Raw genomic sequence first — 576,716 nt, 5'->3', positions numbered from 1 at the left:
AAGAAAAATGGTACCTCACTTGTGCGGGTCGGCCTAGTGCCCGCGACAGGAAACGGCGCAAAACGCAACGTGGTCACACCTCAATTTTGCAGTGACAAATGACCCTTTTTTGGCAAAGTGACGAGCTGTAGTTTTTGAACCCTAGCCCTGCCGGCACCTAGGGAAACCTAGCAAACCTATACATTTTTGAAAACTAGACACCCAGGGGAATCCAGGATGGGGTTACTTGACTGCCTCCCACCAGGGTCTGTTACCCAGAATCCCTTGCAAACGTAAAAAATTGACAAACAAAACACATTTTCCCCACATTTCTGTGATGGAAAGTTCTGGAATCTGCGTGGATCCACAAATTTCCACCCACCCCGCGTTCCCCAAAGTCTTACGAGAAAAATGGTACCTCACTTGTGCAGGTCGGCATAGTGGCCGCGACAGGAAACGGCGCAAAACGCAACGTTGTCTCACCTCAATTTTGCATTGAAAAATGACCCTTTTTTGGCAAAGTGACTAGCTGTAGTTTTTTAACCCTAACCCTGCCGGCACCTAGGGAAACCTAGCAAACCTATACATTTTTTAAAACTAGACACCCAGGGGAATCCAGGATGGGGTGACTTGACTGCCTCCCACCATGGTCTGCTACCCAGAATCCCTTGCAAACGTAAAAAATTGACAAAAAAAACACAATTTCCCCATATTTCTGTGATGGAAAGTACTGGAATCTGCGTGGATCCACAAATTTCCACCCACCCCGCGTTCCCCAATGTCCTACGAGAAAAATGGTACCTCACTTGTGCGGGTCGGCATAGTGCCCGCAACAGGAAACGGCGCAAAACGCAACGTGGTCACACCTCAATTTTGCTGTGAAAAATGACCCTTTTTTGGCAAAGTGACTAGCTGTAGTTTTCGAACCCTAGCCCTGCCGGCACCTAGGGAAACCTAGCAAACCTATACATTTTTGAAAACTAGACACCCAGGGGAATCCAGGATGGGGTGACCTGACTGCCTCCCACCATGGTCTGTTACCCAGAATCCCTTGCAAACGTAAATAATTGACAAAAAAACACACATTTTCCCCACATTTCTGTGTTGGAAAGTTCTTGAATCTGCGTGGATCCACAAATTTCCACCCACCCAACGTTCCCCAAAGTCTTACGAGAAAAATGGTACCTCACTTGTGTGGGTCGGCATAGTGGCTGCGACAGGAAACGGCGCAAAACGCAACTTGGTCACACCTCAATTTTGCAGTGAAAAATGACCCTTTTTTGGCAAAGTGACTAGCTGTAGTTTTTTAACCCTAGCCCTGCCGGCACCTAGGGAAACCGAGCAAACCTATACATTTTTGAAAACTAGACACCCAGGGGAATCCAGGATGGGGTGACTTGAGTGCCTCCCACCATGGTCTGTTACCCAGAATCACTTGCAAACGTAAAAAATTGACAAAAAAAACACATTTTCTCCAAATTTCTGCGATGGAAAGTACTGGAATCTGCGTGGATCCACAAATTTCCACCCACCCCACGTTTCCCAAAGTCCTACGTGAAAAATGGTACCTCACTTGTGCGGGTCGGCCTACTGCCCGCGACAGGAAACGGCGCAAAACGCAACGTGGTCACACCTCAATTTTGCAGTGACAAATGACCCTTTTTTGGCAAAGTGACGAGCTGTAGTTTTTGAACCCTAGCCCTGCCGGCACCTACGGAAACCTAGCAAACCTGTACATTTTTGAAAACTACACACCCAGGGGAATCCAGGATGGGGGGACTTGACTGCCTCCCACCATGGTCTGTTACCCAGAATCCCTTGCAAACGTAAAAAATTGACAAAAAAAACACATTTTCCCCACATTTCTGTGATGGAAAGTTCTGGAATCTGCGTGGATCCACAAATTTCCACCCACCCCGCGTTCCCCAAAGTCCTACGAGAAAAATGCTACCTCACTTGTGCGGGTCAGCATAGTGGCCGCGACAGGAAACAGCGCAAAACGCAACGTGGTCACACCTCAATTTTGCAGTGAAAAATGACCCTTTTTTGGCAAAGTGACTAGCTGTAGTTTTTGAACCCTAGCCCTGCCGGCACCTAGGGAAACCTAGCAAACCTATACATTTTTGAAAACTAGACACCCAGGGAAATCCAGGATGGGGTGACTTGAGTGCCTCCCACCATGGTCTGTTACCCAGAATCACTTGCAAACGTAAAAAATTGACAAAAAAAACACATTTTCTCCAAATTTCTGCGATGGAAAGTACTGGAATCTGCGTGGATCCACAAATTTCCACCCACCCCACGTTTCCCAAAGTCCTACGAGAAAAATGGTACCTCACTTGTGCGGGTCGGCCTAGTGCCCGCGACAGGAAACGGCGCAAAACGCAACGTGGTCACACCTCAATTTTGCAGTGACAAATGACCCTTTTTTGGCAAAGTGACGAGCTGTAGTTTTTGAACCCTAGCCCTGCCGGCACCTAGGGAAACCTAGCAAACCTATACATTTTTGAAAACTAGACACCCAGGGGAATCCAGGATGGGGTGACTTGACTGCCTCCCACCATGGTCTGTTACCCAGAATCCCTTGCAAACGTAAAAAATTGACAAAAAAAACACATTTTCCCCACATTTCTGTGATGGAAAGTTCTGGAATCTGCGTGGATCCACAAATTTCCACCCACCCCGCGTTCCCCAAAGTCCTACGAGAAAAATGGTACCTCACTTGTGCGGGTCGGCATAGTGCCCGTGACAGGAAACGGCGCAAAACGCAACGTTGTCACACCTCAATTTTGCAGTGAAAAATGACCCTTTTTTGGCAAAGTGACGAGCTGTAGTTTTTTAACCCTAGCCCTGCCGGCACCTAGGGAAACCTAGCAAACCTATACATTTTTTAAAACTAGACACCCAGGGGAATCCAGGATGGGGTGACTTGACTGCCTCCCACCATGGTCTGCTACCCAGAATCCCTTGCAAATGTAAACAATTTACAAAAAAACACATTTTCCCCATATGTCTGTGATGGAAAGTTCTGGAATCTGCGTGGATCCACAAATTTCCACTTACCCCGCGTTCCCCAAAGCCCTACGAGAAAAATGATACCTCACTTGTGTGGGTCGGCATAGTGCCCGCGACAGGAAACGGCGCAAAACGCAACGTGGTCACACCTCAATTTTGCAGTGAAAAATGACCCTTTTTTGGCAAAGTGACTAGCTGTAGTTTTTGAACCCCAGCTCTTCCGGCACCTAGGGAAACCTAGCAAACCTATACATTTTTGAAAACTAGACACCCAGGGGAATCCAGGATGGGGTGACCTGACTGCCTCCCACCATGGTCTGTTACCCAGAATCCCTTGCAAACGTAAATAATTGACAAAAAAAAACACATTTTCCCCACATTTCTGTGTTGGAAAGTTCTGGAATCTGCGTGGATCCACACATTTCCACCCACACAACGTTCCCCAAAGTATTACGAGAAAAATGGTACCTCACTTGTGCGGGTCGGCATAGTGGCCGCGACAGGAAACGGCGCAAAACGCAACGTTGTCTCACCTCAATTTTGCATTGAAAAATGACCCTTTTTTGGCAAAGTGACTAGCTGTAGTTTTTTAACCCTAACCCTGCCGGCACCTAGGGAAACCTAGCAAACCTATACATTTTTTAAAACTAGACACCCAGGGGAATCCAGGATGGGGTGACTTGACTGCCTCCCACCATGGTCTGCTACCCAGAATCCCTTGCAAACGTAAAAAATTGACAAAAAAAACACAATTTCCCCATATTTCTGTGATGGAAAGTACTGGAATCTGCGTGGATCCACAAATTTCCACCCACCCCGCGTTCCCCAATGTCCTACGAGAAAAATGGTACCTCACTTGTGCGGGTCGGCATAGTGCCTGTGACAGGAAACGGCGCAAAACGCAACGTGGTCACACCTCAATTTTGCTGTGAAAAATGACCCTTTTTTGGCAAAGTGACTAGCTGTAGTTTTCGAACCCTAGCCCTGCCGGCACCTAGGGAAACCTAGCAAACCTATACATTTTTGAAAACTAGACACCCAGGGGAATCCAGGATGGGGTGACCTGACTGCCTCCCACCATGGTCTGTTACCCAGAATCCCTTGCAAACGTAAATAATTGACAAAAAAAACACATTTTCCCCACATTTCTGTGTTGGAAAGTTCTTGAATCTGCGTGGATCCACAAATTTCCACCCACCCAACGTTCCCCAAAGTCTTACGAGAAAAATGGTACCTCACTTGTGTGGGTCGGCATAGTGGCTGCGACAGGAAACGGCGCAAAACGCAACTTGGTCACACCTCAATTTTGCAGTGAAAAATGACCCTTTTTTGGCAAAGTGACGAGCTGTAGTTTTTGAACCCTAGCCCTGCCGGCACCTAGGGAAACCTAGCAAACCTATACATTTTTGAAAACTAGACACCCAGGGGAATCCAGGATGGGGCTACTTGACTGCCTACCACCATGGTCTGTTACCCAGAATCCCTTGCAAACAGAAAAAATTGACAAAAAAAACACATTTTCACCACATTTCTGTGATGGAAAGTTCTGGAATCTGCGTGGATCCACAAAATTCCACCCACCCAACGTTCCCCAAAGTCTTACGAGAAAAATGGTACCTCACTTGTGCGGGTCGGCATAGTGGCCGCGACAGGAAACGGCGCAAAACGCAACGTGGTCACACCTCAATTTTGCAGTGAAAAATGACCCTTTTTTGGCAAAGTGACTAGCTGTAGTTTTTGAACCCTAACCCTGCCGGCACCTAGGGAAACCTAGCAAACCTATACATTTTTTAAAACTAGACACCCAGGGGAATCCAGGATGGGGTGACATGACTGCCTCCCACCATGGTCTGCTACCCAGAATCCCTTGCAAACGTAAAAAATTGACAAAAAAACCACAATTTCCCCATATTTCTGTGATGGAAAGTACTGGAATCTGCGTGGATCCACAAATTTCCACCCACCCCGCGTTCTCCAATGTCCTACGAGAAAAATGGTACCTCACTTGTGCGGGTCGGCATAGTGCCCGTAACAGGAAACGGCGCAAAACGCAACGTGGTCACACCTCAATTTTGCTGTGAAAAATGACCCTTTTTTGGCAAAGTGACTAGCTGTCGTTTTTGAACCCTAGCCCTGCCGGCACCTAGGGAAACCTAGCAAACCTATACATTTTTTAAAACTAGACACCCAGGGGAATCCAGGATGGGGTGACTTGACTGCCTCCCACCATGGTCTGTTACCCAGAATCCCTTGCAAACGTAAATAATTGACAAAAAAAAACACATTTTCCCCACATTTCTGTGTTGGAAAGTTCTGGAATCTGCGTGGATCCACAAATTTCCACCCACCCAACATTCCCCAAAGTCTTACGAGAAAAATGGTACCTCACTTGTGTGGGTCGGCATAGTGGCTGCGACAGGAAACGGCGCAAAACGCAACGTGGTCACACCTCAATTTTGCAGTGAAAAATGACCCTTTTTTTGGCAAAGTGACTAGCTGTAGTTTTTTAACCCTAGTCCTGCCGGCACCTAGGGAAACCTAGCAAACCTATACATTTTTGAAAACTAGACACCCAGGGGAATCCAGGATAGGGTGACTTGAGTGCCTCCCACCATGGTCTGTTACCCAGAATCCCTTGCAAACGTAAATAATTGACAAAAAAAAACACATTTTCCCCACATTTCTGTGTTGGAAAGTTCTGGAATCTGCGTGGATCCACAAATTTCCACCCACCCCGCGTTCCCCAAAGTCCTACGAGAAAAATGGTACCTCACTTGTGTGGGTCGGCATAGTGCCCACGACAGGAAACGGCGCAAAACGCAACGTGGTCACACCTCAATTTTGCAGTGAAAAATGACCCTTTTTTGGCAAAGTGACGAGCTGTCGTTTTTTAACCCGAGACCTGCCGGCACCTAGGGAAACCTAGCAAATCTATACATTTTTGAAAAGTAGACACCCAGGGGAATCCTGGATGGGGTGACTTGACTGCCTCCCACCATGGTCTGTTACCCAGAATCCCTTGCAAACGTAAAAAATTTACAAAAAAAACACATTTTCCCAACATTTCTGTGATGGAAAGTTCTGGAATCTGCGTGGATCCACAAATTTCCACCCACCCGGCGTTCCCCAAAGTCCTACGAGAAAAATGGTACCTCACTTGTGCGGGTCGGCATAGTGCCCGTGACAGGAAATGGCGCAAAACGCAACGTGGTCACACCTCAATTTTGCTGTGAAAAATGACCCTTTTTTGGCAAAGTGACGAGCTGTAGTTTTTTAACCCTAGCCCTGCCGGCACCTAGGGAAACCTAGCAAACCTATACATTTTTTAAAACTAGACACCCATGGGAATCCAGGATGGGGTGACTTGACTGCCTCCCACCATGGTCTGCTACCCAGAATCCCTTGCAAACGTAAAAAATTGACAAAAAAAACACATTTTCCCCATATTTCTGTGATGGAAAGTACTGGAATCTGCGTGGATCCACAAATTTCCACCCACCCCGCGTTCCCCAATGTCCTACGAGAAAAATGGTACCTCACTTGTGCGGGTCGGCATAGTGCCCGCAACAGGAAACGGCGCAAAACGCAACGTGGTCACACCTCAATTTTGCTGTGAAAAATGACCCTTTTTTGGCAAAGTGACTAGCTGTAGTTTTTTAACCCTAGCCCTGCCAGCACCTAAGGAAACCTAGCAAACCTATACATTTTTGAAAACTAGACACCCAGGGGAATCCAGGAGGGGGTGACTTGAGTGCCTCCCACCATGGTCTGTTACCCAGAATCACTTGCAAACGTAAAAAATTGACATAAAAACACATTTTCTCCAAATTTCTTCGATGGAAAGTACTGGAATCTGCGTGGATCCACAAATTTCCACCCACCCCACGTTTCCCAAAGTCCTACGAGAAAAATGGTACCTCACTTGTGCGGGTCGGCCTAGTGCCCGCGACAGGAAACGGTGCAAAACGCAACGTGGTCACACCTCAATTTTGCAGTGACAAATGACCCTTTTTTGGCAAAGTGACGAGCTGTAGTTTTTGAACCCTAGCCCTGCCGGCACCTAAGGAAACCTAGCAAACCTATACATTTTTGAAAACTAGACACCCAGGGGAATCCAGGATGGGGTGACTTGACTGCCTCCCACCATGGTCTGTTACCCAGAATCCCTTGCAAACGTAAAAAATTGACAAAAAAAACACATTTTCCCCACATTTCTGTGATGGAAAGTTCTGGAATCTGCGTGGATCAACAAATTTCCACCCACCCCGCGTTCCCCAAAGTCTTACGAGAAAAATGGTACCTCACTTGTGCGGGTCGGCATAGTGGCCGCGACAGGAAACGGCGCAAAACGCAACGTGGTCACACCTCAATTTTGCAGTGACAAATGACCCTTTTTTGGCAAAGTGACGAGCTGTAGTTTTTGAACCCTAGCCCTGCCGGCACCTAGGGAAACCTAGCAAACCTATACATTTTTGAAAACTAGACACCCAGGGGAATCCAGGATGGGGTGACTTGACTGCCTCCCACCATGGTCTGTTACCCAGAATTCCTTGCAAACGTAAACAATTGACAAAAAAAACACATTTTCCCCACATTTCTGTGTTGGAAAGTTCTGGAATCTGCGTGGATCCACAAATTTCCACCCACCCCGCGTTCCCCAAAGTCCTATGAGAAAAATGGTACCTCACTTGTGTGGGTCGGCATAGTGCCCGCGACAGGAAACGGCGCAAAACGCAACGTGGTCACACCTCAATTTTGCAGTGAAAAATGACCCTTTTTTGGCAAAGTGACGAGCTGTCGTTTTTTAACCCGAGCCCTGCCGGCACCTAGGGAAACCTAGCAAATCTATACATTTTTGAAAAGTAGACACCCAGGGGAATCCTGGATGGGGTTACTTGACTGCCTCCCACCATGGTCTGTTACCCAGAATCCCTTGCAAACGTAAAAAATTTACAAAAAAAACACATTTTCCCAACATTTCTGTGATGGAAAGTTCTGGAATCTGCGTGGATCCACAAATTTCCACCCACCCCGCGTTCCCCAAAGTCCTACGAGAAAAATGGTACCTCACTTGTGCGGGTCGGCATAGTGCCCGTGACAGGAAACGGCGCAAAACGCAACGTGGTCACACCTCAATTTTGCTGTGAAAAATGACCCTTTTTGGCAAAGTGACGAGCTGTAGTTTTTGAACCCTAGCCCTGCCGGCACCTAGGGAAACCTAGCAAACCTATACATTTTTGAAAACTAGACACCCAGGGGAATCCAGGATGGGGTGACCTGACTTCCTCCCACCATGGTCTGTTACCCAGAATACCTTGCAAACATAAATAATTGACAAAAAAAACACATTTTCCCCACATTTCTGTGTTGGAAAGTTCTGGAATCTGCGTGGATCCACAAATTTCCACCCACCCAACGTTCCCCAAAGTCTTACGAGAAAAATGGTACCTCACTTGTGTGGGTCGGCATAGTGGCTGCGACAGGAAACGGCGCAAAACGCAACGTGGTCACACCTCAATTTTGCAGTGAAAAATGACCCTTTTTTGGCAAAGTGACTAGCTGTAGTTTTTTAACCCTAGCCCTGCCGGCACCTAGGGAAACCTAGCAAACCTATACATTTTTTAAAACTAGACACCCAGGGGAATCCAGGATGGGGTGACTTGAGTGCCTCCCACCATGGTCTGTTACCCAGAATCACTTGCAAACGTAAAAAATTGACAAAAAAAATATATTTTCTCCAAATTTCTGCGATGAAAAGTACTGGAATCTGCGTGGATCCACACATTTCCACCCACCCCACGTTTCCCAAAGTCCTACAAGAAAAATGGTACCTCACTTGTGCGGGTCGGCCTAGTGCCCGCGACAGGAAACGGCGCAAAACGCAACGTGGTCACACCTCAATTTTGCAGTGACAAATGACCCTTTTTTGGCAAAGTGACGAGCTGTAGTTTTTGAACCCTAGCCCTGCCGGCACCTAGGGAAACCTAGCAAACCTATACATTTTTGAAAACTAGACACCCAGGGGAATCCAGGATGGGGTGACTTGACTGCCTCCCACCAGGGTCTGTTACCCAGAATCCCTTGCAAACGTAAAAAATTGACAAAAAAAACACATTTTCCCCACATTTCTGTGATGGAAAGTTCTGGAATCTGCGTGGATCCACAAATTTCCACCCACCCCGCGTTCCCCAAAGTCTTACGAGAAAAATGGTACCTCACTTGTGCGGGTCGGCATAGTGGCCGCGACAGGAAACGGCGCAAAACACAACGTTGTCTCACCTCAATTTTGCATTGAAAAATGACCCTTTTTTGGCAAAGTGACTAGCTGTAGTTTTTTAACCCTAACCCTGCCGGCACCTAGGGAAACCTAGCAAACCTATACATTTTTTAAAACTAGACACCCAGGGGAATCCAGGATGGGGTGACTTGACTGCCTCCCACCATGGTCTGTTACCCAGAATCCCTTGCAAACGTAAAAAATTGACAAAAAAACCACATTTTCCCCACATTTCTGTGATGGAAAGTTCTGGAATCTGCGTGGATCCACAAATTTCCACCCACCCCGCGTTCCCCAAAGTCCTACGAGAAAAATGGTACCTCACTTGTGCGGGTCGGCATAGTGGCCGCGACAGGAAACAGCGCAAAACGCAACGTGGTCACACCTCAATTTTGCAGTGAAAAATGACCCTTTTTTGGCAAAGTGACTAGCTGTAGTTTTTGAACCCTAGCCCTGCCGGCACCTAGGGAAACCTAGCAAACCTATACATTTTTGAAAACTAGACACCCAGGGAAATCCAGGATGGGGTGACTTGAGTGCCTCCCACCATGGTCTGTTACCCAGAATCACTTGCAAACGTAAAAAATTGACAAAAAAAACACATTTTCTCCAAATTTCTGCGATGGAAAGTACTGGAATCTGCGTGGATCCACAAATTTCCACCCACCCCACGTTTCCCAAAGTCCTACGAGAAAAATGGTACCTCACTTGTGCGGGTCGGCCTAGTGCCCGCGACAGGAAACGGCGCAAAACGCAACGTGGTCACACCTCAATTTTGCAGTGACAAATGACCCTTTTTTGGCAAAGTGACGAGCTGTAGTTTTTGAACCCTAGCCCTGTCGGCACCTAGGGAAACCTAGCAAACCTATACATTTTTGAAAACTAGACACCCAGGGGAATCCAGGATGGGGTGACTTGACTGCCTCCCACCATGGTCTGTTACCCAGAATCCCTTGCAAACATAAAAAATTGACAAAAAAAACACATTTTCCCCACATTTCTGTGATGGAAAGTTCTGGAATCTGCGTGGATCCACAAATTTCCACCCACCCCGCGTTCCCCAAAGTCCTACGAGAAAAATGGTACCTCACTTGTGCGGGTCGGCATAGTGCCCGTGACAGGAAACGGCGCAAAACGCAACGTTGTCACACCTCAATTTTGCAGTGAAAAATGACCCTTTTTTGGCAAAGTGACGAGCTGTAGTTTTTTAACCCTAGCCCTGCCGGCACCTAGGGAAACCTAGCAAACCTATACATTTTTTAAAACTAGACACCCAGGAGAATCCAGGATGGGGTGACTTGACTGCCTCCCACCATGGTCTGCTACCCAGAATCCCTTGCAAATGTAAACAATTGACAAAAAAACACATTTTCCCCATATGTCTGTGATGGAAAGTTCTGGAATCTGCGTGGATCCACAAATTTCCACTTACCCCGTGTTCCCCAAAGCCCTACGAGAAAAATGATACCTCACTTGTGTGGGTCGGCATAGTGCCCGCGACAGGAAACGGCGCAAAACGCAACGTGGTCACACCTCAATTTTGCAGTGAAAAATGACCCTTTTTTGGCAAAGTGACTAGCTGTAGTTTTTGAACCCCAGCTCTTCCGGCACCTAGGGAAACCTAGCAAACCTATACATTTTTGAAAACTAGACACCCAGGGGAATCCAGGATGGGGTGACCTGACTGCCTCCCACCATGGTCTGTTACCCAGAATCCCTTGCAAACGTAAATAATTGACAAAAAAAACACATTTTCCCCACATTTCTGTGTTGGAAAGTTCTGGAATCTGCGTGGATCCACACATTTCCACCCACACAACGTTCCCCAAAGTATTACGAGAAAAATGGTACCTCACTTGTGTGGGTCGGCATAGTGGATGCGACAGGAAACGGCGCAAAACGCAACGTGGTCACACCTCAATTTTGCAGTGAAAAATGACCCTTTTTTGGCAAAGTGACTAGCTGTAGTTTTTTAACCCTAGCCCTGCCGGCACCTAAGGAAACCTAGCAAACCTATACATTTTTGAAAACTAGACACCCAGGGGAATCCAGGATGGGGTGACTTGAGTGCCTCCCACCATGGTCTGTTACCCAGAATCCCTTGCAAACGTAAATAATTGACAAAAAAAAACACATTTTCCCCACATTTCTGTGTTGGAAAGTTCTGGAATCTGCGTGGATCCACAAATTTCCACCCACCCCGCGTTCCCCAAAGTCCTACGAGAAAAATGGTACCTCACTTGTGCGGGTCGGCATAGTGCCCGTGACAGGAAACGGCGCAAAACGCAACGTTGTCACACCTCAATTTTGCAGTGAAAAATGACTCTTTTTTGGCAAAGTGACGAGCTGTAGTTTTTTAACCCTAGCCCTGCCGGCACCGAGGGAAACCTAGCAAACCTATACATTTTTGAAAACTAGACACCCAGGGGAATCCAGGATGGGGCTACTTAACTGCCTACCGCCATGGTCTGTTACCCAGAATCCTTTGCAAACGTAAAAAATTGACAAAAAAAACACATTTTCACCACATTTCTGTGATGGAAAGTTCTGGAATCTGCGTGGATCCACAAAATTCCACCCACCCAACGTTCCCCAAAGTCTTATGAGAAAAATGGTACCTCACTTGTGCGGGTCGGCATAGTGGCCGCGAGAGGAAACAGCGCAAAACGCAACGTGGTCACACCTCAATTTTGCAGTGAAAAATGACCCTTTTTTGGCAAAGTGACTAGCTGTAGTTTTTGAACCCAAGCCCTGCCGGCACCTAAGGAAACCTAGCAAATCTATACATTTTTGAAAAGTAGACACCCAGGGGAATCCTGGATGGGGTGACTTGACTGCCTCCCACCATGGTCTGTTACCCAGAATCCCTTGCAAACGTAAAAAATTGACAAAAAAAACACATTTTCCCCATATTTCTGTGATGGAAAGTACTGGAATCTGCGTGGATCCACAAATTTCCACCCACCCCGCGTTCCCCAAAGTCCTACGAGAAAAATGGTACCTCACTTGTGCGGGTCGGCATAGTGCCCGTGACAGGAAACGGCGCAAAACGCAACGTTGTCACACCTCAATTTTGCAGTGAAAAATGACCCTTTTTTGGCAAAGTGACGAGCTGTAGTTTTTTAACCCTAGCCCTGCCGGCACCTAGGGAAACCTAGCAAACCTATACATTTTTTAAAACTAGACACCCAGGGGAATCCAGGATGGGGTGACTTGACTGCCTCCCACCATGGTCTGCTACCCAGAATCCCTTGCAAATGTAAACAATTGACAAAAAAACACATTTTCCCCATATGTCTGTGATGGAAAGTTCTGGAATCTGCGTGGATCCACAAATTTCCACTTACCCCGCGTTCCCCAAAGCCCTACGAGAAAAATGATACCTCACTTGTGTGGGTCGGCATAGTGCCCGCGACAGGAAACGGCGCAAAATGCAACGTGGTCACACCTCAATTTTGCAGTGAAAAATGACCCTTTTTTGGCAAAGTGACTAGCTGTAGTTTTTGAACCCCAGCTCTGCCGGCACCTAGGGAAACCTAGCAAACCTATACATTTTTGAAAACTAGACACCCAGGGGAATCCAGGATGGGGTGACCTGACTGCCTCCCACCATGGTCTGTTACCCAGAATCCCTTGCAAACGTAAATAATTGACAAAAAAAAACACATTTTCCCCCCATTTCTGTGTTGGAAAGTTCTGGAATCTGCGTGGATCCACACATTTCCACCCACACAACGTTCCCCAAAGTATTACGAGAAAAATGGTACCTCACTTGTGTGGGTCAGCATAGTGGCTGCGACAGGAAACGGCGCAAAACGCAACGTGGTCACACCTCAATTTTGCAGTGAAAAATGACCCTTTTTTTGGCAAAGTGACTAGCTGTAGTTTTTTAACCCTAGCCCTGCCGGCACCTAAGGAAACCTAGCAAACCTATACATTTTTGAAAACTAGACACCCAGGGGAATCCAGGATGGGGTGACTTGAGTGCCTCCCACCATGGTCTGTTACCCAGAATCCCTTGCAAACGTATATAATTGACAAAAAAAAACACATTTTCCCCACATTTCTGTGTTGGAAAGTTCTGGAATCTGCGTGGATCCACAAATTTCCACCCACCCCGCGTTCCCCAAAGTCCTACGAGAAAAATGGTACCTCACTTGTGCGGGTCGGCATAGTGCCCGTGACAGGAAACGGCGCAAAACGCAACATTGTCACACCTCAATTTTGCAGTGAAAAATGACCCTTTTTTGGCAAAGTGACGAGCTGTAGTTTTTTAACCCTAGCCCTGCCGGCACCTAGGGAAACCTAGCAAACCTATACATTTTTGAAAACTAGACACCCAGGGGAATCCAGGATGGGGCTACTTAACTGCCTACCGCCATGGTCTGTTACCCAGAATCCTTTGCAAACGTAAAAAATTGACAAAAAAAACACATTTTCACCACATTTCTGTGATGGAAAGTTCTGGAATCTGCGTGGATCCACAAAATTCCACCCACCCAACGTTCCCCAAAGTCTTATGAGAAAAATGGTACCTCACTTGTGCGGGTCGGCATAGTGGCCGCGACAGGAAACAGCGCAAAACGCAACGTGGTCACACCTCAATTCTGCAGTGAAAAATGACCCTTTTTTGGCAAAGTGACTAGCTGTAGTTTTTGAACCCTAACCCTGCCGGCACCTCTGGAAACCTAGCAAACCTATACATTTTTTAAAACTAGACACCCAGGGAAATCCAGGATGGAGTGACTTGACTGCCTCCCACCATGGTCTGCTACCCAGAATCCCTTGCAAACGTAAAAAATTGACAAAAAAACCACATTTTCCCCATATTTCTGTGATGGAAAGTACTGGAATCTGCGTGGATCCACAAATTTCCACCCACCCTACGTTCCCCAATGTCCTACAAGAAAAATGGTACCTCACTTGTGCGGGTCGGCATAGTGCCCGCAACAGGAAACGGCGCAAAACGCAACGTGGTCACACCTCAATTTTGCTGTGAAAAATGACCCTTTTTTGGCAAAGTGACTAGCTGTAGTTTTTGAACCCTAGCCCTGCCGGCACCTAGGGAAACCTAGCAAACCTATACATTTTTGAAAACTAGACACCTGAGGAAATATGAATTTTGTGATCAGTTATGTCCCCTATCGTAGACCCCAACGGCTCCATGTGCATGCTATAAGTACATGTATGTTCCCTCCTGCTCCAGTTTTGAAGACGCAAATATATGTGCGTCCACCGTCAGCATGTTCTCTTCCAGATCCGCCATGAATGGGTCAGATATTCCATTCCTAAGTATGAAAGGCCACCGACTTTATGTGGTTCACTTTCCACATTTCACAGATTCAGGCGAGTAGGCCCGAATTCTGTCATCAAGCCTTTTCCTGCCTTCTGCCTCTGAAAGCTCCAGTCTGAGCCTGCATCTGTGACCATGAACTTTGTCCTACTCCCTGCGCGGCTAACGGTGCCTGATCCAGCCTGTCGCCTGCCAAAAACTGTATTTCACCTTCGAGATTATCTCCTTCGCTCCTCATCCGATGCATTCCTGTCTAGCAGTTTAGGTAAACATTCCTCCAGCTACCGTGCAAAGGGGCCAGGCCTCGCTGTCCTCATGCAAGTAATTCATAGCCCCGTTACCATGGAATATTCCTACCCCCTCGCATCTAGTGTAGACACTTAGACGCTTGTACACGCACTAACAGTCAGTATAGTCAGTATAGAATAAGATTCTATCCTAAGAGACCTCTCCTTTTGGATAACACAGTTCTTTAAACATAGGATATTAGATATGATTTGGGATTAGGTTGACATAACCCCAGACTTCTGTCTCCACACGTAGAGCTAAATGTCAAGTCCCATTCACCCTCTAGTTGCACGTCAATCACACGTCATGCGGCTGCGTGCGCATCTTTGCCAAACATTTCTGCTGACATTGCAGGATTCTTTTATGGATCCACCCACTTGTGACATCATGTTTAATGACGTTTCTTGAATTACGCCCTCTATTAGCTACGTATGCACCTTTTATCAGCTGTTACGCCTCTTGCATCTGTTTCACTGTAATGTATTTTCTATAAAACTGCCTACCTGTCAATAATATATGCTCCCTTCCTTCCTGAACTTTCGTGGTGATGGAATAGAAGGCCCACAATTCGAATTGTCTTCCTTTTTATAGGAATAAAGCATTTTTAAACCTCTAATACCACGGATTCTGCCTCTTATATTTACTGATTTATTCTTGATAGACTTTACCGCATAAAAAATAGTACCGGTAACGAAATATTTACCACAGAAATTGGCGCCCGAACAGGCACACTTTCTCATCTCACGCGCCGGCGGTGCGTTGCAGGCCCGGTCTCCTGCCACAGCTGAATGGACAAAAACGCGTACCTGCAGGATTTCCTGTATCTCCCTCTGGCCAAGCGGGGGCGACTGAGGCTGCGATCAACACCCAGACGAGGCGGTGAGAAGTGCGAAGTATCCCGACCAGAGCCTAGCTGAGAGAGCAAGATCCGAGGTATACAGAGTCCCACCGAGTTCCGAAGTTCCGAGTCCAGTCGAGTCGAGTCCAGTCCGGTCCAGTTTCAGTTCCGTTCCGAGGCCTTCCGTTCCGAGCTACCCGGTGAGTACCATTACCGGGGAGGCATTTTACGTGCACATAGTCTGTGCCGGTCAAGACGGGTTTGGGTACACAAATCCGGTCTGCACTGTTTCAGCAGTGTATCTGTACTGTTTAGCAGTATATATAGTAATATAGTATGTCTTGCATATAAATAAGTATTATCTAGTGTCAGTATAATGTCAGTAACTAGTTTTCTATTAGTTATCATTGTTCGTTAAAACTGTTAAATGTTAAAATGTTTTAATACGTTCTATATATTGTGGTGTGAATGACTGTTCATTATTGTGTTTTCTTGTATAAAGTGTGTTCTAGAAACAAGATCTAAAAATGCCGCTCTTTTCGAAACTAAGACAGATCAAAACTAGAAAAGGTGTACTCGAAGAAGCCGTTCCCATTCCACCTAGGGATACTCCAGGATACTTCATGTATCATAAGCATGGTCTAGATGCCGTATTATTTCTTGATTTATGGATGGATTACACCAAAGAATTACCAGAGAGTCAGAGATGGCCCGCAGCGGGGACCTGGGATGCAGATTGCATCATGAGAGTAGAAGAAGAATTATGGAAAAAGAAAGCCAGACAGTCACAGAAAGATGCCATTGAATTATGGCGTAAAGAATCGTATAGACGTACAGAAAAAGCACTCAGACAGGAAGATAAGGGTAAGGAGAATTCAAATAAAGTCCGAGAGAATCTGTTAATTGAGGAAGGTACCCGAGTAAAATCAGAACAATTAGATAGACAAAGAAACGCCCTTATGAATGGTATGTATCCACTTCTGGCCGAAGGGTTACCTAAGGCTACTCCGGAAATACCAAAAGACTTGCCACCTCCATTGTTTCCGATAAAAGCACATCCCAAATCACATCCCAAAACAGCAAAGGACGTTTTTCTTTCCTCCTATTTAGATGACGTAGCTCCCGAGTATGCTAATGCCATACCACACATACCGCTTGCCGATGGTGTTCAACACCAAGAGCATCCGTCTGTATCCCCGCAATTACAAACTCCTACACAAGTTCCCACAGGTCCGTCCGTCTCTACAGTTTTTCCCGCAACGACGGTTGCTGTCTCACCTTCAACAAATCCTTTCGTGCCTAGCACCCCAGACGGTGCTACAGGAGGTACGACAGACATTTTTTCTACGCCACCCAGAGGAAATAAATTTTCCCTTAGAGAATTAGCACACCAACGTACGCCCAAACTAGCAACTCCCGACATGCTTAAGGAACTTCTAGTAGATTGTAGATATGATCCTGTGCCCGGTAAACGGGACGAAATGCTGCTGTCATCATTACGTATTCGACGAGCTGCAATATATTTAACGAAGCTACCAGGAATGACTACACATTTAGAAAATATATATCACTTTGTCCAGTCAGGGCGAGGTCCTGAAAGTATTAGCAGAGCCATGGAGTACCAGAAAGCGGAGGTACAGGGACAACTGTTACGTTTCCTCATAAACTGTGTAATCAGAAATCAAGACCGGCCTGGGGTAAATCCGGAAGAAATGCAAAAACTTGTCACTTGGGGCCAGAATATATCAGAAGGGAGACATGATAAACAGTTATGTATAGTCGCTATGTACCGAAAGATCCGCAAAGAAGTAGAACGAATACACGAAGAAAGATTAGAGGTAGACGCCGCTGACCTAAACAGAGAAGAGGAGGAGCAAGAGTCAGAGCAAGTAGAAACGATAGCTTATGTAGGTAGAGGAAGACCCCATAATAATACCAGAGGTTTTAATGATCCGGTACGTCCAATACGTCCAGAATATAATAGACATTTTCCAAACCCTATGTTAAATACAAAATCCCCCGAACACTTATTCCAAGCCGCTGATAAATTACTCCGAGATCGAAGGGGGTACCACATACTCGATTCCATGGATGAACAAGAATTAGCCAGGTCAGCAGTACAATGGGCTGACAGTCCCGGCGAATACAATGATGATGTACTTGCACACACGTTTCTGAATCTTGACCCGTACGAACAGCGTTTAGCTAATATATACATGATTCAGCACCTCCTTATATTATATAAAAGCCAACACTCCGATCCAGGACCCTTACCTGACATATTGACAGAACTACTCACGAACATATGGAGAGGGTCAGGTACTGATTTGATTAAGGAAATTCTAGAATCCCGAAACCAATATTTAAATTTCGTATGCCCGGAACACGTTCCAGTTCCCATAATGGGAAGAAAAATGTATCACATAGATAGACAGAACACGTTACGCGAAGTACACCCAATTAGAGGTGCCGGTGATAATTTTACACGCGTATTTGTGTACACACCTATAACTAAATTAGAATTATTAGAAATGAAGAAAGTAGTACCCAGCCATGACAAGGACCCAGCAGGTTTCCACCGTGAGATAAAAGACATGTTACTCATGGGAGAGTATACCTACCCCGACATTATGAAAATATTAAAAGTCCTATTACCCGCCGGTGTTTATGAAAAACTCAAAGAAAAAGAATGGGAGGTGGGAGACCAAAAGATAGATTGGACAGCATTAGAAAACGAAGAAAGGGCCCGAGCTGCAGGAGCAGGACTTGGGGAAAAGACTACAGCACTAGCAGGATTACTAATACAGGTACTGCCACGTTTATTAACTACGAAAAAGGAAGACTGGGGTGCAATCTCAGCCTGTAAACAAAAGCCAGACGAAGATACTAGTGATTTCTATTCCCGATTTGAAAAATGTTTTGGTATAAATAGTGGCATAAAAGCCAGTAGTGAGTCATACCCACATCTGTTTGTGACAAAATTAGTTGAAAATTCTCTGATACAAGTTAAGAATAGAGTATTGAAATTCGAAAGTACCTGGCAAGGTAATACCCCATCACAGATGCTACAGATGTTACAATATCATCACAATAGAATTAGAGAAGAACAAGAACACGAACAAAGACGTATGAAAGATACAAAAATGAAAATGCTTGTTGCGCAGTCAGTTCCAGCCGATAGTCATCAAAAGGGTGATTCCGCCGGCCCTGCGAAAGGGACATGCAACTATTGTAAACAACTAGGTCATTATATACACGATTGTCCAGTCCTGAAACATAATATTGCTACAGGTAGAACTCAGGAGAGACCACGTCCACCTAGACAGGATCAGAATCAACAACAAATCCCTCAGCATGCACAGCCTAGGTTAGCTCCGCAACAACTAGCTCCGCAACAGGGAGCTCCACAACAGACCATAGCACCACCACAAGCGCAGCCTATTGCTGCGACACAAGCAACGACACAACAGATGTATCAGTATGCACAAGCAGATTATCCCGATTATCAGCGATACTCATGAGATGGCCTAGAGAGGGAAGTTGGCTTACCCCTTATTGAGGTTCCTGTAGACCAAGAGGGACCTTATGTACATAGTGAACTATTAGGGGAAGACAGAAAGTTTTTACTTGATACAGGGGCAAGCAGAACAACTATAAGACGTAGTGAAGTTCCAGGGGCACCCCTCTCAGGCTCACAGAATATTTCCCTTGGATTCTCAGGAAAACCTATAATTAATGATGTAACACAACCTCTTCCACTTACAGTCGGTCCATTGACACGTACTACAGATTTATTGCTTACTAAATCATGTCCAGAAAACTTGTTAGGCATAAAAACATTGAAAGCTCTAGGAGCTATGTTGTTCTCCGGAAGGAGTACGACTATTTTTACGTGACTTTAAAGGTCACTACGTATCCAGAGACATGGATCACCGACTGCAGAATTTACCTACACATTTATGGGCACAAGGACCCACTGATGTTGGTTGCATGAACATTACACCATATCGAGTTACACTGAAAACAGGAATAGTACTACCACGAATGCGACAATACAAGTTACCACCCGATGCTGTTGTGGCTTTGCTGCAAATCATTGACGAGCTCATTGCACAAGGAGTGGTTGTCGAAACTGACTCCAATGTATGTAATTCTCCGATAATTCCGATTCTTAAAAGAACGGATCCAAAAGCTCCACCAGTATATCGATTAGTTATTGATCTGCGCGAATTAAATAAATGTATTGTACCACAATACCCTGTGGTCCCCGATATCTCTTCATTGCTAACAACTATTGACTCAGAAGCAACGTTCTTCACTGTAATTGATCTCAAGAATGCTTTCTTTAGTGTCCCAATCGATCCGGAAAGTCAATATTTATTCGGATTTAGTTTAAATGGACGAAGTTTTAAATTTACACGCGCACCTCAAGGATTTACAGAAAGCCCCAGCATCTATAGCCAAGCACTGAAACGAGAACTTGACAGTATCCACATGCCAGTTAACACTGCCTTGCTTCAATATGTCGATGATCTGCTGATCACCGCCCGAAGCGAACCTGAATGTGAAAAAGCGTCACTGACGGTTTTAAAATTTTTGGCTGACAAGGGGAACAAGGTGTCCCCTTCTAAGCTGCAATTCTGTGTCCAGCGAGTTGTTTACATTGGGCACTCGCTGTCCAAGGAGGGAAGGCAGCTTACATCCGACCGCATCCAGTTAATCGCTAACATGCCACCACCCAAGACACAAAAGGAGGTACGGGCTTTTATAGGCCTCACTTCATACTGTAGGCAGTGGATCCCTCAATATGCATTTCTAGCAAAACCACTCATCCAGTTGACAACACAGGAGGCAGCCACATCGACTGTCCTCCCTTGGACTCAAGAACATACACACGCCTTTGAAAGTTTAAAGAAAGCTTTATGCCAAGCACCTGTCCTAGCAACACCATGTTACAATAAACAGTTTACACTCTTCGTTACAGAACGCGAAGGTACTGCTTTGTCAGTACTCACTCAGGAACAAGCAGGATCACATAAACCATGTGCTTATTTCTCTAGTACATTAGATCCAGTAGCTCAGGCTCTTCCAGCGTGCCTGAAATCGGTGGCAGCAACAGCTTTAGCAATCAGACAAAGCGATGCCATAGTGTTAGGACATCAATTGACAGTACAAGTACCACATGCAGTAGAGGTTCTCTTGAACCGCACACAAACACAACACTTGACTATAGCGAGACTCACCGGTTACGAATTAACATTGTTTCAGCCACATATAGAAATCAGACGTTGTAATACGTTAAATCCTGCTACACTGTTACCAGTAGGCGGAACAGATCCATTGGCACATGATTGTGTTGAAGTTATTACTATCACGACGAAACCCAGACAAGACTTGACAGATATCCCTTTGTCAGATCCAGACTTGACATTGTATGTAGATGGGTCATGTATGAGAACAAGTACAGGAGAGTTAGTGGCTGCTTACGCAGCCACAACAGACACTGAAGTCATTGAAACAAATCGTATTAACACTTTGTCAGCTCAAGCAGCAGAGCTCATCGCTCTGACACAAGCCTGTATTCAAGCCAAAAATAAGAAAGTCAATATATACACAGATTCACGTTATGCATTCGGAGTCGTCCATGACTTCGGCGTACTGTGGCGAGAGAGAGGTTATTTAACTTCTCACGGTGCCCACATCCAGCACGGACCCCTCATTCAAACCCTATTAGACGCGATTCATCTACCCACTAAAATATCGATTATGAAATGCAAAGCCCATACAAAAGTTACCGATATTATTTCTCAGGGTAATGACCTAGCTGACAGAACAGCTAAACAGACTGCTCAGAATCAGACTCACACAACTGACATGACAAAGACAATAGTCCCGACACTAACACATTGCATGACAGTTAAGGATCCCGCCCTTGATGTAATTGACATACAGACACATGCTACACCAGAAGAAATAAAGAAATGGACTGAATTAGGAGGGATCCAAACAGATCAGGGATGGATGACGAAGGAAAAATCTATATGGTTTCTTCCCGACTCTATGGTCCAAGTTATTATTAACACAATACATAGTCCAGCACACCTAGGAGAGAAAGCTATGCTAGACAGCATTCAACACATTTGGTTCAACAAGCACTTGCGAGCAGCAGCTAAACAAAAAGTTCGTACCTGTATGATATGTTGTCAGTTTAATCCAGGTAAAAGCATCCCCGTAGAGCAGGGTGGATTTCAACCTCCCGATCATGCTTTTGAAGTCCTCCAGATGGATTATATCCAGATGGAACGATGTCGAGGATTCAAATATGTTCTCGTAGTTGTCTGTGCTCTTTCCCGTTGGACAGAAGCATACCCGGTTTCAGATTACACTGCCCCGACTACTGCCAAACAGTTAGTTCGAGAATTCTTCCCACGGTACGCTTTACCACGTGTTGTCTACTCAGATAACGGCCAGCCGTTCTCATCCGAACTAATGAAACACGTTTCCCTTCTATTAGGCTATCAATGGAAGTTTCACTGTGTCCGACATCCCGAGGCAGCAGGTCTCGTAGAACGCCATAATCAAACTTTGAAAATTAGATTGTCCAAAATATGTAGAGAAAAAGGAGTCGATTGGATAGTAGCCTTACCAGTTGCGCTCTTTTACATGAGAATGGTAGCACATTCTCGAACAGGGCTATCCCCGTATGAGGTGATCTTCGGTAGACCACCAAATATGTGGGGGACGCCTATACCTCGCAAAATCACTGACGTTGACTGTAATATGCTGACAGATTACCTGGCTTCCTTGATGTCTGCACTACAATCTTGTCGTTCACAGGTATCCGCAGCTTTTCCCGACAATACTGAGGTGAAGCCCCATGACGTGGTTCCTGGTGACCTGGTGCTGGTCAGGAACTTTGACCGGAAGACCCAACTGGATCCTAGGTGGAAGTCACCGAAGTTGGTTCTACTCACCACAAGGACAGCCGTGAAAATCGAGGGAAGGAAAGGGTGGTTGCACTCGAGTCATATCAAGAAATTTTATGGACTACCCTCCAATGTAGATACTCAACCCTGTATTCCCTCACAAACAGACTCAAAGCTCCCCTTGGTTGAGCAATCGAACTCAGAAATTTATAAACTAAAATTGAGGTCTAGTAAGTCAGACAATTTGATTGTTTAAGTCCTCTCCAAGGTGAATCGGTTGAATTTGTCCCTGACATGTATCCTCTAGACCGGAATAGAGAAAGAAATCATCAGATGCAGCTCAAAAAGCATGCGTATTGTAAATCATTTCGTAGTCACTGCACAGTAACATTATTAATTTTGTTTTTTCTAAGTCTTCTGATCATCATTGTCAGCATCCTATTGCACATGTATTACCCTATTTCTAAGCGTGCTTACAATATAACTGCAGAACATTCTTTTAGTGAATTTCCTCCGCATGAGTTGTCCTATAGATTTGCGCTGCGCAACAACACATTTATTAGTATGTTACATCATTCCCATCAAACCAGCAATGCCACAAATTGTTGGATATGTGGCCGACTCCCTCCCTATCAGAACTATAAGGGAGTTTTGCCCCTCTTTCCATATCCGTTCACACACAATGGCTCCTGTGGAGCATGGTTTAGTTTGATTAATACCCTAGATTCAAATTCCGCAGTTTATCAAGACAACTGGGTATGGGGAAACCTGAACCTAGTTTTACTTAAAGTCTGCTACCCTAACAAGGAGGGACTCCCCAAAAGAACAGGAACTGATCTAGAAAATGAAGTATATGGATTAGGTAATTTTACACTTAACCTCATGATCCTGAACGTTGAATCTGAAGCTACACCAATCTTGCCCGCCATGTCAGTATTCCCAGTAAAAGGGGAATTATGTATAAGAAAGAATGGTTCCATACACATGGGCCACAGTAAATGCACCACTGTAATAAAATTCAGTGATCAAGGCAAGTCTACATTTAGAGCTTCCCATCATTCCTACTTCATATGTGGCCAGACCGCATATATATGTCTACCTTTAGATTGGGATGGTACCTGTTACATAGCATTCCTTCTGCCACCTGTTTTCCTAGCTCCTCCTGATTATCATAGAAATACCCATTTAGTACACAATAGACAGCAGAGAGATCTCCCAATTGTCGATTACACTGAAACAGCATGGGAAAAATACACAGATTTCAATAAAGGTTTCTTTCCCTATATAGGTACAGTCACTAATAGTAAGCTGATACGTAGATTAACCAGAACCCTTGAAGCAGTAGTGAACGAAACTATTTCCGCCTTAGGCAATTTAACAGAAGAGCAGTCTGCTATACGGATTGTTGTGCTTCAAAACCGTCTTGTCCTTGACGTCATCCTGGCCGATAGGGGCGGAGCTTGTAGGGTCATTGGATCAAGTTGTTGCATTTTCATACCAGAAAATTCGCCGTCAGTATACAAGGCCATAACTCGCCTTCATAAGATTGTAAGCCAGATACACCAGAGTCCAGGCACCTGGACTTGGTCCGGTTGGTTCTGGGGCGTGTTGTCAGCCTGGGGATGGAGAATATTATCCTTCCTAGGTATTGGCTTTCTCATACTATTCAGTTGCTGCTTATGTCTACAATGTGGGCCAGCGATTTGTGGTCTGTGTGCCACCTCGTGTATCCCACCTCCAAGTTTTCGTTCGAGATTCCGGAAGAAGAAAGAAGAACAAATGATGCTATATGAACAGATCGATGGATTGATGAAGATCGATATCTCCTGAGGGTCCGAAGGGGACAAGGAGGGAATGAGGAAATATGAATTTTGTGATCAGTTATGTCCCCTATCGTAGACCCCAACGGCTCCATGTGCATGCTATAAGTACATGTATGTTCCCTCCTGCTCCAGTTTTGAAGACGCAAATATATGTGCGTCCACCGTCAGCATGTTCTCTTCCAGATCCGCCATGAATGGGTCAGATATTCCATTCCTAAGTATGAAAGGCCACCGACTTTATGTGGTTCACTTTCCACATTTCACAGATTCAGGCGAGTAGGCCCGAATTCTGTCATCAAGCCTTTTCCTGCCTTTTGCCTCTGAAAGCTCCAGTCTGAGCCTGCATCTGTGACCATGAACTTTGTCCTACTCCCTGCGCGGCTAACGGTGCCTGATCCAGCCTGTCGCCTGCCAAAAACTGTATTTCACCTTCGAGATTATCTCCTTCGCTCCTCATCCGATGCATTCCTGTCTAGCAGTTTAGGTAAACATTCCTCCAGCTACCGTGCAAAGGGGCCAGGCCTCGCTGTCCTCATGCAAGTAATTCATAGCCCCGTTACCATGGAATATTCCTACCCCCTCGCATCTAGTGTAGACACTTAGACGCTTGTACACGCACTAACAGTCAGTATAGTCAGTATAGAATAAGATTCTATCCTAAGAGACCTCTCCTTTTGGATAACACAGTTCTTTAAACATAGGATATTAGATATGATTTGGGATTAGGTTGACATAACCCCAGACTTCTGTCTCCACACGTAGAGCTAAATGTCAAGTCCCATTCACCCTCTAGTTGCACGTCAATCACACGTCATGCGGCTGCGTGCGCATCTTTGCCAAACATTTCTGCTGACATTGCAGGATTCTTTTATGGATCCACCCACTTGTGACATCATGTTTAATGACGTTTCTTGAATTACGCCCTCTATTAGCTACGTATGCACCTTTTATCAGCTGTTACGCCTCTTGCATCTGTTTCACTGTAATGTATTTTCTATAAAACTGCCTACCTGTCAATAATATATGCTCCCTTCCTTCCTGAACTTTCGTGGTGATGGAATAGAAGGCCCACAATTCGAATTGTCTTCCTTTTTATAGGAATAAAGCATTTTTAAACCTCTAATACCACGGATTCTGCCTCTTATATTTACTGATTTATTCTTGATAGACTTTACCGCATAAAAAATAGTACCGGTAAGGAAATATTTACCACAGAAATTGGCGCCCGAACAGGCACACTTTCTCATCTCACGCGCCGGCGGTGCGTTGCAGGCCCGGTCTCCTGCCACAGCTGAACGGACAAAAACGCGTACCTGCAGGATTTCCTGTATCTCCCTCCGGCCAAGCGGGGGCGACTGAGGCTGCGATCAACACCCAGACGAGGCGGTGAGAAGTGCGAAGTATCCCGACCAGAGCCTAGCTGAGAGAGCAAGATCCGAGGTATACAGAGTCCCACCGAGTTCCGAAGTTCCGAGTCCAGTCGAGTCGAGTCCAGTCCGGTCCAGTTTCAGTTCCGTTCCGAGGCCTTCCGTTCCGAGCTACCCGGTGAGTACCATTACCGGGGAGGCATTTTACGTGCACATAGTCTGTGCCGGTCAAGACGGGTTTGGGTACACAAATCCGGTCTGCACTGTTTCAGCAGTGTATCTGTACTGTTTAGCAGTATATATAGTAATATAGTATGTCTTGCATATAAATAAGTATTATCTAGTGTCAGTATAATGTCAGTAACTAGTTTTCTATTAGTTATCATTGTTCGTTAAAACTGTTAAATGTTAAAATGTTTTAATACGTTCTATATATTGTGGTGTGAATGACTGTTCATTATTGTGTTTTCTTGTATAAAGTGTGTTCTAGAAACAAGATCTAAAAATGCCGCTCTTTTCGAAACTAAGACAGATCAAAACTAGAAAAGGTGTACTCGAAGAAGCCGTTCCCATTCCACCTAGGGATACTCCAGGATACTTCATGTATCATAAGCATGGTCTAGATGCCGTATTATTTCTTGATTTATGGATGGATTACACCAAAGAATTACCAGAGAGTCAGAGATGGCCCGCAGCGGGGACCTGGGATGCAGATTGCATCATGGGAGTAGAAGAAGAATTATGGAAAAAGAAAGCCAGACAGTCACAGAAAGATGCCATTGAATTATGGCGTAAAGAATCGTATAGACGTACAGAAAAAGCACTCAGACAGGAAGATAAGGGTAAGGAGAATTCAAATAAAGTCCGAGAGAATCTGTTAATTGAGGAAGGTACCCGAGTAAAATCAGAACAATTAGATAGACAAAGAAACGCCCTTATGAATGGTATGTATCCACTTCTGGCCGAAGGGTTACCTAAGGCTACTCCGGAAATACCAAAAGACTTGCCACCTCCATTGTTTCCGATAAAAGCACATCCCAAATCACATCCCAAAACAGCAAAGGACGTTTTTCTTTCCTCCTATTTAGATGACGTAGCTCCCGAGTATGCTAATGCCATACCACACATACCGCTTGCCGATGGTGTTCAACACCAAGAGCATCCGTCTGTATCCCCGCAATTACAAACTCCTACACAAGTTCCCACAGGTCCGTCCGTCTCTACAGTTTTTCCCGCAACGACGGTTGCTGTCTCACCTTCAACAAATCCTTTCGTGCCTAGCACCCCAGACGGTGCTACAGGAGGTACGACAGACATTTTTTCTACGCCACCCAGAGGAAATAAATTTTCCCTTAGAGAATTAGCACACCAACGTACGCCCAAACTAGCAACTCCCGACATGCTTAAGGAACTTCTAGTAGATTGTAGATATGATCCTGTGCCCGGTAAACGGGACGAAATGCTGCTGTCATCATTACGTATTCGACGAGCTGCAATATATTTAACGAAGCTACCAGGAATGACTACACATTTAGAAAATATATATCACTTTGTCCAGTCAGGGCGAGGTCCTGAAAGTATTAGCAGAGCCATGGAGTACCAGAAAGCGGAGGTACAGGGACAACTGTTACGTTTCCTCATAAACTGTGTAATCAGAAATCAAGACCGGCCTGGGGTAAATCCGGAAGAAATGCAAAAACTTGTCACTTGGGGCCAGAATATATCAGAAGGGAGACATGATAAACAGTTATGTATAGTCGCTATGTACCGAAAGATCCGCAAAGAAGTAGAACGAATACACGAAGAAAGATTAGAGGTAGACGCCGCTGACCTAAACAGAGAAGAGGAGGAGCAAGAGTCAGAGCAAGTAGAAACGATAGCTTATGTAGGTAGAGGAAGACCCCATAATAATACCAGAGGTTTTAATGATCCGGTACGTCCAATACGTCCAGAATATAATAGACATTTTCCAAACCCTATGTTAAATACAAAATCCCCCGAACACTTATTCCAAGCCGCTGATAAATTACTCCGAGATCGAAGGGGGTACCACATACTCGATTCCATGGATGAACAAGAATTAGCCAGGTCAGCAGTACAATGGGCTGACAGTCCCGGCGAATACAATGATGATGTACTTGCACACACGTTTCTGAATCTTGACCCGTACGAACAGCGTTTAGCTAGTATATACATGATTCAGCACCTCCTTATATTATATAAAAGCCAACACTCCGATCCAGGACCCTTACCTGACATATTGACAGAACTACTCACGAACATATGGAGAGGGTCAGGTACTGATTTGATTAAGGAAATTCTAGAATCCCGAAACCAATATTTAAATTTCGTATGCCCGGAACACGTTCCAGTTCCCATAATGGGAAGAAAAATGTATCACATAGATAGACAGAACACGTTACGCGAAGTACACCCAATTAGAGGTGCCGGTGATAATTTTACACGCGTATTTGTGTACACACCTATAACTAAATTAGAATTATTAGAAATGAAGAAAGTAGTACCCAGCCATGACAAGGACCCAGCAGGTTTCCACCGTGAGATAAAAGACATGTTACTCATGGGAGAGTATACCTACCCCGACATTATGAAAATATTAAAAGTCCTATTACCCGCCGGTGTTTATGAAAAACTCAAAGAAAAAGAATGGGAGGTGGGAGACCAAAAGATAGATTGGACAGCATTAGAAAACGAAGAAAGGGCCCGAGCTGCAGGAGCAGGACTTGGGGAAAAGACTACAGCACTAGCAGGATTACTAATACAGGTACTGCCACGTTTATTAACTACGAAAAAGGAAGACTGGGGTGCAATCTCAGCCTGTAAACAAAAGCCAGACGAAGATACTAGTGATTTCTATTCCCGATTTGAAAAATGTTTTGGTATAAATAGTGGCATAAAAGCCAGTAGTGAGTCATACCCACATCTGTTTGTGACAAAATTAGTTGAAAATTCTCTGATACAAGTTAAGAATAGAGTATTGAAATTCGAAAGTACCTGGCAAGGTAATACCCCATCACAGATGCTACAGATGTTACAATATCATCACAATAGAATTAGAGAAGAACAAGAACACGAACAAAGACGTATGAAAGATACAAAAATGAAAATGCTTGTTGCGCAGTCAGTTCCAGCCGATAGTCATCAAAAGGGTGATTCCGCCGGCCCTGCGAAAGGGACATGCAACTATTGTAAACAACTAGGTCATTATATACACGATTGTCCAGTCCTGAAACATAATATTGCTACAGGTAGAACTCAGGAGAGACCACGTCCACCTAGACAGGATCAGAATCAACAACAAATCCCTCAGCATGCACAGCCTAGGTTAGCTCCGCAACAACTAGCTCCGCAACAGGGAGCTCCACAACAGACCATAGCACCACCACAAGCGCAGCCTATTGCTGCGACACAAGCAACGACACAACAGATGTATCAGTATGCACAAGCAGATTATCCCGATTATCAGCGATACTCATGAGATGGCCTAGAGAGGGAAGTTGGCTTACCCCTTATTGAGGTTCCTGTAGACCAAGAGGGACCTTATGTACATAGTGAACTATTAGGGGAAGACAGAAAGTTTTTACTTGATACAGGGGCAAGCAGAACAACTATAAGACGTAGTGAAGTTCCAGGGGCACCCCTCTCAGGCTCACAGAATATTTCCCTTGGATTCTCAGGAAAACCTATAATTAATGATGTAACACAACCTCTTCCACTTACAGTCGGTCCATTGACACGTACTACAGATTTATTGCTTACTAAATCATGTCCAGAAAACTTGTTAGGCATAAAAACATTGAAAGCTCTAGGAGCTATGTTGTTCTCCGGAAGGAGTACGACTATTTTTACGTGACTTTAAAGGTCACTACGTATCCAGAGACATGGATCACCGACTGCAGAATTTACCTACACATTTATGGGCACAAGGACCCACTGATGTTGGTTGCATGAACATTACACCATATCGAGTTACACTGAAAACAGGAATAGTACTACCACGAATGCGACAATACAAGTTACCACCCGATGCTGTTGTGGCTTTGCTGCAAATCATTGACGAGCTCATTGCACAAGGAGTGGTTGTCGAAACTGACTCCAATGTATGTAATTCTCCGATAATTCCGATTCTTAAAAGAACGGATCCAAAAGCTCCACCAGTATATCGATTAGTTATTGATCTGCGCGAATTAAATAAATGTATTGTACCACAATACCCTGTGGTCCCCGATATCTCTTCATTGCTAACAACTATTGACTCAGAAGCAATGTTCTTCACTGTAATTGATCTCAAGAATGCTTTCTTTAGTGTCCCAATCGATCCGGAAAGTCAATATTTATTCGGATTTAGTTTAAATGGACGAAGTTTTAAATTTACACGCGCACCTCAAGGATTTACAGAAAGCCCCAGCATCTATAGCCAAGCACTGAAACGAGAACTTGACAGTATCCACATGCCAGTTAACACTGCCTTGCTTCAATATGTCGATGATCTGCTGATCACCGCCCGAAGCGAACCTGAATGTGAAAAAGCGTCACTGACGGTTTTAAAATTTTTGGCTGACAAGGGGCACAAGGTGTCCCCTTCTAAGCTGCAATTCTGTGTCCAGCGAGTTGTTTACATTGGGCACTCGCTGTCCAAGGAGGGAAGGCAGCTTACATCCGACCGCATCCAGTTAATCGCTAACATGCCACCACCCAAGACACAAAAGGAGGTACGGGCTTTTATAGGCCTCACTTCATACTGTAGGCAGTGGATCCCTCAATATGCATTTCTAGCAAAACCACTCATCCAGTTGACAACACAGGAGGCAGCCACATCGACTGTCCTCCCTTGGACTCAAGAACATACACACGCCTTTGAAAGTTTAAAGAAAGCTTTATGCCAAGCACCTGTCCTAGCAACACCATGTTACAATAAACAGTTTACACTCTTCGTTACAGAACGCGAAGGTACTGCTTTGTCAGTACTCACTCAGGAACAAGCAGGATCACATAAACCATGTGCTTATTTCTCTAGTACATTAGATCCAGTAGCTCAGGCTCTTCCAGCGTGCCTGAAATCGGTGGCAGCAACAGCTTTAGCAATCAGACAAAGCGATGCCATAGTGTTAGGACATCAATTGACAGTACAAGTACCACATGCAGTAGAGGTTCTCTTGAACCGCACACAAACACAACACTTGACTATAGCGAGACTCACCGGTTACGAATTAACATTGTTTCAGCCACATATAGAAATCAGACGTTGTAATACGTTAAATTCTGCTACACTGTTACCAGTAGGCGGAACAGATCCATTGGCACATGATTGTGTTGAAGTTATTACTATCACGACGAAACCCAGACAAGACTTGACAGATATCCCTTTGTCAGATCCAGACTTGACATTGTATGTAGATGGGTCATGTATGAGAACAAGTACAGGAGAGTTAGTGGCTGCTTACGCAGCCACAACAGACACTGAAGTCATTGAAACAAATCGTATTAACACTTTGTCAGCTCAAGCAGCAGAGCTCATCGCTCTGACACAAGCCTGTATTCAAGCCAAAAATAAGAAAGTCAATATATACACAGATTCACGTTATGCATTCGGAGTCGTCCATGACTTCGGCGTACTGTGGCGAGAGAGAGGTTATTTAACTTCTCACGGTGCCCACATCCAGCACGGACCCCTCATTCAAACCCTATTAGACGCGATTCATCTACCCACTAAAATATCGATTATGAAATGCAAAGCCCATACAAAAGTTACCGATATTATTTCTCAGGGTAATGACCTAGCTGACAGAACAGCTAAACAGACTGCTCAGAATCAGACTCACACAACTGACATGACAAAGACAATAGTCCCGACACTAACACATTGCATGACAGTTAAGGATCCCGCCCTTGATGTAATTGACATACAGACACATGCTACACCAGAAGAAATAAAGAAATGGACTGAATTAGGAGGGATCCAAACAGATCAGGGATGGATGACGAAGGAAAAATCTATATGGTTTCTTCCCGACTCTATGGTCCAAGTTATTATTAACACAATACATAGTCCAGCACACCTAGGAGAGAAAGCTATGCTAGACAGCATTCAACACATTTGGTTCAACAAGCACTTGCGAGCAGCAGCTAAACAAAAAGTTCGTACCTGTATGATATGTTGTCAGTTTAATCCAGGTAAAAGCATCCCCGTAGAGCAGGGTGGATTTCAACCTCCCGATCATGCTTTTGAAGTCCTCCAGATGGATTATATCCAGATGGAACGATGTCGAGGATTCAAATATGTTCTCGTAGTTGTCTGTGCTCTTTCCCGTTGGACAGAAGCATACCCGGTTTCAGATTACACTGCCCCGACTACTGCCAAACAGTTAGTTCGAGAATTCTTCCCACGGTACGCTTTACCACGTGTTGTCTACTCAGATAACGGCCAGCCGTTCTCATCCGAACTAATGAAACACGTTTCCCTTCTATTAGGCTATCAATGGAAGTTTCACTGTGTCCGACATCCCGAGGCAGCAGGTCTCGTAGAACGCCATAATCAAACTTTGAAAATTAGATTGTCCAAAATATGTAGAGAAAAAGGAGTCGATTGGATAGTAGCCTTACCAGTTGCGCTCTTTTACATGAGAATGGTAGCACATTCTCGAACAGGGCTATCCCCGTATGAGGTGATCTTCGGTAGACCACCAAATATGTGGGGGACGCCTATACCTCGCAAAATCACTGACGTTGACTGTAATATGCTGACAGATTACCTGGCTTCCTTGATGTCTGCACTACAATCTTGTCGTTCACAGGTATCCGCAGCTTTTCCCGACAATACTGAGGTGAAGCCCCATGACGTGGTTCCTGGTGACCTGGTGCTGGTCAGGAACTTTGACCGGAAGACCCAACTGGATCCTAGGTGGAAGTCACCGAAGTTGGTTCTACTCACCACAAGGACAGCCGTGAAAATCGAGGGAAGGAAAGGGTGGTTGCACTCGAGTCATATCAAGAAATTTTATGGACTACCCTCCAATGTAGATACTCAACCCTGTATTCCCTCACAAACAGACTCAAAGCTCCCCTTGGTTGAGCAATCGAACTCAGAAATTTATAAACTAAAATTGAGGTCTAGTAAGTCAGACAATTTGATTGTTTAAGTCCTCTCCAAGGTGAATCGGTTGAATTTGTCCCTGACATGTATCCTCTAGACCGGAATAGAGAAAGAAATCATCAGATGCAGCTCAAAAAGCATGCGTATTGTAAATCATTTCGTAGTCACTGCACAGTAACATTATTAATTTTGTTTTTTCTAAGTCTTCTGATCATCATTGTCAGCATCCTATTGCACATGTATTACCCTATTTCTAAGCGTGCTTACAATATAACTGCAGAACATTCTTTTAGTGAATTTCCTCCGCATGAGTTGTCCTATAGATATGCGCTGCGCAACAACACATTTATTAGTATGTTACATCATTCCCATCAAACCAGCAATGCCACAAATTGTTGGATATGTGGCCGACTCCCTCCCTATCAGAACTATAAGGGAGTTTTGCCCCTCTTTCCATATCCGTTCACACACAATGGCTCCTGTGGAGCATGGTTTAGTTTGATTAATACCCTAGATTCAAATTCCGCAGTTTATCAAGACAACTGGGTATGGGGAAACCTGAACCTAGTTTTACTTAAAGTCTGCTACCCTAACAAGGAGGGACTCCCCAAAAGAACAGGAACTGATCTAGAAAATGAAGTATATGGATTAGGTAATTTTACACTTAACCTCATGATCCTGAACGTTGAATCTGAAGCTACACCAATCTTGCCCGCCATGTCAGTATTCCCAGTAAAAGGGGAATTATGTATAAGAAAGAATGGTTCCATACACATGGGCCACAGTAAATGCACCACTGTAATAAAATTCAGTGATCAAGGCAAGTCTACATTTAGAGCTTCCCATCATTCCTACTTCATATGTGGCCAGACCGCATATATATGTCTACCTTTAGATTGGGATGGTACCTGTTACATAGCATTCCTTCTGCCACCTGTTTTCCTAGCTCCTCCTGATTATCATAGAAATACCCATTTAGTACACAATAGACAGCAGAGAGATCTCCCAATTGTCGATTACACTGAAACAGCATGGGAAAAATACACAGATTTCAATAAAGGTTTCTTTCCCTATATAGGTACAGTCACTAATAGTAAGCTGATACGTAGATTAACCAGAACCCTTGAAGCAGTAGTGAACGAAACTATTTCCGCCTTAGGCAATTTAACAGAAGAGCAGTCTGCTATACGGATTGTTGTGCTTCAAAACCGTCTTGTCCTTGACGTCATCCTGGCCGATAGGGGCGGAGCTTGTAGGGTCATCGGATCAAGTTGTTGCATTTTCATACCAGAAAATTCGCCGTCAGTATACAAGGCCATAACTCGCCTTCATAAGATTGTAAGCCAGATACACCAGAGTCCAGGCACCTGGACTTGGTCCGGTTGGTTCTGGGGCGTGTTGTCAGCCTGGGGATGGAGAATATTATCCTTCCTAGGTATTGGCTTTCTCATACTATTCAGTTGCTGCTTATGTCTACAATGTGGGCCAGCGATTTGTGGTCTGTGTGCCACCTCGTGTATCCCACCTCCAAGTTTTCGTTCGAGATTCCGGAAGAAGAAAGAAGAACAAATGATGCTATATGAACAGATCGATGGATTGATGAAGATCGATATCTCCTGAGGGTCCGAAGGGGACAAGGAGGGAATGAGGAAATATGAATTTTGTGATCAGTTATGTCCCCTATCGTAGACCCCAACGGCTCCATGTGCATGCTATAAGTACATGTATGTTCCCTCCTGCTCCAGTTTTGAAGACGCAAATATATGTGCGTCCACCGTCAGCATGTTCTCTTCCAGATCCGCCATGAATGGGTCAGATATTCCATTCCTAAGTATGAAAGGCCACCGACTTTATGTGGTTCACTTTCCACATTTCACAGATTCAGGCGAGTAGGCCCGAATTCTGTCATCAAGCCTTTTCCTGCCTTTTGCCTCTGAAAGCTCCAGTCTGAGCCTGCATCTGTGACCATGAACTTTGTCCTACTCCCTGCGCGGCTAACGGTGCCTGATCCAGCCTGTCGCCTGCCAAAAACTGTATTTCACCTTCGAGATTATCTCCTTCGCTCCTCATCCGATGCATTCCTGTCTAGCAGTTTAGGTAAACATTCCTCCAGCTACCGTGCAAAGGGGCCAGGCCTCGCTGTCCTCATGCAAGTAATTCATAGCCCCGTTACCATGGAATATTCCTACCCCCTCGCATCTAGTGTAGACACTTAGACGCTTGTACACGCACTAACAGTCAGTATAGTCAGTATAGAATAAGATTCTATCCTAAGAGACCTCTCCTTTTGGATAACACAGTTCTTTAAACATAGGATATTAGATATGATTTGGGATTAGGTTGACATAACCCCAGACTTCTGTCTCCACACGTAGAGCTAAATGTCAAGTCCCATTCACCCTCTAGTTGCACGTCAATCACACGTCATGCGGCTGCGTGCGCATCTTTGCCAAACATTTCTGCTGACATTGCAGGATTCTTTTATGGATCCACCCACTTGTGACATCATGTTTAATGACGTTTCTTGAATTACGCCCTCTATTAGCTACGTATGCACCTTTTATCAGCTGTTACGCCTCTTGCATCTGTTTCACTGTAATGTATTTTCTATAAAACTGCCTACCTGTCAATAATATATGCTCCCTTCCTTCCTGAACTTTCGTGGTGATGGAATAGAAGGCCCACAATTCGAATTGTCTTCCTTTTTATAGGAATAAAGCATTTTTAAACCTCTAATACCACGGATTCTGCCTCTTATATTTACTGAGTTATTCTTGATAGACTTTACCGCATAAAAAATAGTACCGGTAACGAAATATTTACCACACACCCAGGGGAATCCAGGATGGGGTGACTTGAGTCCCTCCCACCATGGTCTGTTACCCAGAATTCCTTGCAAACGTAAAAAATTGATAAAAAAACACATTTTCTCCACATTTCTGTTATGGAAAGTTCTGGAATCTGCGTGGATCCACAAATTTCCACCCACCCCGCGTTCCCCAAAGTCCTACGAGAAAAATGGTACCTCACTTTTGTGGGTCGGCATAGTGCCCGCGACAGGAAACGGCGCAAAACGCAACGTGGTCACACCTCAATTTTGCAGTGAAAAATGACCCTTTTTTGGCAAAGTGATGAGCTGTCGTTTTTTAACCCAAGCCCTGCCGGCACCTAAGGAAACCTAGCAAATCTATACATTTTTGAAAAGTAGACACCCAGGGGAATCCTGGATGGGGTGACTTGACTGCCTCCCACCATGGTCTGTTACCCAGAATCCCTTGCAAACGTAAAAAATTTACAAAAAAAACACATTTTCCCAACATTTCTGTGATGGAAAGTTCTGGAATCTGCGTGGATCCACAAATTTCCACCCACCCCGCGTTCCCCAAAGTCCTACGAGAAAAATGGTACCTCACTTGTGCGGGTTGGCATATTGCCCGTGACAGGAAACGGCGCAAAACGCAACGTGGTCACACCTCAATTTTGCTGTGAAAAATGACCCTTTTTTGGCAAAGTTCTGAGCTGTAGTTTTTGAACCCTAGCCCTGCCGGCACCTAGGGAAACCTAGCAAACCTATACATTTTTGAAAACTAGACACCGAGGGGAATCCAGGATGGGGCTACTTGACTGCCTACCGCCATGGTCTGTTACCCAGAATCCCTTGCAAACGTAAAAAATTGACAAAAAAAACACATTTTCACCACATTTCTGTGATGGAAAGTTCTGGAATCTGCGTGGATCCACAAAATTCCACCCACCCAACGATCCCCAAAGTCTTATGAGAAAAATGGTACCTCACTTGTGCGGGTCGGCATAGTGGCCGCGACAGGAAACGGCGCCAAACGCAACGTGGTCCCACCTCAATTTTGCTGTGAAAAATGACCCTTTTTTGGCAAAGTGACTAGCTGTAGTTTTTTAACCCTAGCCCTGCCGGCACCTAAGGAAACCTAGCAAACCTATAAATTTTTGAAAACTAGACACCCAGGGGAATCCAGGATGGGGTGACCTGACTGCCTCCCACCATGGTCTGTTACCCAGAATCCCTTGCAAACGTAAATAATTGACAAAAAAAACACATTTTCCCCACATTTCTGTGTTGGAAAGTTCTGGAATCTGCGTGGATCCACAAATTTCCACCCACCCAACGTTCCCCAAAGTCTTACGAGAAAAATGGTACCTCACTTGTGTGGGTCGGCATAGTGGCTGCGACAGGAAACGGCGCAAAACGCAACTTGGTCACACCTCAATTTTGCAGTGAAAAATGACCCTTTTTTGGCAAAGTGACTAGCTGTAGTTTTTTAACCCTAGCCCTGCCGGCACCTAGGGAAACCTAGCAAACCTATACATTTTTGAAAACTAGACACCCAGGGGAATCCAGGATGGGGTGACTTGAGTGCCTCCCACCATGGTCTGTTACCCAGAATCACTTGCAAACGTAAAAAATTGACAAAAAAAACACATTTTCTCCAAATTTCTGCGATGGAAAGTACTGGAATCTGCGTGGATCCACAAATTTCCACCCACCCCACGTTTCCCAAAGTCCTACGAGAAAAATGGTACCTCACTTGTGCGGGTCGGCCTAGTGCCCGCGACAGGAAACGGCGCAAAACGCAAGGTGGTCACACCTCAATTTTGCAGTGACAGATGACCCTTTTTTGGCAAAGTGACGACCTGTAGTTTTTGAACCCTAGCCCTGCCGGCACCTAGGGAAACCTAGCAAACCTGTACATTTTTGAAAACTACACACCCAGGGAAATCCAGGATGGGGTGACTTGACTGCCTCCCACCATGGTCTGTTACCCAGAATCCCTTGCAAACGTAAAAAATTGACAAAAAAACACATTTTCCCCACATTTCTGTGATGGAAAGTTCTGGAATCTGCGTGGATCCACAAATTTCCACCCACCCCGCGTTCCCCAAAGCCCTATGAGAAAAATGGTACCTCACTTGTGTGGGTCGGCATAGTGCCCGCGACAGGAAACGGCGCAAAACGCAACGTGGTCACACCTCAATTTTGCAGTGAAAAATGACCCTTTTTTGGCAAAGTGACTAGCTGTAGTTTTTGAACCCTAGCTCTGCCGGCACCTAGGGAAACCTAGCAAACCTATACATTTTTGAAAACTACACACCCAGGGGAATCCAGGATGGGGTGACCTGACTGCCTCCCACCATGGTCTGTTACCCAGAATCCCTTGCAAACGTAAATAATTGACAAAAAAAACACATTTTCCCCACATTTCTGTGATGGAAAGTTCTGGAATCTGCGTGGATCCACAAATTTCCACCCACCCCGCGTTCCCCAAAGTCCTACGAGAAAAATGGTACCTCACTTGTGCGGGTCGGCATAGTGCCCGTGACAGGAAACGGCGCAAAACGCAACGTTGTCACACCTCAATTTTGCAGTGAAAAATGACCCTTTTTTGGCAAAGTGACGAGCTGTAGTTTTTTAACCCTAGCCCTGCCGGCACCTAGGGAAACCTAGCAAACCTATACATTTTTGAAAACTAGACACCCAGGGGAATCCAGGATGGGGTGACTTGACTGCCTCCCACCATGGTCTGCTACCCAGAATCCCTTGCAAACGTAAAAAATTGACAAAAAAAACACAATTTCCCCATATTTCTGTGATGGAAAGTACTGGAATCTGCGTGGATCCACAAATTTCCACCCACCCCGCGTTCCCCAATGTCCTACGAGAAAAATGGTACCTCACTTGTGCGGGTCGGCATAGTGCCCGCAACAGGAAACGGCGCAAAACGCAAAGTGGTCACACCTCAATTTTGCTGTGAAAAATGACCCTTTTTTGGCAAAGTGACTAGCTGTCGTTTTTGAACCCTAGCCCTGCCGGCACCTAGGGAAACCTAGCAAACCTATACATTTTTTAAAACTAGACACCCAGGGGAATCCAGGATGGGGTGACTTGACTGCCTCCCACCATGGTCTGCTACCCAGAATCCCTTGCAAACATAAAAAATTGACAAAAAAACACATTTCCCCATATGTCTGTGATGGAAAGTTCTGGAATCTGCGTGGATCCACAAATTTCCACTTACCCCGCGTTCCCCAAAGCCCTACGAGAAAAATGATACCTCACTTGTGTGGGTCGGCATAGTGCCCGCGACAGGAAACGGCGCAAAACGCAACGTGGTCACACCTCAATTTTGCAGTGAAAAATGACCCTTTTTTGGCAAAGTGACTAGCTGTAGTTTTTGAACCCTAGCTCTGCCGGCACCTAGGGAAACCTAGCAAACCTATACATTTTTGAAAACTACACACCCAGGGGAATCCAGGATGGGGTGACCTGACTGCCTCCCACCATGGTCTGTTACCCAGAATCCCTTGCAAACGTAAATAATTGACAAAAAAAAACACATTTTCCCCACATTTCTGTGTTGGAAAGTTCTGGAATCTGCGTGGATCCACAAATTTCCACCCACACAACGTTCCCCAAAGTATTAAGAGAAAAATGGTACCTCACTTGTGTGGGTCGGTGTGAGAAGTTGGCCTGGTATATGATGCTCACTAGTTAAAGTGATCACCTTGTACCATGCCAAGCAACCCTTATGGTGTGGTTGTAAGTCAACCTTTTCGGACTAGCTGCCCTAGTGGTAGCGTAGGCTAAGCAGTCTTTGAGGCTAAACTCGTGATGCGTGTTAAGCCAGCTGTTTTACCAAATGCAACCCCCTTTTATACCAATGAAAGGACACCACACAGATATATATTCAAAATATATATGTATTTATTTCTCAAAGTAACCCCTAGTCTCTTTATGAGCACAGGAGCACAAATCGTCAAACAAGATTATCACAGAATACACAGAAGTTGCACTTTATATGGATAGGCCCTGGTGGCCACTCGAACCATATACTAAAATAGTGGTATAAGTACCACGAACAGGAAAGGGAAAAGGCCTAGGGCCTCTAGAATCGCTGGGCCTACAAGGAGCTAACGTCAGTTAGTGACCAGGAGGTCCACGAGTGGCGTGTGCAGAGCAAATAGTCACACGCGTGCTCCCATAGGTTTCAATGGGTGCGTAAAAAGTACAAAGTTACTGCAAAGGAGATCTTCCGGGTTAACTAGGAGCTTAAGATTTGGAACACAGGCACTAGAGATGTATTACTACACTTGGGCACCGGAGTACCAGCTTTACCTCACCCACAGGAAGCGGGTGCATAGGCCTCAAAGTGCGTCGGGTTTCTTCTATCGGTTCCGTTGAGCCTGGGACAAAGATGCTGCAGGCGGTCGGTCCGGGAGAGATGTGGTGGATCCAAGGGTGGATCGGAGTTGCAGAAGACCTGAAAGCAGAGGGGACAGTGTTCACAGTCACTAGCCAGTGACCGGCGTGGCACCAGGTAGGTACCAGGCGATGTCGGGTGCAACCAGGTGATGAGGGGTAGCTTGTCTCCGCAGCCACGTGGTCCCTGAAGGTCGACGACGTCCAGGAGTCGGCTCACGAGCTGTCCCACGCAGGCTCTCGCTGTCGGCGGTGTCGGCGACTTGGTCGAAGCAAACAAGCCTTGGCAAAAGCAATTGTAGGAGGATTCGGAAATCAGCTGTTGGTTCTGACCAGCAAGGTCAGAGGGATTGCTCCTTTGGAGAGGAGCAAGGGCCAGTCTGGAGCAACCAGACCAGCGGTGTTTTTCGTAGAGTTCGTCGCCAAGATGGCCACTAGCCAGCGGGCCAGCAACCGGTTAGGCGCGTCGAGTGGCAAAATGCAGAAGGGCCCCACGCAGATCGTGGAGATGCTGGAGGGCTCACCTTTGGTGCAAGTGCTGCTCGAGAGTTGGGCTTCTCAGATCCCAAAGCACAACTTGGAGGGAGCCTCGGTTGTTGCACTTGTCAGCTTGTCGTAGTCGATCCAAGATGGCTGGCTCCACGTGTCTCGGTGCCTCCATGGGTCTCCTCTTCTCAGGGACTGTGGATCGGGCGGTGAGAGGTCTGGAGGTCCAGGTCTTGTCAGTCTCTGGGCTCGGGCTCCGGCGGGAGGCGGCGGCAAAGCAGACGTTGATTCGCTGGATGGTGCTTGCGTTAGCAAGGTGGTCACTCCCTGACCACAGGGGAGATTGGCTTCAGTCCTCTGTGCAGCAGAGCGTCGAAGTTCCCGTCTTCTTCTTAGTGTTAAGTTGATTCCAGGATGTCTGAAGTCTTAGGACACAGCTCCTACCTTTATTCGGATTCTAGGGGCCGGACTACCTGCTAGGTCCCTCCCTATGGGTGGGACCAGGAAGGGGGGTGGTTACACCCCCAATCCTTTGTCCAGCTCGCCCCAGGCCCGGGACTGGTGTGCCCCAGGACCGGTTTGAACTGGCATATGCACCGAGGCTCCTTGTGAGCCACAGGCATGTCTGGTTTCTTTCAAGCCCTACCTGACCAATACACAAAATCCTGTCTGGGGTGGTGCACGCACCTCCCCTGGCAGGAAACCCTTTGTCCACACCTCCCAAGCTGGAAGGACTCCCAGCAGCAGGAGGGCAGACTTGTGTCTGTGGTGGCAGCATCCATTTTGTGGAGCTGAGGCTATGTCTGATTTTACCCGGGTTTCAGGTACTGTACATGTCGTGTCCCTCTAGAAGGGTGGAATGCTAACCCCGTCGCCAGAATTGGCGAGGGGTTAGTATTCCAATTCGTATGACACCTTACTCGACATGTTTTGATAAAGCCAAACCAAAGATAGCATTTAACCGCGAGGTTCATAATGCACTTAAGAGTATATGGTATGACGATATCTGGAAACAGTAGAAGGAAGTTGTTCCGACCACTGCAGACAGGCTCAGCTCATGCCAGAGCACCATCTCACATGGAACCACGCACTCTGCCTTCAGGATTGTTAAGGCCTGCCATAGGAGTGACTTATAGGTTACCAGGTGTCCCATTTAAGGTTAGGTATAGGTATACTACACCTAAGTAAGAGGTGATTACACCAACTTACCCCAGCTGAGTGATCAGCCAGTTGTGTCAAATTGTTAGGCCAAGCCTGGGGTGGCATAATACATGCTTCAGCCCCTGGCAGGCCTTGGGTACACCAATGCCCTGGGTACCTAGTGTACACTGGTACAGGGGCTGACAGGGTGATCCAACCAATTGGGTATGTACCTAGGGTACATGGAGTCCATTTTACAGAGAGAGCAGATAGCCTGAGAGCCTGAATGGCAGGATCTCAGGCCAACTAAGTCGAAAAACCAGCTAGACACTAGGCAAAAATTTGGGGGTAACCATAGTCAGATATCCACCTTCCTACAGTCGGCATAGTGGCTGCGACAGGAAACGGCGCAAAACGCAACGTGGTCACACCTCAATTTTGCAGTGAAAAATGACCCTTTTTTTGGCAAAGTGACTAGCTGTAGTTTTTTAACCCTAGCCCTGCCGGCACCTAAGGAAACCTAGCAAACCTATACATTTTTGAAAACTAGACACCCAGGGGAATCCAGGATGGGGTGACTTGAGTCCCTCCCACCATGGTCTGTTACCCAGAATTCCTTGCAAACGTAAAAAATTGATAAAAAAACACATTTTCTCCACATTTCTGTGATGGAAAGTTCTGGAATCTGCGTGGATCCACAAATTTCCACCCACCCCGCGTTCCCCAAAGTCCTACGAGAAAAATGGTACCTCACTTGTGTGGGTCGGCATAGTGTCCGCGACAGGAAACGGCGCAAAACGCAACGTGGTCACACCTCAATTTTGCAGTGAAAAATGACCCTTTTTTGGCAAAGTGACGAGCTGTCGTTTTTTAACCCAAGCCCTGCCGGCACCTAAGGAAACCTAGCAAATCTATACATTTTTGAAAAGTAGACACCCAGGGGAATCCTGGATGGGGTGACTTGACTGCCTCCCACCATGGTCTGTTACCCAGAATCCCTTGCAAACGTAAAAAATTTACAAAAAAAACACATTTTCCCAACATTTCTGTGATGGAAAGTTCTGGAATCTGCGTGGATCCACAAATTTCCACCCACCCCGCGTTCCCCAAAGTCCTACGAGAAAAATGGTACCTCACTTGTGCGGGTCGGCATAGTGCCCGTGACAGGAAACGGCGCAAAACGCAACGTGGTCACACCTCAATTTTGCTGTGAAAAATGACCCTTTTTTGGCAAAGTTACGAGCTGTAGTTTTTGAACCCTAGCCCTGCCGGCACCTAGGGAAACCTAGCAAACCTATACATTTTTGAAAACTAGACACCCAGGGGAATCCAGGATGGGGCTACTTGACTGCCTACCGCCATGGTCTGTTACCCAGAATCCCTTGCAAACGTAAAAAATAGACAAAAAAAACACATTTTCACCACATTTCTGTGATGGAAAGTTCTGGAATCTGCGTGGATCCACAAAATTCCACCCACCCAACGTTCCCCAAAGTCTTACGAGAAAAATGGTACCTCACTTGTGTGGGTCGGCATAGTGGCTGCGACAGGAAACGGCGCAAAACGCAACTTGGTCACACCTCAATTTTGCAGTGAAAAATGACCCTTTTTTGGCAAAGTGACTAGCTGTAGTTTTTTAACCCTAGCCCTGCCGGCACCTAAGGAAACCTAGCAAACCTATACATTTTTGAAAACTAGACACCCAGGGGAATCCAGGATGGGGTGACTTGAGTCCCTCCCTCCATGGTCTGTTACCCAGAATTCCTTGCAAACGTAAAAAATTGATAAAAAAACACATTTTCTCCACATTTCTGTGATGGAAAGTTCTGGAATCTGCGTGGATCCACAAATTTCCACCCACCCCGCGTTCCCCAAAGTCCTACGAGAAAAATGGTACCTCACTTGTGTGGGTCGGCATAGTGCCCGCGACAGGAAACGGCGCAAAACGCAACGTGGTCACACCTCAATTTTGCAGTGAAAAATGACCCTTTTTTGGCAAAGTGACGAGCTGTCGTTTTTTAACCCAAGCCCTGCCGGCACCTAAGGAAACCTAGCAAATCTATACATTTTTGAAAAGTAGACACCCAGGGGAATCCTGGATGGGGTGACTTGACTGCCTCCCACCATGGTCTGTTACCCAGAATCCCTTGCAAACGTAAAAAATTTACAAAAAAAACACATTTTCCCAACATTTCTGTGATGGAAAGTTCTGGAATCTGCGTGGATCCACAAATTTCCACCCACCCCGCGTTCCCCAAAGCCCTACGAGAAAAATGGTACCTCACTTGTGTGGGTCGGCATAGTGCCCGCGACAGGAAACGGCGCAAAACGCAACGTGGTCACACCTCAATTTTGCAGTGAAAAATGACCCTTTTTTGGCAAAGTGACTAGCTGTAGTTTTTTAACCCTAGCTCTGCCGGCACCTAGGGAAACCTAGCAAACCTATACATTTTTGAAAACTACACACCCAGGGGAATCCAGGATGGGGTGACCTGACTGCCTCCCACCATGGTCTGTTACCCAGAATCCCTTGCAAACGTAAATAATTGACAAAAAAAACACATTTTCCCCACATTTCTGTGATGGAAAGATCTGGAATCTGCGTGGATCCACAAATTTCCACCCACCCCGCGTTCCCCAAAGTCCTACGAGAAAAATGGTACCTCACTTGTGCAGGTCGGCATAGTGCCCGTGACAGGAAACGGCGCAAAACGCAACGTTGTCACACCTCAATTTTGCAGTGAAAAATGACCCTTTTTTGGCAAAGTGACGAGCTGTAGTTTTTTAACCCTAGCCCTGCCGGCACCTAGGTAAACCTAGCAAACCTATACATTTTTTAAAACTAGACACCCAGGGGAATGCAGGATGGGGTGACTTGACTGCCTCCCACCATGGTCTGCTACCCAGAATCCCTTGCAAACGTAAAAAATTGACAAAAAAAACACAATTTCCCCATATTTCTGTGATGGAAAGTACTGGAATCTGCGTGGATCCACAAATTTCCACCCACCCCGCGTTCCCCAATGTCCTACGAGAAAAATGGTACCTCACTTGTGCGGGTCGGCATAGTGCCCGCAACAGGAAACGGCGCAAAACGCAACGTGGTCACACCTCAATTTTGCTGTGAAAAATGACCCTTTTTTGGCAAAGTGACTAGCTGTCGTTTTTGAACCCTAGCCCTGCCGGCACCTAGGGAAACCTAGCAAACCTATACATTTTTTAAAACTAGACACCCAGGGGAATCCAGGATGGGGTGACTTGAGTGCCTCCCACCATGGTCTGTTACCCAGAATCACTTGCAAACGTAAAAAATTGACAAAAAAAACACATTTTCTCCAAATTTCTGCGATGGAAAGTACTGGAATCTGCGTGGATCCACAAATTTCCACCCACCCCACGTTTCCCAAAGTCCTACGAGAAAAATGGTACCTCACTTGTGCGGGTCGGCCTAGTGCCCGCGACAGGAAACGGCGCAAAACGCAAGGTGGTCACACCTCAATTTTGCAGTGACAAATGACCCTTTTTTGGCAAAGTGACGACCTGTAGTTTTTGAACCCTAGCCCTGCCGGCACCTAGGGAAACCTAGCAAACCTGTACATTTTTGAAAACTACACACCCAGGGGAATCCAGGATGGGGTGACTTGACTGCCTCCCACCATGGTCTGTTACCCAGAATCCCTTGCAAACGTAAAAAATTGACAAAAAAACACATTTTCCCCACATTTCTGTGATGGAAAGTTCTGGAATCTGCGTGGATCCACAAATTTCCACCCACCCCGCGTTCCCCAAAGCCCTACGAAAAAAATGGTACCTCACTTGTGTGGGTCGGCATAGTGCCCGCGACAGGAAACGGCGCAAAACGCAACGTGGTCACACCTCAATTTTACAGTGAAAAATGACCCTTTTTTGGCAAAGTGACTAGCTGTAGTTTTTGAACCCTAGCTCTGCCGGCACCTAGGGAAACCTAGCAAACCTATACATTTTTGAAAACTACACACCCAGGGGAATCCAGGATGGGGTGACCTGACTGCCTCCCACCATGATCTGTTACCCAGAATCCCTTGCAAACGTAAATAATTGACAAAAAAAACACATTTTCCCCACATTTCTGTGATGGAAAGTTCTGGAATCTGCGTGGATCCACAAATTTCCACCCACCCCGCGTTCCCCAAAGTCCTACGAGAAAAATGGTACCTCACTTGTGCGGGTCGGCATAGTGCCCGTGACAGGAAACGGCGCAAAACGCAACGTTGTCACACCTCAATTTTGCAGTGAAAAATGACCCTTTTTTGGCAAAGTGACGAGCTGTAGTTTTTTAACCCTAGCCCTGCCGGCACCTAGGGAAACCTAGCAAACCTATACATTTTTGAAAACTAGACACCCAGGGGAATCCAGGATGGGGTGACTTGACTGCCTCCCACCATGGTCTGCTACCCAGAATCCCTTGCAAACGTAAAAAATTGACAAAAAAAATACAGTTTCCCCATATTTCTGTGATGGAAAGTACTGGAATCTGCGTGGATCCACAAATTTCCACCCACCCCGCGTTCCCCAATGTCCTACGAGAAAAATGGTACCTCACTTGTGCGGGTCGGCATAGTGCCCGCAACAGGAAACGGCGCAAAACGCAAAGTGGTCACACCTCAATTTTGCTGTGAAAAATGACCCTTTTTTGGCAAAGTGACTAGCTGTCGTTTTTGAACCCTAGCCCTGCCGGCACCTAGGGAAACCTAGCAAACCTATACATTTTTTTAAAATAGACACCCAGGGGAATCCAGGATGGGGTGACTTGACTGCCTCCCACCATGGTCTGCTACCCAGAATCCCTTGCAAACATAAAAAATTGACAAAAAAACACATTTCCCCATATGTCTGTGATGGAAAGTTCTGGAATCTGCGTGGATCCACAAATTTCCACTTACCCCGCGTTCCCCAAAGCCCTACGAGAAAAATGATACCTCACTTGTGTGGGTCGGCATAGTGCCCGCGACAGGAAACGGCGCAAAACGCAACGTGGTCACACCTCAATTTTGCAGTGAAAAATGACCCTTTTTTTGGCAAAGTGACTAGCTGTAGTTTTTGAACCCTAGCTCTGCCGGCACCTAGGGAAACCTAGCAAACCTATACATTTTTGAAAACTACACACCCAGGGGAATCCAGGATGGGGTGACCTGACTGCCTCCCACCATGGTCTGTTACCCAGAATCCCTTGCAAACGTAAATAATTGACAAAAAAAAACACATTTTCCCCACATTTCTGTGTTGGAAAGTTCTGGAATCTGCGTGGATCCACAAATTTCCACCCACACAACGTTCCCCAAAGTATTAAGAGAAAAATGGTACCTCACTTGTGTGGGTCGGCATAGTGACTGCGACAGGAAACGGCGCAAAACGCAACGTGGTCACACCTCAATTTTGCAGTGAAAAATGACCCTTTTTTTGGCAAAGTGACTAGCTGTAGTTTTTTAACCCTAGCCCTGCCGGCACCTAAGGAAACCTAGCAAACCTATACATTTTTGAAAACTAGACACCCAGGGGAATCCAGGATGGGGTGACTTGAGTCCCTCCCACCATGGTCTGTTACCCAGAATTCCTTGCAAACGTAAAAAATTGATATAAAAACACATTTTCTCCACATTTCTGTGATGGAAAGTTCTGGAATCTGCGTGGATCCACAAATTTCCACCCACCCCGCGTTCCCCAAAGTCCTACGAGAAAAATGGTACCTCACTTGTGTGGGTCGGCATAGTGTCCGCGACAGGAAACGGCGCAAAACGCAACGTGGTCACACCTCAATTTTGCAGTGAAAAATGACCCTTTTTTGGCAAAGTGACGAGCTGTCGTTTTTTAACCCAAGCCCTGCCGGCACCTAAGGAAACCTAGCAAATCTATACATTTTTGAAAAGTAGACACCCAGGGGAATCCTGGATGGGGTGACTTGACTGCCTCCCACCATGGTCTGTTACCCAGAATCCCTTGCAAACGTAAAAAATTTACAAAAAAAACACATTTTCCCAACATTTCTGTGATGGAAAGTTCTGGAATCTGCGTGGATCCACAAATTTCCACCCACCCCGCGTTCCCCAAAGTCCTACGAGAAAAATGGTACCTCACTTGTGCGGGTCGGCATAGTGCCCGTGACAGGAAACGGCGCAAAACGCAACGTGGTCACACCTCAATTTTGCTGTGAAAAATGACCCTTTTTTGGCAAAGTTACGAGCTGTAGTTTTTGAACCCTAGCCCTGCCGGCACCTAGGGAAACCTAGCAAACCTATACATTTTTGAAAACTAGACACCCAGGGGAATCCAGGGTGGGGCTACTTGACTGCCTACCGCCATGGTCTGTTACCCAGAATCCCTTGCAAACGTAAAATATTGACAAAAAAAACACATTTTCACCACATTTCTGTGATGGAAAGTTCTGGAATCTGCGTGGATCCACAAATTTCCACCCACCCAACGTTCCCCAAAGTCTTACAAGAAAAATGGTACCTCACTTGTGTGGGTCGGCATAGTGGCTGCGACAGGAAACGGCGCAAAACGCAACTTGGTCACACCTCAATTTTGCAGTGAAAAATGACCCTTTTTTGGCAAAGTGACTAGCTGTAGTTTTTTAACCCTAGCCCTGCCGGCACCTAAGGAAACCTAGCAAACCTATACATTTTTGAAAACTAGACACCCAGGGGAATCCAGGATGGGGTGACTTGAGTCCCTCCCACCATGGTCTGTTACCCAGAATTCCTTGCAAACGTAAAAAATTGATAAAAAAACACATTTTCTCCACATTTCTGTGATGGAAAGTTCTGGAATCTGCGTGGATCCACAAATTTCCACCCACCCCGCGTTCCCCAAAGTCCTACGAGAAAAATGGTACCTCACTTGTGTGGGTCGGCATAGTGCCCGCGACAGGAAACGGCGCAAAACGCAACGTGGTCACACCTCAATTTTGCAGTGAAAAATGACCCTTTTTTGGCAAAGTGACGAGCTGTCGTTTTTTAACCCAAGCCCTGCCGGCACCTAAGGAAACCTAGCAAATCTATACATTTTTGAAAAGTAGACACCCAGGGGAATCCTGGATGGGGTGACTTGACTGCCTCCCACCATGGTCTGTTACCCAGAATCCCTTGCAAACGTAAAAAATTTACAAAAAAAACACATTTTCCCAACATTTCTGTGATGGAAAGTTCTGGAATCTGCGTGGATCCACAAATTTCCACCCACCCCGCGTTCCCCAAAGCCCTACGAGAAAAATGGTACCTCACTTGTGTGGGTCGGCATAGTGCCCGCGACAGGAAACGGCGCAAAACGCAACGTGGTCACACCTCAATTTTGCAGTGAAAAATGACCCTTTTTTGGCAAAGTGACTAGCTGTAGTTTTTTAACCCTAGCTCTGCCGGCACCTAGGGAAACCTAGCAAACCTATACATTTTTGAAAACTACACACCCAGGGGAATCCAGGATGGGGTGACCTGACTGCCTCCCACCATGGTCTGTTACCCAGAATCCCTTGCAAACATAAATAATTGACAAAAAAAACACATTTTCCCCACATTTCTGTGATGGAAAGTTCTGGAATCTGCGTGGATCCACAAATTTCCACCCACCCCGCGTTCCCCAAAGTCCTACGAGAAAAATGGTACCTCACTTGTGCGGGTCGGCATAGTGCCCGTGACAGGAAACGGCGCAAAACGCAACGTTGTCACACCTCAATTTTGCAGTGAAAAATGACCCTTTTTTGGCAAAGTGACGAGCTGTAGTTTTTTAACCCTAGTGTGGAAATATGGATTTTTCTGATCAGTTATGTCCCCTATCTTGGACCCCAACGGTTTCATGTATGAATCACAAGTACATGTATGTTCCCTCCAGTTCCAGTTATGAAGACGCAAACACATGTGCGTCCACCGTCAACATGTCCTCTTTCAGATCCGCCATGAATAGGTCGGATATTCCATTCCTAAGTATGAAAGGCCACCGGCTTTATATGGTTCACTTATGCCATTTTACAGTCCAGACAAGTAGGCCCTGATTCTGTCATCAAGCTTTTCTTGCCTTCTGCCTCTGAAAGCTCCAGTCTGAGCCTGCATCTGTGACCATGAACTTTGTCTCATTCCCTGCGCGGCTCACGGTGCCTGACATCAGCCTGTTGCCTGCCAAAAACTGTATTTCACCTTCGAAATTATCTGCTCCGCTCCCTGCCCAATGCATTCCTGTCTAGTAGTTTAAGTAAACATCCTGCCAGCTACCGAGCAAAGGCCCGGCTTCTCTGTCTTTATGCAAGTAATTCATAGCCCTATTATTATGGAAAACTTCTGCCCTCGCATCTAGTGTAGACACTTAGACGCTTGTACACGCACTAACAGTCAGTATAGTCAGTATAGAATAAGATTCTACTCTAAGAGACCTCTCTTTTGTGATACCATAGTTCTTTAAACATAGGATGTTAGATATGATTTGGGATTAGGTTGACTTGACCCTCCAGACATCTGTCGCCACATGTAGAGTTAAAGGTCAAATCCCCTTCACCCCCTAGTCGCACGTCAATCATACGTCATGCTGCTGCGCGCGCATTTCTGTCAAGTATTTCTGCTGACATTGCGAAATTCTTTCATGGAACCGCCCTATTATGACATCATACCTGATGACGTTCTTTAGTTACACCCAGTTACGCCCACTTTTGCTACGCATGTATGTTTTATCTCTACTATCAATTGTTACGCCTCCTGCATTTGCTTCACTGTAATGCCTATTGTATAAAAGTGATTACTTATCAATAAAGTATGTACTTCACTTCCTGAACCTCCGTGGTGATGGAACCTGGAGTCAACGATTCGAATCGTCCATTGGAATAAAGCCCATTCTGAACCTCTAATATCACGGATTTTGCCTCTTATTTTACTGAGCTATTTTTATTATTTTTCTGTATCAAATTAAGTCCCGGTAATTAAATTATTTACCACAGCCCTGCCGGCACCTAGGGAAACCTAGCAAACCTATACATTTTTGAAAACTAGATACCCAGGGGAATCCAGGATGGGGTGACTTGACTGCCTCCCACCATGGTCTGCTACCCAGAATCCCTTGCAAACGTAAACAATTGACAAAAAAAACACAATTTCCCCATATTTCTGTGATGGAAAGTACTGGAATCTGCGTGGATCCACAAATTTCCACCCACCCCGCGTTCCCCAATGTCCTACGAGAAAAATGGTACCTCACTTGTGCGGGTCGGCATAGTGCCCGCAACAGGAAACGGCGCAAAACGCAACGTGGTCACACCTCAATTTTGCTGTGAAAAATGACCCTTTTTTGGCAAAGTGACTAGCTGTCGTTTTTGAACCCTAGCCCTGCCGGCACCTAGGGAAACCTAGCAAACCTATACATTTTTTAAAACTAGACACCCAGGGGAATCCAGGATGGGGTGACTTGACTGCCTCCCACCATGGTCTGCTACCCAGAATCCCTTGCAAACGTAAAAAATTGACAAAAAAACACATTTTCCCCATATGTCTGTGATGGAAAGTTCTGGAATCTGTGTGGATCCACAAATTTCCACTTACCCCGCGTTCCCCAAAGCCCTACGAGAAAAATGATACCTCACTTGTGTGGGTCGGCATAGTGCCCGCGACAGGAAACGGCGCAAAACGCAACGTGGTCACACCTCAATTTTGCAGTGAAAAATGACCCTTTTTTGGCAAAGTGACTAGCTGTAGTTTTTGAACCCTAGCTCTGCCGGCACCTAGGGAAACCTAGCAAACCTATACATTTTTGAAAGCTACACACCCAGGGGAATCCAGGATGGGGTGACCTGACTGCCTCCCACCATGGTCTGTTACCCAGAATCCCTTGCAAACGTAAATAATTGACAAAAAAAAACACATTTTCCCCACATTTCTGTGTTGGAAAGTTCTGGAATCTGCGTGGATCCACAAATTTCCACCCACACAACGTTCCCCAAAGTATTACAAGAAAAATGGTACCTCACTTGTGTGGGTCGGCATAGTGGCTGCGACAGGAAACGGCGCAAAACGCAACGTGGTCACACCTCAATTTTGCAGTGAAAAATGACCCTTTTTTTGGCAAAGTGACTAGCTGTAGTTTTTTAACCCTAGCCCTGCCGGCACCTAAGGAAACCTAGCAAACCTATACATTTTTGAAAACTAGACACCCAGGGGAATCCAGGATGGGGTGACTTGAGTGCCTCCCACCATGGTCTGTTACCCAGAATCCCTTGCAAACGTAAATAATTGACAAAAAAAAACACATTTTCCCCACATTTCTGTGTTGGAAAGTTCTGGAATCTGCGTGGATCCACAAATTTCCACCCACCCCGCGTTCCCCAAAGTCCTACGAGAAAAATGGTACCTCACTTGTGCGGGTCGGCATAGTGCCTGTGACAGGAAACGGCGCAAAACGCAACGTTGTCACACCTCAATTTTGCAGTGAAAAATGACCCTTTTTTGGCAAAGTGACGAGCTGTAGTTTTTTAACCCTAGCCCTGCCGGCACCTAGGGAAACCTAGCAAACCTATACATTTTTGAAAACTAGACACCCAGGGGAATCCAGGATGGGGCTACTTGACTGCCTACCGCCATGGTCTGTTACCCAGAATCCCTTGCAAACGTAAAAAATTGACAAAAAAAACACATTTTCACCACATTTCTGTGATGGAAAGTTCTGGAATCTGCGTGGATCCACAAAATTCCACCCACCCAACGTTCCCCAAAGTCTTATGAGAAAAATGGTACCTCACTTGTGCGGGTCGGCATAGTGGCCGCGACAGGAAACAGCGCAAAACGCAAAGTGGTCACACCTCAATTTTGCAGTGAAAAATGACCGTTTTTTGGCAAAGTGACTAGCTGTAGTTTTTGAACCCTAACCCTGCCGGCACCTAGGGAAACCTAGCAAACCTATACATTTTTTAAAACTAGACACCCAGGGGAATCCAGGATGGAGTGACTTGACTGCCTCCCACCATGGTCTGCTACCCAGAATCCCTTGCAAACGTAAAAAATTGACAAAAAAAACACATTTTCCCCATATTTCTGTGATGGAAAGTACTGGAATCTGCGTGGATCCACAAATTTCCACCCACCCCGCGTTCCCCAATGTCCTACAAGAAAAATGGTACCTCACTTGTGCGGGTCGGCATAGTGCCCGCAACAGGAAACGGCGCAAAACGCAACGTGGTCACACCTCAATTGTGCTGTGAAAAATGACCCTTTTTTGGCAAAGTGACTAGCTGTAGTTTTTGAACCCTAGCCCTGCCGGCACCTAGGGAAACCTAGCAAACCTATACATCTTTGAAAACTAGACACCCAGGGGAATCCAGGATGGGGTGACTTGAGTCCCTCCCACCATGGTCTGTTACCCAGAATCCCTTGCAAACGTAAAAAATTGATAAAAAAACACATTTTCTCCACATTTCTGTGATGGAAAGTTCTGGAATCTGCGTGGATCCACAAATTTCCACCCACCCCGCGTTCCCCAAAGTCCTACGAGAAAAATGGTACCTCACTTGTGTGGGTCGGCATAGTGCCCGCGACAGGAAACGGCGCAAAACGCAACGTGGTCACACCTCAATTTTGCAGTGAAAAATGACCCTTTTTTGGCAAAGTGACGAGCTGTCGTTTTTTAACCCAAGCCCTGCCGGCACCTAAGGAAACCTAGCAAATCTATACATTTTTGAAAAGTAGACACCCAGGGGAATCCTGAATGGGGTGACTTGACTGCCTCCCACCATGGTCTGTTACCCAGAATCCCTTGCAAACGTAAAAAATTTACAAAAAAAACACATTTTCCCAAAATTTCTGTGATGGAAAGTTCTGGAATCTGCGTGGATCCACAAATTTCCACCCACCCCGCGTTCCCCAAAGTCCTACGAGAAAAATGGTACCTCACTTGTGCAGGTCGGCATAGTGCCCGTGACAGGAAACGGCGCAAAACGCAACGTGGTCACACCTCAATTTTGCTGTGAAAAATGACCCTTTTTTGGCAAAGTTACGAGCTGTAGTTTTTGAACCCTAGCCCTGCCGGCACCTAGGGAAACCTAGCAAACCTATACATTTTTGAAAACTAAACACCCAGGGGAATCCAGGATGGGGCTACTTGACTGCCTACCGCCATGGTCTGTTACCCAGAATCCCTTGCAAACGTAAAAAATTGACAAAAAAAACACATTTTCACCACATTTCTGTGATGGAAAGTTCTGGAATCTGCGTGGATCCACAAAATTCCACCCACCCAACGTTCCCCAAAGTCTTATGAGAAAAATGGCACCTCACTTGTGCGGGTCGGCATAGTGGCCGCGACAGGAAACGGCGCAAAACGCAACGTGGTCACACCTCAATTTTGCTGTGAAAAATGACCCTTTTTTGGCAAAGTGACTAGCTGTAGTTTTTTAACCCTAGCCCTGCCGGCACCTAAGGAAACCTAGCAAACCTATAAATTTTTGAAAACTAGACACCCAGGGGAATCCAGGATGGGGTGACCTGACTGCCTCCCACCATGGTCTGTTACCCAGAATCCCTTGCAAACGTAAATAATTGACAAAAAAAACACATTTTCCCCACATTTCTGTGTTGGAAAGTTCTGGAATCTGCGTGGATCCACAAATTTCCACCCACCCAACGTTCCCCAAAGTCTTACGAGAAAAATGGTACCTCACTTGTGTGGGTCGGCATAGTGGCTGCGACAGGAAACGTCGCAAAACGCAACTTGGTCACACCTCAATTTTGCAGTGAAAAATGACCCTTTTTTGGCAAAGTGACTAGCTGTAGTTTTTTAACCCTAGCCCTGCCGGCACCTAGGGAAACCTAGCAAACCTATACATTTTTGAAAACTAGACACCCAGGGGAATCCAGGATGGGGTGACTTGAGTGCCTCCCACCATGGTCTGTTACCCAGAATCCCTTGCAAACGTAAAAAATTTACAAAAAAAACACATTTTCCCAAAATTTCTGTGATGGAAAGTTCTGGAATCTGCGTGGATCCACAAATTTCCACCCACCCCGCGTTCCCCAAAGTCCTACGAGAAAAATGGTACCTCACTTGTGCAGGTCGGCATAGTGCCCGTGACAGGAAACGGCGCAAAACGCAACGTGGTCACACCTCAATTTTGCTGTGAAAAATGACCCTTTTTTGGCAAAGTTACGAGCTGTAGTTTTTGAACCCTAGCCCTGCCGGCACCTAGGGAAACCTAGCAAACCTATACATTTTTGAAAACTAAACACCCAGGGGAATCCAGGATGGGGCTACTTGACTGCCTACCGCCATGGTCTGTTACCCAGAATCCCTTGCAAACGTAAAAAATTGACAAAAAAAACACATTTTCACCACATTTCTGTGATGGAAAGTTCTGGAATCTGCGTGGATCCACAAAATTCCACCCACCCAACGTTCCCCAAAGTCTTATGAGAAAAATGGCACCTCACTTGTGCGGGTCGGCATAGTGGCCGCGACAGGAAACGGCGCAAAACGCAACGTGGTCACACCTCAATTTTGCTGTGAAAAATGACCCTTTTTTGGCAAAGTGACTAGCTGTAGTTTTTTAACCCTAGCCCTGCCGGCACCTAAGGAAACCTAGCAAACCTATAAATTTTTGAAAACTAGACACCCAGGGGAATCCAGGATGGGGTGACCTGACTGCCTCCCACCATGGTCTGTTACCCAGAATCCCTTGCAAACGTAAATAATTGACAAAAAAAACACATTTTCCCCACATTTCTGTGTTGGAAAGTTCTGGAATCTGCGTGGATCCACAAATTTCCACCCACCCAACGTTCCCCAAAGTCTTACGAGAAAAATGGTACCTCACTTGTGTGGGTCGGCATAGTGGCTGCGACAGGAAACGTCGCAAAACGCAACTTGGTCACACCTCAATTTTGCAGTGAAAAATGACCCTTTTTTGGCAAAGTGACTAGCTGTAGTTTTTTAACCCTAGCCCTGCCGGCACCTAGGGAAACCTAGCAAACCTATACATTTTTGAAAACTAGACACCCAGGGGAATCCAGGATGGGGTGACTTGAGTGCCTCCCACCATGGTCTGTTACCCAGAATCACTTGCAAACGTAAAAAATTGACAAAAAAAACACATTTTCTCCAAATTTCTGCGATGGAAAGTACTGGAATCTGCGTGGATCCACAAATTTCCACCCACCCCACGTTTCCCAAAGTCCTACGAGAAAAATGGTACCTCACTTGTGCGGGTCGGCCTAGTGCCCGCGACAGGAAACGGCGCAAAACGCAACGTGGTCACACCTCAATTTTGCAGTGACAAATGACCCTTTTTTGGCAAAGTGACGACCTGTAGTTTTTGAACCCTAGCCCTGCCGGCACCTAGGGAAACCTAGCAAACCTGTACATTTTTGAAAACTACACACCCAGGGGAATCCAGGATGGGGTGACTTGACTGCCTCCCACCATGGTCTGTTACCCAGAATCCCTTGCAAACGTAAAAAATTGACAAAAAAAACACATTTTCCCCACATTTCTGTGATGGAAAGTTCTGGAATCTGCGTGGATCCACAAATTTCCACCCACCCCGCGTTCCCCAAAGCCCTACGAGAAAAATGGTACCTCACTTGTGTGGGTCGGCATAGTGCCCGCGACAGGAAACGGCGCAAAACGCAATGTGGTCACACCTCAATTTTGCAGTGAAAAATGACCCTTTTTTGGCAAAGTGACTAGCTGTAGTTTTTGAACCCTAGCTCTGCCGGCACCTAGGGAAACCTAGCAAACCTATACATTTTTGAAAACTACACACCCAGGGGAATCCAGGATGGGGTGACCTGACTGCCTCCCACCATGGTCTGTTACCCAGAATCCCTTGCAAACGTAAAAAATTGACAAAAAAAACACATTTTCCCCACATTTCTGTGATGGAAAGTTCTGGAATCTGCGTGGATCCACAAATTTCCACCCACCCCGCGTTCCCCAAAGTCCTACGAGAAAAATGGTACCTCACTTGTGTGGGTCGGCATAGTGCCCGCGACAGGAAACGGCGCAAAACGCAACGTGGTCACACCTCAATTTTGCAGTAAAAAATGACCCTTTTTTGGCAAAGTGACGAGCTGTCGTTTTTTAACCCAAGCCCTGCCGGCACCTAAGGAAACCTAGCAAATCTATACATTTTTGAAAAGTAGACACCCAGGGGAATCCTGGATGGGGTGACTTGACTGCCTACCGCCATGGTCTGTTACCCAGAATCCCTTGCAAACGTAAAAAATTGACAAAAAAAACACATTTTCACCACATTTCTGTGATGGAAAGTTCTGGAATCTGCGTGGATCCACAAAATTCCACCCACCCATTGTTCCCCAAAGTCTTATGAGAAAAATGGTACCTCACTTGTGCGGGTCGGCATAGTGGCCGCGACAGGAAACGGCGCAAAACGCAACGTGGTCACACCTCAATTTTGCTGTGAAAAATGACCCTTTTTTGGCAAAGTGACTAGCTGTAGTTTTTTAACCCTAGCCCTGCCGGCACCTAGGGAAACCTAGCAAACCTATAAATTTTTGAAATCTAGACACCCAGGGGAATCCAGGATGGGGTGACTTGAGTGCCTCCCACCATGGTCTGTTACCCAGAATCACTTGCAAACGTAAAAAATTGACAAAAAAAACACATTTTCTCCAAATTTCTGCGATGGAAAGTACTGGAATCTGCGTGGATCCACAAATTTCCACCCACCCCCACGTTTCCCAAAGTCCTACGAGAAAAATGGTACCTTACTTGTGCGGGTCGGCCTAGTGCCCGCGACAGGAAACGGCGCAAAACGCAACGTGGTCACACCTCAATTTTGCAGTGACAAATGACCCTTTTTTGGCAAAGTGACGAGCTGTAGTTTTTTAACCCTAGCCCTGCCGGCACCTAGGGAAACCTAGCAAACCTATACATTTTTGAAAACTAGACACCCAGGGGAATCCAGGATGGGGTGACCTGACTGCCTCCCACCATGGTCTGTTACCCAGAATCCCTTGCAAACGTAAATAATTGACAAAAAAAACACATTTTCCCCACATTTCTGTGTTGGAAAGTTCTGGAATCTGCGTGGATCCACAAATTTCCACCCACCCAACGTTCCCCAAAGTCTTACGAGAAAAATGGTACCTCACTTGTGTGGGTCGGCATAGTGGCTGCGACAGGAAACGGCGCAAAACGCAACTTGGTCACACCTCAATTTTGCAGTGAAAAATGACCCTTTTTTGGCAAAGTGACTAGCTGTAGTTTTTTAACCCTAGCCCTGCCGGCACCTAGAGAAACCTAGCAAACTTATACATTTTTGAAAACTAGACACCCAGGGGAATCCAGGATGGGGTGACTTGAGTGCCTCCCACCATGGTCTGTTACCCAGAATCACTTGCAAACGTAAAAAATTGACAAAAAAAACACATTTTCTCCAAATTTCTGCGATGGAAAGTACTGGAATCTGCGTGGATCCACAAATTTCCACCCACCCCACGTTTCCCAAAGTCCTACGAGAAAAATGGTACCTCACTTGTGCGGGTCGGCCTAGTGCCCGCGACAGGAAACGGCGCAAAACGCAAGGTGGTCACACCTCAATTTTGCAGTGACAAATGACCCTTTTTTGGCAAAGTGACGACCTGTAGTTTTTGAACCCTAGCCCTGCCGGCACCTAGGGAAACCTAGCAAACCTGTACATTTTTGAAAACTACACACCCAGGGGAATCCAGGATGGGGTGACTTGACTGCCTCCCACCATGGTCTGTTACCCAGAATCCCTTGCAAACGTAAAAAATTGACAAAAAAACACATTTTCCCCACATTTCTGTGATGGAAAGTTCTGGAATCTGCGTGGATCCACAAATTTCCACCCACCCCGCGTTCCCCAAAGCCCTACGAAAAAAATGGTACCTCACTTGTGTGGGTCGGCATAGTGCCCGCGACAGGAAACGGCGCAAAACGCAACGTGGTCACACCTCAATTTTACAGTGAAAAATGACCCTTTTTTGGCAAAGTGACTAGCTGTAGTTTTTGAACCCTAGCTCTGCCGGCACCTAGGGAAACCTAGCAAACCTATACATTTTTGAAAACTACACACCCAGGGGAATCCAGGATGGGGTGACCTGACTGCCTCCCACCATGATCTGTTACCCAGAATCCCTTGCAAACGTAAATAATTGACAAAAAAAACACATTTTCCCCACATTTCTGTGATGGAAAGTTCTGGAATCTGCGTGGATCCACAAATTTCCACCCACCCCGCGTTCCCCAAAGTCCTACGAGAAAAATGGTACCTCACTTGTGCGGGTCGGCATAGTGCCCGTGACAGGAAACGGCGCAAAACGCAACGTTGTCACACCTCAATTTTGCAGTGAAAAATGACCCTTTTTTGGCAAAGTGACGAGCTGTAGTTTTTTAACCCTAGCCCTGCCGGCACCTAGGGAAACCTAGCAAACCTATACATTTTTGAAAACTAGACACCCAGGGGAATCCAGGATGGGGTGACTTGACTGCCTCCCACCATGGTCTGCTACCCAGAATCCCTTGCAAACGTAAAAAATTGACAAAAAAAATACAGTTTCCCCATATTTCTGTGATGGAAAGTACTGGAATCTGCGTGGATCCACAAATTTCCACCCACCCCGCGTTCCCCAATGTCCTACGAGAAAAATGGTACCTCACTTGTGCGGGTCGGCATAGTGCCCGCAACAGGAAACGGCGCAAAACGCAAAGTGGTCACACCTCAATTTTGCTGTGAAAAATGACCCTTTTTTGGCAAAGTGACTAGCTGTCGTTTTTGAACCCTAGCCCTGCCGGCACCTAGGGAAACCTAGCAAACCTATACATTTTTTTAAAATAGACACCCAGGGGAATCCAGGATGGGGTGACTTGACTGCCTCCCACCATGGTCTGCTACCCAGAATCCCTTGCAAACATAAAAAATTGACAAAAAAACACATTTCCCCATATGTCTGTGATGGAAAGTTCTGGAATCTGCGTGGATCCACAAATTTCCACTTACCCCGCGTTCCCCAAAGCCCTACGAGAAAAATGATACCTCACTTGTGTGGGTCGGCATAGTGCCCGCGACAGGAAACGGCGCAAAACGCAACGTGGTCACACCTCAATTTTGCAGTGAAAAATGACCCTTTTTTGGCAAAGTGACTAGCTGTAGTTTTTGAACCCTAGCTCTGCCGGCACCTAGGGAAACCTAGCAAACCTATACATTTTTGAAAACTACACACCCAGGGGAATCCAGGATGGGGTGACCTGACTGCCTCCCACCATGGTCTGTTACCCAGAATCCCTTGCAAACGTAAATAATTGACAAAAAAAAACACATTTTCCCCACATTTCTGTGTTGGAAAGTTCTGGAATCTGCGTGGATCCACAAATTTCCACCCACACAACGTTCCCCAAAGTATTAAGAGAAAAATGGTACCTCACTTGTGTGGGTCGGCATAGTGGCTGCGACAGGAAACGGCGCAAAACGCAACGTGGTCACACCTCAATTTTGCAGTGAAAAATGACCCTTTTTTTGGCAAAGTGACTAGCTGTAGTTTTTTAACCCTAGCCCTGCCGGCACCTAAGGAAACCTAGCAAACCTATACATTTTTGAAAACTAGACACCCAGGGGAATCCAGGATGGGGTGACTTGAGTCCCTCCCACCATGGTCTGTTACCCAGAATTCCTTGCAAACGTAAAAAATTGATATAAAAACACATTTTCTCCACATTTCTGTGATGGAAAGTTCTGGAATCTGCGTGGATCCACAAATTTCCACCCACCCCGCGTTCCCCAAAGTCCTACGAGAAAAATGGTACCTCACTTGTGTGGGTCGGCATAGTGTCCGCGACAGGAAACGGCGCAAAACGCAACGTGGTCACACCTCAATTTTGCAGTGAAAAATGACCCTTTTTTGGCAAAGTGACGAGCTGTCGTTTTTTAACCCAAGCCCTGCCGGCACCTAAGGAAACCTAGCAAATCTATACATTTTTGAAAAGTAGACACCCAGGGGAATCCTGGATGGGGTGACTTGACTGCCTCCCACCATGGTCTGTTACCCAGAATCCCTTGCAAACGTAAAAAATTTACAAAAAAAACACATTTTCCCAACATTTCTGTGATGGAAAGTTCTGGAATCTGCGTGGATCCACAAATTTCCACCCACCCCGCGTTCCCCAAAGTCCTACGAGAAAAATGGTACCTCACTTGTGCGGGTCGGCATAGTGCCCGTGACAGGAAACGGCGCAAAACGCAACGTGGTCACACCTCAATTTTGCTGTGAAAAATGACCCTTTTTTGGCAAAGTTACGAGCTGTAGTTTTTGAACCCTAGCCCTGCCGGCACCTAGGGAAACCTAGCAAACCTATACATTTTTGAAAACTAGACACCCAGGGGAATCCAGGATGGGGCTACTTGACTGCCTACCGCCATGGTCTGTTACCCAGAATCCCTTGCAAACGTAAAATATTGACAAAAAAAACACATTTTCACCACATTTCTGTGATGGAAAGTTCTGGAATCTGCGTGGATCCACAAATTTCCACCCACCCAACGTTCCCCAAAGTCTTACAAGAAAAATGGTACCTCACTTGTGTGGGTCGGTATAGTGGCTGCGACAGGAAACGGCGCAAAACGCAACTTGGTCACACCTCAATTTTGCAGTGAAAAATGACCCTTTTTTGGCAAAGTGACTAGCTGTAGTTTTTTAACCCTAGCCCTGCCGGCACCTAAGGAAACCTAGCAAACCTATACATTTTTGAAAACTAGACACCCAGGGGAATCCAGGATGGGGTGACTTGAGTCCCTCCCACCATGGTCTGTTACCCAGAATTCCTTGCAAACGTAAAAAATTGATAAAAAAACACATTTTCTCCACATTTCTGTGATGGAAAGTTCTGGAATCTGCGTGGATCCACAAATTTCCACCCACCCCGCGTTCCCCAAAGTCCTACGAGAAAAATGGTACCTCACTTGTGTGGGTCGGCATAGTGCCCGCGACAGGAAACGGCGCAAAACGCAACGTGGTCACACCTCAATTTTGCAGTGAAAAATGACCCTTTTTTGGCAAAGTGACGAGCTGTCGTTTTTTAACCCAAGCCCTGCCGGCACCTAAGGAAACCTAGCAAATCTATACATTTTTGAAAAGTAGACACCCAGGGGAATCCTGGATGGGGTGACTTGACTGCCTCCCACCATGGTCTGTTACCCAGAATCCCTTGCAAACGTAAAAAATTTACAAAAAAAACACATTTTCCCAACATTTCTGTGATGGAAAGTTCTGGAATCTGCGTGGATCCACAAATTTCCACCCACCCCGCGTTCCCCAAAGCCCTACGAGAAAAATGGTACCTCACTTGTGTGGGTCGGCATAGTGCCCGCGACAGGAAACGGCGCAAAACGCAACGTGGTCACACCTCAATTTTGCAGTGAAAAATGACCCTTTTTTGGCAAAGTGACTAGCTGTAGTTTTTTAACCCTAGCTCTGCCGGCACCTAGGGAAACCTAGCAAACCTATACATTTTTGAAAACTACACACCCAAGGGAATCCAGGATGGGGTGACCTGACTGCCTCCCACCATGGTCTGTTACCCAGAATCCCTTGCAAACATAAATAATTGACAAAAAAAACACATTTTCCCCACATTTCTGTGATGGAAAGTTCTGGAATCTGCGTGGATCCACAAATTTCCACCCACCCCGCGTTCCCCAAAGTCCTACGAGAAAAATGGTACCTCACTTGTGCGGGTCGGCATAGTGCCCGTGACAGGAAACGGCGCAAAACGCAACGTTGTCACACCTCAATTTTGCAGTGAAAAATGACCCTTTTTTGGCAAAGTGACGAGCTGTAGTTTTTTAACCCTAGTGTGGAAATATGGATTTTTCTGATCAGTTATGTCCCCTATCTTGGACCCCAACGGTTTCATGTATGAATCACAAGTACATGTATGTTCCCTCCAGTTCCAGTTATGAAGACGCAAACACATGTGCGTCCACCGTCAACATGTCCTCTTTCAGATCCGCCATGAATAGGTCGGATATTCCATTCCTAAGTATGAAAGGCCACCGGCTTTATATGGTTCACTTATGCCATTTTACAGTCCAGACAAGTAGGCCCTGATTCTGTCATCAAGCTTTTCTTGCCTTCTGCCTCTGAAAGCTCCAGTCTGAGCCTGCATCTGTGACCATGAACTTTGTCTCATTCCCTGCGCGGCTCACGGTGCCTGACATCAGCCTGTTGCCTGCCAAAAACTGTATTTCACCTTCGAAATTATCTGCTCCGCTCCCTGCCCAATGCATTCCTGTCTAGTAGTTTAAGTAAACATCCTGCCAGCTACCGAGCAAAGGCCCGGCTTCTCTGTCTTTATGCAAGTAATTCATAGCCCTATTATTATGGAAAACTTCTGCCCTCGCATCTAGTGTAGACACTTAGACGCTTGTACACGCACTAACAGTCAGTATAGTCAGTATAGAATAAGATTCTACTCTAAGAGACCTCTCTTTTGTGATACCATAGTTCTTTAAACATAGGATGTTAGATATGATTTGGGATTAGGTTGACTTGACCCTCCAGACATCTGTCGCCACATGTAGAGTTAAAGGTCAAATCCCCTTCACCCCCTAGTCGCACGTCAATCATACGTCATGCTGCTGCGCGCGCATTTCTGTCAAGTATTTCTGCTGACATTGCGAAATTCTTTCATGGAACCGCCCTATTATGACATCATACCTGATGACGTTCCTTAGTTACACCCAGTTACGCCCACTTTTGCTACGCATGTATGTTTTATCTCTACTATCAATTGTTACGCCTCCTGCATTTGCTTCACTGTAATGCCTATTGTATAAAAGTGATTACTTATCAATAAAGTATGTACTTCACTTCCTGAACCTCCGTGGTGATGGAACCTGGAGTCAACGATTCGAATCGTCCATTGGAATAAAGCCCATTCTGAACCTCTAATATCACGGATTTTGCCTCTTATTTTACTGAGCTATTTTTATTATTTTTCTGTATCAAATTAAGTCCCGGTAATTAAATTATTTACCACAGCCCTGCCGGCACCTAGGGAAACCTAGCAAACCTATACATTTTTGAAAACTAGATACCCAGGGGAATCCAGGATGGGGTGACTTGACTGCCTCCCACCATGGTCTGCTACCCAGAATCCCTTGCAAACGTAAAAAATTGACAAAAAAAACACAATTTCCCCATATTTCTGTGATGGAAAGTACTGGAATCTGCGTGGATCCACAAATTTCCACCCACCCCGCGTTCCCCAATGTCCTACGAGAAAAATGGTACCTCACTTGTGCGGGTCGGCATAGTGCCCGCAACAGGAAACGGCGCAAAACGCAACGTGGTCACACCTCAATTTTGCTGTGAAAAATGACCCTTTTTTGGCAAAGTGACTAGCTGTCGTTTTTGAACCCTAGCCCTGCCGGCACCTAGGGAAACCTAGCAAACCTATACATTTTTTAAAACTAGACACCCAGGGGAATCCAGGATGGGGTGACTTGACTGCCTCCCACCATGGTCTGCTACCCAGAATCCCTTGCAAACGTAAAAAATTGACAAAAAAACACATTTTCCCCATATGTCTGTGATGGAAAGTTCTGGAATCTGTGTGGATCCACAAATTTCCACTTACCCCGCGTTCCCCAAAGCCCTACGAGAAAAATGATACCTCACTTGTGTGGGTCGGCATAGTGCCCGCGACAGGAAACGGCGCAAAACGCAACGTGGTCACACCTCAATTTTGCAGTGAAAAATGACCCTTTTTTGGCAAAGTGACTAGCTGTAGTTTTTGAACCCTAGCTCTGCCGGCACCTAGGGAAACCTAGCAAACCTATACATTTTTGAAAGCTACACACCCAGGGGAATCCAGGATGGGGTGACCTGACTGCCTCCCACCATGGTCTGTTACCCAGAATCCCTTGCAAACGTAAATAATTGACAAAAAAAAACACATTTTCCCCACATTTCTGTGTTGGAAAGTTCTGGAATCTGCGTGGATCCACAAATTTCCACCCACACAACGTTCCCCAAAGTATTACAAGAAAAATGGTACCTCACTTGTGTGGGTCGGCATAGTGGCTGCGACAGGAAACGGCGCAAAACGCAACGTGGTCACACCTCAATTTTGCAGTGAAAAATGACCCTTTTTTTGGCAAAGTGACTAGCTGTAGTTTTTTAACCCTAGCCCTGCCGGCACCTAAGGAAACCTAGCAAACCTATACATTTTTGAAAACTAGACACCCAGGGGAATCCAGGATGGGGTGACTTGAGTGCCTCCCACCATGGTCTGTTACCCAGAATCCCTTGCAAACGTAAATAATTGACAAAAAAAAACACATTTTCCCCACATTTCTGTGTTGGAAAGTTCTGGAATCTGCGTGGATCCACAAATTTCCACCCACCCCGCGTTCCCCAAAGTCCTACGAGAAAAATGGTACCTCACTTGTGCGGGTCGGCATAGTGCCTGTGACAGGAAACGGCGCAAAACGCAACGTTGTCACACCACAATTTTGCAGTGAAAAATGACCCTTTTTTGGCAAAGTGACGAGCTGTAGTTTTTTAACCCTAGCCCTGCCGGCACCTAGGGAAACCTAGCAAACCTATACATTTTTGAAAACTAGACACCCAGGGGAATCCAGGATGGGGCTACTTGACTGCCTACCGCCATGGTCTGTTACCCAGAATCCCTTGCAAACGTAAAAAATTGACAAAAAAAACACATTTTCACCACATTTCTGTGATGGAAAGTTCTGGAATCTGCGTGGATCCACAAAATTCCACCCACCCAACGTTCCCCAAAGTCTTATGAGAAAAATGGTACCTCACTTGTGCGGGTCGGCATAGTGGCCGCGACAGGAAACAGCGCAAAACGCAACGTGGTCACACCTCAATTTTGCAGTGAAAAATGACCGTTTTTTGGCAAAGTGACTAGCTGTAGTTTTTGAACCCTAACCCTGCCGGCACCTAGGGAAACCTAGCAAACCTATACATTTTTTAAAACTAGACACCCAGGGGAATCCAGGATGGAGTGACTTGACTGCCTCCCACCATGGTCTGCTACCCAGAATCCCTTGCAAACGTAAAAAATTGACAAAAAAAACACATTTTCCCCATATTTCTGTGATGGAAAGTACTGGAATCTGCGTGGATCCACAAATTTCCACCCACCCCGCGTTCCCCAATGTCCTACAAGAAAAATGGTACCTCACTTGTGCGGGTCGGCATAGTGCCCGCAGCAGGAAACGGCGCAAAACGCAACGTGGTCACACCTCAATTTTGCTGTGAAAAATGACCCTTTTTTGGCAAAGTGACTAGCTGTAGTTTTTGAACCCTAGCCCTGCCGGCACCTAGGGAAACCTAGCAAACCTATACATTTTTGAAAACTAGACACCCAGGGGAATCCAGGATGGGGTGACTTGAGTCCCTCCCACCATGGTCTGTTACCCAGAATCCCTTGCAAACGTAAAAAATTGATAAAAAACACATTTTCTCCACATTTCTGTGATGGAAAGTTCTGGAATCTGCGTGGATCCACAAATTTCCACCCACCCCGCGTTCCCCAAAGTCCTACGAGAAAAATGGTACCTCACTTGTGTGGGTCGGCATAGTGCCCGCAACAGGAAACGGCGCAAAACGCAACGTGGTCACACCTCAATTTTGCAGTGAAAAATGACCCTTTTTTGGCAAAGTGACGAGCTGTCGTTTTTTAACCCAAGCCCTGCCGGCACCTAAGGAAACCTAGCAAATCTATACATTTTTGAAAAGTAGACACCCAGGGGAATCCTGGATGGGGTGACTTGACTGCCTCCCACCATGGTCTGTTACCCAGAATCCCTTGCAAACGTAAAAAATTTACAAAAAAAACACATTTTCCCAACATTTCTGTGATGGAAAGTTCTGGAATCTGCGTGGATCCACAAATTTCCACCCACCCCGCGTTCCCCAAAGTCCTACGAGAAAAATGGTACCTCACTTGTGCGGGTCGGCATAGTGCCCGTGACAGGAAACGGCGCAAAACGCAACGTGGTCACACCTCAATTTTGCTGTGAAAAATGACCCTTTTTTGGCAAAGTTACGAGCTGTAGTTTTTGAACCCTAGCCCTGCCGGCACCTAGGGAAACCTAGCAAACCTATACATTTTTGAAAACTAGACACCCAGGGGAATCCAGGATGGGGCTACTTGACTGCCTACCGCCATGGTCTGTTACCCAGAATCCCTTGCAAACGTAAAAAATTGACAAAAAAAACACATTTTCACCACATTTCTGTGATGGAAAGTTCTGGAATCTGATTGGATCCACAAAATTCCACCCACCCAACGTTCCCCAAAGTCTTATGAGAAAAATGGTACCTCACTTGTGCGGGTCGGCATAGTGGCCGCGACAGGAAACGGCGCAAAACGCAACGTGGTCACACCTCAATTTTGCTGTGAAAAATGACCCTTTTTTTGGCAAAGTGACTAGCTGTAGTTTTTTAACCCTAGCCCTGCCGGCACCTAAGGAAACCTAGCAAACCTATAAATTTTTGAAAACTAGACACCCAGGGGAATCCAGGATGGGGTGACCTGACTGCCTCCCACCATGGTCTGTTACCCAGAATCCCTTGCAAAAGTAAATAATTGACAAAAAAAACACATTTTCCCCACATTTCTGTGTTGGAAAGTTCTGGAATCTGCGTGGATCCACAAATTTCCACCCACCCAACGTTCCCCAAAGTCTTACGAGAAAAATGGTACCTCACTTGTGTGGGTCGGCATAGTGGCTGCGACAGGAAACGTCGCAAAACGCAACTTGGTCACACCTCAATTTTGCAGTGAAAAATGACCCTTTTTTGGCAAAGTGACTAGCTGTAGTTTTTTAACCCTAGCCCTGCCGGCACCTAGGGCAACCTAGCAAACCTATACATTTTTGAAAACTAGACACCCAGGGGAATCCAGGATGGGGTGACTTGAGTGCCTCCCACCATGGTCTGTTACCCAGAATCACTTGCAAACGTAAAAAATTGACAAAAAAAACACATTTTCTCCAAATTTCTGCGATGGAAAGTACTGGAATCTGCGTGGATCCACAAATTTCCACCCACCCCACGTTTCCCAAAGTCCTACGAGAAAAATGGTACCTCACTTGTGCGGGTCGGCCTAGTGCCCGCGACAGGAAACGGCGCAAAACGCAACGTGGTCACACCTCAATTTTGCAGTGACAAATGACCCTTTTTTGGCAAAGTGACGACCTGTAGTTTTTGAACCCTAGCCCTGCCGGCACCTAGGGAAACCTAGCAAACCTGTACATTTTTGAAAACTACACACCCAGGGGAATCCAGGATGGGGTGACTTGACTGCCTCCCACCATGGTCTGTTACCCAGAATCCCTTGCAAACGTAAAAAATTGACAAAAAAAACACATTTTCCCCACATTTCTGTGATGGAAAGTTCTGGAATCTGCGTGGATCCACATATTTCCACCCACCCCGCGTTCCCCAAAGCCCTACGAGAAAAATGGTACCTCACTTGTGTGGGTCGGCATAGTGCCCGCGACAGGAAACGGCGCAAAACGCAATGTGGTCACACCTCAATTTTGCAGTGAAAAATGACCCTTTTTTGGCAAAGTGACTAGCTGTAGTTTTTGAACCCTAGCTCTGCCGGCACCTAGGGAAACCTAGCAAACCTATACATTTTTGAAAACTACACACCCAGGGGAATCCAGGATGGGGTGACCTGACTGCCTCCCACCATGGTCTGTTACCCAGAATCCCTTGCAAACGTAAAAAATTGACAAAAAAAACACATTTTCCCCACATTTCTGTGATGGAAAGTTCTGGAATCTGCGTGGATCCACAAATTTCCACCCACCCCGCGTTCCCCAAAGTCCTACGAGAAAAATGGTACCTCACTTGTGTGGGTCGGCATAGTGCCCGCGACAGGAAACGGCGCAAAACGCAACGTGGTCACACCTCAATTTTGCAGTAAAAAATGACCCTTTTTTGGCAAAGTGACGAGCTGTCGTTTTTTAACCCAAGCCCTGCCGGCACCTAAGGAAACCTAGCAAATCTATACATTTTTGAAAAGTAGACACCCAGGGGAATCCTGGATGGGGTGACTTGACTGCCTACCGCCATGGTCTGTTACCCAGAATCCCTTGCAAACAAAAAAAATTGACAAAAAAACCACATTTTCACCACATTTCTGTGATGGAAAGTTCTGGAATCTGCGTGGATCCACAAAATTCCACCCACCCAACGTTCCCCAAAGTCTTATGAGAAAAATGGTACCTCACTTGTGCGGGTCGGCATAGTGGCCGCGACAGGAAACGGCGCAAAACGCAACGTGGTCACACCTCAATTTTGCTGTGAAAAATGACCCTTTTTTGGCAAAGTGACGAGCTGTCGTTTTTTAACCCAAGCCCTGCCGGCACCTAAGGAAACCTAGCAAATCTATACATTTTTGAAAAGTAGACACCCAGGGGAATCCTGGATGGGGTGACTTGACTGCCTACCGCCATGGTCTGTTACCCAGAATCCCTTGCAAACAAAAAAAATTGACAAAAAAACCACATTTTCACCACATTTCTGTGATGGAAAGTTCTGGAATCTGCGTGGATCCACAAAATTCCACCCACCCAACGTTCCCCAAAGTCTTATGAGAAAAATGGTACCTCACTTGTGCGGGTCGGCATAGTGGCCGCGACAGGAAACGGCGCAAAACGCAACGTGGTCACACCTCAATTTTGCTGTGAAAAATGACCCTTTTTTGGCAAAGTGACTAGCTGTAGTTTTTTAACCCTAGCCCTGCCGGCACCTAAGGAAACCTAGCAAACCTATAAATTTTTGAAATCTAGACACCCAGGGGAATCCAGGATGGGGTGACTTGAGTGCCTCCCAACATGGTCTGTTACCCAGAATCACTTGCAAACGTAAAAAATTGACAAAAAAAACATATTTTCTCCAAATTTCTGCGATGGAAAGTACTGGAATCTGCGTGGATCCACAAATTTCCACCCACCCCCACGTTTCCCAAAGTCCTACGAGAAAAATGGTACCTTACTTGTGCGGGTCGGCCTAGTGCCCGCGACAGGAAACGGCGCAAAACGCAACGTGGTCACACCTCAATTTTGCAGTGACAAATGACCCTTTTTTGGCAAAGTGACGAGCTGTAGTTTTTGAACCCTAGCCCTGCCGGCACCTAGGGAAACCTAGCAAACCTATACATTTTTGAAAACTAGACACCCAGGGGAATCCAGGATGGGGTGACTTGACTGCCTCCCACCATGGTCTGTTACCCAGAATCCCTTGCAAACGTGAAAAATTGACAAAAAAAACACATTTTCCCCACATTTCTGTGATGGAAAGTTCTGGAATCTGCGTGGATCCACAAATTTCCACCCACCCCGCGTTCCCCAAAGTCTTACGAGAAAAATGGTACCTCACTTGTGCGGGTCGGCATATTGGCCGCGACAGGAAACGGCGCAAAACGCAACGTGGTCTCACCTCAATTTTGCAGTGAAAAATGACCCTTTTTTGGCAAAGTGACTAGCTGTAGTTTTTTAACCCTAACCCTGCCAGCACCTAGGGAAACCTAGCAAACCTATACATTTTTTAAAACTAGACACCCAGGGGAATCCAGGATGGGGTGACTTGACTGCCTCCCACCATGGTCTGCTACCCAGAATCCCTTGCAAACGTAAAAAATTGACAAAAAAAACACATTTTCCCCATATTTCTGTGATGGAAAGTACTGGAATCTGCGTGGATCCACAAATTTCCACCCACCCCGCGTTCCCCAATGTCCTACGAGAAAAATGGTACCTCACTTGTGCGGGTCGGCATAGTGCCCGCAACAGGAAACGGCGCAAAACGCAACGTGGTCACACCTCAATTTTGCTGTGAAAAATGACCCTTTTTTGGCAAAGTGACTAGCTGTAGTTTTTTAACCCTAGCACTGCCGGCACCTAAGGAAACCTAGCAAACCTATACATTTTTGAAAACTAGACACCCAGGGGAATCCAGGATGGGGTGACTTGAGTGCCTCCCACCATGGTCTGTTACCCAGAATCACTTGCAAACGTAAAAAATTGACAAAAAAAACACATTTTCTCCAAATTTCTGCGATGGAAAGTACTGGAATCTGCGTGGATCCACAAATTTCCACCCACCCCACGTTTCCCAAAGTCCTACAAGAAAAATGGTACCTTACTTGTGCGGGTCGGCCTAGTGCCCGCGACAGGAAACGGCGCAAAACGCAACGTGGTCACACCTCAATTTTGCAGTGACAAATGACCCTTTTTTGGCAAAGTGACGAGCTGTAGTTTTTGAACCCTAGCCCTGCCGGCACCTAGGGAAACCTAGCAAACCTATACATTTTTGAAAACTAGACACCCAGGGGAATCCAGGATGGGGTGACTTGACTGCCTCCCACCATGGTCTGTTACCCAGAATCCCTTGCAAACGTAAAAAATTGACAAAAAAAACACATTTTCCCCACATTTCTGTGATGGAAAGCTCTGGAATCTGCGTGGATCCACAAATTTCCACCCACCCCGCGTTCCACAAAGTCTTACGAGAAAAATGGTACCTCACTTGTGCGGGTCGGCATAGTGGCCGCGACAGGAAACGGCGCAAAACGCAACGTGGTCTCACCTCAATTTTGCAGTGAAAAATGACCCTTTTTTGGCAAAGTGACTAGCTGTAGTTTTTGAACCCTAGCCCTGCCGGCACCTAGGGAAACCTAGCAAACCTATACATTTTTGAAAACTAGACACCCAGGGGAATCCAGGATGTGGTGACTTGACTGCCTCCCACCATGGTCTGCTACCCAGAATCCCTTGCAAACAAAAAAAAATTGACAAAAAAACACATTTTCCCCATATGTCTGTGATGGAAAGTTCTGGAATCTGCGTGGATCCACAAATTTCCACCCACCCCGCGTTCCCCAAAGCCCTACGAGAAAAATGGTACCTCACTTGTGTGGGTCGGCATAGTGCCCGCGACAGGAAACGGCGCAAAACGCAACGTGGTCACACCTCAATTTTGCAGTGAAAAATGACCCTTTTTTGGCAAAGTGACTAGCTGTAGTTTTTTAACCCTAGCTCTGCCGGCACCTAGGGAAACCTAGCAAACCTATACATTTTTGAAAACTAGACACCCAGGGGAATCCAGGATGGGGTGACCTGACTGCCTCCCACCATGGTCTGTTACCCAGAATCCCTTGCAAACATAAATAATTGACAAAAAAAACACATTTTCCCCACATTTCTGTGTTGGAAAGTTCTGGAATCTGCGTGGATCCACAAATTTCCACCCACCCAATGTTCCCCAAAGTCTTACGAGAAAAATGGTACCTCACTTGTGTGGGTCGGCATAGTGGCTGCGACAGGAAACGGCGCAAAACGCAACGTGGTCACACCTCAATTTTGCAGTGAAAAATGACCCTTTTTTGGCAAAGTGACTAGCTGTAGTTTTTTAACTCTAGCCCTGCCGGCACCTAGGGAAACCTAGCAAACCTATACATTTTTGAAAACTAAACACCCAGGGGAATCCAGGATGGGGTGACTTGAGTGCCTCCCACCATGGTCTGTTACCCAGAATCACTTGCAAACGTAAAAAATTGACAAAAAAAACACATTTTCTCCAAATTTCTGCGATGGAAAGTACTGGAATCTGCGTGGATCCACAAATTTCCACCCACCCCACGTTTCCCAAAGTCCTACGAGAAAAATGGTACCTCACTTGTGCGGGTCGGCCTAGTGCCCGCGACAGGAAACGGCGCAAAACGCAACGTGGTCACACCTCAATTTTGCAGTGACAAATGACCCTTTTTTGGCAAAGTGACGAGCTGTAGTTTTTGAACCCTAGCCCTGCCGGCACCTAGGGAAACCTAGCAAACCTATACATTTATAAAAACTAGACACCCAGGGGAATCCAGGATGGGGTGACTTGACTGCCTCCCACCATGGTCTGTTACCCAGAATCCCTTGCAAACGTAAAAAAGTGACAAAAAAAACACATTTTCCCCACATTTCTGTGATGGAAAGTTCTGGAATCTGCGTGGATCCACAAATTTCCACCCACCCCGCGTTCCCCAAAGTCCTACGAGATAAATGGTACCTCACTTGTGCGGGTCGGCATAGTGCCCGTGACAGGAAACGGCGCAAAACGCAACGTTGTCACACCTCAATTTTGCAGTGAAAAATGACCCTTTTTGGCAAAGTGACGAGCTGTAGTTTTTTAACCCTAGCCCTGCCGGCACCTAGGGAAACCTAGCAAACCTATACATTTTTGAAAACTAGACACCCAGGGGAATCCAGGATGGGGCTACTTGACTGCCTACCGCCATGGTCTGTTACTCAGAATCCCTTGCAAACGTAAAAAATTGACAAAAAAAACAAATTTTCACCACATTTCTGTGATGGAAAGTTCTGGAATCTGCGTGGATCCACAAAATTCCACCCACCCAACGTTCCCCAAAGTCTTATGAGAAAAATGGTACCTCACTTGTGCGGGTCGGCATAGTGGCCGCGACAGGAAACGGCGCAAAACGCAACGTGGTCACACCTCAATTTTGCAGTGAAAAATGACCCTTTTTTGGCAAAGTGACTAGCTGTAGTTTTTGAACCCTAACCCTGCCGGCACCTAGGGAAACCTAGCAAACCTATACATTTTTTAAAACTAGACACCCAGGGGAATCCAGGATGGGGTGACTTGACTGCCTCCCACCATGGTCTGCTACCCAGAATCCCTTGCAAACGTAAAAAATTTACAAAAAAACACATTTTCCCCATATTTCTGTGATGGAAAGTACTGTAATCTGAGTGGATCCACAAATTTCCACCCACCCCGCGTTCCCCAATGTCCTTCGAGAAAAATGGTACCTCACTTGTGCGGGTCGGCATAGTGCCCGCAACAGGAAACGGCGCAAAACGCAACATGGTCACACCTCAATTTTGCTGTGAAAAATGACCCTTTTTTGGCAAAGTGACTAGCTGTAGTTTTTGAACCCTAGCCCTGCCGGCACCTAGGGAAACCTAGCAAACCTATACATTTTTGAAAACTAGACACCCAGGGGAATCCAGGATGGGGTGACTTGAGTCCCTCCCACCATGGTCTGTTACCCAGAATCCCTTGCAAACGTAAAAAATTGATAAAAAAACACAGTTTCTCCACATTTCTGTGATGGAAAGTTCTGGAATCTGCGTGGATCCACAAATTTCCACCCACCCCGCGTTCCCCAAAGTCCTACGAGAAAAATGGTACCTCACTTGTGTGGGTCGGCATAGTGCCCGCGACAGGAAACGGCGCAAAACGCAACGTGGTCACACCTCAATTTTGCAGTGAAAAATGACCCTTTTTTGGCAAAGTGACGAGCTGTCGTTTTTTAACCCGAGCCCTGCCGGCACCTAGGGAAACCTAGCAAATCTATACATTTTTGAAAACTAGACACCCAGGGGAATCCTGGATGGGGTGACTTGACTGCCTCCCACCATGGTCTGTTACCCAGAATCCCTTGCAAACGTAAAAAATTTACAAAAAAAACACATTTTCCCAACATTTCTGTGATGGAAAGTTCTGGAATCTGCGTGGATCCACAAATTTCCACCCACCCCGTGTTCCCCAAAGTCCTACGAGAAAAATGGTACCTCACTTGTGCGGGTCGGCATAGTGCCCGTGACAGGAAACGGCTCAAAACGCAACGTGGTCACACCTCAATTTTGCAGTGAAAAATGACCCTTTTTCGGCAAAGTGACGAGCTGTAGTTTTTGAACCCTAGCTCTGCCGGCACCTAGGGAAACCTACCAAACCCACGCATTTCTGAAAACTAGACACCCGGCGGCTTCCAGGGAGGTATGGCTTGCGTGGATCCCCCAACGTTTCCTTACCCAGAATCCCCTGCTAACCTCAATTTCAGCTGAAAAAATCACTTTTTTCACACATTTTGGGGTGGAAAAGTTGTGGCATCACCGGGCTCACACAAATTTACCACCACCCAGCGTTCCCCCAGGTCTCCCGGTAAAAATGGTGCTTCACTTATTAGGGAGGCCCAAGTACCCGCGGCAGGCAAGGGCCCAAAACGTAGTGAGGTGACATCAAAATGGCCTATCGCAAAACCACCTGGTTTTGCAAGGGGGGGTCACTTGGGTTTTTGGCCCGGTGCTCGGCGGCCATCTAGGGAAACCTACCAAACCCATGCATTTCTGAAAACTAGACACCCGGCGGCTTCCAGGGAGGTATGGCTTGCGTGGATCCCCCAACGTTTCCTTACCCAGAATCCCCTGCAAACCTCAATTTTAGCAGAAAAAATCACTTTTTTCACCAATTTTGGGGTGGGAAAGTTGTGGCATCACCGGGCTCACACAAATTTACCACCACCCAGCGTTCCCCCAGGTCTCCCATTAAAAATGGTGCCTCACTTGTGTGGGAGGCCCAAGTACCCGCGGCAGGCAAGGGCCCAAAACGTAGTGAGGCGACATCAAAATGGCCTATCGCAAAACCACCTGGTTTTGCAAGGGGGGTCACTTTGGTTTTTGGCCCGGTGCTCGGCGGCCATCTAGGGAAACCTACCAAACCCACGCATTTCTGAAAACTAGATACCCGGCGGCTTCTAGAGAGGTATCGCTTGTGTGGATCCCTCAACGTTTCCTTATCCAGAATCCCCTGCAAACCTCAATTTTAGCTGAAAAAATCACTTTTTTCACAAATTTGGGGTGGGAAAGTTGTGGCATCACTGGGCTCACACAAATTTACCACCACCCAGCGTTCCCCCAGGTCTCCCGGTAAAAATGGTGCCTCACTTGTGTGGGAGGCCCAAGTACCCGCGGCAGGCAAGGGCCCAAAACGTAGTGAGGCTAAATCAAAATGGCCTATCGCAAAACCACCTGGTTTTGCCTGGTGGGTCACTTTGGTTTTTGGCCCGGTGCTCGGCGGCCATCTAGGGAAACCTACCAAACCCACACATTTCTGAAAACTAGACACCCGGCGGCTTCCAGGGAGGTATGGCTTGTGTGGATCCCCCAACGTTTCCTTACCCAGAATCCCCTGCAAACTTCAATTTTAGCTGAAAAAATCACTTTTTTCACACATTTTTGGGTGGCAAAGTTGTGGCATCACCGGGCTCACACAAATTTACCACCACCCAGCGTTTCCCCAGGTCTCCCGGTAAAAATGGTGCCTCACTTGTGTGGGAGGCCCAAGTACCCGCGGCAGGCAAGGGTCCAAAACATAGTGAGGTGACATCAAAATGGCCTATCGCAAAACCACCTGGTTTTTGCAAGGGGGGTCACTTTGGTTTTTGACCCGGTGCTCGGCGGCCATCTAGGGAAACCTACCAAACCCACACATTTCTGAAAACTAGACACCCGGCGGCTTCCAGGGAGGTATGGCTTGCGTGGATCGCCCAACGTTTCCTTACCCAGAATCCCCTGCAAACCTAAATTTTAGCTGAAAAAATCACTTTTTTCACACATTTTGGGGTGGGAAAGTTGTGGCATCACCGGGCTCACACAAATTTACCACCACCCAGCGTTCCCCCAGGTCTCCCGGTAAAAATGGTGCCTCATTTGTGTGGGAGGCCCAAGTACCCGCGGCAGGCAAGGGCCCAAAACGTAGTGAGGCGACATCAACATTGCCTATCCCAAACGTCGCCTCACTACGTTTTGGGCCCTTGCCTGCCGCGGGTACTTGGGCCTCCCACACAAATGAGGCACCATTTTTACCGGGAGACCTGGGGGAACGCTGGGTGGTGGTAAATTTCCCACCCCAAAATGTGTGAAAAAATGATTTTTTCAGCTGAAATTGAGGTTTGCAGGGGATTCTGGGTAAGGAAACGTTGGGGGATCCACGCAAGCCATACCTCCCTGGAAGCCGCCGGGTGTCTAGTTTTCAGAAATGTGTGGGTTTGGTAGGTTTCCCTAGATGGCCGCCGAGCACCGGGTCAAAAACCAAAGTGACCCCCCTCGCAAAACCAGGTGGTTTTGCGATAGGCCATTTTGATGTCACCTCACTACGTTTTGGGCCCTTGCCTGCCGCGGGTACTTGGGCCTCCCACACAAGTGAGGCCCCATTTTTACCAGGAGACCTGCGGGAATGCTGGGTGGTGGTAAATTTGTGTGAGCCCGGGGATGCCACAACTTTCCCACCCCAAAATGTGTGAAAAAAGTGTTTTTTTCAGCTGAAATTGAGGTTTGCAGGGGATTCTGGGTAAGGAAACGTTGGGGGATCCATGCAAGCCATACCTCCCTGGAAGCCGCCGGGTGTCTAGTTTTCAGAAATGCATGGGTTTGGTAGGTTTCCCTAGATGGCCGCCGAGCACCGGGTCAAAAACCAAAGTGACCCCCCTTGCAAAACCAGGTGGTTTTGCGATAGGCCATTTTGATGTCACCTCACTACGTTTTGGGCCCTTGCCTGCCGCGGGTACTTGGGCCTCCCACACAAGTGAGGCACCATTTTTACCGGGAGACCTGGGGGAACGCTGGGTGGTGGTAAATTTGTGTTAGCCCAGGAATGCCACAACTTTCCCACCCCAAAATGTGTGAAAAAAGTGTTTTTTTCAGCTGAAATTGAGTTTTGCAGGGGATTCTGGGTAAGGAAACGTTGGGGGATCCACGCAAGCCATACCTCCCTGGAAGCCGCCGGGTGTCTAGTTTTCATAAATGTGTGGGTTTTGTAGGTTTCCCTAGATGGCCATCGAGCACCGGGTCAAAAACCAAAGTGACCCCCCTTGCAAAACCAGGTGGTTTAGCGATAGGCCATTTTGATGTCACCTCACTACGTTTTGGGCCCTTGCCTGCCGCGGGTACTTGGGCCTCCCACACAAGTGAGGCACCATTTTTATTGGGAGACCTGGGGGAACGCTGGGTGGTGGTAAATTTGTGTGAGCCCGGTGATGCCACAACTTTCCCACCCCAAAATGTGTGGAAAAAATGATTTTTTCAGTTAAAATTGAGGTTTGCAGGGGATTCTGGGTAAGGAAACGTTGGGGGATCCATGCAAGCCATACCTCCCTGGAAGCCGCCGGGTGTCTAGTTTTCAGAAATGTGTGGGTTTGGTAGGTTTCCCTAGATGGCCGCCGAGCACCGGGTCAAAAACCAAAGTGACCCCCCTTGCAAAACCAGATTAACTATTGTTCCTACAGCGTGAGAATTTTGGAGTAAAATTGCAAAGAAAATGTGGCAGACATTTTGAGGTTTGCAGGACATTGGGGATAAAAAAAATGTTTTTTAATTCACAAGAGAGACATCACCATGAACTCCCATGGGTTTTCAACAATATCTACAGTTGGTGGGTTATTCTTACATGGAAAGTGTACCTTGGCAGTGAAACTAAATACAAACATTGCTGCACAACCATCTATTCCTCAAACACACACACATACTGGTTGGATTTGGCACGAGGGCGAGTCATGGTTCAGTGTATTAAATTTTATTAACTAGAGATTTCACAAAAATGAAATGCACTGTCAATAATTAAATTCACAAAAAACCAAACCAATGACTCACAGCTCGTGAGCTGTAAAGCCACGTCAAGGCACCAACCACTTTACATGCCATTCACACACCTTTCATACGTGATACAAACAAGACCATTCGCACCACCAGGTACAAAAGCAACACAGTACAAAATTCACCAAAAAGGGACAAGGTACACCCTGCTTCAGAAAGACAAATATTACTGCACAGCCATCTAATCCGCAAGCACACACACATACTGGTTGGATTTGGCACAAGGGTGAGTGATGGTTCAGTAGATACAATTGTATTAGCAAGTGATTTCACAAAACATGAAATGCACTGGTAATAATTGAAAGGGCAAGAAACTGAACCATTGACTCACAGCTCGTGAGCTGTAAAGCCACGACAAGGCACCAACATCTTTACAGGCCATTCATACACCTTTCATACGTGTGAGACATACAAAACCATTCACACCGCCAGCCGCGGGCCCATCACATAACAAAACTCACACCAGCACACAGCGCCATTCAAGGGCCCATCACTTTCACACACCCACAATCCAGACACAGCAACTACACATGCTGATGGATTGCGTGGAGTGGCACTCAGCTAGCAGTGTGTGTAGTGACCAGCAGAAAGTCACTACTCACACACAGCCAGCCGAGCTCCAGTCCACACACACCGCTAGCAGAGCGCCAGTCCACACACACCGCTAGCAGAGCGCCAGTCCACGCACACCGCTGGCCAAGCGCCAGTCCAGGCACACCGCCAGCCAAGCACCAGTCCAGGCACCCCGCCAGCCAATCGCCAGTCCAGGCACACCGGCAGCCAATCGCCAATCCACGCATACCGCCAGCCAAGCTCCAGTCCACTGACACCTCCAGCCAAGCACCAGTCCGTACACACCACCAGTCCAGGCACACCGCCTGCCAAGCTCCAGTCCACGCACACCACCAGCCAAGCTCCAGTCCACGGACACCTCCAGCCAAGCACCAGTCCGCACACACCACCAGTCCACGCACACCGCCAGCCAAGTACCAGTCCACACACACTGCCAGCCAAGCACCATTCCACGCACACCGCCTGCCAAGCTCCAGTCCACGCACACCACCAGCCAAGCTCCAGTCCACGGACACCACCAGCCAAGCACCAGTCCGCACACACCACCAGTCCACGCACACCACCAGCCAAGTACCAGTCCATGCACACCGCCAGCCAAGCACCATTCCACGCACACCGCCTGCCAAGCTCCAGTCCACGCACACCACCAGCCAAGCTCCAGTCCAAGGACACCTCCAGCCAAGCACCAGTCCGCACACACCACCAGTCCATGCACACCGCCAGCCAAGTACCAGTCCATGCTCACCGCCAGCCAAGCACCATTCCACGCACACCACCTGCCAAGCTCCAGTCCACGCACACCACCAGCCAAGCTCCAGTCCACGGACACCACCAGCCAAGCACCAGTCCGCACACACCACCAGTCCACGCACACCACCAGCCAAGTACCAGTCCACGCACACTGCCAGCCAAGCACCATTCCATGCACACCGCCAGCCAAGCTCCAGTCCACGCACACCACCAGCCACGCACCAGTCCACGCACACCGCCAATCCATGCACACCGCCAGTCCACGCTCACCGCCAGCCAAGCACCATTCCACGCACACCACCAACCAAGTGCCAGTCCACACACACCAGCAGCCAAGCGCAAGCCTACACACACCGCCATCACATTTAGGATTTTTTTAGAAAAAAATAAAAACACAAACAAATCGCAAATAGATACAAATCTTCTAACAGAAAATCAGCAACTAAATACATTGCACTAACACCAACCTTGAAACAGAATCAAATTATCCAAAGAATACAGACCAGGCAGGTCACTTTACCACTCATGAATGCTCCCAATAATTCTTTCGCGTGTGGTACGCTCTAAAACAAGCAGGAAGACACAGTGCAGGATGAGAAGGACAGTCGGGGCAGTACATACGACTCTCCTTCCGCGTACCTCTTCGCCAACAGACTCTACATCTCCTACTGGGAAAATCTTTTGAGGGTGTGGGAGGAATGTGATCTGGAAAGTGGCGATCTTCAATCTAGCAACATCCTCCACCACTCCAACTCTAGGAACACTTGCCTGTTCCACTACAACAAGGCTGCCTATTACAGACTCCTGAAACTTAGCAAAAGTCATCTTTGACTCAGGGCAAGAATCCTGGAACACAACAAAAGCATTAAACATTGCCAAGTGGAAAAGATGGATAGCCAACTTCTTGTACCAAATGTAAGCCTTACGAAGAGAAGTGTAAGGTTCCAACCTCTGATCTACTCTGTCAACACCACCCATGTGCCTATTATAGTCTAAAATGCACACAGGTTTGCGCGCTTCAGCGACCTGACCCCAAACAGTCACAGGTGCAGTGCTTTCATCATGGATGGTAGTCAGCATGTAGACATCTCTCCTGTCTGAAAACTTCACAGCAAGAAGCTCCTGGCAACGCAACGCACTGCACTGTCCCCGCACAAGCTTTTGACAAACAAGTTCTTTCGGGAAACCTTTACGGTTAGAGCGGATTGTGCCACAAGCAAAAGTGTCCACTTTGGCCAATTCCCTGAACAACCGCACACCAGTGTAGAAGTTATCTACATATAAATGGTGGCCTTTGTTGAAAAATCCTCTACCAAGTTCCCAAACAAGTTTCTCAGTCACTCCAAAAGTGGACGGACAACCAGGGAGGTTAATCCTAGATTCCTTACCGGTGTACACCCTGAAATTAGACACATATCCAGTCCTACTGTCACACAGCATATACAGCTTTATTCCATAGCGTGCCCTCTTACTAGGAATGTATTGCCTAAAAACCAAGCGGCCCTTGAACAACACCAAAGACTCATCCACTGCAATTTCTTTCCCATGGGCATAAATCTCAGAATATCGATCAACAAAGTGATCAAGGACAGGCCTAATCTTAAAAAGACGGTCACAATCAGGGTGATCTCGTGGCAACGCTAAACCATTATCAACAAAATGCATCATCCGAAGCAGAAGCAAATACCTGTCACGACTCATGACTGCCGGAAAAATAGACGTTGCCATCAAGGGACTGCTAGACCAATATGAAGACATTGATGGCTTCCTTAGCAAGCCCATCAAAAAAGTTAAACCCAAGAACTTCTTCATCTCTTCAACATTTGTGGGAGTCCACCGGGTAGCTCTAGAGTAGGGCCTAAGTCTGGCACTGTTGTCCCTCAAAAACTGTTCGGCATACAAATTAGTCTGCTCAACAATCTCTCAAAAACACATCGTCCATAAACAACTGAAAAAAATATACCGGCAAAAAGTTTTCAGTATTCACTCTAGACCCTTGAACACCAGTAAACTCTGGCAATGCCGGCTGCACCATGCCAGGGGCAACCCAGAGGTCATCACTTTCAAAGGGAAGCCTTGCAGCCCCAGCCTGCAGCCCAGATGCCTCTTGCCGCACTACACCAACGGGAAGCCTTGCAGCCGCAGGCTGCAGTCCAGAAGCCTCTTGCCGCACTACACCAACGGGAAGCCTTGCAGCCCCAGGCTGCAGCCCAGATGCCTCTTGCCGCACTATCGGCACATCAGTCTCCTCCGCTAACACAGGCACTTCATCCGCACTAAGAGTATCTTCATCATCCGATGACTCCATACGGAGAGACAACTCACTGCCAGAATCGTCCCCTGCCTCCTCTCCCTCAGATGCAGAGTCAGTCTCTGAACCATGGTCAGAGGAAGACTCAAACAGCAAACCAACAACCTGCTGAGCAGTAATCCTGCGGCTAGCCATTATACTTACTAAGATAGAAGACTGCACAAACAAGTCAACAACAACCAACAATGTGCAAACCAAGTAAGTAAAGAAATGTGTACCTTTATCACAAAGATCAATGTACTCAAAAACTATACAATCCAATTACAAGAGACAGCTGCACTCACCAGAAACCAACTCTGCAGTGACACAGCAAAAACCAACGATATCAAACTAGAAAGAAGAAAAAAAAAACAAATTACTCACAAGAAAACAAAATACACATTGAGCACCAATGCAAAAAGTTTTTGACACTCAAAAAACAAACATACTGCTATTATTACACCATTTGCAAAAATAATTCATGCAGAGAAATCAAACACATTTACATTGTACAAAAAAGAGTCTCTTACCAAACTACACAAACAGCAGAACCACCAGTAACAACACGGCAAACTGAAAAGAGCAAAAGCCTTCACCTAGAACAAAAAAGTAAAAAAAAAAACATTACTATTGCAATTCACAAAAAATATAACAATAAACATTATAACATGCTATGTTACTACCCAAATGGTCAATCGGGGTATGTGCCAGGTGGGGCAGAAAACAGCAGGAAAAAAAAGGCTACTCTGTCCCGGGGCGGGTGGGCCAAATACATATTATAAAAATTGCCCCCTGGAAGCGACACTTGCCAAAGGGGTCACTTCCATTTTTATTTACACTAATTCCCTGGTGTCTAGTGGGCTTTTCTGACCCCCCCCCCCGGGCCAGAAACGGACCGAAAGTCGACCGATCTGCCCGGGTTATGTGCCAGGGGGGGCAGAAAAGTCTTCCAGAAAATTATGCCCCCAAGGAAGCGACCCTTGCCCAAGGGGTCGCTTCCCAAATGAATAAAACGACATCCCTGGTGTCTAGGGGGCTTTTCTGCCCCCCCTGGGGGCAGAAACAGACCCAAAGTGGACCGATCTGCCCGCAGGGGGGGCAGAAAAGTCTGAGCATAAATGATTCCCCCAGGGAAGCGACCCTTGCCCAAGGGGTTGCTTCCCATATCAATAAAATGACATCCCTGGTGTCTAGTGGGCTTTTCTGCCCCCCCTGGGGGCAGAAACGGACCGAAAGTGGACCGATCTGCCCCCAGGGGGGGCAGAAAAGTCTGTGCAATAATTATTCCCCCTGGGAGGTGACCCTTGCCAAAGGGGTCGCTTCCCAAATGACAAAATGGACATCCCTGGTGTCTAGTGGGGCATCCCTGCTCCACGATCGCGACGCTGTGCGCGATCCTGGGACAGGAATGCCCAGCATTGAGACATCAGGGGAGAGGAAATACTCTTTCCTCTCCCCCGATGCCTCAAGGCCTTTGAATTCCGCCCCCCCCGCCACACCGCAGAAAAACACTCACCCTCCCCGTTGGACGCGCTGGAAGAAATGAATTCCAGCGCGTCCAACGCTTCCTGATGACGCCGGCGCGTGCTGTGCGCGCTGACATCATCAGGAAGCGTGGGGGGGCTCGGGGGTGGCAGCGGAAACTCTTCCGCTGCCATCCCCCTATATGGGGGCACAATCGCTCCGTCATGAGCATCGAAGGGGTTAAAACCTGAAACGCCACACCCAGCACGACCCCCTACACTGCCCGAACACCAGTGAACTGCCCTAAACCCTAAAACACCACCCCCAGCATGACCCCCTACACTGCCCGCACACCACTGCACTGTCCTAAACCCTGACACACCACCCCCCTGTACGACCCCCTACACTTCCCGAACACTACCGCCCTGCCCTAAACCCTGAACACCACCCCCAGCAACACCCCCTGCACTGCCTGAACACCACTGTCCTAAAACCTGAAACACCTCCTCAGCAAGACCCCCTATACTGCCCGAACACCACTGCCCTAAACCCTGAAACACCACCCCCAGCAAGACCCCCTACACTGCCTGAAAACGATTGCACTACCCTAAACCCTGAAACACCACCCCCTGCACTACGCCCCACACTGCCCGAACACCACTGCACTGCCCTAACCCTGAAACACCACCCCCTGCACGACCCCATGGACTGCCCGAACACCACTGCCCTAAACCCTAAAACACCACACCCAGCAAGTCCCCCAACACTGCCCGAACACCACTGCTCTGCACTAAACCCTGAAACACCAGCCCCAGTACGTCCCCCTACACTGCCCAAACACCACTGCTCTGCCCTAAACCCTGAAACACCAGCACCAGCACGACCCCCTACACTGCCCAAACACCACTGTTCTCCCCTAAACCCTGATACACCACCCCCAGCACAACCCCCTACACTGCCCGAACACCACTGCTCTGCCCTAAGCCCTGATACACCAGCCCCAGCATGACCCCCTACACTGCCCGACCACCACTGCACCGACCTAAACCCTGAAACACCACCTCCTACTCGACACCCTACACTGCCCGAACACCACTGCACTGACCTAAACCCTGAAACACCACACACAGCACGACCCCCTATACTGACCGAACACCACTGCCCTAAACCCTGAAACACCACCCCCAGCACGACCCATTACACTGACCGCACACCACTGCACTGAACACTGAACCACCACCCACAGCACGACCCCCTACACTGCCCGAATACCACTGCACCACCATAAACCCTGAAACACCACCCCCCTGCACAACCCCCTATACTGCCCAAACACCACTGCACTGCCCTAAACCCTAAAACGCCACACCCAGTACGACCCCCTACACTGCCCGAACACCACTGCACTGCCCTTAACCCTGAACCACCACCCCCCTGCATGACCCCCTGAACTGCCCGACCACCACTGCCCTGCCCTAAACCCTGAAACACCAGCCCCAGCATGACCCCCTACACTGCCCGAACACCACTGCACTGACCTAAACCCTGAAACACCACCCCCTACTCGACACCCTACACTGCCCGAACACCACTGCAATGCCGTAAACCCTGAAAAACCACACACAGCATGACCTCCTACACTGCCCGAACACCACTGCACTGCCCTAAACCCTGAAACACCACCCCAGTATGTCCCCCTGCATAGCCCAAACACCACTGCTCTACACTAAATCCTGAAAACCAGCACCAGCATGACCCCCTACACTGCCCGAACACCACTGCACTGCCCTAAACCCTGAAACACCAACTCTAGCACGACCACCTACACTGCCCGAACACCACTGCACTACCCTAAGCCCTAAAAAACCACCCCAGCGCGACCCCCTACAGTGCCCGAACACCACTACTCTACACTAAATCCTGAAAAACCAGCACCAGCATGACCCCCTACACTGCCTGAACACCACTGCTTTGCCCTAAACCCTGAAACACCAAACCCAGCACAACCCCCTACATTGCCGAACACCACTGCACTGCCCTAAACCCTGAAACACCAACCCCAACACGACCCCCTACACTGCCCGAACACCACTGCACTGCCCTAAACCCTGAAACACCAGCCCCAGCAAGACCCCCTACACTGCCCGAACACCACTGCCCTGAACCCTGAAACACCACCCTCCACTGGACACCCTACACTGCCCGAACACCACTGCACTGCACTAAACCCTGAAACACCAACCCTAGCACGACCCCCTACACTGCCCGAACACCACTGCACTACCCTAAGCCCTAAAAAAACAGCCCCAGCACGACCCCCTACAGTGCCCGAACACCACTGCACAGCCCTAAACCCTGAAACTCCACCCCCCGCACGACCCCCTACACTGCCCGAACAACACTGCACAGCCATAAACCCTGAAACACCACCCCCAGCACGACCCTCTACACTGCCTTAAAACTCCTGCACTAAACCCTGAAACACTACCCCCAGCAAGACCCCCTACACTGCCCGAACACTACTGCACTGCCCTAACCCCTGAAACATCACCTACAGCAAGACCCCTACACTGCCTGAACACACTGCCCTAAACACTGAAACACCTCCCCCAGCAAGACCCCCTACACTGCTCGAACACCACTGCACTGCCCTAAACCCTGAAACACCACCCCCAGTACGATGCCCTACACTGCCCGAACACCACTGCTCTGCCCAAAACTCTGAAATACCAGCCCAAGGACGATGCCCTACACTGCCCGAACACCACTGCACTGCCCTAAACCCTGAAACTCCAGCCAGCATGACCCCCTACACTGCCAGAACACTGCTGCACCACTGACCTAATCCATGAAACACCAGCCCCACACGACCCCCTACACTGACTGAACACCATTGCACTGCCCTAAACCCTGAAACACCACCCCCAGCACGACCCATTACACTGATCGCACAAGACTCCACTGCCCTGAACCCTGAACCACCACCCACAGCGCGACCCCCTACACTGCCCGTATACCACTGCACCACCCTAAACCCTGAAACACCACCCCCCTGCAAAACCCCCTATACTGCCCGAACACCACTGCACTGCCCTAAACCCTGAAACGCCACACCCAGCACGACACCCTACACTGCCCGAACACCACTGCACTGCCCTTAACCCTGAACCACCACCCCCCTGCATGACCCCCTTCACTGCCCGAACACCACTGCCCTGCCCTAAACCCTGAAACACCACCCCCAGCAAGACCCCCTACACTGCCCGAAAACCACTGCACTGCCCTAAACCCTGAAACACCACCGCCTGCACGATCCCCCACATTGCCCGAACACCACTCCACTGTCGTAAACCCAGAAACACCACCCCATGCATGACCCCTTACACTGCCTGAACACCACTGCTCTGCCCTAAACCCTGAAACACCACCCCCAGTACGTCCCCCTACACTACCCGAACCCCACTGTTCTACAGTAAATCCTGAAAAACCAGCACCAGCATGACCCCCTACACTGCCCGAACACCACTGCCCTAAACCCTGAAACACCACCCCCAGCAAGACCCCCTACACTGCCCGAAAACCACTGCACTGTCCTAAACCCTGAAACACCACCCCCAGCACGTCCTTCTACACTGCCCGAACACCACTGCTCTGCCCTAAACCCTGAAACACTAGCCTAAGCATGACCCCCTACACTGTCCGAACACCCCTGCACTGCCCTAAACCCTGAAACGCCCCCCGCATGACCCCCTACACTGCCCAAATACCACTGCACTACCCTAAACCCTGAAACACCACCCCCAGCAAGAACCCCTACACTGCCCGAAAACCACTGCACTGCCCTAAACCCTGAAACACCACCCCCCACATGACCCCCTATAAAGCCCAAATACCACTACACTACGCTAAACCCTGAAACACCACCCCCTGCATGACCTCCTACACTGCCCGAACACCACTGCACTGCCCTTAACCCTGAAACACCAGCCCCAGCACTACCCCCTACACTACCTGAACACCACTGCACTGCCCTAAACCCCAAAACACCAGCCCTGCATGACCCCATAGACTGCCTGAACACCACTGCTCTGCCCTAAACCCTAAACAACCACCCCCAGCACATCTCCCTACACTGCCCGAACACCACTGCTCTGCCCTAACCCCTCAACCACCACCCCCAGCACGACCCCCTAGACTGCCCAAACACCACTGCTCTGCCCTAAACCCTAAAACACCTCCCCCAGCACGTCCCCCTACACTGCCCGAACACCACTCATCTGCCCTAAACCCTGAAACACCAGCCACAGAACGTCCCCCTACACTGCCCGAACACCACTGCTCTGCCTTAAACCCTGAAACACCAGCCCCAGCATGACCCCCTACACTGCCTGAACAACACTGCACTGCCCTAAACCCTGAAACACCACCCCCGCACGATCCCAAACACTGCCCAAACACCACTGCACTACCCTAAACCCTGAAACACCACCCCCCGCACGACCCCCTACACTACCCAAACTCCACTGAATTACCCTAAACCCTGAAACACCACCCCCGAATGACCCCCTACACTGCCTGAACACCACTGCCCTGCCCTAATCCCTGAAACACCACCCCAGTACATCCCCCTACACTGCCCAAACACCAATGCTCTGCCCTAAACCCTGAAACACCAGCACCAGCACGACCCCCTACACTGCCCGAACACCAGTGTTCTGCCCTAAACCCTCAACCACCACCCCCAGCACGACCCCCTACACTGCCCGAACACCACTGCAGTGCCCTAAACTGTGAAACACCACCCCCAACACGACCCATTACACTGATCGCACAAGACTCCACTGCCCTGAACCCTGAACCACCACCCACAGCACGACCCCCTACACTGCCCGTATACCACTGCACCACACTAAACCCTGAAACACCACCCCCCTGCACAACCCCCTATACTGCCCGAACACCACTGCACTGCCCTAAACCCTGAAACGCCACACCCAGCACGACCCCCTACACTGCCCGAACACCACTGCACTGCCCTTAACCCTGAACCACCACCCCCCTGCATGACCCCCTTCACTGCCCGAACACCACTGCACTGCCCTAAACCCTGAAACACCACCGCCTGCACGATCCCCTACATTGCCCGAACACCACTCCACTGTCGTAAACCCTGAAACACCACGCCATGCATGACCCCTTACACTGCCTGAACACCACTGCTCTGCCCTAAACCCTGAAACACCACCCCCAGTACGTCCCCCTACACTACCCAAACCCCACTGCTCTTCAGTAAATCCTGAAAAACCAGCACCAGCATGACCCCCTACACTGCCCGAACACCACTGCCCTAAACCCTGAAACACCACCCCCAGCAAGACCCCCTACACTGCCCGAAAACCACTGCACTGTCCTAAACCCTGAAACACCACCCCCAGCACGTCCCTCTACACTGCCCGAACACCACTGCTCTGCCCTAAACCCTGAAACACTAGCCTAAGCACGACCCCCTACACTGTCCGAACACCCCTGCACTGCCCTAAACCCTGAAACACCCCTCCGCATGACCCCCTACACTGCCCAAATACCACTGCACTACCCTAAACCCTGAAACACCACCCCCAGCAAGAACCCCTACACTGCCCGAAAACCACTGCACTGCCCTAAACCCTGAAACACCACCCCCCACACGACCCCCTACAAAGCCCAAATACCACTACACTACGCTAAACCTTGAAACACCACCCCCTGCATGACCTCCTACACTGCCCGAACACCACTGCACTGCCCTCAACCCTGAAACACCAGCCCCAGCACTACCCCCTACACCACCTGAACGCCACTGCACTGCCCTAAACCCCGAAACACCAGCCCTGCATGACCCCATAGACTGCCTGAACACCACTGCTCTGCCCTAAACCCTAAACAACCACCCCCAGCACATCTCCCTACACTGCCCGAACACCACTGCTCTGCCCTAAACCCTCAACCACCACCCCCAACATGACCCCTAGACTGCCCAAACACCACTGCTCTGCCCTAAACCCTAAAACACCTCCCCCAGCACGTCCCCTACACTGCCCGAACACCACTGATCTGCCCTAAACCCTGAAACACCAGCCACAGAACGTCCCCCCACACTGCCCGAACACCACTGCTCTGCCCTAAACCCTGAAACACCAGCCCCAGCATGACCCCCTACACTGCCCGAACAACACTGCACTGCCCTAAACCCTGAAACACCACCCCCGCACGATCCCATACACTGCCCAAACACCACTGCACTACCCTAAACCCTGAAACACCACCCCCCGCACGACCCCCTACACTACCCAAACTCCACTGAATTACCCTAAACCCTGAAACACCACCCCCGAATGACCCCCTACACTGCCTGAACACCACTGCCCTGCCCTAATCCCTGAAACACCACCCCCAGTACATCCCCCTACACTGCCCAAACACCAATGCTCTGCCCTAAACCCTGAAACACCAGCACCAGCACGACCCCCTACACTGCCCAAACACCAGTGTTCTGCCCCAAACCCTCAACCACCACCCCCAGCACGACCCCCTACACTGCCAAAACACCACTTCACTGCCATGAACCCTGAAACACCAGCCCCAGCATGACCCCTACACTGCCCGAACACCACTGCACTGCCCTAAACCGTGAAACACCACCCCCAACCCGACCCCCTAAACTGCCCAAACACCACTGCACTACCTTAAACCCTAAAACACCAACCCCAGTAAGTCCCCCTACACTGCCCGAACACCACTGCTCTACACTAAATCCTGAAAAACCAGCAGCAGCATGACCCCCTACACTGCCCGAACACCATTGCCCTAAACCCTGAAACACCACCCCCAGCAAGACCCCCTACACTGCCCGAAAACCACTGCACTGCCCTAAACCCTGAAACACCACCCCCAGCATGTCCCTCTACACTGCCCGAGCACCACTGCTCTGCCCTAAACCATGAAACACTAGCCTCACTATGACCCCCTACACTGTCCGAACACCCCTGTACTGCCCTAAACCCTGAAACACCACACCCGCATGACCCCATACACTGCCCAAATACCACTGCACTACCCTAAACCCTGAAATACCACCCCCAGCAAGACCCCCTACACTGCCCGAAAACAACTGCACTGCCCTACACCCTGAAACACCAGCCCCAGCACCACCCCCTACACCGCCCGAACACCACTGCACTGCCCTAAACCCTGAAACACCACCCCCTGCACGACCCCATAGACTGCCTGAACACCACTGCTCTGCCCTAAAACCTAAAACACCACCCCCAGCACGTCCCCATACACTGCCCGAACACCACTGCTCTGCCCTAAACCCTGAAACACCACCCCCAGCACGACCCCTACACTGCCCGAACACCACTGCACTGCACTAAACCCTTAAACACCAACCCTAGCACGACCCCCTACACTGCCCGAACACCACTGCACTACACTAAGCCCTAAAAAAACAGCCCCAGCACGACCCCCTACAGTGCCCGAACACCACTGCACAGCCCTAAACCCTGAAACACCACCCCCGCACGACCCCCTACACTGCCCGAACAACACTGCACAGCCATAAACCCTGAAACACCACCCCCAGCACGACCCTCTACACTGCCTTAAAACTCCTGCACTAAACCCTGAAACACTACCCCCAGCAAGACCCCCTACACTGCCCGAACACTACTGCACTGCCCTAACCCCTGAAACATCACCTACAGCAAGACCCCTACACTGCCTGAACACACTGCCCTAAACACTGAAACACCTCCCCCAGCAAGACCCCCTACACTGCTCGAACACCATTGCACTGCCCTAAACCCTGAAACACCACCCCCAGTACGATGCCCTACACTGCCCGAACACCACTGCTCTGCCCAAAACTCTGAAATACCAGCCCAAGGACGATGCCCTACACTGCCCGAACACCACTGCACTGCCCTAAACCCTGAAACTCCAGCCAGCATGACCCCCTACACTGCCAGAACACCGCTGCACCACTGACCTAATCCATGAAACACCAGCCCCACACGACCCCCTACACTGACTGAACACCATTGCACTGCCCTAAACCCTGAAACACCACCCCCAGCACGACCCATTACACTGATCGCACAAGACTCCACTGCCCTGAACCCTGAACCACCACCCACAGCACGACCCCCTACACTGCCCGTATACCACTGCACCACCCTAAACCCTGAAACACCACCCCCCTGCACAACCCCCTATACTGCCCGAACACCACTGCACTGCCCTAAACCCTGAAACGCCACACCCAGCACGACACCCTACACTGCCCGAACACCACTGCACTGCCCTTAACCCTGAACCACCACCCCCCTGCATGACCCCCTTCACTGCCCGAACACCACTGCCCTGCCCTAAACCCTGAAAAACCACCCCCAGCAAGACCCCCTACACTGCCCGAAAACCACTGCACTGCCCTAAACCCTGAAACACCACCGCCTGCACGATCCCCTACATTGCCCGAACACCACTCCACTGTCGTAAACCCTGAAACACCACCCCATGCATGACCCCTTACACTGCCTGAACACCACTGCTCTGCCCTAAACCCTGAAACACCACCCCCAGTACGTCCCCCTACACTACCCGAACACCACTGCTCTACAGTAAATCCTGAAAAACCAGCACCAGCATCACCCCCTACACTGCCCGAACACCACTGCCCTAAACCCTGAAACACCACCCCCAGCAAGACCCCCTACACTGCCCGAAAACCACTGCACTGTCCTAAACCCTGAAACACCACCCCCAGCACGTCCCTCTACACTGCCCGAACACCACTGCTCTGCCCTAAACCCTGAAACACTAGCCTAAGCACGACCCCCTACACTGTCCGAACGCCCCTGCACTGCCCTAAACCCTGAAACACCCCCCCGCATGACCCCCTACACTGCCCAAATACCACTACACTACCCTAAACCCTGAAACACCACCCCCAGCAAGAACCCCTACACTGCCCGAAAACCACTGCACTGCCCTAAACCCTGAAACACCACCCCCCGCACGACCCCCTACAAAGCCCAAATACCACTACACTACGCTAAACCCTGAAACACCACCCCCTGCATGACCTCCTACACTGCCCGAACACCACTGCACTGCCCTCAACCCTGAAACACCAGCCCCAGCACTACCTCCTACACCACCCGAACACCACTGCACTGCCCTAAACCCCGAAACACCAGCCCTGCATGACCCCATAGACTGCGTGAACACCACTGCTCTGCCCTAAACCCTAAACCACCACCCCCAGCACATCTCCCTACACTGCCCGAACACCACTGCTCTGCCCTAAACCCTCAACCACCACCCCCAGCACGACCCCCTAGGCTGCCCAAACACCACTGCTCTGCCCTAAACCCTAAAACACCTCCCCCAGCACGTCCCCTACACTGCCCGAACACCACTGATCTGCCCTAAACCCTGAAACACCAGCCACAGAACGTCCCCCTACACTGCCCGAACACCACTGCTCTGCCCTAAACCCTGAAACACTAGCCCCAGCATGACCCCCTACACTGCCCGAACAACACTGCACTGCCCTAAACCCTGAAACACCACCCCCGCACGATCCCATACACTGCCCAAACACCACTGCACTACCCTAAACCCTGAAACACCACCCCCCGCACGACCCCCTACACTGCCTGAACACCACTGCCCTGCCCTAATCCCTGAAACACCACCCCCAGTACATCCCCCTACACTGCCCAAACACCAATGCTCTGCCCTAAACCCTGAAACACCAGCACCAGCACGACCCCCTACACTGCCCGAACACCAGTGTTCTGCCCTAAACCCTCAACCACCACCCCCAGCACGACCCCCTACACTGCCAAAACACCACTTCACTGCCATGAACCCTGAAACACCAGCCCCAGCATGACCCCTACACTGCCCGAACACCACTGCACTGCCCTAAACCGTGAAACACCACCCCCAACCCGACCCCCTAAACTGCCCGAACACCACTGCACTACCTTAAACCCTAAAACACCAACCCCAGTAAGTCCCCCTACACTGCCCGAACACCACTGCTCTACACTAAATCCTGAAAAACCAGCAGCAGCATGACCCCCTACACTGCCCGAACACCATTGCCCTAAACCCTGAAACACCACCCCCAGCAAGACCCCCTACACTGCCCGAAAACCACTGCACTGCCCTAAACCCTGAAACACCACCCCCAGCATGTCTCTCTACACTGCCCGAACACCACTGCTCTGCCCTAAACCATGAAACACTAGCCTCACTACGACCCCCTACACTGTCCAAACACCCCTGTACTGCCCTAAACCCTGAAACACCACACCCGCATGACCCCATACACTGCCCAAATACCACTGCACTACCCTAAACCCTGAAATACCACCCCCAGCAAGACCCCCTACACTGCCCGAAAACAACTGCACTGCCCTACACCCTGAAACACCAGCCCCAGCACCACCCCCTACACCGCCCGAACACCACTGCACTGCCCTAAACCCTGAAACACCACCCCCTGCACGACCCCATAGACTGCCTGAACACCACTGCTCTGCCCTAAAACCTAAAACACCACCCCCAGCACGACCCCTACACTGCCGGAACACCACTGCACTGCCCAAAACTCTGAAATACCAGCCCAAGGACGATGCCCTACACTGCCCGAACACCACTGCACTGCCCTAAACCCTGAAACTCCAGCCAGCATGACCCCCTACACTGCCAGAACACCGCTGCACCACTGACCTAATCCATGAAACACCAGCCCCACACGACCCCCTACACTGACTGAACACCATTGCACTGCCCTAAACCCTGAAACACCACCCCCAGCACGACCCATTCCACTGACCGCACAAGACTCCACTGCCCTGAACCCTGAACCACCACCCACAGCACGACCCCCTACACTGCCCGTATACCACTGCACCACCCTAAACCCTGAAACACCACCCCCCTGCACAACCCCCTATACTGCCCGAACACCACTGCACTGCCCTAAACCCTGAAACGCCACACCCAGCACGACACCCTACACTGCCCGAACACTACTGCACTGCCCTTAACCCTGAACCACCACCCCCCTGCATGACCCCCTTCACTGCCCGAACACCACTGCCCTGCCCTAAACCCTGAAAAACCACCCCCAGCAAGACCCCCTACACTGCCCGAAAACCACTGCACTGCCCTAAACCCTGAAACACCACCGCCTGCACGATCCCCTTCATTGCCCGAACACCACTCCACTGTCGTAAACCCTGAAACACCACCCCATGCATGACCCCTTACACTGCCTGAACACCACTGCTCTGCCCTAAACCCTGAAACACCACCCCCAGTACGTCCCCCTACACTACCCGAACACCACTGCTCTACAGTAAATCCTGAAAAACCAGCACCAGCATGACCCCCTACACTGCCCGAACACCACTGCCCTAAACCCTGAAACACCACCCCCAGCAAGACCCCCTACACTGCCCGAAAACCACTGCACTGTCCTAAACCCTGAAACACCACCCCCAGCACGTCCCTCTACACTGCCCGAACACCACTGCTCTGCCCTAAACCCTGAAACACTAGCCTAAGCACGACCCCCTACACTGTCCGAACACCTCTGCACTGCCCTCAGCCCTGAAACACCCCCCCGCATGACCCCCTACACTGCCCAAATACCACTGCACTACCCTAAACCCTGAAACACCACCCCCAGCAATCAATCAATCAATCATTGACACTTATAAAGCGCGCTACATACCCGTAGGGTCTCAAGGCGCTGGGGGGGGGGGGGTGCCGCTACTGCTCGAACAGCCAGGTCTTCAGCTTCTTCCTGAAGGAGAGGTGGTCTTGGGTCAGGCGCAGGTCGGGAGGGAGGGAGTTCCAGGTCTTGGCGGCCCGGTAGGAGAAGGACCTTCCTCCTGTAGTCGCTCTTCGGATGCGGGGGACGGCGGCGAGGGCGTGGTTGGCTGATCGGAGGTGGCGTTTGGGAGCGTAGAAGTTGACTCGGCTGTTGAGGTAGCTCGGGCCTTGGTCGTGTAGGGCTTTGTGTGCGTGGGTGAGGAGGCGGAAGGTGATTCTTTTGTTGACGGGGAGCCAGTGAAGGTCTCTCAGATGTCCGGAGATGTGGCTGGTTCGTGGGATGTCGAGGATGAGTCTGGCTGAGGCGTTCTGGATCCGCTGGAGTCTCTTCTGGAGCTTGGCGGTGGTACCGGCGTAGAGGGCGTTGCCGTAGTCCAGTCGGCTGGTGACGAGGGCCTGGGTGACGGTCTTCCTGGTCTCGGTGGGGATCCACCAGAAGATCTTCCGTAGCATGCGTAGGATGTTGAAGCACGCCGAGGAGACGTTGTTGACTTGCCTGGTCATGGAGAGGGAGGAGTCCAGGATGAAGCCCAGGTTTCGTGCATGGTCTGTCGGTTTGGGTGCGGTGCCCAGGGCGGGAGGCCACCAGGAGTCGTCCCAGGCGGAGGGAGAGGAGCCCAGGATGAGGACCTCCGTCTTGTCCGAGTTCAGTTTCAGGCGGCTGGTCGTCATCCACTCGGCTACCTCTTTCATCCCTTCGTGCAGGTTGGCTCTGGCGGCGGCGGGGTCGTTGGTCAGGGAGAGGATCAGCTGGGTGTCGTCGGCGTAGGAGATTATGCTGAGGTTGTGTTTGCGTACGATGGCCGCGAGGGGGCTCATGTAGACGTTGAAGAGGGTGGGGCTCAGAGATGATCCTTGGGGGACGCCGCAGATGACTTCGGAGGCCTCTGACTTGTACGGTGGTAGGCGGACTCTCTGTGTTCTTCCGTCGAGGAAGGAGATGATCCATTCCAGCGCCTTGTCCTGGATTCCGATGTTGCTGAGGCGCCGTACTAGGGTGCGGTGGCAGACCGTGTCGAATGCCGCGGAGAGGTCTAGGAGGATGAGGGCCGCTGTTTCTCCATTGTCCATCAGGGCTCGGATGTCATCGGTGGCGGCGATGAGGGCGGTCTCGGTGCTGTGGTTGGCTCGGAAGCCGGACTGTGAGGGGTCGAGGGATCCGTTCGTCTCGAGGAAGGCGGCCATCTGCTTGTTGACGGTCTTCTCGATGACTTTGGCTGGAAACGGGAGGAGCGAGATGGGGCGGTAGTTTTTGAGTTCGGTGGGGTCCGCTGTGGGTTTCTTGAGTAGAGCGCTGAGTTCGGCGTGCTTCCAGCTCTCAGGGAAGGTGGCGGTGTCGAAGGATGTGTTGATGATGTCTCGCAGGTGGGGTGCGATGACAGCGTCGGCCTTGTTGAAGACGTGGTGAGGGCAGGGGTCGGTCGGTGATCCGGAGTGGATGGAGTTCATCGTGCGGATGGTGTCTTCGGTGCTGATCGGGGTCCAGGCGTGGAGGGTGGTGGTGGGGGGTGGTTGTTCGGTCATGGTGTGTGTTGGTTGGTTGTTGAAGCTGTTGTGTATGTCCGCGATCTTGTTGTGGAAGTATGAAGGCAGGGAGTTGCAGAGGTCTTGCGATGGGGTGATGTCGTTGTTTCCTGCGCTGGGGTTGGAAAGCTCTTTCACGATGTTGAAGAGTTCCTTGCAGTTGTGTGCGTTGTTGTCCAACCGGTCCTTGAATGCTGTTTTCTTGGCGGCGCGGATCAGCTGGTGTTTCCGGGTGGCAAGTTTGAAGGAGGTCCTGTTGTCCGGTGTCGGTTCCCTTCTCCAGACTTTCTCGAGGGCTCGGCAGTTCTTTTTGGAGCTCTTGAGTTCATCGGTGAACCATGGGGCCTTCTTGCTGCCGGGTCTGCTAGGCGGGGTCCTCAGTGGGGCGAGTTCGTCCGCGCAGTTGCTGATCCACTTCGTGAGGTTGTCGGCGGCCTGGCTGGGGTTCGCTGAGCTGGCAGGAGGGTGCTGGCTCAGGGAGGTGGCGAGCTGGTGTGCTGTGATCTTGTTCCAGCTTCTGCGGGCGGCCTGTTGCTGGTGGTGGTGGGTCGTCGTTCTCTTGAAGGTGAAGTGGACGCAGCTGTGGTCCGTCCATTGAAGCTCAGTGGCGTGGCTGAAGTCGATGTCTGTGCTGGAAGAGAAGACTGCGTCGAGTGTGTGTCCGGCGAGGTGGGTGGGGGTGGACACCAGTTGCTTGAGTCCCAGGTTGGCGAGGTTGTCGAGCAGGGTGCTGGTGTTGTGGTCGTTGTTGTTCTCTAGATGGAAGTTGAGGTCTCCCAGGAGGATGTAGTCAGCGGAGGGGAGGGCATGCGGGCTGACGAAGTCGGCGATGTCCTCGCTGAATTGTGTGCGTGGTCCAGGGGGTCGGTAGATCAGGGTGCCTCTGAGGGTGGTGTTCGGGTTGGTGTGGATCTGGAAATGCAGGTGTTCGGCGCTGGTCAGGGTGTTGTCGGTGCTGGTCGTGAGACGGATGGTGTTCCTGTGGATGATGGCGATGCCTCCTCCCATCTGGTTGGCGTTTCGGTCCCTCTGGACGATCTTGTAGCCCTCTGGGATGGCGATGGCGATGTCGGGAGCTGAAGAGGTGTTCATCCAGGTCTCCGTGAGGAAGGCAACGTCAGGGGCTGTGGCGTCTAGGAGGTTCCAGAGTTCGATGGCGTGTCTGTGGACGGAGCGGGTGTTGAGCAGGTTGCACTTGAGGTGGGTGCTGCTGGTGTTTGACTTTTCGGGTGTTGGTGCGAGGCAGGTCCGGATGCAGGAGAACTTGCAGGCGTGGCAGCTGAAGGGTCCGTGGGTGCGTCGTGGTGTGGCTTGGTGGCACTTTGGGCGTCGGCCGGTGTTGAGTGCGCTGAGGGTGGCGGCTCAGTACGTCCTGCGGGTCGGTCGGGGTCTTCGAGGTCCAGGGGTCCTGGCGCTGGTCGCGATCCGGTCGCGGACGGGCGCAGACGGGCTAACCTTTGGCGCGCCTTCGGCGCACAATCGGCGCGCCCGCTGCGCGTGACCGCTGCGCGTTCGCACGGTCGCCATTTAAGGCGAAGTGCGCAGGTGGGCGGAGCAGCTGGGAGGCGGGAGCGGGGAGGGTTACAGAAGAGAAAAAGGGGCGGGGACAAGCGGCGGTGGCGGGAAGGGAGGGCGGAGGGCGGCGAGGTAGGCGGACAACAAGGAAGGAGAGCCAAAACACGGGCAAAATGAAATTAAGCTAAACAGGCACAAATATTCGACAAAACAAGGGAAAAATGAAGTTAAACAAAAACAGGCACAAATAATCGACAAAACCAGGCAAAAACAATCCCCGCAGCGGAGGCAGCCGGCAACCGGCAAACGAGGCAGCAGCGAGGCAGAGGGCAGGCAAGGGGCACACGCAGCAGCTGGTGGCCGTGCGGCGCGGGGGTGTCCCACAAGTGGGTCACACTCACCTGCGTCGCACGGTCGCCATTTAAGGCCAAGTGCGCGGGTGGGCGGAGCAGCTGGGAGGCGGGAGCGGGGAGGGTTACAGAAGAGAAAAAGGGGCGGGGACAAGCGGCGGTGGCGGGAAGGGAGGGCGGAGGGCGGCGAGGTAGGCGGACAACAAGGAAGGAGAGCCAAAACACGGGCAAAATGAAATTAAGCTAAACAGGCACAAATATTCGACAAAACAAGGGAAAAATGAAGTTAAACAAAAACAGGCACAAATAATCGACAAAACCAGGCAAAAACAATCCCCGCAGCGGAGGCAGCCGGCAACCGGCAAACGAGGCAGCAGCGAGGCAGAGGGCAGGCAAGGGGCACACGCAGCAGCTGGTGGCCGTGCGGCGCGGGGGTGACCCCCTACACTGCCCGAAAAACACTGCACTGCCCTAAACCCTGAAACACCACCCCCCGCACGACCCCCTACAATGCCCGAACACCACTGCTCTGCCCTAAACCCTGAAACACCAGCCCCAGCACTACCCCCTACACTGCCCGAACTCCACTGCACTGCCCTAAACCCCGAAACACCAGCCCAGCATGACCCCATAGACTGCCTGAACACCACTGCTCTGCCCTAAACCCTAAACCACCACCCCCAGCACATCCCTCTACACTGCCCGAACACCACTGCTCTGCCCTAAATCCTCAACCACCACCCCCAGCACGACCCCTACACTGCCCAAACACCACTTCACTGCCGTAAACCCTGAAACACCAGCACCAGCACGACCCCCTAGACTGCCCGAACACCACTGCTCTGCCCTAAACCCTAAAACACCTCCCCCAGCACGTCCCCCTACACTGCCCGAACACCACTGATCTGCCCTAAACCCTGAAACACCAGCCACAGAACGTCCCCCTACACTGCCCGAACACCACTGCTCTGCCCTAAACCCTGAAACACCAGCCCCAGCATGACCCCCTACACTGCCCGAACAACACTGCACTGCCCTAAACCCTGAAACACCACCCCCGCACGATCCCATACACTGCCCAAACACCACTGCACTACCCTAAACCCTGAAACACCACCCCCCGCACGACCCCCTACACTACCCAAACTCCACTGAACTACCCTAAACCCTAAAACACCACCCCCGAATGAACCCCTACACTGCCTGAACACCACTGCCCTGCCCTAATCCCTGAAACACCACCCCAGTACATCCCCCTACACTGCCCGAACACCAATGCTCTGCCCTAAACCCTGAAACACCAGCACCAGCACGACCCCCTACACTGCCCGAACACCAGTGTTCTGCCCTAAATCCTCAACCTCCACCCGCAGCACGACCCCCTACACTGCCAAAACACCACTTCACTGCCATAAACCCTGAAACACCAGACACAGCATGACCCCTACACTGCCCGAACACCACTGCACTGCCCTAAACCGTGAAACACCACCCCCAACCCGACCCCCTAAACTGCCCGAACACCACTGCACTACCTTAAACCCTAAAACACCGAGCCCAGTAAGTCCCCCTACACTGCCCGAACACCACTGCTCTACACTAAATCCTGAAAAACCAGCAGCAGCATGACCCCCTACACTGCCAGAACACCATTGCCCTAAACCCTGAAACACCTCCCCCAGCAAGACCCCCTACACTGCCCGAAAACCACTGCACTGCACTGCCCTAAACCCTGAAACACCACCCCCAGCATGTCCCTCTACACTGCCCGAACACCACTGCTCTGTCCTAAACCATGAAACACTAGCCTCACCACGACCCCCTACACTGTCCGAACACCCCTGCACTGCCCTAAACCCTGAAACACCACACCCGCATGACCCCATACACTGCCCAAATACCACTGCACTACCCTAAACCCTGAAATACCACCCCCAGCAAGACCCCCTACACTGCCCGAAAACAACTGCACTGCCCTAAACCCTGAAACACCACCCCCGCACGACCCCCTACACTGCCCAAATACCACTGCACTACCCTAAACCCTGAAACACCACCCCCAGCAAGACCCCCTACACTGCCCGAAAACCTCTGCACTGCCCTAAACCCTGAAACACCACCCCCTGCATGACCCCCTACACTACCCAAACACCACTGCACTGCCCTACACCCTGAAACATCAGCCCCAGCACCACCCCCTACACCGCCCGAACACCACTGCACTGCCCTAAACCCTGAAACACCACCCCCTGTACGACCCCATAGACTGCCTGAACACCACTGCTCTGCCCTAAAACCCAAAATACCACCCCAGCACGTCCCCCTACACTGCCCGAACACCACTGCTCTGCCCTAAACCCTCAAACACCACCCCCAGCACTACCCCTACACTGCCGGAACACCACTGCACTGCCCTAAACCCTGAAACACCAGCCCCAGCACGACCCCTACACTGCCTGGACACCACTGCACTAGCCTAAACTGTGAAACACCACCCCCAGCATGACCCCCTACACTGCCCGAACACCACTGCACTACCCTCAATCCTAAAACACCAACCCCAGCAACACCCCCTACACTGCCCGAACACCGCTGCACTACATTAATCCCTGAAACACCACCCCCAGCACGACCCCCTACACTGCCCGAACACCACTGCACTGCCCTAAACCCTGATACACCAGACCCAGCACGACCCCCTACACTAACCGAACACCAATACTTTGCCCTAAACCCTGAAACACCAGCACAACGCCCTACACTGCCCGAACACCACAGTTCTGCCCTAAACTCTGAAACACCACCCCCAGCACGACCCCCTACACTGCCCTAACACCACTGCACTGCCCTAAACCCTGATACACCAGACCCAGCAAGACCCCCTACACTGCCCGAACACCACTGCACTGCCCTAAACCCTGAAACACCACACACAGCATGACCCCCTACACTGCCCGAACACCACTGCACTGTCCTAAACCCTGACACACCACCCCTCTGTACGACCCCCTACACTTCCCGAACACTACTGCACTGCCCTAAACCCTGAAACACCACCCCCAGCAAGACCCCCTGCACTGCCCGAACACCACTGCCCTAAACCATGAAACACCTACCCCAGGAGGACCCCCTACACTGCCTGAACACCACTGCCCTAAACCCTGAAACACCACCCCCAGCAAGACCCCCTACACTGCCCGAAAACCACTGCACTGCCCTAAAGCCTGAAACACCACCCCCTGCACGACCCCCTACACTGCCCGAACACCACTGCACTGCCCTAAATCCTGAAACACCACCCCCTGCATGACCCCATAGACTGCCCAAACACCACTGCTCTGCCCTAAACCCTAAACCACCACCCCAGCAAGTCCCACTACACTGCCTGAACACCACTGCTCTGCACAAAACCCTGAAACACCAGCCCCAGTACGTCCCCTACACTGCCCGAACACCACTGCTCTGCCCTAAACCCTGAAACACCAGCACGACCCCCTAGACTGCCCGAACACCACGGCCCTGTCCTAAACCCTAAAACACCTCCCCCAGCACGTCCCCCTACACTGCCCGAAAACCCCTGCTCTTCCCTAAACCCTGAAACGCCAGCCACAGAACGTCCCCCTACACTGCCCGAACACCACTGCTCTGCCCTAAACCCTGAAACACCAGCCCCAGCATGACCCCCTACATTGCCCGAACAACACTGCACTGCCCTAAACCCTGAAACACCAACTCCGCACGATCCCCTACACTGCCCAAACACAACTGCACTACCCTAAACCCTGAAACACCACCCCGCACGACCCCCTACACTGCCCAAACTCCACTGAACTACCCTAAACCCTGAAACACCACCCCCGAATGACCCCCTACACTGCCTGAACACCACTGCCCTGCCCTAATCCCTGAAACACCACCCCAGTACATCCCCCTACACTGCCCGAACACCAATGCTCTGTCCTAAACCCTGAAACACCAGCACCAGCACGACCCCACACTGCCCGAACACCAGTGTTCTGCCCTAAATCCTCAACCACCACCCCCAACCCGACCCCCTAAACTGCCCGAACACCACTGCACTACCTTAAACCCTAAAACACCGAGCCCAGTAAGTCCCCCTACACTGCCCGAACACCACTGCTCTACACTAAATCCTGAAAAACCAGCAGCAGCATGACCCCCTACACTGCCAGAACACCATTGCCCTAAACCCTGAAACACCACCCCCAGCAAGACCCCCTACACTGCCCGAAAACCACTGCACTGCCCTAAACCCTGAAACACCACCCCCAGCATGTCCCTCTACACTGCCCGAACACCACTGCTCTGCCCTAAACCATGAAACACTAGCCTCACCACGACCCCCTACACTGTCCGAACACCCCTGTACTGCCCTAAACCCTGAAACACCACACCTGCATGACCCCATACACTGCCCAAATACCACTGCACTACCCTAAACCCTGAAACACCACCCCCAGCAAGACCCCCTACACTGCCCGAAAAAAACTGCACTGCCCTAAACCCTGAAACACCACCCCCCGCACGACCCCCTACACTGCCCAAATACCACTGCACTACCCTAAACCCTGAAACACCACCCCCAGCAAGACCCCCTACACTGCCCGAAAACCTCTGCACTGCCCTAAACCCTGAAACACCACCCCCTGCATGACCCCCTACACTACCCGAACACCACTGCACTTCCCTACACCCTAAAACATCAGCCCCAGCACCACCCCCTACACCGCCCGAACACCACTTCACTGCCCTAAACCCTGAAACACCACCCCCTGCACGACCCCATAGACTGCCTGAACACCACTGCTCTGCCCTAAAACCTAAAACACCACCCCAGCACATCCCCCTACACTGCCCGAACACCACTGCTCTGCCCTAAACCCTCAAACACCACCCCCAGCACGACCCCTACACTGCCGGAACACCACTGCACTGCCCTAAACCCTGAAACACCAGCCCCAGCACGACCCCTACACTGCCTGAACACCACTGCACTGCCCTAAACCGTGAAACACCACCCCCAGCATGACCCCCTACACTGCCCGAATACCACTGCACTACCCTCAATCCTAAAACACCAACCCCAGCAACACCCCCTACACTGCCCAAACACCGCTGCACTACATTAATCCCTAAAACACCAACCCCAGCACCACCCCCTACACTGCCCGAACATCACTGCTCTTCCCGAAACCCTGAAACACCAGCACCAGCACGACCCCCTACACTTCCTGAACACCATAGCTTTGCCCTATACCCTGAAACACCCCCAGCACGACCCCCTACACTGCCCGCACACCACTGCTTTGCCCTAAACCCAGAAACACCACACCCAGCACAACCCCCTACACTGCCCAAACACCACTGCACTGCCCTAAACCCTAAAACACCAGCCCCAGCATGACCCCCTACACTGCCCAAACACCACTGCACTAACCTAAACCCTGAAACACCACCCCCTACTCGACACCCTACACTGCCCGAACACCACTGCACTACCCCAAACCCTAAAACACCAACCCCAGCACGACCCCCTACACTGCCCGAACACCACTGCACTGCCCTAAACTCTAAACCACCAGCTCCAGCAAGACCCCCTACACTGCCCGAATACCACTGCACTGCCCTAAACCCTAAAACACCAGCCCCAGCACGACCCCTCACACTGCACAAACACCAGTGCATTGCCCTAAACCCTAAAACACCACCCCCAGCATGACCCCCTACACTGCCCGAACACCACTGCACTGTCCTAAACCCTGACACACCACCCCCCTGTAAGACCCCCTACACTTCCCGAACACTACTGCACTGCCCTAAACCCTGAAACACCATCCCCAGCAACACCCCCTGCACTGCCCGAACACCACTGCCCTAAACCATGAAACACCTACCCCAGGAGGACCCCCTACACTGCCTGAACACCACTGCCCTAAACCCTGAAACACCACCCCCAGCAAGACCCCCTACACTGCCCGAAAACCACTGCACTGCCCTAAACCCTGAAACACCACTCCCTGCACGACCCCCTACACTGCCCGAACACCACTGCACTGCCCTAAACCCTGAAACTCCACTCCCTGCATGACCCCATTGACTGCCCAAGCACCACTGCTCTGCCCTAAACCCTAAACCACCACCCCCAGCAAGTCCCCCTACACTGCCTGAACACCACTGCTCTGCACTAAACCCTGAAACACCAGCCCCAGTACGTCCCCTACACTGCCCGAACACCACTGCTCTGCCCTAAACCCTGAAACACCAGCACGACCCCCTAGACTGCCCGAACACCACTTCGCTGTCCTAAACCCTAAAACACCTCCCCCAGCACGTCCCCCTACACTGCCCGAAAACCACTGCTCTTCTCTAAACCCTGAAACACCAGCCACAGAACGTCCCCCTACACTGCCCGAACACCACTGCTCTGCCCTAAACCCTGAAACACCAGCCCCAGCATGACCCCCTACATTGCCCGAACAACACTGCACTGCCCTAAACCCTGAAACACCAACCCCGCACGATCCCCTACACTGCCCAAACACAACTGCACTACCCTAAACCCTGAAATACCACCCCCGCATGACCCCCTACACTGCCCAAACTCCACTGAACTACCCTAAACCCTGAAACACCACCCCCGAATGACCCCCTACACTCCCAGAACACCACTGCACTGCCCTAAACCCTGAAACCCCACATACAGCACGACCCCCTACACTGCCCGAATACCACTGCACTGCCTTAAACCCTGAAACACCACCCTCAGCACGACCCCCTACCCTGCCTGAACACCACTGCTCTGCCCTAAACACTGAAACACCACCCCCAGTACATCCCCCTACACTGCCCGAACACCAATGCTTTGCCCTAATCCCTGAAACACCACCCCCAGCACGACCCCCTACACTGCCCGAACACCACTGCACTGCCCTAAACCCTGATACACCAGACCCAGCACGACCCCCTAAACTGCCCGAACACCAATACTTTGCCCTAAACCCTGAAACACCAGCACAACGCCCTACACTGCCCGAACACCACAGTTCTGCCCTAAACTCTGAAACACCACCCCCAGCACGACCCCCTACACTGCCCTAACACCACTACACTGCCCTAAACCCTGATACACCAGACCCAGCAAGACCCCCTACACTGCCCGAACACCACTGCACTGCCCTAAACTCTGAAACACCACACACATTATGACCCCCTACACTGCCCGAACACCACTGCACTGTCCTAAACCCTGACACACCACCCCTCTGTACGACCCCCTACACTTCCCGAACACTACTGCACTGCCCTAAACCCTGAAACACCACCCCCAGCAAGACCCCCTGCACTGCCCGAACACCACTGCCCTAAACCATGAAACACCTACCCCAGGAGGACCCCTACACTGCCTGAACACCACTGCCCTAAACCCTGAAACATCACCCCCAGCAAGACCTCCTACACTGCCCGAAAACCACGGCACTGCCCTAAACCCTGAAACACCACCCCCTGCATGGCCCCCTACACTGCCCGAACACCACTGCACTGCCCTAAACCCTGAAACACCACCCCCTGCATGACCCCATAGACTGCCCAAACACCACTGCTCTGCCCTAAACCCTAAACCACCACCCCAGCAAGTCCCCCTACACTGCCTGAACACCACTGCTCTGCACTAAACCCTGAAACACCAGCCCCAGTGCGTCCCCTACACTGCCCGAACACCACTGCTCTGCCCTAAACCCTGAAACACCAGCACGACCCCCTAGACTGCCCGAAAACCACTGCTCTTCTCTAAACCCTGAAACACCAGCCACAGAACGTCCCCCTACACTGCCCGAACACCACTGCTCTGCCCTAAACCCTGAAACACCAGCCCCAGCATGACCCCCTACATTGCCCGAACAACTCTGCACTGCCCTAAACCCTGAAACACCAACCCCGCACGATCCCCTTCACTGCCCAAACACTACTGCACTACCCTAAACCCTGAAACACCACCCCGCACGACCCCCTACACTGCCCAAACTCCACTGAACTACCCTAAACCCTGAAACACCACCCCCGAATGACCCCCTACACTGCCTGAACACCACTGCCCTGCCCTAATCCCTGAAACACCACCCCAGTACATCCCCCTACACTGCCCGAACACCAATGCTCTGCCATAAACCCTGAAACACCAGCACCAGCACGACCCCCTACCCTGCCCGAACGCCAGTGTTCTGCCCTAAATCCTCAACCACCACACCCAGCACGACCCCCTACACTGCCAAAACACCACTTCACTGCCATAAACCCTGAAACACCAGCCCCAGCATGACCCCTACACTGCCCGAACACCACTGCACTGCCCTAAACCGTGAAACACCACCCCCAACCTGACCCCCTAAACTGCCCGAACACCACTGCAATACCTTAAACCCTAAAACACCGAGCCCAGTAAGTCCCCCTACACTGCCCGAACACCACTGCTCTACACTAAATCCTGAAAAACCAGCAGCAGCATGACCCCCTACACTGCCAGAACACCATTGCCCTAAACCCTGAAACACCACCCCCAGCAAGACCCCCTACACTGCCCGAAAACCACTGCACTGCCCTAAACCCTGAAACACCACCCCCAGCATGTCCCTCTACACTGCCCGAACACCACTGCTCTGCCCTAAACCATGAAACACTAGCCTCACCACGACCCCCTACACTGTCCGAACACCCCTGTACTGCCCTAAACCCTGAAACACCACACCCGCATGACCCCATACACTGCCCAAATACCACTGCACTACCCTAAACCCTGAAATACCACTCCCAGTAAGACCCCCTACACTGCCCGAAAACAACTGCACTGCCCTTAACCCTGAAACACCACCCCCCGCACGACCCCCTACACTGCCCAAATACCACTGCACTACCCTAAACCCTGAAACACCACCCCCAGCAAGACCCCCTACACTGCCTGAAAACCTCTGCACTGCCCTAAACCCTGAAACACCACACCCGCATGACCCCATACACTGCCCAAATACCACTGCACTACCCTAAACCCTGAAATACCACCCCCAGCAAGACCCCCTACACTGCCCGAAAACAACTGCACTGCCCTAAACCCTGAAACACCACCCCCCGCACGACCCCCTACACTGCCCAAATACCACTGCACTACCCTAAACCCTGAAACACCACCCCCAGCAAGACCCCCTACACTGACCGAAAACCTCTGCACTGCCCTAAACCCTGAAACACCACCCCCAGCACGACCCCCTACACTGCCAAAACACCACTTCACTGCCATAAACCCTGAAACACCAGCCCCAGCATGACCCCTACACTGCCCGAACACCACTGCACTGCCCTAAACCGTGAAACACCACCCCCAACCCGACCCCCTAAACTGCCCGAACACCACTGCACTACCTTAAACCCTAAAACACCGAGCCCAGTAAGTCCCCCTACACTGCCCGAACACCACTGCTCTACACTAAATCCTGAAAAACCAGCAGCAGCATGACCCCCTACACTGCCAGAACACCATTGCCCTAAACCCTGAAACACCACCCCCAGCAAGACCCCCTACACTGCCCGAAAACAACTGCTCTGCCCTAAACCCTGAAACACTAGCCTCACCACGACCCCCTACACTGTCCGAACACCCCTGTACTGCCCTAAACCCTGAAACACCACACCCGCATGACCCCATACACTGCCCAAATACCACTGCACTACCCTAAACCCTGAAATACCACCCCCAGCAAGACCCCCTACACTGCCCGAAAACAACTGCACTGCCCTAAACCCTGAAACACCACCCCCCGCACGACCCCCTACACTGCCCAAATACCACTGCACTACCCTAAACCCTGAAACACCACCCCCAGCAAGACCCCCTACACTGCCCGAAAACCTCTGCACTGCCCTAAACCCTGAAACACCACCCCCTGCATGACCCCCTACACTACCCGAACACCACTGCACTTCCCTACACCCTAAAACATCAGCCCCAGCACCACCCCCTACACCGCCCGAACACCACTGCACTGCCCTAAACCCTGAAACTCCACCCCCTGCACGACCCCATAGACTGCCTGAACACCACTGCTCTGCCCTAAAACCTAAAACACCACCCCAGCACATCCCCCTACACTGCCCGAACACCACTGCTCTGCCCTAAACCCTCAAACACTACCCCCAGCACGACCCCTACACTGCCGGAACACCACTGCACTGCCCTAAACCCTGAAACACCAGCCCCAGCACGACCCCTACACTGCCTGAACACCACTGCACTGCCCTAAACCGTGAAACACCACCCCCAGCATGACCCCCTACACTGCCCGAACACCACTGCACTACCCTCAATCCTAAAACACCAACCCCAGCAACACCCCCTACACTGCCCGAACACCGCTGCACTACATTAATCCCTAAAACACCAACCCCAGCACCACCCCCGACACTGCCCGAACATCACTGCTCTTCCCGAAACCCTGAAACACCAGCACCAGCACGACCCCCTACACTTCCTGAACACCATAGCTTTGCCCTATACCCTGAAACACCCCCAGCACGACCCCCTACACTGCCCGAACACCACTGCTTTGCCCTAAACCCTGAAACACCACACCCAGCACAACCCCCTACACTGCCCAAACACCACTGCACTGCCCTAAACCCTAAAACACCAGCCCCAGCATGACCCCCTACACTGCCCGAACACCACTGCACTAGCCTAAACCCTGAAACACCACCCCCTACTCGACACCCTACACTGCCCGAACACCACTGCACTACCCCAAACCCTAAAACACCAACCCCAGCACGACCCCCTACACTGCCCGAACACCACTGCACTGCCCTAAACTCTAAACCACCAGCTCCAGCAAGACCCCATACACTGCCCGAATACCACTGCACTGCCCTAAACCCTAAAACACCAGCCCCAGCACGACCCCTCACACTGCACAAACACCAGTGCATTGCCCTAAACCCTAAAACACCACCCCCAGCATGACCCCCTACACTGCCCGAACACCACTGCACTGTCCTAAACCCTGACACACCACCCCCCTGTACGACCCCCTACACTTCCCGAACACTACTGCACTGCCCTAAACCCTGAAACACCACCCCCAGCAACACCCCCTGCACTGCCCGAACACCACTGCCCTAAACCATGAAACACCTACCCCAGGAGGACCCCCTACACTGCCTGAACACCACTGCCCTAAACCCTGAAACACCACCCCCAGCAAGACCCCCTACACTGCCCGAAAACCACTGCACTGCCCTAAACCCTGAAACACCACTCCCTGCACGACCCCCTACACTGCCTGAACACCACTGCACTGCCCTAAACCCTAAACCACCACCCCCAGCAAGTCCCCCTACACTGCCTGAACACCACTGCTCTGCACTAAACCCTGAAACACCAGCCCCAGTACGTCCCCTACACTGCCCGAACACCACTGCTCTGCCCTAAACCCTGAAACACCAGCACGACCCCCTAGACTGCCCGAACACCACTTCCCTGTCCTAAACCCTAAAACACCTCCCCAGCACGTCCCCCTACACTGCCCGAAAACCACTGCTCTTCTCTAAACCCTGAAACACCAGCCACAGAACGTCCCCCTACACTGCCCGAACACCACTGCTCTGCCCTAAACCCTGAAACACCAGCCCCAGCATGACCCCCTACATTGCCCGAACAACACTGCACTGCCCTAAACCCTGAAACACCAACCCCGCACGATCCCCTACACTGCCCAAACACAACTGCACTACCCTAAACCCTGAAACACCACCCCGCACGACCCCCTACACTGCCCAAACTCCACTGAACTACCCTAAACCCTGAAACACCACCCCCGAATGACCCCCTACACTGCCTGAACACCACTGCCCTGCCCTAATCCCTGAAACACCACCCCAGTACATCCCTCTACACTGCCCGAACACCAATGCTCTGTCCTAAATCCTGAAACACCAGCACCAGCACGACCCCACACTGCCCGAACACCAGTATTCTGCCCTAAATCCTCAACCACCACCCCCAACCCGACCCCCTAAACTGCCCGAACACCACTGCACTACCTTAAACCCTAAAACACCGAGCCCAGTAAGTCCCCCTACACTGCCCGAACACCACTGCTCTACACTAAATCCTGAAAAACAAGCAGCAGCATGACCCCCTACACTGCCAGAACACCATTGCCCTAAACCCTGAAACACCACCCCCAGCAAGACCCCCTACACTGCCCGAAAACCACTGCACTGCCCTAAACCCTGAAACACCACCCCCAGCATGTCCCTCTACACTGCCCGAACACCACTGCTCTGCCCTAAACCATGAAACACTAGCCTCACCACGACCCCCTACACTGTCCGAACACCCCTGTACTGCCCTAAACCCTGAAACACCACACCCGCATGACCCCATACACTGCCCAAATACCACTGCACTACCCTAAACCCTGAAATACCACCCCCAGCAAGACCCCCTACACTGCCCAAAAACAACTGCACTGCCCTAAACCCTGAAACACCACCCCCCGCACGACCCCCTACACTGCCCAAATACCACTGCACTACCCTAAACCCTGAAACACCACCCCCAGCAAGACCCCCTACACTGCCCAAAAACCTCTGCACTGCCCTAAACCCTGAAACACCACCCCCTGCATGACCCCCTACACTACCCGAACACCACTGCACTTCCCTACACCCTAAAACATCAGCCCCAGCACCACCCCCTACACCGCCCGAACACCACTGCACTGCCCTAAACCCTGAAACACCACCCCCTGCACGACCCCATAGACTGCCTGAACACCACTGCTCTGCCCTAAAACCTAAAACACCACCCCAGCACATCCCCCTACACTGCCCGAACACCACTGCTCTGCCCTAAACCCTCAAACACCACCCCAGCACGACCCCTACACTGCCGGAACACCACTGCACTGCCCTAAACCCTGAAACACCAGCCCCAGCACGACCCCTACACTGCCTGAACACCACTGCACTGCCCTAAACCGTGAAACACCACCCCCAGCATGACCCCCTACACTGCCCGAACACCACTGCACTACCCTCAATCCTAAAACACCAACCCCAGCAACACCCCCTACACTGCCCGAACACCGCTGCACTACATTAATCCCTAAAACACCAACCCCAGCACCACCCCCTACACTGCCCGAACATCACTGCTCTTCCCGAAACCCTGAAACACCAGCACCAGCACGACCCCCTACACTTCCTGAACACCATAGCTTTGCCCTATACCCTGAAACACCCCCAGCACGACCCCCTACACTGCCCGAACACCACTGCTTTGCCCTAAACCCAGAAACACCACACCCAGCACAACCCCCTACACTGCCCAAACACCACTGCACTGCCCTAAACCCTAAAACACCAGCCCCAGCATGACCCCCTACACTGCCCAAACACCACTGCACTAACCTAAACCCTGAAACACCACCCCCTACTCGACACCCTACACTGCCTGAACACCACTGCACTACCCCAAACCCTAAAACACCAACCCCAGCACGACCCCCTACACTGCCCGAACACCACTGCACTGCCCTAAACTCTAAACCACCAGCTCCAGCAAGACCCCCTACACTGGCCGAATACCACTGCACTGCCCTAAACCCTAAAACACCAGCCCCAGCACGACCCCTCACACTGCACAAACACCAGTGCATTGCCCTAAACCCTAAAACACCACCCCCAGCATGACCCCCTACACTGCCCGAATACCACTGCACTGTCCTAAACCCTGACACACCACCCCCCTGTACGACCCCCTACACTTCCCGAACACTACTGCACTGCCCTAAACCCTGAAACACCACCCCCAGCAACACCCCCTGCACTGCCCGAACACCACTGCCCTAAACCATGAAACACCTACCCCAGGAGGACCCCCTACACTGCCTGAACACCACTGCCCTAAACCCTGAAACACCACCCCCAGCAAGACCCCGTACACTGCCCGAAAACCACTGCACTGCCCTAAACCCTGAAACACCACTCCCTGCACGACCCCCTACACTGCCCGAACACCACTGCACTGCCCTAAACCCTGAAACACCACTCCCTGCATGACCCCATAGACTGCCCAAGCACCACTGCTCTGCCCTAAACCCTAAACCACCACCCCCAGCAAGTCCCCCTACACTGCCTGAACACCACTGCTCTGCACTAAACCCTGAAACACCAGCCCCAGTACGTCCCCTACACTGCCCGAACACCACTGCTCTGCCCTAAACCCTGAAACACCAGCACGACCCCCTAGACTGCCCGAACACCACTTCCCTGTCCTAAACCCTAAAACACCTCCCCCAGCACGTCCCCCTACACTGCCCGAAAACCACTGCTCTTCTCTAAACCCTGAAACACCAGCCACAGAACGTCCCCCTACACTGCCCGAACACCACTGCTCTGCCCTAAACCCTGAAACACCAGCCCCAGCATGACCCCCTACATTGCCGGAACAACACTGCACTGCCCTAAACCCTGAAACACCAACCCCGCACGATCCCCTACACTGCCCAAACACAACTGCACTACCCTAAACCCTGAAATACCACCCCCGCACGACCCCCTACACTGCCCAAACTCCACTGAACTACCCTAAACCCTGAAACACCACCCCCGAATGACCCCCTACACTCCCAGAACACCACTGCACTGCCCTAAACCTTGAAACCCCACATACAGCACGACCCCCTACACTGCCCGAATACCACTGCACTGCCTTAAACCCTGAAACACCACCCTCAGCACGACCCCCTACCCTGCCTGAACACCACTGCTCTGCCCTAAACACTGAAACACCACCCCCAGTACATCCCCCTACACTGCCCGAACACCAATGCTTTGCCCTAATCCCTGAAACACCACCCCCAGCACGACCCCCTACACTGCCCGAACACCACGGCACTTCCCTAAACCCTGATACACCAGACCCAGCACGACCCCCTAAACTGCCCGAACACCAATACTTTGCCCTAAACCCTGAAACACCAGCACAACGCCCTACACTGCCCGAACACCACAGTTCTGCCCTAAACTCTGAAACACCACCCCCAGCACGACCCCCTACACTGCCCTAACACCACTGCACTGCCCTAAACCCTGATACACCAGACCCAGCAAGACCCCCTACACTGCCCGAACACCACTGCACTGCCCTAAACTCTGAAACACCACACACATTATGACCCCCTACACTGCCCGAACACCACTGCACTGTCCTAAACCCTGACACACCACCCCTCTGTACGACCCCCTACACTTCCCGAACACTACTGCACTGCCCTAAACCCTGAAACACCACCCCCAGCAAGACCCCCTGCACTGCCCGAACACCACTGCCCTAAACCATGAAACACCTACCCCAGGAGGACCCCCTACACTGCCTGAACACCACTGCCCTAAACCCTGAAACATCACCCCCAGCAAGACCTCCTACACTGCCCGAAAACCACTGCACTGCCCTAAACCCTGAAACACCACCCCCTGCACGGCCCCCTACACTGCCCGAACACCACTGCACTGCCCTAAACCCTGAAACACCACCCCCTGCATGACCCCATAGACTGCCCAAACACCACTGCTCTGCCCTAAACCCTAAACCACCACCCCAGCAAGTCCCCCTACACTGCCTGAACACCACTGCTCTGCACTAAACCCTGAAACACCAGCCCCAGTACGTCCCCTACACTGCCCGAACACCACTGCTCTGCCCTAAACCCTGAAACACCAGCACGACCCCCTAGACTGCCCGAACACCACTGCCCTGTCCTAAACCCTAAAACACCTCCCCCAGCACGTCCCCCTACACTGCCCGAAAACCACTGCTCTTCCCTAAACCCTGAAACACCAGCCACAGAACGTCCCCCTACACTGCCCGAACACCACTGCTCTGCCCTAAACCCTGAAACACCAGCCCCAGCATGACCCCCTACATTGCCCGAACAACACTGCACTGCCCTAAACCCTGAAACACCAACCCCGCACGATCCCCTTCACTGCCCAAACACTACTGCACTACCCTAAACCCTGAAACACCACCCCGCACGACCCCCTACACTGCCCAAACTCCACTGAACTACCCTAAACCCTGAAACACCACCCCCGAATGACCCCCTACACTGCCTGAACACCACTGCCCTGCCCTAATCCCTGAAACACCACCCCAGTACATCCCCCTACACTGCCCGAACACCAATGCTCTGCCCTAAACCCTGAAACACCAGCACCAGCACGATCCCCTACCCTGCCCGAACGCCAGTGTTCTGCCCTAAATCCTCAACCACCACCCCCAGCACGACCCCCTACACTGCCAAAACACCACTTCACTGCCATAAACCCTGAAACACCAGCCCCAGCATGACCCCTACACTGCCCGAACACCACTGCACTGCCCTAAACCGTGAAACACCACCCCAACCCGACCCCCTAAACTGCCCGAACACCACTGCACTAACTTAAACCCTAAAACACCGAGCCCAGTAAGTCCCCCTACACTGCCCGAACACCACTGCTCTACACTAAATCCTGAAAAACCAGCAGCAGCATGACCCCCTACACTGCCAGAACACCATTGCCCTAAACCCTGAAACACCACCCCCAGCAAGACCCCCTACACTGCCCGAAAACCACTGCACTGCCCTAAACCCTGAAACACCACCCCCAGCATGTCCCTCTACACTGCCCGAACACCACTGCTCTGCCCTAAACCATGAAACACTAGCCTCACCACGACCCCCTACACTGTCCGAACACCCCTGTACTGCCCTAAACCCTGAAACACCACACCCGCATGACCCCATACACTGCCCAAATACCACTGCACTACCCTAAACCCTGAAATACCACTCCCAGTAAGACCCCCTACACTGCCCGAAAACAACTGCACTGCCCTTAACCCTGAAACACCACCCCCCGCACGACCCCCTACACTACCCAAATACCACTGCACTACCCTAAACCCTGAAACACCACCCCCAGCAAGACCCCCTACACTGCCCGAAAACCTCTGCACTGCCCTAAACCCTGAAACACCACACCCGCATGACCCCATACACTGCCCAAATACCACTGCACTACCCTAAACCATGAAATACCACCCCCAGCAAGACCCCCTACACTGCCCGAAAACAACTGCACTGCCCTAAACCCTGAAACACCACCCCCCGCACGACCCCCTACACTGCCCAAATACCACTGCACTACCCTAAACCCTGAAACACCACCCCCAGCAAGACCCCCTACACTGACCGAAAACCTCTGCACTGCCCTAAACCCTGAAACACCACCCCCAGCACGACCCCCTACACTGCCAAAACACCACTTCACTGCCATAAACCCTGAAACACCAGCCCCAGCATGACCCCTACACTGCCCGAACACCACTGCACTGCCCTAAACCGTGAAACACCACCCCCAACCCGACCCCCTAAACTGCCCGAACACCACTGCACTACCTTAAACCCTAAAACACCGAGCCCAGTAAGTCCCCCTACACTGCCCGAACACCACTGCTCTACACTAAATCCTGAAAAACCAGCAGCAGCATGACCCCCTACACTGCCAGAACACCATTGCCCTAAACCCTGAAACACCACCCCCAGCAAGACCCCCTACACTGCCCGAAAACCACTGCTCTGCCCTAAACCCTGAAACACTAGCCTCACCACGACCCCCTACACTGTCCGAACACCCCTGTACTGCCCTAAACCCTGAAACACCACACCCGCATGACCCCATACACTGCCCAAATACCACTGCACTACCCTAAACCCTGAAATACCACCCCCAGCAAGACCCCCTACACTGCCCGAAAACAACTGCACTGCCCTAAACCCTGAAACACCACCCCCCGCACGACCCCCTACACTGCCCAAATACCACTGCACTACCCTAAACCCTGAAACACCACCCCCAGCAAGACCCCCTACACTGACCGAAAACCTCTGCACTGCCCTAAACCCTGAAACACCACCCCCTGCATGACCCCCTACACTACCCGAACACCACTGCACTTCCCTACACCCTAAAACATCAGCCCCAGCACCACCCTCTACACCGCCCGAACACCACTGCACTGCCCTAAACCCTGAAACACCACCCCCTGCACGACCCCATAGACTGCCTGAACACCACTGCTCTGCCCTAAAACCTAAAACACCACCCCAGCACATCCCCCTACACTGCCCGAACACCACTGCTCTGCCCTAAACCCTCAAACACCACCCCCAGCACGACCCCTACACTGCCGGAACACCACTGCACTGCCCTAAACCCTGAAACACCAGCCCCAGCACGACCCCAACACTGCCTGAACACCACTGCACTGCCCTAAACCGTGAAACACCACCCCCAGCATGACCCCCTACACTGCCCGAACACCACTGCACTACCCTCAATCCTAAAACACCAACCCCAGCAACACCCCCTACACTGCCCGAACACCGCTGCACTACATTAATCCCTAAAACACCAACCCCAGCACCACCCCCTACACTGCCCGAACATCACTGCTCTTCCCGAAACCCTGAAACACCAGCACCAGCACGACCCCCTACACTTCCTGAACACCATAGCTTTGCCCTATACCCTGAAACACCCCCAGCACGACCCCCTACACTGCCCGAACACCACTGCTTTGCCCTAAACCCTGAAACACCACACCCAGCACAACCCCCTACACTGCCCAAACACCACTGCACTGCCCTAAACCCTAAAACACCAGCCCCAGCATGACCCCCTACACTGCCCGAACACCACTGCACTAGCCTAAACCCTGAAACACCACCCCCTACTCGACACCCTACACTGCCCGAACACCACTGCACTACCCCAAACCCTAAAACACCCACCCCAGCACGACCCCCTACACTGCCCGAACACCACTGCACTGCCCTAAACTCTAAACCACCAGCTCCAGCAAGACCCCCTACACTGCCCGAATACCACTGCACTGCCCTAAACCCTAAAACACCAGCCCCAGCACGACCCCTCACACTGCACAAACACCAGTGCATTGCCCTAAACCCTAAAACACCACCCCCAGCATGACCCCTTACACTGCCCGAACACCACTGCACTGTCCTAAACCCTGACACACCACCCCCCTGTACGACCCCCTACACTTCCCGAACACTACTGCACTGCCCTAAACCCTGAAACACCACCCCCAGCAACACCCCCTGCACTGCCCGAACACCACTGCCCTAAACCATGAAACACCTACCCCAGGAGGACCCCCTACACTGCCTGAACACCACTGCCCTAAACCCTGAAACACCACCCCCAGCAAGACCCCCTACACTGCCCGAAAACCACTGCACTGCCCTAAACCCTGAAACACTACTCCCTGCACGACCCCCTACACTTCCCGAACACCACTGCACTGCCCTAAACCCTGAAACACCACCCCCTGCATGACCCCATAGACTGCCCAAACACCACTGCTCTGCCCTAAACCCTAAACCACCACCCCCAGCAAGTCTCCTACACTGCCTGAACACCACTGCTCTGCACTAAACCCTGAAACACCAGCCCCAGTACGTCCCCTACACTGCCCGAACACCACTGCTCTGCCCTAAACCCTGAAACACCAGCACGACCCCCTAGACTGCCCGAACACCACTTCCCTGTCCTAAACCCTAAAACACCTCCCCAGCACGTCCCCCTACACTGCCCGAAAACCACTGCTCTTCTCTAAACCCTGAAACACCAGCCACAGAACGTCCCCCTACACTGCCCGAACACCACTGCTCTGCCCTAAACCCTGAAACACCAGCCCCAGCATGACCCCCTACATTGCCCGAACAACACTGCACTGCCCTAAACCCTGAAACACCAACCCCGCACGATCCCCTACACTGCCCAAACACAACTGCACTACCCTAAACCCTGAAATACCACCCCCGCACGACCCCCTACACTGCCCAAACTCCACTGAACTACCCTAAACCCTGAAACACCACCCCTGAATGACCCCCTACACTCCCAGAACACCACTGCACTGCCCTAAACCCTGAAACCCCACATACAGCACGACCCCCTACACTGCCCGAATACCACTGCACTGCCTTAAACCCTGAAACACCACCCTCAGCACGACCCCATACCCTGCCTGAACACCACTGCTCTGCCCTAAACACTAAAACACCACCCCCAGTACATCCCCCTACACTGCCCGAACACCAATGCTTTGCCCTAATCCCTGAAACACCACCCCCAGCACGACCCCCTACACTGCCCGAACACCACTGCACTGCCCTAAACCCTGATACACCAGACCCAGCACGACCCCCTAAACTGCCCGAACACCAATACTTTGCCCTAAACCCTGAAACACCAGTACAACGCCCTACACTGCCCGAACACCACAGTTCTGCCCTAAACTCTGAAACACCACCCCCAGCACGACCCCCTACACTGCCCTAACACCACTGCACTGCCCTAAACCCTGATACACCAGACCCAGCAAGACCCCCTACACTGCCCGAACACCACTGCACTGCCCTAAACTCTGAAACACCACACACAGCATGACCCCCTACACTGCCCGAACACCACTGCACTGTCCTAAACCCTGACACACCACACCTCTGTACGACCCCCTACACTTCCCGAACACTACTGCACTGCCCTAAACCCTGAAACACCACCCCCAGCAAGACCCCCTGCACTGCCCGAACACCACTGCCCTAAACCATGAAACACCTACCCCAGGAGGACCCCCTACACTGCCTGAACACCACTGCCCTAAACCCTGAAACATCACCCCAAGCAAGACCTCCTACACTGCCCAAAAACCACTGCACTGCCCTAAACCCTGAAACACCACCCCCTGCACGGCCCCCTACACTGCCCGAACACCACTGCACTGCCCTAAACCCTGAAACACCACCCCCTGCATGACCCCATAGACTGCCCAAACACCACTGCTCTGCCCTAAACCTTAAACCACCACCCCAGCAAGTCCCCCTACACTGCCTGAACACCACTGCTCTGCACTAAACCCTGAAACACCAGCCCCAGTACGTCCCCTACACTGCCCGAACACCACTGCTCTGCCCTAAACCCTGAAAGACCAGCCCCAGCATGACCCCCTACATTGCCCGAACAACACTGCGCTGCCCTAAACCCTGAAACACCAACCCCGCACGATCCCCTTCACTCCCCAAACAGTACTGCACTACCCTAAACCCTGAAACACCACCCCGCACGACCCCCTACACTGCCCAAACTCCACTGAACTACCCTAAACCCTAAAACACCACCCCCGAATGACCCCCTACACTGCCTGAACACCACTGCCCTGCCCTAATCCCTGAAACACCACCCCAGTACATCCCCCTACACTGCCTGAACACCAATGCTCTGCCCTAAACCCTGAAACACCAGCACCAGCACGACCCCCTACACTGCCCGAACGCCAGTGTTCTGCCCTAAATCCTCAACCACCACCCCCAGCACGACCCCCTACACTGCCAAAACACCACTTCTCTGCCATAAACCCTGAAACACCAGCCCCAGCATGACCCCTACACTGCCCGAACACCACTGCACTGCCCTAAACCGTGAAACACCCCCCCCAACCCGACCCCCTAAACTGCCCGAACACCACTGCACTACCTTAAACCCTAAAACACCGAGCCCAGTAAGTCCCCCTACACTGCCCGAACACCACTGCTCTACACTAAATCCTGAAAAACCAGCAGCAGCATGACCCCCTACACTGCCAGAACACCATTGCCCTAAACCCTGAAACACCACCCCCAGCAAGACCCCCTACACTGCCCGAAAACCACTGCACTGCCCTAAACCCTGAAACACCACCCCCAGCGTGTCCCTCTACACTGCCCGAACACCACTGCTCTGCCCTAAACCATGAAACACTAGCCTCACCACGACCCCCTACACTGTCCGAACACCCCTGTACTGCCCTAAACCCTGAAACACCACACCCGCATGACCCCATACACTGCCCAAATACCACTGCACTACCCTAAACCCTGAAATACCACCCCCAGCAAGACCCCCTACACTGCCCGAAAACAACTGCACTGCCCTAAACCCTGAAACACCACCCCCCGCATGACCCCCTACACTGCCCAAATACCACTGCACTACCCTAAACCCTGAAACACCACCCCCAGCAAGACCCCCTACACTGCCCGAAAACCTCTGCACTGCCCTAAACCCTGAAACACCACCCCCAGCACGACCCCCTACACTGCCAAAACACCACTTCACTGCCATAAACCCTGAAACACCAGCCCCAGCATGACCCCTACACTGCCCGAACACCACTGCACTGCCCTAAACCGTGAAACACCACCCCCAACCCGACCCCCTAAACTGCCCGAACACCACTGCACTACCTTAAACCCTAAAACACCGAGCCCAGTAAGTCCCCCTACACTGCCCGAACACCACTGCTCTACACTAAATCCTGAAAAACCAGCAGCAGCAAGACCCCCTACACTGCCCGAAAACCACTGCTCTGCCCTAAACCCTGAAACACCACCCCCAGCATGTCCCTCTACACTGCCTGAAAACCACTGCTCTTCCCTAAACCCTGAAACACCAGCCACAGAACGTCCCCCTACACTGCCCGAACACCACTGCTTTGCCCTAAACCCTGAAACACCAGCCCCAGCATGGCCCCCTACATTGCCCGAACAACACTGCACTGCCCTAAACCCTGAAACACCAACCCCGCACGATCCCCTTCACTGCCCAAACACTACTGCACTACCCTAAACCCTGAAACACCACCCCGCACGACCCCCTACACTGCCCAAACTCCACTGAACTACCCTAAACCCTGAAACACCACCCCGAATGACCCCCTACACTGCCTGAACACCACTGCCCTGCCCTAATCCCTGAAACACCACCCCAGTACATCCCCCTACACTGCCCGAACACCAATGCTCTGCCCTAAACCCTGAAACACCAGCACCAGCACGACCCCCTACACTGCCCGAACGCCAGTGTTCTGCCCTAAATCCTCAACCACCACCCCCAGCACGACCCCCTACACTGCCAAAACACCACTTCACTGCCATAAACCCTGAAACACCAGCCCCAGCATGACCCCTACACTGCCCGAACACCACTGCACTGCCCTAAACCGTGAAACACCACCCCAACCCGACCCCCTAAACTGCCCGAACACCACTGCACTAACTTAAACCCTAAAACACCGAGCCCAGTAAGACCCCCTACACTGCCCAAACACCACTGCTCTACACTAAATCCTGAAAAACCAGCAGCAGCATGACCCCCTACACTGCCAAAACACCATTGCCCTAAACCCTGAAACACCACCCCCAGCAAGACCCCCTACACTGCCCGAAAACCACTGCACTGCACTAAACCCTGAAACACCACCCCCAGCATGTCCCTCTACACTGCCCGAACACCACTGCTCTGCCCTAAACCATGAAACACTAGCCTCACCACGACCCCCTACACTGTCCGAACACCCCTGTACTGCCCTAAACCCTGAAACACCACACCCGCATGACCCCATACACTGCCCAAATACCACTGCACTACCCTAAACCCTGAAATACCACCCCCAGCAAGACCCCCTACACTGCCCGAAAACAACTGCACTGCCCTAAACCCTGAAACACCACCCCCCGCACGACCCCCTACACTGCCCAAATACCACTGCACTACCCTAAACCCTGAAACACCACCCCCAGCAAGACCCCCTACACTGCCCGAAAACCTCTGCACTGCCCTAAACCCTGAAACACCACACCCGCATGACCCCATACACTGCCCAAATACCACTGCACTACCCTAAACCCTGAAAAACCACCCCCAGCAAGACCCCCTACACTGCCCGAAAACAACTGCACTGCCCTAAACCCTGAAACACCACCCCCCGCACGACCCCTACACTGCCCAAATACCACTGTACTACCCTAAACCCTGAAACACCACCCCCAGCAAGACCCCCTACACTGCCCGAAAACCTCTGCACTGCCCTAAACCCTGAAACACCACACCCGCATGACCCCATACACTGCCCAAATACCACTGCACTACCCTAAACCCTGAAAAACCACCCCCAGCAAGACCCCCTACACTGCCCGAAAACAACTGCACTGCCCTAAACCCTGAAACACCACCCCCCGCACGACCCCTACACTGCCCAAATACCACTGTACTACCCTAAACCCTGAAACACCACCCCCAGCAAGACCCCCTACACTGCCCGAAAACCTCTGCACTGCCCTAAACCCTGAAACACCACCCCCAGCACGACCCCCTACACTGCCAAAACACCACTGCTCTGCCCTAAACCCTGAAACACCACCCCCAGCATGTCCCTCTACACTGCCTGAAAACCACTGCTCTTCCCTAAACCCTGAAACACCAGCCACAGAACGTCCCCCTACACTGCCCGAACACCACTGCTTTGCCCTAAACCCTGAAACACCAGCCCCAGCATGGCCCCCTACATTGCCCGAACAACACTGCACTGCCCTAAACCCTGAAACACCAACCCCGCACGATCCCCTTCACTGCCCAAACACTACTGCACTACCCTAAACCCTGAAACACCACCCCGCACGACCCCCTACACTGCCCAAACTCCACTGAACTACCCTAAACCCTGAAACACCACCCCGAATGACCCCCTACACTGCCTGAACACCACTGCCCTGCCCTAATCCCTGAAACACCAGCACCAGCACGACCCCCTACACTGCCCGAACGCCAGTGTTCTGCCCTAAATCCTCAACCACCACCCCCAGCACGACCCCCTACACTGCCAAAACACCACTTCACTGCCATAAACCCTGAAACACCAGCCCCAGCATGACCCCTACACTGCCCGAACACCACTGCACTGCCCTAAACCGTGAAACACCACCCCAACCCGACCCCCTAAACTGCCCGAACACCACTGCACTAACTTAAACCCTAAAACACCGAGCCCAGTAAGACCCCCTACACTGCCCAAACACCACTGCTCTACACTAAATCCTGAAAAACCAGCAGCAGCATGACCCCCTACACTGCCAGAACACCATTGCCCTAAACCCTGAAACACCACCCCCAGCAAGACCCCCTACACTGCCCGAAAACCACTGCACTGCACTAAACCCTGAAACACCACCCCCAGCATGTCCCTCTACACTGCCCGAACACCACTGCTCTGCCCTAAACCATGAAACACTAGCCTCACCACGACCCCCTACACTGTCCGAACACCCCTGTACTGCCCTAAACCCTGAAACACCACACCCGCATGACCCCATACACTGCCCAAATACCACTGCACTACCCTAAACCCTGAAATACCACCCCCAGCAAGACCCCCTACACTGCCCGAAAACAACAGCACTGCCCTAAACCCTGAAACACCACCCCCCGCACGACCCCCTACACTGCCCAAATACCACTGCACTACCCTAAACCCTGAAACACCACCCCCAGCAAGACCCCCTACACTGCCCGAAAACCTCTGCACTGCCCTAAACCCTGAAACACCACACCCGCATGACCCCATACACTGCCCAAATACCACTGCACTACCCTAAACCCTGAAAAACCACCCCCAGCAAGACCCCCTACACTGCCCGAAAACAACTGCACTGCCCTAAACCCTGAAACACCACCCCCCGCACGACCCCTACACTGCCCAAATACCACTGTACTACCCTAAACCCTGAAACACCACCCCCAGCAAGACCCCCTACACTGCCCGAAAACCTCTGCACTGCCCTAAACCCTGAAACACCACCCCCAGCACGACCCCCTACACTGCCAAAACACCACGTCACTGCCATAAACCCTGAAACACCAGCCCCAGCATGACCCCTACACTGCCCGAACACCATTGCCCTAAACCCTGAAACACCACCCCCAGCAAGACCCCCTACACTGCCCGAAAACCACTGCACTGCACTAAACCCTGAAACACCACCCCCAGCATGTCCCTCTACACTGCCCGAACACCACTGCTCTGCCCTAAACCATGAAACACTAGCCTCACCACGACCCCCTACACTGTCCGAACACCCCTGTACTGCCCTAAACCCTGAAACACCACACCCGCATGACCCCATACACTGCCCAAATACCACTGCACTACCCTAAACCCTGAAATACCACCCCCAGCAAGACCCCCTACACTGCCCGAAAACAACTGCACTGCCCTAAACCCTGAAACACCACCCCCCGCACGACCCCCTACACTGCCCAAATACCACTGCACTACCCTAAACCCTGAAACACCACCCCCAGCAAGACCCCCTACACTGCCCGAAAACCTCTGCACTGCCCTAAACCCTGAAACACCACACCCGCATGACCCCATACACTGCCCAAATACCACTGCACTACCCTAAACCCTGAAAAACCACCCCCAGCAAGACCCTCTACACCGCCCGAACACCACTGCACTGCCCTAAACCCTGAAACACCACCCCCCGCACGACCCCTACACTGCCCAAATACCACTGTACTACCCTAAACCCTGAAACACCACCCCCAGCAAGACCCCCTACACTGCCCGAAAACCTCTGCACTGCCCTAAACCCTGAAACACCACCCCCAGCACGACCCCCTACACTGCCAAAACACCACTTCACTGCCATAAACCCTGAAACACCAGCCCCAGCATGACCCCTACACTGCCCGAACACCACTGCACTGCTCTAAACCGTGAAACACCACCCCCAACCCGACCCCCTAAACTGCCCGAACACCACTGCACTACCTTAATCCCTAAAACACCGAGCCCAGTAAGTCCCCCTACACTGCCCGAACACCACTGCTCTACACTAAATCCTGAAAAACCAGCAGCAGCATGACCCCCTACACTGCCAGAACACCATTGCCCTAAACCCTGAAACACCACCCCCAGCAAGACCCCCTACACTGCCCGAAAACCACTGCACTGCCCTAAACCCTGAAACACCACCCCCAGCATGTCCCTCTACACTGCCCGAACACCACTGCTTTGCCCTAAACCCTGAAACACCAGCCCCAGCATGGCCCCCTACATTGCCCGAACAACACTGCACTGCCCTAAACCCTGAAACACCAACCCCACACGATCCCCTTCACTGCCCAAACACTACTGCACTACCCTAAACCCTGAAACACCACCCCGCACGACCCCCTACACTGCCCAAACTCCACTGAACTACCCTAAACCCTGAAACACCACCCCGAATGACCCCCTACACTGCCTGAACACCACTGCCCTGCCCTAATCCCTGAAACACCACCCCAGTACATCCCCCTACACTGCCCGAACACCAATGCTCTGCCCTAAACCCTGAAACACCAGCACCAGCACGACCCCCTACACTGCCCGAACGCCAGTGTTCTGCCCTAAATCCTCAACCACCACCCCCAGCACGACCCCCTACACTGCCAAAACACCACTTCACTGCCATAAACCCTGAAACACCAGCCCCAGCATGACCCCTACACTGCCCGAACACCACTGCACTGCCCTAAACCGTGAAACACCACCCCAACCCGACCCCCTAAACTGCCCGAACACCACTGCACTAACTTAAACCCTAAAACACCGAGCCCAGTAAGACCCCCTACACTGCCCAAACACCACTGCTCTACACTAAATCCTGAAAAACCAGCAGCAGCATGACCCCCTACACTGCCAGAACACCATTGCCCTAAACCCTGAAACACCACCCCCAGCAAGACCCCCTACACTGCCCGAAAACCACTGCACTGCACTAAACCCTGAAACACCACCCCCAGCATGTCCCTCTACACTGCCCGAACACCACTGCTCTGCCCTAAACCATGAAACACTAGCCTCACCACGACCCCCTACACTGTCCGAACACCCCTGTACTGCCCTAAACCCTGAAACACCACACCCGCATGACCCCATACACTGCCCGAAAACAACTGCACTGCCCTAAACCCTGAAACACCACCCCCCGCACGACCCCCTACACTGCCCAAATACCACTGCACTACCCTAAACCCTGAAACACCACCCCCAGCAAGACCCCCTACACTGCCCGAAAACCTCTGCACTGCCCTAAACCCTGAAACACCACACCCGCATGACCCCATACACTGCCCAAATACCACTGCACTACCCTAAACCCTGAAAAACCACCCCCAGCAAGACCCCCTACACTGCCCGAAAACAACTGCACTGCCCTAAACCCTGAAACACCACCCCCCGCACGACCCCTACACTGCCCAAATACCACTGTACTACCCTAAACCCTGAAACACCACCCCCAGCAAGACCCCCTACACTGCCCGAAAACCTCTGCACTGCCCTAAACCCTGAAACACCACCCCCAGCACGACCCCCTACACTGCCAAAACACCACTTCACTGCCATAAACCCTGAAACACCAGCCCCAGCATGACCCCTACACTGCCCGAACACCACTGCACTGCTCTAAACCGTGAAACACCACCCCCAACCCGACCCCCTAAACTGCCCGAACACCACTGCACTACCTTAATCCCTAAAACACCGAGCCCAGTAAGTCCCCCTACACTGCCCGAACACCACTGCTCTACACTAAATCCTGAAAAACCAGCAGCAGCATGACCCCCTACACTGCCAGAACACCATTGCCCTAAACCCTGAAACACCACCCCCAGCAAGACCCCCTACACTGCCCGAAAACCACTGCACTGCCCTAAACCCTGAAACACCACCCCCAGCATGTCCCTCTACACTGCCCGAACACCACTGCACTACCCTAAACCCTGAAATACCACCCCCAGCAAGACCCCCTACACTGCCCGAAAACAACTGCACTGCCCTAAACCCTGAAACACCACCCCCCGCACGACCCCCTACACTGCCCAAATACCACTGCACTACCCTAAACCCTGAAACACCACCCCCAGCAAGACCCCCTACACTGCCCGAAAACCTCTGCACTGCCCTAAACCCTGAAACACCACACCCGCATGACCCCATACACTGCCCAAATACCACTGCACTACCCTAAACCCTGAAAAACCACCCCCAGCAAGACCCCCTACACTGCCCGAAAACAACTGCACTGCCCTAAACCCTGAAACACCACCCCCCGCACGACCCCTACACTGCCCAAATACCACTGTACTACCCTAAACCCTGAAACACCACCCCCAGCAAGACCCCCTACACTGCCCGAAAACCTCTGCACTGCCCTAAACCCTGAAACACCACCCCCAGCACGACCCCCTACACTGCCAAAACACCACTTCACTGCCATAAACCCTGAAACACCAGCCCCAGCATGACCCCTACACTGCCCGAACACCACTGCACTGCTCTAAACCGTGAAACACCACCCCCAACCCGACCCCCTAAACTGCCCGAACACCACTGCACTACCTTAATCCCTAAAACACCGAGCCCAGTAAGTCCCCCTACACTGCCCGAACACCACTGCTCTACACTAAATCCTGAAAAACCAGCAGCAGCATGACCCCCTACACTGCCAGAACACCATTGCCCTAAACCCTGAAACACCACCCCCAGCAAGACCCCCTACACTGCCCGAAAACCACTGCACTGCCCTAAACCCTGAAACACCACCCCCAGCATGTCCCTCTACACTGCCCGAACACCACTGCTCTGCCCTAAACCATGAAACACTAGCCTCACCACGACCCCCTACACTGTCCGAACACCCCTGTACTGCCCTAAACCCTGAAACACCACACCCGCATGACCCCATACACTGCCCAAATACCACTGCACTACCCTAAACCCTGAAATCCCACCCCCAGCAAGACCCCCTACACTGCCCGAAAACAACTGCACTGCCCTAAACCCTGAAACACCAACCCCGCACGACCCCCTACACTGCCCAAATACCACTGCACTACCCTAAACCCTGAAACACCACCCCCAGCAAGACCCCCTACACTGCCCGAAAACCTCTGCACTGCCCTAAACCCTGAAACACCACCCCCTGCATGACCCCCTACACTACCCGAACACCACTGAACTTCCCTACACCCTGAAACATCAGCCCCAGCACCACCCCCTACACTGCCCGAACACCACTGCACTGCCCTAAACCCTGAAACACCACCCCCTGCACGACCCCATAGACTGCCTGAACACCACTGCTCTGCCCTAAAACCTAAAACACCACCCCAGCACGTCCCCCTACACTGCCCGAACACCACTGCTCTGCCCTAAACCCTCAAACACCACCCCCAGCACGACCCCTACACTGCCAGAACACCACTGCACTGCCCTAAACCATGAAACACCAGCCCCAGCACGACCCCTACACTGCCTGAACACCACAGCACTGCCCTAAACCGTGAAACACCACCCCCAGCATGACCCCCTACACTGCCCGAACACCACTGCACTACCCTCAATCCTAAAACATCAACCCCAGCAACACCCCCTACACTGCCCGAACACCGCTGCACTACATTAATCCCTAAAACACCAACCCCAGCACCACTTCCTACACTGCCCGAACATCACTGTTCTGCCCGAAACCCTGAAACACCAGCACCAGCACGACCCCCTATACTTCCTGAACACCATAGCTTTGCCCTATACCCTGAAACACCCCCAGCACGACCCCCTACACTGCCCGAACACCACTGCTTTGCCCTAAACCCTGAAACACCACACCCAGCAAAACCCCCTACACTGCCCAAACACCACTGCACTGCCCTAAACCCTAAAACACCAGCCCCAGCATGACCCCCTACACTGCCCGAACACCACTGCACTAACCTAAACCCTGAAACACCACCCCCTACTCGACACCCTACACTGCCCGAACACCACTGCACTACCCCAAACCCTAAAACACCAACCCCAGCACGACCCCCTACACTGCCCGAACACCACTGCACTGCCCTAAACTCTAAAACACCAGCTCCAGCAAGACCCCCTACACTGCCCGAATACCACTGCACTGCCCTAAACCCTAAAACACCAGCCCCAGCACGACCCCTCACACTGCACAAACACCACTGCATTGCCCTAAACCCTAAAACACCACCCCCACCATGACCCCCTACACTGCCACACCACCACACAGTCCTAAACCCTGACACACCACCCGCCTGTACGACCCCCTACACTTCCCGAACACTACTGCACTGCCCTAAACCCTGAAACACCACCCCCATCAACACACCCTGCACTGCCCGAACACCACTGCCCTAAACCATGAAACACCTACCCCAGGAGGACCCCCTACACTGCCTGAACACCACTGCCCTAAACCCTGAAACACCACCCCCAGCAAGACCCCCTACACTGCCCGAAAACCACTGCACTGCCCTAAACCCTGAAACACCACCCCCTGCACGACCCCCTACACTGCCCGAACACCACTGCACTGCCCTAAACCCTGAAACACCACCCCCTGCATGACCCCATAGACTGCCCAAACACCACTGCTCTGCCCTAAACCCTAAACCACCACCCCCAGCAAGTCCCCCTACACTGCCTGAACACCACTGCTCTGCACTAAACCCTGAAACACCAGCCCCAGTACGTCCCCTACACTGCCCGAACACCACTGCTCTGCCCTAAACCCTGAAACACCAGCACGACCCCCTAGACTGCCCCAACACCTCTTCCCTGTCCTAAACCCTAAAACACCTCCCCCAGCACGTCCCCCTACACTGCCCGAAAACCACTGCTCTTCTCTAAACCCTGAAACACCAGCCACAGAACGTCCCCCTACACTGCCTGAACACCACTGCTCTGCCCTAAACCCTGAAACACCAGCCCCAGCATGACCCCCTACATTTGCCCGAACAACACTGCACTGCCCTAAACCCTGAAACACCACACCCGCACGATCCCCTATGTGAGAAGTTGGCCTGGTATATGATGTTCACTAGTTAAAGTGACCACCTTGTACCATGCCAAGCAACCCTTATGGTGTGGTTGTAAGTCAACCTTTTCGGACCAGCTGCCCTAGTGGTAGCGTAGGCTAAGCAGTCTTTGAGGCTAAACTCGTGAAACGTGTTAAGCAAGCTGTTTTACCAAATGCAACCCCCTTTTATACCAATGAAAGGACGCCACACAGATATATATTCAAAATATATATGTATTTATTTCTCAAAGTAACCCCTAGTCTCTTTATGAGCACAGGAGCACAAATCGTCAAACAAGATTACAGTAGAATACACAGAAGTTGCACTTTATATGGATAGGCCCTCGTGGCCGCTCAAACCATATACTAAAATAGTGGTATAAGTACCACGAACAGAAAAGGGAAAAGGCCTAGGGCCTCTAGAATCGCTGGGCCTACAAGGAGCTAACTTCAGTTAGTGACCAGGAGGTCCACGGGTTGCGTGTGCAGAGCAAATAGTCACACGCGTGCTCCCATAGGTTTTCAATGGGTGCGTAAAAGTTACAAAGTTACTGCAAAAAGGATCTTCCGGATGGACTATGAACTCAAGATTGGAAACACAGACACTAGAGATGATTCTCTACACTTGGGCACCGGAGTGCCAGCTTTACCTCACCCACAGGAAGCGGGTGCATAGGCCTCGAAGTGCGTCGGGTTTCTTCTATCTGTTCAATGGAGCCTGTGGACAAAGATGCTGCAGGCGGTCGGTCCGGAAGGGATGCGGTGGATCCAAGAGTGGATCGGAGTTGTAGAAGACCTGTAAGCAGAGGGGACAGTGTTCACAGTCACTAGCCAGTGACCAGCGTGGCACCAGGTGGGTACCAGGCGATGTCGGGTGCAAACAGGAAGAAAGGTGTAGCTTGTCTCTGCAGCCACGTGGTTCCTGAAGGTCGACGATGTCCAGGAGTCGGTTTACGAGCTGCCCCACGCAGGCTCTCGCTGTCGGCGCTGTCGGCGACTTGATCGAAGCAAACAAGCCTTGGCAAAAGCAATTGTTGTGGAAAACGAAATAAGCTGATGGTTCTGACCAGCAAGGTCAGAGGGATTGCTCCTTTGGAGGGGAGCAAGGGCCAGTCTGGAGCAACCAGACCAGCGGTGTAGTTCTTGAAGTTCGTCGCCAAGATGGCCACTAGCCAGCGGGCCAGCAACCGGTTAGGCGCGTCGAGTGGCAAAATGCAGAAGGGCCCCACGCAGATCGTGGAGATGCTGGAGGGCTCACCTTTGGTGCAGATGCTGCTTGAGGGTTGGGCTTCTCAGATCCCAAAGCACAACTTGGAGGGAGCCTCGGTTGTTGCACTTGCAGCTTGTCGTGGTCGTTTCAAGATGGCTGGCTCCACGTGTCTCATTGCCTCCACGGGTCTCCTCTTTTCAGGGACTGTGGATCGGGCGGTAAGAGGTCTGGAGGTCCAGGTCTTGTCAGTCTCTGGGCTCGGGCTCCGGCGGGAGGCGGCGGCAAAGCAGACGTTGATTCGCTGGATGGTGCTTGCGTTAGCAAGGTGGTCACTCCCTGACCACAGGGGAGATTTCCTTCAGTCTTCTGTGCAGCAGAATGTTGAAGTTCCCGTCTTCTTCTTAGTTTCAAGTTGATTCCAGGATGTCTGAAGTCTTAGGACACAGCTCCTACCTTTAAGCGGATTCTAGGGGCCGGACTACCTGCTAGGTCCCTCCCTAAGGGTGGGACCAGGAAGGGGGGTGGTTACACCCCCAATCCTTTGTCCAGCTCGCCCCAGGCCCGGGACAGGTGTGCCCCAGGACCGGATTGAACTGGCATATGCACCGAGGCTCCTTGTGAGCCACAGGCATGTCTGGTTTCTTTCAAGCCCTACCTGACCAATACACAAAATCCTGTCTGGGGGGGTGCACGCACCTCCCCTGGCAGGAAACCCTTTGTCCACACCTCCCAAGCTGGAAGGACTCCCAGCAGCAGGAGGGCAGACTTGTGTCTGTGGTGGCAGCATCCATTTTGTGGAGCTGAGGCTATGTCTGATTTTACCCGGGTTTCAGGTACTGTACATGTCGTGTCCCTCTAGAAGGGTGGAATGCTAACCCCGTCGCCAGAATTGGCGAGGGGTTAGTATTCCAATTCGTATGACACCTTACTCGACATGTTTTGATAAAGCCAAACCAAAGATAGCATTTAACCGCGAGGTTCATAATGCACTTAAGAGTATATGGTATGACGATATCTGGAAACAGTAGAAGGAAGTGGTTCCGACCACTGCAGACAGGCTCAGCTCATGCCAGAGCACCATCTCACATGGAACCAAGCACTCTGCCTTCAGGATTGTTAAGGCCTGCCATAGGAGTGACTTATAGGTTACCAGGTGTCCCATTTAAGGTTAGGTATAGGTATACAACACCTAAGTAAGAGGTGGTCACACCAACTTACCCCAGCTGAGTGATCAGCCAGTTGTGTCAAATTTGTTAGGCCAGGCCAGGGGTGGCACAATACATGCTTCAGCCCCTGGTAGGCCTTAGATACACCAATGCCCTGGGTACGTAGTGTACACTGGTACAGGGGCTCACAGGGTGATCCACTTCTAATTGGTCATGCACCTAGGGTGCATAGTGTAAATTTAGTAGAGAGAACAGCAGGCTGGGGGTCTGATTGGCAGGCCCACAGCCTCAATATGTCAAAAACCAGTGAAGCAAAAAGCACAAATTTGGGGTGGCCATAGGATAGCAGACCCTACTCTCCTACACCCTACACTGCCCAAACACAACTGCACTACCCTAAACCCTAAAACACCACCCCCGCACGACCCCCTACACTGCCCAAACTCCACTGAACTACCCTAAACCCTGAAACACCACCCCCGAATGACCCCCTACACTCCCAGAACACCACTGCACTGCCCTAAACCCTGAAACCCCACATACAGCACGACCCCCTACACTGCCCGAATACCACTGCACTGCCTTAAACCCTGAAACACCACCCTCAGCACGACCCCCTACCCTGCCTGAACACCACTGCTCTGCCCTAAACACTGAAACACCACCCCCAGTACATCCCCCTACACTGCCCGAACACCAATGCTTTGCCCTAATCCCTGAAACACCACCCCCAGCACGACCCCCTACACTGCCCGAACACCAATACTTTGCCCTAAACCCTGAAACACCAGCACAACGCCCTACACTGCCCGAACACCACGGTTCTGCCCTAAACTCTGAAACACCTCCCCCAGCACGACCCCCTACACTGCCCTAACACCACTGCACTGCCCTAAACCCTGATACACCAGACCCAGCAAGACCCCCTACACTGCCCGAACACCACTGCACTATCCTAAACCCTGACACACCACCCCTCTGTACGACCCCCTACACTTCCCGAACACTACTGCACTGCCCTAAACCCTGAAACACCACCCCCAGCAAGACCCCCTGCACTGCCCGAACACCACTGCCCTAAACCATGAAACACCTACCTCAGGAGGACCCCCTACACTGCCTGAACACCACTGCCCTAAACCCTGAAACACCAGACCCAGCAAGACCCCCTACACTGCCCGAAAACCACTGCACTGCCCTAAACCCTGAAACACCACCCCCTGCACGACCCCCTACACTGCCCGAACACCACTGCACTGCCCTAAACCCTGAAACACCACCCCCTGCATGACCCCATAGACTGCCCAAACACCACTGCTCTGCCCTAAACCCTAAACCACCACCCCCAGCAAGTCCCCCTACACTGCCTGAACACCACTGCTCTGCACTAAACCCTGAAACACCAGCCCCAGTACGTCCCCTACACTGCCCGAACACCACTGCTCTGCCCTAAACCCTGAAACACCAGCACGACCCCCTAGACTGCCCGAACACCACTGCCCTGTCCTAAACCCTAAAACACCTCCCCCAGCACGTCCCCCTACACTGCCCGAAAACCACTGCTCTTCCCTAAACCCTGAAACACAAGCCACAGAACGTCCCCCTACACTGCCCGAACACCACTGCTCTGCCCTAAACCCTGAAACACCAGCCCCAGCATGACCCCCTACATTGCCCGAACAACACTGCACTCCCCTAAACCCTGAAACACCAACCCCGCACGATTCCCTACACTGCCCAAACACAATTGCACTACCCTAAACCCTGAAACACCACCCCGCACGACCCCCTACACTGCCCAAACTCCACTGAACTACCCTAAACCCTGAAACACCACCCCCGAATGACCCCCTACACTCCCAGAACACCACTGCATTGCCCTAAACCCTGAAACCCCACATACAGCACGACCCCCTACACTGCCCGAATACCACTGCACTGCCTTAAACCTTGAAACACCATCCTCAGCACGACCCCCTACCCTGCCTGAACACCACTGCTCTACCCTAAACACTGAAACACCACCCCCAGTACATCCCCCTACACTGCCCGAACACCAATGCTTTGCCCTAATCCCTGAAACACCACCCCCAGCACGACCCCCTACACTGCCCGAACACCACTGCACTGCCCTACACCCTAAAACATCAGCCCCAGCACCACCCCCTACACCGCCCGAACACCACTGCACTGCCCTAAACCCTGAAACACCACCCCCTGCACGACCCCATAGACTGCCTGAACACCACTGCTCTGCCCTAAAACCTAAAACAAAACCCCAGCACGTCCCCCTACACTGCCCGAACACCACTGCACTGCCCTAAACTCTAAAACACCAGCTCCAGCAAGACCCCCTACACTGCCCGAATACCACTGCACTGCCCTAAACCCTAAAACACCAGCCCCAGCACGACCCCTCACACTGCACAAACACCAGTGCATTGCCCTAAACCCTAAAACACCACCCCCACCATGACCCCCTGCACTGCCCGAACACCACTGCCCTAAACCATGAAACACCTACCCCAGGAGGACCCCCTACACTGCCTGAACACCACTGCCCTAAACCCTGAAACACCACCCCCAGCAAGACCCCCTACACTGCCCGAAAACCACTGCACTGCCCTAAACCCTGAAACACCACCCCCTGCACGACCCCCTACACTGCCCGAACACCACTGCACTGCCCTAAACCCTGAAACACCACGCCCTGCATGACCCCATAGACTGCCCAAACACCACTGTTCTGCCCTAAACCCTAAACCACCACCCCCAGCAAGTCCCCCTACACTGCCTGAACACCACTGCTCTGCACTAAACCCTGAAACACCATCCCCAGTGCGTCCCCTACACTGCCCAAGCACCACTGCTCTGCCCTAAACCCTGAAACACCAGCACGACCCTCTAGACTGCCCGAACACCACTGCCCTGTCCTAAACCCTAAAACACCTCCCCAGCACGTCCCCCTACACTGCCCGAAAACCACTGCTCTTCCCTAAACCCTGAAACACCAGCCACAGAACGTCCCCCTACACTGCCCGAACACCACTGCTCTGCCCTAAACCCTGAAACACCAGCCCCAGCATGACCCCCTACATTGCCCGAACAACACTGCACTCCCCTAAACCCTGAAACACCAACCCCGCACGATTCCCTACACTGCCCAAACACAATTGCACTACCCTAAACCCTGAAACACCACCCCGCACGACCCCCTACACTGCCCAAACTCCACTGAACTACCCTAAACCCTGAAACACCACCCCCGAATGACCCCCTACACTCCCAGAACACCACTGCACTGCCCTAAACCCTGAAACCCCACATACAGCACGACCCCCTACACTGCCCGAATACCACTGCACTGCCTTAAACCTTGAAACACCATCCTCAGCACGACCCCCTACCCTGCCTGAACACCACTGCTCTACCCTAAACACTGAAACACCACCCCCAGTACATCCCCCTACACTGCCCGAACACCAATGCTTTGCCCTAATCCCTGAAACGCCACCCCCAGCACGACTCCCTACACTGCCCGAACACCACTGCACTGCCCTACACCCTAAAACATCAGCCCCAGCACCACCCCCTACACCGCCCGAACACCACTGCACTGCCCTAAACCCTGAAACACCACCCCCTGCACGACCCCATAGACTGCCTGAACACCACTGCTCTGCCCTAAAACCTAAAACAAAACCCCAGCACGTCCCCCTACACTGCCCGAAAACCACTGCACTGCCCTAAACCCTGAAACACCACCCCCTGCACGACCCCCTACACTGCCCGAACACCACTGCACTGCCCTAAACCCTGAAACACCACCCCCTGCATGACCCCATAGACTGCCCAAACACCACTGCTCTGCCCTAAACCCTAAACCACCACCCCCAGCAAGTCCCCCTACACTGCCTGAACACCACTGCTCTGCACTAAACCCTGAAACACCATCCCCAGTGCGTCCCCTACACTGCCCAAACACCACTGCTCTGCCCTAAACCCTGAAACACCAGCACGACCCCCTAGACTGCCCGAACACCACTGCCCTGTCCTAAACCCTAAAACACCTCCCCAGCACGTCCCCCTACACTGCCCGAAAACCACTGCTCTTCCCTAAACCCTGAAACACCAGCCACAGAACGTCCCCCTACACTGCCCGAACACCACTGCTCTGCCCTAAACCCTGAAACACCAGCCCCAGCATGACCCCCTACATTGCCCGAACAACACTGCACTGCCCTAAACCCTGAAACACCAACCCCGCACGATCCCCTACACTGCCCAAACACAACTGCACTACCCTAAACCCTGAAACACCACCCCGCACGACCCCCTACACTGCCCAAACTCCACTGAACTACCCTAAACCCTGAAACACCACCCCCGAATCACCCCCTACACTCCCAGAAAACCACTGCACTGCCCTAAACCCTGAAACCCCACATACAGCACAACCCCCTACACTGCCCGAATACCACTGCACTGTCTTAAACCCTGAAACACCACCCTCAGCACGACCCCCTACCCTGCCTGAACACCACTGCTCTGCCCTAAACACTGAAACACCACCCCCAGTACATCCCCCTACACTGCCCGAACACCAATGCTTTGCCAGATTCCCTGAAACACCACCCCAAGCACGACCCCCTACACTGCCCGAAAACCACTGCACTGCCCTACACCCTGAAACATCAGCCCCAGCACCACCTCCTACACCGCCCGAATACCACTGCACTGCCCTAAACCCTGAAACACCACCCCCTGCACGACCCCATAGACTGCCTGAACACCACTGCTCTGCCCTAAAACCTAAAACACCACCCCAGCACGTCCCCTACACTGCCCGAACACCACTGCTCTGCCCTAAACCCTCAAACACCACCCCCAGCACGACCCCTACACTGCTGGAACACCACTGCACTGCCCTAAACCCTGAAACACCAGCCCCAGCACGACCCCTACACTGCCTGAACACCCCTGCACTGCCCTAAACCGTGAAACACCACCCCCAGCATGACCCCCTACACTGCCCGAACACCACTGCACTACCCTCAATCCTAAAACACCAACCCCAGCAACACCCCCTACACTGCTCGAACACCGCTGCACTACATTAATCCCTAAAACACCAACCCCAGCACCACCCCCTACACTGCCCGAACATCACTGCTCTGCCCGAAACCCTAAAACACCAGCACCAGCATGACCCCCTACACTTCCTGAACACCATAGCTTTGCCCTATACCCTGAAACACCCCCAGCACGACCCCCTACACTGCCCGAACACCACTGCTTTGCCCTAAACCCTGAAACACCACACCCAGCACAACCCCCTACACTGCCCAAACACCACTGCACTGCCCTAAACCCTAAAACACCAGCCCCAGCATGACCCCCTACACTGCCCGAACACCACTGCACTAACCTAAACCCTGAAACACCACCCCCTACTCGACACCCTACACTGCCCGAACACCACTGCACTACCCCAAACCCTAAAACACCAACCCCAGCACGACCCCCTACACTGCCCGAACACCACTGCACTGCCCTAAACTCTAAAACACCAGCTCCAGCAAGACCCCCTACACTGCCCGAATACCACTGCACTGCCCTAAACCCTAAAACACCAGCCCCAGCACAACCCCTCACACTGCACAAACACCAGTGCATTGCCCTAAACCCTAAAACACCACCCCCAGCATGACCCCCTACACTGCCCGAACACCACTGCACTGTCCTAAACCCTGACACACCACCCCCCTGTACGACCTCTACACTTCCCGAACACTACTGCACTGCCCTAAACCCTAAAACAGCACCCCCAGCAAGACCCCCTGCACTGCCCGAACACCACTGCCCTAAACCATGAAACACCTACCCCAGGAGGACCCCCTACACTGCCTGAACACCACTGCCCTAAACCCTGAAACACCACCCCCAGCAAGACCCCCTACACTGCCCGAAAACCACTGCACTGCCCTAAACCCTGAAACACCACCCCCTGCACGACCCCCTACACTGCCCGAACACCACTGCACTGCCCTAAACCCTGAAACACCACCCCCTGCATGACCCCATAGACTGCCCAAACACCACTGCTCTGCCCTAAACCCTAAACCACCACCCCCAGCAAGTCGCCCTACACTGCCTGAACACCACTGCTCTGCACTAAACCCTGAAACACCAGCCCCAGTACATCCCCTACACTGCCCGAACACCACTGCTCTGCCCTAAACCCTGAAACACCAGCACGACCCCCTAGACTGCCCGAACACCACTTCCCTGTCCTAAACCCTAAAACACCTCCCCCAGCACGTCCCCCTACACTGCCTGAAAACCACTGCTCTTCTCTAAACCCTGAAACACCAGCCACAGAACGTCCCCCTACACTGCCCGAACACCACTGCTCTGCCCTAAACCCTGAAACACCAGCCCCAGCATGACCCCCTACATTGCCCGAACAACACTGCACTGCCCTAAACCCTGAAACACCAACACCGCACGATCCCCTACACTGCCCAAACACAACTGCACTACCCTAAACCCTGAAACACCACCCCTGCACGACCCCCTACACTGCCCAAACTCCACTGAACTACCCTAAACCCTGAAACACCACCCCCGAATGACCCCCTACACTCCCAGAACACCACTGCACTGCCCTAAACCCTGAAACCCCACATACAGCACGACCCCCTACACTGCCCGAATACCACTGCACTGCCTTAAACCCTGAAACACCACCCTCAGCACGACCCCCTACCCTGCCTGAACACCACTGCTCTGCCCTAAACACTGAAACACCACCCCCAGTACATCCCCCTACACTGCCCGAACACCAATGCTTTGCCCTAATCCCTGAAACACCACCCCCAGCACGACCCCCTACACTGCCCGAACACCAATACTTTGCCCTAAACCCTGAAACACCAGCACAACACCCTACACTGCCCGAACACCACAGTTCTGCCCTAAATTCTGAAACACCACCCCCAGCACGACCCCCTACACTGCCCTAACACCACTGCACTGCCCTAAACCCTGATACACCAGACCCAGCAAGACCCCCTACACTGCCCGAACACCACTGCACAGCCCTAAACCCTGAAACACCACACACAGCATGACCCCCTACACTGCCCGAACACCACTGCACTGTCCTATACCCTGACACACCACCCCTCTGTACGACCCCCTACACTTCCCGAACACTACTGCACTGCCCTAAACCCTGAAACACCACCCCCAGCAAGACCCCCTGCACTGCCCGAACACCACTGCCCTAAACCATGAAACACCTACCCCAGGAGGACCCCCTACACTGCCTGAACACCACTGCCCTAAACCCTGAAACACCACCCCCAGCAAGACCCCCTACACTGCCCAAACACCACTGCACTGCCCTAAACCCTGAAACACCACCCCCTTCACGACCCCCTACACTGCCCGAACACCACTGCACTGCCCTAAACCCTGAAACACCACCCCCTGCATGACCCCATAGACTGCCCAAACACCACTGCTCTGCCCTAAACCCTAAACCACCACCCCCAGCAAGTCCCCCTACACTGCCTGAACACCACTGCTCTGCACTAAACCCTGAAACACCAGCCCCAGTACGTCCCCTACACTGCCCGAACACCACTGCTCTGCCCTAAACCCTGAAACACCAGCATGACCCCCTAGACTGCCCGAACACCACTGCCCTGTCCTAAACCCTAAAACACCTCCCCCAGCACGTCCCCTACACTGCCCGAAAACCACTGCTCTTCCCTAAACCCTGAAACACCAGCCACAGAACGTCCCCCTACACTGCCCGAACACCACTGCTCTGCCCTAAACCCTGAAACACCAGCCCCAGCATGACCCCCTACATTGCCCGAACAACACTGCACTGCCCTAAACCCTGAAACACCAACCCTGCACGATCCCCTACACTGCCCAAACACAACTGCACTACCCTAAACCCTGAAACACCACCCCGCACGACCCCCTACACTGCCCAAACTCCACTGAACTACCCTAAACCCTGAAACACCACCCCCGAATGACCCCCTACACTGCCTGAACACCACTGCCCTGCCCTAATCCCTGAAACACCACCCCAGTACATCCCCCTACACTGCCCGAACACCAATGCTCTGCCCTAAACCCTGAAACACCAGCACCAGCACGACCCCTACACTGCCCGAACACCAGTGTTCTGCCCTAAATCCTCAACCACCACCCCCAGCACGACCCCCTACACTGCCAAAACACCACTTCACTGCCATAAACCCTGAAACACCAGCCCCAGCATGACCCCCACACTGCCCGAACACCACTGCACTGCCCTAAACCGTGAAACACCACCCCCAACCCGACCCCCTAAACTGCCCGAACACCACTGCACTACACTAAATCCTGAAAAACCAGCAGTAGCATGACCCCGTACACTGCCAGAACACCATTGCCCTAAACCCTGAAACACCACCCCCAGCAAGACCCCCTACACTGCCCGAAAACCACTGCACTGCTCTAAACCCTCAAACACCACCCCCAGCATGTCCCTCTACACTGCCCGAACACCACTGCTCTGCCCTAAACCATGAAACACTAGCCTCACCACGACCCCCTACACTGTCCGAACACCCCTGTACTGCCCTAAACCCTGAAACACCACACCCGCATGACCCCATACACTGCCCAAATACCACTGCACTACCCTAAACCCTGAAATACCACCCCCAGCAAGACCCCCTACACTGCCCGAAAACAACTGCACTGCCCTAAACCCTGAAACACCACCCCCGCACGACCCCCTACACTGCCCAAATACCTCTGCACTGCCCTAAACCCTGAAACACCACCCCCTGCATGACCCCCTACACTACCCAAACACCACTGCACTGCCCTACATCCTGAAACATCAGCCCCAGCACCACCCCCTACACCGCCCGAACACCACTGCACTGCCCTAAACCCTGAAACACCACCCCCTGCATGACCCCATAGACTGCCTGAATACCACTGCTCTGCCCTAAAACCTAAAACACCACCCCAGCACGTCCCCCTACACTGCCCGAACACCACTGCTCTGCCCTAAACCCTCAAACACCACCCCTAGCACGACCCCTACACTGCCGGAACACCACTGCACTGCCCTAAACCCTGAATCACCAGCCCCAGCACGACCCCTACACTGCCTGAACACCACTGCACTGCCCTAAACCGTGAAACACCACCCCCAGCATGACCCCCTACACTGCCCGAACACCACTGCACTACCCTCAATCCTAAAACACCAACCCCAGCAACACACCCTACACTGCCCGAACACCGCTGCACTACATTAATCCCTAAAACACCAACCCCAGCACCACCCCCTACCTGCCCGAACATCACTGCTCTGCCCGAAAACCTGAAACACCAGCACCAGCACGACCCCCTACACTTCCTGAACACCATAGCTTTGCCCTATACCCTGAAACACCCCCAGCACGACCCCCTACACTGCCCGAACACCACTGCTTTGCCCTAAACCCTGAAACACCACACCCAGCACAACCCCCTACACTGCCCAAACACCATTGCACTGCCCTAAACCCTAAAACACCAGCCCCAGCATGACCCCCTACACTGCCCGAACACCACTGCACTAACCTAAACCCTGAAACACCACCCCCTACTCGACACCCTACACTGCCCGAACACCACTGCACTACCCCAAACCCTAAAACACCAACCCCAGCACGACCCCCTACACTGCCCGAACACCACTGCACTGCCCTAAACTCTAAAACACCAGCTCCAGCAAGACCCCCTACACTGCCCGAATACCACTGCACTGCCCTAAACCCTAAAACACCAGCCCCACCACGACCCCTCACACTGCACAAACACCAGTGCATTGCCCTAAACCCTAAAACACCACCCCCAGCATGCCCCCGTACACTGCCCGAACACCACTGCACTGTCCTAAACCCTGACACACCACCCCCCTGTACGACCCCCTACACTTCCCGAACACTACTGCACTGCCCTAAACCCTGAAACACCACCCCCAGCAAGACCCCCTGCACTGCCCGAACACCACTGCCCTAAACCATGAAAGACCTACCCCAGGAGGACCCCCTACACTGCCTGAACACCACTGCCCTAAACCCTGAAACACCACCCCCAGCAAGACCCCCTACACTGCCCGAAAACCACTGCACTGCCCTAAACCCTGAAACACCACTCCCTGCACGACCCCCTACACTGCCCGAACACCACTGCACTGCCCTAAACCCTGAAACACCACCCACCGGATTACCCCATAGACTGCCCAAACACCACTGCTCTGCCCTAAACCCTAAACCACCACCCCCAGCAAGTCCCCCTACACTGCCTGAACACCACTGCTCTGCACTAAACCCTGAAACACCAGCCCCAGTACGTCCCCTACACTGCCCGAACACCACTGCTCTGCCCTAAACCCTGAAACACCAGCACGACCCCCTAGACTGCCCGAACACCACTTCCCTGTCCTAAACCCTAAAACACCTCCCCCAGCACGTCCCCCTACACTGCCCGAAAACCACTGCTCTTCTCTAAACCCTGAAACACCAGCCACAGAACGTCCCCCTACACTGCCCGAACACCACTGCTCTGCCCTAAACCCTGAAACACCAGCCCCAGCATGACCCCCTACATTGCCCGAACAACACTGCACTGCCCTAAACCCTGAAACACCAACCCCGCACGATCCCCTACACTGCCCAAACACAACTGCACTACCCTAAACCCTGAAACACCACCCCTGCATGACCCCCTACACTGCCCAAACTCCACTGAACTACCCTAAACCCTGAAACACCACCCCGAATGACCCCCTACACTCCCAGAACACCACTGCACTGCCCTAAACCCTGAAACCCCACATACAGCACGACCCCCTACACTGCCCGAATACCACTGCACTGCCTTAAACCCTGAAACACCACCCTCAGCACGACCCCCTACCCTGCCTGAACACCACTGCTCTGCCCTAAACACTGAAACACCACCCCCAGTACATCCCCCTACACTGCCCGAACACCAATGCTTTGCCCTAATCCCTGAAACACCACCCCCAGCACGACCCCCTACACTGCCCGAACACCAATACTTTGCCCTAAACCCTGAAACACCAGCACAACGCCCTACACTGCCCGAACACCACAGTTCTGCCCTAAACTCTGAAACACCACCCCCAGCACGAGCCCCTACACTGCCCTAACACCACTGCACTGCCCTAAACCCTGATACACCAGACCCAGCACGACCCCCTACACTGCCCGAACACCACTGCACTGCCCTAAACCCTGAAACACCACACACAGCATGACCCCCTACACTGCCCGAACACCACTGCACTGTCCTATACCCTGACACACCACCCCTCTGTACGACCCCCTACACTTCCTGAACACTACTGCACTGCCCTAAACCCTGAAACACCACCCCCAGCAAGACCCCCTGCACTGCCAGAACACCACTGCCCTAAACCATGAAACACCTACCCAAGGAGGACCCCCTACACTGCCTGAACACCACTGCCCTAAACCCTGAAACACCACCCCCAGCAAGACCCCCTACACTGCCCGAAAACCACTGCACTGCCCTAAACCCTGAAACACCACCCCCTTCACAACCCCCTACACTGCCCGAACACCACTGCACTGCCCTAAACCCTGAAACACCACCCCCTGCATGACCCCATAGACTGCCCAAACACCACTGCTCTGCCCTAAACCCTAAACCACCACCCCCAGCAAGTCCCCCTACACTGCCTGAACACCACTGCTCTGCACTAAACCCTGAAACACCAGCCTCAGTACGTCCCCTACACTGCCCGAACACCACTGCTCTGCCCTAAACCCTGAAACACCAGCACGACCCCCTAGACTGCCCGAACACCACTGCCCTGTCCTAAACCCTAAAACACCTCCCCCAGCACGTCCCCCTACACGGCCCGAAAACCACTGCTCTTCCCTAAACCCTGAAACACCAGCCCTAGCATGACCCCCTACATTGCCCGAACAACACTGCACTGCCCTAAACCCTGAAACACCAACCCTGCACGATCCCCTACACTGCCCAAACACAACTGCACTACCCTAAACCCTGAAACACCACCCCGCACGACCCCCTACACTGCCCAAACTCCACTGAACTACCCTAAACCCTGAAACACCACCCCCGAATGACCCCCTACACTGCCTGAACACCACTGCCCTGCCCTAATCCCTGAATCACCACCCCAGTACATCCCCCTACACTGCCCGAACACCAATGCTCTGCCCTAAACCCTGAAACACCAGCACCAGCACGACCCCCTACACTGCCCGAACACCAGTGTTCTGCCCTAAATCCTCAACCACCACCCCCAGCATGACCCCCTACACTGCAAAAACACCACTTCACTGCCATAAACCCTGAAACACCAGCCCCAGCATGACCCCCACACTGCCCGAACACCACTGCTCTGCCCTAAACCATGAAACACTAGCCTCACCACGACCCCCTAAACTGCCCGAACACCACTGCACTACACTAAATCCTGAAAAACCAGCAGCAGCATGACCCCCTACACTGCCAGAACACCATTGCCCTAAACCCTGAAACACCACCCCCAGCAAGACCCCCTACACTGCCCGAAAACCACTGCACTGCCCTAAACCCTGAAACACCACCCCCAGCATGTCCCTCTACACTGCCCGAACACCACTGCTCTGCCCTAAACCATGAAACACTAGCCTCACCACGACCCCCTACACTGTCCGAACACCACTGTACTGCCCTAAACCCTGAAACACCACACCCGCATGACCCCATACACTGCCCAAATACCACTGCACTACCCTAAACCCTGAAATACCACCCCCAGCAAGACCCCCTACACTGCCCGAAAACAACTGCACTGCCCTAAACCCTGAAACACCACCCTCCGCATGACCCCCTACACTGCCCAAAAACCACTGCACTACCCTAAAACCTGAAACACCACCCCCAGCAAGACCCCCTACACTGCCCGAAAACCTCTGCACTGCCCTAAACCCTGAAACACCACCCCCTGCATGACCCCCTACACTACCCGAACACCACTGCACTGCCCTACATCCTGAAACATCAGCCCCAGCACCACCCCCTACACCGCCCGAACACCACTGCACTGCCCTAAACCCTGAAACACCACCCCAGCACGTCCCCCTACACTGCCCGAACACCACTGCTCTGCCCTAAACCCTCAAACACCACCCCCAGCACGACCCCTACACTGCCAGAACACCACTGCACTGCCCTAAACCCTGAAACACCAGCCCCAGCACGACCCCTACACTGCCTGAACACCACTGCACTGCCCTAAACTGTGAAACACCACCCCCAGCATGACCCCCTACACTGCCCAAACACCACTGCACTACCCTCAATCCTAAAACACCAACCCCAGCAACACCCCCTACACTGCCCGAACATCACTGCTCTGCCCGAAACCCTGAAACACCAGCACCAGCACGACCCCCTACACTTCCTGAACACCATAGCTTTGCCCTATACCCTGAAACACCCCCAGCACGACCCCCTACACTGCCCGAACACCACTGCTTTGCCCTAAACCCTGAAACACCACACCCAGCACAACCCCCTACACTGCCCAAACACCACTGCACTGCCCTAAACCCTAAAACACCAGCCCCAGCATGACCCCTACACTGCCCGAACACCACTGCACTGACCTAAACCCTGAAACACCACCCCCTACTCAACACCCTACACTGCCCGAACACCACTGCACTACCCCAAACCCTAAAACACCAACCCCAGCACGACCCCCTACACTGCCCGAACACCACTGCACTGCCCTACACTCTAAAACACCAGCTCCAGCAAGACCCCCTACAATGCCCGAATACCACTGCACTGCCCTAAACCCTAAAACACCAGCCCCAGCACGACCCCTCACACTGCACAAACACCAGTGCATTGCCCTAAACCCTAAATCACCACGCCCACCATGACCCCCTACACTGCCACACCACCACACAGTCCTAAACCCTGACACACCACCCGCCTGTACAACCCCCTACACTTCCCGAACACTACTGCACTGCCCTAAACCCTGAAACACCACCCCCAGCAAGACCCCCTGCACTGCCCGAACACCACTGCCCTAAACCATGAAACACCTACCCCAGGAGGACCCCCTACACTGCCTGAACACCACTGCCCTAAACCCTGAAACACCACCCCCAGCAAGACCCCTACACTGCCCGAACACCACAGTTCTGCCCTAAACTCTGAAACACCACCCACAGCACGACCTCCTACACTGCCCTAACACCACTGCACTGCCCTAAACCCTGATACACCAGACCCAGCAAGACCCCCTACACTGCCCGAACACCACTGCACTGCCCTAAACCCTGAAACACCACACCCAGCACAACCCCCTACACTGCCCAAACACCACTGCTCTGCCCTAAACCCTAAAACACCAGCCCCAGCATGACCCCTACACTGCCCGAACACCACTGCACTACCCTAAACCCTGAAACACCACCCCCGTACGACCCCCTACACTGCCCAAACTCCACTGAACTACCCTAAACCCTGAAACACCTCCCCCGAATGACCCCTACACTCCCAGAACACCACTGCACTGCCCTAAACCCTGAAACCCCACATACAGCACGACCCCCTACACGGCCCAAATACCACTGCACTGCCTTAAACCCTGAAACACCACCCTCAGCACGACCCCCTACCCTGCCTGAACACCACTGCTCTGCCCTAAACACTGAAACACCACCCCCAGTACATCCCCCTACACTGCCCGAACACCAATGCTTTGCCCTAATCCCTGAAACACCACCCCCATCACGACCCCCTACACTGCCCGAACACCACTGCACTGCCCTAAACCCTGATACACCAGACCCAGCACGACCCCCTACACTGCCCGAACACCAATACTTTGCCATAAACCCTGAAACACCAGCACAACGCCCTACACTGCCCGAACACCACAGTTCTGCCCTAAACTCTGAAACACCACCCACAGCACGACCCCCTACACTGCCCTAACACCACTGCACTGCCCTAAACCCTGATACACCAGACCCAGCAAGACCCCCTACACTGCCCGAACACCACTGCACTGCCCTAAACCCTGAAACACCACACCCAGCACAACCCCCTACACTGCCCAAACACCACTGCACTGCCCTAAACCCTAAAACACCAGCCCCAGCATGACCCCTACACTGCCCGAACACCACTGCACTGACCTAAACCCTGAAACACCACCCCCTACTCAACACCCTACACTGCCCGAACACCACTGCACTACCCCAAACCCTAAAACACCAACCCCAGCACGACCCCCTACACTGCCCGAACACCACTGCACTGCCCTACACTCTAAAACACCAGCTCCAGCAAGACCCCCTACAATGCCCGAATACCACTGCACTGCCCTAAACCCTAAAACACCAGCCCCAGCACGACCCCTCACAATGCACAAACACCAGTGCATTGCCCTAAACCCTAAATCACCACCCCCACCATGACCCCCTACACTGCCACACCACCACACAGTCCTAAACCCTGACACACCACCCGCATGTACAACCCCCTACACTTCCCGAACACTACTGCACTGCCCTAAACCCTGAAACACCACCCCCAGCAAGACCCCCTGCACTGCCCGAACACCACTGCCCTAAACCATGAAACACCTACCCCAGGAGGACCCCCTACACTGCCTGAACACCACTGCCCTAAACCCTGAAACACCACCCCCAGCAAGACCCCTACACTGCCCGAAAACCACTGCACTGCCCTAAACCCTGAAACACCACCCCCTGCACGACCCCCTACACTGCCCGAACACCACTGCACTGCCCGAAACCCTGAAACACCACCCCCTGCATGACCCCATAGACTGCCCAAACACCACTGCTCTGCCCTAAACCCTAAACCACCACCCCCAGCAAGTCCCCCTACACTGCCTGAACACCACTGCTCTGCACTAAACCCTGAAACACCAGCCCCAGTACGTCCCCTACACTGCCCGAACACCACTGCTCTGCCCTAAACCCTGAAACACCAGCACGACCCCCTAGACTGCCCGAACACCACTTCCCTGTCCTAAACCCTAAAACACCTCCCCCAGCACGTCCCCCTACACTGCCCGAAAACCACTGCTCTTCTCTAAACCCTGAAACACCAGCCACAGAACGTCCCCTTACACTGCCCGAACACCACTGCTCTGCCCTAAACCCTGAAACACCAGCCCCAGCATGACCCCCTACATTGCCCGAACAACACTGCACTGCCCTAAACCCTGAAACACCAACCCCGCACGATCCCCTACACTGCCCAAACACAACTGCACTACCCTAAACCCTGAAACACCACCCCTGCATGACCCCCTACACTGCCCAAACTCCACTGAACTACCCTAAACCCTGAAACACCACCCCGAATGACCCCCTACACTCCCAGAACACCACTGCACTGCCCTAAACCCTGAAACCCCACATACAGCACGACCCCCTACACTGCCCGAATACCACTGCACTGCCTTAAACCCTGAAACACCACCCTCAGCACGACCCCCTACCCTGCCTGAACACCACTGCTCTGCCCTAAACACTGAAACACCACCCCCAGTACATCCCCCTACACTGCCCGAACACCAATGCTTTGCCCTAATCCCTGAAACACCACCCCCAGCACGACCCCCTACACTGCCCGAACACCAATACTTTGCCCTAAACCCTGAAACACCAGCACAACGCCCTACACTGCCCGAACACCACAGTTCTGCCCTAAACTCTGAAACACCACCCCCAGCACGAGCCCCTACACTGCCCTAACACCACTGCACTGCCCTAAACCCTGATACACCAGACCCAGCACGACCCCCTACACTGCCCGAACACCACTGCACTGCCCTAAACCCTGAAACACCACACACAGCATGACCCCCTACACTGCCCGAACACCACTGCACTGTCCTATACCCTGACACACCACCCCTCTGTACGACCCCCTACACTTCCTGAACACTACTGCACTGCCCTAAACCCTGAAACACCACCCCCAGCAAGACCCCCTGCACTGCCAGAACACCACTGCCCTAAACCATGAAACACCTACCCAAGGAGGACCCCCTACACTGCCTGAACACCACTGCCCTAAACCCTGAAACACCACCCCCAGCAAGACCCCCTACACTGCCCGAAAACCACTGCACTGCCCTAAACCCTGAAACACCACCCCCTTCACGACCCCCTACACTGCCCGAACACCACTGCACTGCCCTAAACCCTGAAACACCACCCCCTGCATGACCCCATAGACTGCCCAAACACCACTGCTCTGCCCTAAACCCTAAACCACCACCCCCAGCAAGTCCCCCTACACTGCCTGAACACCACTGCTCTGCACTAAACCCTGAAACACCAGCCTCAGTACGTCCCCTACACTGCCCGAACACCACTGCTCTGCCCTAAACCCTGAAACACCAGCACGACCCCCTAGACTGCCCGAACACCACTGCCCTGTCCTAAACCCTAAAACACCTCCCCCAGCACGTCCCCCTACACTGCCCGAAAACCACTGCTCTTCCCTAAACCCTGAAACACCAGCCCTAGCATGACCCCCTACATTGCCCGAACAACACTGCACTGCCCTAAACCCTGAAACACCAACCCTGCACGATCCCCTACACTGCCCAAACACAACTGCACTACCCTAAACCCTGAAACACCACCCCGCACGACCCCCTACACTGCCCAAACTCCACTTAACTACCCTAAACCCTGAAACACCACCCCCGAATGACCCCCTACACTGCCTGAACACCACTGCCCTGCCCTAATCCCTGAATCACCACCCCAGTACATCCCCCTACACTGCCCGAACACCAATGCTCTGCCCTAAACCCTGAAACACCAGCACCAGCACGACCCCCTACACTGCCCGAACACCAGTGTTCTGCCCTAAATCCTCAACCACCACCCCCAGCATGACCCCCTACACTGCAAAAACACCACTTCACTGCCATAAACCCTGAAACACCAGCCCCAGCAAGACCCCCTGCACTGCCAGAACACCACTGCCCTAAACCAATGAAACACCTACCCAAGGAGGACCCCCTACACTGCCTGAACACCACTGCCCTAAACCCTGAAACACCACCCCCAGCAAGACCCCCTACACTGCCCGAAAACCACTGCACTGCCCTAAACCCTGAAACACCACCCCCTTCACGACCCCCTACACTGCCCGAACACCACTGCACTGCCCTAAACCCTGAAACACCACCCCCTGCATGACCCCATAGACTGCCCAAACACCACTGCTCTGCCCTAAACCCTAAACCACCACCCCCAGCAAGTCCCCCTACACTGCCTGAACACCACTGCTCTGCACTAAACCCTGAAACACCAGCCTCAGTACGTCCCCTACACTGCCCGAACACCACTGCTCTGCCCTAAACCCTGAAACACCAGCACGACCCCCTAGACTGCCCGAACACCACTGCCCTGTCCTAAACCCTAAAACACCTCCCCCAGCACGTCCCCCTACACTGCCCGAAAACCACTGCTCTTCCCTAAACCCTGAAACACCAGCCCTAGCATGACCCCCTACATTGCCCGAACAACACTGCACTGCCCTAAACCCTGAAACACCAACCCTGCACGATCCCCTACACTGCCCAAACACAACTGCACTACCCTAAACCCTGAAACACCACCCCGCACGACCCCCTACACTGCCCAAACTCCACTGAACTACCCTAAACCCTGAAACACCACCCCCGAATGACCCCCTACACTGCCTGAACACCACTGCCCTGCCCTAATCCCTGAATCACCACCCCAGTACATCCCCCTACACTGCCCGAACACCAATGCTCTGCCCTAAACCCTGAAACACCAGCACCAGCACGACCCCCTACACTGCCCGAACACCAGTGTTCTGCCCTAAATCCTCAACCACCACCCCCAGCATGACCCCCTACACTGCAAAAACACCACTTCACTGCCATAAACCCTGAAACACCAGCCCCAGCATGACCCCCACACTGCCCGAACACCACTGCTCTGCCCTAAACCATGAAACACTAGCCTCACCACGACCCCCTAAACTGCCCGAACACCACTGCACTACACTAAATCCTGAAAAACCAGCAGCAGCATGACCCCCTACACTGCCAGAACACCATTGCCCTAAACCCTGAAACACCACCCCCAGCAAGACCCCCTACACTGCCCGAAAACCACTGCACTGCCCTAAACCCTGAAACACCACCCCCAGCATGTCCCTCTACACTGCCCGAACACCACTGCTCTGCCCTAAACCATGAAACACTAGCCTCACCACGACCCCCTACACTGTCCGAACACCACTGTACTGCCCTAAACCCTGAAACACCACACCCGCATGACCCCATACACTGCCCAAATACCACTGCACTACCCTAAACCCTGAAATACCACCCCCAGCAAGACCCCCTACACTGCCCGAAAACAACTGCACTGCCCTAAACCCTGAAACACCACCCTCCGCATGACCCCCTACACTGCCCAAAAACCACTGCACTACCCTAAAACCTGAAACACCACCCCCAGCAAGACCCCCTACACTGCCCGAAAACCTCTGCACTGCCCTAAACCCTGAAACACCACCCCCTGCATGACCCCCTACACTACCCGAACACCACTGCACTGCCCTACATCCTGAAACATCAGCCCCAGCACCACCCCCTACACCGCCCGAACACCACTGCACTGCCCTAAACCCTGAAACACCACCCCAGCACGTCCCCCTACACTGCCCGAACACCACTGCTCTGCCCTAAACCCTCAAACACCACCCCCAGCACGACCCCTACACTGCCAGAACACCACTGCACTGCCCTAAACCCTGAAACACCAGCCCCAGCACGACCCCTACACTGCCTGAACACCACTGCACTGCCCTAAACTGTGAAACACCACCCCCAGCATGACCCCCTACACTGCCCAAACACCACTGCACTACCCTCAATCCTAAAACACCAACCCCAGCAACACCCCCTACACTGCCCGAACATCACTGCTCTGCCCGAAACCCTGAAACACCAGCACCAGCACGACCCCCTACACTTCCTGAACACCATAGCTTTGCCCTATACCCTGAAACACCCCCAGCACGACCCCCTACACTGCCCGAACACCACTGCTTTGCCCTAAACCCTGAAACACCACACCCAGCACAACCCCCTACACTGCCCAAACACCACTGCACTGCCCTAAACCCTAAAACACCAGCCCCAGCATGACCCCTACACTGCCCGAACACCACTGCACTGACCTAAACCCTGAAACACCACCCCCTACTCAACACCCTACACTGCCCGAACACCACTGCACTACCCCAAACCCTAAAACACCAACCCCAGCACGACCCCCTACACTGCCCGAACACCACTGCACTGCCCTACACTCTAAAACACCAGCTCCAGCAAGACCCCCTACAATGCCCGAATACCACTGCACTGCCCTAAACCCTAAAACACCAGCCCCAGCACGACCCCTCACACTGCACAAACACCAGTGCATTGCCCTAAACCCTAAATCACCACGCCCACCATGACCCCCTACACTGCCACACCACCACACAGTCCTAAACCCTGACACACCACCCGCCTGTACAACCCCCTACACTTCCCGAACACTACTGCACTGCCCTAAACCCTGAAACACCACCCCCAGCAAGACCCCCTGCACTGCCCGAACACCACTGCCCTAAACCATGAAACACCTACCCCAGGAGGACCCCCTACACTGCCTGAACACCACTGCCCTAAACCCTGAAACACCACCCCCAGCAAGACCCCTACACTGCCCGAACACCACAGTTCTGCCCTAAACTCTGAAACACCACCCACAGCACGACCTCCTACACTGCCCTAACACCACTGCACTGCCCTAAACCCTGATACACCAGACCCAGCAAGACCCCCTACACTGCCCGAACACCACTGCACTGCCCTAAACCCTGAAACACCACACCCAGCACAATCCCCTACACTGCCCAAACACCACTGCTCTGCCCTAAACCCTAAAACACCAGCCCCAGCATGACCCCTACACTGCCCGAACACCACTGCACTACCCTAAACCCTGAAACACCACCCCCGTACGACCCCCTACACTGCCCAAACTCCACTGAACTACCCTAAACCCTGAAACACCTCCCCCGAATGACCCCTACACTCCCAGAACACCACTGCACTGCCCTAAACCCTGAAACCCCACATACAGCACGACCCCCTACACGGCCCAAATACCACTGCACTGCCTTAAACCCTGAAACACCACCCTCAGCACGACCCCCTACCCTGCCTGAACACCACTGCTCTGCCCTAAACACTGAAACACCACCCCCAGTACATCCCCCTACACTGCCCGAACACCAATGCTTTGCCCTAATCCCTGAAACACCACCCCCATCACGACCCCCTACACTGCCCGAACACCACTGCACTGCCCTAAACCCTGATACACCAGACCCAGCACGACCCCCTACACTGCCCGAACACCAATACTTTGCCATAAACCCTGAAACACCAGCACAACGCCCTACACTGCCCGAACACCACAGTTCTGCCCTAAACTCTGAAACACCACCCACAGCACGACCCCCTACACTGCCCTAACACCACTGCACTGCCCTAAACCCTGATACACCAGACCCAGCAAGACCCCCTACACTGCCCGAACACCACTGCACTGCCCTAAACCCTGAAACACCACACCCAGCACAACCCCCTACACTGCCCAAACACCACTGCACTGCCCTAAACCCTAAAACACCAGCCCCAGCATGACCCCTACACTGCCCGAACACCACTGCACTGACCTAAACCCTGAAACACCACCCCCTACTCAACACCCTACACTGCCCGAACACCACTGCACTACCCCAAACCCTAAAACACCAACCCCAGCACGACCCCCTACACTGCCCGAACACCACTGCACTGCCCTACACTCTAAAACACCAGCTCCAGCAAGACCCCCTACAATGCCCGAATACCACTGCACTGCCCTAAACCCTAAAACACCAGCCCCAGCACGACCCCTCACAATGCACAAACACCAGTGCATTGCCCTAAACCCTAAATCACCACCCCCACCATGACCCCCTACACTGCCACACCACCACACAGTCCTAAACCCTGACACACCACCCGCCTGTACAACCCCCTACACTTCCCGAACACTACTGCACTGCCCTAAACCCTGAAACACCACCCCCAGCAAGACCCCCTGCACTGCCCGAACACCACTGCCCTAAACCATGAAACACCTACCCCAGGAGGACCCCCTACACTGCCTGAACACCACTGCCCTAAACCCTGAAACACCACCCCCAGCAAGACCCCTACACTGCCCGAAAACCACTGCACTGCCCTAAACCCTGAAACACCACCCCCTGCACGACCCCCTACACTGCCCGAACACCACTGCACTGCCCTAAACCCTGAAACACCACCCCCTGCATGACCCCATAGACTGCCCAAACACCACTGCTCTGCCCTAAACCCTAAACCACCACCCCCAGCAAGTCCCCCTACACTGCCTGAACACCACTGCTCTGCACTAAACCCTGAAACACCAGCCCCAGTACGTCCCCTACACTGCCCGAACACCACTGCTCTGCCCTAAACCCTGAAACACCAGCACGACCCCCTAGACTGCCCGAACACCACTTCCCTGTCCTAAACCCTAAAACACCTCCCCCAGCACGTCCCCCTACACTGCCCGAAAACCACTGCTCTTCTCTAAACCCTGAAACACCAGCCACAGAATGTCCCCCTAGACTGCCCGAACACCACTTCCCTGTCCTAAACCCTGAAACACCAGCACGACCCCCTAGACTGCCCGAACACCACTTCCCTGTCCTAAACCCTAAAACACCTCCCCCAGCACGTCCCCCTACACTGCCCGAACACCACTGCTCTGCCCTAAACCCTGAAACACCAGCCCCAGCATGACCCCCTACATTGCCTGAACAACACTGCACTGCCCTAAACCCTGAAACACCAACCCCGCACGATCCCCAACACTGCCCAAACACAACTGCACTACCCTAAACCCTGAAACACCACCCCCGTACGACCCCCTACACTGCCCAAACTCCACTGAACTACCCTAAACCCTGAAACACCTCCCCCGAATGACCCCTACACTCCCAGAACACCACTGCACTGCCCTAAACCCTGAAACCCCACATACAGCACGACCCCCTACACGGCCCAAATACCACTGCACTGCCTTAAACCCTGAAACACCACCCTCAGCACGACCCCCTACCCTGCCTGAACACCACTGCTCTGCCCTAAACACTGAAACACCACCCCCAGTACATCCCCCTACACTGCCCGAACACCAATGCTTTGCCCTAATCCCTGAAACACCACCCCCATCACGACCCCCTACACTGCCCGAACACCACTGCACTGCCCTAAACCCTGATACACCAGACCCAGCACGACCCCCTACACTGCCCGAACACCAATACTTTGCCATAAACCCTGAAACACCAGCACAACGCCCTACACTGCCCGAACACCACAGTTCTGCCCTAAACTCTGAAACACCACCCACAGCACGACCCCCTACACTGCCCTAACACCACTGCACTGCCCTAAACCCTGATACACCAGACCCAGCAAGACCCCCTACACTGCCCGAACACCACTGCACTGCCCTAAACCCTGAAACACCACACACAGCATGACCCCCTACACTGCCCGAACACCACTGCACTGTCCTAAACCCTGACACACCACCCCTTTGTACGACCCCCTACACTTCCCGAACACTACTGCACTGCCCTAAACCCTGAAACACCACCCCCAGCAAGACCCCCTGCACTGCCCGAACACCACTGCCCTAAACCATGAAACACCTACCCCAGGAGGACCCCCTACACTGCCTGAACACCACTGCCCTAAACCCTGAAACACCACTCCCAGCAAGACCCCCTACACTGCCCGAAAACCACTGCACTGCCCTAAACCCTGAAACACCACCCCCTGCACGACCCCCTACACTGCCCGAACACCACTGCACTGCCCTAAACCCTGAAACACCACCCCCTGCATGACCCCATAAACTGCCCAAACACCACTGCTCTGCCCTAAACCCTAAACCACCACCCCCAGCAACTCCCCCTACACTGCCTGAACACAACTGCTCTGCACTAAACCCTAAACCACCACCCCCAGCAAGTCCCCCTACACTGCCTGAACACCACTGCTCTGCACTAAACCCTGAAACACCAGCCCCAGTACATCCCCTACACTGCCCGAACACCACTGCTCTGCCCTAAACCCTGAAACACCAGCACGACCCCCTAGACTGCCCGAACACAACTTCCCTGTCCTAAACCCTAAAACACCTCCCCCAGCACGTCCCCCTACACTGCCTGAAAACCACTGCTCTTCTCTAAACCCTGAAACACCAGCCACAGAACGTCCCCCTACACTGCCCGAACACCACTGCTCTGCCCTAAACCCTGAAACACCAGCCCCAGCATGACCCCCTACATTGCCCGAACAACACTGCACTGCCCTAAACCCTGAAACACCAACCCGCACGATCCCCTACACTGCCCAAACACAACTGCACTACCCTAAACCCTGAAACACCACCCCCGCACGACCCCCTACACTGCCCAAACTCCACTGAACTACCCTAAAGCCTGAAACACCACCCCCGAATGACCCCCTACACTCCCAGAACACCACTGCACTGCCCTAAACCCTGAAACCCCACATACAGCACAACCCCCTACACTGCCCGAATACCACTGCACTGCCTTAAACCCTGAAACACCACCCTCAGCACGACCCCCTACCCTGCCTGAACACCACTGGTCTGCCCTAAACACTGAAACACCACCCCCAGTACATCCCCCTACACTGCCCGAACAGCAATGCTTTGCCCTAATCCCTGAAACACCACCCCCAGCACGACCCCCTAACACTGCCTGAACACCACTGCACTGCCCTAAACCCTGATACACCAGACCCAGCACGACCCCCTACACTGCCCAAACACCAATACTTTGCCCTAAACCCTGAAACACCAGCACAACGCCCTACACTGCCCGAACACCACAGTTCTGCCCTAAACTCTGAAACACCACCCCCAGCACGACCCCCTACACTGCCCTGACACCACTGCACTGCCCTAAACCCTGATACACCAGACCCAGCAAGACCCCCTACACTGCCCGAACACCACTGCACTGCCCTAAACCCTGAAACACCACACACAGCATGACCCCCTACACTGCCCGAACACCACTGCACTGTCCTAAACCCTGACACACCACCCCTCTGTACGACCCCCTACACTTCCCGAACACTACTGCACTGCCCTAAACCCTGAAACACCACCCCCAGCAAGACCCCCTGCACTGCCCGAACACCACTGCCCTAAACCATGAAACACCGCCCCCAGCAAGTCCCCCTACACTGCCCGAACATCACTGCTCTGCCCTAAACCCTGAAACACCAGCACGACCCCCTAGACTGCCCGAACACCACTGCCCTGTCCTAAACCCTAAAACACCTCCCCCAGCACGTCCCCCTACACTGCCCGAAAACCACTGCTCTTCCCTAAACCCTGAAACACCAGCCACAGAACGTCCCCCTACACTGCCCGAACACCACTGCTCTGCCATAAACCCTGAAACACCAGCCCCAGCATGACCCCCTACATTGCCCGAACAACACTGCACTGCCCTAAACCCTGAAACACCAACCCCGCACGATCCCCTACACTGCCCAAACACAACTGCACTACCCTAAACCCTGAAACACCACCCCGCACGACCCCCTACACTGCCCAAACTCCACTGAACTACCCTAAACCCTGAAGAACCACCCCCGAATGACCCCCTAAACTCCCAGAACACCACTGCACTGCCCTAAACCCTGAAACCCCACATACAGCACGACCCCCTACACTGCCCGAATACCACTGCACTGCCTTAAACCCTGAAACACCACCCTCAGCACGACCCCCTACCCTGCCTGAACACCACTGCTCTGCCCTAAACACTGAAACACCACCCCCAGTACATCCCCCTACACTGCCCGAACACCAATGCTTTGCCCTAATCCCTGAAACACCACCCCCAGCACGACCCCCTACACTGCCCGAACACCACTGCACTGCCCTAAACCCTGATACACCAGACCCAGCACGACCCCCTACAGTGCCCGAACACCAATACTTTGCCCTAAACCCTGAAACACCAGCACAACACCCTACACTGCCCGAACACCACAGTTCTGCCCTACACTCTGAAACACCATCCCCAGCACGACCCCCTACACTGCCCAAACACCACTGCACTGCCCTAAACCCTGATACACCAGACCCAGCAAGACCCCCTACACTGCCCGAACACCACTGCACTGCCCTAAACCCTGAAACACCACACACAGCACGACCCCTACACTGCCCGAACACCACTGCACTGCACTAAACCCTGAAACACCAGCCCCAGTACGTCCCCCTACACTGCCCGAACACCACTGCTCTGCCCTAAACCCTGAAACACCTCCCCTAGCAAGACCCCCTACACTGCTCAAACACCACTGCACTGCCCTAAACCCTGAATCACCAGCCCCAGCACGACACCCTACACTGCCCGAACACCACTGCACTGCCCTAAACCCTGAAACTCCAGCCAGCATGACCCCCTACACTGCCCGAACACCGCTGCACCACTGACCTAAACCCTGAAACACCTGCCCCGCACGACCCCCTACACTGACCGAACACCACTGCCCTAAACCCTGAAACACCACCCCCAGCACGACCCATTACACTGACCGCATACCACTGCACTGCCCTGAACCCTGAACCACCACCCACAGCACGACCCCCTAAACTGCCCGAATACCACTGCACCACCCTAAACCCTGAAACTCCACACCCAGCACGACCCCCTACACTGCCCGAACACCACTGCACTGCCCTTAACCCTGAACCACCACCCCCCTGCATGACCCCCTTCACTGCCCGAACACCACTGCCCTGCCCTAAACCCTGAAACACCACCCCCAGCAAGACCCCCTACACTGCCCAAAAACCACTGCACTGCCCTAAACCCTGAAACACCACCACCTGCACGATCCCCTACATTGCCCGAACACCACTGCACTGTCGTAAACCCTGAAACACCACCCCATGCATGACCCCTTAAACTGCCCGCACACCACTGCTCTGCCCTAAACCCTGAAACACCACCCCCAGTACGTCCCCCTACACTACCCGAACACCACTGCTCTACACTAAATCCTGAAAAACCAGCACCAGCATGACCCCCTACACTGCCCGAACACCACTGCCCTAAACCCTGAAACACCACCCCCAGCAAGACCCCCTACACTGCCCGAAAACCACTGCACTGTCCTAAACCCTGAAACACCACCCCCAGCACGTCCCTCTACACTGCCCGAACACTACTGCTCTGCCCTAAACCCTGAAACACTAGCCTAAGCACGACCCCCTACAAAGCCCAAATACCATATATATATATATATCTATTCTGCACCACCTACCCTTCACCGCCACAAAACCCCATGCAGGCACTTCATGCAATATATGAGAAAAGAATATTGGGCACTTCGGTGCACAAAACACCAGATTGGATCTACATACGCATCCGTCTACTATCCCCAGTGTTAGAAATACCCACCAACTTCACTTCCTCCTGGCCACGAAACCCATTACAGAGTAAAATTATTCTCGCCCTTGCCCGATACAATCTTGAATTCCCTGACTTTTCCCCCGAGGGAATATACAGGGGACCTGAGGAGTTGGATTTATGGCTACTACTCGCCATTATTATCCTTCATGAGATAGGAGATGAACTTATAAGAGATGGGTATCCCAACTCTCCCCACATTTAGGGAGGAAATACATAGACAGGGCAAGCCCACCCCTCCGTGCAAGTACTAGTATTTGAAGCTCCCAGTGTATTATAGATATATATATATATATATATATATATATATATATATATATATATATATATATATATATATATATATTCACTGAAAAAACCATAGGTTTCACACATGTTATAGTTAGCGGAAATTTTACTGATAAAAAACCAGTGAAATTCCCCCGTTATAGTTAGTGTAGGCAACTATAACTCACGCGACCGCAATCCTCTGCTGATGCTAATACTGTATTTAGACACTTATTTGCCCATGTCTTCTTCCATACATTTTTAGCTATACATATATTTCAAATATTTTTTTTTCATAAAGACACATATGTCATCAGCAGAAGATTGCGGTCGCGTGAGTTATAGTTGCCTACACTAACTATAACGGGGGAATTTCACTGGTTTTTTATCAGTAAAATTTCCGCTAACTATAACATGTGTGAAACCTATGGTTTTTTCAGTGAATTTGCAAGGTTTTTTAAATGCTAATTCCTAACTATAACGTGTGTGAAACCTATGGTTTTTTCAGTGAATTTGTACGGTTTTTTAAATGCTAAGTTACTTTACGCCATTCGTGGCGTGCGCGCCCACTTAACGCAGTTCGTTCCGTGCGCGGTGCGCTTTGCTCACCGCGCGCCCACTTTACACAGTTAGTGCCGTGCACGCACGGTGGGCACGCGGTGCGCTACGCGCACCGCGTGCCCACGTTACGCTAGATGGGCCATGTACGCACGATGCGCTTCACGCACCGTGCGCACATGGAGGACATATGATGCACTTCGTTTTGAAAGGTAATATTTTAATTTTTCGTAATTTTTATAAGCCATGCACAAATGGTGCCCTTTGGGCACCATTTGCACACGGGGTGGAGAGAGTGTTGTTAATTTTTTCTTTTATTATTTTTGTTTAAAATATTGTGGTTTTTCAAACATCCAATAGGCCTGCGGCCACCAAAAGCACAGGGGGTGGGGAGAGTGTGGATAGTGTTTTTTTTTTTACATTTTTTACCGTACGCGTACGGTAAGCATAATCGGCAAAATTAGCGAAAAAATAAAAATTGCATTTTTGGCCTTGGGGGGTCTTTGGGGACTCCCTCAACATGGCTATGTGTGTGGGAGCTGTCTAAACAGCACCTTTATATGTTTATTGGTTTTATGTAACAACCTAGCTCTCAGTGCGAGAGAGTTGAGAGAGAAAATGGCGGCCGCCGCTTCCTGGTTTCGGCTGTTTCGAATGTTTACTAAGATCTAAGAGCCAATCAGAATCGCGCTCGCGCACGCCACCGTACGCGTACGGTAAGCTTACTGTAAGCGTTCCGTAAGCTGGCTCAGATATATATATTGATTTAAAGGCTATTTTCTCAGATTCTACTGAACAGATTTACACCAAACCTACAAAAGGCACTTCCTTGACCTGAGGACTACCTCTCTGCCAAATTTCTAGTAATTCTGTTCAGCCGTTCGGGCTGTAGCCCTGTCTAAAGGTCCTATGGAAAAATGCATGGGAAAAACGCGTTTTGGGACCCCCCTTTTATCTCAGCCCCCGCTTGACGAATCCCCCCGAGACTTTCAGGGTAGGAGCGGAGCGTAGCGCCCCACCTATTTTGACAAAATTCGCAAGGATTCGTCGACCGGCGCCAAAGTTATTCAAAATAGAATGTTGCGGATTTCCTATGGAAAAGGGGTCCTAACTATAACTACCTACTGGCGACCGCCAGTAGGTAATATATATATACCAGTGTCCCTATGAACAGGATACTCAGTTCTACTGTATACAAGACAACCACTGGCGTTCACATATACTTTATTTTACAACTTGAAAATTGGGAAGGCCCAGTAATTCTGTCGAGCTTTTGGCCCAGAAATCCACTGCAGTCTAAAATAGCTGACACCTGCTTTGGTGGCCAGCTCCTTTTCCCTGGTTGTACTCCTATCCAGAACATTAAGTTACAAAACGGTATATCTGACCGTGAAATTGAGGGCGTAGGAGGGGAACTCGTATCTGATCTTTACGGAGGCGTAGGCAGCGACACCACCCCCCAGTAAAATACTTATCTTTGCTTATCCACATTCAGAGATCTCATGATGGCGACACCCCTCCAGCACGTCCTGAAAACATTCGGTGGCCAAGAACGGCGCATACTTAAACATTGTAGGGAACTTCATAAACTCACGAAAAACATGAATAACCCATGGCTCTCAGAGGGTAGTTTTGATAAAACAATCTTAGATCATGCCACCACCTTCCTAGACACCAAATACTCTGGCACCAAGTTGCAGAAAAGGAAGGCTTCCTTAGATCTCTGGCGTATCTTCAAAGATAATGCACAAGAGCCCACAGCTGCAATGGCCACCACTCCTTCGGCTCCCCCACCATATCAGGCCAGCGGTATGTACCCTGTAATAAAGTCCACCTCGACTGAGGAACCAGATTTACATTCTACCACAAATAATTTACCAGCGGTGGGATACAGCCAACTCCCAGAGGGTCCTTTTACCCTATCAGACTCCTCTGCACACACTTCCGAATGCAGTACAGACGGCCCGGCACCACCCGACACTAGCACCGGTCCAACATTGCCAGCATCTGCCGTCTCCATGCCTGCACCACCTGCCATCAGTAGCAGCCCAACTATACATGCCACAGTGCCAGGATTACCTGGACAGATAGATGCGCAATTTACGCTAAAACTTACTCCCACTTCCATGACTGCCCCGTTAGGTGAGGATGAAAGCGAAGATTCGGACGCTGACTCTCACACATCATCTCACCGCTCACATGCATCATCTCATCATTCACTTGCTTCATCTCACCATTTGCTCCCCGACCTCAATGCAAGGACCCCCCGGCTCCAGGAGCGGGAGGTCGACCCTCAAGACCAGTTGCCATTTTTAGTAGAGACACCGATACCTCCCTGATCACATTCTCCAATGTCCCCCAAGAGTATAGGGATAGGGAACAGCAGGCCCCCCCGGCGGTTACTCCCGTCCACTATGACAAGTGGAGAACAACCACAGAATTAAGCAAAAGTCTGGAGCATAGCCCGAATGAAAAGATCCCGACAGACACACTCAATAGAGTAACATCGCCCAGTCCCCCACCCGGGGATGTCATTCACTCGATCCGACGCGCGTCACTAAAGCTAGAACGAATGAAGAACCACATAACTGACACCCTCAGGAGAACGAGCATTGGACCTTCACAAGGCCAACAACGGTGCGTACCCCATCCCCACCAACATTACACGCAGAGCTCTTTAGAGACACGGAGGGAAATGGAGGACTGTGCCACAATGGACACTCCCCTTGGCTTGAGCCAACTGCACCAAGACAAACACACACTACTGCCACAACATCTCATGTCCGCTTCGCACAACAAGGGACACCCCCACTGAGCGCTGCCATGGTGGATCTATTTGATCCACTACTTCCCGCACCCCAAGCCCAAACAACGACAAATCCATTCCTCCCACAACGCCAGGAATTCCACAATTCAGGCGGTACAGGGGGAAGGAGGAAGCCTAGGACAACAGAATTAGAGAGCCTTAGAGTACTGGGGATGCACGGATGTCCAGATGACATCATGTATGATGTCTCTGGCTTTGCTTCCATGCACAACACCCGAGCTAGCCAGCGTGCCAGCATGTTCCTCTGCAGACCATGCGCCCTGCAAGACAACGGTCTAACGCCTAACGAGATAGTGATACTAGGGGAAGGTTCAGATTATGCTGTTAACCCCTTAACAGACGATATGGCAGGCTGGACAGAGTCCCTGACCCCGCAGATGCTCCCATGGCCAAGAGAAGGGTCCTTCGAGCCCCAGCAGATGGCAACAGCTGTAGAATGCATCCTACAGGGTGCAGGAGATGAAGATTGGTACTATGACTACATGAGGGCTAGTCTAAAGATTTGGCAAAAATACGCCAGACAGCATGATCTTACACAGCCCAAGGCACTAGACACAGGAGTGACGCACCAGATGCCACTCTTGTACAAAAAAGCCAAGGACCCACCTGTTTATATCTCATGGTCCTACGCGGATAAGGAAAACCTCAAAAAGCAACTCACCCCCCTTGCGGAGGGTGCTGGCAAATGGATAGCCGCCCTAGAATGGAGCACTACAGGTAACATCTTGGCGATACGTGATATGAAAAGTTTGCTCGTATCAATTATGGGCGGGGAAGCGGAGGACATCTTCAAAAGTGTCAGTCACGGTTTAATAACTATGAATGATACGAAGTATGATGGGGAACTGTTGGACCTGGCCCTTTTTGCAGGGTCATCCCTAAATTTTTTGCCTTCCTCCTGTATTTTTCCTGACCTGTTGTTGGCTGATTTATGACTCTGGGCACCTTACCACTGCTGACCAGTGCTAAGGTGCATATGCTCTCCCTATGGTAAAATGTATACATTGATTGGTGTCCATGTTTGGCTTATTTGGTTTACTATCAGCCCCTAGTAAAGTGCACCAGGAGTGCCAGGGCTTGTAAATACAAATGCTGCTGGTGGGCTTGCAGCACTGGTTGTGCCACCCACAGACGCAGCCTGGTAAAATATGTCTAGGGTCTGCCATTGCAGAACCTGCGTGCAGTCTGGTACTGTCGCGCTGACTGCGCAAGTGCACCTACTTGCCAGTCCCTAAACCTTCCCTTAACTACATATTAGTCACCCCTCTGGTAGGCCCAAGGGTGGGGTGCATTGTAGGCATAAGGTAGGACATGCCCTGATGTGTGTGGCATGTCTTAATAGTGAATTACAGCCATTTTCGTTTTTCACTATTGAAGGCTACCTGCTCTCCATAGGCCAGAATGGGCTGCTGGAATTACTACACGCTGTAATCCCAGTGGACTCATAGAGCATGGTAGAAAGTTATATTTAGTATGCCTGAACTCAGAATAATAAAATACTTCTTTTAGTAAAGTTTATATTAATATCCTGTGTTTGTAAATACTACTTTTAGAAAGTTAGTATGTACTGACCTGGCCATTTCAGTCCGCCTCTGCTGTGTGTGTGTGTTCTGCCTAGTAACAGTGAAGAGCAGGGCTGGGGAATTCCAGGAGACAGGCTGGCTGCCAGGTGGTGGGTAGAGAGATTACACCAGGATGGGTGGGAGGAGTACACCTTGACTCTTGAATAGACCTGTGCTCTGTCAGCACAAAGCCGGCTCAGCCCCCTGTGGAGCGGCTGATGTCTCTGCCCTGCTGCTGAAAGGAAGGAGCAGAGTCACCACAACAAAGTGCTCCAAAACTGGACTGAGCCAGGCCCAGGCCCCCTGGCGACAAAGAACAAAAGTATTGTGCTTTAAAAGAAGGAGCCCTGCTCCTAAGAAATCAGATCCTGTTTGCGCCAAGACGAACCTCTGCCTGAAGGAGAAGGACCTGGAGAAGCTGAAGGAGGAATACTGTCTCTCTGCCTAAGAGACTGGCCTGCAGTGGGTGCCTGTCTGCTGGAAGGAGAGGAAAAGACTACAGAAAAAGACTTTGATTCAACTTGCGCTTTTAAACAATCTCCAAGGGCTTGCTTGTGAACTTGCCCCCTGATCTGCGCCCCAGGAACAGTGGGCGCTACCTGTCCTGAAGAAGAGGAGAAGTGCCTGGAAGCGATTCTGTGAAGCTGACTCCCAGAGAACCTGTGTGCCTCTACCCCTTTCCCAGCACCGCGACATCTGCCACCTGGGGCTACCACGAGCACCGCCAGGACCTGTCTGGTCCCAGCACCGCAAGTACCTGCCCCTCCGAGCCGTAGCTCGCACCGTAAAGAGAAGGACCTGAGCGTCTGTGCACCGAGCCATGGCGACCCCGCGCCGCCGAGATCCCCGCAAAGACCTGCGACGCACTTGTGATCTACGAAGAAGCCGTCGGCACTGCAACGCGCTAAAGAATTGCCCCGGAGCTGCCTTCCCCTCCTCTGACTTCTATCGTGTGGCTGAGACCTTCTGCGAGGGTGCCACGAAGCACCGCCGTCCTCTGACCTTGAGGGACGACACCGCGACGTGGGACATCTCCCCGTGGAAACCCGAGGCTGCGTGACCATCCCCGTGAAGAAAAGAAGGTATTTGTGCCAATCGCGCTAAAAGTACGGCCCGTACTTGTCTACATACGAGCCGTACCTGCTTTAGAGCTATTTGGGAGCTGTGCGCGTAAATACGGCCCGTACTTGCCTTTGTACGGACCGCACTTGCCTCTGAAGTATCCTGTTTTGCATCGTACTGGCATTGGAAAGCAGTGTGACCGGGGCCGTAGTTCGACCCGTACTGATCGTACTGGAACTAGAAAGCATTGTGAACGGGGCCGTAGTTCGACCCGTACTGAGCGTACCTGCATTTAAAGGACCTGGAGTCTGGTGCCGTAGTTCGAACCGTACTGACCTCTGAAGCAACCTTGGTTCGAACCGTACCAGTCTGTGTCTGAACCGTACCGCATTAAAAAGCATTGCCAGCGCTCACGCGGGAAGCGTGAGGAACGGCAAGCGTACTAGTGCTCACGCGAGAAGCGTGAGAAACGGCAAGACACCTCTAAAAACTTGTACAAAGCGTAACAAAGGCGCTACGAAGCGCACAGAACCCTTAAGAAGCCTATTTTAAGTAGAATTGTGCCATTTTAAGAACTGTGGACTGCCTGAAATCCTTCAAGAGTAACTGGAACCTTATTTAAGTTAAAGACTGTATTTTTGACAACCTGCCTAAAGAAATCTTTTATATAAAGAACTTTATTTTGATACAAATACAGCCTTGTGTCTTTGTGTGGTGGGGTGGTGATTATTGTGTGGGACAACTTGCAATGCTTAACCTAAAGCCCTCTGGAAATCTAGCCTGACTGCTCGCGCCACGTTACCTAGAGGGTGAGCAGGGGTTATTTTTAAAGAGGTAATCCTACGCCCTGACTTAGAGGAAAGGGTCCCTGCTTGTCGCAAGTGCATACCTGCGCCAACCAGAGACTCCGGATTCTAACACCACTGCATTGCCCTAAACCCTGCGCTAAAACCCTGAAACACCACCTCCACCACGACCCACTACACTGCTAGAACACCACTGCACTGCCCTAAACCCTGAAACACCATCACCAGCAAGACCCCCAACACTGCCCGAACACCACTGCTCAGCACTAAACCCTGAAACACCACCCCCAGTATGTCCCCCTACACTGCCCAAACAAAACTGCTCTACATTAAAACCTGAAAAAACAGCACTACCACCTACACTGCCCAAGCACCACTGCACTGTCCTAAATCCTGAAACACCACCCCCAGCGCGACCCCCTACACTGCCCGAACACCACTGCTTGCTCTACACCCTGAAACACCAGCCCCAGCACGACCCCCTACACTGCCCGAACACCACTGCACTGCCCTAAACCCTGAAACACCAGTCCCAGCACGACCCACTCCACTGTCCGAACACCACTGAACTGCCCTAAACCCTGAAACACCATCCCAGCACGTCCCCTACACTACCCGAACACCACTGCACTGCCCTAAACCCTGAATCACCACACCCAGCACGACCCCTACACTGCCCGAACACCACTGCTCTGCCCTAAACTCTGAAACACCAGCCCCAGCAAAACCCCCTACACTGCCCGCACACCACTGCCCTAAACCCTGAAACACCACCCCAGCAAGACCCCCTACACTGCCCGAAAAAACCTGAACTGCCCTATACCCTGAAACAACACCCCCTGCATGACCCCCTACTCTGCCCGAACACCACTGCACTGCCCTAAACCCTGAAACACCACCCCTTGCATGACCCCCTAGACTGCCCGAACACCACTGCTGTGCCCTAAACCCTAAAACACCACCCACAGCACGTCCCCCTACACTGCCTGAACACCACTGCACTGCCCTAAACCCTGAAACCCCACTCCCAGCATGACCCCCTACACTGCCCGAACACCACTGCTCTGCCCTAAACCCTGAAACACCACCCCCAGCATGTCCCCCTACACTGGCCGAACACCACTGCTCTGCCCTAAACCCTGAAACACCAGCCCCAGCACATCCCCCTACACTGCCCGAACACCACTGCTCTGCCCTAAACCCTGAAACACCACCCCCAGCATGACCCCCTGCACTGCCCGAACAACACTGCACTGCCCTAAACCCTGAAACACCACCCCCGCACGATCCCATACACTGCCCAAACACCACTGCACTACCCTAAACCCTGAAACACCACCCCCCGCACGACCCCCTACACTACCCAAACTCCACTGAACTACCCTAAACCCTGAAACACCACCCCCGAATGACCCCCTACACTGCCTGAACACCACTGCCCTGCCCTAATCCCTGAAACACCACCCCAGTACATCCCCCTACACTGCCTGAACACCAATGCTCTGCCCTAAACCCTGAAACACCAGCACCAGCACGACCCCCTACACTGCCCGAACACCAGTGTTCTGCCCTAAATCCTCAACCACCACCCCCAGCACGACCCCCTACACTGCCAAAACACCACTTCACTGCCATAAACTCTGAAACACCAGCCCCAGCATGACCCCTACACTGCCCGAACACCACTGCACTGCCCTAAACCGTGAAACACCACCCCCAACCCGACCCCCAAACTGCCCGAACACCACTGCACTACCTTAAACCCTAAAACACCGAGCCCAGTAAGTCCCCCTACACTGCCCGAACACCACTGCTCTACACTAAATCCTGAAAAACCAGCAGCAGCATGACCCCCTACACTGCCAGAACACCATTGCCCTAAACCCTGAAACACCACCCCCAGCAAGACCCCCTACACTTCCTGAAAACCACTGCTCTACATTAAAACCTGAAAAACCAGCACTACCACCTACACTGCCCAAGCACCACTGCACTGTCCTAAATCCTGAAACACCACCCCCAGCGCGACCCCCTACACTGCCCGAACACCACTGCCCTGCCCTAATCCCTGAAACACCACCCCAGTACATCCCCCTACACTGCCTAAACACCAATGCTCTGCCCTAAACCCTGAAACACCAGCACCAGCCCGACCCCCTACACTGCCCGAACACCAGTGTTCTGCCCTAAATCCTCAACCACCACCCCCAGCACGACCCCCTACACTGCCAAAACACCACTTCACTGCCATAAACCCTGAAACACCAGCCCCAGCATGACCCCTACACTGCCCGAACACCACTGCACTGCCCTAAACCGTGAAACACCACCCCCAACCCGACCCCCAAACTGCCCGAACACCACTGCACTACCTTAAACCCTAAAACACAGAGCCCAGTAAGTCCCCCTACACTGCCCGAACACCACTGCTCTACACTAAATCCTGAAAAACCAGCAGCAGCATGACCCCCTACACTGCCAGAACACCATTGCCCTAAACCCTGAAACACCACCCCCAGCAAGACCCCCTACACTTCCTGAAAACCACTGCTCTACATTAAAACCTGAAAAACCAGCACTACCACCTACACTGCCCAAGCACCACTGCACTGTCCTAAATCCTGAAACACCACCCCCAGCGCGACCCCCTACACTGCCCGAACACCACTGCTTGCCCTACACCCTGAAACACCAGCCCCAGCACGACCCCCTACACTGCCCGAACACCACTGCACTGCCCTAAACCCTGAACCACCAGTCCCAGCACGACCCACTCCACTGCCCGAACACCACTGAACTGCCCTAAACCCTGAAACACCACCCCAGCACGTCCCCTACACTGCCCGAACACCACTGCAGTGCCCTAAACCCTGAATCATCACCCCCAGCACGACCCCTACACTGCCCGAACACCATTGCTCTGCCCTAAACTCTGAAACACCAGCCCCAGCAAAACCCCCTACACTGCCCGCACACCACTGCCCTAAACCCTGAAACACCACCCCAGCAAGACCCCCTACACTGCCCGAAAAAACCTGCACTGCCCTATACCCTGAAACAACACCCCCTGCATGACCCCCTACTCTGCCCGAACACCACTGCACTGCCCTAAACCCTGAAACACCACCCCTTGCATGACCCCCTAGACTGCCCGAACACCACTGCTGTGCCCTAAACCCTAACACACCACCCACAGCATGTCCCCCTACACTGCCTGAACACCACTGCACTGCCCTAAACCCTGAAACACCACTCCCAGCATGACCCCCTACACTGCCCGAACACCACTGCTCTGCCCTAAACCCTGAAACACCACCCCCAGCATGTCCCCCTACACTGGCCGAACACCACTGCTCTGCCCTAAACCCTGAAACACCAGCCCAAGCACATCCCCCTACACTGCCCGAACACCACTGCTCTGCCCTAAACCCTAAAACACCACCCCCAGCATGACCCCCTACACTGCCCGAACAACACTGCACTGCCCTAAACCCTGAAACACTACCCCCGCACGATCCCATACACTGCCCAAACACCACTGCACTACCCTAAACCCTGAAACACCACCCCCCGCACGACCCCCTACACTACCCAAACTCCACTGAACTACCCTAAACCCTGAAACACCACCCCCGAATGACCCCCTACACTGCCTGAACACCACTGCCCTGCCCTAATCCCTGAAACACCACCCCAGTACATCCCCCTACACTGCCCGAACACCAATGCTCTGCCCTAAACCCTGAAACACCAGCACCAGCACGACCACCTACACTGCCCGAACAACAGTGTTCTGCCCTAAATCCTCAACCACCACCCCCAGCACGACCCCCTACACTGCCAAAACACCACTTCATTGCCATAAACCCTGAAACACCAGCCCCAGCATGACCCCTACACTGCCCGAACACCACTGCACTGCCCTAAACCGTGAAACACCACCCCCAACCCGACCCCCAAACTGCCCGAACACCACTGCACTACCTTAAACCCTAAAACACCGAGCCCAGTAAGTCCCCCTACACTGCCCGAACACCACTGCTCTACACTAAATCCTGAAAAACCAGCAGCAGCATGACCCCCTACACTGCCAGAACACCATTGCCCTAAACCCTGAAACACCACCCCCAGCAAGACCCCCTACACTTCCCGAAAACCACTGCACTGCCCTAAACCCTGAAACACCACCCCCAGCATGTCCCTCTACACTGCCCGAACACCACTGCTCTGCCCTAAACCATGAAACACTAGCCTCACCACGACCCCCTACACTGTCCGAACACCCCTGTACTGCCCTAAACCCTGAAACACCACACCCGCATGACCCCATACACTGCCCAAATACCACTGCACTACCCTAAACCCTGAAATACCACCCCCAGCAAGACCCCCTACACTGCCCGAAAACAACTGCACTGCCCTAAACCCTGAAACACCACCCCCCGCACGACCCCCTACACTGCCCAAATACCACTGCACTACCCTAAACCCTGAAACACCACCCCCAGCAAGACCCCCTACACTGCCCGAAAACCTCTGCACTGCCCTAAACCCTGAAACACCACCCCCTGCATGACCCCCTACACTACCCGAACACCACTGCACTGCCCTACACCCTGAAACATCAGCCCCAGCACCACCCCCTACACCGCCCGAACACCACTGCACTGCCCTAAACCCTGAAACACCACCCCCTGCACGACCCCATAGACTGCCTGAGCACCACTGCTCTGCCATAAAACCTAAAGCACCAACCCAGCACGTCCCCCTACACTGCCCGAACACCACTGCTCTGCCCTAAACCCTCAAACACCACCCCCAGCACGACCCCTACACTGCCCGAACACCACTGCACTGCCCTAAACCCTGAAACACCAGCCCCAGCACGACCCCTACACTGCCTGAACACCACTGCACTGCCCTAAACCGTGAAACACCACCCCCAGCATGACCCCCTACACGGCCCGAACACCACTGCACTACCCTCAATCCTAAAACACCAACCCCAGCAACACCCCCTACACTGCCCGAACACCGCTGCACTACATTAATCCCTAAAACACCAACCCCAGCACCACCCCCTACACTGCCCGAACATCACTGCTCTGCCCGAAACCCTGAAACACCAGCACCAGCACGACCCCCTACACTTCCTGAACACCATAGCTTTGCCCTATACCCTGAAACACCCCCAGCACGACCCCCTACACTGACCGAACACCATTGCTTTGCCCTAAACCCTGAAACACCACACCCAGCACAACCCCCTACACTGCCCAAACACCACTGTACCGCCCTAAACCCTAAAACACCAGCCCCAGCATGACCCCCTACACTGCCCGAACACCACTGCACTAACCTAAACCCTGAAACACCACCCCCTACTCGACACCCTACACTGGCCGAACACCACTGCACTACCCCAAACCCTAAAACACCAACCCCAGCACGACCCCCTACACTGCCCGAACACCACTGCACTGCCCTAAACTCTAAAACACCAGCTCCAGCAAGACCCCCTACACTGCCCGAATACCACTGCACTGCCCTAAACCCTAAAACACCAGCCCCAGCACGACTCCTCACACTGCACAAACACCAGTGCATTGCCTTAAACCCTAAAACACCACCCCCAGCATGACCCCCTACACTGCCCGAACACCACTGCACTGTCCTAAACCCTGACACACCACCCCCCTGTACGACCCCCTACACTTCCCGAACACTACTGCACTGCCCTAAACCCTGAAACAACACCCCCAGCAAGACCCCCTGCACTGCCCGAACACCACTGCCCTAAACCATGAAACACCTACCCCAGGAGGACCCCCTACACTGCCTAAACACCACTGCCCTAAACCCTGAAACACCACCCCCAGCAAGACCCCCTACACTGCCCGAAAACCACTGCACTGCCCTAAACCCTGAAACACCACCCCCTGCACGACCCCCTACACTGCCCGAACACCACTGCACTGCCCTAAACCCTGAAACACCACCCCCTGCATGACCCCATAGACTGCCCAAACACCACTGCTCTGCCCTAAACCCTAAACCACCATCCCCAGCAAGTCCCCCTACACTGCCTGAACACCACTGCTCTGCACTAAACCCTGAAACACCAGCCCCAGTACGTCCCCTACACTGCCCAAACACCACTGCTCTGCCCTAAACCCTGAAACACCAGCACGACCCCCTAGACTGCCCGAACACCACTTCCCTGTCCTAAACCCTAAAACACCTCCCCCAGCACGTCCCCCTACACTGCCCGAAAACCACTGCTCTTCTCTAAACCCTGAAACACCAGCCACAGAACGTCCCCCTACACTGCCCGAACACCACTGCTCTGCCCTAAACCCTGAAACACCAGCCCCAGCATGACCCCCTACATTGCCCGAATAACACTGCACTACCCTAAACCCTGAAACACCAACCCCGCACGATCCCCTACACTGCCCAAACACAACTGCACTACCCTAAACCCTGAAACACCACCCCCGCACGACCCCCTACACTGCCCAAACTCCACTGAACTACCCTAAACCCTGAAACCCCACATACAGCACGACCCCCTACACTGCCCGAATACCACTGCACTGCCTTAAACCCTGAAACACCACCCTCAGCACGACCCCCTACCCTGCCTGAACACCACTGCTCTGCCCTAAACACTGAAACACCACCCCCAGTACATCCCCCTACACTGCCCGAACACCAATGCTTTACCCTAATCCCTGAAACACCACCCCCAGCACGACCCCCTACACTGCCCAAACACCACTGCACTGCCCTAAACCCTGATACACCAGACCCAGCACGACCCCCTACACTGCCCGAACACCAATAATTTGCCCTAAACCCTGAAACACCAGCACAACGCCCTACACTGCCCGAACACCACAGTTCTGCCCTAAACTCTGAAATACCACCCCCAGCACGACCCCCTAAACTGCCCGAACACCACTGCACTGCCCTAAACCCTGATACACCAGACCCAGCAAGACCCCCTACACTGCCCGAACACCACTGCACTGCCCTAAACCCTGAAACACCACACACAGCATGACCCCCTACACTGCCCGAACACCGCTGCACTGTCCTAAACCCTGACACACCACCCCTCTGTACGACCCCCTACACTTCCCGAACACTACTGCACTGCCCTAAACCCTGAAACACCACCCCCAGCAAGACCCCCTGCACTGCCCGAACACCACTGCCCTAAACCATGAAACACCTACCCCAGGAGGACCCCCTACACTGCCTGAACACCACTGCCCTAAACCCTGAAACACCACCCCCAGCAAGACCCCCTACACTGCCTGAAAACCACTGCACTGCCCTAAACCCTGAAACACCACCCCCTGCACGACCCCCTACACTGCCCGAACACCACTGCACTGCCCTAAACCCTGAAACACCACCCCCTGCATGACCCCATAGACTGCCCAAACACCACTGCTCTGCGCTAAACCCTAAACCACCACCCCCAGCAAGTCCCCCTACACTGCCTGAACACCACTGCTCTGCACTAAACCCTGAAACACCAGCCCCAGTACCTCCCCTACACTGCCCGAACACCACTGCTCTGCCCTAAACCCTGAAACACCAGCACGACCCCCTAGACTGCCCGAACACCACTGCCCTGTCCTAAACCATAAAACACCTCCCCCAGCACGTCCCCCTACACTGCCCGAAAACCACTGCTCCTCCCTAAACCCTGAAACACCAGCCACAGAACATCCCCCTACACTGCCCGAACACCACTGCTCTGCCCTAAACCCTGAAACACCAGCCCCAGCATGACCCCCTACATTGCCCGAACAACACTGCACTGCCCTAAAACCCTGAAACACCAACCCCGCACGATCCCCTACACTGCCCAAACACAACTGCACTACCCTAAACCCTGAAACACCACCCCGCATGACCCCCTACACTGCCCAAACTCCACTGAACTACCCTAAACCCTGAAACACCACCCCTGAATGACCCCCTACACTCCCAGAACACCACTGCACTGCCCTAAACCCTGAAACCCCATATACAGCACGACCCCCTACACTGCCCGAACACCACTGCACTGCCTTAAACCCTGAAACACCACCCTCAGCACGACCCCCTACCCTGCCTGAACACCACTGCTCTGCCCTAAACACTGAAACACCACCCCCAGTACATCTCCCTACACTGCCCGAACACCAATGCTTTGCCCTAATCCCTGAAACACCACCCCCAGCACGACCCCCTACACTGCCCGAACACCACTGCACTGCCCTAAACCCTGATACACCAGACCCAGCACGACCCCCTACAGTGCCCGAACACCAATACTTTGCCCTAAACCCTGAAACACCAGCACAACCCCCTACACTGCCCGAACACCACAGTTCTGCCCTAAACTCTGAAACACCACCCCCAGCACAACCCCCTACACTGCCCGAACACCACTGCACTGCCCTAAACCCTGATACACCAGACCCAGCAAGACCCCCTACACTGCCCGAACACCACTGCACTGCCCTAAACCCTGAAACACCACACACAGCACGACCCCTACACTGCCCGAACACCACTGCACTGCACTAAACCCTGAAACACCAGCCCCAGTACGTCCCCCTACACTGCCCGAACACCACTGCTCTGCCCTAAACCCTGAAACACCTCCCCCAGCAAGACCCCCTACACTGCTCAAACACCACTGCACTGCCCTAAACCCTGAATCACCAGCCCCAGCACGACCCCCTACACTGCCCGAACACCACTGCACTGCCCTAAACCCTGAAACTCCAACCAGCATGACCCCCTACACTGCCCGAACACCGCTGCACCACTGACCTAAACCTTGAAACACCTGCCCCGCACGACCCCCTACACTGACCGAACACCGCTGCACCACTGACCTAAACCCTGAAACACCACCCCCAGCACGACCCATTACACTGACCGCATACCACTGCACTGCCCTGAACCCTGAACCACCACCCACAGCACGACCCCCTACACTGCCCGAATACCACTGCACCACCCTAAACCCTGAAACTCCACACCCAGCACGACCCCCTACACTGCCCGAACACCACTGCACTGCCCTTAACCCTGAACCACCACCCCCCTGCATGACCCCCTTCACTGCCCTAACACCACTGCCCTGCCCTAAACCCTGAAACTCCACCCCCAGCAAGACCCCCTACACTGCCCGAAAACCATTGCACTGCCCTAAACCCTGAAACACCACCGCCTGCACGATCCCCTACATTGCCCGAACACCACTGCACTGTCGTAAACCCTGAAACACCACCCCATGCATGACCCCTTAAACTGCCCGCACACCACTGCTCTGCCCTAATCCCTGAAACACCACCCCCAGTACGTCCCCCTACACTACCCGAACACCACTGCTCTACACTAAGTCCTGAAAAACCAGCACCAGCATGACCCCCTACACTGCCCGAACACCACTGCCCTAAACCCTGAAACACCACCCCCAGCAAGACCCCCTACACTGCCCGAAAACCACTGCACTGTCCTAAACCCTGAAACACCACCCCCAGCACGTCCCTCTACACTGCCCGAACACCACTGCTCTGCCCTAAACCCTGAAACACTAGCCTAAGCACGACCCCCTACAAAGCCCAAATACCATATATATATATATATATCTATTCTGCACCACCTACCCTTCACCGCCACAAAACCCCATGCAGGCACTTCATGCAATATATGAGAAAAGAATATTGGGCACTTCGGTGCACAAAACACTAGATTGGATCTACATACGCATCCGTCTACTATCCCCAGTGTTAGAAATACCCACCAACTTCACTTCCTCCTGGCCACGAAACCCATTACAGAGTAAAATTATTCTCGCCCTTGCCCGATACAATCTTGAATTCCCTGACTTTTCCCCCGAGGGAATATACAGGGGACCTGAGGAGTTGGATTTATGGCTACTACTCGCCATTATTATCCTTCATGAGATAGGAGATGAACTTATAAGAGATGGGTATCCCAACTCTCCCCACATTTAGGGTGGAAATACATAGACAGGGCAAGCCCACCCCTCCGTGCAAGTACTAGTATTTGAAGCTCCCAGTGTATTATATATATATATATATATATATATATATATATATATATACATATACATATATTACCTACTGGCGGTCGCCAGTAGGTAGTTATAGTTAGGACCACGTTTCCATAGGAAATCCGCAACATTCTATTTTGAATAACTTTTGCGCCGGTCGACGAATTCTCCCGAATTTTTCAAAATAGGTGGGGCGCTACGCTCCGCTCCTACCCTAAAAGTCTCGGGGGGATTCGTCAAGCGGGGGACCTTTAGACACAGCTACAGCCCGAACGGCTGAACAGAATTACTAGAAATTTGGCAGAGAGGTAGTCCTCAGGTCAAGGAAGTGCCTTTTGTAGGTTTGGTGTAAATCTGTTCAGTAGATTCTGAGAAAATAGCCTTTAAATCAATATATATATCTGAGCCAGCTTACGGTGCGCTTACCGTACGCTTACCGTACGCGTACGGTGGCGTGCGCGAGCGCGATTCTGATTGGCTCTTAGATCTTAGTAAACATTCGAATCGGTCGAAACCAGGAAGCGGCGGCCGCCATTTTGTGTGTTTCACTCAGAAAAAAAAAGAGTGATATCTTGGAAAGGGGGCAAGGAGGAGAGTTACAGACCCCCTAACATTTGTAAGGGGGTCAAAGAAGGACAGAAAAGTACAAAGAAAACATTTATTGATTTTAAAAAAAATCGCGGGGTACGCGTACGGTAAGCTTACCGTACGCGTACGGTAGAAAAAATAAATAAAAAATGAAATGAAATGCAGATTTAAGTGTTTAGATATTAGGGGGCTCTAAAAAGAGCCGTTGTGTTTATGAAGTGATTTTTTAGTGGTACCCACAAGTAAGTACCGATGCAGAGTCTAAGGTTCAAGAGGAAGACTCTGTTCCCTTCATCATTGAAGTGCACACCATCTCCTCTATAAATGTCTTGCATGTCGTAACGCAAGTTGTTGTGGTAAATGGAACCCATACCATAGTCACGGAGGAAAGCAGAAACAGATTTGTTGACGTGCTTTCTTGCTTTGTCAATCTGCGGACAGAAATGATTGGACCAGTTCCATTTTTGCCTTTGGCATATGGTAGAAAACACAAAGGCAGTTTTAGGGAAAAGTGAAAACAGTTGTGCAAAGGTGTCCTTCATAAGCATTTCCAGACCTACCCCAGTCAAAGTGCCTAGGTCATTGCCACCACAGTGCACTATTATGAGGTCAGGGTGTTGGATTTGCATGAAGGATTTCACCAATGGTATCAATTGGTGCCACTTTAACCCTCTCTGACCAATCCATTTAATGTCTACATTTGGCAAAGCAAGGTCTCTCACCATATCTGTTTTCTCTGCAGACTTTTCACTCCAGAAGACATAGCTGTGCCCTACAATCCACACTGTGAACATCTTCAAAGGAGAACTGGATGCACTCAGGAGGTGTCTTTCAGTAGAATGGCAATATGAAAAGAAAGACAGTTTGGAAATGGAGGCATACATATTTTTTTCATAAAAAAAAGAACTGATTGGCTGTTTCATACCATTCTAGAATAAAAACTAGGCTGTATGTGTAAATTAATAGAAGCATGTTTTGTATTGGTACAGAAAAATGTATTACCAAAGAACAGTACTATGGATTTGCTGTTAGGTTTGAAAAGTCAAGCACTCTTGCTCTGTGGAATTGAAACATTGTTTGGTGAACTTCTGACCTAACTCCACACAGCAGTGTTCCATGAGCTGTTGCTATGGTAGCAGGCAGAAGTCAAGTTGGGGGAAGGGTACTAGGCAGAAGTCAAGTTGGGGGAAGGGTACTTTTGGAAAAGGGTTGGTTTTCAACCAATAGAAATGTGTGATTACATTTGAAAAAAAGGGGGAAGCACTGAGATTTGAAACTAACATGTATATGTGTGGAAAAAGAGAGGGAAAGTTTGCCATTATCTGGTTCTGCTGAGAGGAGAGAGGTGTAAAGAACAGAGATCCTGGCTCTGATAATCTGCTGTTTGAGTGCCACATTTCTTTCACAACTAACTAATTTTAAAGGGGAGTTTAGAGTTTGAGAGGGGATGTATATGGTAAATTAAGAAATGAATAATAGAAATGGGATTCCTTTTGTTGAAGTTGTGTTTATTATTTTCTGTTTTGGGAGAAATTTAAATGTGAAGAACGTGTAAAATAATATGGACTATGTTTTCACCATAAATTAAGGTGTACTGGTAAAAATAAAGAATACTTTAAGGGTTTGAGGTTTCAGTCAGTAATGCAAATACATTCAGCATCACTAAGGCTGGTTGCCCTTGCTGGAGTGTAGGCAGACAACCAGGTTACACATGGTGCTGGTCTGAAAAAGCAGTTTGGACATGTGCTTTTTTAAGAATCTGAAAAGTGGATTCATAATGTGTCAGTCTGTAAAAGTGTTTATCACTTGCCAAAAAAAAGAGTAGTAAGTGTGCTTTCAAATTGGCAAAGAAATTTCGTTTTGTGACTAATGTGAAAACATGACTCTGTGTGCATATAGGAATTACAGGCAGAGATTTATTGCGTATTGCTCTGGTGATTTCACAGTTGCATTAGATGGAAAGGGGGAGCCATTTTTTGGTGCAGAAGCAGACTCTTAGCACACACCCAGCTGCTTACCCTGTGGAATCATGCACAGTATTCACAAGCGAGTGGGGTTTGAGGTTTAAGTCAGTAATGCAAATACATTCAGCATCACTAAGGCTGGTTGCCCTTGCTGGAGTGTAGGCAGTCAACCAGGTTACACATGGTGCTGGTCTGAAAAAACAGTTTGGACATGTGCTTTTTAAAGAATCTGAAAAGTGGATTCATAATGTGTCAGTCTGTAAAAGTGTTTATCACTTGCCAAAAAAAAGAGTAGTAAGTGTGCTTTCAAATTGGCAAAGAAATTTCGTTTTGTGACTAATGTGAAAACATGACTCTGTGTGCATATAGGAATTACAGGCAGAGATTTATTGCGTATTGCTCTGGTGATTTCACAGTTGCATTAGATGGAAAGGGGGAGCCATTTTTTGGTGCAGAAGCAGACTCTTAGCACACACCCAGCTGCTTACCCTGTGGAATCATGCACAGTATTCACAAGCGAGTGGGGTTTGAGGTTTCAGTCAGTAATGCAAATACATTCAGCATCACTAAGGCTGGTTGCCCTTTTAGGAGTGTAGGCAGTCAACCAGGTTACACATGGTGCTGGTCTGAAAAAGCAGTTTGGACATGTGCTTTTTTAAGAATCTAAAAAGTGGATTCATAATGTGTCAGTCTGTAAAAGTGTTTATCACTTGCCAAAAAAAAGAGTAGTAAGTGTGCTTTCAAATTGGCAAAGAAATTTCGTTTTGTGACTAATGTGAAAACATGACTCTGTGTGCATATAGGAATTACAGGCAGAGATTTATTGCGTATTGCTCTGGTGATTTCACAGTTGCATTAGATGGAAAGGGGGAGCCATTTTTTGGTGCAGAAGCAGACTCTTAGCACACACCCAGCTGCTTACCCTGTGGAATCATGCACAGTATTCACAAGCGAGTGGGGTTTGAGGTTTCAGTGCCAAAAAAAAGAGTAGTAAGTGTGCTTTCAAATTGGCAAAGAAATTTTGTTTTGTGACTAATGTGAAAACATGACTCTGTGTGCATATAGGAATTACAGGCAGAGATTTATTGCGTATTGCTCTGGTGATTTCACAGTTGCATTAGATGGAAAGGGGGAGCCATTTTTTGGTGCAGAAGCAGACTCTTAGCACACACCCAGCTGCTTACCCTGTGGAATCATGCACAGTATTCACAAGCGAGTGGGGTTTGAGGTTTCAGTCAGTAATGCAAATACATTCAGCATCACTAAGGCTGGTTGCCCTTGCTGGAGTGTAGGCAGACAACCAGGTTACACATGGTGCTGGTCTGAAAAAGCAGTTTGGACATGTGCTTTTTTAAGAATCTGAAAAGTGGATTCATAACGTGTCAGTCTGTAAAAGTGTTTATCACTTGCCAAAAAAAAGAGTAGTAAGTGTGGTTTCAAATTGGCAAAGAAATTACGTGTTCAGACTAATATGAAAACATGACTCTGTGTGCAAAGAGGAATTACAGGCAGAGATTTATTGCGTACTACTCTGGTGATTTCACAGTTGCATTAGATGGAAAGGGTGAGCCATTTTTTGGTGCAGAAGCAGACTCTTAGCACACACCCAGCTGCTTACCCTGTGGAATCATGCACAGTATTCACAAGCGAGTGGGGTTTGAGGTTGCAGTCAGTAATGTTTTATTAAATATTAATACTTTTTTCTTTTTTTTCAGATTGAGATAGATAATTTTCGAAAACTAGAACCATTTTTAAAGCAATTAAAAAAAATTTAAATGAATAAATATTTTTTTGAGTGGGTATGGTAAGTCAAAAATATCATGGTCCCTTTTTTCCACTTCTCCACAATCACATTTTCAGTTTTTCTTTGTAGTCTCTCAAGGACCTTGTAATGTGATAAATGATTTTTAGTGTTTTTTTAAAAAAAAAAAATAATTACGCGTACCGTACGCGTACGGTAAAAAAAAAAGAAAAAAAAAAGTTTTAAAAACATATAAAAAATAGATGAAAGGTAAGGTTGGCTCTTAAAAGAGCCGTTGTGTTCATGCAGGGACAGAGGAAAGAAAGAATGGGAATATTAGACGGTACGACAAGTGTGCTGATCTATTTTATTGTTCACTAGGGAAATACTGGTCTCCCTATAACAAATTAGATCATGACAAGTGGCGCACCGTATTTCAACCCTCAGAAACCGAGGGTTAATTTCCTGAGGAGAAGAAAAAGGAGATGCTCCCCCCACAGATGAAGGGCTCACCTGACCTGCAGAAGAAGGACTCGGCACTGCAGATGATGGTCCAGGCTGAGCTGCTGTGGATGTGCTTGGTTGATTTACTGAAGGGTTACCTTCAGTAAGTCGAGCATGTGTCCTTCTGTGTACATCCTTAAGGTGTCTCCTCATGGTGTGATTCCCGAAGGAATACTTCCTGTCGGGATTCCCTCTTAAAAGTACACGGCCACACAGCTTACAAGTCACTAAGGGTGCATTTACCTTTTGCTGGCCCTCTGGAAAAGAAAAATACTCCCATATGTAAGAGGTCTTTTGTTTCCTCGCTCTCTGCCTCAAGGTAGTGCTGCTAGCCTCACTCTCAGAAGGGCTCTGCTGTTCTGCCATCGTATCACAAAGACAACCCAGCTCCTTCTCCTAAGGGATCACAAGCAGAAATGAGGGGAATGGGTGTGGTGTAGGAGAGTTCTAGAACTGAAAGTAGTTTCAACCAATCAAAAGTTGTGTTTCATGATCACATGACCAACCGCACGCTTACGGTGCGCTTACGGTGCGCTTACGGCAAAAGTACGCATGCGCGTAAAAAAGACACACGCTCGCGCGCATGCGCATAACAGTCACTCCCCAACACTTCCGCGTAACGTGCGCGTGTAGCGTACACGCGTACGCGCCCCACGCGCAGTACGCGCGGCTACGCAAATTGCGTAACTATACGCAAACAGCGTAGATAAATTACGGACATTGCATAAACCGTACGCTTACCGTACGCGCAGTAAAAAAAAAAAAAAAAAAAAAAAAAATATTTTCAAAGTTATACTAATATATCTTACCTGTTTGTTAAATAAAAAAAAAAAATCTTGAAATATTGCAGATTTTAAAGAAAAAAAACAGTGTTTTAAGAGAATAAAAAGTTTAAAAAAAAACTTTTTTTTTAAAAAAAAACACACATTTAATATAAGAATTTATAAAAAAAAAAAAAAAAATCAATAAAAAAAAATATGGGAATCACATATGTTATAGCTAAGAATTAGCATTTAAAAAACCATACAAATTCACTGAAAAAACCATGGGTTTCACACACGTTATAGTTAGGAATTAGCATTTAAAAAACCTTAGAAATTCAATGAAAAAACCATAGGTTTCACACATGTTATAGTTAGCTGGACATTTCACTCATAAAAAACCAATGAAATTCCCCCGTTATAGTTAGTTCAGCTAACTATAACTCGCGCGCCCGCAATGCACTACTGATGACGTCACATATTACATCACTCATGACATGGTCAGTGACATCACTCATGACATCACTGATGACATCTCAAATGACATCACTGATGTCATCATCCAGTGAATGTGTGTTTTTCTGAAAATTAAATATGTTTAATATATGTATATCTCAAGGTCGATGGAAGAATAAATGAGTATATAAGTGTCTAAATTGATGAATTTTTTTTGAAAAATTGATTGTATTACTGACTGATTAAGTGTATCTTTGTGAATACATGGCTTAGTGAGCAATGTTTAAATATGTAAATATCTGCATCAGTCTCTCACTTTGTGTATAAGTGGCTGCATGGGTTGGTGAGTAACTACATGGGTGTCTATATAGGTTATTAGTTGGTTTTTTGAGTCTCAGTATGAGTGTCTGAGTGTCTTCATGGTGCGGTGGGGGGTATTACGTAGTGCATAGATGCATGAATGAGTGACTCACTCTTTGTATGTGTTGAAGAAAGCATGTGTGCAGGACTGTATGGGTAGATGAGTGTGTGCATGGGTGTGTTAGTGAGTGAATGACTGTCTCAATAGTGTCTTCATAAGTAACTACATATGTTTTAAACTAGTATATGTGACTATTGGTGTTTATAAGTGAGTATATGTGAGAGTGAGAGATTGGAAGAGTTCCTGTATGAATAAGTATGTGTTTCTATAAGTGATTGTTTAAAAGACTAAGTATGTGTAAGTTTCTGTAAAAATAAGTGTGGTGGTGTGTGTATAACTGTATATGCAAGTAAATGGATGTTTGATTCTTTATTAGCATGAGTGACTATGTGTGAGTAACTCTATGGATGAGTGGCATTGTGTTACAGGATGTTTAGTTGTATGAGTACATATGATGTGTGAGTACATGTATGAGTGACTGTATAGGACTGTTGGTGGATGAGTGGATGTGTATGTGGATCTTAGAATTACTGAATAGGTTGTTGTAACTGGTTTTGGTATGTCCATTTTTTTGAAAATTTCAGTCTCTTTTTTTGAATGTTTGTATCAAAGGTTATATTTGGGTGAGAGGAGGTCTACCACTCTGTCACAAGGATGATGTCATCAGTGATGTCATTTGAGATGTCATCAGTGATGTCATGAGTGATGTCACTGACCATGTCATGAGTGATGTAATATGTGATGTCATCAGTAGTGCATTGCGGGCGCGCGAGTTATAGTTAGCTGAACTAACTATAACGGGGGAATTTCATTGGTTTTTTACGAGTGAAATGTCCAGCTAACTATAACATGTGTGAAACCTATGGTTTTTTCATTGAATATATATATATATATATATATATATATATATATATTACCTACTGGCGGTCGCCAGTAGGTAGTTATAGTTAGGACCCTGTTTCCATAGGAAAACTGCAACATTCTATTTTGAATAACTTTAACGCCGGTCGACGAATCCTCGCGAAATTTTCAAAACTAATGGGGCGCTACGCTCCGCTCCTACCCTGAAAGTCTCGGGGGGATTCGTCAAGCGGGGGCTGAGATAAAAGGGGGGTCCCAAAACGCGTTTTTCCCATGCATTTTTCCATAGGACCTTTGGACACAGCTACAGCCCGAACGGCTGAACAGAGTTCCTTGAAATTTGGCAGAGAGGTAGTCTACAGGTCAAGGAAGTGCCTTTTGTAGGTTTGGTGTAAATCTGTTCAGTAGATTCTGAGAAAATAGCCTTTAAATCAATATATATATCTGAGCCAGCTTACGGTGCGCTTACGGTGCGTTTACCGTACGCGTACGGTGACGTGCGCGAGCGCGATCCTGATTGGCTGTTAGATCTTAGTAAACATTCGAATCGGTCGAAACCAGGAAGTGGCGGCCGCCATTTTCTCTCTCGCACTCTGAGAGGGGGTAAAAAACAAAGAGCAAAAACATGTAAAGTGGCTGTTTAGACAGCTCCTAAGCACCTAGCCATGTTGAGGGAGTCCCCAAAGTTCCCCTAAAGCCAAAAACGGAATTTTCATTTTTTCGATAATTTCGCCGATTACGCTTACCGTACGCGTACGTTAAAAATTATAAAAAAAACAAAAAATATCCACACTCTCACCACCCCATGTGCATGGCTGATTTAAAATAATGAAAAATTAAAATATTACCTTTCACAACGAAGCGCATCATATGTCCTCCATGTGCGCACGGTGCGCGAAGCGCATCGTGCGTACATGGCCCATCTAGCGTAACGTGGGCACGCGGTGCGCGTAGCGCACCGCGTGCCCACCGTGCGTGCACAGCACTAACTGCGTAAAGTGGGCGCGCGGTGCGCAAAGCGCACCGCGTGCTCACTGTGCGCGCACGGTACGAACTGCGTTAAGTGGGCGCACACGCCACGAATGGCGTAAAGTAACTTAGCATTTAAAAAACCGTACAAATTCACTGAAAAAACCATACGTTTCACACACGTTATAGTTAGGAATTAGCATTTAAAAAACCTTGCAAATTCACTGAAAAAACCATAGGTTTCACACATGTTATAGTTAGCGGAAATTTTACTGATAAAAAACCAATGAAATTCCCCCGTTATAGTTAGTGCAGGCAACTATAACTCACGCGACCGCAATCCTCTGCTGATGCTAATACTGTATTTAGACACTTATTTGCCCATGTCTTCTTCCATAAATTTTTAGCTATACATATATTACAAATATTTTTTTTTCATAAAGACACATATGTCATCAGCAGAGGATTGCGGTCGCGTGAGTTATAGTTGCCTGCACTAACTATAACGGGGGAATTTCATTGGTTTTTTATCAGTAAAATTTCCGCTAATTATAACATGTGTGAAACCTATGGTTTTTTCAGTGAATATATATATATATAAACCAGTGTCCCTATGAACAGGATACTCAGTTCTACAGTATACAATACAACCACTGGCGTTCACATATACTTTATTTTACAACTTGAAAATTGGGAAGGCCCAGTAATTCTGTCGAGCTTTTGGCCCAGAAATCCACTGCAGTCTAAAATAGCTGACACCTGCTTTGGTGGCCAGCTCCTTTTCCCTGGTTGTACTCCTATCCAGAACATTAAGTTACAAAACGGTATATCTGACCGTGAAATTGAGGGCGTAGGAGGGGAACTCGTATCTGATCTTTACGGAGGCGTAGGCAGCGACACCACCCCCCAGTAAAATACTTATCTTTGCTTATCCACATTCAGAGATCTCATGATGGCGACACCCCTCCAGCACGTCCTGAAAACATTCGGTGGCCAAGAACGGCGCATACTTAAACATTGTAGGAAACTTCATAAACTCACGAAAAACATGATTAACCCATGGCTCTCAGAGGGTAGTTTTGATAAAAAGATCTTAGATCATGCCACCACCTTCCTAGACACCAAATACTCTGGCACCAAGATGCAGAAAAGGAAGGCTACCTTAGATCTCTGGCGTATCTTCAAAGATAATGCACAAGAGCCCACAGCTGCAATGGCCACCACTCCTTCGGCTCCCCCACCATATCAGGCCAGCGGTATGTACCCTGTAATAAAGTCCACCTCGACTGAGGAACCAGATTTACATTCTACCACAAATAATTTACCAGCGGTGGGATACAGCCAACTCCCAGAGGGTCCTTTTACCCTATCAGACTCCTCTGCACCCACTTCCGAATGCAGTACAGACGGCCCGGCACCACCCGACACTAGCACCGGTCCAACATTGCCAGCATCTGCTGTCTCCATGCCTGCACCACCTGCCATCAGTAGCAACCCAACTATACATGCCACAGTGCCAGGATTACCTGGACAGATAGATGCGCAATTTACGCTAAAACTTACTCCCACTTCCATGACTGCCCCGTTAGGTGAGGATGAAAGCGAAGATTCGGACGCTGACTCTCACACATCATCTCACCGCTCACATGCATCATCTCATCATTCACTTGCTTCATCTCACCATTTGCTCCCCGACCTCAATGCAAGGACCCCCCGGCTCCAGGAGCGGGAGGTCGCCCCTCAAGACCAGTTGCCATTTTTAGTAGAGACACCGATACCTCCCTGATCACATTCTCCAATGTCCCCCAAGAGTATAGGGATAGGGAACAGCAGGCCCCCCCGGCGGTTACTCCCGTCCACTATGACAAGTGGAGAACAACCACAGAATTAAGCAAAAGTCTGGAGCATAGCCCGAATGAAAAGATCCCGACAGACACACTCAATAGAGTAACATCGCCCAGTCCCCCACCCGGGGATGTCATTCACTCGATCCGACGCGCGTCACTAAAGCTAGAACGAATGAAGAACCACATAACTGACACCCTCAGGAGAACGAGCATTGGACCTTCACAAGGCCAAACAACGGTGCGTACCCCATTCCCACCAACATTACACGCAGAGCTCTTTAGAGACACGGAGGGAAATGGAGGACTGTGCCACAATGGACACTCCCCTTGGCTTGAGCCAACTGCACCAAGACAAACACACACTACTGCCACAACATCTCAGGTCCGCTTCGCACAACAAGGGACACCCCCACTGAGCGCTGCCATGGTGGATCTATTTCATCCACTACTTCCCGCACACCAAGCCCAAACAACGACAAATCCATTCCTCCCACAACGCCAGGAATTCCACAATTCAGGCGGTACAGGGGGAAGGAGGAAGCCTAGGACAACAGAATTAGAAAGCCTTAGGGTACTGGGGATGCACGGATGTCCAGATGACATCATGTATGATGTCTCTGGCTTTGCTTCCATGCACAACACCTGAGCTAGCCAGCGTGCCAGCATGTTTCTCTGCAGACCATGCGCCCTGCAAGTCAACGGTCTACCGCCTAACGAGATAGTGATACTAGGGGAAGGTTCAGATTATGCTGTTAACCCCTTAACAGACGATATGGCAGGCTGGACAGAGTCCCTGACCCCGCAGATGCTCCCATGGCCAAGAGAAGGGTCATTCGAGCCCCAGCAGATGGCAACAGCTGTAGAATGCATCCTACAGGGTGCAGGAGATGAAGATTGGGACTATGACTACATGAGGGCTAGTCTAAAGATTTGGCAAAAATACGCCAGACAGCATGATCTTACACAGCCCAAGGCACTAGACACAAGAGTGACGCACCAGATGCCACTCTAGTACAAAAAAGCCAAGGACCCACCTGTTTATATCTCATGGTCCTACGCGGATAAGGAAAACCTCAAAAAGCAACTCACCCCCCTTGCGGAGGGTGCTGGCAAATGGATAGCCGCCCTAGAATGGAGCACTACAGGTAACATCTTGGCGATAGGTGATATGAAAAGTTTGCTCGTATCAATTATGGGCGGGGAAGCGGAGGACATCTTCAAAAGTGTCAGTCACGGTTTAATAACTATGAATGATACGAAGTATGATGGGGAACTGTTGGACCTGGCCCTTTTTGCAGGGTCATCCCTAAACTTTTTGCCTTCCTCCTGTATTTTTCCTGACCTGTTGTTGGCTGATTTATGACTCTGGGCACCTTACCACTGCTGACCAGTGCTAAGGTGCATATGCTCTCCCTATGGTAAAATGTATACATTGATTGGTGTCCATGTTTGGCTTATTTGGTTTACTATCAGCCCCTAGTAAAGTGCACCAGGAGTGCCAGGGCTTGTAAATACAAATGCTGCTGGTGGGCTTGCAGCACTGGTTGTGCCACCCACAGACGCGGCCTGGTAAAATATGTCTAGGGTCTGCTATTGCAGAACCTGCGTGCAGTCTGGTACTGTCGCGCTGACTGCGCAAGTGCACCTACTTGCCAGTCCCTAAACCTTCCCTTAACTACATATTAGTCACCCCTCTGGTAGGCCCAAGGGCGGGGTGCATTGTAGGCATAAGGTAGGACATGCCCTGATGTGTGTGGCATGTCTTAATAGTGAATTACAGCCATTTTCGTTTTTCACTATTGAAGGCTTCCTGCTCTCCATAGGCCAGAAAGGGCTGCTGGAATTACTACACGCTGTAATCCCAGTGGACTCATAGAGCATGGTAGAAAGTTATATTTAGTATGCCTGAACTCAGAATAATAAAATACTTCTTTTAGTAAAGTTTATATTAATATCCTGTGTTTGTAAATACTACTTTTAGAAAGTTAGTATGTACTGACCTGGCCATTTCAGTCCGCTCTGCTGTGTGTGTGTGTGTTTTGCCTAGTAACAGTGAAGAGCAGGGCTGGGGAATTCCAGGAGACAGGCTGGCTGCCAGGTGGTGGGTAGAGAGATTACACCAGGATGGGTGGGAGGAGTACACCTTTGACTCTGAATAGACCTGTGCTCTGTCAGCACAAAGCCGGCTCAGCCCCCTGTGGAGCGGCTGATGTCTCTGCCCTGCTGCTGAAAGGAAGGAGCAGAGTCACCACAACAAAGTGCTCCAAAACTGGACTGAGCCAGACCCAGGCCCCCTGGCGACAAAGAACAAAAGAATTGTGCTATAAAAGAAGGAGCCCTGCTCCTAAGAAATCAGATCCTGTTTGCGCCAAGAAGAACCTCTGCCCGAAGAGAAGGACCTGGGAAAGCTGCATGGAGGAGTACTGTCTCTAAGCCTGAGAGACTGGCCTGTGGTGGGCGCCTTGCTGCTGAAGGAGAGGAGGAAAAGACTGAAAGACTTTGAATTCACCTTGTGCTTACAAACAATCTCCAAGGGCTTGCTTATGAACTTGCTCCCTAAACTGCGCCCCAGGAACAGTGGGCGCTACCTTTCCCCAAGAAGAAGAGAAGCTGCTGGAGGCGATCCTGTAACTCTGACCCCAGAGGACCTGTGTGCCCCTCATCTGAGCACCGCGACATCTGCCGTCGGGGCTACTGTAAGCACCGCAAAGGCCTGCCTGCCTGGCCCGAGCACCGCAAGCAACTGCCCCCCCGAGCCGTAGCTCGCACCGCAAAGAAGAGACTGATCAGGCTCCAAGCGCCGAGCCTCTGCGACCCTGCGCCGCCGATATCACTGCAAGGACCTCTGCACCGTTCATCCCCTGAGTAAAGCCGACAGCGCGACGCGCTGAAGAAATTGCCCCCGAGCTGCCCCTCCTGCTTCTGAACTTGGTCGTGTGCCTGGGACCATCCTGAAGCGCCCCACGAAGCATCGCCGCCCGCTGACCAGGAGGGACGACAACGCGACGTGGGAGGCCCTCTACGGACCCCTGAGGCTGCTGCAACCATCCTTGCCCAAGAACAAAGGTACTGTGACCTGCGCGCTGGAGTACGACCCGTCCGTTGCTTTGGTCGGGCCGTACTGGCGCTTTCGTCCCGCTACGCTGTTCCCGCGTAAAGCGGGAACTTTGGCGACCTTCGTAGCAGCTGTGCGAGGCGACCTGTGAAGGTACGGTCCGTACTCCATTTAAAGTATAGGACGTTGCTCACGTGAGAAGTGTGAGGTTTGAACAGAGGCGTACCGAACGTGTACGACACGCACCTACGAGGGTACGGTCCGTACGGTTCACGTCCCGAGTAGGCGTGCTCACGCGAGAAGTGTGAGAAACGGCAAGAGACGTCCAAACCTTAGTACGAAGCGTACCGAAGGCGCTACGAAGCGCACAGAACCCCAAAGAAGCTTATTTTGAATAGAAAAATGCCATTTTAAGAACTGTGGACTGCCTAAAGGCATTTAAAGTAACTGGAACCTTATTTAAGTGAAAGAACTGTATTTTGACATCCTGCTTGAAGAAATCTTTTATATAAAGAACTTTATTTTGATATAAATACAGCCTTGTGTCTTTGTGTGGTGGGGAGGTGATTATTGTGTGAGATATCTTGAACGCTTAACCTAATGCCCTCTGGAAATCTAGCCTGACTGCTCGCGCCACGTTACCTAGAGGGTGAGCAGGGGTTATTTTTAAAGAGGTAATCCTACGCCCTGACTTAGATGAAAAGGGTCCCTGCTTGTCGCAAGTGCATACCTGCGCCAACCAGAGACCCCGGATTCTAACAGGAACCATTCGACAAAATAAGACCACAAGTCTGGGCTAAATTACGAATAAAGTTTCCGGATGTCCCTGATATCGGATCCCTCATGTCGCTGACAATGCAAGCGAACGAGTATCCAATTAACTTTATCTCTAGAATGAAGGAAAAGTGGCATCAGGAGTTAGGAGACAAATGGAACGCAACAGGAGGAAATAGCAGGCTCTTCTACCACATGGTTAAAAGGGGACTGCCAGAGGATGTACAGGAAAAGTTAGACGGAGTAGTGGCTATGGAAGCAAAACCATGGCCTGAGATTCAGGATCACATTATACATTTCTGTAAAAAGAGACAAGAACAGGAAAAGAGAAGGCAGCTAGCCATAGAGAATGCAGCTGCTAAATTGGTGCAGCAGAAGCTTAGTAAAAAGAAGGACCCTCCCGACACAGTCATGCTAGCTGCACCTGTCAGTCAAATGACAGCAGTCACCACGTTCCCACAGGCTGCTCAGAACGCACTCACCGCCAACACACAGCCTGCCATGCAATATGTGCAGGCGCAGCCACAGCCTCCTCCCGTACAATATGTCCAGACACAACCGCAGCCTGTCATGCAGTACATACAGCCGCAGCCCCCAGTACAATACATAACAGCACAACCCGCCTACAATAGTGACCAACAACAGTATTACAACAATAATAGGAATAATGTAAACAGAAACACAGGCATGCAGGGAAGAGGCAATGGAATGGGACAGCAAAGAGTCCAATTGCAGCTAGGGCAACACACTTGTTTTTATTGCCATAAGGTGGGCCACATACAGAGAGTGTGCTGTACTAGACTTCGAGACCAAAGCCAGCAGTCTATGGGTCCCACCCAAAGAGCACCACCACGATCCCAGCCACAGCAAATGTACCCACAGCAGCCCCAGATACTGTATGCCTACGCCCAACCTGCCCCACAACAAGTACAGTTCCAAGCACCGGTCATTGCTCAAGCCCAACAGCCGCCCTTGCAGATGCAAGCTCCCATGCAGCCACTGCAGCAGGCACCCACATACCAAGTGATACCGCAAGCACAAAATGCTCCACCCCAAGGTGGAGCGGTGATTGCCTCCAACAATCCATTCACCCAAGGCACCATCCAGCAATACCAAGCAGGAGGTTATACTAGATAGGACAGCCCACAGACAACTCTTGTGTGCCCGGTTTTATCATGCACCATGAGCGGTGAAGACGACCCCACCTTCCTGGTCACGATAAACAATAAAACATATAGCTTTCCATTGACACAGGCGCCACGTACTCTTGTATCACAGGTGGACATCTGCCAATTTCAGATCAGTTAGCGGACACACAGGGATTCTCTGGGGCAATAGCAAGGGTCTCTTTCACCAAGCCAGTACTCATACTGATAGGAGACCGTGTGCTGGAACAGCGGCTGCTTTATTCACCACACTCTCCAGTTAACCTTTTAGGGCGCGACCTTATGGAAAAATTGAACATGACCATTCACTTCCATGAGAAGGGAACAATGATTTGCTCTATACCAGGCACACCCTTGGCAAGGATGATGGCACTCACTGTTGATTCCTCCTAAAGGATCAAATAAGAGCTCGCCCTGTGGATGAGCAAGCGTTCCCCACTGCGGTACACATCATTGTAGCTAACACACCAGAACTGCACAACCGCACTGTCCAGCTCCCAAAAGAGTTCCTCTTTCGTCCACAGTCCCAGGATTCCCAGATTCCAGACAAAAACATGATCTTAGGCATACATGCTCTTGAAATAACACCTACATACGGAGCTTTCCTAGCAGGTGACGACAATATGCGCACCTGGGCCTGTGTCATTTTTATTGAGCCTGGACAGTTGGTAAGAAGTATTTCAGATGACCAACTCTTTGGCGATCCTGACGAATATTCTAAAACAGAGATCATTTACATGAATGAGGTACCCCTTTCAGTGACAGTGGAAAAGAGGACACCCGCTGTCACACCAAAGTATGACTCCGTACGTGAGGCAGATTTAGCCCAAGTCCCGCCACAATTGTGGACCACCGGCCCTAATGATGTGGGCCTCATCCACTCTGCCACCCCATTTAGGATAACACTGAAACCAGGCACAATATTACCCAGAATAAAACAGTATCCACTATCTAAGGAAGCGGAGGAGGGTATAGCCTCTACCATACAGACCTTGCTGGATCAGGGAGTCATATACCCCTGTACCTCTTCCTGTAACACCTGTCTTTTTCCGGTCCGCAAGTCTAAAACCAATCAATGGCGTCTAGTACACGATTTGCATCTAGTAAACAACATAGTAGTACCAGAGTTTCCCATTGTCCCAGACCCTTCTGTCATCCTCACAAATGTTCCCCCAGAAGCACAGTACTTTTCTGTGATAGACCTGAAAAATGCGTTTCTAACGTCCCCCTTCATCCAGAGTCGTCAAAGAAGATTTATCAAATTTCCAATGTGACAGCACTTTGCTGCAATATGTCAACGACATTTTGCTCTGGAGCACCACAGAACAACAATGCAGGAAAGACACCACTTCTCTGCTCACTACACTAGCACACAGAGGCTACACAGTGGACAAAAACAAACTTCAGTACTGCCAAACAGAGGTACACTATCTAGGCCAACTGCTATCAGCCTCAGGGAGACGAGTCACACCGGATGGAGTTGAGGCCATACTGTAAAAGACATGCAAAAATTCCTTGGACTAGTCAATTATGTCCGTCAGTGGGTCTTTGATTTCTCCACGATAACTGCCCCTTTGCTAAAAGCAGTTAAAGCAGCCAAGGATACACATAACAAAATAAACTGGACACCGGAAATGACAGCATCTTTCAAACAGTTAAAAGATGAAATCACAAACGCACCAGTGTTAGGTTCACCTCATTACGCGAAAGAATTCTACCTGTTCACTCACTGCAATGGTCAGGTCATGACTGCTGTACTTACGCAAAAATACCCCATGGGCCATAAGCCCATCGCCTACTTCAGCGGCATGTTAGACTCAGTCATGAAAGGCCACTACCCCTGCGAACAAGCTCTCGCTGCTGCAACATTCGCTGTAGAGAAAAACACCCCCATTGTCATGGGGTCCCCGTTGACACTGTACACTGAGCACGCCATCTTTGCTATAATTCAGAAAGCCAAGACAACATTAACAACACAAAGAGTGTCAGGGTACGAAGTCCTACTGTCATTACCCTCTCTGAAAGTTGTCAAATGTCACACAGTCAATCCTGGCACGTTCTTTGCTCATCCTATTGCAGCCCCAGACAATGACACCCATGACTGTGCCACATACTCTCCAGATGAGTCAGGAGCAACAAAAGAGGACCCCTTACCAGACATCACTGTCTATTTTGTTGATGGATCCTCCACCATTGATCAGGAGACAGGGATCAGGTACACAGGAGCCGCGGTAGTTAGGGCACAACAACACGAGTCCTCTGATTCCCTAGATATTGTACATCAAATTGCATTGCCTCCACATTACTCAGCCCAAGCTGCTGAGCTAGTGGCACTAATTGCCGCTTTGAACCACGGGGCTGACGACCGTATCACCATTTACTCAGACTCTGCATACATATGTCACAACAACAACACACTCAAGCATCTTGCGCTGGAAAAGGCGCGGATTTCTCAAATCAGATGGGGCGCCTGTATGTCACAAACAATTGCTGGAACAATTAATTGAGGCCCTCACAATTCCAACTGAGGTAGCAGTTGTAAAATGTGCAGCACACACTAATGGGCAATATTTTGTCTCCAGAGGTAACGCACTGGCAGACTGGGCAGCCAAAGCTGCCGCCAGAAGCCCCATTCCGGCAATTGAGCCGGATCCTCAAAACATTCCTGTTCTACTTGCCCAAGCAGTAGCTCCAGCAGAGCAGACAGATGAAAGAATAACTCCAGCAGAACAGGCAAACACGCATTAAGATAGTGTAGCTCCAGCACGGCACACAGACATAAATAATGAAACTCTTGACACAGATACTCCCTACCCTATTGACAACACGCAACAATATGACCACATTGCCCAATGCATCTCAGAGAAATACAAGAAAGTGCACCACATCAAGAGAAAGAGCTATGGAAGAAGAGGGGAGTACAGCAGGACCCTGCTGATTTTATTTACAGACAGACCATGTCTGGGAAGCCTGTTATGCCACAAGCCTTATTGCAAGTGGCACTAGACCAACTACACCTTCCTGTACATGTCTCCCGAGATAACATGTCCACAACATTACAGACAGACTGGTTCATCCCCAATGCTCACAAACTAATAAAACTCTTTGTTAACAAATGCCTCATCTGCCAACAATATTCACCAAACCCAACTCTCTAAACAGTCGCTTCCACCATCCCCAAACCCTCGGGCCCCTTCAAGGAACTCCACCTCGACTATGTCGATATGATTGACCGATGTCAAAACTACCAATATCTCATTGTTGTAGTATGCCCATTCTCGCGCTGGATCGAAGCTGGACCATGCGTCCACTGCGATGCCAAAGCAGCAGCCACATTCCTACTCCGCGACGTCATTTCTCGCTGGGGAATCCCTGACGCCATTAGGACAGATATCGGAACACATTTTTCAAACGCCATCTTTTCCTCCCTGACCACAATGCTAGGCATCAGACACAAACTAACATCTGCATACCACCCCCAAAGTAATGGTATTTGTGAGTGCCTCAACGGCCTGCTCAAAAACAAAATAAGTAAAATAAGCGCCACCATTGGCAAAACGTGGCTCTACTGCCTCCCACTTGCCCTCTTCTCACTAAGAAATTCTCCAAGTTCGGATCACCACCTCACACCCCACCAGCATGTCACTGGACGATCCATAAATGTAACTGTCCCTTCCACCAGGCCCAAAACTGATAGCGAGCCATCCTCTGAGATTGTTAAAGCAGAGCTCTATGATTTCTTGTGCACACTAACCCGCGCTGCGCAGTTCCTTTCTGCCCAGGTATCCAAGAGGAAAGACAAGGGCCCCACTGATCCTGAGCTCCCACCGATCCGTCCTGGGACCCTGATCTTCATCCGGAAGCACGTCAGGCGCTGGAAAGACCCCAAGTTCGAACGTCCTTTCAAGGTGACAGATTCTTCTCTAACTGCCGTCCGGAAAGCTGAGCGCAAAGCATGGATACACAGGAAGGACGTCCGCCTCGATCCTGCACCTTCGCAGTGCCAGACAATGGACTAAAAGAGGAAAGCGACATACCCATGGTCCCCCTGAATGAGGACAGTGGCTTCCCTTCCACTGATGACGAGGACACCCACGTGCTGCTCCATGAACATAGCAGCCGTGATGCAAAGATATGTATTTGTTCAATATTAATATTATGTACCATTGTTGGAGTGGCACTAGTAACATTTAATTGGTATATTTGTTTTCTTGCTGTAAGAAGTTATCCTAATATAGGTAGCAGAAAAACTGTAGCATCCACTGTTCCGTCCATTGTACCAGCGATCACCCACAACCAGAAGAAAACAACACATAGCATGCTAGGTCCCAAACTCCCCGACAGCAGCACTAGCAACACACACACTAGTGTGCATCTTGAACTCTCAAATCCCGCTCCAGGGGAAAAAAACACTACTGGAAAAAGGGCAGCCAATGTCACAGAACAACAACTTTCCCGCAAGCGCCCTTCCCGCCTCCACAGAGCCCGCCGATTCGCTATTTCCCCCTACAGAACAAAGCCCCTTGTCCCCCACAAGCCTAAACACCATAAGACATTCCAACATCTTGTTGAGATACAAGAGGGCTTCGGGCCCCTACTAGGTCTACAGCAGGCAGTAAGAGATCATTCGGTCCACTCCTCCCTAGCAGACAACTCATGGTACAGGGACATGATAGCAGTAGGGAAATGAATAACGAATGAGCCCTGCTACGTATGTTCATACATCCCCCATGCAGTAGGAGCTGACAGACTAATTTTTCTAAAGAAGTCCCACCACACATCACCATGTGCCTTCTGCACTTGTATCTCTGCCGCGCGCAGGGACATACCCAGATCATTACGGTTGAAATGGATGAGGTGACTGTAAATACCACAGTATGGGACCATACCCCCATGGTGTACAAGGTTATCACCGAGACAGCCGCGCTGGAAAAATATATAGAGAGCATGCATAGAAAGGGATTCGACAATGTGGATACTGAGGGACCACTTATCCTGAAGGACGGATATATCTCAGTGTTGGTGCCCGACGCTGCCTGTGGTAATTCCCAGAACCATCATGATGAACGCACTTGTCCATGTGCCAAAAGACCGGTGCTGAAGTTAGTAGCACAGGTTTAAGCAAAGGGCAGATGGATCCCTGTCAATGAAGGTTCCGACCTAATATGTAGAGCAGCTTCCTTAAGACCCCCTTGGGCTGGAGAAACAGATTATGAAGGAAATGTTGCCTGGGATGTTGATGAGGAGTGTGAACAGATATGGGCCCAGGAAAGTGGCAGGTACACTTGGGGTAAGGAAGAAATGTCCGAACCTAAAAGAGGGTTCAAACTAAAAAACCCTTCTCTTTGTTTCATAGGTAATGGCTCCGTACCTGTTGGGCTTAACACAGATTGCAACAAAACTATCTTCAATTTCGATATGCAGTTCGGCACCTCCACACTGATGGACTACTACTGGGCTTGCGGAGAATGCCTCTATCTCCAGCTGCCTCCTCAGTGCCTCGGACTGTGCTCCCTTGTGACTCAGCATGAAGTGCACCTGGATATGCCGGCATCAAACGCCTCCCACATACTGTCACACCCAATGACAGGTGATGTTACATTCCGCCACCGGCGAACAGCTCAATACTTTGCAAACGATCCCCATGACGTCATTCCTCAAGAATTCCGCCTCTTTAACGATGCCCAGGTCACCGCCTCATAATAATAACATCCACTAGGCCCTAAATGATTTTTGAAACATGCACTTCTGATTACGCTGAACACAACGAGGTAGCTTGGGCAACCACGTACAGTACAGTAACTTTCCACAACACACTTGCAAGACACCCACACATGCCCGTACACAAAGACCAGCTAGAACCAGTTGGTGCATCTTGCTACATTATTATTTTCGAAACCTAGCTTGGCCAAGTGAAACCACAGCTGCAGCTTTGCGATAGGAGCACCTGTCTTAAGTTCCGCTCTTACATATTTTTAGAGACATGTACAAGACAAGATGTTCTTTGTTTTCAACCACCTGACCAGTTCCGTGTCCTAGGACATGCGGTCAAGCCACCTGCGTCAAAAAGTGCATCAGAACAGTGCCGGGGTTCTGCATTTTCAGGTATATTAGATCTAGCACCCCAATGAGAAGGCAGAACTCTGCTGCTGTGTCCATCACATGCGTGGGTTCTCCGGCCAGCCGTTCATCTGATTTGGGACTTCAAAGCCTCTTTCTCAGGTGGTACCGCCCAAACTAGATAACCTTCTTGCCTTGTTTAATCTTTGATTATTCTCTGTATTTTCCATCCACACCCAATTCCTTGCATTTAAGGTCTCTTGAAATGTTAATCTTGCATGTCTAGTTCTTTTTAGATGATGCTTGCCTCTAGGGCTATATTTTCATTAGATTGTATTCTATGCCTTTTGAATCTCTTATTGATTTCAAATTATACCATTTTACAGGTCCTGATTCCAGCCAGGTCTCTAGACTTCTGAGTATTATAATAATCATGCGATTTATCCCTGATGGAGTGAAGTCAGGTTTCATAATGGCTTTGCTTAGCATAATGAAATGATATGCATTTATTGATATGTTTTTGGCTTGTTAAATAAAAGTGCCACTCCAATCAGATTATTCATCATCTTACATCTTTCTTCCTTGTTCCTCAGTGAAGGGTTGCGTCGGTGGCCTGTGCCCACAGGTGAGGTGACCACACCCTATGGGGCATCGAATATCCCTCCTATATCACAACTGCACTTACCTAAACCCTGAAACACTAGCCCCAGCACGACCCCCTGCACTGCACAAACACCACTGCACTGCCCTAAACCCTGAAACACCAACCCCAGCACAAACCCTTACACTGCCCGAACACCACTGCACTGCCCTAAACCCTGAAAAACCAGTCCCAGCAAGACCCCCTGCACTGCCCAAACACCACTGCCCTAAACCCTGTAACACCACCCCCAGCAAGACCCCTACACTGCCCGAACACCACTGCACTGCCCTAAACCCTGAAACACCACACCCTGCACAACCCCTACCATGCCCGAACACCACTTCTATGCTCTAAACCCTGAAACACCAGCCCCAGCACGACCCCCTACACTGCCCGAACACCACTGCACTGCCCTAAACCCTGAAACACCTCCCCTAGCACGACACCTTACACTGCCCGAACACCACTGCACTGCCCTAAACCCTGAAACACCACCCCCAGCAAGACCCCTTACACTGCCCAAACACCACTGCACTGCCCTAAACCCTAAAACACCACACCCTGCACGACCCCCTATAATGCCAAAAAACACCACTGCTCTACTCTAAACCCTGAAACACCAGCCCCAGCACAACCCCCTACACTGCCCGAACAGCACTGCCCGAAACCCTCAAACACCAGCCCCAGCAAGACCCCCTACACTGCCCGAACACCACTGCCCTAAACCCTGAAACATCACCCCCAGCAAGTCCCCTACACTGCCCGAACACCACACCAAACCCAACTCTCTAAACAGTCGCTTCCACCATCCCCAAACCCTCGGGCCCCTTCAAGGAACTCCACCTCGACTATGTCGATATGATCGACCGATGTCAAAACTACCAATATCTCATTGTTGTAGTATGCCCATTCTCGCGCTGGATCGAAGCTGGACCATGCGTCCACTGCGATGCCAAAGCAGCAGCCACATTCCTACTTCGCGACGTCATTTCTCGCTGGGGAATCCCTGATGCCATTAGGACAGATATCGGAACACATTTTTCAAACGCCATCTTTTCCTCCCTGACCACAATGCTAGGCATCAGACACAAACTAACATCTGCATACCACCCCCAAAGTAATGGTATTTGTGAGTGCCTCAACGGCCTGCTCAAAAACAAAATAAGTAAAATAAGCGCCACCATCGGCAAAACGTGGCTCTACTGCCTCCCACTTGCCCTCTTCTCACTAAGAAATTCTCCAAGTTCGGATCACCACCTCACACCCCACCAGCATGTCACTGGACGATCCATAAATGTAACTGTCCCTTCCACCAGGGCCAAAACTGATAGAGAGCCATCCTCTGAGATTGTTAAAGCAGAGCTCTATGATTTCTTGTGCACACTGACCCGCACTGCGCAGTTCCTTTCTGCCCAGGTATCCAAGAGGAAAGACAAGGGCCTTACTGATCCTGAGCTCCCACGATCCGTCCTGGGATCCTGATCTTCATCCGGAAGCACGTCAGGCGCTGGAAAGACCCCAAGTTCGAAGGTCCTTTTGAGGTGACAGATTCTTCTCCAACTGCCGTCCGGAAAGCTGAGCGCAAAGCATGGATACACAGGAAGGACGTCCGCCTCGATCCTGCACCTTCGCAGTGCCAGACAATGGACTAAAAGAGGAAAGCGACATACCCATGGTCCCCCTGAATGAGGACAGTGGCTTCCCTTCCACTGATGACGAGGACACCCACGTGCTGCTCCATGAACATAGCAGCCGTGATGCAAAGATATGTATTTGTTCAATATTATGGTTATGTACCATTGTTGGAGTGGCACTAGTAACATTTAATTGGTATATTTGTTTTCTTGCTGTAAGAAGTTATCCTAATATAGGTAGCAGAAAAACTGTAGCATCCACTGTTCCGTCCATTGTACCAGCGATCACCCACAACCAGAAGAAAACAACACATAGCATGCTAGGTCCCAAACTCCCCGACAGCAGCACTAGCAACACACACACTAGTGTGCATCTTGAACTCTCAAATCCCGCTCCAGGGGACAAAAACACTACTGGAAAAAGGGCAGCCAATGTCACAGAACAACAACTTTCCCGCAAGCGCCCTTCCCGCCTCCACAGAGCCCGCCGATTCGCTATTTCCCCCTACAGAACAAAGCCCCTTGTCCCCCACAAGCCTAAACACCATAAGACATTCCAACATCTTGTTGAGATACAAGAGGGCTTCGGGCCCCTACTAGGTCTACAGCAGGCAGTAAGAGATCATTCGGTCCACTCCTCCCTAGCAGACAACTCATGGTACAGGGACATGATAGCAGTAGGGAAATGAATAACGAATGAGTCCTGCTACGTATGTTCATACATCCCCCATGCAGTAGGAGCTGACAGACTAATTTTTCTAAAGAAGTCCCACCACACATCACCATGTGCCTTCTGCACTTGTATCTCTGCCGCGCGCAGGGACATACCCAGATCATTACGGTTGAAATGGATGAGGTGACTGTAAATACCACAGTATGGGACCATACCCCCGTGGTGTACAAGGTTATCACCGAGACAGCCGCGCTAGAAAAATATATAGAGAGCATGCATAGAAAGGGATTCGACAATGTGGATACTGAGGGACCACTTATCCTGAAGGACGGATATATCTCAGTGTCGGTGCCCGACGCTGCCTGTGATAATTCCCAGAACCATCATGATGAACGCACTTGTCCATGTGCCAAAAGACAGGTGCTGAAGTTAGTAGCACAGGTTTAAGCAAAGGGCAGATGGATCCCTGTCAATGAAGGTTCCGACCTAATATGTAGAGCAGCTTCCTTAAGACCCCCTTGGGCTGGAGAAACAGATTATGAAGGAAATGTTGCCAGGGATGTTGATGAGGAGTGTGAACAGATATGGGCCCAGGAAAGTGGCAGGTACACTTGGGGTAAGGAAGAAATGTCCGAACCTAAAAGAGCGTTCAAACTAAAATAACCCTTCTCTTTGTTTCATAGGTAATGGCTCCGTACCTGTTGGGCTTAACACAGATTGCAACAAAACCATCTTCAATTTCGATATGCAGTTCGGCACGTCCACACTGATGGACTACTACTGGGCTTGCGGAGAATGCCTCTATCTCCAGCTGCCTCCTCAGTGCCTCGGACTGTGCTCCCTTGTGACTCAGCATGAAGTGCACCTGGATGTGCCGGCATCAAACGCCTCCCACATACTGTCACACCCAATGACAGGTGATGTTACATTCCTCCACCGCCACCGGCGAACAGCTCAATACTTTGCAAACGATCCCCATGACGTCATTCCTCAAGAATTCCGCCTCTTTAACGATGTCCAGGTCACCGCCTCATAATAATAAAATCCACTAGGCCCTAAATGATTTTTGAAACATGCACTTCTGATTACGCTGAACACGAGGTAGCTTGGGCAACCACGTACAGTACAGTAACTTTCCACAACACACTTGCAAGACACCCACACATGCACGTACACAAAGACCAGCTAGAACCAGTTGGTGCATCTTGCTACATTATCATTTTCGAAACCTAGCTTGGCCAAGTGAAACCACAGCTGCAGCTTTGCGATAGGAGCACCTGTCTTAAGTTCCGCTCTTACATATTTTTAGAGACATGTACAAGACAAGATGTTCTTTGTTTTCAACCACCTGACCAGTTCCGTGTCCTAGGACATGCGGTCAAGCCACCTGCGTCAAAAAGTGCGTCAGAACAGTGCCGGGGTTCTGCATTTTCAGGTATATTAGATCTAGCACCCTAATGAGAAGGCAGAACTCTACTGCTGTGTCCATCACATGCGTGGGTTCTCCGGCCAGCCGTTCATCTGATTTGGGACTTCAAAGCCTCTTTCTCAGGTGGTACCTCCCAAACTAGATAACCTTCTTGCCTTGTTTAATCTTTGATTATTCTCGGTATTTTCCACCCACACCCAATTCCTTGCATTTAAGGTCTCTTGAAATGTTAATCTTGCATGTCTAGTTCTTTTTAGATGATGCTTGCCTCTAGGGCTATATTTTCGTTAGATTGTATTCCATGCCTTTTGAATCTCTTATTGATTTCAAATTATACCATTTTATAGGTCCTGATTCCAGCCAGGTCTCTAGACTTCTGACTATTATAATAATCATGCGATTTATCCCTGATGGAGTGAAGTCAGGTTTCATAATGGCTTTGCTTAGCATAATGAAATGATATGCATTTATTGATATGTTTTTGGCTTGTTAAATAAAAGTGCCACTCCAATCAGATTATTCATCATCTTACATCTTTCTTCCTTGTTCCTCAGTGAAGGGTTGCGTCGGTGGCCTGTGCCCACAGGTGAGGTGACCACACCCTATGGGGCATCGAATATCCCTCCCATATCACCACTGCACTACCCTAAACCCTGAAACACTAGCCCCAGCACGAACCCCTACACTGCACGAACATCACTGCACTGCCCTAAACCCTGAAACACCAACCCCAGCACAAACCCTTACACTGCCCGAACACCACTGCACTGCCCTAAACCCTGAAAAACCAGTCCCAGCAAGACCCCCTGCACTGCCCAAACACCACTGCCCTAAACCCTGTAACACCACCCCCAGCAAGGCCTCCTACACTGCCCGAACACCACTGCACTGCCCTAAACCCTGAAACACCACACCCTGCACGACCCCTACAATGCCCGAACACGACTGCTATGCTCTAAACCCTGAAACACCAGCCCCAGCACGACCCCCTACACTCTCCGAACACCACTGCACTGCCCTAAACCCTGAAACACCTCCCCTAGCACGACACCTTACACTTCCCGAACACCACTGCACTGCCCTAAACCCTGAAACACCACCCCCAGCAAGACCCCTTACACTGCCCAAACACCACTGCACTGCCCTAAACCCTAAAACACCACACCCTGCACGACCCCCTATAATGCCAAAAAACACCACTGCTCTACTCTAAACCCTGAAACACCAGCCCCAGCACAACCCCCTACACTGCCCGAACAGCACTGCCCGAAACCCTGAAACACCAGCCCCAGCAAGACCCCCTACACTGCCCGAACACCACTGCCCTAAACCCTGAAACATCACCCCCAGCAAGTCCCCTACACTGCCCGAACACCACAGCACTGCCCTAAACCCTGAAACACCACACCCTGCAAGACCCCCTACACTGCCCGAACACCACAGCACAGCCCTAAACCCTGAAATACCATACCTTGCAAGACCCCCTACACTGCCTGAACACCACTGCACTGCCCTAAACCCTGAAACACCTCCCCTAGCACAATGCCTTACACTGCCCAAACACCACTGCACTTCCCTAAACCCTGAAACACCACCCCCAGCAAGTCCCCTACACTGCCCGAACACCACAGCACTGCCCTAAACCCTGAAACACCACACCCTGCAAGACCCCCTACACTGCCCGAACACCACAGCACAGCCCTAAACCCTGAAATACCATACCTTGCAAGACCCCCTACACTGCCCGAACACCCCTGCACGGCCCTAAACCCTGAAACACCAACCCCAGCACAACCCCCTACACTGCCAGAACACCACTGCACTGCCCTAAACCCTGAAACCCCACCACCAGCACGACCCCCTACACTACCATAACAAAATAGCACTGCCCTAATCCCTGAAAAAACACCAAGCACGACCCCATAGAACGCCCAAACACCACTGCACTGCCCTAAACCCTGACACACCAACCCCTGCAGGACCCCCTACACTGCCTCAACACCACTGCACTGCCCTAAACCCTGAAATACCACCTCCAGCAAGACCCCTTACACTGCCCAAACACCACTGCCCTAAACCGTGAAACACCAACCCAGCAAGACCCCCTACACTGACTGAACACCACTGCACTGCTCTAAACCCTGAAACTCCAGCCCCAGCACCACCCCTACAATGCCTGAAAACCACTGCTCTGCCCTAAACCCTGAAACACCAGCCCTGGCACGATCCCCTACACTGCCCGAACACCACTGCACTGCCCCAAACCCTGAAACACCAGCCCCAGCACGACCCCCTACAATGCCCAAACACCACTGCTCTTCCCTAAACCCTGAAACACCAGCCCCAGCAAGACCCCCTACACTGCCAGAACACCACTACATTGCCCTAAACCCTGAAACACCAGCCCTAGCATGAAACCCCTGCACTGCCCGAACACCACTGCACTGCCCTAAACACTTAAACACAAGCCCCAGCACGACCCCTACACTGGCCGAACACCACTGCACTGCCCTAAACCAAGAAACACCAGCCCCAGCACGAACCCCTACACTGCCCGAACACCACTGCACTGCCCTAAACCCTGAAACACTAGCCCCAGCAAGACACCCTACACTGCCCGAACACCACTGCACAGCCCTAAACCCTGAAACACCAGCCCTTGCAAGACCCCTTGCACTGCCCGAACACCACTGCTCTGCCCTAAAGCCTGAAACACCACCCCCAGCAAGACCCCCTATACTGCTCAAACACAACTGCACTGCCCTAAACCCTGAAACACCACAGCCAGCAACACCCCCTACCCTGTCCGAACACCACTGTCCCAAACCCTGAAACACCACCCCCGGCAAGACCCTCTACACTGTCCGAACACCACTGCCATAAACCCTGAAACCCCACCCCCAGCAAGACCTCCTACTATGCCCGAACACCATTGCACTGCCCTAAACCCTGAAACACCACCGGCTTCATGACCCATACACTGCCCGAACACCACTGCACTGCCCTAAAGCCTGAAACACCAACCCCAGCACGACCCCCTATACTGCCTGAACACCACTGCACTGCCCTAAACCCTGAAACACCTCCCCCAGCAAGACCCCCTACACTTCCCGAACACCACTGCACTGCCCTAAACCCTGAAACACCACCCCCTGCAGGACCCCCTACACTGCCCGAACACCACTGTACTGCCCTAAACCCTGCAATACCACCTCCAGCAAGACCCCTTACACTGCCCGAACACAACTGCACTGCCCTAAACCCTGAAACACCACCCCCTGCAGGACCCCCTACACTGCCCGAACACCACTGAACTGCCCTAAATTCTGAAATGCCACCTCCAGCAAGACCCCTTACACTGCCTGAACAACACTGCACTGCCCTAAACCCTGAAACTCCAGCCCCAGCACCACCCTTACAATGACCGAACACCACTGCTCTGCCCTAAACCCTGAAACCCCAGCCCCAGCACGATCCCCTACACTGCCCGAACACCACTGCACTTCCCTAAACCCTGAAACACCAGCCCCAGCACGACCCCCTACAATGCCCAAACACCACTGCTCTTCCCTAAACCCTGAAACACCAGCCCCAGCACGACCCCCTACAATGCACAAACACCACTGCTCTGCCCAAAACCCTGAAACACCAGCCCCAGCAAGACCCCCTACACTGCCCGAACACCACTGCACTGCCCTAAACCCTGAAACATCAGCCCCAGCACGAACCCCTGCACTGCCCGAACACCACTGCACTGCCCTAAACACTGAAACGCCAGCCCCAGCACGACCCCCTACACTGGCCGAACACCACTGCACTGCGCTAAACCCTGAAACACCAGCCCCAGCACGAACCCCTACACCGCCCGAACACCACTGCACTGCCCTAAACCCTGAAACACCAGCCCCAGCAAGACCCCCTACACTGCCCGAACACCACTGCACAGCCCTAAACCCTGAAACACCAGCCCCAGCAAGACCCCTTGCACTGCTTGATCACCACTGCTCTGCCCTAAAGCCTGAAACACCACCCCCAGCAAGACCCCCTACACTGCCCGAACACCACTGCACTGCCCTAAACCCTGAAACACCACAGCCAGCAACACCCTCTACCCTGCCCACACACCACTGTCCCAATCCCTGAAACACCACCCCCAGCAAGACCCTCTACACTGCCCGAACACCACTGCCATAAACCCTGAAATACCACTCCCAGCAAGACCTCCTACACTGCCCGAACAACATTGCACTGCCCTAAACCCTGAAACACCACCCGCTTCATGACCCCTACACTGCCCGAACACCACTGCACTGCCCTAAAGCCTGAAATACCAACCCCAGCACGACCCCCTATACTGCCTGAACACCACTGCACTGCACTAAACCCTGAAACACCTCCCCCAGCAAGACCCCCTACACTGCCCGAACACCACTGCCCTAATCCATGAAACACCAACCGCAGCAAGACCCCCTACGCTGCCTGAATACCACTGCAATGACCTAAACCCAGAAACACCACCCACTTCATGACCCCTACACTGCCCGAACACCACTGCACTGCCCTAAACCCTAAAACACTACCCACGGCATGACCCCAACACTGCTGAACACCAATGCTCTGCCCTAAACCCTGAAACACTACCCCAGCATGTCACCCTACACTGCCCAAACACCACTGCACTGCCCTAAACCCTGAAACACCATCCACAGCACAACCCCCTATACTGCCCGAACACCACTGCACTGCCCTAAACCCTGAAACAACACACACAGCAAGACCCCCTACACTGCCCGAACACCACAGCACTGCCCTAAACCCTAAAACAACACACCCAGGAAGACCCCCTACACTGCCCGAACACCACTGCCCTAATCCATGAAACACCACCCGCAGCAAGACCCCCTACACTGCCTGAATACCACTGCAATGACCTAAACCCAGAAACACCACCCACTTAACGACCCCTACACTGCCCGAACACCACTGCACTGCCCTAAACCCTAAAACACTACCCACGGCATGACCCCAACACTGCTGAACACCAATGCTCTGCCCTAAACCCTGAAACACTATCCCAGCATGTCACCCTACACTGCCCAAACACCACTGCACTGCCCTAAACCCTGAAACACCATCCACAGCACAACCCCTTATACTGCCCGAACACCACTGCACTGCCCTAAACCCTGAAACACTACCCACGGCATGACCCCAACACTGCTGAAAACCAATGCTCTGCCCTAAACCCTGAAACACTACCCAAGCATGTCACCCTACACTGCCCAAACACCACTGCACTGCCCTAAACCCTGAAACACCATCCACAGCACAACCCCCTATACTGCCTGAACACCACTGCACTGCCCTAAACCCTGAAACAACACACACAGCAAGACCCCCTACACTGCCCTAACACCACAGCACTGCCCTAAACCCTGAAACAACACACCCAGGAAGACCCCCTACACTGCCCGAACAAAACTGCCCTAGACCCTGAACAACCACCCATAGCAAGACCCCATACACTGCCCAAAGACGACTGCACTGCCCTAAACCCTGAAACACTAGCCCCAGCACCACCCCCTACACTGCCCGAACACCACTTCACTGGACTAAACCCTGAAACACTAGCCCCAGCACGACCCCCTGCACTGCCTGAACACCACTGCACTGCCCTAAACCCTGAAACAATAGCCCCAGCATGACACCCTACACTGCCAGAACACTACTGCCATAAACCCTGAAACACCACCATCAGCAAGACCCCCTACACTGCCTGAACACCACTGCACTGCCCTAAATCCTGAAACACCTCCCCTAGCAGGACCCATTACAATGCCCAAACACCAGTGCACTGCCCTAAACCCTGAAAAACCACCCCCAGCATGACCCCCTACACGGCCCGAACACCACTGCCCTAAACCCTGAAACACCAACCCCTGCACAACCTTATTCAATGCCCGAACACCACTGCTGTGCCCTAAACCCTGAAACACAAGCCCTAGCACGACCCCCTACACTGCTTGAACACCACGGCACTGCCCTAAACTCTGACACACTAGCCCCAGCACGACCCCCTACACTGCCCGAAAACCACAGCACTGCCCTAACCCCTGAAACACTAGCCCCAACATGACCCCCTACAATGTCCGAAACCACTGCACTGACCTAAACCCTGAAACACCAGCACCAGCACAACCCCCTACACTGCCCGAACACCAGTGCACTGCCCAAAACTCTGAAACACCATCCCCAGCACAACCCCCTACACTGCCCGAACACCACTGCACTGCCATAAACCCTGAAACACCACCCCCAGCAAGACCCCCTACACTTCCCAAACACCACTGCACTGCCCTAAAACCTGAAACACCACCCCCAGGAAGACCCCTTATACTGCCCGAACACCACTGCCCTTAACCCTGAAAAACCACCTATAGCAAGACCCCATACACTGCCCGAACACCGCTGCACTGCCCTAAACCCTGAAACACTACCCCCAGCACGTCCCCCTACACTGCACGAACACCACTGCACTGCCCTAAAACCTGAAACACCACCCCCAGGAAGACCCCCTATACTGCCCGAACACCACTGCCCTTAACTCTGAAAAACCACTTATAGCAAGACTGCATACACTGCCCGAACACCGCTGCGCTGCCCTAAACCCTGAAACACTACCCCCAGCACGTCCCCCTACCCTGCCCGAACACCACTGCACTGTCCTAAACCCTGAAACACTAGGCCCAGCACGACCCCCTACACTGAGCGAACACCACTGCACTGCCCTAAACCCTCAAACAATAGCCCCAGCATGACCCCCTACACTGCCAGAACACTACTGCCCTAAACCCTGAAACACCACCATCAGCAAGACCCCCTACACTGCCCGAAACACCATTGCACTGCCCTAAACCCTGAAACACCATCCCCAGAATGACTCCCTACACTGCCAGAACACCACTACACTGCCCTAAACCCTGAAACACCAGCCCCAGCAAGACCCCATACACTGCCCGAACACCACTGCACTGCCCTAAACCCTGAAACACCAGCCCCAGCAAGACCCCCTACACTGCCAGAACACCACTACACTGCCCTAAACCCTGAAACACCAGCCCCAGCAAGACCCCATACACTGCCCGAACACCACTGCACTGCCCTAAACCCTGAAACACCAGCCCCAGCAAGACCCCCTACACTGCCCGAACACCACTGCTCTGCCCTAATCCCTGAAACACCACCCCAGCAACACCCCCTACACTGCCCGAACACCACTGCCCTAAACCCTGAAACACCACCCCCAGCAAGACACCCTACACTACCCGAACACAACTGCACTAAACCCTGAAAAACCACCCCCAGCAAGACACCCTACACTGCTCGATCACCACTGCACTGCCTTAAACCCTGAAACACCACCACCTGCACAACCCCTACACTGCCCGAACACCGCTGCACTGCCCTAAACCCTAAAACACTACCACCAGCACATCCCCCTACACTGCCCAAACACCACTGCACTGCCTAAAACCATGACACATTAGCCCCAGCACGACCCCCAACACTGCCTGAAAACCACTGCACTGCCCTAAACCCTGAAAAACAAGACCCAGCACAACCCCTTACAATGCTCGAACACCACTGTACTGCCCTAAACCCTGAAACACCACCTCCAGCAAGACAACCTTCGCTGCCCGAACACCACTGCACTGCCCTAAACCCTGAAACACCTCCCCCAGCAAGACCCCCTACACTGCCCGAACACCACTGCCCTAAACACTGAAAAACCACCTGTAGCAAGACCGCATACACTGCCCGAACACTGCTGCGCTGCCCTAAACCCTGAAACACTACCCCCAGCACGTCCCCCTACCCTGCCCGAACACCACTGCACTGTCCTAAACCCTGAAACACTAGGACCAGCACGACCCCCTACACTGAGCGAACACCACTGCACTGCCCTAAACCCTGAAACACTAGCCCCATCATGACCCTCTACACTGCCCGAACACAACTGCACTGCCCTAAACCCTGAAACACCAGCCACAGCAAGACCCCCTGCACTGCCCGAACACTACTGCCCTAAACCCTGAAACACCACCATCAGCAAGACCCACTACACTGCCCGAAACACCATTGCACTGCCCTAAACCCTGAAACACCACCCCCAGCATGACTCCCTAAACTGCCCGAACACCACTGCACTGCCCTTAACCCTGAAACACCAGCCCCAGCAAGACCCCCTACACTGCCAGAACACCACTACACCGCCCTAAACCCTGAAACACCAGCCCCAGCAAGACCCCATACACTGCCCGAACACCACTGCACTGCCCTAAACCCTGAAACTCCAGCCCCAGCAAGACCCCCTACACTGCCCGAACACCACTGCTCTGCCCTAATCCCTGAAACACCACCCCCAGCAACACCCCCTACACTGCCCGAAAAAAACTGCCCTGAACCCTGAAACACCACCCCCAGCAAGACACCCTACACTACCCGAACACCACTGCACTAAACCCCGAAACACCACCCCCAGCAAGACACCCTACACTGCTCGATCACCACTGCACTGCCTTAAACCCTGAAACACCACCACCTGCACAACCCCTACACTGCCCGAACACCGCTGCACTGCCCTAAACCCTAAAACACTATCGCCAGCACGTCCCCCTACACTGCCCAAACACCACTGCACTGCCTAAAACCATGACACACTAGCCCCAGCACGACCCCCTACACTGCCTGAAAACCACTGCACTGCCCTAAATTCTGAAAAACAAGCCCCAGCACAACCCCTTACAATGCTCGAACACCACTGTACTGCCCTAAACCCTGAAACACCACCTCCAGCACGACCCCCTACACTGCCTGAAAACTACTGCACTGCCCTAAACCCTGCAAAACAAGCCCAAGCACAACCCCTTACAATGCTCGAACACCACTGTACTGCCCTAAACCCTGAAACACCACCTCCAGCAAGACTACCTTCACTGCCCGAACACCACTGCCCTGCCCTAAACCCTGAAACACCTCCCCCAGCAAGACTCCCTACAATGCCCGAACACCACTGCCCTAAACCCTGAAACACCACCACTAGCAAGACCCCCTACACTGCCCTAACACCACTGCACTGCCCTAAACCCTGAAACACTAGCCCTATCACGACCCCCTACACTGCTTGAACACCACGGCACTGCCCTAAACCCTGACACACTAGCCCCAGCACGACCCCATACACTGCCCGAAAACCACAGCACTGCCCTAACTCCTGAAACTCTAGCCCCAACACGACCCCCTACAATGTCTGAAACCACTGCACTGACCTAAATCCTGAAACACCAGCACCAGCACAACCCCCTACACTGCCCGAACACCACTGCACTGCCCTAAACCCTGAAACACCTCCCCAAGCACAACCCACTACACTGCTCGAACACCAGTGCACTGCCCAAAACTCTGAAACACCATCCCAAGCACAACCCCCTACAATGCCCCAAAAAACCACTGCACTGCCATAAACCCTGAAACACCACCCCCAGCAAGACCCCCTACACTTCCCAAACACCACTGCACTGCCCTAAAACCTGAAACACCACCCCCAGGAAGACCCCTTATACTGCCCGAACACCACTGCCCTTAAGCCTGAAAAACCACCTATAGCAAGACCCCATACACTGCCCGAACACCGCTGCACTGCCCTAAACCCTGAAACACTACCCCCAGCACGTCCCCCTACACTGAACGAACACCACTGCACTGCCCTAAAACCTGAAACACCACCCCCCAGGAAGACCCCCTATACTGCCCTAACACCACTGCCCTTAACCCTGAAAAACCACCTATAGCAAGACCGCATACACTGCCCGAACACCGCCGCGCTGCCCTAAACCCTGAAACACTACCCCCAGCACGTCCCCCTACCCTGCCCGAACACCACTGCACTGTCCTAAACCCTGAAACACTAGGCCCAGCACGACCCCCTACACTGAGCAAACACCACTGCACTGCCCTAAACCCTGAAACACTAGCCCCAGCACGACCCTCTACACTGCCCGAACACCACTGCACTGCCCTAAACCCTGAAACACCAGCCACAGCAAGATCCCCTGCACTGCCAGAACACTACTGCCCTAAACCCTGAAACACCACCATCAGCAAGACCCCCTACACTGCCCGAAACACCATTGCACTGCCCTAAACCCTGAAACACCATCCCCAGCATGACTCCCTAAACTGACCGAACACCACGGCACTGCCCTAAACCCTGAAACACCAGCCCCAGCAATACCCCCTACACTGCCAGAACACAACTACACTGCCCTAAACCCTGAAACACCAGCCCCAGCAAGACCCCATACACTGCCCGAACACCACTGCACTGCCCTAAACCCTCGAACACCAGCCCCAGCAAGACCCCCTACACTGCCCGAACACCACTGCTCTGCCCTAATCCCTGAAACACCACCCCCAGCAACACCCCCTACACTGCCCGAACACCACTGCCCTAAACCCTGAAACACCACCCCCAGCAAGACACCCTACACTACCCGAACACCACTGCACTAAACCCTGAAACACCACCCCCAGCAAGACACCCTACACTGCTCGATCACCACTGCACTGCCTTAAACCCTGAAACACCACCACCTGCACAACCCCTACACTGCCCGAACACCGCTGCACTGCCCTAAACCCTAAAACACTACCGCCAGCACGTCCCCCTACACTTCCCAAACACCACTGCACTGCCTAAAACCATGACACACAAGCCCCAGCACGACCCCCTACACTGCCTGAAAACCACTGCACTGTCCTAAACCCTGAAAAACAAGCCCCAGCACAACCCCTTACAATGCTCGAACACCACTGTACTGCCCTAAAACCTGAAAAACCACCTCCAGCATGACTACCTTCACTGCCCGAACACCACTGCACTGCCCTAAACCCTGAAACACCACCACTAGCAAGACCCCCTACACTGCCCTAACACCACTGCACTGCCCTAAACAGTGAAACACCACCCCCTTAACGACCCCCTACACTGCCCGAACACCACTGCCCTAAACCCTGAAACACCAACCCCAGCAAGACCCCCTACACTGCCCGAACACCACTGCACTGCCCTAAACCCTGAAACAATAGCCCCAGCATGACCCCCTACACTGCCAGAACACTACTGCCCTAAACCCTGAAACACCACGATCAGCGAGACCCCCTACACTGCCCGAACACCAATGCACTGCTCTAAATCCTGAAACACCTCCCCTAGCACGAGCCCCTACACTGCCTGAACACCAGTGCACTGCCCTAAACCCTGAAACACCACCCCCAACATGACCCCCTTCAGTGCCCGAACACCACTGCCCTAAACCCTGAAACACCACCCCGTGCACGACCTCATACAAAGCCCGAACACCACTGCTCTGCCCTAAACCCTGAAACACTAGCCCCAGCACGACCCCTTACACTGCTCGAACACAACGGCACTGCCCTAAACCCTGACACACTAGCCCCAGCACAACCCCCTACACTGCACAAAAACAACAGCACTGCCCTAACCCCTGAATCACTAGCCCCAATAAGACCACGTACAACATCTGAAAACCACTGCACTGACCTAAACCCAGAAACACCACCACCAGCACAACTCCCTACACTGCCCGAACACCACTGCACTGCCCTAAACCCTGAAACCCCTCCCCTAGCACAACCCACTACACTGCCCGAATACCAGTGCACTGCCCTCAACTCTGAAACACCATCCAACGCACAACCCTCTACACTGCCCGAACACTACTGCACTGCCATAAACCCTGAAACATCACCCCCAGGAAGATCCCCTACACTGCCCGAACACCACTGCCCTTAACCCTGAAAAACCACCTATAGCAAGATCCCATACACTTCCCGAACACCGCTGCACTGCCCTAAACCCTTAAACACTACCCCCAGCACGTCCCCGTACACTGCCCAAACACCATTGCGCTGCCCTCAACCCTGAAACACCACTCCCTGCACGACCCCCTACACTGCCCAAACACCACTGCACTGCCTGAAAACCACTGCACTGCCCTAAACCCTGAAACACAAGCCCCAGCACAACCCCTTACAATGCTCGAACACCACTGTACTGCCATAAACCCTGAAACACCACCTCCACCAAGACTACCTTCACTGCCTGAACACCACTGCACTGCCCTAAACCCTGAAACACCACCCCAGCAAGACCCGCTACACTGCCCAAACACCAATGCTCTATTCCTTGAAACATCACCCTCAGCAAGAATCCCTACACTGCCCGAACACCACTGCTCTACCCTAAACCCTGAAAAACTACCCTCAACATGACTCCCGACACTGCCCGAACTCCAATGCCCTAAAACCTAAAACACCAGCCCCATCAAGACCCCCTACACTGCCCGAACACCACTGCACTGCCCAAAACCCTGAAACACTACCCCCAGCAAGACACCCTACACTGCCCGAACACCACTGCACTGCCCTAAACACTGAAACACCACCCCTAGCAAGACCCCCTAAACTGCCCGAACACCACTGCTCTGCCCTAAAACCTGAAACACTACCCCCAGCACGTCCACCTACACTGCCCAAACACCACTGCACTGCCCTAAGCCCTGAAACACTAGCCCCAGCACGACCCCATACACTGCCTGAACACCACTGCACTGCCCTAAAGACTGAAACACCACCCTCAGCACGACCCCCTACACTGCCCTAACACCACTGTACTGCCCTAAACCCTGAAACACCTCCCCCAGCAAGACCCCCTACACTGTCCGAACACCAATGCCCTAAACCCTGAAACACCACCACTAGCAAGACCCCCTACACTGCCCGAATACCACTGCACTGCCCTAAACCATGAAACACGACCCCCTTAACGACCCCTACACTGCCTGAACACCACTGCACTGCCCTAAACCCTAAAACACTACCCCCAGCAAGACCCCCTACACTGCCCAAACACCACTGCCCTAAACCCTGAAACACCACGCCCAGTAAGACCCCCTACACTGCCCGAACACCACTGCACTGCCCTAAACCCTAAAACACCACATCCTGCACGACCCCCTACAATGCCCGAACACCACTGCTCTGCCCTAAACCCTGAAATACCAGCCCCAGCATGACCCCCAACACTGCCCGAACAGCACTGCCCTAAACCCTGAAACACCAGCCCCAGCAAGACCCCCTACACTGCCCTAACACCACTGCCCTAATCCCTGAAACACCACCCACAGCAAGACCCCCTACACTGCCCGAACACCACTGCGCTGCCCTCAACCCTGAAACACCACCCCCTGCACAACCCCATACACAGCCTGAACACCACTGCACTGCCCTAAAGACTGAAACACCACCCTCAGCACGACCCCCTACACTGCCCGAACACCACTGTACTGCCCTAAACCCTGAAATACCTCCCCCAGCAAGACCCCCTACACTGCCCGAACACCACTGCCCTAAACCCTGAAACGCCACCACTAGCAAGACCCCCTACACTGCCCGAATACCACTGCACTGCCCTAAACCATAAAACACCACCCCCTTAACGACACCCTACACTGCCCGAACACCACTGCACTGCCCTAAACCCTAAAACACTACCCCCAGCAAGACCCCCTACACTGCCCAAACATCACTGCCCTAAACCCTGAAACACCACCCCCAGTAAGACCCCCTACAGTGCCTGAACACCACTGCACTGCCCTAAACCCTAAAACACCACATCCTGCATGAGCCCCTACAATGCCCAAACACCACTGCTCTGCCCTAAACCCTGAAATACCAGCCCCAGCATGACCCCTACACTGCCCGAACAGCACTGCCCTAAACCCTGAAACACCAGCCCCAGCAACACCCCCTGCACTGCCTGAACACCACTGCCCTAAACCCTGAAACACCACCCCCAGCAAGACCCCCTACACTGCCCGAACACCACTGCACTGCCCTAAACCCTAATACAATAGCCCCAGCTTGGCCCCCTACACTGCCAGAACACTACTGCCCTAAACCCTGAAACACCACCATCAGCGAGACCCCTACACTGCCCAAACAACACTGCACTGCCCTAAATCCTGAAACACCTCCCCTAGCACGAGCCCCTATACTGCCCGAACACCAGCGCACTGCCCTAAACCCTGAAACACCACCCCCAGCATGACTCCCTACACTGCCCAAACACCACTGCACTGCCCTAAACCGTGAAACACCACCTCCTTAACGACCCCCTACACTGCCCGAACACCACTGCACTGCCCTAAACCCTAAAACACTACCCCCCGCATGACCCCAACACTCTCCGAACACCGCTGCACTGCCCTAAACCCTTAAACTCTACCCCCTGCACGTCCCCGTACACTGCCCAAACACCATTGCACTGCCCTCAACTCTGAAACACCACCCCCTGCACAACCCCCTACACTGCCTGAACACCACTGCACTGCCCTAAATACTGAAACACCACCCTCAGCACGACCCCCTACACTGCCCGAACACCACTGTACTGCCCTAAACCCTGAAACACCTCCCCTAGCACAACCCCTTACACTGCCTGAACACCAGTGCACTGACCTAAACCCTGAAACACCACCCCCAGCACAACCCCCTACACTGCCCGTACACCACTGCACTGCCCGAAACCCTGAAACACTACCCCCAGCAAGACACCCTACACTGCCCGAACACCACTGCACTGCCCTAAACACTGAAACACCACCACCAGCAAGACCCCCTACACTGCCCAAACACGACTGCCCTAAACCCTGAAACACCACCCCTAGCAAGACCCCCTAAACTGCCCGAACACCACTGCTCTGCCCTAAAACCTGATACACTACCCCCAGCACGTCCACCTACACTGCCCAAACACCACTGCACTGCCCTAAGCCCTGAAACACTAGCCCAAGCACGACCCCCTACACTGCCCGAACACCACTGCCCTTAAGCCTGAAAAACCACCTATAGCAAGACCCCATACACTGCCCGAACACCGCTGTACTGCCCTAAACCCTTAAACACTACCGCCAGCACGTCCCTGTACACTGCCCAAACACCATTGCGCTGCCCTCAACCCTGAAACACCACCCCCTGCACAACCCCATACACTGCCTGAACACCACTGCACTGCCCTAAAGACTGAAACACCACCCTCAGCACGACCCCCTACACTGCCCGAACACCACTACACTGCCCTAAACCCTAAAACACTACCCCCCGCATGACCCCAACACTGCCCGAACACCGCTGCACTGCCCTAAACCCTTAAACTCTACCCCAGCACGTCCCCGTACACTGCCCAAACACCATTGCACTGCCCTCAACTCTGAAACACCACCCCCTGCACAACCCCCTACACTGCCTGAACACCACTGCACTGCCCTAAATACTGAAACACCACCCTCAGCACGACCCCCTACACTGCCCGAACACCACTGTACTGCCCTAAACCCTGAAACACCTCCCCCAGCAAGACCCCCTACACTGCCCAAACACCACTGCCCTAAACCCTGAAACACAACCACTAGTACGACCCCCTACACTGCCCGAATACCACTGCACTGCCCTAAACCCTGAAACACCTCCCCTAGCACAACCCCTTACACTGCCTGAACACCAGTGCACTGACCTAAACCCTGAAACACCACCCCCAGCACAACCCCCTACACTGCCCGTACACCACTGCACTGCCCAAAACCCTGAAACACTACCCCCAGCAAGACACCCTACACTGCCCGAACACCACTGCACTGCCCTAAACACTGAAACACCACCCCCAGCAAGATCCCCTACACTGCCCAAACACGACTGCCCTAAACCCTGAAACACCACCCCTAGCAAAACCCCCTAAACTGCCCGAACACCACTGCTCTGCCCTAAAACCTGAAACACTACCCCCAGCACGTCCACCTACACTGCCCAAACACCACTGCACTGCCCTAAGCCCTGAAACACTAGCCCCAGCACGACCCCATACACTGCCTGAACACCACTGCACTGCCCTAAAGACTGAAACACCACCCTCAGCACGACCCCCTACACTGCCCAAACAGCACTGTACTGCCCTAAACCCTGAAACACCTCCCCCAGCAAGACCCCCTACACTGTCCGAACACCAATGCCCTAAACCCTGAAACACCACCACTAGCAAGACCCCCTACACTGCCCGAATACCACTGCACTGCCCTAAACCATGAAACATGACCCCCTTAACGACCCCTACACTGCCTGAACACCACTGCACTGCCCTAAACCCTAAAACACTACCCCCAGCAAGACCCCCTACACTGCCCAAACACCACTGCCCTAAACCCTGAAACACCACCCCCAGTAAGACCCCCCACACTGCCCGAACACCACTGCACTGCCCTAAACCCTAAAACACCACATCCTGCACGACCCCCTACAATGCCCGAACACCACTGCTCTGCCCTAAACCCTGAAATACCAGCCCCAGCATGACCCCCTACACTGCCCGAACAGCACTGTCCTAAACCCTGAAACACCAGCCCCAGCAAGACCCCCTACACTGCCCGAACACCACTGCCCTAAACCCTGAAACACCACCCCCAGCAAGACCCCCTACACTGCCCGAACACCACTGCGCTGCCCTCAACCCTGAAACACCACCCATTGCACAACCCCATACACTGCCTGAACACCACTGCACTGCCCTAAAGACTGAAACACCACCCTCAGCACGACCCCCTACACTGCCCGAACACCACTGTACTGCCCTAAACCCTGAAACACCTCCCCCAGCAAGACCCCCTACACTGCCCGAACACCACTGCCCTAAACCCTGAAACGCCACCACTAGCAAGACCCCCTACACTGCCCGAATACCACTGCACTGCCCTAAACCATAAAACACCACCCCCTTAACGACACCCTACACTGCCCGAACACCACTACACTGCCCTAAACCCTAAAACACTACCCCCAGCAAGACCCCCTACACTGCCCAAACATCACTGCCCTAAACCCTGAAACACCACCCCCAGTAAGACCCCCTACAGTGCCTGAATACCACTGCACTGCCCTAAACCCTAAAACACCACATCCTGCACGAGCCCCTACAATGCCCAAACACCACTGCTCTGCCCTAAACCCTGAAATACCAGCCCCAGCATGACCCCCTACACTGCCCGAATAGCACTGCCCTAAACCCTGAAACACCATCCCCAGAATGACTCCCGAAACTGCCTGAACACCACTGCACTGCCCTAAACCCTGAAACACCACCCCTAGCAAGACCCCCTAAACTGCCCGAACACCACTGCTCTGCCCTAAAACCTGAAACACTACCCCCAGCACGTCCACCTACACTGCCCAAACACCACTGCACTGCCCTAAGCCCTGAAACACTAGCCCAAGCACGACCCCCTACACTGCCCGAACACCACTGCCCTTAAGCCTGAAAAACCACCTATAGCAAGACCCCATACACTGCCCGAACACCGCTGTACTGCCCTAAACCGTTAAACACTACCGCCAGCACGTCCCCGTACACTGCCCAAACACCATTGCGCTGCCCTCAACCCTGAAACACCACCCCCTGCACAACCCCATACACTGCCTGAACACCACTGCACTGCCCTAAAGACTGAAACACCAGCCTCAGCACGACCCCCTACACTGCCCGAACACCACTGTACTGCCCTAAACCCTGAAACACCTCCCCCAGCAAGACCCACTACACTGCCCGAACACCACTGCCCTAAACCCTGAAACACCACCACTAGCAAGACCCCCTACACTGCCCGAATACCACTGCACTGCCCTAAACCATGAAACACGACCCCCTTAACGACCCCCTACACTGCCTGAACACCACTGCACTGCCCTAAACCCTAAAACACTACCCCAGCAAGACCCCCTACACTGCCCAAACACCACTGCCCTAAACCCTGAAACACCACCCCCAGTAAGACCCCCTACACTGCCCGAACACCACTGCACTGCCCTAAACCCTAAAACACCACATCCTGCACGACACCCTACAATGCCCGAACACCACTGCTCTGCCCTAAACCCTGAAATACCAGTCCCAGCATGACCCCCTACACTGCCCGAACAGCACTGCCCTAAACCCTAAAACACCAGCCCCAGCAAGACCCCCTACACTGCCCGAACACCACTGCCCTAAACCCTGAAACACCACCCCCAGCAAGACCCCCTACACTGCCTGAAAACCACTGCGCTGCCCTCAACCCTGAAACCCCACCCCCTGCACAACCCCATACACTGCCTGAACACCACTGCACTGCCCTAAAGACTGAAACACCACCCTCAGCACGACCCCCTACACTGCTCGAACACCACTGTACTGCCCTAAACCCTGAAACACCTCCCCCAGCAAGACCCCCTACACTGCCCGAACACCACTGCCCTAAACCCTGAAACGCCACCACTAGCAAGACCCCCTACACTCCCGAATACCACTGCACTGCCCTAAACCATAAAACACCACCCCCTTAACGACCCCCTACACTGCCCGAACACCAATGCACTGCCCTAAATCCTAAAACACTACCCCCAGCAAGACCCCCTACACTGCCCAAACATCACTGCCCTAAACCCTGAAACACCACCCCCAGTAAGACCCCCTACACTGCCTGAACACCACTGCACTGCCCTAAACCCTAAAACACCACATCCTGCACGAGCCCCTACAATGCCCAAACACCACTGCTCTGCCCTAAACCCTGAAATACCAGCCCCAGCATGACCCCCTACACTGCCCGAACAGCACTGCCCTAAACCCTGAAACACCAGCCCCAGCAAGACCCCCTGCACTGCCCGAACACCACTGCCCTAAACCCTGAAACACCACCCCCAGCAAGACCCCCTACACTGCCCGAACACCACTGCACTGCCCTAAACCCTGATACAATAGCCCCAGCTTGGCCAACTACACTGCCAGAACACTACTGCCCTAAACCCTGAAACACCACCATCAGCGAGACCCTCACACTGTCCGAACACCACTGCACTGCCCTAAATCCTGAAACACCTCCACTAGCACGATCCCCTACACTGCCCGAACACCCGCACAATGCCCTAAACCCTGAAACACCACCCCCAGCATGACTCCCTTCACTGCCCGAACACCCCTGCCCTAAACCCTGAAACACCACCCCGTGCACGACCTCATACAAAGCCCGAACACCACTGCTCTGCCCTAAACCCTGCATTATTAGCCCCAGCACGACCCCTTACACTGCTCGAACACAACGGCACTGCCCTAAACCCTGACACACTAGCCCCAGCACGACCCCCTACACTGCACGAAAACAACAGCACTGCCCTAATCCCTGAAACACTAGCCCCAATAAGACCCCGTACAATATCCGAAAACCACTGCACTGACCTAAACCCTGAAACACCAGCACCAGCACAACCCCCTACACTGTCCGAACACCACTGCACTGCCCTAAACCCTGAAACACCTCCCCTAGCACAACCCACTACACTGCCCAAACACCAGTGCACTGCCCTCAACTCTGAAACTCCATCCAACGCACAGCCCTCTACACTGCCCGAACATCACTGCACTGCCATAAACCCTGAAACACCACCGCCCGCAACACCCCTTACACTGCCCGAACACCACTGCATTGCCCTAAACCCTGAAACACCACCCCCAGGAAGACCCCCTACACTGCCCGAACACCACTGCCCTTAACCCTGAAAAACCACCTATAGCAAGATCCCATTCACTGCCCGAACACCGCTGCACTGCCCTAAACCCTTAAACACCACCCCCAGCACATCCCTGTACACTGCCCAAACACCATTGCACTGCCCTCAACCCTGAATCACCACCCCCTGAACGACCCCCTACACTGCCCAAACACCACTGCACTGCCCTAAAGACTGAAACACCACCCTCAGCATGACCCCCTACACTGCCCGAACACCACTGTACTGCCCTAAACCCTGAAACTCCTCCCCAGCAAGACCCCCTACACTGCCCGAACACCACTGCACTGCCATAAACCCTGAAGCACCACCCCCAGCAAGACCCCCTACACTGCCCTAACACCACTGCCCTTAACCCTGAAAAACCACCTATTGCAAGAACCCATACACTGCCCGAACACTGCTGCGCTGCCCTAAACCCTTAAACACTACCCCCAGAACGTCCCCCTACACTGCCCAAACACCACTGCACTGCCCTAAACTCTGAAACACTTGGCCCATCACGACCCCATACACTGAGAGAACACCACTGCTCTGCCCTAAACCCTGAAACACTATCCGCAGCACGACCCTCTACACTGCCTGAACACCACTGCACTGCCCTAAACCCTCAAACAATAGCCCCAGCATGACCCCCTACACTGCCAGAACACTACTGCCCTAAACCCTGAAACACCACCATCAGCAAGACCTCTACACTGCCCGAACACCACTGCACTGCCCTAAACCCTGACACAATACCCCCAGCACGACCCCTACACTGCCCAAACACCACTGCACTGCCCTAAACCCTGAAACATGACCCCCAGCATGACACCCTACACTGCTCGAACACCCCTGCACTGCACTAAACCCTGAAACACCACTCCCAGCACGACCCCCTACACTGCCCGAACAAAACAGCACTGTTCTAAACAATGAAATACCCCCCCGCATGACCCCATACAATACCCAAACACCATTGCACAGCCCTAAATCCTGAAACACCATCCCCCGCATGACACCCTACACTGCCCGAACACCACTGCACTGCCCTAATCCCTGAAACACCACCCCCCGCATGACCCCATACAATGCCCGAACACCACTGCACTACCCTAAACCCTGAAATACTACCCCCAGCAAGACCACCTACACTGCCCGAACACCACTTCCCAAAACCCTGAAACACCACCCCCAGAAAGACCCCCTGCACTGCCCGAACACCACTGCACTGCCCTAAATCCTGAAACACCTCCCCTAGCACGACCCATTACAATGCCCGGTCACCAGTGCACTGCCCTAAACCATGAAACACCACCCCCTGCACGACCTTATACAATGCCCGAACACCACTGCTGTGCCCTAAACCCTGAAACACTAGCCCTAGCACGACCCCCTACACTGCTCGAACACCACGGCACTGCCCTAAACCCTGACACACAAGCCCCAGCACAACCCCCTACACTGCCCTGTAGGAAGGTGGATATCTGACTATGGTTACCCCCAAATTTTTGCCTAGTGTCTAGCTGGTTTTTCGACTTAGTTGGCCTGAGATCCTGCTATTCAGGATCTCAGCCTGGCTGTTCTCTCTTTAAAATGGACTCCATGCACCCTAGGTGCATAACCAATTGGAAGTGGATCACCCTGTCAGCCCCTGTACCAGTGTACACTAGGTACCCAGGGCATTGGTGTACCCAAGGCCTGCCAAGGGCTGCAGCATGTATTATGCCACCCCAGGCTTGGCCTAACAATCTGACACAACTGGCTGATCACTCAGCTGGGGTAAGTTGGTGTAATCACCTCTTACTTAGGTGTAGTATACCTATACCTAACCTTAAATGGGACACCTGGTAACCTATAAGTCACTCCTATGGCAGGCCTTAACAATCCTGAAGGCAGAGTGCTTGGTTCCAGGTGAGATGGTGCTCTGGCATGAGCTGAGCCTGTCTGCAGTGGTCGGAACAACTTCCTTCTACTGTTTCCAGATATCGTCATACCATATACTCTTAAGTGCATTATGAACCTCGCGGTTAAATGCTATCTTTGGTTTGGCTTTATCAAAACATGTCGAGTAAGGTGTCATACGAATTGGAATACTAACCCCTCGCCAATTCTGGCGACGGGGTTAGCATTCCACCCTTCTAGAGGGACACGACATGTACAGTGCCTGAAACCCGGGTAAAATCAGACATAGCCTCAGCTCCACAAAATGGATGCTGCCACCACAGACACAAGTCTGCCCTCCTGCTGCTGGGAGTCCTTCCAGCTTGGGAGGTGTGGACAAAGGGTTTCCTGCCAGGGGAGGTGCGTGCACCACCCCAGACAGGATTTTGTGTATTGGTCAGGTAGGGCTTGAAAGAAACCAGACATGCCTGTGGCTCACAAGGAGCCTCGGTGCATATGCCAGTTCAAACCGGTCCTGGGGCACACCAGTCCCGGGCCTGGGGCGAGCTGGACAAAGGATTGGGGGTGTAACCACCCCCCTTCCTGGTCCCACCCTTAGGGAGGGACCTAGCAGGTAGTCCGGCCCCTAGAATCCGCTTAAAGGTAGGAGCTGTGTCCTAAGACTTCAGACATCCTGGAATCAACTTGAAACTAAGAAGAAGACGGGAACTTCGACATTCTGCTGCACAGAAGACTGAAGAAAATCTCCCCTGTGGTCAGGGAGTGACCACCTTGCTAACGCAAGCACCATCCAGCGAATCACCGTCTGCTTTGCCGCCGCCTCCCGCCGGAGCCCGAGCCCAGAGACTGACAAGACCTGGACCTCCAGACCTCTCACCGCCCGATCCACAGTCCCTGAAAAGAGGAGACCCGTGGAGGCACCGAGACACGTGGAGCCAGCCATCTTGGAACGACTACGACAAGCTGACAAGTGCAACAACCGAGGCTCCCTCCAAGTTGTGCTTTGGGATCTGAGAAGCCCAACCCCCGAGCAGCATCTGCACCAAAGGTGAGCCCTCCAGCATCTCCACGATCTGCGTGGGGCCCTTCTGCATTTTGCCACTCGACGCGCCTAACCGGTTGCTGGCCCGCTGGCTAGTGGCCATCTTGGCGACGAACTCTACGAAATACACTGCTGGTCTGGTTGCTCCAGACTGGCCCTTGCTCCCCTCCAAAGGAGCAATCCCTCTGACCTTGCTGGTCAGAACCAACAGCTGATTTCCGAATCCTCCTACAATTGCTTTTGCCAAGGCTTGTTTGCTTCGATCAAGTCGCCGACACCGCCGACAGCGAGAGCCTGCGTGGGACAGCTCGTGAGCCGACTCCTGGACGACGTCGACCTTCAGGGACCACGTGGCTGCGGAGACAAGCTACCCCTCATCACCTGTTTGCACCCGACATCGCCTGGTACCCACCTGGTGCCACGCTGGTCACTGGCTAGTGACTGTGAACACTGTCCCCTCTGCTTACAGGTCTTCAACATCTCCGATCCACTCTTGGATCCACTGCATCTCTCCCGGACCGACCGCCTGCAGCATCTTTGTCTTCAAGCTCCACGGAACAGATAGAAGAAACCCGACGCACTTCGAGGCCTATGCACCCGCTTCCTGTGGGTGAGGTAAAGCTGGTACTCCGGTGCCCATGTGTAGTAATACATCTCTAGTGCCTGTGTTCCAAATCTTAAGTTCCTAGTCCATCCGGAAGATCCTCTTTGCAGTAACTTTGTACTTTTTACGCACCCATTGAAACCTATGGGAGCACGCGTGTGACTATTTGCTCTGCACACGCCACCCGTGGACCTCCTGGTCACTAACTGACGTTAGCTCCTTGTAGGCCCAGCGATTCTAGAGGCCCTAGGCCTTTTCCCTTTTCTGTTCGTGGTACTTATACCACTATTTTAGTATATGGTTTGAGTGGCCACCAGGGCCTATCCATATAACGTGCAACTTCTGTGTATTCTGTGATAATCTTGTTTGACGATTTGTGCTCCTGTGCTCATAAAGAGACTAGGGGTTACTTTGAGAAATAAATACATATATATTTTGAATATATATCTGTGTGGTGTCCTTTCATTGGTATAAAAGGGGGTTACATTTGGTAAAACAGCTGGCTTAACACGCTTCACGAGTTTAGCCTCAAAGACTGCTTAGCCTACGCTACCACTAGGGCAGCTAGTCCGAAAAGGTTGACTTACAACCACACCATAAGGGTTGCTTGGCATGGTACAAGGTGATCACTTTAACTAGTGAGCATCATATACCAGGCCAACTTCTCACATTGGTGAGCAGCGGTTGGATTTGAGCTTGCTGTGTTTTACCATTGTAATCTCTTGGTTACCAATTGAAAGATCACATAGGTACCTGTAGGTACATATAAAACAAGATTAGATATACATAAGTTCTACTGAACTTAGTTGTTGTAGAGCAAAGGGAGTAGCACACCCTGACTACAACTACTAGATAGGTTTAGTAGGTAAACACAAGTGTAGGTAGATTGCAACACATCCACCCACACTTAAGAGCAATGGCCGGGGCAGAGGGGTCCACTGTACCCATCTCTGTTGAGAGTGACCCCCAGAGGGCAACATCCAGCTTTGCTACCCTTAATCAGAATGAGCTCAGGCATTTGGCAACTCTTAGAGGCCTTAAACAGCCCAAGAACCCAAACTCTGCTGAGCTCAGAGAGCTCTTACAGAATGATGAGAATCAGAGAGCACTCAAGAAAGCTTCCCAGTTAGCCCCCTTAGGGTCAGGAACAGGAGGCCCCCCTTCTGAAGATACTACAGAGGTACCTAGTTCCAATAGCCATCCCTTAGATGAGAACCATACTACAGGGGAGGAAAGTGGTGAGGATACAGAAAGTAGTGATGATGAAGGGAGAACTAGCCCAGTGCCAAGTATTATACTTGGCCCAGCTAAACTAAGGCTATTGGGGACTGACAATGGGTTCACCCCATTGGATCTCCCCAGTGGACTTAACACAGGGCTTGGGAGGCAAAGGAATCGCTCAGGTGACTCCAATGCTTCTCATGGCTCTCGAGGCTCTCAAGGTCACACCAGGAAGAGGATGACCACCCCTCAGAGGAGGGAACATGAGGCCAGAATGCAGGAAGCCCAGCTGAGGATCAGGAAGCAGGAGCTAGAAGTAGCCCTGATGGAAGAAAAACTGAGGAAGGCTAGGCAACCTAGAGAGAGTGGGTCTATACCCACTGGTGGCAGCATTGTCCCTAAGGACAAAGATAGGGTCTTTGATAATAGGAACCTGTCTAAGGTTGTGCCCCCCTACAAAAGTGGGGATGATATCCACAAATGGATAACTGCTCTTGAGAGAGCCTGCAAAGTACAGCAGGTTCCTGAAGACCAGTGGGCAGCAATCCTCTGGCTCTCCTTTGAAGGAAGAGGCAGAGACAGACTCCTCACTGTTAGGGAGGAGGATGTCAGAAACTACAGAGTCCTGAAGAGTGTCCTAGTTGATGGGTTAGGCTTAACCACTGAACAGTACAGGTTAATGTTCAGAGACACCCAGAAGACACAGACTCAGGACTGGTCTGAATATGTTGAATGTGCCACTAAGGCTTTGGAGGGTTGGTTGCTGGGAAGTAAGGTATCTGATTATACAGGATTGTACAATTTGATGATGAGAGAACAGATTTTAAGTAACTGTCAAAACCAGCTCCTCCATCAACACCTGGTAGACTCAGATTTGACCTCTCCCCAAGAATTGGGAAAGAGGGCAGATAAATGGGTCAGGACCAGGATCAGGCCTAAGAATCAGGGTGGTGACCAAAAGAAAGATACCACCAAACCTCAAGAGAAGGGTGGGGATAGAACAAAAGAGAAATCTTCCTCAGGGCCCCAAAACTCCACGCAGGGTGGTGGGTCCCAAGCTCCCTCCTCTACCACAGGTAAAAAGCCCTACTGCCATGAGTGTAAAACTCCTGGGCATTGGAAAACTGACAGCAGTTGCCCAAGGGCTACAAACAAAACTGTTCCTCCAATTACTCCTGTCACACCACCTATTACTGTCAGCAGTAATCCCCCAGGTGGTGGGAGTGCCCCCAAAAATTTGGGTGGGTTTACTTGGGGAACACAGGGGGACCCTGGCTTAGCCAATTCCCCTGCAGCAGATACTCTTGTCTGTGACGGTGGCATGGGGTTTGCCAACTTCACTGCCTGTCCCAACACTTTGGGTAGGTACAGACAGGAGCCCTACATCAATGGTACAAAAGCTGAGGCCTACAGAGACACTGGGGCTAGCATCACAATGGTGGCCCATTGGCTAGTTCCCTCTGAGCAGCTTTTGCCCGGTTTCTCCTACCAGGTGACTAACATTGATGGCAAACAGAACAGTCATCCCATGGCAGAGGTATGTCTCAGCTGGGGAGGGGTCACTGGCCCTAAAAGGGTAGCAGTGTCCCCAACCTTGCCTGTAGACTGCTTACTGGGGAATGACTTAGAACTCTCAGCTTGGGCTGGAGTTGAACAAGACACCCATTCTAAAATGGTAGGCCTTTCACAAAAGGGTAGGGGGGTAGTGCCATTCACAACCCCTGTCCAAATAGATTTCCTCCCTGAAAAGGTTGGAAGGGCAGTGGTAGCCACAGCCCAGGCACAGACAGACTTCCCTGTAGGGACTGGCAGAGCTGTGACAGTCACAGCTCAAACACAAACTGAGTGCCCCCCTGAAAAGGTTGGCAAGGCTGTAATGGTCTCAGCCTATACTCAGACTGACATAGGTGTAGTGAAGCCTGAAACAATGGATCACTCCACACAAACTGAGAGTAGTGGGGAGGAAGAAAAGTCTCCCTCTCCCCAGGCATTAGGAAAAGGTCAGCCTCCTCAGGGATCTGACCTCACCCCTTGTGAAGGAACTGCCCCAGAGGTAGCCAGGCCTGGCCTGGCAGAGCCTCTGATGTCAGTGGCCCCTTCCAAGGTGGGATCCAGTCTGGTGCAGGTAGCCTGCCTCTCTCTACCCTGCCTCAGTCAGCCCAGGGCTGCAGAGGTCAGGGAGGCCAGTGGACCCCCAGAGGGCCCCTGTCCACAAGAACCCCCCCATCAAAAGAATGAGGATTGCCTGGCTAGTAGCCCTAGTCAGGTGATGGGTAAAAACATTCCTGAGGGATCTCCTTTACAGGTAGTTAGGGACCTCCCCCAGGGGGATTCTGTTGGGCACAGGCAAACATGGGACCTTAGGGCCCCAAACCTGACCTGTCCCTCCAGTAAGCCCACAAAAGGGACCCAGCCTCCAGCTTTAGGTAGCCAGAGGCTGACCCTGAGAGCACAGTGCAACTCAGTTAAAGAAAGAAAGGCATCCATGGTGGAGGATGATTGGAGGAAGCTGAGGCCTCACTTTGAGGACACTCACTTCAGTACTCCATCTCAACACCAGCCTTTTACTTTGCCAAGACACACCAAAGGTAGAGATTCCCTATGGTGGAGACCCTCTGATACCCTTAGGGTGAGGGATTGCTTAGTGGACCATGAGACAGGGGGTAACCATGCCAGTGCTGGTTCCTCCTTATATGGCCACTTGGGCAATATAGGCTTACCTGGTCAAGGTCAGCCTTATCTCCCTTCGTTTGGGGGGGGGTTGTGTAGGAAGGTGGATATCTGACTATGGTTACCCCCAAATTTTTGCCTAGTGTCTAGCTGGTTTTTCGACTTAGTTGGCCTGAGATCCTGCTATTCAGGATCTCAGCCTGGCTGTTCTCTCTTTAAAATGGACTCCATGCACCCTAGGTGCATAACCAATTGGAAGTGGATCACCCTGTCAGCCCCTGTACCAGTGTACACTAGGTACCCAGGGCATTGGTGTACCCAAGGCCTGCCAAGGGCTGCAGCATGTATTATGCCACCCCAGGCTTGGCCTAACAATCTGACACAACTGGCTGATCACTCAGCTGGGGTAAGTTGGTGTAATCACCTCTTACTTCTAACCTTAAATGGGACACCTGGTAACCTATAAGTCACTCCTATGGCAGGCCTTAACAATCCTGAAGGCAGAGTGCTTGGTTCCAGGTGAGATGGTGCTCTGGCATGAGCTGAGCCTGTCTGCAGTGGTCGGAACAACTTCCTTCTACTGTTTCCAGATATCGTCATACCATATACTCTTAAGTGCATTATGAACCTCGCGGTTAAATGCTATCTTTGGTTTGGCTTTATCAAAACATGTCGAGTAAGGTGTCATACGAATTGGAATACTAACCCCTCGCCAATTCTGGCGACGGGGTTAGCATTCCACCCTTCTAGAGGGACACGACATGTACAGTGCCTGAAACCCGGGTAAAATCAGACATAGCCTCAGCTCCACAAAATGGATGCTGCCACCACAGACACAAGTCTGCCCTCCTGCTGCTGGGAGTCCTTCCAGCTTGGGAGGTGTGGACAAAGGGTTTCCTGCCAGGGGAGGTGCGTGCACCACCCCAGACAGGATTTTGTGTATTGGTCAGGTAGGGCTTGAAAGAAACCAGACATGCCTGTGGCTCACAAGGAGCCTCGGTGCATATGCCAGTTCAAACCGGTCCTGGGGCACACCAGTCCCGGGCCTGGGGCGAGCTGGACAAAGGATTGGGGGTGTAACCACCCCCCTTCCTGGTCCCACCCTTAGGGAGGGACCTAGCAGGTAGTCCGGCCCCTAGAATCCGCTTAAAGGTAGGAGCTGTGTCCTAAGACTTCAGACATCCTGGAATCAACTTGAAACTAAGAAGAAGACGGGAACTTCGACATTCTGCTGCACAGAAGACTGAAGAAAATCTCCCCTGTGGTCAGGGAGTGACCACCTTGCTAACGCAAGCACCATCCAGCGAATCACCGTCTGCTTTGCCGCCGCCTCCCGCCGGAGCCCGAGCCCAGAGACTGACAAGACCTGGACCTCCAGACCTCTCACCGCCCGATCCACAGTCCCTGAAAAGAGGAGACCCGTGGAGGCACCGAGACACGTGGAGCCAGCCATCTTGGAACGACTACGACAAGCTGACAAGTGCAACAACCGAGGCTCCCTCCAAGTTGTGCTTTGGGATCTGAGAAGCCCAACCCCCGAGCAGCATCTGCACCAAAGGTGAGCCCTCCAGCATCTCCACGATCTGCGTGGGGCCCTTCTGCATTTTGCCACTCGACGCGCCTAACCGGTTGCTGGCCCGCTGGCTAGTGGCCATCTTGGCGACGAACTCTACGAAATACACTGCTGGTCTGGTTGCTCCAGACTGGCCCTTGCTCCCCTCCAAAGGAGCAATCCCTCTGACCTTGCTGGTCAGAACCAACAGCTGATTTCCGAATCCTCCTACAATTGCTTTTGCCAAGGCTTGTTTGCTTCGATCAAGTCGCCGACACCGCCGACAGCGAGAGCCTGCGTGGGACAGCTCGTGAGCCGACTCCTGGACGTCGTCGACCTTCAGGGACCACGTGGCTGCGGAGACAAGCTACCCCTCATCACCTGTTTGCACCCGACATCGCCTGGTACCCACCTGGTGCCACGCTGGTCACTGGCTAGTGACTGTGAACACTGTCCCCTCTGCTTACAGGTCTTCAACATCTCCGATCCACTCTTGGATCCACTGCATCTCTCCCGGACCGACCGCCTGCAGCATCTTTGTCTTCAAGCTCCACGGAACAGATAGAAGAAACCCGACGCACTTCGAGGCCTATGCACCCGCTTCCTGTGGGTGAGGTAAAGCTGGTACTCCGGTGCCCATGTGTAGTAATACATCTCTAGTGCCTGTGTTCCAAATCTTAAGTTCCTAGTCCATCCGGAAGATCCTCTTTGCAGTAACTTTGTACTTTTTACGCACCCATTGAAACCTATGGGAGCACGCGTGTGACTATTTGCTCTGCACACGCCACCCGTGGACCTCCTGGTCACTAACTGACGTTAGCTCCTTGTAGGCCCAGCGATTCTAGAGGCCCTAGGCCTTTTCCCTTTTCTGTTCGTGGTACTTATACCACTATTTTAGTATATGGTTTGAGTGGCCACCAGGGCCTATCCATATAACGTGCAACTTCTGTGTATTCTGTGATAATCTTGTTTGACGATTTGTGCTCCTGTGCTCATAAAGAGACTAGGGGTTACTTTGAGAAATAAATACATATATATTTTGAATATATATCTGTGTGGTGTCCTTTCATTGGTATAAAAGGGGGTTACATTTGGTAAAACAGCTGGCTTAACACGCTTCACGAGTTTAGCCTCAAAGACTGCTTAGCCTACGCTACCACTAGGGCAACTAGTCCGAAAAGGTTGACTTACAACCACACCATAAGGGTTGCTTGGCATGGTACAAGGTGATCACTTTAACTAGTGAGCATCATATACCAGGCCAACTTCTCACATGCCCGAAAACCACAGCACTGCCCTAACTCCTGAAACACTAGCCCCAACACGACCCCCTACAATGTCCAAAACCACTGCACTGACCTAAACCCTGAAACACCAGCACCAGCACAACCCCCTACACTGCCCGAACACCACTGCACTGCCCTAAACCCTGAAACACCTCCCCACGCACAACCCACTACACTGCCCGAACACCAGTGCACTGCCCAAAACTCTGAAACACCATCCCCAGCACAACCCCCTACACTGCCCGAAAACCGCAGCACTGCCCTAACTCCTGAAACACAAGCCCGAACACGACCCCCTACAATGTCCGAAACCACTGCACTGACCTAAACCCTGAAACACCAGCACCAGCACAACCCTCTATACTGCCCGAACACCACTGCACTGCCATAAACCCTGAAACACCACCCCCAGGAAGACCCCCTATACTGCCCGAACACCACTGCCCTTAACCCTGAAAAACCACCTATAGCAAGACGGCATACACTGCCCGAACACCGCTGCGCTGCCCTAAACCCTGAAACACTACCCCCAGCACGTCCCCCTACCCTGCCCGAACACCACTGCACTGTCCTAAACCCTGAAACACTAGGCCCAGCACGACCCCCTACACTGAGCGAACACCACTGCACTGTCCTAAACCCTGAAACACTAGCCCCAGCACGACCCTCTACACTGCCCGAACACCACTGCACTGCCCTAAACCCTGAAACACTAGCCCCAGCATGACCCCCTACACTGCCAGAACACTACTGCCCTAAACCCTGAAACACCACCATCAGCAAGACCCCCTACACTGCGCGAAACACCATTGCACTGCCCTAAACCCTGAAACACCTCCCCCAGCAAGACCCCCTACACTGCCCGAACACCACTGCCCTAAACCCTGAAACACCACCCCCACCCAGCAAGACCCCCTACACTGCCCGAACACCACTGCGCTGCCCTCAACCCTGAAACACCACCCCCAGCACAGCCCCATACACTGCCTGAACACCACTGCACTGCCCTAAAGACTGAAACACCACCCTCAGCACGACCCCCTACACTGCCCGAACACCACTGTACCGCCCTAAACCCTGAAACACCTCCCCCAGCAAGACCCCCTACACTGCCCGAACACCACTGCCCTAAACCCTGAAACGCCACCACTAGCAAGACCCCCTACACTGCCCGAATACCACTGCACTGCCCTAAACCATAAAACACCACCCCCTTAACGACACCCTACACTGCCCGAACACCACTGCACTGCCCTAAACCCTAAAACACTACCCCCAGCAAGACCCCCTACACTGCCCAAACATCACTGCCCTAAACCCTGAAACACCACCCCCAGTAAGACCCCCTACAGTGCCTGAACACCACTGCACTGCCCTAAACCCTAAAACACCAGATCCTGCACGAGCCCCTACAATGCCCAAATACCACTGCTCTGCCCTAAACCCTGAAATACCAGCCCCAGCATGACCCCCTACACTGCCCGAACAGCACTGCCCTAAACCCTGAAACACCATCCCCAGCAAGACCCCCTGCACTGCCCGAACACCACTGCCCTAAACCCTGAAACACCACCCCCAGCAAGACCCCCTACACTGCCCGAACACCACTGCACTGCCCTAAACCCTGATACAATAGCCCCAGCTTGGCCCCCTACACTGCCAGAACACTACTGCCCTAAACCCTGAAACACCACCATCAGCGAGACCCCTACACTGCCCAAACAACACTGCACTGCCCTAAATCCTGAAACACCTCCCCTAGCACGAGCCCCTATACTGCCCGAACAGCAGCGCACTGCCCTAAACCCTGAAACACCACCCCCAGCATGACTCCCTACACTGCCCAAACACCACTGCACTGCCCTAAACCGTGAAACACCACCTCCTTAACGACCCCCTACACTGCCCGAACACCACTGCACTGCCCTAAACCCTAAAACACTACCCCCCGCGTGACCCCAACACTGCCCGAACACCGCTGCACTGCCCTAAACCCTTAAACTCTACCCCCCGCACGTCCCCGTACACTGCCCAAACACCATTGCACTGCCCTCAACTCTGAAACACCACCCCCTGCACAACCCCCTACACTGCCTGAACACCACTGCACTGCCCTAAATACTGAAACACCACCCTCAGCATGACCCCCTACACTGCCCGAACACCACTGTACTGCCCTAAACCCTGAAACACCTCCCCTAGCACAACCCCTTACACTGCCTGAACACCAGTGCACTGACCTAAACCCTGAAACACCACCCCCAGCACAACCCCCTACACTGCCCGTACACCACTGCACTGCCCGAAACCCTGAAACACTACCCCCAGCAAGACACCCTACACTGCCCGAACACCACTGCACTGCCCTAAACACTGAAACACCACCCTCAGCAAGACCCCCTACACTGCCCAAACACGACTGCCCTAAACCCTGAAACACCACCCCTAGCAAGACCCCCTAAACTGCCCGAACACCACTGCTCTGCCCTAAAACCTGAAACACTACCCCCAGCACATCCACCTACACTGCCCAAACACCACTGCACTGCCCTAAGCCCTGAAACACTAGCCCAAGCACGACCCCCTACACTGCCCGAACACCACTGCCCTTAAGCCTGAAAAACCACCTATAGCAAGATCCCATTCACTGCCCGAACACCGCTGCACTGCCCTAAACCCTTAAACACCACCCCCAGCACATCCCTGTACACTGCCCAAACACCATTGCACTGCCCTCAACCCTGAAACACCACCCCCTGAACGACCCCCTACACTGCCCAAACACCACTGCACTGCCCTAAAGACTGAAACACCACCCTCAGCATGACCCCCTATACTGCCCGAACACCACTGTACTGCCCTAAACCCTGAAACTCCTCCCCAGCAAGACCCCCTACACTGCCCGAACACCACTGCACTGCCATAAACCCTGAAGCACCACCCCCAGCAAGACCCCCTACACTGCCCGAACACCACTGCACTGCCCTAAACCCTGACACAATACCCCCAGCACGACCCCTACACTGCCCAAACACCACTGCACTGCCCTAAACCCTGAAACATGACCCCCAGCATGACACCCTACACTGCTCGAACACCCCTGCACTGCACTAAACCCTGAAACACCACTCCCAGCACGACCCCCTACACTGCCCGAACAAAACAGCACTGTCCTAAACAATGAAATACCACCCCGCATGACCCCATACAATACCCAAACACCATTGCACAGCCCTAAATCCTGAAACACCATCCCCCGCATGACACCCTACACTGCCCGAACACCACTGCACTGCCCTAAACCCTGAAACACCACCCCCCGCATGACCCCATACAATGCCCGAACACCACTGCACTACCCTAAACCCTGAAATACTACCCCAGCAAGACCACCTACACTGCCCGAACACCACTTCCCAAAACCCTGAAACATCACCCCCAGAAAGACCCCCTGCACTGCCCGAACACCACTGCACTGCCCTAAATCCTGAAACACCTCCCCTAGCACGACCCATTACAATGCCCGGTCACCAGTGCACTGCCCTAAACCCTGAAACACCACCCCCTGCACGACCTTAAACAATGCCCAACACCACTGCTGTGCCCTAAACCCTGAAACACTAGCCCTAGCACGACCCCCTACACTGCTCGAACACCACGGCACTGCCCTAAACCCTGACACACAAGCCCCAGCACAACCCCCTACACTGCCCGAAAACCACAGCACTGCCCTAACTCCTGAAACACTAGCCCCAACACGACCCCCTACAATGTCCAAAACCACTGCACTGACCTAAACCCTGAAACACCAGCACCAGCACAACCCCCTACACTGCCCGAACACCACTGCACTGCCCTAAACCCTGAAACACCTCCCCAAGCACAACCCACTACACTGCCCGAACACCAGTGCACTGCCCAAAACTCTGAAACACCATCCCCAGCACAACCCCCTACACTGCCCGAAAACCGCAGCACTGCCCTAACTCCTGAAACACAAGCCCCAACACGACCCCCTACAATGTCCGAAACCACTGCACTGACCTAAACCCTGAAACACCAGCACCAGCACAACCCCCTATACTGCCCGAACACCACTGCACTGCCATAAACCCTGAAACACCACCGCCAGGAAGACCCCCTATACTGCCCAAACACCACTGCCCTTAACCCTGAAAAACCACCTATAGCAAGACAGCATACACTGCCCGAACACCGCTGCGCTGCCCTAAACCCTGAAACACTACCCCCAGCACGTCCCCCTACCCTGCCTGAACACCACTGCACTGTCCTAAACCCTGAAACACTAGGCCCAGCACGACCCCCTACACTGAGCGAACACCACTGCACTGCCCTAAACCCTGAAACACTAGCCCCAGCACGACCCTCTACACTGCCCGAAAACCACTGCGCTGCCCTCAACCCTGAAACCCCACCCCCTGCACAACCCCATACACTGCCTGAACACCACTGCACTGCCCTAAAGACTGAAACATCACCCTCAGCACGACCCCCTACACTGCCCGAACACCACTGTACTGCCCTAAACCCTGAAACACCTCCCCCAGCAAGACCCCCTACACTGCCCGAACACCACTGCCCTAAACCCTGAAACGCCACCACTAGCAAGACCCCCTACACTGCCCGAATACCACTGCACTGCCCTAAACCATAAAACACCACACCCTTAACGATCCCCTACACTGCCCGAACACCACTGCACTGCCCTAAATCCTAAAACACTACCCCCAGCAAGACCCCCTACACTGCCCAAACATCACTTCCCTAAACCCTGAAACACCACTCCCAGTAAGACCCCCTACACTGCCTGAACACCACTGCACTGCCCTAAACCCTAAAACACCACATCCTGCATGAGCCCCTACAATGCCCAAACACCACTGCTCTGCCCTAAACCCTGAAATACCAGCCCCAGCATGACCCCCTACACTGCCCGAACAGCACTGCCCTAAACCCTGAAACACCAGCCCCAGCAAGACCCCCTGCACTGCCCGAACACCACTGCCCTAAACAATGAAACACCACCCCCAGCAAGACCCCCTACCGTGCCCGAACACCACTGCACTGCCCTAAACCCTGATACAATAGCCCCAGCTTGGCCAACTACACTGCCAGAACACTACTGCCCTAAACCCTGAAACACCACCATCAGCGAGACACTCACACTGCCCGAACACCACTGCACTGCCCTAAATCCTGAAACACCTCCCCTAGCACGAGCCCCTACACTGCCCGAACACCAGCGCACTGCCCTAAACCCTGAAACACCACCCCCAGCATGACTCCCTTCACTGCCCGAACACCCCTGCCCTAAACCCTGAAACACCACCCCGTGCACGACCTCATACAAAGCCCGAACACCACTGCTCTGCCCTAAACCCTGGAACATTAGCCCCAGCACGACCCCTTACACTGCTCGAACACAACGGCACTGCCCTAAACCCTGACACACTAGCCCCAGCACGACCCCCTACACTGCACGAAAACAACAGCACTGCCCTAATCCCTGAAACACTAGCCCCAATAAGACCCCGTACAATATCCGAAAACCACTGCACTGACCTAAACCCTGAAACACCAGCACCAGCACAACCCCCTACACTGTCCGAACACCACTGCACTGCCCTAAACCCTGAAACACCTCCCCTAGCACAACCCACTACACTGCCCAAACACCAGTGCACTGCCCTCAACTCTGAAACTCCATCCAACGCACAACCCTCTACACTGCCCGAACATCACTGCACTGCCATAAACCCTGAAACACTACCGCCCGCAAGACCCCTTACACTGCCCGAACACCACTGCATTGCCCTAAACCCTGAAACACCACCCCCAGGAAGACCCCCTACACTGCCCGAACACCACTGCTCTTAAGCCCGAAAAACCACCTATAGCAAGATCCCATTCACTGCCCGAACACCGCTGCACTGCCCTAAACCCTTAAACACTACCCCCAGCACATCCCTGTACACTGCCCAAACACCATTGCGCTGCCCTCAACCCTGAAACAAAACCCCCTGCACAACCCCATACACTGCCTGAACACCACTGCACTGCCCTAAAGACTGAAACACCACCCTCAGCATGACCCCCTACACTGCCCGAACACCACTGTACTGCCCTAAACCCTGAAACACCTCCCCCAGCAAGACCCCCTACACTGCCCGAACACCACTGCCCTAAACCCTGAAACACCACCACTAGCAAGACCCCCTACACTGCCCGAACACCACTGCACTGCCCTAAACCGTGAAACACCACCCCCTTAACGACCCCCTACACTGCCCGAACACCACTGCACTGCCCTAAACCCTAAAACACTACCCCCAGCAAGACCCCCTACACTGCCCGAACACCACTGCCCTAAACCCTGAAACACCACCCCCAGTAAGACCCCCTACACTGCCCGAACACCACTTCCCAAAACCCTGAAACACCAACCCCAGAAAGACCCCCTGCACTGCCCGAACACCACTGCACTGCCCTAAATCCTGAAACACCTCCCCTAGCACGACCCATTACAATGCCCGGTCACCAGTGCACTGCCCTAAACCCTGAAACACCACCCCCAGCGTGACCCCCTACACGGCCTGAACACCACTGCCGTAAACCCTGAAACACCATCCCTGCACGACCTTATACAATGCCCGAACACCACTGCTGTGCCCTAAACCCTGAAACACTAGCCCTAGCACGACCCCCTACACTGCTCGAACACCACGGCACTGCCCTAAACCCTGACACACAAGCCCCAGCACAACCCCCTACACTGCCCGAAAACCACAGCACTGCCCTAACTCCTGAAACACTAACCCCAACACGACCCCCTACAATGTCCAAAACCACTGCACTGACCTAAACCCTGAAACACCAGCACCAGCACAACCCCCTACACTGCCCGAACACCACTTCACTGCCCTAAACCCTGAAACACCTCCCCAAGCACAACCCACTACACTGCCTGAACACCAGTGCACTGCCCAAAACTCTGAAGCACCATCCCCTGCACAACCCCCTACACTGCCCGAAAACCGCTGCACTGCCCTAACTCCTGAAACACTAGCCCCAACACGACCCCCTACAATGTCCGAAACCACTGCACTGACCTAAACCCTGAAACACCAGCACCAGCACAACCCCCTATACTGCCCGAACACCACTGCACTGCCATAAACCCTGAAACACCACCCCCAGGAAGACCCCCTATACTGCCCGAACACCACTGCCCTTAACCCTGAAAAACCACCTATAGCAAGACCGCATACACTGCCCGAACACCGCTGCGCTGCCCTAAACCCTGAAACACTACCCCCAGCACGTCCCCCTACCCTGCCCAAACACCACTGCACTGTCCTAAACCCTGAAACACTAGGCCCAGCACGACCCCCTACACTGAGCGAACACCACTGCACGGCCCTAAACCCTGAAACACTAGCCCCTGCACGACCCTCTACACTGCCTGAACACCACTGCACTGCCCTAAACCCTGAAACACTAGCCACAGCATGACCCCCTACACTGCCACAACACTACTACCCTAAACCCTGAAACACCACCATCAGCAAGACCCCCTACACTGCCCGAAACACCATTGCACTGCCCTAAACCCTGAAACACCATCTCCAGTATGACTCCCTAAACTGCCCGAACACCACTGCACTGCCCTAAACCCTGAAACACCAGCCCCAGCAAGACCCCCTACACTGCCAGAACACCACTACACTGCCCTAAACCCTGAAACACCAGCCCCAGCAAGACCTCATACACTGCCCGAACACCACTGCACTGCCCTAAACCCTGAAACACCAGCCCCAGCAAGACCCCCTACACTGCCCGAACACCACTGCTCTGCCCTAATCCCTGAAACACCACCCCCAGCAACACCCCCTCCACTGCCCGAACACCACTGCCCTAAACCCTGAAACACCACCCCCAGCAAGACACCCTACACTACCCGAACACCACTGCACTAAACCCTGAAACACCACCCCCAGCAAGACACCCTACACTGCTCGATCACCACTGCACTGCCCTAAACCCTGAAACACCACCACCTGCACAACCCCTACACTGCCCGAACACCGCTGCACTGCCCTAAACCCTAAAACACTACCACCAGCACGTCCCCCTACACTGCCCAAACACCACTGTACTGCCTAAAACCCTGAAACACTAGCCCCAGCACGACCCCCTACACTACCGGAAAACCACTGCACTGCCCTAAACCCTGAAACACAAGCCCCAGCACAAACCCTTACAATGCTCGAACACCACTGTACTGCCCTAAACCCTGAAACACCACCTCCAGCAAGACTACCTTCACTGCCTGAACACCACTGCACTGCCCAAAACCCTGAAACACCACCCCAGCAAGACCCGCTACACTGCCCAAACACCAATGCTCTATTCCTTGAAACATCACCCTCAGCAAGAATCCCTACACTGCCCAAACACCACTGCACTGCCCTAAACCCTGAAATACCTCCCCCAGCAAGACCCCCTACACTGCCCGAACGCCACTGCCCTAAACCCTGAAACACCACCACTAGCAAGACCCCCTACACTGCCCGAACACCACTGCACTGCCCTAAACTGTGAAACACCACCCCCTTAACGACCCCCTACGCTACCCGAACACCACTGCACTGCCCTAAACCCTAAAACACTACCCCCAGCATGACCCCAACACTGCCTGAACACCGCTGCACTGCCCTAAACCCTTAAACTCTACCCCAGCACATCCCCGTACACTGCCCAAACACCATTGCCCTGCCCTCAACCCTGAAACACCACCCCCTGCACGACCCCCTACACTGCCTGAACACCACTGCACTGCCCTAAAGACAGAAACACCACCCTCAGCATGACCCCCTACACTGCCCGAACACCACTGTACTGCCCTAAACCCTGAAACACCTCCACCAGCAAGACCCCCTACACTGCCCGAACACCACTGCCCTAAACCCTGAAACAAAACCACTAGCACGACACCCTACTCTGCCCGAATACCACTGCACTGCCCTAAACCCTGAAACACCTCCCCTAGCACAACCCCTTACACTGCCTGAACACCAGTGCACTGACCTAAACCCTGAAACACCACCCCCAGCACAACCTCCTACACTGCCCGTACACCACTGCACTGCCCGAAACCCTGAAACACTACCCCCAGCAAGACCCCCTACACTGCCCGAACACCACTGCTCTGCCCTAAACCCTGAAATACCAGCCCCAGCATGACCCCCTACACTGCCCAAACAGCCCTGCCCTAAACCCTGAAACACCAGCCCCAGCAAGATCCCCTACACTGCCCTAACACCACTGCACTGCCCTAAACCCTGAAACAATAGCCCCAGCTTGACCCCCTACACTGCCAGAACACTACTGCCCTAAACCCTGAAACACCACCATCAGCGAGACCCCCTACACTGCCCGAACACCACTGCACTGTCCTAAATCCTGAAACACCTCCCCTAGCACGAGCCCCTACACTGCCCGAACACTAGTGCACTGCCCTAAACCCTGAAACACCACCCCCAGCATGACCCCCTTCACTATCCGAACACCACTGCCCTAAACCCTGAAACACCACCCCGTGCACGACCTCATACAAAGCCCGAACACCACTGCTCTGCCCTAAACCCTGGAACACTAGCCCCAGCACGACCCCTTACACTGCTCGAACACAACGGCACTGCCCTAAACCCTGACACACTGGCCCCAGCATGACCCCCTACACTGCACGAAAACAACAGCACTGCCCTAACCCCTGGAACACTAGCCCCAATAAGACCCCGTACAATATCCGAAAACCACTGCACTGACCTAATCCCAGAAACACCAGCACCAGCACAACCCCCTACACTGTCCGAACACCACTGCACTGCCCTAAACCCTGAAACACCTCCCCTAGCACAACCCACTACACTGCCCGAACACCAGTGCACTGCCCTCAACTCTGAAACTCCATCCAACGCACAACCCTCTACACTGCCCGAACGTCACTGCACTGCCATAAACCCTGAAACACCACCCCCCGCAAGACCCCTTGCACTGCCCGAACACCACTGCATTGCCCTAAACCCTGAAACACCACCCCCAGGAAGACCCCCTACACTGTCCGAACACCACTGCTCTTAAGCCTGAAAAACCACCTATAGCAAGATCCCATTCACTGCCCGAACACCGCTGCACTGCCCTAAACCCTTAAACACTACCCCCAGCACATCCCTGTACACTGCCCAAACACCATTGCGCTGCCCTCAACCCTGAAACAAAACCCCCTGCACAACCCCATACACTGCCTGAACACCACTGCACTGCCCTAAAGACTGAAACACCACCCTCAGCATGACCCCCTACACTGCCCGAACACCACTGTACTGCCCTAAACCCTGAAACACCTCCCCCAGCAAGACCCCCTATACTGCCTGAACACCACTGCCCTAAACCCTGAAACACCACCACTAGCAAGAACCCCTACACTGCCCGAACACCACTGCACTGCCCTAAACCGTGAAACACCACCCCCTTAATGACCCCCTACACTGCCCAAACACCACTGCACTGCCCTAAACCCTAAAACACTACCCCCAGCAAGACCCCCTACACTGCCCGAACACCACTGCCCTAAACCCTGAAACACCACCCCCAGTAAGACCCCCTACAATGCCCGAACACCACTGCACTGCCCTAAACCCTAAAACACCACATCCTGCACGACCCCCTACAATGCCCAAACACCACTGCTCTTCCCTAAACCCTGAAATACCAGCCCCAGCATGACCCCCTACACTGCCCGAACAGCCCTGCCCTAAACCCTGAAACACCAGACCCAGCAAGACCCACTACACTGCCCGAACACAACTGCCCTAAACCCTGAAACACCATCCCCAGCAAGACCCCCTACACTGCCCGAACACCACTGCACTGCCCTAAACCCTGAAACAATAGCCCCAGCTTGACCCCCTACACTGCCAGAACACTACTGCCCTAAACCCTGAAACACCACCATCAGCGAGACCCCCTACACTTCCCGAACACCACTGCACTGCTCTAAATCCTGAAACACCTCCCCTAGCACGAGCCCCTACACTGCCCGAACACTAGTGCACTGCCCTAAACCCTGAAACACCACCCCCAGCATGACCCCCTTCACTGCCCGAACACCACTGCCCTAAACCCTGAAACACCACCCCGTGCACGACCTCATACAAAGCCCGAACACCACTGCTCTGCCCTAAACCCTGGAACACTAGCCCCAACACGACCCCTTACACTGCTCAAACACAACAGCACTGCCCTAACCCCTGAAACACTAGCCCCAATAAGACCCCGTACAATATCCGAAAACCACTGCACTGACCTAATCCCAGAAACACCAGCACCAGCACAACCCCCTACACTGTCCGAACACCACTGCACTGCCCTAAACCCTGAAACACCTCCCCTAGCACAACCCACTACACTGCCCGAACACTAGTGCACTGCCCTCAACTCTGAAACTCCATCCAACGCACAACCCTCTACACTGCCCGAACATCACTGCACTGCCATAAACCCTGAAACACCACCCCCCGCAAGACCCCTTGCACTGCCCGAACACCACGGCATTGCCCTAAACCCTGAAACACCACCCCCAGGAAGACCCCCTACACTGCCCGAACACCACTGCCCTTAACCCTGAAAAACCACCTATAGCAAGATCCCATTCACTGCCCGAACACCATTGCGCTGCCCTCAACCCTGAAACACCACCCCCTGCATGACCCCCTACACTGCCCGAACACCACTGCACTGCCCTAAACCCTGAAACAATAGCCCCAGCTTGACCCCCTACACTGCCAGAACACTACTGCCCTAAACCCTGAAACACCACCATCAGCGAGACCCCCTACACTTCCCGAACACCACTGCACTGCTCTAAATCCTGAAACACCTCCCCTAGCACGAGCCCCTACACTGCCCGAACACTAGTGCACTGCCCTAAACCCTGAAACACCACCCCCAGCATGACCCCCTTCACTGCCCGAACACCACTGCCCTAAACCCTGAAACACCACCCCGTGCACGACCTCATACAAAGCCCGAACACCACTGCTCTGCCCTAAACCCTGGAACACTAGCCCCAACACGACCCCTTACACTGCTCAAACACAACAGCACTGCCCTAACCCCTGAAACACTAGCCCCAATAAGACCCCGTACAATATCCGAAAACCACTGCACTGACCTAATCCCAGAAACACCAGCACCAGCACAACCCCCTACACTGTCCGAACACCACTGCACTGCCCTAAACCCTGAAACACCTCCCCTAGCACAACCCACTACACTGCCCGAACACTAGTGCACTGCCCTCAACTCTGAAACTCCATCCAACGCACAACCCTCTACACTGCCCGAACATCACTGCACTGCCATAAACCCTGAAACACCACCCCCCGCAAGACCCCTTGCACTGCCCGAACACCACGGCATTGCCCTAAACCCTGAAACACCACCCACAGGAAGACCCCCTACACTGCCCGAACACCACTGCCCTTAACCCTGAAAAACCACCTATAGCAAGATCCCATTCACTGCCCGAACACCATTGCGCTGCCCTCAACCCTGAAACACCACCCCCTGCATGACCCCCTACACTGCCCGAACACCACTGCACTGCCCTAAAGACTGAAACACCACCCTCAGCATGACCCCCTACACTGCCCAAACACCACTGTACTGCCCTAAACCCTGAAACTCCTCCCCCAGCAAGACCCCCTACACTGCCCGAACACCACTGCACTGCCATAAACCCTGAAACACCAACCCCAGCAAGACCCCCTACACTGCCCGAACACCACTGCCCTTAACCCTGAAAAACCACCTATTGCAAGAACCCATACACTGCCCGAACACCGCTGCGCTGCCCTAAACCCTTAAACACTACCCCCAGAACGTCCCCCTACACTGCCCGAACACCACTGCACTGCCCTAAACCCTGAAACACTATCCCCAGCACGACCCTCTACACTGCCCGAACACCACTGCACTGCCCTAAACCCTCAAACAATAGCCCCAGCATGACCCCCTACACTGCCAGAACACTACTGCCCTAAACCCTGAAACACCACCATCAGCAAGACCCCCTACACTGCCCTAACACCACTGCACTGCACTGCCCTAAACCCTGACACAATACCCCCAGCATGACCCCTACACTGCCCAAACACCACTGCACTACCCTAAACCCTGAAACATGACCCCCAGCATGACCCCCTACACTGCTCGAACACCACTGCACTGCACTAAACCCTGAAACACCACTCCCAGCACGACCCCCTACACTGCCCGAACAAAACAGCACTGTCCTAAACCCTGAAATACCACCCCGCACGACCCCATACAATACCCGAACACCATTGCACAGCCCTAAATCCTGAAACACCATCCCCCGCATGACACCTTACACTGCCCGAACACCACTGCACTGCCCTAAACCCTGAAACACCACCCCCCGCATGACCCCATACAATGCCCGAACACCACTGCACTGCCCTAATCCCTGAAATACTACCCCCAGCAAGACCACCTACACTGCCCGAACACCACTTCCCAAAACCCTGAAACACCACCCCCAGAAAGACCCCCTGCACTGCCCGAACACTACTGCACTGCCCTAAATCATGAAACACCTGAAGTACTGGGAATTTTAAGCCCAGCAGTGCAGGGGAACACACCCTATGACTTCGGGTTCTTCCTGTTTCAGACCTACAGAAACACAGAGTTTTCTGGGTGAAGTCAAAGATCAGTTTATTGGCTGCAGACCAATTACAGGTATCCTAGAAGTACAACAGCGTGTATGTTCTCAGGAGACTGCTAAAAGTCACAGAAACGGTCTTCTCCTTAAATACAAAATATCCTGCTTCAGGCACACATTCCTTGGTTTCCGATATGGCCATATACATGTATACATTTCAAACGAAAAGGCAGAGTCATGATGACCATCCCACATTCCAGTTAAGCCAGCCCACAATTATTTACCCAGCAAGGCTCAGATCCCACATCAGATATCAACAGGCCCCAATAAACACGAGCATCTCCTGTTTAGAAAACAAGCCATAAAACAGGAACAGTCAGGTGTGAAAGAGATTAGCTGGAGGCTCGTGTGGGATGAAAAGGCTTTATGGTGTGTCAAGCCCTGATGCTAATCACAGGTGGAGCGAAGGACGGGGAGCTCGTGAGACCGGACTGACCTGGGGGAGCGGGGCCAAGCTGCCCAGGTCACAGAGAAGTCAAAGGAAGGCACATGTGCTCTAAAAGGCCCGTATTTGCTCGTAATATGTTGCCTATGTGAGGGCAACCATAAGATGGCCACCGCTCTAAGATGGAACCCACGTAGTGATGTATAATAACGTATACACAGTGCATTCATAACTAGAACGTCATACAAAGCAATTGTACATACCGCATTGACCATTCGCGGTTCGCTAATACCGTGATAGACAGGGGTAGGGCCCTGTCTCCTACGCGGTCCCAAATTTCAAAGTATGACAGACCCTCCTTTTGCCCTTACATAGGCAATAACTATACTCACATCAATCCGAGTCTAGGTCAATATTCATGAAGTCATGGAGATGTTGCTGTAGCATCATCCTATTACTTAGCTCGTCCCTCGATACAGGTTTCCTTACACATAATGTAGCACAGAGGCCACATATCGCAGGAGCACACTGTATGCACAGACAGAACATGAAAAGGATGGCTAAGATCATTCCAATGACCATCAGAATCTTCCAACCCCAGGCAGATATCAGTTCCCAGAACCACCCCACTAGTGACCAATCTCCTTTATCCGCGTGTATGGATTCAGATATTCTATGCAGTTTGGAGATGGCTTTGATAGACTGTTGGAGCGTTATCTGGTATGAAAATGCAACAACTAGATTGGATAACCTTACATACCCCACCGCGGTCTGCAAGTATGACGTCTAGAACCATACGGTTCTGCAAAGTCATGAGGCGATCCGCTTGGAGCTCAGCTGTCAAATTACGAAGGGCACCAGCCGTAACATTAACAGTGGATTCTACCACACGAGTCAGCTGTCTCAGGTTCCTACTATTGACCATAGGTCCCCAAAACGGCAGGAAACCCAAAAAGAAGTCTCCCGCTTCCTGACCGGCAGTATCCTCCTTACTAATCACGCCTCTCACAACTCTGGTCTTGTGATAGTCAGAGGCGGCAGTGAATGTTGGCGGTAGCAGATTTGCAATATAACATGTGCCCGAGAAATCAGGGGGCAACCATGTATATGCTCGGTCATTGCAGACAAAATATGTACCCTTGGCAGCCAAAAACGCAGGGGAAAACTGTGACGGAAAAGTGTACGTTTCAGTACAGTCACTTCTTCCCAGTTGAGCTCTTGGATTCTGACTATTACCTTGTAAACAGAACCGACCTATGTGAGGTACAACCCAGATTGGGGATGAGATCTTTCGCTGTCTTTCACCCAGACTAATACTATACCCCGTCGCGTTCCACCCTACATAAGCTCTCAATTCCTCCTTGGGTATAGATGAGTATGCGTCGATATCTCTGCTCATATCGGCAACTCCTTTCATTAAAGCTTTATTATTTGTACTAGGTCTGATGGAACGCGGTTGTCGCGGGGAGTACGCATCTAGAGCAAAGAGAAACATGGTCTGGAATGCCCATGAGGATCCATTGTAACTAAACGGCAGCACTAGATAAGGAATACCCTTATTAATGGTATGTGGCATTAAACCACACACCCAGCAATTGGTTGTATTCATGACTAGTTGGTGCTGGTGCAGGAGCTGAATAAACGAGTTGTTTACAAACTCTGATCGCCTAGCTTGTTCATGTTCAGGCAGAGGGTGGAAAGAGTGTGAGGAGACAGTAGGAGGAGGTATAGGCTGTACAGTGGGTGCAATGAGCTCTTGAGAGGAGAAGAATACAAATCCTACAGTAAACACTACCATACTACATAATATAAACAGACATAAAAATATAAAATGTTTGCTCTTCATTATTTTACACAGTCTTGCTTTAAAGTTCATTTCCTCAGCGAGTCTCTTCATCTTGAAAAACTCCATCCTCTAATCGTGCCGCTCGCGGCGGGTGTGTATCTTCTGCTAAGGAGTACGCCTGTCAGTCCAGGGAACGCCCTAGACCAACCAGAACCGTTGACCTAACGTCTTCGGCCTGTACCCCAATGCCAGGGAGTTCTGCTACCAGAGGCTCAGGTTTTGTACCACCAACTTGTCTAGTGTCTGCGGCAATAATATTAGCCCATGTAGCACCTAGTTCTGCATCGTGATCTACATTACGAATTGACCCCCACAAAGGCTGTGGAGCAACATTTCCAAACAACATATCAATGTCAGCTAGATTCATGATACATGATCCTGCAGTTTGTGATAACTCCTTATAATATCCTGCAGGGTTTTTACGGGGGTCAGGCAATGTCTGTTTAAGCGCTATTACTTCAGATCGTTTCCAAGGGACATGCACCCAAACACGCTGAAAATGAGCTGGCATAGCAGCAATACCATTAGCGGCATCAGCCGCAACAGCGTCCTTCCATACCGGAGGGACTTCTCTCATAGGGTATTGTCGCGCTTTTCCCTTTTTCCCCACAGGGAAATCTTGTTCAAACAACGACTGTTGACAATCATCATTCCTCAAGGATAATAAGATCGCAACTGCTCTATTTACATCGGGGCCCAGAATCGTACCTTTTCCAAAATCGAATCTCACTCGACACAACTCCTGCGGGTTTGGATCTCTACCATGATCATCCAATTCCTCACAGAGGATTTCACACATTTTCTCGAACACATACCTCTGTTTCGGGGCATCCCATTGGTGAAAAACGTCAACAACTGACTCCACATCATAGAGTGAAGAAAAAATAATCCACCTACGCGCCATATGATCTAATGTCTTTTTCTCTTCAGGATCAGGCAGCTGACTGCGCAATCGCTTACGCTGTAAGCCAGGAGTCGCACTAGATGATCCAAAGAGAGGCGACATTAAACTAGTAACTACATTAGCTAGTCGTTGTCGTGCTGAAGGAGAAGTTGAGGCGAAAACAGGGGGATAGACAGAGGGAAGAAAAACGGATTCAGATACAGGTACCTGGGTAGTGTAAGAAGGAGCGCCAGGGGAAGCCGCTGATGTGCTAGGCAAAGTCGCAGGAAGCGCGGGGGCAACAGGTAACACAACTGGCGGCCCTTGAGAGGGCTGCACTGCAGGGATGGGAGCCAGCTGAGGAGGAGCTGGCGGATGTGGGAAGGCTTGCGGCATATTTACTGGAGGCTGCGCATTTACAAGCTGTGGAGGTGCGGTGGCATTTTGCGCATATGGGGGTGGCGAACTTAGCAAATGGGACATTAGGGAATCTTTCTCTTTCTCTTTTATCTCATCTTGCACAAGGGGTGACAAAACAGGGTAACATTTATCGATCCCTAGTTTGCGCTGTCTGTGCAATTGCTCATTCATTTGTTCCTCCTCATTATCTTTAAATTGCACAGCTGCTTGCATCACTGACATACCTCTTTCTCTCCTATTTCTTTTCGCTAGCTTAATTTCCTTCTGTTTGGCTTCCTTTCGCCATAGGCGGAAAGAATCAAACATCGCCGGCCGGGCTTTCTTTTTAAACAATTTAACTTCCAAATTATCTAAGATATCTGTATCGAAACTACCATTTTGGGGCCATTTTAAAACACCATCCTTTCTGGTGTATCGGATCCATACTTCATTATATGCAATGGGGCCCACGCCATGTTTTACATAAAGCTCATAAGTTGGAGTTCCAATTGGAGGAACCGGACATGAATCCTCTAACTGGAAATCCCTTCCACAACCCAAACAAAATAATCTTCCAAATACACTAGCACCAGGCATCTTCGCTCACTAGTCTAGTTCCAAACTTCAAAGGATTATCGATTACGATAGTCTCGTGAATACACGAGTCCTCTGGCTTTGGCGTTTGCAAACTCCAAATCAAAATTATCCCGAAGGATACCAAACAAATTGGGAGACGCTCCACTTATACTTAACTGAATATCGATGATCAATGGCGTCACCAGAAGACTCTCTCGATTGTTTCGCACTACAAAAATCGTCAAGGGTCCAAAACAGGGCGATTAATCAGGGCAGCAGTCCTTCGTAGCCGTCGGGACGCGGAGAACCTCGCAGAAAAGACTTTCGGACCACGTCGACATGCAGGGGTCGATAAAGTGGCGGCCTTCCTCCAGAATTTCCACACGAAGCTCCTCACGAACCTCTGGCTTGGACCGGTACCGCTGAAATCACCCCACGATGGGCGCCAATTGAAGTACTGGGAATTTTAAGCCCAGCGGTGCAGGGGAACACACCCTATGACTTCGGGTTCTTCCTGTTTCAGACCTACAGAAACACAGAGTCTTCTGGGTGAAGTCAAAGATCAGTTTATTGGCTGCAGACCAATTACAGGTATCCTAGAAGTACAACAGCGTGTATGTTCTCAGGAGACTGCTAAAAGTCACAGAAACGGGCTTCTCCTTAAATACAAAATATCCTGCTTCAGGCACACATTCCTTGGTTTACGATATGGCCATATACATGTATACATTTCAAACGAAAAGGCAGAGTCATGATGACCATCCCACATTCCAGTTAAGCCAGCCCACAATTATTTACCCAGCAAGGCTCAGATCCCACATCAGATATCAACAGGCCCCAATAAACACGAGCATCTCCTGTTTAGAAAACAAGCCATAAAACAGGAACAGTCAAGTGTGAAAGAGATTAGCTGGAGGCTCGTGTGGGATGAAAAGGCTTTATGGTGTGTCAAGCCCTGATGCTAATCACAGGTGGAGCGAAGGACGGGGAGCTCATGAGACCGGACTGACCTGGGGGAGCGGGGCCAAGCTGCCCAGGTCACAGAGAAGTCAAAGGAAGGCCCATGTGCTCTAAAAGGCCCGTATTTGCTCGTAATATGTAGCCTATGTGAGGGCAACCATAAGATGGCCACCGCTCTAAGATGGAACCCACGTAGTGATGTATAATAACGTATACACAGTGCATTCATAACTAGAACGTCATACAAAGCACTTGTACATACCGCATTGACCATTCGCGGTTCGCTAATACCGTGATAGACAGGGGTAGGGCCCTGTCTCCTACGCGGTCCCAAATTTCAAAGTACGACAGACCCTCCTTTTGCCCTTACATAGGCAATAACTATACTCACATCAATCCGAGTCTAGGTCAATATTCATGAAGTCATGGAGATGTTGCTGTAGCATCATCCTATTACTTAGCTCGTCCCTCGATACAGGTTTCCTTACACATAATGTAGCACAGAGGCCACATATCGCAGGAGCACACTGTATGCACAGACAGAACAGGAAAAGGATGGCTAAGATCATTCCAATGACCATCAGAATCTTCCAACCCCAGGCAGATATCAGTTCCCAGAACCACCCCACTAGTGACCAATCTCCTTTATCCACGTGTATGGATTCAGATATTCTATGCAGTTTGGAGATGGCTTGATAGACTGTTGGAGCGTTATCTGGTATGAAAATGCAACAACTAGATTGGATAACCTTACATACCCCACCGCGGTCTGCAAGTATGACGTCTAGAACCATACGGTTCTGCAAAGTCATGAGGCGATCCGCTTGGAGCTCAGCTGTCAAATTACCAAGGGCACCAGCCGTAACATTAACAGTGGATTCTACCACACGAGTCAGCTGTCTCAGGTTCCTACTATTGACCATAGGTCCCCAAAACGGCAGGAAACCCAAAAAGAAGTCTCCCACTTCCTGACCGGCAGTATCCTCCTTACTAATCACGCCTCTCACAACTCTGGTCTTGTGATAGTCAGAGGCGGCAGTGAATGTTGGCGGTAGCAGATTTGCAATATAACATGTGCCCGAGAAATCAGGGGGCAACCATGTATATGCTCGGTCATTGCAGACAAAATATGTACCCTTGGCAGCCAAAAACGCAGGGGAAAACTGTGACGGAAAAGTGTACGTTTCAGTACAGTCACTTCTTCCCAGTTGAGCTCTTGGATTCTGAATATTACCTTGTAAACAGAACCGACCTATGTGAGGTACAACCCAGATTGGGGATGAGATCTTTCGCTGTCTTTCACCCAGACTAATACTATACCCCGTCGCGTTCCACCCTACATAAGCTCTCAATTCCTCCTTGGGTATAGATGAGTATGCGTCGATATCTCTGCTCATATCGGCAACTCCTTTCATTAAAGCTTTATTATTTGTACTAGGTCTGATGGAATGCGGTTGTCGCGGGGAGTACGCATCTAGAGCAAAGAGAAACATGGTCTGGAATGCCCATGACGATCCATTGTAACTAAACGGCAGCACTAGATAAGGAATACCCTTATTAATGGTATGTGGCATTAAACCACACACCCAGCAATTGGTTGTATTCATGACTAGTTGGTGCTGGTGCAGGAGCTGAATAAACGAGTTGTTTACAAACTCTGATCGTCTAGCTTGTTCATGTTCAGGCAGAGGGTGGAAAGAGTGTGAGGAGACAGTAGGAGGAGGTATAGGCTGTACAGTGGGTGCAATGAGCTCTTGAGAGGAGAAGAATACAAATCCTACAGTAAACACTACCATACTACATAATATAAACAGACATAAAAATATAAAATGTTTGCTCTTCATTATTTTACACATTCTTGCTTTAAAGTTCATTTCCTCAGCGAGTCTCTCCATCTTGAAAAACTCCATCCTCTAATCGTGCCGCTCGCGGCGGGTGAGTATCTTCTGCTAAGGAGTACGCCTGTCAGTCCAGGGAACGCCCTAGACCAACCAGAACCGTTGACCTAACGTCTTCGGCCTGTACCCCAAAGTCTTGGCACCGCGACCCTGCGGCTGAACCCGGATGGTGGTTCGAAAAACAAAAATCAAGAAAGTCCTTCAGATGGGAGAGCTATGGTATCAAAAGCAAAAGGGGTAAGAAAAAAGAATATTTATTTGTCCATAGGCCTTGGTCTTAGATAATAATGAAAACGGCCAGGTACTGTCTGATCTTGAAACAAGAGTTCAGGCTCTGTGGTGTTCAATCGAATTGACGGTGGCACAGCTTCTTGCAAAATATCGTCACTCTGTTGTGCTGAAGTTGTGCCTTTTATGCGTGCATCACTGAACGGCACAAAACGAGGTACAGTGTCTGTTTCAGAGTCTGCGATACCCTCCTGGACCCACTGGTCATACGGCAGAGACAAAGGGATTCTTTTAACGTGGGCGCCGTGGATCCAGTTCTTCTTCCCCTTTACTGGAACGGCTGATCTTGTAGACAGAAGTACGAGATGAGGGCCGATCCAACGAGGCTCATCGTTGCTTTTGCGCTGGAAAATTTTCACCAGAACCCACGTGCCAGGGTCGATAGGGTGTCCTGGAGCCTCAGAGGCCTGGGGAAGAGTATCGTGCACCTGTTGGTGTAAAACACGCAATTTAGCCGTCAATCCGTGCAAGTAATCAAGCAGTACTGGATGTTCGATTTCACTGAATTTCGCCGGTCTTGGCACACCCCATACATTGGCCGGGCGGCCAAAAATAACCTCATATGGGCTAAGTCCCACTCGTGAGTGTACGGTCATTCTGGTGGACAGGAGTGCTAGAGGCAGAGCGTCAGGCCATTTAAGACCTGAGCTCGCCTGGATTTTGGCCAGCTTGAGTTTTAGAGCGCCATTGTAGCACTCTACTAATCCAGCAGATTGGTGGTGATTTGCAGCGTGGAACTTCTGCTTGATCCCTAATCCCTCACACACATTCTTCATCACTTGACCCACAAACTCACTCCCATTGTTACTCCACACCATTCTTGGCATTTCAAACCTAGGGAAAAATTCCTTCACAAGGGCTTTGGCTGTGGATAGAGCAGTGTTGTCCTTTAGGGGATAGGCTTCTATCCATTTTGAAAAAGCGCAAACAACCACCAATACATATTTCAGGTTTTTGCACCTTTCCATGTGGATAAAATCTAGCTGCAAAACTTCAAATGGATATGATGGAGGCGCAAAATGACCAGCTGGAGTTGGGGTTCCCCTACCAGGGTTGTATTTCAAGCATACCATACAATTCTTGACCACATTCTCTGCACACTTGGGAATTCCAGCATTCTGCCACACTGGAGCCAACAACTTACAGATTCCTTTCATACTGATATGTGCCATTCCATGTGCCATAGTAACCACTGGAAGCACATACGCATTAGGTAACAACCATCGCCTATGTTCTGACAGATCAATCCAACAACCATTCTCATCCAACTTACCCGTACTTTCTCTCCACTTGCTCAACTCTTTCTCTGTGGCTTCAGCTTGAAGGGACTTTACACTTTCTATTGTGTTTTCACACATTCCAACATCACCAACCCATCTTGCAGGGCCTGCAACATACATTCGAGTATTTACATCTTTTGCTGTTTCTTTCGCGGTTTCATCAGCAAACGCATTACCACGACCAACATCATCAGTGATTTTCTTGTGCGCACTGCATTTCATAATCGCAACTTGTAACAGTAGGGTCAGTGACTCAAGGAGATCATTCACCAACTTGCCATTCTGAATCTTAGCTCCGTGCGAAGTCAGGAACCCACGTTCTTTCCACAATCGCCCAAAACTGTGCGCCACGCCAAAGGCGTACTGGCTATCCGTATATATGTTCACTTTCATTCCTTCAGACAACACGCATGCTCTCGTAAGGGCAATCAATTCTGCTGCTTGAGCCGAATTTTGTGGCACACGCGCAGTTTCCACAATCGTGTGCAAAGTCGTGATAGCATATGCAGCAGTCGTATCACCATTTGGAAGCTTAAAACACGAACCATCCACCCATAAAGTACCATCACACTCAGTCAGGGGAGTATCTTTAAGATCTACTCTCCCTTTCGTCTCTTCTTCTGTTCTGAACAGACAATCATGTTGCTCAATCTCATCTAGGTCTGCTGGAATTGGTAATAGTGTAGCTGGATTCAACGTGTTGCATCTCTTTATGTGTATATGGTTTGCTAACAGTGTCAGCTCATATCCAGATAATCGCGCACTAGTTAAGTGTTGTGTCTTGGTCCTGTTTAACAATGTGTCCACAGCATGTGGAACCATAACAATCAATGTATGATCCATCACTAGGCCAGCAGACTGTCGAATGACATAGCTGCAGCGGCTGTGGCTCTCAGACAACTTGGCAATGCCCTCGCTACCGGGTCCAAGGTTGACGAAAAATATGCGCATGGACGCGGTCTGTCGCCAAAAGGCTGTGTTAACACTGATAATGCGCAACCATCTTTCTCATGAACATACAATGTAAAAGGCTTGCTGTAGTCAGGGGTACCCAACACAGGAGCTGAACACAATGCATTGCGCAATTCCCAAAAACTTTTCTGACACTCTTCAGACCATGGAATAGGATTCGGTGTGTCTTTGCATGTTAATGCTAACAAAGGTTTTGCCAACAAGGAAAAATTGGGAATCCAATGCCTACAGTATGAAGTAATGCCCAAGAAAGCACGCACTTCTCTCTGTGTTCTTGGCACACTCAACTGTGTAATGGCTTGAATTCTTTCTGGGGTCAGTTTCCTTCCCTCCTTCGATAAGAGATGACCTAAGTAGGTTACTTCTTGTCGACAATATTGCAGCTTTGAGAGAGACACTTTGTGATGAAAGGCAGACAAATGACGCAACAATGACAAGGTAGCATGTTTGCAAATCTTTTCAGTATCCGTGGCGATTAGTAAATCGTCAACATACTGAATAAGGATAGCGCCACTAGGTAAAACAAGTGCATCAAGCTGCGCTTTTAAAGCCTGACTGTATATTGATGGACTTTCACTGTAGCCCTGGGGAGCGCGTTTAAAGCGGAAGCTGCGACCTCCTAAACTAAAGCCAAAAATGTCTCTGCTCTCCTCTGCAATTGGGATGCTAAAGAAGGCATTCTTCAGATCGATCACTGAGAACCATGCAGCGGATGCTGGAATCATAGTTAACAAGGCAGTTATATCAGGGCCACTGGAAACTGTGGTACAACAATCTTATTAACCTCTCTAAGATCAATCACAAATCTGTAAACAGGTGGCTGTGAAGGGTCAGTTCGTTTTAAGACAGGTAAAACAGGACTATTGCAAACGTTGCCTCTTGTCTCTTCAATTACACCTTTTTTAATCAAATTGCTAACAATGCTTTCTGACCTTCATTGGAGATCTTGTACTGCGGAATACGTGGCAATCTGACATTGGCTTTTAAAATGACCACATATGGCGGTATTTCCAAAAGACCCACATCATTGGGACCAGTAGCCCAAAGGACATCCGGAAGGGATGACAATTCAGGTGGCATTGCATTTTAGACAAATACATCGGGGAAATCACTTTCTTGCCTAATGTAAGTTGTACTCCTGAGGGAGAACAATATAGTGTTGCATGCAATCTTTTTAGCAAATCTAATCCTAGCAAATTTTCACCACAACCTGTCGTTAGGATGAGGGGTGCTTTTAGCTCACAAGGTCCAACAGAAAGTGACATAGGACTAGAAATCGGGTTCCTAACTGGGGCGCCAGAAAAACCTACTGAATCATTCATTTCGCCAGACAAAGGCGCGCCAGGGAGTTTTGAATGCATGATTGAACTCTTTGCAGCACCAGTGTCCAGCAGAAAGGGCTCCGTTACGTTTGCTGTAGTTACTTTAACATAAGGTCCGCTCTGATCCACTGGCACTGAAACAACTCCCTCTCTCTGTCTACGGCTGTCCTAGTAATCATTATCTTCTACATTGTCATCTTCTGCATAATAATCATTATTGTAGTACTGAGCTGTATTACCAGTCGCATTGGCTTGCTGATCAAAGCTATTAATGGTATTTTGAGGCGGAAGAGGACGCGCGTTCTGGGGAACATTTCCACGCCCTCTGCCTCTAGGAGCTTGCTGACCACCTCTACCTCTTGCGCCATACGCATTACTGTTACGCTGCATTAATTTAGGGCAACTATATTTAAAATGACCTTCCTCTTTGCAATATGAACATTGGTTGGGACCTACAGGGATGCGTGGTTGATAATACCCATTCATTTGCTGATTATTCTGAAACTGTTGGGGTTGCTGATAGATACCTTGGGTTTGCCTATAATTATTCTGTCCTCCACATGGTGGATAAGCCTGCTGCAAGAGGACCTTTGTTTTCAGTTCTTTCGTTTTCTTATCTGTTCTATCCTTCTCATCTTTGTCTCTATTTTCATAATACTGTGCAGTAGCCAGTATTTGCGCTGAAGAGGAAACAGCCCAAGAACTTTCTGAGTCTTTTAATTTTTTACACAACTCGGGAAGTAGATTCTGCACAAATTTATCAACAAATAACCGTTGGACACCTTCAGTGCTCATGTCTTGACCACTGTGGTCGATAAACGTTTCTTCAAACCTGGTGAAGAAATCGGAAACTGTCTCATCTTTCTTCTGCTTACATGCGGATAGTTTATCCCAATATACGCGCATCGCGGGCATTAAAGTTTTCATATATGTAATAATTCTGCCAGGGAGTTCTGCTACCAGAGGCTCAGGTTTTGCACCACCAACTTGTCTAGTGTCTGCGGAAATAATATTAGCCCATGTAGCACCTAGTTCTGCATCGTGATCTACATTACGAATTGACCCCCACAAAGGCTGTGGAGCAACATTTCCAAACAACATATCAATGTCAGCTAGATTCATGATACATGATCCTGCAGTTTGTGATAACTCCTTATAATATCCTGCAGGGTTTTTACGGGGGTCAGGCAATGTCTGTTTAAGCGCTATTACTTCAGATCGTTTCCAAGGGACATGCACCCAAACACGCTGAAAATGAGCTGGCATAGCAGCAATACCATTAGCGGCATCAGCCGCAACAGCGTCCTTCCATACCGGAGGGACTTCTCTCATAGGGTATTGTCGCGCTTTTCCCTTTTTCCCCACAGGGAAATCTTGTTCAAACAACGACTGTTGACAATCATCATTCCTCAAGGATAATAAGATCGCAACTGCTCTATTTACATCGGGGCCCAGAATCGTACCTTTTCCAAAATCGAATCTCACTCGACACAACTCCTGCGGGTTTGGATCTCTACCATGATCATCCAATTCCTCACAGAGGATTTCACACATTTTCTCGAACACATACCTCTGTTTCGGGGCATCCCATTGGTGAAAAACGTCAACAACTGACTCCACATCATAGAGTGAAGAAAAAATAATCCACCTACGCGCCTTATGATCTAATGTCTTTTTCTCTTCAGGATCAGGCAGCTGACTGCGCAATTGCTTACGCTGTAATCTAGGAGTCGCACTAGATGATCCAAAGAGAGGCGACATTAAACTAGTAACTACATTAGCTAGTCGTTGTCGTGCTGAAGGAGAAGTTGAGGCGAAAACAGGGGGATAGACAGAGGGAAGAAAAACGGATTCAGATACAGGTACCTGGGTAGTGTAAGAAGGAGCGCCAGGGGAAGCCGCTGATGTGCTAGGCAAAGTCGCAGGAAGCGCGGGGGCAACAGGTAACACAACTGGCGGCCCTTGAGAGGGCTGCACTGCAGGGATAGGAGCCAGCTGAGGAGGAGCTGGCGGATGTGGGAAGGCTTGCGGCATATTTACTGGAGGCTGCGCATTTACAAGCTGTGGAGGTGCGGTGGCATTTTGCGCATATGGGGGTGGCGAACTTAGCAAATGGGACATTAGGGAATCTTTCTCTTTCTCTTTTATCTCATCTTGCACAAGGGGTGACAAAACAGGGTAACATTTATCGATCCCTAGTTTGCGCTGTCTGTGCAATTGCTCATTCATTTGTTCCTCCTCATTATCTTTAAATTGCACAGCTGCTTGCATCACTGACATACCTCTTTCTCTCCTATTTCTTTTCGCTAGCTTAATTTCCTTCTGTTTGGCTTCCTTTCGCCATAGGCGGAAAGAATCAAACATCGCCGGCCGGGCTTTCTTTTTAAACAATTTAACTTCCAAATTATCTAAGATATCTGTATCGAAGCTACCATTTAGGGGCCATTTTAAAACACCATCCTTTCTGGTGTATCGGATCCATACTTCATTATATGCAATGGGGCCCACGCCATGTTTTACATAAAGCTCATAAGTTGGAGTTCCAATTGGAGGAACCGGACATGAATCCTCTAACTGGAAATCCCTTCCACAACCCAAACAAAATAATCTTCCAAATAAACTAGCAACAGGCATCTTCGCTCACTAGTCTAGTTCCAAACTTCAAAGGATTATCGATTACGATAGTCTCGTGAATACACGAGTCCTCTGGCTTTGGCGTTTGCAAACTCCAAATCAAAATTATCCCGAAGGATACCAAACAAATTGGGAGACGCTCCACTTATACTTAACTGAATATCGATGATCAATGGCGTCACCAGAAGACTCTCTCGATTGTTTCGCACTACAAAAATCGTCAAGGGTCCAAAACAGGGCGATTAATCAGGGCAGCAGTCCTTCGTAGCCGTCGGGACGCGGAGAACCTCGCAGAAAAGACTTTCGGACCACGTCGACATGCAGGGGTCGATGAAGTGGCGGCCTTCCTCCAGAATTTCCACACGAAGCTCCTCACGAACCTCTGGCTTGGACCGGTACTGCTGAAATCACCCCACGATGGGCGCCAACTGAAGTACTGGGAATTTTAAGCCCAGCGGTGCAGGGGAACACACCCTATGACTTCGGGTTCTTCCTGTTTCAGACCTACAGAAACACAGAGTCTTCTGGGTGAAGTCAAAGATCAGTTTATTGGCTGCAGACCAATTACAGGTATCCTAGAAGTACAACAGCGTGTATGTTCTCAGGAGACTGCTAAAAGTCACAGAAACGGGCTTCTCCTTAAATACAAAATATCCTGCTTCAGGCACACATTCCTTGGTTTACGATATGGCCATATAAATGTATACATTTCAAACGAAAAGGCAGAGTCATGATGACCATCCCACATTCCAGTTAAGCCAGCCCACAATTATTTACCCAGCAAGGCTCAGATCCCACATCAGATATCAACAGGCCCCAATAAACACGAGCATCTCCTGTTTAGAAAACAAGCCATAAAACAGGAACAGTCAGGTGTGAAAGAGATTAGCTGGAGGCTCGTGTGGGATGAAAAGGCTTTATGGTGTGTCAAGCCCTGATGCTAATCACAGGTGGAGCGAACGACGGGGAGCTTGTGAGACCGGACTGACCTGGGGGAGCGGGGCCAAGCTGCCCAGGTCACAGAGAAGTCAAAGGAAGGCACATGTGCTCTGAAAGGCCCGTATTTGCTCGTAATATGTAGCCTATGTGAGGGCAACCATAAGATGGCCACCGCTCTAAGATGGAACCCACGTAGTGATGTATAATAACCTATACACAGTGCATTCATAACTAGAACGTCATACAAAGCACTTGTACATACCGCATTGACCATTCGCGGTTCGCTAATACCGTGATAGACAGGGGTAGGGCCCTGTCTCCTACGCGGTCCCAAATTTCAAAGTACGACACACCTCCCCTAGCACGACCCATTACAATGCCCGGTCACCAGTGCACTGCCCTAAACCCTGAAACACCACCCCTAGCGTGACCCCCTACACGGCCCGAACACCACTGCCCTAAACCCTGAAACACCACCCCTGCACGACCTTATACAATGCCCGAACACCACTGATGTGCCCTAAACCCTGAAACACTAGCCCTAGCACGACCCCCTACACTGCTCGAACACCACGGCACTGCCCTAAACCCTGACACACTAGCCCCAGCACAACCCCCTACACTGCCCGAAAACCACAGCACTGCCCTAACTCCTAAAACACTAGCCCCAACACGACCCCCTACAATGTCCGAAACCACTGCATTGACCTAAACCCTGAAACACCAGCACCAGCACAACCCCCTACACTGCCCGAACACCACTGCACTGCCCTAAACCCTGCAACACCTCCCCAAGCACAACCCACTACACTGCCCGAACACTAGTGCACTGCCCAAAACTCTGAAACACCATCCCCAGCACAACCCCCTACACTGCCCGAAAACCACAGCACTGCCCTAACTCCTGAAACACTAGCCCCAACACGACCCCCTACAATGTCCGAAACCACTGCACTGACCTAAACCCTGAAACACCAGCACAACCCCCTACACTGCCCGAACACCACTGCACTGCCATAAACCCTGAAACACCACCCCCAGCAAGACCCCCTACACTTCCCGAACACCACTGCACTGCCCTAAAACCTGAAACACCACCCCCAGGAAGACCCCTTATACTGCCCGAACACCACTGCCCTTAACCCTGAAAAACCACCTATAGCAAGACCCCATACACTGCCCGAACACCGCTGCACTGCCCTAAACCCTGAAACACTACCCCCAGCATGTCCCCCTACACTGCCCGAACACCACTGCACTGCCCTAAAACCTGAAACACCACCCCCAGGAAGACCCCCTTTACTGCCCGAACACCACTGCCCTTAACCCTGAAAAACCACCTATAGCAAGACCGCATACACTGCCCGAACATCGCTGCGCTGCCCTAAACCCTGAAACACTACCCCCAGCACGTCCCCCTACCCTGCCCGAACACCACTGCACTGTCCTAAACCCTGAAACACTAGGCCCAGCACGACCCCCTACATTGAGCGAACACCACTGCACTGCCCTAAACCCTGAAACACTAGCCCCAGCATGACCCTCTACACTGCCCGAACACCACTGCACTGCCCTAAACCATGAAACACTAGCCCCAGCATGACCCCCTACACTGCCAGAACACTACTGCCCTAAACCCTAATACACCACCATCAGCAAGACCCCCTTCACTGCCCGAAACACCATTGCACTGCCCTAAACCCTGAAACACCATCTCCAGCATAACTCCCTAAACTGCCCGAACACCACTGCACTGCCCTAAACCATGAAACACCAGCCCCAGCAAGACCCCCTACACTGCCAGAACACCACTACACTGCCCTAAACCCTGAAACACCAGCCCCAGCAAGACCTCATACACTGCCCGAACACCACTGCACTGCCCTAAACCCTGAAACACCAGCCCCAGCAAGACCCCCTACACCGCCCGAACACCACTGCATTGCCCTAAACCCTGAAACACCATCCCCAGGAAGACCCCCTACACTGCCCGAACACCACTGCCCTTAACCCTGAAAAACCACCTATAGCAAGATCCCATTCACTGCCCGAACACCGCTGCACTGCCCTAAACCCTTAATCACCACCCCCAGCACATCCCTGTACACTGCCCAAACACCATTGCGCTGCCCTCAACCCTGAAACACCACCCCCTGCACGACCCCCTACACTGCCCGAACACCACTGCACTGCCCTAAAAACTGAAACACCACCCTCAGCATGACCCCCTACACTGCCCGAACACCACTGCCCTTAACCCTGAAAAACCACCCATTGCAAGAACCCATACACTGCCAGAACACCGCTGCGCTGCCTTAAACCCTTAAACACTACCCCCAGAATGTCCCCCTACACTGCCCAAACACCACTGCACTGCCCTAAACCCTGAAACACTTGGCCCATCACGACCCCATACACTGAGAGAACACCACTGCACTGCCCTAAACCCTGAAACACTATCCCCAGCACGACCCTCTACACTGCCTGAACACCACTGCACTGCCCTAAACCCTCAAACAATAGCCCCAGGCATGACCCCCTACACTGCCAGAACACTACTGCCCTAAACCCTGAAACACCACCATCAGCAAGACCCCCTACACTGCCCGAACACCACTGCACTGCCCTAAACCCTGACACAATACCCCCAGCACGACCCCTACACTGCCCAAACACCACTGCACTGCCCTAAACCCTGAAACATGACCCCCAGCATGACCCCCTACACTGCTCGAACACCACTGAACTGCACTAATCCCTGAAACACCACTCCCAGCACGACCCCCTACACTGCCCGAACAAAACAGCACTGTCCTAAACCCTGAAATACCACCCCGCACGACCCCATACAATACCCGAACACCATTGCACAGCCCTAAATCCTGAAACACCATCCCCCGCATGACACCCTACACTGCCCGAACACCACTGCACTGCCCTAAACCCTGAAACACCACCCCCCGCATGACCCCATACAATGCCCGAACATCACTGCACTGCCCTAAACCCTGAAATACTACCCCCAGCAAGACCACCTACACTGCCCGAACACCACTTCCCAAAACCCTGAAACACCACCCCCAGAAAGACCCCCTGCACTGCCCGAACACCACTGCACTGCCCTAAATCCTGAAACACCTCCCCTAGCATGACCCATTACAATGCCCGGTCACCAGTGCACTGCCCTAAACCCTGAAACACCACCCCCAGCGTGACCCCCTACACGGCCCGAACACCACTGCCCTAAACCCTGAAATACCACCCCCTGCACGACCTTACACAATGCCCGAACACCACTGCTGTGCCCTAAACCCTGAAACACTAGCCCTAGCACGACCCCCTACACTGCTCGAACACCACGGCACTGCCCTAAACCCTGACACACTAGCCCCAGCACAACCCCCTACACTGCCCGAAAACCACAGCACTGCCCTAACTCCTGAAACACTAGTCCCAACACGACCCCCTACAATGTCCGAAACCACTGCACTGACCTAAACCCTGAAACACCAGCACCAGCACAACCCCCTACACTGCCCGAACACCACTGCACTGCCCTAAACCCTGAAACACCTCCCCAAGCACAACCCACTACATTGCCCGAACACCAGTGCACTGCCCAAAACTCTGAAACACCATCCCCAGCACAACCCCCTACACTGCCCGAAAACCACAGCACTGCCCTAACTCCTGAAACACTAGCCCCAACACGACCCCCTACAATGTCCGAAACCACTGCACTGACCTAAACCCTGAAACACCAGCACCAGCACAACCCCCTACACTGCCCGAACACCACTGCACTGCCATAAACCCTTAAACACACCCCCCAGGAAGACCCCCTATACTGCCCGAACACCACTGCCCTTAACCCTGAAAAACCACCTATAGCAAGACTGCATAAACTGCCCGAACACCGCTGCGCTGCCCTAAACCCTAAAACACTACCCCCAGCACGTCCCCCTACCCTGCCCGAACACCACTGCATTGTCCTAAACCCTGAAACACTAGGCCCAGCACGACCCCCTACACTGAGCGAACACCACTGCACTGCCCTAAACCCTGAAACACTAGCCCCAGCACGACCCTCTACACTGCCCGAACACCACTGCACTGCCATAAACCCTGAAACACTAGCCCCAGCATGACCCCCTACACTGCCAGAACACTACTTCCCTAAACCCTGAAACACCACCATCACCAAGACCCCCTACACTGCCCGAAACACCATTGCACTGCCCTAAACCCTGAAACACCATCTCCAGCATGACTCCCTAAACTGCCCGAACACCACTGCACTGCCCTAAACCCTGAAACACCAGCCCCATCAAGACCCCCTACACTGCCCGAACACCACTGCTCTGCCCTAATCCCTGGAACACCACCCCCAGCAACACCCCCTCCACTGCCCGAACACCACTGCCCTAAACCCTGAAACACCACCCCCAGCAAGACACCCTACACTACCCGAACACCACTGCACTAAACCCTGAAACACCACCCCCAGCAAGACACCCTACACTGCTCGATCACCACTGCACTGCCCTAAACCCTGAAACACCACCACCTGCACAACCCCTACACTGCCCGAACACCGCTGCACTGCCCTAAACCCTAAAACACTACCACCAGCACGTCCCCCTACACTGCCCAAACACCACTTTACTGCCTAAAACCCTGAAACACTAGCCCCAGCACGACCCCCTACACTGCCTGAAAACCAATGCACTGCCCTAAACCCTGAAACACAAGCCCCAGCACAACCCCTTACAATGCTCGAACACCACTGTACTGCCCTAAACCCTGAAACACCACCTCCAGCAAGACTACCTTCACTGCCTGAACACCACTGCACTGCCCTAAACCCTGAAACACCACCCCAGCAAGACCCTCTACACTGCCCAAACACCAATGCTCTATTCCTTGAAACACCACCCTCAGCAAGAATCCCTACACTGCCCGAACACCACTGCTCTGCTCTAAACCCTGAAAAACTACCCCCAACATGACCCCCGACACTGCCCGAACTCACCTGCCCTAAAACCTAAAACACCAGCACCATCAATTACACTGCCCGAACACCACTGCACTGCCCTAAACCCTGAAACACCTCCCCCAGCAAGACCCCCTACACTGCCCGAACGCCACTGCCCTAAACCCTGAAACACCACCACTAGCAAGACCCCCTACACTGCCCGAACACCACTGCACTGCCCTAAACCATGAAACACCACCCCCTTAACGACCCCCTACGCTGCCCGAACACCACTGCACTGCCCTAAACCCTAAAACACTACCCCCAGCATGACCCCAACACTGCCCGAACACCGCTGCACTGCCCTAAACCCTTAAACTCTACCCCAGCACGTCCCCGTACACTGCCCAAACACCATTGCACTGCCCTCAACCCTGAAACACCACCCCCTGCACGACCCCCTACACTGCCTGAACACCACTGCACTGCCCTAAAGACAGAAACACCACCCTCAGCACGACCCCCTACACTGCCCGAACACCACTGTACTGCCCTAAACCCTGAAACACCTCCCCTAGCACAACCCCTTACACTGCCTGAACACCAGTGCACTGACCTAAACCCTGAAACACCACCCCCAGCACAACCCCCTACACTGCCCGTACACCACTGCACTGCCCGAAACCCTGAAACACTACCCCCAGCAAGACACCCTACAGTGCCCAAACACCACTGCACTGCCCTAAACACTGAAACACCACCCCCAGCAAGACCCTCTACACTGCCCAAACACCACTGCCCTAAACCCTGAAACACCACCCCCAGCAAGACCCCCTACACTGCCCGAACACCACTGCTCTGCCCTAAAACCTGAAACACTAGCCCCAGCACGACCCCCTACACTGCCCGAACACCACTGCCCTTAAGCCTGAAAAACCACCTATAGCAAGACCCCATACACTGCCCGAACACCGCTGTACTGCCCTAAACCCTTAAACACTACTGCCAGCACGTCCCCATACACTGCCCAAACACCATTGCGCTGCCCTCAACCCTGAAACACCACCCCCTGCACAACCCCATACACTGCCTGAACACCACTGCACTGCCCTAAAGACTGAAACACCACCCTCAGCATGACCCCCTACACTGCCCGAACACCACTCTACTGCCCTAAACACTGAAAAACCTCCCCCAGCAAGACCCCCTACACTGCCCGAACACCACTGCCCTAAACCCTGAAACACCACCACTAGCAAGACCCCCTACACTGCCCGAACACCACTGCACTGCCCTAAACTGTGAAACACCACCCCCTTAACGACCCCCTACACTGCCCGAACACCACTGCACTGCCCTAAACCCTAAAACACTACCCCCAGCAAGACCCCCTACACTGCCCGAACACCACTGCCCTAAACCCTGAAACACCACCCCCAGTAAGACCCCCTACACTGCCCGAACACCACTGTACTGCCCTAAACCCTAAAACACCACATCCTGCACGACCCCCTACAATGCCCGAACACCACTGCTCTGCCCTAAACCCTGAAATACCAGCCCCGCATGACCCCCTACACTGCCTGAACAGCCCTGCCCTAAACCCTGAAACACCAGCCCCAGCAAGACCCCCTACACTGCCCGAACACCACTGCACTGCCCTAAACCCTGAAACAATAGCCCCAGCTTGACCCCCTACACTGCCAGAACACTACTGCCCTAAACCCTGAAACACCACCATCAGCGAGACCCCCTACACTGCCCGAACACCACTGCACTGCCCTAAATCCTGAAACACCTCCCCTAGCACGAGCCCCTACACTGCCCGAACACTAGTGCACTGCCCTAAACCCTGAAACACCACCCCCAGCATGACCCCCTTCACTGCCCTAAACCCTGAAACACCACCCCGTGCATGACCTCATACAAAGCCCGAACACCACTGCTCTGCCTTAAACTCTGGAACACTAGCCCCAGCACGACCCCTTACACTGCTCGAACACAACGGCACTGCCCTAAACCCTGACACACTAGCCCCAGCATGACCCCCTACACTGCACGAAAACAACAGCACTGCCCTAACCCCTGAAACACTAGCCCCAATAAGACCCCGTACAATTTCCGAAAACCACTGCACTGACCTAATCCCAGAAACACCAGCACCAGCACCAGCACAACCCCCTACACTGTCCGAACACCACTGCACTGCCCTAAACCCTGAAACACCTCCCCTAGCACAACCCACTGCACTGCCCGAACACCAGTGCAGTGCCCTCAACTCTGAAACTCCATCCAACGCACAACCCTCTACACTGCCCGAACATCACTGCACTGCCATAAACCCTGAAACACCACCCCCTGCAAGACCCCTTGCACTGCCCGAACACCACTGCATTGCCCTAAACCCTGAAACACCACCCCCAGGAAGACCCCCTACACTGCCCAAACACCACTGCCCTTAACCCTGAAAAACCACCTATAGCAAGATCCCATTCACTGCCCGAACACGACTGCACTGCCCTAAACCCTTAAACACTACCCCCAGCACATCCCTGTACACTGCCCAAACACCATTGCGCTGCCCTCAACCCTGAAATACCACCCCCTGCACGACCCCCTACACTGCCCGAACTCCACTGCACTGCCCTAAAGACTGAAACACCACCCTCAGCATGACCCCCTACACTGCCCGAACACCACTGTACTGCCCTCAACCCTGAAACTCCTCCCCCAGCAAGACCCCCTACACTGCCCGAACACCACTGCACTGCCATAAACCCTGAAACACCACCCCCAGCAAGAACCCCTACACTGCCCGAACACCACTGCCCTTAACCCTGAAAAACCACCTATTGCAAGAACCCATACACTGCCCAAACACCGCTGCACTGCCCTAAACCCTTAAACACTACCCCCAGAACGTCCCCCTACACTGCCCAAACACCACTGCACTGCCCTAAACCCTGAAACACTTGGCCCATCACGACCCCATACACTGAGAGAACACCACTGCACTGCCCTAAACCCTGAAACACTATCCCCAGCACGACCCTCTACACTGCCCGAACACCACTGCACTGCCCTAAACCCTCAAACAATAGCCCCAGCATGACCCCCTACACTGCCAGAACACTACTGCCCTAAACCCTGAAACACCACCATCAGCAAGACCCCCTACACTGCCCGAACACCACTGCACTGCCCTAAACCCTGACACAAAACCCCCAGCACGACCCCTACTCTGCCCAAACACCACTGCACTGCCCTAAACCCTGAAACATGACCCCCTACACTGCTCGAACACCACTGCACTGCACTAAACCCTGAAACACCACTCCCAGCACGACCCCCTACACTGCCCGAACAAAACAGCACTGTCCTAAACACTGAAATACCACCCCGCACGACCCCATACAATACCCGAACACCATTGCACAGCCCTAAATCCTGAAAAACCATCCCCCGCATGACACCCTACACTGCCCGAACACCACTGCACTGCCCTAAACCCTGAAACACAACCCCCCGCATGACCCCATACAATGCCCAAACACCACTGCACTGCCCTAAACCCTGAAATACTACCCCCAGCAAGACCACCTACACTGCCCGAACACCACTTCCCAAAACCCTGAAACATCACCCCCAGAAAGACCCCCTGCACTGCCCGAACACCACTGCACTGCCCTAAATCCTGAAACACCTCCCCTAGCACGACCCATTACAATGCCCGGTCACCAGTGCACTGCCCTAAACCCTGAAACACCACCCCCTGCACGACCTTAAACAATGCCCAACACCACTGCTGTGCCCTAAACCCTGAAACACTAGCCCTAGCACGACCCCCTACACTGCTCGAACACCACGGCACTGCCCTAAACCCTGACACACAAGCCCCAGCACAACCCCCTACACTGCCCGAAAACCACAGCACTGCCCTAACTCCTGAAACACTAGCCCCAACACGACCCCCTACAATGTCCGAAACCACTGCACTGACCTAAACCCTGAAACACCAGCACCAGCACAACCCCCTACACTGCCCGAACACCACTGCACTGCCCTAAACCCTGAAACACCTCCCCAAGCACAACCCACTACACTGCCCGAACACCAGTGCACTGCCCAAAACTCTGAAACACCATCCCCAGCACAACCCCCTACACTGCCCGAAAACCACAGCACTGCCCTAACTCCTGAAACACTAGCCCCAACACGACCCCCTACAATGTCCGAAACCACTGCACTGACCTAAACCCTGAAACACCAGCACCAGCACAACCCCCTACACTGCCCAAACACCACTGCACTGCCATAAACCCTGAAACACCACACCCAGGAAGACCCCTTATACTGCCCGAACACCACTGCCCTTAACCCTGAAAAACCACCTATAGCAAGACCCCATACACTGCCCGAACACCGCTGCACTGCCCTAAACCCTGAAACACTACCCCCAGCACGTCCCCCTACCCTGGCCGAACACCACTGCACTGTCCTAAACCCTGAAACACTAGGCCCAGCACAACCCCCTACACTGAGCGAACACCACTGCACTGCCCTAAACCCTGAAACACTAGCCCCAGCACGACCCTCTACACTGCCCGAACACCACTGCACTGCCCTAAACCCTGAAACACTAGCCCCAGCATGACCCCCTACACTGCCAGAACACCACTGCCCTAAACCCTGAAACACCACCATCAGCAAGACCCCCTACACTGCCCGAAACACCATTGCACTGCCCTAATCCCTGAAACACCATCTCCAGCATGACTCCCTAAACTGCCCGAACACCACTGCACTGCCCTGAACCCTGAAACACCAGCCCCAGCAAGACCCCCTACACTGCCAGAACACCACCACACTGCCCTAAACCCTGAAACACCAGCCCCAGCAAGACCTCATACACTGCCCGAACACCACTGCACTGCCCTAAACCCTGAAACACAAGCCCCAGCAAGACCCCCTACACTGCCCGAACACCACTGCTCTGCCCTAATCCCTGAAACACCACCCCCAGCAACACCCCCTCCACTGCCCGAACACCACTGCCCTAAACCCTGAAACACCACCCCCAGCAAGACACCCTACACTACCCGAACACCACTGCACTAAACCCTGAAACACCACCCCCAGCAAGACACCCTACACTGCTCGATCACCACTGCACTGCCCTAAACCCTGAAACACCACCACCTGCACAACCCCTACACTGCCCGAACACCGCTGCACTGCCCTAAACACTAAAACACTACCACCAGCATGTCCCCCTACACTGCCCAAACACCACTGTACTGCCTAAAACCCTGAAACACTAGCCCCAGCACGACCCCCTACACTGCCCGGAAACCACTGCACTGCCCTAAACCCTGAAACACAAGCCCCAGCACAACCCCTTACAATGCTCGAACACCACAGTACTGCCCTAAACCCTGAAACACCACCTCCAGCAAGACTACCTTCACTGCCTGAACACCACTGCACTGCCCTAAACCCTGAAAAACCACCCCAGCAAGACCCGCTACACTGCCCTATTCCTTGAAACACCACCCTCAGCAAGAATCCCTACACTGCCCGAACACCACTGCTCTGCCCTAAACCCTGAAAAACTACCCCCAACATGACCCCCGACACTGCCCGAACTCCACTGCCCTAAAACCTAAAACACCAGCCCCATCAAGATCCCCTACACTGCCCGAACACCACTGCACTGCCCTAAACCCTGAAACACCTCCCCCAGCAAGACCCCCTACACTGCCCGAACGCCACTGCCCTAAACCCTGAAACACCACCACTAGCAAGATCCCCTACACTGCCCGAACACCACTGCACTGCCCTAAACCGTGAAACACCACCCCCTTAACGACCCCCTACACTGCCCGAACACCACTGCACTGCCCTAAACCCTAAAACACTACCCCCAGCATGACCCCAACACGGCCCGAACGCCACTGCCCTAAACCCTGAAACACCACCACTAGCAAGATCCCCTACACTGCCCGAACACCACTGCACTGCCCTAAACCGTGAAACACCACCCCCTTAACCTCTTCGATGCCGATGACGGAACGGTTCCGTCATGCACGCCGGTTGGGCTGTGCTTATGACGGAACCGTTCCGTCATGGCCCCGCCCGCGCTCAGATCTTTCAGCACTGCGCGGGAATCCGCGCAGCGCTGAAGAGGTTAACGACCCCCTACACTGCCCGAACACCACTGCACTGCCCTAAACCCTAAAACACTACCCCCAGCATGACCCCAACACGGCCCGAACACTGCTGCACTGCCCTAAACCCTTAAACTCTACCCCAGCACGTCCCCGTACACTGCCCAAACACCACTGCACTGCCCTCAACCCTGAAACACCACCCCCTGCACGACCCCCTATACTGCCTGAACACCACTGCACTGCCGTAAAGACAGAAACACCACCCTCAGCACGACCCCCTACACTGCCCGAACACCACTGTACTGCCCTAAACCCTGAAACACCTCCACCAGCAAGACCCCCTACACTGCCCGAACACCACTGCCCTAAACCCTGAAACACAACCACTAGCACGACCCCCTACTCTGCCGAATACCACTTCACTGCCCTAAACCCTGAAACACCTCCCCTAGCACAACCCCTTACACTGCCTGAACACCAGTGCACTGACCTAAACCCTGAAACACCACCCCCGCATGACCCCATACAATGCCCGAAAACCACTGCACTGCCCTAAACCCTGAAATACTACCCCCAGCAAGACCACCTACACTGCCCGAACACCACTTCCCAAAACCCTGAAACACCACCCCCAGAAAGACCCCCTGCACTGCCCGAACACCACTGCACTGCCCTAAATCCTGAAACACCTCCCCTAGCACGACCCATTACAATGCACGGTCACCAGTGCACTGCCCTAAACCCTGAAACACCACCTCCAGCGTGACCCCCTACACGGCCCGAACACCACTGCCCTAAACCCTGAAACACCACCCCCTGCACGACCTTATACAATGCCCGAACACCACTGATGTGCCCTAAACCCTGAAACACTAGCCCTAGCACGACCCCTTCACTGCTCGAACACCACGGCACTGCCCTAAACCCTGACACACTAGCCCCAGCACAACCCCCTACACTGCCCGAAAACCACAGCACTGCCCTAACTCCTGAAACACTAGCCCCAACACGACCCCCTACAATGTCCGAAACCACTGTACTGCCCTAAACCCTGAAACACCACCTCCAGCAAGACTACCTTCACTGCCTGAACACCACTGCACTGCCCTAAACCCTGAAAAACCACCCCAGCAAGACCCGCTACACTGCCCTATTCCTTGAAACACCACCCTCAGCAAGAATCCCTACACTGCCCGAACACCACTGCTCTGCCCTAAACCCTGAAAAACTACCCCCAACATGACCCCCGACACTGCCCGAACTCCACTGCCCTAAAACCTAAAACACCAGCCCCATCAAGATCCCCTACACTGCCCGAACACCACTGCACTGCCCTAAACCCTGAAACACCTCCCCCAGCAAGACCCCCTACACTGCCCGAACGCCACTGCCCTAAACCCTGAAACACCACCACTAGCAAGATCCCCTACACTGCCCGAACACCACTGCACTGCCCTAAACCGTGAAACACCACCCCCTTAACGACCCCCTACACTGCCCGAACACCACTGCACTGCCCTAAACCCTAAAACACTACCCCCAGCATGACCCCAACACGGCCCGAACGCCACTGCCCTAAACCCTGAAACACCACCACTAGCAAGATCCCCTACACTGCCCGAACACCACTGCACTGCCCTAAACCGTGAAACACCACCCCCTTAACCTCTTCGATGCCGATGACGGAACGGTTCCGTCATGCACGCCGGTTGGGCTGTGCTTATGACGGAACCGTTCCGTCATGGCCCCGCCCGCGCTCAGATCTTTCAGCACTGCGCGGGAATCCGCGCAGCGCTGAAGAGGTTAACGACCCCCTACACTGCCCGAACACCACTGCACTGCCCTAAACCCTAAAACACTACCCCCAGCATGACCCCAACACGGCCCGAACACTGCTGCACTGCCCTAAACCCTTAAACTCTACCCCAGCACGTCCCCGTACACTGCCCAAACACCACTGCACTGCCCTCAACCCTGAAACACCACCCCCTGCACGACCCCCTATACTGCCTGAACACCACTGCACTGCCGTAAAGACAGAAACACCACCCTCAGCACGACCCCCTACACTGCCCGAACACCACTGTTCTGCCCTAAACCCTGAAACACCTCCACCAGCAAGACCCCCTACACTGCCCGAACACCACTGCCCTAAACCCTGAAACACAACCACTAGCACGACCCCCTACTCTGCCGAATACCACTTCACTGCCCTAAACCCTGAAACACCTCCCCTAGCACAACCCCTTACACTGCCTGAACACCAGTGCACTGACCTAAACCCTGAAACACCACCCCCGCATGACCCCATACAATGCCCGAAAACCACTGCACTGCCCTAAACCCTGAAATACTACCCCCAGCAAGACCACCTACACTGCCCGAACACCACTTCCCAAAACCCTGAAACACCACCCCCAGAAAGACCCCCTGCACTGCCCGAACACCACTGCACTGCCCTAAATCCTGAAACACCTCCCCTAGCACGACCCATTACAATGCACGTTCACCAGTGCACTGCCCTAAACCCTGAAACACCACCTCCAGCGTGACCCCCTACACGGCCCGAACACCACTGCCCTAAACCCTGAAACACCACCCCCTGCACGACCTTATACAATGCCCGAACACCACTGATGTGCCCTAAACCCTGAAACACTAGCCCTAGCACGACCCCTTCACTGCTCGAACACCACGGCACTGCCCTAAACCCTGACACACTAGCCCCAGCACAACCCCCTACACTGCCCGAAAACCACAGCACTGCCCTAACTCCTGAAACACTAGCCCCAACACGACCCCCTACAATGTCCGAAACCACTGCATTGACCTAAACCCTGAAACACCAGCACCAGCACAACCCCCTACACTGCCCGAACACCACTGCACTGCCCTAAACCCTGAAACACCTCCCCAAGCACAACCCACTAAACTGCCCGAACACCAGTGCACTGCCCAAAACTCTGAAACACCATCCCCAGCACAACCCCCTACACTGCCCGAAAACCACAGCACTGCCCTAACTCCTGAAACACTAGCCCCAACACGACCCCCTACAATGTCCGAAACCACTGCACTGACCTAAACCCTGAAACACCAGCACCAGCACAACCCCCTACACTGCCCGAACACCACTGCACTGCCCTAAACCCTGAAACACCACCCCCAGAAAGACCCCCTACACTTCCCGAACACCACTGCACTGCCCTAAAACCTGAAACACCACCCCCAGGAAGACCCCTTATACTGCCCGAACACCACTGCCCTTAACCCTGAAAAACCACCTATAGCAAGATCCCATACACTGCCCGAACACCGCTGCACTGCCCAAACCCTGAAACACTACCCCCAGCATGTCCCCCTACACTGCCCGAACACCACTGCACTGCCCTAAAACCTGAAACACCACCCCCAGGAAGACGCCCTATACTGCCCGAACACCACTGCCCTTAACCCTGAAAAACCACCTATAGCAAGACCGCATACACTGCCCAAACACCGTTGCGCTGCCCTAAACCCTGAAACACTACCCCCAGCACGTCCCCCTACCCTGCCCGAACACCACTGCACTGTCCTAAACCCTGAAACACTAGGCCCAGCACGACCCCCTACACTGAGCGAACACCACTGCACTGCCCTAAACCCTGAAACACTAGCCCCAGCACGACCCTCTACACTGCCCGAACACCACTGCACTGCCCTAAACCCTGAAACACTAGCCCCAGCATGACCCCCTACACTGCCAGAACACTACTGCCCTAAACCCTGAAACACCACCATCAGAAGACCCCCTACACTGCCCGAAACACCATTGCACTGCCCTAATCACTGAAACACCATCTCCAGCATGACTCCCTAAACTGCCCGAACACCACTGCACTGCCCTAAACCCTGAAACACCAGCCCCAGCAAGACCCCCTACACTGCCAGAACACCACTACACTGCCCTAAACCCTGAAACACCAGCCCCAGCCCCAGCAAGACCTCATACACTGCCCGAACACCACTGCACTGCCCTAAACCCTGAAACACAAGCCCCAGCAAGACCCCCTACACTGCCCGAACACCACTGCACTGTCCTAAACCCTAAAACACTAGGCCCAGCACGACCCCCTACACTGAGCGAACACCACTGCACTGCCCTAAACCCTGAAACACTAGCCCCAGCACGACCCTCTACACTGCCCAAACACCACTGCACTACCATAATCCCTGAAACACTAGCCCCAGCATGACCCCCTACACTGCCAGAACACTACTGCCCTAAACCCTGAAACACCACCATCAGCAAGACCCCCTACACTGCCCGAAACACCATTGCACTGCCCTAAACCCTGAAACACCATCTCCAGCATGACTCCCTAAACTGCCCGAACTCCACTGCACTGCCCTAAACCCTGAAACACCAGCCCCAGCAAGACCCCCTACACTGCCAGAACACCACTACACTGCCCTAAACCCTGAAACACCAGCCCCAGCAAGACCTCATACACTGCCCGAACACCACTGCACTGCCCTAAACCCTGAAACACCAGCCCCAGCAAGACCCCCTACACTGCCCGAACACCACTGCTCTGCCCTAATCCCTGGAACACCACCCCCAGCAACACCCCCTCCACTGCCCGAACACCACTGCCCTAAACCCTGAAACACCACCCCCAGCAAGACACCCTACACTACCCCAACACCACTGCACTAAACCCTGAAACACCACCCCCAGCAAGACACCCTACACTGCTCGATCACCACTGCACTGCCCTAAACCCTGAAACACCACCACCTGCACAACCCCTACACTGCCCGAACACCGCTGCACTGCCCTAAACCCTAAAACACTACCACCAGCACGCCCCCCTACACTGCCCAAACACCACTGTACTGCCTACAACCCTGAAACACTAGCCCCAGCACGACCCCCTACACTGCCTGAAAACCACTGCACTGCCCTAAACCCTGAAACACAAGCCACAGCACAACCCCTTACAATGCTCGAACACCACTGTACTGCCCTAAACCCTGAAACACCACCTCCAGCAAGACTACCTTCACTGCCTAAACACCACTGCACTGCCCTAAACCCTGAAACACCTCCCCTAGCACAACCCCTTACACTGCCTGAACACCAGTGCACTGACCTAAACCCTGAAACACCACCCCCGCATGACCCCATACAATGCCCGAAAACCACTGCACTGCCCTAAACCCTGAAATACTACCCCCAGCATGACCACCTACACTGCCCGAACACCACTTCCCAAAACCCTGAAACACCACCCCCAGAAAGACCCCCTGCACTGCCCGAACACCACTGCACTGCCCTAAATCCTGAAACACCTCCCCTAGCACGACCCATTACAATGCACGGTCACCAGTGCACTGCCCTAAACCCTGAAACACCACCTCCAGCGTGACCCCCTACACGGCCCGAACACCACTGCCCTAAACCCTGAAACACCACCCCCTGCACGACCTTATACAATGCCCGAACACCACTGATGTGCCCTAAACCCTGAAACACTAGCCCTAGCACGAACCCTTCACTGCTCGAACACCACGGCACTGCCCTAAACCCTGACTCACTAGCCCCAGCACAACCCCCTACACTGCCCAAAAACCACAGCACTGCCCTAACTCCTGAAACACTAGCCCCAACACGACCCCCTACAATGTCCGAAACCACTGCATTGACCTAAACCCTGAAACACCAGCACCAGCACAACCCCCTACACTGCCCGAACACCACTGCACTGCCCTAAACCCTGAAACACCTCCCCAAGCACAACCCACTAAACTGCCCGAACACCAGTGCACTGCCCAAAACTCTGAAACACCATCCCCAGCACAACCCCCTACACTGCCCGAAAACCACAGCACTGCCCTAACTCCTGAAACACTAGCCCCAACACGACCCCCTACAATGTCCGAAACCACTGCACTGACCTAAACCCTGAAACACCAGCACCAGCACAACCCCCTACACTGCCCGAACACCACTGCACTGCCCTAAACCCTGAAACACCACCCCCAGAAAGACCCCCTACACTTCCCGAACACCACTGCACTGCCCTAAAACCTGAAACACCACCCCCAGGAAGACCCCTTATACTGCCCGAACACCACTGCCCTTAACCCTGAAAAACCACCTATAGCAAGATCCCATACACTGCCCGAACACCGCTGCACTGCCCAAACCCTGAAACACTACCCCCAGCATGTCCCCCTACACTGCCCGAACACCACTGCACTGCCCTAAAACCTGAAACACCACCCCCAGGAAGACGCCCTATACTGCCCGAACACCACTGCCCTTAACCCTGAAAAACCACCTATAGCAAGACCGCATACACTGCCCAAACACCGTTGCGCTGCCCTAAACCCTGAAACACTACCCCCAGCACGTCCCCCTACCCTGCCCGAACACCACTGCACTGTCCTAAACCCTGAAACACTAGGCCCAGCACGACCCCCTACACTGAGCGAACACCACTGCACTGCCCTAAACCCTGAAACACTAGCCCCAGCACGACCCTCTACACTGCCCGAATACCACTGCACTGCCCTAAACCCTGAAACACTAGCCCCAGCATGACCCCCTACACTGCCAGAACACTACTGCCCTAAACCCTGAAACACCACCATCAGAAGACCCCCTACACTGCCCGAAACACCATTGCACTGCCCTAATCACTGAAACACCATCTCCAGCATGACTCCCTAAACTGCCCGAACACCACTGCACTGCCCTAAACCCTGAAACACCAGCCCCAGCAAGACCCCCTACACTGCCAGAACACCACTACACTGCCCTAAACCCTGAAACACCAGCCCCAGCCCCAGCAAGACCTCATACACTGCCCGAACACCACTGCACTGCCCTAAACCCTGAAACACAAGCCCCAGCAAGACCCCCTACACTGCCCGAACACCACTGCACTGTCCTAAACCCTAAAACACTAGGCCCAGCACGACCCCCTACACTGAGCGAACACCACTGCACTGCCCTAAACCCTGAAACACTAGCCCCTGCACGACCCTCTACACTGCCCGAACACCACTGCACTACCATAATCCCTGAAACACTAGCCCCAGCATGACCCCCTACACTGCCAGAACACTACTGCCCTAAACCCTGAAACACCACCATCAGCGAGACCCCCTACACTGCCCGAAACACCATTGCACTGCCCTAAACCCTGAAACACCATCTCCAGCATGACTCCCTAAACTGCCCGAACTCCACTGCACTGCCCTAAACCCTGAAACACCAGCCCCAGCAAGACCCCCTACACTGCCAGAACACCACTACACTGCCCTAAACCCTGAAACACCAGCCCCAGCAAGACCTCATACACTGCCCGAACACCACTGCACTGCCCTAAACCCTGAAACACCAGCCCCAGCAAGACCCCCTACACTGCCCGAACACCACTGCTCTGCCCTAATCCCTGGAACACCACCCCCAGCAACACCCCCTCCACTGCCCGAACACCACTGCCCTAAACCCTGAAACACCACCCCCAGCAAGACACCCTACACTACCCGAACACCACTGCACTAAACCCTGAAACACCACCCCCAGCAAGACACCCTACACTGCTCGATCACCACTGCACTGCCCTAAACCCTGAAACACCACCACCTGCACAACCCCTACACTGCCCGAACACCGCTGCACTGCCCTAAACCCTAAAACACTACCACCAGCACGCCCCCCTACACTGCCCAAACACCACTGTACTGCCTACAACCCTGAAACACTAGCCCCAGCACGACCCCCTACACTGCCTGAAAACCACTGCACTGCCCTAAACCCTGAAACACAAGCCACAGCACAACCCCTTACAATGCTCGAACACCACTGTACTGCCCTAAACCCTGAAACACCACCTCCAGCAAGACTACCTTCACTGCCTAAACACCACTGCACTGCCCTAAACCCTGAAACACCACCCCAGCAAGACCCGCTACACTGCCCAAACACCAATGCTCTATTCCTTGAAACACCACCCTCAGCAAGAATCCCTACACTGCCCGAACACCACTGCTCTGCCCTAAACCCTGAAAAACTACCCCCAATATGACCCCCGACACTGCCCGAACTCCACTGCCCTAAAACCTAAAACACCAGCACCATCAAGATCCCCTACACTGCCCGAACACCACTGCACTGCCCTAAACCCTGAAACACCTCCCCCAGCAAGACCCCCTACACTGCCCGAACGCCACTGCCCTAAACCCTGAAACACCACCACTAGCAAGACCCTCTACACTGCCCGAACACAACTGCTCTGCCCTAAACCATGAAACACCACCCCTTTAACGACCCCCTACGCTGCCCGAACACCACTGCACTGCCCTAAACCCTAAAACACTACCCCCAGCATGACCCCAACACTGCCCGAACACCGCTGCACTGCCCTAAACCCTTAAACTCTACCCCAGCACGTCCCCGTACACTGCCCAAACACCATTGCACTGCCCTCAACCCTGAAACACCACCCCCTGCACGACCCCCTACACTGCCTGAACACCACTGCACTGCCCTAAAGACAGAAACACCACCCTCAGCACGACCCCCTACACTGCCCGAACACCACTGTACTGCCCTAAACCCTGAAACACCTCCACCAGCAATACCCCCTACACTGCCCGAATACCACTGCCCTAAACCCTGAAACACAACCACTAGCACGACCCCCTACTCTGCCCGAATTCCACTGCACTGCCCTAAACCCCGAAACACCTCCCCTAGCACAACCCCTTACACTGCCTGAACACCAGTGCACTGACCTAAACCCTGAAACACCACCCCCAGCACAACCCCCTACACTGCCCGTACACCACTGCACTGCCCGAAACCCTGAAACACTACCCCAAGCAAGACACCCTACACTGCCCAAACACCACTGCACTGCCCTAAACACTGAAACACCACCCCCAGCAAGACCCTCTACACTGCCCAAACACGACTGCCCTAAACCCTGAAACACCACCCCCAGCAAGACCCCCTACACTGCCCGAACACCACTGCTCTGCCCTAAAACCTGAAACACTACCCCCAGCACGTCCACCTACACTGCCCAAACACCACTGCACTGTCCTAAGCCCTGAAACACTAGCCCCAGCACGACCCCCTACACTGCCCGAACACCACTGCCCTTAAGCCTGAAAAACCACCTATAGCAAGACCCCATACACTGCCCAAACACCGCTGTACTGCCCTAAACCCTTAAACACTACCGCCAGCACGTCCCCATACACTGCCCAAACACCATTGCGCTGCCCTCAACCCTGAAACACCACCCCCTGCACAACCCCATACACTGCCTGAACACCACTGCACTGCCCTAAAGACTGAAACACCACCCTCAGAATGACCCCCTACACTGCCCGAACACCACTCTACTGTCCTAAACCCTGAAACACCTCCCCCAGCAAGACCCCTACACTGCCCGAACACCACTGCCCTAAACCCTGAAACACCACCACTTGCAAGACCCCCTACACTGCCCGAACACCACTGCACTGCCCTAAACCCTAAAACACTACCCCCAGCAAGACCCCCTACACTGCCCGAACACCACTGCCCTAAACCCTGAAACACCACCCCCAGTAGGACCCCCTACACTGCCCGAACACCACTGCACTGCCCTAAACCCTAAAACACCACATCCTGCACGACCCCCTACAATGCCCGAACACCACTGCTCTGCCCTAAACCCTGAAATACCAGCCCCGCATGACCCCCTACACTGCCCGAACAGCCCTGCCCTAAACCCTGAAACACCAGCCCCAGCAAGACCCCTACACTGCCCGAACACCACTGCACTGCCCTAAACCCTGAAACAATAGCCCCAGCTTGACCCCCTACACTGCCAGAACACTACTGCCCTAAACCCTGAAACACCACCATCAGCGAGACCCCCTACACTGCCCGAACACCACTGCACTGCCCTAAATCCTGAAACACCTCCCCTAGCACGAGCCCCTACACTGCCCGAACACTAGTGCACTGCCCTAAACCCTGAAACACCACCCCCAGCATGATCCCCTTCACTGCCCTAAACCCTGAAACACCACCCCGTGCATGACCTCATACAAAGCCCGAACACCACTGCTCTGCCCTAAACCCTGGAACACTAGCCCCAGAACGACCCCTTACACTGCTCGAACACAACGGCACTGTCCTAAACCCGAACACACTAGCCCCAGCATGACCCCCTACACTGCACGAAAACAACAGCACTGCCCTAACCCCTGAAACAGTAGCCCCAATAAGACCCCGTACAATATCCGAAAACCACTGCACTGACCTAATCCCAGAAACACCAGCACCCGCACCAGCACAACCCCCTACACTGTCCGAACACCACTGCACTGCCCTAAACCCTGAAACACCTCCCCTAGCACAACCCACTGCACTGCCCGAACACCAGTGCAGTGCCCTCAACTCTGAAACTCCATCCAACGCACAACCCTCTACGCTGCCCGAACATCACTGCACTGCCATAAACCCTGAAACACCACCCCCCGCAAGACCCCTTGCACTGCCCGAACACCACTGCATTGCCCTAAACCCTGAAACACCACCCCCAGGAAGACCCCCTACACTGCCCGAACACCACTGCCCTTAACCCTGAAAAACCACCTATAGCAAGATCCCATTCACTGCCCGAACACGACTGCACTGCCCTAAACCCTTAAACACTGCCCCCAGAACATCCCTGTACACTGCCCAAACACCATTGCGCTGCCCTCAACCCTGAAACACCACCCCCTGCATGACCCCCTACACTGCCCGAACACCACTGCACTGCCCTAAAGACTGAAACACCACCCTCAGCATGACCCCCTACACTGCCCGAACACCACTGTACTGCCCTAAACCCTGAAACTCTTCCCCCAGCAAGACCCCCTATACTGCCCGAACACCACTGCACTGCCATAAACCCTGAAACACCACCCCCAGCAAGACCCCCTACACTGCCCGAACACCACTGCCCTTAACCCTGAAAAACCACCTATTGCAAGAACCCATACACTGCCCGAACACCGCTGCACTGCCCTAAACCCTTAAACTCTACCCCAGCACGTCCCCGTACACTGCCCAAACACCATTGCACTGCCCTCAACCCTGAAACACCACCCCCTGCACGACCCCCTACACTGCCTGAACACCACTGCACTGCCCTAAAGACAGAAACACCACCCTCAGCACGACCCCCTACACTGCCCGAACACCACTGTACTGCCCTAAACCCTGAAACACCTCCACCAGCAATACCCCCTACACTGCCCGAATACCACTGCCCTAAACCCTGAAACACAACCACTAGCACGACCCCCTACTCTGCCCGAATACCACTGCACTGCCCTAAACCCCGAAACACCTCCCCTAGCACAACCCCTTACACTGCCTGAACACCAGTGCACTGACCTAAACCCTGAAACACCACCCCCAGCACAACCCCCTACACTGCCCGTACACCACTGCACTGCCCGAAACCCTGAAACACTACCCCAAGCAAGACACCCTACACTGCCCAAACACCACTGCACTGCCCTAAACACTGAAACACCACCCCCAGCAAGACCCCCTACACTGCCCGAACACCACTGTACTGCCCTAAACCCTGAAACTCTTCCCCCAGCAAGACCCCCTATACTGCCCGAACACCACTGCACTGCCATAAACCCTGAAACACCACCCCCAGCAAGACCCCCTACACTGCCCGAACACCACTGCCCTTAACCCTGAAAAACCACCTATTGCAAGAACCCATACACTGCCCGAACACCGCTGCGCTGCCCTAAACCCTTAAACACTACCCCCAGAACGTCCCCCTACACTGCCCAAACACCACTGCACTGCCCTAAACCCTGAAACGCTTGGCCCATCACGACCCCATACACTGAGAGAACACCACTGCACTGCCCTAAACCCTGAAACACTATCCCCAGCACGACCCTCTACACTGCCCGAACACCACTGCACTGCCCTAAACCCTCAAACAATAGCCCCAGCATGACCCCCACACTGCCAGAACACTACTGCCCTAAACCCTGAAACACCACCATCAGCAAGACCCCCTACACTGCCCGAACACCACTGCACTGCCCTAAACCCTGACACAATACCCCCAGCACGACCCCTACACTGCCCAAACACCACTGCACTGCCCTAAACCTTGAAACATGACCCCCAGCATGACCCCCTACACTGCTTGAACACCACTGCACTGCACTAAACCCTGAAACACCACTCCCAGCATGACCCCCTACACTGCCCGAACAAAACAGCACTGTCCTAAACCCTGAAATACCACCCCTCACGACCCCATACAATACCCGAACACCATTGCACAGCCCTAAATCCTGAAACACCATCCCCCGCATGACACCCTACACTGCCCGAACACCACTGCACTGCCCTAAACCCTGAAACACCACCCCCCGCATGACCCCATACAATGCCCGAACACCACTGCACTGCCCTAAACCCTGAAATACTACCCCCAGCAAGACCACCTACACTGCCCGAACACCACTTCCCAAAACCCTGAAACACCACCCCCAGAAAGACCCCCTGCACTGCCCGAACACCACTGCACTGCCCTAAATCCTGAAACACCTCCCCTAGCACGACCCATTACAATGCCCGGTCACCAGTGCACTGCCCTAAACCCTGAAACACCACCTCCAGCATGACCCCCTACACGGCCCGAACACCACTGCCCTAAACCCTGAAACACCACCCCCTGCACGACCTTATACAATGCCCGAACACCACTGATGTGCCCTAAACCCTGAAACACTAGCCCTAGCACGACCCCCTACACTGCTCGAACACCACGGCACTGCCCTAAACCCTGACACACTAGCCCCAGCACAACGCCCTACACTGCCCGAAAACCACAGCACTGCCCTAACTCCTGAAACACTAGCCCCAACACGACCCCCTACAATGTCCAAAACCACTGCACTGACCTAAACCCTGAAACACCAGCACCAGCACAACCCCCTACACTGCCCGAACACCACTGCACTGCCCTAAAGCCTGAAACACCTCTCCAAGCACAACCCACTACACTGCCCGAACACCAGTGCACTGCCCAAAACTCTGAAAAACCATCCCCAGCACAACCCCCTACACTGCCCGAAAACCACAGCACTGCGCTAACTCCTGAAACACTAGCCCCAACACGACCCCCTACAATGTCCGAAACCACTGCACTGACCTAAACCATGAAACACCAGCACCAGCACAACCCCCTACACTACCCGAACACCACTGCACTGCCATAAACCCTGAAACACCACCCCCAGCAAGACCCCTACACTTCCCGAACACCACTGCACTGCCCTAAAACCTGAAACACCACCCCCAGGAAGACCCCTTATACTGCCCGAACACCACTGCCCTTAACCCTGAAAAACCACCTATAGCAAGACCCCATACACGGCCCGAACACCGCTGCACTGCCCTAAACCCTGAAACACTACCCCAGCACGTCCCCCTACACTGCCCGAACACCACTGCACTGCCCTAAAACCTGAAACACCACCCCCAGGAAGACCCCCTATACTGCCCGAACACCACTGCCCTTAACCCTGAAAAACCACCTATAGCAAGACCGCATACACTGCCCAAACACCGCTGCGCTGCCCTAAACCCTGAAACACTACCCCCAGCACATCCGCCTACCCTTCTTGAACACCACTGCACTGTCCTAAACCCTGAAACACTAGGCCCAGCACGACCCCCTACACTGAGCGAACACCACTGCACTGCCCTAAACCCTGAAACACTAGCCCCAGCACGACCCTCTACACTGCCCGAACACCACTGCACTGCCCTAAACCCTGAAACACTGGCCCCAGCATGACCCCCTACACTGCCAGAACACTACTGCCCTAAACCCTGAAACACCACCATCAGCAAGACCCCTACACTGCCCGAAACACCATTGCACTGCCCTAATCCCTGAAACACCATCTCCAGCATGACTCCCTAAACTGCCCGAACACCACTGCACTGCCCTAAACCCTGAAACACCAGCCCCAGCAAGACCCCCTACACTGCCAGAACACCACCACACTGCCCTAAACTCTGAAACACCAGCCCCAGCAAGACCTCATACACTGCCCGAACACCACTGCACTGCCCTAAACCCTGAAACACAAGCCCCAGCAAGACCCCCTACACTGCCCGAACACCACTGCTCTGCCCTAATCCCTGAAACACCACCCCCAGCAACACCCCCTCCACTGCCCGAACACCACTGCCCTAAACCCTGAAACACCACCCCCAGCAAGACACCCTACACTACCCGAACACCACTGCACTAAACCCTGAAACACCATCCCCAGCAAGACACCCTATACTGCTCGATCACCACTGCACTGCCCTAAACCCTGAAACACCACCACCTGCACAACCCCTACACTGCCCGAACACCGCTGCACTGCCCTAAACCCTAAAACACTACCACCAGCATGTCCCCCTACACTGCCCAAACACCACTGTACTGCCTAAAACCCTGAAACACTAGCCCCAGCATGACCCCCTACACTGCCTGAAAACCACTGCACTGCCCTAAACCCTGAAACACAAGCCCCAGCACAACCCCTTACAATGCTCGAACACCACTGTACTGCCCTAAACCCTGAAACACCACCTCCAGCAAGACTACCTTCACTGCCTGAACACCACTGCACTGCCCTAAACCCTGAAACACCACCCCAGCAAGACCCGCTACACTGCCCAAACACCAATGCTCTATTCCTTGAAACACCACCCTCAGCAAGAATCCCTACTCTGCCCGAACACCACTGCTCTGCCCTAAACCCTGAAAAACTACCCCCAACATGACCCCCGACACTGCCCGAACTCCACTGCCCTAAAACCTAAAACACCAGCCCCATCAAGATCCCCTACACTGCCCGAACACCACTGCACTGCCCTAAACCCTGAAACACCTCCCCCAGCAAGACCCCCTACACTGCCCGAACGCCACTGCCCTAAACCCTGAAACACCACCACTAGCAAGACCCCCTACACTGCCCGAACACCACTGCACTGCCCTAAACCGTGAAACACCACCCCCTTAACGACCCCCTACACTGCCCAAACACCACTGCACTGCCCTAAACCCTAAAACACTACCCCCAGCATGACCCCAACACGGCCCGAACACCGCTGCACTGCCCTAAACCCTTAAACTCTACCCCAGCACGTCCCCGTACACTGCCCAAACACCACTGCACTGCCCTCAACCCTGAAACACCACCCCCTGCACGACCCCCTACACTGCCTGAACACCACTGCACTCCCGTAAAGACAGAAACACCACCCTCAGCACGACCCCCTACACTGCCCGAACACCACTGTACTGCCCTAAACCCTGAAACACCTCCACCAGCAAGACCCCCTACACTGCCCGAACACCACTGCCCTTAACCCTGAAACACAACCACTAGCACGACCCCCTACTCTGCCGAATACCACTGCACTGCCCTAAACCCTGAAACACCTCCCCTAGCACAACCCCTTACACTGCCTGAACACCAGTGCACTGACCTAAACCCTGAAACACCACCCCCGCATGACCCCATACAATGCCCGAAAACCACTGCACTGCCCTAAACCCTGAAATACTACCCCGAGCAAGACCACCTTCACTGCCCGAACACCACTTCCCAAAACCCTGAAACACCACCCCCAGAAAGACCCCCTGCACTGCCCGAACACCACTGCACTGCCCTAAATCCTGAAACACCTCTCCTAGCACGACCCATTACAATGCCCGGTCACCAGTGCACTGTCCTAAACCATGAAACACCACCCCCTGCACGACCTTATACAATGCCCGAACACCACTGCTGTGCCCTAAACCCTGAAACACTAGCCCTAGCACGACCCCCTACACTGCTCGAACACCACGGCACTGCCCTAAACCCTGACACACAAGCCCCAGCACAACCCCTTACACTGCCCGAAAACCACAGCACTGCCCTAACTCCTGAAACACTAGCCCCAACACGACCCCCAATGTCCGAAACCACTGCACTGACCTAAACCCTGAAACACCAGCACCACCACAACCCCCTACACTGCCCGAACACCACTGCACTGCCCTAAACCCTGAAACACCTCCCCAAGCACAACCCACTAAACTGCCCGAACACCAGTGCACTGCCCAAAACTCTGAAACACCATCCCCAGCACAACCCCCTACACTGCCCGAAAACCACAGCACTGCCCTCACTCCTGAAACACTAGCCCCAACACGACCCCCTACAATGTCCGAAACCACTGCACTGACCTAAACCCTGAAACACCAGCACCAGCACAACCCCCTACACTGCCCGAACACCACTGCACTGCCATAAACCCTGAAACACCCCCCCAGCAAGACCCCCTACACTTCCCGAACACCACTGCACTGCCCTAAAACCTGAAACACCACCCCCAGGAAGACCCCTTATACTGCCCGAACACCACTGACCTTAACCCTGAAAAACCACCTATAGCAAGACCCCATACACTGCCTGAACACCGCTGCACTGCCCTAAACCCTGAAACACTACCCCCAGCACGTCCCCCTACACTGCCCGAACACCACTGCACTCCCCTAAAACCTGAAACACCACCCCCAGGAAGACCCCCTATACTGCCCGAACACCACTGCCCTTAACCCTGAAAAACCACCTATAGCAAGACCGCATACACTGCCCAAACACCGCTGCGCTGCCCTAAACCCTGAAACACTACCCCCAGCACGTCCCCCTACCCTGCCCGAACACCACTGCACTGTCCTAAACCCTGAAACACTAGGCCCAGCACGACCCCCTACACTGAGCGAACACCACTGCACTGCCCTAAACCCTGAAACACTAGCCCCAGCACGACCCTCTACACTGCCCGAACACCACTGCACTGCCCTAAACCCTGAAACACTAGCCTCAGCATGACCCCTACACTGCCAGAACACTACTGCCCTAAACCCTGAAACACCACCATCAGCAAGACCCCCGACACTGCCCGAAACACCATTGCACTGCCCTAATCCCTGAAACACCAGCCCCAGCAAGACCCCCTACACTGCCAGAACACCACTACACTGCCCTAAACCCTGAAACACCAGCCCCAGCAAGACCTCATACACTGCCCGAACACTACTGCACTGCCCTAAACCCTGAAACACAAGCCCCAGCAAGACCCCCTACACTGCCCGAACACAACTGCTCTGCCCTAATCCCTGAAACACCAACCCCAGCAACACCCCCTCCACTGCCCGAACACCACTGCCCTAAACCCTGAAACACCACCCCCAGCAAGACACCCTACACTACCCGAACACCACTGCACTAAACCCTGAAACACCACCCCCAGCAAGACACCCTACACTGCTCGATCACCACTGCAGTGCCCTAAACCCTGAAACACCACCACCTGCACAACCCCTACACTGCCCGAACACCGCTGCACTGCCCTAAACCCTAAAACACTACCACCAGCATGTCCCCCTACACTGCCCAAACACCACTGTACTGCCTAAAACCCTGAAACACTAGCCCCAACACGACCCCCTACACTGCCTGAAAACCACTGCACTGCCCTAAACCCTGAAACACAAGCCCCAGCACAACCCCTTACAATGCTCGAACACCACTGTACTGCCCTAAACCTTGAAACACCACCTCCAGCAAGACTACCTTCACTGCCTGAATACCACTGCACTGCCCTAAACCCTGAAACACCACCCCAGCAAGACCCGCTACACTGCCCAAACACCAATGCTCTATTCCTTGAAACACCACCCTCAGCAAGAATCCCTACACTGCCCGAACACCACTGCTCTGCCCTAAACCCTGAAAAACTACCCCCAACATGACCCCCGACACTGCCCGAACTCCACTGCCCTAAAACCTAAAACACCAGCCCCATCAAGATCCCCTACACTGCCCGAACACCACTGCACTGCCCTAAACCCTGAAACACCTCCCCCAACAAGACCCCCTACACTGCCCGAACGCCACTGCCCTAAACCCTGAAACACCACCACTAGCAAGACCCCCTACACTGCCCGAACACCACTGCACTGCCCTAAACCGTGAAACACCACCCCCTTAACGACCCCCTACACTGCCCGAACACCACTGCACTGCCCTAAACCCTAAAACACTGCCCCCAGCATGACCCCAACACGGCCCGAACACCGCTGCACTGCCCTAAGCCCTTAAACTCTACCCAAGCACGTCCCCGTACACTGCCCAAACACCACTGCACTGCCCTCAACCCTGAAACACCGCCCCCTGCATGACCCCCTACACTGCCCGAACACCACTGCACTGCCCTAAACCCTAAAACACTACCCCCAGCATGACCCCAACACGGCCCGAACACCGCTGCACTGCCCTAAGCCCTTAAACTCTACCCAAGCACGTCCCCGTACACTGCCCAAACACCACTGCACTGCCCTCAACCCTGAAACACCGCCCCCTGCACGACCCCCTACACTGCCTGAACACCACTGCACTGCCGTAAAGACAGAAACACCACCCTCAGCACGACCCCCTACACTGCCCGAACACCACTGTACTGCCCTAAACCCTGAAACACCTCCACCAGCAAGACCCCCTACACTGCCCAAACACCACTGCCCTAAACCCTGAAACACCAGCCCCAGCTCGACCCCTACACTCCCAGAACACCACTGCACTGCCCAAAACCCTGAAACACCAACCCCAGTATGACCCCCTACACTGCCCGAAAACCACAGCACTGCCCTAACTCCTGAAACGCTAGCCCCAACACGACCCCCTACAATGTCCAAAACCACTGCACTGACCTAAACCCTGAAACACCAGCACCAGCACAACCCCCTACGCTGCCCGAACACCACTGCACTGCCCTAAACCCTGAAACACCTCCCCAAGCACAACCCACTACACTGCCTGAACACCAGTGCACTGCCCAAAACTCTGAAAAACCATCCCCAGCACAACCCCCTACACTGCCCGAAAACCACAGCACTGCACTAACTCCTGAAACACTAGCCCCAACACGACCCCCTACAATGTCCGAAACCACTGCACTGACCTAAACCCTGAAACACCAGCACCAGCACAACCCCCTACACTGCCCGAACACCACTGCACTGCCATAAACCCTGAAACACCACCCCCAGCAAGACCCCTACACTTCCCGAACACCACTGCACTGCCCTAAAACCTGAAACACCACCCCCAGGAAGACCCCTTATACTGCCCGAACACCACTGCCCTTAACCCTGAAAAACCACCTATAGCAAGACCCCATACACTGCCCGAACACCGCTGCGCTGCCCTAAACCCTGAAACACTACCCCAGCACGTCCCCCTACACTGCCCGAACACCACTGCACTGCCCTAAAACCTGAAACACCACCCCCAGGAAGACCCCCTATACTGCCCGAACACCACTGCCCTTAACCCTGAAAAACCACCTATAGCAAGACCGCATACACTGCCCAAACACCGCTGCGCTGCCCTAAACCCTGAAACACTACCCCCAGCACATCCCCCTACCCTGCTCGAACACCACTGCACTGTCCTAAACCCTGAAACACTAGGCCCAGCACGACCCCCTACACTGAGCGAACACCACTGCACTGCCCTAAACCCTGAAACAATAGCCCCAGCACGACCCTCTACACTGCCCGAACACCACTGCACTGCCCTAAATCCTGAAACACTAGCCCCAGCATGACCCCCTACACTGCCAGAACACTACTGCCCTAAACCCTGAAACACCACCATCAGCAAGACCCCTACACTGCCCGAAACACCATTGCACTGCCCTAATCCCTGAAACACCATCTCCAGCATGACTCCCTAAACTGCCCGAACACCACTGCACTGCCCTAAACCCTGAAACACCAGCCCCAGCAAGACCCCCTACACTGCCAGAACACCACCACACTGCCCTAAACCCTGAAACACCAGCCCCAGCAAGACCTCATACACTGCCCGAACACCACTGCACTGCCCTAAACCCTGAAACACAAGCCCCAGAAAGACCCCCTACACTGCCCGAACACCACTGCTCTGCCCTAATCCCTGAAACACCACCCCAGCAACACCCCCTCCACTGCCCGAACACCACTGCCCTAAACCCTGAAACACCACCCCCAGCAAGACACCCTACACTACCCGAACACCACTGCACTAAACCCTGAAACACCACCCCCAGCAAGACACCCTACACTGCTCGATCACCACTGCACTGCCCTAAACCCTGAAACACCACCACCTGCACAACCCCTACACTGCCCGAACACCGCTGCACTGCCCTAAACCCTAAAACACTACCACCAGCATGTCCCCCTACACTGCCCAAACACCACTGTACTGCCTAAAACCCTGAAACACTAGCCCCAGCATGACCCTCTACACTGCCTGAAAACCACTGCACTGCCCTAAACCCTGAAACACAAGCCCCAGCACAACCCCTTACAATGCTCGAACACCACTGTACTGCCCTAAACCCTGAAACACCACCTCCAGCAAGACTACCTTCACTGCCTGAACACCAATGCACTGCCCTAAACCCTGAAACACCACCCCAGCAAGACCCGCTACACTGCCCAAACACCAATGCTCTATTCCTTGAAACACCACCCTCAGCAAGAATCCCTACACTGCCCGAACACCACTGCTCTGCCCTAAACCCTGAAAAACTACCCCCAACATGACCCCCGACACTGCCCGAACTCCACTGCCCTAAAACCTAAAACACCAGCCCCATCAAGATCCCCTACACTGCCCGAACACCACTGCACTGCCTTAAACCCTGAAACACCTCCCCCAGCAAGACCCCCTACACTGCCCGAACGCCACTGCCCTAAACCCTGAAACACCACCACTAGCAAGACCCCCTACACTGCCCGAACACCACTGCACTGCCCTAAACCGTGAAACACCACCCCCTTAACGACCCCCTACACAGCCCAAACACCACTGCACTGCCCTAAACCCTAAAACACTACCCCCAGCACGTCCCCGTACACTGCCCAAACACCACTGCACTGCCCTCAACCCTGAAACACCACCCCCTGCACGACCCCCTACACTGCCTGAACACCACTGCACTCCCGTAAAGACAGAAACACCACCCTCAGCACGACCCCCTACACTGCCCGAACACCACTGTACTGCCCTAAACCCTGAAACACCTCCACCAGCAAGACCCCCTACACTGCCCGAACACCACTGCCCTACACCCTGAAACACAACCACTAGCACGACCCCCTACTCTGCCGAATACCACTGCACTGCCCTAAACCCTGAAACACCTCCCCTAGCACAACCCCTTACACTGCCTGAACACCAGTGCACTGACCTAAACCCTGAAACACCACCCCCGCATGACCCCATACAATGCCCGAAAACCACTGCACTGCCCTAAACCCTGAAATACTACCCCCAGCAAGACCACCTACACTGCCCGAACACCACTTCCCAAAACCCTGAAACACCACCCCCAGAAAGACCCCCTGCACTGCCCGAACACCACTGCACTGCCCTAAATCCTGAAACACCTCCCCTAGCACGACCCATTACAATGCCCGGTCACCAGTGCACTGTCCTAAACCCTGAAACACCACCCCCAGCGTGACCCCCTACACGGCCCTAACACCACTGCCCTAAACCCTGAAACACCACCCCCTGCACGACCTTATACAATGCCCGAACACCACTGATGTGCCCTAAACCCTGAAACACTAGCCCTAGCACCACCCCTTCACTGCTCGAACACCACGGCACTGCTCTAAACCCTGACACACTAGCCCCAGCACAACCCCCTACACTGCCCGAAAACCACAGCACTGCCCTAACTCCTGAAACACTAGCCCCAACACGACCCCCAATGTCCGAAACCACTGCACTGACCTAAACCCTGAAACACCAGCACCAGCACAACCCCCTACACTGCCCGAACACCACTGCACTGCCCTAAACCCTGAAACACCTCCCCAAGCACAACCCACTAAACTGCCCGAACACCAGTGCACTGCCCAAAACTCTGAAACACCATCCCCAGCACAACCCCCTACACTGCCCGAAAACCACAGCACTGCCCTAACTCCTGAAACACTAGCCCCAACACGACCCCCTACAATGTCCGAAACCTCTGCACTGACCTAAACCCTGAAACACCAGCACCAGCACAACCCCCTACACTGCCCGAACACCACTGCACTGCCATAAACCCTGAAACACCCCCTCCAGCAAGACCCCCTACACTTCCCGAACACCACTGCACTGCCCTAAAACCTGAAACACCACCCCCAGGAAGACCCCTTATACTGCCCGAACACCACTGACCTTAACCCTGAAAAACCACCTATAGCAAGACCCCATACACTGCCTGAACACCGCTGCACTGCCCTAAACCCTGAAACACTACCCCCAGCACGTCCCCCTACACTGCCCGAACACCACTGCACTCCCCTAAAACCTGAAACACCACCCCCAGGAAGACCCGCTATACTGCTCGATCACCACTGCACTGCCCTAAACCCTGAAACACCAGCCCCAGCAAGACCTCATACACTGCCCGAACACCGCTGCACTGCCCTAAACCCTAAAACACAAGCCCCAGCAAGACCCCCTACACTGCCCGAACACCACTGCTCTGCCCTAATCCCTGAAACACCAACCCCAGCAACACCCCCTCCACTGCCCGAACACCACTGCCCTAAACCCTGAAACACCACCCCCAGCAAGACACCCTACACTACCCGAACACCACTGCACTAAACCCTGAAACACCTCCCCCAACAAGACCCCCTACACTGCCCGAACGCCACTGCCCTAAACCCTGAAACACCACCACTAGCAAGACCCCCTACACTGCCCGAACACCACTGCACTGCCCTAAACTGTGAAACCCCACCCCCTTAACGACCCCCTACACTGCCCGAACACCACTGCACTGCCCTAAACCCTAAAACACTACCCCCAGCATGACCCCAACACGGCCCGAACACCGCTGCACTGCCCTAAGCCCTTAAACTCTACCCCAGCACGTCCCCGTATACTGCCCAAACACCACTGCACTGCCCTCAACCCTGAAACACCGCCCCCTGCACGACCCCCTACACTGCCTGAACACCACTGCACTGTCGTAAAGACAGAAACACCACCCTCAGCACGACCCCCTACACTGCCCGAACACCACTGCACTCCCCTAAAACCTGAAACACCACCCCCAGGAAGACCCCCTATACTGCCCGAACACCACTGCCCTTAACCCTGAAAAACCACCTATAGCAAGACCGCATACACTGCCCAAACACCGCTGCGCTGCCCTAAACCCTGAAACACTACCCCCAGCACGTCCCCCTACCCTGCCCGAACACCACTGCACTGTCCTAAACCCTGAAACACTAGGCCCAGCACGACCCCCTACACTGAGCAAACACCACTGCACTGCCCTAAACCCTGAAACACTAGCCCCAGCACGACCCTCTACACTGCCCGAACACCACTGCACTGCCCTAAACCCTGAAACACTAGCCTCAGCATGACCCCCTACACTGCCAGAACACTACTGCCCTAAACCCTGAAACACCACCATCAGCAAGACCCCCTACACTGCCCGAAACACCATTGCACTGCCCTAATCCCTGAAACACCATCTCCAGCATGACTCCCTAAACTGCCCGAACACCACTGCACTGCCCTAAACCCTGAAACACCAGCCCCAGCAAGACCCCCTACACTGCCAGAACACCACTACACTGCCCTAAACCCTGAAACACCAGCCCCAGCAAGACCTCATACACTGCCCGAACACCACTGCACTGCCCTAAACCCTGAAACACAAGCCCCAGCAAGACCCCCTACACTGCCCGAACACCACTGCTCTGCCCTAATCCCTGAAACACCAACCCCAGCAACACCCCCTCCACTGCCCGAACACCACTGCCCTAAACCCTGAAACACCACCCCCAGCAAGACACCCTACACTACCCGAACACCACTGCACTAAACCCTGAAACACCACCCCCAGCAAGACACCCTACACTGCTCGATCACCACTGCACTGCCCTAAACCCTGAAACACCACCACCTGCACAACCCCTACACTGCCCGAACACCGCTGCACTGCCCTAAACCCTAAAACACTACCACCAGCATGTCCCCCTACACTGCCCAAACACCACTGTACTGCCTAAAACCCTGAAACACTAGCCCCAGCACGACCCCCTACACTGCCTGAAAACCACTGCACTGCCCTAAACCCTGAAACACAAGCCCCAGCACAACCCCTTACAATGCTCGAACACCAATGTACTGCCCTAAACCCTGAAACACCACCTCCAGCAAGACTACCTTCACTGCCTGAACACCACTGCACTGCCCTAAACCCTGAAACACCACCCCAGCAAGACCCGCTACACTGCCCAAACACCAATGCTCTATTCCTTGAAACACCACCCTCAGCAAGAATCCCTACACTGCCCGAACACCACTGCTCTGCCCTAAACCCTGAAAAACTACCCCCAACATGACCCCCGACACTGCCCGAACTCCACTGCCCTAAAACCTAAAACACCAGCCCCATCAAGATCCCCTACACTGCCCGAACACCACTGCACTGCCCTAAACCCTGAAACTCCTCCCCCAACAAGACCCCCTACACTGCCCGAACGCCACTGCCCTAAACCCTGAAACACCACCACTAGCAAGACCCCCTACACTGCCCGAACACCACTGCACTGCCCTAAACTGTGAAACCCCACCCCCTTAACGACCCCCTACACTGCCCGAACACCACTGCACTGCCCTAAACCCTAAAACACTACCCCCAGCATGACCCCAACACGGCCCGAACACCGCTGCACTGCCCTAAGCCCTTAAACTCTACCCCAGCACGTCCCCGTACACTGCCCAAACACCACTGCACTGCCCTCAACCCTGAAACACCGCCCCCTGCACGACCCCCTACACTGCCTGAACACCACTGCACTGTCGTAAAGACAGAAACACCACCCTCAGCACGACCCCCTACACTGCCCGAACACCACTGTACTGCCCTAAACCCTGAAACACCTCCACCAGCAAGACCCCCTACACTGCCCAAACACCACTGCCCTAAACCCTGAAACACAACCACTAGCACGACCCCCTACTCTGCCGAATACCACTGCACTGCCCTAAACCCTGAAACACCTCCCCTAGCACAACCCCTTACACTGCCTGAACACCAGTGCACTGACCTAAACCCTGAAACACCACCCCCGCATGACCCCATACAATGCCCGAAAACCACTGCACTGCCCTAAACCCTGAAATACTACCCCCAGCAAGACCACCTACACTGCCCGAACACCACTTCCCAAAACCCTGAAACACCACCCCCAGAAAGACCCCCTGCACTGCCCGAACACCACTGCACTGCCCTAAATCCTGAAACACCTCCCCTAGCACGACCCATTACAATGCCCGGTCACCAGTGCACTGCCCTAAACCCTGAAACACCACCCCCAGCGTGACCCCCTACACGGCCCGAACACCACTGCCCTAAACCCTGAAACACCACCCCCTGCACGACCTTATACAATGCCCGAACACCACTGATGTGCCCTAAACCCTGAAACACTAGCCCTAGCACGACCCCTTCACTGCTCGAACACCACGGCACTGCCCTAAACCCTGACACACTAGCCCCAGCACAACCCCCTACACTGCCTGAAAACCACAACACTGCCCTAACTCCTGAAACACTAGCCCCAACACGACCCCCTACAATGTCCGAAACCACTGCACTTACCTAAACCCTGAAACACCAGCACCAGCACAACCCCCTACACTGCCCGAACACCACTGCACTGCCATAAACCCTGAAACACCACCCCCAGCAAGACCCCCTACACTTCCCGAACACCACTGCACTGCCCTAAAACCTGAAACACCACCCCCAGGAAGACCCCTTATACTGCCCGAACACCACTGCCCTTAACCCTGGAAAACCACCTATAGCAAGACCCCATACACTGCCCGACCACCACTGCACTGCCCTAAACCCTGAAAGACTACCCCCAGCACGTCCCCCTACACTGCCCGAACACCACTGCACTCCCCTAAAACCTGAAACACCACCCCCAGAAAGACCCCCTATACTGCCCGAACACCACTGCCCTTAACCCTGAAAAACCACCTATAGCAAGACCGCATACACTGCCCAAACACCGCTGCGCTGCCCTAAACCCTGAAACACTACCCCCAGCACGTCCCCCTACCCTGCCCGAACACCACTGCACTGTCCTAAACTCTGAAACACTAGGCCCAGCACGACCCCCTACACTGAGCGAACACCACTGCACTGCCCTGAACCATGAAACACTAGCCCCAGCACGACCCTCTACACTGCCCGAACACCACTGCACTGCCCTAAACCCTGAAACACTAGCCTCAGCATGACCCCCTACACTGCCAGAACACTACTGCCTTAAACCCTGAAACACCACCATCAGCAAGACCCCCTACACTGGCCGAAACACCATTGCACTGCCCTAATCCCTGAAACACCATCTCCAGCATGACTCCCTAAACTGCCCGAACACCACTGCACTGCCCTAAACCCTGAAACACCAGCCCCAGCAAGACCCCCTACACTGCCAGAACACCAGTACACTGCCCTAAACCCTGAAACACCAGCCCCAGCAAGACCTCATACAATGCCCGAACACCACTGCACTGCCCTAAACCCTGAAACACAAGCCCCAGCAAGACCCCCTACAGTGCCCGAACACCACTGCTCTGCCCTAATCCCTGAAACACCACCCCCAGCAACACCCCCTCCACTGCCCGAACACCACTGCCCTAAACCCTGAAACACCACCCCCAGCAAGACACCCTACACTACCCAAACACTACTGCACTAAACCCTGAAACACCACCCCCAGCAAGACACCCTACACTGCTCGATCACCACTGCACTGCCCTAAACCCTGAAAAACCACCACCTGCACAACCCCTACACTGCCCGAACACCGCTGCACTGCCCTAAACCCTAAAACACTACCACCAGCATGTCCCCCTACACTGCCCAAACACCACGGCACTGCCTAAAACCCTGAAACACTAGCCCCAGCACGACCCCCTACACTGCCTGAAAACCACTGCACTGCCCTAAACCCTGAAACACAAGCCCCAGCACAACCCCTTACAATGCTCGAACACCACTGTACTGCCCTAAACCCTGAAACACCACCTCCAGCAAGACTACCTTCACTGCCTGAACACCACTGCACTGCCCTAAACCCTGAAACACCACCCCAGCAAGACCCGCTACACTGCCCAAACACCAATGCTCTATTCCTTGAAACACCACCCTCAGCAAGAATCCCTACACTGCCCGAACACCACTGCTCTGCCCTAAACCCTAAAAAACTACCCCCAACATGACCCCCGACACTGCCCGAACTCCACTGCCCTAAAACCTAAAATACCAGCCCCATCAAGATCCCCTACAATGCCCGCACACCACTCCACTGCCCTAAACCCTGAAACACCTCCCCCAGCAAGACCCCCTACACTGCCCGAACGCCACTGCCCTAAACCCTGAAACACCACCACTAGCAAGACCCCCTACACTGCCCGAACACCACTGTACTGCCCTAAACCCTAAAACAATACCCCCAGCATGACCCCAACACGGCCCGAACACCGCTGCACTGACCTAAACCCTTAAACTCTACCCCAGCACATCCCCGTACACTGCCCAAACACCACTGCACTGCCCTCAACCCTGAAACACCGCCCCCTGCACGACCCCCTACACTGCCTGAACACCACTGCACTGCCGTAAAGACAGAAACACCACCCTCAGCACGACCCCCTACACTGCCCGAACACCACTGTACTGCCCTAAACCCTGAAACACCTCCACCAGCAAGACCCCCTACACTGCCCGAACACCACTGCCCTAAACCCTGAAACACAACCACTAGCACGACCCCCTACTCTGCCGAATACCACTGCACTGCCCTAAACCCTGAAACACCTCCCCTAGCACAACCCCTTACACTGCCTGAACACCAGTGAACTGACCTAAACCCTGAAACACCACCCCTGCATGACCCCATGCAATGCCTGAAAACCACTGCACTGCCCTAAACCCTGAAATACTACCCCCAGCAAGACCACCTACACTGCCCGAACACCACTTCCCAAAACCCTGAAACACCACCCCCAGAAAGACCCCCTGCACTGCCCGAACACCACTGCACTGCCCTAAATCCTGAAACACCTCCCCTAGCACGACCCATTACAATGCCCGGTCACCAGTGCACTGCCCTAAACCCTGAAACACCACCCCCAGCGTGACCCCCTACACGGCCCGAACACCACTGCCCTAAACCCTGAAACACCACCCCCTGCATGACCTTATACAATGCCCGAACACCACTGATGTGCCCTAAACCCTGAAATACTAGCCCTAGCACGACCCCTTCACTGCTCGAACACCACGGCACTGCCCTAAACCCTGACACACTAGCCCCAGCACAACCCCCTACACTGCCCGAAAACCACAGCACTGCCCTAACTCCTGAAACACTAGCCCCAACACGACCCCCTATAATGTCCGCAACCACTGCACTGACCTAAACCCTGAAACACCAGCACCAGCACAACCCCCTACACTGCCCGAACACCACTGCACTGCCATAAACCCTGAAACACCACCCCCAGCAAGACCCTCTACACTTCCCGAACACCACTGCACTGCCCTAAAACCTGAAACACCACCCCCAGGAAGACCCCTTATACTGCCCGAACACCACTGCCCTTAACCCTGAAAAACCACCTATGGCAAGACCGCATACACTGCCCGAACACCGCTGCGCTGCCCTAAACCCTGAAACACTACCCCCAGCACGTCCCCCTACCCTGCCCGAACACCACTGCACTGTCCTAAACCCTGAAACACTAGGCCCAGCACGACCCCCTACACTGAGCGAACAACACTGCACTGCCCTAAACAATGAAACACTAGCCCCAGCACGACCCTCTACACTGCCCGAACACCACTGCACTGCCCTAAACCCTGAAAGACTAGCCCCAGCATGACCCCCTACACTGCCAGAACACTACTGCCCTAAACCCTGAAACACCACCATCAGCAAGACCCCCTACACTGCCCAAAACACCATTGCACTGCCCTAAACCCTGAAACACCATCTCCAGCATGACTCCCTAAACTGCCCGAACACCACTGCACTGCCCTAAACCATGAAACACCAGCCCCAGCAAGACCCCCTACACTGCCAGAACACCACTACACTGCCCTAAACCCTGAAACACCAGCCCCAGCAAGACCTCATGCACTGCCCGAACACCACTGCACTGCTCTAAACCATGAAACACCTGCCCCAGCAAGACCCCCTACACTGCCCGAACACCACTGCTCTGCCCTAATCCCTGAAACACCACCCCCAGTAACACCCCTCCACTGCCCGAACACCACTGCCCTAAACCCTGAAACACCACCCCCAGCAAGAGACCCTACACTACCCGAACACCACTGCACTAAACCCTGAAACACCACCCCCAGCAAGACACCCTACACTGCTCGATCACCACTGCACTGCCCTAAACCCTGAAACACCACCACCTGCACAACCCCTACACTGCCCGAACACCGCTGCACTGCACTGCCCTAAACCCTAAAACACTACCACCAGCATGTCCCCCTACACTGCCCAAACACCACTGTACTGCCTAAAACCCTGAAACACTAGCCCCAGCACGACCCCCTACACTGCCTGAAAACCACTGCACTGCCCTAAACCCTGAAACACAAGCCCCAGCACAACCCCTTACAATGCTCGAACACCACTGTACTGCCCTAAACCCTGAAACACCACCTCCAGCAAGACTACCTTCACTGCCTGAACACCACTGCACTGCCCTAAAACCCTGAAACACCACCCCAGCAAGACCCGCTACACTGCCCAAACACCAATGCTCTATTCCTTGAAACACCACCCTCAGCAAGAATCCCTACACTGCCTGAACACCACTGCTCTGCCCTAAACCCTGAAAAACTACCCCCAACATGACCCCCGACACTGCCCGAACTCCACTGCCCTAAACCCTAAAACACCAGCCCCATCAAGATCCCCTACACTGCCCGAACACCACTGCACTGCCCTAAACCCTGAAACACCTCACCCAGCAAGACGCCCTACACTGCCCGAACGCCACTGCCCTAAACCCTGAAACACCACCACTAGCAAGACCCCCTACACTGCCCGAACACCACTGCACTGCCCTAAACCGTGAAACACCACCCCCTTAACGACCCCCTACACTGCCCGAACACCACTGCACTGCCCTAAACCCTAAAACACGACCCCCAGCATGACCCCAACACTGCCCGAACATCGCTGCACTGCCCTAAACCCTTAAACTCTACCCCAGCACGTCCCCGTACACTGCCCAAACACCATTGCACTGCCCTCAACCCTGAAACACAACCCCCTGCACGACCCCCTACACTGCCTGAACACCACTGCACTGCCCTAAAGACAGAAACACCACCCTCAGCACGACCCCCTACACTGCCCGAACACCACTGTACTGCCCTAAACCCTGAAACACCTCCACCAGCAAGACCCCCTATACTGCCCGAACACCACTGCCCTTAACCCTGAAAAACCACCTATGGCAAGACCGCATACACTGCCCGAACACCGCTGCGCTGCCCTAAACCCTGAAACACTACCCCCAGCACGTCCCCCTACCCTGCCCGAACACCACTGCACAGTCCCAAACCCTGAAACACTAGGCCCAGCACAACCCCCTACACTGAGCGAACAACACTGCACTGCCCTAAACCCTGAAACACTAGCCCCAGCACGACCCTCTACACTGCCCGAACACCACTGCACTGCCCTAAACCCTGAAACACTAGCCCCAGCATGACCCCCTACACTGCCAGAACACTACTGCCCTAAACCCTGAAACACCACCATCAGCAAGACCCCCTACACTGCCCAAAACACCATTGCACTGCCCTAAACCCTGAAACACCATCTCCAGCATGACTCCCTAAACTGCCCGAACACCACTGCACTGCCCTAAACCCTGAAACACCAGCCCCAGCAAGACCCCCTACACTGCCAGAACACCACTACACTGCCCTAAACCCTGAAACACCAGCCCCAGCAAGACCTCATGCACTGCCCGAACACCACTGCACTGCTCTAAACCATGAAACACCTGCCCCAGCAAGACCCCCTACACTGCCCGAACACCACTGCTCTGCCCTAATCCCTGAAACACCACCCCCAGTAACACCCCTCCACTGCCCGAACACCACTGCCCTAAACCCTGAAACACCACCCCCAGCAAGAGACCCTACACTACCCGAACACCACTGCACTAAACCCTGAAACACCACCCCCAGCAAGACACCCTACACTGCTCGATCACCACTGCACTGCCCTAAACCCTGAAACACCACCACCTGCACAACCCCTACACTGCCCGAACACCGCTGCACTGCACTGCCCTAAACCCTAAAACACTACCACCAGCATGTCCCCCTACACTGCCCAAACACCACTGTACTGCCTAAAACCCTGAAACACTAGCCCCAGCACGACCCCCTACACTGCCTGAAAACCACTGCACTGCCCTAAACCCTGAAACACAAGCCCCAGCACAACCCCTTACAATGCTCGAACACCACTGTACTGCCCTAAACCCTGAAACACCACCTCCAGCAAGACTACCTTCACTGCCTGAACACCACTGCACTGCCCTAAAACCCTGAAACACCACCCCAGCAAGACCCGCTACACTGCCCAAACACCAATGCTCTATTCCTTGAAACACCACCCTCAGCAAGAATCCCTACACTGCCTGAACACCACTGCTCTGCCCTAAACCCTGAAAAACTACCCCCAACATGACCCCCGACACTGCCCGAACTCCACTGCCCTAAACCCTAAAACACCAGCCCCATCAAGATCCCCTACACTGCCCGAACACCACTGCACTGCCCTAAACCCTGAAACACCTCACCCAGCAAGACGCCCTACACTGCCCGAACGCCACTGCCCTAAACCCTGAAACACCACCACTAGCAAGACCCCCTACACTGCCCGAACACCACTGCACTGCCCTAAACCGTGAAACACCACCCCCTTAACGACCCCCTACACTGCCCGAACATCGCTGCACTGCCCTAAACCCTTAAACTCTACCCCAGCACGTCCCCGTACACTGCCCAAACACCATTGCACTGCCCTCAACCCTGAAACACAACCCCCTGCACGACCCCCTACACTGCCTGAACACCACTGCACTGCCCTAAAGACAGAAACACCACCCTCAGCACGACCCCCTACACTGCCCGAACACCACTGTACTGCCCTAAACCCTGAAACACCACCCCCAGTAACACCCCCTCCACTGCCCGAACACCACTGCCCTAAACCCTGAAACACCACCCCCAGCAAGAGACCCTACACTACCCGAACACCACTGCACTAAACCCTGAAACACCACCCCCAGCAAGACACCCTACACTGCTCGATCACCACTGCACTGCCCTAAACCCTGAAACACCACCACCTGCACAACCCCTACACTGCCCGAACACCGCTGCACTGCCCTAAACCCTAAAACACTACCACCAGCATGTCCCCCTACACTGCCCAAACACCACTGTACTGCCTAAAACCCTGAAACACTAGCCCCAGCACGACCCCCTACACTGCCTGAAAACCACTGCACTGCCCTAAACCCTGAAACACAAGCCCCAGCACAACCCCTTACAATGCTCGAACACCACTGTACTGCCCTAAACCCTGAAACACCACCTCCAGCAAGACTACCTTCACTGCCTGAACACCACTGCACTGCCCTACACCCTGAAACACCACCCCAGCAAGACCCGCTACACTGCCCAAACACCAATGCTCTATTCCTTGAAACACCACCCTCAGCAAGAATCCCTACACTGCCCGAACACCACTGCTCTGCCCTAAACCCTGAAAAACTACCCCCAACATGACCCCCGACACTGCCCGAACTCCACTGCCCTAAACCCTAAAACACCAGCCCCATCAAGATCCCCTACACTGCCCGAACACCACTGCACTGCCCTAAACCCTGAAACACCTCACCCAGCAAGACGCCCTACACTGCCCGAACGCCACTGCCCTAAACCCTGAAACACCACCACTAGCAAGACCCCCTACACTGCCCGAACACCACTGCACTGCCCTAAACCGTGAAACACCACCCCCTTAACGACCCCCTACACTGCCCGAACACCACTGCACTGCCCTAAACCCTAAAACACGACCCCCAGCATGACCCCAACACTGCCCGAACATCGCTGCACTGCCCTAAACCCTTAAACTCTACCCCAGCACGTCCCCGTACACTGCCCAAACACCATTGCACTGCCCTCAACCCTGAAACACAACCCCCTGCACGACCCCCTACACTGCCTGAACACCACTGCACTGCCCTAAAGACAGAAACACCACCCTCAGCACGACCCCCTACACTGCCCGAACACCACTGTACTGCCCTAAACCCTGAAACACCTCCACCAGCAAGACCCCCTATACTGCCCGAACACCACTGCCCTTAACCCTGAAAAACCACCTATGGCAAGACCGCATACACTGCCCGAACACCGCTGCGCTGCCCTAAACCCTGAAACACTACCCCCAGCACGTCCCCCTACCCTGCCCGAACACCACTGCACAGTCCCAAACCCTGAAACACTAGGCCCAGCACAACCCCCTACACTGAGCGAACAACACTGCACTGCCCTAAACCCTGAAACACTAGCCCCAGCACGACCCTCTACACTGCCCGAACACCACTGCACTGCCCTAAACCCTGAAACACTAGCCCCAGCATGACCCCCTACACTGCCAGAACACTACTGCCCTAAACCCTGAAACACCACCATCAGCAAGACCCCCTACACTGCCCGAAACACCATTGCACTGCCCTAAACCCTGAAACACCATCTCCAGCATGACTCCCTAAACTGCCCGAACACCACTGCACTGCCCTAAACCCTGAAACACCAGCCCCAGCAAGACCCCCTACACTGCCAGAACACCACTACACTGCCCTAAACCCTGAAACACCAGCCCCAGCAAGACCTCATGCACTGCCCGAACACCACTGCACTGCTCTAAACCCTGAAACACTAGCCCCAGCAAGACCCCTACACTGCCCGAACACCACTGCTCTGCCCTAATCCCTGAAACACCACCCCCAGTAACACCCCCTCCACTGCCCGAACACCACTGCCCTAAACCCTGAAACACCACCCCCAGCAAGACACCCTACACTACCCGAACACCACTGCACTAAACCCTGAAACACCACCCCCAGCAAGACACCCTACACTGCTCGATCACCACTGCACTGCCCTAAACCCTGAAACACCACCACCTGCACAACCCCTACACTGCCCGAACACCGCTGCACTGCCCTAAACCCTAAAACACTACCACCAGCATGTCCCCCTACACTGCCCAAACACCACTGTACTGCCTAAAACCCTGACACACTAGCCCCAGCACGACCCCCTACACTGACTGAAAACCACTGCACTGCCCTAAACCCTGAAACACAAGCCCCAGCACAACCCCTTACAATGCTCGAACACCACTGTACTGCCATAAACCCTGAAACACCACCTCCAGCAAGACTACCTTCACTGCCTGAACACCACTGCACTGCCCTACACCCTGAAACACCACCCCAGCAAGACCCGCTACACTGCCCAAACACCAATGCTCTATTCCTTGAAACACCACCCTCAGCAAGAATCCCTACACTGCCCGAACACCACTGCTCTGCCCTAAACCCTGAAAAACTATCCCCAACATGACCCCCGACACTGCCCGAACTCCACTGCCCTAAACCCTAAAACGTTACAACAAACAAATGATGGACGGAATGCTGACAATGCATACATTCTCCCCCAGTCAAGAGATCTGGGTTAAATCCATCGTTCTTTTGCCCACTACACCACCCCAGGTCAGACATGGCCATATGCAAATCAGTCTTGACCCTGTGCCTCATGGGAACAGTCCAGCCCGAACTGCCAAGCCATGTCTTCCCTGGACCGGAATTAAGCATCCTAGGACCGGTTTCTGGCTATCAGCCGTCATCAGCCAGGATAGCTTGACTCCAGTGGCGTAGTGAGCACGGGTCCCACGTCTGGGAATACCCATCCCACTTAGGGCGAAAAGCGTTACAACAAACAAATGATGGACGGAATGCTGACAATGCATACATTCTCCCCCAGTCAAGAGATCTGGGTTAAATCCATCGTTCTTTTGCCCACTACACCACCCCAGGTCAGACATGGCCATATGCAAATCAGTCTTGACCCTGTGCCTCATGGGAACAGTCCAGCCCGAACTGCCAAGCCATGTCTTCCCTGGACCGGAATTAAGCATCCTAGGACCGGTTTCTGGCTATCAGCCGTCATCAGCCAGGATAGCTTGACTCCAGTGGCGTAGTGAGCACGGGTCCCACGTCTGGGAATACCCATCCCACTTAGGGCGAAAAGCGTTACAACAAACAAATGATGGACGGAATGCTGACAATGCATACATTCTCCCCCAGTCAAGAGATCTGGGTTAAATCCATCGTTCTTTTGCCCACTACACCACCCCAGGTCAGACATGGCCATATGCAAATCAGTCTTGACCCTGTGCCTCATGGGAACAGTCCAGCCCGAACTGCCAAGCCATGTCTTCCCTGGACCGGAATTAAGCATCCTAGGACCGGTTTCTGGCTATCAGCCGTCATCAGCCAGGATAGCTTGACTCCAGTGGCGTAGTGAGCACGGGTCCCACGTCTGGGAATACCCATCCCACTTAGGGCGAAAAGCGTTACAACAAACAAATGATGGACGGAATGCTGACAATGCATACATTCTCCCCCAGTCAAGAGATCTGGGTTAAATCCATCGTTCTTTTGCCCACTACACCACCCCAGGTCAGACATGGCCATATGCAAATCAGTCTTGACCCTGTGCCTCATGGGAACAGTCCAGCCCGAACTGCCAAGCCATGTCTTCCCTGGACCGGAATTAAGCATCCTAGGACCGGTTTCTGGCTATCAGCCGTCATCAGCCAGGATAGCTTGACTCCAGTGGCGTAGTGAGCACGGGTCCCACGTCTGGGAATACCCATCCCACTTAGGGCGAAAAGCGTTACAACAAACAAATGATGGACGGAATGCTGACAACGCATACATTCTCCCCCAGTCAAGAGATCTGGGTTAAATCCATCGTTCTTTTGCCCACTACACCACCCCAGGTCAGACATGGCCATATGCAAATCAGTCTTGACCCTGTGCCTCATGGGAACAGTCCAGCCCGAACAGCCAAGCCATGTCTTCCCTGGACCGGAATTAAGCATCCTAGGACCGGTTTCTGGCTATCAGCCGTCATCAGCCAGGATAGCTTGACTCCAGTGGCGTAGTGAGCACGGGTCCCACGTCTGGAAATACCCATCCCACTTAGGGCGAAAAGCGTTACAACAAACAAATGATGGACGGAATGCTGACAATGCATACATTCTCCCCCAGTCAAGAGATCTGGGTTAAATCCATCGTTCTTTTGCCCACTACACCACCCCAGGTCAGACATGGCCATATGCAAATCAGTCTTGACCCTGTGCCTCATGGGAACAGTCCAGCCCGAACTGCCAAGCCATGTCTTCCCTGGACCGGAATTAAGCATCCTAGGACCGGTTTCTGGCTATCAGCCGTCATCAGCCAGGATAGCTTGACTCCAGTGGCGTAGTGAGCACGGGTCCCACGTCTGGGAATACCCAACCCACTTAGGGCGAAAAGCGTTACAACAAACAAATGATGGACGGAATGCTGACAATGCATACATTCTCCCCCAGTCAAGAGATCTGGGTTAAATCCATCGTTCTTTTGCCCACTACACCACCCCAGGTCAGACATGGCCATATGCAAATCAGTCTTGACCCTGTGCCTCATGGGAACAGTCCAGCCCGAACTGCCAAGCCATGTCTTCCCTGGACCGGAATTAAGCATCCTAGGACCGGTTTCTGGCTATCAGCCGTCATCAGCCAGGATAGCTTGACTCCAGTGGCGTAGTGAGCACGGGTCCCACGTCTGGGAATACCCATCCCACTTAGGGCGAAAAGCGTTACAACAAACAAATGATGGACGGAATGCTGACAATGCATACATTCTCCCCCAGTCAAGAGATCTGGGTTAAATCCATCGTTCTTTTGCCCACTACACCACCCCAGGTCAGACATGGCCATATGCAAATCAGTCTTGACCCTGTGCCTCATGGGAACAGTCCAGCCCGAACTGCCAAGCCATGTCTTCCCTGGACCGGAATTAAGCATCCTAGGACCGGTTTCTGGCTATCAGCCGTCATCAGCCAGGATAGCTTGACTCCAGTGGCGTAGTGAGCACGGGTCCCACGTCTGGGAATACCCATCCCACTTAGGGCGAAAAGCGTTACAACAAAAACAAATGATGGACGGAATGCTGACAATGCATACATTCTCCCCCAGTCAAGAGATCTGGGTTAAATCCATCGTTCTTTTGCCCACTACACCACCCCAGGTCAGACATGGCCATATGCAAATCAGTCTTGACCCTGTGCCTCATGGGAACAGTCCAGCCCGAACTGCCAAGCCATGTCTTCCCTGGACCGGAATTAAGCATCCTAGGACCGGTTTCTGGCTATCAGCCGTCATCAGCCAGGATAGCTTGACTCCAGTGGCGTAGTGAGCACGGGTCCCACGTCTGGGAATACCCATCCCACTTAGGGCGAAAAGCGTTACAACAAACAAATGATGGACGGAATGCTGACAATGCATACATTCTCCCCCAGTCAAGAGATCTGGGTTAAATCCATCGTTCTTTTGCCCACTACACCACCCCAGGTCAGACATGGCCATATGCAAATCAGTCTTGACCCTGTGCCTCATGGGAACAGTCCAGCCCGAACTGCCAAGCCATGTCTTCCCTGGACCGGAATTAAGCATCCTAGGACCGGTTTCTGGCTATCAGCCGTCATCAGCCAGGATAGCTTGACTCCAGTGGCGTAGTGAGCACGGGTCCCACGTCTGGGAATACCCATCCCACTTAGGGCGAAAAGCGTTACAACAAACAAATGATGGACGGAATGCTGACAACGCATACATTCTCCCCCAGTCAAGAGATCTGGGTTAAATCCATCGTTCTTTTGCCCACTACACCACCCCAGGTCAGACATGGCCATATGCAAATCAGTCTTGACCCTGTGCCTCATGGGAACAGTCCAGCCCGAACAGCCAAGCCATGTCTTCCCTGGACCGGAATTAAGCATCCTAGGACCGGTTTCTGGCTATCAGCCGTCATCAGCCAGGATAGCTTGACTCCAGTGGCGTAGTGAGCACGGGTCCCACGTCTGGAAATACCCATCCCACTTAGGGCGAAAAGCGTTACAACAAACAAATGATGGACGGAATGCTGACAATGCATACATTCTCCCCCAGTCAAGAGATCTGGGTTAAATCCATCGTTCTTTTGCCCACTACACCACCCCAGGTCAGACATGGCCATATGCAAATCAGTCTTGACCCTGTGCCTCATGGGAACAGTCCAGCCCGAACTGCCAAGCCATGTCTTCCCTGGACCGGAATTAAGCATCCTAGGACCGGTTTCTGGCTATCAGCCGTCATCAGCCAGGATAGCTTGACTCCAGTGGCGTAGTGAGCACGGGTCCCACGTCTGGGAATACCCAACCCACTTAGGGCGAAAAGCGTTACAACAAACAAATGATGGACGGAATGCTGACAATGCATACATTCTCCCCCAGTCAAGAGATCTGGGTTAAATCCATCGTTCTTTTGCCCACTACACCACCCCAGGTCAGACATGGCCATATGCAAATCAGTCTTGACCCTGTGCCTCATGGGAACAGTCCAGCCCGAACTGCCAAGCCATGTCTTCCCTGGACCGGAATTAAGCATCCTAGGACCGGTTTCTGGCTATCAGCCGTCATCAGCCAGGATAGCTTGACTCCAGTGGCGTAGTGAGCACGGGTCCCACGTCTGGGAATACCCATCCCACTTAGGGCGAAAAGCGTTACAACAAACAAATGATGGACGGAATGCTGACAATGCATACATTCTCCCCCAGTCAAGAGATCTGGGTTAAATCCATCGTTCTTTTGCCCACTACACCACCCCAGGTCAGACATGGCCATATGCAAATCAGTCTTGACCCTGTGCCTCATGGGAACAGTCCAGCCCGAACTGCCAAGCCATGTCTTCCCTGGACCGGAATTAAGCATCCTAGGACCGGTTTCTGGCTATCAGCCGTCATCAGCCAGGATAGCTTGACTCCAGTGGCGTAGTGAGCACGGGTCCCACGTCTGGGAATACCCATCCCACTTAGGGCAAAAAGCGTTACAACAAACAAATGATGGACGGAATGCTGACAATGCATACATTCTCCCCCAGTCAAGAGATCTGGGTTAAATCCATCGTTCTTTTGCCCACTACACCACCCCAGGTCAGACATGGCCATATGCAAATCAGTCTTGACCCTGTGCCTCATGGGAACAGTCCAGCCCGAACTGCCAAGCCATGTCTTCCCTGGACCGGAATTAAGCATCCTAGGACCGGTTTCTGGCTATCAGCCGTCATCAGCCAGGATAGCTTGACTCCAGTGGCGTAGTGAGCACGGGTCCCACGTCTGGGAATACCCATCCCACTTAGGGCGAAAAGCGTTACAACAAACAAATGATGGACGGAATGCTGACAATGCATACATTCTCCCCCAGTCAAGAGATCTGGGTTAAATCCATCGTTCTTTTGCCCACTACACCACCCCAGGTCAGACATGGCCATATGCAAATCAGTCTTGACCCTGTGCCTCATGGGAACAGTCCAGCCCGAACTGCCAAGCCATGTCTTCCCTGGACCGGAATTAAGCATCCTAGGACCGGTTTCTGGCTATCAGCCGTCATCAGCCAGGATAGCTTGACTCCAGTGGCGTAGTGAGCACGGGTCCCACGTCTGGGAATACCCATCCCACTTAGGGCGAAAAGCGTTACAACAAACAAATGATGGACGGAATGCTGACAATGCATACATTCTCCCCCAGTCAAGAGATCTGGGTTAAATCCATCGTTCTTTTGCCCACTACACCACCCCAGGTCAGACATGGCCATATGCAAATCAGTCTTGACCCTGTGCCTCATGGGAACAGTCCAGCCCGAACTGCCAAGCCATGTCTTCCCTGGACCGGAATTAAGCATCCTAGGACCGGTTTCTGGCTATCAGCCGTCATCAGCCAGGATAGCTTGACTCCAGTGGCGTAGTGAGCACGGGTCCCACGTCTGGGAATACCCATCCCACTTAGGGCGAAAAGCGTTACAACAAACAAATGATGGACGGAATGCTGACAATGCATACATTCTCCCCCAGTCAAGAGATCTGGGTTAAATCCATCGTTCTTTTGCCCACTACACCACCCCAGGTCAGACATGGCCATATGCAAATCAGTCTTGACCCTGTGCCTCATGGGAACAGTCCAGCCCGAACTGCCAAGCCATGTCTTCCCTGGACCGGAATTAAGCATCCTAGGACCGGTTTCTGGCTATCAGCCGTCATCAGCCAGGATAGCTTGACTCCAGTGGCGTAGTGAGCACGGGTCCCACGTCTGGGAATACCCATCCCACTTAGGGCGAAAAGCGTTACAACAAACAAATGATGGACGGAATGCTGACAATGCATACATTCTCCCCCAGTCAAGAGATCTGGGTTAAATCCATCCCCTGTACTGGGGTGAATGTATGACATTGTTCTGCATTCTGTCCATCACTTGTTGTTTTTGCATTTGTCACCCCGAGTGGGAAGGGTATGCTCAGACGTGAGTCCCTTGCTCTCCATGCCACTGGAATCAGGCTATCCTGGCTGACGAGGGCTGAAAGCCCGAAACCGGTCCTAGGATGCTTGTTTCCAGTCCAGGGAGGACCTGGCTTGGCAGTTCGGGCTGGACTGTTCCCATGGGGCACAGGGTCAAGACTGATTTGCATATGGCTGGGTTCAAACTGGAATGGCATGGTGAGCAAAAAAACGATGGATTTAGGCCCAGATCTCTGTACTGGGGTGAATGTATGAGATTGTTCTGCATTCTGTCCATCACTTGTTGTTTTTGCTCTAAACCCTAAAACACCAGCCCCATCAAGATCCCCTACACTGCCCGAACACCACTGCACTGCCCTAAACCCTGAAACACCTCACCCAGCAAGACCCCCTACACTGCCCGAACGCCACTGCCCTAAACCCTGAAACACCACCACTAGCAAGACCCCCTACACTGCCCGAACACCACTGCACTGCCCTAAACTGTGAAACACCACCCCCTTAACGACCCCCTACACTGCCCGAACACCACTGCACTGCCCTAAACCCTAAAACACTACCCCCAGCATGACCCCAACACTGCCCGAACACCGCTGCACTGCCCTAAACCCTTAAACTCTACCCCAGCACGTCCCCGTACACTGCCCAAACACCATTGCACTGCCCTCAACCCTGAAACACAACCCCCTGCACGACCCCCTACACTGCCTGAACACCACTGCACTGCCCTAAAGACAGAAACACCACCCTCAGCACGACCCCCTACACTGCCCGAACACCACTGTACTGCCCTAAACCCTGAAACACCTCCACCAGCAAGACCCCCTACACTGCCCGAACATCACTGCCCTAAACCCTGAAACACAACCACTAGCACGACCCCCCTACTCTGCCCGAATACCACTGCACTGCCCTAAACTCTGAAACACCTCCCCTAGCACAACCCCTTACACTGCCTGAACACCAGTGCACTGACCTAAACCCTGAAACACCACCCCCAGCACAACCCCTACACTGCCCGTACACCACTGCACTGCCCGAAACTGTGAAACACTACCCCCAGCAAGACACCCTACACTGCCCGAACACCACTGCACTGCCCTAACACTGAAACACCACCCCCAGCAAGACCCCCTACACTGCCCAAACACGACTGCCCTAAACCCTGAAACACCACCCCCAGCAAGACCCCCTACACTGCCCGAACACCACTGCTCTGCCCTAAAACCTGAAACACTACCCCCAGCACGTCCACCTACACTGCCCAAACACCACTGCACTGTCCTAAGCCCTGAAACACTAGCCCCAGCACGACCCCCTACACTGCCCGAACACCACTGCCCTTAAGCCTGAAAATCCACCTATAGCAAGACCCCATACACTGCCCGAACACCGCTGTACTGCCCTAAACCCTTAAACACTACCGCCAGCACGTCCCCATACACTGCCCAAACACCATTGCGCTGCCCTCAACCCTGAAACACCACCCTCTGCACAACCCCATACACTGCCTGAACACCACTGCACTGCCCTAAAGACTGAAACACGACCCTCAGCATGACCCCCTACACTGCCAGAACACCACTGTACTGCCCTAAACCCTGAAACACCTCCCCCAGCAAGACCCCCTACACTGCCCGAACACCACTGCACTGCCCTAAACCGTGAAACAAAACCCCTAATGACCCCCTACACTGCCCGAACACCACTGCACTGCCCTAAACCCTAAAACACTACCCCCAGCAAGACCCCCTACACTGCCCAAACACCACTGCCCTAAACCCTGAAACACCACCCCCAGTAAGACCCCCTACACTGCCCGAAGACCACTGCACTACCCTAAACCCTAAAACACCACATCCTGCACGACCCCCTACAATGCCCGAACACCACTGCTCTGCCCTAAACCCTGAAATACCAGCCCCAGCATGACCCCCTACACTGCCCGAACAGCCCTGCCCTAAACCCTGAAACACCAGCCCCAGCAAGACCCCCTACACTGCCCGAACACCACTGCCCTAAACCCTGAAACACCACCCCCAGCAAGACCCCCTACACTGCCCGAACACCACTGCACTGCCCTAAACCCTGAAACAATAGCCCCAGCTTGACCCCCTACACTGCCAGAACACTACTGCCCTAAACCCTGAAACACCACCATCAGCAAGACCCCCTACACTGCCAGAAACACCATTGCACTGCCCTAAACCGTGAAACACCATCTCCAGCATGACTCCCTAAACTGCCCGAACACCACTGCACTGCCCTAAACCCTGAAACACCAGCCCCAGCAAGACCCCCTGCACTGCCAAAACACCACTACACTGCCCTAAACCCTGAAACACCAGCCCCAGCAAGACCCCCTACACTGCCCGAACACCACTGCTCTTCCCTAATCCCTGAAACACCACCCCCAGCAACACCCCCTCCACTGCCCAAACACCACTGCCCTAAACCCTGAAACACCACCCCCAGCAAGACACCCTACACTACCCGAACACCATTGCACTAAACCCTGAAACACCACCCCCAGCAAGACACCCTACACTGCTCGATTACCACTGCACTGCCCTAAACCCTGAAGCACCACCACCTGCACAACCCCTACACTGCCCGAACACCGCTGCACTGCCCTAAACCCTAAAACACTACCACCAGCATGTCCCCCTACACTGCCCAAACACCACTGTACTGCCTAAAACCCTGAAACACTAGCCCCAGCACGACCCCCTACACTGCCTGAAAACCACTGCACTGCCGTAAACCCTGAAACGCAATCCCCAGCACTACCCCTTACAATGCTCGAACACCACTGTACTGCCCTAAACCCTGAAACACCACCTCCAGCAAGACTACCTTCACTGCCTGAACACCACTGCACTGCCCTAAACCCTGAAACACCACCCCAGCAAGACCCGCTACACTGCCCAAACACCAATGCTCTATTCCTTGAAACACCACCCTCAGCAAGAATCCCTACACTGCCCGAACACCACTGCTCTGCCCTAAACCCTGAAAAACTACCCCCAACATGACCCCCGACACTGCCCGAACTCCACTGCCCTAAAACCTAAAACACCAGCCCCATCAAGATCCCCTACACTGCCCGAACACCACTGCACTGCCCTAAACCCTGAAACACCTCCCCCAGCAAGACCCCCTACACTGCCCGAACGCCACTGCCCTGAACCCTGAAACACCACCACTAGCAAGACCCCCTACACTGCCCGAACACCACTGCACTGCCCTAAACCGTGAAACACCACCCCCTTAACGACCCCCTACACTGCCCGAACACCACTGCACTGCCCTAAACCCTAAAATACTACCCCCAGCATGACCCCAACACTGCCCGAACACCGCTGCAGTGCCCTAAACCCTTAAACTCTACCCCAGCACGTCCCCGTACACTGCCCAAACACCATTGCGCTGCCCTCAACCCTGAAACACCACCCCCTGCACAACCCCATACACTGCCTGAACACCACTGCACTGCCCTAAAGACAGAAACACCACCCTCAGCACGACCCCCTACACTGCCCGAACACCACTGTACTGCCCTAAACCCTGAAACACCTCCACCAGCAAGACCCCCTACACTGCCCGAACACCACTGCCCTAAACCCTGAAACACAACCACTAGCACGACCCCCTACTCTGCCCGAATACCACTGCACTGACCTAAACCCTGAAACACCTCCCCTAGCACAACCCCTTACACTGCCTGAACACCAGTGCACTGACCGAAACCCTGAAACACCACCCCCAGCAGAACCCCCTACACTGCCCGTACACCACTGCACTGCCCGAAACCCTGAAACACTACCCCCAGCAAGACACCCTACACTGCCCGAACATCACTGCACTGCCCTAAACACTGAAACACCACCCCCAGCAAGACCCCCTACACTGCCCAAACACGACTGCCCTAAACCCTGAAACACCACCCCCAGCAAGACCCCCTACACTGCCCGAACACCACTGCACTGCCCTAAAACCTGAAACACTACCCCCAGCACATCCACCTACACTGCCCAAACACCACTGCACTGTCCTAAGCCCTGAAACACCAGCCCCAGCACGACCCCCTACACTGCCCGAACACTGCTGTACTGCCCTAAACCCTTAAACACTACCGCCAGCACGTCCCCATACACTGCCCAAACACCATTGTGCTGCCCTCAACCCTGAAACAACACCCCCTGCACAACCCCATACACTGCCTGAACACCACTGCACTGCCCTAAAGACTGAAACACCACCCTCAGCATGACCCCCTACACTGCACGAACACCACTGTACTGCCCTAAACCCTGAAACGCCTCCCCCAGCAAGACCCCCTACACTGCCCGAACACCACTGCCCTAAACCCTGAAACACCACCACTAGCAAGACCCCCTACACTGCCCAAACACCACTGCACTGCCCTACACCGTGAAACACCACCCCCTTAACGACCCCCTACACTGCCCGAACACCACTGCACTGCCCTAAACCCTAAAACACTACCCCCAGCAAGACCCCCTACACTGCCTGAACACCACTGCCCTAAACCCTGAAACACCACCCCGAGTAAGACCCCCCTACACTGCCCGAACACCACTGAACTGCCCTAAACCCTAAAACACCACATCCTGCACGACCCCCTACAATGCCAGAACACCACTGCTCTGCCCTAAACCCTGAAATACCAGCCCTAGCATGACCCCCTACACTGCCCCTAACAGCCCTGCCCTAAACCCTGAAACACCAGCCCCAGCAAGACCCCCTACACTGCCCGAACACCACTGCCCTAAACCCTGAAACACCACCCCCAGCAAGACCCCCTACACTGCCCGAACACAACTGCACTGCCCTAAACCCTGAAACAATAGCCCCAGCTTGACCCCCTACACTGCCAGAACACTACTGCCCTAAACCCTGAAACACCACCATCAGCGAGACCCCCTACACTGCCCGAACACCACTGTACTGCCCTAAATCCTGAAACACCTCCCCTAGCACGAGCCCCTACACTGCCCGAACACTAGTGCACTGCCCTAAACCCTGAAACACCACCCCCAGCATGACCCCCTTCACTGCCCGAACACCACTGCCCTAAACCCTGAAACACCACCCCGTGCACGACCTCATACAAAGCCCGAACACCACTGCTCTGCCCTAAACCCTGGAACACTAGCCCCAGCACGGCCCCTTACACTGCTCGAACACAACGGCACTGCCCTAAACACTGACACACTAGCCCCAGCATTACCCCCTACACTGCACAAAAACAACAGCACTGCCCTAACCCCTGAAACACTAGCCCCAATAAGACCCCGTACAATATCCGAAAACCACTGCACTGACCTAAACCCTGAAACACCAGCACCAGCACAACCCCCTACACTGCCCGAACACCACTGCACTGCCCTAAACCCCGAAACACCTCCCCTAGCGTAACCCACTACACTGCCCAAACATCAGTGCACTGCCCTCAACTCTGAAACTCCATCCAACGCACAACCCTCTACACTGCCCGAACATCACTGCACTGCCATAAACCCTGAAACACCACCCCCCGCAAGACCCCTTAACTGCCCGAACACCACTGCACTGCCCTAAACCCTGAAACACCACCCCCAGGAAGACCCCCCTACACTGCCCGAACACCACTGCACTTAACCCTGAAAAACCACCTATAGCAAGATCCCATACACTGCCCGAACACCGCTGCACTGCCCTAAACCCTTAAACACCATCCCAGTACATCCCCGTACACTGCCCAAACACCATTGCGCTGCCCTCAATCCTGAAACACCACCCCCTGCACGACCCCCTACACTGCCCGAACACCGCTGCACTGCCCTAAAGATTGAAACACCACCCTTAGCACGATCCCCTACACTGCCCGAACACCACTGCACTGTCCTAAACCCTGAAACTCCTCCCCCAGCAAGACCCCCTATACTGCCCGAACACCACTTCACTGCCATAAACACTGAAACACCACCCCCAGCAAGACCCCCTACACTGCCCGAACACCACTGCACTGCCCTAAACCCTGAAACACCACCCCCAGGAAGACCCCCTACACTGCCCGAACACCACTGCCCTTAACCCTGAAAAACCACCTATTGCAAGAACCCACACTGCCCGAACACCACTGCGCTGCCCTAAACCCTTAAACACTACTCCCAGAACGTCCCCCTACACTGCCCAAACACCACTGCACTGCCCTAAACCCTGAAACACTAGGCCCAGCACGACCCCATACACTGAGCGAACACCACTGCACTGCCCTAAACCCTGAAACAGTATCCCCAGCACGACCCTCTACACTGCCCGAACACTACTGCACTGCCCTAAACCCTCAAACAATAGCCCCAGCATGACCCCCTAATCTGCCAGAACACTACTGCCCTAAACCCTGAAACACCACCATCAGCAAGACCCCCTACACTGCCCGAAACACCACTGCACTGCACTAAACCCTGAAACACCAGCCCCAGCAAGACCCCCTACAATGCCCAAACATCACTGCTCTGCCCTAAACTCTGAAACATCACCCCCAACAACACCCCCTACACTGCCCAAACACGACTGCCCTAAACCCTGAAACACCACCCCCAACAACACCCCCTACACTGCCCGAACACCACTGCCCTAAACCCTGAAACACCACCCCCAGCAAGACACCCTACACTGCCCGAACACCACTGCCCTAAACCCTGAAACACCACACCCAGCAAAACACCCTTCACTGCCCGATCACCACTGCACTGCCCTAAACCCTGAAACACCACCACCTGCATAACCCCTACACTGCCCGAACACGGCTGCACTGCCCTAAATCCTAAAACACTACCCCCAGCATGACCCTTACACTGCCCGAACACCACTGCCATGTCCTAAACCCTGAAACTCTACCCCCAGCACGTGCCGATACTCTGTCCGAACACCACTGCACTGCCCTAAACCCTGAAACACTAGCCCCAGCACGACCCCTACACTGTCTGAAAACCACTGCACTGAGCTAAACCCTGAAACACTAGCCCCAGCACAACCCCTTACTCTGCCCGAACACCACTGCACTGCCCTAAACACTAAAACACCTCACCTAGCACAACCTCCTACACTGCCCGAACACCACTGCACTGCCCTTAACCCTGAAACACCACCCCCAGCAAGACTACCTACACTGCACGAACACCACTGCACTGCCCTAAACCCTGAAACACTAGCCCCAGCACGACCCCTACACTGCCTGAAAACCACTGCACTGAGCTAAACCCTGAAACACTAGCCCCAGCACAATCCCTACACTGCCCGAACACCACTGCACTGCCCTAAACCCTAAAACACCTCACCTAGCACAACCTCCTACACTGCCCGAACACCACTGCACTGCCCTAAACCCTGAAACACCACCCCCAGCAAGACTACCTACACTGCCCGAACACCACTGCACTGCCCTATACCCTAAAACACCACCCCAAAAAAGACCCGCAACACTGCCCAAACACAACTGCCCTAAACCCTGAAACACCACCCCCAGCAAGAAACCCTACACTGTCCGAACACCACTGCACTACCCTAAACCCTGAAACACCAGCCCCAGCACGTCCCCCTACAATGCCCGAACACCACTGCACTTCCCTAAACCCTGAAACACTTCCCCTAGCACGACACCCTACACTGCCCGTACACCACTGCACTGCACTGAACCCTGAAACACCACCCTCAGCATGACCCACTACACTCCCCGAACACAACTGCACTGCCCTAAACCCTGAAACAATACCCCCAGCATGACACCCTACACTGCCCGAACACCACTGCACTGTCCTAAAGAGTGAAACACCACCCCAGCACACCCCCTACACCGCCCGAATACCACTGCACTACCCTAAACCCTGAAACACCTCCCCCAGTAAGACCCCCTACACTGCCTGAACACCACTGCCCTATACCCTGAAACACCACCCCGTTCATGACCCCCTACATTGCCCAAACACCACTGCACTGCCCTAAACCCTAAAACACTACCCCCAGCATGACCCCAACACTGCTCGAACACCACTGCACTGCCCTAAACCCTGAAACACCACTCCCAGCACGACCCCCTATACTGCCCGAACAAAACAGCACTGTCCTAAACCCTGAAATACCACCCCGCACGACCCCATACAATACCCGAACTCCATTGCACAGCCTTAAATCCTGAAACACCATCCCCCGAATGACACCCTACACTGCCCGAACACCACTGCACTGCCCTAAACCCTGAAACACCACCCCCTGCACAACCCCATACAATGCCCGAACACCACTGCACTGCCCTAAACCCTGAAATACTACCCCCAGCAAGACCACCTACACTGCCCGAACACCACTTCCCAAAACCCTGAAACACCACCCCCAGAAAGACCCCCTGCACTGCCCGAACACCACTGCACTGCCCTAAATCCGGAAACACCTCCCCTAGCACGACCCATTACAATGCCCAGTGACCAGTGCACTGCCCTAAACCCTGAAACACCGCCCCCAGCGTGACCCCCTACACGGCCCGAACACCACTGCCCTAAACCCTGAAACACCACACCTGCACGACCCCCTACTCTGCCCGAATACCACTGCACTGACCTAAACCCTGAAACACCTCCCCTAGCACAACCCTTTACACTGAATCAACACCAGTGCACTGACCTAAAACCTGAAACACCACCCCCAGCACAACCCCCTACACTGCCCGTACACCACTGCACTGCCCAAAACCCTGAAACACTACCCCCAGCAAGACACCCTACACTGCCCGAACACCACTGCACTACCCTAAACACTGAAACACCACCCCCAGCAAGACCCCCTACACTGCCCGAACACCACTGCTCTGCCCTAAAACCTGAAACACTACCCCCAGCACATCCACCTACACTGCCCAAACACCACTGCACTGTCCTAAGCCCTGAAACACCAGCCCCAGCACGACCCCCTACACTGCCCGAACACCACTGCCCTTAAGCCTGAAAAACCACCTATAGCAAGACCCCATACACTGCCCGAACACCGCTGTACTGCCCTAAACCCTTAAACACTACCGCCAGCACGTCCCCATACACTTCCAAAACACCATTGCACTGCCCTCAACCCTGAAACACCACCCCATGCACAACCCCATACACTGCCTGAACACCACTGCACTGCCCTAAAGACTGAAACACCACCCTCAGCATGACCCCCTACACTGCCCGAACACCACTGTACTGCCCTAAACCCTGAAATGCCTCCCCCAGCAAGACCCCCTACACTGCCCGAACACTACTGCCCTGAACCCTGAAACACCACCATCAGCGAGACCCCCTACACTGCCCGAACACCACTGCACTGCCATAAATCCTGAAACATCTCCCCTAGCACGAGCCCCTACACTGCCCGAACACTAGTGCACTGCCCTAAACCCTGAAACACCACCCCCAGCATGACCCCCTTCACTGCCCGAACACCACTGCCCTAAACCCTGAAACACCACCCTGTGCACGACCTCATACAAAGCCCGAACACCACTGCTCTGCCCTAAACCCTGGAACACTAGCCCCAGCATGACCCCTTACACTGCTCGAACACAACGGCACTGCCCTAAACCCTGACACACTAGCCCCAGCATTACCCCCTACACTGCACGAAAACAACAGCACTGCCCTAACCCCTAAAACACTAGCCCCAATAAGACCCCATACAATATCCGAAAACCACTGCACTGACCTAAACCCTGAAACACCAGCACCAGCAAAACCCCCTACACTGCTCGAACACCACTGCACTGCCCTAAACCCTGAAACACCTCCCCTAGCACAACCCACTACACTGCCCGAACACCAGTGCACTGCCCTCAACTCTGAAACTCCATCCAACGCACAACCCTCTACACTGCCCGAACATCACTGCACTGCCATAAACCCTGAAACACCACCCCCCGCAAGACCCCTTAAACGGCCCGAACACCACTGCACTGCCCTAAACCCTGAAACACCACCCCCAGGAAGACCCCCTACACTTCCCGAACACCACTGCACTTAACCCTGAAAAACCACCTATAGCAAGATCCCATACACTGCCCGAACTCCGCTGCACTGCCTTAAACCCTTAAACACTACCCGCAGTACATCCCCGTACACTGCCCAAATACCATTGCGCTGCCCTCAATCCTGAAACACCACCCCCTGCACGACCCCCTACACTGCCCGAACACCACTGCACTGCCCTGAAGACTGAAACACCATCCTTAGCACGATCCCCTACACTGCCCGAACACCACTGCACTGCCCTAAACGCTGAAACTCCTCCCCCAGCAAGACCCCCTATACTGCCCGAACACCACTTCACTGCCATAAACACTGAAACACAACCCCCAGCAAGACCCTCTACACTGCCCGAACACCACTGCACTGCCCTAAACCCTGAAACACCACCCCCAGGAAGACCCCCTACACTGCCCAAACACCACTGCCCTTAACCCTGAAAAACCACCTATTGCAAGAACCCACACTGCCCGAACACCGCTGCGCTGCCCAAAACCCTTAAACACTACTCCCAGAACGTCCCCCTACACTGCCCAAACACCACTGCACTGCCCTAAACCCTGAAACACTAGTCCCGGCACGACCCCATACACTGAGCGAACACCACTGCACTGCCCTAAACCCTCAAACAATAGCCCCAGCATGACCCCCTAATCTGCCAGAACACTACTGCCCTAAACCCTGAAACACCACCATCAGCAAGACCCCCTACACTGCCCGAAAAACCACTGCACTGCACTAAACCCTGAAACACCAGCCCCAGCAAGACCCCCTACAATGCCCAAACATCACTGCTCTGCCCTAAACCCTGAAACACCACCCCCAACAACACCCCCTACACTGCCCAAACACGACTGCCCTAAACCCTGAAACACCACCCCCAACAACACCCACTACACTGCCCGAACACCACTGCCCTAAACCCTGAAACACCACCCCCAGCAAGACACCCTACACTGCCCGAACACCACTGCCCTAAACCCTGAAACACCACACCCAGCAAAACACCCTTCACTGCCCGATCACCACTGCACTGCCCTAAACCCTGAAACACCACCACCTGCACAACCCCTACACTGCCCGAACACGGCTGCACTGCCCTAAATCCTAAAACACTACCCCCAGCATGACCCTTACACTGCCCGAACACCACTGCCATGTCCTAAACCCTGAAACTCTACCCCCAGCACGTGCCGATACTCTGTCCGAACACCACTGCACTGACCTAAACCCTGAAACACTAGCCCCAGCACGACCCCTACACTGTCTGAAAACCACTGCACTGAGCTAAACCCTGAAACACTAGCCCCAGCACAACCCCTTACTCTGCCCGAACACCACTGCACTGCCCTAAACCCTAAAACACCTCACCTAGCACAACCTCCTACACTGCCCGAACACCACTGCACTGCCCTTAACCCTGAAACACCACCCCCAGCAAGACTACCTACACTGCCCGAACACCACTGCACTGCCCTAAACCCTGAAACACTAGCCCCAGCACGACCCCTACACTGCCTGAAAACCACTGCACTGAGCTAAACCCTGAAACACTAGCCCCAGCACAATCCCTACACTGCCCGAACACCACTGCACTGCCCTAAACCCTAAAACACCTCACCTAGCACAACCTCCTACACTGCCCGAACACCACTGCACTGCCCTAAACCCTGAAACACCATCCCCAGCAAGACTACCTACACTGCCCGAACACCACTGCACTGCCCTAAACCCTAAAACACCACCCCAAAAAAGACCCGCAACACTGCCCAAACACAACTGCCCTAAACCCTAAAACACCACCCCCAGCAAGAAACCCTACACTGTCCGAACACCACTGCACTACCCTAAACCCTGAAACACCAGCCCCAGCACGTCCCCCTACAATGCCCGAACACCACTGCACTTCCCTAAACCCTGAAACACTTCCCCTAGCACGACACCCTACACTGCCCGTACACCACTGCACTGCACTGAACCCTGAAACACCACCCTCAGCATGACCCACTACACTCCCCGAACACAACTGCACTGCCCTAAACCCTGAAACAATACCCCCAGCATGACACCCTACACTGCCCGAACACCACTGCACTGTCCTAAAGAGTGAAACACCACCCCAGCACACCCCCTACACCGCCCGAATACCACTGCACTGCCCTAAACCCTGAAACACCTCCCCCAGCAAGACCCCCTACACTGCCCGAACACCACTGCCCTATACCCTGAAACACCAGCCCGTTCACGACCCCCTACATTGCCCAAACACCACTGCACTGCCCTAAACCCTAAAACACTACCCCCAGCATGACCCCAACACTGCTCGAACACCACTGCACTGCCCTAAACCCTGAAACACCACTCCCAGCACGACCCCCTATACTGCCCGAACAAAACAGCACTGTCCTAAACCCTGAAATACCACCCCGCACGACCCCATACAATACCCGAACTCCATTGCACAGCCCTAAATCCTGAAACACCATCCCCCGAATGACACCCTACACTGCCCAAACACCACTGCACTGCCCTAAACCCTGAAACACCACCCCCCGCACGACCCCATACAATGCCCAAACACCACTGCACTGCCCTAAACCCTGAAATACTACCCCCAGCAAGACCACCTACACTGCCCGAACACCACTTCCCAAAACCCTGAAACACCACCCCCAGAAAGACCCCCTGCACTGCCCGAACACCACTGCACTGCCCTAAACCCTGAAACACCACTCCCAGCACGACCCCCTATACTGCCCGAACAAAACAGCACTGTCCTAAACCCTGAAATACCACCCCGCACGACCCCATACAATACCCGAACTCCATTGCACAGCCTTAAATCCTGAAACACCATCCCCCGAATGACACCCTACACTGCCCGAACACCACTGCACTGCCCTAAACCCTGAAACACCACCCCCTGCACAACCCCATACAATGCCCGAACACCACTGCACTGCCCTAAACCCTGAAATACTACCCCCAGCAAGACCACCTACACTGCCCGAACACCACTTCCCAAAACCCTGAAACACCACCCCCAGAAAGACCCCCTGCACTGCCCGAACACCACTGCACTGCCCTAAATCCGGAAACACCTCCCCTAGCACGACCCATTACAATGCCCAGTGACCAGTGCACTGCCCTAAACCCTGAAACACCGCCCCCAGCGTGACCCCCTACACGGCCCGAACACCACTGCCCTAAACCCTGAAACACCACACCTGCACGACCCCCTACTCTGCCCGAATACCACTGCACTGACCTAAACCCTGAAACACCTCCCCTAGCACAACCCTTTACACTGAATGAACACCAGTGCACTGACCTAAAACCTGAAACACCACCCCCAGCACAACCCCCTACACTGCCCGTACACCACTGCACTGCCCAAAACCCTGAAACACTACCCCCAGCAAGACACCCTACAATGCCCGAACACCACTGCACTGCCCTAAACACTGAAACACCACCCCCAGCAAGACCCCCTACACTGCCCGAACACCACTGCTCTGCCCTAAAACCTGAAACACTACCCCCAGCACATCCACCTACACTGCCCAAACACCACTGCACTGTCCTAAGCCCTGAAACACCAGCCCCAGGACGACCCCCTACACTGCCCGAACACCACTGCCCTTAAGCCTGAAAAACCACCTATAGCAAGACCCCATACACTGCCCGAACACCGCTGTACTGCCCTAAACCCTTAAACACTACCGCCAGCACGTCCCCATACAAGTGCCCAAACACCATTGCACTGCCCTCAACCCTGAAACACCACCCCATGCACAACCCCATACACTGCCTGAACACCACTGCACTGCCCTAAAGACTGAAACACCACCCTCAGCATGACCCCCTACACTGCCCGTACACCACTGTACTGCCCTAAACCCTGAAATGCCTCCCCTAGCACGAGCCCCTACACTGCCCGAACACTAGTGCACTGCCCTAAACCCTGAAACACCACCCCCAGCATGACCCCCTTCACTGCCCGAACACCACTGCCCTAAACCCTGAAACACCACCCCGTGCACGACCTCATACAAAGCCCGAACACCACTGCTCTGCCCTAAACCCTGGAACACTAGCCCCAGCACGACCCCTTACACTGCTCAAACACAACGGCACTGCCCTAAACCCTGACACACTAGCCCCAGCATTACCCCCTACACTGCACGAAAACAACAGCACTGCCCTAACCCCTAAAACACTAGCCCCAATAAGACCCCATACAATATCCGAAAACCACTGCACTGACCTAAACCCTGAAACACCAGCACCAGCACAACCCCCTACACTGCTCGAACACCACTGCACTGCCCTAAACCCTGAAACACCTCCCCTACCACAACCCACTACACTGCCCGAACACCAGTGCACTGCCCTCAACTCTGAAACTCCATCCAACGCACTACCCTCTACACTGCCCGAACATCACTGCACTGCCATAAACCCTGAAACACCACCCCCCGCAAGACCCCTTAAACTGCCCGAACACCACTGCACTGCCCTAAACCCTGAAACACCACCCCCAGGAAGACCCCCTACACTTCCCGAACACCACTGCACTTAACCCTGAAAAACCACCTATAGCAAGATCCCATACACTGCCCGAACACCGCTGCACTGCCTTAAACCCTTAAACACTACCCCCAGTACATCCCCGTACACTGCCCAAACACCATTGCGCTGCCCTCAATCCTGAAACACCACCCCCTGCACGACCCCCTACACTGCCCGAACACCACTGCACTGCCCTAAAGACTGAAACACCATCCTTAGCACGATCCCCTACACTGCCCGAACACCACTGCACTGCCCTAAACGCTGAAACTCCTCCCCCAGCAAGACCCCCTATACTGCCCGAACACCACTTCACTGCCATAAACACTGAAACACAACCCCCAGCAAGACCCCCTACACTGCCCGAACACCACTGCACTGCCCTAAACCCTGAAACACCACCCCCAGGAAGACCCCCTACACTGCCCAAACACCACTGCCCTTAACCCTGAAAAACCACCTATTGCAAGAACCCACACTGCCCGAACACCGCTGCGCTGCCCAAAACCCTTAAACACTACTCCCAGAACGTCCCCCTACACTGCCCAAACACCACTGCACTGCCCTAAACCCTGAAACACTAGGCCCGGCATGACCCCATACACTGAGCGAACACCACTGCACTGCCCTAAACCCTCAAACAATAGCCCCAGCATGACCCCCTAATCTGCCAGAACACTACTGCCCTAAACCCTGAAACACCACCATCAGCAAGACCCCCTACACTGCCCGAAAAACCACTGCACTGCACTAAACCCTGAAACACCAGCCCCAGCAAGACCCCCTACAATGCCCAAACATCACTGCTCTGCCCTAAACCCTGAAACACCACCCCCAACAACACCCCCTACACTGCCCAAACACGACGGCCCTAAACACTGAAACACCACCCCCAACAACACCCACTACACTGCCCGAACACCACTGCCCTAAACCCTGAAACACCACCCCCAGCAAGACACCCTACACTGCCCGAACACCACTGCCCTAAACCCTGAAACACCACACCCAGCAAAACACCCTTCACTGCCCGATCACCACTGCACTGCCCTACACCCTGAAACACCACCACCTGCACAACCCCTACACTGCCCGAACACGGCTGCACTGCCCTAAATCCTAAAACACTACCCCCAGCATGACCCTAACACTGCCCGAACACCACTGCCATGTCCTAAACCCTGAAACTCTACCCCCAGCAGGTCCTGATACTCTGTCCGAACACCACTGCACTGCCCTAAACCCTGAAACACTAGCCCCAGCACGACCCCTACACTGCCTGAAAACCACTGCACTGAGCTAAACCCTGAAACACTAGCCTCAGCACAACCCCTTACTCCGCCCGAACACCACTGCACTGCCCTAAACCCTAAAACACCTCACCTAGCACAACCTCCTACACTGCCCGAACACCACTGCACTGCCCTAAACCCTGAAACACCACCCCCAGCAAGACTACCTACACTGCCCGAACACCACTGCACTGCCCTAAACCGTAAAACACCACCCCAAGGAAGATCCGCAACACTGCCCAAACACAACTGCCCTAAACCCTGAAACACCACCCCCAGCAAGAAACCCTACACTGTCCGAACACCACTGCACTACCCTAAACCCTGAAACACCAGCCCCAGCACGTCCCCCTACAATGCCCGAACACCACTGCACTTCCCTAAACCCTGAAACACTTCCCCTAGCACGACACCCTACACTGCCCGTACACCACTGCACTGCACTGAACCCTGAAACACCACCCTCAGCATGACCCACTACACTCCCCGAACACAACTGCACTGCCCTAAACCCTGAAACAATACCCCCAGCATGACACCCTACACTGCCCAAACACCACTACACTGCCCTAAACCCTGAAACACGACCCCCAGCATGACCCCCTACACTGCTCGAACACCACTGCACTGCCCTAAACCCTGAAACACCACTCCCAGCACGACCCCCTACACTGCCTGAACAAAACAGCACTGTCCTAAACCCTGAAATACCACCCCGCACGACCCCCTACAATACCCGAACACCATTGCACAGCCCTAAACCCTGAAACACCATCCCCCGCATGACACCCTACACTGCCCGAACACCACTGCACTGCCCTAAACCCTGAAACACCACCCCCCGCACGACCCCATACAATGCCCGAACACCACTGCACTGCCCTAAACCCTGAAATACTAACCCCAGCAAGTCCACCTACTCTGCCCGAACACCACTTCCCAAAACCCTGAAACACCACCCCAGAAAGACCCCTGCACTGCCCGAACATCACTGCACTGCCCTAAACCCTGAAACACTAGCCCCAGCAACACCCCCTACACTGCCCGAACACCACTGCACTGCCCTAAACCCTGAAACTTCAGCCCCAGCACGGACCCCTACACTGCCTGAACACCACTTCACTGCCCTCAACCCTGAAACACCAGCCCCAGCAAGACCCCCTACACTGCCCGAACACCACTGCACTGACCTAAACCCTAAAACACCACAGCCAGCAACACCCCTACCCTGCCCAAACACCACTGCCCTAAACCCTGAAACACCACCCCCAGCAAGACCCTTCACACTGCCTGAACACCACTGCCATAAACCCTGAAAAACCACCCCCAGCAAGTCGCCCTACACTGCCCGAACACCATTGCACTGCCCTAAACACTGAAACACCACCCCTGCAAGACCCCCTACACTGCCCGAACACCACTGCACTGTCCTAAAGAGTGAAACACCACCCAGCACACCCCCTACACCGCCCGAATACCACTGCACTGCCCTAAACCCTGAAACACCTCCCCCAGCAAGACCCCCTACACTGCCCGAACACCACTGCCCTATACCCAGAAACACCACCCCGTTCACGACCCCCTACATTGCCCAAACACCACTGCACTGCCCTAAACCCTAAAACACTACCCCCAGCATGACCCCAACACTGCTCGAACACCACTGCACTGCCCTAAACTCTGAAACACCACTCCCAGCACGACCCCCTACACTGCCCGAACAAAACAGCACTGTCCTAAACACTGAAATACCACCCCGCACGACCCCATACAATACCCGAACACCATTGCACAGCCCTAAACCCTGAAACACCATCCCCCGAATGACACCCTACACTGCCCGAACACCACTGCACTGCCCTAAACCCTGAAACACCACCCCCCGCACAACCCCATACAATGCCCGAACACCACTGCACTGCCCTAAACCCTGAAATACTACCCCCAGCAAGACCACCTACACTGCCCGAACACCACTTCCCAAAACCCTGAAACACCACCCCCAGAAAGACCCCCTGCACTGCCCGAACACCACTGCACTGCCCTAAATCCAGAAACACCTCCCCTAGCACGACCCATTACAATGCCCAGTGACCAGTGCACTGCCCTAAACCCTGAAACACCACCCCCAGCGTGACCCCCTACACGGCCCGAACACCACTGCCCTAAACCCTGAAACACCACCCCTGCACGACCCTATACAATACCCGAACACCACTGCTGTGCCCTAAACCCTGAACCACTAGCCCTAGCACGACCCCCTACACTGCTCGAACACCACGGCACTGCCCTAAACCCTGACACACTAGCCCCAGCACAACCCCCTACACTGCCCGAAAACAACAGCATTGCCCTAACTCCTGAAACACTAGCCCCAACACGACCCCCTACAATGTCCGAAACCACTGCACTGACCTAAACCCTGAAACACCAGCACCAGCACAACCCCCTACACTGCCCGAACACCACTGCACTGCCCTAAACCCTGAAACACCTCCCCAAGCACAACCCACTACACTGCCCGAACACCAGTGCACTGCCCAAAACTCTGAAACACCATCCCCAGCACAACCCCCTACACTGCCCGAACACCACTGCACTGCCTTAAACCCTGAAACACCACCCCCAGCAAGACCCCCTACACTTCCCGAACACCACTGCACTGCCCTAAAACCTGAAACCCTACCCCCAGGAAGACCCCTTATACTGCCCGAACACCACTGCCCTTAACCCTTAAAAACCACCTATAGCAAGACCCCATACATTGCCCGAACATCGCTGCACTGCCCTAAACCCTGAAACACTACCCCCAGCACATCCCCCTAAACTGCCCGAACACCCCTGCACTGCCCTAAAACCTGAAACACAACCCCCAGGAAGACCCCCTATACTGCCCGAACACCACTGCCCTTAACCCTGAAAAACCACCTATAGCAAGACCGCATACACTGCCCGAACACCGCTGTGCTGCCCTAAACCCTGAAACACTACCCCCAGCACGTCCCCCTACCCTGCCCGAACACCACTGCACTGTCCTAAACCCTGAAACACTAGGCCCAGCACGACCCCCTACACTGAGCGAACACCACTGCACTGCCGTAAACCCTGAAACACTAGCCCCAGCACGACCCTCTACACTGCCCGAACACCACTGCACTGCCCTAAACCCTGAAACACTAGCCCCAGCATGACCCCCTACACTGCCAGAACACTACTGCCCTAAACCCTGAAACACCACCATCAGCAAGACCCCCTACACTGCCCGAAACACCATTGCACTGCCCTAAACCCTGAAACACCATCTCCAGCATAACTCCCTAAACTGCCCGAACACCACTGCACTGCCCTAAACCCTGAAACACCAGCCCCAGCAAGACACCCTACACTGCCAGAACACCACTACACTGCCCTAAACCCTGAAACACCAGACCCAGCAAGACCCCATACACTGCCCGAACACCACTGCACTGCCCTAAACCCTGAAACACCAGCCCCAGCAAGACCCCCTACACTGCCCGAACACCACTGCACTGCCCTAAACCCTGAAACACCAGCCCCAGCAAGACACCCTACACTGCCAGAACACCACTACACTGCCCTAAACCCTGAAACACCAGCCCCAGCAAGACCCCATACACTGCCCGAACACCACTGCACTTCCCTAAACCCTGAAACACTTCCCCTAGCACGACACCCTACGCTGCCCGTACACCACTGCACTGCACTGAACCCTGAAACACCACCCTCAGCATGACCCACTACACTCCCCGAACACAACTGCACTGCCCTAAACCCTGAAACAATACCCCCAGCATGACACCCTACACTGCCCAAACACCACTGCACTGCCCTAAACCCTGAAACACGACCCCCAGCATGACCCCCTACACTGCTCGAACACCACTGCACTGCCCTAAACCCTGAAACACCACTCCCAGCACGACTCCCTACACTGCCCGAACAAAACAGCACTGTCCTAAACCCTGAAATACCACCCCGCACGACCCCCTACAATACCCGAACACCATTGCACAGCCCTAAACCCTGAAACACCATCCCCCGCATGACACCCTACACTTCCCGAACACCACTGCACTGCCCTAAACCCTGAAACACCACCCCCCGCACGACCCCATACAATGCCCGAACACCACTGCACTGCCCTAAACCCTGAAATACTAACCCCAGCAAGTCCACCTACTCTGCCCGAACACCACTTCCCAAAACCCTGAAACACCACCCCAGAAAGACCCCTGCACTGCCCGAACATCACTGCACTGCCCTAAACCCTGAAACACTAGCCCCAGCAACACCCCCTACACTGCCCGAACACCACTGCACTGCCCTAAACCCTGAAACTTCAGCCCCAGCACGGACCCCTACACTGCCTGAACACCACTTCACTGCCCTCAACCCTGAAACACCAGCCCCAGCAAGACCCCCTACACTGCCCGAACACCACTGCACTGACCTAAACCCTAAAACACCACAGCCAGCAACACCCCTACCCTGCCCAAACACCACTGCCCTAAACCCTGAAACACCATCCCCAGCAAGACCCTTCACACTGCCTGAACACCACTGTCATAAACCCTGAAAAACCACCCCCAGCAAGTCGCCCTACACTGCCCGAACACCATTGCACTGCCCTAAACACTGAAACACCACCCCTGCAAGACCCCCTACACTGCCCGAACACCACTGCACTGTCCTAAAGAGTGAAACACCACCCAGCACACCCCCTACACTGCCCGAATACCACTGCACTGCCCTAAACCCTGAATAACCTCCCCCAGCAAGACCCCCTACACTGCCCGAACACCACTGCCCTATACCCAGAAACACCACCCCGTTCACGACCCCCTACATTGCCCAAACACCACTGCACTGCCCTAAACCCTAAAACACTACCCCCAGCATGACCCCAACACTGCTCGAACACCACTGCACTGCCCTAAACTCTGAAACACCACTCCCAGCACGACCCCCTACACTGCCCGAACAAAACAGCATTGTCCTAAACACTGAAATACCACCCCGCACGACCCCATACAATACCCGAACACCATTGCACAGCCCTAAACCCTGAAACACCATCCCCCGAATGACACCCTACACTGCCCGAACACCACTGCACTGCCCGAAACCCTGAAACACCACCCCCCGCACAACCCCATACAATGCCCGAACACCACTGCACTGCCCTAAACCCTGAAATACTACCCCCGGCAAGACCACCTACACTACCCGAACACCACTTCCCAAAACCCTGAAACACCACCCCCAGAAAGACCCCCTGCACTGCCCGAACACCACTGCACTGCCCTAAATCCGGAAACACCTCCCCTAGCACGACCCATTACAATGCCCAGTGACCAGTGCACTGCCCTAAACCCTGAAACACCACCCCCAGCGTGACCCCCTACACGGCCCGAACACCACTGCCCTAAACCCTGAAACACCACCCCTGCACGACCCTATACAATACCCGAACACCACTGCTGTGCCCTAAACCCTGAACCACTAGCCCTAGCACGACCCCCTACACTGCTCGAACACCACGGCACTGCCCTAAACCCTGACACACTAGCCCCAGCACAACCCCCTACACTGCCCGAAAACAACAGCATTGCCCTAACTCCTGAAACACTAGCCCCAACACGACCCCCTACAATGTCCGAAACCACTGCACTGACCTAAACCCTGAAACACCAGCACCAGCACAACCCCCTACACTGCCCGAACACCACTGCACTGCCCTAAACCCTGAAACACCTCCCCAAGCACAACCCACTACACTGCCCGAACACCAGTGCACTGCCCAAAACTCTGAAACACCATCCCCAGCACAACCCCCTACACTGCCCGAACACCACTGCACTGCCTTAAACCCTGAAACACCACCCCCAGCAAGACCCCCTACACTTCCCGAACACCACTGCACTGCCCTAAAACCTGAAACCCCACCCCCAGGAAGACCCATTATACTGCCCGAACACCACTGCCCTTAACCCTTAAAAACCACCTATAGCAAGACCCCATACATTGCCCGAACATCGCTGCACTGCCCTAAACCCTGAAACACTACCCCCAGCACATCCCCCTAAACTGCCCGAACACCCCTGCACTGCCCTAAAACCTGAAACACAACCCCCAGGAAGACCCCCTATACTGCCCGAACACCACTGCCCTTAACCCTGAAAAACCACCTATAGCAAGACCGCATACACTGCCCGAACACCGCTGCGCTGCCCTAAACCCTGAAACACTACCCCCAGCACGTCCCCCTACCCTGCCCGAACACCACTGCACTGTCCTAAACCCTGAAACACTAGGCCCAGCACGACACCCTACACTGAGCGAACACCACTGCACTGCCGTAAACCCTGAAACACTAGCCCCAGCACGACCCTCTACACTGCCCGAACACCACTGCACTGCCCTAAACCCTGAAACACTAGCCCCAGCATGACCCCCTACACTGCCAGAACACTACTGCCCTAAACCCTGAAACACCACCATCAGTAAGACCCCCTACACTGCCCGAAACACCATTGCACTGCCCTAAACCCTGAAACACCATCTCCAGCATAACTCCCTAAACTGCCCGAACACCACTGCACTGCCCTAAACCCTGAAACACCAGCCCCAGCAAGACACCCTACACTGCCAGAACACCACTACACTGCCCTAAACCCTGAAACACCAGCCCCAGCAAGACCCCATACACTGCCCGAACACCACTGCACTGCCCTAAACCCTGAAACACCAGCCCCAGCAAGACCCCCTACACTGCCCGAACACCACTGCTCTGCCCTAATCCCTGAAACACCACCCGCAGCAACACCCCCTCCACTGCCCGAACACCACTGCCCTAAACCCTGAAACACCACCCCCAGCAAGACACCCTACACTGCTTGATCACCACTGCACTGCCCTAAACCCTGAAACACCACCACCTGCACAACCCCTACATTACCAGAACACCGCTGCACTACCCTAAACCCTAAAACACTACCACCAGCACGTCCCCCTACACTGCCCAAACACCACTGTACTGCCTAAAACCCTGAAACACTAGCCCCAGCACGACCCCCTACACTGCCTGAAAACCCCTGCACTGCCCTAAACCCTGAAACACAAGCCCCAGCACAACCCCTTACAATGCTCAAACACCACTGTACTGCCCTAAACCCTGAAACACCACGTCCAGCAAGACCACCTTCACTGCCTGAACACCACTGCACTGCCCTAAACCCTGAAACACCACCCCAGCAAGACCCGCTACACTGCCCAAACACCAATGCTCTATTCCTTGAAACACCACCCTCAGCAAGAATCCCTACACTGCCCGAACACCACTGCTCTGCCCTAAACCCTGAAAAACTACCCCCAACATGACCCCCGACACTGCCCGAACTCCACTGCCCTAAAACCTAAAACACCAGCCACATCAAGATCCCCCACACTGCCCGAACACCACTGCACTGCCCTAAACCCTGAAACACCTCCCCCAGCAAGACCCCCTACACAGCCCGAACGCCACTGCCCTAAACCCTGAAACACCACCACTAGCAAGACCCCCTACACTGCCCGAACACCACTGCACTGCCCTAAACCGTGAAACACCAGCCCCTTAACGACCCCCTACACTGCCCGAACACCACTGCACTGCCCTAAACCCTAAAACACTACCCCCAGCATGACCCCAACACTGCCCGAACACCGCTGCACTGCCCTAAACCCTTAAACTCTACCCCAGCACGTCCCCATACACTGCCCAAACACCATTGCACTGCCCTCAACCCTGAAACACCACCCCCTGCACAACCCCCTACACTGCCCGAACACCACTGCACTGCCCTAAATACTGAAACACCACCCTCAGCACGACCCCCTACACTGCCCGAACACCACTGTACTCCCCTAAACCCTGAAACACCTCCCCCAGCAAGACCCCCTACACTGCCCGAAAACCACTGCCCTAAACCCTGAAACACAACCACTAGCATGACCCCCTACTCTGCCCGAATACCACTGCACTGCCCGAAACCCTGAAACACCTCCCCTAGCACAACCCCTTACACTGCCTGAACACCAGTGCACTGACCTAAACCCTGAAACACCACCCCCAGCACAACCCCCTACACTGCCCGTACACCACTGCACTGCCCGAAACCCTGAAACACTACCCCCAGCAAGACACCCTACACTGCCCGAACACCACTGCACTGCCCTAAACACTGAAACACCACCCCCAGCAAGACCCCCTACACTGCCCAAACACGACTGCCCTAAACCCTGAAACACCACCCCCAGCAAGACCCCCTACACTGCCCGAACACCACTGCTCTGCCCTAAAACCTGAAACACTACCCCCAGCACGTCAACCTACACTGCCCAAACACCACTGCACCGCCCTAAGCCTTGAAACATTAGCCCCAGCACGACCCTCTACACTGCCCGAACACCACTGCCCTTAAGCCTGAAAAACCACCTATAGCAAGACCCCATACACTGCCTGAACACCGCTGTACTGCCCTAAACCCTTAAACACTACCGCCAGCACGTCCCCGTACACTGAACAAACACCATTGCGCTGCCCTCAACCCTGAAACACCACCCCCTGCACAACCCCATACACTGCCTGAACACCACTGCACTGCCCTAAAGACTGAAACACCACCCTCAGCATGACCCCCTACACTGCCCGAACACCACTGTACTGCCCTAAACCCTGAAACACCTCCCCCAGCAAGACCCCCTACACTGCCCGAACACCACTGCCCTAAACCCTGAAACACCACCCCCTAACGACCCCCTACACTGCCCGAACACCACTGCACTGCCCTAAACCCTAAACCACTACCCCCAGCAAGACCCCCTACACTGCCCGAACACCACTGCCCTAAACCCTGAAACACCACCCCCAGTAAGACCCCCTACACTGCCCGAACACCACTGCACTGCCCTAAACCCTAAAACACCACATCCTGCACGACCCCCTACAATGCCCGAACACCACTGCTCTGCCCTAAACCCTGAAATACCAGCCCCAGCATGACACCCTACACTGCCCAAACACCACTGCCCTAAACCCTGAAACACCACCCCGTGCACGACCCCCTTCACTGCCCAAACACCACTGCCCTAAATCCTGAAACACCTCCCCTAGCACGAGCCCCTACACTGCCCGAACACTAATGCACTGCCCTAAACCCTGAAACACCACCCCCAGCATGACCCCCTTCACTGCCCAAACACCACTGCCCTAAACCCTGAAACACCACCCCGTGCACGACCTCATACAAAGTCCGAACACCACTGCTCTGCCCTAAACCCTGGAACACTAGCCCCAGCACGACCCCTTACTCTGCTCAAACACAACGGCACTGCCCTAAACCCTGACACACTAGCCCCAGCATGACCCTCTACACTGCACGAAAACAACAGCACTGCCCTAACCCCTGAAACACTAGCCCCAATAAGACCCCGTACAATAACCGAAAACCACTGCACTGACCTAAACCCTGAAACACCAGCACCAGCACAACCCCCTACACTGCCCGAACACCACTGCACTGCCCTAAACCCTGAAACACCACCCCCCGCACGACCCCATACAATGCCCGAACACCACTGCACTGCCCTAAACCCTGAAATACTAACCCCAGCAAGTCCACCTACTCTGCCCGAACACCACTTCCCAAAACCCTGAAACACCACCCCAGAAAGACCCCTGCACTGCCCGAACATCACTGCACTGCCCTAAACCCTGAAACACTAGCCCCAGCAACACCCCCTACACTGCCCGAACACCACTGCACTGCCCTAAACCCTGAAACTTCAGCCCCAGCACGGACCCCTACACTGCCTGAACACCACTTCACTGCCCTCAACCCTGAAACACCAGCCCCAGCAAGACCCCCTACACTGCCCGAACACCACTGCACTGACCTAAACCCTAAAACACCACAGCCAGCAACACCCCTACCCTGCCCAAACACCACTGCCCTAAACCCTGAAACACCACCCCCAGCAAGACCCTTCACACTGCCTGAACACCACTGCCATAAACCCTGAAAAACCACCCCCAGCAAGTCGCCCTACACTGCCCGAACACCACTGCACTGTCCTAAAGAGTGAAACACCACCCAGCACACCCCCTACACCGCCCGAATACCACTGCACTGCCCTAAACCCTGAAACACCTCCCCCAGCAAGACCCCCTACACTGCCCGAACACCACTGCCCTATACCCAGAAACACCACCCCGTTCACGACCCCCTAAATTGCCCAAACACCACTGCACTGCCCTAAACCCTAAAACACTACCCCCAGCATGACCCCAACACTGCTCGAACACCACTGCACTGCCCTAAACTCTGAAACACCACTCCCAGCACGACCCCCTACACTGCCCGAACAAAACAGCACTGTCCTAAACACTGAAATACCACCCCGCACGACCCCATACAATACCCGAACACCATTGCACAGCCCTAAACCCTGAAACACCATCCCCCGAATGACACCCTACACTGCCCGAACACCACTGCACTGCCCTAAACCCTGAAACACCACCCCCCGCACAACCCCATACAATGCCCGAACACCACTGCACTGCCCTAAACCCTGAAATACTACCCCCAGCAAGACCACCTACACTGCCCGAACACCACTTCCCAAAACCCTGAAACACCACCCCCAGAAAGACCCCCTGCACTGCCCGAACACCACTGCACTGCCCTAAATCCAGAAACACCTCCCCTAGCACGACCCATTACAATGCCCAGTGACCAGTGCACTGCCCTAAACCCTGAAACACCACCCCCAGCGTGACCCCCTACACGGCCCGAACACCACTGCCCTAAACCCTGAAACACCACCCCTGCACGACCCTATACAATACCCGAACACCACTGCTGTGCCCTAAACCCTGAACCACTAGCCCTAGCACGACCCCCTACACTGCTCGAACACCACGGCCCTGCCCTAAACCCTGACACACTAGCCCCAGCACAACCCCCTACACTGCCCGAAAACAACAGCATTGCCCTAACTCCTGAAACACTAGCCCCAACACGACCCCCTACAATGTCCGAAACCACTGCACTGACCTAAACCCTGAAACACCAGCACCAGCACAACCCCCTACACTGCCCGAACACCACTGCACTGCCCTAAACCCTGAAACACCTCCCCAAGCACAACCCACTACACTGCCCGAACACCAGTGCACTGCCCAAAACTCTGAAACACCATCCCCAGCACAACCCCCTACACTGCCCAAACACCACTGCACTGCCTTAAACCCTGAAACACCACCCCCAGCAAGACCCCCTACACTTCCCGAACACCACTGCACTGCCCTAAAACCTGAAACCCTACCCCCAGGAAGACCCCTTATACTGCCCGAACACCACTGCCCTTAACCCTTAAAAACCACCTATAGCAAGACCCCATACATTGCCCGAACATCGCTGCACTGCCCTAAACCCTGAAACACTACCCCCAGCACATCCCCCTAAACTGCCCGAACACCCCTGCACTGCCCTAAAACCTGAAACACAACCCCCAGGAAGACCCCCTATACTGCCCGAACACCACTGCCCTTAACCCTGAAAAACCACCTATAGCAAGACTGCATACACTGCCCGAACACCGCTGTGCTGCCCTAAACCCTGAAACACTACCCCCAGCACGTCCCCCTACCCTGCCCAAACACCACTGCACTGTCCTAAACCCTGAAACACTAGGCCCAGCACGACCCCCTACACTGAGCGAACACCACTGCACTGCCGTAAACCCTGAAACACTAGCCCCAGCACGACCCTCTACACTGCCCGAACACCACTGCACTGCCCTAAACCCTGAAACACTAGCCCCAGCATGACCCCCTACACTGCCAGAACACTACTGCCCTAAACCCTGAAACACCACCATCAGCAAGACCCCCTACACTGCCCGAAACACCATTGCACTGCCCTAAACCCTGAAACACCATCTCCAGCATAACTCCCTAAACTGCCCGAACACCACTGCACTGCCCTAAACCCTGAAACACCAGCCCCAGCAAGACACCCTACACTGCCAGAACACCACTACACTGCCCTAAACCCTGAAACACCAGCCCCAGCAAGACCCCATACACTGCCCGAACACCACTGCACTGCCCTAAACCCTGAAACACCAGCCCCAGCAAGACCCCCTACACTGCCCGAACACCACTGCACTGCCCTAAACCCTGAAACACCAGCCCCAGCAAGACACCCTACACTGCCAGAACACCACTACACTGCCCTAAACCCTGAAACACCAGCCCCAGCAAGACCCCATACACTGCCCGAACACCACTGCACTTCCCTAAACCCTGAAACACTTCCCCTAGCACGACACCCTACACTGCCCGTACACCACTGCACTGCACTGAACCCTGAAACACCACCCTCAGCATGACCCACTACACTCCCCGAACACAACTGCACTGCCCTAAACCCTGAAACAATACCCCCAGCATGACACCCTACACTGCCCAAACACCACTGCACTGCCCTAAACCCTGAAACACGACCCCCAGCATGACCCCCTACACTGCTCGAACACCACTGCACTGCCCTAAACCCTGAAACACCACTCCCAGCACGACCCCCTACACTGCCCGAACAAAACAGCACTGTCCTAAACCCTGAAATACCACCCCGCACGACCCCCTACAATACCCGAACACCATTGCACAGCCCTAAACCCTGAAACACCATCCCCCGCATGACACCCTACACTTCCCGAACACCACTGCACTGCCCTAAACCCTGAAACACCACCCCCCGCACGACCCCATACAATGCCCGAACACCACTGCACTGCCCTAAACCCTGAAATACTAACCCCAGCAAGTCCACCTACTCTGCCCGAACACCACTTCCCAAAACCCTGAAACACCACCCCAGAAAGACCCCTGCACTGCCCGAACATCACTGCACTGCCCTAAACCCTGAAACACTAGCCCCAGCAACACCCCCTACACTGCCCGAACACCACTGCACTGCCCTAAACCCTGAAACTTCAGCCCCAGCACGGACCCCTACACTGCCTGAACACCACTTCACTGCCCTCAACCCTGAAACACCAGCCCCAGCAAGACCCCCTACACTGCCCGAACACCACTGCACTGACCTAAACCCTAAAACACCACAGCCAGCAACACCCCTACCCTGCCCAAACACCACTGCCCTAAACCCTGAAACACCATCCCCAGCAAGACCCTTCACACTGCCTGAACACCACTGTCATAAACCCTGAAAAACCACCCCCAGCAAGTCGCCCTACACTGCCCGAACACCATTGCACTGCCCTAAACACTGAAACACCACCCCTGCAAGACCCCCTACACTGCCCGAACACCACTGCACTGTCCTAAAGAGTGAAACACTACCCAGCACACCCCCTACACCACCCGAATACCACTGCACTGCCCTAAACCCTGAAACACCTCCCCCAGCAAGACCCCCTACACTGCCCGAACACCACTGCCCTATACCCAGAAACACCACCCCGTTCACGACCCCCTACATTGCCCAAACACCACTGCACTGCCCTAAACCCTAAAACACTACCCCCAGCATGACCCCAACACTGCTCGAACACCACTGCACTGCCCTAAACTCTGAAACACCACTCCCAGCACGACCCCCTACACTGCCCGAACAAAACAGCATTGTCCTAAACACTGAAATACCACCCCGCACGACCCCATACAATACCCGAACACCATTGCACAGCCCTAAACCCTGAAACACCATCCCCCGAATGACACCCTACACTGCCCGAACACCACTGCACTGCCCTAAACCCTGAAACACCACCCCCCGCACAACCCCATACAATGCCCGAACACCACTGCACTGCCCTAAACCCTGAAATACTACCCCCGGCAAGACCACCTACACTGCCCGAACACCACTTCCCAAAACCCTGAAACACCACCCCCAGAAAGACCCCCTGCACTGCCCGAACACCACTGCACTGCCCTAAATCCGGAAACACCTCCCCTAGCACGACCCATTACAATGCCCAGTGACCAGTGCACTGCCCTAAACCCTGAAACACCACCCCCAGCGTGACCCCCTACACGGCCCGAACACCACTGCCCTAAACCCTGAAACACCACCCCTGCACGACCCTATACAATACCCGAACACCACTGCTGTGCCCTAAACCCTGAACCACTAGCCCTAGCACGACCCCCTACACTGCTCGAACACCACGGCACTGCCCTAAACCCTGACACACTAGCCCCAGCACAACCCCCTACACTGCCCGAAAACAACAGCATTGCCCTAACTCCTGAAACACTAGCCCCAACACGACCCCCTACAATGTCCGAAACCACTGCACTGACCTAAACCCTGAAACACCAGCACCAGCACAACCCCCTACACTGCCCGAACACCACTGCACTGCCCTAAACCCTGAAACACCTCCCCAAGCACAACCCACTACACTGCCCGAACACCAGTGCACTGCCCAAAACTCTGAAACACCATCCCCAGCACAACCCCCTACACTGCCCGAACACCACTGCACTGCCTTAAACCCTGAAACACCACCCCCAGCAAGACCCCCTACACTTCCCGAACACCACTGCACTGCCCTAAAACCTGAAACCCCACCCCCAGGAAGACCCCTTATACTGCCCGAACACCACTGCCCTTAACCCTTAAAAACCACCTATAGCAAGACCCCATACATTGCCCGAACATCGCTGCACTGCCCTAAACCCTGAAACACTACCCCCAGCACATCCCCCTAAACTGCCCGAACACCCCTGCACTGCCCTAAAACCTGAAACACAACCCCCAGGAAGACCCCCTATACTGCCCGAACACCACTGCCCTTAACCCTGAAAAACCACCTATAGCAAGACCGCATACACTGCCCGAACACCGCTGCGCTGCCCTAAACCCTGAAACACTACCCCCAGCACGTCCCCCTACCCTGCCCGAACACCACTGCACTGTCCTAAACCCTGAAACACTAGGCCCAGCACGACCCCCTACACTGAGCGAACACCACTGCACTGCCGTAAACCCTGAAACACTAGCCCCAGCACGACCCTCTACACTGCCCGAACACCACTGCACTGCCCTAAACCCTGAAACACTAGCCCCAGCATGACCCCCTACACTGCCAGAACACTACTGCCCTAAACCCTGAAACACCACCATCAGTAAGACCCCCTACACTGCCCGAAACACCATTGCACTGCCCTAAACCCTGAAACACCATCTCCAGCATAACTCCCTAAACTGCCCGAACACCACTCCACTGCCCTAAACCCTGAAACACCAGCCCCAGCAAGACACCCTACACTGCCAGAACACCACTACACTGCCCTAAACCCTGAAACACCAGCCCCAGCAAGACCCCATACACTGCCCGAACACCACTGCACTGCCCTAAACCCTGAAACACCAGCCCCAGCAAGACCCCCTACACTGCCCGAACACCACTGCTCTGCCCTAATCCCTGAAACACCACCCGCAGCAACACCCCCTCCACTGCCCGAACACCACTGCCCTAAACCCTGAAACACCACCCCCAGCAAGACACCCTACACTGCTTGATCACCACTGCACTGCCCTAAACCCTAAAACACTACCACCAGCACGTCCCCCTACACTGCCCAAACACCACTGTACTGCCTAAAACCCTGAAACACTAGCCCCAGCACGACCCCCTACACTGCCTGAAAACCCCTGCACTGCCCTAAACCCTGAAACACAAGCCCCAGCACAACCCCTTACAATGCTCAAACACCACTGTACTGCCCTAAACCCTGAAACACCACGTCCAGCAAGACCACCTTCACTGCCTGAACACCACTGCACTGCCCTAAACCCTGAAACACCACCCCAGCAAGACCCGCTACACTGCCCAAACACCAATGCTCTATTCCTTGAAACACCACCCTCAGCAAGAATCCCTACACTGCCCGAACACCACTGCTCTGCCCTAAACCCTGAAAAACTACCCCCAACATGACCCCCGACACTGCCCGAACTCCACTGCCCTAAAACCTAAAACACCAGCCCCATCAAGATCCCCTACACTGCCCGAACACCACTGCACTGCCCTAAACCCTGAAACACCTCCCCCCGCAAGACCCCCTACACTGCCCGAACGCCACTGCCCTAAACCCTGAAACACCACCACTAGCAAGACCCCCTACACTGCCCGAACACCACTGCACTGCCCTAAACCGTGAAACACCAGCCCCTTAACGACCCCCTACACTGCCCGAACACCACTGCACTGCCCTAAACCCTAAAACACTACCCCCAGCATGACCCCAACACTGCCCGAACACCGCTGCACTGCCCTAAACCCTTAAACCCTACCCCAGCACGTCCCCGTACACTGCCCAAACACCATTGCACTGCCCTCAACCCTGAAACACCATCCCCTGCACGACCCCCTACACTGCCCGAACACCACTGCACTGCCCTAAAGACTGAAACACCACCCTCAGCACGACCCCCTACACTGCCCGAACACCACTGTACTCCCCTAAACCCTGAAACACCTCCCCCAGCAAGACCCCCTACACTGCCCAAAAACCACTGCCCTAAACCCTGAAACACAACCACTAGCATGACCCCCTACTCTGCCCGAATACCACTGCACTGCCCGAAACCCTGAAACACCTCCCCTAGCACAACCCCTTACACTGCCTGAACACCAGTGCACTGACCTAAACCCTGAAACACCACCCCCAGCACAACCCCCTACACTGCCCGTACACCACTGCACTGCCCGAAACCCTGAAACACTACCCCCAGCAAGACACCCTACACTGCCCGAACACCACTGCACTGCCCTAAACACTGAAACACCTCCCCCAGCAAGACCCCCTACACTGCCCAAACACGACTGCCCTAAACCCTGAAACACCACCCCCAGCAAGACCCCCTACACTGCCTGAACACCACTGCTCTGCCCTAAAACCTGAAACACTACCCCCAGCACGTCCACCTACACTGCCCAAACACCACTGCACCGCCCTAAGCCTTGAAACATTAGCCCCAGCACGACCCTCTACACTGCCCGAACACCACTGCCCTTAAGCCTGAAAAACCACCTATAGCAAGACCCCATACACTGCCTGAACACCGCTGTACTGCCCTAAACCCTTAAACACTACCGCCAGCACGTCCCCGTACACTGAACAAACACCATTGCGCTGCCCTCAACCCTGAAACACCACCCCCTGCACAACCCCATACACTGCCTGAACACCACTGCACTGCCCTAAAGACTGAAACACCACCCTCAGCATGACCCCCTACACTGCCCGAACACCACTGTACTGCCCTAAACCCTGAAACACCTCCCCCAGCAAGACCCCCTACACTGCCCGAACACCACTGCCCTAAACCCTGAAACACCACCCCCTAACGACCCCCTACACTGCCCGAACACCACTGCACTGCCCTAAACCCTAAACCACTACCCCCAGCAAGACCCCTACACTGCCCGAACACCACTGCCCTAAACCCTGAAACACCACCCCCAGTAAGACCCCCTACACTGCCCGAACACCACTGCACTGCCCTAAACCCTAAAACACCACATCCTGCACGACCCCCTACAATGCCCGAACACCACTGCTCTGCCCTAAACCCTGAAATACCAGCCCCAGCATGACACCCTACACTGCCCAAACACCACTGCCCTAAACCCTGAAACACCACCCCGTGCACGACCCCCTTCACTGCCCAAACACCACTGCCCTAAATCCTGAAACACCTCCCCTAGCACGAGCCCCTACACTGCCCGAACACTAATGCACTGCCCTAAACCCTGAAACACCACCCCCAGCATGACCCCCTTCACTGCCCAAACACCACTGCCCTAAACCCTGAAACACCACCCCGTGCACGACCTCATACAAAGTCCGAACACCACTGCTCTGCCCTAAACCCTGGAACACTAGCCCCAGCACGACCCCTTACTCTGCTCAAACACAACGGCACTGCCCTAAACCCTGACACACTAGCCCCAGCATGACCCTCTACACTGCACGAAAACAACAGCACTGCCCTAACCCCTGAAACACTAGCCCCAATAAGACCCCGTACAATAACCGAAAACCACTGCACTGACCTAAACCCTGAAACACCAGCACCAGCACAACCCCCTACACTGCCCGAACACCACTGCACTGCCCTAAACCCAGAAACACCTCCCCTAGCACAACCCACTACACTGCCCGAACACGAGTGCACTGCCCTCAACTCTGAAACTCCATCCAACGCACAACCCTCTACACTGCCTGAACATCACTGCACTGCCATAAACCCTGAAACACCACCCTCGCAAGACCCCTTACACTGCCCGAACACCACTGCACTGCACTAAACCCTGAAACAACCACCCCCAGGAAGACCCCCTACACTACACGAACACCACTGCACTTAACCCTGAAAAACCACCTATAGCAAGATCCCATACACTGCCCAAACACCGCTGCACTGCCCTAAACCCTTAAACACTACCCCCAGTACATCCCCGTACACTGCCCAAACACCATTGCGCTGCCCTCAACCCTGAAACACCACCCCTTGCACGACCCCCTACACTGCCCGAACACCACTGCACTGCCCTAAAGACTGAAACACCACCCTTAGCACGATCCCCTACACTGCCCGAACACCACTGCGCTGCCCTAAACCCTGAAACTCCTCCCACAGCAAGACCCCCTACACTGCCCGAACACCACTGCACTGCCATAAACCCTGAAACACCACCCCCAGCAAGACCCCCTACACTGCCCGAACACCACTGCACTGCCCTAAACCCTGAAACACCACCCCCAGGAAGACCCCCTACACTGCCCGAACACCACTGCACTGCCCTAAACCCTGAAACACCACCCCCAGGAAGACCCCGTACACTGCCCGAACACCACTGCCCTTAACCCTGAAAAACCACCTATTGCAAGAACCCATACACTGCCCGAACACCGCTGCGCTGCCCTAAACCCTTAAACACTACTCCCAGAACGTCCCCCTACACTGCCCAAACACCACTGCACTGCCCTAAACCCTGAACCACTAGGCCCAGCACGACCCCATACACTGAGCGAACACTACTGCACTGCCCTAAACACTGAAACACTATCCCCAGCACGACCCTCTACACTGCTCGAACACCACTGCACTGCCCTAAACCTTCAAACAATAGCCCCAGCATGACCCCCTAATCTGCCAGAACACTACTGCCCTAAACCCTGAAACACCACCATCAGCAAGACACCCTACATTGCCCGAAACACTACTGCACTGCACTAAACCCTGAAACACCGGCCCCAGCAAGAACCCCTACACTGCCCGATGACCACTGCCCTAAACCCTGAAACACCACACCCAGCAAAACACCCTTCACTGCCCGATCACCACTGCACTGCCCTAAACCCTGAAACACCACCACCTGCACAACCCCTACACTCACCGAACACGGCTGCACTGCCCTAAATCCTAAAACACTACCCCCAGCATGACCCTTACACTGCCCGAACACCACTGCCATGTCCTAAACCCTGAAACTCTACCCCCAGCACAACCCCTACACTGCCTGAAAACCACTGCACTGAGCTAAACCCTGAAACACTAGCCCCAGCACAACCCCTTACACTGCCCGAACACCACTGCACTGCCCTAAACCCTGAAACACTAGCCCCAGCACAATCCCTACACTGCCCGAACACCACTGCACTGCCCTAAACCCTAAAACACCTCACCTAGCACAACCTCCTACACTGCCCGAACACCACTGCACTGCCCTAAACCCTGAAACACCACCCCCAGCAAGACTACCTACACTGCCCGAACACCACTGCACTGCCCTAAACCCTAAAACACCACCCCAAGGAAGACCCGCAACACTGCCCAAACACAACTGCCCTAAACCCTGAAACACCACCCCCAGCAAGAATCCCTACACTGTCCGAACACCACTGCTCTGCCTTAAACCCTGAAAAACTACCCCCAATACGACCTCCTATGCTGCCCAAACACCACTGCACTACCCTAAACCCTGAAACACCAGCCCCAGCACGTCCCCCTATAATGCCCGAACACCACTGCACTTCCCTAAACACTGAAACACTTCCCCTAGCACGACACCCTACACTGCCCAAACACCACTGCACTGCACTGAACCCTGAAACACCACCCTCAGCATGACCCACTACACTCCCCGAACACCACTGAACTGCCCTAAACCCTGAAACAATACCCCCAGCATGACCCCCTACAATGCCCAAACACCTCTGCACTGCCCTAAACCCTGAAACACGACCCCCAGCATGACCCCCTACACTGCTCGAACACCACTGCACTGCCCTAAACCCTGAAACACGACCCCCTGCACAACCCCATACACTGCCTGAACACCACTGCACTGCCCTAAAGACTGAAACACCTCCCCCAGCAAGACCCCCTACACTGCCCGAACACCACTGCCCTAAACCCTGAAACACCACCACTCGCAAGACCCCCTACACTGCCCGAACACCACTGCACTGCCCTAAACAGTGAAACACCATCCCCTTAAAAACCCCCTACACTGCCCGAACACCACTGCACTGAACCCTAAAACACTACCCCCAGCAAGACCCCCTACACTGCCCGAACAAAAACTGCCCTAAACCCTGAAACACCACCCCCAGTAAGACCCCCTACACTGCCCAAACACCACTGCAACGCCCTAAACCCTAAAACACCACATCCTGCACCACCCCCTACAATGCCCGTACACCACTGCACTGCCCTAAACCCTGAAACACCACCCCAGCAAGACCCGCTACACTGCCCAAACACCAATGCTCTATTCCTTGAAACACCACCCTCAGCAAGAATCCCTACACTGCCCGAACACCACTGCTCTGCCCTAAACCCTGAAAAACTACCCCCAACATGACCCCCGACACTGCCCGAACTCCACTGCCCTAAAACCTAAAACACCAGCCCCATCAAGATCCCCTACACTGCCCGAACACCACTGCACTGCCCTAAACCCTGAAACACCTCCCCCAGCAAGACCCCCTACACTGCCCGAACGCCACTGCCCTAAACCAGGAAACACCACCACTAGCAAGACCCCCTACACTGCCCGAACACCACTGCACTGCCCTAAACTGTGAAACACCAGCCGCTTAACGACCCCCTACACTGCCCGAACACCACTGCACTGCCCTAAACCCTAAAACACTACCCCCAGCATGACCCCAACACTGCCCGAACACCGCTGCACTGCCCTAAACCCTTAAACTCTACCCCAGCACGTCCCCGTGCACTGCCCAAACACCATTGCACTGCCCTCAACCCTGAAACACCACCCCCTGCACGACCCCCTACACTGCCTGAACACCACTGCACTGCCCTAAAGACTGAAACACCACCCTCAGCACGACCCCCTACACTGCCCGAACACCACTGTACTCCCCTAAACCCTGAAACACCTCCCCCAGCAAGACCCCCTACACTGCCCGAAAACCACTGCCCTAAACCCTGAAACACAACCACTAGTATGACCCCCTACTCTGCCCGAATACCACTGCACTGCCCGAAACCCTGAAACACCTCCCCTAGCACAACCCCTTACACTGCCTGAACACCAGTGCACTGACCTAAACCCTGAAACACCACCCCCAGCACAACCCCCTACACTGCCTGTATACCACTGCACTGCCCGAAACCCTGAAACACTACCCCCAGCAAGACACCCTACACTGCCCGAACACCACTGCACTGCCCTAAACACTGAAACACCACCCCCAGCAAGACCCCCTACACTGCCCAAACACGACTGCCCTAAACCCTGAAACACCACCCCCAGCAAGACCCCCTACACTGCCCGAACACCACTGCTCTGCCCTAAAACCTGAAACACTACCCCCAGCACGTCCACCTACACTGCCCAAACACCACTGCACCGCCCTAAGCCTTGAAACATTAGCCCCAGCACGACCCTCTACACTGCCCGAACACCACTGCCCTTAAGCCTGAAAAACCACCTATAGCAAGACCCCATACACTGCCTGAACACCGCTGTACTGCCCTAAACCCTTAAACACTACCGCCAGCACGTCCCCGTACACTGAACAAACACCATTGCGCTGCCCTCAACCCTGAAACACCACCCCCTGCACAACCCCATACACTGCCTGAACACCACTGCACTGTCCTAAAACCTGAAACACTACCCCCAGCACGTCCACCTACACTGCCCAAACACCACTGCACCGCCCTAAGCCTTGAAACATTAGCCCCAGCACGACCCTCTACACTGCCCGAACACCACTGCCCTTAAGCCTGAAAAACCACCTATAGCAAGACCCCATACACTGCCTGAACACCGCTGTACTGCCCTAAACCCTTAAACACTACCGCCAGCACGTCCCCGTACACTGAACAAACACCATTGCGCTGCCCTCAACCCTGACACACCACCCCCTGCACAACCCCATACACTGCCTGAACACCACTGCACTGTCCTAAAGACTGAAACACCACCCTCAGCATGACCCCCTACACTGCCCGAACACCACTGTACTGCCCTAAACCCTGAAACACCTCCCCCAGCAAGACCCCCTACACTGCCCGAACACCACTGCCCTAAACCCTGAAACACCACCCCCTAACGACCCCCTACACTGCCCAAACACCACTGCACTGCCCTAAACCCTAAACCACTACCCCCAGCAAGACCCCCTACACTGCCCGAACACCACTGCCCTAAACCCTGAAACACCACCCCCAGTAAGACCCCCTACACTGCCCGAACACCACTGCACTGCCCTAAACCCTAAAACACCACATCCTGCACGACCCCCTACAATGCCCGAACACCACTGCTCTGCCCTAAACCCTGAAATACCAGCCCCAGCATGACACCCTACACTGCCCAAACACCACTGCCCTAAACCCTGAAACACCACCCCGTGCACGACCCCCTTCACTGCCCAAACACCACTGCCCTAAATCCTGAAACACCTCCCCTAGCACGAGCCCCTACACTGCCCGAACACTAATGCACTGCCCTAAACCCTGAAACACCACCCCCAGCATGACCCCCTTCACTGCCCAAACACCACTGCCCTAAACCCTGAAACACCACCCCGTGCACGACCTCATACAAAGTCCGAACACCACTGCTCTGCCCTAAACCCTGGAACACTAGCCCCAGCACGACCCCTTACTCTGCTCAAACACAACGGCACTGCCCTAAACCCTGACACACTAGCCCCAGCATGACCCTCTACACTGCACGAAAACAACAGCACTGCCCTAACCCCTGAAACACTAGCCCCAATAAGACCCCGTACAATAACCGAAAACCACTGCACTGACCTAAACCCTGAAACACCAGCACCAGCACAACCCCCTATACTGCCCGAACACCACTGCACTGCCCTAAACCCAGAAACACCTCCCCTAGCACAACCCACTACACTGCCCGAACACGAGTGCACTGCCCTCAACTCTGAAACTCCATCCAACGCACAACCCTCTACACTGCCTGAACATCACTGCACTGCCATAAACCCTGAAACACCACCCCCGCAAGACCCCTTACACTGCCCGAACACCACTGCACTGCACTAAACCCTGAAACAACCACCCCCAGGAAGACCCCCTACACTACACGAACACCACTGCACTTAACCCTGAAAAACCACCTATAGCAAGATCCCATACACTGCCCAAACACCGCTGCACTGCCCTAAACCCTTAAACACTACCCCCAGTACATCCCCGTACACTGCCCAAACACCATTGCGCTGCCCTCAACCCTGAAACACCACCCCTTGCACGACCCCCTACACTGCCCGAACACCACTGCACTGCCCTAAAGACTGAAACACCACCCTTAGCACGATCCCCTACACTGCCCGAACACCACTGCGCTGCCCTAAACCCTGAAACTCCTCCCACAGCAAGACCCCCTACACTGCCCGAACACCACTGCACTGCCATAAACCCTGAAACACCACCCCCAGCAAGACCCCCTACACTGCCCGAACACCACTGCACTGCCCTAAACCCTGAAACACCACCCCCAGGAAGACCCCCTACACTGCCCGAACACCACTGCACTGCCCTAAACCCTGAAACACCACCCCCAGGAAGACCCCGTACACTGCCCGAACACCACTGCCCTTAACCCTGAAAAACCACCTATTGCAAGAACCCATACACTGCCCGAACACCGCTGCGCTGCCCTAAACCCTTAAACACTATTCCCAGAACGTCCCCCTACACTGCCCAAACACCACTGCACTGCCCTAAACCCTGAACCACTAGGCCCAGCACGACCCCATACACTGAGCGAACACCACTGCACTGCCCTAAACACTGAAACACTATCCCCAGCACGACCCTCTACACTGCTCGAACACCACTGCACTGCCCTAAACCTTCAAACAATAGCCCCAGCATGACCCCCTAATCTGCCAGAACACTACTGCCCTAAACCCTGAAATACCACCATCAGCAAGACCCCCTACATTGCCCGAAACACTACTGCACTGCACTAAACCCTGAAACACCGGCCCCAGCAAGAACCCCTACACTGCCCGAACACCACTGCCCTAAACCCTGAAACACCACACCCAGCAAAACACCCTTCACTGCCCGATCACCACTGCACTGCCCTAAACCCTGAAACACCACCACCTGCACAACCCCTACACTCACCGAACACGGCTGCACTGCCCTAAATCCTATAACACTACCCCCAGCATGACCCTTACACTGCCCGAACACCACTGCCATGTCCTAAACCCTGAAACTCTACCCCCAGCACGTCCTGATACTCTGTCCGAACACCACTGCACTGCCCTAAACCCTGAAACACTAGCCCCAGCACAACCCCTACACTGCCTGAAAACCACTGCACTGAGCTAAACCCTGAAACACTAGCCCCAGCACAACCCCTTACACTGCCCGAACACCACTGCACTGCCCTAAACCCTGAAACACTAGCCCCAGCACAATCCCTACACTGCCCGAACACCACTGCACTGCCCTAAACCCTAAAACACCTCACCTAGCACAACCTCCTACACTGCCCGAACACCACTGCACTGCCCTAAACCCTGAAACACCACCCCCAGCAAGACTACCTACACTGCCCGAACACCACTGCACTGCCCTAAACCCTAAAACACCACCCCAAGGAAGACCCGCAACACTGCCCAAACACAACTGCCCTAAACCCTGAAACACCACCCCCAGCAAGAATCCCTACACTGTCCGAACACCACTGCTCTGCCTTAAACCCTGAAAAACTACCCCCAATACGACCTCCTATGCTGCCCAAACACCACTGCACTACCCTAAACCCTGAAACACCAGCCCCAGCACGTCCCCCTACAATGCCCGAACACCACTGCACTTCCCTAAACACTGAAACACTTCCCCTAGCACGACACCCTACACTGCCCAAACACCACTGCACTGCACTGAACCCTGAAACACCACCCTCAGCATGACCCACTACACTCCCCGAACACCACTGAACTGCCCTAAACCCTGAAACAATACCCCCAGCATGACCCGCTACAATGCCCAAACACCTCTGCACTGCCCTAAACCCTGAAACACGACCCCCAGCATGACCCCCTACACTGCTCGAACACCACTGCACTGCCCTAAACCCTGAAACACCACCCCCTGCACAACCCCATACACTGCCTGAACACCACTGCACTGCCCTAAAGACTGAAACACCACCCTCAGCATGACCCCCTACACTGCCCGAACACCACTGTACTGCCCTAAACCCTGAAACACCTCCCCCAGCAAGACCCCCTACACTGCCCGAACACCACTGCCCTAAACCCTGAAACACCACCACTCGCAAGACCCCCTACACTGCCCGAACACCACTGCACTGCCCTAAACAGTGAAACACCACCCCCTTAACAACCCCCTACACTGCCCGAACACCACTGCACTGCCCTAAACCCTAAAACACTACCCCCAGCAAGACCCCCTACACTGCCCGAACACCACTGCCCTAAACCCTGAAACACCACCCCCAGTAAGACCCCCTACACTGCCCAAACACCACTGCAACGCCCTAAACCCTAAAACACCACATCCTGCACGACCCCCTACAATGCCCGAACACCACTGCTCTGCCCTAAACCCTGAAACACCAGCCCCAACAAGACCCCCTACACTGCCCGAACACCACAGCCCTAAACCCTGAAACACCACCCCCAGCAAGACCCCCTACACTGCCCGAACACCACTGCACTGCCCTAAACCCTGAAACAATAGCCACAGCTTGACCCCCTACACTGCCAGAACACTACTGCCCTAAACCCTGAAACACCACCATCAGCGAGACCCCCTACACTGCCCGAACACCACTGCACTGCCCTAAATCCTGAAACACCTCCCCTAGCACGAGCCCCTACACTGCCCGAACACTAGTGCACTGCCCTAAACCCTGAAACACCACCCCCAGCATGACCCCCTTCACTGCCCGAACACCACTGCCCTAAACCCTGAAACACCACCCCGTGCACTACCTCATACAAAGCCCGAACACCACTGCTCTACCCTAAACCCTGGAACACTAGCCCCAGCACTACCCCTTACACTGCTCGAACACAACGGCACTGCCCTAAACCCTGACACACTAGCCCCAGCATGACCCCCTACACTGCACGAAAACAACAGCACTGCCCTAACCCCTGAAACACTAGCCCCAATAAGACCCCGTACAATATCCGAAAACCACTGCACTGACCTAAACCCTGAAACACCAGCACCAGCACAACCCCCTACACTGCCCGAACACCACTGCACTGCCCTAAACCCTGAAACACCTGCCCTAGCACAACCCACTACACTGCCTGAACACCAGTGCACTGCCCTCAACTCTGAAACTCCATCCAACGCACAACCCTCTACACTGCCCGAACATCACTGCACTGCCATAAACCCTGAAACACCACCCCCCCGCAAGACCCCTTACACTGCCCGAACACCACTGCACTGCCCTAAACCCTGAAACACCACCCCCAGGAAGACCCCCTACACTGCCCGAACACCACTGCACTTAACCCTGAAAAACCAACTATAGCAAGATCCCATACACTGCCCGAACACCGCTGCACTGCCCCAAACCCTTAAACACTACACCCAGTACATCCCCGTACACTGCCCAAACACCATTGCGCTGCCCTCAACCCTGAAACACCACCCCCTGCATGACCCCCTACACTGCCCAAACACCACTGCACTGCCCTAAAGACTGAAACACCACCCTTAGCACGATCCCCTACACTGCCCGAACACCACTGCACTGCCCTAAACCCTGAAACTCCTCCCCCAGCAAGACCCCCTACACTGCCCGAACACCACTGCACTGCCATAAACCCTGAAACACCACCCCCAGCATGACCCCCTACACTGCCCGAACAGCACTGCACTGCCCTAAACCCTGAAACACCACCCCCAGGAAGACCCCCTACACTGCCCGAACACCACTGCAATTAACCCTGAAAAACCACCTATTGCAAGAACCCATACACTGCCCGAACACCGCTGCGCTGCCCTAAACCCTTAAACACTACTTCCAGAATGTCCTCCTTCACTGCCCAAACACCACTGCACTGCCCTACACCCTGAAACACTAGGCCCAGCACGACCCCATACACTGAGCGAACACCACTGCACTGCCCTAAACCCTGAAACACTATCCCCAGCATGACCCTCTGCACTGCCCGAACACCACTGCACTGCCCTAAACCCTCAAACAATAACCCCAGCATGACCCCCTAATCTGCCAGAACAATAATGCCCTAAACCCTGAAACACCACCATCAGCAAGACCACCTACACTGCCCGAAACACCACTGCACTGCACTAAACCCTGAAACACGAGCCCCAGCAAGACCCCCTACAATGCCCAAACATCACTGCTCTGCCCTAAACCCTGAAACACCACCCTCAACAACAACCCCTACACTGCCTGAACACCACTGCCCTAAACCCTGAAACACCACACCCAGCAAAACACCCTTCACTGCCCGATCACCACTGCACTGCCCTAAACCCTGAAACACCACCACCTGCACAACCCCTACACTGCCTGAACACGGCTGCACTGCCCTAAATCCTAAAACACTAACCCCAGCATGACCCTTACACTGCCCGAACACCACTGCCATGTCCTAAACCCTGTAACTCTACCCCCAGCACGTCCCCCTACAATGGCCGAACACCACTGCACTTCCCTAAACACTGAAACACTTCCCCTAGCACGACACCCTACACTGCCCAAACACCACTGCACTGCACTGAACCCTGAAACACCACCCTCAGCATGACCCACTACACTCCCCGAACACCACTGAACTGCCCTAAACCCTGAAACAATACCCCCAGCATGACCCCCTACAATGCCCAAACACCTCTGCACTGCCCTAAACCCTGAAACACGACCCCCAGCATGACCCCCACACTGCTCGAACACCACTGCACTGCCCTAAACCCTGAAACACCACCCCCTGCACAACCCCATACACTGCCTGAACACCACTGCACTGCCCTAAAGACTGAAACACCACCCTCAGCATGACCCCCTACACTGCCCGAACACCACTGTACTGCCCTAAACCCTGAAACACCTCCCCCAGCAAGACCCCCTACACTGCCCGAACACCACTGCCCTAAACCCTGAAACACCACCACTCGCAAGACCCCCTACACTGCCCGAACACCACTGCACTGCCCTAAACCGTGAAACACCACCCCCTTAACAACCCCCTACACTGCCCGAACACCACTGCACTGCCCTAAACCCTAAAACACTACCCCCAGCAAGACCCCCTACACTGCCCGAACACCACTGCCCTAAACCCTGAAACACCACCCCCAGTAAGACCCCCTACACTGCCCGAACACCACTGCAACGCCCTAAACCCTAAAACACCACATCCTGCACAACCCCCTACAATGCCCGAACACCACTGCTCTGCCCTAAACCCTGAAACACCAGCCCCAACAAGACCCCCTACACTGCCCGAACACCACAGCCCTAAACCCTGAAACACCACCCCAGCAAGACCCCCTACACTGCCCGAACACCACTGCACTGCCCTAAACCCTGAAACAATAGCCCCAGCTTGACCCCCTACACTGCCAGAACACTACTGCCCTAAACCCTGAAACACCACCATCAGCGAGACCCCCTACACTGCCCGAACACCACTGCACTGCCCTAAACCCTCAAACAATAACCCCAGCATGACCCCCTAATCTGCCAGAACAATACTGCCCTAAACCCTGAAACACCACCATCAGCAAGACAACCTACACTGCCCGAAACACCACTGCACTGCACTAAACCCTGAAACACCAGCCCCAGCAAGACCCCCTACAATGCCCAAACATCACTGCTCTGCCCTAAACCCTGAAACACCACCCTCAACAACACCCCCTACACTGCCTGAACACCACTGCCCTAAACCCTGAAACACCACACCCAGCAAAACACCCTTCACTGCCCGATCACCACTGCACTGCCCTAAACCCTGAAACACCACCACCTGCACAACCCCTACACTGCCTGAACACGGCTGCACTGCCCTAAATCCTAAAACACTAACCCCAGCATGACCCTTACACTGCCCGAACACCACTGCCATGTCCTAAATCCTGAAACTCTACCCCCAGCACGTCCTGATACTCTGTCCGAACACCACTGCACTGCCCTAAACCCTGAAACACTATCCCCAGCACAACCCCTACACTGCCTGAAAACCACTGCACTGAGCTAAACCCTGAAACACTAGCCCCAGCACAACCCCTTACACTGCCCGAACACCACTGCACTGCCCTAAACCCTGAAACACTAGCCCCAGCACAATCCCTACACTGCCCGAACACCACTGCACTGCCCTAAACCCTAAAACAGCTCACCTAGCACAACCTTCTACACTGCCCGAACACCACTGCACTGCCCTAAACCCTGAAACACCACCCCCAGCAAGACTACCTACACTGCCCGAACACCACTGCACTGCCCTAAACCCTAAAACACCACCCCAAGGAAGACCCGCAACACTGCCCAAACACAACTGCCCTAAACCCTGAAACACCACCCCAGCAAGAATCCCTACACTGTCCGAACACCACTGCTCTGCCTTAAACCCTGAAAAACTACCCCCAACACGACCTCCTATGCTGCCCAAACACCACTGCACTACCCTAAACCCTGAAACACCAGCCCCAGCACGTCCCCCTACAATGCCCGAACACCACTGCACTTCCCAAAACCCTGAAACACTTCCCCTAGCACGACACCCTACACTGCCCAAACACCACTGCACTGCACTGAACCCTGAAACACCACCCTCAGCATGACCCACTACACTCCCCGAACACCACTGCACTGCCCTAAACCCTGAAACAATACCCCCAGCATGACCCCCTACACTGCCCAAACACCACTGCACTGCCTAAACCCTGAAACATGACCCCCAGCATGACCCCCTACACTGCTCGAACACCACTACACTGCCCTAAACCCTGAAACACCACCCCCAGCAAGACTACCTACACTGCCCGAACAAAACAGCACTGTCCTAAACCCTGAAATACCACCCCGCACGACCCCGTACAATACCCGAACACCATTGCACAGCCCTAAACCCTGAAACACCATCCCCCGCATGACACCCTACACTGCCCGAACACCACTGCACTGCCCTAAACCCTGACAGACCACCCCCCGCATGTCCCCATACAATGCCCGAACACCACTGCACTGCCCTAAACCCTGAAACTTCAGCCCCAGCACGGACCCCTACACTGCCAGAACTACCCTGTAATGCCCTAAACCCTGAAACATCAGGCCCAGCACGACCCCCTGCACTGCCCAAAAACCAGCCCCAGCAAAACCCCCTACACTGCCTGAACACCACTTCACTGCCCTCAACCCTGAAACACCAGCCCCAGCAAGACCCCCTACACTGCCCGAACACCACTGCACTGACCTAAACCCTAAATCACCACAGCCAACAACACCCCTACCCTGCCCAAACACCACTGCCCTAAACCCTGAAACACCACCCCCAGCAAGACCCTTCACACTGCCTGAACACCACTGCCATAAACCCTGAAAAACCACCCCCAGCAAGTCGCCCTACACTGCCCGAACACCATTGCACTGCCCTAAAAACCTGAACCACCACCCCTGCAAGACGCCCTACACTGCCCGAACACCACTGCACTTCCCTAAACACTGAAACACTTCCCCTAGCACGACACCCTACACTGCCCAAACACCACTGCACTGCACTGAACCCTGAAACACCACCCTCAGCATGACCCACTACACTCCCCGAACACCACTGAACTGCCCTAAACCCTGAAACAATACCCCCAGCATGACCCCCTACAATGCCCAAACACCTCTGCACTGCCCTAAACCCTGAAACACGACCCCCAGCATGACCCCCTACACTGCTCGAACACCACTGCACTGCCCTAAACCCTGAAACACCACCCCCTGCACAACCCCATACACTGCCTGAACACCACTGCACTGCCCTAAAGACTGAAACACCACCCTCAGCATGACCCCCTACACTGCCCGAACACCACTGTACTGCCCTAAACCCTGAAACACCTCCCCCAGCAAGACCCCCTACACTGCCCGAACACCACTGCCCTAAACCCTGAAACACCACCACTCGCAAGACCCCCTACACTGCCCGAACACCACTGCACTGCCCTAAACCGTGAAACACCACCCCCTTAACAACCCCCTACACTGCCCGAACACCACTGCACTGCCCTAAACCCTAAAACACTACCCCCAGCAAGACCCCCTACACTGCCCGAACACCACTGCCCTAAACCCTGAAACACCACCCCCAGTAAGACCCCCTACACTGCCCGAACACCACTGCAACGCCCTAAACCCTAAAACACCACATCCTGCACGACCCCCTACAATGCCCGAACACCACTGCTCTGCCCTAAACCCTGAAACACCACCCCCAGCAAGACCCCCTACACTGCCCGAACACCACTGCACTGCCCTAAACCCTGAAACAATAGCCCCAGCTTGACCCCCTACACTGCCAGAACACTACTGCCCTAAACCCTGAAACACCACCATCAGCGAGACCCCCTACACTGCCCGAACACCACTGCACTGCCCTAAATCCTGAAACACCTCCCCTAGCACGAGCCCCTACACTGCCCGAACACTAGTGCACTGCCCTAAACCCTGAAACACCACCCCCAGCACTACCCCTTACACTGCTCGAACACAACGGCACTGCCCTAAACCCTGACACACTAGCCCCAGCATGACCCCCTACACTGCACGAAAACAACAGCACTGCCCTAACCCCTGAAACACTAGCCCCAATAAGACCCCGTACAATATCCGAAAACCACTGCACTGACCTAAACCCTGAAACACCAGCACCAGCACAACCCCCTACACTGCCCGAACACCACTGCACTGCCCTAAACCCTGAAACACCTGCCCTAGCACAACCCACTACACTGCCCGAACACCAATGCACTGCCCTCAACTCTGAAACTCCATCCAACGCACAACCCTCTACACTGCCCGAACATCACTGCACTGCCATAAACCCTGAAACACCACCCCCCCGCAAGACCCCTTACACTGCCCGAACACCACTGCACTGCCCTAAACCCTGAAACACCACCCCCAGGAAGACCCCCCTACACTGCCCGAACACCACTGCACTTAACCCTGAAAAACCACCTATAGCAAGATCCCATACACTGCCCGAACACCGCTGCACTGCCCCAAACCCTTAAACACTACACCCAGTACATCCCCGTACACTGCCCAAACACCATTGCGCTGCCCTCAACCCTGAAACACCACCCCCTGCATGACCCCCTACACTGCCCAAACACCACTGCACTGCCCTAAAGACTGAAACACCACCCTTAGCACGATCCCCTACACTGCCCGAACACCACTGCACTGCCCTAAACCCTGAAACTCCTCCCCCAGCAAGACCCCCTACACTGCCCGAACACCACTGCACTGCCATAAACCCTGAAACACCACCCCCAGCATGACCCCCTACACTGCCCGAACAGCACTGCACTGCCCTAAACCCTGAAACACCACCCCCAGGAAGACCCCCTACACTGCCCGAACACCACTGCACTTAACCCTGAAAAACTACCTATTGCAAGAACCCATACACTGCCCGAACACCGCTGCGCTGCCCTAAACCCTTAAACACTACTTCCAGAATGTCCTCCTTCACTGCCCAAACACCACTGCACTGCCCTACACCCTGAAACACTAGGCCCAGCACGACCCCATACACTGAGCGAACACCACTGCACTGCCCTAAACCCTGAAACACTATCCCCAGCATGACCCTCTGCACTGCCCGAACACCACTGCACTGCCCTAAACCCTCAAACAATAACCCCAGCATGACCCCCTAATCTGCCAGAACAATAATGCCCTAAACCCTGAAACACCACCATCAGCAAGACCACCTACACTGCCCGAAACACCACTGCACTGCACTAAACCCTGAAACACGAGCCCCAGCAAGACCCCCTACAATGCCCAAACATCACTGCTCTGCCCTAAACCCTGAAACACCACCCTCAACAACAACCCCTACACTGCCTGAACACCACTGCCCTAAACCCTGAAACACCACACCCAGCAAAACACCCTTCACTGCCCGATCACCACTGCACTGCCCTAAACCCTGAAACACCACCACCTGCACAACCCCTACACTGCCTGAACACGGCTGCACTGCCCTAAATCCTAAAACACTAACCCCAGCATGACCCTTACACTGCCCGAACACCACTGCCATGTCCTAAACCCTGTAACTCTACCCCCAGCACGTCCCCCTACAATGGCCGAACACCACTGCACTTCCCTAAACACTGAAACACTTCCCCTAGCACGACACCCTACACTGCCCAAACACCACTGCACTGCACTGAACCCTGAAACACCACCCTCAGCATGACCCACTACACTCCCCGAACACCACTGAACTGCCCTAAACCCTGAAACAATACCCCCAGCATGACCCCCTACAATGCCCAAACACCTCTGCACTGCCCTAAACCCTGAAACACGACCCCCAGCATGACCCCCACACTGCTCGAACACCACTGCACTGCCCTAAACCCTGAAACACCACCCCCTGCACAACCCCATACACTGCCTGAACACCACTGCACTGCCCTAAAGACTGAAACACCACCCTCAGCATGACCCCCTACACTGCCCGAACACCACTGTACTGCCCTAAACCCTGAAACACCTCCCCCAGCAAGACCCCCTACACTGCCCGAACACCACTGCCCTAAACCCTGAAACACCACCACTCGCAAGACCCCCTACACTGCCCGAACACCACTGCACTGCCCTAAACCGTGAAACACCACCCCCTTAACAACCCCCTACACTGCCCGAACACCACTGCACTGCCCTAAACCCTAAAACACTACCCCCAGCAAGACCCCCTACACTGCCCGAACACCACTGCCCTAAACCCTGAAACACCACCCCCAGTAAGACCCCCTACACTGCCCGAACACCACTGCAACGCCCTAAACCCTAAAACACCACATCCTGCACAACCCCCTACAATGCCCGAACACCACTGCTCTGCCCTAAACCCTGAAACACCAGCCCCAACAAGACCCCCTACACTGCCCGAACACCACAGCCCTAAACCCTGAAACACCACCCCAGCAAGACCCCCTACACTGCCCGAACACCACTGCACTGCCCTAAACCCTGAAACAATAGCCCCAGCTTGACCCCCTACACTGCCAGAACACTACTGCCCTAAACCCTGAAACACCACCATCAGCGAGACCCCCTACACTGCCCGAACACCACTGCACTGCCCTAAACCCTCAAACAATAACCCCAGCATGACCCCCTAATCTGCCAGAACAATACTGCCCTAAACCCTGAAACACCACCATCAGCAAGACAACCTACACTGCCCGAAACACCACTGCACTGCACTAAACCCTGAAACACCAGCCCCAGCAAGACCCCCTACAATGCCCAAACATCACTGCTCTGCCCTAAACCCTGAAACACCACCCTCAACAACACCCCCTACACTGCCTGAACACCACTGCCCTAAACCCTGAAACACCACACCCAGCAAAACACCCTTCACTGCCCGATCACCACTGCACTGCCCTAAACCCTGAAACACCACCACCTGCACAACCCCTACACTGCCTGAACACGGCTGCACTGCCCTAAATCCTAAAACACTAACCCCAGCATGACCCGTACACTGCCCGAACACCACTGCCATGTCCTAAATCCTGAAACTCTACCCCCAGCACGTCCTGATACTCTGTCCGAACACCACTGCACTGCCCTAAACCCTGAAACACTATCCCCAGCACAACCCCTACACTGCCTGAAAACCACTGCACTGAGCTAAACCCTGAAACACTAGCCCCAGCACAACCCCTTACACTGCCCGAACACCACTGCACTGCCCTAAACCCTGAAACACTAGCCCCAGCACAATCCCTACACTGCCCGAACACCACTGCACTGCCCTAAACCCTAAAACAGCTCACCTAGCACAACCTTCTACACTGCCCGAACACCACTGCACTGCCCTAAACCCTGAAACACCACCCCCAGCAAGACTACCTACACTGCCCGAACACCACTGCACTGCCCTAAACCCTAAAACACCACCCCAAGGAAGACCCGCAACACTGCCCAAACACAACTGCCCTAAACCCTGAAACACCACCCCAGCAAGAATCCCTACACTGTCCGAACACCACTGCTCTGCCTTAAACCCTGAAAAACTACCCCCAACACGACCTCCTATGCTGCCCAAACACCACTGCACTACCCTAAACCCTGAAACACCAGCCCCAGCACGTCCCCCTACAATGCCCGAACACCACTGCACTTCCCAAAACCCTGAAACACTTCCCCTAGCACGACACCCTACACTGCCCAAACACCACTGCACTGCACTGAACCCTGAAACACCACCCTCAGCATGACCCACTACACTCCCCGAACACCACTGCACTGCCCTAAACCCTGAAACAATACCCCCAGCATGACCCCCTACACTGCCCAAACACCACTGCACTGCCTAAACCCTGAAACATGACCCCCAGCATGACCCCCTACACTGCTCGAACACCACTGCACTGCCCTAAACCCTGAAACACCACCCCCAGCAAGACTACCTACACTGCCCGAACAAAACAGCACTGTCCTAAACCCTGAAATACCACCCCGCACGACCCCGTACAATACCCGAACACCATTGCACAGCCCTAAACCCTGAAACACCATCCCCCGCATGACACCCTACACTGCCCGAACACCACTGCACTGCCCTAAACCCTGACAGACCACCCCCCGCATGTCCCCATACAATGCCCGAACACCACTGCACTGCCCTAAACCCTGAAACTTCAGCCCCAGCACGGACCCCTACACTGCCAGAACTACCCTGTAATGCCCTAAACCCTGAAACATCAGGCCCAGCACGACCCCCTGCACTGCCCAAAAACCAGCCCCAGCAAAACCCCCTACACTGCCTGAACACCACTTCACTGCCCTCAACCCTGAAACACCAGCCCCAGCAAGACCCCCTACACTGCCCGAACACCACTGCACTGACCTAAACCCTAAATCACCACAGCCAACAACACCCCTACCCTGCCCAAACACCACTGCCCTAAACCCTGAAACACCACCCCCAGCAAGACCCTTCACACTGCCTGAACACCACTGCCATAAACCCTGAAAAACCACCCCCAGCAAGTCGCCCTACACTGCCCGAACACCATTGCACTGCCCTAAAAACCTGAACCACCACCCCTGCAAGACGCCCTACACTGCCCGAACACCACTGCACTTCCCTAAACACTGAAACACTTCCCCTAGCACGACACCCTACACTGCCCAAACACCACTGCACTGCACTGAACCCTGAAACACCACCCTCAGCATGACCCACTACACTCCCCGAACACCACTGAACTGCCCTAAACCCTGAAACAATACCCCCAGCATGACCCCCTACAATGCCCAAACACCTCTGCACTGCCCTAAACCCTGAAACACGACCCCCAGCATGACCCCCTACACTGCTCGAACACCACTGCACTGCCCTAAACCCTGAAACACCACCCCCTGCACAACCCCATACACTGCCTGAACACCACTGCACTGCCCTAAAGACTGAAACACCACCCTCAGCATGACCCCCTACACTGCCCGAACACCACTGTACTGCCCTAAACCCTGAAACACCTCCCCCAGCAAGACCCCCTACACTGCCCGAACACCACTGCCCTAAACCCTGAAACACCACCACTCGCAAGACCCCCTACACTGCCCGAACACCACTGCACTGCCCTAAACCGTGAAACACCACCCCCTTAACAACCCCCTACACTGCCCGAACACCACTGCACTGCCCTAAACCCTAAAACACTACCCCCAGCAAGACCCCCTACACTGCCCGAACACCACTGCCCTAAACCCTGAAACACCACCCCCAGTAAGACCCCCTACACTGCCCGAACACCACTGCAACGCCCTAAACCCTAAAACACCACATCCTGCACGACCCCCTACAATGCCCGAACACCACTGCTCTGCCCTAAACCCTGAAACACCACCCCCAGCAAGACCCCCTACACTGCCCGAACACCACTGCACTGCCCTAAACCCTGAAACAATAGCCCCAGCTTGACCCCCTACACTGCCAGAACACTACTGCCCTAAACCCTGAAACACCACCATCAGCGAGACCCCCTACACTGCCCGAACACCACTGCACTGCCCTAAATCCTGAAACACCTCCCCTAGCACGAGCCCCTACACTGCCCGAACACTAGTGCACTGCCCTAAACCCTGAAACACCACCCCCAGCACTACCCCTTACACTGCTCGAACACAACGGCACTGCCCTAAACCCTGACACACTAGCCCCAGCATGACCCCCTACACTGCACGAAAACAACAGCACTGCCCTAACCCCTGAAACACTAGCCCCAATAAGACCCCGTACAATATCCGAAAACCACTGCACTGACCTAAACCCTGAAACACCAGCACCAGCACAACCCCCTACACTGCCCGAACACCACTGCACTGCCCTAAACCCTGAAACACCTGCCCTAGCACAACCCACTACACTGCCCGAACACCAATGCACTGCCCTCAACTCTGAAACTCCATCCAACGCACAACCCTCTACACTGCCCGAACATCACTGCACTGCCATAAACCCTGAAACACCACCCCCCCGCAAGACCCCTTACACTGCCCGAACACCACTGCACTGCCCTAAACCCTGAAACACCACCCCCAGGAAGACCCCCTACACTGCCCGAACACCACTGCACTTAACCCTGAAACACCACCTATAGCAAGATCCCATACACTGCCCGAACATCGCTGCACTGCCCCAAACCCTTAAACACTACACCCAGTACATCCCCGTACACTGCCCAAACACCATTGCGCTGCCCTCAACCCTGAAACACCACCCCCTGCACGACCCCCTACACTGCCCAAACACCACTGCACTGCCCTAAAGACTGAATCACCACCCTTAGCACGATCTCCTACACTGCCCGAACACCACTGCACTGCCCTAAACCCTGAAACTCCTCCCCCAGCAAGACCCCCTACACTGCCCGAACACCACTGCACTGCCATAAACCCTGAAACACCACCCCCAGCATGACCCCCTACACTGCCCGAACAGCACTGCACTGCCCTAAACCCTGAAACACCACCCCCAGGAAGACCCCCTACACTGCCCGAACACCACTGCCCTTAACCCTGAAAAAACACCTATTGCAAGAACCCATACACTGCCTGAACACCGCTGCGCTGCCCTAAACCCTTAAACACTACTTCCAGAACGTCCTCCTACACTGCCCAAACACCACTGCACTGCCCTACACCCTGAAACACTAGGCCCAGCACGACCCCATACACTGAGCGAACACCACTGCACTGCCCTAAACCCTGAAACACTATCCCCAGCATGACCCTCTACACTGCCCGAACACCACTGCACTGCCCTAAAGCCTCAAACAATAACCCCAGCATGACCCCCTAATCTGCCAGAACAATACTGCCCTAAACCCTGAAACACCACCATCAGCAAGACCACCTACACTGCCCGAAACACCACTGCACTGCACTAAACCCTGAAACACCAGCCCCAGCAAGACCCCCTACAATGCCCAAATATCACTGCTCTGCCCTAAACCCTGAAACACCACCCTCAACAACACCCCCTACACTGCCTGAACACCACTGTCCTAAACCCTGAAACACCACACCCAGCAAAACACCCTTCACTGCCCGATCACCACTGCACTGCCCTAAACCCTGAAACACCACCACCTGCACAACCCCTATACTGCCTGAACACGGCTGCACTGCCCTAAATCCTAAAACACTAACCCCAGCATGACCCTTATACTGCCCGAACACCACTGCCATGTCCTAAACCCTGAAACTCTACCCCCAGCACGTCCTGATACTCTGTCCGAACACCACTGCACTGCCCTAAACCCTGAAACACTATCCCCAGCACAACCCCTACACTGCCTGAAAACCACTGCACTGAGCTAAACCCTGAAACACTAGCCCCAGCACAACCCCTTACACTGCCCGAACACCACTGCACTGCCCTAAACCCTGAAACACTAGCCCCAGCACAATCCCTACACTGCCCGAACACCACTGCACTGCCCTAAACCCTAAAACACCTCACCTAGCACAACCTCCTACACTGCCCGAACACCACTGCACTGCCCTAAACCCTGAAACACCACCCCCAGCAAGACTACCTACACTGCCCGAACACCACTGCACTGCCCTAAACCCTAAAACACCACCCCAAGGAAGACCCGCAACACTGCCCAAACACAACTGCCCTAAACCCTGAAACACCACCCCAGCAAGAATCCCTACACTGTCCGAACACCACTGCTCTGCCTTAAACCCTGAAAAACTACCCCCAACACGACCTCCTATGCTGCCCAAACACCACTGCACTACCCTAAACCCTGAAACACCAGCCCCAGCACGTCCCCCTACAATGCCCGAACACCACTGCACTTCCCAAAACCCTGAAACACTTCCCCTAGCATGACACCCTACACTGCCCAAACACCACTGCACTGCACTGAACCCTGAAACACCACCCTCAGCATGACCCACTACACTCCCCGAACACCACTGCACTGCCCTAAACCCTGAAACAATACCCCCAGCATGACCCCCTACACTGCCCAAACACCACTGCACTGCCCTAAACCCTGAAACACGACCCCCAGCATGACCCCCTACACTGCTCGAACACCACTGCACTGCCCTAAACCCTGAAACACCACCCCCAGCAAGACTACCTACACTGCCCGAACAAAACAGCACTGTCCTAAACCCTGAAATACCACCCCGCACGACCCCGTACAATACCCGAACACCATTGCACAGCCCTAAACCCTGAAACACCATCCCCCGCATGACACCCTACACTGCCCGAACACTACTGCACTGCCCTAAACCCTGACAGACCACCCCCCGCACGTCCCCATACAATGCCCGAACACCACTGCACTGCCCTAAACCCTGAAACTTCAGCCCCAGCACGGACCCCTACACTGCCAGAACTACCCTGTAATGCCCTAAACCCTGAAACATCAGGCCCAGCACGACCCCCTGCACTGCCCAAAAACCAGCCCCAGCAAAACCCCCTACACTGCCTGAACACCACTTCACTGCCCTCAACCCTGAAACACCAGCCCCAGCAAGACCCCCTACACTGCCCGAACACCACTGCACTGACCTAAACCCTAAAACACCACAGCCAACAACACCCCTACCCTGCCCAAACACCACTGCCCTAAACCCTGAAACACCACCCCCAGCAAGACCCTTCACACTGCCTGAACACCACTGCCATAAACCCTGAAAAACCACCCCCAGCAAGTCGCCCTACACTGCCCGAACACCATTGCACTGCCCTAAAAACCTGAACTACCACCCCTGCAAGACCCCCTACACTGCCCGAACACCACTGGACTGTCCTAAAGAGTGAAACACCACCCCAGCACACACCCTACACCGCCCGAATACCACTGCACTGCCCTAAACCCTGAAACACCTCCCCCAGCAAGACCCCCTACACTGCCCGAACACCACTGTCCTATACCCTGAAACACCACCCGTTAACGACCCCCTACATTGCCCAAACACCACTGCACTGCCCTAAACCCTAAAACACTACCCCCAGCATGACCCCAAGACTGCTCGAACACCACTGCACTGCCCTAAACCCTGAAACACCACTCCCAGCACGACCCCCTACACTGCCCAAACAAAACAGCACTGTCCTAAACCCTGAAATACCACCCCGCACAACCCCATACAATACCCGAACACCATTGCACAGCCCTAAACCCTGAAACGCCATCCCCCGCATGACACCCTACACTGCCCGAACACCACTGCACTGCCCTAAACCCTGAAACACCACCCCCCGCATGACCCCATACAATGCCCAAACACCACTGCACTGCCCTAAACCCTGAAATACTAACCCCAGCAAGACCACCTACTCTGCCCGAACACCACTTCCCAGAACCCTGAAACACCACCCCAGAAAGACCCCATGCACTGCCCGAACACCACTGCACTGCCCTAGATCCTGAAGCACCTCCCCCAGCAAGACCCCCTCTACTGCCCGAACACCACTGCCCTATACCCTGAAACACCACCCCGTTCACGACCCCCTACATTGCCCAAACACCACTGCACTGCCCTAAACCCTAAAACACTACCCCCAGCATGACCCCAACACTGCCCGAACACCATTGCTCTGCCCTAAACCCTGAAACACTACCCCCAGCAAGTCACCCTACACTGCCCAAACACCACTGCACTGCCCTAAACCCTGAAACACTAGCCCCAACACGACCCCCTATACCTCTCGAACACCAGTGCACTGCCCTAAACTCTGAAACACTAGCCCCAGCATGACCCCCTACTCTGCCCGAACACCACTGCACTGCACTGCCCTAAACCCTGAAACACTAGCCCCAACACGACCCCCTACACTGTCCGAACATCACTGCACTGCCCTAAACCCTGAAACACCAGCCCCAGCAAAACCCCCTACACTGCCAGAATACCAAAGCACTGCCCTAAACCCTGAAACACCTCCCCTAGCACAACCCCCTAAACTGGCCAAACTCCAGTGCACTGCCCTAAACCCTGAAACACCACCCCCAGCAAGACCCCCTACAATGCCCACACACCATTGCACTGCCCTAAACCCTGAAACACCACCCCCTGCATGACCCCCTACACTGCCTGAACACTACTGCCCTAAATCCTGAAACACCACCATCAGCAAGACCCCCTACACTGCCAGAAACACAAATGCACTGCCCTAAATCCTGAAACACCTCCCCTAGCAGGACCCCTACACTGCCCAAACACCAGTGCACTGTCCTAAACCCTGAAACACCATCCCCAGCATGACCCCTTTAACTGCCCGAACACCACTGCCCTAAACCCTGAAACACCACCCCCTGCACGACCTCATACAATGCCCGAACACAACTGCTCTGCCCTAAACCCTGGAACACTAGCCCCAGCACGACCCCCTACACTGCTCGAACACCACGGCACTGCCCTAAACTCTGATACACTAGCCCCAGAACGACCCCCTTCACTGCCCGAAAACCACAGCACTGCCCTAACCCCTGAAACACTAGCCCCAATACGACCCCGTACAATGTCCGAAAACCACTGCACTGACCTAAACCCTGAAACACCAGCACCAGCACAACCCCCTACACTGCCCGAACACCACTGCACTGCCCTAAACCCTGAAACACCTCCCCTAGCACAACCCACTACACTGCCCAAACACCAGTGCACTGCCCTAAACTCTGAAACACCATCCCCAGCACAACCCCCTACACTGCCCGAACATCACTGCACTGCCATAAACCCTGAAACACCACCCCCAGCAAGACCCCCTACAGTGCTCGAACACCACTGCTCTGCCCTAAACCCTGAAACACTACCCCCAGCACATCACCCTACACTGCCCAAACACCACTGCACTACACTAAACCCTGAAACACTTCCCCTAGCACAACCCACTAGAGTGCCCGAACACCAGTGCACTGCCCTAAACTCTGAAACACCATCCCCAGCACAACCCCCTACACTGCCCGAACACCACGGCACTGCCATAAACCCTGAAACACCACCCCCAGCAAGACCCCCTACACTGCCCGAACACCACTGCACTGCCCAAAACCCTGAAACACCACCCCCAGGAAGACCCCCTACACTGCCCGAACACCACTGCCCTTAACCCTGAAAAACCACCTATAGCAAGACCCCAAGCACTGCCCGAACACCGCTGCGCTGCCCTAAACCCTTAAACACTACTGTTGGACTTGGCCCTTCTGGCATGTTCACCCCTGAACTTTTTGTTTTTATTGGTGACCTGGTGGTAGTGATTTTTGATTTCTGCGCACTTTCCCTGTGTCCCAGAGTAAAGTGCGTGCACACTCTGAGTGCATGTGGTGAGATAGGCCTGCCCTCCCATAGGAATGCATGGGGAATGTATGTGTCCCTGGTAGTTCCTGATACGTGGGGTGTGCAGGGTTGAGTCTGGTATGTGCGGACTCGTGTGATTAAATGCTGCGCGATGATGTGTGCGGCGTGCATGTAGCTAGTGTGGAAGTGCCACTTCTAGACGCTGGCATAAATGTGCAGTGACTGCCTGTCGCGTGATTGGCTGGCTGAGGTCATGTGACGGGCTAGGGAATCCCAAGAGTCAGGAGGAGTCACCCAGTGGTGAATAGGGAGATTAGCATGCTGATGGCTGGGGAGGAGTGCACCTTGGACCTGAATAGGGCAGGGCTTTCCCCACACAATGCTGGCTCCGCCCCCTGTGGTGCGACTGATGACCCTGGCCTGCTCTCTGAATAGGGAGAGGGGCTGAGCAAAACAAAGTGCTCAGGAACCAGTTGTATCTGGTTCGCCCCTTCCCTGCACCTTTGAGAACACAGGGATGTGGTGTATAAAAGAGGGGCTGTGATCCCATGAAAATGTTCTTGCGTTCTGTCTTGAATCTACCAGGGGTGTGCTGCTGCTGGGGCCCAGGGATAGGCTGCCTCCCTGGGCCCTGCCCAGCCCCTGGATGTCCTGGATATTGGAGGACTGTACTTCTAGCGCCTGGTGAGCGCTTTATTGCTGGTTCTCTCCTTTGGATCCTGACTGAGGGGGGCTTTGTGCTGGTGGGGCCCAGGAGGGACCACCATGGGGGCTACCTCCCTGCTGGAGGGCCCTGCGTGCTGGCCCCTGGGCCCTGCTTTGCCCCCCTGGACTCCTCCAGGACTTTCCATTGACCTAGCGCCTGGAAAGTGCTATCTTTCCCCCCAAGAAGGAGGAACATGTGGGCCTTGGCAGCGCTGCGCTGCAGGAGGAGAAGAGGGAATCCCCGAGGTAGGGATTCCCCCATCAATGCCGTCCCGGCGGGTGCCTACCCCGCTAATTGTCTGTCCCGGCGGGTGCCCACCCCGCGACTTGGCCCGTGATCTATGCGGGAGCCCACCCCGCTTATGTCCGCTAATTGAGCCGCGGGTGTCCACCCCGCTTCATCTTTATCTGCGGGTGCCCACCCCGCACTTTGCCCGCAAAAGAAATCACCGCCGCGGCCCGAGCCGCGTTCAACAATTGCCGCTGAGCCCGCGGCCCGCCTGGTTGTGGGCGGGGCCGCGGGGCCGCGGGACGGAAGCAGAAGTGCGTAATAGCAACGTCGATGCCGGTGTGGAGAGCGCAGGGGAGAACGGGAGCCCACCCTGCCTCCCAGGGAATGGAAGAGGAAGCCCGAGGCCCGGGTGAAGTGTGAGCGCAGCGTGATGCTCCCATCTGCGAGGGAAGCCCCGCGCTGCCGGAGAAGTGCTGCTGCCCGCAAGAAGAGGAGATCCCTGCGCCGGAGCCCGGTAAGTAAGGGCTGGGCAGGGGACAGGGCTGCACAGTGCTCGCGCGCCCCCAAGGGAGCAGGCTTGGTGTTGGTGTGAGGCACCGAGTCAGAGCGGCCCCGTGTGTGCAGCGGGCCGCTCCAACGACCTGGGCATCAATATGCTTAGAGCCCCAGAGGGGGCCAGTCTTGCCAGTGGCGCCGCCGTAGCGGGCCACTGTAGTTTGTGGGCACGATTGTTTCTCGAGCCTGCAAGGCTCCAACCTGGGGGCAAAGTAATATATAGTTCCCTTTTTGCTACCATACTCACAGCTGCCCCGCTACTCAGTGGGCAGCTGCAACGATGGGGCCATAATTGTTTTTAGAGCCCAGAGAGGCTCCAACGAGGCGGGCATGATTATCCTAGAGCCCAGAGAGGCTCCAACTTGGGGACATGGTGTGTGTCGAGCCTAGGTGGCTCCAACGTTGTGGATATTGTTTCAGGGGCGATTGAGAGCCCAAGCCTCATTTTTACTCCCCCAGCTGCGCAGCACTTAGTGCCAGCTGCAGCGTTTAGGCCCTGCTTTGTCCCCAGCTGCCCAGCAAGTAGTGGGCAGCTGCTACATTTAGGTTTTGGCGCAACCTGGACTATAATGTGATTTTGGTGCTAGGAAATGTACTGTGTAGTATGTTTTGCGCACCCTGTGTTCATGCTTATGGGGTTAGGAAATGTACTGTGTATAGTATGTCTTGCGCACCCTGTATTTCATACCTCTAGATAGGATTTCTGCCTAGGAGGTTGTTTTACCTGTTTAGGTTGATGTTAGGGAGATTGTACTTACCTGTGCGATATACACCCCTAGTATAGTTATACTTAGGTGGTTAGGTCTAATGCGTTAGACTGATGAGAAATTGGATAAATGTGTTTATGCCCCTGTGATGGATGCAGGATAGGTTTTATACCTGATGCTAGTGTGATGACGCTGAGGTCATTATTGCGCCAGTAGTTACTGGTTGTGCTCTACAGTATACTTTGTTTCCATTTGTATATGTTCTACATTTACTATTGGTGATTTTGTGCTAATTCTGACAGTGGTCCACGTGGCCCTGTCCCATGTAAATAGTCCGTTGTAAAATTCTGCCCAGTGCCATTTGGCACAGTGTAAATTGTGTGAATATTATCTAATGTGTTTTGGTATAATACAAAGGCTATTTTTATAAATAACCTTGTGTGTAGTTTCCTTTGTGGTGGGCCTTGGGTGTTGTTGCTGGGTGCGCGCGCAAACGCTTTACACATCGCCTCAGAGATAAGCCTGACTGCTCGTGCCAAGCTACCAAGGGGGTGAGCAGGGGTTATCTTTGGCGTGTAACTTCCTTGCCCTGACTAGAGTGGTGGTTTCTGCCTGGCTTTGGCGCAAGCCCTAGCCAACCAGAAATCGCCATTTCTAACATTGGTGATCAGCGGTGGGATTTGGACTTGCGTTTGCGCTGTACCGCAGCGGCAACTGGCTGCACTACCATACTCTGCATTTTAGATAGTCACATGGTATAGGGATTATTGTTCTAAGTTTGTTTTTAAATGTCATTTCTGTGGAAATGTGTTTCTGGATTCACCAATAAGGGTGGGATCCAGTGGTGGCAGCAGATGTGTGTCCAGTGCATGTATTCCCATTCCCAGTTCCCGGGGTAATGGTACCTGTGTCACGTGGTGGTCAGGTTGAGAAATCAGGGGCGGTAGAAACTGTCTTACCAGTCTTGGGAGGGGCTTGGGGATCAATGTGTAATGCGCTGGATGAATGTGAATGTCCCATTCCCAGTTCCCGGAGTAATAGTACCTGTGTCACGTGGAGGTCAGGTTGAGAAATCAGGGGCAGTAGAAACTGTCTTACTAGTCTGGGGGGTGTGTGTATGTGGATGAATGGTGTGAGTTCTCTGAAATAAGGAGCTTGCTGGTTGATTGGGTGTGAGTTCTCTGGGATAGGGAACTTGCATTGGGGAGTAATTCCAAAAGTAGTGGCTGAGGTGTCTTCCAGCCCAGCGTGGTGGAAGAGGTTCAGAGTAGCCCAGCTAGGTCTCGGTGTAGGGGCTCACGTCCTGTCTCTGCGGAGAAGGAGTGGGTGGGACTGCGTGTCTCCAGGTGCCCGAAACCCAGTCTCAGGGCCTGGATGGTTTCTTTAGGGAACATCAGGTCGGGGGCCTAGGCTGTACCAATAGGTCATTTGAGGAGGATCTCCCAGTGTCTAGAGGACGTGGAGTGTCTGTAATCAGAGCTCCAGTAGTCCTGGTGTCTGGCGGTACCGCTCCAGTTGGGAGGGTGCGGAAGTCCAGAGGGAGGGGTGAGAGGGGGAGGGATTCCCCAGTGGGAACCAGTAGGTCAGGGACCAGCCGGGAGGGCTGAGTCGCCACTGAGTGACCGTGGTGTCGCCACTTCTGTCCTGGGGGGTCTGCACGCACTGTCAGATGGACAGGAGGTTGTGAGATCAGCGCCAGGCAGACTGTCACACGACCCATTAGTTATGTGTCACCCTCGTTAAGTCCTGGTTCGCCAGGCATCTGACCAAAGGGTACGTCCCTCGGTTGGGGAGCCAGTAGTCGGTGTTTCCGGATCTGGACGTAAGGGCAGCTGTAGTCCTGAGGGCAGGTGGGGCTCATCTTAGGTGAAGAGACCCTGCTCTACAGTGGAAGGGGGTGCAGAGGGAGGGAGTCCTCGCCTCTGACCCCTTGGATCCCAGGTGGTAGACCAGTTGGTGGAGAGAGGTCCTGAACTGGTGGGAGAGTTGTGTTCTGGTTGGTGCTTTCCTGGGAGGGTGTGGAACCCCAGAAGTAGAGGTAGGGTGGGGCATTCTTGCCTGTGACCTCTGGTCAGCCTGAGGGTGCGGACCCTAGGTTGAAGGATCAGTGGTAGCTTGGAACTACACTGAGAGGGAGAGTGGAGAATGGCTTGTACGCCAGGGGTTACTACCCCCCACTCTGAGTTTGGCAAGGACCAGTGGTATCTGGGTGGCCGGGGGCCTGGTCCTGGCCGTGGACAACTAGGTAGTACCAGTGGGGTAGCCTAGTTGGGCCTGAGTTCTTTTCGGTTGTTTTTTTTTTCAGATGGAACCATATTGATTGAGAATGGCATAGAACCGGAGAGTGTCCCTGCAGTGCGGGCCTGCGTCCGTGTTCTATCGCCCCAAGCAGGGAAGTCCATCACGGTGGTGATCGGTCTACCCTGCGTTTTGGCTGGAAGGGGGTTGTGTTGGACTTGGCCCTTCTGGCAGGTTCACCCCTGAACTTTTTGCTTTTATTGGTGACCTGGTGGTAGTGATTTTTGGTTTCTGCGCACTTTCCCTGTGTCCCAGAGTAAAGTGCGTGCACACTCTGAGTGCATGTGGTGAGATAGGCCTGCCCTCCCATAGGAATGCATGGGGAATGTATGTGTCCCTGGTAGTTACTAATGCGTGGGGTGTGCAGGGTCGAGTCTGGTATGTGCGGACTCGTGTGATTAAATGCTGCGCGATGATGTGTGCGGCGTGCATGTAGCTAGTGTGGAAGTGCCACTTCTAGACGCTGGCATAAATGTGCAGTGACTGCCTGTCGCGTGATTGGCTGGCTGAGGTCATGTGACGGGCTAGGGAATCCCAAGAGTCAGGAGGAGTCACCCAGTGGTGAATAGGGAGATTAGCATGCTGATGGCTGGGGAGGAGTGCACCTTGGACCTGAATAGGGCAGGGCTTTCCCCACACAATGCTGGCTCCGCCCCCTGTGGTGCGACTGATGACCCTGGCCTGCTCTCTGAATAGGGAGAGGGGCTGAGCAAAACAAAGTGCTCAGGAACCAGTTGTATCAGGTTCGCCCCTTCCCTGCACCTTTGAGAACACAGGGATGTGGTGTATAAAAGAGGGGCTGTGATCCCATGAAAATGTTCTTGCGTTCTGTCTTGAATCTACCAGGGGTGTGCTGCTGCTGGGGCCCAGGGATAGGCTGCCTCCCTGGGCCCTGCCCAGCCCCTGGATGTCCTGGATATTGGAGGACTGTACTTCTAGCGCCTGGTGAGCGCTTTATTGCTGGTTCTCTCCTTTGGATCCTGACTGAGGGGGGCTTGCTGCTGGTGGGGCCCAGGAGGGACCGCCATGGGGGCTACCTCCCTGCTGGAGGGCCCTGTGCGCTGGCCCCTGGGCCCTGCTTTGCCCCCCTGGACTCCTCCAGGACTTTCCATTGACCTAGCGCCTGGAAAGTGCTATCTTTCCCCCCAAGAAGGAGGAACATGTGGGCCTTGGCAGCGCTGCGCTGCAGGAGGAGAAGAGGGAATCCCCGAGGTAGGGATTCCCCATCAATGCCGTCCCGGCGGGTGCCTACCCCGCTAATTGTCTGTCCCGGCGGGTGCCCACCCCGCGACTTGGCCCGTGATCTATGCGGGAGCCCACCCCGCTTATATCCGCTAATTGAGCCGCGGGTGTCCACCCCGCTTCATCTTTATCTGCGGGTGCCCACCCTGCACTTTGCCCGCAAAAGAAATCAACGCCGCGGCCCGAGCCGCGTTCAAAAATTGCCGCTGAGCCCGCGGCCCGCCTGGTTGTGTGCGGGGCCACGGGACGGAAGCGGAAGTGCATAATAGCAACGTCGATGCCGGTGTGGAGAGCGCAGGGGAGAACGGGAGCCCACCCCGCCTCCCAGGGAATGGAAGAGGAAGCCCGAGGCCCGGGTGAAGTGTGAGCGCAGCGCGAGGCTCCCATCTGCGAGGGAAGCCCCGCGCCGCCGGAGAAGTGCTGCCGCCCGCAAGAAGAGGAGTCCCCTGCGCCGGAGCCCGGTAAGGGCTGGGCAGGGGACAGGGCTGCACAGTGCTCGCGCTCCCCCAAGGGAGCAGGCTTGGTGTTGGTGCGAGGCACCGAGTCAGATCGGCCCCGTGTGTGCAGCGGGCCGCTCCAACGACCTGGGCATCATTATGCTTAGAGCCCCAGAGGGGGCCAGTCTTGCCAGTGGCGCCGCCGTAGCGGGCCACTGTAGTTTGTGGGCACGATTGTTTCTCGAGCCTGCAAGGCTCCAACCTGGGGGCAAAGTAATTTATAGTTCCTTTTTGCCACCATACTCACAGCTGCCCCGCTACTCAGTGGGCAGCTGCAACGATGGGGCCATAATTGTTTTTAGAGCCCAGAGAGGCTCCAACGAGACGGGCATGATTATCCTAGAGCCCAGAGAGGCTCCAACTTGGGGACATGGTGTGTGTCGAGCCTAGGTGGCTCCAACGTTGTGGATGTTGTTTCAGGGGCGATTGAGAGCCCAAGCCTCATTTTTACTCCCCCAGCTGCGCAGCACTTAGTGCCAGCTGCAGCGTTTAGGCCCTGCTTTGTCCCCAGCTGCCCAGCAAGTAGTGGGCAGCTGCTACGTTTAGGTTTTGGCGCAACCTGGACTATAATGTGATTTTGGTGCAAGGAAATGTACTGTGTAGTATGTTTTGCGCACCCTGTGTTCATGCTTATGGGGTTAGGAAATGTACTGTGTATAGTATGTCTTGCGCACCCTGTATTTCATACCTCTAGATAGGATTTCTGCCTAGGAGGTTGTTTTACCTGTTTAGGTTGATGTTAGGGAGATTGTACTTCCCTGTGCGATATACACCCCTAGTATAGTTATACTTAGGTGGTTAGGTCTAATGCGTTAGACTGATGAGAAATTGCATAAATGTGTTTATGCCCCTGTGATGGATGCAGGATAGGTTTTATACCTGATGCTAGTGTGATGACGCTGAGGTCATTATTGCGCCAGTAGTTACTGGTTGTGCTCTACAGTATACTTTATGTTTCCATTTAAATATGTTCTACATTTACTATTGGTGATTTGTGCTAATTCTGACAGTGGTCCATGTGGCCCTGTCCCATGTAAATAGTCCCTTGTAAAATTCTGCCCAGTGCCAGTTGGCATAGTGTAAATTGTGTGAATATTATCTAATGTGTTTTGGTATAATACAAAGGCTATTTTTATATATAACCTTGTGTGGAGTTTCCTTTGTGGTGGGCCTTGGGTGTTGTTGCTGGGTGCGCGCGCAAACGCTTTACACATCGCCTCAGAGATAAGCCTGACTGCTCGTGCCAAGCTACCAAGGGGGTGAGCAGGGGTTATCTTTGGCGTGTAACTTCCTTGCCCTGACTAGAGTGGTGGTTTCTGCCTGGCTTTGGCGCAAGCCCTAGCCAACCAGAAATCACCATTTCTAACAACTACCCCCAGCACGTCCCCCTACACTGCCCAAACACCACTGCACTGCCCTAAATCCTGAAACACTAGGCCCAGCACGACCCCATACACTGAGCGAACACCTCTGCACTCCCCTAAACCCTGAAACACTAGCCCCAGCACGACCCCCTACACTGCCAGAACACTACTGCCCTAAACCCTGAAACACCAACATCAGCAAGACCCCCTACACTGCCCGAAACATCACTGCACTGCCCTAAACCCTGAAACACCAGCACCAGCAAGACCCCCTACACTGCACGAACATCACTGCTCTGCCCTAAACCCTGAAACACCACCCCCAGCAACACCCCCAACACTGCCCAAACACCACTGCCCTAAACCCTGAAACACCAGCCCCAGCAAGGGACCCTAAACTGCACGAACACCACTGCCCTAAACCCAGAAACACCACCCCCAGCAAAACACCCTTCACTGCCTGATCACCACTGCACTGCCCTAAACCCTGAAACACAACCACCTGCACAACCCCTACACTGCCCAAACACAGCTGCACTGCCCTAAACCCTCAAACAATAGCCCCAGCATGACCCCCTATACTCCCAGAACACTACTGCCCTAAACCCTTAAACACCACCATCAGCAAGACCCCCTACATTGCCCGAAACACCACTGAAATGCCCAGAACCCTGAAACACCAGCCCCAGCAAGATCCTCTACACTGCCCAAACATCACTGCTCTGCCCTAAACCCTGAAATACCACCCCCAGCAACACCCCCTACCCTGCCCAAACACCACTGCCCTAAACCCTGAAACACCACCCCCACCAAGACCCTTTACACTGCCTGAACAACACTGCCATAAACCCCAAAAAACCACCCCCAGCAAGTCACCCTACACTGCCCGAACACCAGTGCACTGCCCTAAACCCTGAAACACCACCCCTGCAAGACCCCCTACACTGCCCATACACCACTGCACTGTCCTAAAGATTGAAACACCACCCCAGCACACACCCTACACCGTCCGAATACAACTGCACTGCCCTAAACCCTGAAACAACTCCCCCAGCAAGACCCACTACACTGCGCGAACACCACTGCCCTATACCCTGAAACACCACCCCCAGCAAGACCCCCTACACTACCCGAACACCACTGCACTGCCCTAAACCCTGAAACACCACCCCCTTCACGACCCCCTACATTACCCAGACACCACTGCACTGCCCTAAACCCTAAAACACTACCCCCAGCATGACCCCAACACTGCCCGAACACCTTTGCTCTGCCCTAAACCCTGAAACACTACCCCCAGCATGTCACCCTACACTGCCCAAACACCACTGCACTGCCCTAAACCCTAAAACACTAGCCCCAGCACGACCCCCTACACCTCTCGAACACCACTGCACTGCCTTAAACTCTGAAACACTAGCCACAGCACGACCCCCTACTCTGCCCGAACACCACTGCACTGCCCTAAACCCTGAAACACTAGCCCCAACAAGACCCCCTACACTGTCCAAACATCACTGCACTGCCCTAAACCCTGAAACATCAGCGCCAGCAAGACCCCCTACACTGCCCGAATACCAAAGCACTGCCCTAAACCCTGAAACACCTCCCCTAGCACAACCCCCTACACTGGCCAAACTCCAGTGCACTGCCCTAAACCCTGAAAAACCACCCCCAGCAAGACCCCCTACAATGCCCAAACACCATTGCACAGCCCTAAACCCTGAAACACCACCCCCTGCATGACCCCCTACACTGGCAGAACACTACTGCCCTAAATCCTGAAACACCACCATCAGCAAGACCCCCTACACTGCCCGAAACACCAATGCACTGCCCTAAATCCTGAAACACCTCCCCTAGCACGACCCCCTACACTGCCCAAACACCAGTGCACTGTCTTAAACGCTGAAACACCACCCCCAGCATGACCCCCTTAACTGCCCGAACACCACTGCCCTAAACCCTGAAACACCACCCCCTGCACAACCTCATACAATGCCCGAACACCACTGCTCTGCCCTAAACCCTGGAACACTAGCCCCAGCACGACCCCCTACACTGCTCGAACACCACAGCACTGCCCTAAACTCTGACACACTAGCCCCAGCACGACCCCCTACACTGCCCGAAAACCACAGCACTGCCCTAACCCCTGAAACACTAGCCCCAATACGACCCCGTACAATGTCCAAAAACCACTGCACTGACCTAAACCCTGAAACACCAGCACCAGCACAACACCCTACACTGCCCGAACACCACTGCATTGCCATAAACCCTGAAACACCTCCCCTAGCACAACCCACTACACTGCCCAAACACCAGTGCACTGCCCTAAACTCTGAAACACCATCCCCAGCACAACCCCCTACACTGCCCGAACACCACTGCACTGCCATAAACCCTGAAACACCACCCCCAGCAAGACCCCCTACACTGCCCGAACACCACTGCTCTGCCCTAAACCCTGAAACACTACAGCCCAGCACGTCACCCTACACTGTCCAAACACCACTACACTGCCCTAAACCCTGAAACACCTCCCCTAGCACAACCCACTACACTGCCCAAACACCAGTGCACTGCCCTAAACTCTGAAGCACCATCCCCAGCACAACCCCCTACACTGCCCGAACACCACGGCACTGCCATAAACCCTAAAACACCACCCCCAGCAAGACCCCCTACACTGCCCGAACACCACTGCACTGCCCTAAACCCTGAAACACCACCCCCAGGAAGACCCCCTACACTGCCCGAACACCACTGCCCTTAACCCTGAGAAACCACCTATAGCAAGACCCCATACACTGCCTGAACACCACTGCACTGCCCTAAACCCTGAAACACCACCCCTAGCACGACCCCTACACTGCCCGAACACCACTGCACTGCCCTAAACCCTGAAACACTACCCACAGAAGGACCCGCGACACAGCCCGAACTCCACGGCCCTAAACCCTGAATCACCAGCCCCAGTACGGCCCCCTACACTTCCCAAACACCACTGCCGTGCCCTAAACCCTGAAACACTTCCCCTAGCACGACACCCTACACTCCCCGAACACCACTGCACTGCCCTAAACCCTGAAACAATAACCCCAGCATGACCCCCTACACTACCCGAACACCACTGCACTGCCCTAAACCCTGAAACACGACCCCCTACACTGCTCGAACACCACTGCACTGCCCTAAACCCTGAAACACCACTCCCAGCATGACCCCCTACACTACCCGAACAAAACAGCACTCTCCTAAACCCTAAAATACCCCCCTTCACATGACCCCATAACACCCGAACACCATTGCACATTCCTAAACCCTGAAACACCATCCCCCGCACGACACCCTACACTGCCCGAACACCACTGCACTGCCCTAAACCCTGAAATACCACCCCCAGTAAGACCACCTACACTGCCCGAACACCAATTCCCAAAACCCTGAAACACCACCCCCAGAAAGACCCCCTACACTGCCCGAACAACCCTGCAATGCCCTAAACCCTGAAACACCAGCACCAGCATGACCTCCTACGTTGCCCGAACACCACTGCACTGCTCTAAACCCTAAAACACAAGCCCAGCATGACCGGCTACACTACCCGAACACCACTGCACTGCCCTAAACCCTGAAACACCACCCCCTTCAAGACCCCCTACATTACCCAGACACCACTGCACTGCCCTAAACCCTAAAACACTACCCCCAGCATGACCCCAACACTGCCCGAACACCTTTGCTCTGCCCTAAACCCTGAAACACTACCCCCAGCATGTCACCCTACACTGCCCAAACACCACTGCACTGCCCTAAACCCTAAAACGCTAGCCCCAGCACGACCCCCTACACCTCTCGAACACCACTGCACTGCCCTAAACTCTGAAACACTAGCCCCAGCACAACCCCCTACTCTTCCCGAACACCACTGCACTGCCCAAAACCCTGAAACACTAGCCCCAACAAGACCCCCTACACTGTCCGAACATCACTGCACTGCCCTAAACCCTGAAACACCAGCACCAGCAAGACCCCCTACACTGCCCGAATACCAAAGCACTGCCCTAAACCCTGAAACACCTCCCCTAGCACAACCCCCTACACTGGCCAAACTCCAGTGCACTGCCCTAAACCCTGAAAAACCACCCCCAGCAACACCCCCTACAATGCCCAAACACCATTGCACAGCCCTAAACCCTGAAACACCACCCCCTGCATGACCCCCTACACTGGCAGAACACTACTGCCCTAAATCCTAAAACACCACCATCAGCAAGACCCCCTACACTGCCCAAAACACCAATGCACTGCCCTAAATCCTGAAACACCTCCCCTAGCACGACCCCCTACACTGCCCAAACACCAGTGCACTGTCTTAAACGCTGAAACACCACCCCCAGCATGACCCCCTTAACTGCCCGAACACCACTGCCCTAAACCCTGAAACACCACCCCCTGCACGACCTCATACAATGCCCGAACACCACTGCTCTGCCCTAAACCCCGGAACACTAGCCCCAGCACGACCCCCTACACTGCTCGAACACCACGGCACTGTCCTAAACTCTGACACACTAGCCCCAGCACGACCCCCTACACTGCCCGAAAACCACAGCACTGCCCTAACCCCTGAAACACTAGCCCCAGCACGACCCCGTACAATGTCCGAAAACCACTGCACTGACCTAAACCCTGAAACACCAGCACCAGCACAACCCCCTACACTGCCCGAACACCACTGCACTGCCCTAAACCCTGAAACACCTCCCCTAGCACAACCCACTACACTGCCCAAACACCAGTGCACTGCCCTAAACTCTGAAACACCATCCCCAGCACAACCCCCTACACTGCCCGAACACCACTGCACTGCCATAAACCCTGAAACACCACCCCCAGCAAGACCCCCTACACTGCCCGAACACCACTGCTCTGCCCTAAACCCTGAAACACTACAGCCCAGCACGTCACCCTACACTGTCCAAACACCACTGCACTGCCCTAAACCCTGAAACACCTCCCCTAGCACAACCCACTACACTGCCCAAACACCAGTGAACTGCCCTAAACTCTGAAGCACCATCCCCAGCACAACCCCCTACACTGCCCGAACACCACGGCACTGCCATAAACCCTGAAACACCACCCCCAGCAAGACCCCCTACACTGCCCGAACACCACTGCACTGCCCTGAACCCTGAAACACCACCCCCAGGAAGACCCCCTACACTGCCCGAACACCACTGCCCTTAACCCTGAAAAACCACCTATAGCAAGACCCCATACACTGCCTGAACACCACTGCACTGCCCTAAACCCTGAAACACCACCCCTAGCACGACCCCTACACTGCCCGAACACCACTGCACTGCCCTAAACCCTGAAACACTACCCACAGAAGGACCCGCGACACAGCCAGAACTCCACGGCCCTAAACCCTGAATCACCAGCCCCAGTACGGCCCCCTACACTTCCCAAACACCACTGCCGTGCCGTAAACCCTGAAACACTATTCCCAGTACGACCCCCTACACTGCCCAAATACCACTGCACTGCCCTAAACCCTGAAACACTTCCCCTAGCACAACACCCTACACTGCCCGTACACCACTGTACTGCACCAAACCCTGAAAAACCACCCCCAGCATGACCCACTACACTCCCCGAACACCACTGCACTGCCCTAAACCCTGAAACAATAACCCCAGCATGACCCCCTACACTACCCGAACACCACTGCACTGCCCTAAACCCTGAAACATGACCCCCTACACTGCTCGAACACCACTGCACTGCCCTAAACCCTGAAACACCACTCCCAGCATGACCCCCTACACTGCCCGAACAAAACAGCACTCTCCTAAACCCTGAAATACCCCCCTTCGCATGACCCCATAACACCCGAACACCATTGCACATTCCTAAACCCTGAAACACCATCCCCCGCACGACACCCTACACTGCCCGAACACCACTGCACTGCCCTAAACCCCGTAACACCACCCCTCACACGACCCCCTACAATGCGCGAACACCACTGCACTGCCGTAAACCCTGAAATACCACCCCCAGTAAGACCACCTACACTGCCCGAACACCACTTCCCAAAACCTTGAAACACCACCCCCAGAAAGACCCCCTACACTGCCCGAACAACCCTGCAATGCCCTAAACCCTGAAACACCAGCACGACCCGCTACACTGAACGAACACCACTGCACTGCCCTAAACCCTGAAACACCAGCCCCAGCAAAACCCCCTACACTGCCTGAACACCACTGCACTGCCCTAATCCCTGAAACACCAGCCCCAGCAAGACCCCCTGTACTGCTCGTACACCACTGCACTGACCTAAACCCTGAAACACCACAGCCAGCAACACCCCCTACACTGCCCAAACACCACTGCCCTAAACCCTGAAACACCACCCCCCGCAAGACCCTTTAAACTGCCTGAACACCACTGCCCTGTACCCTGAAACACCACCCCCAGCAAGACCCCCTACACTGCCCGAACACCACTGCACTGCCCTAAACCCTGAAACACCACCCCCTGCAAGACCCCCTACACTGCCCGATCACCACTGCCCTTTACCCTGAAACACCACCCCCATCACAACCCCCTACATTGCCCAAACACCACTGCACTGCCCTAAACACTAAAACACTACCCCCGGCATGACCGCAACACTGCCCGAACACCACTGCTCTGCCCTAAACCCTGAAACACTCCCCCCAGCACATCAACCTACACTGCCCAAACACCACTGCACTGCCCTAAACCCTGAAACACTAGCCCCAGCACGACCCCCTACACCTCTCGAACACCACTGCACTGCCCTAAACCCTAAAACACTAGCCCCAGCACGACCCCCTACTCTGCCCGAACACCACAGCACTGCCCTAACCCCTGAAACACTAGCCCCAATACGACCCCGTACAATGTCCAAAAACCACTGCACTGACCTAAACCCTGAAACACCAGCACCAGCACAACGCCCTACACTGCCCGAACACCACTGCATTGCCCTAAACCCTGAAACACCTCCCCTAGCACAACCCTTTACACTGCCCAAACACCAGTGCACTGCCCTAAACTCTGAAACACCATCCCCAGCACAACCCCCTACACTGCCCGAACACCACTGCACTGCCATAAACCCTGAAACACCACCCCCAGCAAGACCCCCTACACTGCCCGAACACCACTGCTCTGCCCTAAACCCTGAAACACTACAGCCCAGCACGTCACCCTACACTGTCCAAACACCACTACACTGCCCTAAACCCTGAAACACCTCCCCTAGCACAACCCACTACACTGCCCAAACACCAGTGCACTGCCCTAAACTCTGAAGCACCATCCCCAGCACAACCCCTACACTGCCCGAACACCACGGCACTGCCATAAACCCTGAAACACCACCACCAGCAAGACCCCCTACACTGCCCGAACACCACTGCACTGCCCTAAACCCTGAAACACCACCCCCAGGAAGACCCCCTACACTGCCCGAACACCACTGCCCTTAACCCTGAGAAACCACCTATAGCAAGACCCCATACACTGCCTGAACACCACTGCACTGCCCTAAACCCTGAAACACCACCCCTAGCACGACCCCTACACTGCCCGAACACCACTGCACTGCCCTAAACCCTGAAACACTACCCACAGAAGGACCCGCGACACAGCCCGAACTCCACGGCCCTAAACCCTGAATCACCAGCCCCAGTACGGCCCCCTACACTTCCCAAACACCACTGCCGTGCCGTAAGCCCTGAAACACTATTCCCAGTACGACCCCCTACACTGCCCAAATACCACTGCACGGCCCTAAACCCTGAAACACTTCCCCTAGCACGACACCCTACACTCCCCGAACACCACTGCACTGCCCTAAACCCTGAAACACGACCCCCTACACTGCTCGAACACCACTGCACTGCCCTAAACCCTGAAACACCACTCCCAGCATGACCCCCTACACTACCCGAACAAAACAGCACTCTCCTAAACCCTGAAATACCCCCCTTCACATGACCCCATAACACCCGAACACCATTGCACATTCCTAAACCCTGAAACACCATCCCCCGCACGACACCCTACACTGCCCGAACACCACTGCACTGCCCTAAACCCTGAAATACCACCCCCAGTAAGACCACCTACACTGCCCGAACACCACTTCCCAAAACCCTGAAACACCATCCCCAGAAAGACCCCCTACACTGCCCGAACAACCCTGCAATGCCCTAAACCCTGAAACACCAGCACCAGCATGACCTCCTACGTTGCCCGAACACCACTGCACTGCTCTAAACCCTAAAACACAAGCCCAGCATGACCCGCTACACTACCCGAACACCACTGCACTGCCCTAAACCCTGAAACACCACCCCCTTCACGACCCCCTACATTACCCAGACACCACTGCACTGCCCTAAACCCTAAAACACTACCCCCAGCATGACCCCAACACTGCCCGAACACCTTTGCTCTGCCCTAAACCCTGAAACACTACCCCCAGCACGACCCCCTACACCTCTCGAACACCACTGCACTGCCCTAAACTCTGAAACACTAGCCCCAGCACAACCCCCTACTCTTCCCGAACACCACTGCACTGCCCAAAACCCTGAAACACTAGCCCCAACAAGACCCCCTACACTGTCCGAACATCACTGCACTGCCCTAAACCCTGAAACACCAGCGCCAGCAAGACCCCCTACACTGCCCGAATACCAAAGCACTGCCCTAAACCCTGAAACACCTCCCCTAGCACAACCCCCTACACTGGCCAAACTCCAGTGCACTGCCCTAAACCCTGAAAAACCACCCCCAGCAAGACCCCCTACAATGCCCAAACACCATTGCACAGCCCTAAACCCTGAAACACCACCCCCTGCATGACCCCCTACACTGGCAGAACACTACTGCCCTAAATCCTGAAACACCACCATCAGCAAGACCCCCTACACTGCCCAAAACACCAATGCACTGCCCTAAATCCTGAAACACCTCCCCTAGCACGACCCCCTACACTGCCCAAACACCAGTGCACTGTCTTAAACGCTGAAACACCACCCCCAGCATGACCCCCTTAACTGCCCGAACACCACTGCCCTAAACCCTGAAACACCACCCCCTGCACGACCTCATACAATGCCCGAACACCACTGCTCTGCCCTAAACCCTGGAACACTAGCCCCAGCACGACCCCCTACACTGCTCGAACACCACGGCACTGCCCTAAACTCTGACACACTAGCCCCAACACGACCCTCTACACTGCCCGAAAACCACAGCACTGCCCTAACCCCTGAAACACTAGCCCCAGCACGACCCCGTACAATGTCCGAAAACCACTGCACTGACCTAAACCCTGAAACACCAGCACCAGCACAACCCCCTACACTGCCCGAACACCACTGCACTGCCCTAAACCCTGAAACACCTCCCCTAGCACAACCCACTACACTGCCCAAACACCAGTGCACTGCCCTAAACTCTGAAACACCATCCCCAGCACAACCCCCTACACTGCCCGAACACCACTGCACTGCCATAAACCCTGAAACACCACCCCCAGCAAGACCCCCTACACTGCCCGAACACCACTGCTCTGCCCTAAACCCTGAAACACTACAGCCCAGCACGTCACCCTACACTGTCCAAACACCACTGCACTGCCCTAAACCCTGAAACACCTCCCCTAGCACAACCCACTACACTGCCCAAAAACCAGTGAACTGCCCTAAACTCTGAAGCACCATCCCCAGCACAACCCCCTACACTGCCCGAACACCACGGCACTGCCATAAACCCTGAAACACCACCCCCAGCAAGACCCCCTACACTGCCCGAACACCACTGCACTGCCCTAAACCCTGAAACACCACCCCCAGGAAGACCCCCTACACTGCCCGAACACCACTGCCCTTAACCCTGAAAAACCACCTATAGCAAGACCCCATACACTGCCTGAACACCACTGCACTGCCCTAAACCCTGAAACACCACCCCTAGCACGACCCCTACACTGCCCGAACACCACTGCACTGCCCTAAACCCTGAAGCACTACCCACAAAAGGACCCGCGACACAGCCCGAACTCCACGGCCCTAAACCCTGAATCACCAGCCCCAGTACGACCCCCTACACTGCCCAAATACCACTGCACTGCCCTAAACCCTGAAACACTTCCCCTAGCACGACACCCTACACTGCCCGTACACCACTGTACTGCACCAAACCCTGAAAAACCACCCCCAGCATGACCCACTACACTCCCCGAACACCACTGCACTGCCCTAAACCCTGAAACAATAACCCCAGCATGACCCCCTACACTACCCGAACACCACTGCACTGCCCTAAACCCTGAAACACCACTCCCAGCATGACCCCCTACACTGCCCGAACAAAACAGCACTCTCCTAAACCCTGAAATACCCCCCTTCGCATGACCCCATAACACCCGAACACCATTGCACATTCCTAAACCCTGAAACACCATCCCCCGCACGACACCCTACACTGCCCGAACACCACTGCACTGCCCTATACCCCGTAACACCACCCCTCACACGACCCCCTACAATGCGCGAACACCACTGCACTGCCGTAAACCCTGAAATACCACCCCCAGTAAGACCACCTACACTGCCCCAACACCACTTCCCAAAACCCTGAAACACCACCCCCAGAAAGACCCCTACACTGCCCGAACAACCCTGCAATGCCCTAAACCCTGAAACACCAGCACCAGCATGACCTCCTACATAGCCCGAACACCACTGCACTGCTCTAAACCCTGAAACACAAGCCCAGCACGACCCGCTACACTGCACGAACACCACTGCACTTCCCTAAACCCTGAAACACCAGCCCCAGCAAAACCCCCTACACTGCCTGAACACCACTGCACTGCCCTAATCCCTGAAACACCAGCCCCAGCAAGACCCCCTGTACTGCTCGTACACCACTGCACTGACCTAAACCCTGAAACACCACAGCCAGCAACACCCCCTACACTGCCCAAACACCACTGCCCTAAACCCTGAAACACCACCCCCCGCAAGACCCTTTAAACTGCCTGAACACCACTGCCCTATACCCTGAAACACCACCCCCAGCAAGACCCCCTACACTGCCCGAACACCACTGCACTGCCCTAAACCCTGAAACACCACCCCCTGCAAGACCCCCTACACTGCCCGAACACCACTGCCCTTTACCCTGAAACACCACCCCCATCACGACCCCCTACATTGCCCAAACACCACTGCACTGCCCTAAACACTAAAACACTACCCCTGGCATGACAGCAACACTGCCCGAACACCACTGCTCTGCCCTAAACCCTGAAACACTACCCCCAGCACATCAACCTACACTGCCCAAACACCACTGCACTGCCCTAAACCCTGAAACACTAGCCCCAGCACGACCCCCTACACCTCTCGAACACCACTGCACTGCCCTAAACCCTAAAACACTAGCCCCAGCACGACCCCCTACTCTGCCCGAACACCACTGCACTGCCCTAAACCCTGAAACACTAGCCCCAACACGACCCCCTACACTGTCCGAACATCACTGCACTGCCCTAAACCCTGAAACACCAGTCCCAGCAAGACCCCCTACACTGCCTGAATACCAAAGCACTGCCCTAAACCCTCAAACACCTCCCCTAGCACAACCCCCAACACTGGCCAAACTCCAGTGCACTGCCCTATCCCTGAAACACCACCCCCAGCAAGACCCCCTACAATGCCCAAACACCATTGCACTGCCCTAAACCCTGAAACACCACCCCTTGCATGACCCCCTACACTGCCTGAACACTACTGCCCTAAACCCTGAAACACCAGCCCCAGCAAAACCCCCTACACTGCCTGAACACCACTGCACTGCCGTAATCCCTGAAACACCAGCCCCAGCAAGACCCCCTGTACTGCTCGTACACCACTGCACTGACCTAAACCCTGAAACACCACAGCCAGCAACACCCCCTACACTGCCCAAACACCACTGCCCTAAACCCTGAAACACCACCCCCAGCAAGACCCTTTAAACTGCCTGAACACCACTGCCCTATACCCTGAAACACCACCCCCAGCAAGACCCCCTACACTGCCCGAACACCACTGCACTGCCCTAAACCCTGAAACACCACCCCCTGCAAGACCCCCTACACTGCCTGAACACCACTGCCCTTTACCCTGAAACACCACCCCCAGCAAGACCCTCTACACTGCCCGAACACCACTGCACTGCCCTAAACCCTAAAACACCACCCCCATCATGACCCCCTACATTGCCCAAACACCACTGCACTGCCCTAAACACTAAAACACTACCCCCGGCATGACCGCAACACTGCCCGAACACCACTGCTCTGCCCTAAACCCTGAAACACTACCCCCAGCACATCAACCTACACTGCCCAAACACCACTGCACTGCCCTAAACCCTGAAACACTAGCCCCAGCACGACCCCCTATACCTCTCGAACACCACTGCACTGCCCTAAACCCTGAAACACTAGCCCCAGCACGACCCCCTACTCTGCCCGAACACCACTGCACTGCCCTAAACCCTGAAACACTAGCCCCAACACGACCCCCTACACTGTCCGAACATCATTGCACTGCCCTAAACCCTGAAACACCAGTCCCAGCAAGACCCCCTACACTGCCTGAATACCAAAGCTCTGCCCTAAACCCTCAAACACCTCCCCTAGCACAACCCCCAACACTGGCCAAACTCCAGTGCACTGCCCTATCCCTGAAACACCACCCCCAGCAAGACCCCCTACAATGCCCAAACACCATTGCACTGCCCTAAACCCTGAAACACCACCCCTTGCATGACCCCCTACACTGCCTGAACACTACTGCCCTAAATCCTGAAACACCACCATCAGCAAGACCCCCTGCACTGCCCGAACACCACTGCACTGCCCTAAATCCTGAAAAACCTTCCCTAGCACGACCCCCTACACTGCCCAAACACCAGTGCACTGCCCTAAACCCTGAAACACCACCCCCAGCATGACCACCTTAACTGCCCGAACACCAGTGCCCTAAACCCTGAAACACCACCCCCTGCACGACCTCATACAATGCCCGAACACCATTGCTCTGCCCTAAACCCTGGAACACTAGCCCCAGCACGACCCCCTACACTGCTCGAACACCACGGCACTGCCCTGAACTCTGACACACTAGCCCCAGCACAACCCCCTACACTGCCCGAAAACCACAGCACTGCCCTAACCCCTGAAACACTAGCCCCAATACGACCCCGTACAATGTCTGAAAACCACTGCACTGCTCTAAACTCTGAAACACCAGCCCAGCACGACCCTCTACACTGCCCGAACACCACTGCACTGCCCTAAACCCTGAAACACCAGCCCCAGCAAAACCACCTACACTGCCTGAACACCACTGCACTACCCAAATCCCTGAAACATCAGCCCCAGCAAGACCCCCTACACTGCCCGTACACCAATGCACTGACCTAAACCCTGAAACACCACAGCCAGCAACACCCCCTACACTTCCCAAACACCACTGCCCTAAACCCTGAAACACCACCCGCAGCAAGACCCTTTAAACTGCCTGAACACTACTGCCATAAACCCTAAAAAACCACCCCCAGCAAGTCGCCCTACACTGCCCGAACAACGTTGCACTGCCCTAAACCCTGAAACACCACCCCTGCAAGACCACCTACACTGCCCGAACATCACTGCCCTATACCCTGAAACACCACCCCCAGCAAGACCCCCTACACTGCCCGAACACCACTGCACTGCCCTAAACCCTGAAACACCACCCCCTGCAAGACCCTCTACACTGCCCGAACACCACTGCCCTATACCCTGAAACACCACCCCCAGCAAGACCCCCTACACTGCCCGAACACCACGGCACTGCCCTAAACCCTGAAACACCACCCCCATCACGGCCCCCTACATTGCCCAAACACCACTGCACTGCCCTAAACACTAAAACACTACCCCCGGCATGACCGCAACACTGCCCGAACACCACTGCTCTGCCCTAAACCCTGAAACACTACCCCCAGCACGTCAACCTACACTGCCCAAACACCACTGCACTGCCCTAAACCCTGAAAGACTAGCCCCAGCACGACCCCTACACCTCTCGAACACCACTGCACTGCCCTAAACCCTGAAACACTAGCCCCAGCACGACCCCCTACTCTGCCCGAACACCACTGCACTTCCCTAAACCCTGAAACACTAGCCCCAACACGACCCCCTACACTGTCCGAACATCACTGCACTGCCCTAAACCCTGAAACACCAGTCCCAGCAAGACCCCCTACACTGAATGAATACCAAAGCACTGCCCTAAACCCTCAAACACTTCCCCTAGCACAACCCCCAACACTTGCCAAACTCCAGCGCACTGCCCTATCCCTGAAACACCACCCCCAGCAAGACCCCCTACAATGCCCAAAAACCATTGCACTGCCCTAAACCCTGAAACACCACCCCTTGCATGACCCCCTACACTGCCTGAACACTACTGCCCTAAATCCTGAAACACCACCATCAGCAAGACCCCCTACACTGCCTGAACACCACTGCACTGCCCTAAATCCTGAAACACCTTCCCTAGCATGACCCCCTACACTGCCCGAACACCAGTGCACTGCCCTAAACCCTGAAACACCACTCCCAGCATGACCACCTTAACTGCCCGAACACCAGTGCCCTAAACCCTGAAACACCACCCCCTGCACGACCTCATACAATGCCCGAACACCATTGCTCTGCCCTAAGCCCTGGAACACTAGCCACAGCATGACCCCCTACACTGCTCGAACACCACGGCACTGCCCTAAACTCTGACACACTAGCCCCAGCACGACCCCCTACACTGCCCGAAAACCACAGCACTGCCCTAACCCCTGAAACACTAGCCCCAATACGACCCAGTACAATGTCCCTAAACCCTGAAACACCTCCCCTAGCACAACCCACTACACTGCCCGAACACCAGTGCACTGCCCTAAACTCTGAAACACCATCCCCAGCACAACCCCCTGCACTGCCCGAACACCACTGCACTGCCACAAACCCTGAAACACCACCCCCAGAAAGACCCCCTACACTGCCCGAACACCACTGCACTGCACTGCACTAAACCGTGAAACACCACCCCCAGGAAGACGCCCCACACTGCCCGAACACCACTGCCCTTAACCCTGAAAAACCACCCATAGCAATACGCCATACACTGCCCGAACACCACTGCGCTGCCCTAAACCCTTAAACACTACCCCAGTACGTCCCCCTACACTGCCCAAACACCACTGCACTGCCCTAAACCCTGAAACACTAGGCCCAGCATGACCCCCCACACTGAACGAAGACCACTGCACTGCCCTAAACCCTGAAACACTAGCCCCTGCATGGCCCCCTACACTGATAGAACACTACTGCCCTAAACCCTCAAACACCACCATCAGCAAGACCCCCTAACCTTCCCGAAACACCACTGCACTGCACTAAACCCTGAAACACCAGCCCCAGCAAGACCCCCTACACTGCCCGAACACCACTGCCCTAAACCCTGAAACACCACCCCCAGCAAGACACCCTACACTGCCCAAACACCACTGCCCTAAACCCTGAAACACCACCCCCAGTAAGTCACCCTACACTGCCCGAACACCACTGCACTGTCCTAAAGATTGAAACACCAACCCAGCATGACCCCCTACACCGCCCGAATAACACTGCACTGCCCTAAACCCTGAAAAACCTCCCCCAGCAAGACCCCCTACACTGCCCGAACACCACTGCACTGCTCTAAACCCTGAAACACCACACCCTTCACGAGCCCGTACATTGCCCAAACACCACTGCACTCCCCTAAACCCTAAAACACTATCCCCAGCATGACCCCAACACTGCCCGAACACCACTGCTCTGCCCTAAACCCTGAAACACTACCCCCAGCATGTCACCCTACACTGCCCGAACACCATTGCACTGCCCTAAACCCTGAAACACCACCCCTGCAAGACCCCCTACACTGCCCAAACACCACTGCACTGCCCTATACCCTGTAACACCACAGCCTGCAACACCCCCAACCCTGCCCGAACACCACTGTCCCAATCCCAAAACCACCACCCCCAGCAAGACCCTCTACACTGCCCGAAAACAACTGCCATAAACTATGAAACACCACCCCAGCAAGACCTCTTACACTGCCCGAAAACCATTGCACTGCCCTAAACCCTGAAACAGCACCTGCTTCATGACCCCTAAACTGCCTGAACACCACTGCACTGCCCTAAACTCTGAAATACCACACCCTGTAAGACCCCCTACACTGCCCGAACACCACTGCACTGCCCTAAACCCTGAAACACCACCTCTGCAAGACCCACTACACTGCCCGAACACCACTGCACTGTCCGAAAGATTGAAACACCACCCCAGCATGACCCCCTACACTGCCCGAATACCACTGCACTACACTGCCCTAAACCCTGAAACACCACCCCTGCAAGACCCCCTACACTGCCCGAACACCACTGCACTGTCCGAAAGATTGAAACACCACCCCAGCATGACCCCCTACACCACCTGAATACCACTGCACTGCACTGCCCTAAACCCTGAAACACCTCCCCCAGCAAGACCCCATACACTGCCCGAACACCACTGCCCTAAACCCTGAAACACCACCCTCAGCAAGACCCCCTACACTGCCCGAACACCACTGCACTTCCCTAAACCCTGAAACACCACCCCCTTCACGACTCCCTACACTGCCCAAACACCACTGCACTGTCCTAAACCATAAAACACTACCCCCAGCATGACCCCTACACTGCCCGAACACTACTGCTCTGACTTAAGCCCTGAAACACTACCCCCAGCACGTCACCCTCCACTGCCCAAACACCACTGCCCTGCCCTAAACCCTGAAACACTAGCCCCAGCACGACCCCCTACAACTCTCGAACACCACTGCACTGCCCTAAACCCTGAAACACTAGCCCCAGCACGAACCCCTACATTGCCCAAACACCACTACACTGCCCTAAACCCTGAAACACAAGCCCCAACATGACCCCCTACACTGTCCGAACACCACTGCATTGCCCTAAACCCTGAAGCACCATCCCCAGCAAGACCCCCTACACTGCCCGAATACCAAAGCACTGCCCTAAACTCTGAAACACCTCCACTAGCACAACCCCCTACACTGGCCAAACTCCAGTGCACTGCCCTAAACCCTGAAACACCACCCCCAGCAAGACCCCCTACAATGCCCAAACACCATTGCACTGCCCTAAACCCTGAAACACCAGCCCCAGCATGAACCCCTGCACTGCCCGAACACCACTCCACTGCCCTAAACCCTTAAACACCATCCCCAGCATGACCCCTTACACTGGCCGAACACCACTGCATTGTCCCTAAACTCTGAAACACAAGCCCCAGCATGAACCCCTACGCTGCCCAAACACCACTGCAATGCCCTAAACCCTGAAACACCAGCCCCAGCAGGACCCCCTACACTGCCCAAACACCACTGCACTGCCCTAAACCCTGAAACACCACCCCCAGCATGACCCCCTACACTGCCCAAACACCACTGCACTGCCCTATACCCTGTAACACCACAGCCAGCAACACCCCTAACACTGCCCGAACACCACTGTCCCAATCCCAAAAACACCACCCCCAGCAAGACCCTCTACACTGCCTGAACACAACTGCCATAAACTATGAAACACCACCCCAGCAAGACCTCTTACACTGCCCAAAAACCATTGCACTGCCCTAAACCCTGAAACAGCACCTGCTTCATGACCCCTACACTGCCTGAACACCACTGCACTGCCCTAAACTCTGAAATACCACACCCTGTAAGACCCCCTACACTGCCCGAACACCACTGCACTGCCCTAAACCCTGAAACACCACCCCTGCAAGACCCCCTACACTGCCCGAACACCACTGCACTGTCCGAAAGATTGAAACACCATCCCAGCACGACCCCCTACACCGCCCGAATTCCATTGCACTGCACTGCCCTAAACCCTGAAACACCTCCCCCAGCAAGACCCCATACACTGCCCGAACACCACTGCCCTAAACCCTGAAACACCAACCTCAGCAAAACCCCCTACACTGCCCGAACACCACTGCACTTCCCTAAACCCTGAAACACCACCCCCTTCATGACTCCCTACACTGCCCAAACACCACTGCACTGCCCTAAACCATAAAACACTACCCCCAGCATGACCTCAACACTGCCCGAACACTACTGCTCTGACTTAAGCCCTGAAACACTACCCCCAGCACGTCACCCTCCACTGCCCAAACACCACTGCACTGCCCTAAACCCTGAAACACTAGCCCCAGCACGACTCCCTACACCTCTCGAACACCACTGCACTGCTCTAAACCCTGAAACACTAGCACCAGCACGACCCCCTACACTGCCCGAACACCAGTACACTGCCCTAAACCCTGAAACACAGGCCCCAACATGACCCCCTACACTGTCCGAACACCACTGCATTGCCCTAAACCCTGAAGCACCAGCCCCAGCAAGACCCCCTACACTGCCCGAATACGAAAGCACTGCCCTAAACCCTGAAACACCTCCACTAGCACAACCCCCTACACTGGCCAAACTCCAGTGCACTGCCCTAAACCCTGAAACACCACCCCCAGCAAGACCCCCTACAATGCCCAAACACCATTGCACTGCCTTAAACCCTGAAACACCACCCCCTGCATGACCCCCAAAACTGCGTGAACACCACTGCACTGCCCTGAAGACTGAAACACCACCCTCAGCATGACCCCATACACTGCCTGAACACCACTGCACTGCCCTAAACCCTGAAACACCTCCCCCAGCAAGACCCCCTACACTGCCCAAACACCACTGCCCTATACCCTGAAACACCACCCCCAGCAAGACCCCAACACTGCACGAACACCACTGCTCTGCCCTCAACCCTGAAAACACCAGCCCCAGCATGAACCCCTGCACTGCCCGAACACCACTCCACTGCCCTAAACCCTGAAACACCATCCCCAGCATGACCCCTTACACTGGACGAACACCACTGCATTGTCCCTAAACTCTGAAACACAAGCCCCAGCATGAACCCCTACGCTGCCCAAACACCACTGTAATGCCCTAAACCCTGAAACACCAGCCCCAGCAAGACCCCCTACACTGCCCAAACACCACTGCACTGCCCTAAACCCTGAAACACCACCCCCAGCATGACCCCCTACACTGCCCAAACACCATTGCACTGCCCTAAACCCTGAAACACCACCGCTTCATGACCCCCTACACTGCCCAAGCACCACTACACTGCCCAAAACCCTAAAACACTAGCCCCAGCATGATCCCCTAGACTGCCCGAACACCATGGCACTGCACTAAGCCCTGAAACACTAGGCCCAGCACGACCCCCTACACTGCCCGAAAACCACTGCACTGCCCTAAACCCTGAAACACTAGCCCCAGCATGACCCCCTACACTGCCTGAACACCACTGCAATACCCTTAACCCTGAAACACCAACCCCAGCACAAACCCTTACACTGCCCAAACACCACTGCACTGCCCTAAACCCTGAAACACCAGTCCAAGGAAGACCCCCTGCACTGCCTGAACTCCATTGCCCTAAACCCTGTAACACCACCCCCAGAAAGACCCCCTACACTCCCTGAACACCACTGCACTGCCCTAAACCCTGAAACACCACATCCTGCACGACCCCCTACACTGCCCGAACACCACTGCACTGCCCTAAACCCTAAAACACCACACCCTGCACGATCCCCTACAATATTTGAACACCACTGCTCTGCCCTGAACCCTGAAACACCAGCCCCAGCATGACACCCTACACTGCCCGAACAGCACTGCCCTAAACCCTGAAACACAACCCCCAGCAAGACCCCCTACACTGCCTGAACACCACTGCACTGCCCTAAACCCTGAAATACCACACCCTGCAAGACCCCCTACACTGCCCGAACACCACTGCACTGCCCTAAACCCTGAAACACCAACCCCAGCATGATCCCCTACACTGCCCGAACACCACTGCACTGCCCTAAACCCTGAAACACCTCCCTAGCATGACACCTTACACTGCCAGAACACCACTGCACTGCCCTAAACCCTGAAACACCACCCCCAGCACGACCCCCTACACTGCCCGAACACCCCTGCACTGCCCAAAACCCTGAAACACCACCCACAGCACATCACCCTACAATGCCTGAACACCATTGCACTACCCTAAACCCTGAAATACCACCCCTGCAAGACCCACTACACTGCCCGAACACCACTGCACTGTCTGAAAGATTCAAACACCACCCCAGCACGACCCCCTACACCGCCCGAATACCACTGCACTGCACTTCCCTAAACCCTGAAACACCACCCCTGCAAGACCCCCTACACTGCCCGAACACCACTGCACTCTCCGAAAGATTGAAACACCACCCCAGCACGACCCCCTACACCACCCGAATACCACTGCACTGCACTGCCCTAAACCCTGAAACACCTCCCCCAGCAAGACCCTATACACTGCCCGAACACCACTGCCCTAAACCCTGAAACAACACCCTCAGCAAGACCCCCTACACTGCCCAAACACCACTGCACTTCCCTAAACCCTGAAACACCACCCCCTTCACGACTCCCTACACTGCCCAAACACCACTGCACTGTCCTAAACCATAAAACACTACCCCCAGCATGACCCCAACACTGCCCAAACACTACTGCTCTGACTTAAGCCCTGAAACACTACCCCCAGCACGTCACCCTCCACTGCCCAAACACCACTGCACTGCCCTAAACCCTGAAACACTAGCCACAGCACGAACCCCTACACTGCCCGAACACCACTACACTGCCCTAAACCCTGAAACACAAGCACCAACATGACCGCCTACACTGTCCGAACACCACTGCATTGCTCTAAACCCTGAAGCACCATCCCCAGCAAGACCCCCTGCACTGCCCGAATACCAAAGCACTGCCCTAAACCCTGAAACACCTCCACTAGCACAACCCCCTACACTGGCCAAACTCCAGTGCACTGCCCTAAACCCTGAAACACCACCCCCAGCAAGACCCCCTACAATGCCCAAACACCATTGCACTGCCCTAAACCCTGAAACACCACCCCCTGCATGACCCTCAAAACTGCGTGAACACCACTGCACTGCCCTGAAGACTGAAACACCACCCTCAGCATGACCCCATACACTGCCTGAACACCACTGCACTGCCCTAAACCCTGAAACACCTCCCCCAGCAAGACCCCCTACACTGCACGAACACCACTGCTCTGCCCTAAACCCTGAAACACCAGCCCCAGCATGAACCCCTGCACTGCCCGAACACCACTCCACTGCCCTAAACCCTGAAACACCATCCCCAGCATGACCCCTTACACTGGCCGAACACCACTGCATTGTCCCTCAACTCTGAAACACAAGCCCCAGCATGAACCCCTATGCTGCCCAAACACCACTGCAATGCCCTAAACCCTGAAACACCAGCCCCAGCAAGACCCGCTACACTGCCCAAACACTACTGCACTGCCCTAAACCCTGAAACACCACCCCCAGCATGACCCCCTACACTGCCCAAACACCACTGCACTGCCCTATACCCTGTAAGACCACAGCCTGCAACACCCCAACACTGCACGAACACCACTGCTCTGCCCTAAACCATGAAACACCAGCCCCAGCATGAAACCCTGCACTGCCCGAACACCACTCCACTGCTATAAACCCTGAAACACCATCCCCAGCATGACCCCTTACACTGACCGAACACCACTGCATTGTCCCTAAACTCTGAAACACAAGCCCCAGCACGAACCCCTACGCTGCCCAAATACCACTGCAATGCCCTAAACCCTGAAACACCAGCCCCAGCAAGACCCCCTACACTGCCCAAACACTACTGCACTGCCCTAAACCCTGAAACACCACCCCCAGCATGACCCCCTACACTGCCCAAACACCACTGCACTGCCCTATACCCTGTAACACCACAGCCTGCAACACCCCCAACCCTGCCCGAACACCACTGTCCCAATCCCAAAACCACCACCCCCAGCAAGACCCTCTACACTGCCCGAACACAACTGCCATAAACTATGAAACACCACCCCAGCAAGACCTCTTACACTGCCCGAAAACCATTGCACTGCCCTAAACCCTGAAACAGCACCTGCTTCATGACCCCTACACTGCCTGAACACCACTGCACTGCCCTAAACTCTGAAATACCACACCCTGTAAGACCCCCTACACTGCCCGAACACCACTGCACTGCCCTAAACCCTGAAACACCACCCCTGCAAGACCCACTACACTGCCCGAACACCACTGCACTGTCCAAAAGATTAAAACACCACCCCAGCACGACCCCCTACACCGCCCGAATACCACTGCACTGCACTGCCCTAAACCCTGAAACACTACCCCTGCAAGACCCCCTACACTGCCCGAACACCACTGCACTGTCCGAAAGATTGAAACACCACACCAGCACGACCCCCTACACCGCCCGAATACCACTGCACTGCACTGCCCTAAACCCTGAAACACCTCCCCCAGCAAGACCCCATACACTGCCCGAACACCACTGCCCTAAAGCCTGAAACACCACCCTCAGCAAGACCCCCTACACTGCCCGAACACCACTGCACTTCCCTAAACCCTGAAACACCACCCCTTCACGACTCCCTACACTGCCCAAACACCACTGCACTGCCCTAAACCATAAAACACTACCCCCACCATGACCCCAACACTGCCCGAACACTACTGCTCTGACTTAAGCCCTGAAACACTACCCCCAGCACGTCATCCTCCACTGCCCAAACACCACTGCACTGCCCTAAACCCTGAAACACTAGCCCCAGCATGACTCCCTACACCTCTCGAACACCACTGCCCTAAACCCTGAAACACTAGCCCCAGCACAACCCCCTACACTGCCCGAACACCACTACACTGCCCTAAACCCTGAAACACAAGCCCCAACATGACCCCCTACACTGTCCGAACACCACTGCATTGCCCTAAACCCTGAAGCACCAGCCCCAGCAAGACCCCCTACACTGCCCGAATACCAAAGCACTGCCCTAAACCCTGAAACACCTCCACTAGCACAACCCCCTAAACTGGCCAAACTCCAGTGCACTGCCCTAAACCCTGAAACACCACCCCCAGCAAGACCCCCTACAAAGCCCAAACACCATTGCACTGCCCTAAACCCTGAAACACCACCCCCTGCATGACACCTAAAACTGCGTGAACACCACTGCACTGCCCTGAAGACTGAAACACCACCCTCAGCATGACCCCATACACTGCCTGAACACCACTGCACTGCCCTAAACCCTGAAACACCTCCCCCAGCAAGACCCCCTACACTGCCCGAACACCACTGCCCTATACCCTGAAACACCACCCCAGCAAGACCCCAACACTGCACGAACACCACTGCTCTACCCTAAACCCTGAAACACCAGCCCCAGCATGAACCCCTGCACTGCCCGAACACCACTCCACTGCCCTAAACCCTGAAACACCATCCCCAGCATGACCTCTTACACTGGCCGAACACCACTGCATTGTCCCTAAACTCTGAAACACAAGCCCCAGCATGAACCCCTACACTGCCCTAACACCACTGCACTGCCCTAAACCCTGAAACACCACCCCCAGCATGACCCCCTACACTGCCCAAACACCACTGCACTGCCCTATACCCTGTAACACCACAGCCAGCAACACCCCCAACCCTGCCCGAACACCACTGTCCCAAACCCAAAAACACCACCCCCAGCAAGACCCTCTACACTGCCCGAACACAACTGCCATAAACTCTGAAACACCACCCCAGCAAGACCTCTTACACTGCCCGAAAACCATTGCACTGCCCTAAACCCTGAAACAGCAGCTGCTTCATGACCCCTACACTGCCTGAACACCACTGTACTGCCCTAAACTCTGAAATAGCCCACCCTGTAAGACCCCCTACACTGCCCGAACACCACTGCACTGCCCTAAACCCTGAAACACCAACCCCAGCATGATCCCGTACACTGCCAGAACACCACTGCACTGCCCTAAACCCTGAAACACCATCCCCAGCAAGACCCCCTACACTGCCCGAACACCACTGCACTGCCCTAAACCCTGAAACACCAGCCCCAGCAAGACCCCTTACACTGTCCGAACACCACTGCTCTGCCCTAAACCCTGAAACACCACCCCCAGCAAGACCCCCTACAATGCCCGAACACCCCTGCACTGCCCTAAACCCTGTAACACCACAGCCAGCAACACCCCCTAACCTGCCCGAACACCACTGTCCCAAACCCTGAAACACCACCCCCAGCAAGACCCTCTACACTGCCCAAACACCACTGCCTTAAACTCTGAAACACCACCCCAGCAAGACCCCAACACTGCACGAACACCACTGCTCTGCCCTCAACCCTGAAAACACCAGCCCCAGCATGAACCCCTGCACTGCCCGAACACCACTCCACTGCCCTAAACCCTGAAACACCATCCCCAGCATGACCCCTTACACTGGACGAACACCACTGCATTGTCCCTAAACTCTGAAACACAAGCCCCAGCATGAACCCCTACGCTGCCCAAACACCACTGCAATGCCCTAAACCCTGAAACCCCACCCCCAGCAAGACCTCCTATACTGCCCGAACGCCATTGCACTGCCCTAAACCCTGAAACACCGCAGCTTCATGACCCCCTACACTGCCCAAACACCACTGCACTGCCCTAAACCCTAAAACACTAGCCCCAGCACGACCCCCTAGACTGCCCGAACACCACTGCACTGCACTATGCCCTGAAACACTAGCCCCAGCACGACCCCCTACACTGCCCGAACACCACTGCACTGCCCTAAACCCTGAAACACTAGCCCCAGCATGACCCCCTACACTGCCCGAACACCACTGCAATACCATTAACCCTGAAACACCAACCCCAGGAAAAACCCTTACACTGCCCGAACACCACTACACTGCCCTAAACCCTGAAACACCAGTCCAAGGAAGACCCCCTGCACTGCCCGAACTCCATTGCCCTAAACCCTGTAACACCACCACCCCCAGAAAGACCCCCTACACTGCCCGAACACCACTGCACTGCCCTAAACCCTAAAACACCACACCCTGCACGACCCACTACAATATCCGAACACCACTGCTCTGCCCTAAACCCTGAAACACCAGCCCCAGCATGACACCCTATACTGCCCGAACAGCACAGCCCTAAACCCTGAAACACCACCCCCAGCAAGACCCCCTACACTGCCTGATCACCACTGCACTGCCCTAAACCCTGAAATACCACACCCTGCAAGGCCCCCTACGCTGCACGAACACCACTGCACTGCCCTAAACCCTGAAATACCAACCCCAGCATGATCCCGCACACTGCCCGAACACCACTGCACTGCCCTAAACCCTGAAACACCTCCCCTAGCACGACACCTTACACTGCCAGAACACCACTGCACTGCCCTAAACCCTGAAACACCACCCCAGCACGACCCCCTACACTGCCCGAACACCCCTGCACTGCCCTAAACCCTGACACACCACCCACAGCACGACCCCCTACACTGCCAGAACACCACTGCACCGCCCTAAACCCTGAAACACCACCCGCAGCACGGCCCCCTACAATGCCCTAAAAAAATAGCACTGCCCTAATCCCTGAAAAATCACACCCCGCATGACCCCATAGAACAACCGAACACCACTGCACTGGCCTAAACCCTGAAACACCACCACCCGCACAACCCCCTGCACTGCCCTAACACCACTACAGCAAGACCTCCTACACTGCTGAACACCACTGCACTGCACTAAACCCGGAAACACTTCCCCTAGCAAGACCCCCTACACTGCCTGAACACCACTGCCCTAATCCCTGAAACACCACCCCCAGCAAGACCCCTTACACTGCCTGAACACCACTGCAATGCCCTGAACCCTGAAACACCACCCACTTCACGACCCACTACACTGCTGAACACCACTGCTCTGCCCCAAACCCTGAATTACTACCCCAGCATGTCACCCTACACTGCCCAACCACCACTGCACTGCCCTAAACCCTGAAACACCACCCCCAGCACAAACCCCTACACTGCCCTAACAAAAAAGCACTGCCCTAATCCCTGAAAAATCATCCCACGCACGACCCCATAGAACGCCCGAACACCACTGCACTGCCCTAAACCCTGAAACACCATTCCCAGCACAACCCCCTACACTGCCCAAACACCACTGCACTGCCCTAAACCCTGAAACAACACACCCAGGAAGACCCCCTACACTGCCCAAACACCACTACCCTAAACCCTGAAAAACCAGCCATAGCAAGATGCCATACACTGCCCGAACACCACCGCTCTTGCCTAAACCCAGAAACACTACCACCAGCACGTCCCCATATACTTCCTGAACACCACTGCACCGCCCTAAACCCTGAAACACCACCCCCACCACGACCCCCTACACAGCCCGAACACCCCTGCACTGCCCTAAACCCTGAAACACCACCCCCTGCATGACCCACTACACTGCCCGAACACCACCGCTCTGCCCTAAACCTTGAAACACCACCCCCAGCAAGACCCCCTACACTGCCTGAACACCACTCCACTGCTCTAAACCTTGAAAAACCACCCCCAGCAAGACCCCCTACACTGCCCGAACACCACTGCCCTAAACCCTGAAACACCACCCACAGCAAGATCCCCTACACTGCCCGAACACCACTGCACTGCCCTAAACCCTGAAACACCACCCCTGCACAACTTCATACACAACCCGAACACCACTGCTCTGCCCTAAACCCTGAAACACCAGCCCCAGCACAATCACCTACACTACCCAAACACCACTGCACTGCCCTAAACCCTGAAACACCTCCCCTAGCATGACCCCCTACTTTGCCCGAACACCTCTGCACTGCCCTAAACCATGAAACACCACCCTCAGCACGACCCCCTACACCGCCCGAACACCCCTGCACTGCCCTAAACCCTGAAACACCACCCCCTTCACGACCCACTACACTGCCCGAACACCACTGCACTGCCCTAAACCCTGAAACACCATCCCCCGCAAGACCCCCTACACCGCCTGAACAACACTGCACTGCCCTAAACCCTAAAACACCAGTCCCAGCTACACCCCCTACTATGCCCGAACATCACTGCTCTGCCCTAAACCCTGAAACACCAGCCCCAGCACGACCCTCTACACTGCCCGAACACCACTGCCCTGCCTTAAACCCTGAAACACCGGCCCCAGCATGACCCACTACACTGCCCGAACACCACTGCACTGCCCTAAACCCTGAAACACCAGCCCCATCACAAACCCCTACACTGCCCGAACACAACTACACTGCCCTAAACCCTAAAACACCAGCCCCAGCACAATACCCTACACTGGCCGAACACAACTGCACTGCCCTAAACCCTGAAACACCAGCCACAGCAAGACCCCCTGCACTGCCAGAACACCACTACACTGCCCTAAACCCAAAAAGACCCCCTACACTGGCCGAACACAACTACTCTGCCCTAAGCCCTGAAACACCACCCCCAGCAACACCCGCTACAATGCCAGAACACCACAGCCCTAAACCCTGAAACACCACCCCCAGCAAGACCCCCTACACTGTCCGAACACCACTGCCCTAAACCCTGAAACATCACCCCCAGCAAGACACCCTAAACTGCGCGAGCACCACTGCACTGCCCTAAACCCTGAAACACCACCCCCAGCATGACCCCCTCCACTGCCCAAACACCACTGCACTGCCCTATACCCTGTAACACCACAGCCAGCAACACCCCCAACCCTGCCCGAACACCACTGTCCCAAACCCAAAAACACCACCCCCAGCAAGACCCTCTACACTGCCCGAACACAACTGCCATAAACTCTGAAACACCACCCCAGCAAGACCTCTTACACTGCCCGAAAACTATTGCACTGCCCTAAACCCTGAAACAGCACCTGCTTCATGACCCCTACACTGCCTGAACACCACTGTACTGCCCTAAACTCTAAAATACCACACCCTGTAAGACCCCCTACACTGCCCGAACACCACTGCACTGCCCTAAACCCTGAAACACCAAACCCAGCATGATCCCGTACACTGCCAGAACACCACTGCACTGCCCTAAACCCTGAAACACCAGCCCCAGCAAGACCCCCTACACTGCCCGAACACCACTGCACTGCCCTAAACCCTGAAACACCAGCCCCAGCAAGACCCCTTACACTGTCCGAACACCACTGCTCTGCCCTAAACCCTGAAACACCACCCCCAGCAAGACCCCCTACACTGCCCGAACACCACTGCACTGCCCTAAACCCTGTAACACCACAGCCAGCAACACCCCCTAACCTGCCCGAACACCACTGTCCCAAACCCTGAAACACCACCCCCAGCAAGACCCTCTACACTGCCCAAACACAACTGCCATAAACTCTGAAACACCACCCCAGCAAGACCTCTTACACTGCCCAAAAACTATTGCACTGCCCTAAACCCTGAAACAGTACCTGCTTCATGACCCCTACACTGCCTGAACACCACTGTACTGCCCTAAACTCTGAAATACCACACCCTGTAAGACCCCCTACACTGCCCGAACACCACTGCACTGCCCTAAACCCTGAAACACCAAACCCAGCATGATCCCATACACTGCCAGAACACCACTGCACTGCCCTATACCCTGTAACACCACAGCCAGCAACACCCCCAACCCTGCCCGAACACCACTGCCCTAAACCCTGAAACATCACCCCCAGCAAGACACCCTAAACTGCGCGAACACCACTGCACTGCCCTAAACGCTGAAACACCACCCCCAGCATGACCCCCTCCACTGCCCAAACACCACTGCACTGCCCTATACCCTGTAACACCACAGCCAGCAACACCCCCAACCCTGCCCGAACACCACTGTCCCAAACCCAAAAACACCACCCCCAGCAAGACCCTCTACACTGCCCGAACACAACTGCCATAAACTCTGAAACACCACCCCAGCAAGACCTCTTACACTGCCCGAAAACTATTGCACTGCCCTAAACCCTGAAACAGCACCTGCTTCATGACCCCTACACTGCCTGAACACCACTGTACTGCCCTAAACTCTGAAATACCACACCCTGTAAGACCCCCTACACTGCCCGAACACCACTGCACTGCCCTAAACCCTGAAACACCAAACCCAGCATGATCCCGTACACTGCCAGAACACCACTGCACTGCCCTAAACCCTGAAACACCAGCCCCAGCAAGACCCCCTACACTGCCCGAACACCACTGCACTGCCCTAAACCCTGAAACACCAGCCCCAGCAAGACCCCTTACACTGTCCGAACACCACTGCTCTGCCCTAAACCCTGAAACACCACCCCCAGCAAGACCCCCTACACTGCCCGAACACCACTGCACTGCCCTAAACCCTGTAACACCACAGCCAGCAACACCCCCTAACCTGCCCGAACACCACTGTCCCAAACCCTGAAACACCACCCCCAGCAAGACCCTCTACACTGCCCAAACACCACTGCCATAAAGCCTGAAACCCCACCCCCAGCAAGACCTCCTACACTGCCCGAACGCCATTGCACTGCCCTAAACCCTGAAACACCGCCGCTTCATGACCCCCTACACTGCCCAAACACCACTGCACTGCCCTAAACCCTAAAACACTAGCCCCAGCAGGACCCCCTAGACTGCCCGAACACCACTGCACTGCACTAAGCCCTGAAACACTAGCCCCAGCACGACCCCCTACACTGCCCGAACACCACTGCACTGCCCTAAACCCTGAAACACTAGCCCCAGCATGACCCCCTACACTGCCCGAACACCACTGCAATACCCTTAACCCTGAAACACCAACCCTAGCAAAAACCCTTACACTGCCCGAACACCACTACACTGCCCTAAACCCTGAAACACCAGTCCAAGGAAGACCCCCTGCACTGCCCGAACTCCATTGCCCTAAACCCTGTAACACCACCACCCCCAGAAAGACCCCCTACACTGCCCGAACACCACTGCACTGCCCTAAACCCTAAAACACCACACCCTGCACGACCCACTATAATATCCGAACACCACTGCTCTGCCCTAAACCCTGAAACACCAGCCCCAGCATGACACCCTATACTGCCCGAACAGCACTGCCCTAAACCCTGAAACACCACCCCCAGCAAGACCCCCTACACTGCCTGATCACCACTGCACTGCCCTAAACCCTGAAATACCACACCCTGCAAGGCCCCCTATGCTGCGCGAACACCACTGCACTGCCCTAAACCCTGAAACACCAACCCCAGCATGACACCCTATACTGCCCGAACAGCACTGCCCTAAACCCTGAAACACCACCCCCAGCAAGACCCCCTACACTGCCTGATCACCACTGCATTGCCCTAAACCCTGAAATACCACACCCTGCAAGGCCCCCTACGCTGCGCGAACACCACTGCACTGTCCTAAACCCTGAAACACCAACCCCAGCATGATCCCGTACACTGCCCGAACACCACTGCACTGCCCTAAACCCTGAAACACCTCCCCTAGCACGACACCTTACACTGCCAGAACACCACTGCACTGCCCTAAACCATGAAACACCACCCCCAGCACGACCCCCTACACTGCCCGAACACCCCTGCACTGCCCTAAACCCTGACACACCACCCACAGCACGACCCCCTACACTGCCAGAACACCACTGCACCGCCCTAAACCCTGAAACACCACCCGCAGCACGACCCCCTACAATGCCCTAAAAAAATAGCACTGCCCTAATCCCTGAAAAATCACACCCCGCATGACCCCATAGAACGCCCGAACACCACTGCACTGGCCTAAACCCTGAAACACCACCACCCGCACAACCCCCTGCACTGCCCTAACACCACTACAGCAAGACCTCCTACACTGTCCGAATACCACTGCACTGCCCTAAACCCTAAAACACTACCCCCAGCATGACCCCAACACTGCTGAACACCACTGCACTGCCCTAAACCCTGAAACACCTCCCCTAGCAAGACCCCCTACACTGCCCGAACACCACTGCCCTAATCCCTGAAACACCACCCCCAGCATGTCACCCTACACTGCCCAACCACCACTGCACTGCCCTAAACCCTGAAACACCACCCCCAGCACGAACCCCTACACTGCCCTAACAAAAAAGCACTGCACTAATCCCTGAAAAATCATCCCACGCACGACCCCATAGAACGCCCCAACACCACTGCACTGCCCTAAACCCTGAAACACCACCACCCGCAAGACCACCTACACTGCCCAAACACCACTGCACTGCCCTAAACCCTGAAACACCATTCCCAGCACAACCCCCTACACTGCCCAAACACCACTGCACTGCCCTAAACCCTGAAACACCACACCCAGCAAGACCCCCTACACTGCCCAAACACCACTACCCTAAACCCTGAAAACCAGCCATAGCAAGATGCCATACACTGCCCGAACACCACCGCTCTTGCCTAAACCCAGAAACACTACCACCAGCACGTCCCCATATACTGCCTGAACACCACTGCACTGCCCTAAACCCTGAAACACTAGCCCCAGCACGACCCCCTACACTGCCCGAACACCACTTCACTGCCCTAAACACTAAAACACTAGCCTCAGCACGACCCCCTACACTGCCCGAACACCACTGCACTGCCCTAAACCCTAAAGCAATAGCCCCAGCATGACCCCCTACGCTGCCAGAACACTACTGCCCTAAACCCTGAAACACCCCCATCAGCAAGACCCCCTACACTGCCCGAACACCAGTGCACTGCTCTAAACCCTGAAACACCACCCCAGCAGGATCCCCTATACTGCCTGAACACCACAGCACTACCCTAACCCTGAAACACTAGCCCCAACAAGACCCCCTACAATGTCCGAAAACCACTGCACTGACCTAAACCCAAAAACACCAGCACCAGCACAACCCCCTACACTGACCGAACACCACTGCACTGCCCTAAACCATGAAACACCACCCCCACCACGACCCCCTACACAGCCCGAACACCCCTGCACTGCCCTAAACCCTGAAACACCACCCCCTGCATGACCCACTACACTGCCCGAACACCACCGCTCTGCCCTAAACCTTGAAACACCACCCCCAGCAAGACCCCCTACACTGCCTGAACACCACTCCACTGCTCTAAACCTTGAAAAACCACCCCCAGCAAGACCCCCTACACTGACCCAAACACCACTGCCCTAAACCCTGAAACACCACCCACAGGAAGATCCCCTACACTGCCCGAACACCACTGCACTGCCCTAAACCCTGAAACACCACCCCCTGCACAACTTCATACACAACCCGAACACCACTGCTCTGCCCTAAACCCTGAAACACCAGCCCCAGCACAATCACCTACACTGCCCAAACACCACTGCACTGCCCTAAACCCTGAAACACCTCCCCTAGCATGACCCCCTACTTTGCCCGAACACCTCTGCACTGCCCTAAACCATGAATCACCACCCTCAGCACGACCCCCTACACCGCCCAAACACCCCTGCACTGCCCTAAACCCTGAAACACCATCCCCCGCAAGACCCCCTACACCGCCTGAACAACACTGCACTGCCCTAAACCCTGAAACACCAGTCCCAGCTCCACCCCCTACTATGCCCGAACATCACTGCTCTGCCCTAAACCCTGAAACACCAGCCCCAGCACGACCCTCTACACTGCCCGAACACCACTGCCCTGCCTTAAACCCTGAAACACCGGCCCCAGCATGACCCACTACACTGCCCGAACACCACTGCACTACCCTAAACCCTGAAACACCAGCCCCATCACAAACCCCTACACTGCCCGAACACAACTACACTGCCCTAAACCCTGAAACACCAGCCCCAGCACGATACCCTACACTGGCCGAACACAACTGCACTGCCCTAAACCCTGAAACACCAGCCACAGCAAGACCCCCTGCACTGCCAGAACACCACTACACTGCCCTAAACCCAAAAACACCAGCCCCAAAAAGACCCCCTACACTGGCTGAACACAACTACTCTGCCCTAAGCCCTGAAACACCACCCCCAGCAACACCCCCTACACTGCCAGAACACCACAGCCCTAAACCCTGAAACACCACCCCCAGCAAGACCCCCTACACTGTCCGAACACCACTGCCCTAAACCCTGAAACATCACCCCCAGCAAGACACCCTAAACTGCCCGAACACCACTGCACTGCCCTAAACCCTGAAACAACACACCCAGGAAGACCCCCTACACTGCCCAAACACCACTACCCTAAACCCTGAAAAACCAGCCATAGCAAGATGCCATACACTGCCCGAACACCACCGCTCTTGCCTAAACCCAGAAACACTACCACCAGCACATCCCCATATACTGCCTGAACACCACTGCACTGCCCTAAACCCTGAAACACTAGCCCCAGCATGACCCCCTACACTGCCCGAACACCACTTCACTGCCCTAAACACTAAAACACTAGCCTCAGCACGACCCCCTACACTGCCCGAACACCACTGCACTGCCCTAAACCCTAAAGCAATAGCCCCAGCATGACCCCCTACGCTGCCAGAACACTACTGCCCTAAACCCTGAAACACCCCCATCAGCAAGACCCCCTACACTGCCCGAACACCAGTGCACTGCTCTAAACCCTGAAACACCACCCCAGCAGGATCCCCTATACTGCCTGAACACCACTGCACTGCCCTAAACCCTGAAACACCACCCCCTGCACGATCTCATACAATGCCCGAATACCACTGCTCTGCCCTAAACCCTGAAACACTAGCCCCAGCACAACCCCCTACACTGCTTGAACACCACGGCACTGCCCAAAACCCTAACACACTAGCCCCAGCACGAGCCCCTACACTGCCCGAAAACCACAGCACTACCCTAACCCTGAAACACTAGCCCCAACAAGACCCCCTACAATGTCCGAAAACCACTGCACTGACCTAAACCCTAAAACACCAGCACCAGCACAACCCCCTACACTGACCGAACACCACTGCACTGCCCTAAACCATGAAACACCACCCCCACCACGACCCCCTACACAGCCCGAACACCCCTGCACTGCCCTAAACCCTGAAACACCACCCCCGGCATGACCCACTACACTGCCCGAACACCACCGCTCTGCCCTAAACCTTGAAACACCACCCCCAGCAAGACCCCTTACACTGCCTGAACACCACTCCACTGCTCTAAACCTTGAAAAACCACCCCCAGCAAGACCCCCTACACTGCCCGAACACCACTTCCCTAAACCCTGAAACACCACCCACAGCAAGATCCCCTACACTGCCCGAACACCACTGCACTGCCCTGAACCCTGAAACACCACCCCCTGCACAACTTCATACACAACCCGAACACCACTGCACTGCCCTGAACCCTGAAACACCACCCCCTGCACAACTTCATACACAACCCGAACACCACTGCACTGCCCTAAACCCTGAAACACCTCCCCTAGCATGACCCCCTACTTTGCCCGAACACCTCAGCACTGCCCTAAACCATGAAACACCACCCTCAGCACGACCCCCTACACTGCCCGAACACCCCTGCACTGCCCTAAACCCTGAAACACCACCCCCTTCACGACCCACTACACTGCCCGAACACCACTGCACTGCCCTAAACCCCGAAACACTATCCCCCGCAAGACCCCCTACACCGCCTGAACAACACTGCACTGCCCTAAACCCTGAAACACCAGTCCCAGCTCCACCCCCTACTATGCCCGAACATCACTGCTCTGCCCTAAACCCTGAAACACCAGCCCCAGCACGACCCTCTACACTGCCCGAACACCACTGCCCTGCCTTAAACCCTGAAACACCGGCCCCAGCATGACCCACTACACTGCCCGAACACCACTGCACTGCCCTAAACCCTGAAACACCAGCCCCATCACAAACCCCTACACTGCCCGAACACAACTACACTGCCCTAAACCCTGAAACACCAGCCCCAGCACGATACCCTACACTGGCCGAACACAACTGCACTGTCCTAAACCCTGAAACACCAGCCACAGCAAGACCCCCTGCACTGCCAGAACACCACTACACTGCCCTAAACCCAAAAACACCAGCCCCAAAAAGACCCCCTACACTGGCCGAACACAACTACTCTGCCCTAAGCCCTGAAACACCACCCGCAGCAACACCCCCTACACTGCCAGAACACCACAGCCCTAAACCCTGAAACACCACCCCCAGCAAGACCCCCTACACTGTCCGAGCACCACTGCCCTAAACCCTGAAACATCACCCCCAGCAAGACACCCTAAACTGCCCGAACACCACTGCACTGCCCTAAAACCTGAAACACCACCACCTGCACAACCCCTACGCTGCCCGAACACCAGTGCACTGCCCTAAACCCTAAAACACTACCCCCAGCATGACCCTTACACTGCCCTACCACCACTGCTCTGCCCTAAACCCTGAAACACTACCCCCAGCATGTCCCCTATGCTGCCCGAACACCACTGCACTGCCCTAAACCCTGAAACACTAGCCCCAGCATGACCCCCTATACTTCTGGAACACCACTGCACTGCCCTAAACCCTGAAACACCTCCCCTAGCACGACCCCCTACACTGCCCGAACACCAGTGCACTGCCCTAAACCGTGAAAAACCACCCCAGCAAGACCCCTACACTGCCCAAACACCACTGCCTTAAACCCTGAAAAACCACTCACAACAAGATCCCCTACACTGCCCGAACAGCACTGCACTGCCCTAAACACTGAAACACCACCCCAGCAGGATCCCATATACTGCCCGAACATCACTGCACTGCCCTAAACCCTGAAACACCCCCCTGCACGATCTCGTACAATGCCCGAATACCACTGCTCTGCCCTAAACCCTGAAACACTAGCCCCAGCACGACCCCCTACAGTGCTTGAACACCACGGCACTGCCCTAAACCCTGACACACTAGCCCCAGCACGACCCCCTACACTGCCCGAAAACCACAGCACTACCCTAACCCTGAAACACTAGCCCCAACATGACCCCCTACAATGTCCGAAAACCACTGCACTGACCTAAACCCTAAAACACCAGCACCAGCACAACCCCCTACACTGCCCGAACACCACTGGACTGCCCTAAACCATGAAACACCACCCCCACCACGACCCCCCTACACAGCCCAAACACCCCTGCACTGCCCTAAACCCTGAAACACCACCCCCTGCATGACCCACTACACTGCCCAAACACCACTGCTCTGCCCTAAACCCTGAAACACCATCCCCAGCAAGACCCCCTACACTGCCTGAACACCACTGCACTGCTCTAAACCTTGAAAAACCACCCCCAGCAAGACCCCCTACACTGCCCGAACACCACTGCCCTAAACCCTAAAACTCCACCCACAGCAAGATCCCCTACACTGCTTGAACACCACTGCACTGCCCTAAACCCTGAAACACCACCCCCTGCACAACTTTATACACAACCCGAACACCACTGCTCGGCTCTAAACCCTGAAACACCAGCCCCAGCACAGCCCCCTACACTGCCCAAACACCACTGCACTGCCCTAAACCCTGAAAAACCTCCCCTAGCATGACCCCCTACACTGCCCGAACACCTCTGTGCTGCCCTAAACCATGAGACACCACCCTCAGCACGACCCCCTACGCAGCCCGAACACCCCTGCACTGCCCTAAACCCTGAAACACCACCCACTACACTGCCCGAACACCACTGCACTGCCCTAAACCCTGAAACACCATCCCCAGGAAGACCCCCTACACCGCCTGAACAACACTGCACTGCCCTAAACCCTGAAACACCAGTCCCAGCTCCACCCCCTACTATGCCCGAACATCACTGCTCTGCCCTAAACCCTGAAACACCAGCCCCAGCACGACCCTCTACACTGCCCGAACACCACTGCCCTGCCTTAAACCCTGAAACACCAGCCCCAGCACGACATACTACACTGCCCGAACAGCACTGCACTGCCCTAAACCCTGAAACACCAGCCCCATCACAAACCCCTACACTGCCCGAACACAACTACACTGCCCTCAACCCTGAAACACCAGCCCCAGCACGACCCCCTACACTGGCCGAACACAACTGCACTGCCCTAAACTCTGAAACACCAGGCACAGCAAGACCCCCTGCACTGCCCGAACACCACTACACTGCCCTAAACCCTGAAACACCAGCCCCAGAAAGACCCCCTACACTGCCAGAACACCACTGCACTGCCCTAAACACTGAAACACCAGCCCCAAAAAGACCCCCAAACACTGCCCGAACACAACTACTCTGCCCTAAGCCCTGAAACACAACCCCCAGCAACACCCCCTACACTGCCAGAACACCACTGCCCTAAACCCTGAAACACCACCCCAAACAAGACCCCCTACACTGCCCAAGCACCACTGCCCTAAACCCTGAAACATCACCCCCAGCAAGACACCCTACACTGCCCGAACACCACTGCACTGCCCTAAAACCTGAAACACCACCACCTGCACAACCCCTACGCTGCCCGAACACCAGTGCACTGCCCTAAACCCTAAAACACTACCCCCAGCATGACCCTTACACTGCCCTACCACCACTGCCCTGCCCTAAACCCTGAAACACTACCCCCAGCATGTCTCCCTACGCTGCCCGAACACCACTGCACTGCCCTAAACCCTGAAACACTACCCCCAGCATGTCTCCCTACGCTGCCCGAACACCACTGCACTGCCCTAAACCCTGAAACACTAGCCCAAGCATGACCCCCTACACTTCTGGAACACCATTGCACTGCCCTAAACCCTGAAACACCTCCCCTAGCACCACCCCCTACAATGCCCGAACACCAGTGCACTGCCCTAAACCGTGAAAAACCACCCCAGCAAGACCCCCTACACTGCCCAAGCACCACTGCCTTAAACCCTGAAAAACCACTCACAACAAGATCCCCTACACTGCCCGAACACCACTGCACTGCCCTAAACCCTGAAACACAAGCCCCAGCATGACCCCCTACACTGCCCGAACACCTCTGCACTGCCCTAAACCATGAAACACCACCCCCAGCACGACCCCCTACACAGTCCGAACACCCCTGCACTGCCCTAAACCCTGAAACACCACCCCCTGCATGACCCACTACACTGCCCAAACACCACTGCACTGCCCTAAATCCTGAAACACCACCCCCAGCAAGACCCCCTACAATGCCTGAACAACACTGCACTGCCCTAAACCCTGAAACACCAGTCCCAGCTCCACCCCCTACTATGCCCGAACATCACTGCTCTGCCCTAAACCCTGAAACACCAGCCCCAGCACGACCCCCTACACTGCCCGAACACCACTGCACTGCCCTAAACCCTGAAACACCAGCCCCAGCACGACCCACTACACTGCCCGAACACCACTGTACTGCCCTAAACCCTGAAACACCAGCCCCAGCATCAACCCCTACACTGCCCGAACACAACTACACTGCCCTAAACCCTGAAACACCAGCCCCAGCACGACCCCCTACACTGGCCGAATACCACTCTACTGCCCTAAACCCTGAAACACTACCCCAGCAAGACCCCCCTGCAATGCCCGTACACCACTGCACTGCCCTAAACCCTGAAATATCACCCCCAGCATGACTCCCTACACTGCCCGAACCCACTGCCCTAAACCCTGAAACACCACCCCCCGCAAGGCCCCCTTCACTGCCCAACCACCACTGCACTGCCCTAAACACTGAAACACCACCCCCTGCACGACCGACTACACTGCCCAAACACCACTGCACTGCCCAAAACCCTGAAACACCAGCATGAACTCCTACACTGCCCGAACACCACTTCACTGCCCTAAACCCTGAAACACTAGCCCCAGCACAAACCCCTACACTGCCCAAACACCACTGCACTGCCCTAAACCCTGAAACACCACCCCCTGCACAGCCCCCTACAATGCCCGAACACCACTGCTTTGCCCAAAACCCTGAAACACCAGCCCCATCACGACCCCCTACACTGCCCAAACACCACTGCTGTGCCGCAAACCCTGAAACACCAGCCCCAGTACGACCCCCTACACTGCCCGAATACCACTGCACTGCCCTGAACCCTGAAACACCAGCCCCAGCACGACCCTCTACACTGCCCGAACACCACTGCCCTGCCTTAAACCCTGAAACACCAGCCCCAGCACGACACACTACACTGCCCGAACAGCACTGCACTGCCCTAAACCCTGACACACCAGCCCCATCACAAACCCCTACACTGCCCGAACACAACTACACTGCCCTAAACCCTGAAACACCAGCCCCAGCACGACCCCCTACACTGGCCGAACACAACTGCACTGCCCTAAACCCTGAAACACCAGCCACAGCAAGACCCCCTGCACTGCCCGAACACCACTACACTGCCCTAAACCCTGAAACACCAGCCCCAGCACGACACACTACACTGCCTGAACAGCACTGCACTGCCCTAAACCCTGACACACCAGCCCCATCACCAACCCCTACACTGCCCGAACACAACTACACTGCCCTAAACCCTGAAACACCAGCCCCAGCACGACCCCCTACACTGGCCGAACACAACTGCACTGCCCTAAACCCTGAAACACCACTCACAACAAGATCCCCTACACTGCCCGAACACCACTGCACTGCCCTAAACCCTGAAACACAAGCCCCAGCATGACCCCCTACACTGCCCGAACACCTCTGCACTGCCCTAAACCATGAAACACCACCCCCAGCACGACCCCCTACACAGCCCGAACACCCCTGCACTGCCCTAAACCCTGAAACACCACCCCCTGCATGACCCACTACACTGCCCAAACACCACTGCACTGCCCTAAATCCTGAAACACCACCCCCAGCAAGACCCCCTACACTGCCTGAACAACACTGCACTGCCCTAAACCCTGAAACACCAGTCCCAGCTCCACCCCCTACTATGCCCGAACATCACTGCTCTGCCCTAAACCCTGAAACACCAGCCCCAGCACGACCCCCTACACTGCCCGAACACCACTGCACTGCCCTAAACCCTGAAACACCAGCCCCAGCACGACCCACTACACTGCCCGAACACCACTGTACTGCCCTAAACCCTGAAACACCAGCCCCAGCACCAACCCCTACACTGCCCGAACACAACTACACTGCCCTAAACCCTGAAACACCAGCCCCAGCACGACCCCCTACACTGGCCGAATACCACTCTACTGCCCTAAACCCTGAAAAACGACCCCAGCAAGACCCCCCTGCAATGCCCGTACACCACTGCACTGCCCTAAACCCTGAAATATCACCCCCAGCATGACTCCCTACACTGCCCGAACCCACTGCCCTAAACCCTGAAACACCACCCCCGCAAGGCCCCCTTCACTGCCCAACCACCACTGCACTGCCCTAAACACTGAAACACCACCCCCTGCACGACCGACTACACTGCCCAAACACCACTGCACTGCCCAAAACCCTGAAACACCAGCATGAACTCCTACACTGCCCGAACACCACTTCACTGCCCTAAACCCTGAAACACTAGCCCCAGCACAAACCCCTACACTGCCCAAACACCACTGCACTGCACTGCCCTAAACCCTGAAACACCACCCCCTGCACAGCCCCCTACAATGCCCGAACACCACTGCTTTGCCCAAAACCCTGAAACACCAGCCCCATCACGACCCCCTACACTGCCCAAACACCACTGCTGTGCCGCAAACCCTGAAACACCAGCCCCAGTACGACCCCCTACACTGCCCGAATACCAATGCACTGCCCTGAACCCTGAAACACCAGCCCCAGCACGACCCTCTACACTGCCCGAACGCCACTGCCCTGCCTTAAACCCTGAAACACCAGCCCCAGCACGACACACTACACTGCCCGAACAGCACTGCACTGCCCTAAACCCTGACACACCAGCCCCATCACAAACCCCTACACTGCCCGAACACAACTACACTGCCCTAAACCCTGAAACACCAGCCCCAGCACGACCCCCTACACTGGCCGAACACAACTGCACTGCCCTAAACCCTGAAACACCAGCCACAGCAAGACCCCCTGCACTGCCCAAACACCACTACACTGCCCTAAACCCTGAAACACCATCCCCAGAAAGATCCCCTACACTGCCAGACCACCACTGAACTGCCCTAAACACTGAAACACCAGCCCCAAGAAGACCCCCTACACTGCCCAAACACAACTACTCTGCCCTAAGCCCTGAAACACCACCCCCAGCAACACCCCCTACACTGCCAGAACACCACTGCCCTAAACCCTGAAACACCACCCCCAGCAAGACCCCCTACACTGCCGGAACACCACTGCCCTAAACCCTGAAACATCACCCCCAGCAAGACACCCTACACTGCCCGAACACCACTGCACTGCCCTAAAACCTGAAACACCACCACCTGCACAACCCCTACGCTGCCCGAACACCAGTGCACTACCCTAAACCCTGAAACACCACCCCCAGCATGACCCTTACACTGCCCTACCACCACTGCCCTGCCCTAAACCCTGAAACACTACCCCCAGCATGTCTCCCTATGCTGCCCGAACACCACTGCACTGCCCTAAACCCTGAAACACCACCCCCAGCAAGACCCCTACACTGCCCGAACACCACTGCTTTGCCCAAAACCCTGAAACACCAGCCCCATCACGACCCCCTACACTGCCCAAACACCACTGCTGTGCCGCAAACCCTGAAACACCAGCCCCAGTACGACCCCCTACACTGCCCGAATACCACTGCACTGCCCTGAACCCTGAAACACCAGCCCCAGCACGACCCTCTACACTGCCCGAACACCACTGCCCTGCCTTAAACCCTGAAACACCAGCCCCAGCACGACACACTACACTGCCCGAACAGCACTGCACTGCCCTAAACCCTGACACACCAGCCCCATCACAAACCCCTACACTGCCCGAACACAACTACACTGCCCTAAACCCTGAAACACCAGCCCCAGCACGACCCCCTACACTGGCCGAACACAACTGCACTGCCCTAAACCCTGAAACACCAGCCACAGCAAGACCCCCATCACTGCCCGAACACCACTACACTGCCCTAAACCCTGAAACACCAGCCCCAGCACGACACACTACACTGCCCGAACAGCACTGCACTGCCCTAAACCCTGACACACCAGCCCCATCACAAACCCCTACACTGCCCGAACACAACTACACTGCCCTAAACCCTGAAACACCAGCCCCAGCACGACCCCCTACACTGGCCGAACACAACTGCACTGCCCTAAACCCTGAAACACCACTCACAACAAGATCCCCTACACTGCCCGAACACCACTGCACTGCCCTAAACCCTGAAACACAAGCCCCAGCATGACCCCCTACACTGCCCGAACACCTCTGCACTGCCCTAAACCATGAAACACCACCCCCAGCACGACCCCCTACACAGCCCGAACACCCCTGCACTGCCCTAAACCCTGAAACACCACCCCCTGCATGACCCACTACACTGCCCAAACACCACTGCACTGCCCTAAATCCTGAAACACCACCCCCAGCAAGACCCCCTACACTGCCTGAACAACACTGCACTGCCCTAAACCCTGAAACACCAGTCCCAGCTCCACCCCCTACTATGCCCGAACATCACTGCTCTGCCCTAAACCCTGAAACACCAGCCCCAGCACGACCCCCTACACTGCCCGAACACCACTGCACTGCCCTAAACCCTGAAACACCAGCCCCAGCACGACCCACTACACTGCCCGAACACCACTGTACTGCCCTAAACCCTGAAACACCAGCCCCAGCACCAACCCCTACACTGCCCGAACACAACTACACTGCCCTAAACCCTGAAACACCAGCCCCAGCACCACCCCCTACACTGGCCGAATACCACTCTACTGCCCTAAACCCTGAAAAACTACCCCAGCAAGACCCCCCTGCAATGCCCGTACACCACTGCACTGCCCTAAACCCTGAAAAACCTCCCCTAGCATGACCCCCTACACTGCCCGAACACCTCTGTGCTGCCCTAAACCCTGAAACACCACCCACTACACTGCCCGAACACCACTGCACTGCCCTAAACCCTGAAACACCATCCCTAGCAAGACCCCCTACACCGCCTGAACAACACTGCACTGCCCTAAACCCTGAAACACCAGTCCCAGCTCCACCCCCTACTATGCCCGAACATCACTGCTCTGCCCTAAACCCTGAAACACCAGCCCCAGCACGACCCTCTACACTGCCCGAACACCACTGCCCTGCCTTAAACCCTGAAACACCAGCCCCAGCACGACATACTACACTGCCCGAACAGCACTGCACTGCCCTAAACCCTGAAACACCAGCCCCATCACAAACCCCTACACTGCCCGAACACAACTACACTGCCCTAAACCCTGAAACACCAGCCCCAGCACGACCCCCTACACTAGCCGAACACAACTGCACTGCCCTAAACTCTGAAACACCAGGCACAGCAAGACCCCCTGCACTGCCCGAACACCACTACACTGCCCTAAACCCTGAAACACCAGCCCCAGAAAGACCCCCTACACTGCCAGAACACCACTGCACTGCCCTAAACACTGAAACACCAGCCCCAAAAAGACCCCCATACACTGCCCGAACACAACTACTCTGCCCTAAGCCCTGAAACACAACCCCCAGCAACACCCCCTACACTGCCAGAACACCACTGCCCTAAACCCTGAAACATCACCCCCAGCAAGACACCCTACACTGCCCGAACACCACTGCACTGCCCTAAAACCTGAAACACCACCACCTGCACAACCCCTACGCTGCCCGAACACCAGTGCACTGCCCTAAACCCTAAAACACTACCCCCAGCATGACCCTTACACTGCCCTACCACCACTGCCCTGCCCTAAACCCTGAAACACTACCCCCAGCATGTCTCCCTACGCTGCCCGAACACCACTGCACTGCCCTAAACCCTGAAACACTACCCCCAGCATGTCTCCCTACGCTGCCCGAACACCACTGCACTGCCCTAAACCCTGAAACACTAGCCCAAGCATGACCCCCTACACTTCTGGAACACCATTGCACTGCCCTAAACCCTGAAACACCTCCCCTAGCACCACCCCCTACAATGCCCGAACACCAGTGCACTGCCCTAAACCGTGAAAAACCACCCCCAGCAAGACCCCCTACACTGCCCAAACACCACTGCCTTAAACCCTGAAAAACCACTCACAACAAGATCCCGTACACTGCCCGAACACCACTGCACTGCCCTAAACCCTGAAACACAAGCCCCAGCATGACCCCCTACACTGCCCGAACACCTCTGCACTGCCCTAAACCATGAAACACCACCCCCAGCACGACCCCCTACACAGCCTGAACACCCCTGCACTGCCCTAAACCCTGAAACACCACCCCCTGCATGACCCACTACACTGCCCAAACACCACTGCACTGCCCTAAATCCTGAAACACCACCCCCAGAAAGACCCCCTACAATGCCTGAACACCACTGCTCTGCCCTAAACCCTGAAACACCAGTCCCAGCTCCACCCCCTACTATGCCCGAACATCACTGCTCTGCCCTAAACCCTGAAACACCAGCCCCAGCACGACCCCCTACACTGCCCGAACACCACTGCACTGCCCTAAACCCTGAAACACCAGCCCCAGCACGACCCACTACACTGCCCGAACACCACTGTACTGCCCTAAACCCTGAAACACCAGCCCCAGCACCAACCCCTACACTGCCCGAACACAACTACACTGCCCTAAACCCTGAAACACCAGCCCCAGCACGACCCCCTACACTGGCCGAATACCACTCTACTGCCCTAAACCCTGAAACACTACCCCAGCAAGACCCCCCTGCAATGCCCGTACACCACTGCACTGCCCTAAACCCTGAAATATCACCCCCAGCATGACTCCCTACACTGCCCGAACCCACTGCCCTAAACCCTGAAACACCACCCCCCGCAAGGCCCCCTTCACTGCCCAACCACCACTGCACTGCCCTAAACACTGAAACACCACCCCCTGCACGACCGACTACACTGCCCAAACACCACTGCACTGCCCTAAACCCTGAAACACTAGCCCCAGCACAAACCCCTACACTGCCCAAACACCACTGCACTGCCCTAAACCCTGAAACACCACCCCCTGCACAGCCCCCTACAATGCCCGAACACCACTGCTTTGCCCAAAACCCTGAAACACCAGCCCCATCACGACCCCCTACACTGCCCAAACACCACTGCTGTGCCGCAAACCCTGAAACACCAGCCCCAGTACGACCCCCTACACTGCCCGAATACCACTGCACTGCCCTGAACCCTGAAACACCAGCCCCAGCACGACCCTCTACACTGCCCGAACACCACTGCCCTGCCTTAAACCCTGAAACACCAGCCCCAGCACGACACACTACACTGCCCGAACAGCACTGCACTGCCCTAAACCCTGACACACCAGCCCCATCACAAACCCCTACACTGCCCGAACACAACTACACTGCCCTAAACCCTGAAACACCAGCCCCAGCACGACCCCCTACACTGGCCGAACACAACTGCACTGCCCTAAACCCTGAACCACCAGCCACAGCAAGACCCCCTGCACTGCCCGAACACCACTACACTGCCCTAAACCCTGAAACACCAGCCCCAGCACGACACACTACACTGCCCGAACAGCACTGCACTGCCCTAAACCCTGACACACCAGCCCCATCACAAACCCCTACACTGCCCGAACACAACTACACTGCCCTAAACCCTGAAACACCAGCCCCAGCACGACCCCCTACACTGGCCGAACACAACTGCACTGCCCTAAACCCTGAAACACCACTCACAACAAGATCCCCTACACTGCCCGAACACCACTGCACTGCCCTAAACCCTGAAACACAAGCCCCAGCATGACCCCCTACACTGCCCGAACACCTCTGCACTGCCCTAAACCATGAAACACCACCCCCAGCACGACCCCCTACACAGCCCGAACACCCCTGCACTGCCCTAAACCCTGAAACACCACCCCCTGCATGACCCACTACACTGCCCAAACACCACTGCACTGCCCTAAATCCTGAAACACCACCCCCAGCAAGACCCCCTACACTGCCTGAACAACACTGCACTGCCCTAAACCCTGAAACACCAGTCCCAGCTCCACCCCCTACTATGCCCGAACATCACTGCTCTGCCCTAAACCCTGAAACACCAGCCCCAGCACGACCCCCTACACTGCCCGAACACCACTGCACTGCCCTAAACCCTGAAACACCAGCCCCAGCACGACCCACTACACTGCCCGAACACCACTGTACTGCCCTAAACCCTGAAACACCAGCCCCAGCACCAACCCCTACACTGCCCGAACACAACTACACTGCCCTAAACCCTGAAACACCAGCCCCAGCACGACCCCCTACACTGGCCAAATACCACTCTACTGCCCTAAACCCTGAAAAACTACCCCAGCAAGACCCCCCTGCAATGCCCGTACACCACTGCACTGCCCTAAACCCTGAAATATCACCCCCAGCATGACTCCCTACACTGCCCGAACCCACTGCCCTAAACCCTGAAACACCACCCCCGCAAGGCCCCCTTCACTGCCCAACCACCACTGCACTGCCCTAAACACTGAAACACCACCCCCTGCACGACCGACTACACTGCCCAAACACCACTGCACTGCCCAAAACCCTGAAACACCAGCATGAACTCCTACACTGCCCGAACACCACTTCACTGCCCTAAACCCTGAAACACTAGCCCCAGCACAAACCCCTACACTGCCCAAACACCACTGCACTGCCCTAAACCCTGAAACACCACCCCCTGCACAGCCCCCTACAATGCCCGAACACCACTGCTTTGCCCAAAACCCTGAAACACCAGCCCCATCATGACCCCCTACACTGCCCAAACACCACTGCTGTGCCGCAAACCCTGAAACACCAGCCCCAGTACGACCCCCTACACTGCCCGAATACCACTGCACTGCCCTGAACCCTGAAACACCAGCCCCAGCACGACCCTCTACACTGCCCGAACACCACTGCCCTGCCTTAAACCCTGAAACACCAGCCCCAGCACGACACACTACACTGCCCGAACAGCACTGCACTGCCCTAAACCCTGACACACCAGCCCCATCACAAACCCCTACACTGCCCGAACACAACTACACTGCCCTAAACCCTGAAACACCAGCCCCAGCACGACCCCCTACACTGGCCGAACACAACTGCACTGCCCTAAACCCTGAAACACCAGCCACAGCAAGACCCCCTGCACTGCCCGAACACCACTACACTGCCCTAAACCCTGAAACACCATCCCCAGAAAGATCCCCTACACTGCCAGACCACCACTGAACTGCCCTAAACACTGAAACACCAGCCCCAAGAAGACCCCCTACACTGCCCGAACACAACTACTCTGCCCTAAGCCCTGAAACACCACCCCCAGCAACACCCCCTACACTGCCAGAACACCACTGCCCTAAACCCTGAAACACCACCCCCAGCAAGACCCCCTACACTGCCGGAACACCACTGCCCTAAACCCTGAAACATCACCCCCAGCAAGACACCCTACACTGCCCGAACACCACTGCACTGCCATAAAACCTGAAACAAAACCACCTGCACAACCCCTACGCTGCCCGAACACCAGTGCACTACCCTAAACCCTGAAACACTACCCCCAGCATGACCCTTACACTGCCCTACCACCACTGCCCTGCCCTAAACCCTGAAACACTACCCCCAGCATGTCTCCCTATGCTGCCCGAACACCACTGCACTGCCCTAAACCCTGAAACACCTCCCCTAGCACGACCCCCTACACTGCCCGAAAACCAGTGCACTGCCCTAAACCATGAAAAACCACCCCCAGCAAGACCCCCTACACTGCCCAAACACCACTGCCTTAAACCCTGAAAAACCACTCACAACAAGATCCCCTACATTGCCCGAACACCACTGCACTGCCCTAAACCCTGAAACACAAGCCCCAGCACGACCCCCTACACTGTCCGAACGCCACTGCACTGCCCTAAACCCTGAAACACCAACCCCAACACGACCCCCTACACTGCCCGATCACCACTGCACTGCCCTAAACCCTGTAACACCTCCCCTAGCACGACCCCCTACACTGCCCGAACACCACTGCACTGCCCTAAACCCTGAAACACCTCCCCTAGCACGACCCCCTACACTGCCCGATCAACACTACTCTGCCCTGAACCCTGAAACACCACCCCATGCACGACCTCATACACAACCCGAACACCACTGCTCTGCCCTAAACCCTGAAACACCAGCACCAGCACGACCCCCTACACTGTCCAAACACCACTGCACTGCCCTAAACCCTGTAACACCTCCCCTAGCACAACCCCCTACACTGCCCGAACACCACTGCACTGCCCTAAACCCTGAAACACCAGCCCCAGCATGACCCCCTACACTGGACGAATACCACTCTACTGCCCTAAACCCTGAAACATCACCCCCAGCACGACCCCCTACACAGCCTGAACACCCCTACACTGCCCTAAACCCTGAAACACCAGCCCCGGCATGACCCCCTACACTGGCCGAATACCACTCTACTGCCCTAAACCCTGAAACACTACCCCAGGAAGACCCCCCTGCAATGCCCGTACACCACTGCACTGCCCTAAACCCTGAAATATCACCCCCAGCACGACCCCCTACACTGCCCGAACACCACTGCCCTAAACCCTGAAACACTAGCCCCAGCACGAACCCCTACACTGCCCAAACACCACTGCACTGCCCTAACCCTGAAACACCACCCCCTGCACAGCCCCCTACAATGCCCGAACACCACTGCTTTGCCCAAAACCCTGAAACACCAGCCCCATCACGACCCCCTACACTGCCCAAACAACACTGCTGTGCCGCAAACCCTGAAACACCAGCCCCAGTACAACCCCCTACACTGCCCGAATACCACTGCACTGCCCTGAACCCTGAAACACCAGCCCCAGCACGACCCTCTACACTGCCCGAACACCACTGCCCTGCCTTAAACCCTGAAACACCAGCCCCAGCACGACCCCCTGCACTGCCCGAACACCACTACACTGCCCTAAACCCTAAAACACCAGTCCCAGAAAGACCCCTACACTGCCAGAACACCACTGCACTGCCCTAAACACTGAAACACCAGCCCCAAAACGATCCCCTACACTGCCCGAACACAACTACTCTGCCCTAAGTCCTGAAACACCACCCCCAGCAACACCCCGTACACTGCCAGAACACCACTGCTCCAAACCCTGAAACACCACCCCCAGCAAGACCCCCTACACTGCCGGAACACCACTGCCCTAAACCCTGAAACATCACCCCCAGCAAGACACCCTACACTGCCCGAAAACCACTGCACTGCCCTAAAACCTGAAACATCACCACCTGCACAACCCCTACGCTGCCCGAACACCAGTGCACTGCCCTAAACCCTAAAACACTACCCCCAGCATGACCCTTAAACTGCCCTACCACCACTGCCCTGCCCTAAACCCTGAAACACTACCCCCAGCATGTCTCCCTATGCTGCCCGAACACCACTGCACTGCCCTAAACACTAAAACACTAGCCTCAGCACGATCCCCTACACTGCCCGAACACCACTGCACTGCCCTAAACCCTAAAGCAATAGCCCCAGCATGACCCCCTACGCTGCCAGAACACTACTGCCCTAAACCCTGAAACACCACCATCAGCAAGACCCCCTACACTGCCCGAACACCAGTGCACTGCTCTAAACCCTGAAACACCACCCCAGCAGGATCCCCTATACTGCCTGAACACCACTGCACTGCCCTAAACCCTGAAACACCACCCCCTGCACGATCTCATACAATGCCCGAATACCACTGCTCTGCCCTAAATCCTGAAACACTAGCCCCAGCACGACCCCCTACACTGCTTGAACACCACGGCACTGCCCAAAACCCTGACACACTAGCCCCAGCACGAGCCCCTACACTGCCCGAAAACCACAGCACTAACCTAACCCTGAAACACTAGCCCCAACACGACCCCCTACAATGTCCGAAAACCACTGCACTGACCTAAACCCTAAAACACCAGCACCAGCACAACCCCCTACACTGACCGAACACCACTGCACTGCCCTAAACCATGAAACACCACCCCCACCACGACCCCCTAGACAGCCCGAACACCCCTGCACTGCCCTAAACCCTGAAACACCACCCCCTGCATGACCCACAACATTGCCCAAACACCACCGCTCTGCCCCAAACCCTGAAACACCACCCCCAGCAAGACCCCCTACACTGCCTGAACACCACTCCACTGCTCTAAACCTTGAAAAACCACCCCCAGCAAGACCCCCTACACTGCCCGAACACCACTGCCCTAAACCCTGAAACACCACCCACAGCAAGATCCCCTACACTGCCCGAACACCACTGCACTGCCCTAAACCCTGAAACACCACCCCCTGCACAACTTCATACACAACCCGAACACCACTGCTCTGCCCTAAACCCTGAAACACCAGCCCCAGCACAATCATCTACACTGCCCAAACACCACTGCACTGCCCTAAACCCTGAAACACCTCCCCTAGCATGACCCCCTACTTTGCCCGAACACCTCTGCACTGCCCTAAACCATGAAACACCACCCTCAGCACGACCCCCTTCACCGCCCGAACACCCCTGCAGTGCCCTAAACCCTGAAACACCACCCCCTTCACGACCCACTACACTGCCCGAACACCACTGCACTGCCCTAAACCCTAAAACACCATCACCAGCAAGACCCCCTGCACCGCCTGAACAACACTGCACTGCCCTAAACCCTGAAACACCAGTCCCAGCTCCACCCCCTACTATGCCCGAACATCACTGCTCTGCCCTAAACCCTGAAACACCAGCCCCAGCACGACCCTCTACACTGCCTGAACACCACTGCCCTGCCTTAAACCCTGAAACACCGGCCCCAGCATGACCCACTACACTGCCCGAACACCACTGCACTGCCCTAAACCCTGAAACACCAGCCCCATCACAAACCCCTACACTGCCCGAACACAACTACTCTACCCTAAGCCCTGAAACACCACCCCCAGCAACACCCCCTACACTGCCAGAACACCACTGCCCTAAATCCTGAAACACCACCCCCAGCAAGACCCCCTACACTGCCCGAAATACACTGCCCTAAACCCTGAAACATCACCCCCAGCAAGACACCCTAAACTGCCCGAACACCACTGCACTGCCCTAAAACCTGAAACACCACCACCTGCAAAACCCCTACGCTGCCCGAACACCAGTGCACTGCCCTAAACCCTAAAACACTACCCCCAGCATGACCCTTACACTGCCCTACCACCACTGCCCTGCCCTAAACCCTGAAACACTACCCCCAGCACGACCCCCTACACTGTCCGAACGCCACTGCACTGCCCTAAACCCTGAAACACCAACCCCAACACGACCCCCTACACTGCCCGATCACCACTGCACTGCCCTAAACCCTGTAACACCTCCCCTAGCACGACCCCCTACACTGCCCGAACACCACTGCACTGCCCTAAACCCTGAAACACCTCCCCTAGCACGACCCCCTACACTGCCCGATCAACACTACTCTGCCCTGAACCCTGAAACACCACCCCATGCACGACCTCATACACAACCCGAACACCACTGCTCTGCCCTAAACCCTGAAACACCAGCACCAGCACGACCCCCTACACTGTCCAAACACCACTGCACTGCCCTAAACCCTGTAACACCTCCCCTAGCACAACCCCCTACACTGCCCGAACACCACTGCACTGCCCTAAACCCTGAAACACCAGCCCCAGCATGACCCCCTACACTGGACGAATACCACTCTACTGCCCTAAACCCTGAAACATCACCCCCAGCACGACCCCCTACACAGCCTGAACACCCCTACACTGCCCTAAACCCTGAAACACCAGCCCCGGCATGACCCCCTACACTGGCCGAATACCACTCTACTGCCCTAAACCCTGAAACACTACCCCAGGAAGACCCCCCTGCAATGCCCGTACACCACTGCACTGCCCTAAACCCTGAAATATCACCCCCAGCACGACCCCCTACACTGCCCGAACACCACTGCCCTAAACCCTGAAACACTAGCCCCAGCACGAACCCCTACACTGCCCAAACACCACTGCACTGCCCTAACCCTGAAACACCACCCCCTGCACAGCCCCCTACAATGCCCGAACACCACTGCTTTGCCCAAAACCCTGAAACACCAGCCCCATCACGACCCCCTACACTGCCCAAACAACACTGCTGTGCCGCAAACCCTGAAACACCAGCCCCAGTACAACCCCCTACACTGCCCGAATACCACTGCACTGCCCTGAACCCTGAAACACCAGCCCCAGCACGACCCTCTACACTGCCCGAACACCACTGCCCTGCCTTAAACCCTGAAACACCAGCCCCAGCACGACCCCCTGCACTGCCCGAACACCACTACACTGCCCTAAACCCTAAAACACCAGTCCCAGAAAGACCCCTACACTGCCAGAACACCACTGCACTGCCCTAAACACTGAAACACCAGCCCCAAAACGATCCCCTACACTGCCCGAACACAACTACTCTGCCCTAAGTCCTGAAACACCACCCCCAGCAACACCCCGTACACTGCCAGAACACCACTGCTCCAAACCCTGAAACACCACCCCCAGCAAGACCCCCTACACTGCCGGAACACCACTGCCCTAAACCCTGAAACATCACCCCCAGCAAGACACCCTACACTGCCCGAAAACCACTGCACTGCCCTAAAACCTGAAACATCACCACCTGCACAACCCCTACGCTGCCCGAACACCAGTGCACTGCCCTAAACCCTAAAACACTACCCCCAGCATGACCCTTAAACTGCCCTACCACCACTGCCCTGCCCTAAACCCTGAAACACTACCCCCAGCATGTCTCCCTATGCTGCCCGAACACCACTGCACTGCCCTAAACACTAAAACACTAGCCTCAGCACGATCCCCTACACTGCCCGAACACCACTGCACTGCCCTAAACCCTAAAGCAATAGCCCCAGCATGACCCCCTACGCTGCCAGAACACTACTGCCCTAAACCCTGAAACACCACCATCAGCAAGACCCCCTACACTGCCCGAACACCAGTGCACTGCTCTAAACCCTGAAACACCACCCCAGCAGGATCCCCTATACTGCCTGAACACCACTGCACTGCCCTAAACCCTGAAACACCACCCCCTGCACGATCTCATACAATGCCCGAATACCACTGCTCTGCCCTAAATCCTGAAACACTAGCCCCAGCACGACCCCCTACACTGCTTGAACACCACGGCACTGCCCAAAACCCTGACACACTAGCCCCAGCACGAGCCCCTACACTGCCCGAAAACCACAGCACTAACCTAACCCTGAAACACTAGCCCCAACACGACCCCCTACAATGTCCGAAAACCACTGCACTGACCTAAACCCTAAAACACCAGCACCAGCACAACCCCCTACACTGACCGAACACCACTGCACTGCCCTAAACCATGAAACACCACCCCCACCACGACCCCCTAGACAGCCCGAACACCCCTGCACTGCCCTAAACCCTGAAACACCACCCCCTGCATGACCCACAACATTGCCCAAACACCACCGCTCTGCCCCAAACCCTGAAACACCACCCCCAGCAAGACCCCCTACACTGCCTGAACACCACTCCACTGCTCTAAACCTTGAAAAACCACCCCCAGCAAGACCCCCTACACTGCCCGAACACCACTGCCCTAAACCCTGAAACACCACCCACAGCAAGATCCCCTACACTGCCCGAACACCACTGCACTGCCCTAAACCCTGAAACACCACCCCCTGCACAACTTCATACACAACCCGAACACCACTGCTCTGCCCTAAACCCTGAAACACCAGCCCCAGCACAATCATCTACACTGCCCAAACACCACTGCACTGCCCTAAACCCTGAAACACCTCCCCTAGCATGACCCCCTACTTTGCCCGAACACCTCTGCACTGCCCTAAACCATGAAACACCACCCTCAGCACGACCCCCTTCACCGCCCGAACACCCCTGCAGTGCCCTAAACCCTGAAACACCACCCCCTTCACGACCCACTACACTGCCCGAACACCACTGCACTGCCCTAAACCCTAAAACACCATCACCAGCAAGACCCCCTGCACCGCCTGAACAACACTGCACTGCCCTAAACCCTGAAACACCAGTCCCAGCTCCACCCCCTACTATGCCCGAACATCACTGCTCTGCCCTAAACCCTGAAACACCAGCCCCAGCACGACCCTCTACACTGCCTGAACACCACTGCCCTGCCTTAAACCCTGAAACACCGGCCCCAGCATGACCCACTACACTGCCCGAACACCACTGCACTGCCCTAAACCCTGAAACACCAGCCCCATCACAAACCCCTACACTGCCCGAACACAACTACACTGCCCTAAACCCTGAAACACCAGCCCCAGCATGACCCCCTACACTGCCCGAACACAACTACTCTACCCTAAGCCCTGAAACACCACCCCCAGCAACACCCCCTACACTGCCAGAACACCACTGCCCTAAATCCTGAAACACCACCCCCAGCAAGACCCCCTACACTGCCCGAAATACACTGCCCTAAACCCTGAAACATCACCCCCAGCAAGACACCCTAAACTGCCCGAACACCACTGCACTGCCCTAAAACCTGAAACACCACCACCTGCAAAACCCCTACGCTGCCCGAACACCAGTGCACTGCCCTAAACCCTAAAACACTACCCCCAGCATGACCCTTACACTGCCCTACCACCACTGCCCTGCCCTAAACCCTGAAACACTACCCCCAGCATGTCCCCCTATGCTGCCGGAACACCACTGCACTGCCCTAAACCCTGAAACACTAGCCCCAGCATGACCCCCTACACTTCTGGAACACCACTGCACTGCCCTAAACCCTGAAACACTAGCCCCAGCATGACCCCCTACACTTCTGGAACACCACTGCACTGCCCTAAACCCTGAAACACTAGCCCCAGCATGACCCCCTACACTTCTGGAACACCACTGCACTGCCCTAAACCCTGAAACACCACCCCCTGCATGACCTACTACACTGCCCAAACACCACTGCACTGCCCTAAATCCTGAAACACCACCCCCAGCAAGACCCCCTACACTGCCTGAACAACACTGCACTGCCCTAAACCCTGAAACACCAGTCCCAGCTCCACCCCAACTATGCCGAACATCACTGCTCTGCCCTAAACCCTGAAACACCAGCCCCAGCATGACCCCCTACACTGCCCGAACACCACTGCACTGCCCTAAACCCTGAAACACCAGCCCCAGCGCGACCCACTACACTGCCCGAACACCTCTGCACTGCCCTAAACCCTGAAACACCAGCCCCAGCACTAACCCCTATACTGCCCGAACACAACTACACTGCCCTAAACCCTAAAACACCAGCCCCAGCATGACCCCCTACACTGGCCGAATACCACTCTACTGCCCTAAACCCTGAAACACTACCCCAGCAAGACCCCCCTGCAATGCCCGTACACCACTGCACTGCCCTAAACCCTGAAATATCACCCCCAGCACGACCCCCTACACTGCCCGAACACCACTGCCCTAAACCCTGAAACACCACACCCCGCAAGGCCCCCTTCACTGCCCGAACACCACTGCACTGCCCTAAACACTGAAACACCACCCCCTGCACGACCGACTACACAGCCCGAACACCACTGCACTGCCCTACACCCTGAAATACCAGCCCCAGCAAGACCCCCTACACTGCCCAAACACCACTGCACTGCCTTAAACCCTGAAACACCAGCATGACCTCCGACACTGCCCGAACACCACTTTACTGCCCTAAACCCTGAAAGACTAGCCCCAGCACGAACCCCTACACTGCCCAAACACCACTGAACTGCCCTAAACCCTGAAACACCACCCCCTGCACAGCCCCCTAAAATGCCCGAACACCACTGCTTTGCCCAAAACCCTGAAACACCATCCCCATCACGACCCCCTACACTGCCCAAACACCACTGCTGTGCCGCAAACCCTGAAACACCAGCCCCAGTACGACCCCCTACACTGCCTGAATACCAATGCACTGCCCTGAACCCTGCAACACCAGCCCCACCACGACCTCCTACACTGCCCGAACACCACTGTACTACCCTAAACCCTGAAACACTAGCCCCAGCATGACACCCTACACTGCCCGAACACCACTCCACTGCACTAAACCCTGAAACACCTCCCCCAGAACAACACCCTACACTGCCCGAACACCACTGCACTGCCCAAAACCCTGAAACACCACCCCCAGCATGACCCCCTACATTGCCCGAACCCCACTGCACTGCCCTAAAACCTGAAACACTAGCCCCAGCACGACCCCCTACACTGCCCGAACACCACTGCACTGCCCTAAACCCTGAAACACTACACCCAGCAAAACCCCCGACACTGCCCAAACACCACTGCCATGAACCCTGAAATACCGCCCCCAACAAGACTTCCTCCACTGCCCGAACACAACAGCACTGCCCTAAATCCTGAAACACCACATCTCTGCACGACCCCTTACAATGCCCGAACACCACTGCTCTGCCCAAAACCCCGAAACACCAGCCTCAGCACGACCCCCTACTCTGCCCAAACACCACTTCCATGCTGTAAACCCTGAAACACAAGCCCCAGTACAACTCCATACACTGCCTGAATACCACTGCACTGCCCTAAACCCTGAAACACCAGCACCACCACGACCCCCTACACTGCCCGAACAACACTGCACTACCCTAAACCCTGAAACACCAGCCCCAGCACGACCCCCTACACTTCCCGAAAACCAATGCACTGCCCTAAACCCTGAAACACTATCCCCTGCACGACCCCCTACACTGCCCGAACACCACTGCAATGCCCTAAACCCTGAAACACTAGCCCCAGCATGACCCACTACACTGCCCGAACACCACTGCACTGCCCTAAACCCTGAAACACCAGCCCCAGCACGACCCCCTATACTGCCCAAACACCACTGCCCTAACCCCTGAAACACCATCCCCAGCAAGAACCCCTACACCGCCTGAACAACACTCCCCTGCCCTAAACCGTGAAACACCAGCCCCAGCTCCACCCCTACACTGCCCGAACATCACTGCTCTGCCCTAAACCCTGAAACACCAGCCCCAGCACGACCCCCTACACTGCCCAAACACCACTGCACTGCCCAAAACCCTAAAACACCAGTCCCAGCATGACCCCCTACACTGCCCGAACACCACTGCACTGCCCTAAACCCTGAAACACCAGCCCCAGCATGAACCCCTACAGTGCCCAAACACCACTTCACTGCCCGAAACCCTGAAACACCAGCCACAGCACGACCCCCTGCATTGCCCGTACACCACTGCACTGCCCTAAACCCTGAAACACCAGCACCACCACGACCCCCTACACTGCCCGAACAACACTGCACTACCCTAAACCCTGAAACACCAGCCCCAGCACGACCCCCTACACTTCCCGAAAACCAATGCACTGCCCTAAACCCTGAAACACTATCCCCTGCACGACCCCCTACACTGCCCGAACACCACTGCACTGCCCTAAACCCTGAAACACTAGCCCCAGCATGACCCACTACACTGCCCGAACACCACTGCACTGCCCTAAACCCTGAAACACCAGCCCCAGCACGACCCCCTACACTGCCCAAACACCACTGCCCTAACCCCTGAAACACCATCCCCAGCAAGAACCCCTACACCGCCTGAACAACACTCCCCTGCCCTAAACCGTGAAACACCAGCCCCAGCTCCACCCCCTACACTGCCCGAACATCACTGCTCTGCCCTAAACCCTGAAACACCAGCCCCAGCACGACCCCCTACACTGCCCAAACACCACTGCACTGCCCAAAACCCTAAAACACCAGTCCCAGCATGACCCCCTACACTGCCCGAACACCACTGCACTGCCCTAAACCCTGAAACACCAGCCCCAGCATGAACCCCTACAGTGCCCAAACACCACTTCACTGCCCGAAACCCTGAAACACCAGCCACAGCACGACCCCCTGCATTGCCCGTACACCACTGCACTGCCCTAAACCCTGAAACACCAGCCCCGGTATGACCCCCTACACTGCCCGAACACCACTGCACTGCCCAAAACCCTGAAACTCCAGGCCCAGCACGACTCCATACACTGCACGAACACCACCGCACTGCCCTAAGCCCTGAAACACCGCCCCAGCATGACCCCCTACACTGCCCGAAAACCACTGCACTGCCCAAAACCCTGAAACACCATCCCCAGCAAGACCCCTACACTGCCCGCACACCACTGCCCTAAACCCTGAAACACTACCCCCAGCAAGACCCCCCTGCACTGCCCGTACACCACTGCACTGCCCTAAACCCTGAAACACCACCCCCAGCACGACCCCTTACACTGCCCAAAACCCACTGTACTGCCCTAATCCCTGAAACACCACCCCCAGAAAGACCCCCTACACTGCCGAACACCACTGCCCAAAACCCTGAAACACCACCCCCAGCAGGACCCCCTACACTGCCCGAACACCACTGCACTACCCTAAACACTGAAACACCACCCCCTGCACGACCGACTACACAGCCCGAACACCACTGCACAGCCCTAAACCCTAAAACACTACCCCCAACATGACCCCTACACTGCCCGAACCCCACTGCACTGCCCTAAAACCAGAAACACTAGCCCCAGCACGACCCCCTACACTGCCCGAACACCACTGCACTGCCCTAAACCCTAAAACACTAGCCCCGATACGACCCCCTACACTGCCAAAACACCTCTTCCCTGCCCTAAAAACTGAAACACTAGCCCCAGCACGACCCCCTACACTGCCCGAACACCACTGCACTGTCCTAAACCCTGAAACACCAGCCCCAGCACGACCCCCTACACTGGCCAAACACCACTTCACTGCCCTAAACCCTGAAACACTAGCCCCCACATGACCCCCTACACTGCCCGAACACCACTGCACTGCCCTAAACCATGAAACACCACCCCCACCTTGACCCCCTACACAGCCCGAACACCCCTGCACTGCCCTAAACCCTGAAACACCACCCCCTGTATGACCCACTACACTGCCCGAACACCACTGCTCTGTCCTAAACCCTGAAACACCACCCCCAGCAAGAACCCCTACACTGCCTGAACACCACTGCACTGCTCTAAACCTTGAAAAACCACCCCCAGCAAGACCCCCTAAACTCCCCGAACACCACTGCCCTAAACCCTGAAACACCACCCACAGCAAGATCCCCTACACTGCCCGAACACCACTGCACTGCCCTAAACCCTGAAACACCACCCCCTGCACAACTTCATATACAACCCGAACACCACTGCTCTGCCCTAAACCCTGAAACACCAGCCCCAGCACAACCACCTACACTGCCCAAACACCACTGCACTGCCCTAAACCCTGAAACACCTCCCCTAGCATGACCCCCTACACTGGCCGAATACCTTTGCACTGCCCTAAACCATGAAACACCACCCTCAGCACGACCCCTACACAGCCCGAACACCCCTGCACTGCCCTAAACCCTGAAACACCACCCCCTTCACGACCCACTACCCTGCCCGAACACCACTGCACTGCCCTTAACCCTGAAACACCATCCCCAGAAAGACCCCCTACACCGCCTGAACAACACTGCACTGCCTTAAACCCTGAAACACCAGTCCCAGCTCCACCCCTACTATGCCCGAACATCACTGCTCTGCCCTAAACCCTGAAACACCAGCCCCAGCACGACCCTCTACACTGCCCGAACACCACTGCACTGCCCTAAACCCTGAAACACCAGCCCCAGCATAAACCCCTACACTGCCCGAACACAACTACACTGCCCTAAACCCTGAAACACCAGCCCCAGCACGACCCCCTACACTGGCCGAACACAACTGCACTGCCCTAAACCCTGAAACACCAGCCACAGCAAGACCCCCTGCACTGCCCGAACACCACTACACTGCCCTAAATCCTGAAACACCAGCCCCAAAAAGACCCCCTACACTGCCCGAACACAACTACTCTGCCCTAAGCCCTGAAACACCACCCCCAGCAACACCCCCTACACTGCCAGAACACCACTGCCCTAAACCCTGAAACACCACCCCCAGCAAGACCCCCTACACTGCCCGAACACCACTGCCATAAACCCTGAAACATCACCCCCAGCAAGACACCCTACACTGCCCGAACACCACTGCACTGCCCTAAAACCTGAAACACCACCACCTGCACAACCCCTACGCTGCCCGAACACCAGTGCACTGCCCTAAACCCTAAAACACTACACCCAGCATGACCCTTACACTGCCATACCACCACTGCCCTGCCCTAAACCCTGAAACACTACCCCCAGCATGTCCCCCTATGCTGCCCGAACACCACTGCACTGCCCTCAACCCTGAAACACTAGCCCCAGCATGACCCCCTACACTTCTGGAACACCACTGCACTGCCCTAAACCCTGAAACACCTCCCCTAGCACGAACCCCTACGCTGCCCGAACACCAGTGCACTGCCCTAAACCGTGAAAAACCACCCCCAGCAAGACCCCCTATACTGCCCAAACACCACTGCCTTAAACCCTGAAAAACCACTCACAACAAGATCCCCTACACTGCCTGAACACCAGTGCACTGCCCTAAACCCTGAAACACCACCCCAGCAGGATCCCCTACACTGCCCGAACACCACTGCACTGCCCTAAACCCTGAAACACCACCCCCTGCACGATCTCATACAATGCCCGAATACCACTGCTCTGCCCTAAACCCTGAAACACTAGCCCCAGCACGACCCCCTACAATGCTTGAACACCACGGCACTGCCCTAAACCCTGACACACTAGCCCCAGCACGACCCCCTACACTGCCCGAAAACCACAGCACTACCCTAACCCTAAAACACTAGCCCCCACACGACCCCCTACAATGTCCGAAAACCACTGCACTGACCTAAACCCTAAAACACCAGCACCAGCACAACCCCCTACACTGCCCGAACACCACTGCACTGCCCTAAACCATGAAACACCACCCCCACCACGACCCCCTACACAGCCCGAACACCCCTGCACTGCCCTAAACCCTGAAACACCACCCCCTGCATGACCCACTACACTGCCCGAACACCACTTCTCTGCCCTAAACCCTGAAACAACACCCCCAGCAAGACCCCCTACACTGCCTCAACACCACTCCACTGCTCTAAACCTTGAAAAACCACCCCCAGCAAGACCCCCTACACTGCCCGAACACCACTGCCCTATTCCCTGAAACACCACCCACAGCAAGATCCCCTACACTGCCCGAACACCACTGCACTGCCCTAAACCCTAAAACACCACCCCCTGCACAACTTCATACACAACCCGAACACCACTGCTCTGCCCTAAACCCTGAAACACCAGCCCCAGCACAACCCCCTACACTGCCCAAACACCACTGCACTGCCCTAAACCCTGAAACACCTCCCCTAGCATGACCCCCTACACTGCCCGAACACCTCTGCACTGCGCTAAACCATGAAACACCACCCTCAGCACGACCCCCTACACAGCCCGAACACCCCTGCACTGCCCTAAACCCTGAAACACCACCCACTTCACGACCCACTACACTGCCCGAACACCACTGCACTGCCCTAAACCCTGAAACACCATCCCCAGCAAGACCCCCTACACCGCCTGAACAACACTGCACTGCCCTAAACCCTGAAACACCAGTCCCAGCTTCACCCCCTACTATGCCCGAACATCACTGCTCTGCCCTAAACCCTGAAACACCAGCCCCAGCACGACCCTCTACACTGCCCGAACACCACTGCCCTGCCTTAAACCCTGAAACACCAGCCCCAGCACAACCCACTACACTGCCCGAACACCACTGCACTGCCCTAAACCCTGAAGCACCAGCCCAATCACAAACCCCTACACTGCCCGAACACAACTACACTGCCCTAAACCCTAAAACACCAGCCCCAGCACGACCCCCTACACTGGCCGAACACAACTGCACTGCCCTAAACCCTGAAACACCAGCCACAGCAAGACCCCCTGCACTGCCCGAACACCACTACACTGCCCTAAACCCTGAAACACCAGCCCCAGCAAGACCACCTACACTGCTAGAACACCACCGTGAAAAACCACCCCCAGCAAGACCCCCTATACTGCCCAAACACCACTGCCTTAAACCCTGAAAAACCTCTCACAACAAGATCCCCTACACTGCCTGAACACCACTGCACTGCCCTAAACCCTGAAACACCACCCCAGCAGGATCCCCTACACTGCCCGAACACCACTGCACTGCCCTAAACCCTGAAACACCACCCCCTGCACGATCTCATACAATGCCCGAATACCACTGCTCTGCCCTAAACCCTGAAACACTAGCCCCAGCACGACCCCCTACAATGCTTGAACACCACGGCACTGCCCTAAACCCTGACACACTAGCCCCAGCACGACCCCCTACACTGCCCGAAAACAACAGCACTACCCTAACCCTAAAACACTAGCCCCAACACAACCCCCTACAATGTCCGAAAACCACTGCACTGACCTAAACCCTAAAACACCAGCACCAGCACAACCCCCTACACTGCCCGAACACCACTGCACTGCCCTAAACCATGAAACACCACCCCCACCACGACCCCCTACACAGCCCGAACACCCCTGCACTGCCCTAAACCCTGAAACACCACCCCCTGCATGACCCACTACACTGCCCGAACACCACTTCTCTGCCCTAAACCCTGAAACACCACCCCCAGCAAGACCCCCTACACTGCCTCAACACCACTCCACTGCTCTAAACCTTGAAAAACCACCCCCAGCAAGACCCCCTACACTGCTAGAACACCACTGCACTGCCCTAAACACTGAAACACCAGCCACAGCAAGACCCCCTGCACTGCCCGAACACCACTACACTGCCCTAAACCCTGAAACACCAGCCCCAGCAAGACCCCCTACACTGCTAGAACACCACTGCACTGCCCTAAACACTGAATCACCACCCCCAGCAACACCCCCTACAATGCCAGAACACCACTGCCCTAAACCCTGAAACACCACCCCCAGCAAGACCCCCTACACTGCCCGAACACCACTGCCCTAAACCCTGAAACATCACCCCCAGCAAGACACCCTAGACTGCCCGAACACCACTGCACTGCCCTAAAACCTGAAACATCACCACCTGCACAACCCTTACGCTGCCCGAAAACCAGTGCACTGCCCTAAACCCTAAAACACTACCCCCAGCATGACCCTTACACTGCCCTACCACCACTGCCCTGCCATAAACCCTGAAACACTACCCCCAGCATGTCCCCCTATGCTGCCCGAACACCACTGCACTGCCCTAAACCCTGAAAAACTAGCCCCAGCATGAGCCCCTACACTTCTGGAACACCACTGCACTGCCCTAAACTCTGAAACACCTCCACTAGCATGACCCCCTACACTGCCCGAACACCAGTGCACTGCCCTAAACCGTGAAAAACCACGCCCAGCAAGACCCCCTACACTGCCCAAACACCACTGCCTTAAACCCTGAAAAACCACTCACAACAAGATACACTACACTGCCCGAACACCACTGCACTGCCCTAAACCCTGAAACACAAGCCCCAGCACGACCCCCTACACTGTCCGAACATCACTGCACTGCCCTAAACCCTGAAACACCAACCCCCAACACGACCCCCTACACTGCCCGATCACCACTGCACTGCCCTAAACCCTGTAACACCTCCCCTAGCACGACCCCCTACACTGCCCGAACACCACTGCACTGCCCTAAACCCTGAAACACCTCCCCTAGCACGACCCCCTACACTGCCCGATCAACACTACTCTGCCCTGAACCCTGAAACACCACCCCATGCACGACCTCATACACAACCCAAACACCACTGCTCTGCCCTAAACCCTGAAACACCAGCACCAGCACGACCCCCTACACTGTCCAAACACCACTGCACTGCCCTAAACCGTGAAAAACCATGCCCAGCAAGACCCCCTACACTGCCCAAACACCACTGCCTTAAACCCTGAAAAACCACTCACAACAAGATACACTACACTGCCCGAACACCACTGCACTGCCCTAAACCCTGAAACACAAGCCCCAGCATGACCCCCTACACTGCCCAAACACCACTGCACCACCCTGAACCCTGAAACTCCTCCCCTAGCATGAACCCCTACACTGCCCGAACACCTCTGCACTACCCTAAACCATGAAACACCACCCCCAGCACGACCCCTACACAGCCCGAACACCCCTGCACTGCCCTAAACCCTGAAACACCACCCCCTGCATGACCCACTACACTGCCCAAACACCACTGCACTGCCCTAAATCCTGAAACACCACCCCCAGCAAGACCCCCTACACTGCCTGAACAACACTGCACTGCCCTAAACCCTGAAACACCAGTCCCAGCTCCACCCCCTACTATGCCTGAACATCACTGCTCTGCCCTAAACCCTGAAACACCAGCCCCAGCACGACCCCCTACACTGCCCGAACACCCCTGCACTGCCCTAAACCCTGAAACACCAGCCCCAGCACGACCCACTACACTCCCCGAACACCACTGCACTGCCCTAAACCCTGAAACACCAGCCCTAGCACCAACCCCTACACTGCCCGAACACAACTACACTGCCCTAAACCCTGAAACACCAGCCCCAGCACGACCCCCTACACTGGCTGAATACCACTCTACTGCCCTAAACCCTGAAACACTACCCAGCAAGACCCCCCTGCAATGCCTGTACACCACTGCACTGCCCTAAACCCTGAAATATCACCCCCAGCACGACCCCCTACACTGCCCGTACACCACTGCCCTAAACCCTGAATCACCACCCCCCGCAAGGCCCCCTTCACTGCCCGAACACCACTGCACTGCCCAAAACACTGAAACACCACCCCCTGCACGACCGACTACACAGCCCGAACACCACTGCACTGCCCTACACCCTGAAATACAAGCCCCAGCATGACCCCCTACACTGCCCAAACACCACTGCACAGCCCTAAACCCTGAAACACCAGCACAACCTCCTACACTGCCCGAACACCACTTCACTGCCCTAAACCCTGAAACACTAGCCCCAGCACGAACCCCTACACTGCCCAAAAACCACTGCACTGCCCTAAACCCTGAAACACCACACCCTGCACAGCCCCCTACAATGCCCGAACACCACTGCTTTGCCCAAAACCCTGAAACACCTTCCCCATCACGACCCCCTACACTGCCCAAACACCACTGCTGTGCCGCAAACCCTGAAACACCAGCCCCAGTACGTCCCCCAAAACTGCCCGAATACCACTGCACTGCCCTGAACCCTGAAACACCAGCCCCACCACGACCCCCTACACTGCCCGAACACCACTGCACTACCCTAAACCCTGAAACACTAGCCCCAGCATGACACCCTACACTGCCCGAACACCACTCCACTGCCCTAAACCCTGAAACACCTCCCCCAGCATGACACCCTACACTGCCCGAACACCACTGCACTGCCCAAAACCCTGAAACCCCACCCCCAGCACGACCCCCTACATTGCCCGAACACCACTGCACTGCCCTAAACCCTGAAACACTACCCCCAGCAAAACCCTTCACACTGCCCAAACACCACTGCCATGAACCCTGAAATACCACCCCCAACAAGACCTCCTCCACTGCCCGAACACAGCAGCACTGCCATAAATCCTGAAACACCACATCTCTGCACGACCCCCTACAACGCCCGAACACCACTGCTCTGCCCAAAACCCCGAAACACCAGCCTCAGCACGACCTCCTACTCTGCCCAAACACCACTTCCGTGCTGTAAACCCTGAAACACCAGCCCAAGTACAACTCCATACACTGCCTGAATACCACTGCACTGCCCTAAACCCTGAAACACCAGCACCACCACGACCCCCTACACTGCCCAAACAACACTGCACTACCCTAAACCCTGAAACACCAGCCCTAGCACGACCCCCTACACTTCCCGAACACCACTGCACTGCCCTAAACTCTGAAACACTATCCCCTGCACGACCCCCTACACTGCCCGAACACCACTGCACTGCCCTAAACCCTGAAACACTAGCCCCAGCATGACCCACTACACTGCCCCAACACCACTGCACTGCCCTAAACCCTGAAACACCAACCCCAGCACGACCCCCTACACTGCCCGAACACCACTGCCCTAACCCCTGAAACACCATCCCCAGCAAGTACCCCTACACCTCCTGAACAACACTCCACTGCCCTAAACCCTGAAACACCAGCCCCAGCTCCACCCCCTACACTGCCCGACCATCACTGCTCTGCCCTAAACCCTGAAACACCAGTACCAGCACGACCCCCTACACTGCCCAATCACCACTGCACTGCCCAAAACCCTAAAACACCAGCCACAGCATGACCCCCTACACTACCGGAACACCACTGCACTGCCCTAAACCCTGAAACACCAGCCCCAGCATGAACCCCTACACTGCCCGAACACCACTGCACTGCCCGAAACCCTGAAACAGTAGCCACAGCATGACCCCCTGCACTGCCCGTACACCACTGCACTGCCCTAAACCCTGAAACACCAGCCCCAGTATGACCCCCTACACTGCCCGAACACCACTGCACTGCCCAAAACCCTGAAAATCCAGCCCCAGCACGACTCCATACACTGCACGAACACCACCGCACTGCCCTAAACCCAGAAACACCGCCTCAGCACGACCCCCTACACTGCCCGAAAACCACTGCACTGCCCAGAACCCTGAAACACCATCCCCAGCAAGGCCCCTACACTACCCGCACATGACTGCCCTAAACCCTGAAACACTACCCCCAGCAAGACCCCCTGCACTGCCCGTACACCACTGCACTGCCCTAAACCCTGAAACACCACCCCCAGCACGACCCCTTACACTGCCCGAACACCACTGTACTGCCCTAATCCTGAAACACCACCCCCAAAAAGACCCCCTACACTGCCCAAACACCACTGCCCAAAACCCTGAATCACCACCCCCAGCTAGACCCCCTACACTGCCCGAACACCACTGCACTACCCTAAACACTGAAACACCACCCCCTGCACGACCGACTACACAGCCTGAACACCACTGCACTGCCCTAAACCCTAAAACACTCCCCCCAACATTACCCCTACAGTGCCCGAACCCCACTACACTGCCCTAAAACCAGAAACACTAGCCCCAGCACGACCCCATACACTGCCCAAACACCACTGCACTGCCCTAAACCCTGAAACACTAGCCCCGATATGACCCCCTACACTGCCCAAACACCACTGCACTGCCCTAATCCCTGAAACACTAGCCCCAGCACGACCCCCTACACTGCCCGAACACCACTGCACTGTCCTAAACCCTGAAACACCAGCACCACCATGACCCCCTACACTGCCCGAACAACACTGCACTACCTTAAACCCTGAAACACCAGCCCCAGCACGACCCCCTACACTTCCCGAACACCACTGCACTGCCCTAAACCCTGAAACACTATCCCCTGCACAACCCCCTACACTGCCCGAACACCACTGCACTGCCCTAAACCCTGAAACACCAGCCCCAGCACGATCCCCTACACTGCCCAAACACCACAGCACTGCCCTAAACCATGAAACACCACCCCCTGCACAACCCCCTACAATGCCCAAACACCACTGCTCTGCCCAAAACCCTGAAACACCAGCCCCATCACGACCCCCTACACTGCCCAAACACCACTGCTGTGCTGCAAACCCTGAAACACCAGCCCAGTATGACCCCCTACACTGCCCGAATACCACTGCACTGCCCTAAACCCTGAAACACCAGCCCCAGCATGACACCCTACACTGCCCGAACACGACTGCACTGCCCTAAACCCTGAAACACCTCCCCTAGCACGACACCCTCCACTGCCCGAACACCACTGCATTGCCCTAAATCCTAAAATCCCACTCCCAGCATGACCCCCTACACTGCCCGAACACCACTGCACTGCCCTAAACCCTGAAACACTACCCCCAGCAAGACCCCCGACACTTCCCGAACACCACTGCCATAAACCCTGAAACAGCACCTCAGCAAGACCTCCTACACTGCCCGAACATCACCGCACTGCCCTAAACCCTGAAACACTACATCCCTGCACGACCCCCTACAATGACCGAACACCACTGCTCTGCCCAAAACCCTGAAACACCAGCCCCAGCACAACGGCCTACACTGCCCAAACACCACTTCCGTGCCGTAAACCCTGAAACATCAGCCCCACCACGACCCCCTACACTGCCCGAACAACACTGCACTACCCTAAACCCTGAAACACCAGCCCCAGCACAACCCCCTACACTTCCCGAACACCACTGCACTGCCCTAAACCCTGAATCACTATCCCCTGCACAACCCCCTACACTACCCGAACACCACTGCACTGCCCTAAACCCTGAAACACCAGCCCCAGCACAATCCCCTACACTGCCCAAACACCACAGCACTGCCCTAAACCATGAAACACCACCCCCTGCACAACCCCCTACAATGCCCAAACACCACTGCTCTGCCCAAAACCCTGAAACACCAGCCCCATCACGACCCCCTACACTGCCCAAACACCACTGCTGTACTGCAAACCCTGAAACACCAGCCCAGTATGACCCCCTACACTGCCCGAATACCACTGCACTGCCCTAAACCCAGAAACACCAGCCCCACCACGACCCCTACACTGCCCGAACACCACTGCACTACCCTAAACCCTGAAACACCAGCCCCAGCATAACACCCTACACTGCCCGAACACCACTGCACTGCCCTAAACCCTGAAACACCTCCCCTAGCACGACACCCTCCACTGCCCGAACACCACTGCACTGCCCTAAACCCTAAAATCCCACTCCCAGCATGACCCCCTACACTGCCCGAACACAACTGCACTGCCCTAAACCCTGAAACACTACCCCCAGCAAGACCCCCGACACTGCCCGAACACCACTGCCATAAACCCTGAAACAGCACCCCCAGCAAGACCCCCTACACTGCCCGAACATCACCGCACTGCCCTAAACCCTGAAACACCACATCCCTGCACGACCCCCTACAATGCCCAAACACCACTGCTCTGCCCAAAACCCTGAAACACCAGCCCCAGCACAACCCCCTACACTGCCCAAACACCACTTCCGTGCCGTAAACCCTGAAACACCAGCCCCACCACGACCCCCTACGCTGCCCGAACAACACTGCACTACCCTAAACCCTGAAACACCAGCCCCAGTACGACCCCTACGCTTCCCAATCACCACTGCACTGCCCTAAACCCTGAAACACTATCCCCTGCACGACCCCCTACACAGCCCGAACACCACAGCACTGCCCTAAACCCTGAAACACTAGCCCCAGCATGACCCCCTACACTGCCCGAACACCACTGCACTGCCTTAAACCCTGAAACACCATCCCAGGCACGACCCCCTACACTGCCAGAACAAAACTGCACTGCCCTAAACCCTGAAACACCATCCCCGCCTGACCCCCTACAGTGCCTGAACACCACTGCACTGCCCTAAACCCTGAAACACAACCCCAGCATGACCCCCTACACTTCCCGAACACCACTGCCCTAAACCCTGAAACACCACCCCAAGCAAGACCCCCTACACTGCCCGAACAACACTGCCCTAAACTCTGAAATTCCAGCCCAAGCCCGACCCCATTCACTGCACAAACACCACCGCACTGCCCTAAACCCTGAAACACCAGCCCCAGCACGACCCCCTACACTGTCCGAACACCACTGCATTGCCCTAAACACTGAAACACCAACCCCAGCACGACCCCCTACACTGCCCAAACACAAGAGCACTGCCCTAAACCATGAAACACCAACCCCTACACAACCCCCTACAATGCCCGAACACCACTGCTCTGACCAAAACACTGAAACACCAGCCCCATCACGACCCCCTTCACTGCCCAAACACCACTGCTGTGCTGCAAACCCTGAAACACCAACCCAGTATGAACCCCTACACTGCCCGAATACCACTGCACTGCCCAAAACCCTGAAACACCAGCCCCACCACGACCCCCTACACTGCCCGAACACCACTGCACTACCCTAAACCCTGAAACACCAGCCCCAGCATGGCACCCTACACTGCCCCAACACCAATGCACTGCCCTAAACCCTGAAACACCTCCCCTAGCACGACACCCTCCACTGCCCGAACACCACTGCACTGCCCTAAACCCTGAAATCCCACTCCCAGCATGACCCCCTACACTGCCCGAACACCACTGCACTGCCCTAAACCTTGAAACACTACCCCCAGCAAGACCCCCGACACTGCCCGAACACCACTGCCATAAACCCTGAAACACCACCCCCAGCAAGACCCCCTACACTGCCCGAACACCACTGCACTGCCCTAAACCCTCAAACTCCACATCCCTGCACGAACCCCTACAATGCCCGAACACCACTGCTCTGCCCAAAACCATGAAACTCCGGCCCCAGCACAACCGCCTACACTGCCCTAACACCTCTTCTGTGCCGTAAACCCTGAAACACCAGCCCCACCACGACCCCCTACGCTGCCCGAACAACATTGCACTACCCTAAACCCTGAAACACCAGCCCCAGCACGACCCCCTACACTTCCCGAACACCACTGCACTGCCCTAAACCCTGAAACACTATCCCTTGCACAACCCCTACACTGCCCGAACACCACTGTACTGCCCTCAACCCTGAAACACTGGCCCCAGCATGACCCCCTACACTGCCCGAACACCACTGCACTGCCCTAAACCCTGAAACACCAGCCCCAGCACGACCCCCTACACTGCCCCAACACCACTACCCTAACCCCAAAAACACCATCCCCAGCAAGACCCCCTACACTGCCCGAACACCACTGCACTGCCTTAAACCCTGAAACACCACATCCAGCACGACCCCTACACTGCCAGAACAAAACTGCACTGCCCTAAACCCTGAAACACCACCCCCGCCTGACCCCCTACAGTGCCTGAACACCACTGCACTGCCCTAAACCCTGAAACACAACGCCAGCACGACCCCCTACACTTCCTGAACACCACTGCCCTAAACCCTGAAACACCACCCCATGCAAGACCCCCTACACTGCCCGAACACCACTGCTCTGCCCTAAACCCTGAAACACCAGCCCCAGCACGAACCCCTACACTGCCCGAACACCACTACACTGCCCAAAACCCTGAAACACCAGCCCCAGCATGACCCCCTACACTGCACAAACACCACTGCACTGCCCAAAACCCTGAAACACCAGCCCCAGCACGACCCCCTACACTGCCCCAACACCACTACCCTAACCCCAAAAACACCATCCCCAGCAAGACCCCCTACACTGCCCGACCACTGCACTGCCCTAAACCCTGAAACACCACACCAAGCACGACCCCCTACACTGCCAGAACAAAACTGCACAGCCCTAAACTCTGAAACACCACCCCCGTCTGAACCCCTACAGCGCCTGAACACAACTGCACTGCCCAAAACCCTGAAACACCACCCCCAGCAAGACCCCCTACACTGCCCGAACACCACTGCACTACCCTAAACACTGAAACACCACCCCCTGTATGACCGACTACACAGCCCGAACACCACTGCACTGCCCTAAACCCTAAAAAACTACCCCCAACATGACCCCTACAATGCCCGAACCCCACTGCACTGCCCTAAAACCTGAAACACTAGCCCCAGCACGACCCCCTACACTGCCCGAACACCCCTGCACTGCCCTAAACCCTGAAACACTAGCCCCGATACGACCCCCTACACTGCCCAAACACCTCTTCACTGCCCTAAACCCTGAAACACTAGCCCCAGCACAACCCACTACACTGCCCGAACACCACTGCACTGTCCTAAACCCTGAAACACCAGCCCCAGCACGACCCCCTACACTGCCCAATCACCACTTCACTGCCCTAAACCCTGAAACACTAGCCCCCACATGACCCCCTACACTGCCTGAACACCACTGCACTGCCCTAAACCCTGAAACACCAGCCCCAGCACGACCTCTACACTGCCCAAACACCAGAGCACTGCCCTAAACCATGAAATACCACCCCCTGCACAACCCCCTACAATGCCCAAACACCACTGCTCTACCCAAAACCCTGAAACACCAGCCCCATCACGACCCTCTACACTGCCCAAACACCACTGCTGTGCTGCAAACCCTCAAACAGCAGCCCAGTATGACCCCCTACACTGCCCGAATACCACTGCACTCCCTAAACCCTGAAACAACAGCCGCACCACGACCCCCTACACTGCCCGAACACCACTGCACTGCCCTAAACCCTGAAATCCCACTGCCAGCATGGCCCCCTACACTGCCCGAACACCACTGCACTGCCCTAAACCCTGAAACACTACCTCCAGCAAGACACCCGACACTGCCCGAACACCACTGCCATAAACCCTGAAATACCCCCCAGCAAGACCCCCTACACTGCCCGAACACAACTGCACTGCCCTAAACCCTGAAACACCACATCCCTGCACGACCCCCTACAATGCCCGAACACCACTACTCTGCCCAAAACCCTGAAACACCAGCCCCACCACGACCCCCTACGCTGCCCGAACAACACTGCACTACCCTAAACCCTAAAAAAAACACCAGCCCCAGCACGACCCCCTACACTGCCCCAACACCACTACCCTAATCCCAAAAACACCATCCCCAGCAAGACCCCTACACTGCCTGAACACCACTGCTCTGCCCTAAACCCTGAAACACTATCCCCTGCACGACCCCCTACACTAACCGAAAACCACAGCACTGCCCTAAACCTTGAAACACTAGCCCCAGCATGACCCCCTACACTGCCCGAACACCACTGCACTGCCCTAAACCCTGAAACACCAGCCCCAGCACGACCCCCTACACTGCCCCAACACCACTACCCTAACCCCAAAAACACCATCCCCAGCAAGACCCCCTACACTGCCCGAACACCACTGCACTGCCCTAAACCCTGAAACACCACACCCAGCACGACCCCCTACACTGCCAGAACAAAACTGCACTGCCCTAAACCCTGAAACACCACCCTGCCTGACCCCCTACAGTGCCTGAACACCACTGCACTGCCCTAAACCCTAAAACACAACCCCAGCACGACCCCCTACACTTCCCGAACACCACTGCCCTAAACCCTGAAACACCACCCCAAGCAAGATCCCCTACACTGCCCGAACACCACTGCCCTAAACCCTGAAATTCCAGCCCAAGCACGACCCCATTCACTGCACGAACACCACCGCACTGCCCTAAACCCTGAAACACCAGCCCCAGCACGACCCCCTACACTGTCCGAACACCACTGCAATGCCCTAAACACTGAAACACCAACCCCAGCACGACCCCCTACACTGCCCAAACACAGCAGCACTGCCCTAAACCATGAAACACCACCCCCTACACAACCCCCTACAATGCCCGAACACCACTGCTCTGCCAAAAAACCATGAAACACCAGCCCTATCACGACCCCCTACACTGCCCAAACACCACTGCTGTGCTGCAAACCCTGAAACACCAGCCCAGTATGAACCCCTACACTGCCCGAATACCACAGCACTGCCCTAAACCCTGAAGCACCAGCCCCACCACGACCCCCTACACTGCACGAACACCAAAGCACTACCCTAAACCCTGAAACACCAGCCCCAGCATGACACCCTACACTGCCCCAACACCACTGCACTGCCCTAAACCCTGAAACACCTCCCCAGCACGACACCCTCCACTCCCCGAACACCACTGCACTGCCCTAAACCCTGATATCCCACTCCCAGCATGACCCCCTACACTGCCAGAACACCACTGCACTGCCCTAAACCCTGAAACACTACCCCCAGCAAGACCCCCGAGACTGCCCGAACACCACTGCCATAAACCCTGAAACACCACCCCCAGCAAGACCCCCTACACTGCCCGAACACCACTGCACTGCCCTAAACCCTGAAACTCCACATCCCTGCATGACCCCCTACAATGCCCGAACACCACTGCTCTGCCCAAAACCCTGAAACTCCAGCACCAGCACAACCCCCTACACTGCCCTAACACCACTTCCGTGCTGTAAACCCTGAAACACCAGCCCCACCACGACCCCCTACGCTGCCCGAACAACACTGCACTACCCTAAACACTGAAACACCAGCCCCAGCACGACCCCCTACACTTCCCGAACACCACTGCACTGCCCTAAACCCTGAAACACTATCCCTTGCACGACCCCCTACACTGCCCGAACACCACTGCACTGCCCTAAACCCTGAAACACTGGCCCCAGCATGACGCCCTACACTGCCCGAACACCACTGCACTGCCCTTAACCCTGAAATGCCAGCCCCAGCACGACCCCCTACACTGCCCCAACACCACTACCCTAACCCCAAAAACACCATCCCCAGAAAGACCCCCTACACTGCCCGGACACCACTGCACTGCCTTAAACCCTGAAACACCACACCCAGCACGACCCCCTACACTGCCAGAACAAATCTGCACTGCCCTAAACCCTGAAACACCACCCCGCCTGACCCCCTACAGTGCCTGAACACCACTGCACTGCCCTAAACCCTGAAACACAACCCCAGCACGACCCCCTACACTTCCCGAACACCACTGCCCTAAACCCTGAAACACCACCCCAAGCAAGACCCCCTACACTGCCCAAACACCACTGCTCTGCCCTAAACCCTGAAACACCAGCCCCAGCACGAACCCCTACACTGCCCGAACACCACTGCACTGCCCAAAACCCTGAAACACCAGCCACAGCACGACCCCCTGCACTGCCCGTACAGCACTGCACTACCCGAAACCCTAAAACACTATCCCCTGCACGGCCCCCTACACTGCCCGAACACCACAGCACTGCCCTAAACCCTGAAACACTAGCCCCAGCACGACCCCCTACACTGCCCCAACACCACTACCCTAACCCCAAAAACACCAGCCCCAGCAAGACCCCCTACACTGCCCGAACAACACTGCACTGTCCTAACCCTGAAACACCACACCCAGCACGACCCCCTACACAGCCAGAACAAAACTGCACAGCCCTAAACCCTGAAACACCACCCCCGTCTGAAACCCTACAGCGCCTGAACACAACTGCACTGCCCTAAACCCTGAAACACCACCCCCAGAAAGACCCCCAACACTGCCCGAACACCACAGCCCAAAACCCTGAAACACCACCCCCAGCAAGACCCCCTACACTGCCCGAACACCACTGCACTACCCTACACACTGAAACACCACCCCCTGCACGACCGACTACACAGCCCGAACACCACTGCACTGCCCTAAACCCTAAAAACACTACCCCCAACATGACCCCTACACTTCCCAAACCCCACTGCACTGCCCTAAAACCTGAAACACTAGCCACAGCACGACCCCCTACACTGCCCGAACACCACTGCACTGCCCTAAACCCTGAAACCCTAGCCCCGATTCTACCCCCTACACTGCCCGAACACCTCTTCACTGCCCTAACCCCTGAAACACTAGCCCCAGCACAACCCCCTACACTGCCCGAACACCACTGCACTGTCCTAAACCCTTAAACCCCAGCCCCAGCACGACCCCCTACACTGCCCAAACACCACTTCACTGCCCTAAACCCTGAAACACTAGCGCCCATATGACCCCCTACACTGATCGAACACCACTGCACTGCCCTAAACCCTGAAACACCAGCCCCAGCACGACCCCTACACTGCCCAAACACCAGAGCACTGCCCTAAACCATGAAACACCACCCCCTGCACAACCCCCTACAATGCCCAAACACGACTGCTCTGCCCAAAACCCTGAAACACCAGCCCCATCACGACCCCCTACACTGCCCAAACACCACTGCTGTGCTGCAAACCCTGAAACACCAGCCCAGTATGACCCCCTACACTGCCGAATACCACTGCACTGCCCTAAACCCTCAAACAACAGCACCACCACGACCCCCTACACTGCCCGAACACCACTGCACTGCCCTAAACCCTGAAATCCCACTCCCAGCATGACCCCCTACACTGCCCGAACACCACTGCACTGCCCTAAACCCTGAAACACTACCACCAGCAAGACCCCCGACACTGCCCGAACACCACTGCCATAAACCCTGAAACACCACCCCCAGCGAGACCCCCTACACTGCCCGAATACCACTGCACTTCCCTAAACCCTGAAACATCACATCCCTGCACGACCCCCTACAATGCCCGAACACCACTGCTCTGCCCAAAACCCTGAAACTCCAGCCCCAGCACAACACCCTACACTGCCCAAACACCACTTCCGTGCCGTAAACCCTGAAACACCAGCCCCACCACGACCCGCTACGTTGCCCGAACAACACTGCACTACCCTAAACCCTGAAACACCAGCCCCAGCACGACCCCTATACTTCCCGAACACCACTGCACTGCCCTAAACCCTGAAACACTATCCCCTGCACGACCCCCTACACTGCCTGAACACCACTGCACTGCCCTACACCCTGAAACACCAGCCCCAGCACGACCCCCTACACTGCCCCAACACCACTACCCTAACCCCAAAAACACCATCCCCAGCAAGACCCCCTACACTGCCCGAACACCACTGCACTGCCCTAAACCCTGAAACACCACACCCAGCACGACCCCCTACACTGCCAGAACAAAACTGCACTGCCCTAAACCCTGAAACACCACCCTGCCTGACCCCCTACAGTGCCTGAACACCACTGCACTGCCCTAAACCCTAAAACACAACCCCAGCACGACCCCCTACACTTCCCGAACACCACTGCCCTAAACCCTGAAACACCACCCCAAGCAAGATCCCCTACACTGCCCGAACACCACTGCCCTAAACCCTGAAATTCCAGCCCAAGCACGACCCCATTCACTGCACGAACACCACCGCACTGCCCTAAACCCTGAAACACCAGCCCCAGCACGACCCCCTACACTGTCCGAACACCACTGCAATGCCCTAAACACTGAAACACCAACCCCAGCACGACCCCCTACACTGCCCAAACACAGCAGCACTGCCCTAAACCATGAAACACCACCCCCTACACAACCCCCTACAATGCCCGAACACCACTGCTCTGCCAAAAAACCATGAAACACCAGCCCTATCACGACCCCCTACACTGCCCAAACACCACTGCTGTGCTGCAAACCCTGAAACACCAGCCCAGTATGAACCCCTACACTGCCCGAATACCACAGCACTGCCCTAAACCCTGAAGCACCAGCCCCACCACGACCCCCTACACTGCACGAACACCAAAGCACTACCCTAAACCCTGAAACACCAGCCCCAGCATGACACCCTACACTGCCCCAACACCACTGCACTGCCCTAAACCCTGAAACACCTCCCCAGCACGACACCCTCCACTCCCCGAACACCACTGCACTGCCCTAAACCCTGATATCCCACTCCCAGCATGACCCCCTACACTGCCAGAACACCACTGCACTGCCCTAAACCCTGAAACACTACCCCCAGCAAGACCCCCGAGACTGCCCGAACACCACTGCCATAAACCCTGAAACACCACCCCCAGCAAGACCCCCTACACTGCCCGAACACCACTGCACTGCCCTAAACCCTGAAACTCCACATCCCTGCATGACCCCCTACAATGCCCGAACACCACTGCTCTGCCCAAAACCCTGAAACTCCAGCACCAGCACAACCCCCTACACTGCCCTAACACCACTTCCGTGCTGTAAACCCTGAAACACCAGCCCCACCACGACCCCCTACGCTGCCCGAACAACACTGCACTACCCTAAACCCTGAAACACCAGCCCCAGCACGACCCCCTACACTTCCCGAACACCACTGCACTGCCCTAAACCCTGAAACACTATCCCTTGCACGACCCCCTACACTGCCCGAACACCACTGCACTGCCCTAAACCCTGAAACACTGGCCCCAGCATGACGCCCTACACTGCCCGAACACCACTGCACTGCCCTTAACCCTGAAATGCCAGCCCCAGCACGACCCCCTACACTGCCCCAACACCACTACCCTAACCCCAAAAACACCATCCCCAGAAAGACCCCCTACACTGCCCGGACACCACTGCACTGCCTTAAACCCTGAAACACCACACCCAGCACGACCCCCTACACTGCCAGAACAAATCTGCACTGCCCTAAACCCTGAAACACCACCCCGCCTGACCCCCTACAGTGCCTGAACACCACTGCACTGCCCTAAACCCTGAAACACAACCCCAGCATGACCCCCTACACTTCCCGAACACCACTGCCCTAAACCCTGAAACACCACCCCAAGCAAGACCCCCTACACTGCCCAAACACCACTGCTCTGCCCTAAACCCTGAAACACCAGCCCCAGCACGAACCCCTACACTGCCCGAACACCACTGCACTGCCCAAAACCCTGAAACACCAGCCACAGCACGACCCCCTGCACTGCCCGTACAGCACTGCACTACCCGAAACCCTGAAACACTATCCCCTGCACGGCCCCCTACACTGCCCGAACACCACAGCACTGCCCTAAACCCTGAAACACTAGCCCCAGCACGACCCCCTACACTGCCCCAACACCACTACCCTAACCCCAAAAACACCAGCCCCAGCAAGACCCCCTACACTGCCCGAACAACACTGCACTGCCCTAAACCCTGAAACACCACACCCAGCACGACCCCCTACACAGCCAGAACAAAACTGCACAGCCCTAAACCCTGAAACACCACCCCCGTCTGAAACCCTACAGCGCCTGAACACAACTGCACTGCCCTAAACCCTGAAACACCACCCCCAGAAAGACCCCCAACACTGCCCGAACACCACAGCCCAAAACCCTGAAACACCACCCCCAGCAAGACCCCCTACACTGCCCGAACACCACTGCACTACCCTACACACTGAAACACCACCCCCTGCACGACCGACTACACTGCCCAAACCCCACTGCACTGCCCTAAAACCTGAAACACTAGCCACAGCACGACCCCCTACACTGCCAGAACACCACTGCACTGCCCTAAACCCTGAAACCCTAGCCCCGATTCTACCCCCTACACTGCCCGAACACCTCTTCACTGCCCTAACCCCTGAAACACTAGCCCCAGCACAACCCCCTACACTGCCCGAACACCACTGCACTGTCCTAAACCCTTAAACCCCAGCCCCAGCACGACCCCCTACACTGCCCAAACACCACTTCACTGCCCTAAACCCTGAAACACTAGCGCCCATATGACCCCCTACACTGATCGAACACCACTGCACTGCCCTAAACCCTGAAACACCAGCCCCAGCACGACCCCTACACTGCCTAAACACCAGAGCACTGCCCTAAACCATGAAACACCACCCCCTGCACAACCCCCTACAATGCCCAAACACGACTGCTCTGCCCAAAACCCTGAAACACCAGCCCCATCACGACCCCCTACACTGCCCAAACACCACTGCTGTGCTGCAAACCCTGAAACACCAGCCCAGTATGACCCCCTACACTGCCGAATACCACTGCACTGCCCTAAACCCTCAAACAACAGCACCACCACGACCCCCTACACTGCCCGAACACCACTGCACTGCCCTAAACCCTGAAATCCCACTCCCAGCATGACCCCCTACACTGCCCGAACACCACTGCACTGCCCTAAACCCTGAAACACTACCACCAGCAAGACCCCCGACACTGCCCGAACACCACTGCCATAAACCCTGAAACACCACCCCCAGCGAGACCCCCTACACTGCCCGAATACCACTGCACTTCCCTAAACCCTGAAACATCACATCCCTGCACGACCCCCTACAATGCCCGAACACCACTGCTCTGCCCAAAACCCTGAAACTCCAGCCCCAGCACAACACCCTACACTGCCCAAACACCACTTCCGTGCCGTAAACCCTGAAACACCAGCCCCACCACGACCCGCTACGTTGCCCGAACAACACTGCACTACCCTAAACCCTGAAACACCAGCCCCAGCACGACCCCTATACTTCCCGAACACCACTGCACTGCCCTAAACCCTGAAACACTATCCCCTGCACGACCCCCTACACTGCCTGAACACCACTGCACTGCCCTACACCCTGAAACACCAACCCCAGCACGACCCCCTACACTGCCCCAACACCACTACCCTAACCCCAAAAACACCATCCCCAGCAAGACCCCCTACACTGCCCGAACAAAACTGCACTGCCCTAAACCCTAAAACACCACCCCGCCTGACCCCCTACAGTGCCTAAACACCACTGCACTGCCCTAAACCCTGAAACACAACCCCAGCATGACCCCCTACACTTCCCGCACACCACTGCCCTAAACCCTGAAACACCACCCCAAGCAAGACCCCCTACACTGCCCGAACACCACTGCACTGCCCTAAACCCTAAAACACCAACCCCAGCACGGACCCCTACACTGCCCAAAACCCTGAAACACCAGCCACAGCACGACCCCCAGCACTGCCCGTACAGCACTGCACTGCCCTAAACGCTGAAACACCACCCCCTACACAACCCCCTACAATGCCCGAACACCACTGCTCTGCCCAAAACCCTGAAACACCAGCCCCACCACGACCCCCTACACTGCCCGAACACCACTGCACTACCCTAAACCCTGAAACACCAGCCCCAGCATGACACCCTACACTGCCCAAACACCACTGCACTGCCCTAAACCCTGAAACACCTCCCCTAGCACGACACCCTCCACAGCCTGAACACCACTGCACTGCCCTAAACCCTGAAGCACCAGCCCCAGCACGACCCCCTACACTGCCCCAACACCACTACCCTAACCCCAAAAACACCATCCCCAGCAAGACCCCCTACACTGCCCGAACAAAACTGCACTGCCCTAAACCCTAAAACACCACCCCGCCTGACCCCCTACAGTGCCGAAACACCACTACACTTCCCTAAACCCTGAAACACAACCCCAGCATGACCCCCTACACTTCCCGCACACCACTGCCCTAAAGCCTGAAACACCATCCCAAGGAAGACCCCTACACTGCCCGAACACCACTGCACTGCCCTAAACCCTGAAACACCAGCCTCAGCACGGACCCCTACACTGCCCAAAACCCTGAAACACCAGCCACAGCACGACCCACAGCACTGCCCGTACAGCACTGCACTGCCCTAAACGCTGAAACACCAGCCACAGCACGACCCCCTACACTGCCCAAACACCACAGCACTGCCCTAAACCATGAAAGACCAACCCCTACACAACCCCCTACAATGCCCGAACACCACTGCTCTGCCCAAAACCCTGAAACACCAGTCCCATCACGACCCCCTACACTGCCCAAACACCACTGCTGTGCTGCAAACCCTGAAACACCAGCCCAGTATGACCCCCTACACTGCCTGAATACCACTGCACTGCCCTAAACCCGGAGACACCAGCCCCACCACGACCCCCTACCCTGCCTGAACACCACTGCACTACCCTAAACCCTGAAACACCAGCCCCAGCATGACACTCTACACTGCCCGAACACCACTGCACTGCCCTAAACCCTGAAACATCTCCCCTAGCACAACACCCTCCACTGCCCGAACACCACTGCACTGCACTGCCCTAAACCCTGAAATCCCACCCCCAGCATGTCCACCTACACTGCCCGAACACCACTGCACTGCCCTAAACCCTGAAACACTACCCCCAGCAAGACCCCCGACACTGCCCGAACACCACTGCCATAAACCCTGAAACACCACCCCCAGCAAGAACCCCTACACTGCCCGAACAGCACTGCACTTCCCTAAACCCTGAAACTCCACATCCCTGCACGACCCCTACACAGCCAGAACAAAACTGCACTGCCCAAAACCCTGAAACACCAACCCTGCCTGACCCCCTACAGTGCCTAAACACCACTGCACTGCCCTAAACCCTGAAACACAACCCCAGCACGACCCCCTACACTTCCCGAACACCACTGCCCTAAGCCCTGAAACACCACCTCAAGCAAGACCCCCTACACTGCCCGAACACCACTGCACTGCCCTAAACCCTGAAATTCCAGCCCCAGCACGACCCCATTCACTGCACGAACACCACCGCACTGCCCTAAACCCTGAAACACCAGCCCCAGCATGACCCCCTACACTGTCCGAACACCACTGCATTGCCCTAAACACTGAAACACCAACCCAAGCACGACCCCCTACAATGCCAAAACACCACAGCACTGCCCTAAACCATGAAACACCACCCCCTACACAACCCCCTACAATGCCCGAACACCACTGCTCTGCCCAAAACCCTGAAACACCAGCCCCATCACGACCCCCTACACTGCCCAAACACCACTGCTGTGCTGCAATCCCTGAAACACCAGCCCAGTATGAACCCCTACACTGCCCGAATACCACTGCACTGCCTTAAACCCTGAAACGCCAGCCCCACCACGACCCCCTACACTGCCCGAACACCACTGCACTACCCTAAACCCTGAAACACCAGCCCCAGCATGACACCCTACACTGCCCAAACACCACTGCACTGCCCTAAACCCTGAAACACCTCCCCTAGCACAACACCCTCCACTGCCTGAACACCACTGCACTGCCCTAAACCCTGAAACACCAGCCCCAGCACGACCCCCTACACTGCCCCAACACCACTACCCTAACCCCAAAAACACCATCCCCAGTAAGACCCCCTACACTGCCCGAACAAAACTGCACTGCCCTAAACCTTAAAACACCACCCCGCCTGACCCCCTACAGTGCCTAAACACCACAGCACTGCCCTAAACCCTGAAACACAACCCCAGCATGACCCCCTACACTTCCCGCACACCACTGCCCTAAACCCTGAAACACCACCCCAAGCAAGACCCCCTACACTGCCCGAACACCACTGCACTGCCCTAAACCCTGAAACACCAGCCCCAGCACGGACCCCTACACTGCCCAAAACCCTGAAACACCAGCCACAGCACGACCCCCAGCACTGCCCATACAGCACTGCACTGCCCTAAACGCTGAAACACCAGCCACAGCACGACCCCCTACACTGCCCAAACACCACAGCACTGCCCTAAGCCATGAAACACCACCCCCTACACAACCCCCTACAATGCCCGAACACCACTGCTCTGCCCAAAACCCTGAAACACCAGTCCCATCACGACCCCCTACACTGCCCAAACACCACTGCTGTGCTGCAAACCCTGAAACACCAGCCCAGTATGACCCCCTACACTGCCCGAATACCACTGCACTGCCCTAAACCCTGAAACACCAGCCCCACCACGACCCCCTACCCTGCCTGAACACCACTGCACTACCCTAAACCCTGAAACACCAGCCCCAGCATGACACTCTACACTGCCCGAACACCACTGCACTGCCCTAAACCCTGAAACACCTCCCCTAGCACGACACCCTCCACTGCCCGAACACCACTGCACTGCCCTAAACCCTGAAATCCCACTCCCAGCATGTCCACCTACACTGCCCGAACACCACTGCAGTGCCCTAAACCCTGAAACACTACCCCCAGCAAGACCTCCGACACTGCCCGAACACCACTGCCATAAACCCTGAAACACTACCCCCAGCAAGACCCCCTACACTGCCCGAACAGCACTGCACTTCCCTAAACCCTGAAACTCCACATCCCTGCACGACCCCTACACTGCCAGAACAAAATTGCACTGCCCAAAACCCTGAAACACCAACCCCGCCTGACCCCCTACAGTGCCTAAACACCACTGCACTGCCCTAAACCCTGAAACACAACCCCAGCATGACCCCCTACTCTTCCCGAACACCACTGCCCTAAGCCCTGAAACACCACCTCAAGCAAGAACCCCTACACTGCCCAAACACCACTGCACTGCCCTAAACCCTGAAATTCCAGCCCCAGCATGACCCCATTCACTGCACGAACACCACCGCACTGCCCTAAACCCTGAAACACCAGCCCCAGCATGACCCCCTACACTGTCCGAACACCACTGCATTGCCCTAAACACTGAAACACCAACCCAAGCACGACCCCCTACACTGCCAAAACACCACAGCACTGCCCTAAACCATGAAACACCACCCCCTACACAACTCCCTACAATGCCCGAACACCACTGCTCTGCCCAAAATCCTGAAACACCAGCCCCATCACGACCCCCTACACTGCCCGAACAATACTGCACTACCCTAAACCCTGAAACACCAGCCCCAGCATGACACCCTACACTGCCCAAACACCACTGCACTGCCCTAAACCCTGAAACACCTCTCCTAGCACGACACCCTCTACTGCCCAAACCCCACTGCACTGCCCTACACCCTGAAATCCCACTCCCAGCATGACCCCCTACACTGCCCGAACACCACTGCACTGACCTAAACCCTGAAACACTACCCCCAGCAAGACCCCCGACACTGCCCTAACACCACTGCCATAAACCCTGAAACACCACCCCTAGCAATACCCCCAACACTGCCCGAACACCACTGCACTGCCCTAAACCCTAAAACTCCACATCCCTGCACGACCTCCTACAATGCCTGAACACCACTGCTCTGCCCTAAACCCTGAAACTCCAGCCCCAGCACAACCTCTTACACTGCCCAAACACCACTTCCGTGCCGTAAACTCTGAAACACCAGCCCCACCACGACCCCCTACGCTGCCCGAACAACACTGCACTACCCTAAACCCTGAAACACCAGCCCCAGCACTACCCCCTACACTTCCCGAACACCACTGCAGTGCCCTAAACCCTGAAACACTATCCCTTGCACGACCCCCTACACTGCCCGAACACCACTGCACTGCCCTAAACCCTGAAACACTAGCCCCAGCATGACCCCCTACACTGCCCGAACAGCACTGCACTGCCCTAAATCCTGAAACACCAGCCCCAGCACGACCCCATACACTGCCCCAACACCACTACCCTAACCCCAAAAACACCATCCCCAGCAAGACCCCCTACACTGCCCAAACACTACTGCACTGCCTTAAACCCTGAAACACCACACCCAGCACGACCCCCTACACTGCCAGAACAAAACTGCACTGCCCTAAACCCTGAAACACCACCCCCGCCTGACCCCCTTCAGTGCCTGAACACCACTGCACTGCCCTAAACCCTGAAACACAACCCCAGCACGACCCCCTACACTTCCTGAACACCACTGCACTAAACCCTGAAACACCACCCCAAGCAAGACCCCCTACACTGCCTGAACACCACTGCTCGTCCCTAAACCCTGAAACACTAGCACAAGCACGAACCCCTACACTGCCCGAACACCACTGCACTGCCCAAAACCCTGAAACACCAGCCACAGCACGACCCTCTGCACTGCCCGTACAGCACTGCACTGCCCTAAACCCTGAAACACTATTATTCATTTATTTTACAGATTTGTAGAGCGCATGGCTGCCCATAGGCGTCCCAGCGCTGATAGACAAGAACCTAGTGAGAGATGCTTTATGGGAACAGCCATGTTTTAAGTGCTCTACGGAATGAAAGAAGGTTAGGTTGGGCTCTGAGGTTAGGGGGGAGCGAGTTCCAAAGTTTGGCAGCGTTGAGTGAGATTAGTCGGCCGCCTGAGCGGGCTTTTCTGATCCTGGGAACTGAGGCTAAATTGCAGTTGGAAGAGCGGAGAGTTCTAGAGGTGGTGTGGGGTGAGATGAGATTTTGGAGTATGGGAGGGGCCTTGCCATGCATAATCTTGTGGGTCGTGCAGAGAGCCTTGAATTGGATTCTCTCTTGGATGGGGAGCCAGTGAAGGGCCTTCAAAGACGGTTTGGCTGAGCAGCGATGATGGGTACCTGTGAGAATGCGAGCTGCCGCGTTTTGGGCCGTTTGGAGTTTTGCTAAGACTTTTTTGGGGGCCCCTAGGTATAGGGCGTTGCCATAGTCTAAACGAGATAGTACAAGGCCATGGATGAGGAGTTTGCGGGATTGAGTCGGAAGCAAAGGTAGAATTTTTCTTGCCGATCTTAGCAGACCGTGACAGGTTCCAGCGGTTTTCCGTGCTTGGGCTGAGAAGTTGAGTTCTTCGTCTAACCAGATGCCCAGGCTCTTAATTTCTGGTTTGGACACAGGGGGGAGGGGCCCATGGCTGGCGGCCATATGGAGATGGAACTGTATAAAGATTTGTTGCCTAAAAACATGATCTCAGTTTTTTCGTTGTTCAACTTGAGGTGAGAGCTACTCATCTATTTTGTTATTTCGATCAAGCAAGTATGCAGGTTGGGAATGGAGAGGTCTTGCTGGTTAAGGGAGACCACAAGTTGAGTGTCGTCGGCGTATGTCAAGAGTTTGATGCCATAGGGGGCGACGACCTTATCGAGGGGGGACATATAGACATTAAAAAGGGTTGGGCTCAGAGACGAGCCCTGTGGTACCCCGGAGTTGATGGCTGTGGGTCTGGACGTAAAGGTGCCCTCTGTCACCTGAAAGAGTCGGTTATTGAGGAAGGATTCTAGCCAGGTCAGAGCCGTTCCTGTGACTCCAAGGTGTTTGAGTCTTTGGATCAGGATAGAGTGGTTGACGGTGTCGAATGCGGCGCTAAGGTCCAGGAGGATCACTGCCACTGATCCCCCTGAGTCTATGATCTTCCTTGCCTCTTCGACTACCGCCAGTATTGCGGTCTCGGTGCTCTGGCCTGGCCTGAATCCCGTTTGGGAGGGTTCCAGTAGTTTGTTAGACTCGAGGTATTGGGAGAGATTTTGGTTAACATGTTTCTCAGCAATTTTGCTATCCCCTGATCGACCCCCTGCACTGCCCGAACACCACAGCACTGCCTTAAACCCTGAAACACTAGCCCCAGCATGACCCCCTACACTGCACGACCACCACTGCACTGCCCAAAACGCTGAAACACCAGCCCCAGCACGACCCCCTACACTGCCCCAACACCACTACCCTAACCCCAAACACACCAGCCCCAGCAAGACCCGCTACACTGCCCGAACACCACTGCACTGCCCTAAACCCTGAAACACCACACCCAGCACCACCCCCTACACTGCCAGAACAAAACTGCACAGCCCTAAACCCTGAAACACCACCCCCGTCTGACCCCCTACAGTGCCTGAACACCACTGCATTGCCCTAAACCCTGAAACACCACCCCCAGAAAGACCCCCTACACTGCCCGAACACCACTGCCCAAAACCCTGAAACTCCACCCCCAGCAAGACCCCCTACACTGCCCGAACACCACTGCACTACCCTAAACACTGAAACACCACCCCCTGCACGACCGACTACACAGCCCGAACACCACTGCACTGCCCTAAACCCTGAAATCCCACTCCCAGCAAGACCCCCTACACTGCCCGAACACCACTGCTCTGCCCTAAACCCTGAAACACTATCCCCTGCACGACCCCCTACACTGCCCGAACACCACAGCACTGCCCTAAACCCTGAAACACCAGCTCCAGCATGACCCCCTACACTGCCCCAACACCACTACCCTAACCCCAAAAACACCATCCCCAGCAAGACCCCCTACACTGCCCGAACACCACTGCACTGCCCTAATCCCTGAAACACCACACCCAGCACAACCCCCTACACTGCCAGAACAAAACTGCACTGCTCTAAACCCTCAAACACCACCCCCGTCTGACCCCCAATAGTGCCTGAACACCACTGCACTGCCCTAAACCCTGAAACACCACCCCCAGAAAGACCCCATACACTGCCCGAACACCACTGCACTACCCTAAACACTGAAACACCACCCCCTGCACGACCGACCACACAGCCCGAACACCTCTTCACTGCCCTAAACCCTGAAACACTAACCCCAGCACGACCCCCTACACTGCCCGAACACCACTGCACTGTCCTAAACCCTGAAACACCAGCCCCAGCATGACCCCCTACACTGCCCAAACACCACTTCACTGCCTTAAACCCTGAAACACTAGCCCCCACATGACCCCCTACACTGCCCGAACACCACTGCACTGCCCTAAACCCTGAAACACCAGCCCCAGCACGATCCCCTACACTGCCCAAAAACCACAGCACTGCCCTAAACCATGAAACACCACCCCCTGCACAACCCCCTACAATGCCCAAACACCACTGCTCTGCCCAAAACCCTGAAACACCAGCACCATCACGACCCCCTACACTGCCCAAACACCACTGCTGTGCTGCAAACCCTGAAACACCAGCCCAGTATGACCCCCTACACTGCCCTCATACCACTGCACTGCCCTAAACCCTGAAACACCAGCCCCACCACGACCCCCTACACTGCCCGAACACCACTGCACTACCCTAGACCCTGAAACACCAGCCCCAGCATGACCCCCTACACTGCCCGAACACCACTGCACTGCCCTAACCCCTTAAACACTACCCCAGCAAGACCCCCGACACTGCCCGAACACCACTGTCATAAACCCTGAAACACCACCCCCAGCAAGACCCCCTACACTGCCCAAACACCACTTCCGTGCCGTAAACCCTGAAACACCAGCCCCACCACGACCCCTTACGCAGCCCGAACAACACTGCACTACCCTAAACCCTGAAACCCCAGCCCCAGCACGACCCCTACACTTCCCGAACCCCACAGCACTTCCCTAAACCCTGAAACACTAGCCTCAGCATGACCCCCTACACTGCCCGAACACCACTGCACTGCCCTAAACCCTGAAACACCACACCCAGCACGACCCCTTACACTGCCAGAACAAAACTGCACTGCCCTAAACCCTGAAACACCACCCTGCCTGACCCCCTACAGTGCCTGAACACCACTGCACTGCCCTAAACCCTGAAACACAACCCCAGCACGACCCCCTACACTTCCCGAACACCACTGCCCTAAACCCTGAAACACCACCCCAAGCAAGATCCCCTACACTGCCCGAACAAAACTGCCCTAAACCCTGAAATTCCAGCCCAAGCACGACCCCATTCACTGCACGAACACCACCGCACTGCCCTAAACCCTGAAACAACAGCCCCAGCACGACCCCCTATACTGTCCAAACACCACTGCAATGCCCTAAACACTGAAACACCAACCCCAGCACGACCCCCTACACTGCCCAAACACAACAGCACTGCCCTAAACCATGAAACACCACCCCCTACACAACCCCTACAATGCCCGAACACCACTGCTCTGCCCAAAACCCTGAAACACCAGCCCTATCACGACCCCCTACACTGCCCAAACACCACTGCTGTGCTGCAAACCCTGAAACACCAGCCCAGTATGAACCCCTACACTGCCCGAATACCACTGCACTGCCCTAAACCCTGAAACACCAGCCCCACCATGACCCCCTACACTGCACGAACACCACTGCAACACCCTAAACCCTGAAACACCAGCCCCAGCATGACACCCTACACTGCCCCAACACCACTGCACTGCCCTAAACCCTGAAACACCTCCCCAGCACGACACCCTCCACTCCCCGAACACCACTGCACTGCCCTAAACCCTGAAATCCCACTCCCAGCATGACCCCCTACACTGCCCGAACACCACTGCACTGCCCTGAACCCTGAAACACTACCCCCAGCAAGACCCCCAAACACTGCCCAAACACCACTGCCATAAACCCTGAAACACCACCCCCAGCAAGACCCCCTACACTGCCCGAACACCACTGCACTGCCCTAAACCCTGAAACTCCACATCCCTGCACAACCCCCTACAATGCCCGAACACCACTGCTCTGCCCAAAACCCTGAAACTCCAGCCCCAGCACAACCCCCTACACTGCCCTAACACCACTTCCGTGCCGTAAACCCTGAAACACCAGCCCCACCACGACCCCCTACGCTGCCCGAACAACACTGCACTACCCTAAACCCTGAAACACCAGCCCCAGCATGACCCCCTACACTTCCCGAACACCACTGCACTGCCCTAAACCCTGAAACACTATCCCTTGCACGACCCCCTACACTGCCCGAACACCACTGCACTGCCCTAAACCCTGAAACACTGGCCCCAGCATGACCCCCTACACTGCCCGAACACCACTGCACTGCCCTAAACCCTGAAACACCAGCCCCAGCACGACCCCCTACACTGCCCCAACACCACTACCCTAACCCCAAAAACACCATCCCCAGAAAGACCCCCTACACTGCCCGGACACCTCTGCACTGCCTTAAACCCTGAAACACCACACCCAGCACGACCCCCCTACACTGCCAGAACAAAACTGCACTGCCCTAAACCCTGAAACACCACCCCGCCTGACCCCCTACAGTGCCTGAACACCACTGCACTGCCCTAAACCTTGAAACACAACCCCAGCACGACCCCCTACTCTTCCCGAACACCACTGCCCTAAACCCTGAAACACCACCCCAAGCAAGACCCCCTACACTGCCCAAACACCACTGCTCTGCCCTAAACCCTGAAACACCAGCCCCAGCACGAACCCCTACACTGCCCGAACACCACTGCACTGCCCAAAACCCTGAAACACCAGCCACAGCACGACCCCCTGCACTGCCCGTACGGCACTGCACTACCCGAAACCCTGAAACACTATCCCCTGCACGGCCCCCTACACTGCCCGAACACCACAGCACTGCCCTAAACCCTGAACCACTAGCCCCAGCACGACCCCCTACACTGCCCCAACACCACTTCCCTAACCCCAAAAGCACCAGCCCCAGCAAGACCCCCTACACTGCCTGAACACCACTGCACTGCCCTAAACCCTGAAACACCACACCCAGCACGACCCTCTACACTGCCCGAACACCACTGCACTACCCTAAACACTGAAACACCACCCCCTGCACGACCGACTACACAGCCCGAACACCACTGCACTGCCCTAAACCCTAAAAACACTACCCCCAACATGACCCCTACACTGCCCGAACCCCACTGCACTGCCCTAAAACCTGAAACACTAGCCCCAGCATGACCCCCTACACTGCCCGAACACCACTGCACTGCCCTAAACCCTGAAACCCTAGCCCCGATACGACCCCCTACACTGCCCCAACACCTCTTCACTGCCCTAAACCCTGAAACACTAGCCCCAGCACAACCCCCTACACTGCCCGAACACCACTGCACTGTCCTAAACCCTGAAACACCAGCCCCAGCACGACCCCCAACACTGCCCAAACACGACTTCACTGTCCTAAACCCTGAAACACTAGCCCCCATATGACCCCCTACACTGATCGAACACCACTGCACTGCCCTAAACCCTGAAACACCAGCCCCAGCACGACCCCTACACTGCCCAAACACCACTGCTGTGCTGCAAACCCTGAAACACCAGCCCAGTATGACCCCCTACACTGCCCAAATACCACTGCACTGCCCTAAACCCTCAAACAACAGCCCCACCACGACCCCCTACACTGCCCAAACACCAGAGCACTGCCCTAAACCATGAAACACCACCCCTGCACAACCCCCTACAATGCCCAAACACGACTGCTCTGCCCAAACCCCTGAAACACCAGCCCCATCACGACCCCCTACACTGCCCAAACACCACTGCTGTGCTGCAAACCCTGAAACACCAGCCGAGTATGACCCCCTACACTGCCCGAATACCACTGCACTGCCTTAAACCCTCAAACAACAGCCCCACCACGACCCCTTACACTGCCTGAACACCACTGCAATGCCCTAAACCCTGAAATCCCACTCCCAGCATGACCCCCTACACTGCCCGAACACCACTGCACTGCCCTAAACCCTGAAACACTACCACCAGCAAGACCCCCGACACTGCCCGAACACCACTGCCATAAACCCTGAAACACCACCCCCAGCAAGACCCCCTACACTGCCTGAATACCACTGCACTTCCCTAAACCCTGAAACATCACATCCCTGCACGACCCCCTACAATGCCCGAACACCACTGCTCTGCCCAAGACCCTGAAACTCCAGCCCCAGCACAACCCCCTACACTGCCCAAACACCACTTCCGTGCCGTAAACCCTGAAACACCAGCCCCACCACGACCCGCTACGTTGCCCGAACAACACTGCACTACCCTAAACCCTGAAACACCAGTCCCAGCACGACCCCTACACTTCCCGAACACCACTGCACTGCCCTAAACCCTGAAACACTATCCCCTGCACGACCCCCTACACTGCCTGAACACCACTGCACTGCCCTAAACCCTGAAACACCAGCCCCAGCACGACCCCCTACACTGCCCCAACACCACTACCCTAACCCCAAAAACATCATCCCCAGCAAGACCCCCTACACTGCCCGAACAAAACTGCACTGCCCTAAACCCTAAAACACCACCCCGCCTGACCCCCTACAGTGCCTAAACACCACTGCACTGTCCTAAACCCTGAAACACAACCGCAGCATGACCCCCTACACTTCCCGCACACCACTGCCCTAAACCCTGAAACACCACCCCAAGCAAGACCCCCTACACTGCCCGAACACCACTGCACTGCCCTAAACCCTGAAACACCAGCCCCAGCACGGACCCCTACACTGCCCAAAACCCTGAAACACCAGCCACAGCACGACCCCCAGCACTGCCCGTACAGCACTGCACTGCCCTAAATGCTGAAACACCAGCCACAGCACGACCCCCTACACTGCCCAAACACCACAGCACTGCCCTAAACCATGAAACACCACCCCCTACACAACCCCCTACAATGCCCGAACACCACTGCTCTGCCCAAAACCCTGAAACACCAGTCCCATCACGACCCCCTACACTGCCCAAACACCACTGCTGTGCTGCAAACCCTGAAACACCAGCCCAGTATGACCCCCTACACTTCCCGAACACCACTGCACTGCCCTAAACCCTGAAACACTATCCCCTGCACGACCCCCTACACTGCCTGAACACCACTGCACTGCCCTAAACCCTGAAACACCAGCCCCAGCACGACCCCCTACACTGCCCCAACACCACTACCCTAACCCCAAAAACATCATCCCCAGCAAGACCCCCTACACTGCCCGAACAAAACTGCACTGCCCTAAACCCTAAAACACCACCCCGCCTGACCCCCTACAGTGCCTAAACACCACTGCACTGTCCTAAACCCTGAAACACAACCGCAGCATGACCCCCTACACTTCCCGCACACCACTGCCCTAAACCCTGAAACACCACCCCAAGCAAGACCCCCTACACTGCCCGAACACCACTGCACTGCCCTAAACCCTGAAACACCAGCCCCAGCACGGACCCCTACACTGCCCAAAACCCTGAAACACCAGCCACAGCACGACCCCCAGCACTGCCCGTACAGCACTGCACTGCCCTAAATGCTGAAACACCAGCCACAGCACGACCCCCTACACTGCCCAAACACCACAGCACTGCCCTAAACCATGAAACACCACCCCCTACACAACCCCCTACAATGCCCGAACACCACTGCTCTGCCCAAAACCCTGAAACACCAGTCCCATCACGACCCCCTACACTGCCCAAACACCACTGCTGTGCTGCAAACCCTGAAACACCAGCCCAGTATGACCCCCTACACTGCCCGAAAACCACTGCACTGCCCTAAACCCTGAAACACCAGCCCCACCACGACCCCCTACCCTGCCTGAACACCACTGCACTACCCTAAACCCTGAAACACCAGCCCCAGCATGACACTCTACAGTGCCCGAACACCACTGCACTGCCCTAAACCCTGAAACACCTCCCCTAGCACGACACCCTCCACTGCCCGAACACCACTGCACTGCCCTAAACCCTGATATCCCACTCCCAGCATGTCCACCTACACTGCCCGAACACTTCTGCACTGCCCTAAACCATGAAACACTACCCCCAGCAAGACCCCAGACACTGCCCGAACACCACTGCCATAAACCCTGAAACACCACCCCCAGCAAGACCCCCTACACTGCCCGAACAGCACTGCACTTCCCTGAACCCTGAAACTCCACATCCCTGCACGACCCCTACACTGCAAGAACAAAAATGACCTGCCCAAAACCCTGAAACACCAACCCCGCCTGACCCCCTACAGTGCCTAAACACCACTGCACTGCCCTAAACCCTGAAACACAACCCCAGCACGACCCCCTACACTTCCCGAACACCACTGCCCTAAGCCCTGAAACACCACCTCAAGCAAGACCCCCTACACTGCCCGAACACCACTGCACTGCCCTAAACCCTGAAATTCCAGCCCCAGCACGACCCCATTCACTGCACGAACACCACCGCACTGCCCTAAACCCTGAAACACCAGCCCCAGCATGACCCCCTACACTGTCCGAACACCACTGCATTGCCCTAAACACTGAAACACCAACCCAAGCACGACCCTCTACACTGCCAAAACACCACAGCACTGCCCTAAACCATGAAACACCACCCCCTACAAAACCCCCTACAATGCCGAACACCACTGCTCTGCCCAAAAACCCTGAAACACCAGCCCCATCACGACCCCCTACACTGCCCAAACACCACTGCTGTGCTGCAATCCCTGAAACACCAGCCCAGTATGAACCCCTACACTGCCCGAATACCACTGCACTGCCTTAAACCCTGAAACACCAGCCCCAGCATGACACCCTACACTGCCCAAACACCACTGCACTACCCTAAACCCTGAAACACCTCCCCTAGCACGACACCCTCCACTGCCTGAACACCACTGCACTGCCCTAAACCCTGAAACACCAGCCCCACCACGACCCCCTACCCTGCCTGAACACCACTGCACTACCCTAAACCCTGAAACACCAGCCCCAGCATGACACTCTACACTGCCCAAACACCACTGCACTGCCCTAAACCCTGAAACACCTCCCCTAGCACGACACCCTCCACTGCCCGAACACCACTGCACTGCCCTAAACCCTGAAATCCCACTCCCAGCATGTCCACCAACACTGCCCGAACACCACCGCACTGCCCTAAACCCTGAAACACTACCCCCAGCAAGACCCCCGACACTGCCCGAACACCACTGCCATAAACCCTGAAACACCACCCCCAGCAAGACCCCCTACAGTGCCCGAACAGCACTGCACTTCCCTAAACCCTGAAACTCCACATCCCTGCACGACCCCTACACTGCCAGAACAAAACTGCACTGCCCAAAACCCTGAAACACCAACCCCGCCTGACCCCCTACAGTGCCTAAACACCACTGCACTGCCCTAAACCCTAAAACACAACCCCAGCACGACCCCCTACACTGCCAGAACAAAACTGCACTGCCCTAAATCCTGAAACACAACCCCAGCACGACCCCCTACACTTCCCGAACATCACTGCACTAAACCCTGAAACACCACCCCAAGCAAGACCCCCTACACTGCCCGAACACCACTGCTCTGCCCTAAACCCTGAAACACTAGCCCAAGCACGAACCCCTACACTGCCCGAACACCACTGCACTGCCCAATACCCTGAAACACCAGCCACAGCACGACCCCCTGCACTGCCCGTACAGCACTGCACTGCCCTAAACCCTGAAACACTATCCCCTGATCGACCCCCTACACTGCCCGAACACCACAGCACTGCCTTAAACCCTGAAACACCAGCCCCAGCACGACCCCCTACACTGCCCCAACACCACTACCCTAACCTCAAAAACACCAGCCGCAGCAAGACCCGCTACACTGCCCGAACACCACTGCACTGCCCTAAACCCTGAAACACCACACCCAGCACCACCCCCTACACTGCCAGAACAAAACTGCACAGCCCTAAACCCTGAAACACCACCGCCGTCTGACCCCCTACAGTGCCTGAACACCACTGCATTGCCCTAAACCCTGAAACACCACCCCCAGAAAGACCCCCTACACTGCCCGAACACCACTGCCCAAAACCCTGAAACTCCACCCCCAGCAAGACCCCCTACACTGCCCGAACACCACTGCACTACCCTAAACACTGAAACACCACCCCCTGCACGACCGACTACACAGCCCGAACACCACTGCACTGCCCAAAATCCTAAAACACTACCTACAACATGACCCCTACACTGCCCGAACCCCACTGCACTGCCCTAAAACCTGAAACACTAGCCCCAGCACGACCCCCTACACTGCCCGAACACCACTGCTCTGCCCAAAACCCTGACACACCAGTCCCATCACGACCCCCTACACTGCCCAAACACCACTGCTGTGCTGCAAACCCTGAAACACCAGCCCAGTATGACCCCCTACACTGCCCGAATACCACTGCACTGCCCTAAACCCTGAAACACCAGCCCCACCACGACCCCCTACCCTGCCTGAACACCACTGCACTACCCTAAACCCTGAAACACCAGCCCCAGCATGACACTCTACACTGCCCAAACACCACTGCACTGCCCTAAACCCTGAAACACCTCCCCTAGCACGACACCCTCCACTGCCCGAACACCACTGCACTGCCCTAAACCCTGAAATCCCACTCCCAGCATGTCCACCAACACTGCCCGAACACCACCGCACTGCCCTAAACCCTGAAACACTACCCCCAGCAAGACCCCCGACACTGCCCGAACACCACTGCCATAAACCCTGAAACACCACCCCCAGCAAGACCCCCTACAGTGCCCGAACAGCACTGCACTTCCCTAAACCCTGAAACTCCACATCCCTGCACGACCCCTACACTGCCAGAACAAAACTGCACTGCCCAAAACCCTGAAACACCAACCCCGCCTGACCCCCTACAGGGCCTAAACACCACTGCACTGCCCTAAACCCTAAAACATAACCCCAGCACGACCCCCTACACTGCCAGAACAAAACTGCACTGCCCTAAATCCTGAAACACAACCCCAGCACGACCCCCTACACTTCCCGAACACCACTGCACTAAACCCTGAAACACCACCCCAAGCAAGACCCCCTACACTGCCCGAACACCACTGCTCTGCCCTAAACCCTGAAACACTAGCCCAAGCACGAACCCCTACACTGCCCGAACACCACTGCACTGCCCAATACCCTGAAACACCAGCCACAGCACGACCCCCTGCACTGCCCGTACAACACTGCACTGCCCTAAACCCTGAAACACTATCCCCTGATCGACCCCCTACACTGCCCGAACACCACAGCACTGCCTTAAACCCTGAAACACTAGCCCCAGCATGACCCCCTACACTGCATGACCACCACTGCACTGCCCAAAACGCTGAAACACCAGCCCCAGCACGACCCCCTACACTGCCCCAACACCACTACCCTAACCTCAAAAACACCAGCCGCAGCAAGACCCGCTACACTGCCCGAACACCACTGCACTGCCCTAAACCCTGAAACACCACACCCAGCACCACCCCCTACACTGCCAGAACAAAACTGCACAGCCCTAAACCCTGAAACACCACCGCCGTCTGACCCCCTACAGTGCCTGAACACCACTGCATTGCCCTAAACCCTGAAACACCACCCCCAGAAAGACCCCCTACACTGCCCGAACACCACTGCCCAAAACCCTGAAACTCCACCCCCAGCAAGACCCCCTACACTGCCCGAACACCACTGCACTACCCTAAACACTGAAACACCACCCCCTGCACGACCGACTACACAGCCCGAACACCACTGCACTGCCCAAAATCCTAAAACACTACCCACAACATGACCCCTACACTGCCCGAACCCCACTGCACTGCCCTAAAACCTGAAACACTAGCCCCAGCACGACCCCCTACACTGCCCGAACACCACTGCACTGCCCTAAACCCTGAAACACTCACCCCAGCATGACCCCCTACACTGCCCGAACACCACTGCACTGCCCTAAACCCTGAAACCCCAGCCCCAGCACGACCCCATATACTGCCCCAACACCACTACCCTAACCCCAAAACCACCATCCCCAGCAAGACCCCCTACACTGCCCGAACACTACTGCACTGCCTTAAACCCTGAAACACCACACCCAGCACGACCCCCTACACTGCCAGAACAAAACTGCACTGCCCTAAACCCTGAAACACCACCCCCGTCTGACCCCCTTCAGTGCCTGAACACCACTGCACTGCCATAAACCCTGAAACACAACCCCTGCACGACCCCCTACACTTCCTGAACACCACTACACCTAAACCCTGAAACACCACCCCAAGCAAGACCCCCTAGACTGCCCGAACACCACTGCTCTGCCCTAAACCCTGAAACACTAGCCCAAGCACCAACCCCTACACTGCCCGAACACCACTGCACTGCCCAAAACCCTGAAACACCAGCTACAGCACGACCCCCTTCACTGCCCGTACAGCACTGCACTGCCCTAAACCCTGAAACACTATCTCCTGCACGACCCCCTACACTGCCCGAACACCACTGCACTGCCCTAAACCCTGAAACACTATCCCCAGCACAACCCCCTACACTGCCCTAACACCACTTCCGTGCCGTAAACCCTGATACACCAGCCCCACCACGACCCCCTACGCTGCCCGAACAACACTGCACTACCCTAAACCCTGAAACACCAGCCCCAGCATGACCCCCTACACTTCCCGAACACCACTGCACTGCCCTAAACCCTGAAACACTATCCCTTGCACGACCCCCTACACTGCCCGAACACCACTGCACTGCCCTAAACCCTGAAACACTGGCCCCAGCATGACCCGCTACACTGCCCGAACACCACTGCCCTGCCCTAAACCCTGAAACGCCAGCCCCAGCACGACCCCCTACACTGCCCCAACACCACTACCCTAACCCCAAAAACACCATCCCCAGAAAGACCCCCTACACTGCCCGGACACCACTGCACTGCCTTAAACCCGGAAACACCACACCCAGCACGACCCCCTACACTGCCAGAACAAAACTGAACTGCCCTAAACCCTGAAACACCACCCCGCCTGACCCCCTACAGTGCCTGAACACCACTGCACTGCCCTAAACCCTGAAACACAACCCCAGCACGACCCCCTACACTTCCCAAACACCACTGCCCTAAACCCTGAAACACCACCCCAAGCAAGACCCCCTACACTGCCCAAACACCACTGCTCTGCCTAAACCCTGAAACACCAGCCCCAGCACGAACCCCTACACTGCCCGAACACCACTACACTGCCCAAAACCCTGAAACACTAGCCACAGCACGACCCCCTGCACTGCCCGTACAGCACTGCACTACCCGAAACCCTGAAACACAATCCCCTGCACGCCCCCCTACACTGCCCGAACACCACAGCACTGCCCTAAACCCTGAAACACTAGCCCCAGCACGACCCCCTACACTGCCCCAACACCACTACCCTAACAACAAAAACACCAGCCCCAGCAAGACCCCCTACACTGCCCGAACACCACTGCACTGCCCTAAACCCTGAAACACCACACCCAGCACGACCCCCTACACGGCCAGAACAAAACTGCACAGCCTAAACCCTGAAACACCACCCCCGTCTGAAACCCTACAGCACCTGAACACAACTGCACTGCCCTAAACCCTGAAACACCACCCCCAGAAAGACCCCCTACACTGCCCGAACACCACAGCCCAAAACCCTGAAACACCACCCCCAGCAAGACCCCCTACACTGCCCGAACACCACTGCACTACCCTAAACACTGAAACACCACCCCCTGCACGACCGACTACACAGCCCGAACACCACTGCACTGCCCTAAACCCTAAAAACACTACCCCCAACATGACCCCTACACTGCCCGAACCCCACTGCACTGCCCTAAAACCTGAAACACTAGCCCCAGCACGACCCCCTACACTGCCCGAACACCACTGCACTGCCCTAAACCCTGAAACCCTAGCCCCGATACGACCCCCTACACTGCCCCAACACCTCTTCTCTGCCCTAAACCCTGAAACACTAGCCCCAGCACAACCCCCTACACTGCCCGAACACCACTGCACTGTCCTAAACCCTGAAACACCAGCCCCAGCACGACCCCCAACACTGCCCAAACACCACTTCACTGTCCTCAACCCTGAAACACTAGCCCCCATATGACCCCCTACACTGATCGAACACCACTGCACTGCCCTAAACCCTGAAACACCAGCCCCAGCACGACCCCTACACTGCCCAAACACCAGAGCACTGCCCTAAACCATGAAACACCACCCCCTGCACAACCCCCTACACTGCCCCAACACCACTACCCTAACCCCAAAAACACCATCCCCAGAAAGACCCCCTACACTGCCCGGACACCACTGCACTGCCTTAAACCCGGAAACACCACACCCAGCACGACCCCCTACACTGCCAGAACAAAACTGCACTGCCCTAAACCCTGAAACACCACCCCGCCTGACCCCCTACAGTGCCTGAACACCACTGCACTGCCCTAAACCCTGAAACACAACCCCAGCACGACCCCCTACACTTCCCGAACACCACTGCCCTAAACCCTGAAACACCACCCCAAGCAAGACCCCCTACACTGCCCAAACACCACTGCTCTGCCCTAAACCCTGAAACACCAGCCCCAGCACGAACCCCTACACTGCCCGAACACCACTGCACTGCCCAAAACCCTGAAACACCAGCAACAGCACGACCCCCTGCACTGCCCGTACAGCACTGCACTACCCGAAACCCTGAAATACTATCCCCTGCATGGCCCCCTACACTGCCCGAACACCACAGCACTGCCCTAAACCCTGAAACACTAGCCCCAGCACGACCCCCCTACACTGCCCCAACACCACTACCCTAACCCCAAAAACACCAGCCCCAGCAAGACCCCCGACACTGCCCGAACACCACTGCACTGCCCTAAACCCTGAAACACCACACCCAGCACGACCCCCTACACTGCCAGAACAAAACTGCACAGCCTAAACCCTGAAACACCACCCTCGTCTGAAACCCTACAGCCCCTGAACACAACTGCACTGCCCTAAACCCTGAAACACCACCCCCAGAAAGACCCCCTACACTGCCCGAACACCACAGCCCAAAACCCTGAAACACCACCCCCAGCAAGACCCCCTACACTGCCCGAACACCACTGCACTACCCTAAACACTGAAACACCACCCCCTGCACGACCGACTACACAGCCCGAACACCACTGCACTGCCCTAAACCCTAAAAACACTACCCCCAACATGACCCCTACACTGCCCGAACCCCACTGCACTGCCCTAAAGCCTGAAACACTAGCCCCAGCACGACCCCCTACACTGCCCGAACACCACTGCACTGCCCTAAACCCTGAAACCCTAGCCCCAATACGACCCCCTACACTGCCCCAACACCTCTTCACTGCCCTAAACCCTGAAACACTACCCCAGCACAACCCCCTACACTGCCCGAACACCACTGCACTGTCCTAAACCCTGAAACACCAGCCCCAGCACGACCCCCAACGCTGGCCAAACACCACTTCACTGTCCTCAACCCTGAAACACTAGCCCCCATATGACCCCCTACACTGATCGAACACCACTGCACTGCCCTAAACCCTGAAACACCAGCCCCAGCACGACCCCTACACTGCCCAAACACCAGAGCACTGCCCTAAACCATGAAACACCACCCCCTGCAAACCCCCTACAATGCCCAAACACGACTGCTCTGCCCAAACCCCTGAAACACCAGCCCCATCACGATCCCCTACATTGCCCAAACACCACTGCTGTGCTGCTAACCCTGAAACACCAGCCCAGTATGACCCCCTACACTGCCCGAATACCACTGCACTGCCCTAAACCCTCAAACAACAGCCCCACCACGACCCCCTACACTGCCTGAACACCACTGCACTGCCCTAAACCCTGAAATCTCACTCCCAGCATGACCCCCTACACTGCCCGAACACCACTGCACTGCCCTAAACCCTGAAACACTACCACCAGCAAGACCCCCGACACTGCCCGAACACCACTGCCATAAACCCTGAAACACCACCCCCAGCAAGACCCCCTACACTGCCCGAATACCACTGCACTTCCCTAAACCCTGAAACATCACATCCCTGCACGACCCCCTACAATGCCCGAACACCACTGCTCTGCCCAAAACCCTGAAACTCCAGCCCCAGCACAACCCCCTACACTGCCCAAACACCACTTCCGTGCCATAAACCCTGAAACACCAGCCCCACCACGACCCGCTACGTTGCCCGAACAACACTGCACTACCCTAAACCCTGAAACACCAGCCCCAGCACGACCCCTACACTTCCCGAACACCACTGCACTGCCCTAAACCCTGAAACACTATCCCCTGCACGACCCCCTACACTGCCTGAACACCACTGCACTGCCCTAAACCCTGAAACACCAGCCCCAGCACGACCCCCTACACTGCCCCAACACCACTACCCTAACCCCAAAAACACCATCCCCAGCAAGACCCCCTACACTGCCCGAACAAAACTGCACTGCCCTAAACCCTAAAACACCACCCCGCCTGACCCCCTACAGTGCCTAAACACCACTGCACTGTCCTAAACCCTGAAACACAACCGCAGCATGACCCCCTACACTTCCCGCACACCACTGCCCTAAACCCTGAAACACCACCCCAAGCAAGACCCCCTACACTGCCCGAACACCACTGCACTGCCCTAAACCCTGAAACACCAGCCCCAGCACGGACCCCTACACTGCCCAAAACCCTGAAATACCAGCCACAGCACGACCCCCAGCACTGCCCAAACACCACTGCTGTGCTGCAAACCCTGAAACACCAGCCCAGTATGACCCCCTACACTGCCCGAATACCACTGCACTGCCCTAAACCCTGAAACACCAGCCCCACCACGACCCCCTACCCTGCCCGAACACCACTGCACTACCCTAAACCCTGAAACACCAGCCCCAGCATGACACTCTACACTGCCCGAACACCACTGCACTGCCCTAAACCCTGAAACACCTCCCCTAGCACGACACCCTCCACTGCCCGAACACCACTGCACTGCCCTAAACCCTGAAATCCCACTCCCAGCATGTCCACCTACACTGCCCGAACACTTCTGCACTGCCCTAAACCCTGAAACACTACCCCCATATGACCCCCTACACTGATCGAACACCACTGCACTGCCCTAAACCCTGATACACCAGCCCCAGCACGACCCCTACACTGCCCAAACACCAGAGCACTGCCCTAAACCATAAAACACCACCCCCTGCACAACCCCCTACACTGCCCCAACACCACTACCCTAACCCCAAAAACACCATCCCCAGAAAGACCCCCTACACTGCCCGGACACCACTGCACTGCCTTAAACCCGGAAACACCACACCCAGCACGACCCCCTACACTGCCAGAACAAAACTGCACTGCCCTAAACCCTGAAACACCACCCCGCCTGACCCCCTACAGTGCCTGAACACCACTGCTCTGCCCAAAACCCTGAAACTCCAGCCCCAGCACAACCCCCTACACTGCCCAAACACCACTTCCGTGCCATAAACCCTGAAACACCAGCCCCACCACGACCCGCTACGTTGCCCGAACAACACTGCACTACCCTAAACCCTGAAACACCAGCCCCAGCACGACCCCTACACTTCCCGAACACCACTGCACTGCCCTAAACCCTGAAACACTATCCCCTGCACGACCCCCTACACTGCCTGAACACCACTGCACTGCCCTAAACCCTGAAACACCAGCCCCAGCACGACCCCCTACACTGCCCCAACACCACTACCCTAACCCCAAAAACACCATCCCCAGCAAGACCCCCTACACTGCCCGAATAAAACTGCACTGCCCTAAACCCTAAAACACCACCCCGCCTGACCCCCTACAGTGCCTAAACACCACTGCACTGTCCTAAACCCTGAAACACAACCGCAGCATGACCCCCTACACTTCCCGCACACCACTGCCCTAAACCCTGAAACACCACCCCAAGCAAGACCCCCTACACTGCCCGAACACCACTGCACTGCCCTAAACCCTGAAACACCAGCCCCAGCACGGACCCCTACACTGCCCAAAACCCTGAAATACCAGCCACAGCACGACCCCCAGCACTGCCCAAACACCACTGCTGTGCTGCAAACCCTGAAACACCAGCCCAGTATGACCCCCTACACTGCCCGAATACCACTGCACTGCCCTAAACCCTGAAACACCAGCCCTACCACGACCCCCTACCCTGCCCGAACACCACTGCACTACCCTAAACCCTGAAACACCAGCCCCAGCATGACACTCTACACTGCCCGAACACCACTGCACTGCCCTAAACCCTGAAACACCTCCCCTAGCACGACACCCTCCACTGCCCGAACACCACTGCACTGCCCTAAACCCTGAAATCCCACTCCCAGCATGTCCACCTACACTGCCCGAACACTTCTGCACTGCCCTAAACCCTGAAACACTACCCCCATATGACCCCCTACACTGATCGAACACCACTGCACTGCCCTAAACCCTGAAACACCAGCCCCATCACGACCCCTACACTGCCCAAACACCAGAGCACTGCCCTAAACCATGAAACACCACCCCCTGCACAACCCCCTACACTGCCCCAACACCACTACCCTAACCCCAAAAACACCATCCCCAGAAAGACCCCCTACACTGCCCGGACACCACTGCACTGCCTTAAACCCGGAAACACCACACCCAGCACGACCCCCTACACTGCCAGAACAAAACTGCACTGCCCTAAACCCTGAAACACCACCCCGCCTGACCCCCTACAGTGCCTGAACACCACTGCACTGCCCTAAACCCTGAAACACAACCCCAGCACGACCCCTACACTTCCCGAACACCACTGCCCTAAACCCTGAAACACCACCCCAAGCAAGACCCCCTACACTGCCCAAACACCACTGCTCTGCCCTAAACCCTGAAACACCAGCCCCAGCACGAACCCCTACACTGCCCGAACACCACTGCACTGCCCAAAACCCTGAAACACCAGCCACAGCACGACCCCCTGCACTGCCCGTACAGCACTGCACTACCCAAAACCCTGAAATACTATCCCCTGCATGGCCCCCTACACTGCCCGAACACCACAGCACTGCCCTAAACCCTGAAACACTAGCCCCAGCACGACCCCCCTACACTGCCCCAACACCACTATCCTAACCCCAAAAACACCATCCCCAGCAAGACCCCCGACACTGCCCGAACACCACTGCACAGCCCTAAACCCTGAAACACCACACCCAGCACGACCCCCTACACTGCCAGAAAAAAAACTGCACAGCCTAAACCCTGAAACACCACCCTCGTCTGAAACCCTACAGCCCCTGAACACAACTGCACTGCCCTAAACCCTGAAACACCACCCCCAGAAAGACCCCCTACACTGCCCGAACACCACAGCCCAAAACCCTGAAACACCACCCCCAGCAAGACCCCCTACACTGCCCGAACACCACTGCACTACCCTAAACACTGAAACACCACCCCCTGCACGACCGACTACACAGCCCGAACACCACTGCACTGCCCTAAACCCTAAAAACACTACCCCCAACATGACCGCTACACTGCCCGAACCCCACTGCACTGCCCTAAAGCCTGAAACACTAGCCCCAGCACGACCCCCTACACTGCCCGAACACCACTGCACTGCCCTAAACCCTGAAACCCTAGCCCCGATACGACCCCCTACACTGCCCCAACACCTCTTCACTGCCCTAAACCCTGAAACACTACCCCAGCACAACCCCCTACACTGCCCGAACACCACTGCACTGTCCTAAACCCTGAAACACCAGCCCCAGCACGACCCCCAACACTGGCCAAACACCACTTCACTGTCCTCAACCCTGAAACACTAGCCCCCATATGACCCCCTACACTGATCGAACACCACTGCACTGCCCTAAACCCTGAAACACCAGCCCCAGCACGACCCCTACACTGCCCAAACACCAGAGCACTGCCCTAAACCATGAAACACCACCCCCTGCAAACCCCCTACAATGCCCAAACACGACTGCTCTGCCCAAACCCCTGAAACACCAGCCCCATCACGATCCCCTACATTGCCCAAACACCACTGCTGTGCTGCTAACCCTGAAACACCAGCCCAGTATGACCCCCTACACTGCCCGAATACCACTGCACTGCCCTAAACCCTCAAACAACAGCCCCACCACGACCCCCTACACTGCCTGAACACCACTGCACTGCCCTAAACCCTGAAATCTCACTCCCAGCATGACCCCCTACACTGCCCGAACACCACTGCACTGCCCTAAACCCTGAAACACTACCACCAGCAAGACCCCCGACACTGCCCGAACACCACTGCCATAAACCCTGAAACACCACCCCCAGCAAGACCCCCTACACTGCCCGAATACCACTGCACTTCCCTAAACCCTGAAACATCACATCCCTGCACGACCCCCTACAATGCCCAAACACCACTGCTCTGCCCAAAACCCTGAAACTCCAGCCCCAGCACAACCCCCTACACTGCCCAAACACCACTTCCGTGCCATAAACCCTGAAACACCAGCCCCACCACGACCCGCTACGTTGCCCGAACAACACTGCACTACCCTAAACCCTGAAACACCAGCCCCAGCACGACCCCTACACTTCCCGAACACCACTGCACTGCCCTAAACCCTGAAACACTATCCCCTGCACGACCCCCTACACTGCCTGAACACCACTGCACTGCCCTAAACCCTGAAACACCAGCCCCAGCACGACCCCCTACACTGCCCCAACACCACTACCCTAACCCCAAAAACACCATCCCCAGCAAGACCCCCTACACTGCCCGAACAAAACTGCACTGCCCTAAACCCTAAAACACCACCCCGCCTGACCCCCTACAGTGCCTAAACACCACTGCACTGTCCTAAACCCTGAAACACAACCGCAGCATGACCCCCTACACTTCCCGCACACCACTGCCCTAAACCCTGAAACACCACCCCAAGCAAGACCCCCTACACTGCCCGAACACCACTGCACTGCCCTAAACCCTGAAACACCAGCCCCAGCACGGACCCCTACACTGCCCAAAACCCTGAAACACCAGCCACAGCACGACCCCCAGCACTGCCCAAACACCACTGCTGTGCTGCAAACCCTGAAACACCAGCCCAGTATGACCCCCTACACTGCCCGAATACCACTGCACTGCCCTAAACCCTGAAACACCAGCCCCACCACGACCCCCTACCCTGCCTGAACACCACTGCACTACCCTAAACCCTGAAACACCAGCCCCAGCATGACACTCTACACTGCCCGAACACCACTGCACTGCCCTAAACCCTGAGACACCTCCCCTAGCACGACACCCTCCACTGCCCGAACACCACTGCACTGCCCTAAACCCTGAAATCCCACTCCCAGCATGTCTACCTACACTGCCCGAACACTTCTGCACTGCCCTAAACCCTGAAACACTACCCCCAGCAAGACCCCCGACACTGCCCGAACACCACTGCCATAAACCCTGAAACACCACCCCCAGCAAGACCCCCTACACTGCCCGAACAGCACTGCACTTCCCTAAACCCTGAAACTCCACATCCCTGCACGACCCCTACACTGCCAGAACAAAACTGCACTGCCCAAAACCCGGAAACACCAACCCCGCCTGACCCCCTACAGTGCCTAAACACCACTGCACTGCCCTAAACCCTGAAACACAACCCCAGCACGACCCCCTACACTTCCCGAACACCACTGCCCTAAGCCCTGAAACACCACCTCAAGCAAGACCCCCTACACTGCCCGAACACCACTGCACTGCCCTACACCCTGAAATTCCAGCCCCAGCACGACCCCATTCACTGCACGAACACCACCGCACTGCCCTAAACCCTGAAACACCAGCCCCAGCATGACGCGCTACACTGTCCGAACACCACTGCATTGCCCTAAACACTGAAACACCAACCCAAGCACGACCCCCTACACTGCCAAAACACGACAGCACTGCCCTAACCCATGAAACACAACCCCCTACAATGCCCGAACACCACTGCTCTGCCCAAAACCCTGAAACACCAGCCCCATCACGACCCCCTACACTGCCCAAACACCACTGCTGTGCTGCAATCCCTGAAACACCAGCCCAGTATGAACCCCTACACTGCCCGAATACCACTGCACTGCCTTAAACCCTGAAACACCAGCCCCGCCACGACCCCCTACACTGCCCGAACACCACTGCACTACCCTAAACCCTGAAACACCAGCCCCAGCATGACACCCTACACTGCCCAAACACCACTGCACTGCCCTAAACCCTGAAACACCTCCCCTAGCATGACACCCTCCACTGCCTGAACACCACTGCACTGCCCTAAACCCTGAAACACCAGCCCCAGCACGACACCCTACACTGCCCCAACACCACTACCCTAACCCCAAAAACACCATCCCCAGCAAGACCCCCTACACTGCCCGAACAAAACTGCACTGCCCTAAACCCTAAAACACCACCCCGCCTGACCCCCTACAGTGCCTAAACACCACTGCACTGCCCTAAACCCTGAAACACAACCCCAGCATGACCCCCTACACTTCCCGCACACCACTGCCCTAAACCCTGAAACACCACCCCAAACAAGACCCCCTACACTGCCCGAACACCACTGCACTGCCCTAAACCCTGAAACACCAGCCCCAGCACAGACCCCTACACTGCCCAAAACCCTGAAACACCAGCCACAGCACGACCCCCAGCACTGCCCGTACAGCACTGCACTGCCCTAAACGCTGAAACACCACCCCCTACACAACCCCCTACAATGCCCGAACACCACTGCTCTGCCCGAAACCCTGAAACACCAGTCCCATCACGACCCCCTACACTGCCCAAACACCACTGCTGTGCTGCAAACCCTGAAACACCAGCCCCACCACGACCCCCTACCCTGCCTGAACACCACTGCACTACCCTAAACCCTGAAACACCAGTCCCAGCATGACACTCTACACTGCCCGAACACCACTGCACTGCCCTAAACCCTGAAACACCTCCCCTAGCACGACACCCTCCACTGCCCGAACACCACTACACTGCCCTAAACCCTGAAATCCCACTCCCAGCATGTCCACCTACACTGCCCGAACACCACCGCACTGCCCTAAACCCTGAAACACTACCCCCAGCAAGACCCCCGACACTGCCCGAACACCACTGCCGTAAACCCTAAAACACCACCCCCAGCAAGACCCCCTACACTGCCCGAACAGCACTGCACTTCCCTAAACCCTGAAACTCCACATCCCTGCACGACCCCTACACTGCCAGAACAAAACTGCACTGCCCAAAACCCTGAAACACCAACCCCGTCTGACCCCCAACAGTGCCTAAACACCACTGCACTGCCCTAAACCCTGAAACACAACCCCAGCACGACCCCATACACTGCCCCAACACCACTACCCTAACCCCAAAAACACCATCCCCAGCAAGACCCCCTACACTGCCCAAACACTACTGCACTGCCTTAAACCCTGAAAGACCACACCCAGCAAGACCCCCTACACTGCCAGAACAAAACTGCACTGCCCTAAATCCTGAAACACAACCCCAGCACGACCCCCTACACTTCCCGAACACCACTGCACTAAACCCTGAAACACCACCCCAAGCAAGACCACCTACACTGCCCGAACACCACTGCTCTGCCCTAAACCCTGAAACACTAGTCCAAGAACGAACCCCTACACTGCCCGAACACCACTGCACTGCCCAAAACCCTGAAACACCAGCCACAGTACGACCCCCTGCACTGCCCGTACATACTGCACTGCCCTAAACCCTGAAACACTATCCCCTGATCGACCCCCTACACTGCCCGAACACCACAGCACTGCCTTAAACCCTGAAACACTAGCCCCAGCATGACCCCCTACACTGCACCACCACCACTGCACTGCCCAAAACGTTGAAACACCAGCCCCAGCACGACCCCCTACACTGCCCCAACACCACTACCCTAACCCCAAAAACACCAGCCCCAGCAAGACCCCCTACTCTGCCAGAACAAAACTGCACAGCCCTAAACCCTGAAACACCACCCCCGTCTGACCCCCTACAGTGCCTGAACACCACTGCATTGCCCTAAACCCTGAAACACCACCCCCAGAAAGACCCCCTACACTGCCCGAACACCACTGCCCAAAACCCTGAAACTCCACCTCCAGCAAGACCCCCTACACTGCCCGAACACCACTGCACTACCCTAAACACTGAAACACCACCCCCTGCACGACCGACTACACAGCCCGAACACCACTGCACTGCCCTAAACCCTAAAACACTACCCACAACATGACCCCTACACTGCCCGAACCCCACTGCACTGCCCTAAAACCTGAAACACTAGCCCCAGCACGACCCCCTACACTGCCCGAACACCACTGCACTGCCCTAAACCCTGAAAGACTCACCCCAGCATGACCCCCTACACTGCCCAAACACCACTGCACTGCCCTAAACCCTGAAACACCAGCCCCAGCACGACCCCATACACTGCCCCAACACCACTACCCTAACCCCAAAACCACCATCCCCAGCAAGACCCCCTACACTGCCCGAACACTACTGCACTGCCTTAAACCCTGAAACACCACCCCCGTCTGACCCCCTTCAGTGCCTGAACACCACTGCACTGCCATAAACCCTGAAACACAACCCCTGCACGACCCCCTACACTTCCTGAACACCACTACACCTAAACCCTGAAACACCACCCCAAGCAAGACCCCCTAGACTGCCAAAACACCACTGCTCTGCCCTAAACCCTGAAACACTAGCCCAAGCACGAACCCCTACACTGCCCGAACACCACAGCACTGCCCAAAACCCTGAAACACCAGCTACAGCACGACCCCCTTCACTGCCCGTACAGCACTGCACTGCCCTAAACCCTGAAACACTATCTCCTGCACGACCCCTACACTGCCCGAACACCACTGCACTGCCCTAAACCCTGAAACACTATCCCCAGCACAACCCCCTACACTGCCCTAACACCACTTCCGTGCCGTAATCCCTGATACACCAGCCCCCACCACGACCCCCTACGCTGCCCGAACAACACTGCACTACCCTAAACCCTGAAACACTAGCCCCAGCATGACCCCCTACACTGCATGAACACCACTGCACTGCCCAAAACCCTGAAACACCAGCCCCAGCACGACCCCCTACACTGCCCCAACACCACTACCCTAACCCCAAAAATACCAGCCCCAGCAAGACCCCCTACAGTGCCTGAACACCACTGCACTGCCCTAAACCCTGAAACACCACCCACAGAAAGACCTCCTACACTGCCCGAACACCACTGCCCAAATCCCTGAAACACCACCCCCTGCAAGACCCCCTACACTGCCCAAACACCACTGCACTACCCTAAACACTGAAACACCACCCCCTGCACGACCAACTACACAGCCCGAACACCACTGCACTGCCCTAAACCCTAAAACACTACCCCCAACATGACCCCTACACTGCCCGAACCCCACTGCACTGCCCTAAAACCTGAAACACTAGCCCCAGCACGACCCCCTACACTGCCCGAACACCACTGCACTGCCCTAAACCCTGAAACACTAGCCCCAATACGACCCCCTACACTGCCCAAACACCTCTTCACTGCCCTAAACCCTGAAACACTAGCCCCAGCATGACCCCCTACACTGCCCGAACACCACTGCACTGTCCTAAACCCTGAAACACCAGCCCCAGCACGGCCCCTACACTGCCCAAACACCACAGCACTGCCCTAAACCATGAAACACCACCCCCTGCACAACCCCCTACAATGCCCAAACACCACTGCTCTGCCCAAAACAATGAAACACCAGCCCCATCACGACCCCTGACACTGCCCCATCACCACTGCCATAAACCCTGAAACACCACCCCCACAAGACCCCCTACACTGCCCGAACACCACTGCCCTGCTCTAAACCCTGAAACACCACATCCCTGCACGACCCCCTACAATGCCCGAACACCACTGCTCTGCCCAAAACCCTGAAACTCCAGCCCCAGCACAACCCCCTACACTGCCCAAACACCACTACCGTGCCGTAAACCCTGAAACACCAGCCCCACCACGACCCGCTATACTGCCCGAACACCACTGCTCTGCCCTAAACCCTGAAACACTAGCCCAAGCACGAACCCCTACACTGCCCGAACACCACTGCACTGCCCAAAACCCTGAAACACCAGCCACAGCACGACCCCCTGCACTGCCCATACAGCACTGCACTGCCCTAAACCCTGAAATACTATCCCCTGCACGACCCCCTACACTGCCCGAACACCACAGCACTGCCCTAAACCCTTAAACACTAGCCCCAGCATGACCCCCTACACTGCATGAACATCACTGGACTGCCCAAAACCCTGAAACACCAGCCCCAGCACGACCCCCTACACTGCCCCAACACCACTACCCTAACCCCAAAAACACCATCCCCAGCAAGACCCCCTACACTGCCCGAACAGCACTGCACTGCCCTAAACCCTGAAACACCACACCCAGCACCACCCCCTACACTGCCAGAACAAAACTGCACAGCCCTAAACCATGAAACACCACCCCGTCTGACCCCCTACAGTGCCTGAACTCGACTGCACTGCCCTAAACCCTGAAACACCACCCACAGAAAGACCTCCTACACTGCCCGAACACCACTGCCCAAATCCCTGAAACACCACCCCCTGCAAGACCCCCTACACTGCCCAAACACCACTGCACTACCCTAAACACTGAAACACCACCCCCTGCACGACCAACTACACAGCCCGAACACCACTGCACTGCCCTAAACCCTAAAACACTACCCCCAACATGACCCCTACACTGCCCGAACCCAACTACACTGCCCTAAAACCTGAAACACTAGCCCCAGCACGACCCCCTACACTGCCCGAACACCACTGCACTCCCCTAAACCCTGAAACACTAGCCCCAATACGACCCCCTACACTGCCCAAACACCTCTTCACTGCCCTAAACCCTGAAACACTAGCCCCAGCATGACCCCCTACACTGCCCGAACACCACTGCACTGTCCTAAACCCTGAAACACCAGCCCCAGCACGGCCCCTACACTGCCCAAACACCACAGCACTGCCCTAAACCATGAAACACCACCCCTGCACAACCCCCTACAATGCCCAAACACCACTGCTCTGCCCAAAACAATGAAACACCAGCCCCATCACGACCCCTGACACTGCCCGATCACCACTGCCATAAACCCTGAAACACCACCCCCACAAGACCCCCTACACTGCCCGAACACCACTGCCCTGCTCTAAACCCTGAAACACCACATCCCTGCACGACCCCCTACAATGCCCGAACACCACTGCTCTGCCCAAAACCCTGAAACTCCAGCCCCAGCACAACCCCCTACACTGCCCAAACACCACTACCGTGCCGTAAACCCTGAAACACCAGCCCCACCACGACCCGCTAGACTGCCCGAACACCACTGCTCTGCCCTAAACCCTGAAACACTAGCCCAAGCACGAACCCCTACACTGCCCGAACACCACTGCACTGCCCAAAACCCTGAAACACCAGCCACAGCACGACCCCCTGCACTGCCCGTACAGCACTGCACTGCCCTAAACCCTGAAACACTATCCCCTGCACGACCCCCTACACTGCCCGAACACCACAGCACTGCCCTAAACCCTGAAACACTAGCCCCAGCATGACCCCCTACACTGGATGAACATCACTGGACTGCCCAAAACCCTGAAACACCAGCCCCAGCATGACCCCCTACACTGCCCCAACACCACTACCCTAACCCCAAAAACACCAGCCCCAGCAAGACCCCCTACACTGCCCGAACACCACTGCACAGCCCTAAACCCAGAAACACCACACCCAACACCACCCCTACACTGCCAGAACAAAACTGCACAGCCCTAAACCATGAAACACCACCCCGTCTGACCCCCTACAGTGCCTGAACACCACTGCACTGCCCTAAACCCTGAAACACCACCCACAGAAAGACCTCCTACACTGCCCGAACACCACTGCCCAAATCCCTGAAACACCACCCCCTGCAAGACCCCCTACACTGCCCGAACACCACTGCACTACCCTAAACACTGAAACACCACCCCCTACACGACCAACTACACAGCCCGAACACCACTGCACTGCCCTAAACCCTAAAACACTACCCCCAACATAACCCCTACACTGCCCGAACCCCACTGCACTGCCCTAAAACCTGAAACACTAGCCCCAGCACGACCCCCTACACTGCCCGAACACCACTGCACTGCCCTAAACCCTGAAACACTAGCCCCAATACGACCCCCTACACTGCCCAAACACCTCTTCACTGCCCTAAACCCTGAAACACTAGCCCCAGCATGACCCCCTACACTGCCCGAACACCACTGCACTGTCCTATACCCTGAAACACCAGCCCCAGCACGGCCCCTACACTGCCCAAACACCACAGCACTGCCCTAAACCATGAAACAGCACCCCCTGCACAACCCCCTACAATGCCCAAACACCACTGCTCTGCCCAAAACAATGAAACACCAGCCCCATCACGACCCCCGACACTGCCCGATCACAACTGCCATAAACCCTGAAACACCACCCCCAACAAGACCCCCTACACTGCCCGAACACCACTGCCCTGCCCTAAACCCTGAAACACCACATCCCTGCACGACCCCCTACAATGCCCGAACACCACTGCTCTGCACAAAACCCTGAAACTCCAGCCCCAGCACAACCCCCTACACTGCCCAAACACCACTTCCGTGCCGTAAACCCTGAAACACCAGCCCCACCACGACCCGCTACGCTGCCCGAACAACACTGCACTACCCTAAACCCTGAAACACCAGCCCCAGCACGACCCCTACACTTCCAGAACACCACTGCACTCCCCTAAACCCTGAAACACTATCCCCTGCACGACCCGCTACACTGCCTGAACACCACAGCACTGCCCTAAACCCTGAAACACCAGCCCCAGCATGACCCCCTACACTGCCCAAACACCACTGCACTGCCCTAAACCCTGAAACACCAGCCCCAGCACGACCCCCTACACTGCCCCAATACCACTACCCTAACCCCAAAAACACCATCCCCAGCAAGACCCCCTACACTGCCCGAACACCACTGCACTGCCCTAAACCCTGAAACACCACACCCAGCACGACCCCCTACACTGCCAGAACAAAACTGCACTGCCCTAAACCCTAAAACACCACCCCCGCCTGACCCCCTACAGTGCCTAAACACCACTGCACTGCCCTAAACCCTGAAACACAACCCCAGCATGACCCCCTACACTTCCCGAGCACCACTGCCCCAAACCCTGGAACACCACCCCAAGCAAGACCCCCTACACTGCCCGAACACCACTGCACTGCCCTAAACCCTGAAACACCAGCCCCAGCATGAACCCCTACACTGCCCGAACATCACTGCACTGCCCAAAACCCTGAAACACCAGCCACAGCACGACCCCCAGCAATGCCCGTACAGCACTGCACTGCCCTAAACGCTGAAACACCAGCCACAGCATGACCCCCTACACTGCCCAAACACCACAGCACTGCCCTAAACCATGAAACACCACCCCCTACACAACCCCCTACAATGCCCGAACACCACTGCTCTGCCCAAAACCCTGAAACACCAGCCCCATCATGACCCCCTACACTGCCCAAACACCACTGCTGTGCTGCAAACCCTGAAACACCAGCCCAGTATGACCCCCTACACTGCCCGAATACCACTGCACTGCCCTAAACCCTGAAACACCAGCCCCACCACGACCCCCTACCCTGCACGAACACCACTGCACTACCCTAAACCCTGAAACACCAGCCCCAGCATGACACCCTACACTGCCCGAACACCACTGCACTGCCCTAAACCCTGAAACACCTCCCCTAGCACGACACCCTCCACTGTCCGAACACCACTGCACTGCCCTAAACCCTGAAATCCCACTCCCAGCATGACCCCCTACACTGCCCGAACACCACTGCACTGCCCTAAACCCTGAAACACTACCCCAGCAAGACCCCCGACACTGCCCGAACACCACTGCCATAAACCCTGAACCACCACCCCCAGCAAGACCCCCTACACTGCCCGAACACCACTGCACTTCCCTAAACCCTGAAACTCCACATCCCTGCACGACCCCTACACTGCCAGAACAAAACTGCACTGCCCAAAACCCTGAAACACCACCCCCGCCTGACCCCCTACAGTGCCTGAACATCACTGCACTGCCCTAAACCCTGAAACACAACCCCAGCACGACCCCCTAAACTTCCCGAACACCACTTCCCTAAACCCTGAAACACCACCTCAAGCAAAACCCCCTACACTGCCCGAACACCACTGCCCTAAACCCTGAAATTCCAACCCCAGCATGACCCCATTCACTGCACGAACACCACCGCACTGCCCTAAACCCTGAAACACCAGCCCCAGCATGACCCCCTACACTGTCCGAACACCACTACATTGCCCTAAACACTGAAACACCAACCCCAGCACGACCCCCTACACTGCCAAAACACCACAGCACTGCCCTAAACCATGAAACACCACCCCCTACACAACCCCCTACAATGCCCGAACACCACTGCTCTGCCCAAAACCCTGAAACACCAGCCCCATCACGACCGCCTACACTGCCCAAACACCACTGCACTGCCCTAAACCCTGAAACACCTCTGTAGGAAGGTGGATATCTGACTATGGTTACCCCCAAATTTTTGCCTAGTGTCTAGCTGGTTTTTCGACTTAGTTGGCCTGAGATCCTGCCATTCAGGATCTCAGCCTGGCTGTTCTTTCTTTAAAATGGACTCCATGTACCCTAGGTACATAACCAATTGGAAGTGGATCACCCTGTCAGCCCCTGTACCAGTGTACACTAGGTACCCAGGGCATTGGTGTACCCAAGGCCTGCCAGGGGCTGAAGCATGTATTATGCCACCCCAGGCTTGGCCTAACAATTTGACACAACTGGCTGATCACTCAGCTGGGGTAAGTTGGTAAAATCACCTCTTACTTAGGTGTAGTATACCTATACCTAACCTTAAATGGGACACATGTTAACCTAAAAGTCACTCCTATGGCAGGCCTTAACAATCCTGAAGGCAGAGTGCTTGGTTCCATGTGAGATGGTGCTCTGGCATGAGCTGAGCCTGTCTGCAGTGGTCGGAACAACTTCCTTCTACTGTTTCCAGATATCGTCATACCATATACTCTTAAGTGCATTATGAACCTCGCGGTTAAATGCTATCTTTGGTTTGGCTTTATCAAAACATGTCGAGTAAGGTGTCATACGAATTGGAATACTAACCCCTCGCCAATTCTGGCGACGGGGTTAGCATTCCACCCTTCTAGAGGGACACGACATGTACAGTACCTGAAACCCGGGTAAAATCAGACACAGCCTCAGCTCCACAAAATGGATGCTGCCACCACAGACACAAGTCTGCCCTCCTGCTGCTGGGAGTCCTTCCAGCTTGGGAGGTGTGGACAAAGGGTTTCCTGCCAGGGGAGGTGCATGCACCACCCCAGACAGGATTTTGTGTATTGGTCAGGAAGGGCTTGAAAGAAACCAGACATGCCTGTGGCTCACAAGGAGCCTCGGTGCATATGCCAGTTAAAACCGGTCCTGGGGCACACCAGTCCCGGGCCTGGGGCGAGCTGGACAAAGGATTGGGGGTGTAACCACCCCCCTTCCTGGTCCCACCCATAGGGAGGGACCTAGCAGGTAGTCCGGCCCCTAGAATCCGCTTAAAGGTAGGAGCTGTGTCCTAAGACTTCAGACATCCTGGAATCAACTTGAAACTAAGAAGAAGACGGGAACTTCGACATTCTGCTGCACAGAAGACTGAAGGAAATCTCCCCTGTGGTCAGGGAGTGACCACCTTACTAACGCAAGCACCATCCAGCAAATCAACGTCTGCTTTGCCGCCGCCTCCCGCCGGAGCCCGAGCCCAGAGACTGACAAGACCTGGACCTCCAGACCTCTCACCGCCCGATCCACAGTCCCTGAAAAGAGGAGACCCGTGGAGGCACCGAGACACGTGGAGCCAGCCATCTTGGAACGACGACGACAAGCTGCAAGTGCAACAACCGAGGCTCCCTCCAAGTTGTGCTTTGGGATCTGAGAAGCCCAACCCTCGAGCAGCATCTGCACCAAAGGTGAGCCCTCCAGCATCTCCACGATCTGCGTGGGGCCCTTCTGCATTTTGCCACTTGACGCGCCTAACCGGTTGCTGACCCGCTGGCTAGTAGCCATCTTGGCGATGAACTTTACAAAATACACCACTGGTCTGGTTGCTCCAGACTGGCCCTTGCTCCCCTCCAAAGGAGCAGTCCCTCTGACCTTGCTGGTCAGAACCATCAGCTTATTTCATCTCCTACAACAATTGCTTTTGCCAAGGCCTGTTTGCTTCGATCAAGTCGCCGACACCACCGACAGCGAGAGCCTGCGTGGGACAGCTCGTGAACCGACTCCTGGACGTCGTCGACCTCCAGGGACTACGTGGCTGCAGAGACAAGCTACACCCTTCTTCCTGTTTGCACCCGACATTGCCTGGTACCCACCTGGTGCCACGCTGGTCACTGGCTAGTGACTGTGAACACTGTCCCCTCTGCTTACAGGTCTTCAACATCTCCGATCCACTCTTGGATCCACCGCATCTCTCCCGGACCGACCGCCTGCAGCATCTTTGTCTTCAGGCTCCACGGAACAGATAGAAGAAACCCGACGCACTTCGAGGCCTATGCACCCGCTTCCTGTGGGTGAGGTAAAGCTGGCACTCCTGTGCCCAAGTGTAGTATTACATCTCTAGTGCCTGTGTTCCAAATCTTGAGTTCCTAGTCCATCCGGAAGATCCTCTTTGCAGTAACTTTGTACTTTTTACGCACCCATTGAAACCTATGGGAGCACGCGTGTGACTATTTGCTCTGCACACGCCACCCGTGGACCTCCTGGTCACTAACTGAAGTTAGCTCCTTGTAGGCCCAGCGATTCTAGAGGCCCTAGGCCTTTTCCCTTTTCTGTTTGTGGTACTTATACCACTATTTTAGTATATGGTTCGAGCGGCCACCAGGGCCTATCCATATAAAGTGCAACTTCTGTGTATTCTACTGTAATCTTGTTTGACGATTTGTGCTCCTGTGCTCATAAAGAGACTAGGGGTTACTTTGAGAAATAAATACATATATATTTTGAATATATATCTGTGTGGTGTCCTTTCATTGGTATAAAAGGGGGTTACATTTGGTAAAACAGCTGGCTTAACACGCTTCACGAGTTTAGCCTCAAAGACTGCTTAGCCTACGCTACCACTAGGGCAGCTAGTCCGAAAAGGTTGACTTACAACCACACCATAAGGGTTGCTTGGCATGGTACAAGGTGATCACTTTAACTAGTGAGCATCATATACCAGGCCAACTTCTCACATTGGTGAGCAGCGGTTGGATTTGAGCTTGCTGTGTTTTACCATTGTAATCTCTTGGTTACCAATTGAAAGATCACATAGGTACCTGTAGGTACATATAAAACAAGATTAGATATACATAAGTTCTACTGAACTTAGTTGTTGTAGAGCAAAGGGAGTAGCACACCCTGACTACAACTACTAGATAGGTTTAGTAGGTAAACCCAAGTGTAGGTAGATTGCAACACATCCACCCACACTTAAGAGCAATGGCTGGGGCAGAGGGGTCCAATGTACCCATCTCTGTTGAGAGTGACCCCCAGAGGGCACCATCCATCTTTGCTACCCTTAACCAGAATGAGCTCAGGCATTTGGCAACTCTTAGAGGCCTTAAACAGCCCAAGAACCCTACCTCTGCTGAGCTCAGAGAACTCTTGCAAAATGATGAAAATCAGAGAGAGCTCAAGAAAGCTTCCCAGTTAGCCCCCTTAGGGTCAGGAACAGGAGGCCCCCCTTCTGAAGATGCTACAGAGGTACCCAGTTCCAATAGTCACCCCTTAGATGGCAATAATACCACAGAGGATGAGAGTGATAAAGGTACTGATACAGAAAGTAGTGAGGATGAAGGGAGAAATAGCCCAGTGCCAAGTGTTATACTTGGCCCAGCTAAACTAAGGCTATTGGGGACTGACAATGGGATCATCCCATTGGATCTCCCCAGTGGACTTAACCAGGGGCTTGGGAGGCAAAGGAATAGCTCAGGTGACTCTAATGCTTCTCATGCCTCTAGAGGCTCTCAAGGTCACTCCAGGAAAAGGATGACCACCCCTCAGAGGAGGGAACATGAGGCCAGAATGCAGGAAGCCCAGCTGAGGATCAGGAAGCAGGAGCTAGAAGTAGCCCTGATGGAAGAGAAACTGAGTAAGGCTAGGCGACCTAGAGAGAGTGGGTCTATACCCACTGGTGGCAGCATTGTCCCTAAGGACAAAGATAGGGCCTTTGATAATAGGAACCTGTCTAAGGTTGTGCCCCCCTACAAAAGTGGGGATGACATCCACAAATGGATGACTGCTCTTGAGAGAGCCTGCAAAGTGCAGCAGGTTCCTGAAGACCAGTGGGCAGCAATCCTCTGGCTCTCCTTTGAAGGAAGAGGCAGAGACAGACTCCTCACTGTTAGGGAGGAGGATGTCAGAAACTACAGAGTCCTGAAGAGTGTCCTAGTTGATGGGTTAGGCTTAACCACTGAACAGTACAGGTTAATGTTCAGAGACACCCAGAAGACACAGACTCAGGACTGGTCTGAATATGTTGAATGTGCCACTAAGGCTTTGGAGGGTTGGTTGCTGGGAAGTAAGGTATCTGATTATACAGGATTGTACAATTTGATGATGAGAGAACAGATTTTAAGTAACTGTCAAAACCAGCTCCTCCATCAACACCTGGTAGACTCAGATTTGACCTCTCCCCAAGAATTGGGAAAGAGGGCAGATAAATGGGTCAGGACCAGGATCAGACCTAAGAATCAGGGTGGTGACCAAAAGAAAGATACCACCAAACCTCAAGAGAAGGGTGGGGATAAAGCAAAAGAGAAATCTTCCTCAGGGCCCCAAAACTCCACACAGGGTGGTGCGTCCCAAGCTCCCTCCTCTACCACAGGCAAAAAGCCTTACTGCCATGAGTGTAAAACTCCTGGGCATTGGAAAACTGACAGCAGTTGCCCAAGGGCTAAAAACAAAACTGTTCCTCCAATTACTCCTGTCACACCACCTATTACTGTCAGCAGTAATCCCCCAGGTGGTGGGAGTGCCCCCAGAAATCTGGGTGGGTTCACTTGGGGAACACAGGGGGACCCTGGCTTAGCCAATTCCCCTACAGCAGATACTCTTGTCTGTGATGGTGGCATGGGGTTTGCCAACTTCACTGCCTGTCCCAACACTTTGGGTAGGTACAGACAGGAGCCCTACATCAATGGTACAAAAGCTGAGGCCTACAGAGACACTGGAGCTAGCATCACAATGGTGGCCCATTGGCTAGTTCCCTCTGAGCAGCTTTTGCCTGGTTTCTCCTACCAGGTGACCAACATTGATGGCAAACAGAACAGTCATCCCATGGCAGAGGTATGTCTCAGCTGGGGAGGTGTCACTGGCCCTAAAAGGGTGGCAGTGTCCCCAACCTTGCCTGTAGACTGCTTACTGGGGAATGACTTAGAACTCTCAGCTTGGGCTGGAGTTGAACAAGACACCCATTCTAAAATGGTAGGCCTTTCACAAAAGGGTATTGGGGTTGTGCCATTCACAACCCCTGTCCAAATAGATTTCCTCCCTGGAAAGGTTGGAAGGGCAGTGATAGCCACAGCCCAGGCACAGACAGACTTCCCTGTAGAGATTGGCAGAGCTGTGACAGTCACAGCTCAAACACAAACTGAGTGCCCCCCTGAAAAGGTTGGCAAGGCTGTAATGGTCTCAGCCTATACTCAGACTGACATAGGTGTAGTGAAGCCTGAAACTATGGATCACTCCACACAAACAGAGAGTAGTGGGGAGGAAGAAAAGTCTCCCTCTCCCCAGACATTAGGAAAAGGTCAGCCTCCTCAGGGATCTGACCTCACCCCTTGTGAAGGAACTGCCCCAGAGGCAGCCAGGCCTGGCCTGGCAGAGCCTCTGATGTCAGTGGCCCCTTCCAAGGTGGGACCCAGTCTGGTGCAGGTAGCCTGCCTCTCTCTACCCTGCCTCAGTCAGCCCAGGGCTGCAGAGGTCAGCGAGGCCAGTGGACCCCCAGAGGGCCCCTGTCCACAAGAACCCCCCATCAAAAGAATGAGGATTGCCTGGCTAGTAGCCCTAGTCAGGTGATGGGTAAAAACATTCCTGAGGGATCTCCTTTACAGGTAGTTAGGGACCTCCCCCAGAGGGATTCTGTTGGGCACAGGCAAACATGGGACCTTAGGGCCCCAAACCTGACCTGTCCCTCCAGTAAGCCCACAAAAGGGACCCAGCCTCCAGCTTTAGGTAGCCAGAGGCTGACCCTGAAAGCACAGTGCAACTCAGTTAAGGAAAGAAAGGCATCCATGGTGGAGAATGATTGGAGGAAGCTGAGACCTCACTTTGAGGACACTCACTTCAGTACTCCATCTCAACACCAGCCTTTTACTTTGCCAAGACACACCAAAGGTAGAGATTCCCTATGGTGGAGACCCTCTGATACCCTTAGGGTGAGGGATTGCTTAGTGGACCATGAGACAGGGGGTAACCATGCCAGTGCTGGTTCCTCCTTATATGGCCACTTGGGCAATATAGGCTTACCTGGTCAAGGTCAGCCTTATCTCCCTTCGTTTGGGGGGGGGTTGTGTAGGAAGGTGGATATCTGACTATGGTTACCCCCAAATTTTTGCCCAGTGTCTAACTGGTTTTTCGACTTAGTTGGCCTGAGATCCTGCCATTCAGGATCTCAGCCTGGCTGTTCTCTCTTTAAAATGGACTCCATGTACCCTAGGTACATAACCAATTGGAAGTGGATCACCCTGTCAGCCCCTGTACCAGTGTACACTAGGTACCCAGGGCATTGGTGTACCCAAGGCCTGCCAGGGGCTGAAGCATGTATTATGCCACCCCAGGCTTGGCCTAACAATTTGACACAACTGGCTGATCACTCAGCTGGGGTAAGTTGGTGTAATCACCTCTTACTTAGGTGTAGTATACCTATACCTAACCTTAAATGGGACACATGTTAACCTATAAGTCACTCCTATGGCAGGCCTTAACAATCCTGAAGGCAGAGTGCTTGGTTCCATGTGAGATGGTGCTCTGGCATGAGCTGAGCCTGTCTGCAGTGGTCGGAACAACTTCCTTCTACTGTTTCCAGATATCGTCATACCATATACTCTTAAGTGCATTATGAACCTCGCGGTTAAATGCTATCTTTGGTTTGGCTTTATCAAAACATGTCGAGTAAGGTGTCATACGAATTGGAATACTAACCCCTCGCCAATTCTGGTGACGGGGTTAGCATTCCACCCTTCTAGAGGGACACGACATGTACAGTACCTGAAACCCGGGTAAAATCAGACACAGCCTCAGCTCCACAAAATGGATGCTGCCACCACAGACACAAGTCTGCCCTCCTGCTGCTGGGAGTCCTTCCAGCTTGGGAGGTGTGGACAAAGGGTTTCCTGCCAGGGAAGGTGCATGCACCACCCCAGACAGGATTTTGTGTATTGGTCAGGTAGGGCTTGAAAGAAACCAGACATGCCTGTGGCTCACAAGGAGCCTCGGTGCATATGCCAGTTCAAACCGGTCCTGGGGCACACCAGTCCCGGGCCTGGGGCGAGCTGGACAAAGGATTGGGGGTGTAACCACCCCCCTTCCTGGTCCCACCCATAGGGAGGGACCTAGCAGGTAGTCCGGCCCCTAGAATCCGCTTAAAGGTAGGAGCTGTGTCCTAAGACTTCAGACATCCTGGAATCAACTTGAAACTAAGAAGAAGACGGGAACTTCGACATTCTGCTGCACAGAAGACTGAAGGAAATCTCCCCTGTGGTCAGGGAGTGACCACCTTACTAACGCAAGCACCATCCAGCAAATCAATGTCTGCTTTGCCGCCGCCTCCCGCCGAAGCCCGAGCCCAGAGACTGACAAGACCTGGACCTCCAGACCTCTCACCGCCCGATCCACAGTCCCTGAAAAGAGGAGACCCGTGGAGGCACCGAGACACGTGGAGCCAGCCATCTTGGAACGACGACGACAAGCTGCAAGTGCAACAACCGAGGCTCCCTCCAAGTTGTGCTTTGGGATCTGAGAAGCCCAACCCTCGAGCAGCATCTGCACCAAAGGTGAGCCCTCCAGCATCTCCACGATCTGCGTGGGGCCCTTCTGCATTTTGCCACTTGACGCGCCTAACCGGTTGCTGACCCGCTGGCTAGTAGCCATCTTGGCGATGAACTTTACAAAATACACCACTGGTCTGGTTGCTCCAGACTGGCCCTTGCTCCCCTCCAAAGGAGCAGTCCCTCTGACCTTGCTGGTCAGAACCATCAGCTTATTTCATCTCCTACAACAATTGCTTTTGCCAAGGCCTGTTTGCTTCGATCAAGTCGCCGACACCACCGACAGCGAGAGCCTGCGTGGGACAGCTCGTGAACCGACTCCTGGACGTCGTCGACCTCCAGGGACTACGTGGCTGCAGAGACAAGCTACACCCTTCTTCCTGTTTGCACCCGACATTGCCTGGTACCCACCTGGTGCCACGCTGGTCACTGGCTAGTGACTGTGAACACTGTCCCCTCTGCTTACAGGTCTTCAACATCTCCGATCCACTCTTGGATCCACCGCATCTCTCCCGGACCGACCGCCTGCAGCATCTTTGTCTTCAGGCTCCACGGAACAGATAGAAGAAACCCGACGCACTTCGAGGCCTATGCACCCGCTTCCTGTGGGTGAGGTAAAGCTGGCACTCCTGTGCCCAAGTGTAGTATTACATCTCTAGTGCCTGTGTTCCAAATCTTGAGTTCCTAGTCCATCCGGAAGATCCTCTTTGCAGTAACTTTGTACTTTTTACGCACCCATTGAAACCTATGGGAGCACGCGTGTGACTATTTGCTCTGCACACGCCACCCGTGGACCTCCTGGTCACTAACTGAAGTTAGCTCCTTGTAGGCCCAGCGATTCTAGAGGCCCTAGGCCTTTTCCCTTTTCTGTTTGTGGTACTTATACCACTATTTTAGTATATGGTTTGAGTGGCCACCAGGGCCTATCCATATAACGTGCAACTTCTGTGTATTCTGTGATAATCTTGTTTGACGATTTGTGCTCCTGTGCTCATAAAGAGACTAGGGGTTACTTTGAGAAATAAATACATATATATTTTGAATATATATCTGTGTGGTGTCCTTTCATTGGTATAAAAGGGGGTTACATTTGGTAAAACAGCTGGCTTAACACGCTTCACGAGTTTAGCCTCAAAGACTGCTTAGCCTACGCTACCACTAGGGCAGCTAGTCCGAAAAGGTTGACTTACAACCACACCATAAGGGTTGCTTGGCATGGTACAAGGTGATCACTTTAACTAGTGAGCATCATATACCAGGCCAACTTCTCACATTGGTGAGCAGCGGTTGGATTTGAGCTTGCTGTGTTTTACCATTGTAATCTCTTGGTTACCAATTGAAAGATCACATAGGTACCTGTAGGTACATATAAAACAAGATTAGATATACATAAGTTCTACTGAACTTAGTTGTTGTAGAGCAAAGGGAGTAGCACACCCTGACTACAACTACTAGATAGGTTTAGTAGGTAAACCCAAGTGTAGGTAGATTGCAACACATCCACCCACACTTAAGAGCAATGGCTGGGGCAGAGGGGTCCAATGTACCCATCTCTGTTGAGAGTGACCCCCAGAGGGCACCATCCATCTTTGCTACCCTTAACCAGAATGAGCTCAGGCATTTGGCAACTCTTAGAGGCCTTAAACAGCCCAAGAACCCTACCTCTGCTGAGCTCAGAGAACTCTTGCAAAATGATGAAAATCAGAGAGAGCTCAAGAAAGCTTCCCAGTTAGCCCCCTTAGGGTCAGGAACAGGAGGCCCCCCTTCTGAAGATGCTACAGAGGTACCCAGTTCCAATAGTCACCCCTTAGATGGCAATAATACCACAGAGGATGAGAGTGATAAAGGTACTGATACAGAAAGTAGTGAGGATGAAGGGAGAAATAGCCCAGTGCCAAGTGTTATACTTGGCCCAGCTAAACTAAGGCTATTGGGGACTGACAATGGGATCATCCCATTGGATCTCCCCAGTGGACTTAACCAGGGGCTTGGGAGGCAAAGGAATAGCTCAGGTGACTCTAATGCTTCCCATGCCTCTAGAGGCTCTCAAGGTCACTCCAGGAAAAGGATGACCACCCCTCAGAGGAGGGAACATGAGGCCAGAATGCAGGAAGCCCAGCTGAGGATCAGGAAGCAGGAGCTAGAAGTAGCCCTGATGGAAGAGAAACTGAGTAAGGCTAGGCGACCTAGAGAGAGTGGGTCTATACCCACTGGTGGCAGCATTGTCCCTAAGGACAAAGATAGGGCCTTTGATAATAGGAACCTGTCTAAGGTTGTGCCCCCCTACAAAAGTGGGGATGACATCCACAAATGGATGACTGCTCTTGAGAGAGCCTGCAAAGTGCAGCAGGTTCCTGAAGACCAGTGGGCAGCAATCCTCTGGCTCTCCTTTGAAGGAAGAGGCAGAGACAGACTCCTCACTGTTAGGGAGGAGGATGTCAGAAACTACAGAGTCCTGAAGAGTGTCCTAGTTGATGGGTTAGGCTTAACCACTGAACAGTACAGGTTAATGTTCAGAGACACCCAGAAGACACAGACTCAGGACTGGTCTGAATATGTTGAATGTGCCACTAAGGCTTTGGAGGGTTGGTTGCTGGGAAGTAAGGTATCTGATTATACAGGATTGTACAATTTGATGATGAGAGAACAGATTTTAAGTAACTGTCAAAACCAGCTCCTCCATCAACACCTGGTAGACTCAGATTTGACCTCTCCCCAAGAATTGGGAAAGAGGGCAGATAAATGGGTCAGGACCAGGATCAGGCCTAAGAATCAGGGTGGTGACCAAAAGAAAGATACCACCAAACCTCAAGAGAAGGGTGGGGATAAAGCAAAAGAGAAATCTTCCTCAGGGCCCCAAAACTCCACACAGGGTGGTGCGTCCCAAGCTCCCTCCTCTACCACAGGCAAAAAGCCTTACTGCCATGAGTGTAAAACTCCTGGGCATTGGAAAACTGACAGCAGTTGCCCAAGGGCTAAAAACAAAACTGTTCCTCCAATTACTCCTGTCACACCACCTATTACTGTCAGCAGTAATCCCCCAGGTGGTGGGAGTGCCCCCAGAAATCTGGGTGGGTTCACTTGGGGAACACAGGGGGACCCTGGCTTAGCCAATTCCCCTACAGCAGATACTCTTGTCTGTGATGGTGGCATGGGGTTTGCCAACTTCACTGCCTGTCCCAACACTTTGGGTAGGTACAGACAGGAGCCCTACATCAATGGTACAAAAGCTGAGGCCTACAGAGACACTGGAGCTAGCATCACAATGGTGGCCCATTGGCTAGTTCCCTCTGAGCAGCTTTTGCCTGGTTTCTCCTACCAGGTGACCAACATTGATGGCAAACAGAACAGTCATCCCATGGCAGAGGTATGTCTCAGCTGGGGAGGTGTCACTGGCCCTAAAAGGGTGGCAGTGTCCCCAACCTTGCCTGTAGACTGCTTACTGGGGAATGACTTAGAACTCTCAGCTTGGGCTGGAGTTGAACAAGACACCCATTCTAAAATGGTAGGCCTTTCACAAAAGGGTATTGGGGTTGTGCCATTCACAACCCCTGTCCAAATAGATTTCCTCCCTGGAAAGGTTGGAAGGGCAGTGATAGCCACAGCCCAGGCACAGACAGACTTCCCTGTAGAGATTGGCAGAGCTGTGACAGTCACAGCTCAAACACAAACTGAGTGCCCCCCTGAAAAGGTTGGCAAGGCTGTAATGGTCTCAGCCTATACTCAGACTGACATAGGTGTAGTGAAGCCTGAAACTATGGATCACTCCACACAAACAGAGAGTAGTGGGGAGGAAGAAAAGTCTCCCTCTCCCCAGACATTAGGAAAAGGTCAGCCTCCTCAGGGATCTGACCTCACCCCTTGTGAAGGAACTGCCCCAGAGGCAGCCAGGCCTGGCCTGGCAGAGCCTCTGATGTCAGTGGCCCCTTCCAAGGTGGGACCCAGTCTGGTGCAGGTAGCCTGCCTCTCTCTACCCTGCCTCAGTCAGCCCAGGGCTGCAGAGGTCAGCGAGGCCAGTGGACCCCCAGAGGGCCCCTGTCCACAAGAACCCCCCATCAAAAGAATGAGGATTGCCTGGCTAGTAGCCCTAGTCAGGTGATGGGTAAAAACATTCCTGAGGGATCTCCTTTACAGGTAGTTAGGGACCTCCCCCAGAGGGATTCTGTTGGGCACAGGCAAACATGGGACCTTAGGGCCCCAAACCTGACCTGTCCCTCCAGTAAGCCCACAAAAGGGACCCAGCCTCCAGCTTTAGGTAGCCAGAGGCTGACCCTGAAAGCACAGTGCAACTCAGTTAAGGAAAGAAAGGCATCCATGGTGGAGAATGATTGGAGGAAGCTGAGACCTCACTTTGAGGACACTCACTTCAGTACTCCATCTCAACACCAGCCTTTTACTTTGCCAAGACACACCAAAGGTAGAGATTCCCTATGGTGGAGACCCTCTGATACCCTTAGGGTGAGGGATTGCTTAGTGGACCATGAGACAGGGGGTAACCATGCCAGTGCTGGTTCCTCCTTATATGGCCACTTGGGCAATATAGGCTTACCTGGTCAAGGTCAGCCTTATCTCCCTTCGTTTGGGGGGGGGTTGTGTAGGAAGGTGGATATCTGACTATGGTTACCCCCAAATTTTGCCTAGTGTCTAACTGGTTTTTCGACTTAGTTGGCCTGAGATCCTGCCATTCAGGATCTCAGCCTGGCTGTTCTCTCTTTAAAATGGACTCCATGTACCCTAGGTACATAACCAATTGGAAGTGGATCACCCTGTCAGCCCCTGTACCAGTGTACACTAGGTACCCAGGGCATTGGTGTACCCAAGGCCTGCCAGGGGCTGAAGCATGTATTATGCCACCCCAGGCTTGGCCTAACAATTTGACACAACTGGCTGATCACTCAGCTGGGGTAAGTTGGTGTAATCACCTCTTACTTAGGTGTAGTATACCTATACCTAACCTTAAATGGGACACATGTTAACCTATAAGTCACTCCTATTGCAGGCCTTAACAATCCTGAAGGCAGAGTGCTTGGTTCCATGTGAGATGGTGCTCTGGCATGAGCTGAGCCTGTCTGCAGTGGTCGGAACAACTTCCTTTTACTGTTTCCAGATATCGTCATACCATATACTCTTAAGTGCATTATGAACCTCGCGGTTAAATGCTATCTTTGGTTTGGCTTTATCAAAACATGTCGAGTAAGGTGTCATACGAATTGGAATACTAACCCCTCGCCAATTCTGGTGACGGGGTTAGCATTCCACCCTTCTAGAGGGACACGACATGTACAGTACCTGAAACCCGGGTAAAATCAGACACAGCCTCAGCTCCACAAAATGGATGCTGCCACCACAGACACAAGTCTGCCCTCCTGCTGCTGGGAGTCCTTTCAGCTTGGGAGGTGTGGACAAAGGGTTTCCTGCCAGGGAAGGTGCATGCACCACCCCAGACAGGATTTTGTGTATTGGTCAGGTAGGGCTTGAAAGAAACCAGACATGCCTGTGGCTCACAAGGAGCCTCGGTGCATATGCCAGTTCAAACCGGTCCTGGGGCACACCAGTCCCGGGCCTGGGGCGAGCTGGACAAAGGATTGGAGGTGTAACCACCCCCCTTCCTGGTCCCACCCATAGGGAGGGACCTAGCAGGTAGTCCGGCCCCTAGAATCCGCTTAAAGGTAGGAGCTGTGTCCTAAGACTTCAGACATCCTGGAATCAACTTGAAACTAAGAAGAAGACGGGAACTTCGACATTCTGCTGCACAGAAGACTGAAGGAAATCTCCCCTGTGGTCAGGGAGTGACCACCTTACTAACGCAAGCACCATCCAGCAAATCAACGTCTGCTTTGCCGCCACCTCCCGCCGGAGCCCGAGCCCAGAGACTGACAAGACCTGGACCTCCAGACCTCTCACCGCCCGATCCACAGTCCCTGAAAAGAGGAGACCCGTGGAGGCACCGAGACACGTGGAGCCAGCCATCTTGGAACGACGACGACAAGCTGCAAGTGCAACAACCGAGGCTCCCTCCAAGTTGTGCTTTGGGATCTGAGAAGCCCAACCCTCGAGCAGCATCTGCACCAAAGGTGAGCCCTCCAGCATCTCCACGATCTGCGTGGGGCCCTTCTGCATTTTGCCACTTGACGCGCCTAACCGGTTGCTGGCCCGCTGGCTAGTAGCCATCTTGGCGATGAACTTTACAAAATACACCGCTGGTCTGGTTGCTCCAGACTGGCCCTTGCTCCCCTCCAAAGGAGCAGTCCCTCTGACCTTGCTGGTCAGAACCATCAGCTTATTTCATCTCCTACAACAATTGCTTTTGCCAAGGCTTGTTTGCTTCGATCAAGTCGCCGACACCACCGACAGCGAGAGCCTGCGTGGGACAGCTCGTGAACCGACTCCTGGAGGTCGTCGACCTCCAGGGACCACGTGGCTGCAGAGACAAGCTACACCCTTCTTCCTGTTTGCACCCGACATTGCCTGGTACCCACCTGGTGCCACGCTGGTCACTGGCTAGTGACTGTGAACACTGTCCCCTCTGCTTACAGGTCTTCAACATCTCCGATCCACTCTTGGATCCACCGCATCTCTCCCGGACCGACCGCCTGCAGCATCTTTGTCTTCAGGCTCCACGGAACAGATAGAAGAAACCCGACGCACTTCGAGGCCTATGCACCCGCTTCCTGTGGGTGAGGTAAAGCTGGCACTCCTGTGCCCAAGTGTAGTATTACATCTCTAGTGCCTGTGTTCCAAATCTTGAGTTCCTAGTCCATCCGGAAGATCCTCTTTGCAGTAACTTTGTACTTTTTACGCACCCATTGAAACCTATGGGAGCACGCGTGTGACTATTTGCTCTGCACACGCCACCCGTGGACCTCCTGGTCACTAACTGAAGTTAGCTCCTTGTAGGCCCAGCGATTCTAGAGGCCCTAGGCCTTTTCCCTTTTCTGTTCGTGGTACTTATACCACTATTTTAGTATATGGTTCGATCGGCCACCAGGGCCTATCCATATAAAGTGCAACTTCTGTGTATTCTACTGTAATCTTGTTTGACGATTTGTGCTCCTGTGCTCATAAAGAGACTAGGGGTTACTTTGAGAAATAAATACATATATATTTTGAATATATATCTGTGTGGTGTCCTTTCATTGGTATAAAAGGGGGTTACATTTGGTAAAACAGCTGGCTTAACACGCTTCACGAGTTTAGCCTCAAAGACTGCTTAGCCTACGCTACCACTAGGGCAGCTAGTCCGAAAAGGTTGACTTACAACCACACCATAAGGGTTGCTTGGCATGGTACAAGGTGATCAGTTTAACTAGTGAGCATCATATACCAGGCCAACTTCTCACAACCTCCCCTAGCACGACACCCTCCACTGCCCAAACCCCACTGCACTGCCCTAAACCCTGAAATCCCACTCCAAGCATGACCCCCTACACTGCCCGAACACCACTGCACTGACCTAAACCCTGAAACACTACCCCCAGCAAGACCCCTGACACTGCCCAAACACCACTGCCATAAACCCTGAAACACCACCCCCAGCAATACCCCCTACACTGCCCGAACACCACTGCACTGCCCTAAACACTGAAACTCCACATCCCTGCACGACCCCCTACAATGCCCGAACACCACTGCTCTGCCCAAAACCCTGAAACTCCAGCCCCAGCACAACCTCCTACACTGCCCAAACACCACTTCCGTGCTGTAAACCCTGAAATACCAGCCCCACCACGACCCCCTACGCCGCCCGAACAACACTGCACTACCCTAAACCCTGAAACACCAGCCCCAGCACTACCCCCAACACTTCCCGAACACCACTGCACTGCCCTAGACCCTGAAGCATCATATACCAGGCCAACTTCCCACATTGGTGAGCAGCGGTTGGATTTGAGCTTGCTGTGTTTTACCATTGTAATCTCTTGGTTACCAATTGAAAGATCACATAGGTACCTGTAGGTACATATAAAACAAGATTAGATATACATAAGTTCTACTGAACTTAGTTGTTGTAGAGCAAAGGGAGTAGCACATCCTGACTACAACTACTAGATAGGTTTAGTAGGTAAACCCAAGTGTAGGTAGATTGCAACACATCCACCCACACTTAAGAGCAATGGCTGGGGCAGAGGGGTCCAATGTACCCATCTCTGTTGAGAGCGACCCCCAGAGGGCACCATCCATCTTTGCTACCCTTAACCAGAATGAGCTCAGGCATTTGGCAACTCTTAGAGGCCTTAAACAGCCCAAGAACCCTACCTCTGCTGAGCTCAGAGAACTCTTGCAAAATGCTGAAAATCAGAGAGAGCTCAAGAAAGCTTCCCAGTTAGCCCCCTTAGGGTCAGGAACAGGAGGCCCCCCTTCTGAAGATGCTACAGAGGTACCCAGTTCCAATAGTCACCCCTTAGATGGCAATAATACCACAGAGGATGAGAGTGATAAAGGTACTGATACAGAAAGTAGTGAGGATGAAGGGAGAAATAGCCCAGTGCCAAGTGTTATACTTGGCCCAGCTAAACTAAGGCTATTGGGGACTGACAATGGGATCATCCCATTGGATCTCCCCAGTGGACTTAACCAGGGGCTTGGGAGGCAAAGGAATAGCTCAGGTGACTCTAATGCTTCTCATGCCTCTAGAGGCTCTCAAGGTCACTCCAGGAAAAGGATGACCACCCCTCAGAGGAGGGAACATGAGGCCAGAATGCAGGAAGCCCAGCTGAGGATCAGGAAGCAGGAGCTAGAAGTAGCCCTGATGGAAGAGAAACTGAGTAAGGCTAGGCGACCTAGAGAGAGTGGGTCTATACCCACTGGTGGCAGCATTGTCCCTAAGGACAAAGATAGGGCCTTTGATAATAGGAACCTGTCTAAGGTTGTGCCCCCCTACAAAAGTGGGGATGACATCCACAAATGGATGACTGCTCTTGAGAGAACCTGCAAAGTGCAGCAGGTTCCTGAAGACCAGTGGGCAGCAATCCTCTGGCTCTCCTTTGAAGGAAGAGGCAGAGACAGACTCCTCACTGTTAGGGAGGAGGATGTCAGAAACTACAGAGTCCTGAAGAGTGTCCTAGTTGATGGGTTAGGCTTAACCACTGAACAGTACAGGTTAATGTTCAGAGACACCCAGAAGACACAGACTCAGGACTGGTCTGAATATGTTGAATGTGCCACTAAGGCTTTGGAGGGTTGGTTGCTGGGAAGTAAGGTATCTGATTATACAGGATTGTACAATTTGATGATGAGAGAACAGATTTTAAGTAACTGTCAAAACCAGCTCCTCCATCAACACCTGGTAGACTCAGATTTGACCTCTCCCCAAGAATTGGGAAAGAGGGCAGATAAATGGGTCAGGACCAGGATCAGGCCTAAGAATCAGGGTGGTGACCAAAAGAAAGATACCACCAAACCTCAAGAGAAGGGTGGGGATAAAGCAAAAGAGAAATCTTCCTCAGGGCCCCAAAACTCCACACAGGGTGGTGCGTCCCAAGCTCCCTCCTCTACCACAGGCAAAAAGCCTTACTGCCATGAGTGTAAAACTCCTGGGCATTGGAAAACTGACAGCAGTTGCCCAAGGGCTAAAAACAAAACTGTTCCTCCAATTACTCCTGTCACACCACCTATTACTGTCAGCAGTAATCCCCCAGGTGGTGGGAGTGCCCCCAGAAATCTGGGTGGGTTCACTTGGGGAACACAGGGGGACCCTGGCTTAGCCAATTCCCCTACAGCAGATACTCTTGTCTGTGATGGTGGCATGGGGTTTGCCAACTTCACTGCCTGTCCCAACACTTTGGGTAGGTACAGACAGGAGCCCTACATCAATGGTACAAAAGCTGAGGCCTACAGAGACACTGGAGCTAGCATCACAATGGTGGCCCATTGGCTAGTTCCCTCTGAGCAGCTTTTGCCTGGTTTCTCCTACCAGGTGACCAACATTGATGGCAAACAGAACAGTCATCCCATGGCAGAGGTATGTCTCAGCTGGGGAGGTGTCACTGGCCCTAAAAGGGTGGCAGTGTCCCCAACCTTGCCTGTAGACTGCTTACTGGGGAATGACTTAGAACTCTCAGCTTGGGCTGGAGTTGAACAAGACACCCATTCTAAAATGGTAGGCCTTTCACAAAAGGGTATTGGGGTTGTGCCATTCACAACCCCTGTCCAAATAGATTTCCTCCCTGGAAAGGTTGGAAGGGCAGTGATAGCCACAGCCCAGGCACAGACAGACTTCCCTGTAGAGATTGGCAGAGCTGTGACAGTCACAGCTCAAACACAAACTGAGTGCCCCCCTGAAAAGGTTGGCAAGGCTGTAATGGTCTCAGCCTATACTCAGACTGACATAGGTGTAGTGAAGCCTGAAACTATGGATCACTCCACACAAACAGAGAGTAGTGGGGAGGAAGAAAAGTCTCCCTCTCCCCAGACATTAGGAAAAGGTCAGCCTCCTCAGGGATCTGACCTCACCCCTTGTGAAGGAACTGCCCCAGAGGCAGCCAGGCCTGGCCTGGCAGAGCCTCTGATGTCAGTGGCCCCTTCCAAGGTGGGACCCAGTCTGGTGCAGGTAGCCTGCCTCTCTCTACCCTGCCTCAGTCAGCCCAGGGCTGCAGAGGTCAGGGAGGCCAGTGGACCCCCAGAGGGCCCCTGTCCACAAGAACCCCCCATCAAAAGAATGAGGATTGCCTGGCTAGTAGCCCTAGTCAGGTGATGGGTAAAAACATTCCTGAGGGATCTCCTTTACAGGTAGTTAGGGACCTCCCCCAGAGGGATTCTGTTGGGCACAGGCAAACATGGGACCTTAGGGCCCCAAACCTGACCTGTCCCTCCAGTAAGCCCACAAAAGGGACCCAGCCTCCAGCTTTAGGTAGCCAGAGGCTGACCCTGAGAGCACAGTGCAACTCAGTTAAGGAAAGAAAGGCATCCATGGTGGAGAATGATTGGAGGAAGCTGAGACCTCACTTTGAGGACACTCACTTCAGTACTCCATCTCAACACCAGCCTTTTACTTTGCCAAGACACACCAAAGGTAGAGATTCCCTATGGTGGAGACCCTCTGATACCCTTAGGGTGAGGGATTGCTTAGTGGACCATGAGACAGGGGGTAACCATGCCAGTGCTGGTTCCTCCTTATATGGCCACTTGGGCAATATAGGCTTACCTGGTCAAGGTCAGCCTTATCTCCCTTCGTTTGGGGGGGGGGTTGTGTAGGAAGGTGGATATCTGACTATGGTTACCCCCAAATTTTTGCCTAGTGTCTAGCTGGTTTTTCGACTTAGTTGGCCTGAGATCCTGCCATTCAGGATCTCAGCCTGGCCGTTCTCTCTTTAAAATGGACTCCATGTACCCTAGGTACATAACCAATTGGAAGTGGATCACCCTGTCAGCCCCTGTACCAGTGTACACTAGGTACCCAAGGCCTGCCAGGGGCTGAAGCATGTATTATGCCACCCCAGGCTTGGCCTAACAATTTGACACAACTGGCTGATCACTCAGCTGGGGTAAGTTGGTGTAATCACCTCTTACTTAGGTGTAGTATACCTATACCTAACCTTAAATGGGACACATGTTAACCTATAAGTCACTCCTATGGCAGGCCTTAACAATCCTGAAGGCAGAGTGCTTGGTTCCATGTGAGATGGTGCTCTGGCATGAGCTGAGCCTGTCTGCAGTGGTCGGAACAACTTCCTTCTACTGTTTCCAGATATCGTCATACCATATACTCTTAAGTGCATTATGAACCTCGCGGTTAAATGCTATCTTTGGTTTGGCTTTATCAAAACATGTCGAGTAAGGTGTCATACGAATTGGAATACTAACCCCTCGCCAATTCTGGTGACGGGGTTAGCATTCCACCCTTCTAGAGGGACACGACATGTACAGTACCTGAAACCCGGGTAAAATCAGACACAGCCTCAGCTCCACAAAATGGATGCTGCCACCACAGACACAAGTCTGCCCTCCTGCTGCTGGGAGTCCTTCCAGCTTGGGAGGTGTGGACAAAGGGTTTCCTGCCAGGGAAGGTGCATGCACCACCCCAGACAGGATTTTGTGTATTGGTCAGGTAGGGCTTGAAAGAAACCAGACATGCCTGTGGCTCACAAGGAGCCTCGGTGCATATGTCAGTTCAAACCGGTCCTGGGGCACACCAGTCCCGGGCCTGGGGCGAGCTGGACAAAGGATTGGGGGTGTAACCACCCCCCTTCCTGGTCCCACCCATAGGGAGGGACCTAGCAGGTAGTCCGGCCCCTAGAATCCGCTTAAAGGTAGGAGCTGTGTCCTAAGACTTCAGACATCCTGGAATCAACTTGAAACTAAGAAGAAGACGGGAACTTCGACATTCTGCTGCACAGAAGACTGAAGGAAATCTTCCCTGTGGTCAGGGAGTGACCACCTTACTAACGCAAGCACCATCCAGCAAATCAACGTCTGCTTTGCCGCCGCCTCCCGCCGGAGCCCGAGCCCAGAGACTGACAAGACCTGGACCTCCAGACCTCTCACCGCCCGATCCACAGTCCCTGAAAAGAGGAGACCCGTGGAGGCACCGAGACACGTGGAGCCAGCCATCTTGGAACGACGACAACAAGCTGCAAGTGCAACAACCGAGGCTCCCTCCAAGTTGTGCTTTGGGATCTGAGAAGCCCAACCCTCGAGCAGCATCTGCACCAAAGGTGAGCCCTCCAGCATCTCCACGATCTGCGTGGGGCCCTTCTGCATTTTGCCACTTGACGCGCCTAACCGGTTGCTGGCCCGCTGGCTAGTAGCCATCTTGGCGATGAACTTTACAAAATACACCACTGGTCTGGTTGCTCCAGACTGGCCCTTGCTCCCCTCCAAAGGAGCAGTCCCTCTGACCGTGCTGGTCAGAACCATCAGCTTATTTCATCTCCTACAACAATTGCTTTTGCCAAGGCTTGTTTGCTTCGATCAAGTCGCCGACACCACCGACAGCGAGAGCCTGCGTGGGACAGCTCGTGAACCGACTCCTGGACGTCGTCGACCTCCAGGGACTACGTGGCTGCAGAGACAAGCTACACCCTTCTTCCTGTTTGCACCCGACATTGCCTGGTACCCACCTGGTGCCACGCTGGTCACTGGCTAGTGACTGTGAACACTGTCCCCTCTGCTTACAGGTCTTCAACATCTCCGATCCACTCTTGGATCCACCGCATCTCTCCCGGACCGACCGCCTGCAGCATCTTTGTCTTCAGGCTCCACGGAACAGATAGAAGAAACCCGACGCACTTCGAGGCCTATGCACCCGCTTCCTGTGGGTGAGGTAAAGCTGGCACTCCTGTGCCCAAGTGTAGTATTACATCTCTAGTGCCTGTGTTCCAAATCTTGAGTTCCTAGTCCATCCGGAAGATCCTCTTTGCAGTAACTTTGTACTTTTTACGTACCCATTGAAACCTATGGGAGCACGCGTGTGACTATTTGCTCTGCACACGCCACCCTTGGACCTCCTGGTCACTAACTGAAGTTAGCTCCTTGTAGGCCCAGCGATTCTAGAGGCCCTAGGCCTTTTCCCTTTTCTGTTCGTGGTACTTATACCACTATTTTAGTATATGGTTCGATCGGCCACCAGGGCCTATCCATATAAAGTGCAACTTCTGTGTATTCTACTGTAATCTTGTTTGACGATTTGTGCTCCTGTGCTCATAAAGAGACTAGGGGTTACTTTGAGAAATAAATACATATATATTTTGAATATATATCTGTGTGGTGTCCTTTCATTGGTATAAAAGGGGGTTACATTTGGTAAAACAGCTGGCTTAACACGCTTCACGAGTTTAGCCTCAAAGACTGCTTAGCCTACGCTACCACTAGGGCAGCTAGTCCGAAAAGGTTGACTTACAACCACACCATAAGGGTTGCTTGGCATGGTACAAGGTGATCAGTTTAACTAGTGAGCATCATATACCAGGCCAACTTCTCACAACCTCCCCTAGCACGACACCCTCCACTGCCCAAACCCCACTGCACTGCCCTAAACCCTGAAATCCCACTCCAAGCATGACCCCCTACACTGCCCGAACACCACTGCACTGACCTAAACCCTGAAACACTACCCCCAGCAAGACCCCTGACACTGCCCAAACACCACTGCCATAAACCCTGAAACACCACCCCCAGCAATACCCCCTACACTGCCCGAACACCACTGCACTGCCCTAAACACTGAAACTCCACATCCCTGCACGACCCCCTACAATGCCCGAACACCACTGCTCTGCCCAAAACCCTGAAACTCCAGCCCCAGCACAACCTCCTACACTGCCCAAACACCACTTCCGTGCTGTAAACCCTGAAATACCAGCCCCACCACGACCCCCTACGCTGCCCGAACAACACTGCACTACCCTAAACCCTGAAACACCAGCCCCAGCACTACCCCCAACACTTCCCGAACACCACTGCACTGCCCTAAACCCTGAAACACTATCCCTTGCACGACCCCCTACACTGCCCGAACACCACTGCACTGCACTAAACCCTGAAACACTAGCCCCAGCATGACCCCCTACACTGCCCGAACACCACTGCACTGCCCTAAACCCTGAAACACCAGCCCAAGCACGACCCCATACACTGCCCCAACACCACTACCCTAACCCCAAAAACACCATCCCCAGCAAGACCCCCTACACTGCCCGAACACTACTGCACTGCCTTAAACCCTGAAACACCACATCCAGCACGACCCCCTACACTGCCAGAACAAAACTGCACTGCCCTAAACCCTGAAACACCACCCCCGCCTGACCCCCTTCAGTGCCTGAACACCACTGCACTGCCCTAAACCCTGAAACACAACCCCAGCACGACCCCTTACACTTCCCGAACACCACTGCACTAAACCCTGAAACACCACCCCAAGCAAGACCCCCTACAATGCCCGAACACCACTGCTCTGCCCTAAACTCTGAAACACTAGCCAAGCACGAACCCCTACACTGCCCGAACACCACTGCACTGCCCAAAACCCTGAAACACCAGCCACAGCACGACCCCCTGCACTGCCCGTACAGCACTGCACTGCCCTAAACCCTGAAACACTATCCCCTGCACGACCCCCTACACTGCCCGAACACCACAGCACTACCTTAAACCCTGAAACACTAGCCCCAGCATGACCCCCTACACTGCACGAACACCACTGCACTGCCCAAAACGCTGAAACACCAGCCCCAGCACGACCCCCTACACTGCCCCAACACCACTACCCTAACCCCAAAAACACCAGCCCCAGCAAGACCCGCTACACTGCCCGAACACCACTGCACTGCCCTAAACCCTGAAACACCACACCCAGCACCACCCCCTACACTGCCAGAACAAAACTGCACAGCCCTAAACCCTGAAACACCACCCCGTCTGACCCCCTACAGTGCCTGAACACCACTGCATTGCCCTAAACCTGAAACACCACCCCCAGAAAGACCCCCTACACTGCCCGAACACCACTGCCCAAAACCCTGAAACACCACCCCCAGCAAGACCCCCTACACTGCCCGAACAGCACTGCACTGCCCTAAACCCTAAAACACTACCCACAACATGACCCCTACACTGCCCGAACCCCACTGCACTGCCCTAAAACCTGAAACACTAGCCCCAGCACGACCCCCTATACTGCCCGAACACCACTGCACTGCCCTAAACCCTGAAAGACTAGCCCCAGCATGACCCCCTACACTGCCCGAACACCACTACCCTAACCCCAAAAACACCATCCCCAGCAAGACCCCCTACACTGCCCGAACACTACTGCACTGCCTTAAACCCTGAAACACCACACCCAGCACGACCCGTATACTGCCCGAACACCACTGCTCTGCCCTAAACCCTGAAACACTAGCCCAAGCACGAACCCCTACACTGCCCGAACACCACTGCACTGCCCAAAACCCTGAAACACCAGCCACAGCACGACCCCCTGCACTGCCCGTACAGCACTGCACTGCCCTAAACCCTGAAACACTATCCCCTGCACGACCCCCTACACTGCCCGAACACCACAGCACTGCCTTAAACCCTGAAACACTAGCTCCAGCATGACACCCTACACTGCACGAACACCACTGCACTGCCCAAAACGCTGAAACACCAGCCCCAGCACGACCCCCTACACTGCCCCAACACCACTACCCTAACCCCAAAAACACCAGCCCCAGCAAGACCCGCTACACTGCCCCAACACCACTGCACTGCCCTAAACCCTGAAACAACAGCCGCACCACGACCCCCTACACTGCCCGAACACCACTGCACTACCCTAAACACTGAAACACCACCCCCTGCATGACCGACTACACAGCCCGAACACCACTGCACTGCCCTAAACCCTAAAACACTACCCACAACATGACCCCTACACTGCCCGAACCCCACTGCACTGCCCTAAAACCTGAAACACTAGCCCAAGCACGACCCCCTACACTGCCCGAACACCACTGCACTACCCTAAACCCTGAAACACTAGCCCCAGCATGACCCCATACACTGCCCGAACACCACTGCACTGCCCTAAACCCTAAAACACCAGCCCCAGCATGACCCCATACACTGCCCCAACACCACTACCCTAACCCCAAAAACACCATCCCCAGCAAGACCCCCTACACTGCCCAAACACTACTGCACTGCCTTAAACCCTGAAACAACACACCCAGCACGACCCCCTACACTGCCAGAACAAAACTGCACTGCCCTAAACCCTGAAACACCACCCCTGTCTGACCCCCTTCAGTGCCTGAACACCCCTGCACTGCCATAAACCCTGAAACACAACCCCAGCACGATCCCCTACACTTCCCGAACACCACTACATCTAAACCCTGAAAAACCACCCCAAGCAAGACCCCCTACACTGCCCGAACACCACTGCTCTGCCCTAAACCCTGAAACACTAGCCCAAGCACGAACCCCTACACTGCCCGAACACCACTGCCCAAAACCCTGAAACACCAGCCACAGCACGACCCCCTGCACTGCCCGTACAGCACTGCACTGCCCTAAACCCTGAAACACTATCCCCTGCACGACCCCCTACACTGCCCGAACACCACAGCACTGCCCTAAACCCTGAAACACTAGCCCCAGCATGACCCCCTACACTGCACGAACACCACTGCACTGCCCAAAATCCTGAAACACCAGCCCCAGCACGACCCCCTACACTGCCCCAACACCACTACCCTAACCCCAAAAACACCAGCCCCAGCAAGACCCGCTACACTGCCCGAACACCACTGCACTGCCCTAAACCCTGAAACAACAGCCGCACCACGACCCCCTACACTGCCCGAACACCACTGCACTACCCTAAACACTGAAACACCACCCCCTGCACGAACGACTACACTGCCCGAACACCACTGCACTGCCCTAAACCCTAAAACACTACCCACAACATGACCCCTACACTGCCCGAACCCCACTGCACTGCCCTAAAACCTGAAACACTAGCCCCAGCACGACCCCCTACACTGCCCGAACACCACTGCACTGCCCTAAACCCTGAAACACTAGCCCCAGCATGACCCTCTACACTGCCCGAACACCACTGCACTGCCCTAAACCCTGAAACACCAGCCCCAGCATGACCCCATACACTGCCCCAACACCACTACCCTAACCCCAAAAACACCATCCCCAGCAAGACCCCCTACACTGCCCAAACACTACTGCACTGCCTTAAACCCTGAAACACCACACCCAGCACGACCCCCTACACTGCCAGAACAAAACTGCACTGCCCTAAACCCTGAAACACCCCCCCGTCTGATCCCCTTCAGTGCCTGAACACCACTGCACTGCCATAAACCCTGAAAGACAACCCCAGCACGACCCCCTACACTTCCCGAACACCACTACACCTAAACCCTGAAAACCCACCCCAAGCAAGACCCGCTACACTGCCCGAACACCACTGCTCTGCCCTAAACCCTGAAACACTAGCCCAAGCACGAACCCCTACACTGCCCGAACACCACTGCCCAAAACCCTGAAACACCAGCCACAGCATGACCCCCTGCACTGCCTGTACAGCACTGCACTGCCCTAAACCCTGAAACACTATCCCCTGCACGACCCCCTACACTGCCCGAACACCACATCACTGCCCTAAACCCTGAAACACTAGCCCCAGCATGACCCCCTACACTGCACGAACACCACTGCACTGCCCAAAATCCTGAAACACCAGCCCCAGCACGACCCCCTACACTGCCCCAACACCACTACCCTAACCCCAAAAACACCAGCCCCAGCAAGACCCCCTACACTGCCCGAACACCACTACACTGCCCTAAACCCTGAAACACCACACACAGCACCACCCCCTACACTGCCAGAACAAAACTGCACAGCCCTAAACCATGAAACACCACCCTGTCTGACCCCCTACAGTGCCTGAACACCACTGCACTGCCCTAAACCCTGAAACACCACCCCCAGAAAGACCCCCTACACTGCCCGAACACCACTGCCCAAAACCCTGAAACTCCACCCCCAGCAAGACACCCTACACCGCCCAAACACCACTGCACTACCCTAAACACTGAAACACCACCCCCTGCACGACCAACTACACAGCCCGAACACCACTGCACTGCCCTAAACCCTAAAACACTACCCCCAACATGACCCCTACACTGCCCGAACCCCACTGCACTGCCCTAAAACCTGAAACACTAGCCCCAGCACAACCCCCTACACTGCCCGAACACCACTGCACTGCCCTAAACCCTGAAACACTAGCCCCAATACGACCCCCTACACTGCCCAAACACCTCTTCACTGCCCTAAACCCTGAAACACTAGCCCCAGCATGACCCCCACACTGCCCGAACTCCACTGCACTGTCCTAAACCCTGAAACACCAGCCCCAGCACGGCCCCTACACTGCCCAAACACCACAGCACTGCCCTAAACCATGAAACACCACCCCCTGCACAACCCCCTACAATGCCCAAACACCACTGCTCTGCCCAAAACAATGAAACACCAGCCCCATCATGACCCCCTACACTGCCCGAACACCACTGCACTACCCTAAACCCTGAAACACCAGCCCCAGCATGACATCCAACACTGCCCGAACACCACTGCACTGCCCTAAACCCTGAAACACCTCCCCAAGCACGACACCCTCCACTGCCCGAACACCACTGCACTGCCCTAAACCCTGAAACACTACCCCCAGCAAGACCCCCGACACTGCCCGAACACCACTGCCATTAACCCTGAAACACCACCCCCAACAAGACCCCCTACACTGCCCGAACACCACTGCCCTGCCCTAAACCCTGAAACACCACATCCCTGCATGACCCCCTACACTGCCCGAACACCACTGCACTGTCTTAAACCCTGAAACACCACACCCAGCACGACCCCCTACACTGCCAGAACAAAACTGCACTGCCCTAAACCCTGAAACACCACCCCACCTGACCCTCTACAGTGCCTGAACACCACTGCACTGCCCTAAACCCTGAAACAAACCCCAGCACGACCCCCTACACTTCCCGAACACCACTGCCCTAAACCCTGAAACACCACCCCAAGCAAGACCCCCTACACTGCCCGAACACCACTGCACTGGCCTAAACCCTGAAACTCCAGCCCCAGCACGTACCCCTTCACTGCCCGAACACCACTGCACTGCCCAAAACCATGAAACACCAGCCACAGCACGACCCCCTGCACTGCCCGTACAGCACTGCACTGCCCTTAACACTGAAACACCAGCCACAGCACGACCCCCTACACTGCCTGAACACCACTGCACTGCCCAAAACCCTGAAACTCCAGTCTCAGCACGACCCCATTCACTGCACGAACACCACCGCACTGCCCTAAACCCTGAAACACCAGCCCCAGCATGACCCCTACACTGTCCGAACACCACTGCATTGTCCTAAACCCTGAAACACCAACCCCAGCACGACTACCTACACTGCCCGATCACCACTGCACTGCCTAAACCCTGAAACACTAGCCCCAACACCTCCCCTAGCACGACCCCCTACAATGCCCGAACACCACTGCACTGCCCTAAACTCTGAAAGACCACCCCCAGCATGACCCCCTACACTGCCCGAAACCCCCTGCACTGCCCTAAACCTTGAAACAGCAACCCAAGCATGCCCCCCTACACTGCCTGAACACCACTGCACTGCCCAAAACCCTGAAACTCCAGCCCCAGTAGGACCCCATAGACTGCCCAAACACCACTGCACTGCCCAAAACCCTGAAACACCATCCCCAGCAAGACCCCCTACACTGCCCAAACACCACTGCCGTAAACCCTGAAACACTACCCCCATCAAGACCCCTCTGCACTGCCCGTACTCCACTGCACTGCCCTAAACCCTGAAACACCACCCCCAGCACAACCCCCTACACTGCCCGAACACCTCTGCACTTCCCTAATCCTTGAAACACCACCACCAGAAAGACCCCCTACACTGCCCGAACACCACTGCCCTAAACCCTGAAACACCACCCCCAGCAAGGCCCCCTACACTGCCCGAACACCACTGCACTGCCCTAAACACTGAAACACCACCCCCTGCACGACTGACTACACAGCCCGAACACCACTGCACTGCCCTAAACCCTAAAACACTACCCCCAACATGACCGCTACACTGCCCGAACCCCACTGCACTGCCCTAAACCCTGAAACACTAGCCCCAGTACGACCCCCTACACTGCTCGAACACCACTGCACAGCACTAAACCCTGAAACACCAGCCCCAATACGACCCCCTACACTGTCCGAACACCACTGCATTGCCCTAAACCCTGAAACACCAACCCCAGCACGACCACCTACACTGCCCGATCACCACTGCACTGCCTAAACCCTGAAACACCTCCCCTAGCACGACCCCCTACACTGCCCGAACACCACTGCACTGCCCTAAACTCTGAAACACCACCCCAGCATAACCCCCTACACTGCCCGAACCCCCCTTCACTGCCCTAAACCTTGAAACACCAACCCCAGCATGACCCACTACACTGCCCTAAACCCTGAAACTCCATCCACAGCAAAACCCCCTACACTGCCTGAACAACACTGCACTGCCCTAAACCCTGAAGCACCAGCCCCAGCTCCACATCCCTACACTACCCGAACATCACTGCTCTGCCTTAAACCCTGAAACACAAGCCCCAGCACGACCCCCTGCACTGCCCGAAACCTTTGAAACACCAGCCACAGCACGACCCCCTGCACTGCCCGTACACCGCTGCACTGCCCTAAACCCTGAAACACCAGCCCCAGCAGGACCCCCTACACTGCCCGAACACCACTGCACTGCCCAAAACCCTGAAACTCCAGCCCCAGCACGACCCCATACACTGCACGAACACCACTGCACTGCCCTAAACCCTGAAACACCAGTCCCAGCACGACCCCCTAGACTGCCCAAACACCACTGCACTGCCCAAAACCCTGAAACACCATCCTCAGCAAGACCCCCTACACTGCCCAAACACCACTGCCGTAAACCCAGAAACACTACCCCCAGCAAGACCCCTCTGCACTGCCCGTACACCACTGCACTGCCCTAAACCCTGAAACACCACCCCCAGCACAACCCCCTACACTGCCCGAACACCTCTGCACTTCCCTAATCCTTGAAACACCACTACCAGAAAGACCCCCTACACTGCCCGAACACCACTGCCCTAAACCCTGAAACACCATCCCCAGCAAGGCCCCCTACACTGCCCAAACACCACTGCGCTGCCCTAAACACTGAACCACCAACCCCTGCACGACCGACTACACACCCGAACACCACTGCACTGCCCTAAACCCTAAAACACTACCCCCAACATGACTGCTACACTGCCCGAACCCCACTGCACTGCCCTAAACCCTGAAACACTAGCCCCAGCACGACACCCTACACTGCTCGAACACCACTGCACTGCACTAAACCCTGAAACACCAGCCCCAGTACGACCCCCTACACTGTCTGAACACCACTGCATTGCCCTAAACACTGAAACACCAACCCCAGCACGACCACCTACACTGCCCGATCACCACTGCACTGCCTACACCCTGAAACACCTCCCCTAGCACGACCACCGACACTGCCCAAACACCACTGCACTGCCCTAAACTCTGAAACACCACCCCCAGCATGACCCCCTACACTGCCCGAACCCCCTGCACTGCCCTAAACCTTGAAACACCAACCCCAGCATGACCCACTACACTGCCCTAAACCCTGAAACACCATCCACAGCAAAACCCCCTACACTGCCTGAACAGCACTGCACTGCCCTAAACCCTGAAGCACCAGCCCCAGCTCCACAACCCTACACTACCCGAACATCACTGCTCTGCCTTAAACCCTGAAACACAAGCCCCAGCACGACCCCCTACACTGCCCGAACACCACTGCACTGCCCGAAACCTTTAAACACCAGCCACAGCACGACCCCCTACACTGCCCGAACACCACTGCACTGCCCAAAACCCTGAAACTCCAGACCCAGCACGACCCCATACACTGCACGAACACCACTGCACTGCCCTAAACCCTGAAACACCAGCCCCAGCACGACCCCCTAGACTGCCCAAACACCACTGCACTGCCCAAAACTCTGAAACACCATCCCCAGCAAGACCCCCTACACTGCCCAAACACCACTGCCGTAAACCCTGAAACACTACCCCCAGCAAGACCCCCCTTGTTAGAATCGGGGGTCTCCGGTTGGCGCAGGTATGCACTTGCGACAAGCAGGGACCCTCTCCTTTAAGTCAGGGCAAAGAATTACCTTCAGCGAATAACCCCTGCTCACCCTCTAGGTAGTGTGGCGCGAGCAGTCAGGCTAATCTCTAGAGTACATAAGGTTAAGCATTTATGAGGTCCCACAATAATCAACAACCCACCACACAGAGACACCAGACTGTATTTATAAAAAATAAAGCTCTTTATATAAAAAATTTTAAGCAGGCTTCAGTTACAGTCTGTAGACTTTGAAAACGGTTCCAGTTTCTTGTGATACTGTTCAAATTTGGTCTGAGGATGCCACAGTTCTTGTTCACTCAAGGCGGGGTGCAGTTTGCACCTTTTTGGGGCTCAGTGCGCATTGTAGCGCCGTCCGTACGTGTCGTACCGCTGTGGTACGCATCGTACAGCTCTGGTACGCGTCGTACTGCTCTTTGTGACGATCCCTACTACGTCTCACGCTTCCCGCGTGAGCAGGCGTACGGGGCCGACGATCTTCAGGCCGTACGGGCCGGACGGTTGGCCTACGCTTCACGCGTACAGTTCCCCTGGGAGGCAGCCGTACGCTGGGGGTCCGGTAGCGCACAATCTCCTACGCTGCAGCCGTACGCTGCAAGTACGCTGGGCTCTCAGACGCGCACAGTTCGGCTACGCTCCAGCCGTACGCTGGGGCTCTCAAACGCACACAGTACCTTAATTCTTTAGGGGGGAGTTCGAGGCGTCGTCGGCAGTTGTAGAGGGGGCGTCCCACGTCGCGGTGCAGTCCCGTTTTGCAGAGGGCAGCGATGCGTTGTGGGGCGCCTCTGGACTCCGATGCTCGTCGCGATGTCTGTGGAAGGAGGGGTGGCTTGTGGGTGAATCCAGCGGCGAGGCGCTGCCAACAGGGCGTCGTCCAGAAGCTGCGACCTTGGGTGCAGTTGGTACTTACGGTGGGCTCTACGGCTCAGGGGCCACAGAGGCTCGTTTCTTAGACCGGACGGTCCTTTCTTACGGTGCGAGCTCCGGCTCGAGGGGGCAGCAGTTCGCGGTGCTCAGGCCAGGCGGGGCAGGCCGTTACGGTGCGTACTGCGGCACAGTCGTGCAGGGGCCACGTTGCTCGGCAGGACGAGGGCACACAGGGTCTCAGAGTGCGGGACAGGTTCCCAGTCGCACTCAGGTTTCTGGAGTCAGCGTTGAAGGGCAATTCACCAGCAGCAGCTTCCTTTCTTCCAGGGAGGGGTAGCGCCCACTGTTCCTGGGGCGCAGTTCAGGGGGCAAGTTCACAAGCAAGCCCTTGGAGATTGTTCATAAAGCACAAGTTGAAATTAAAGTCTTTTCCACCCACCACAGGCCAGTCCCCTAGGTCAGAGACTGTAGTCCTCCATGCAGCTTTCCCAGGTCCTTCTCGTTGGGCAGAGGTTCTTCTTGGCATAAACAGGATCTGATTTCTTAGGAGCAGGGCTCCTTCTTTTATACACAGTTTCTTTTGTTCTTTGTGGCCAGGGGGCCTGTTCCTGGCTCAGTCCGGTTTTGGAGCACTTTGTTGTGGTGACTCTGCTCTTTCCTTTCAGTGCACAGGTCAGAGACATCAGCCGCTCCACAGGGGGCGGAGCCAGCATTGTGGTGGCAGAGCACAGCCCTATTCAGAGTCAAGGTGTACTCCTCCCACCCGTCCTGGTGTAATCTCTCTACCCACCACCTGGCAGCCAGCCTGTCTCCTGGAATTCCCCAGCCCTGCCCCTCACTGAAGCTAGGCAGCACACACACACACAGCAGAGGCGGACTGAAATGGTTAGGCAAGTAAATACTAACTTTCTAAAAGTAGTATTTACAAACACAGGATATTAAAATAAACTTTACTAAAATAAGTATTTTATTATTCTGAGTTCAGGCATACGAAACTTGACTTTCTACCATGCTCTTTGAGTCCGCTGGGATTATACAGTGTAATAATTCCAGCAGCCCACTCTGGCCTATGGAGAGCAGGTAGCCTTTCAATAGTGAAAAACGAAAATGGCTGTAATTCACTTTTCGGACATGCCACACACATCAGGGCATGTCCTACCTTATGCTTACAATGCACCCTGCCCTTGGGGCTACCATAGGGGTGACTAATATGTAGTTAAGGGAAGGTTTAGGGACTGGCAAGTAGGTGCACTTGCGCGGTCAGCATGACAGTACCAGACTGCACGCGGGTTCTGCAATGGCAGACCTTAGACACATTTTAATAGGCCGCTTCTGTGGGTGGCACAACCAGTGCTGCAAGCCCACCAGCAGCATTCGTATTTACAAGCCCTGGCACTCCTGGTGCACTTTACTAGGGGCTGATAGTAAACCAAATAAGCCAAACATGGACACCAATCAATGTATACACTTTTCATAGGGAGCACTTGCACTGTGGCACTGATTGGCAGTGGCACAGTGCCCTGAGCAGCTAACACCAACAAAACACATGAGGCACATCAGCAAAAAGTGGAAGGGAGACTCACGCCAAGGTGCCAGGTCTAGCACGTGTCCCCTCCAGCTGAAATGTGGGGGGAACTACCCTACCCCAGGGAGTTCCTCTACACTAAGGCGGAAAAACCTGGACAGACCGTCAACATTGGCGTGATCTGTGCCAGGGCGATGTTCCACCGTAAAGTCCATACCCTGTAGGGAGATGGACCACCTCAACAGTTTTGGGTTCTCACCCCTCATTTGCATCAAACATCTGAGGGGCCTGTGGTCTGTCTGAATCCGGAAGTGAGACCCAAACAAGTAGGGTCTTAGCTTCTTCAGCGCCCAGACCACAGCACATGCTTCTCGCTCGATTGCACTCCACCTTTGCTCCCGTGGAAGTAACCTCCTACTAATGAAGGCTACAGGTTGGTCCCAGCCCTCCTCAGTCATCTGTGAGAGAACAGCCCCTACACCATGCTCTGATGCGTCTGTCTGCACTAGGAATTCCTTGGAGAAGTCAGGAGCCAAGAGCACGGGCGCCGTGCACATGGCAGTCTTCAGGGTGTCAAAAGCCTTCTGACAGGTGTCAGTCCAGATCACTTTCCTGGGCTGCTTCTTAGAAGTCAGCTCTGTCAAGGGAGCAACAATGCTGCCATACCCCTTGACAAACCTCCTGTAGTACCCTGTGAGTCCTAAAAAGGCCCTCACCTCTGTCTGGGTCTTTGGGGGCTCCCAAGCCAGGATGGTTTCATTCTTGGGTTGGAGGGGTGCCACCTGGCCGCTCCCTACTTGGTGTTCCAAGTACACCACGGAACCCTGCCCGATCTGACACTTGCTTGCCTTGATCGTGAGGCCTGCCTTGCGCAGTGCCATCAACACTTCCCAGAGGTGGTGCAGGTGTTCTTTCCATGTGCCACTGAACACTGCGATGTCATCCAGGTAGGCGGCGCTGAACTCGGTCAGCCCAGCTAACACCTGGTTGACCAACCTCTGGAAGGTGGCAGGGGCATTCTTCATCCCAAATGGCATAACCCGGAACTGGAAATGCCCATCTGGTGTGGAGAATGCGGACCTCTCTTTGGCCCCATCAGTCAAGGCGATCTGCCAGTACCCAGACGTCAAATCAAACATGCTGAGGTACCGTGCAACCCCTAACCGATCAATGAGCTCATCAGCTCTGGGGATGGGGTGCGCGTCAGTCTTGGTGACTGAATTGAGTCCTCTGTAATCCACACAGAACCGGAGTTCGGGTGTGGCACCCGGCACTGCAGCCTTCGGGACCAAGACCATGGGGCTGGCCCAAGGACTGCTGGAGGACTCAACCACCCCTAGATCAAGCATCTTTGAGACCTCCTCTTTGATGCAGGCTCTGACCCTGTCAGTTACTCTGTAAGCCTTGTGCTTCACAGGCAAACTGTCTCCTGTGTCCACATCATGGACGCACCAATCTGTGACACCAGGAACCAGGGAGAAAAGGTCAGGAAACTGCCCCAGCAGCTGGCGGCAATCATCCTGTTGCTCAGGGGTCAGGGTGGGTGAGAGGTTAACTTCATCCACTGACCCGTCTCGCTCTGAGGCTAACAGGTGGTCAGGAAGAGGCTCGGACTCCTCTTCCGCCCCATCATCTGTGGCCAAGAGCATGCCCACTTCGGACCTCTCCAAGTGGGGCTTTAGTCGATTGACATGTAGGACCCTCAAGGGGTTCCTGGGAGACTGCAAGTTCACCAAATAGGTGACAGGACTCTTGCGCTCCACAATCTCAAAGGGTCTGGTCCACTTGTCTTGGAGTGCACAAGGCTCCACAGGGGCCAGGACCCACACCTTTTGTCCAGGTTGAAGCTCAACCAGAGTGGCATTCTGGTCGTACCACCGCTTCATTTCCTCCTGGCTGGCTTCCAGATTTGCCTCAGCAAGTTGCCTGAAATGCCTAGTCTGGTTCCTGAAGGCCAGCATGTAACTGTATACATTCTGGGGAGGTTTCCTGGGAGATTGCTCCCAGCCTTCCTTGACCAGACTGAGAGGTCCTCGTACTGGATGGCCATACAGAAGCTCAAAGGGACTGAACCCTAGAGACTTCTGCGGCACCTCACGGTACGCAAAGAGAAGGCATGGTAAGAGGACATCCCACTTACGCCTCATGGGTTCCTCAAGACCCATAATCATGCCCTTTAGGGTTCGGTTGAATCTCTCAACCAACCCGTTGCCTTGGGGGTGGTAAGGGGTGGTGAACTTGTAGGTTACACCACACTCTTGCCAAAGGGATTTCATATATTTCGATATGAAATTGGTGCCCCTGTCAGACACCACCTCAAGAGGGAATCCCACTCGTGAGAAAATTCCCATCAGTGCCCCGTCTCACCACGGGGGCCGTCACTGTCCTCAGAGGGATGGCTTCAGGGTACCGGGTGGCATGGTCCACCAAGGCCAGGATGAACCTGTTGCCCATGGCTGTCTTGGGGTCCAGTGGCCCCACAATGTCAATTCCCACTCGCTGGAATGGGGTACTGACCACAGGGAAAGGTTGGAGTGGAGCCTTTTGCTTCCTTCCACTCTTACCACTTGCCTGGCAAGTCTGGCAGGTCCTACAATGAGCATCTGAGCTCTTGTGCATTTGAGGCCAATAAAAGTTGGTGACAAGCCTCTCATAGGTCTTGTCCTGCCCCAAATGCCCTGCTAATGGCACATCGTGAGCCAGCCCCAGTAGGAAGGCTCTGAACTTCTGGGGTACCACCAGCGCACGGGCTGACCCAGGTTCAGCAACCTTAGGCTCGGAATACAGGAGGTCATTTTCCCAGTAAATGAAATGTGTACCGGACTGATCACCATTGGCCTGGGCTGCCGCCTGCTTCCACATACCCACGAGAGAGGGGCATTCTCTCTGCTCCCTGCAGAATTCCTCCCTGAAGGGGCCTCCTTCTTGCTGCCAATGGGTCAGCTCAGGCAGGTCCCCCAGTTCGGCTATCTGTTCCCCGGTAGGCTCCAGGGCATCCCCCTCAAGGTCTGCTTCCTCCTGGGCCATGGGAACTTTAGGGGCCGGTTTCCCGTGCCTCCTGCGCCCTCTCCCTAAGGCCGGTTCCTGGGCCTCTCCCTCAGGCTCCAGGATCTCTTGATCACCCCTACTGGCTGCCATTGACCGGGTGGTCATGCACGCCCAGTCGGGTAAACCCACCATCCGCAGGTGAGCTGTCTTCTCCACCTTTTCCCAAGGGGAGCTCTCAAAATCATTTCTTAGGAGACAGTCTACAGGCATGGCAGTTCTCACAGCGGCTTGCAGAGTACCAGAGACCCCCCCCACTCAAAGGGCACTTGAGCCATTGGACAATGACTCTCTGTGTTGTCAGCATTGACAACCCGACAATAGGCATGGGGTACAACCTGCTCTTGAGATACCAGGTGCTGCCGGACTGCAGTCACACCGGCGCCTGTGTCTCGAAGAGCCTCTACCTTCCTCCCATTGACGGTCACCACTTGCCCATATTTCTTAGTGTTGGAGGGCAAGTAGGTTTCAGAGACCATTTTACTGTCTCCTAATGAGACTAGGGTCATCTGGACGGGGTCCCACCCACCTTGGACTTCTACCTCCTCCCCAAAGGCTACTGTAGCCACCTGCCTGGGGGAAGCACCAGTGGGTGCTGGTTTTACATACTGGTGACACTTGGGATCACTGGCAAAGTGACCCAGCTCACCACATTTATAACATTGTGGGGGCCCCTTGGGAACAGGTTTAACTGTCGGGCCCCTGCCTGCTTCGGGGGCGGGGGAGGCTGAGAACCTTTCTGCTGGTTCCATTGGGTTTTACTTTGGGGGCCTTTTGGGAACCCTTTCTGTTTTCCCCTGTCCCCCCCACTCATCTGCTGGGGACCCTGCCCACCCTTGGCGGAGTCTCCCACGTGACCCTTGTGGACCCTGGTGCTGACCCAGCGGTCCGCCTCTTCAGCAAGATTCCTAGGGTTAGTCAGCTTGCTATCAATCAGGTGTTGTCGTAGCTCAGGAAAACAATTAAGGGACAAGTGCTCCCATGCAATTAAATCAAAGAGACCTTGGAAATCATTCACTTTGCTACCCTTCACCCAGCCATCCAGTGCTCTGCAGAAAAAGGTTACATACTCCACATAGGTACTCCCAACAATCTTGGTACACCCCCTGAACCTCTGTCTATATAATTCAGGAGTTAGCCCATATCTGGTCATTAAAGCTTCCTTCATGTGGGGGTAAGAGTTATAGACTTCAGAGGGCAAATCTAAGAGTGTGTCCCGCCCCTCACTGAGGAACCGCCCCCACAACCCCGCTCCCCAATCTCTCTCAGGGACCCGGTGGGAGGACATGGCTACCTCATAGGCCTTGAACCACTGCCCTATGTCATCCTTCTTGAAATACTCTTTTACTACATCTTTTGGCATGTACACCCTTGACTCTACCTGCACCGGCATTGCACTGCCACCAGAGGGAGGGTTTTCCAAACTTTTGGCTTTTAGCTCCAGCTCCCTCATTTTCATTTCATGCTCCATCTGAATTTTCCTTTCTTCCAGAGCCATCTTCTTGCTTTCTAGCTCCAATTGGCCATTTAATTTCAGCTCTGCCAATTTCATTTCATGATCCCTGGTGGCCTGTCTGTCTGCCAGCTCCTCTGGCGACAAGCCCCTGCCAAAGCTATGAACGCTATCCGCTGGTTCCACTGGTACATCTTCCTAAGGTGCATTCCTTGATTCAATCCAGGCTTTCAGTGCCTTGTAGAGATCTGGTTTGATCCTGCATCCCACATGTGGAACCTTGAACTTCCTGCAGAAGTACTTGAGTTCGGATTTCTTGTAGCTGTTCAGTTTTGACTCATCCCATTCTACCTCTTCTATTTCAGAGGCTTCCGAGGTTGTTTTCTCTATGCTGTTTGGGCCAGGCATGACTCCAAACACAAGGGATCTTCTTTCTTGGCAAGCAAAAATTAAAAGTCTGTGGCTCAAGCTACTGGACTGTCCTCACTGTGCAATGGCTAATAATCACTGCGCAGACACCACAAATGCAAATCCGTGATCCTCACCGCTGCCACCAATGTTAGAATCGGGGGTCTCCGGTTCGCGCCAGTATGCACTTGCGACAAGCAGGGACCCTCTCCTCTAAGTCAGGGCAAAGGATTACCCTCAGCGAATAACCCCTGCTCACCCTCTAGGTAGTGTGGCGCGAGCAGTCAGGCTAATCTCTAGAGTACATAAGGGTAAGTATTTATGAGGTCCCACAATAATCACCAACCCACCACACAGAGACACCAGACTGTATTTATAAAAAATAAAGCTCTTTATATAAATTTCTTTCAGCAGGCTTCAGTTACAGTCTGTAGACTTAGAAAACGGTTCCAGTTACTTGTGATACTATTCAAATTTGGTCTGAGGATGCCACAGTTCTTGTTCACTCAAGGCGGTGTGCAGTTTGCACCTTTTTGGGGGTCAGTGCGCGTCGTAGCGCCGTCCGTACGTGTCGTACCGCTGTGGTACACGTTGTACCGCTCTGGTACGCGTCGTACCGCTCTTTGTGACGATCCCTACTACGTCTCACGCTTCCTGCGTGAGCAGGCTTACGGGGCCGACGATCTTCAGGCCGTACGGGCCGGACGGTTGGCCTACGCTTCACGCGTACAGTCCCCCTGGGAGGCAGCCGTACGCTGGGGGTCCAGTAGCGCACAGTCTCCTACGCTGCAGCCGTACGCTGCAAGTACGCTGGGCTCTCAGACGCGCACAGTTCGGCTACGCTCCAGCCGTACGCTGGGGCTCTCAAACGCACACAGTACCTTAATTCTTTAGTAGGGAGTTCGAGGCGTCGTCGGCAGTTGTAGAGGGGACGTCCCACGTCGCGGTGCAATCCCGTTTTGCAGAGGGCAGCGATGCGTTGTGGGGCGCCTCTGGACTCCGATGCTCGTCGCGAAGTCTGTGGAAGGAGGGGCGGCTTGGGGGTGAATCCAGCGGCGAGGTGCTGCCAACAGGGCGTCGTCCAGAAGCGGTGACCTTGGGTGCAGTTGGTCCTTACGGTGGGCTCTATGGCTCGGGGGCCACTGAGGCTCGTTGCTTAGACCGGACGGTCCTTTCTTACGGTTCGAGCTCCGGCTCGAGGGGGCAGCAGTTCGCGGTGCTCAGGCCAGGCGGGGCAGGCCGTTACGGTGCGTACTGCGGCACAGTCGTGCAGGGGCCACGTTGCTCGGCAGGATGAGGGCACACAGGGTCTCAGAGTGCGGGACAGGTTCCCAGTCGCACTCAAGTTTCTGGAGTCAGCGTTGGAAGGCAATTCACCAGCAGCAGCTTCCTTTCTTCCAGGGAGGGGTAGCGCCCACTGTTCAGGGGGCAAGTTCACAAGCAAGCCCTTGGAGATTGTTCATAAAGCACAAGTTGAAAGTAAAGTCTTTCTCAGTCTTTTCCTCTCCTTCTTGCAGCAAGGTACCCACCACAGGCCAGTTCCCTAGGTCAGAGACAGTAGTACTCCATGCAGCTTTCCCAGGTCCTTCTCGTCGGGCAGAGGTTCTTCTTGGCATAAACAGGATCTGATTTCTTAGGAGCAGGGCTCCTTCTTTTATACACAGTTTTTTTTGTTCTTTGTGGCCAGGGGGCCTGTGCCTGGCTCAGTCCGGTTTTGGAGCACTTTGTTGTGGTGACTCTGCTCTTTCCTTTCAGTGCACAGGGCAGAGACATCAGCTGCTCCACAGGGGGCGGAGCCAGCATTGTGGTGGCAGAATACAACCCTATTCAGAGTCAAGGTGTACTCCTCCCACCCATCCTGGTGTAATCTCTCTACCCACCACCTGGCAGCCAGCCTGTCTCCTGGAATTCCCCAGCTCTGCCCCTCACTGAAGCTAGGCAGCACACACACACACAGCAGAGGCGACTGAAATGGTTAGGCAAGTAAATACTAACTTTCTAAAAGTAGTATTTACAAACACAGGATATTAAAATAAACTTTACTAAAAGAAGTATTTTATTATTCTGAGTTCAGGCATACTAAACTTGACTTTCTACCATGCTCTTTGAGTCCGCTGGGATTATAGAGTGTGATGATTCCAGCAGCCCATTCTGGCCTATGGAGAGCAGGTAGCCTTTCAATACTGAAAAACGAAAATGGCTGTAATTCACTATTAGGACATGCCACACACATCAGGGCATGTCCTACCTTATGCTTACAATGCACCCTCATAGGGAGCACTTGCACTGTGGCACTGATTGGCAGTGGCACAGTGCCCTGAGCAGCTAACACCAACAAAACACATGAGGCACATCAGCAAAAAGTGGAAGGGAGATTCACGCCAAGGTGCCAGGTCTAACACCCCTGCACTGCCCGTACACCACTGCACTGCCCTAAACCCTGAAACACAACCCCCAGCACGACCCCCTACACTGCCCGAACACCTCTGCACTTCCCTAATCCTTGAAACACCACCCCCAGAAAGTCCCCCTACACTGCCCGAACACCACTGCCCTAAACACTGAAACACCACCCCCAGCAAGGCCCCCTACACTGCCCGCACACCACTGCACTGCCCTAAACACTGAAACACCACCCCCTGCATGACCGACTACACAGCCCGAACACCACTGCACTGCCCTAAACTCTAAAACACTAACCCCAACATGACTGCTACACTGTCCGAACCCCACTGCACTGCCCTCAGCCCTGAAACACTAGCCCCAGCACGACCCCCTACACTGCCCGAACACCAGTGCACTGCCCTACACCCTGAAATACCAGCCCCAGCATGACCCTACACTGCTCAAACACCACTGCACTGCCCTAAACCCTGAAACACCAGCACCAGCACGACCTCCTACACTGCCCGAACACCATTTCACTGGCCTAAACCCTGAAACACTAGCCCCAGCATGACCCCCTACACTGCCCAAACACCACTGCACTGCCCCAAACCCTGAAACACCACCCCCTGCACAACCCCCTACAATGCCCGAACACCACTGCTCTGCCCAAAACCCTGAAACACCAGCCCCATCACAACCCCCTACACTGCCCAAACACCACTGCTGTGCCACAAACCCTGAAACACCAGCCCCAGTACGACCCCCTACACTGCCCGAATACCACTGCACAGCCCTGATCCCTGAAACACCAGCCCCACCATGACCCCCTACACTGTCCGAACACCACTGCACTACCCTAAACCCTGAAACACTAGCCCCAGAATGACACCCTACAATGCCCAAACACCACTGCACTGCCCTAAACGCTGAAACACTACCCCCAGCACGACCCCCTACACTGCCCAAACTCGACTGCCATAAACCCTGAAACACCGCCCCTAACAAGACCGCCTCCACTGCCCGAATACCACTCCACTGCCCTAAACCCTGAAACTCCTCCCCCAGCATGACACACTACACTGCCCGAACACCACTGCACTGCCCTAAACCCTGAAACACCACCCCCAGCATGACCCCCTACACTGCCCGAACACCACTGCACTGCCCTAAACGCTGAAACACTACCCCCAGCACGACCCCCTACACTGCCCAAACACCACTGCCATAAACCCTGAAACACCACCCCCAACAAGACCGCCTCCACTGCCCGAACACCACTGCACTGCCCTAAACCCTGAAACACCACATCCCTGCACGACCCCCTACAATGCCCGAGCACCACTGCTCTGCGCAAAACCCTGAAACACCAGCCCCAGCACGACCCCCTACTCTTCCCAAACACCACTTCCGTGCTGTAAACCCTGAAACACCAGCCCCAGTACAACCCCATACACTGCCTGAATACCACTGCACTTCCCTAAACCCTGAAACACCAGCCCCACCACGACCCCCTACGCTGCCCGAACAACACTGCACTACCCTAAACCCTGAAACACCAGCCCCAGCACGACCCCCTACACTTCCCGAACACCACTGCACTGCCTTAAACCCTGAAACACTATCCCCTGCACGACCCCCTACACTGCCCGAACACCACTGCACTGCCCTAAACCCTGAAACACTAGCCCCAGCATGACCCACTACACTGCATGAACACCACTGCACTGCCCTAAACCCTGAAACACCAGCCCCAACACGACCCCCTACACTGCCCGAACACCACTGCCCTAACCCCTGAAACACCATCCCAAGCAAGACTCTCTACACTGCCTGAACAACACTACACTGCCCTAAACCCTGAAACACCAGCCCCAGCCCCACCCCCTACACTGCCCGAACATCACTACTCTGCCCTAAACCCTGAAACACCAGCCCCAGCACAACCCCCCACACTGCCTGAACACCACTGCACTGCACTGCCCAAAACCCTAAAACACCAGCCCCAGCACGACCCCCCTACACTGCCCGAACACCACTGCACTGCCCGAAACCCTGAAACACCAGCCACAGCACAACCCCCTGCACTGCCCGTAAACCACTGCACTGCCCTAAACCCTGAAATACCAGCCCCAGTATGACCCCCTACACTGCCCGAACACCACTGCACTGCCCAAAACCCTGAAACTCCAGCCCCAGCACGACTCCATATACTGCACGAACATGACCGCACTGCCCTAAACCCTGAAACACCAGCCCCAGCATGACCCCCTACACTGCCCGAACACCACTGCACTGCCCAAAACCCTGAAACACCATCCCCAGCAAGACCCCCTACACTGCCCGAACACCACTGCCCTAAACCCTGAAACACTACCCGCAGCAAGACCCCCCTACACTGCCCGTACACCACTGCACTGCCCTAAACCCGGAAACACCACACCCAGCACGACCCCTTACACTGCCCGAACACCACTGTACTGCCCTAATCCCTGAAACACCACAACCAGAAAGACTCCCTATACTGCCCGAACATCACTGCCCAAAACCCTTAAACACCACCCCCAGCAAGACCCTCTACACCAGGGGTCTCCAACGAGTAGCTCGGGAGCTACTGGTAGCTCAACAGTACCTTCAAAGTAGCTCTCGGAGGTGAAGTCAAGCCCAGTATCAATTTCAGATTAGGTGCCTATTAAAGAAGGCAGCACTGATCATCTCAGGACCAGAAGAGTGACAGCCAGCCAAACTGATCACAGTAACTCATACTAAAACTCAAACACACACTGTGCCAGCTTATAGGACCTGCTGCATGACAGTCTGAATCCAATCTCAATATAATTAAGCCACAAGGAGATTGACCATGTTGCAGTCCCTCCTTTATCAGTCACAGCATGTGTGTGAACAGTGCACCATCAAAAAAGTATGGCAGCACTAGCCTCAGCTGTAATCAGAGCTGACCCACCAAAGACCCGCCTGCAGAGGATATAAATTACCCTCATTGCACCCGGGTCGAAACGTCGACACTCTTCCCCCAGTGGGCCTGTACCTGATATCATACCAGCCCTGCCTTTTCACAGATTAATGTTCTCTGTGTGTCATCAGAAAATCATGAAATGAATATTTGTAAATCCATAAGGGACAGGCCTATCTGTAAAACTGGTGCCACTATGAACCACGACCAGTTTTACTAAGGATACCAGAATGTGTAATTGATTGGTTATTGAATTTGCCTTTTAGATTCCCCTCCTTTATATCTGTCCTACCTCACGAGCACTTTCCTTTTTCACAATCCCCTTGGAGCAACCTCTTTCTCTATTTAAAGCATTGACTATTGTGATCTGTTATAAAAGTATCTAAATCAGGGGTCTCCAACGAGTAGCTCGGGAGCTACTGGTAGCTCAACAGTACCTTCAAAGTAGCTCTCGGAGGTGAAGTCAAGCCCAGTATCAATTTCAGATTAGGTGCCTATTAAAGAAGGCAGCACTGATCATCTCAGGACCAGAAGAGTGACAGCCAGCCAAACTGATCACAGTAACTCATACTAACACTCAAACACACACTGTGCCAGCTTATAGGACCTGCTGCATGACAGTCTGAATCCAATCTCGATATAATTAAGCCACAAGGAGATTGACCATGTTGCAGTCCCTCCTTTATCAGTCACAGCATGTGTGTGAACAGTGCACCATCAAAAAAGTATTACAACAAACAAATGATGGACGGAATGCTGACAATGCAGACATTCTCCCCCAGTCAAGAGATCTGGGTTAAATCCATCGTTCTTTTGCCCACTAAGCCACCCCAGTTCAGACATGGCCATATGCAAATCAGTCTTGACCCTGTGCCTCATGGGAACAGTCCAGCCCGAACTGCCAAGCCATGTCTTCCCTGGACCGGAATCAGGCATCCTAGGACCGGTTTCTGGCTATCAGCCGTCATCAGCCAGGATAGCTTGACTCCAGTGGCGTAGTGAGCACGGGTCCCACGTCTGGGAATACCCATCCCACTTAGGGCGAAAAGCGTTACAACAAACAAATGATGGACGGAATGCTGACAATGCAGACATTCTCCCCCAGATCTCTTGACTGGTGGAGAATGTCTGCATTGTCAGCATTCCGTCCATCATTTGTTTGTTGTAACGCCATCAAAAAAGTATGGCAGCACTAGCCTCAGCTGTAATCAGAGCTGACCCACCAAAGACCCGCCTGCAGAGGATATAAATTACCCTCATTGCACCCGGGTCGAAACGTCGACACTCTTCCCCCAGTGGGCCTGTACCTGATATCATACCAGCCCTGCCTTTTCACAGATTAATGTTCTCTGTGCGTCATCAGAAAATCATGAAATGAATATTTGTAAATCCATAAGGGACAGGCCTATCTGTAAAACTGGTGCCACTATGAACCACGACCAGTTTTACTAAGGATACCAGAATGTGTAATTGATTGGTTATTGAATTTGCCTTTTAGATTCCCCTCCTTTATATCTGTCCTACCTCACGAGCACTTTCCTTTTTCACAATCCCCTTGGAGCAACCTCTTTCTCTATTTAAAGCATTGACTATTGTGATCTGTTATAAAAGTATTTAAATAATAAACAGTCACTATTGGAGCGATATTTTGTGCCTTTGTGTATTTTGAGGATATACTTGTTTGCATTGGAAAGAAAATGGTGGTACATTAATGATACAATGCTAACTCTATATGTGCCGAATGCCCTTTGACTAATGAATGTTTTTCATAACTGAATTGTAGCTTTAAAGAAGTCTAGGACCCTTGTTTCCTATACCAATGGTGAGCATCCATGGCATATGACTAATACCTGGGAATTCAAAGTAGTCTGTCCATATGAGGCATTTGTACATGGGAGTACATGATGATAATGACAAGCTGATGTTTTGAGACTGTGCATTTCTCAAAAACTGAAAACTGATATTTTAAAAGCAATGTTAGTTTTCAAAAATGGGGTTTCTTCGGGAAAATGGAGTTTGTTTGCCCACAGTGGAAAGTAGTATTAGATAGAAAAATGTGCGTTTTCAGAAACTGGTGAATGATAATTCAAGCTGAGCTGGGGAGACGTACAGCTGTGCTTATGTCTGTTGTGCCACTGGCCATGTCAAGATGTGAATGTTATTTCATAAGTCAAGGGGAGCCATTTAATATTGAAGAACTTTTCCCCAGCATTTCTGCTGATAACCGCACTTGGTATACTTGGGTGGTAACTACTGAAAATTTTGCTTTGGGTGATCAGAGTGTAGTCACTATTTTACGGGTATAATATATGCTAGTAGCTCGGGAAGACTTTCCTTGAGCAGAAGTAGCTCTCACTACCGAAAAGGTTGGAGACCACTGCTCTTCACTGCCCGAACACCACTGCACTACCCTAAACACTGAAACACCACCCCCTGCATGACTGACTACACAGCCCGAACACCACTGCACTGTCCTAAACCCTGAAACACCAGCCCCACCACGACCCCCTACACTGTCCAAACACCACTTCACTGCCCTAAACCCTGAAACACTAGCCCCAGCATGACCCCCTACACTGCCCAAACACCACAGCCCTGCCCTAAACTCTGAAACACTACCCCCTGCACAACCCCCTACAATGCCCGAACACTACTGCTCTGCCCACAACCCTGAAACACTAGCCCCATCACGACCCCCTACACTGCCCAAACACCACTGCTGTGCCACAAACCCTGAAACACAAGCCCAGTATGACCCTCGACACTGCCCGAATACCACTGCACTGCCCTAAACCCCGAACCACCAGCCCCACTACCACCCCCTACACTGCCCGAACACCACTGCACTACCCTAAACCCTGAAACACCAGCCCCAGCATAACACCCTACACTGCCCGAACACCACTGCACTGCCCTAAACCCTGAAACACCTCCCCTAGCACGACACCCTTCACTGCTCGAACACCACTGCACTGCCATAAATCCTGAAATCCCACTCCCAGCATGACCCCCTACACTGCCTGAACACCACTGAACTTCCTTAAACCCTGAAACACTACCCCCAGCAAGACCCCCGACACTGCCCGAACACCACTGCCATAAACCCTGAAACACCACCCCCAGCAAGACCCCCTATACTGCCCGAACACCACTGCACTGCCCTAAACCCTGAAACACCACATCCCTGCACGACCCCCTACAATGCCCGAACACCACTGCTCTGCCCCAAACCCTGAAACACCAGCCCCAGTACAACCCCATACACTGCCCAAATACCACTGCACTGCCCTAAACCCTGAAACACCATCCCCACCACGACCCCCTACGCTGCCCAAACAACACTGCACTACCCTAAACCCTGAAACCGCAGCCCCAGCACGACCCCCTACACTTCCAGAACACCACTGCACTGCCCTAAACCCTGAAACACTATCCCCTGCACGACCCCCTACACTGCCCGAACCCCACTGCACTGCCCTAAACCCTGAAACACTAGCCCCAGCACGACCCCCTACACGGCCCGAACACCACTGCACTGCCCTAAACCCTGAAACACTAGCCCCAGTACAACCCCCTACACTGCCCAAACACCACTTCACTGCCCTAAACCCTGAAACACTAGCCCCTGCACGACCCCCTACACTGCCCGAACACCACTGCACTGTCCTAAACCCTGAAACACCAGCCCCACCACGACCCCCTACACTGCCCAAACACCACTTCACTGCCCTAAACCCTGAAACACTAGCCCCAGCATGACCCCCTACACTGCCCGAACACCACTGCACTGCCCTAAACCCTGAAACACTAGCCCCAGCACGACCCCCTACACTGCCCAAACACCACAGCCGTGCCCTAAACCATGAAACACCACCGCCTGCACAGCCCCCTACAATGCCCGAACACCACTGCTCTGCCCAAAACCCTGAAACACAAGCCCCATCACGACCCCCTACACTGCCCAAACACCACTGCTGTGCCACAAACCCTGAAACACAAGCCCAGTATGACCCCCGACACTGCCCGAATACCACTGCACTGCCCTAAATCCTGAACCACTAGCCCCACTACGACCCCCTACACTGCCCGAACACCACTGCACTACCCTAAACCCTGAAACACCAGCCCCAGCATGACACCCTACACTGCCCGAACACCACTGCACTGCCCTAAACCCTGAAACACCTTCCCTAGCACGACACCCTTCACTGCTCGAACACCACTGCACTGCCCTAAACCCTGAAATCCCACTCCCAGCATGACCCCCTACACTGCTCGAACACCACTGCACTGCCCAAATCCCTGAAACACTACCCCCAGCAAGACCCCCGACACTGCCCGAACACCACTGCCATAAACCTTGAAACACCACCCCCAGCAAGACCCCCTACACTGCCCGAACACCACTGCACTGCCCTAAACCCTGAAACACCACATCCATGCATGACCCCCTACAATGCCCGAACACCACTGCTCTGCCCAAAACCCTGAAACACCAGCCCCAGCACAACCCCCTACACTGCCCAAACACCACTTCCGTGCAGTAAACCCTGAAACACCAGCCCCAGTACAACCCCATACACTGCCCAAATACCACTGCACTGCCCTAAACCCTGAAACACCAGCCCCACCACGATCCCCTACGCTGCCCAAAACAACACTGGTCTACCCTAAACCCTGAAACAGCAGCCCCAGCACAACCCCCTACACTTCCCGAACACCACTGCACTGCCCTAAACCCTGAAACACTATCCCCTGCACGACCCCCTACACTGCCCGAACCCCACTGCACTGCCCTAAACCCTGAAACACTAGCCCCAGCACAACCCCCTACACTGCCCGAACACCACTTCACTGCCCTAAACCCTGAAACACTAGCCCCAGAACGACCCCCTACACTGCCCGAACACCACTGCACTGCCCAAACCCTGAAACACCAGCCCCAGCACGACCCCCTACACTGCCCAAACACCATAGCACTGCCCTAAACCATGAAATACCACCCCCTGCACAACCCCCTACAATGCCGGAACACCACTGCTCTGCCCAAAACCCTGATACACCAGCCCCTTCACGGCCCCCTACGCTGCCCAAACACCACTGCTGTGCCGCAAACCCTGAAAAACCAGCCCAGTATGACCCCCTAAAATGTCCGAATACCACTGCACTGCCCTAAACCCTGAAACACCAGCACCACCACGACCCCCTACACTGCCCAAACACCACTGCACTACCCTAAACCCTGAAACACCAGCCCCAGCATGACACCCTACACTGCCCGAACACCACTGCACTGCACTGCCCTAAACCCTAAAACACCTCCCCTAGCATGACACCCTTCACCGCCCAAACACCACTGCACTGCCCTAAATCCTGAAATCCCACTCCCAGCATGACCCCCTACACTGCCTGAACAACCCTGCACTGCCCTAAACCCTGAAACACTACCTCCAGCAAGACCCCCTACACTGCCCGAACACCATTGCCATAAACCCTGAAACACCACCCCCAGCAAGACCCCCTACACTGCCCGAACACCACTGCACTGCCCTAAACCCTGAAACACCACATCCCTGCACGACCCCCTACAGGGCCTGAACACCACTGCACTGCCCTAAACCCTGAAACACCACCCCAGCATGACCCCCTACACTGCCCGAACACCACTGCCCTAAACCCTGAAACACCACCACAAGCAAGACCCCCTACACTGCCCAAACACCACTGCACTGCCCTAAACCCTGAAACACCAGCCCCAGGACGAACCCCTACACTGCCCGAACACCACTGCACTGCCCAAAACCCTGAAACACCAGCCACAGCACGACCCCCTGCACTGCCCGTACAGCACTGCCGTAAACCCTGAAACACCAGCCACAGCACGACCCCCTACACTGCCTGAACACCACTGCACTGCCCAAAACACTGAAACTCCAGCCCCAGCATGACCCCATTCACTGCACGAACACCACCGCACTGCCCTAAACCCTGAAACACCAGCCCCAGCACGACCCCCTACACTGCCAGAACACTACTGCACTGCCCAAAACCCTGAAACACCATCCCCAGCAAGATCCCCTACACTGCCCGAACACCACTGCCCTAAACCCTGAAACAATACCCCCAGCAGGACCCCCTGCACTGCCCGTACACCACTGCACTGCCCTAAACCCTGAAACACCACCCCTGAGAAAATTCGATTCTCGATTGTGATCGAATCGACCCGCCATTTTGTGCTCCGCCGCCATTTTGTGTTGGCCTCACTCAGGCAGCACGGTGAACAAAGTCTATTCTGCTTTTCCTGCAGCTTCGTGTCGAAATAAGCCTTCTGCCTCTATTTACAAAACTGGTGTTAGGACTGGCCGAGTACACTAATCCCTGTCTGTTTTTTCTAATCCCCGTCTCAACTATCTGTTGGTTCACACTATTCTCTTCTGACTTTATCTTATCGTCTGGCCTTCGAGGTGCTCTGCTAGCATTCTCTCGTTTCACAACTGTCCTCCAAAACACACAAACGTATCTCGCCACCTGCAGGTTGGTTGCAGATCTGTTAATGAATTAGTTTGTGGGAGGGGTGACAAACAGTCGGAGGAGAGGCTTCTTCGAGTCATCTAATACCTTGTTTTCAAACCTTTTCTATTGGTTCTGTTCTGTTTTCCAACTTTTCTTATTGGCTCTTTCTTGTATGTCTTGGGTGTGTATTTGGTTAATGTATATTTCACATATGTACTATATAAGATTGTGCGTCACGGAGTGAAGTGGCAGTCTCCTGAGAACCTACCTCGAGATTAAGGCGTACCCTGCGCCTCCAGGCCCAAAAGGTTCTGGTTCTTCAACTGGCGCCCAACGTTGGGCGGCTTCAGTGGTACCGGTTCTGCCAGAAGGTTGTGAGGAACCCCGCAAGAAAATTCTGGAGGATTTGCGAGCCACGTAAAGCGACCCCTGTATGTCGAAAGTGGTCCGAAGGTCTTTTTCAGCGTGGTTACTCCTTCCTGACGGCTACTGACGACTGCTGCCCTGACTGCCGCCCTGCCTTGCCCCTTCCTTTGGTGATGTATTGTAAGGCGAGACGATAGACGGGCCTCTGTTGGCGTGAGAAGACATCCTTAGTTAAGTATTTGGTGGGTCCCTCCCACAATTTTGGTCCTTTGTTCCTTAGTTCCTTTGTTCCTTAGATTCGACTATTGCAATAGCCGAAGCCGAGGGGTAAGTGCATTTGTGCTGCGTAAACTGAGTTTTACCCCCTTGAAGTTTGTGAACAGTCCGGTGAAATCACGAGATGCCTGGTCTGACTAAGTTTGGAAAACTTTGCTGCTTTGGTTGTAATAGGGACTCCCGGCTTGAGGACTCTTGTCCGATTCCTTTGGTTGGAACTCCCACATACGAGCTCTATTCAAAACATGGTATTGGCCCCATTGCCTTTAACGAGGCATGGACCCGATACACGAAGAAAGATGGTGTTTTAAAATGGCCAGAAAATGGTAGTTTTGAGCCTGATGTGCTAGATAATTTAGAAGCAGTTTTATTCTAAAGAAAAGCCCGGCCGGCAATGTTTGACTCTTTCCGCCTTTGGCTTAAGGAAGCCAAACAGAAAGAAATTAAGCAAACAAAACGAGATAGGAAAGCACAGGGTATGACAATTATACAGGCTGCCCAATGATTTAAAGATGATGAAATTGATAATGCGATGGAAATTGCAGAGAGACAGCATCGTATGGCGATAGATAAATGCTATCCGGTGTTGCCTGTTTCCCCTTCCGATAACAAGAAAGATTTAGAAGAAGATCCCCTAATGTCTCATTTATTGAGATTGCCTCCGCCTTATGCACAAGGTGCCAATGCACCCCAGTTGTTACAGCCTGTTCAGCCGCCAGCAGTACCTCCGCCTGTTCCGGCTCTTCCGCATTTGCCTCCTCCAGTATTACCGCCTCTGCCAGTTTTACCATTAACTTCGACTTCTTTGCCCTCATCTCCTGATCTTCGATCTCCTTTGCCTTCTGCACCTCCTGCAATTACTGGTTCTCCTTCTGTTAGTTCGCCTAATACCTTGTCTCCTATCCTCATGTCCAATTCTCCGCCTGTGCGTAGGCGACTCACGGACAATGTCTCTGGTATTCTATCTCCTTTCTTTGAAGCTTTTAATGTATCTCCGGCTTTTTCTCGAAGACAATCTCGTAGTCAATTCCCAGCTGCCGAAGAACGAGAAAATTTGGAATCTCTTGCACGAAAATGGATCAAAAAGGGTCCCCGATACAGTTTGCCCGATATAATGCCTACCTTCTCACAATGGAATGCGCCTACGCAAAGATATGTTTTCGATGTAATGTGTGATACTCTCATTAAAGAATGGGAGGATGTGAATTTGAATTTGGTTCCACAGGGTCTGTTAGATGTTCAGGCTGACTTTGATAAAGGACTTATTGTGAGTTCCAAAGTTGAAAACACTGTAAGGACACTTATTTCCTTTAGAAACTTATTGTCCTCTCAGACTTTCCTTGATTCCGATCCGTCGGTTAGACTGACACTGAAAAATTATCCCATGAGAGAGGTTCCTCCAGTATGGAAAGAAGAGGTTGCAGCTCAAGGTGTTAATCCAGTTATTCCCGCTCATTTTCAATGTATATGGGTACATGTCCCTTGGAAGAGATCTGACGTTTTAGCCCTTAAACAGACTCTACCGGATCCTCGTAAAAACCCTGCGGGTTATTATAAAGAATTATCACAGACAGTTAACGCTTGCATCATGAATCTAGCTGATATCGATATGTTGATGGGAAATGTAGTCCCACAGACATTATGGGCTAGGATTCGTAAGGAGAATCACGCACAGGAATTAGGTGCTGATTGGGATACTATAACTGCCGCAGATAGAGACCAAGTGGGTGGTGCGAAGCCTGATGCTTTGATTTCAGAACTCCCTGGTAGGATTATTACATTAATGAAAACGATGATGCCTGCATTGAGAGTTAATTGGGATAAATTAGCGGCATGCAAACAAAAGAAAGATGAAAGTGTCTCTGATTTCTTTACTCGTTTTGAGGAGACATTTATTGATCACAGTGGTCAAGATATGGCTACAGAGGGTGGACAGCGATTATTTGTGGACAAATTTGTATTTAATTTGCTTCCCGAGCTGTCACACAAATTGAAAGATTCTGAAAGTTCATGGGCTGTTTCTTCTTCTGCCCAGATATTGGCTACTGCACAATATTATGAAAACAGAGATAAAGAAGAAAGAGAAAAGCAAGAGAAAAAGACGAAAGAATTAAAAACGAAGGTTCTCTTGCAACAAGCTTATCCTCCTCGCTATGCTCAGCCTCAGTTTCAACAGCCCCCGCAGTTTCAGAGGTTGTATCAAAAACCTAAGCCATACATTCCGCGACCTTTGTTAGGACCTAATCAATGTGCTTATTGTAGAGAAGAAGGTCATTTTAAGAATAGTTGTCCGGTTTTATTGCAGCGCAGTGGAGCATTATCTGCTCCACGAGGTCGTGCTGGCCTCCAGTCAGCAAATAGAGGTAGAGGTCGAGGTGTGTTGACTCAAGAACAGCGTGCCCTTCCTCCTCCCAATTCCATGAATTACTTTGATCAGCAAAATGTTAGGTCTACATAGTACTACAATGAAGACCATTATATTGAAAGCGAGAATGAAAGTCTTCATGCTAACTAGGACAGCCATGGACAAAGTAAGGGAGATGTGTCGGTTCCAGTAGATCAGAATGGACCTTATGTTAATGTCACTACAATGGGTGTTTTAGAGCCATTTCTTCTAGATACTGGGGCGATGAGAAGTTCTATCATTCATTCTAAACTCCCTGGGGCACCTTTGTCTGGCTTAACGAATGTATCTGTAGGATTTTCTGGCGCCCCTGTTCGTAATCCGGTTTCTTGCCCTTTGCCTGTTTCAATTGGCCCTTATGATTTGGAAGCTCCACTTCTTTTGACGAATGGTTGCGGTGAGAATCTGTTGGGTTTGGACTTATTGAAAAGAATGCATGCTACGATATATTGTTCTCCTTCTGGTGTATATCTTACTTTAGTACAGAAACTGATTTCTCCAATGTATTTGTCCCAAGATCAGTTTCCACCTGAATTACTTTCTCTTCCGGCAACGCTTTGGGCCACGGGTCCGAATGATGTGGGCTGCTTTGAGATTCCACCTTATGTTGTCACTCTCAAGCCTAATGTTGAATTGCCGCGTATTCCGCAGTATAGAATTTCCACTGAAGGTGAAAAAGCGCTTTTGGAAATCATTCATGATTTGATTCAGAAGGGTGTGGTTGAAGAAACGAGAGGAAACACATGCAATAGTCCTATTCTTCCTGTTCTTAAACACACTGATCCTTCTCAGCCTCCTGTATATCGTTTCGTAATTGATCTTCGGGAGGTAAGCAAAATTGTTGTACCACAATTTCCTGTCGTCCCAGATATCACTGCTCTGTTGAAAATGATACCTTCCACAGCGACTTGGTTTTCTGTTATCGATCTAAAGAATGCTTTCTTTAGTATTCCCATTGCAGAAGAGAGTAGGGATATTTTTGGCTTCTCTCTTGGAGGCCGAAGCTTCAGGTTCAAACGCGCACCTCAGGGCTATTGTGAAAGTCCCTCTATTTACAGCCAAGCTTTAAAATGCCATCTTGATACTTTCCATTTGCCGTCTGGTGCTGCTCTTATACAATACATGGATGACTTGTTAATCGCTGCTGAATCAGAAGATATTTGCAAAAATGTGACTGTTGCATTGTTACGCCATTTGTTTAATCTGAATCATAAGGTTTCACCTTCCAAACTACAATATGTCCGTCGAGAGGTTACCTATTTGGGTCATCTCCTATCAAAGGAGGGACGACGGTTAACCCCAGAACGAATTCAGGTGATTACGCAGATGTCTGTGCCATCCACACAAAGGGAGGTACGTGCCTTTCTGGGTATTACTTCCTATTGTAGGCAGTGGATCCCTAACTTCTCTCTGTTGGCCAAGCCTTTGTTGGCACTCACTTTGAAAGATACGCCTCAGCCTCTTCCTTGGACTGACGAGTGTCAAAGGAGTTTTACTGATTTACGTACTGCTCTGTGTTCCGCTCCTGTACTAGGTACTCCTGATTACAACAAACCTTTTACGCTCTATGTCCATGAGAGAGAGGGTTGTGCGTTGTCAGTTTTGACACAGCAATTTGGAGACAAACAGCGGCCATGTGCCTATTTTTCGGCTACGTTAGATTCCGTAGCTAAAGCATTGCCTAGTTGTCTCAAAGCGACAGCAGCAGCAGCAATTTCTATTCGACAGTCTGCTGGAGTGGTGCTAGATAATACTCTCATTGTCATGGTACCACATGCAGTGGAAACTTTACTGAACAGAATGAAAACGCAGCATCTTACAAGTGCTCGTTTAACTGGATACGAGCTGACGCTTTGGCTAGTCACGTACACATCAAACGATGTAATACCCTAAAGCCAGCTACTCTGTTGCCCCTTCCAGAGGAGAAATGTGTTGAGGAGCAACATGATTGTTTCCTCCGTACTGAGGAAGAGACAAAAGGAAGAATTGACTTGAAAGATACGCCGCTAGAGAATCCGGATGGAATTCTATGGGTAGATGGTTCTTGCTTTAAAATGCCTAATGGAGATACAGTTTCAGCCTATGCTGTTACTACTTTACATACAGTTGTGGAAACAGCACGCATCAGAGACAATTCAGCTCAAGCAGCGGAACTGATAGCTTTAACGAGAGCATGTGTGTTGTCAAAAGGAAAAAGAGTGAACGTGTACACCGACAGTCAATACGCGTTTGGTGTAGCGTTCAATTTTGGACGTCTTTGGAAAGAGAGGGCATTCCTTACTTCACATGGCACTAAAATACAACATGGTCAGTTGGTGACTGATCTTCTTGAGTCACTTGCTCTGCCCACCCAAATAACAATAGTGAAGTGTAGTGTGCACAAAAAGATTACAGATGATGTTGGCCGAGGAAATGCATTTGCAGATGAAGTAGCGAAAAAGACAGCGAAAGACGCTACAAGTCGAATGTATGTGGCGGGTCCTGCGAATTGGGTCAGAGAAAGAGGAATGTATGAGGATACAGTAGAAAGTGTAAAGTCGATTCAGAAAGAGGCTACAGAGAAAGAATTGAGTAAGTGGAAAGAAAGTACAGGAATGTTAGATGTGATGGGCTGTTGGGTGGAATTATCTGAACACCAACGTTGGCTGTTACCAGATGCCTATGTACTCCCAGTGGTTACTATGGCGCATGGTCCAGCCCACTTAAGTGCGAAAGGTATATGCAAGCTTCTGGCTCCAGAGTGGCAAAATGAAGGAATCCCAAAATGTGCAGACAATGTAGTGAAACATTGTATTGTTTGTTTGATGTACAACCCGGGAAAGGGAACCCCAACTCCAGCGGGTCACTTTGCTCCTCCGACATATCCATTTGAGGTGTTGCAGATCGATTACATTCACATGGAACGATGCAACAATCTCAAATATGTTCAGGTGGTAGTATGCGCCTTTTCTAGGTGGATGGAAGCATACCCTCTAAAAGATAATACAGCCTTATCCACAGCCAGAATTCTACTGAAAGAATTTTTCCCCAGGTTTGGTTTGCCGCGCATTGTCTGGAGTGACAATGGGAGCGAATTTGTGGGCCAAGTCATGCAAAAAGTTTGTGCGGGTCTTGGTATCAAGCAAAAGTTCCATGCGCCAAACCATCCACAGTCAGCAGGTTTAGTGGAATGCTACAACGGAACTTTGAAGCTCAAACTAGCGAAAGTGCAGGCTAGTACAGGACTTAATTGGCCCGATGCTTTACCACTGGCTTTCCTGTCCACCAGAACTGCGGTGCACTCTCGTTTGGGACTTAGCCCTTACGAAGTGGTCTTTGGGCGCCCAGCTACTATATGGGGAGTCCCTCGCCCTAAGAAATACTCAGACTTGCCATATCCAATGTTGATTGACTACTTGCATGAACTTGCAACTAAATTGCGTGTTCTCCATCAACAGGTTCAGAGTGCTTTACCGGAGGCTTCCACAGACCAAGGTCATTCCATCCGACCAGGTGACTGGGTGTGTATAAAGAATTTCCAAAGGACGAAAAAGTTGGAGCCCAGGTGGAGGGAGCCTCGTTTGGTACTTTTGGTGACAAGAACAGCAGTCAAAGTCGCAGGAAAGAAAAATTGGATTCACGGCGTGCATTGTAAGAAAGTGGCTTTGCCTCTACCCTTCGATCAATGGGTGCGTAGGGGCATTGGTGACTCTGAGAATGAGAAGGTTCCATGATTCGTACCTTTTAGCGATGCACACCTGAATGGAACATTGTCTGAGAAAGAGGACGACGACATTCTTCAGGAAGCGATAACACCACATCGTCGCTTGAATACGACAAATCCGCGAACATTGTTCCGAGACCAAACTGTACCTGATAAAGAACACTATAATCTAAGACGTAGACCAAAGAACACTTAAGATTTTTCTCTCTCCTATGTAGTATTCTATCCCGGTTGCAGGGTCACGGTAGGAGTCTTGATTGTGACCTGAGTAGTGGCAATAGGCCTGCAAGACTTGCAGTGTCATAGGACGGCAGATAATCATAATTAAGTGATCAAGGAAGATTGCCGTGAGCATCCATTTAGAAAGATGGAAACTACATTAGGCAAAAGAGAGAGAAAGGATGAAATGAAAAAAGAATCCTGTAGATTAATGTACAGTCGTTTTAGTATAACCTTATGTATTATTATATTATTGTATATCCTTTTGGCGTTTATAAGTTGGATTATTTATGCTCTGCAGCAAAAAGTTGTCTCTCCTTCTACCTTTTCGTCTTCTTCTACTGTCTCTCCACATCTATTTCATACCCTTCCTCAACATGAACTCATTAGAAGAACTGAATATTATAACAATTCTTTTGTCCAGTTATTACATCAACACCAATTAGTGATCAATACAACTGATTGTTGGGTGTGTGGACTTATGCCACATACCACAGAAAAAGGAATGCCATATTTAGTTCTTCCGTTTTCTTATGAGGGTTCTGCTTGGGCTTATTTTGTTATCTTCTCCAATGCCTATCAAAGCAAATTCAAACGATCTGTTAGTTCACATATTGGTGGTCCAGAGTTTAGTCATAGTTCTTTGATAAAGGGAATGGTAGCTATGGCTAAAATCATGGAAAATAGTAAGATTTCCATTGACGAAAGGAAAGCGTATATAAACTGGAACGTCACCCATTATGTCACTAGCCTTAGTGATAAGATTAAACAAAGAAAATCTCCACCAATATGGACTATTCCTCATCAGGGAAATTTCTGTCTGCAAATAAATGATCGGTCTTCTGACACCATACAAAGAAACAACTGTTCCCACACATACGTCTACTCCTCTCAGAACTCGCCACCTCTAGTGCCATCTCAAGGCACGTATTTCATCTGCCACAATAGGGCTTACACGTGGTTGCCAACGAGTTTTTCTGGTACCTGTTATATAGCTTTCCCTCTTCCCCCTACATACACCGCTTCTGCAAACTATCATCGAAACAGATATGGCAGAGGGATTATTGATTCTAAAGACACAGCAGGACAAGAGGGAGGAGATTTCCTCAAAGGGTTTCTTCCTTTTTGGGGTCCAATGGCCAACAGCAGAAATATAAGGCAACTGGTTCGTGTCGTAGAAACCACTATAGACATCACTGTAGGAGCCTTAAGTAATATCATGGCAGAACTACAGGCGGATCGTCTTATGACCTTACAAAACCGAGTTGCCTTAGATTTTGTTCTTGCGGATCGTGGTGGAGTGTGCAAATTGATCGGGTCAAGTTGCTGTATTTTCATACCTGATGACGCTCCGACAGTATACCAAGCTATCTCTAAGTTACATATAATCTCTGAGTCGATTCATCAGGACAAAGGAGATTGGTCATTATTGGAGTGGTTTTGGGGACTACTGTCCAAATGGGGTTGGAAGGCATTGACATTCCTTGGAGTAGTTTTGACCATCATTTTCTCTTGTTGCCTTTGTATGCACTGTGGTCCCGTAATCTGCGACCTTTGTGCTACTATGTGCAACCCTAAACCCATATCACAAAGAACAGAGAATATTAGAATGATGCTACAGCAACAGCTCGATGACCTCATGGCCATCGACATTGACTCAGATTAACATGAGTCTATCTTGCCTGAGTTCTGGCAAAAGGAGGGTCTGAGAAAATTCGATTCTCGATCGTGATCGAATCGACCCACCATTATGTGCTCCGCCGCCATTTTGTGTTGCCCTCACTCAGGCAGCACGGCGAACAAAGTCTATTCTGCTTTTCCAGCAGCTTCGTGTCGAAATAAGCCTTCTGCCTCTATTTACAAAACTGGTGTTAGGACTGGCCAAGTACACTAATCCCTGTCTGGTTTTCCTAATCCCCGTCTCAACTATCTGTTGGTTCACACTATTCTCTTCTGACTTTATCTTATCGTCTGGCCTTCGCTGTCCTCTGCTAGCATTCTCTCGTTTCACAACTGTCCTCCAAAACACACAAACGTATCTCGCCACCTACAAGTTGGTTGCAGATCTGTTAATGAATTAGTTCGTTCGAGGGGTGACAAACATAGTCGGAGGAGAGGCTTCTTCGAGACATCTAATACCTTGTTTTCAAACCTTTTCTATTGGTTCTGTTCTGTTTTCCAACTTTTCTTATTGGCTCTTTCTTGTATGTCTTGGGTGTGTATTTGGTTAATGTATATTTCACATATGTACTATATTAGATCGGAGTGAAGTGGCAGTCTCCTGAGAACCTACCTCGTGTACTTCTGGGATAACTGTACTAGCTGCAGCTAATAAATCCGATCTTCTAACGCCTAACAGAGTGTCCCGTGTCTCTGTGTAGCTGAGCAGGAGAACCCCGGAGATTAAGGCGTACCCTGCGCCGCCAGGCCCAAAAGGTTCTGGTTCTTCACCCCCAGCATGGCCCCTTATACTGCCCGAACACCACTGCACTGCCCTAAACCCTGAAACACCAGCCCCAGCACGACCCCCTTCACTGCCCAAACACTACTTCACTGCCCTAAACCCTGAAACACTAGCCCCATCACGACCCCCTACACTGCCCGAACACCACTGCCTGACCCCTGAAACACCATCCCCAGCAAGACCCCCTACACTGCCCGAACACCACTGCACTACCCTAAACCCTGAATCACCACACCCAGCATGACCCCCTACACTGCCAGAACACCACCGCCCTAAACCCTGAAACACCACCCCAAGCAAGACCCTCTACACTCCCCGAACACCACTGCACTGCCCTAAACCCTGAGACACCAGCCCCAGCATGACACCCTACACTGCCCGAAGACAACTGCACTGCTCTAAACCCTGAAACACCTCCCCTAGCACAACACCCTTCACTGCCAGAACACCACTGCACTGCCCTAAACCCTGAAACACCACCCCCAGCATGACCCCCTACACTGCCCGAACACCACTGCACTGCCCTAAACCCTGAAACACTACCCCCAGCAAGACCCCCGACACTGCCTGAACACCACTGCCATAAACCCTGAAACACCACCACCAGCAAAACCCCCTACACTGACCGAACACCACTGCACTGCCCTAAACCCTGAAACACCACATCCCTGCACGACCGCCTACAATGCCCGAACACCACTACTCTGCAAAAAACCCTGAAACACCAGCCCCAGCACGACCCCCTACACTGCTCAAACACCACTTCCGTGCCGTAAACCCTGAAACACCAGCCCCAGTACAACCCCATACAGTGCCCGAATACCACTGCACTGCCCTAAACCCTGAATCAATAGCCCCAGCATGACCCCCTACACTGCCCGAACACCACTGCACTGCCCTAAACACTGAAACACCAGCCCCAGCACGACCCCCTACACTACCCAAACACCACTGCCCTAACCCCTGAAACATCATCCCCAGCAAGACCCGCTACACTTCCTGAACAACACTGCACTGCTCTAAACCCTGAAACACCAGCCCCAGCTCCACCCCCTACACTGCCCGAACATCACTGCTCTGCCCTAAACCCTGAAACACCAGCCCCAGCAAGACCCCCTACACTGCCCAAACACCACTGCACTGCCCTAAACCCTGAAACACCAGCCCCAGCACAAACCCCTACACTGCCCGAACACCACTGCCCGAAACCCTGAAACACCAGCCACAGCACGACCCCCTGCACTGCCGTACACCACTGCACTGCCCTAAACCCTGAAACACCAGCCCCAGTACGACCCCCTACACTGCCCGAACACCACTGCACTGCCCAAAACCCTGAAATTCCAGCCCCAGCATGACCCCATACACTGCACGAACACCACAGCACTGCCCTAAACCCTGAAACACAAGCCCCAGCACGAACCCCTACGTTGTCCGAACACTACTGAACTGCCCAAAACCCTGAAACACCATCCTTTGCAAGACCCCCTACACTGCCCGAACACCACTGCCCTAAACCCTGAAACACTACCCCCACCAAGAACCCCCTGCACTGCCCGTACACCACTGCACTGCCCTAAACCCTGCAACACCACCCCCAGCACAACCCCTTACTGTGCCCGAACACCACTGTACTGCCCTAATCCATGAAACACCACCCCCAGAAAGACCCCCTACACTGCCTGAACACCACTGCCCTAAACTCTGAAACACCACCCCCAGCAAAACCCCCTACAGTGCCCGAACACCACTGCACTGCCCTTAACTCTGAAACACAAGCCCCAGCACGACCCCCTACACTGCCCAAACACCACTTCACTGCTCTAAACCCTGAAACACTAGCCCCAGCACGACCCCCTACACTGCCCGAATACCACTGCAGTGCCCTAAACCCTGAAACACCAGCCCCAGCACGACCCCTACACTGCCCAAGCACCACTGCACTGCCCTAAACCATGAAACACCACCCACTGCACAACCCTCTACAATGCCCGAACACCACTGCACTGCCCTAAACCCTGAAACACCTCCCCTAGCACGACAACCTACACTGCCCGAACACCACTGCACTGCCCTAAACCCTGAAACCCCACCCCCAGCATGATCCCCTACATTGCCCGAACACCACTGCACTGCCCTAAACCACGTAACACTACCCCCAGCAAGACCCCCGACACTGCCTGAACACCACTGCCATAAACTCTGAAACACCACCCCCAGCAAGACCCCCTACACTGCCTGAACACCACTGCACTGCCCTAAACACTGAAACACCACATCCCTGCATGACCTCCTCAAATGCCCGAACACCACTGCTCTGCCCAAAACCCTGAAACACCAGCCCCAGCACAACCACCTACACTGCCCAAACACCACTTCCGTGCCATAAACCCTGAAACACCAGCCCCAGTACAACCCCATATACTGCCCGAACACCACTGCCCTAAACCCTGAAACACCAGCCCCACCACGACTCCCAACGCTGCCCAAACAAGATTGCACTACCCTAAACCCTGAAACACCAGCCCCAGCACGACCCCCTACACTTCCCGAACACTACTGCACTGCCCTAAACACTGAAACACTAGACCCAGCATGACCCCCTCCACTGCCCAAATACCACTGCACTGCTCTAAACCCTGAAACACCACCCCCAGCATGACCCCCTACACTGCCCGAACACCACTGCCCAAAACCCTGAAACACCACCCCAAGCAAGACCCCCTACACTGCCCGAACACCACTGCACTGCCCTAAACCCTGACACACCAGCCCCAGCATGAACCCCTACACTGCCCGAACACCACTGCATTGCCCGAAACCCTGAAACACCAGCCACAGCACGACCCCCTGCACTGCCCGTACATCACTGCACTGCCCTAAACCCTGAATCACCAGCCACAGCATGACCCCCTACACTGCCTGAACACCACTGCACTGACAAAAACCATGAAACTCCAGCCCCAGCACGACCCCATACACTGCACGAACACCACCGCACTGCCCTAAACCCTGAAACACCAGCCCCAGCACGACCCCTACACTGCCCGAACACCCTTGCACTGCCCAAAACCCTGAAACACCACCCCCAGCAAGATCCCCTACACTGCCCGAACACCACTGCCCTAAACCCTTAAACACTACCCCCAGAAAGACCCCCCTGCACTGCACGAACACCACTGCACAGCCCTAAACCCTGAAACACCACCCCCAGCATGACCCCTTACACTGCCCGAACACCACTGCACTTCCCTAATCCCTGAAACACCACCCCCAGAAAGACCCCCTATACTGCCCGAACACCACTGCCCTAAACCCTGAAACACCACCCCCAGCAAGACCCCTACACTACCCGAACACCACCGCACTGCCCTAAACACTGAAACACCACCCCCTGCACGACCGACTACACAGCCCGACCACCACCGAATTTCCTTTAAACCCTAAAACACTACCCCCAACATGACCCCTACACTGCCCGAACCACACTGCACTGCCCTAAACCCTGAAACACTAGCCCCAGCACGACCCCCTACACTGCCTGAACTCCACTGCACTGCCCTAAACCCTGAAACACCATCCCCTAGCACGACACCCTTCACCGCCCGAACACCACTGCACTGCCCTAAATCCTGAAATCCCACTCCCAGCATGACCCCCTACACTGCCCGAACACCACTGCACTGCCCTAAACCCTGAAACACTACCCCCAGCAAGACCCCCAACACTGCCCGAACACCACTGCCATAAACCCTGAAACACCAACCCCAGCAAGACCCCCTACACTGCCCGAACACAACTGCACTGCCCTAAACCCTGAAACACCACATCCCTGCACGACCCCCTACAGTGCCTGAACACCACTGCACTGCCCTAAACCATGAAACACCACCCCAGCATGACCCCCTACACTGCCCGAACACCACTGCCCTAAACCCTGAAACACCACCACAAGCAAGACCCCCTACACTGCCCAAACACCACTGCACTGCCCTAAACCCTGAAACACCAGCCCCAGCACGAACCCCTACACTGCACGAACACCACTCCCCTGCCCAAAACCCTGAAACACCAGCCACAGCACGACCCCCTGCACTGTCCGTACAGCACTGCACTGCCCTAAACCCTGAAACACCAGCCACAGCACGACCCCCTACACTTCCTGAACACCACTGCACTGCCCAAAACCCTAAAACTCCAGCCCCAGCACGACCCCATTCACTGCACGAACACCACTGCACTGCCCTAAACCCTGAAACACCAGCCCCAGCACGACCCCCTACACTGCCAGAACACTACTGCACTGCTCAAAACCCCAAAACACCATCCCCAGCAAGATCCCTTACACTGCCCGAACACCACTGCCCTAAACCCTGAAACACTACCCCCAGCAGGACCCCACTGCACTGCCCGTACACCACTGCACTGCCTTAAACCCTGAAACACCACCCCCAGCACGGCCCCTTATACTGCCCGAACACCACTGCACTACCCTAATCCCTGAATCACCACACCCAGCATGACCCCCCACACTGCCAGAACACCACGGCCCTAAACCCTGAAACACCAGCCCAAGCAAGACCCTCTACACTGCCCGAACACCACTGCACTGCCCTAAACCCTGAAATACCTCCCCTAGCACGACACCCTACACTGCCGGAACACCACTGCACTGCCCAAAACCCTGAAACACCACCCCCAGCATGACCCCCTACACTGCCCGAACACCACTGCACTGCCCTAAACCCTGAAACACTACCCCCAGCAAGACCCCCGACACTGCCCGAATACCACTGCACTGCCCTAAACCCTGAAACACTACCCCCAGCAAGACCCCCGACACTGCCTGAACACCACTGCCATAAACCCTGAAACACCACCACCAGCAAATCCCCCTACACTGACCAAACACCACTGCACTGCCCTAAACCCTGAAACACCACATCCCTTCACGACCCCCTACAATGCCCGAACACCACTACTCTGCAAAAAACCCTGAAACACCAGCCCCAGCACGACCCCCTACACTGCCCAAACACCACTTCCGTGCCGTAAACCCTGAAACACCAGCCCCAGTACAACCCCATATACTGCCCGAATACCACTGCACTGCCCTAAACCCTGAATCAATAGCCCCAGCATGACCCCCTACACTGCCCGAACACCACTGCACAGCCCTAAACACTGAAACACCAGCCCCAGCATGACCCCATACACTGCCCGAACACCACTGCACTACCCTAAACCCTGAATCACCACACCCAGCATGACCCCCCACACTGCCAGAACACCACGCCCATAAACCCTGAAACACCAGCCCCAGCATGACACCCTACACTGCCCGAACACCACTGCACTGCCCTAAACCCTGAAACACCTCCCCTAGCACGACACCCTACACTGCCGGAACACCACTGCACTGCCCAAAACCCTGAAACACCACCCCCAGCATGACCCCCTACACTGCCCGAACACCACTGCACTGCCCTAAACCCTGAAACACTACCCCCAGCAAGACCCCCGACACTGCCCGAATACCACTGCACTGCCCTAAACCCTGAAACACTACCCCCAGCAAGACCCCCGACACTGCCCGAACACCACTGCCATAAACCCTGAAACACCACCACCAGCAAATCCCCCTACACTGACCAAACACCACTGCACTGCCCTAAACCCTGAAACACCACATCCCTTCACGACCCCCTACAATGCCCGAACACCACTACTCTGCAAAAAACCCTGAAACACCAGCCCCAGCACGACCCCCTACACTGCCCAAACACCACTTCCGTGCCGTAAACCCTGAAACACCAGCCCCAGTACAACCCCATATACTGCCCGAATACCACTGCACTGCCCTAAACCCTGAATCAATAGCCCCAGCATGACCCCCTACACTGCCCGAACACCACTGCACAGCCCTAAACACTGAAACACCAGCCCCAGCATGACCCCCTGCACTGCCCGAACACCACTGCCCTAACCCCTGAAACATCATCCCCAGCAAGACCCCCTACACTTCCTGAACAACACTGCACTGCCCTAAACCCTGAAACACCAGCCCCAGCACGACCCCCTACACTGCCCAAACACCACTTCCGTGCCGTAAACCCTGAAACACCAGCCCCAGTACAACCCCATATACTGCCCGAATACAACTGCACTGCCCTAAACCCTGAATCAATAGCCCCAGCATGACCCCCTACACTGCCCGAACATCACTGCACTGCCCTAAACACTGAAACAACAGCCCCAGCATGACCCCCTGCACTGCCCGAACACCACTGCCCTAACCCCTGAAACATCATCCCCAACAAGACCCCCTACACTTCCTGAACAACACTGCACTGCCCTAAACCCTGAAACACCAGCGCCAGCTCCACCCCCTACACTGCCCGAACATCACTGCTCTGCCCTAAACCCTGAAACACCAGCCCCAGCACAAACCCCTACACTGCCCGAACACCACTGCCCAAAACCCTGAAACACCAGCCACAGCACGACCCCCTGCACTGCCCGTACACCACTGCACTGCCCTAAACCCTGAAACACCAGCCCCAGTACGACCCCCTACACTGCCCGAACACCACTGCACTGCCCAAAACCCTGAAATTCCAGCCCCAGCACGACCCCATACACTGCACGAACACCACAGCACTGCCCTAAACCCTGAAACACAAGCCCCAGCATGAACCCCTACACTGCCCGAACACACTGCCCAAAACCCTGAAATTCCAGCCCCAGCACGACCCCATACACTGCACGAACACCACAGCACTGCCCTAAACCCTGAAACACAAGCCCCAGCATGAACCCCTACACTGCCCGAACACTACTGCACTGCCCAAAACCCTGAAACACCATCCTTTGCAAGACCCCCTACACTGCCCGAACACCACTGCCCTAAACCCTGAAACACTACCCCCAGCAAGAACCCCCTGCACTGCCCATACACCACTGCACTGCCCTAAACCCTGCAACACCACCCCCAGCACAACACCTTACAGTGCCCGAACACCACTTTACTGCCCTAATCCATGAAGCACCACCCCCAGAAAGACCCCCTACACTGCCCGAACACCACTGCCCTAAACTCTGAAACACCACCCCCAGCAAAACCCCCTACACTGCCCGAACACCACTGCACTGCCCTTAACTCTGAAACACAAGCCCCAGCACGACCCCCTACACTGCCCAAACACCACTTCACTGCCCTAAACCCTGAAACACTAGCCCCAGCACGACCCCCTACACTGCCCGAATACCACTGCAGTGCCCTAAACCCTGAAACACCAGCCCCAGCACGACCCCCTACACTTCCCAAACACCACTGCACTGCCCTAAACCATGAAACACCACCCACTGCACAACCCTCTACAATGCCCGAACACCACTGCTCTGCCCAAAACCCTGAAACACCAGCCCCATCACGACCCCCTACACTGCCCAAACACCACTGCTGTGCCGCAAACCCTGAAACACCAGCCCCAGTAATACCCTCTACACTGCCCGAATTCCACTGCACTGCCCTAAACCCTGAAACACCAGCACGACCACGACACCCTACACTGCCCAAACACCACTGCACAACCCAAAAACCTTGAAACACCAGTCCCAGCATGACACCCTACACTGCCCGAACACCACTGCACTGCCCTAAACCCTGAAACACCAGCCACAGCACGACCCCCTACACTGCCTGAACACCACTGCACTGACAAAAACCCTGAAACTCCAGCCCCAGCACGACCCCATACACTGCACGAACACCACCGCACTGCCCTAAACCCTGAAATACCAGCCCCAGCACGACCCCTACACTGCCTGAACACCCTTGCACTGCCCAAAACCCTGAAACACCACCCCCAGCAAGATCCCCTACACTGCCCGAACACCACTGCCCTAAACCCTTAAACACTACCCCCAGAAAGACCCCCCTGCACTGCCCGAACACCACTGCACAGCCCTAAACCCTGAAACACCACCCCCAGCATGACCCCTTACACTGCCCGAACACCACTGCACTTCCCTAATCCCTGAAACACCACCCCCAGAAAGACCCCCTATACTGCCCGAACACCACTGCCCTAAACCCTGAAACACCACCCCAGCAAGACCCCTACACTACCCGAACACCACTGCACTGCCCTAAACACTGAAACACCACCCCCTGCACGACCGACTACACAGCCCGACCACCACTGCATTGCCCTAAACCCTAAAACACTACCCCAACATGACCCCTACACTGCCCGAACCCCACTGCACTGCCCTAAACCCTGAAACACTAGCCCCAGCATGACCCCCTACACTGCCTGAACTCCACTGCACTGCCCTAAACCCTGAAACACCATCCCCTAGCACGACACCCTTTACCACCCGAACACCACTGCACTGCCCTAAATCCTGAAATCCCACTCCCAGCATGACCCCCTACACTGCCCGAACACCACTGCACTGCCCTAAACCCTGAAACACCATCCCCTAGCACGACACCCTTTACCACCCGAACACCACTGCACTGCCCTAAATCCTGAAATCCCACTCCCAGCAAGACCCCCTACACTGCCCGTACACCACTGCCATAAACCCTGAAACACCACCCCCAGCAAGACCCCCTACACTGCCCGAACACCACTGCACTGCCCTAAACCCTGAAACACCACATCCCTGCATGACCCCCTACAGTGCCTGAACACCACTGCACTGCCCTAAACCCTGAAACACCACCCCCAGCATGACCCCCTACACTGCCCGAACACCACTGCCCTAAACCCTGAAACACCACCACAAGCAAGACCCCCTACACTGCCCAAACACCACTGCACTGCCCTAAACCCTGAAACACCAGCCCCAGCACGAACCCCTACACTGCCCGAACACCACTCCACTGCCCAAAACCCTGAAACACCAGCCACAGCACGACCCCCTGCACTGCCCGTACAGCACTGCACTGCCCTAAACCCTGAAACACCAGCCACAGCACGACCCCCTACACTTCCTGAACACCACTGCACTGCCCAAAACCCTGAAACTCCAGCCCCAGCACGACCCCATTCACTGCACGAACACCACCGCACTGCCCTAAACCCTGAAACACCAGCCCCAGCACGACCCCCTACACTGCCAGAACACTACTGCACTGCTCAAAACCCTAAAACACCATCCCCAGCAAGATCCCCTACACTGCCCGAACACCACTGCCCTAAACCCTGAAACACTACCCCCAGCAGGACCCCACTGCACTGCCCATACACAACTGCACTGCCCTAAACCCTGAAACACCACCCCCAGCACGGCCCCTTATACTGCCCGAACACCACTGCACTGCCATAAACCCTGAAACATCAGCCCCAGCACGACCCCCGTCACTGCCCAAACACTACTTCACTGCCCTAAACCCTGAAACACTAGCCCCATCACGACCCCCTACACTGCCCGAACACCACTGCCCGAACACCACTGCCTAACCCCTGAAACACCATCCACAGCAAGACCCCCTACACTGCCCGGACACCACTGCACTTCCCTAATCCCTGAAACACCACCCCCAGAAAGACCCCCTATACTGCCCGAACACCACTGCCCTAAACCCTGAAACACCACCCCCAGCAAGACCCCTACACTACCCGAACACCACCGCACTGCCCTAAACACTGAAACACCACCCCCTGCACGACCGACTACACAGCCCGACCACCACTGCATTGCCCTAAACCCTAAAACACTACCCCCAACATGACCCCTACACTGCCCGAACCCCACTGCACTGCCCTAAACCCTGAAACACTAGCCCCAGCATGACCCCCTACACTGCCTGAACTCCACTGCACTGCCCTAAACCCTGAAACACCATCCCCTAGCACGACACCCTTTACCACCCGAACACCACTGCACTGCCCTAAATCCTGAAATCCCACTCCCAGCATGACCCCCTACACTGCCCGAACACCACTGCACTGCCCTAAACCCTGAAACACTACCCCCAGCAAGACCCCCTACACTGCCCGAACAACACTGCCATAAACCCTGAAACACCACCCCCAGCAAGACCCCCTCCACTGCCCGAACACCACTGCACTGCCCTAAACCCTGAAACACCACATCCCTGCATGACCCCCTACAGTGCCTGAACACCACTGCACTGCCCTAAACCCTGAAACACCACCCCAGCAGGACCCCCTACACTGCCCGAACACCACTGCCCTAAACCCTGAAACACCACCACAAGCAAGACCCCCTACACTGCCCAAACACCACTGCACTGCCCTAAACCCTGAAACACCAGCCCCAGCACGAACCCCTACACTGCCCGAACACCACTCCACTGCCCAAAACCCTGAAACACCAGCCACAGCACGACCCCCTACACTTCCTGAACACCACTGCACTGCCCAAAACCCTGAAACTCCAGCCCCAGCACGACCCCATTCACTGCACGAACACCACCGCACTGCCCTAAACCCTGAAACACCAGCCCCAGCACGACCCCCTACACTGCCAGAACACTACTGCACTGCTCAAAACCCTAAAACACCATCCCCAGCAAGATCCCCTACACTGCCCGAACACCACTGCCCTAAACCCTGAAACACTACCCCCAGCAGGACCCCACTGCACTGCCCATACACCACTGCACTGCCCTAAACCCTGAAACACCACCCCCAGCACGGCCCCTTATACTGCCCGAACACCACTGCACTGCCCTAAACCCTGAAACATCAGCCCCAGCACGACCCCCGTCACTGCCCAAACACTACTTCACTGCCCTAAACCCTGAAACACTAGCCCCATCACGACCCCCTACACTGCCCGAACACCACTGCCCGAACACCACTGCCTAACCCCTGAAACACCATCCACAGCAAGACCCCCTACACTGCCCGGACACCACTGCACTACCCTAAACCCTGAATCACCACACCCAGCATGACCCCCCACACTGCCAGAACACCACGGCCCTAAACCCTGAAACACCAGCCCAAGCAAGACCCTCTACACTGCCCGAACACCACTGCTTTGCCCTAAACCCTGAAACACCAGCCCCAGCATGACACCCTACCCTGCCAGAACACCACTGCACTGCCCTAAACCCTGAAACACCTCCCCTAGCACGACACCCTACACTGCCAGAACACCACTGCACTACCCAAAACCCTGAAACATCACCCCCAGCATGACCCCCTACACTGCCCGAACACCACTGCACTGCCCTAAACCCTGAAACACTACCTCCCAGCAAGACCCCCGACACTGCCCGAATACCACTGCACTGCCCTAAACCCTGAAACACTACCCCCAGCAAGACCCCCGACACTGCCCGAACACCACTGCCATAAACCCTGAAACACCACCACCAGCAAAACCCCCTACACTGACCGAACACCACTGCACTGCCCTAAACCCTGAAACACCACATCCCTTCACGACCCCCCACAATGCCCGAACACCACTACTCTGCAAAAAACCCTGAAACACCAGCCCCAGCACTACCCCCTACACTGCCCAAACACCACTTCCGTGCCGTAAACCCTGAAACACCAGCCCCAGTACAACCCCATATACTGCCTGAATACCACTGCACTGCCCTAAACCCTGAATCAATCATCCCCAGCAAGACCCCCTACACTTCCTGAACAGCACTGCACAGCCCTAAACCCTGAAACACCAGCGCCAGCTCCACCCCCTATACTGCCCGAACATCACTGCTCTGCCCTAAACCCTGAAACACCAGCCCCAGCACGACCCCCTACACTGCCCAAACACCACTGCACTGCCCTAAACCCTGAAACACCAGCCCCAGCACAAACCCCTACACTGCCCGAACACCACTGCCCAAAACCCTGAAACACCAGCCACAGCACGACCCCCTGCACTGCCCGTACACCACTGCACTGCCCTAAACCCTGAAACACCAGCCCCAGTACGACCCCCTACACTGCCCGAACACCACTGCACTGCCCAAAACCCTGAAATTCCAGCCCCAGCACGACCCCATACACTGCACGAACACCACAGCACTGCCCTAAACCCTGAAACACAAGCCCCAGCATGAACCCCTACACTGCCCGAACACTACTGCACTGCCCAAAACCCTGAAACACCATCCTTTGCAAGACCCCCTACACTGCCCGAACACCACTGCCCTAAACCCTGAAACACTACCCCCAGCAAGAACCCCCTGCACTGCCCGTACACCACTGCACTGCCCTAAACCCTGCAACACCACCCCCAGCACAACCCCTTACAGTGCCCGAACACCACTTTACTGCCCTAATCCATGAAACACCACCCCCAGAAAGACCCCCTACACTGCCCGAACACCACTGCCCTAAACTCTGAAACACCACCCCCAGCAAAACCCCCTACACTGCCCGAACACCACTGCACTGCCCTTAACTCTGAAACACAAGCCCCAGCACGACCCCCTACACTGCCCAAACACCACTTCACTGCCCTAAACCCTGAAACACTAGCCCCAGCACGACCCCCTACACTGCCCGAATACCACTGCAGTGCCCTAAACCCTGAAACACCAGCCCCAGCACGACCCCCTACACTGCCCAAACACCACTGCACTGCCCTAAACCATGAAACACCACCCACTGCACAACCCTCTACAATGCCTGAACACCACTGCTCTGCCCAAAACCCTGAAACACCAGCCCCATCACGACCCCCTACACTGCCCAAACACCACTGCTGTGCCGCAAACCCTGAAACACCAGCCCCAGTACGTCCCCCTACACTGCCCGAATACCACTGCACTGCCCTAAACCCTGAAACACCAGCACCACCACGACTCCCTACACTGCCCGAACACCACTGCACAACCCAAAAACCCTGAAACACCAGTTCCAGCATGACACCCTACACTGCTCGAACACCACTGCACTGCCCTAAACCCTGAAACACCTCCCCTAGCACGACAACCTACACTGCCCGAACACCACTGCACTGCCCTAAACCCTGACACCCCACCCCCAGCATGATCCCCTACATTGCCCGAACACCACTGCACTGCCCTAAACCACGTAACACTACCCCCAGCAAGACCCCCGACACTGCCCGAACACCACTGCCATAAACCCTGAAACACCACCACCAGCAAAACCCCCTACACTGACCGAACACCACTGCACTGCCCTAAACCCTGAAACACCACATCCCTTCACGACCCCCCACAATGCCCGAACACCACTACTCTGCAAAAAACCCTGAAACACCAGCCCCAGCACTACCCCCTACACTGCCCAAACACCACTTCCGTGCCGTAAACCCTGAAACACCAGCCCCAGTACAACCCCATATACTGCCCGAATACCACTGCACTGCCCTAAACCCTGAATCAATAGCCCCAGCATGACCCCCTACACTGCCCGAACACCACTGCACTGCCCTAAACACTGAAACACCAGCCCCAGCATGAGCCCCTGCACTGCCCGAACACCACTGCCCTAACCTCTGAAACATCATCCCCAGCAAGACCCCCTACACTTCCTGAACAACACTGCACTGCCCTAAACCCTGAAACACCAGCGCCAGCTCCACCCCCTACACTGCCCGAACATCACTGCTCTGCCCTAAACCCTGAAACACCAGCCCCAGCACGACCCCCTACACTGCCCAAACACCACTGCACTGCCCTAAACCCTGAATCACCAGCCCCAGCACAAACCCCTACACTGCCCGAACACCACTGCCCAAAACCCTGAAACACCAGCCACAGCACGACCCCCTGCACTGCCCGTACACCACTGCACTGCCCTAAACCCTGAAACACCAGCCCCAGTACGACCCCCTACACTGCCCGAACACCACTGCACTGCCCAAAACCCTGAAATTCCAGCCCCAGCACGACCCCATACACTGCACGAACACCACAGCACTGCCCTAAACCCTGAAACACAAGCCCCAGCATGAACTCCTACACTGCCCGAACACTACTGCACTGCCCATAACCCTGAAACACCATCCTTTGCAAGACCCCCTACACTGCCCGAACACCACTGCCCTAAACCCTGAAACACTACCCCCAGCAAGAACCCCCTGCACTGCCCGTACACCACTGCACTGCCCTAAACCCTGCAACACCACCCCCAGCACAACCCCTTACAGTGCCTGAACACCACTTTACTGCCCTAATCCATGAAACACCACCCCCAGAAAGACCCCCTACACTGCCCGAACACCACTGCCCTAAACTCTGAAACACCACCCCCAGCAAAACCCCCTACACTGCCCGAACACCACTGCACTGCCCTTAACTCTGAAACACAAGCCCCAGCACGACCCCATTCACTGCACGAACACCACCGCACTGCCCTAAACCCTGAAACACCAGCCCCAGCACGACCCCCTACACTGCCAGAACACTACTGCACTGCTCAAAACCCTAAAACACCATCCCCAGCAAGATCCCCTACACTGCCCGAACACCACTGCCCTAAACCCTGAAACACTACCCCCAGCAGGACCCCACTGCACTGCCCATACACCACTGCACTGCCCTAAACCCTGAAACACCACCCCCAGCACGGCCCCTTATACTGCCCGAACACCACTGCACTGCCCTAAACCCTGAAACATCAGCCCCAGCACGACCCCCGTCACTGCCCAAACACTACTTCACTGCCCTAAACCCTGAAACACTAGCCCCATCACGACCCCCTACACTGCCCGAACACCACTGCCCGAACACCACTGCCTAACCCCTGAAACACCATCCACAGCAAGACCCCCTACACTGCCCGGACACCACTGCACTACCCTAAACCCTGAATCACCACACCCAGCATGACCCCCCACACTGCCAGAACACCACGGCCCTAAACCCTGAAACACCAGCCCAAGCAAGACCCTCTACACTGCCCGAACACCACTGCTTTGCCCTAAACCCTGAAACACCAGCCCCAGCATGACACCCTACCCTGCCAGAACACCACTGCACTGCCCTAAACCCTGAAACACCTCCCCTAGCACGACACCCTACACTGCCAGAACACCACTGCACTACCCAAAACCCTGAAACATCACCCCCAGCATGACCCCCTACACTGCCCGAACACCACTGCACTGCCCTAAACCCTGAAACACTACCTCCCAGCAAGACCCCCGACACTGCCCGAATACCACTGCACTGCCCTAAACCCTGAAACACTACCCCCAGCAAGACCCCCGACACTGCCCGAACACCACTGCCATAAACCCTGAAACACCACCACCAGCAAAACCCCCTACACTGACCGAACACCACTGCACTGCCCTAAACCCTGAAACACCACATCCCTTCACGACCCCCCACAATGCCCGAACACCACTACTCTGCAAAAAACCCTGAAACACCAGCCCCAGCACTACCCCCTACACTGCCCAAACACCACTTCCGTGCCGTAAACCCTGAAACACCAGCCCCAGTACAACCCCATATACTGCCTGAATACCACTGCACTGCCCTAAACCCTGAATCAATAGCCCCAGCATGACCCCCTACACTGCCCGAACACCACTGCACTGCCCTAAACACTGAAACACCAGCCCCAGCATGAGCCCCTGCACTGCCCGAACACCACTGCCCTAACCTCTGAAACATCATCCCCAGCAAGACCCCCTACACTTCCTGAACAGCACTGCACAGCCCTAAACCCTGAAACACCAGCGCCAGCTCCACCCCCTACACTGCCCGAACATCACTGCTCTGCCCTAAACCCTGAAACACCAGCCCCAGCACGACCCCCTACACTGCCCAAACACCACTGCACTGCCCTAAACCCTGAAACACCAGCCCCAGCACAAACCCCTACACTGCCCGAACACCACTGCCCAAAACCCTGAAACACCAGCCACAGCACGACCCCCTGCACTGCCCGTACACCACTGCACTGCCCTAAACCCTGAAACACCAGCCCCAGTACAACCCCCTACACTGCCCGAACACCACTGCACTGCCCAAAACCCTGAAATTCCAGCCCCAGCACGACCCCATACACTGCACGAACACCACAGCACTGCCCTAAACCCTGAAACACAAGCCCCAGCATGAACCCCTACACTGCCCGAACACTACTGCACTGCCCAAAACCCTGAAACACCATCCTTTGCAAGACCCCCTACACTGCCCGAACACCACTGCCCTAAACCCTGAAACACTACCCCCAGCAAGAACCCCCTGCACTGCCCGTACACCACTGCACTGCCCTAAACCCTGCAACACCACCCCCAGCACAACCCCTTACAGTGCCCGAACACCACTTTACTGCCCTAATCCATGAAACACCACCCCCAGAAAGACCCCCTACACTGCCCGAACACCACTGCCCTAAACTCTGAAACACCACCCCCAGCAAAACCCCCTACACTGCCCGAACACCACTGCACTGCCCTTAACTCTGAAACACAAGCCCCAGCACGACCCCCTACACTGCCCAAACACCACTTCACTGCCCTAAACCCTGAAACACTAGCCCCAGCACGACCCCCTACACTGCCCGAATACCACTGCAGTGCCCTAAACCCTGAAACACCAGCCCCAGCACGACCCCCTACACTGCCCAAACACCACTGCACTGCCCTAAACCATGAAACACCACCCACTGCACAACCCTCTACAATGCCTGAACACCACTGCTCTGCCCAAAACCCTGAAACACCAGCCCCATCACGACCCCCTACACTGCCCAAACACCACTGCTGTGCCGCAAACCCTGAAACACCAGCCCCAGTACGTCCCCCTACACTGCCCGAATACCACTGCACTGCCCTAAACCCTGAAACACCAGCACCACCACGACTCCCTACACTGCCCGAACACCACTGCACAACCCAAAAACCCTGAAACACCAGTTCCAGCATGACACCCTACACTGCTCGAACACCACTGCACTGCCCTAAACCCTGAAACACCTCCCCTAGCACGACAACCTACACTGCCCGAACACCACTGCACTGCCCTAAACCCTGAAACACCAGCCCCAGCACGACCCCCTACACTGCCCAAACACCACTGCACTGCCCTAAACCCTGAATCACCAGCCCCAGCACAAACCCCTACACTGCCCGAACACCACTGCCCAAAACCCTGAAACACCAGCCACAGCACGACCCCCTGCACTGCCCGTACACCACTGCACTGCCCTAAACCCTGAAACACCAGCCCCAGTACGACCCCCTACACTGCCCGAACACCACTGCACTGCCCAAAACCCTGAAATTCCAGCCCCAGCACGACCCCATACACTGCACGAACACCACAGCACTGCCCTAAACCCTGAAACACAAGCCCCAGCATGAACTCCTACACTGCCCGAACACTACTGCACTGCCCATAACCCTGAAACACCATCCTTTGCAAGACCCCCTACACTGCCCGAACACCACTGCCCTAAACCCTGAAACACTACCCCCAGCAAGAACCCCCTGCACTGCCCGTACACCACTGCACTGCCCTAAACCCTGCAACACCACCCCCAGCACAACCCCTTACAGTGCCTGAACACCACTTTACTGCCCTAATCCATGAAACACCACCCCCAGAAAGACCCCCTACACTGCCCGAACACCACTGCCCTAAACTCTGAAACACCACCCCCAGCAAAACCCCCTACACTGCCCGAACACCACTGCACTGCCCTTAACTCTGAAACACAAGCCCCAGCACGACCCCATTCACTGCACGAACACCACCGCACTGCCCTAAACCCTGAAACACCAGCCCCAGCACGACCCCCTACACTGCCAGAACACTACTGCACTGCTCAAAACCCTAAAACACCATCCCCAGCAAGATCCCCTACACTGCCCGAACACCACTGCCCTAAACCCTGAAACACTACCCCCAGCAGGACCCCACTGCACTGCCCATACACCACTGCACTGCCCTAAACCCTGAAACACCACCCCCAGCACGGCCCCTTATACTGCCCGAACACCACTGCACTGCCCTAAACCCTGAAACATCAGCCCCAGCACGACCCCCGTCACTGCCCAAACACTACTTCACTGCCCTAAACCCTGAAACACTAGCCCCATCACGACCCCCTACACTGCCCGAACACCACTGCCCGAACACCACTGCCTAACCCCTGAAACACCATCCACAGCAAGACCCCCTACACTGCCCGGACACCACTGCACTACCCTAAACCCTGAATCACCACACCCAGCATGACCCCCCACACTGCCAGAACACCACGGCCCTAAACCCTGAAACACCAGCCCAAGCAAGACCCTCTACACTGCCCGAACACCACTGCTTTGCCCTAAACCCTGAAACACCAGCCCCAGCATGACACCCTACCCTGCCAGAACACCACTGCACTGCCCTAAACCCTGAAACACCTCCCCTAGCACGACACCCTACACTGCCAGAACACCACTGCACTACCCAAAACCCTGAAACATCACCCCCAGCATGACCCCCTACACTGCCCGAACACCACTGCACTGCCCTAAACCCTGAAACACTACCTCCCAGCAAGACCCCCGACACTGCCCGAATACCACTGCACTGCCCTAAACCCTGAAACACTACCCCCAGCAAGACCCCCGACACTGCCCGAACACCACTGCCATAAACCCTGAAACACCACCACCAGCAAAACCCCCTACACTGACCGAACACCACTGCACTGCCCTAAACCCTGAAACACCACATCCCTTCACGACCCCCCACAATGCCCGAACACCACTACTCTGCAAAAAACCCTGAAACACCAGCCCCAGCACTACCCCCTACACTGCCCAAACACCACTTCCGTGCCGTAAACCCTGAAACACCAGCCCCAGTACAACCCCATATACTGCCTGAATACCACTGCACTGCCCTAAACCCTGAATCAATAGCCCCAGCATGACCCCCTACACTGCCCGAACACCACTGCACTGCCCTAAACACTGAAACACCAGCCCCAGCATGAGCCCCTGCACTGCCCGAACACCACTGCCCTAACCTCTGAAACATCATCCCCAGCAAGACCCCCTACACTTCCTGAACAGCACTGCACAGCCCTAAACCCTGAAACACCAGCGCCAGCTCCACCCCCTACACTGCCCGAACATCACTGCTCTGCCCTAAACCCTGAAACACCAGCCCCAGCACGACCCCCTACACTGCCCAAACACCACTGCACTGCCCTAAACCCTGAAACACCAGCCCCAGCACAAACCCCTACACTGCCCGAACACCACTGCCCAAAACCCTGAAACACCAGCCACAGCACGACCCCCTGCACTGCCCGTACACCACTGCACTGCCCTAAACCCTGAAACACCAGCCCCAGTACAACCCCCTACACTGCCCGAACACCACTGCACTGCCCAAAACCCTGAAATTCCAGCCCCAGCACGACCCCATACACTGCACGAACACCACAGCACTGCCCTAAACCCTGAAACACAAGCCCCAGCATGAACCCCTACACTGCCCGAACACTACTGCACTGCCCAAAACCCTGAAACACCATCCTTTGCAAGACCCCCTACACTGCCCGAACACCACTGCCCTAAACCCTGAAACACTACCCCCAGCAAGAACCCCCTGCACTGCCCGTACACCACTGCACTGCCCTAAACCCTGCAACACCACCCCCAGCACAACCCCTTACAGTGCCCGAACACCACTTTACTGCCCTAATCCAT

This window comes from Triturus cristatus, chromosome 1_1 (assembly GCF_964204655.1).
Source record: "Triturus cristatus chromosome 1_1, aTriCri1.1, whole genome shotgun sequence".
In the NCBI taxonomy this organism is placed as follows: domain Eukaryota; kingdom Metazoa; phylum Chordata; class Amphibia; order Caudata; family Salamandridae; genus Triturus; species Triturus cristatus.
The sequence above is the reverse complement of the archived record's forward strand: the minus strand, read 5'-3'. Positions refer to the sequence as shown.